This window comes from Varanus komodoensis, unplaced genomic scaffold, assembly GCF_004798865.1.
Source record: "Varanus komodoensis strain SLA01 unplaced genomic scaffold, ASM479886v1 scaffold33, whole genome shotgun sequence".
NCBI lineage: Eukaryota > Metazoa > Chordata > Lepidosauria > Squamata > Varanidae > Varanus > Varanus komodoensis.
The window spans coordinates 9475531-9923316 of record NW_025335817.1 but is presented as its reverse complement, the minus strand read 5'-3'; the positions used below and the strand labels follow the sequence as shown (position 1 = coordinate 9923316).

Genomic DNA, 447786 nt, shown 5'->3' with positions numbered 1-447786 from the left:
GCACAGTTTTAAGACACAGAGAATTTCCAGGAGCAGAGCACAGATCCAGGTCTGCTTCCTTCCAGAATGAGGTCATTTGCAGCTTATTTGTAGTGCTGAGCAGAAGGTGAAAATAGGACAGGGCTCCTGCACCCAGTAATTCTGCAGAAGAGGGAATTTCAGCAGATCTGTATAACTATTTGCACTGGCTGAAATTCTCTCTTCTGCAGAACTGCTCCAAGTTGGGGGACCTTGTCCACTTTTGCTCTACCTACTGCCAGGATGCACTGGTTGGATTTATTTGCAAATGAAGAAGTTTAACATAGATGGAGGCATTGTTTAACCTCAGCTGCAGAGGCTCAGATCAGAGACCAACCTTAGTTCTGTTCCTTTTCAGCCAGCCACTGATCAGTAGTTTTTCTATGTTTTGCGCCATTTCCCCGCATGCTAGAATGCTGAAATGCTGAAAGCTGAGCTACTGGCTAGAAGAGATTCAAGCTAATATATGCTAGCATTTGGCTCCGCCCCTTTGTCTTTGACCCTGTCCACCCTGGAATGCTGCCCCTGAGAGTAGCTCCACCTGACAAAGACCTGCCTCCCCCCCCTAAACACACCGACAAGCAGTGCTGCTGCAGCTGATCCCCAGAGGCCCGCAGCACCCCAAAATGCTCACAAAGCCTCGACTCAGCTCTGTCTGTGCTCTCTCCTTTGCCTTCTGATTCAAGCTGCAATCCCTCTTCATATTCCCTTGGAGACCAAGATTAAAGGTGCTGAATGGAAAAGGAGGAAGGTCTGCCTTTCACCCCCATAAGTGCATGATGCTATGTAGGCTTCGACTCTAAGCAGTTCTGGGGAACTGTTGGACTTTTTGCTGTCTAAACATTTGTCGGATTGTGCCTTTAACCTATTGCATAAGCCATTTAGAAAACTTAAGGAAAACAATTAGTTCCCACAGAAGCATGTCAAATCAACTGAGACTCAGTCCAGATAAAATGGAGGTCCATCCAGTGCCCATGGGCAAATCCCGTCTGCTTTACTGTGTGTTACACATGAATAATCTGCGTGTGGTTCATTCACAGCCAGCTTTCTGAATGGCAGCGCACTGGCAGCAGTGCTGCTTGCAGGAATAAACAAAGCTCAGCTGCAAAGCCAAGGTTAATGCACTTTTAATGACAAGTCCCCAGTAGTCCATTTTGCACAGTTGGTTGGTCAGACCAGTTTCCAGCAGTGCTGCCTCTCTCATGAAAATGTGATTGGCCTGTCTTTGAAACAAAACATATAAAAGGGAGCTGGGACTGCAAAGTACAGAGTCTGCTTGCACAAAAGAAAGCATCCACAAAGCCAGCCTGCCCCCTAACTCAGCCTCTTCATCTTTTGATGCATTTGTGTATCAGGTCAAATATACAATGCCAAGAAGCTGAGAAATGAAAGTAAAATCATGCCATTTTTGCATTAAAGTTGTGCTTTTTTCAGCATGACAGCTGTTGTGCTTGGGTTTACTCCCAAGAAGCCTTGCCTAGAAGTGAGCAATGCTTGAGTGTTTGGTGGGAAAATGTCCGCACTGGGGAAGAATCGCATCTGGACCTGCCCACTTTGTTTCCTCTGCTCTTGGTCCATTGTGGGGGCCCCCACCACAATGAGTCAGCATCCCTGCGTGAGAAATCTTCATGACCTGGGCACCCACCAGCAGTGCCTGGGCAGTGTGGCATTGCTCCTGCTAACAGCAAACCTGGGCAAGGTATGCCAGTAGTGCCTTGCAGTGCCAAAATGGGCCTCCTGGGAATGGATGGATATCTGCGGAACATGAAATAAAGAGCAGCCCACAAGGACATTGCTGGTCGGAGGGAGGGATGTCCCCCAGCACTCCACTTGTCTGCACTGCCCGGAGTTGCCGCATCCCCTCAGTTGTCTCCCTTGCTGCACTCCTTTCCAACAGCAAAGGTAGTTTATTATATTAAGCTGAAGGCCGTTACAAATTTACAGAGCCATAAGATACAATTTTACGAAGGAGAACTTTAAAGCAGATATAGCAAGTCAATTAAAACTAGAATAGTTAAAAAGGGATTAAAAGTAATCATGGACTGGCCATGTGTAAGAAACCAACTTCTTTGAAACCTCCCTAGATCTTATCATCTTAGCTGCAAAGGCACACCCCTTTCTCTGTTCATGTGGCAGATTTCTGTGCCACCTCCTGTAAATGTGGTGGAATCCTGGAAATCCACTTCTGTTGTGAGAAGTGCTTAGAAAATCCCTGGGTATGTTTAAGAGACTGGAAAATAGAGTCAGCCACTCACCTGGAGTCAACTAGTTTAAAAAAAGGAGCAGCAGTCATTAAACTCAGTAGAAAATGACCCTTTTGCTCTTTCCCAAGGTTAGTTAGCACATGTAGTGAAAGGGTAAGTGTTCAGAGGGCCTGAAGGCATCCCAGCTGAGCCAGTGCCCTTGTTGCACATGTTGTCAAAGCACGTGTCAACAGAATGTAGTCTTTACCCTTCCAGCAGCTGATGGTACAGATGTATTTATGCTACTAAGCTAAGAATCCACTTTTACAAGTGGACTTAAAACCAACAAGGTGGTACTTCTTTTGATATTAGGCTCACGAGAGGGGTTAAAACCCAATTGTTCTTTGGTGACCTAAATGTGTTAGAATAGTTTCAAATAATCCTTAGTGGCTGAGGCATATGATACTGCTTGCTGTGCATGGCACAGGGATGAGGGTGAGGAGAATTAATTCAGTTGGCATGTTGCCTCGGTACAAGCTTACCTAATGTTGCCCTTTTGAAGAATTATGAAAACAAAAATCCACTTTCCCTCCAAAATTCATACATCTCCAAATTTTGCAACAGTTTGCCAATCAAAAAAGCTAAATGTTACTTTCCCTTCAAAATCCATACATCTTTGATTTTTACAACAGAGTTTGCCAATCAAAAAACCCTAAAAATGAACATACTAGGAAACATTCCAAAATGAAGTAAATTAGGGAAATTGCTTGCAAAAATGAGCACATCTGGCAGAAATGCAAATAAAAGGGCAAGTCTTAGGAGAAATGTGCACAAAAATACTTATATATTCTTTGGGATGTAGGAGAATTTCATTCCCCTTCACAAAACGTTTAAACATGCTCTGTTCCCAAATGGAAACATGACCGGTTTTGGGAAACTTTTGCACTCGTGATATAAAGTGTGAACACAAATGACTGTGTATTTGTCCCCCAAATTTGCATTTTCATGCATTAGCCTATCAAGGAAAAGTATGCATTTTGGGCATACCCTTTTAAAAATGTGCATCTTTCCTGAAAAGGGGGGAAATGCTTGCATTTATCAATGCAAACAAGGTGAACTGAGTTTCAAGAAGGAATTTGGAGCCCATCCATGTATGTTCATCCACTTATATCTTCCACTGCAGCTTTTTAATTCCAGAGTCTTCTACTAACCACTGAAGTGCCTAATAAAAATAAATTCTGTCCCAACCCACAAGAATGTGAAAGCCCACCATGGAGACCAACATCTTTAATGTCTCATGTTAGCAAAACATCAGAAAATAATACTTAACATGTGTACAGTGCTTGCCTGAGTTATCTGTTACAGTCCTTACAATCCTGTAAGCTACTGAGAAAGAAACCTGTGGCATTCCAGAAGTAGTTGGATTAAAACTCCCATTAGCTTTGACCATTGAACATGTGTGCTGGGGACCATGGGGTCTGGAGGTCAGCAACCTCTGGAAAGCCAAAAGTTTCCCAGTTTGATCAAGCCAGAGCTTTACCTAGAAGCAAAAATGATGGAACTGGGGCTGCCATACTTGGGGCACATTATGAGAAGGCAAGACTTCTCCCTGTAGAGAACTATCATGTCAGGAAAAGTTGCAGGCAGAAGAAGACAAGGAAGACCAGCTAAGATGAATTGACTCCATAAAGGAAGCTGCAGCTTTGCATTTCCAAGAACAGAGCAGGACTACCATGGATAGGACATTTTGGAAGGATTCATTCATGGGGTTGCCATACTTTGGATACAACTAGGAAGCACATAGTAACAACAGGAGTTTGGTGCATTAGGTGAAAAGAAATGTCTTCTACTTCAGTTCTTGTCTTTAAAAACCCAGCTCTGCACAGGGAGTGTGCTATTAATCCCAAGGGCTTGCTCTCTTGGCACCGGTCAATGGCTGCTTCGCCAAGCAAGAGGAAGTATCAGTGTGCTTGGGAAAACTCAGAAGTTTCTTTTTGAAACACATGCACACAGCATAATGAAGACTGGGTGAGATGATTAGAAGTCATATACTATCTAGAGGAACCATTGTCTAACAACAGGAACATGTGGACCAGATGTAGGGACTGGAGTGTCCTGCTCGGACCCAAAGCCCAACTGCAGGAACGCTGCAGAATAGAACACTTGCAAGAAAGTACACATCAAAAATGGCTTGGAGCCAGTTCCCCTTATCAACATCTTCCTCAGGGCATTCCTGATGCCAACTTTAGGATGGAGGTGGGGCTTGTCCTCAATTATTGTAAGGGCCCACCTGGATATTGCTTAAATGCTTTAAGAAACGATAGTTCGACAGAAGACCATCTAGGTAAATCTAGCTATTTACAGCATGGATGGGAAGTCAGTGGACAAATATGCTACTCCACTGTTATGCCGTCTTTTAGCATCTTTAACTTTATCCATTACTGCTCTTAGACATCTGGCCAAACTGTATTTTAGACTGATTTCTGTATTTTATCCCTCCATCCATCAGATCTGTAACCACCTTAGACCTGGCCTTATTTTCTTAGTGTGTGTCTGTTTGGATTTTGTGTGCATTTGGCTTTTATGACTTGTGTTTGCAATAAGAATTTTCTTTACGTTGATTGCCACAAGATCTGCTGCCATTCTGTTGGGGCAGAAGTTCAGAACACTCCTGTTTTCTTGGGTTTCTCTCTCTTCATGCTGGAGAACATTTGACTCATGCTGTAATGTGATAAATAGATTTATGGCAGTCGTGGCTAATTTTACCTTAAATCGCTAGCAGTGTTTCAAGGTTACCTGTGCAGGAAACCTTGGAGGTTCTGTACGCAGGAGCTCATGTTTAAGAAGTAAGTGCCATGCAAGAGTATTTAATTTATCTGGAGAACTGCAGCTTTAGAAGTACGGTGGACAGACAGACAGACAGGATGAATGACCTGTATACACTAGCCCTCTCCTGGTTATTCTACAGAAATACCCATTCTTTTTCTGCTGAGGTTGATCAGCATGTTGAATTAACTCACAATTTCTATATAACTGCCTGCATAATTCTCTTGGCACTTGAGCAGGGATAAAAATTATACAGTGTGCAGTGTTGCCAGAGGACCACAAAAAGGTAGCTGGCCTGCTCCTCTGCTTTTAACAGCACCTTGACTGGCAAGGGATAGTTATCTCCGTGTCATGGAAAGCCTCATCTGCAGATCAAGCTGCTGATTTAATGCATAGGAGCAGCCTACCCTACTGCACACCAAGCAAATTGGTAATGAGGAAACAACACACTAGTTGTTGTTGCCAAAGAGCAGGAGAAGGTCATGATCACCGTGTCCTTCTTGGGGCCACCTGCTGGGCTGGATTGGCAAGGGTTGAAGTCAAGCAAGTTTCAGCTTCTTGGAGTCTGATAGCAGGTGCTTTGGAACCCTTGCATAAGCCACTGTGAGCTTTCCAATGGGGATGAACAGAATTTGGAACAGAGTTGTATGGAAGGAATTGCTTCAGCTGGAAGTGTGGAAAGGCCTTGCCTTGAAGCAGAAGCTTGGGCCATAATGAAAGGTCTGCAGAGAGCCCTAAAGCAACAGTGGGAGAGTCCTATGCTGGCCTCTGTTGCCCCCCCATTTCAAAGGTGTATGAATTATGTTTAATCCATGTGCTTTGTGGACCCTCAGTTGTTTTTTCCAATGGCTGCTCATTGACTGACTTGGAGTTTTCTTTTATACAAGAATGTTATTCATTGGCAGATGTGCCCTTGCATGAAGGCACAAATTTTATTTATTTATTTTTCAATTTATATCCTGCGTTTTTCCTACAAAGGGCTCAAGGCAGCTTACATCATTCTCCTCCTCCATCTTATCCCCATAACAACAACCCTGTGAGGTAGGTTGGGCTGAGAGTCTGTGACTGGCCCAGAGTCACCCAGTTGGCTCCATGGCTGAGCGGGGACTAGAACCCAGATCGTCTGAGTCCCAGTCCCATGCTCTTCACCACTGCACCACACTGGCTCTCTGATGATACAAATTCCCCACAAAAGTGTGAATAAGTGTGCAAAAAGCAATTTTGATGTGGAATCTGCCCTCCTTAAATCCATTGTGAATGTCTTCAAAATCCTTACCCTGCTACACACACCCCTGTGATTTGTGTTTTAGATAAGAGAAGGCTGCCACAAGTACAGTCAATCCTTCAGGTGGTCCTTGCTCCAAGGTCTTGTAACATTGACAACTTGTAGTGGCATGTTAGAAGCTACCCTAAAGCCACCTTTAATTTATCCTTCCTCCAAGCTAATTGAATGTATCCTGGATTTAATCATATAATTCCATAGGGGGGGTATCCTGGCAGCTGCCCTAATTGCACTGATCTAGAAAGTTGACATTTAAACAGAAAAGCCTCAAATCTTTCATTCTTGAAATATATCCAGCAGCACCTTTTTTTAAAAGAAGAAGCTGCAAACTAAGATGTAAACCCATGTGTGCAGCTTAGCCCAAGGCTGGATGTCTCTGCCGTGTCTTTGTCAAAATAAATTTCCTTCAAATCTTTTCTATTTGGCTGCTGGGGAATCTATTACAGCAGAATTTTGTGGGATTATACCAAAGCCAGTGAAAAGAGGATGTGAATTTGTCGTTTAGTAACATAGAAACATAGAAAACAGATCGAGTCAGAAGGGGTCTCCTGGGCCATCTAGTCTGACCTCCGGCACCAGCCGGCTCCGCTCATGACATGCCCACCATGTGGACATCCAGCCTATCCTTGAACACCCACACCGATGGGGCCTAGCATACTGTGGTTCAACCTGTTCTGGCAGTGATAATAAGAAAAATGAATGAAAATCCAGATTATATACATGAGATAGCATCATTATAATCATCAGTGGCGTCTTGGAGGGGAACATGGGAAGGCATGAATCTAGGACTTCTTCAGAACGGGAGTGACCCTTTTGTGTTCTGGCAAATGACTGTGGTGATAAGGAGGCTTTTGTGTGTTTGTTTGATTGATTGATTTTGTAAATGATTAGCATAGAGGAAGTCTAAAAATGGAGAAAATAAGCAAGCAACAACCCGGTCCATATTTCCTTTTCTTGAATGGGGTTCCTGCATCAGCGGCCCCATTTCTGTGCAGGATTGTTTAAATTTCTGTCTGACAGCAGAAGGCAGAATTTCACTCACCTAAAGGTCTTTTGTTAAAGCTCAGGTGGAACCTATACAGACAGAAACAAACCCAAGTGAGTTCAAAGGCCACTGTCTCTGCACCATCCTCCCAAATGCAGATGAGAATTTTCACCACATTTCCCTGCTTTGTGTTGGCACCTGTTCTATTTACTGGAGACAGTTTCACTTATAAAGGCCTCTTCTATTTGAGGAACCACACGGTCTAAGATCAGTTAGGACTGGCTTTGCAGCTGCAGGGTACTTCCAGGCTCAAAATCATTTCCAGAAGCACAAGCAATCAAACTAGAAGTGGGAAAATCACCCCATTCCATTTTGTCACACATTTTTTAAATGTCAAGTTGTTTTTGTCCCAGATATGGAAGGCTTTGCTAATTGTGGTAAATTCTTGCCAAGATGAATCTAAAACTAAATGCTCCACCATCCCTAAAGGCAACACAGGCATACCTTTAAGCAGCTACAGTGTGACTTCCTTGCATTCCCTGATCCCTGATTTCTTTTGAATCCATGTGTGTTGCTGCCTTTCCTTTTTTTCTTTCCGGCTCAGTGCCACATCCTACTCACCTCTCATCAGGTTGTCTCTATGGTAGGAGTTGCCCTGCTAGGCTAAGCTAGGCTATGCTTGGCTTGGCAATGTTTTGTACTGCTTGCTACAACCTTGGGGTTCTTCCCAGCATGCTGAAATGTTCTTTTCCCTCAATGGGCCCATTCTTGCTCTGGTCAGGATGGAACTTGCCAACTGAGTTCACTATGCAAGGGAATGGTAGCATGATGTTTGTACATTGTTCTCCTGCAAACACAATGGCAGATTTCCACCCAAGGCTTAGGAAGAGCTTCCTGCCCGGACACTTAGTTTACTGACTTGCACAGGAGGACAGGCACTCTGTTGTGACCTGATGGCCCTTCTTACATGCCAATTGCCCAGGAAAACGCCCTTTTGAAGTTAGGAGACCAAAGAGAAGTAGGGTGGCCGTGTCTCCTCTTTTAAGTGGGCAGTCCCCTATTTGAAGGGCTGTCAAAGGACTGTCAGCTCTTCAAAGAGCCGTCCTGTTGAATTTCAGTTTAAAGATAAAGAACCCAGAACTGCTGCTCATCCCGCACTTGAGCGGCACACTGAAGAGGCAGGCACACAGGTCGCCTGGCCACCACCTCCTCTGCTATGCTCTGGCGTATTATATTTTACAGAAATTTGCATAAGCATTGCTGAATGTGCATGTGTACATATACATGTTCATATCTGAATGCTATGCAAAGTGTGCCCCTCTTTTTTGCCACATGTTTTCCTTTTTTTAGGGCGCAATTCATAAGCGGCCAATCTAGCTGGATGCCCATCCTGGCCAGGGTGGTGCCAATCTTTTTCTCTAGTCTGCTTGTACTTGTACTGGCGAAATGAGAGGCCCTGTGTGCCCCACACTGCTTCATGGGCCGCCTTTTCAAATGCAAGGTTTAGACATGCCTCATCAATTCAAGGAGGAGGACTGCAAGTGGCCAGAGAAGGAGAAACAAATCACAAGGACACCAGTGCATTCTCTTTGATGGTATCAATTAACAGGGGAAGATTAAGTCATCCATCACAGCAAGAAAGCAACTGAAAAGAAGGCTCATCAGAAATAGCCTCCAACTGTTCCCTTCCAAATTGCTCCAGTATGGATTTTCTCATTGTGTATATGCCACTTGCAATGGGACGGCAAATTGGGTCCCAAGTGAAGGGGCTTGAACATTCTAAACAGGCAGGAGATGGACGCTGGCATCACTGGCTGGAGGCTTCTGAGTCCACAGAGCCATGTATCCATTCCGGGTTTCAGTCAGAACTTTAAAGGGGCTATTCATGCTGCCCACCCCATTTGGAGGAATTACATAGAAATACAGCAAGTCAGAAGCGGCCTTATGGGCCATCTAGTCTGACCCCTGGCACAAGCTGGCTCCGCTCATATAATATCCAACATGTGGGTGTCCAGTCTTTCCTTGAATGCCCTCCCTGATGGAGCCCCCAGCACCTCCATTCCATATCCTAGGTGTCCTAACTGTCAGGAAGTACTTCCTGACATCCAACCTAAAACCTGGTTCCTCTAGCTTTGCCCCATTGGGCCATGTCTTTCCTTCCACCATAGGTTGAAATTTTTTATTTAAATAAAAACATCCTTCCACCATAGGGGAGAACAAGTCATTCCCGTCTATCATGTAGCACCCCTTCGCATACCTGTATATCACTATAAGATCCCCTTGCAGTTTCCTCTTCTCCAAGCTGAAAAGTCCCAGCTCTCTCAATCTCATCTCATATGGTATACCCCTGAATCTGACTAGCATTTTTGTGACTCTGCACTGAACTGATTGTAGCCTAGCTATATCTGTCTTATAATGTGCAGCTCTGAACTGAACACAATACTCCAGTGGTGGGCTCACCAATGTTTTACAGAGTGGTACTATCACCTCTCTCGATCTAGAAGCCACGCCTCTGGCTACACATTCAAGGGTGGTGCTTGCCTTCTCAAATGCAGCATCACACTGCTGGCTCATATTTAGCCTGCTATCAACACATACCCTGAGATACAAGTGCTGCTCTCCGGCCACCTGCCCCCCATCCTATACCTATGGCACTTATTCCTGACTCCCAAGTGCAAGACTTTGCACTTACCTGTACTCAATGCCATCCTGTCATCCCCTGCCCACTTCCACAGCCTGTCCGGATCCTTTTGGATCTGCAGCGCCTGCTCCTCTGGTGTTGCCATTGCCCCCACTTTGGTATTGTCTGTGAATCTGGTCAGGGGCAGACTGGTTACCCCCTCCTCCAGGTCACTGATAAAAAGGTTGAACAAAATCAGCCCCAGAATCGGCCCCAGAACCCTAGGGGTCTCTGCTCATCACTGGCTGCCATTCTGATGACTCCCCACTGACAGTTACCCTCTGCTTGTGATCCATCAGCCATGCCCTAAGCCATTGGACAGTGCATTGATCTATCCCAAAGCTCTCAACCAGGCTATCATGTAACACCTTGTCAAAGGCTCTGCCAAAATCCAGGTAAGCCACATCCACTGGATCCCCTCTGTCTAACCACCTCAAAACTTTGTCATAGAATTCATCTGGCAGGACCTAACCTGTACAGGGTTTCTAGATCTTTCCCTAGTATGAGCTTTTCTATCACCTTTCCCAAAATGGACATAAGGCTAACTGGCCTGTAATTCTCCTTGTCCCCTTTGCTACCCTTTTTGAAGAGTGGGACCATTGACACCACCCTCCAATCCTCAGGAACGTCTCCCATTTTCCACAAGGGCTCAAAAATTGAGGCCAATGGATATAAGAGTACCCCTGCCAATGTCCAAAGTAGCCTTGGGTGTAACCCTTCAGGGCCTGCTGCCTTCATAACATCCAGGGCCTAAGGAGCTCCTCAATTTCTAAGAGAGTGACTCTAATCTGTGCCCCCATAACCCCAACTTCACCTGGCACTGCAACCACATCTCCTCCAACCTGAGGTGTCTCAGCAGTATCCGTAGCTCCATAAAAGTTCAGACTAAAACCTGGAATGGATACATTGCCCCACTAACCCTGGAGCCAGGAGCCTGTACCGCATTGGAGTCTACAGGCAGATTTCTGGGTGAGTTAGGAAAATGGCGCTGTCTTTGAGCAGGCCAGACTATTTGTCCATGCAGGCCAGACTATTTGTCCATTCAGCCCAGGGCTGTAGGTTGAACCCATCCTAACTGCGGTCCCACTCAAATATTTTCCCCATGTGAAGCATCTCTTTGAGGAGAGACTAAAAGAACTGGGCATGTTTAGCTTTGAGAAGAGAAGACTAAGGGGGCATATGATATCCCTCTCTAAGTACCTCAAAAGCTGCCACAAAGCGGAAGAACAAGATCTCTTCTTGCTGAGTGTAGGACATGGAATAATCAAGTCAAGTTGCAACAACCCAGATTCAGGCTGGACATCAGGAAAAGCTTCCTCACTGTCAGAGCAATACGACAGTGGAACCAGCTACCTAGAGAGGAGGTGGGCTCCCCCACACTGGAGACATTCAGAAAGAAACTGGACAGCCACCTGAGTGGGATGGTGTGAACTGGTGTCCTGCAACAGCAGGCGCTTGGACCCAATGGCCTTCATGGCCCCCTCCAGCTCTACTATTCTATGATTCCTGAAGCTTAGTTGCTGGTTTTAAGCACTTTGAGCTGCCTTGGACACTGCTTTCTTGGTGGGTAAGGCAGGGCACACATTAAATGAATTGCTGCTGCTGCTGCTGCTGCTGCTGTTAGTCACGAAGTCGTGTCTGACCCATCGCGGCCCCGTGGACATTCCTCCAGGCCTTCCCATCCTCCACCATCCCCCAGAGTCCACCTAAGCTCACGCCAACTGCTTCAGTGATGCCATCCAGCCACCTCATCCTCTGCCATCCCCTTCTTTTGCCGTAGGATTAAATGAATAAGCAAAACAAATAAGTTGGCCAGTGTCCACTGGCACCTTCTGTCTGCTGCCTCCTTTCCTCAAAACTAGAGAGATGGAGCCAGATGACCACCAAAGCCACTTTAGGCTGTAGGTAGGATGCCATGAAAAAGCCTGAGATGTGGCTGTGCCGATGTGGAAGAGTTGTTGGCTCTTGGATGTCCTTGCCTATTCAAATGCAAATAGGCTTTTATTATGAATGCAAGGGAGCAGACAAACCATGGAAGGAATAGACCAGGGAATGCTAAGTCCACAACAAACAAAGCAAAGCCTTGGGGGCTCCGTAGCTTCCTTTCTCCCAAATACGCCTTCTCTTAGGAATGAGATGGGAAGCAGGGGCTGCTTGCTGATGGAGGCACTGCTGTCTGCCTCTGCCCCTGAATTGTCACCAGCGACAGGAATTGCACTGATGTCAGTTTAAGCCCACATCACGGACACAGAAATAAAAGCATTTCTGTAACCAGCTGTGAGCTGTAAAGTCATTTTGGAACTTGAACCCATCTGTCTATACCAAAAGAATATTGATAAAGCACTGCCAGCCCCAAGACACGAGTCCTGTGAAGATTTCTTTTTGTTCCAGAGATTCCTTTCACAATAGTTCTGTAAATTTAAAAAGGGAAGGGTCAGCTGAAATCCTTCCCCATTCCATACCTGTGTCTCTCTCTCCTGTAGATTCTATTTGATTGGCACACCAGAACCAGGGCCAGCACTTTGCACATGATTTTTCTTCCCCAGTGTGATTACAGCCTGCATTTCTGAAATAGCGACAACCCAAAACAGTGGAGGGCAGATAGGAGCCCTACCATATAAACAAACACACACACAAAACAGGAGACAGATTGCAACAGAGATTGCTTCTGAATGAATACAAATAGGGGTGGTCCAGTCATCTCAGATCCATCCTGCCCCTCAAAACGAAAGCCAAAAAACTTGCATGGGACATTTTTTAAACCAAGCGTCCAAAACTTCTTTCTGCTCAAGAATTGGATTCCTTTTCCACAGGAGTTCTTGGCGCTCCAGTCCAATGGTGGGTGTGAACAAAGGCAAAGGGACAGGCCCCAGATATCAACATCTTGAATGCTAGTGATGAGACCATGACAACCAGTGGGAATAGTGGTTAAGAGCAAAGAGGAATGAAATGATCCCTTCCCATTCATTTCAGAGTGCAGGAGACAGAATAATTGACTTAAGTTAAAAGAAACCAGATTTAGATTAGACGCCAGGAAAAATTTCCTCACTGTAAGAGCAGTATGCCATAGAACCTATTATGTGGGGAAGTTGGCGACTCTTCCTCCCTGGAGACATCCAAGCATTTGGACATCATCTGAGTAGGATGGTGTGAATGGGTGTCCTGCAACAGCAGCGGGTTGGGCTCGATGGCCTTCTGGCCCCTTCCAACTCTACTATTCTATGAGTCTGTTGTATGCATATTAGATTTATACAACAGCATCATGTTTGGCTAGTAGCCAAGAATGGTTGTTTGATGTTTCCTCGACAGGAGCTAATAGCTAGGAGAGTACTGGCAAGCTGTCTGTCTCTGGTGAAATCCTCCTTCTCCTCCTCATCATCATCATTTCTGTACCATCCAATAGCTGAAGTTCTTTATGAGTTCATACGAACAATGCAATACAAAACCATAAAATGTCCTAGGAAATATCCATAAGAGCCGATTCCCCCATCCTACGTACAGGTGTGCACAGGAGTGGGGGGGGGAGGGACAGTGAGTTGCACTTTGCACTATGAAACAGAGGCAGAGCAGAGAGTTAGCTCAAAGCACCTTTGAGCACAAGGCCTCCAATGTGCACTAACATATCTGCTGCTTTACCAGGATGCCCAGTATTTGTTTCCGTTCATGCCCAAGCTTCTTAGAATGGTAAATAAAGCAAATAATTGGAAAGTATGTCATTTGTGCCTCTAGCTACATCAGGTAATCTACATAATTGTTGCTCCAGGGTTGGTTTCACAATCTGAGTAATTCATCTGTGGGGGGTCCTAAGTCGATGAGTCTTCCCTCATCTGAGGGGCTGTACTCAGACAGATGCCTCTTGCTTCCCCTTGCCTTTGTATATACCATCACAGAAACCGGACGGACCTACACTGTATCCCTCTGTCAATGCTGAATCCCAGAAGGATACCACCAGCAACTGTAGCATCCATGGCCACATCCCTAAGGAAAATGAATAGCCATGTCTCTCTATATGCATTTATAACTTGCACTTCTGTTTAGACTCATAGAAAGTATAAACTCTGGTTAAAGATTCCATCATAAAACTCAGATACCCAAAGCAAAGGAACAAACAAACCACGTATAAAATCTCACAATTAAGTTTTCAGGCCATGGTTGCAACCCTGCATGCTGTTGGATTGAGCTCCACTGAACTTGTTGGTGCTTACTTCTGGATGATAGGTTCAATTTTAAACACAAGGTTTTCAGCAAGCTAAAATGCCAGCTTTAGTTTTTAATTAGAAAGGCAAGCCATCTTACAGAGAGTGCTCACATGTTAAACTGCTAGCAGGATGTACGTAGAAACCCCAGCAAGGAAAAGGAAGAATCCATTCTGCCTCTGCTTAGGAATGAGGTCCCCTGTTCACTGACTTCTGGTACACTAATTTTTCACAGACAATAACTTCTTTCAACTTGAAGCCCTTGTTATCACCTCATTCATTTGGCAGAACATGGAGGAACCGTCAAGTCCCCCCGAGACTCTCTGGCAGATGACACTGCATTCAGTCAGCATGATGACCCATGCTCAAGAATGTAGGTTGTTATTGAAATGAGCTGTTGTTGTGGGTTATTGTGTCATCTGAACCCAGATGAGATAACAAACCATGGTGAACAACCCACTGTTCACTGCCTAGCATCCAACCAGGGCATGTCTTCATGGGTTTTCTGTAGTTAACAATTCATGACTGCTTGCATGGCAGGGTTCAGGCAACACCGGCGGGACTTAGCAACAGCAATCCATGTCCTGGTAAGCTCTTGGTTGGACTATGGTAATGCGCTTTGCGTGGGATCCAGAAGCTTCAGTTGGGCCAAAATAGAGCAGCTAGACTGCTGATGGGGACTAGTAATACCAAACGTTTAACACCAGTCCTCTATGAATTGCACTGGTTGCCCATTCAAGTCCAGGTCTATGTCAACATGTCTGTCTTAATGTATAAAGCCCTAAATGGTTTAGGACCTGAATATCTGAAAGAATGTCTCCATCTGTATGAGCCTACCAGGACCCTATGATAGTCACTGGGAGTCCTGCTCCAGGACCCATCTTTAAACGCAGCTGGGAGATTGGCCACCCAGGTAGGGCCTTCTCAATCGTGGTGCCCCATTTATGGAACTGGTTTCCCAGAGATGTTCGCCAAACACCTTCCTCATATCCATTCTGGCACCAGGTGAAAACATGTTTATTTGTGGAGCATTTTAATTGTTGATTGTTTTAGGTTGAAATTTTTTAATTCTATTGGTATTTTAATTAGTAAATCTGGTACTTTTAATTGTGATTTTTAAGTTTTTTCCAATCTGCTATGTTAATTGTTACCTGGTGCCCCTGCTGTGATGGAGATGTTATTTTGTTTTATTATTTATTTGTACTGATGTTTTAACTGTTTTATTTAAGTAGCTTTATGGTTTTATTGTGTAAACCATCCAGAGAGCCACGAGGCTATTGCAACGGTATATAAAAGTGATCAATAAACAAACGCAATAACCCATGTTTCAACAACAACCTTCAGTTCAGTGATAACCCATATCCTTCTCTTATGTGTGGGTTGTCACATGGTCTGAATCCAATCATTTCACTGCCCCTGCCCTGACTAAAGCTCCCAGAACTGCATTCCCTGCATTACATCTGAACGTCATACCATTGAACGCATGCACCTTTTGGGGCTTAGAGACTACTTTTCAGAGATGCAGGCCCCCTCTTCTCAGTTCCCTGAAGGTCAATTTATTGCTGTAAAAGGCATGAACTCAGGAATCATTAGCAATCACTTCTATAGACTCTCCCTAATTCCCTGTTTCTTGCAGATGAATGGCTTGTCTGAGCCACACTACAATTTTGGCTTAGAAAATGGACAGTAAATTATTTTTTGCTTCCTTTTTGGGGAAACCATGCAGTCAGCAACATTTTGGAAGTGTTCAGCTGGAGCCCTTTAAACTTCCTTGAATGTTACTGCACTGCTGTTTTATATACTTCCTGCCTGGAGGGGCTTTTCTTTTTTACAGTGGGGATGGAAGAACAGGTACTTTCTATCTCAAAAGATACCGCCATTACTTCTCTGGACAAAGTTAGTGTCTTTTTGGAGTGGTTGGGTGGGGAGCATCTCATTAGAAAAAAACTGAAGCAGCAAAGCTTTTTGACTGAGAAGGAAAAGCAATGCTAACTGAAGCTTTGTGCATGCACTTAATTTGCCAGGGAAGTATTGCTCAGACCTTTCCTGAGGCACCAGGGATTCTGGGAGTCTCATCTTCTGCCACCATCTCTTGTTTCATTTTGGAGTGTTTCCTCATTGGGTTTTCAAGGTAAAGAATTTTCGGAAGTGGTTTACCATTGCTCATTGCTAGATAGAGTTAACTGGGCGGTGCCTGTCATCGTCTGTGAAAGGTCCCGTGCCAGTGTCGCCTTCAGCTACTGCTGCTTCCCTATAGCTGCCCTTCAAACGTTCTCCAGCCCTATCACCATTGGAAAGAGCCATTCCCTTCTGATGCTGTGACTGTTACTTCTTAAGCGGACAATGAATGGGGTGTCTCTTACTCTGGTTCTCAGCTTGGACCATTTCACTTTGGGCTACCCTGATAGGAGACCAGATTAGTGAGAAAACTGGAACTAAGCATCATTCTCCGCTTCTCTAAATTCACCCTGGGAGGAAATGACCATTGCCACCACTCCCTTTCCCAAATCACGACAGGTTGTTGCCTCTCTTAATGTATTATCAAGGGTGCGGGATCGCCATCCTCCGGAGCAAATGTGACTCAGCTGGAACCTCAGCTGGCCCTCTGATGTTTCTCAGGTGGCCGCAGTGGCTTCCCTATGACCACTTATTTATCTATTACAATTCTGTACCACCCAACAGGCAAAGCTCTCTGGGTGAGTAACAACAATTAAGACTATAAAGTGCTACATGGGATAAAACTGTAACAGCTTCAGAGTTTAAAACAACATTATCAAATAGAAGTAAAGCCCGATGGCAAACCTAGCAGTGATGCAAAGAGGTGAATACAATAATATCTTTAAAACAGGAGCTGAAAGACTAAAAGGTCTGTGATAATAGGAAGGTCTTCAACCAGTGCAGGAAAGAGCACAGTGTAGATGCCAGGCAAGCCACTTTGGGAAGGTCATTCAAACAGAAAAAGACCTCTGTCATTTCCTTTGGCCGGGCTCCCAGAGAAGCACCACCAAGGACGATTTTAGGGTCCAAGCAAGTGTGTGTGTGTGTGTGTATTATTGATTTATATCCTGCCTTTTTCCTACAAAGGGCTCAAGGCAGCTTACATCTCCTCCTCCATCTTATCCCCACAACAACAACCCTGTGAGGTAGGTTGGGCTGAGAGTCTGTGACTGGCCCAAAGTCACCCACTTGGCTCCATGGCTGAGCAGGGACTAGAACCCGGATCGTCTGAGTCCCAGTCCCACGCTCTTACCCACTACACCACACTGGCTCTCATGGTGGGTCTAGGGGATTTGCATACTGATAAAATGTAGGGAAACTCATTATTCACTGAAGAATGTATGACATGAATCCAATAAATTATTCCAGTGCATTTAAAACTAACATGTAAAACTACACTTCCGTATCACTTATCCAGACGTAAACCCTCTTGAGATTTATATCTCAGCAGACATGCATAGGATTGTGCTCTAAACTGCCTGCTCACATGAGACTATGTAATGCAGCATTTTAATCAGAGAAATCCCTTGGTGGCATAGTGGTTCCAGCACTGGACTGGGTCTCAGTGATCCAGGTTCTAGTTCCCACTCATTCATGAAGCTCATTGGATGAACATGGACCGGCTTACTCTTGGCTTAAGAACCTCACAGAGTTGTGGTGAGGTTAAAACAGAGAAGTAGCTTCTTTATGTAAGGAAAAGGGCATGATAAGAATATAATAAATGAATGCAAACTTTGCCCAGCCTGGTGACTTGGTGCAACTCAGGGGGTCCCCATCTCACGGGCAATGTTGCCTCTGAACAAGAAGCTTCTGCCTGGCCAGCGGAAGGATAAACCTGCCCTTCATGAATCCCATTTAATCTGTTAAAGCAAACCTCCTAAGCTGGTCACTTTACCACTGAACCCTGAACACTGGAATGTGCTTTGCATCCGCCATTCATCCTTCACCAGGTATTTGCAATCGGAGGGCAGAAGGCCACCTGTCAGGGAGGCTGGAACTATGCCTTCCCCACAACCGCAGGCAGTTGGTCTAGATGACCTTGGAGGTCTTTTTCTGCTCAAGGATTCTATGAATATGGGATGAAGAGGCTGCTACAGAACCTGCTGCATACCATTAAACCTCAGGCTACCTAAAAGGCCAACATACTGTGTCAAGCGATTTCTGCATTAAGCAATGATTTTTGCATCATACAAATCAAAACTAGGAAAAATGTTCACATTCCTTTGAAACGGATGGAAAAGCCACAGTGAGATGGTGCAGTTAGATTCACATTACTGCCTTCTAATATAATTTGTCATATTCAGAGTTGCTTTCCCTGTTACCATGGAATAACTTCCAAGTATGAATTTTTTCTCTTTTTGTTTCTTCTTTCTTTTCTATTTGTTTTTGCAGTTAAGGCTACAATCTTATACCTAATTACACAGAGGCAAACCATATGGAACTTACTGAGACTAATTCTATGTAAGTAAAGATAAGATCCCACTGTTAATTAACTTTATCTGATAGAGGCATATTAAACAAGATTGCATAGACTGCAAGAGAAAGAGCTTCAAAAAAAAAAAAAAGGAAAAAGATAATAAAAGCTTCTGTAAAACTACCGAAATAACACTCAGAATACACATGTGGCACAAGAAAAGAAACACCTACAAGTCCCTTGAGATTTCACTGCAATTCCAGTTGCAAAGAGTCGATCAGCAAACCTAAACACTTACTTGGGGGCCAGCTCCATAGAACTCAGGAAAGCTACCAGCCAAACAAATGGGTATAAACATTTCAAACCAATATGGAGAGAAAAGTTATGTGGGACTTAGTGTATTCAGTAGACACATCGGAGTTGTTCCTAAACTTAATGTTCCATATGGAATTGTGATGGCAAATACTCTGTGGTGATCGTGCACCATCATGCTGATATGTGCTGGCTGTGATATGATGTCTTCTAAGCATCCATTAGAAGATATAGTTTAGTAATTTAACATCACTAATGTTAAATTACTGATGGCACTTGAAAAATACCATGCAGGGATAATAGGAAAAACAGCAATTGTACACAAAACTTTGTATACTGACTCTATCTGAGCAAGAACCTTCTGAACTTTACCTGATTCATTAAGCTATGATATACAGATCTGAGCATTCTGTACCATTCAAAAGAGCAGTAATATAGAGATATTTAATCCTGTTACTGGTTTCTGTAAAAGCCCACCACTGCAATAATAAATTAAGAACAGCGGGAGCTCAGAAAAATGTATAAAAGAAGCTATGTTGTGTATAAATGGTATAAAATGAATGTTATTGCATTGGGATTTTAAAGATCTGGTTTTTGAACTTGAGTTTAAGTGGCAATTTTGAATCTGAATTCTAATCCCTCCCCACTTCCTTGCTAAGAAGCAAGCCCTCCCCTCCTTTAAAAGTCAAACTTTAATGCACACCTTTCTCCAGCTTTGTCTCAAAATATTGTTGTGCTGCATCCAACATTTACACACACAAATCTGGGGCAGTGCACATACAACTGCAGCCTGGAAGCCACAGTCAACGAAAGCAGCAAATTCTTCACCCAGCAATTCATTCCTGGATATTGATGGCTGGGACTCCTTGCTGCCTAATTCTTCCAGCAGGAAAGTCCTTGAAGACCCGAGTGCCCGAGTGGCGTGTGTGCAGTGTTGCTTCGCAGACAATGGATTTCCCCGGGTCAAGGATGGCGTGTACAGGTGAGCAGAGCTAGCGAGCTATTAGCAAGTATCCTTCCTCAGAGAAAGAACTAGAAAATCAGAGTTACCAACCTATCAGAACTTGTTCAGTCCAGGAAAGGTAGCGAGCAGCAAGCCCTGCCCTGCGGTGCGTCCACGCGATGCGCGATCCTCCAGCATCCTTGCAGAGCCGTGAAATGCCTCCGGCTGCTTCACGATTTCCAGAGGGACCGGTGAGAGGTGCCTCCTGCTGCTCCACCGGTCCAGTCCGGGTCTGGAACGGCCTCGCTCTGTGGCCACCGAGCAGCCAGTCTTTCCCGGTGCTAACTAATCCCGGGGAACGGTGGCTGCCGCAGCACTATCAGAACCGCTTACTGCATTGCTTTCCCCGCGGCGTGAGACGGAGAGCGAGCGCCCGTCGGCCAAGCCGCACTTGCCTGTGTCAAGTTGGAGGCCTCCCCCCGCTTCTGCTGAGCGCAGTTCCCCTCCCGAAGGTCTGCGTGGGTCTGATCACTGGATTCACGCCACTGTCCTGGCTCGCCTGCCTTCAGTCAGTCGCTTTGCCCTAGCCCCGGGCTCGGGTGTGCCAAGCAAGCAGCCCATTGGGAGCGCCAGATAATTATTCTCTAAGAGTTGCAGCACTGAGGACCAGATAAGAGAGGATGGTTTTGTGTGCGCCTTTTTGCATCAACTAACTTGTGCCGCTCCAGTACCTTTGCTTTTTGGAGACCTCCACCTTCTTTTCCCTCGTATAATTTGCAGGCAGCTCTGGGGAGTCCGGATTCCCGCCCCCGCCCCCCCATGGAATGTAGCAAAGGGGGAGCGAGGAGTATTTGAAATGCATCTGCCTTTTGAGAAAGGAGGCATTGATGGGGGGTGGCGAGGTAAAAAAAGAGGGGAAAAAAGAAAGAAAGGAGGCATTGTTAGATGCGATTTCTGCTGGGTCTTGCAAACCAGGTGACTCCCATGCCAATGGGACTTGTCAGTCATTGCAGCTTTTCTTTTGAGCTCTCCATCTGCAAAAGAGATTCTTCACCATGAAGCACTTCTTTGAAGCTTCTTTAAAGCTCAGAAGAAAAGCTGCAACCACGGAGGAGTCCCACTCGCATGGGCATCAGTATCTTGTGGCGGAGGGGGTGGGGATCCCAGGAACGACTTTGAAGATATATTGTTCTTACTTTTAAAAAGCATAAAGCTGCACTTTTATTTGGACTTGGTAGTGCCCTGATCCAGCACAGGCTGCTGCTGCTGATTCTACTGAGATTAATGCAATGTGTTTTGACTCCAAGTTTTATTTATCTTGATCATGAATTTCAGTGAATCATAACAACATGTTTTAGCCTTTTGTGTACTTGCACTAGGTGAAGAATCTCTTTCCACCCAAGGGTCAGATTCCATTTTGGGAAGCTCTCAGGGCCCAGATTCCAGTGGTGGACGGGGCTGCAGGCAAAAATGTTGGGACCAAACTTCCAAATGATAAAAATGCCAACATTTTGTGGCTTATAGCTCTTCCCATTGGTAAGAAGACACATTCCAAATTTCTAGAGCAAAAGGGGGACTGCTCAAAAGCCAGGGAGTCACCAGGCAATCAGCAGGTGATGGCAGGGAGAAAAGAGGGTGGCCCCATGGACTCTGACCACCCCAGAGGGCTGGGTGTGACCCCAACTGAGGTTCCACACCCTGAGATACACTGCAGTCCAACTCACGTTTTCCCCCTTTTAAATGTCTTTAGGATCAATAATGTATTTTCATCGGTCGAATAAGCATTCTAACACTCTCTTACATGTGCTGTACTTTCCCGAGTAATGAGAAACTCCATGGACAGTGCTTAAAAGGATTCCCCTTCCCTTGAGCAGGATGGGTGGACAGATCACTGGAAACTTGTGGTGGATTTTCATGTAAGGAAATAACATATTGCAGAAAAGAGATAGAGGCATAGCACCCCCAATATCAGATATCCAAAAAAAAGTATCTGCACTCCACAAGGTGGCTTCAGCTTAAAATCTTCCTCCCTCCCTCTAATTTATGTATTCAAAACATGATGCTGTAGAAATCGCTTTGTGAATACCCTGGACTGACAGAGAGACAAACAAGCGCGTCCTAGGTCAAATAAATTCAGAGCTTTCTCTGGAAGCAAAAATGAAAAATCTGAGGCTGTCATACTTTGGACACATCACAGAAAGGCAAAACTCCCTGGAGAAGACAATCATGCTCGGGAAAAGCAAAGGCAGGAGTAGAAATGAAGACCAACTAGGAGATGGATTGAGTTTAAAGGAAGCCACAGCCTTGAACTTGGGAAAGCTGAGCATGGCTGTCACGGACAGAAAGTTTTGGAGGGCTTTTATTCATAGGGTTGCCATAAGTTGGAGATAACTTGATGGCACATTGTGTGTGTGTGTGTGTGTGTGTGTGTGTGTGTGTGTGTGTAAAATTCCAGAATGTTTTCTGTTACATGGCCTCACCTTTCAGCTGAAGGAGGTTTCACCACTCTAAAAATGATGGTTTGCTCCATCTAGGACATCCCAGATAAATTGTTTTACATCGTGACTAGTTTGCTTTCTGAGGAACATGCCAAGCCATTATCCAGACATCCAGTTAACGAAAGTGATGAGCAGGCCAGCATTTAGAACAATCTTATAATAATGTGACTGTGGTTGTGTGTTCTAGTTTATAAAGGGCAGTTCTCTACTTGAGAGTGTCCTCTGTGTGAAGACTGTCTAGCCCAAGTCTGAATTAATGATTAAGAACCACAAAAAGTCAGGATCAGAAGTCTTCAAGCTGTCTATCAGCAGAGCAGGCTGAATAAGCATATAGGTTACCCCATCATAGCCTCCTCTGTCTGATCAGCTGGCTTGTATTTTTATTTAAATTGCTGCCATTGTTTCCTAAATGTGCATCTCTGCCTATAAATCCGCCTATGCAATTGCTATGCAGATCTGTGGCTGCTTCTGCCCTCTTGCTCTAACTTTTTTATTCTAGCCTATCATCCATGTAGGAGTACTTCACTGATAAAAGAACCTCTAACCTTGTATTTTAAAAGCAGATCTCTGCTCCAAGGAGTTTACCCATCTAAATTTCAGTACAGGACTTTGCCACCATACCCTGCCCCACAGAACCCACTGACTGATGGTAGGGCCTTGCTTGTAGCATCAGTGCAGATTTAAGTCTAGTGATGATTTGAAAGTCAGCTAGAGCCATAATGAGCACCAGTGTTTTAACTGGTGCCTTAGGACTTGGACAGCAGCGGGTTGGACCTGATGGCCTTCATGGCCCCTTCCAACTCCACTAATTGATGATTCCCTACAGTCAGGATAGGGAGAATGTTTTCTCTGTTAGGGGTGACATGCTGGCCATGGGTAGGCTTACAGACAAAAACAGACGGGAACACTACCTTTTTCATCTCTGTACCACCTCTCTCTCTCTCTCATGCCCCCCCCCCCCCCCCCCCCTTCCCCCCCCCCCCACCCGCTCTTCCAACGCAGCACCACAGGCTGCCTGAGGAGGGCCAGATGACTGTTGCCAGAGGTCTGAACAGACCACTTACAGAGGGGCTTTGATATTAGACAGAGGGTCCCAGGCTGTCCACCTGGGGCCAAATTGAAGTTCTGACAATACATCTCTCTGAGACCTTTAGTCCTACCTATAAGAAGGTCACAAAAACAACAACAACAACAAATCACTAGTGCCAGTTGCCTGTGACTCCTCTGTCACTGCAGCATTGCCTTCCTGTCCATTTCTGAGCACAGTTCAAATTGCTGGTTAGATATCTGGGGCTGTACAAATCCATGCGATATAAAGTTGGCAGGACTCTTCGAACTCCACCTAGAAGCTCATTCCAATTCTTGTCCTTACCGCCTTGCAAATGTTATTTTTTTCCTTTGCATGTGGAACTGTCTGTGAATGTTTTTGTGCATAATTTTCCAAATGAATGCATCAGTTCTGCGCACTTTTTGATATGCGCATGTTTTCCTCCTGTTGATAAAAGTGAATTTGTGTACATTTTTCACAGGTTTACATGCTCTCAAACGCTTTTTGTGTGATTGGCTGGTCAGTTCTGCAAACTGCTTGCAGCTTTGGAAGCTGGGCTCCAGGTTGCATTCAGGTCCACATTTGGTTCAGGGAGGTACAAGCTAGATAATTCTTGGTTTTTGTTTGTTTCAATGAACTGAGCTGAATTTTTTATATGTCCTCTGACCATAGAGCCAGAGGTGGCCTAGGATTAGGATACTTAAAGAAAGGACTCTTCTCATGTATAAATCTATCCACTGATTGAATTCTACCTGAAATGTTCCTCTGAGCATAGCTGATGTGCAGGGTCCTCCTGCAGTCAGATTCTGACTGTGCTTTCCTTGGTGGAGGAGGAGCAGCATGGAAAATGAGGCCTCCCCATAAATTTCAGCACCTCCCCAAGAATCCTATGCCCTTGCAGAGAGGCTTTGCACCCCAGTATTCCAGCTTCAGGACCAGAGGACTCAAACCCAGTTTTCTGGGCTCCTGACTGAGTCCTGGACACCCCAATCATGCCCAAGGCTGCAGGAGCAGGAAACTCCATGGCCTCTGAGGTTGCTGGTGGAAGGCTCAGCTAGCTGCCCAAGCCTATTCATACTGTGACAGCAAGAGCTGCCTCGATCCTTGGCATGGCAGCCTGCATTGCCTCCTCACCAGGACTTTCCATTATATTTTGCACAAGAGTTGGAGGCAAAATCTCTCTTAATGATTGAAACAAGCTTGGGCTGTGTTGTATTTTTACACTGTAGGCAAAAGCTGTGACAAATTGCAGGTCAGCAGGGATCTACAGCCGTAGTGCCGAACTAATCTCTGGAGAAGGGCCATAGCTCAAAGAGGGCATTTGCTCTGCGTGCAGAGGGCAGCCAGTCCAATCCCGGACATTTCAGGTTATACAAGGGCTACAAAGCTCGGATGCAGCTCTTCCACCTAATGGCCCAAAGAGCCACTACCAGTCTGCATCGATAACACTGGGGCTGCACAAGACAAATGGTCTCACATAAAACAGCTTCTTTGGGCCAGTAACTCCTTCTTCATTTAACCTACTGCACAGGGTTGTTGTGAGGACAGAAGGGAGAGGCGGGAGATCATATATATTTCTTTGGGCTCCTTGGAGGAGAGATGTGATAAAAATGTAACAACTAAACGTGTTCAATATGAACTATTCTGCTTCATTTTCTAATTTTGCTAGATTTTATTTATGCCTTTTCCATTTCTTCTATTGCCTTTCCTGCTAAAGAACTCGAAGTGATGCATGGAACCCTCACGACAACACTATCAGGTTGGCTGGGCTGAGAGAGAAGGAACAACTGGCAGAGCATGGACTAGAACATGTGTCTCGCCACTCCTAGTCAGACATTCTAACCCAACCTTTGCTGAACCTGACACCCTACAGATGTGTTTAACTGCAAGTCCTATCATCTCCAGACAGCATGTCCTTGGATCCACAGTCTCTCGCTGCCATGTGAAAAATCACCCTTTATATCTACTTTCTTTATTAGAAGATATAAGCAGATACGTTTCATCCATGAAAATGTTCAGTTCCTATCATCCACAGCATTTGCAAACATTGCACAGAACAGGCTAATTCACTGTAATGTTCCGCTGCTGTTGGGGATGCAGAACAGTAAAGACCATGCCAGGTTGGGGCACGTCCTTATCCGTGCATTCTTGGGTATGGAATCACTTCAACTCCTTCAAGTTGATACAGGTTCAAAGTATTTATTTATTTAGTATTTTTAAGCAAGTCACTGATAATCTCTGCTCCTCTTGTTGAGTGGTTCAGTGCTGGCATTTTATTTTACTTTATTTTACTTTATTTTATTTTGGGAAGCCATCTCTGTTGTGCTGGTGCTCTAGCAGTTCTGATGCAGCCTCGGTGGATCATTGGCATCTGCTTATTTATGATTCTTCCAATATGTATTTGCTGCTCTCTGGCCTAGCTCTCTCAGTGATTTGGTATAGATTGGCAAAGATGTTGGAGTCCTAATTGTTTAATAATAGCAGCAATGAAATGAGTTTCTGCTTTCAGTTCCTGTGTACTGAAATGAAGAAAGTTGAATCATAGAAGGGGCCAAGAAGGCCATCAGGTCTAACCCCCTGCTGTTGCAAGACATAGGCTTACACGATCCCACTCAGATGGCTGCCCAGTTTCTCCTTGAATGTCTCCAGTGTGGAGAGTTCATGACCTCTCTAGGCAGCTGGTTCCACTGCTGTATTGCTCTGACAGTGAGGAAGCTTTTCCTGATGTCCAGCCTGAATCTGGGTTGTTGCAACTTGACTTAATTATGCCATGTCCTACACTCTGGTATCAGCAAGAAAAGATCTTGACCTTTCTCTTTGTGACAGCCTTTGAGGTACTTAGAGAGGGATATCAAGGCTGAACATACTGAGTTCTCCCAGTCTGTGTTTCCAAAGGGCAGTGTTTCCAAACCGTGGATCATTTTGGTTGCCCTCCTCTGGACCCTTTCTAATGTTTTTGCATCTTTCTTAATCTTGGTGCCCGGAAGTGGACACAGTATTCCAGGTGTGGTCTGACTAGTGAGGAGTACCGGGGAACTACTACTTCTCATGATTTGGAAGTAATACTTCTATCAGTGCATCTCAAAATGAAAGGTGCCCTTTTTGCAGTTGCATCATATCGTTGGCTCATATTTAGCTTGTTTTCCACAATAACTCCAAGTTCTTTTTCTGGCTTAGTTCTGTTGAGCCATGTGGAGAGCAACTAGAAATGAATTTTTGTGTAGAAAAACCACAAAATCCCTTCTGGGCCAGCACTCAAGCACAAGTTGCTGGGGTCAATATTTGCAAAGTCTGAATGGCAATCTTTTGCAGTAGACTCCCTTGGTAACTTGCACACTCTGCTGAATACCGTATTTTTCCATGTATAAGATGCCCCCCTGTATAAGACGCCCCTCCCACTTTTCCTACCCATCTCCAGTCTCCCCCCCTCCCCCGAGTGCACCCGCGGTTTGCCTCTTGGCCTCCTGTGTATAAGATGCACCTCCATTTTTAAGTAAAGGTTTTTAAGAAAAAGTAGCATCTTATACATGGAAAAATACGGTATACTACCACTGGAGTTCTTAAAGCATAGTGGTAATGCAGCATGCTGTTTATTGGTCACCCCATTCACAGTTGTGGTGTGCCAACGGGGCTGAGCTTTAAAGGAGCAATCCAAGTACTGAAACTTGGACAGCATAGGTGCAACACGGACGGCTCCTTTGAAGTTTAGATGGAAACCTGGCATGGCCTATTGAACTCCAATTGAAATGGATCCAGATAAGCATTCTTGTTCAAGTGTGCCTGGAGCTGGTTGTCCATGACCAGCTGAACGAGCTTGCCCAAGAAGGAAACATTCACCACCAGCCTAAAGTCATTAGGATCTTCTGAGTCCTTAGAGGATTTCTTCAGGAATGGTCTCACCACCACCTCATCAATGTGGCTCAGGACCTCTCCATTTTGTAAAGAAGCATCGTTCACTTCCCAGGCTCAGCTAGCACTTTCCTCCCTGTGAGCATTGATGAGTCAAGAGGAGCAAGCATCCAGAGCAGAAGTGGTTGCACAAGGCTGCCCAAGCACCTTATCAGCATCCTCAAGCTGTACAACTGGAACTCACCCAAAAAGACTTGCCCCTTTTGTGCTCACCCGATTCAACTGCTATAACACTGTCCAAGTTCCTGGCAGATTTTATCCTGGAAATGACTAGCAAATATATTGCAGTGGCTTCAGACAAGCCCACGATGTCCGTGGGGCAAATGTATAATAGGCCCTAGAAAGACAGATATGTACAATTTCATTTCTATTCCACCCAGTTGGGACAGCATTCTATAATATGTGTTGTCAGGCCAGATTTCAGCCCTAAATTTATTTATTTATTCAGAAAATTTATAGGCCGTCCATCACTGTCATCTCTGGATGGCTTACAGAATATTATAAATCCTAAACAAAATAAATTATTTATACCATGAATTGAGCATACAACTAATCTATTTAAAATAAATTAAATAAATTGAACACAATTTAAATTACTCTATGTTAAAATATTGGCCAAATAAAAAGGTCTTGACCAGGGGCCTAAAAGCATATAATGACGGTGCCAGGCGGACCTCTCTGGGGAGCGCATTCCATAGTCAGGGCACCACCACCGAGAAGGCCCTCCTCCGGGTACTCTGTCTCCTGACCCCTTTCAAAGAACTTGCGATAATCACTTGAGAGATTACCTTCTCCTCCAGAGACCCACTCAGTCCTTGATGGCATCTGGTGAAGCCTTCCTAGGAGTGCCACTCTGCAGTCATTTGAAGGAGGTCATTTAACATAGTGGCATTCACTATTTTCATCTTAGTTTTATTATATTGCTGACTTTCTTCTTCGTGTGAGGTGAAGCGCCCCCTACCCATGCCCATTTTATCATTGCTACCCTGTGAGTGAGGTTGGGCCCACAGACAACTAATGAGCTTCAAGGCCAAACAGGGACTAGAACGCAGATCTCCCGAGTCCCAGTCCTGCGCTCCTACCATGGAGCCACATCGGCTTTCTTCTGCACAGGGCAATCTGTCCCTGCATTAGCTATGTGCCGGCTTTTTTCCGGTTTAAGCAGATGTGGCATACTCATATCTTGCTGTGAGCCTTTGCTCTATACTGCAGCCTACCATATTCAGTATATACAACATACAGAGGTACCTTGGCTCACAAACTTAATCCGTTCCACGACTCTGGTTGTGACCCAAATTGGTTGTGACCCAAGTCAAATTTCCTCGTAAGATTCAGTGTAAATAAGGTTAATCTGTTCTGGCCCCTCCAAATGTGGTTATGAGCCAATTTTTGGTCACAAGCCAAGTCAAATTTCCCCATAAGTTTCAATTTAAAGAAAGTTAATCCGTTCTGTAACAATTTTTTTAATCAGAAAAGTTTGAAACAAAGTGACAAAGAACAACAAAGTGACAAAGTTCTGTACTGTACAGTGGAGAACACTAACCTAGGTGTGGGGGAGGTTATTGTTTGGAGGGAGAGTCCCCCTCCAGAAGGACACTGGGGAGATCTCTTTCAGGGGTTTCCTCTCTTCTTTGTCTCTTAGCTGCAGGGTCAATTTTGGTGAAAAATCTGACTATAGTCACTTGTTTCTTCCTGCGCTGCATAATCCTCCGGAAATGAGAGACCACGTTATCATTCATCAGATTCAACACTTGGTTCGTTACGGTTACGTTGGGGTGGTGCTTCTCAAAGAAATCCTGGCACTCATTCCATTTTTCCATAATGGATTGTATCACATCACTGCTAACCTTCTCCCTGTCTTCCTCACTTCTTAGCAGGTGCCTTCTGCTGCTCACTCTGGAGTTCAGCAAGTTCTTCTGTCATCAGCTGCTCTGTGTCTTCCCTGCACGAACGCAACTGCGATCGTGGCCATCTCCCCACTTGCGGGACAGTGGGGGGGGGGAGATGGTGTCGATCTTGGTTGCCGCCCAATGTGGAGTTCGCGACCCAAGTCAAAATTTTCATGAAATTTTTGTTCGTGACCCGATTTGCTTGTGAACCAAGGTGTCCATGAGCCGAGGCACCACTGTATTCCATGCACAGGTCTTTATTTTTATGATTTCTGTACACCACTGTGACATGGCATGAAAGTGGCATACAGCAACTTGTTAGGAAATTAATAGATAGATAGTTTCTTTATAAGAATTTTGAAAGCTAACAAGAACATAGGACGCTCCCAGGGAGAGGCATGTGGGGGCTGCCCAAGAACCGCTGCTAGCCACTCCCTGCCCTGGCACAGAGCAAGCAGAGCTGGAGCGCTGGCAGTGGCAGCCTGCCAGGGCTACTGGGCTGCACGTGTCTGGGCACCCTCCCAATCTGCATCCTGTGGGGGGGGGGATCCACTCAGGGGGGCAAACTGGCTCTTTTACTCCTGATTCTGTGAAGACCGGTGCATGTGGAGATGGCTCCTCCTTTTCCAGCAGAATCAGGCTCTGTGGACTGTTTGGCAGGCTGGGGGAGCCCACTCGTGCTGGGATGCCGGGGCGCACACAGTGGCTTTCCTCACTGCCCCCTCTTCCCTGATTGTGCTGGGAAGGAGGGTCAAGCCGTTCCTCCTCTTTTCTCCAGCATACTCTTGACCTTGGCAGTGGTGGCAGCAGTGTGGGGGCCTGGGGGGCATCTGGGGGAGAGGCATCTGTGCAGGGATACATAACCAGCTTCAGAGGCTTGCATAGGGTCTGCAGCCACACCAGCGGTCAACATGCCTCAGCCGCTGCTTCCACGCTACACCCCATTGGGGGAGTGCATTGTTCTGTGCCAGAGCATGCCGAGCAGGCAAGAAGCCCCAGGCTCAGCCCCAGGGATCTCCAGTTCCAGAGACCAGGTGGGGAATGATGGGAAGTATCCCAGAAGAGCCGCTGCCAGTTTGAGCAGGTAAGTCGGAGCAAGGTGGGCGAAGAGAGGCAGAGCTGGCCTTGTCATTATGGTCAGAGAGAAGGGGCTGCCTCAGCAGGAGATGGAAGCAGCAGGTGGAAGGAGAGCGCTTGTCCGCCTCATGGCCCACCTTGCTCTTCCTGAGGGGAAGACCCTGTTCTCTCACCGGGGAAGGAGAGCGATTCCCTTGCCAGTCCAGTTGTCATTTGTGCATGGAATGGGAGGGGCAGCAAAATAACTTGCGCTGGCCCTAGGTAGAATGCAGCTTCCTCCGCTCCTAATCCATTCTTAATCATAAAAACAGCCCTCTTCTCTTTGATCAATTCTCCAAAGCCCTCCATTACATAACAGGGCATCATAGAAAAGGCTTGAAGTGTCAAAGGCCCCTTCTGTAAAGCATGTTGCCTAATGAAAGGCTTGTAATTAATGAGACGTTCATATTTGATATCTTATCCCAAAGGGAAGCCTGCGACATAAATGACTTGTTTGCCTATGGAGATTGTGGCAAACCCTGGAGAATGTTTTGATGTGTGCGAGAGATTTGTATTTGCATATGCGTTTCCTAAAATGGTTATTCTGAAAATCCCACATTATGCAGAGATTACTCAGGAAGCCTTGGTTGTGGATGGAAGATCCAGTTTCTCAACCAAAGGGCTGGTGTATAATGCGGCTCAGGAGTCAGTGATATTATTTTTATTCACCAGGTAATTGGAGTGGGAGTGGGTGAGAATCATTCCACATGTAAAATGCTGGAGAAGAATGGGAGCCGTCTTTATGCAAGAAGTGGGTTCAAACCAGGAGCAGTGGATTCAAACCATTCCTGAATCAAATTAGGATGCTTTGGAAAGATCAAGAAGTTGCCTGAATCAGTGCAAATGTAGGGACTGAACCCACTTCTCCCAAGATACTACATTCTTAAATAGCTATCTTGGAGGCTGAATTTGAACTGGAAGAAGAGGAAAGGTTGGCATTATTAACTGAAATGCAAAGGCCAGCAATCTCAGAGGTGTGGCTAGTGGTTTTGGGGGAGGCGCCACTGAACAGAAAGGGCGAAAGAGGGATGGATGGGCCCTAATCAATAAACAGAGCAGACAAACTGAGCAGAGTCTGACATTCCTGCCATCTGGCCTACAAGCAGCAGGAACCTCCCTGAGGGTGGAGTTAATTCCGGTTGGTTCAGGAGGGAGGGCATGCATTTAGTTTAAAATCAATTCTTTGGCGTAAGCAGCAATCTCTCATATTAGTTGGCTTTCTAACTTGACTGAAGCCTTTTGCTAATGACTTTAGTGATACTCCTTTCATATCACAAGGTCTGTTTTAAAATGAGAGAGTACTGTTAGAAGCTTCTTGTTTTAAGGAAGGAGAAACAGGAGGGGAAAGACTGGCCTCCCACAGCAAGGCTCTTCTGGAGCAGCCTGAAGTCAAACTGCAGCCTTCCCTAAGCTTTGTAGGAAAGCCTTGTATAAAGGATATGGCCAGGTTGGAATCGGTGCAGCGTAGGGCCACAAGGATGGTGGCCAGATTGCAGGGAAAGCCATATGAAGCGAGACTAAGGGAACTGGGTCTTTTCAGCCTGGAGAAGAGGAGACTCCAAGGGTATCTGTTGACAACATATAGGTACATGAGGGGGTGTCACATGGTGGTGGGTAGAGACCTGTTTTCCCCTGTGGATGAGGGCAGGACACATTCCAATGGCGTAAAGCTCAGGGAAGCAAGGTTCAATTTGGATGCCAGGAAGTACTTCCTGACATTTAGGACCCCGAGGGTATGGAATGGGCTTCCATGGGAGGTGGTTGAAGTCCTATTGGTGAGGATGTTTAAGGATAGGCTGGACATGCACATGGTAGGCCTGTCGTGGGCAGAGCTGGCTGGAGCCAGAGGTCAGGCTAGATGGTCCAGGAGGCCCCTTCTGACTTGCTCTGTTTCTATGTTTCTAAGATATTCCTTGGTTTTCAGGCAGATTTCCAGAAAAGCAAGGGATACCATTGTTTTTGAATGAATGCATCAACAAATAAACAAAATGAAGCTATACTTCCCACTGCCTGTATAACAATATCCTTTAAAGTGGTGGTGGGAAGTCCCTTTCTCTTTACCTCCTGGCAATAACTCATGCAGATTTTCTGGTTGCTTTCTATGCATAGAAGAAAACTGCTAACAGAGATGCTCAGATCAAAGAGCACAACTGAAAGTATTGATTTAAAGTGAGATGTAATTTGGGAGGGAAGTCTGTCTTCTCTTTCATCTACAAGACTAAATTGAATTTAAAATAATGCTTGAAATGTCATTGGCATCATAAGCAGTTGTGGCTGGAGTGATAGTAAACCTGAATTGTATTCACCCTGTAGAGCTAGATTTTCAAATGTTACTATTTATTTATGTATACACATATTTATAGGCTACCTATAACTGCATAGGAGATTTATATATAACTATGCATAGGAGACTTATTTATGATTCTGAAAAAAAGAAAGTCTGCATGTTAGCCGGTACAGTATTGGAGGATCCAATGCAGCTAAACTGAGGGCCCAGATAGATGGTGCTTGAGCTATGTGATTGCATTCAACATATTTTTAACATCTATGTGGGGCTGGGATTTCAGTGCATGGATGGGCCCCCAGCATGTCATGCTTGCAATACAAGATCGCTCCATCCTCCAAAGTGCTTCCTCCTGTAGCAAATAGCATCTTTGGAGAAACAATCTTACACACACACACACACAGGGAATACACCAGCCCCCACTCAAAGGCAATTAGCCACACCTCCATGGAAGCCATTTGGTGACCAGCCACACTCCCACAGTGGCCATTTGCAGTTGTGTCCAGAATCCTTATAAAAATATCAGATGTGCCTACAGACCGTGACAGAATCTCAGTTTCCAATTTGTGAGGAGGAAATGAAAACTTGGGTTCATGGTAAAGAGCAAACGTTTGAACCTCCGCTGCTTCATTGACATTAAGTCCCAGGCTTCCTGAAGTAACTAATGATAATGCACTACTGGGCAGAGGCAAACGCAACTAGGTTTCAATGCAAGTACAGCGCAGTTTATACTCTCCCGGTCACATACACAGGTACAGAGCAATTAATGACAGAATGGAGACCTTACAATGAAATTCTGAGGTCATCGTATACAAAACTGATAAGGAAGATCAGCCAAACATACAAGTGACAGTAAGATTACAATATTTCTAATTGCAGTGTATTGACATTTCAGTTGAGTAAATTCCAGAAACTTGAACCCATCTCTGGGTCTGCTTAAACATGTAAATTCCGGCTATTGAGAAACCATTCGTGAACCCATAAGCTCATCTGTTGCATTCTGTTATCAAGAAGGTTCAAACCCTGAGTAATGGATCCGCACCTTTCTGATTGGCTATATGCAGGAAGCACTCTGGGCTAGCTAACTAGATACTTGTTGATAAACTGTGAATTCCTGCAGGGACTATGCAGCAACATTGTAGCAGTGACCAGTTATTCCACTTGAATGGCCTGTCTGCTGTGGCTTATAGCTAGAGGGGAGAAGAAGAGTGAGAAGGGAGGAGGAAGAGCGACATTTTCTTAAGGCAACAGCAGTATTAAATAGTGACTTGGCTTGGAAAGCCGATGCTTTTGAGAAAGAGTGCAGGTTTGGTTTTATAACACAAAGGCACATACAAGCAACACTTTTCTGCCAGAATTCATCCAAATTTTCCCAACAACCGCCAAAGGCAGGAGACCTCTGTGATGCATGGTCACCTGACAGTAAGGGCCATTTTGAATTTAGTGGAACCTTCTGGAACACCTGTCAGGTACAGGGCAGGAGAATGAACACCAGCACAGATCTTGTCTTGAAACAAAATGAAATGTACTTCTCCACGGACTTTGTTAGGAATAATCATAACGCCACATAAGTATGTGCAAGGATTGGAGTTCCCCAGGGTTCCTTGGGCTAGATTTACAAGGTAGTCAGATGAAAAACAGAAAAACGCAAAGCTTAAGAGAGCACTCTAATGTTTGCTTGGGGAGAAAATGTTTTGGCTGGATGGGGCGTTCTGGAAGTTGCCGGACGTTTTTCCCTCCTTTGCAATTTGCAAGTGAAAAGGGCGTTTCCTTCCAATGATTTATGTCTCTGCAGGATCGAGAGCGAATGACTAATCATGGGCGGACGGGGGGGGGGTGAGAAGGGCCGTATATGCCCCCTCCCCCCGTGGTCGATGTTGCTTCCCTCGGTTGCACCTTAAGTCTCCTCCTGCACCCACCTGGGCGGAGACGCGAGCCCATACACCGTCCGGAAAGGTCTTGGGAAGGGGATGCCCAGTTCATCCGGTTGGTGGGTCTTTTAAGTACACAACTGAGCTGTTTTTAAGCATTTGTTGGTTTGTTTATAAGGGGAGGCAGTGAAAAAGCCCGCTCCTCCTCCCAGCGGGCAGGCGAGCACCGAGCGAGCGAGCGAGCGAGCGCAGCGCGCGGGATGGAGAGAAAGGTACCCGAGCGAGAGTGCGGGCAAAGTGAGGGCGAGCGGCTTCACTTTCCCCAGGCCACTGTGCAGCCCCTTGGCACAGGCTTGCTTCGGATTGGAGGGGAGGGGCGCCGAGCATGAGCAGAAGCGTGATTTAAGGGGGGGGGGGGGAAAAAGGGGGGGGGGGGGGGGGGGGGAGGGACTCCTCGGATCAGACATCTTGGGCTGCTGCGCGCAGCGATCCGAGCCACGCGCGGACGCTTCCCTTTGTGCGGCCGAGGGCGGGGAGGCGCCTCCTTCGGGCCGCGGAGCCGTCCTCCTCGGGCTGCACCGAGCCTCGGCCCGGCCCCCTCGCCTCCCCCGCCCCTCGCCTCCCCGCCCCTCCCCGCGCCCAGCTCGCATTTCTCTTAATTCTTCTAGAGACAAGATGGCAACGCCGGCGGCTGTAAATCCACCCGGTGAGTAGCTGCTGCGGCTGCCGCCTTGCCGGCCCCGGCGCTGCGGCGCCCTGCCCTGCCCTGCCCTGCCCAGGGGAGCGGGCCAATCGCTCCGCGCGCGGCGCGGCAACACCCCCGCGCCCCAGCCCCTCGGAGGGACACCCGCAGGAGGGTGTCCCTGGGGAATCTCCCCGTGTCGTGCATCGTCAGCTGTCGCCACCCCTCCCTCCCTCCCTCCTCTTGAGGATGCACTCTGTTGAAAGCTTACTTGGGAGTAGGTTCCACTGGACTCAGTGCGGCTTGCTTCTGAGTAAGCCCGCCTAGATCGGGCAATCGAGAGAGTTCGCCTGCAGTATTCAAGCCCACGGGACGGATCACGCACGCAAGTGCCGAGCTAGAAGTCCTCGCTCGCATACAAGTCCTGGTCACCTGCACAAAGAGAAAGCAAGTCTTCTCTCTGTCGCCTCGTAATCATCCTTTCCCCCAACCAGGTGCTTTCCTTATATATTAGAGTATGGTGCCATCATCCTCAAGAAGGCTGTGGATGCTAGGACTTGTAGTCTGACACAAGAGGAAGGCACCAGCCGGTGGTAGGACAAGGAAGGCTACCTCCTCTTGTCTGTTTCGCTCTTCCTCAAGCTGGTGACTTCCAGATGGTTTGGATTACAAGTTCCAGAGTTCCTCATCACTGGCCTTGCTGACTGGGGCTGAGGAAACTTTTCCTGATATATAGCCTGAATCCGTGTTGTTGCAACTTGAATTGATTATTCCATATCCTACACTCTGGCATCAGCAAGAAGAGATCTTGACCTTCCTCTTTGAGGTACTTATGCTCATATCCCTGCTCAGTGTTCTCTTCTCCAGACTGAACATGCCCAGTTCTCCCAGTCTCTCCACACAGGGCTGTGTTTCCAAACCCTGGATTATTTTTATTGCTTTCCTTGGGACCCTTTCTATTTTTTCTGCATCTTTCTTAAATCTTGGTGCAGTATTTAAGATTTAAGTCTGACTAGTGAAGAATATAGGAGAACTATTATTTTTCATTATTTGGAAGTAATACTTCTGTTAATGCATCCCAAAATAACATCTGCTCTTTTTGTGGTGGCACTGCATTGTTGGTTCATATTTAGCCTGTTTACACAATTACTCCAAGGCCTTTTTCTTTTTCAGTTCTGTAATCCCCATCTTGTATTGATGCATTTGGGGTTTTTTCCCTAGGTGGAGGACTTGACATCTGTCTCTGTTGAATCTCATTCTGTTGCTTTCAGTCTAGTGTTCAAGTTTATCAAGATCACCCTGGATCTTCATTCTGCTTTCTAGGGCGTTTGCTATTCCACCCAATTTTGTATCATCTGCAAATCTGATTACCTTTCCTTGTACTTCCTCATCTAAATCATTAATAAAGATGTTGAAGAGCACTGGGCCCAGGACTGAACCTTGTGGCACCCCATTAGTTACCTCCAACCATTTTGAGAAGATGCCATTAATGAGCACTCTTTGTGTCCGATTTAGCAGCCAATTTTGGTTCCACTGTTTTTTCTATCTAGTCCACTTTTTGTTAATCTGCTTATCAGAATGTTGTGTGGCACTATGTTGAATGTTTGCCCTGGAGATCTGAACATGTTTATTTAATCTAGGTATTCCTTGACCATTTGTCTGTCAATCTTGGGCTGCCATCTCTCACTTTTTGCTTGTACTTCCTCTTGATTGCAGATTTCCTTGTTGGAGAAGACTGAGTTGAAGTAGGAATTGAGCACCTCTGCCTTTTCCTTGTCATCTGTTATCACTCTGCCATCCAATTTAAGTAGCTTGGCACCCTTCTCTTTCTCATGTCTTTTGTTCCGGATGTATCTGAAGAAGGCTTTCTTGTTTTGCTTAGCATCCCTTGCTATTCTCAGTTCATTTCCTGCTTTAGCCTTCCTGATGCCATCCCGGCAATTCCTTGCTGCTCTTCCTTTGTGGCCTGGCCCTGCTTCCATATCCTCTACATGCTCTTTTTTTCTTTTAGGCTGTCACTTAACTTTTTGTGGAGCCACATGGACTTCCTTCTATGCTTTTTTCTTTTTGGAATTGGTTGTAGTTGTGCTTGGAGAGAATCATCTTTTTCAAGATTCCCCACCCCTCTTGGACTCCTTTTCTCTCAAGAGTGAGTTGCCATAAGCACCTTGCTTATCATTGTTCTTAGTTCATCAGATATGGCTTTCCTGAAGTCCAGGATCTGTGTCTGGCTGCAGTTAACCTTTGTTTCCTTTCCAATTGAGAATTCAAGTATCGCATGGTCACTTTTCTGCAGAGTACCCGTGGCTGCTGCTTTGTTCTCCAGGCCATCTCACTTAAATTGAGGATAGCTGATCCCCGCGATCCTTCCTATACCTCCTGCAGGAGGCAGTTGTCGGCATGGCACGTCAAGAATCTCTTGGAGGGGCCTTGCTTGGCAGAGTTAGTCCCCCAGCAAATGTCAGGGAAATTGAAGTTCCCCATGACGACTACACCATTCTTCTTGGAAATCCTAGCAAGCTGGTTTGTGAAAGTTGCATCCTTGTCCTCTTTTTGACTGGGTGGATGGTAATAGATGAGCTCCATCAGGCCGCAGGCTTTATTCCCCTCCAGCCCAGGACAGCTGACCCAAAAGGATGATGGTCTGTGATAGACTAGGTACAGACCATTTGCTCCTTATTGCAGCGATCTCCTTGGTTCTTGATAAGCACTTTACGATATCTCTTTCTGACACATAGCAAGAGCCTCTCCTTGGGCACCAGCCTTCCCACATGGCTGGCCCCTGGATTTTTCAGCATTTTACCCCTTGTGTTATCCCCTGTTCCCACCTCTCAGAATTATTAACCAGTTCACATTACGCTATGTTGTTCTTATTTTTTGCTCCCTTTAAATTTAGCCAGATGCTTTCAAAGGGGCTATTAAGTTCCTCTTCTTGTATTTCTGTGCAGATATGTGTGTCTCTTATGTATAGTTCAGCGTCACCTCCCTTTTTGTCCTTTCTATTTTTCTTGATCAGGTTGTATCCATCAGTTGCAGAGTTCCAGTCAAATGTGTTGTCCCACCAAGTTTCAGTTATTCCTATAAGAGCCTATAAGTCCCTTGTGTACTATGATCACACATTTGTGTTGCTTGTTTCCCATACACCAGGCACTGGTGTGGAGACATCAAAGTTAAATCTTATTGTGCACTAGTTTTCTTCCTACGTTTTTTGGGAAACTGATGTTATGCTCTACTTGAGGGTCCCCCCCCCCTCGAAATACATAAGTATTTGTCAGGTGATGGAATGCCATGCTGCATGTATCCCTCCCCTATATGTTTCAGTTTAAAGCTCTCTTGATTAACTTTTTCATGTAGTGGCCAAACATGTGCTTTTTCTGTTCTTCAGGAGGTGCAGCCCATCATTTGCCCACTGTCTGTCTGTCTTCCGGGAACCTCGGCTTGTGGTCCAGGAATCCAAATCTCCCCTTATGGCGCCACCATCATAGCCAGCCATTCACTTGAAGGATTTTTCTTTCCCTTTCAGTTCCTCTTCCATGTGCTAGTAGGATTGGGCAGAAGACTATCTGGGCCCCAGTGTTTTTGATTTCCCTCCCTGGAGTTTTGACGTCTGATGTTATTTCGTCAGATCTTCTCCTGGCAGTGCTATTAGTCCCACATGGACGAGAAGGAAGGGGTATTTGTCAGTGGGTTGTATGAGATGCATGAACTTACTGGTTATATCATTAATCTTGGCTCCAGGGAGATAGCATACTTGGTGATTCTCTGGGTTGTCAGGACATGGACTTTCCCACAACCATCATTCTTTTTCATTCGTCATTGCAAACTTTGGTAGCTTTTTCCTTACTGTCTTGGGGAGCTGTTGTGATAACTGGTGCTTTCTCCTGTCTTCAGTAAAGGTTCTACTGGTAAATGGGGGTGTGTTACAAGGAGGAAAACAAGTGCATGGGGGAACTAAGGGGACAGAAGAGAAAAGAACAGGAAAGAGAGTTCAGGACCTCACCGCCAAACTCCTGTTTGCTCTCACTGGTTGCTCGCTCCCGAAAGCTTGGCTGCTTGTGTCCCGGAGGCCCTAGACCAGCTGGGGCGGCTTGCTCTGCTCTGCTCTGCTTGTCCAACTAGGGGTCAGGAACCAGAATGTTCTTGTACCGAGTGCAAACATTTCTTCAGCTGGAATGTGTTGACCAAAATAATGGCAGAACCTGATTTGGCATCACTTAAATTCTTTTCTCTGAATGCTCAATGTAACCCTTGTTGATTTAACACAAATCTGTGGGTGTGAGTGTTGCACACACTTGCTTTGTAGTAGCTTCTGCTGAACTTGGGCTGAGATGCACCAGATTAGCCCTGAGAACTGTAGTTGTACCGTCCCTTGCCAGATAAATGCATTGTAACTTGCTTCTGAGGAAGCGCAGTTAGGAGCAAGTTGTTACTCACAAGATGCTTTTGGCACTTGCCCATCTTATGACCCCTATGAATCTGCTGAGATTGAAACCCAGTGATTTTCCTTGGTGAGAGTTTAGCTCCATAAAATTGAACATGGAGGAGATCATTGGTCTGGAGATCCATTTTAATTAGAAAGCTTTACATCTTAAATGGAGATCAATATTTGATTTCAGGTCCATGTTCTTTTGAAGGGTAAAAATCATTTGCCCTCCATAAAAGCCAAATGAGTCAATATCAACAAGTAAAGCGGTGACCAGTTTTGTTTCCTTTGCTCTGCACGGTGAGGAGACTTTACAAGGCTTGCTTCTTCAGGCAAGTGATCTTGCCTCTTTGTATGGCTTTTTAATCAGGGTGCTCAAGGTTAGTTCAGGATGAGCTTGTTTTAACCTGTTGGGCAAAGGTTCCAGGGCAGGTAGGATTGGAAACGGCAATGTAGCATGGATTTACTAATAAGTAGATGTACGAACTTTTGCAGCTTTGATATTGGTGTGGGTCTTGTGGCCTGTTTGCTTGACTTGTAAAACAACTTTAAAAAAGCAATGTCACTTTTATTTGTTGTATAATCTCACTTTTCCCCAGTGGCCAAAGACAGTTGAGCTCGAATTTATGTTTAGGATGAGCATAAATAAGGAATCATTCCCATGGCTCCTAGACCATAGGATACCCCAGGGTCCCAGATCCAAAGATGAAGATGTTGGAGCTGGGAATCATTCCTCCCCTTGCCAGCCCGTTGCATCCAGCAAGGAAAGAACTGGGGCTGGCTGCTTTCTGGGGTCGGTAAAATCTGAGGTCATGGGGATGTTTTGGGAGGGGCAGAGAGGGGAGAGACCCGGACTCCAGGAATCCTGCAGCCACTCTCTCTCCACCTGAGAGATGGTAAAAAGCCCATCTGGTGAAAAATGCAGGGCAGCAGGATGGGGGGGGGGGGGGCAAAAGCTGGCCCTTCCATGCCCCCCACTCTGCACTGAAAGGCCTGAAGCCTCAGGGGCATCCAGCGTTCCCAAATGATTGTGCCCTGAATAAAGCACGCTCGGAGTGCGGTCTGGCACTCACTTCAGTGGGACTTACTCCCAGGTGAGTGTGCCTCACATTGCAGTTTGTATATCTTAAAAAAAACCCTTACTTTGGGTATGTTTTCATTGGAATACACCTTAAATACAGTGGTACCTCAGCTCACGAACACCTCAGTTCATGACTAAATTGACTCGTGAACAGAAATTTCTGGAAAACTTTACCTCAGTCCGCGAACTCCGCATTGGGTGACAACCACGATCGCGGCCATGTTGCTGCATGAGCACAACCACGATTGCCATCGCATTATTATGGTTTGGACTCTCCCTCCAAAAAATAACCTCCCCTCCACCTAGGTTAGTGTTCTCTACTGTACTGTACTTTGTTATTTTGTTGTTCTTTGTTACTTGGTTTCAAATTTTTGTGATTAAAAAAAAGATATTAACAGAACAGATTAACCTTATTTACACTGAACCTTATGGGGAAATTTGACTTGGCTCGCTACCAATTCGGGTCTTGACCAGAGTCGTGGAATGGATTAAATTCGTGAGCCAAGGTACCACTGTATCTAAGGATGTGGCCATTCAATGGCATGTATAGTTTCCTTACATTGTTTAGAATGTTAAGTGTGGGAAAGGACACTGACACAAGTTAAACTGATTAACATACTGCTAGCTTTAAGGTGCCTTTACAAAATGAATATGTAAATATATGTATTTCCTAAGAAGTGGACATATCTGGAAACCAGTAAATGTTGCCCAGTCATTCCTGCTGCGGTTGGGAATGGTTAACTAAACCGCAAACTTTTGGTCTGTGGTTTACTTAGCACGGTGTGTGACTGGGAGCTCTTGATTGTTTCTCCTGTGATGAGCCAGAAAAATACTCACTGTCTGTTATTGGCTGAGTTCTCTGGCTTATTGTAATAGAGACAAGCCAAAGGTCTGGGTTTGTATGTCATGCCAAATAAAGGTCTGCACTTTTTTCGTGACTTCTGCTTATAGTGGGAGGAATCAGGCCATGTTTACAATCTCACTGGATGTAAAAGTGAGGGAGTGGTCCCAGCTTCCCTAAAGGAAGCTGTGATAAGACCACTCTTTAAAAAGCCAAATCTGGACCCAGGGCTGATTACCAGCTGGTGGCAAGGAGTTGGACTGATTGGTGGCTGGGCGGCTTCAGGCCCACTTCGATGAAGCCAGCCCATTTTTCTAGATCCATTTCAGTTGGGCTTCGGGCCGGGTTCAGGATGGGCACTGTTTTGGTTGCCCCATATGATGACCTTTGCTTGGAGAAAGACGGGGAGCACGACCCTGTTGATTCTCCTGGACTTCTCTACAGCTTTTGATACCATTAACCATGGTGTCCTTCTGGGCAGGTTGGTTCCCACTCCTACCTGGCTGGCCATGTCCAGATGGTGATGCTGGGGGACAGTTGCTCTGCCCTATGGTATTTATGCCACGGGGTCCTACAGAGCTCCGTACTGTCCTCCATGCTGTTTAACAATTACATGAAACTGCTAGGAGAGGTCATCTGGAGGTTTGGGCTGTGGTGTCATGAATATGTTGACGATACTCAGCTCTGCCTTTCCTTTACATCCAGGTGGTCTTTATCCTGAATCAGTATCTGAGCTTGGTAAGGGACTCGATGAAGGTCAATAAACTGAAACTCCCTGTTGGGTCTCCTGGACCTCTCAATGGCTTTCGATACCATCGACCATGGTATCCTTCTGGATAGGCTAGTGAGACTGGGGGTTGGAGGCACTGCTTTGCAGTGGTTCTGCTCCTATCTCAATTACCGTTTCCAGAAGGTGGTGCTGGGGGACTATGGCTCTGCATCATGACTGTTATGCCATGGAGTACCGCAAGGGTCCATTTTGTCCCCTTTGTGTTTAACATCTACATGAAACCGCTGGGAGAGGTCATTAGGAGGTGTGGGCTGCGGAATCATCAGTACGCTGATGATACCCAGCTCTACCTCTCATTTTCCACCAATCCAGGTGAGGCAGTGGCTTCCAGTACTGCCAGTTCACCAGTACTGAACCGGTGCTTGGCCGAGGTAATGGGCTGGATGAGGGCCAATAAACTGAAGCTCAATCCAGACAAGACAGAGGTCCTGTTGGTTGGCGGCTCAGGCTTCGTTCGGGGTAGGGGACCTGGACCTTGTCCTGAATGGGGTTGCACTCCCTCTGAAGGACAAGGTCCACAGCTTGGGAGTGCTCCTTGACCCGGAGCTTTCGCTGGAAGCTCAAGTAACAGCGGTGGCGAGGAGCGCTTTCTTTCAGCTTCAGCTGATTCACCAGCTGCGTCCCTACCTGGAGAACAACTGCCTGGCGGCAGTGACTCACGCATTGGTAACTTCCCGACTAGACTTCTGTAATGCGCTCTATGTGGGACTGCCCTTGAAGACAGTCTGGATACTTCAATTGGTGCAAAACAGAGCTGCCAGGTTGCTGCCAGGGACTGGGCGTTGTGCTCACATAACTCCAGTCCTCTGTCAGCTTCACTGGCTCCCCACTGAAGTCCGGGCCCAATTCAAGGTGTTGGTTATCCCACCTATAAAGCCCTTAACGGCTTGGGTCCTGGTTACCTAAAGGAGCGCTTATGTCCATACGTGCCCTCCCGCCCCTTGAGATTGGCGGCAGAGGCCCTTCTCCAGACATTAGGAGGGTGAGCACCCGGAGGAGAGCTTTCTCTGCGGTGGCTCCCCACTTATGGAATGCGCTCCCCAGAGAGGCCCACCTGGCACCTTCGTTATTTGCTTTTCGGTGCCAGGCCAAGACCTTTTTATTTAAACGGCATTTTAATTGTTGATTTTATTTATTGATTTTAACAACTTTGGCCAGGATGTCTCCAATTGTATTTTATTGTATTAATGATATTTATTTATTTGTAAGCCTCCCCAAGGCTTAGGCGAATGGGGTGGCATATAAGTCCACTAAATAAATAAATAAATAAATTAAAAAAAAACCTCAGTCCAGAGAAGGTGGAAGTGTAGTTGGTAGGTGGCTCATCTGCTGGTCCGGGTGGCCATTTCCCTGTCCTGGACGGGCCGCACTCCCCCTAAAGGACAGGGTCTAGAGCTTTGGTGCTCCTGGGTCCAGCGCTATCATTAGAGGCCCAGATGGACTCAGTGGCCAGGAGTGCCTTCTGTCAGCTGTGGTGCATATACTGACTATGCCCTGACCTGGATAGGCAGAGCCTGAGCACGGCCACTCAAGCGCTGGGGACACCTGGGTGATTGCTGTAACGCACTCTCCACGGGGCTTCCCTGTGGAGATGGTCCAGAGTCTTCAGCTGGTTCAGAACAGGGCTGCATGATTAGTATCTGGTGCTGGTTTATGGGCCCACATAATGCCAATCTTGTCTGAACTACACTGCTCAGCAGAGGAAGCCTGGGCACAAATAAAGTGCTTGTTTTAAAACACAAAGCCCGAAATGGCCTGAGACCTGTCTACCTGGAGGACTGCCTTCTCCCATATATGCCTGCCTCACCATTCCTATCTGAGTAAGGGTCCTTCTGAATGTGCCATCCCTCAAGGAGGTGAGAGGGGTGGTGAATAGAAGAAGGATCTTTTCAGTGGCCGCCCCCCACCTGGAACAGGCTCCCCAGAGAAGTTTGCCTGGTGTCAACTCTGCTTTCACTTCAGTGCCAGGCAAAAACATCTCTCTTCACCCATTTTAATATTTTTAATAATTATTTTTAAGAATGGATTTTAAATGTTTATTAATTTTATTGGAATTTTAGTGATTTTGGGTGTCTGTCTCACCTGGACATGTTTTTGGATGATCTTGGCTGCATCATCATCATGATCCTGTTATTTATATTTTAATGATGGTGTTAATTGTCTTGTCGCAATTTTGCTGTTCTATACCGCCTGGAGAGTATATTTGAACTACTTGGCAGCTAATAAATACATACATAAATAAATGATGAGTCGGTGTGGGTTTCTCTCCATTCAGTCCTTGTTACTGACAGTTGGAGAGGAATGAGACATGGGAACCGTTCTAGCCCCTGTTCAGTCATGGAGCTCAGCGGGCAACTTTGGACTGGTTGCTAACTCTCCGCTTAGCCTTCCTCACAGAGTTCAGATAAAATGGAGAGGGTGATGTTTATGTAACTTTCCTTCAGTGTCTTGCAGGAACAGGGATTTTAATTATAGCAAATAAGCCCTCCCACTGTACCTGTTTCAGTTGTCCAAGCTGATATTTATTTATTTATTATTAAAAGCTTTTGTATGCTGTCCTTTATATAAATATCTCAGGACGGCTTATAGGGATTTAAAACAATGTAAAACAACTAATAGCATCAGCCACATAATTAAAACAGTGATACAGTATGAAACAATAAATAAACATCGAGTAAATCAAATTAAATCAAAGCAGAACAAAGCAAAAGTGACTAGAGAATCATTAAAATTGTTAACTTTTAAAATGCCGCTTAAATAAAAAGGTTTTGACCTGGCGTCAAAAAGAGTATAAGCTCTTTATATGGCATCTCTGATATGTATGGCATCCATTATTTTAACATCTAATTTTATGAGATGATGTGATTCTAAACATGGAAATGCTCTTTTTTTCTGCGGGGAGGGGGACATGCACCATATGCAGTGGCTCAGTGACCTTAGGTGGTTCCTTTGCTCTCCAGCCTTGTCTATGCCTACTCAGAGAAGTCCCATAATATTCAGAAACTCTTACTGTGTATGTCCTGCCTTATGATTGGTGGGTGGGCTGAAGGCTTGGACTGGCTAGTTTGAGATGCATACTGGGAACCTAGCCCTTTGTCTTTGATGGGTCGACACTGGGATGGATGGATTGCCTTTTTTTCTACAAGAAACCAAAGGCAGCTAGAATCCCTTTCCTTCTCACGTTTCTCCTCACCACAGCCCTGTGAGATAGGTTAGACTTAGAATTAGAGATTGGTCCAAGTCATCCGGTGAGCATCTGGACAGAGTAGGGCTGGGATCCAGAACACCCGATTTCTAGTCCCCCCCCCCCACCCCACTTACTGAGCCGCCCTGGCTCTCCGTGGACGCTTACATGAGGCTCTGTGCTGCTTTCTGTCCTTCAACAGGCCCAGAACTTTTCAGAAGCAAGTGCTGACGCTAATGCTGGAAAGTGACCATGAAGTTGACCACCTTATATAATGCATTTTTATTCTTGGAGACTAGAAAAGCGCTGTGGCCTTTTTGGTCACAGTCCTAAAATGCAAGTCCCCAGTTTAAGTTTCTCTCCTCCCCACCATCACTTTCCATATATTTATCCCTTTTCCCATGGGGGATAATTTCTTTTCAAAAATGTCCATATTACATAAATGGAGGAATCCCCCCCCCTTGGCTTTTCTTTGTGTGAGAAAATGGGGGAAGTTTGGAAGAAAATACTGGGTGGCAAGGTTTAACTTTCCCCACATGGTGGTCCTGATTTGGATCAGGGCTCCCCTCACCTCCTTGAAAGGAAAGAAGAGAATGATGATTGACTGTGCACTTCTCATTTAGTGTAATGTGTAGTTTAGCCCTCCTGCAGATGTTGCTCCCATGTGGTTCCTCCGTTGTCCTTTCAGAGCATGTTAGGTCTTTGCTTTTCTGTCATGCTCTTTTTGAAGTTGTGGATGGATAGGATCTGCCAGATCTAGGAATCAGATGCTCTTGATCTATGAACAGGACAGGCCATAAGAATCTCAGAAGCTGAGATGGAGCTGCCATGGTGGCTGCCCAGCTTGGCTTTTAGCACACTATCTCAAACTAGCCAGTAAAATCCATAAATTCATTTGACAATGTCCTTGGGGTTTCACTGGGACCCCATAATAAGAAACATGAGCTGTGATGTGGTTTGGCTGTGAGTGAGAGGGTTTTCCTGTGTGCAAAGCAGCATTTTTGCTGGGACTTTAATCGCTAAGCATGAGCAAGCAAAAAAGGTGGCAGACTGGACTGTTTTCTTCCTAGGAGCAGTATAACTGTCCCTGTTGTTAGTCCACAGCCCGCTTACGTGTGCATGTTAGGGGCAGCCATGGGTTGCTTCGACTCATGGGGTAATATAGCTTTTAATTTTAAAACTGTCAGCAAAACCATAACTTGTGATAAAGGGCAGCTATTTCCCTTGGCAATTTTGATTTACAAGGTAGGAGACAGAGTGGGGTGTGGAATTCGCAGCTTTTTCTTATTATTGGAAAGGAGACAGAGCTCCAGAACCCTGTTTGGTTTCCAAAGGTTTGGGCATGCAAATTTTAACGACCTATTAGATGCCAAACATGGGGATTTATGAGGATTGCGTTCAGGGAATGAAAACTTGGGACAGATTTTTCTGGTTTGGCCCTGTGGATTTTTTTCTATTTCCTCCTTGCTGGCATCAGCTCAGTTACAGCAATTTGGACAGTGGGGCTGGGGGGCTTGAAATTTGTGCAAATATTTTGATAAATAAAATATTGGTGATCTTAGGCCAAGTTCACACAATCATAAGTCTTTCTGTCTATTGGGTGGTCTCACAGAAGCCCCCTGTTACTATCCTTGTCAATTTCCCTTTTGCCACATACTACTATGTCTGGCTCGACTAGGGTTAGTTTCATCCTTCCACTTCATATGTTCCAAGAAAAAGGGGTGGGAATTGGCAACAAGTGGGAAATCTGGCTCTGCTCCACTGAGCAAAGTGGTTGTGGAAAAGATGAAATTGACAGAGGTATTTACAAGATGGGAATATGCCTCTTGTACAATGGACAAGCTGTCTTGTGATTACGTGCACTTGCCGAAGCTGGCCAAGCAAAAGGGTTTTGTTTTAAAGTGTTGGCACTATTTGTGCAAATTTCATGATCCCGCTCCTTGTTCAAATTGCAATTTGTGCGAATGATTAAAAAATAGCAAACAGATCAGGAATTGGGGGGAAAACAACTCTGTTACAATCCTCCACAAATTACTGGAATGGAAACTGAGGAAAACCATGTCAGGCTTAAGCAGAACCCAGTGATGAAGCCCCTAGCTGAAAGCCATGCATAAATGAGGGGGGAAATCAGTCATTCAGGTCTAAATTAGGCCCAACTGAGGAGAAACCATGCTGATGCAATATGGGTGATCTTAACCCAGTTTAGGAGGCCAGGATTTGGACTATGGAGTCATGCGCTGATCCCCTCCTGCCTCCCTCTTCCTGACCCTCCATCTGCTTACCTTGATCATAGTTAAAACCATGGTTTAAAGTTTGTCTGTATCAACAGTAATCATAGGTGGTCTTCGATGTTAGAGAAGAGTAGACCCACTGAAGTTCGCTAGATGCATTCATGCATTTATTACCTTAACATGTTGCCCAAGAACTGCAAATCTCTAGGTGGTTCACAAGACTTAACATTACTCATGACTAACTTAGGTTCCATTCATTTCAATGGATCTTCTCTAAGGCTAACACTGGATACTACCATGGTTAAACACAGAAGAAGATTTCTGATAAATCTATGCAAGTCAGAACCACCAGCCCGCTTGCCTGCACATACCTAGGCTAGAATATTGTGGCTCTTCAACACATCTTCTAGCTTATCTATAAGCTGCCTAACTGGATGGTAACAACCATTTCTCAAAGGTGCCCAGGGGTGTCGAGCCTTAGGCTCAAATTCCATTTCAGAGAAGTTGTGGGGAGGGTGGTGTTAGAGTGGCAGACAGGGTCAAAATTATTTATTACATGTATATCTGACATTTTCACGCAAGGAACCCAAGGTGCTTATGCAATTCTCCTCTTGTCCGTTTTGTTCTCACAAAAGCCCTGTGCAGTAGGTTGGCTCAGAGTCGGTGACTGACCCAAAGTTGTTAGTGAGCTTCATGGCCAAGAGGGGATAGAACCCAGATTTCCAGAGACCCAGTCCAGCCCTCCAACTGCTCCCCCAAACTGGTTGTCATCTCCTAACTGCCAGTAATGAAGCCTTGGCCTTTCCGAATTGGAGAAAAGCTATACAAAAGCCGAGAATCCACAAAATGACCCATGACTGATGGAAAAGCTCGAGGTGAGCAGAAGGGGGCATGGCTGTCGGAAGGCCTCAGGAGGCTCAGATCTGGCCCCTGGCTCTTACTGCCCGCACCTCTGACTGTGTTTCCAGGCTGCTGTTCAGATCTGGCTTGTATGAGCTTTGGGAATTGACTTAATTGAAATAGTTGGCACACTTGTAGTCTTTCCCTGGAAAAGTCCTTTGAATTCAAATGAAAGAGGAAACTGTAGAGGTTATTGCATCCTGGGGAAGCACAGAGGCCCAAGTCGTCTTTTCTACGTTTCTGTACCTTACGTACAGCAGGGCTTCTTAAAGCAGCCTCAGTGCGATGCTTAGCAGTGTTTTGGTTTCTTGATGGCTGTTGTCCTGCTGGCCTGCTTAAGGAAGTCCCCTCTGAAGTGAGAGCCAGCTTCTCTCCCCAAGGAGAGGGGAGCCTAGTGTCGCTGGTAGTCTCCTTGGGACAGAGATCTGTGCTTGCCTTTTTTTTTTTTTGGCTTGCGTCCTCTCTAAGCTCAAAGGAGGTAGTGGACCAAGTGCACAATGAACATAAGGAAATAATTGCTGCAGTATGTGGGAGGAGGAGGCTATCGGTTTAAATAAATTTATGGCCCCTCCAGGTTGAGAACCTTGGTGTGTTAGGAGGAGAAGACAAGCAAGCAGCATGTTTGCCTGCACAGGGTCATTGCCTCCTGTTGAACAGTAGACAGCCTGGCTCAATTCGGATTCAGCCTCCTCTGGATGGGGTCAGGCTTCCCCTGGAAGATCAGGGCTGCAGCTTGGGAATGCTCTCGGATCCCGTGCTGTCCTCAGAGTTTCAGGGGCAGTGGTGTTGAGGCGTTGCTTTGCACAACTGTGTCTAGCGTACTAGCTGCCATCGTCCGCGAGTCACCCTGATGTTGCGATCGTTATCCAGACCTTGGTTGCACAACAGTTAGACTGCAGTGCATTGGATGTGGGGATGCCCTTATGGCTTAAGGGGAAAAGCCATGGCTCAGGGGTGGAGCAGATGCTCTGCATGCAGAAGCGTCCAGGTCAGTCCCCGTCGTTTCCAGGCAAGGCTGAGAGAAACTCCTAGACAGCTGTTGTCAGTCGGTGTTGACAGAATCTTGGTTTTCAAGTTGTGAGGAGGAAGTAAAAACTTGGTTTTGCGGAAAAGATCAAACGTTCGCACCTCTGCCGCTTTATTGACATCAGCCCAGGTTCCCTGCAGGTTCGACTCACGATTATGCATTACCGGGCAGAGGCAAACTCAACCGCGAGGTTTCAATACAAGTGCAGCACTTTTTATACTCTCCTGATCTCATACACAGGTACAGAGCAATTAATGAGAATGCAGACATTACAATGAAATTCCGAGGTCGTCATAGGCAGCAAAGGGGCAGGCACCACTCCCTCCCTCAAGCTTCACCACCTCCTGGATCCAGGGATGAGCCCCCTCCTTCGATCTTTCAGTTAGCCAACGTGCGCGGGGCTCAAGTGAGCAGATTGTGGCACGGACATGACCCAGCACCTTGTCCACACCCTCAGGATGAAGCTCATCCAGCAGGATTGGTCCAGGTGGTGCACTGGACGCCCCTGCTGCTAGCAGTGGGGCAGCTGCCACAGGGCTGGGCGAAGGGCCTCCTCTGTAACGGCCAGCCCGTCTGTGGACTGCGCTTCCAGTAGAGATCTGCCCGGCAGTTCCTCTTTTTTCATTTAGATGCCCATGGAAAATGCGTCTTTTCTGTAACTGCTTTGGTGTGTGAGTTGAGTTGGGTTTAATAATGGTTCATCACGTTGGTTTTATTGCTGCTACTGCCATGTTAGAATTTTAGCTGCCAGGCATTTTTTAAAAATTACACAGGATTGTTTTAAATTGCTTGTTTGATTAATGTTTGATTTTGACTGTTCATTTTTCTGTTCTATTGTTATTGCCATATATATAATCTGTATTGAATTGTTTTATTTATTGCCACTTAATGTATGTAGCCTGATAGCTATGGAGTATGGCAAACAAGGGTGATAAATAAATAAAATGGTTTCTTACCATGGTTCCTAAGACCAAATTTACAATAAACATGGTGAAATACCACGTTCAGACAACTGGGCTTGGACAATACAGCAGGCCAGCAATGGTTAAAAAAACCCACTATGGCTTTTTGTGTTGTCTGAAGTCAGCTGCTGTGTCACCCTAATCTCAGTTTGCACAGTGGTTACAAAAGTGCAGAATGAGGTAGGTTCACATTAGCCATAAATTTTCCCCCATCCCTGCTCATGATCCACACTTATGCACGCTGCTTTAACCCACTGGGAAATGATTTTGGAGGTCTGAAAATGTGCAGTAAGAACAGTACCACCTCCTGCAGACTAATATGGTTCCTTCTCTGTCCCCTGAGTCGCATTTTGCCATGTTTATTGAGAAAGGCACGTTTTATGGGCCTCAGTGCAATAAAGCCAACAGAGTGCAAGTTTCCTGCTCAATCAGCAACCTCGTTTCGGAGTCCAGGATGGGTGATGCCGATGTGAGAACTTTCCTTGATTCCCAGGGTTAGCGAGTTGACCTTTCCACGTGCTCCTGACTAGAAATGCCCTGTTCCTGCCCTCAGGAACATTTAATGCTTCTATGCTGCAGACATTAGTTCATGTACCTGTGAACACAGATGATGGTGCACAGCTTGCCGCTTGACACAAAGGCACCTTCTGTTTTTTTCAGGAATCATAACCATGCAAGCGTCTAGGTGCAAAGCAATATCCTTCAGCCTCCTCAGGCCCAGGCTCATGGTTAACCTATGTACCTCCAGGTATTTTGGACTGCAGACCTCCTGAGTACCAACCAGCATCGTCAGTGGTTGGGTATGATGTGGGTTGTAGTCCAAAAGAGGTGGAGAGCCTAACTTCAGGAAGGCTGCTGTTGGGTGTAGTGAGGATGGGAGTCCATGTACGATAGCCAAAAGTCCAGTGAGGGCAACCAAATAGGTTTAAAGCTATTTCATTGTATTCATTTTAGTCTTTACAGAAACTGAAAACATGTGCCAAGCGCTTGTCTGTCACCCTGGTGCAGTAATGTTCACTGGGCCTTGAGGCTGGAGCTTTCTTTCTTAATGGATAGTGGGGTAAAGTAGTGGCCACACTGTTTGCTGGTGGAAATCCAGGTTAATCTTTAGCAACTGATGACAATCTGAAATCTCAGCATTCAGTAAAGGATATGAAATGTCGGGAACAGCATCCGGTCTTGCAGATCCCAACCTGCAACCATGTTTCTGAATCAGGAAGGGACTGTATTCTGAACTGGCTGCTTGCTTAAAGGGTTTGGCTTCATACAAATTGCTTACAGATCTTAATTATTTCTGTAGCAGGCTCAGAAATGTAGGTTGCTTCAGAACAGGGGTAATTAACGCATTTCCTGGCCTGATTCCTTTGTGGCTACCCATGCCAGTCATGAGCGGGGCTGCAACCAGCAGCTTCCCTTTCCCTCCCTCTGTTCCCTTCTTCCTTCTAATGCGCCAGTCTGTTAGGGGAGCCAGAAATTGCTGTTAGGGATCTGAGCTGATCACATACAGCAGGTTTTTGAAATTAGGCTGAGGTGGCATGAAAACAGGGCCAGGACAGCAAGTTGCTCACCCTCCCTGAAGGCAAGGGTGGGTAACAATTCCCATCATCGTCATCACTGCTTAAGTAGAAGAGGTGGAAATAGTGTCTCTCTAGGTGTTTCATCCTATGAGTTGTCCACTCCTGCAGAAAAAGGCAGGTTGCTGCTCTAATCATTTGGGAAGCGAGCATTGGAATGAATAGGATGTTAGACACAAACAAGGAATGTGTGTTTCCAAGGCAGTTTGTGCAGTTGTGATGGTGGGCTGTAAGGTCAGTTATAGAGGAGAGGTATAAGGTGTGCTCCTGATTCTGGAGTGCCACTGTAAATGGGCTTAAGACACATGGGGAGTGGTGTTCTCTGAGTTCTATTGATTCCTTCCCTCTCTTTTTCTCCTTGGGGCTAAAGCTGTGTGGTTTTGCATGCAACTCACTCTTGTACAAGCTTACTTGACAACAGTGAGTTCCTTGGTATGCCATTATCCCAGATTCTTTTGCTGAGTAGTGGTAGTAGTAGTTGGAAGGCCATAATTGCAGAATCTGACAATCTGCCTGATTGTTTTACTTTGCTCTTGCTTAGCATCTGAAAAGGCTGAGTGGCTGCATTTTGCATTTGGCAAACAGAAGTGTGTGGGGGGTGGTGGTGGTGAAGAAACTTCTTTTGCTGGTTTATGAATAAGCGTTTAGCTTGTCTGTAATACTTTATTTTTACTCCGATGCTGGTACAAGCATGCTGTCTCTGTGCAGTTTGGACAAAAGAAGCCCTTTGTAGATGTCATCTGGGATCCCATCCAGAAAACTGGAGTGGGGAAGAAATGGGGGTGTGGAGCTCAGAACACACACTTTCCATGTTGAGGGACCACATCTGACCCTTGGCATCTCCAGCTGAAAGGATTAGGAGGCAGATATAGTGGAATTCCCATACAGGGGACCCCAGGGAGCTAATTGGCACAGACCAGGTCTGGCCAATGTGTTTACCTCTCTGAGGCAAGGGCAGGATGCTCCCCATATTCATTCCATACTAGTTCACTGTACCTGATGCAGCGGGCTAGTATAGGACCTTCAGGACAGACCCTGCGGCATGCACCGCCCAGGCCTGCAGACCAAGGAGAATAAATTCAGACGTATCTGCCACCTGAGGCACTTGCGTCATTCTGCCTGGTGGTGGGGCTGGCCCTGAAGAAGAGAGTATTTATTTATTTAGGATATTTCTAGGCCATCCATCACTTTCATCTCTGGATGGCTTACAATAAAATGTATAAATACAACCTACATATCCCTAACAATAATCAAGTACATATCCCACGACTGAAATAAATAAAATTAATTATTAAAATAAACTAAACAGATAAAGATATTATAATAATAATTAAAATCTATTAACATCAAAATATTGGTTGAATAAAAAGATCTTGACCTGGTGCTGAAAAGCATGTAATAATGGCACCAGGTGGACCTCTCTAGGGAGCGCATTCCATAGCCAGGGTGCCACTGCGGAGAAGGCCCTCCACCGAGTAGTCTCTCTCCTGATCTCCTTCAAGTATTGGGTTATATGGACCAATGGTTTGACTGCATGTTGGTTCAGTTTTCCCCTCTTGGTGCCCTCCAAATGTTTAAGACTGTAACTCCCAGTTTTCCTGCCTATTGGCCATGGAAGTTGTAGTCCAAAACATCTTGAAGGGTAGCAGGCTGGGGAAGACTCTGGAGTCATAGTTTAAAACCAAAGCCCAGTAACACAATATTTTTATGGAAATAAATAGGCTTGACAGTTTAATAACATTGATTGTGACAAACATGCCTGCTTTAATGCTTCCATAATCAGGATCAGAGTCTGGCAAAATTCTTGGGTGTACAATTTGGGTGTACAAAGCTGGGAAATATGGGAATTGACATCCCAGTGCATCTGGTTTCTGCAAGATGGGGAAAGCTGCAATAACATTTGGAGCAGGGCAGAAGTGACAAGACCTTTTTCACTCCAACATGCTGTCTGGACTGATTGTGCAGCATGGTCTTGCACCACTGCTGGATCAGGACAAGTGTTTGCGCGTCTCCTCTTTGTAGAATGCAAAGCAGATGGAGTTAATTTAGCATTCAGCAGACCTTTTTAGAAAACTTAATTTTTGTAATAGAAGTACCTACAAAAGCTTAAGGGGGTAGACACCATTTTAGAAAAGGTCTTCTCTTACCTCTCTCCCAGAAGCAGCACCATTCTTAAGATGGTGTTTTCCACAGCCTATTATGAAAGTATGTGTGTTTTCTTCTGAATTGTGCCTTTTCTTGCATGGCCAGCAATCCCTGTTTAATTGACTAATTAAACTCCAATGATTGATCCGACAAGCCTCCTTGAATTGGGCGATAGCTCTATTGTGATTTCATTTATGCCAGATTCCTAGGTGAATAATCAAGACTGAAATGGCACTAGAGTGACTCCCATAACATAATGAATAATACATGTCTGAGATCGGTTGGCCACATTCTGCCTTACTGGACAGCTAGAACACTTTCCCTGAAGTCATATTCTGATGCTTTTTTTCTTTGACCAACAAGCAGAAGGAAAGTTCTGAAGCGTAATAAGAGAGCCTGCTGAGAGGCAGCGCTCTCTTTTCCTAATGACAAGCATAAAAGACACACTTGAAGACCAAGAATGAGTGAAGATGGGCTCCCTTAATGGTGCAAGAAACATTTAAGCACTGCAGAGCTATAATGTTGCCCAAATGTTGCTCTTTTTTGCATAAAAAATAAATGCAAAATTAATTCAAAATGCAAATTAAATTTTGAGGTCAGGGGAGCTGTCCATCCCTTTCATGGGAGGAGAGGACTACAGAGATGGTCTCCATCCCTGTCAAACATCAATAGTTCATAAATTCCTATTGGTAATGAAGTATTTTAAGGTTTTGGCCAGGCTGTGACCTCCAGCAGTGGGTTCTGGGTTGGACTTTTATTGGTTGAAGACAAGCGATCTGCAGAAGATTTCTCTGTCCTGGTGCCTTCTACATAAGCTGGGTTACATCTCCCATCTTTCCCATACATCGTGGTCATGGCTGATTCATTTATTCTGGCATTGGGCAAAAAAAGTTTTCCTGGCTGACTCAGCAAGCCTGAAACAACAACAGCTCCTCCTAAAATATGAGTGTCACAGTAGTCTTCCTCCTTTAAAAAAATACAGTGTAACAAAAACATGTTTTGACTAAATGTGCTTGAAAATTGCCCCCTACATTACTACCTTGGTATTTGGGAGAACAAGGCTGCTCAGGATTGTGGGAGAAGAGGCAGTTAGTCCTGCTAAATCAGGGCCCAGAACTTCCTTTTGCAGCCGCTTGGGGCTGCAGGTGAAGGGGGTGGAGTCAGAAAGCAAAAGGACTGGCAGATGTTAGCTTCAGGTGCTCGCTGCCAGGAGCTAAGCCTTAGAAGAGCAATTTCAGCCGTTTGGAATGAGGGACAGGGGCACGGAAGGAACGGTGCTTGAGAGAAGGGAATGCAGCCAGCAGAGGCGGAATGGCATCCAGGGCGATCCCACATGGCCACATCTGCTCCCGGGGCCTGCCCTTATTCTCCCCTCCTGTGCAGGGTGGCCTCAGACTAAGCATGGACAAGCGCCCTGCAGCCGGTCACGCGGCATCCCGTGAACCGAGCACTGAAGGCAAGCCCACTGCTCGTGCGCCAGGGTGCATACAGGAGGTGCATGCCCTGTTTGGCCTTGCACCGTGGGTGAAAATGCTGCTAGCGTTTTATTCAGAATATTCCCGCAACCAAGTCAAAATGCCTCCTCCATTCCCCTAGATTTTAGCGACTGGCCCAGAGAGATTAGGGCCACAGTGCCAGATGGGCTAGGGCAGGGGTCGGCAACCTTAAGCACTCAAAGAGCCATTTGGACCCGTTTCCCACAGAAAAGAAAACACCAGGAGTCACAAACCCCTTTTGACATCTAAAATGAAGATAACACTGCATATATCGTTTTTTACCTTTATGCTATGTATAAAAAAATATAGTGTTGCATTTATGAAATCAATGAATGATTCTTTTATATAATCTGCACCTCTGAACGGTTTCCTGTGCCTGACTATTTCCTATTTCATATGCTACAAAACTAGCATATGTAGTTGAATTTGCAGACTTAACCCACTTCTTGAGATGATTTTTGCTCAGTTCAACCTTCCGCATCAGTTCCAAAATGGCTTTTTTCTCTCATCTCCATCTGGATATTTTTCAGCAAAGGCTGTGTGTTTATTCTGGAAATGTCTTGCAACATTCGACTTTTTGTTGTTTGCCAATTTCTCACCACATATTAAGCATACTGGTAAACCAGTCTCGTCAGCAGTGAAAGCAAATGAATCTGCCCACGTACCATTAAACGTTCTGCTTTCTTCTGAAACTTTTCTTTTCTTGGATTTATCCTTGGTTGGCCTACTGGGGTTGAAAAGCTCAATAAATCGCGTGCCGGCGGGTGTCGCGCATGGGCGGTTGTGACGCATATTTTTGAGCGGCAGGGAGCTGCAGCAGCGGGATGGAAGAGCCACATGCGGCTCCGCGGGCTGCTGGCCCCTGGGCTGGGGTCTCTCCCCACCACCACCCCTTAGTTCCCATACAAGAACTCTTTTCTGACTGCTAGGGGAGTGGCAGTTGATTTTGGTTTTGTTTCTTGGTTTCTGTTTTTGTTGTGTTTTTTTTTTTTTGGAAGAACCATTGTTTGGACTGGAATTTTGCAGGTCTAGTGGCTACCTGTTCAAAAAGTGCCATGGACGGGAGATGGCTGGGGCAGGTGTCAGCTGTCCTGGGGTCTGGGTGTCCTTGCCCCTGGCGAGTCAGCACGTTTGGCTGGCTGCTCACACATTACAGAAAATCCATCACCATAAAAAAAATCTATTTGCATAACATTTGCATATGCAAATTTATATGCCAAAGTGCACATTCAGAAGGAATAGCTATGATGTACATAGAAATACAACCCATCTCATTACCATGAAGACTGCTGTTGAGGTGAGCTGTGGGTTTGCCAAGTCTGCTATCCAGGTGCTAACTGTGGATGGACCAGTTCAGGGGCTCTGCTGGCTCTCCCTTCTCACAGCGCTTCATTTCTACATCATACTAGTACTGGGAAGCACCTCAAATAGAGGGCACCTTCAGATAGAGGATCCTCCTCTCCCAGATCCCCAAAAGAAAGGACTGTATTCTGTAAAGGAGGACACTCAGCTGCCCTACAGTGGGTTTCTCGATCCCTGAGGCCTGGATGTTGGTCAGCCCCACTCCCTGGCTCTTCTCCCCACTGCCACTAGAACTCAAGTGGTTAACAGAAGAGGGTGGCTCTTCCCCCTGCAAATAAATTGATCAGTATGCACAGCGTTTGTCACCAGCTGCATCATGGTCCACAGTTAAGGTAAACAGATCTGTGATGACACTTTCTGAGCAGAATACCAATGCAGCTCAATTTTTCCCAGAGGTTTCCAATACTTTCACAAATTCCTTTCAAAGGAGGGTTTGGTCCCAAGAAGAGAAAGACATCTTTGTGGGACTTTCTGTTGCAAAGGTAGGAGTTGCTGTGTTTGAGCGATTGGGTACTGGAGCCAAGTTTGGTTCTAAGAGGTGCGTGTGTGTATGTGGAGAGAGAGAGAGGAAATGAGAATTGTCTATAGCCTGTCAGTTGATTTGAAGTTTTTTGTTAAAAGATACAGGCACAAATATACTTGTACTTTAAATAGTCTTATTTATTGTGCTGTGATATGCATTTTTATGTTGCACTGATAACACTTATATGGAAGGAATAAGACTCATTTTAGAATGCTCTTTTTCAGTAGATGTTTTTGTGAGTCCTTCATTTTATTGAGGTTTCACTGCCAAATGTTTAAGGTGGCTTGGTGTTCCCCCTCCATAAAAGAAAAAGCATCCCATATTTAAATGCAGAGCATCTTTGCTAATCTGGTATCGCTGAAGGCAGGGGACCCACATAACAAATCACTCAAAAACCCAATCGTTTAAAAGTCTGCTTTTCTCTTCTTTTCATTATTGTGGATTACTGTTTGGGAACATGCGGATTTTTCCCTGGCTTTCATGAAAAATGGAGACTTGAATGGAAGGAGCTGGTGACTCAGAGAATGGAGTATGTTTTTTTTCCCTTTGCTATAATGAGCCTGGTACTTGTTCATCTGTTGCAAGCCTGTGTACATACAGGGGTTCAGCTGAACTTAGTTGGACTCCCTTTCAAGCAAGCATGTGCTTCAATTGATTGCCAGGGATCCAGGACCTAATTTAGATTTGGAAATAGCTACCCATAACATAAAAACATAGAAACACAGCAAGTCAGAAGGGGTCTCCGGGGCCATCTAGTCTGACCCCTGGTTCCAGCTGTCTCTGCTTATGTAATCCCCAACATGTGCCTGTCCAGTCTTCCCTTGGACACCCCTGAACACCACCTCCCATTCCATACCCAAAGGGTCCTAACCATCAGGAAATACCTCTTGACATTCAGCCTGAAATCTGGTTTCTTGAGCTTTGCCCCATTAGATTGCATCTTATCCTCCACCACAGGGGAGATCAGGTCACAACCATCTACTGTGTGACACCCCTCTGAGTATCCTCTCTTTGAGGCTGAAAAGATCCAGCTCCCTCAATCTTATCTCATATGGCATCCCCCCCCCCCCGCCCCCCTCAAGCTGGCTACTATCCTTGTGACCCTGCACTGCACTGATTCTAGCCTAGCTGTGTCTCTCCGACAATGTGGAGCCCAGAAGCGGACACGGTACTGCAGCTGTGGGTGCATCAAAGTTGTACAGAGTGATGGTTACACCTCTCTTGATCTAGAAGCCATGCTTCTGGTTATACATCCAGGGGTGATGGTCACCTTCTTAACAGCTGCATCACACTGCTAGTTCATGTTTAGCCTGCTGCTGACAAGTACCCTGAGATCCCTTTCACAAGTGCCGCTCTCCAGCCACTTGTCTGCCATCCTGTACCTATGGCACTATCTGTCCCAAGTGCAAGACCCTGCACTTATTCACATTAATTGCTATCCTGTCACCCTCGCCCACTTCCACAGTCTGTCCAGATCCTTTTGAATCTGGAGTACCTGCTCCCCAGTTGTGGCCACTGCCCCCACTTTGGTATCATCTGCAAATGACTGGTTACCTCTCCCCCAGGTCATTGATACAGGGGTTCAACAGAATCAGTTCCAGAATTGAGCCCTGGGGGACTCCACTCATCACCAGCTACCATCCTGTTGGTTCCCTGCTGATAATCATCCTCTGCTTGCGGTTCGCCAGCCATGCCCTAATCCATCAGGCAGTGCATTGATCTGTCTCGAAGCTAATCAGTTTCTCAACCAGGATCTCATGCAGCACCTTGTCAAAGGCCCTGCCCAAATCCAGGTAAACCACATCCATCGTCTCCCCTCTGTAGCCACATGAAATCTTGCCATGGAATTCCACAATGTTTGTCTGGCAGGACTTATTTTTGCAGAAGCCATGTTGTGTGGTTCTAGGGTTTCCAGAGATTTCCTTATTATTGGTTTTTCTGTTGTCTTTCCCAGAATGGACGTTAGGCTAACTGGCCCGTAATTCCCCTTGTCTCCTCTGCTACACTTGTTGAAGATGGAGACCATTGACGCTACCCTCCAGCACCGCTCTGTGTTGACATTCCAATCCCGCTTATCATCCCACCAAGCTTCTGTGCTCCCCACCAGGTCATACCTGCCTATTCCCAGGAGAGCCTCAAGCTCTTCCTGCTTGTTTCCCATGCTCCTAGCGTTGGTACACATAATCCCAGCTCTTTCCTATGAGCCCCATTCCCGAGCTCCCCAGCTGCCTCCTCCTCCTGTCCTCCCTGGCCCAGCAGGAACCCTCCGTACAGTAGCCATGCCAGCCCCTGCAATCCCTGCATCACCCTGATCTTGTTCCTTCACGTGACTGTTTTTGACGGGTCTTTGGGGATCCTGGTCCCCCCTTCCCAGGTCAGTTTAATGCCCTCCAGCTGAAGGTCACTAGAGCTTTCCCAAAGATCCTTTCCCCCATCCCAGTGAGGTACATCTTTCCCTTGCCAGAAGTCCTTCGGCGAGGAACTGGCCGCCTTAGCTGAGGAACCTGAAGCATCCCTTCTGACACCGTGCCATCGGCCACTCATTTGTCTCTGTAACCCTCCTCTCCCTGGTCACCCGCTGTGAGTGCTGTGGGTTATGTGGCAGAGTTTCTGTGCATGGAGACAGTCATTCTGAGCATGTACAAAGTGCTGTTTCCTCATCAAATAATTGACGTTGGGATAATTTCAAACATTCTTTTTATAGGAATAACTAGAAATATTTTAAGACATGGCAACTCAGTAGCAGGCACTGCCCTTACATTTGGATTCTGAGAGCAAAATAAAGGCATTGACAAGTGCTCAGCTGCTGATTTTAGTTGTTTAATTAACTATGCACCTAATTATATGAGCTTCTTAGGGATGGTCATCTGGAAGAAAAAGTAACATCCAGATTTGTTTTTGGAGTTAACAGGTAACATTGCAGTTGCCCCATTGGACCTGAATTGTTTTTATTAATCATGCCAATAATTAACTTTATGAAAAATGGATTTCAAAAAATGGGCAATTGACCAATTGATATAGTTGTGGAAAATTTTCCACTCCATATCACTGGTTCTGATTTGTATTCATGGAATATATTACAAGCAGCTGACTTATTAGAGGCTTCAGTTGCAGCTAGACGACATAAATAGAAGTTTTTCTCTCTCAGATTTCTCCTTAAAATGCTTTGCTTCCATCTGTCTGCTTGAATGCACTTTTGGAGGACAGTAAGTTTCTCCAATAAAACCTAATGTACCAGTCAGATGTCCTTAAAAATAATCAGCAGCAACAATGATTCTACTTAAAATATCTATCATTGCATTGGGACCGTAATGTAGGTTGTCTTTAAAAGGTATTCTTTAAGGAGATCCTCAGGCACAGTGGGAGGAGACCTAATTATGTCAGAGTTCACCTCTTCCATCTCTTTTGCTCGCTTCTGATTCAGCTAAATGAGAAGGAGTAAGACGCCTGGCCAATATTTCCCCCTGCCCTTACAATTGGTAGTTCATTGCTGAAAAATGGCAGGCATTAGAAACATAGAAACTGAGCGAGTCAGAAAGGGCCTCCCGGGCATCTCGTTTGACCTTGGGCTCCAGCTGGCTCCACTCATGACATGCCCACCATGTGGACGTCCAGCCTATCCTTGAACACCCGCACCGATGGGGCCTCAACCACCTCCCGGGGAAGCCCATTCCACACCCTCAGGGTCCTGACTGTCAGGAAGTGCTTCCTGGCATCCAAACAAAACCTTGGCTCCCTGAGCTTTGCTCCATTGGAGCGCGTTCTGCCTTCCTCTGCAGCGGAGAACAGGTCTCTAGCCACCTCCACATGACACTCCCTCAGATACCTGTATGTCGCCAACAGATCCCCTCTGAGTCTCCTCTTCTCCAAGCTGAAGAGACCCAGTTCCCTCAGTCTCGCCTCATACGGCATCCCCTGCAAACCAGCCACCAACCTTGTGGCCCTACGCTGCACTGACTCCAACCTGGCTATATCCTTCCTGTAATGAGTTGCCCAGAACTGAACATAACACTCCAGTTGCAGGTGTACCAGAGTCATATACAGTGGCAGTAATACCTCTCTTGATCTAGAAGCCACACTTCTGGCTATGCAAGCAAAGGTGACGTTCGCCCTCTTGACCACTGTGTCACAGTACTGACTCATGTTTTGCCTGCAGTCAACCAGCATCCCGAGATCCCTTTCATAAGTGCTGTTTTGCAGCCACTTGTCCCCTAACCTGTACTTATGACATCCATTTCTATGCCCCAAGTGCAAGACCTTGCACTTATCTCCATTGAACACCATCCCCTTGTCCCTCACTCACCTCCATAGTCTGTCCAGATCCTTCTGGATTTGGAGTACCTGTTCCTTAGTTGTGGCCACCACCCCCATTTTAGTATTGTCTGTGAATTTGACCAGCAGACTGGCCACCCCCTCTTCCAGGTCACTGATAAAAAGATTGAACAGGAATGGTCCAAGGACAGAGCCCTGGGGGACCCCGCTCATCACTAGGCACCATCCCAGTGATTCCCCACTAATATTTACCCTTTGCTTTTGGTCCGTCAGCCATGCCCTAATCCATCAGACAGTGCATTGGTCTATCCCAGAACTCCTCAATTTCTCAACCAGCATTGTCCCTTCTCAGCTGCTGGCTGGGCAGTTTGGGCCACCTGTCCCACAACCCCATCATGTTAAGCCTGGTCTTTGTTTTTGGTCTGTATTACAGAGATGGCATCGGACATTCCTGGGTCGGTGACATTGCCTGTCGCACCGATGGCAACAGGTCAAGTGAGAATGACAGGACCCATGCCTGCCAGAGGTGGAAAGAGACGATCAGGGTAAGCCAATTTCAGTTTTTCAAAGCAATGTGGAAAATCTCTTTTCTGCACATCAAGTTCTAGTTAACTTCCAGAGCTGTCCCAGGTGGTTGTTGCAAAAGTGGAAGGCCAGACGTACACTATCAGCTCAGTCGGCTGCTTTCCTGAAGACCTTCTGAGGCTGCTGCTGGCCCCCAAGCCCCCTTTTAACCAGTGATGGACCACTAGCCTGGGAAGCCACAATGCCCCGATTTCTGTATTCTTGCTTTGGGACACTGTGAGACATTTAAAAATGTCTCGTTTAAATTTCAGCCAGTATGTTGGGACAGGTGCTGACCATCAAGCCCTTCCCCTCATTCATCAAATATTTGGTGGTTCCCTGCCTTTCCTTCCTTCGCCCTTCCAAAAGTTCAAAATGCATCCTCTGAGGTAGGAACAGCTTTTAAACCAAAATACGCTTTTGGCCCTTCCCATTGGCCACTGGAGTGCACCCTGAGATCCAGTCCGCAAATGAATCTGGCCCTTGGCCCGAAGGAGGTTCTGCACCCGTGTCCTGGCAGGAACTTCACCAGGAGCCCTGCTGAAAATCAAAATGGCAGATCAGTCCAGCAGGGGGACCTGCTTGCTCAGTGAGGATGTTTTGCAACGGGGCCTCCCGAGCCTGGGGCTGCCCCGATACTTTGCTAGTAGTTAAGTTCACTGTTTGCATTAGGATCGGTCCCCGATGTGGCTGATGAGGGAACACACATGGCAGGGTTGGGTGCATTCCCCAGCTCTAGACCTCGAAAAGCTGCTGTTTCGGGGCAAGGGAAAGCAGTGGATTGGAGCTGAGCAGGTAGTTCTGCATCAGAAGAACTGAAAGGCTGAAGTGGTGCTCCTGTGGACATGATCCCAGCAGAAATGGGATTCTGCCAGCGGCGTCTGGTGGCTCAAATGCCAGTGTAATAGTGTATCCATTCTGAGCTTCACTTTAAATTCTCAAGGGGCTGTCCATGATGATGAGCCCAGTTGGGACTAGGGGTTGGGGTCAGCACCATAGGGTTTAGCACTGTGGACGGTTCCTTAAGAGCTTGGGCCGAAGTCCAGGGTCAATATACTTCCCCCTGATGTTAAGCCCCCTTGAGTGTAGCGAATTCTCTTGGAATGCAGCATTCCAAGTCAGAAAGCTCAGGCAAAAAAGTGGAGCAGTTGGAATGTATCCCGAAATGTCACTAGATGTTTTAGTGAGCCCTTCATTTTACTGTGATCTTCACTGCCAAATTTTAACATTGCATGTTATCCTGCCCGCCTCCCTCACCTTTAAAATCCTGAATTTAATTACAGAACTGTTTTGCTAATCTGGTATTGCTGAGGACAGTGGACCCACGTGTTACATTACTCAAACCCCTAATCATTTCAAGTCTGCTTTGCTCTTCTTGTGAATTCTGTTTAGGAACATTCGGATTTTTTTGGATGTCATTCATGAAAAATGCAGACTTGAGGGGAGGGAGATGGCAAAATGGTTTTTCCCCTTTGCTATAATGTGCCTTGGGCTTGTGCATCTGTTGCAAACCTGAGTACATGCAGAGGTTCAACTGAACTTAGTGGAACTCACTTTCAAGCAAGCATGTGTCTCACCCCAGTCATACAACACAATATCATAGAATCACAGAACAGTAGAGTTGGAAGGGGCCATGAAGAGTATCGGGTCCAATCCCCTGCTGTTGCAGGATACCAAGTTACACCATCCCATTCAAATAACTGCCCAGTTTTGCCTTGAATGTCTCTAGTGTGGGAGAACTCACAACCTCTCTAGGCAGTGGGTTCCACTGTTGCGTTACTTTGACAGTGAGGAAACGTTTCCTAATATCTAGCCTTAAACTGGGTAGACACAGCTTGAGTTCTGTGGCCTACACTCTGGTATCAGTGAGAAGAGATCTTGACCTTCCTCTTTGTGACAGCATTTCAGATGCTTATAGAGGGATATCATGTCCCCCCTCAGTTTTCTCTTCTCAAGGCTGAACATGCCCAATTATCTCAGTCTCTCCTCACAGGGCAGTGTTTCCAGACTCTGGATCATTTTGGTTGCCCTCCTCTGGACCCTTTCTAATTTTCCTGCATCTTTCTTAATCTTGCTGCCCAGAACTGGACACAGTATTGCAGATGAGGTCTGACTAGTGAGGAGTATAGGGGAATTACAACTTCTTGTGATTTGGAAGTAATACTTCTGTTAATGCATCCCCAAATCGCATTTGCTCTTTTGGCAGCTGCCTCACATTGTTGCTTCATATTTGCCTGTTGTCCACAATTACTCTGAGATCTTTTTCTTTTTCAGTTCTGTTGAACCCCGAATTCGCCATCTTGTACTAAGGCATTTGGGTTCCTTTTCCTAGGTGGAAGACTTGGCACTTGTCCTTATTGCATCTCATTCTGTTACATTCAAATTTATCAGGATCGCCCTGGATCTTCATTCTGTCTTCTAGGGCGTTTGTTATTCCCCCAGTTTTGTATTGTCTGCAAATCTGATTATTTTCCTTGTGCTTCCTCATCTAAATGAAGAGGCTGAAGCGCACTGGGCCCAGGCCTGAACTCTATGGCGCCTCACTAGTTACCTCCCTCCAGTCTGAGAAGGTGCCATTGATGAGCACTCCTTGTGCCCGATTTAGCAGCCAATTTTGGGTCCACTTAGTCCTCTTTTTGCTAATTTGCTTGTCAGAATGTTGTGGGGCATCGTCTTGAACGTCAGGGTAGTCGCTGTCCACAGGGTTCCTCGCAGTCTTAGCTGCAGCAGCGCATGAGCAATGTGAGATTAATAATGACCTCTCTTTCTTGGCTATTGTGATCCTAGCGAAGTAGTACATGGGTAACAGTTTGAGCATGATTTTAAAAAATGCTCAACGCTTATCATTTTTAAATCTTTTAAGATTGTTCTTCATGTTTCCCGGGCGTTTTTAGCAGGCTGTTAGGAATTTTTCTATAAGAATGGAGGTCAAAGTTCCCTAAAGTGCAGTTTGCCTCCCACTACCAATATTGTTTAGCCAGTGAGGAAGGTCTGGCATGTTCCAAGGTGGGGCTCAGCTTTCTTTGGGGCACAGAGGTCTCATCAGCACCGCTCCCCCCCCCCCACACACACACATGGTGTGCCCTGGAAGATATTTTCTCAGTCCTTGGTGCGATCATGGTTACGCAACAGACAAGCAGATGCAGAAATGGGCACTGAAAGGAGAGCGGCCATGGCAAGGTTTGCCCAGTTTGTAATGGACTGTGATGCTGCAGGACAAGTATTCATTCCCCTCCAGAACTCTTACTCAGATCGTAATCCAAGCTGGTGCATCTCTCTAGTGCTAGGAGCACGGCAGTGGCTGGAGCCCAGGCACCCTGGAATAATGTCACTTTTTGTAAACGTCAGGGACCTTGAATACCACATGTCCTAAAGCTTGTTTTGTTCTTCTGACTCACAGGTGTGCAGAATTAGCTCAAGCTCTCTGGTGGGGGTAGTGGGGCAAAATAGCTCAGTTTGCCAAACCCAGTTCCAAATCATGCCAAGGAGAATTCACCCAGAAGGTAGAAAGTTTGCCAGAATTCACTTCTGCCAGAAGGTAGAAAGTTTGAAAATGTCTGTTCAGCCAGTTATTGTTTCCCTGCTCTTTTCTATAAAATGCAAAACATGAGATCACTCTAAAAGAGTAGAGATGGCCCACTTTAGCTTTTTTTAAAGATGAAAAACGTAATATGCAACACAAACGTAACAATTAGCCTTGAGAAAAAGTGCATTGTATGGTGTTAACATATTTTCACTTCTGATGTGTGCCGTGGAATTGTGAGCTACCATAAAAAAGACAGAAGCAATTGAATGTGAATTTATCACCGGCTGGAATGATTGGGTAACCAGCAAGAAGTTTTAAAGCCGGTGTATCAGGATCAATAAATTACCAACTATATGATGAAAAATGAAAATTATTGGCTGTTTCAGCTGACTATACAAGGTAAAATAAATGGAAGAAGTATAAGAATAAGATCTTGGCTGAATAACCTTTAATGGTGAGTTGGGGGCAAATACAGTATTATTGTTCAGAGCAGCCATCCCTTAAAGACTTTTTAGCTATGATATGTCTGACCTCTAGTAGGAGAGGAGCTAAAGGAAGAATAAAATTCTGGTTAATAGAAAGATGGGTTTGTTAATCAACTAGTATTCTCGGCATTGCAACTTCAATCTCTCTGCTTCAGGTATAGAGAATGAGACTTATATGACTGCAAATCTCAAAACGAGTCAGTGTGGAGTAGTGAGTTTGGGCCAGTCACTGACTCTTAGACTAACCTACCTAACAGGGTTGTTGGAAGGATAAGATAAATCAACCCCGTGTCTCCTCTGTGTTCTTGGCCGTACGGTAGCCCGTGAATCTTGCCTTCTGTGAAGTACAGATGGAGAGCAGCTCATGGCCGTCACTTTTCAATGGGGGAACAAATGAGGAACATCATATGTACACCTTCAGCTGCTTCCTCTTAGCTCCATGTGCTGAAAATGTGCCGCTTGGTGCCCTGAAGCAAGAGAGTTAAAACCAGAGGGCTGCCTGGACAGGAGATTCTACCTGCACACACCTAGCATCTCAGGAGAACTTAGCAGCAAACAACTCAAGCTGCTCTTAAAATGCATGAGCAAAACATTTTGCTTCTACGCTACCCTGTCCCTTCGTGTCTCTTTCAGTACAAACTGCGATTGGCAAAACCTTTCTTTTTTATGGGGAATGAGGTTATAGACATGTATTTTGTTGAAACAGGTGCCAAATGGATGGGATTTAGGGACACTGATCTGGTGAAGGGGGGAGATTGAAGCAATACTTGCCTAGATGATAGGTGGAAATGTGGGATCTTTTCCTGGTGGAAATACTGTGAAAGCAATGGCTGAAGACCTGCCCTTTTGTGTGGTTCAGAACTGGGCCGCCCTTGGAGGGAAGGAGCGTTCATTGTAGCCAGCCCAGCTGGCCACTGGAGGTCACCCTTTCTCCACCATGACGCCATCATCACGCTTGTGTTTCACTCACCAAGGAATGAAAGGGTTCTGGAAGAATGCAAGATCTGATGAAAATGCATCATTTCCCCCACTCCCAGAATATAATTGGTGCTGGAATTGAGAGTGTGGACACAATCCAGCTAAAATTAAACACTTTTAATTTTGGTCATAGGCCAATCTAGCAAAGTGCCAAAGAGTTCCTTGCTAGAAATCTCACCTGCCAAATATTGCTTAATCCTATTTGCAAGGTCTTGTCAATTCCAAATACAGCAGCGTATTCTCAAGTGCAGAGTGGAATGCGCCTGCTCCCAGTATTACTTGAGGGTCATGTGAAGTGAGTTCTGCTGGGAAATTGTGCAGATCTGTGTGGGGATGGCACTGAAAAACTTGCTTGTGCAGTGTTGCTTTGCTCCCTGTGTAGAGATTCGTTGAAAGAGTTAATCACCCTGCTAATTACTCAGCCAGAGTGCTTGCCTGATCTGTATATATCCTTCCTCCTTGTGAACCAAGATCAACAGGTGGCAGTTAAGTCTATAAAAAGTTTAGCATCTACCACTAAATGAATGTCAACATTCTGCATTCTGATGTTTTATTTTTATTTTTAGTCCAGCAGTTATAGGGTTGATCAGGGTTTTATTCCTGTTGCATTTTGTGGCTGGTGTAAATAGTGCTTTCTATTTTACTTTGCAAATGTTATTGTTTCTGTTGCTTTGTGTATCACAGTTCCCCGTGGCTGGTGCAAGTGAATTTCTCTTTTGTTCTTGCAATGGCGCTGCTGGGTCTGGAGTTCTGCAGTCTCTGGTTGTGTTTGTTCCCCTACAGTTCGACAGCACCAAACCTAGGGAAATGCTTGTAAATATTCTTTCATTCTTCACAATCCTCAAAAGATGAGGAAAGCAGGCCATTTTGGATATCATTTAACACTAAAAAAATCAACCCCCCTCTTGATTCTTAATATCATGCTGCTTTTTTCACAGAAAGTTAAGATGATAGAGAATGTATGGGGTGCATTGAGAACACTTGTTTGGCTCTTGTCTGGAGAAAGCCAAGGGCAAACGGAATTCGAAGAGAGCACACAAAAGTAGCAAGTTCTGGGAATAACTAACTTTTCTCAGCAAGAGTTGCCATGACAAGTTTGCCAGAAGTTATTTCCTACTTTTTTTTTAATATGAGAGGTTGGAGCCAAAGAAAGCAGAGAAAGTAGGAAATCAGAGATCCTACTTTCCAAAAGTAGATGAGGTTGAGAAGGATGGATGCTTCACATCAAATCTGCATATATTTGCATATGGCAAAACAATTGTTCCAAAGGAAAAGGGGTGCTTTTACTAACAGGATAATCATTCATGACATTGCTTCCAGATTTTGTTGGACTCCATGTCCAGGTTCTGGGATGATTTCCCAAGCTGGCAGAATTGATTTAGTATTTTATAGCAGGGTTATTTATGATCAACCCTGACTTCTTTAGAAGGACAGATACTGCAGCTCAAATACTTTGGCCACCTAATGAGAAGGAAGGACTCGTTGGAAAAGACCCTGATGCTGGGAAGGATCGAAGGCAAAGGGGGAAGGGGGCGGCAGAGGTGGCTGGATGGGGTCGCTGGTGCGGTGGGCGTAGAGTTGGGTGGGCTCCTGGAGGCAGTGGAGGACAGGAGAGCCTGCCGTGCTGTGGTTCACGTGACTGCGACTGCGACTGCGACTGAGGAAGGCAAGGCAAGGCGTGTGGAATTCCTTCCAGTTCATTTTTGATCAGGATTTACCCAGTTTGCACATCCCAGACTGAACGGAGACTCAGCTGCAACCTGCAGTGAATGTCTGTACGGTTCTGAATTGACAGTGTAATTTGTTTAAAAGGCCTTTGACAGCATGCAAACATTTGAAAATGCATGAAAAATGTATGCTTTTGAAAAATATGCAGAAAGGTGCTTTAACTGATGAGAGAAGGATGCAGTATTTCCATGATGTGTGTAATTGATATGCATATTTGGAAAAAAAATAGATTTTTTTCCATGACAATGAGGAAACAAGCCGCACAGTCTGATGTGGGCGTGGTTTGCATTAGAATTTGGAGAACTTGAGTTTACTAATTTGCACCGTCCTCCTTATTATAGCGGGGCAAGCAATGCACTTCTAAGCAATCTCTTGTATCAGAATACCTGCATAACCTTGGTGGCAGTTCCTTGGGCTGAAGGTACTGCTGCCAAATGCTTAGCCAGTGAATGGGAAATGAATGTGGCGCATTCTGGTAACTCTTATCATTGAATGCAGAATGGGTAACTGTGGGGAACTGCAGATCCTGGTGGAGAAAATGGTTTCTGGAAGGCATTCAGTCATATCAAATAACCCCTTTTTGCACTAGGGAAACGTTCTCCTCTTTTCCTTCTAAATTTTTTCAGCCAGACAGTTGACCATGGCAGGTGAGAGACAGAGAGACAGACAGGCAGACAGCACGTGGCATGACTCTCTTATTTCTTAGCTACCACTCTGATTACGGGCAGAGTTCAAAGCGCTGGTTAGGATCTCTAGGGCCATGCCAGGCTAGGGACCAAGTTTCCTGAAGGATCATCAGCTCCCCGTGACCGGTGACTGCCCAAGTCCTGCAGTCTCCTGGAGAGGTCCTTCTCTTGGGACTGCTGCCCTCAGAGTCGCCTTTGGTAGTGATGGAAAAGAGGGCCCTCCAGTGGCGGTTCCCAGGCTGGGGCAGGCGAGGGTCACGCTGCCATCCTTCCTCTAGCAGGCAAAGACCCTTTCATTCAAGCAGGCCTTTGGTGCATAAGTAGGTCTGTTGCTGAATTGGATGTTGCCTTTATTCTGTTACTACTGTGTTCTATTTGCATTTTAAGGCATTTATTTTATTAGTCACTGAGTTGTAATTATGAGTGCTATTTTCCTGCCAGAAAGGCAGGGTCCATATCGGCCAAATAAATACACACACTTGCTTCTTAACGGTATTAGAGACCACGTTCTCTGCTACAAAACATGTCAAGCGTATCAAAACACACTTTAGTGTAAAAATTTTAAAATACTGAGATCACCAGTCGCCTGCCCCTGCTCCACATGACAGTGCTGTATTTGTTTCAGATTAGTTTAGTAAAAACAAGCAGTTTGGATAGGACTGTGAATAAAATTATTGTTTGTGTTGTGTTGTTTTTGAAAAGGCAATAGAGGAAGTAGCAGATAAGAAAGACCCCCCCTCCCCCCCACCACCAGAAAGAAAGTGTACTTTCTCTGTTGTTAAAATCAGGTTGACTGATTGAGAAAACAACTTTTTTTCAGAATGGACTTTGATGATGAAGATGGTGAAGGGCCAAGTAAATTTTCAAGGTAAGTGTTGTTGTTTTTAGGAAGAAATATGATTCAGCAAGGGGCCCGGCAGGCAAACAAAACAAAACAAAACAAAACAAAACAAAACAAAACAAATCACAACACTCAGGTGATTGAATGTGTGAGTTTTAATTGTCCGCATCCATATACATATGCATTTACATTGCTCAGAGCATTTGCTCAGAAGATGAGAACATGGGAAGAGGCATGCCAGGTCAGACCATCCAGGTCAGTGTTCTGTTTATGCTGTGGCCAGCCAGCTGCTTGCGGGAGCCTCACAAGTGGGACATGGGCATAATAGTACCCTCCCTCGTGGATTCTTACTCATGAGATTATTGTTCTGAACTTCGCTTGATACCGTATGGAACGTTTTTAAATAAAGGGCTCTTGCCAGCTCATAAGCTAAAGATGTTTAGGCAATGCTTACAATTGTCTTATCAGAAATCTCCTTAAAAGAGGCATTTCCAATTCCTTTTATAGCAATAGGGAATGACTCTCCTGACTTGGTGTTCTCCATTCTGAGATTTTTTTAAAAAAGTACCTTTATGTTTATTTTTAAATGTTTTGAATTACTACACATTTTTGGTTCATCAAAATGATCTGATATTCAAAACCAAATTCCTCTGTTTGGAATTCTTTAATATTAAGTGTGTATCTTCCATAAGAGGTTCTGGTTGCTGAATTGTGGAGTTCCAGGGGGAACACTCTCCCCCCCTCAAATAGATCCTGGAATCTATAGTTTGCTTGGCCCTATATCAGCGACTTAATATTGCAGCACTATTTCAGAGATTATATTTTATTACAGAATTTACAGGCCTCCTTTCCAGTTCCAGGATGGAAAGGCTCAGTAGTAGATGGATTGGATGCCAAAATAATTTTTCTTCAGGTTGGCAAGACTGCTGTGTTTTGGGTTACTCTAGAAAGCACATTGGAATGACCAGGATGTCACCCATAATATGTTAAACTCTCTAAACTTTTATTGCCTTGGTTTTATTGCACTGTCCTCTCGGAACCCAAGTCAGCAGTTTCTCTTGGAACAAATGTGTCCACAAAGGAGCATTTATATGAACGGTATCCATGGAACTCCTCTGTCCATCGGCCATATGTGCCAGTTTGATACACTGTTGGCGTTAAATATGGTTGAGGAAAACAGCCTCTTGTCAGCTGGTTTTTGAATCCCAGGGTTTTTTTTTTTTTTGGTTGTTTCTTTATCGAATTTCATGGAAGCATCATGACAAGAGAGGAAGCTTCCTCCCTCCTCCTCCTCCTCATCATCATCCTCATCTTGCAGGGATATGTGTATCTTTGTGTGTACTGGCTATGAAGAAGTAGTATATTACGATTCTGTATGTTGTGAATGTCAATGTGATGTCACAACTGGAGAGGCACGACAGCAGCAATGTCAGCTACACATACCAGGCCTCCTGGAGTTCAGTGTTGCTCTCATGAGACTTGGCTAGCCTCCAATTCAAACACACCCTCTGGTGATACTTCAAGGAGGAGAGCAGAAGCACTTGCTTATACTTTTTATCTAACCACAGTGCCTGCCCTGTTACAAAGGAATTCATGGTAACTGTGGATAGTTTTAAAGTAGGGTTACCTCAAACAAGCCAGAATCAAACTGTACTTTAGGATCCTAACTCATTTGCATATAAACTACTACTTAATTTAAAACAGGAATGGGTATTTTCACCTCCCAGTCCCACCCCCTTGATGGCCTGCAAAATAGATATATCAGCTTTGTTGGTGTGGGGAAATGGCATCCACAGCTGTTGTGGAGCATCAGAGGGGTCAAATTTGGCTTAAAAACCATTGAGCAAAATTCTACCATTGCAATGCTGTGTAGTCCTTTAACAATGCTATTTGGGAACGCTGGGGCTGTCGGAGCTGCAGGGTGTAATGGTGATGGGAGCACATGTTGCCCACCCCAATTTAAACTAACCTGTTTCCTGAGTTTACATGGAAGAGGAACTTTTACGTGGAGAAACAGGGAACCCATGTGGTGTAGTGGGAAGAGCGCTGGGCACAGGCTCAGAAGCCCTGAGTTCCAGTTCCCACTCAAGAATGAGGTGCCCTGGGGGACTCGGAGCCAATCACAGGCTCCCAGTCTAACCTGCCCCACAGGATTGTGGTTGTGAGGGTAAGAGGAGGACCACATAACCTGCCTTGGGTTCCTTGCAAGGGGAAAAATACAATAGCCAGGTGTGAATGTAGCTATTGTACTAACAATAAAATAAATAAAACCAGTAAAAGCTTGTAAAAACTTAGTCTTCTCCTACAGTGTACAAGGAGCATATATCAATGCAAAGGTTTGGCAGGCTCATTCCTGTAACACTGAACTACAGTGACCCATTGTAAGACTTGCCATGTATAGACTTCTTATGTTCACACAAGGATATTTTTCTCGATGCTGTTATTATCCTGGATCCCACGAAAGCTTCATATTGATTTATCAAATCGTTTTGCTTTATCTTACAGGTATGATGATCAAATCTCTGGTGATAAGGAATAGTATGCAAGGTACGCGCTGAGAGAACAGTGAGGGATAACCGTATCCTAACCCAGACCCCAAGCTCTTTTGTCTTTTGCTTCTCAACTTTGGGAGCATCTTCCTCCCTCGTCCCCCTTTGGGTAGTCAAAATAATGGCTGATCCAAGCCAAGGATGTCCAAGTAAGAGGACAGGACTCACCAAAAAGTTGCAAACTTGGATTGATCTTTTTCATAAAATGGTAACAGAGCCTGCTTGTAATGTTGGTGCTCTTACAGGGAAGAATGCAAATCATGGACACAGGTTCCCTGTGAAGCTTTCAGGGGGTTATTCTGAACTGAATAGCATGAACATCACCAGCTGTCAGTACACAATGACCTTGGTCCGGGTAACCGTGGCTTGCAATCCAAGTCAATGGCTTCCCATATATATTGTAGAGCTGTTAGGAATGCCCATGGATTGTTAAAAAATGTTCACCTTGGTCTGCCTGAGACCCTGGAGAACAGCTGCCTGTCAGAATATGCATTCCTGGATCTCACCAGTATTAAGCAGTTTGTGATGTTCCAACTGAAACATTTCAAATTAAGGACAAGCTAGCATTTCAGAGAAGCTAAAGTGCAGTGCTGAATAAAAACAGACAGAGCCAGTAAGGAATGAAAGTGGGCAGACATGGTCAGGTGTCTGAGAGAGAGCAATGTCAGCACCAGACTAATTTGCCTGTGTGAGGGAATTGTAGAACCCGGGGCCACTGCATGAAAAGCTTTCTTGGCAGAAGTCTCTTGCCTCATCTCTGAAAGCTAGAGCACCAGAAGAAGTGTCTCAAATTTAGCTCTCCATCCATGGACAAGCTTAGGTGTGTCCCGTCTGCTGTGGATATCACCAGCAGGGACCACACTGGATGCTCCCATGTCCCAGAGCGCGCCTAGATGGGTTGCTGTCCCCCTTCCACCTATTTTATGTATTTAATATATTTATTGCTACCCTTCTTTCTTACAAAGAACTCAAAGTGACTTGTGCTATTCTTTTCCTCTTGCTCTCAATCTTATCCCCACAACAACACAGAAAACAGAGTGAGTCAGAATGGGCCTCCCAGGCCATCTGGGCTGAGAGTGTGTGACTAGCCCAAAGTCACCCAGTCGGTCCCATGGCTGAGCAGGGACTAGAACCCGGATTGCCTGAGTGCCAGTCCCACGCCCTTAACCCCACTACGCCACACTGGCCCGCTTGCTCTCTGGAAGAATCAGAATCAGGATTCCAAGAAAGCTACCTGCTGTGGAGAGCCGAAGGCATACCAGTGTAGCCGCCCGCTTACATCTTGCAAGTTACCCTCTAGCTGGACATGGGCAAGCAGCTCTTGGAGACACACAAGTGCTGGGCACATGCAGCAAAATGTCGCAAGCAGTGTGGGAAACTGCTCTGAACAAGCCCGGCCCACTAGGTGCTCGTCTCTGGTGCAGTGGGCTTTGGGAGGCCGCTGTGCTCTTGAGCTGAATCTCTGGACTCGGGGTCTGTAAGCGGTTGTCTTCCACAGAGATCACAGGGCACATATACTAGCTAAGCAAGCACTCCGAGCATTCAAACCGTCACAGTTAACACAGGGTACAATCCCTGGAACTCCCGCACAGCGTAAATGACCACTGTGAAAAATTGGAAATGTATATCAAAATGGGTAATTATCTGTTTCTTTATTTATAGCTTCACTTTCATTAAAATAAAGCAAGCTACCAGACTTGATGCTTCTGGAAAATAAGCCTGTTCGTGTGTGCATGACAATGCCTGCTGGTACATTGCAAGCCTAAGGCTGACTGAGTAACGGTCTCTGGTCTCAGCTGGCCCCTCTCCAAGGTTCTAGCAAAGCAAGAACGAAGTGTAGCCATGCTCGATCATACAAGTCGCCCGATTTATGCACATTGCACATTCAGCCTTTTGTAATGCAGAAAGTTGGGTTGGCTAAATGCAGAAAACTTAGTTTATTACCATTAAAAAATAGCCTGCTTAGCCATGGACAGAATGCTTTTTTGTTTTTTGTTTTTTTCATCAAGACAAGAATTTGCTGAGAAGGTTGGTTCAAACAAAGGAAGGACTTCACATATCATCACATTACCGCATCTTGATTTGAAGGGATGCACACGGGAAATGGTCGAATTCCTTGTTGGCTTCAAAGTGCTGGTTCCCAGCTCTGAAATCCTGCATTCCCTTCTTGGAAACTCTTGGTGATCTCCTGCTCCAAGCTTAGACTGGGCTTGGAGTGGGCGGTGGCCCGGACATTTGTCGATTCGTTGCCCCGTACGGAGCTCCAGGTGTACTCCGGGGCACACATGGGGTCCCTCAGCTCGCAGAGGCCTGCTCTGTTCCTTTCAGTGGAGGAGGGAGATCTGCCCACCCAGAAAGAATGTGAATGTGGATTGTCTTCCTCCATTGCAATTAAAGGCTTTGTGGGCAGGGGGGCCCCATGTGTTCTCCTGTGCCTGAAAGAAATCACTGGATTTGGGGTTGCTGAACTTGGCCTTCCCAACAGCAAGAATGGACGACGACAATGCTTCGCCTTTGCTGCGCGCTCTGAGTCGCTCCCCGCGTGAAGGGTGCCGTGGCGAGGGCAAAGCATTCTTCGCTCACAAAGTGACATGGCTGTGGTGGGCAGCAAGGGGTTAGCGTGTCGCAGGAGCCTGCATTTTTGTGATGTGTGTGTCGTGGGGAGGAGGTGCACAGCTGCCCTCCCAGGAATCCCTGTTGGTGAAATGGAATCTTCCATTTTTAGAAGTGTGGGGTGGGAGGTGCTTGTCCCCCTGGCAGTTTTGTGTGGAGGGTGTCACTTCTTTTCACAAGACCGGAGGACAGCCTGGAAGATGGGGGGCAAGGAACCCCAGGCCCAGGGAGCAGAACTGGCCTGCCAAGCATTTCAGCCTGGTCACCAAAGTTCTCAGGGTGGCCACCCCGCTTTCCCCTAGATGTAATTGTTCAGCATTTTCCTGGACTCTTTGCTGTTTTTCTCCTGCCTAAAAACCTGAGGTGCCTTTCCTTAGTTCCTAGCAGTAACAGCTTTGGGGAACATGTCTTAATTTTGGGCCCCACATCCCCCCCCCCGCACACACAAACACATGCCCTGGAATTCTGCTCCTGAGACCATCTCTGAAATTAGTCAAGTATTAGGGCTGAAAGAATTAACCCTGATGTAATGTATAAGTGGGGTTTGTCAGATTAACCAGCTGTAGACCCCTTGGCCACCGGTCAGGAATGGCAAGAGTTGTAGTCCCACAAATGCTGGAAGGCCAAAGGTCCCTTTTCCAGCTGTAACAGGACAAAGGCAGGGTCACCATTGGGTTGGGGTTAAAAATGGCCTAATGACAACCCAGTGTAACTGCAGATTGACTCTCAGTGCAATCCTGTACCAGTCTTCTCAGAAGTAAGAATCGCTGAGTTCAGTGGGACTTACTCCTAGGTGAGTGTGCTTGATTGCGGCCTTTCTTAGTCCCACAGAACTAAATGGGAGCCACTGGTTGCCATTGTCCTTGGGTTCCAGTTCTTGGGCACGCTAGAGTGCAACGCACCCCTCTGGACATTCTTTGAGCAATTGTGATTATTTCCAAGCACTGCATCTTTTACCGACAGCATCTCGCTTTCTCTCTCGGTTTGCTCCTTCTCATGTGCGTTTAGGGAGAACCATAGTGAGATCGAGAGACGCAGGAGGAACAAGATGACCCAGTACATCACCGAGCTCTCTGACATGGTGCCCACCTGCAGCGCCTTGGCGCGCAAACCTGACAAGCTGACCATCCTGCGTATGGCAGTGTCACACATGAAGTCCATGAGGGGCACTGGGAACAAATCTACTGATGGAGCGTATAAGCCTTCTTTCCTAACCGAGCAGGTGGGTGGCTTTACAGAAACAAGAAGAAAAACGAATGCAGAAACATAAAACCAGAATTCATGGCGTGATAAAAATGATGACCAAATTGCAGCACAGCACCGTGGGCCTCCTAAAGCACCACCATAAAATCCATTATAAACACCTAAAAAGCCTTGGCAAACCAAAAGGATTCTTGTGTGCACTGAAAGGGAAACAAAGCTGGTGCCAAGCGGACTTCACATGGGAAAGGAATTCCAACAATCACGTACCACAATGGAAAGGCTCCTGCCTTCTCTCTTCGCCCACGTCATCGCCAGTCGTCATCACCTGGGCTAATTTTTATTTGTCCTTAAATTTGACACCCAAATGAGCAAATGGGCAGGAATGAGAGATTACCTTTTGGCAGTGGGGCTCATTTTCACAGCTATTCCTGGTGAATGTCACATTATTTGCCCAGAATTACCTGGAATGGCACCCATGAACAGTGATGGCAGATAGGTTTGAACATACGAAGTTAAGGAATAATGAAAGAGAAAGAAAAACCTGATGAATGTGTTGACAAAGTAAAGCAAATAATTCATCAAAAATGGCAATCCTGCAAATATATTATGAAACGAGAAAAAGGCTTGCTGACAGAACAAATGGAGTTGTAAAATAGCACAGGAAACCTTTGGTGAACTCTCTAAATACTTGTTTCTCCTTTTCTTGGCAAGGAACTGAAGCACCTCATCCTTGAAGCTGCGGACGGCTTTCTCTTTGTCGTGGCGGCCGAAACGGGCCGCGTGATCTACGTGTCGGATTCCGTCACTCCAGTTCTGAACCAGCCGCAGTCGGAGTGGTTCGGCAGCACTCTCTATGAGCAGGTCCATCCCGACGATGTGGAGAAGCTGAGGGAGCAGCTTTGCACGTCAGAGAACTCAATGACAGGTTAGCTGTCTTTGAGGGGTACCTTCCATTGTGCTGGGTTACTTGCTTTGGAGTGCAGGCTGCCATTTGGAATCCTCTTTGTGAGGATGCATGATGAGCCAGAAAAGAGCGGCCGAGCACTCATACTAGCCAGGGCATGCTGGGAGTTACAGGATTTGTCTAATTTATTTATTTACTTAACTGGGAACTGTGGGCGCCATTTTATGTGTTTATTCATTGCATTTATATCCTGCTTTTTTTTCTTTCCAAGAAACTTAAGGCAGCTTATGTAATTCTGCTACTGCTCCTCGTAATTTTCCTCCGCCTCTCAATGTTATCCTTACAACAACCATAGTAGCTATTGTATGAACGAGCAGATCCCCTGCCTCCATTTGACACGCTTTCAAATTTCTAAAGGTGCCCACCAATCCAAGATGTTTCACTGATAATGCATCATGTACATTTAGTTCTCTTCCATTCTGTGTTTGCCAGCAATGCGTTCATGGTCAGAAATCAGAGTAAATTGGTGTGGTTTTTTCCCCCCAGACAAATTCCCCATACTGTGGAAGATCTTATAAGGCCAGAAAAGCTGCTATTGGAGCTGGTTCCTTGGAAGTGGATTGGCTGAAGTTTCTTTTCCTGCCACTGGTGAAAGGGGCCCCTGTGGAGCAGCAGTAGTTTCTGCAAGTTTTTCCCTGTTGGCACAACTTCCAGTATAGACTGAAGCAGGGCTGATTCAGCATATGGGGGAAATTTGGGCAAAATAGGAAATTGGTGCAAATCAAACTGGGAATCAGGAACAAAAAGAACCCATGTCTGACAACTGGCAAATATTTTCTGCAGGCTCATGCTCTGGTTTGCATTTGGATCTTCAAATGGAACATGCTTGTATGAATGCAAAATCCTTACTTATCCCTTGCATTGCCTCTCTCAGCCTGCCATTGTTTTCCCTGCTCTGAAATGTGAGATTATCAGCCTTGTGGCTCATCTTGTTTTGTTTTTCCATTGTATCACCTAAATTAATCCTCAGTGCTGGAGTTTTTAAAAGACCAAGTACACAGTTTAAACAGAGGGGGACGGGTGTCAGGACTCCCCCACCTTGTTTGTTTTTTAAAGCATGAGCACCTTAATATGTCTTTTGGCATTAAGAGTGACTAATATGACAGACAAGATAAACTGGGACAATTTGGTCCCTTCCTCTGTGGTTTTAATATACAAGGCAGATGGATGAGAACAAAGAGGTTGGCTGGCATTTTCTTGCTGGCGATAGAATGCTGATGTCGATAGTTTATGATTGTTGTGCTTTTTATCTTAGCCACAGTCTCAACTTTACTTTGGCTTACCCTTCAAGTTGGCCGTGCTGCTAACTTTCCTCTGTGTGTGTATTTTGGTCCACTCTTCTGGATCCGTGCACATTTCTTTTCTCTCTTGTTTTCCCTGTTCTTTTAAATGATTCTGTATTCTGTTTATGAATTTAACTTCCTTTTCCTTATAAGAGTGACCCTGAACTTTGTCTGTTTTTCTGAAAGCCTTTTTAATGTTTTTCTGTTATAAAGATATCTTTGGCAGATCGTCTAACCAGGGCTCAGAAAAATCTAATTCCTGGCCATGTAGAGTTGCATTTGGCTCTTGGGTGACATGCATTCCTGCTCTTTCTCAGATGCTGCAGGGAATGGCAGCACGCAGCCTCTGGGTGGCATGCCCGGGACCCCCACCCCCCACCCCATCCGGCGTGCCTGCTTTGCGCTCCCGCATGTCGCGTGTCTTCTGCTGCCACAGTGGCTGCGTTAGCCACTGTGGTGATGGCAGCCAAGGTCACAGTGGTTTTGCATGGAAACAAGGCAAACCTCAAAGGGGCCAGAAGAGGATGTGAATTTGCATAAGACCTGCATGTGCTAATGCATATGCATGAACGGCAAAGTTAGAAATGGTCATTATCGTTTCAACAGAAATACCAGACATTTCAGCATAGTGGGGAAGAGCAGGACCAAGCAACTGGTGTGCCTCGCGCTTCGGTCTGCTGTTCAGCTGCTGTTGATGGGTTGTAATGCTTGATTCTAAAACTGGAACTGGACAGGACAGCCCTTCAGATGGGGAGCCCCTTCAGACAGAGGACAGTCCTTGGTCAGCTTGACTTAGACTGTTCTCTGTAAAAGAGAACACCTGGATGCTTCCCCCTCAGTGGGTCCTGGGGAAGACGCACAGCCCTTCTACCCCTGCACCTGTCTCACCCCTGCAAGATTTAATGTGATCTGTTTTGTGTGCATCCATACTTATTTGGTACACTCCTGCCCCTCCTTTCCTCACAAGCGCTTAAGGAGGACGATGTGCTTCTGCTCCTCCTATTTTTTATGTTCTCCATGTTGTTCTCCCAACGGCGCTGTATGGGTGGGCTAAGCTGAGGCGGAGAGATAGTGGCTGCCCTAAGAGCCCCCAGCCAGTTTCATGGCTGAGCTAGGATTTGAAGACGAGTCTCTCCAGGCCTTTTCTTAAATTCTAATTGTTTTAATGCCTCGGATGGATGGATGGATGGATGGATGGATGGATGGATGGATGGAGTGCCCTGAGGAGAACCCCACTGGGGTAGGCCGTCCAGGTCCCACATCCCTTTCCCCCACAGCAAGGCAAAGCCCACAAACAGGCATGGAACCCCTACCTCTCCCCATCTGGTAGTGCCTGGCATATCACCTCTGCTCATCCAGGATCTGCGCAGCCTTCAAGGATAATAGCCTTTTTTCTGTCGAGGGCCACATGCTTTTGGGGGCAACTCTTTTGGCACCTCAGGTTGGCTCTGGGCTGAGACAGAGCCAAAAGTGGAACAGCTTCTTTCTCCCTTGCACCCTCTTTCTCTTTGCCATGCTGGTGCTCCCATCCTCTGCCACCAATCCCCATCCTTTTTCCTCCTTGCAGAGTAGGGTGATGGGGCTGTTGAACCCCGAATTTTTTTGCACCGTCCATTAAAGCCATCTGAACTGGGGTCACTGCCAAAACTTGTGACGGAAAGGTCCGAGTATTTCCTTGTATCTACCTTGCATTGGATGCCATTCGCTCAGAAAAGAGGTTCTGGGGAAAAGCTTTCCTGGTTGTGGCAGATCAGCTGTGGAGTCCCTCACACTTGAAGCCCACCCGAGCCTGACGCTGCGAATATTTAGAAAGGGGCTGATACCCCTTCTGTGCTGCAGCATGCTTTGTGGGATCCAGTGACCTGGGCTTGGGACTTTCTGGGCTTAATAACTGCTGGAAAGTTTTAACGGATAGCATTTGGGTTTTTTATGAGGTTATTTCACATTCTTCTTGTATGCTTTGGCAAGCTAGGGGAAGAAGCAGGTTTAATGATATCAAATATATGTTTTTATTTTTTGAGGGCAAGTGGGGAAGAGCTCAGCTCTTGGCAAACTATTTAGGCAGTCCCAAACCCTTTTCCTTTTGCGGGGAAACAAAGTTTTGTACGGAAGAAAAGGTCAGCAGAAGCCTCAAAAACAACGCATGCTGTGATGGAGCCGCTGTTTTGCTTTTCTTCTGGCTCTATTTGTTGTTTCTTTAAAAAAGAGTCTAGCTTTCCACATGCAACCGGAGAGCTGCATGTGTTCTGCTGTCTTCTGCAGCCAGCAGCTGTTCTGTAGAAAGGCCATTCAAGGAACCTGGCAAGTTTGGGATGGTGAAACTTTCCCGCTTAACTTGCTTCATTTCCTGTGCTGAAGCACCTCAGCTCCAGCACTGGCTGCAGGAGGGACGTGTCCTGGATTGGCCTTGGCTGGCTCGGTCCTCTTCAGACATGTTGCAGCACACTTCCCACAAGGTCACGTTGGCTGGGAATGATGGACATTGCAGTCCAGCTCAGCTGGTAGAGAGTGGGAGTATTTGTTGGTTTTACTTAATTTCTTCATAATCTTTAGTGGTGGCCTTTTAGTCAAGCAGAGTTTACAAATTTTAGAACAATCTGTAGCAAAGGGGTGGGGGAGACCATACAGTTAAACCAGATTGCCCCCATTGGGGGAAGGCATGGGGGAAGGTTATAGTGATGGATGCCTCAAATGTCTCTTTGTCTCTCCCCTTGTGCATGTCATCCCCAAACCTGATCTAAAGTCACTGAGGGTACAGTTTTGTGGGACTGCCTGCAACCCCCTGAAATTGGAGGATTCTGAGTGTCATATGGCGGACAGGGAAGTGTGGCGGGGAAGGCCCCCTGCACAGCCCTCTCGCTCGGCAGATGCCTTGATGGCTGCATTTGGTTAAGTGCGTCGCTCTGAAGCAGGAGGAAAGGGGCCCAAGGGGGCTCCAGGACAGCTTGCTTCTTGGCAGCACTGCTCTCCTCCCTTTCCTGCCCCAGGATGCCCCAAAGGCCACTCAGCAAAACAGTGGGCGCTGTTCCTTCCGCAAAGCAGGAAGGGGTATCCGAGTGTGGTGAGTCTCTGATGAGGCTGAAGTGATTTTCCAGCCTTGGAAAGTCGATAAATGCGATGGTCATCGAGTGAGCAGAGGCTTGCATGCCTGTGGTCTAGATAAGCTGCAAGAAGCACGAAGCCATTGCCAGAAAAGCAGCCTCTGTTGGGTCCCCTGGCCTCCGTGATGCGTGACACAGTGCAGCACAGTGTCTGTCCGGGATTTCCAGACTGGGTCTTCCCAGCCCTGCCGCAGGACACCAGGGACTGAAGTTGGGTCCGTCTGGTTACAAATTGCCCTCAGCCACTAGCCTGAGCTTTCTCCCCATCTGTGGTCTGGGATAGCAGTGCCTCTGTAGGCGATCCGGCTCATTGTAATGGCCAGAATGAAAGTGTCTGCAGAGCGTGTTAAGGGACGACGTATATGTGTGCTTGCCTGTATTCTGGGGGCGGTTGGTTTAACGATTTTTTATCCCCACCTTTCTGTTTAAAAAAATCCATGAAAGAACTTAGCACATACCTTTAAAAATAATAAAAAAGGGTGCCACCAGTGAGAGCAATCAGTCTTATCTGCCCAATACCAGTGGTCATATTTGGAGAAGGGCTCTGAAGAGCTAAGTATGTAAATGCCTTTACGGAGAGGAAATCATTTATATGACTGCATAAAATCGCTACTTTCTCTCTGTCTCGCTCTCACCCACAGCCACACACCAAAAGGCCGTGGGGACCCAACTCCCCCATGTTTGTCTTTCCTTTACATCAGGCTGGTTTTTGAGGAGTCGTGAGGAGGACTTGCAAAGTAAGTCTGATCAGTATTGGTGGCTAAGATTTATAACATCTGGGTTAACTTGGGAAGAAAACTGTGGTGATGCCGGTGGAGCTTTCGGTGAACTCTTCCTTGATCAGGCTTGTGGTTTGCACTGTCTCCTCTGAGAAATTCTGATAGCTTTAAGTTTCAGGAAAACAAATGATCAAACACACAAACGATCTGTGCAGTTTTGCCGTTGTGCAACTGAAATGCATGACTAAGCGGAGTCAGCTTTTCTTATTTTCACTGGCATGAATGTGATTGGGTTCTCCATTCACACAATTCATTTTCTGAGAAGCCATAACAGGAAATATATTTTTCATAATGGAAACTGTGATAGAGAGTGTACTGGCTTATTTTAATAAGCTGTCTTTTATTGAATTAAAGTCCATCAGTGCTGCAGTGACTCTGCACAAAAATGCCATCCACTGTGGCAGTGGAATCTGAGCCTGATGAAACAGCAGGGAGTTCACAGAGATAGGAGGGAAACCTGCCCTTCAGAAGCCATCAGATCTGCAGATGTTGACTGCATCAGCATTTGTACTCAGGCTCAGTTTTATGTCCGGCTTAAAGGAATGCTGGTGGAAAGCAAAGTTCACACACTCAGAGAGAATCCAGATGTTGCTGATAGAGGCAGATTGACGGTGCACGATGGAGGGTTGATTAATCAACAAAGCAGCTATGAACCAATTTGTGATATCAGGACAGAAAGAGGTTGCAATAAAAATGGTGCTGTGGTGCAGGAGGTTTACAAAAACACTGTTAGTCATGATCGAATAAATAGCATCATAGATGGAAATGTAAAAATAGCTTTGCCCTTTTAAAAGGTCAAACAAGGCCTGGTTTTTTTCTTTACTTGTTATTAAAAATTGGTTAGGTCTGTTTCTACAGCCCTTGATTCTGCTGCCAAGTGCCATTCCAGGCATGGACCATGTTTGGATATAACAATAAGCCAGGATTGCTGCGAATCCTGGTTTATTCTTCATAAGGAGCATGCATGGGAACATAGTCTGAGCACCCCTCTTGGCTCTTCCCACCAGAGGGCGTGGCTAAACTGACCAGAAACTAATGAGAAAGCAGAAGCTTTCCATTCCATCTCATTAGAAAGAGCCCCCTTAGATCAGACGGAGGGCCCATCCAGAGATAGAGGGGGCACGTGCTCTCTCCCCATTATGCATGGAGCAGCACAGGTATGTGTGGCACCTCTGGTGCAGCCGCTCTCAACATGCGCAGTCCTCTGTCCAGGTACTGCAAGCTCCTAGAGCACCTTCAGGTGCAAGTTTTTTAAATGCACACCTAGAACTGCAGTATGTGCATGTGGCAAAACATGTTTGCACAAATGGGCATTTTGCAGGCAGCTGGCACGAGGCCAAGCCTCAGTGCCTGTCCTTAGGTCACCCAGTGAGTTGCATGGCCAAGTGGGAAGTAGAACGCACCTCTCCCGAGCAGCAGTCCAGCCTTCCAGTGGTTGTGCCTCTCTGGCTTGGCGTGTTTAGTCCCAAGCAGAGGCGCTGGCCCCATTTGCTACATCAGGTTCTGAAATAATTTTGCCAGTCCCGGGAATGACCCACCTGGCGTGAGGATGGAGCAAACATCATCTGCCGCTTCGTCTCAAGTTGCCAAGCTGGTTGGGCTTCCCTTGCTCAGGCTCCTAGTGAAGTGTGCACTCAGAATTGCAGGTTCAAGTTTGCCGTTGAGTAATGTGGAGCAGGCGGTACTTTACGAGAAGAGTTTATCTTCATGCAATAATACTCTTCAAATTGTCCAGAGCACTTTATTTGTTTAAGTTTTGGCAAGCATGGAAGCAGACACCAAGATAACAAATGCTTCTCCTGGTATATTTATTTTCTTCCCAAGGCTTCCTCCTGCAATACTTATATATTAATTTGCCTATTTATTATTAGCTTGATGGCCCACTTTTTTCCCTCTTGCAAGAAACCCAAGGAGGCTTTCTCAGTCCCCCTTCTCTCCTTTCAGTCCTCACAACAGCCCCATCAGGGAGGTAAAGCTAAGAATCGTGACTGGCCCAGTCACACAGGGAGCTTCATGGCTGAGTGGGGGCTAGAACCAGGAGCCGCCAAGTCCCAGCGCAACAGTCTAACCAGAGCCACACAACAGAGCCACACAACATGCTCGCACAGCTGTGAAACCCCTTCTCTCTGTTTCAAGGGTTAGCTGGGATTTCTGCTTGGAACCATTCTGGGGAGATGTAGGAAGTCAAACTAGACAAGACAGTAATAAGCCAGATGGATCCAAGCTCTGCAGTGCGCTTGAACCCTGAGGACTGATGGGACAGTACTAAGCCAGGCAGAGCCACGATTTATAGGGCATAGAGGTCTCACTGTATTTTGCTTTGGTCAAACTTCAGCTGAAGTTCTGGGCATGACAGATTAAGAAAGGTAACAGCAACCTGGAATGTATTCAGAGGCAGACAGTGGAAGCTGAAGGTTTTTAAGCTTGGTCTGGAGAGCAAGTCCTTTGAGGAAAGGCTGCAAAAGGCTGAGCTGGAGAAGAGATGATTTGGTGGAACCAAGATATTCATCTTCAGAGATATGAACCATTTTCACCTGGTTATTGGTGTAGATTTGTTTCCTGTTCATTTCAGAGGGCAGGACCCAAACCCAGGGACCCAATTACAGAAGAAGAATTTTGAATATACAGGAGAAAGAATTTCTGGCTAGTAAGAGCTGTTGGAGATTATTGTGGCCTCTCTTTCTTTAGAAGCTAGATGCTATGTCAGATACGTTACAGCAGGGGATTGGACTAGATGGTCTTTGAGATCCCCTCCAGCACTGTGATTCTGTGCTTTGCATTATGTGATGTAATGAGATCCAGTTCAGGGTCTGTTGACGTGCCGTATGGAGGCTCCCAAGAATCTGCTCTCCTTGCTCCTAGCTAGGGATTTATGAACATTTGGGGTGGTTTTCCCTCACAAACCGCAAGAGCAATCTTTTGTTTGCAGCCCATGCCTGCTACAAATGTTTGCAAATAGCTAAGTGTGTGCAGTTTTCCCAGGAGCATGTTGAGCAAATGTACTATTCGTGCAAAGATCCCATTTGGACTGAATTGGCCTTGGTTTTGTTTATGGAGGAAAGCTGGGGAGAACTGAGCAAACGTTGTGTTGGACTGCTGCTCGTTTCTTGCGGAGTGAGCAGGGATCAGACATGTGGACAGGAACTGGTCACAAGGTTTGTCATGAGCCACTGTCTCTTTCTTACAGCCTCTTTCCTTTTCCCTACCCACAACAATTATTTTAAAAAGCTGGCTGGTCGTGCTGAGGGAGTAATATAAAAGTTGTTAGCAAGAGACATCTTTCAAGCTAACAGATCTTCTAATTGCAGAGTTCTGCTTTTGCCCATACCAAGAATTGATTCCAAACTGAATGCCCCTCCTCCCTTTTTCTCTAAATGGAATTAGCTCCACCCTCAGGGAGGTTCACGCTGCTTGTGGTCGGAGAGCAGGAACACTGGACATTACTTCATAGGTCCATTTGTTTGATCTGGCAGGGAACACTGGGCTGATTGCGTGACACTCCTTACCCTTTGACCACCCACCCGTTCCACTGTGTTTTCCCCCAAAGCAGAGGTGGTCTGGTTCTCATGAGCTACTTGGCGTATTCTTGGAACAGGCCAGCCTTGCAGGTCAGCTAAGCAGTCTTCCCATTCAGATTCAGTATCTGAAGTATCCACTTAGAATGCTGCATTTTGGGAGAAGCAGGCCCAACCCGTACATGGAGAAGCTTTGCATTTGTTCACCTAATTCTCTGGAAGACCACATGCTTTGCATGGAGACAGTCCAAAGTGCCCATTCTTGCTGTCTCTGGAAATACTCCAGACTGAAATCTTGAGGAGCTTGAAGCCTTGAAGCGTCTATTCCAGTCAGAATACACCAGCTTTCCCCTACCTGGTGCCCTCTGGACGCATTGGATTGTACGCCCATCTTATTTGTTGTCTGGGGATGATGGGCATTCTGGTCTTACCTCATTAGGAGGTTAGAAGGTTGGAACTGTCTGATCTGTTCTACCAACTCTTATGGCAGAGGGAATAAACTCCTCTTGTAGGAGAAGATGAGCCACAAGCCAGGGAGACCTAAGCAGCTTGCCTTCAGACTGTTGGTCTGCCCACTCACTTCCGGCCTGGTAACGGCCAGGCTCTCTGGCAAAGGTTGTTTCCATTTGTTTTTGATTACCTGGTCCTCTTCAGCAAGCATTTCAGGAGCTGAACCTGCATGAAATTATTTTTTATTCTTTGTTTAGTAAATTAATACACTGCTGAAGCATATTTACAAATATAACTGAGTGGTCCGCAAAATAGATTATAATATGCATTAAATGGAATTAAATACATAAACATGGCTAAAGCATTAATAGAAAACACAAATAAATACACTAAAATCAGACTAAAATCAGAAGCACATTCAGCTGGGAAAGGCCTGGTCTTTAATTGACACCTAAAGAATGACACACACACTTGGTGCCTCCCAGATACCAGTGGGGGGGGGGGGTCATTCCATAAAATGGGTGCCACCAAGGGAAAGACCCACTTCCTGCTTGCTCTGCAAATTATGGTACTGCCAGCAGGTCCTCCTCCAATGATCTTAATGACTGCACAGATCTGTACTGGGAAGGCAACTGGCCAGAGAGCCTGGTCCCAAGCTGTGTTCTACCAGGGGGTTTTGGTCCTGCCTGTGGAGAAGAGAAACTTGCAGCTGTAGATCTGTTTATAGTCTCATCCTGGATAGAGTCCTGATAGTCACGTTATGGCTGAATCTTTCAGGCCAACACTTACATCTTACGAATATCTGAAGCTTGAATGTTGGAAGATGTCTGGTATCATGTGCTTCCTTTCTTTTGACTATTGGTTGACTAGAATTGGGAGTGCTCCTGCCACTGGCTCTTTATCTGTCATTGTCTTTCCTAGTTTTTGCCCTGCTTCAAAGTGCCTTAATCACATTGGGAAGTGCCTTTGGAATAACTGAGGCCTGTTTTGCTTTGATAAGTGCACAGCCACTCAGAATGGGAGGCAGTTGGCAAAATCACAAACTACCTTGGGAATCTACCAGTGGACTTCATGTCCGAGCTGATGAATATCAGGGTGGTGGCCTGAAAAAAGTGAAATATTTAATCTTCGTTCCCAAAGAGATAGCCTGTTTCTTTTCTTTTTTCTTCCATTTTCTCATGTAAGCTGTTTATTTAATCAACCAAATCCCCTCCCTAAAACCTAGAAGGGAAATTGAAAGAATAGGAGAAAGTTCCGCTTACCACAGACAACCTTTACCCCTGCAAAGTTACCAAAGGAATCTTCATGGATAGGCAAAGGTGGATTGTTTTTGTTCAGTGATGATACAAATTTGTTATTTGGGGAAGTAGGAAGTAGTTGCTTATTATCTTTGGTCTACCCACCACAGACATTCATAATAAGCAGAAACCCAAAAATAGGTATGGAAAACAAAGTACATAGAAATTTAAGAGCATCATGAAATAGTTCTAGTCCTAAAAGTAGCTACATTTAAACATTTTGCTTTGTAATTAAGAACCTTCCCATATAAAAATCAAGGACTCTAAGGATCATTCTGGAAAGGGCAAGCCTTTGGGAACCTTAAGTTCTGTGACCAAATATTGCAGTGCCAGCAGCCAACCAATCAGACCCATTCTATCCCATCATCACCCTTCAAGAGACACTTGGCTATTTTGCAGTTCTTCACTTATGAGTATTTTTCCTTTCCTGGGGGTGTTGGTTGTATGTCTCTGCGTTCTTACAAATGTGAGAGGTCCGTAGTCCTACTGGGAGCTTTTTCTTCTGTAAAAGGTGATACCATTCCAGCTACTTAAGGACCCATGTTTATAATACAGAGCAGCTTTTCATACCCTGCTGATCTCCAGATATTTTGGACAACCACTCAATGTAGTCCGGACCATGGGCCATGCGAGCATGGGATCATGGGAGTCCCAGACACCCAGGGTTTCAGGTGGCCAGGCATGGGACTTGGAGGTCCTGAGGGGGGAAGTTTCTGCCTTCAAAGCATATGCTCTCCACCAGACCTATGGTCCCTAAGAATTCCTGGCTTAAAATGGTATCCCTGATTGTCCACAGTTCCAACATGATTTAGGATGCAATCCTATAGATGTTAAGACAGAAAATGTCCTACAGCTGCTTTTTTAACACTGCTTTTAGTGTTCTTGGTTTAGTTATTTCAAAGTGCCAATAGTTCAAATAGTTGCATATCACTGGTGGAATTTCTAGCAGGCTAGCACTGGGAGTCACTGGATTGTTAATGTCATTACAAGAGAGACGTAGCAAGATTGGAATCAGTTCAGAGCGGGGTCAGAAGAATGGTAGCTGGATTGGAGGGGGGATGCCATATGAGATGAGATTGAGGGAACGGGGCCTTTTCAGCTTGGGGAAGAGGAGACTGAGAGGGGCTTTTATAGCAGCATATAGGTATGTGAAGGGGTGTCACATGGTGGAGGGTGACCTGTTCTCCCCTGTGATGGAGAGAAGGACGTGATCTAATGGGGCAAAGCTGAAGGAACTGGGTTTTAGGATGGATATCAGAATGTACTTCCTAATGGTTAGGAAACCTAAATGAGAACCACAAAGAGTACAGCCCATGCAGGCCAGAGGTGTTGAACCTTAGCCCCCAGGATCAAATCTGTCCCACCTGGTATCCCAATCTGGCCCTCTGGTATACCTCAGACCACACCTTCTTCCCCTTGCCCACTCTTTTCTCCCCAGGTGCCAATTGTTTGGTGTTTTTCAGTATTTGCAGATTGAAATGCTTCTCTCAAGCTAATTGTCTGGCCGTGAAAATGTCAGGTTCAATTAGCTTGGTGTTTTTGGCATTTTGGCCCTATCCGCCTTGCCTTGCGCCCAATTTCCTTTGACTTTTTTGCCCCTCCCTTGGAATGCAGGCCCCCAAAAGCTCTTTTCAAATGGGATTCAGTCATCAGGTGCAATGCCCCTGGATTGGGAAGGCCTAGAGTTCTGGCCGCTGGCCATGCTGGCTGGGGCTGAGGGTATTTCACTTATTTATTTATTTATTTGATTTCTATACAATCCATTAACCAAGATGGTCCTCTATTTGTAGTCCAAAACATCTGGAGTACACCAGGTTGCCTATCCCTGCACTATCTGATCCAGCAGGTTTCTTCTTATGTGAATGAATTGCGTGCTATTTTGGACCCTGACCCAAATTCCTAATTTAGAAAGCCTATGGAAACATTGAGCCAACAGCTCACATAGCTGGACACTCACAGAGAGATAAGTTTAGAAATATGTGGAGTTGCCTCACATGGTCTCAGAGGGTGCAGATTATTTTTTAATCCAAATTCTTTAGGTTTAAGTTTTCTGCCCCAGTTTCTCTCACCTTTTTATTATTATTTTTTGTCTCTTGGCTGCAGAAGTGGCCAGTCATGCTTCATTAATAGCTCTGAGATGCTTCGGGACCTACTTGGCTTTCTTCCTTCTCGACACTAGCACGTCAGCACATGATACCTTTTTTTTTTTTAGCAGTTATACGCCTGCATGAACTTTCTAGCATATTTAAGCATTTAAAAGATATATAATAAGTAACTGTTTCCATACACTTTGGCTGGCTGCCCTTGTTCCTGTGAAAAGTCAGTCTGGAACACAATCTCCCTCTTTCCCTTGAAACTGGGTGGCACTAAGAGTGCATCCATGTAGACAGAAGAAAGGAGAGCTTCTTTCCCATGGTGCACTCCTCCCTGTTGCCCTGGTCTTCTGGGTAACATTTCAGCAGGCTGGAAGGAATTATGGGAGATGCCACTTCCACTGGGGCTTCTGCAGCTGATATTCTTTACACAGAATGAGGGGATGTGACTGAGTGTGTGAAAATAGGCCTCACGTTCTAGGGAAAGTTGGGTTTCTGTCCCTTTTGCTATTTGCAGCACAACAAATAGAATGACAGAGATGGTGTCTGCAGAAGATGCAACAGGGTCAATGAGGTCTATCAAATTATTTCTACTAAAAACATAGCACATTCTCTGGAACAACTTTAAAAAAACCCACACTTTCAAGGAACTTTCCATCTGAAATGGGCCTGTGTAGACAAGGGCTGTCAGAGGACAGTTCCTCCATTTGAAACGATCCTCTTTTTCAGGGATGGCCAACTTGTGTTCTCCTAGATGTTCTGGCCAACCGCTCCCACCAGCCCTAGCCAACTTAGCTACAACCAACAGGAGGGTCACTGTTTGAAGAGTTCTAAATCCATGTCCTAAATGCAACAACTTTTAAACCTAAGGGTTTTTTTTAATCTTCTTCATCATGGTCTTCTTGTACTTGATGGAGGTGATTCATGTTTGTTCTGTTCTGCCTGGAGATTTGTCAAAAAACTAAATTAGTTAGTAAAGTGCAAATGTCATTATACATTTGAAACCCCCCTTTGACCTCCTAAGCTAGAAGAAGAACGAAGAAAATGCCTAAATGGGCACCCTTGGAAGAGGGGAAAACCAGGCACAAAAAGCCCCTTTACAATTTCATTGCCCCAGTTCAGCTGCTCTGTTGCCAGCAGCCATAAATATCCTCATAAGATGCTACATTTCACTCATGTTTCCCTTTGTTTTTATTGCCCTTCTTATGCATCCATGCTTCCTTGTAGCAATGTCATCTGATGGTATTAAAATTATGCAATCTTCTCCCCCCATCTGTTGTTGTCTTTTTGCTGGGATCCAAAGAAATAAGGGCCAACACCAGAGCAGATGGCAGGCCAAAGAATCCCACTGCGAATTGGATCTGTAAATGCTAGGGAGGTATGAGAAATCTGAGTTCTTTTTTGTTTACCCAGCCTGTACCTCCCAGACTGAACACTGACTCAGGCACAATCTGTGGTCGCACTCCATACACTTCTGAGCTTACAATGTGATTTGTGGACCAAAAATACTGCAATCTACATGTTCATCAATAGATTTTATGCAAGGATAGGAAAATGTGTGCATTTCAAAGATGTGCACAACTGATGTGTACAATTGGGAATACACACACACTCAAATACCATGGATTTTGATGTGCAAAGTGGCAGAGGGGGCTCATAATCCGATGCAGCCTCAAGTTGGAATGTACTTTGAGTCAGAATTCAGAGAACTTTGGTGAGCTTGGGTTTAACTGGTCCATGCAGCCCTGGCAGATGGTTGGGTTGTGCTGTTGTCCCCACTTGCTCAACTGTTCAGATGCAGCAGATCTTCATGTGATCAGTTCCTCTGGAGGCAAAGGGGATCAGTAAAGCAAATTGCTCCATCATTGCAGTGAGCCATGCAATGGATGGAACCACACACGGCATCATGGGCAGTGATTTTACAGTGCTTCTGGCTTGTGGTTGTGATCACACTGGAACCTGAAGTCTCTTTCTACACTACTACGAAGACTGATTGCACAAGAGTTTCCAGGTTATCCTAACTCCATACTAACTTTTGCTGCTGCTGTTATCAAGTGAACTCATACTTGATCCAAGTGTCCAAGGATCACAGCAGTCTCTGATCCAGTCTCACATTCTTTTCTGTTTCTATATTCCAGAGGGATATTGTTCCATTATTTATATTGTGAGTTGCAATAAAGCAAAAGAAACACAATTTTTAAAAAGTATTACAGCTTTCTTGCGTGAGATTTGAATCGCTCAATTACAACAGATACTCATGCAATGTTTATCCCTTATATTTTATGTGAAGCAAAATATACTACTATCCAAGGTTTACTGTACATAGGCTTCAACAAAGGCAGAACAAGTATCGATATGTTAATACATTTGTAGTTTATACTGAAAGACCACCCATTAAATCCTTCCGGTATTGTACTATCCATCTTTTGGCTGTCAAAAGGGCACAAAGAGTTCATTTATGTTGGCCTTGCATCGTTTCAAGTAGCAGGAACAGTGTTAGAAGAACATGCACATTTATGAGCTTTCCACCATAATGTTTACCCATATTATAGCCTTCTTCCCAAAAGAGGCAGCCATTGGGCATAAGAGATATAGTATGGGTAATATTTATCTTACCTATATACTTTGATATATAGGTAAGATAAACATATACTTTGATATATAGGTAAGATAAACATTACCTATACTATATCTCTTACAGTCAAAGCTTATCTGGCTCATTGAAAAGGTGTTGTGATTTTTGATATACATAGAACACAGGTTTTTCTGAATTAGACATAATCTAAACTCTAGTAACCCTTCTAAAATAGAAGCCAACACAACAATTTGTTGATTGGGCAAGATAGGACAATTCAATTTGCCATTCCATTCTTGCTTAATACCCTGCATATCATATTTATTCACTGATAATAGATATTTATAGACCTAGGTCATAAACTGCCGTATCGAGTCATTCTTAATAAGTAATTCTAATAAGAAGGCTAGATTGTGCTTACTGGCCAGCTGGGGCAGAAGAATTTTGGATACTTCCCATTTTCCTGCTCTCTGGTTTGATCTCTTCAAAACCCTAAGATAAAGAATGAATTTTGGAAGCTAGTAGAAGAGTAATTCTAACCACCGACTCCAGCATTGGCTTTGTTGCTGGTCAGCCTTTAAACCAGTTGCTAAATCAAACCACATCGGATAGTTCTAGTTGCTTAACATTTCACTTCAACTTTCTGCATCTCTGTCTGAGGATTTCTCCCACATTTTCTTAGAGAAATATATTTTGAGTTCCTATCCTTTGGGTAGCTTTTGAATTCCTGTTTTCAGTTTTCCTTTTCCAAACACCCCATGGAGTATTTTTCTTGGAATACAAAGTCAGTTCTTGTTATCTTTTCCAAACCAAACTATTTTTTTCAGTTTTTTATGTTTCAATGGAACAGGAAAGCTGTAGGGCAAGAATCGGCAGGGATGAGGAAGAGTAACTGATGGAGGAGTCCACTTCCCTTTCAGTTAACGAGACATTGAATCCTGCTGTAGAAGGAGAGGCTTTCTGTCCGTGAAGCCCCATCCAAATGCATAACCACTGTTTGCATTCTCAACTTGTTTGCATTCTCAACTCAATTTTTAGCAACTTGTATTCTCAGTTGCTAAAAATTCCCCACAAACCTGGATGTGCAACAAAGTTTGAATTGGGCTTGTGAGTAAATACATAAATAAACAACTGTTGCTAGAAACCAGGTTGTACTGTATGTGCAATCAGCAAGCCATGGTGAAGACAGTTTCCCACCTCCAGCTACAGTTTCTGTATTGGGAATAGGGCTTAGTAAGGTAAACTGTGGTTTCACTACATGTCTACAGTGTGAAGCAGGGTTAAGCTGGCCAACCGTAGTTAAACATTATACCTGTATGAAGCAGTGGTTAGTAACCATTACAGCAGCTAAGGATGTGCAAATGAGCAAAACCTTGAGTTGTCAAGTTTCTCCAAATTCCACCTCAGGATTCTTTCAGGATTCTGCGTTTTTCAGATAGTGAACTTTTCCATCCCCTTGTTTTGCATGAAAATGTCTTAGCATTTTCCCAAAAGTACATACCGGTTTTGCACATTTATAAATATGTGCATTTTCTCCCTTTAAACAAAGCCTGTTAGTGCACATTTTCTATTCTATGCATTATTTTGTTTACATTTTCAAATGTATGCATTCTACGGATGCTTTTTTCTATGAATTGCACCATAAGCTCAGGAATGCACAGACTTGGACTACAGGTTGCATTCAGGTCCATATTTGCCTCCAGAAGGTGAGAATGGGGAGTTTTGGTCAAACATGATTCAAAACGAATTTCTCATGAATGCCAAATAGCAGATTTTAGTTTTATTGCAGGAGGTTTGCTGGAACATTTGCCCCTAGTCTCATTGTGACTGCATAGACAATTTAAGGTAGAAGTGATTCTTGGTGAATCCTAATGGTTCCTGTGCCAGTTTGCACGTGAGCATGTGTGTCAGTGCATCGCAATCCCAGGGCAACATGGGAGTATTGAAAGTGGTACAGAATAGAAAAGTACCTCCATTTCAGTTTTCATTTTAAATCTTCTGTCCTATCCCTTGTGACTACAAAGATGAGCTTGGGCGTGTGTGAGAATCTGGCAAAATCTGCCATCTTTGATAGCAGAGAGAGAAGACACCTTCATTGATTGAGAACAGCATATCTGGGCCTTACAAAGCTCCCTACATAAAACAGAGAAACTAGAATAATACTGCAAACATTTTTTCTTGATAGACCTAATGCACAATTGTCTCAGAGTTTGGAGTGCCTGATCATTTTGTTTTGTTTACGTATTGTTTTTATTCATTGTTTGATTACATGCCTGTGGGATTTTATTGGCTTGTGGAGGTTTATGATGGGTGAGTCTGTTTTAAAACTGTTTGTAAATTGCTTGTTATTGGGTATATTTTTAATTCAACATTTTTTATTAATGATTTAGATGAGGAAGCACAAGGAGAGGTAATCAGATTTGAAGACAATACAAAACTGGGTGGAACAGAGAATACCCTAGAAAGCAGAATGAAGATCCAGTATTGATAAGCTTGAGTATTGGACTGAAAGCAACACAATGAGATTCAGTAGGGACAAGTGCCAAGTCCTCCAGCTAGGAAACAGAAACCAAATGCATTGGTTTAAGATGGGGAATATATAGCTCAATGGAACTGAAAAGGAAAAAGACCTTGGCATTATTGTGCGCAGCATGCTAAATATGAGCCAACAAAGCAATGCAGCTGCAAAAAGGGCAAAGGCCATTTTGGGATGCATTAATAGAAGCATTACTTCCAATCATGAGAAGTCATAGTTCCCCAATACTCCTCACTAGTCAGACCTCACCTGGAATACTGTGTCCAGTTCTGGGCAGCAAGATTAAGAAAGATGCAGAAAGATTAGAAAAGGTCTAGAGGAGGGCAACCAAAATGATCCAGGGTTTGGAAACACTGCCCCATGAGGAGAGACTGAAAGAAATGGGCATGTCCAACCTTGAGAAAAGAAGACCGAGGGGGGACATGATATCCCTCTATAAGCATCTGAAATGCTGTCACAAAGAGGGAGGTCAAGATCTCTTCCCACTGATACCAGTGAGAAGGACACAGAACTCAAGCTGTGTCTACCCAGTTTCAGGCTAGATATTAGGAAAGGTCCTCAGTGTCAGAGTAACGCAACAGTGGAACCAGCTGCCTAGAGAGGTGCAGGGCTCTCCCACACTAGAGACATTCAAGGCGAAACTGGACAGTCATCTGAATGGGATGGTGTAAACTGGTGTCCTGTAACAGCAGGAGGTTGGACTTGATGGCCTTCTTGGCCCCTTCCAGTTCTGTTATTCTGTGAAACTCTGTACACAGTTCTGAGAGTGTAGTGCTAATCAAACAGCATAGAAAGGTGATAGATAAATAAATAGCATGTACAGCCCTTCTGTGGCACTCTTCATTCATTCATTCATTCCCTACTTATCTCCACTGCAAAAACCCAGGACAGCTTCTTCTTCCTCTCCATTTTATAATCACACCAGCCCTGTGGGGTAGGTCAAGCCAAGAGTCTGTGACTGGTCCAAAGTCACCTAGTGAGTTTCATGACCAAGTGGGGTCTAGAACCTGGATCTCTCTAGGCCCAGTCTGGTACTTGCACCATTAAGCCACACTGGCTCTCATGCTCCCTTCTCTACGCCAGGCGTACGAACGAGCACAGGGCGCTGGCACAGGATCAGGCTGTTGGGCATCCGGCTTTGAATTGACTGCCTGGATGGGCAGCGGCGCCTGGGATCTGCCTCACCACCACCTGGAACTGCCACAGATCCAACTGGGAGCTTCTGCATGCAAAGCAGGGGCTTTGTGTCCCTTTGCATCCTTGTCCAAAACATGAAAAGGTCCCTTCTGTCTCTAGAAAGTTAGACATGAGGAATTAGCAATGTGCTATTTTTAGCCACCCGATGAAACCTGGCTTGCACTAAGTATGATCTGTATTTTTTCCTCTCCTGTTTTTTTGTTTAGTGTTAATGTTTTGGCTCTAGGATGAGGCACTATGGAATCTAGGAATCTCAAAAAGTAACAAGAACTCTGGCTTTGTGGGAAAACTGGATTTAGCTACCCTGTGGAAAGTGTAAGAAAGAATGGGGTGGTGGGGAATGGACAAGAAAGCCTGTACTATGTTTCGTGATCAGCCTATAAACATCAGCACACTGTTTATGGAGCATTCTTATTTGGGTCTCAATGGTGTGGAGCCAGAGCACAAGATGAGGAAAACACCTGGCAGCTGTGAGAGAATGCAGGATCAGCTTTCCCCAATCCACAGCCCTCCAGAAGTGTTGGTTGCAATTCCCATCATTCCCAGCCAGCATGCTGGGAGTCATAGTTCAACACATCCAGAGGGTTCCATGTTGGGGAAAGCTGGTCCAGATCTTCATTTTAATGCAAAAGGAATGGCTTCCATCTCTTGCCTCAGCAAAGCCGCAGGAAGTAGGTTAGATATGTTGGACGTCCTTTTATAGATGCTTTTTGTCGGTGCTTAACATCCAAAAAGGCCCTGGTTAATGTCTTGCTGGCCTTGAACTCACTAGTTAAAAGTGGGTGGGATGTGGACAACCTGTGGTTCTTCACATATTTTGGCCTATCACCTCTCATATCCATCATCACCGACTCTGTTTGCTGGGGCTGATGGGAAACATCTATTATGCTAAACCAAGGGCAGGCAACGTGGCACCCAAGGGCTCCAGTGCCCCCTGAACATCTTTGGATTTGAAAGCTGCGGATTCAGAGAACGTGAGGGCCTTCCCTTCTGCTTAGTTCCTTGGGCTGTTTATTTGTCATTGCCGTTCTTTCATGGAACTTTCTCAAATTGCTAAATGTCCCCATGGCCCTGTTTTGCCACTCTGCATAGCATCATTAGTGATCATGGAGCACATCTGTTAAGGCATGAGGTTAAACTTCTCATTTCTTGGCTTCGTGCGGTTCATGCCAGCATGCGATAACCTTAACTCTGACCTGAAACCAATAGGCTTTTTGATAATTTGGAATGTCCCTCCTTGCCACACTTTACCATCAGCCTGGCCAAATTTAAGTACTGTATATGTGATGGAGCATGTCTAAACGAATTAGTCCTTCATTTGCGTGAAGCATGCAAACAAATTGATATCAACCACATGGTATTTTCATTGCAAAACTAGTGGTGCCAAGTCCCACTGGGTTCCATAGGACTCATGCCTATGGAAGTATGTTTCGGATTGAAACCCAGTGTAACATCTGGTCCATCCCTTCTGCTTCCCCATCTGTAGCCCAGGGATAAGAGTGGCCTGCCTTGCAGGGTGGTATTAAGTTTTTCTGAGGTAATAGAAGTAAAATGTTTTGTACACTAAATGGTTGTATAAATGATTTCTTTCCTGGGGTCATGATGAAGTTGGAATGGCACCCAGTGATGCTTCTGTGCAATTGTTAACTGGATTCCCCCCCCCCCCCCGCCCCGTTCTTCTTCATGGAGACGGTGTTCAAGAATAGGCTGGGCATGTATATGGTAGGTATTCAGGGGTCAGACTAGATGGCCCAGGAGGACCCTTCTGACTTGCTCTGTTTCTGTGAGGACCAGGTTCTTTTAAAAGTCATAGCTGAATTGTTGGAATTCAGACAAGCAATTACAGCATGTTGAGTGATTCAAAGGGCAGTGTGTGTGCTGTATATTGCCTAGATGCTTTCCCAGCCAATGCCTTATAGAGGCACCTGGTTCTGGCTAATGGATGATTTTATATGCCAAACCTGGACTGCTAAACATTAAACCTAAAATGAGGCAGTAGATGCCTTTTCTTTCTTTATGATCCATCTGCGGATGATTTTGTCCTCTCCTCCTTTTCTTTATAAAGCAAACAATGTCATTTCAGCTATGCCAGCTGTATCGTGTGCTGAAAAGCCGCATTGCTCATGTTTAGGTTTGATCTGCCAGTTCAGAATTTCATTTGGTTGCACAAACTGTCAATTCAGGCAAGAATGGAAGAAAGGAAACCCCTGCACACTGACACTAAGGATCAGAGTCTGTATGTCCCTCCCTCCCCACTGTGCTTCCCACTGGGATAGACCCTCAGGGGTGCTGTCAATTCAGTGCTTGCTCAAGTCACTTGCAGGAATCTCAAAATGTAGGATCAGGAGTGAGGAATCTGTACTCTCCCAAATGCAAGGAAACTAAAACTCCCAGCATCCCCACTGGCTGTGTAAGCTGCTGGGGCTAACAGGAGTTAAAGTCCAGCTTCTAGAGGGCTTCCTCTGCGGTGGCGCCCCACTAATGGAATGCGCTCCCCAGAGAGGTCCGCCTGGCACCGTCATTATTTGTTTTTCGGTGCCAGGCCAATACCTTTTTATTTAGACGATATTTTAATAATAGTTGATTTTATTTATTGGTTTTAAATATTGAGCCAGGATGTATCTAGATTTTATATGTATATATTTATATATGTATTTATGATGTTGGAAGCTGTCCTGAGGCTTATGCGAATGGGACGGCATACAAAAATTCCAAACAAACAAACAAACAAACAGAGAGCCCTGCTCTGGATAGCTGGACTTGCAGCTCCTGTCTGCCTCAGTCAGTATGGTCAATGGATAGGATGATGCCCCCAAATTGTAATCTCAATTGTAGTCCCAAACATCGGCACCTTCAGGCCTTGTTCTTGTGGGTGCCTTCTCAGAAGTAAAATGGTTTCAGTAAGAACCAAGCTAATGGTGCAGTTAGCTGAGGCTTTTCTTTTACTTTCTTCTCATGTTAGAACTTACGTCCCAATTCTGTTTAGGACCACCATGCTCTGGAAAGCGAGAACTAAACTGCCTCAAGTCCCCCGTCATCTCAGGGGTTAACTCCATGTGCAGGACTTGGGGAAGCAGAAGGAGGTGGTTTGAACTTCCTAAAAGCATGGTGGTCCCAATCCAAATCAGGGACATGTTTTTCCACTAAAGTTTTAAAAGTCTGTCCTACACATTGCACAATTAGCATCAAGTTCATCTCCAAGATTCTGGTGCAGTGGGTGCTCCTCACACTCTGAAGTGCCTTCTGCGTCACACACCCCTGCTCTGTTTTGAACTTTTATTCCCACCTGGTTCTGGCACACCTGTTCTGACTGTGATACTTCATTCTACCCTGACGAATTGCAAGGAAATCCATCTGCATCCATCTGGAATTGTCTATGTAGGAATGAGCAATGCTTTCTGTAGCCCCTTTGGGTTTACCCTCTCCCTTCCAAATGCCAAGCCATTACTGCGTTTATGTCCATCTTTTTGCCACTTGTAAAGAACCCAAGGCAGCTTACAAGGTTGCTTTCCTCTCCATTTTATCTACACAACAGCCCAGGGCATTGGCTTAGGCTGAGAGTTGGTGACTGGCCCACAGTCACCGCAAGAGCGTCATGCCTGCACCCAACCCAACACTCACACCAGTATGTCACGACGGCCCTTATAGGTCCTTCCCTATTCTGTAAGGAAATCTGGACTTTTCTTCCTACTCCAAACCCATGTTCTCACAGAGGACCTGTTTGAGAAATTCTGTAATGCAAACAAACCTGTACCTTAAGTGACTGCATCAAATCACAGCTACATTTAGGTTCTGCAAAGCATCCTTGCTGATACGTCATATTGGTACACATGTGCCAGTTTTTAATTTGTACCTATACCGTTCAAGTGAGGTCTTGGAATAAGTGTCTGTCGCTAGGGAAGATGCATGTGGTCCAACAGATGCAGAAGCCCACAAGAAAAGATGACTGTTTTGTGGTCATTTGACTGAGCTGTCATCCAACAAAGTTTACTGTCTCTCAGTTACTTGCATGGCATGCAGCTGGTATGCAGTTTCCTTTGGAAACACAGAAACAGAGTGAGTCAGAAGGGGTTTCCGGGGCCATCTAGTCTGACCTCCGGCACCAGCCGGCTCCGCTCACGACATGCCCACCATGTGGACGTCCAGCCTATCCTTGAACACCTGCACTGATGGGGCCTCAACGACCCCCCGTGGAAGCCCATTCCACACCCTCGGGGTCCTGACTGTCAGGAAGTGCTTCCTGGCATCCAAACAGAACCTTGGCTCCCTGAGCTTTGCTCCATTGGAACGTGTCCTGCCTTCCTCTGTGGGGGGGAATAGGTCTCTCTCCACCTCCGTGTGACACCCCCTCACGCACCTGTACGTCGCCAACAGATCCCCTCTGAGTCTCCTCTTCTCCAGGCTGAAGAGACCCAGCTCCCTCAGTCTCACCTCATATGGCATCCCCTGCAAACCGGCCACCAACCTTGTGGCCCTACGCTGCACTGACTCCAACCTGGCTATATCCTTTCTGTAATGAGGGGCCCAAAACTGAACACAATACTCCAGTTGTGGGTGCACCAGTCATATAGAGTGGTAGTAATACCTCTCTTGATCTAGAAGCCACACTTCTGGCTATGCAACCAAGGGTGGCGTTCGCCCTCTTGACCACTGCATCACACTGCTGACTCATGTTTAGCCTGCAGTCAACCAGTACCCCGAGGTCCCTTTCACAAGTGCTGCTCTCCAGCCACTTGTCACCTAACCTGTACTTATGACAGCTATTCCTATGCACCAAGTGCAAGACCTTGCACTTATCCACATTGAACGCCATCCTGTTGTCTCCTGCCCACTTCCATAGTCTGTCCAGATCCTTTGGATTTGGAGTACCTGCTCCTTGGTTGTGGCCACTGCTCCAGTTTTAGTGTCATCTGCGAATTTGATCAGCAGACTGTTCACCCCTTCTTCCATGTCGTTAATGAAAAGATTAAACAGGATCAGCCCCAGGACAGAACCCTGGGGGACCCCACTTGTTACGGGCTGCTATCCCGATGATTCCCTGCTAATGGTTACCTTCTGCTTTCAGTCAGTCAACCATGCCCTAATCCACCGGACAGTGCTTTGGTGTATCCCAAAACTCCTCAGTTTCTCCACCAGGATATCATGGGGCACTTTGTCAAAGGCCTTGCTGAAATCCAGGTATACCACATCCACTGCATCCCCTCCATCTAGCCATCTCGAAACCTTGTCATAGAATTCCACAAGGTTTGTCTGGCAGGACCTGTTTTTGCAGAAGCCGTGTTGTGTGGCTGTCAGCCTCCCTTCCCTATCTAGCATCACTAGATCTCTCTCCATTATGAGCCTTTCCATTGTTTTTCCTACAATGGATGTAAGACTAACCTGTCTTTAATTCCCCATGTCCTTTCTACTACCCTTTTTGAAAATTGGGACCACTGATGCCACCCTCCAGTCCTCTGGAACTTCACCTGTTCTCCACAAGGTCTCAAAATTGGAGGCCAGCAGGCGTGAGAGAACCCCTGCCAACTCTCTAAGTACTCTTGGGTGTAACCCCACAGGGCCTGGCGCCTTTGTAATGTCCAGTGCCCTGAGGAGCCCCTCGACTTCAAGGGGGGTGACTCTAATCTGTGCCCCTAAGTCCCCAGCCTCATCTAATTTCCTATACAGATAACCCGCATCCTGCTTTGGGGAGAACACAGAGGCAAAATAGCCATTTCGCATCTGTGCCTGTTCCTTCATATCAGTCACTGGATCTCCTTCCTCCTTATTTAGTGGTCCCACCACTTGTCTCCTCTTCCTCTTCCTATTTACATGCTGAAAGAAGCCCTTGTTGTTGCTCTTGATATTCTTGGCAAGTCTCAGCTCGTAATCAGCCTTAGCCTTGCGAAGAATCCTTCTACAATGGGTCTCCTCCTCCCGGTATACCCTTTTGTCTCTTTGCCCCAGTACCCATTTCCTATGGAGGTTCCTCTTTCATCTAATCCCTCTAACCACCTCCTTTCGCATCCATGGCAGCACTCTCCTCCGCCTCCCCACCTTACTGACTAGAGGTATTGGTTCAAAATAGAGCTACCAGGCTGCTGACGGGGACTGGGCGTTATGGTCACATGACTCCATTTCTCCGTCAGCTTCACTGGCTTCCCATTGAAGTCCGGGCCCAATTCAAGGTGTTGGTGATGACCTATAAAGCCCTGAACAGCTTGGGTCCTGGTTACCTGAAGGAGCGCTTACGTCCATATATGCCCTGCTGCCTCCTGAGATCAGCGGGAGAGGCCCTTCTCCGGGAACCCCCCGTGAAAGAAATTAGGAGGGTGGGTACTCAGAGGAGGGCTTTCTCTGCGGTGGCGCCTAAGTTATGGAATGAGCTCCCCAGAGAGGTCCGCCTGGCGCCGTCGTTATTTGTTTTTCGGCACCAGGCGAAGACCTTTTTATTTAAGCGGCATTTTAACTGTTAGTATTACTAGATTTTATCTGGCCAGGGCGGCTTATTTTATATTGTATTTTTGTATTTTTAATTTATGTTTATATTTATTGTAATTTCATATTATAATTATTTTTAATTTATTGCTGTAAGCCGCCCCGAGGCTTCGGCGAATGGGGCGGCATAAAAATATTTTAATAAATAAATAAATAAATAAATAAATAAATAAATAAATATCGTCAAGGCTTGCGCCTCCAAAACCTCCCTTTTGAGTGCCATCCACCCCTCCTCAACTCGCTTACCTTCCAGTAACCTATCCCAGAAGACTTTCCCCAGTCTGGCCTTCAGTTGGCCAAAGTTGGCCCTCTTGAAGTCCCAGCTTCTTGTGCTCGACCTGCTGCAAGTCCCCAGTCCCCTGATCTCAAAGCAAAGGATGGAGTGATCACTCACATCCAGAGCTCCCCTAATTGCTGTTGGTCAAGACCAAGTCAAGGATGTTCCCCCCCCTTCGTCGCCTCTCGGACCCTCTGTGTGAAAAACCCTCCCTCTATAGCTTCTAGGAAGCGACGTGACTTGGCTGTCACCGCCGAGTGTGTCTCCCAAGTAATATCCGGGAGATTGAAATCTCCCATAATTACTGTGTCTCTCCCCTGAGATATCCTTAGAATCTGGCCTGTCAGGACATCATCCAGGGTCTCAAGTTGACCTGGAGGGCGCCGTTAAGGTTCTTTTGATTGCCGTTAAGGTTGTGCTAAAGCCCAGCACAAGAACAGCTAAAAGGACCTATCAGCTTTGGAGATGGTCAAGCAGGTGGACAGATGGTAATGTTCATTTTTAGGAAAAGGGATGGAGTGCGTTGTGGCACAGCATGAGCATCGGGGGTTGTGGAAATATGTTTATCTGCAGAGCATCAGGCCTTCTGAGAGAACTTCTGCTTGGCCAACACCCTTTCCTGCTCACATCATTATTCCCCGGGAAGCTGCCAAGCCCATTTGATGGTTGTCATCATGCTGTGCTATTAGGCCTCTGCAACCCCAGATCACGGGAAACTGAGGCAGAGTGAAATCCAGGCAGATCAGGATCTTAAGTCAATCCAAGGTAAAATGAGTGTGTTCACCAAAGATTGGATGAAAGTCATCAGGAACATCCAAATTTGCTTGTTCATTGGCCTCTTTTGCCTTCTAGCTTGGTTTGGTCTTTCCAGACTGGTGAGATTGAAGTAGGGACCTTATGCTTGCAAAGCAAAGAGCTGAACAAGGGTCCCTCCTCAAGACCGGCAGTGGGGAACCTGTGGTCCTCCAGGGCTTGTTGAGCTTCCAGCATTCTGGCCAGGAATGATGGGACCTTTGTCCAGTGATCTCTAGACAGTCACAGGTTCCTTGCCCTGCTGTAGAAGTAGTTGAGCTCTGCAGTCTCTTGGAAAGGGCTCTGAAGACTCCTTCCCAGCTAGGAAGCAGGAGCTGACATTGAACAGAAAAGACCAAATGGAAGCAAGGGAATGCAGTGGGCTGGGCATGGCAGGGAAGCGGGGGGAGATCAGTGCTGTACATAGCCATTGAGGAAGTTGTTATTAAGGTTGCCAGACTGCAACCGAACAACTAACTTTTTGAGAAGGCACGCAGAGTTGCAAAATAGCAACATTACTTATTTACTGGCATGAATCAACTGCATGCATCATTTGAATCCTCCGAGAGAGGCTCAGGTGGCAGAAGGAAGAAAAGGACCTTCTTACTGGCGGTCCCCCAATTATGGAGTGCCCTCTCTATTGAGGCCTGCCTGGTGCCAGTGCTGTCATCATTTTGGTGCCTAGTTAAGACTTCTCTCTCCACCCAGGAGTTTGAGTAGGTATTTGAAGCCATAGAGTAATGTTTTTTAAAGTGTCCTGAGATTTACTGCTGATTGTTTTAAATTGTTATATTTGTATATATTGGCTTTATATGTTGTTATTATGTTGTATTTTTAGGATGCTAAGGCTTGTAAACCACTCAGCGAGCTTTGGCTGTTGGGCAGTATAGAAAAGCAAGAAATGAAAGGCAGACAGAGGAATGAAAGGCATCTGCAGCAGAGGTTGCCTTTGTGAAAAGTTGTGCACAGTCGGAGCATTGACTGCCAACATGTCTCCCAACCCTTTCCTCCCCGTCCGCCAGCCCTCCCCATTTGCTGGAGGTGAAACCGAGCTCTGGCTGGCTGGCTTGCCTCAGCAGATGGAGAAGGGCAATGAATGGCGGCCCGTCTCCTGCCAACTCTGTCTGCTCAAGAGACAACAGGATGTGGGAATGGATAGTAGGAATGCTGCCAGAGTCCAAAGCAGGCTCTTACCCCACTGAAACCGCTTGAGCCAGGGCAAGATGAGGCTTGGAGGATGTGAGCAACAGCTGAAAACTGCAGGCACGGGCTGCAGTGGACGCCTCAGGTGGCTAACCTCTGTGCCTCGCAGAGTCCTGGGACGTGAGGGCTTGGGTGACTATTGCCTTCTTAGAGAAGGAGTCAGACCTCTGCTTCTTGTGTCTACCAACTGTAACTAGCAAGAGCAGGACTGCCCGAGATCCCTGTCATCCTTTCCCTTGTCGTCTGAGTCATGCCTCAAAGTAGGTCGCTGAGATTGCGCGGGGTATAATCGAGGGTAAGGTTTGGCGTGTGCGGCAGCCTTTGGAGACGTCTTCTAAAGACATTCCAAAGTGAAGATGTAGTGGTCAAAAGCATGCCTGTGGGCAGTGTGCTACACCGAGGAGGCCATACCAGAACCTCCATCACATGGAGGCAATTAGGACTTTCAGAGTCATCTAGCCCTTGGAGCAGAGAGGGAGGGGCTTGTACAAGCTTTTCAGAGTGTGACCTGATCATAAAATCCATCAGTTTTTATTGCTTTTGTAAAATACATCTTTATTACTGAGGTTTTAATGAATTGTATTCATGCAGGAATTTACAGTCATGGTATTAGCCCTCCTCCTCCTCCTCCTCCTCCTCCTCCTCTATTTCGGTACTGCCCATAGCTGAAGCTCTCTGGCTGGTTTACAACAAAGTATAAAAACAGTAAATAAAATATAATAGATAAAAACACTAATACAGTGTTACCTAACATGCACTTGTTTTGCTCTAGGCTTTCTTCTTCTTCTGCACATATGTGTGAGACTGTATCTCACATTTCTCTCACTTGTTTCCTTGATGTCCGTTGGCCTTTCCAGTAGTGATATGTTGTTTGTTTCACAGCATTGTACATTGCTTTAAGTCAGTGGTTTACCGACCTTTTTGGGTCAGTGGGCACATTTGGGGTTTTGGAGAGTGTCGTGGCTGTGCTCATGAAATGGTTTCCACAGGGGAGGGCTGGTCCCAAAACACTCACTTTTCAGAAGCAAATTGCTGAGGTTAAAACTCAGCCAAGTACAAGAAAGAGATGAGGTCTGTATTTTAACATGCAAACCCACTTTTTTCAACCCAAGTAAAGGACTAGAGAAGAGCATATTGCTTTGTAGCATGGCAGTTTCAAAATATTTTTTAAAGTTAAGAAATATCATTGAAATTACGAGGAGCAAGGAGTCTGGACTGGGCACCAAAAGATTTGCCCATGGACAAATGTATACCCAGAGCCGCTGGCATTGAACAGTTGTCCTATGTCACCTTGAAACTGGGGCATTTTCTAGGAGATACAATCCTTTAAATGGGTTGGATAGCCCTAAATGGCTTGGTACCTGGGTACCTGAAGGAGCGCCTCCATCCATACTTGCCCTCCTGCCCTCTAAGATCGGCGGCAGAGGCCCTTCTCCGGGAACCCTCCGTGAAGGAAATTAGGTGGGTGAGTACCCAGAGGAGGGCCTTCTCTGCGGTGGCTCCCCATCTGTGGAATGCGCTCCCCAGAAGGTCTGCCTGGCGCCATCATTATTTGCTTTTCGGCACCAGGCCAAGATCTTTTTATTTAAATGTTATTTTAATTGATTGTTAAATTATTTATTGCTTTAATCTAACTCCGGGATGTTTCCAATTCTGTATATTTTTGTATATTGTTATGTATTTCTTGGAAGCTGCCCCGAGGCTTATGCGAATGGGGCGGCATACAAGCACTCCAAATAAATATAAATAAAATGTTCCCTTGACGTGATTTTCAGGAGGGGTTGGGGGAACCCCAAGATTCACATAAATCAGGAGCATCTTAAGCAAGCATCTAAAGCAAGATTCACAGGAATACATGCTAGCAAGTGTCGTGCTTCATTTTTGTCATTATTGCTAATCATTCTCTTTGTTTCTGGCCTGCTTTTCTATCACAAGAGACCCAAACCAGCTTATTGGATTAAAAAACAGAACACTAAGGGAATGATTGTACGGATGCTTGGGGAGAAATAGGTCCTGCTGGGGCATGCTGAGAGTTGTAGGACTCATTTCTCTCTAAGCCGCTATACAATTGTACCCCAAATGAATGCACTATGAGCCCTATACCAAATTGCGAAAATATGGAAGCGGGTGGCTGGCAGGCATGGAAAAGATTGTTCAGAGATGGAAAGCCTGAATCTGAGTGATTTGCACTGTGAAATGAGGTTGCACATTCCCCTGATTACATGCAGATGGAATATTGAGTGGTAGCACTGCAAAGCCATTTGCTTTTGGGTCGCGTGCAAGAAGGAAAAGAACTTGTTTTTAGAAGGACGCGATCCGTGTAGCTGTCCCTCATGGCTCATCCTGTGCCTTGTTTTCTCTCCCTTCCTCCCCAATCCCCCAAAAATCTTTTCTAGGGAGGATTTTGGATTTGAAGACAGGCACGGTAAAGAAGGAGGGCCAGCAGTCGTCAGTGAGAATGTGCATGGGGTCGAGGCGCTCGTTCATCTGCAGAATGAGGTATTCCATTTGATACAACCGGGGGGGGGGGGGTTACCTGTTTTGTAACACGGCTATTGCCAGAGGTCCGGATCCAGGGCTCTGGTGCGCCTCCCTCTGGAGCAAGCCTTGAGGGGCATGCGCTTCTGCAGGAGGAAGGGGAGTTGGCGCCAATTGTCCCCTCTTCATGTTCGGCTGGCAGAAAAGAACCACTGGGTCAAAACCACACCCAGCAAGCCGTCTCGGATACTGGCCACAATATTATTATTATTATTATTATTATTATTATTATTATTATTATTATTATAACATTTCTATGCCGCCCCCAATATGCGGCCCACAGTCATTGCGTGGCCGTATCCTTCATGATACGTCTGCAGGATTCCTGCACGTGTTCTGCACAAGCAACTGTTCTTCACTTCCCCGTCTTACCACACTGATATTGCCCGCTTGCTGACAGAGGCTGCTGGGACAGAATTGAACTGATAGCTGCTGCAGAGGCATCTGCCCGTTGCCCTGTGCAAGCTCAGCACTGGACCGTGGCTGGCTGTGTTCACCTTTGTCAGTAGGCCAGGCATGCAAGCAAGCCTGCCCATGGTTTAGCTTGCAGAGCTATGCCTTGTCCCAGAAGCCACACAGAGAGGCGGTGCCAGTAAGTTAAGACAATAATGAGGTAAATGGGCCAAAGGCTTGCTCTCTCTAAGGCAGCCTCCCTTGAGATTTTATGGCCCAGTTCATATATCACAGCTACCCAGGATTTGTGTACAAGCTAGAACAAGTGAACAAGCTGGTTCCTGGTTGGTCACGTGCTCCCAGAGAGCCAGCAACGCAGGGACACGTCTTTCTTGGTTGTCGTCTGCGATGTCTGAACCCAGAATTGTGGGTTGTTTGTGCTACAGGCCTGGATTGTCATGTAATGCTCTGCTCACTGAGGTCCTTCTAGTGTTGTTTTCCTTTCAGCACAAGGTTAAGGCTGTTTTCTCTGCAGAAGTATTTAATGGCATCTAAGGGCTTTTAATTGTATATAAGGGCTGTGGGCTCATGCCAGTTATGTTTTCTCTGAGAAAGTATTGCATTGAACTTTTTTAGTGGTTGTTGTATTGAAATATTACTCTGTTTTTATTACATGTGCATTTTGCGTTGTATTTTATTGTAGGATATGAATTGTTAATCACCTAGAGAGCTTCAGCTATTGGATGGTATAGAAGTGAGACTGATAATAATAACAATAATGCAACGATAACTTCTTTCCCAACAACCAAATTCCAAGTTCAGTCACCATGAGCAACAACCCGGGGTCAGGATGTTGCTTACGATAGGCGGAGAGCGCCAGCTGCCCGGTACTGCTTCCCTCTCCGCAACCCATGCTTTAACAAACGGTCGGTGGTTGCAATGTGTCAGCTACTGTCCCTGAGCTGCTTTTCAGTAGACCATGAAAAAGATGCCTCCCCATCTTCGCCTTCGCCCAGAGAAGCACTTACAAAGATGGGTGAACGCCAAACCGAAGTAGCCAGCTCTTCGGAAAACACTGTTGTGCTTGTTTTCATTTACTTCTCAATACATCTGCATTTTTTTGCAATTAATGGAAAAGTCAACAGCTCATATCCTTTCCATAGTCATGTTTACCAAATCTTAATCCCCCCCCCCCCCCCCGCTGCTCACTCAGGAAAAAAACATGCCTTGAGTCAACCACAGGAATGTGATCTATTGTGTCATCCTAATATGCAATTATTTAAATAGGTGCTTCTGCAACCAAACATTCCCCATTGGAGTGGCAGTGTGGCTGTGCTTCTGTTCCTCAGCTAACTAGCATTGTGTTATTATTTTAAAAGAAATGTAGAAGGAACAAGAAGAATTAATCACCCGGCTAATTTTAGGCACATGAGCAAATCTCAAGAACATCTTCATTTTTGCAATGATAAAACTTTTGAGGTGACTGTCTTTAAATATTTCATTTACTCAATCTTATCACATGGCAGGAATTAAGCTTCCCTCAAGCCTGTGGGTTGTGGTTCAACCATTTTTGACCTAAAATAAATTCTTCAGATTCTTTTATCATATGTTCCTTCTACCTCAAAAACTGTTTTGAATTTTAAGTACTGAGCAGTAGGTATATAGCTGATTTCTTGAGGTTTCTGAACTAGAGATGGATGAACCCTCTATTTCCAGATCACAGGAGTTCATCAGTCTCTCTGCCCCATTTCTGCGTCAATCTAAGCAATGTTCTAAAGTAGCACAGGAATTTCCATTATTTGAATGCGTTTTTATCAAATGCATTTTAATCCACAATACATATTTTTTACATTTTTGCTTCTGAGCTGAGAACTGTATCTCAAAGACTTGTTTGAAGCCATGTAGGAACCCAAGGACTGGTTGATAGAGAGCCAAATCCATTGCATGTTTCATCAAGGAAAGGGTCCTACAGCTCCCAGCATTCCTTAACTGGGGAATGCCAGCATTGGTAGGACTTTTTTCTGTCAAAGCATGTATAAGATTGTGCCTTGATTTACTTAAAGTATTTTTACCCTCTCTTCAGCCAAAGTCTGCTTGCAGAGTGGCTTACAAAGTTTAATAATAAGGTGATCCTTGCCTCAGACTCGCAACCTGCAAAATATGACACAGAGGGAAAAGGAGTAGGACAGAGGAGGGAAAAAGCAAAGCCAGGCAATAAATCTTGTTTGTGAAGCGCTTACTGTGCTCTTTCTGACAGGAAAGGGCAAAGCAGGTTCCTGCAGCTGCTGCTTCTCTAGCCAGTGAGTAGGGCCAGGTGGTCTTTCCTTTGACTTGATGTCTCCTTCTGGAGGGTGGTGGGATCTCTGCCTCCACGGCAGACAAGCACCCATCAGCTCTGCAGGCCCTGTGCAACCGTCAGTTGGAGCTAGAGATGGATGCACTAGTCTATTTCTGGTCTGTTTGGATTTATCTATTGCACTGATATCCCACCTTGTTCACCTGACAGGATGGCTTACATGCCCCGCCCCCTCTGCATTTTATCCTCACAAAAACCCTGCAAGGTAGGTGAGGCTGAGAGTCAGTGACTGTCCCAACGTCTCCCAGTGCGCTTCACAGCCAAGTAGGGATTAGAACACAGATCTCCTGAATCCCGGTCCAGCTCTCGGCTCATTCGCTGGTTCACAGTGAATGCATTTCTTCAGCTGGAATCTGTACTGGGACATGTGGAGAAATGCACAAGAACAATTCCACTCCCATGCACTTAAATCCATTTATGGATGGATTGGGCCAATATGGCGTTCGGCTCCAGCCCTCTGCTCAGTGCGGCACTCCAAGCGAAAGTATCCCCGGCTGTTGGCAGTCCAGGCGCATCTTGAATGACTCCACTGTGGGAGAGACGTGACTTTCCTCGGTAATGAACCCCATTGTTGCATTGCTCCAGCAGCTGGGAAGTTCAGCTGGAAACTGCCTTTATGCAATTTGAGCCCGGAGGTTTGTGTCCTGCACTCAGGCATGATTGGGAAGATCGCCCGACTCTCCTGTGCTTGACAGCCTTGGAGATCACTCTCACATCTCCCCGAGCCTTCTCTTCTCAAGGCTAAACATGCCTAACTCTTTCATGGGGCTCTGTTTCCAGTCCCTGGATCATCTGTGTTGTCCTCCCCTGAATCCTTTCCAGTTTGTCTGCATCTTTCTTCAAGTGTGCTGCCCAGAATTGGATGTAGTACTCAAAATGAGGTAGAACTAGTGCTGGGTAGAAGGGAACTGGTACTTCACATGATTTGGAAGCAATACTTCTGTCAATGCAGCCCAAAATAGCATTTGCCTTTTTTTCCAACGACTTCATATTGTTGACTCACATTCAGCTTGTGATCTACAACAATTCCAAGTTCCTCCTCACTTGAAGTATTGTTCAGCCAAGTATTCCCCACTGTGTAACAATGCATTGAGTTTCTTTTTCCTAGGTGCGGAACTTGGCATTTCTCCCTGTTGAATTTCATTCTGTTGTTTTCAGCCCAGCGCTCCAACCTATCAAGATCACCTTGAATCTTCTTTCTGTCTTCCAGGGTATTAGCATTCTTAACTTTGTGTCACCTGCAAATTGATCAGCATTCCCTGCACCTCCCAATCCATATCCTTAATAAAAATGTTGAAGAGCCTAGAGCTCAGGGCTGAGCCCAGTGCCACTTTCCCCAGTTTAAGAATGTGCCATTCACATGAACACTTGAAAACCTACTCTGAGACAAATTCATGGGCTGCAAGGCTATCAACGGCTGCCTGGCCTGATGGCTCAATACCCTCCAATCTCAGAGGCAGGTCACCTGTATACCCCAGTTGCTGGGAAATGGGCAAGAGGTATTGCTCCATTCCTGACATGCTCAAGGGTTTTCCACAGGTGGCTGGTTGGCCACTGGGTGCACTAGATGGACCCTTGGTGCATCCAGCAGGGAATGTCTTGGATTCTTAATATCCAGCCACCTGCTGACATAAGATGATCAGATGAGAGAACCTTTGCATATTGAAAGTCTGTTTTCATTGAGCTTACCACAAATGACTAATGTAGCATAGGGATCATAAAAGCAAATAAAAATAAAAACTGGGCTAGTAACTCTGCTGCAAGGCTGCTATTGATAACTCAATATGTTTGTCCTTTCTTTGTTTCAAGAATAACAGTTTCATGGGGTGCAGGGTGGGGCTTCTGCCTTTCCTTAATCCGAACAACTAGAACATCTCAGAAAAAAAGGTCAGGTGGTAAAAGTGTCAAAGGAAATAGGTTGCCATTCCCCATCCAAGTAATATTTTAAAAATTATCTGAACATAAGCTGCACCATTCAAGCTCCTCCCTCCCCTCCCTCTCTCTCTCAGTCAAGTATTGTTACTGAATTTGTTCATATGCTGATTCGATTCTAGGTGTGGAAATGCCCCACTGGATCACTTACCTCTCAACAGAATAACTACCATGAGAAAAAGGTACAGGTAGGTGATCTGTCTGGTTATCCATTGCATTCAACCCGTACCTAAGAGCCTTGAGAGGTGTTACCCTTTCCTAATATTATCTATTTATTTAAAGTATTTGAAATAATATTTTTCTGTCCCACTTCTCAGCCAGAAAGGCTTCGAGAGTGGCTTACGTGCAGCCAGTGGATACGTGCAGTTACGTGTCCACTGGATACGGCCCTGTGAAAAAGGAATGGAGAAGAAAGGGGGGAAATAGGCACGGATTCAGCAAGGCTGCTTCCCTTCTGTCTCTCTCTCTCTCTCTCTTTTTTTTAGTGTTGTGGGCTGGCTGCCGATAGGAACCCTTGCACAGCCCTCCTGGGGGGTCTTTTGGCAGTGGTGGTGGATTGGGCCTGCTTCTCCTCTGACCTCCCCTGTAACAGCCATGCTAGGCCTTCTGGAGTGATGTGACTCCAGATAAGGCTTCAATGGCTTGGAAGGGTCAGTTCACTTTCCTGTTGGTGCCCGAGAGCATGTTAATACTTGACATCTGGAAAATAAGGAATCTGGCACTTGTGCTGATAAATTCTTTAATGGAGGGATTTAATTAAAAAAGGGCAGCATTTGGCTGAGCTGCGTTCTGGCTACGCCATTGTTATTAGTATTGTCTGTGCATGTTGGTGCCTTTCGGTTACAGAAGGTTATCAGAAAGTTCAACATTAGAGCTCTTTGTTCTGTTGTTGCTCTGTTTATTGTTAATTTTCTTTTGTCCCAACCTAGCGCTTGCCAGCCAGCGCATCCTAGAGGCAAGGATCGCTTTGCTCATGTTGACCTCCATAAGGACCCTTGCTGGAAAGGACATTCTAGTCCAGCTTTCTGGCAAAAGAGACATACCCAGGAAACTTATCATACCACTCTGCCACTAACACTGCACAGCAGTTGGCACTACACCAACATCCATAGATTGTCAAGCTCCTTTCCTCTTACTGATGGGACCGGATTTTGAGCAAATTCTGTAATACACATTAGTGCAATTTTACACGTCTGAGAATGAACAAATCTGCCCATAATGACCACCCCCATGCATACTTTTCATACTGTAGGCTATGGAAGAAATATGCATTTTTGGCCAGTTTTTTAAAATGTTATTTTTCTGCAACAAAACTTCTGTAAAATTACATAAAGGAACTGGCTGAAAAATATACACAGCAGCCCAGAGAGCCTCAGTTCTTGGGTGGTATAAAAATTAAACAAACCAACAAATTAATAAGTTGTTGTTGCTGTTGTCATTGTTGCTGTTGTTGCATTTATATCCTGCCATCTTTCCCCTTGTGAGGAGACCAAGGTGGCTTACATAACTCCATTGTTTTATCTTTGCAATGACAACCCTCTGCAGTAGGTTAGTTTGAGAGTAAGTTACTGGCCTATTTTCATGGGGAGTTTCATGACCAAGTGGGAACTAAAACCTGGGTTCCAGGTCACTAATAGACAGCCGCCATTATGGTCACCATATCCTCCATTAAATTGTCTGAGCCTCTTTTAAAGCCATGCAGGTTGGGGGAACAGCAGAACCTCTGAGGAGACATATACAAGTTTGCACCATAAATAACACAGAAATGAAGGCAGTACTGGGCCCAGATAAGAACAACAACCATTTTATATTAATTAGTAATAACAAAATAATCTGTTATAAGGGTGAAAGTATTATTATTAAAATCAGTTTTAAAGGATGACAGATACCTGGGTAAATGTTTGTAACCCTTATGTAACAAATAAATTGTTTCAAATACTTCTCAGTAAAATAAAAACTAAGGAAGTAGAGGCTACGAACTGACTAGAGCTTACGGAATGAAATGCATCAAGTCTGTATTCCTCCAGTTTCACCTTTGTTCAGCTGCATTCCTATAGCATGCCTGTTGCCCTCTAACTGGACCAAGAGTTTCCTCATACCATGCCCGTCAGCTCCCGTCAGCTGTCCCAAACCCATGGCCAGTAGCCAGGCATAATGGGATTTGTAGTGGAACATGTCTTGAGGAAGACTGTGCCCGGTCAGAGGTCACCGGACTGCAGCTGTACCAGAGTGAAACCGGGGACCCCGCATGCGCACAGACCATCTGATGTCCAGTGCTTTCCATTTGCTGCCATTGGTCCAGCATCTGCTTCCTTATTTCATTAAGGCGTTTTTTGCAAATAGTATCTCCCTAGGGGTTCCAGATATTTGCACTTGGAACTATCTACATATTTCTTGCCCAAATATTTGTTGTCCTTTTTACTGGGATATTACTGATGCAGCTTTTCGGTTGCTTTCTCCTGCCATAAGGCACATTTGGCAGGAAAACAAACTAGCTGCAGCTCCATCTCTGCTTCTCCTGGCTTAAGTTTACAGGCTATGTCAGCTTTAGCTACAGCCTTGATGATGGAAGCTGCTGGTTCCACCATCACCAGGGCTGTGCATCTGTTCTGGCTTTCACTCCTAACTTTTAAGAAGCTATCCATCATGTCAGACCTATTTGAGGAACAAGGTTCAGGACCATGGAGAGCTCCTTAAAAAGACAGCCTCTACAGTCCTGCTGTGCTCCACTGGATTTGGGTCAGATTGCAAAGAACTCTCCAGGCAAAAGAGGTGCTTGGCTAGTTGAGGCATTAACTGTTTAAGGCTCTTCCAAGTCACAGTGGTGATAAAGTTTAGCTGTCTTGCTGATTTAACACAAAATGATGTCTTTCCACATAGGAATGGCCTTGGCCCAGTAAAAGAAGGAGAAGCCCAGTATGCTGTGGTCCACTGCACTGGTTATATCAAGGCCTGGCCTCCAGCAGGTAAGACAGACTAGGAGTAATTTTAAATTGCCTGCATGAATATCTGTGGTTTGGTCTGCCTTAATGAAATGAGCTTCGCCCTTGTAGGCCTGACTGAAAAGAATAGGAGCTACACAGAGGCATAGCTGTGCCCTGAAGCTTGAAATATACCTTTAGGCCAGAAATTTCAGGAAATTGGAACTGAATGGCAATACCCTGTGCACATACCAGCTGGTAAGGACTTTATTAGTTTAGAATGAGGAGAGAGGAACTACACTTCTGAATGTAAAAGAAATGCTTCCAACAACATCTTCCTGGTATGGTAGCTTTTCTGCATGTGGAGATGGTTTTTGTACGTGTATGTATCAGGAAAATTTCACTATCTGAAGGGACTTCTGAGCATCATACTTGGCCCCTGAGTTTGGGGTTTACCATCCCTGCATTAGTCATTATGCAGGGAAAGCACATGGCTAGTCACACGGTGGCTGGGAGTAGTCATTCTTCGTGTGCCTCGGACTCGCTTCTGGAGCAGGAGCCATTCGTCTCCGAGGGCAAGCCAGTTCTGAAACTGAGTGGCTTCAGAAAGCAGCCTGCGGTAGCTGTAAGGGCTGGAGCCATGCTCAGGGGAAACTTGGCTTGCAAGCCCTCTGTTCCATTCCTCACTCCTGCTACCTTCACTCATCCAGGAGTCACCCATTCCTGCTTGGGAAATGGCATTTCGTTTCTTGATCTGTTCTACCGTACTAAGAAAATCCACTCCAGTAACTCCGTATCACAAATGGGGATATTTACATTTGGGAAAAGTGGAAAAACACTACAGGAGACTGCAGAGGAGATTCCATCCAAAATTGTTAAGGGGTGGTTTGGCTGACCTTACCAGTTGGATGAGCTGCAGAATTTCTCTTTTCTGTGACAGCCTCTGCTGATGTGAATCAGAACAAGAGTAAAAGCTGCCCATTTTTGTTGTCTGAGCATCAATATACCGCATATATAAACTGTTGTGGTGATCTGTTATTTTATCCCTCCGGGGAGAAAACACTAGGAGCCCCAGGGCAGGAAAACTTTTAGATCATGTTAGTCTAGGGCTCTCCATCTTTGGAATGGATTCCTCATGTGACTTCTTTCCCAGTTCTGCAGATAGTTTGGTGGATCTAGTTCATGTATTTTTCAGGCATGCACAGATGGGGCACAAAGCACATTTCTCCTTCTGGCATTGCAGAAGCTCCCTTAAAACAACATTAGCCTAATTCCTACCACATGGAAGTTCTGCCTGCTTCAACAACAGAAAGTGTAGTGGCTGGTGTGCATGGAGGGATTCTTCCTTTCAGGCATTAACCGGCAGGGGCAAGCCTGTAGGATCGTTGCAAGCAAACTGGAAGTGTTTCCATTGCATTTTAAAAGAAACAGCCATCAAAGTAATTGAAATGTAGGGTGTCCCTCAATATCAGGTCAGGCTCTTGCTACAGCCCATCCAGAGTTGCCTTGCTCTGACTGACTGCCGCTCTCCACAGGATCAGGCAAGGATTGACTGGGATTTTCTGGGTGCCGAGTGTGTGCGGCGCCGATGTGCCCTGGTGCCCTTCCAGTGCTTGTCCTTGAACCGTACCTGCAGCATCTGCTTCCAGCAAGCAGTTCTGCCAGGAACGTGTGGTCATCTTTGCAAAGCTGGATTTCATCCAGGAGCAGTGCAGCTTGCAATGACCTCATTGGCAGGTTTGTTGTCTTCCATGCTCTGCACATGAGCCTCCCAAAGCCCTTTGCTGGCCACTGTTGGAAACAGGATGCAGGAGTGGAGAGACCTTGTACTGGCGTACAGGAAATGCTCTTATCCATTGAGTTTTTGTACTCGTTGAACACCCATGAGGTACAAACCTCATCAAAATGATAAGAGGTATTGCAGATACTGTACATGTTGAAATGCAAGAAATAGCCAGTTTCAGCAGCTATCAGCAGCTTTGCTGGTCCTTGCAGAATCAAAGCCCTGCTGAACCCAGGAATAATGTGAGAACTTAATATGGTGCAGGCAGGTGAAATTAGGTTTCTGGAAAGTGAGCCAGTGAAATACATCTGGTCAAAACAAACAAGAAGAAATCTGAACAAGAGTTAAAGCTACAGAATCAGCCAGCTAGGGATCTCTTGACAGTGGCCACTGGCCATCCTATCCACAGCTAGTGGGAGATTGCTGTCCAGCCAGGTGGAAGTTCTGCTTGTTTATCAGAAGGACCCTCCCATTCAAGGCCTGGCAACGCTCTTCTGAGAGAGAGTGCTGAACTTTCTTTAATGTTATCAGGCAGTTGTGTGTAGCAGTTTAGCAGGAAACACAAAAAATCTTAAGGAATGATATGCCAAACCTTGATCATTTTTCTGTGTCAGTTTTCTCTCCTTAAACTAGTAATAGGCAACCTGGAAGACTACAACTTCCATAGTTCTTTACTGTTGGGCATGCTGGCAGGAGGAAGGCTGGGGATGATAGGAGCTGTAATTTAAAACATCTGAAGGACACCAATAGGCTACCTCTGTGCTAAACTGTTTTGCTAGCAGCACAGAATTGGACTACCAGAAACCTTACAGGAAGGAACAACTAATTTAGGAAATATACGGCATTTTACCTGGCCAAGAGCCTTATACGTGCCCCCTTTCTGTAGGAATTTCATTGGGGCCTAATTCTGTTTTTTCCTGGGAAAGCAGTCTGGGCCTTTGTGACATCAGCTGCCTTCTCATCAGGTCCCATCTTCTCGACCTATTTGCATGCATATCTGCTAACAGGGCTCCATGGCTAACAGGCCCATGGGGGTTGGGGCAGGATATAGGAACCATCAGCAGAGCTATTCCCCCATGCACAAACGCCGTTTACTAGAACTTTTGCTAGGAAGGGTGCGATTTTAGGTATGCTTAAAGAGAGAAAAAATGGCTAGCTGGAGAATGCTGGGAGATGTTGGAGGGTTTTTTCCTGTTTAAACAGGCCTAGAGTTGCAGCCTAAATGAGTAACACATAAGCTGGACATGAACGGAATGATCTTCCTGCGGTCTGATGTATCCCAGCCATTTCCATTCCCTCTGGTGAGGGTAGCTTCTAGGTCAGAAGGAAGAATTTCCAGAAAGGCTGTTTGTTTTGGCACACACGGTAGCAGCATGCCTGGCTCAGTATATGCAGATGAGTCTCTTCCTAATGTGACGTTGCACACAGTGTAGCTTCCTGTCTAATAGGCTGAACTTTGCACGTTTCTACTTTGCCTTTTGCCTTGGTCTGTACCCAGCACAATCCTACTGCTTCTTGATTCTGCAGAGCGTGGTGCTAGAGACCGCAGTAACGCGGTAACTTTTAGCCGGGGTGACACGTGTGAATGCTCAAGGTATAAAAAATCACATTGAGTGCAGAGGAAATTGGATTTGCCGGCATTCTTCTGCCATGTAGTGGAATTACAGCTCTTGAGATCAGGTCCAGGGGACAGCAAACCAGCCAGCTTTCATTTGCCTTGAGGGAGCCATCCGCACAACTGGCTTTGGGTGCCGAGGCCAAGAGCATGAAAGCAGGCCACACTGCGGCCCTGCAGCCTTACTTTCCCTGGATTAACACCAGAAATGTGAGGAATTCAAAACATCCCCCTCATATCTGAAGGGCTTGCTTCTAACTGCTACTGTTACTGTGAGCAAAGCATGTACCGCATTGTCGGAAGAAGAACAAGATCTTTTTGTGTGCTTTGCAATCTGGCTTGATGCTTCCTAAGACCTAGTATGAGGCCAAAGCCAAGCGAAGGGACCACAGCCCAGTGGCGGAGCACATGTTTTTCATGCAGTACATCCCAGACTCATCTCCCATTTTTAAAAAAGGACCTGGTACTACCTAAACTTCTATAAGCCAATTTCTTCTGATACTGAGAAACTGCACTTACAAAATACGTCGTGTGCACTTGTGTGTCCTTTTAATTTTTTCCCCTGCCTTTTTCTTGCAAAGGGATCCAGCGCAGTTGATCCTTTCCACTCCAACAAGCCTGTGAGGTAGGATAGGTTGCAAGCCCATGACTGGCCAGAGCCACTCAGCGAGCATCACGGCTGAATGGGGATTCGGACCCTGGTCTCCCAAGTCCCAGTGGAGCACTCTAACCACAGTGCTACGCTTCCTTTTTGTCTTCAGACCTTTCTTTGGGAGGATGATTACTGCCAGTGGCCCTGTTTCCAGGCTTAGATGGTGGTCCCTCCATAGCAGTCAGCAGGTACCCCATGGAAACCACAGAAATAACCGCCGGACCTTCTGCCTGGCTGTTCTTGGGCTTGGCTTGGCCTCTGTCCATGACATACTTGTCATGTATGCAGTCATTTCCACTGCAAAGCTTATCCCAACTTGTGTCCATATTAGATCACGAACTTCAGGGATGGGTGTGTGTGTGTGTGTGTATGTGGGGGGGGGGTGCTATTTCTTCACATGAAAAGTTGCATGTTTTCCCCAAAATGCATTCTTCTTCCATTGGCTGAAGCATTTCAGCTGCAAACTAAGCCTTCACGACTGAGGCTCTCTGGAAGCCAGATCTGGAGAAACCAGTTTGGGGAAAGCAAGATCAGGCGCCCATGGTGTTGACCCTTCAGAAACTTAACCTTCTTCTATCTTTGTTGCTGCATAGTAGAAAGAAAAAGAAAATATCCAGCCCAACATTCCTCAAAGTCCTGCACTATTTATTTATATAGTACCAAGCAGATGTCTCAAAAACGAATAAAACCAGAGGTCTTTGCCTCGGAGCCCTCTTGCTCACACACACAGCCGTTCCACGGACAACAACTGCCCATGACAGTTTCAGTAAACAAAGAAAACTCCACTCCCCCAGCAAACGGCACTGAGCACCAAGGAGGGGCGGCATTGTGTTTCTGCTGAATCTGCCTTCTTCTTGAGGTCAGAGTTGCAAGGGTGCTTGCCCATCGTGAGCAAACAATGACCTAATTGCTCAGACTTTCATCTCTTTTGGTCTGGAGGTCGTTATGAAAGAGAGGAATTGTTTCCTTGCCTTCGGTCCATTTGGAGGAAAGGTTGGCACTCCTGATCTCCTCCTCTGTGAGTGGAAGAAGTTGCAGAGTGGGTCTGTGAAGAGGTGGAGGGGCTCCCCCACCTTCCCTTGGTGTCCAGCAGAGAGGGGCCAGTGGTGACAGGGCACAGCCGGGATGGGCGCAGGGCTCCGATTGCCGAGATACGTGGGCCCAGGCGTGCACGCAGTCGTGCAGGATTATCGGCCGGGGCAGGAGCAGCTGGGTTGGGTGGGATGGCAGCTGAAACGGGGGAATAAAGGAGGAAATGGGGTGGTGGAAGAGGAGGAGAGCGAGAGAGGCATGGAGGAGAGGGAAGGAAAGAAAAAGGCAGAAGAAGCCTGGAACAGTCTGGCTTTGCCTGTTGGAGAGTTCCAAGGCACCCACAGAAGCGGAGGGAAAACCCGTGCCCAGGACATGCTGTTCCCCACCACCCCAATCATTACGCCACTCCTTGCCCTTGGTCCAAGAAGCAGGAAGGGTTCAGGCCGGGGCAGAGATTAGGCGCTTCAGGAAGCGTGGCTGCAATGGGAAACTGTGAGCTGCAATGAAGGAACCTGGTGAGCAAGCTTGCTTTCTTCATGGATCTTGCATGGAGGTTAGGAAACAGGGTGCCTTCAACATTCCTCTCGCATTACACAGCCCTTTCCAGAACTGCTGCAGCCTCTGTTCTCCCTAGATGTGGCCAAAATGCAGTGACTTGGTTTGTGCTGTTACCACAGATTTCATAAGCAACCTGCAAAATCATCATGGGTTAAACAAGCCTTGTTTAAGCTTGCAACAGGTGCCAGGACCGTTTACCTAATGGGTTGTTCTGGGTTATCTGAGGGTTGTTTCCCCCTCTAACAAGCCATTTCAGCCTGGTTTGGGGGACACAACAAGCCGCATGTAGCTGAGGCATTAGGCAAATGGTGTCCAGTATGCGCGGTGGCTTAAGCAAACTACAGTGGCTTGTTTAACCCACAGTAATTGTGCGGAATGGTCCCGTGAATGCCTTCTATGAACTGAATGCGAGGCCTAGAGCAATGGCTGGTCTGGTACACTGGTTACAACACAGAGCTTGGGTTCACGAAGCGTGCAAAGCCCCCTGGGTGATCTTTGGCCTGTGCTCCTCTTTCAGCCTAAAGCACCTCACAGAGTTGTTGTAAGGATGCAAAAGTGTGAGGAGGAGGATTGTGATGCTCCTCCCCAGCATTTCTCTTCTGTCCATTGGGCTTCTTCTTGTATTCAGGCCTTACTTAGGAAGTGAGCCAAGCTGAGAAGAAGTCTGCGAATGCTCGTGGAACTCTGGTTGCACCACTGACCACTCTCTCCCGTGGTGTATGCAGCACCAACAAAGGCTGCAAGTCACGTGTGTGGAGGAGGGATGCCTTTTGCACGATGTTCACATGGGGCTCCATTCCTGGCAGGCGAATGCTCAGTGTGCCGTCAGACTTGCAGCTACGAGAAAGTGGATCAGTGTCCAGGGAGCCGAGCTCAAAGAATCCCATGGATTCCCACCCCTGAAACAGATTCCTCACCCATCCCTAATGAGAACTGTGTAGACCTGGAGATAAAATTATAACAAATGATCAGCTCCAGAATATTTTGCAGCAGTCTGCTCCTGAAGGTATTTCCGGAGGAGAACTCCTGATGCTACCACTCAAAAGACGATGCACTGTTCCTCTACCTTTCCTGCCTTCAGAGAGAATCCTGAGCAGGGTTAGACAGAAAAAAGCACAACAGTGCTGGAATTTGTGGGCCTTTTCTCTGTCTGCATATGGATAGGATTGCGCCCTTAATAGATTTCCTCTAATAAGAAAAAGAGACAGAGGCAGCGGTGGGAAAACACGAGTTTCTCACAGAAGGCAGTGCTGTCTGTCCTCCCCGCCTTAGCATTTTGTGACTGAGAGGTACAATCATTTGCACAATGCAAGATTTGTCTGGAAGCACCCTGACTTGGCTGCCAAGGAATTTTCTGAACATAGAAAGGTTTTCCAAAAACTGCCAGTGCAAGCTAACTCTGGACCTCAAAAAGGATTTTTTAAAACTGAAAATCTGTAGTGCATTGTTCAGCAATCACAGAAAATGGAAGGGGGCATTCTGGCCACTCGTCTGTTCCAGGATGTAAACAGTGACATCTAGGACTGGAGTGTCAGGATCAGGGATAATGGAAGTGCTTGGTGGTCTTGACAAGATTCAGTAGGCCAGAGGCGAAGCCAAAATCAGGTGCAAGCAAAGGGCAGACAGCAGCAGGGCATGGAAGGGCCAGAGGGGGAGAGCAGAACCAGGAAGAGGCAAGGGTCAGTCCATACAGGGCAGATGCCAGAGCGAACAGAGGTCAGATACCAGTGAGGAGTGGCAGCACCAGAATCAAAGTTAAGGTCTGGAACAGGCAAGACACAGACCCCTGGCAAAGATGTGGCAGGATCAAAGCCACCAGCAATGTCAGCAACAGGCAGAAATCAAGGCCAGGATGAAGAAGTTGCAGGCCTGGAGGCAGGATCCAGACCAGGACCCCAAAACAGCCATCATCAAAACTCCTGTGGCAAAACTAGGCAGGGCTGAGTAACCCTTTATAGGCCCTGCTGGGGCTCCAGCTGCTTCATAGAATCGCAGTGGTTCTGACTCCCACTCCGGCCAGTACTTGCAAGGTTGAGCCAGGCTGCCTGCTCCAGCAAGTCCCTGGGGGAGCCGCATATTCTGCAGATCCTGAGACCATTGAATCCAGCTGCCTGCTCAATGCAGGGGTTTGGTTTAAAGTATCTCCAACTGTTGGCTGTCCAGTTCCTGATCAATACCTTCAGTGACAGAACACTCACCCCTTAGATAATTGCTTCTCCTGTTTGACTCATTTGCTCATCTGATTTTTTTTCCCAAGGGATCAGTCACAATTTGCCTTTTGGCAACCTAAATCCCTTATTTCCTGCCCTATAGTCTTGGATAATAACAGAACAGGTCGCAACTGGTTCTTGTATGGAACCCATTAAATGCTCGAAAGTGCTTCTCTTATCCCCTCTCAGTCTTGTCTTATCAAGGTTAAACATACGCAGTTCCATCCATCTTTCTTTAGAGAATACAGTTTCTTGTCCCCTAATCTTCTTTGTTACGTTTCTCTGAAGTCGTTCCAATGTGTCTGAAGCCTTCTGTGGTGTCCAGAAACGGAGCTCATTGCGAGCCAGTGGGGTGTAAAGCGTAGCAGGCTGGGTGGGGACTTGGGAGATGTTCATTGGGTGGCTTTAGGCCAGTCAGGCTCTCAGCCTAATCTGCTGCACAGGGTTGTTGTGAGGATGAAGTGAGAGAACTGTGGCCATGTAAGCTGCCTTGGCTTTCTTGCAGGAAAAGGGGTGAGTTGTAAGTGCAAGCTAGTAAGAGTGATATACTAATACTGGTCATAATAACAACTGGATAGTGCTTGAAATGTGATCTGACCAACACAGAGTAGAGTGGAACTATCACTTACAGTGCTTTTGAAACCATTGGTGCAATCTAAAATTGTATATGTCCCTTTTTAGCTTGTGACTATATTATTTAGCATTGTGTATGTTACAGTAAATAATGAGACCAGTGCAGATCTATTTGTAGGAAGAGACACTCTGTTCCAGATCGCTCTTTCTGCCCAAACCTTGGCTTGACTGCTTGTTTTGTCTGATGGCAGCCTAGGCAGCTTACAGAATTAAAAAAAAAAAAACCATTGTGTTAACCCAGCAAATGCAATACACAAGTGAAATACACCCTTCCCAATCCTCAGTATTTTACTTTAAATTTAATTTAAGCAAGAATTTGTTTCTCTTCCCCTTTCCTGTTTCAATTAAGGGATCTCACATTTCTGAGAAGGAAATGAATTTTTATGCAGTCCATATGATGTTTTTCCTAATCAGTTTTGTTCATCACATAACAATTGATGGAAAATATTTAGTTGAGAATGAATCTACAGTGTGCGTGTGTGTGTCTCACTTTTCATCAATATAAAATTGAAGCCAGGACAACTGTTCCCGTCAGGAGTTCCCTGGTGCACGTCCCACACAGAAAGACGCACAATAAACATGACTGTTGATAATAGAAGAGAAAATATTTTCCCAGTCTCTTTTGTATTGTCTTATGCTTTTGGTTTCATTTCTAGATTTCCAAATTCCACAGGAACTTGGCTAGCCACCAGCAATCTAGTGCCCTCCAGAGGTTTAGAACTTTAACTCCCATCAGCCCCAGCCAGCATGGCCAATGCTCAGGAATGTTGCAATTTGAAGTTCAAGACATTTGGAAGGCATCAGGTTATGGAAAGCTGGTTTAGACCACTGGGCGACACTCTGACCCGCATCTTTGTTTCGTAGGGTTTTTCTAACACCTGCTCTAACCATGCCACTCAGTGGGGCAGCTTTTCCCCAAGCAGGAGCAGCGGCTTTGCCCCCTTCTTTCTCCCCTTGCGCTGGGGAGAAAGTTGCTCAAGTGAGAACCGCAAAGGGAGAACCTGAGCTGGGCAGAGACGTCCCATGCTTGCCGCGTCCCAGGCTAGTCCACCCCCACCCCCGGCCTGTTCCTGCAAGGGTGGCTTTTCCTCCTGCAGCAGTGGGGAGGGGAGGCTGGGCTAGGAGGGGGCCTGCTGAGGCCGGGTTCTCCCCTCCGCCCCCACCACTCACACCTGCACGGCTGCCTCTCGGGAGGAGTGCGGAAACCAGCTGAGCACACCGCTCCCGCCTGCTGCACCACCTGCCTGATTCTCCTCCTCCTACCCGAGAGGGTTCCAGCCTCCCGCATCCGGGTGTCCAGGAGCAGCGGAGGCTGCTTGCGAACTACGGCAAGGCAACGTGGCTTATGGGCACAGAAAGGGGCATTAGTCCTCCCCGCGGATGTCTCCTGGGGGCATGACGGTGAAGGAGGCGGTGGGAGCAGGCATCATGCGCCCAGCCCTCGGTCAGGCTCGTCACGGTCGCTCGGCCCTTCATGGCAGCCGCTCCTGGTGATTTACCACCAGTGCGTTGCCATGACGAGTGACACTCGGCTAGCGACAATGGGAAACGATTTCTCCTGCCTCACTCCTGCAGATGCTTTCTGTCGCCTCCTGTTCTAGCAAGGACCAAGTAAAAAATGGCCCAAATCAGATATATCTGCCGTCTTTGCCGGAATAAGTGAACGTAGAGGTGCCCTTCCTCCATGGAACAAGCTCACTTTTGTAAAATTCCGTGCACTGCGTAGTCCCCAGCACTGTGCCCACAGGCCCCACAGTGATGTCCCAAAGCTCTGGACCATCTGTCCACTTTAAAAAGTTATTTTTAATAACCTTAAAAAGCGCTGTGGCACGCCTGCTGTGGGTGGGCAGGCAGAGAAAGAAGGGGCTGCTTTTTGGCCCACCCAGGCATCTTCTGCCCACAGTCCTTTCTCCTTTGCTCTCCCCCCACTCCCTCCCTCTACCCTTGGCATTTCTCCGCCCCATCCCTCTCCTTTGCTATTTTTCTTCACCCCCCACCGCTAGCCACCGTCTTTCTCTCCCTTCTAGCCTTTATCCTTGCTCTTGCTCTCCCTTCTGGCTCTGGCTTGCTATTCCCATCCCAGCCTCTCAGTCACGGGCCCCACCCTGTATCTTCTGCCCAGCCCTGACACACAGAAATACATCTTTGAACTTGCCGGGCCCCTACGGCAGCATCCACCACAGGAGCCATTTTGTGGTGGCCCCCAGAGCAGTTTCTCAAATTCCCAGATGTGTCCACAGATCCAGTGTGGGCCCTTTTCCCTTTAGCACTGCCTGCAGCTGGCAACCCTTTCGCACGGGCCACCAGCAGCAGTTGGGGCTGCTGCCCCACGACCCCCCCACTGCCATCAGTAACAGCAAGCTCACAGCTCCAGTGGTGGCCAGTCCCTTCCCACGATGTGATTTGTCCACCCAATTCTGCCCAGGCCAAACTGGCCTATGAAGCTGAGCTGGTCTCTCGAGTTCACTGCTGTTGCCAACACAAAATGCTTGGCTGATTTTAGTTCCTTCCATGGTGTCCATATTGACCAGGCCTACAGAACTGAATGTAACACTACGGATGTGGCAGTCTGCTTAAATATGTATTAAGGTGCCAAATGACCCTGTGTAATCATTGGCAAGGAAGCAGAGAACAGTCTTTCTATCCAGGCCAGAAATAGAAACGATGGAGCCCCACCAATAATAGCACCTGAGCTGCAACTGGGTAATGTTTTGGCTTGTCTTTCTTTCCTCACAAGGGCTAGCAGCATGTCTGTTAGGTCATTAATTGATTAATTCCAGGCCAATAGCTTTCTTTCATGTGACTCATGTGTTTGGTGCAATAGCACAGCTAATACATTTCCAAGGCTTGTGAGTATAGCTAACATCGTCCCAGTGTATGAATCCAGAAACCTCAACACTGATGCGACCTGGTCTAGCAATCCAGAGACTTTGATGCTGACATTGGCCCAGTCTACGAATCCAGAGGCCATGCAGGTTCTAGGCTCCGCTATTGGCAACCTACCAAGCCAACCAATTCCAGACCCGTCCTGCACAACCATGAGGCCTGCCGGCGCTCCCACTGCTCCTGCAGCCCCGTCCGGCTGGTGTTCCTCTACGCACTGATCCCAAGAAGAGAGCCACTGCTGTCCAGCCATCATAGACCCTTCTCCTTGGATTTGGGTCAGAGTTGCTCCCCTGACTTCATCTGCTCTCTCTTGCCTGCTCCCCAGCCACACTCTCCCAAGACCCAGGCCCAGGAGCAAGAGCCGGACTCACGTGTGGAGAAGCAGATGTTTCACCTCCTTAGTGTTGAGCATGGCCAGCGACCTTGGCCTTGAGGCCTCCCAGCCCACAGAGCCCACAGTTGACCTCATGTTCAGGGCCCTGCTCTCCGACCACTTGGCTCTGTCCCCTTTCTCCCTCCTCCACCCCTGCTGCACGGTGCACAGCAGCCTTGGAAATCCCCTGTGACGGGGCCTCCCACTTGCACTGCATTGAATCCACATACCGGGCCATGCACCACTCGTTCCCTTTCCTGACTCAGCACCCCAAACCTAGCTCTGTCGAAGAGGAGTGGCTGCAGGGGTCCTCCTGTCAGCAGCCCTCTGCACCAGCAGGTGGGCGAGGGGCGACTCCTGGATAGCCTGGCCTGAATGGCCTATGCTGCAGCCTCGCCATGCCCTCACATGCCCACATACAAGGCAGCCATGGCCAGATACCAGATGTTCCTCTGGGACGAGATTGGGCCCCTGGCATGGCACCTGCTGGCTCAGCAGCTCCACCCAGAGGTGAAGAAGCTCTCCAGATATCAACTAGAGGTGGCCCAGGACCATGTGGACTGCAATGGAAAGGTACTACTAGGGGCCATGGCTATCTGTCGCCATGCCTGGCTCTGCTCTGCAGCCATCCCTCAGGAGACCCTCGCCCTCACTGAGAATATGCCTTTTGACAGAGAGGGGATCTTCAGTGCCGGAACGGATGAGAGCATGGAGCCTTCACAAGGCCAGAACCACCACCAAGCATATGGGGTTCGCCCAGAACCCTCAACCGCGTAAATGGCAAGCGGCCCCTCTTGGTGCCAGCCACCGTCTCTCCTTCCCTGATCGCTCTTTCAAGGCCAAGGCATCTGCGCACCCAAGACCTGGCAAGAATTCTCCCCTCAGTGTCAAGACAACAGGCACCAATGCTGAGGGTCAAGTCCAGGAAGCCCTCCGCCCCCGGCATCCTCACTCCCTGTCACATTCACAGATCACCTCTCCCAGTTCCTCTCCACCAGGAAGTCCATCACCTTGGAGTCCTGGGTCCTCTGTTAAGGGTACAAAATCGAGTTAGACACTCTCCTACCCCGAGGCCATGTTAGTTCCACCATGTCCTCACCTTCCCTTGTGGCAAAAGTACAGACCCTACTGGCCAAGGGAGTGATTGAATGTGTCTCCACAGACATATAGCCAATAACTAAATCTTAATGGGTATTTCAGCCTTCTAGAAAGGGTAGGAAAGATGGTGGAAAACCAAATAATAGCTGGTTAAGGGGAGGAGGCTGTTGCCATCTTGGGAAACGCAAAGGGCCATATCTGGCTCTCACCCTGAGGTTCAGCACCTTCTATGCACACAAACACCCAAATGCACCACCACTGCTCAAGCAGAAGAGGTTTAAATCGCCTGAATTCAGTTGCTTCAAAAACTCTGGCTTACTTTCTAATTAACGTGACTAATATACCAAAATTTGTTTTTCAGTGTGGTTCATCCCTCTTGTGTGACGTGCATCTAAAAGTCTCTGGGGAACAGGCCTTAAATAGCTTAAAATCACTGAAGCATTTTTAGGAAGTTTATGGCCCTAAAACTCAGTTTGGGAAATCTGATTACTTAAAGAGTTAGAGCTCAGTAGGTAGATAATACTTGTGTACCAAAAACACTATTTGCGCAATCTTGAGGCACCAAGAATAGTCTTCTGTCATGCTTTTTTATTCTTTTCATGTTTATAACATTAAATCCACTGAAGGGTTGAAAACAAATAAAGCATAATGAAATGCCCACGCATTTTTCAGTCTGCTTTTTCATTTCCTGTATGTCAAAATATGTTGCTGATTTGGTTTGAAAACACAGAGGCCTGGTTTTACAGCAAACAGAACCACTGTCCTAATGAAGCAGGGCTAAGCAAAAGCTCTTAAAAGGTCACAGCGTCGGAAGTGTCACTATATTTTTAAGAAATGCATCTGTAAAATGGCTTTCAGCCTTAACAAGGGCCTCTGAGAGGGCATACAAGCATCAAAAATAAATTAAACAACCCGGGGTATGAACGGAACTGTTTCAAAAACAGAAAGGGTGTGATCAAAAATGGTTGAAAAACATAATCGTGTCTGGCTGTGGATAGGAGCTGTAGTCCAACGCACATGGAGGGATGTGGGGAAGGGTGCTTGAAAGCGGAGCAAGCCAACCGATGGAAATGTGGACTCCTGATTTCGGGGGGTTGCCTCTTGATTTTATTTTTGCTTGGCCTTGGTTTCATACTAATAGTGAATTCATTTTAGATTCTGTGGTCTGGTTTTTTTAAATTGTGTTGCAACCAATTGCCCTGTTTTCCTCTTTTGAATGTCGTCATTTGATAAGTTGGTGTCTGTTGTGAGCAGCTTTGGGTGCAGTTTTCTGTAAAAAAGTTGGAGCAGGAGAAAGAAAAGTGCATAAATATACTAAATAAATAAACACTCCTTCACCTGCCAGTTCCTATGGATATTCAGAGGAAAAAAGGTTCAGGCCAGGGTGCATTTAGTCTAATGTGCATTATGATAGTCTAGTGGTTGCTGTATTGTGATGTATTGTGATGATCTCTTGCATTACAGAGGATGGAATGGCTTGGTGAAGCCGGAAGAGCCACGCCAGCCTCAAGGAGAGGCTTGTGTCCCGCCCCAGCAGGGGCCCACGGACACGAGGCCCCTTGGCTCCTCTTCTTCCCCTCCGCAACCCGCTTGTTCCCCTTCCTCTTGCTCTGGCCAGTGCAATGGCTGTGAGGAGGAGGAGATGCCGTGCCTCCTTTCTTACCAGCTTTCTGCTTATCAAGAAAGCCAGTGGCAGCAATGATGAGAGAGAAGGGGAGGGACAGGGGCAGACGGTGGCCAAACCGATGAGACGGCAGGTGCGCTGAGGGTGTCCCGCCTGTGAAAATCTGGAGGCTGCAGAGGAGGTGGAGCGGCACTTCTGGCCTCACATCTTCCTCCCATGTTCTCTGTTGGGCACTGGTGTGAATAGGTTGTGGGACAATATCAGGTCACCTCCAGAGGTGATCCAGAGGCTATCCAGCTGGAGAGGTGGGGGCTGCAAATGGACGTGGGCACGGAGTGAGGAAGCCTGGTTCAGCCTCCTGCAGCTTGCCAGGTGAATCCGGATCAATCCTACCCAACTTGGTGTCCTCCAGATGCGTGGGACTGGACTGGACTGGACTGGGAGATGCACTCCAACACATCGAGGCAGCTCCAAGTTGGGGAAGACTGATGTAAATCGGCTTGCTTTCCCTGGCAGGCCTCGTAGCGTTGTCGTGAGGAAAATGGGGGAGTCATGCATAGCCCAGTCCTCTGCTCTTTGGACAAAAGGCCTCCCGAAGTAATCAAGTGCTTTCAAAAGCACACTGTTACTACTTATGTCAGCTCCACCTCCCTCAAAGTCTGCTGGTTGGAGGCCCAAGAGAGGGCCTTCCCAGTGTGCTTCCCTGGCTCTGGAACCCCCTGTCCAGAGAAGAGAGGGAGGCTCTTGGCTCATAGGCCAGTCTCTCCTTGCAGGGGCTTTGAACTGGGGCTGTTTGTTGGTTTTATTCCTGTGTTTTTAATTTGTAGGTTTCTATGTTATATTTTAATTAAGTTTTAGGTTTTAATCTGGGTGTTGTTTGCTCCCTTGGTGGAAAGAGGTGCCATAAATGAATTAAATAGATATAACAATGGCATTTTTATTTTTGGGGTTTAGGAATGACTATACCGGAAGAAGATGCCGAGGTGGGGCAAGGCAGCAAATATTGTCTGGTGGCAATAGGGAGGCTTCAGGTAAAGACATGTTTTAATGCTAAGGAACTTCTCTGGTCACGAATGGATTCCATGGATTGTTGAAATGAAAAGGCCAACTAAATTTAGGACCACTGGTGTTAGATGGTGGTAGAAATCCAACAAATGCACTGTACAAACTTGCTAATATACCTGTTCTGAATCCATGTATTGAATTAATGCAGCTATTTTTGCATTCATTAGCATCAAAGGTGGGTTTGCCAATGATTGTTTGAAACCATGAAAAGATCCTAGTTCACGGTGGGCAGCTTGATGTGCTATGTGATTGCTACCTGTACAGGTGGTGTTATTCTGGTGTTTTCACATAGCCGAGATGCCACTATGTAGAAAGGAACTTAGGACGGAAGTTTGGTCTGTGTGATTTACTTTCTGCACTGGTCTTGCCCAATCTGGCATCCTCCAGAAGTTTTGGGTTTGAACTTCCATCAACCCCTGCTATCATGGCCAGTGGTCAAGAATGCTGGGATTTGACATCACAAGTATCTGGAGGACACCAGGCTGGGGAAACCTGCATTTTCCAGCCATAACTGCACATGTGGGGGATTGAACCTAGGACCTTCTACACGCAAAACATATGCTTAACCACTGAGCTATGGCTGTTCTTCTCAGAAGATGGAACACATTTAGTGGTAGCATCAGACGTGGTTGAGAGAAGGTCCCTGCCTTTGTTATTTTTTTATTTTAAAATATTTTAATAACGTTTAATATTTATAGGTTTTAATTGTGCAGCCAGGGTGTTTCCGGATTTTAATTGTATTTTGTATTATGTTGCATCTTGTTTATTTATTTATGTGAGCCATCCCGAGGCTATAAGCGATGGGATGACATACAAAAACTCTTACTAAATAAATAAATAAATTTGTCAATTGCATCAATAGTGCAGAGTTTTACATCATAAGGTCGCTGGGATCAAGACAGAGCTGCTTCCCCTCTTTAGACTCCCCAAAGAGGATTAGCAGGGTGCCAGGATAGCTGGTGCCCCACTCCACGTGTTGGATGACTGTGTGAGCTGAACCCTTGACTAGGACATGTCTCGTCTCCCATTGGCTTCTGTAGGTGTACACTTAATGGTACATACCAAGTGGAAAACCACACTGTGTGTGTCCTTCAGCCTGTACTTCAAGGTTGGGGAAGATATAGCCCTGGAGATGTCATGGACTTCCACTCCCATCACCCTAGCAGTGAGGGATGAGAGGAGTTTCAGTCCAGTGGCATCTGGGCAGCCACATGTCCCAATCCCTGCTTGAAATCCATGGACTTTAGTAGAGCTAACTTCCTTGTGAATACAATGTACATCTTTGTATTATACTCTTAATCATACATCCCATTCAAAGCTGGAAAATTCCAAGCTGGTGGAGATGAAGGGAGCAAGATTCTTCTTCTTTTTTTTGGCAGTTGATCCAGCTGCCAAAATAAGCTGTTGTCCAGAATACTATTCGCTGCACAAAAGTTACCAAATATCTCTTGCATAAGGAACAGTGTGAGTGACAGAGGAGGTTACAGTATACAAAGAGAGAGGGGCAGCTTTAATCACAAAGAACTTGGTGGCGTGGGACGTGGGCCATACATTATGAACTCTCTTCCCTGCAGGAAATAAATCATCCAGCAGGGAGCCACTGACTTCCTTGCCCCTCCGATTGACTCTGTTGCTGCTTGGGGACCATTTTTAAGGCGAAGAAGGAAACCCTGTACGTGCTGTTTGTGCCTGAGAAACCTATCTGGCACTGCAGGGTGTGGAGGAGAGGCTGTAGAGAAAGATCTTGCTTGTAGCCCAGACACAAAGCCCACCATGTCTTTGTAACATGCTGTGTGCGATCATTACTCTTCTGAGGGCCAAGGTCCATCTCACAGCTGCCAAAAGAGAGAACCAAGGTGATGTGGTGGTGGAGAGCATGGACTAGGACTCAGGGGATCCGGGTTCTAGTCTCCTTCCAGCCAGGAAGCTCACTGGGTGACTCTGAACCAGTCACAGGCTCTCACCCAATTTACCTCACAGGGTTGGTGCTATGGAATAAGATTGAGAGCAGCAGGAGGAGAAATGCCTTAAGTTTCCTGAAAAGGAAGAAAGGTGGGATATAAATATAATAAATAATAATAATGGTGAGCTACAACCCACCATCCCTGAAGCACATGCAGTAGAACACCTAGTCCTCAGGAATGTCATCGTCGCGATTTGGTGGTGGTATGAGGGCTGCAAAACCAGTTTGATCCTGCCTAGTTCACACTAGACCCTACTTCAGTCAGTCACAGACCCAAAACACCCAGAAGAAGCTCCTTTCAAAGGAGAAAAAACCCGTTAAATAAATTATATGGGGGTGACTTACAAACAAATAAGTATTACACAACAGAGGCAAGGATCATCTATGTTGATGGAAAAAACTTGGCCACTAATTCTGTTTTGAACTTGTTCATATCAGCTAGGAAATATTTTAAATACCAATTGAGGGTCCTACCCAGGAAATCACTCATTACAGGGTTAAGGAGTCTCGTACACTCATTCCCATAAAAATTGCATGCAGAAAGGAAGTGCTCCAGAGTTTCAATTCCTACAGGGGCATAGTCGATTTTCATATTACACACCATAATAACACCCACTTAAAACTGTAGATGGAAGCCAGTTAAATTTGGCTCTTGAAAGACTTGCTGGTATTTTGGCATGGTTGGATTTTCCAAATACCTAGCACTTTGGAGGAATAAACCCACCATCACTCCCCAAGTTCAGACATCATGGAAGATGGTGGATTGTTTAAAATCAGAAGCAGAAGCTTCTGATCTTTTCCTTGGATTCCCCAAAGAGAAGGAGAGCAGATGTTTGCCTGTCTTGATCACAGAACAGCAGATCATGGTTTCTGATGAAGTCTGAACTGGAGCACAGACTCTTTTGGGCCCCTTGATTACCACTGCTCTCTTGCTTGCTTAAGGAGCACCACTAGCCTCTGTACCCCACAGTGACATGGGAGCTGGTGCTCAAACTCCCTTTATTAAAGGGCGAGGTGTTCAGGGAGTGCTCAGGAGCGCCTTTCCAAGAAAGCTCCAAATCAGCTTGCAAGCTTTAAAATGCCATTCTGAAGTAGCCTTCTCTGACCTGCTAGCATGCTTGTTGGGAATTGAGATTTACATGAAAATAAATCAGACTTTAAGCAAGCAGATAGCTTCACAGTTAGAAACTTGTTTTACTAATTGTGTTGTGTTTCTAGGGCACCTGAATGCTGTGAAACTTAGAAACACTCGGAATGAAATCTTTTTATTGAGTTGTGCCCCTTACTAGGCATTCCTTTCTGTTGCTGGTTTGGATGCCACCATATTCCTTAGAACTGAATAGGTTTCCTTTAAATCACGGAGGAGGAGGAGGAGGGACTTGAGGCCCTCCGGGTGTTTTGGCTTACAACTTCCATCAGCCCTAACCAGCATAGCCAAAGGTGAGGATGCTGGGAGTTGTAGGCCAAAAATCTGGAGAATCACAGGTAGCAGCTTTCAACCCACTTAAACCTCAGTTCTGAGGTAGCCTCTTCTCCACTCAGTCAGAACCAAAGACCAACGGACTTTCCATTCAAGAAGTCAATTTCTTCTCTTTGGGACCAAGTAACTGGACATATTTAGGCAGGGTCATATTGATGCAATGTCTGATTTATTTAGAAAGTGAGGCCTGTCTTGGTAATTTTATTCTTGCAGGAAGCCAGCTCAGTTTGGTGGGGGTGATGGTAGCAAAGATTATCATTTCCTGACATTAAACATCCATAATTCTGTCTCCCAGGTAACAAGTTCTCCAGTGTGCATGGACATGAATGGAATGTCTGTCCCCACTGAATTCTTGTCCAGACACAACTCAGATGGAATAATCACATTTGTCGATCCGAGATGCATCAGTGTTATTGGCTACCAGCCACAGGTTAGTCCGTTCTTCTTATGGAAGCTGGAATCCCTGGGAGCTTGAATTCCTTATCTGTTTTGCTAAAAAAGAGGCACAGCCCAAGATGGAACAGCAACCATGCTAAGATGTAGGGTCGAAAGCCCTGTGCTTCCCACTGAGATCAATTGAATTTACTCCCAATACTTACTTTGTCAATCCCTCCAATCCTTCATGTGCACCCACACTACCGAGTTTAAAACATGATCAGCTTTCTCTGATCCTAAGACAGCTTAGTGCAAAATAGTAGTATTTGCATCAGGACCATTACCCTACAGGGCTTAGGCATGCCCCCTTCTGTTATCTGCTCCATGGAGTTCTTGAGGGGGGGGGGCAAATCTGACCCCACCCACCATGAGAGATGAGTTCTGAGTACTGCACCACTAATGAAGATACATGGTTATCCATACTGGGCCTCTAGCACTCTGTAGAATTTGCAGAATGGATTATAATTTTTCTGTTGTTGTTTTCTTCATTTGTGGATGGTTTACTAGGACCTTTTGGGAAAAGACATCTTAGAATTCTGCCATCCAGAAGATCAAAGCCATTTGAGAGAGAGCTTCCAACAGGTAAAGCTTGACTTATTAATTCAGTTTTCTTGCATCTTCCGCCACGGACATTTTTATGCCTAAGGGAGGTGTAGGGCTTTTTCTTTCTCAATGTGTATAGGATTGCTCCTTTAGCTTCTTCAGTTATGATATCTAAGTATGAGGGGTAAATCTATATGTAAAACCTCCAAGACTTCCTGTAATTTTTAAATCAAAATTTTAGATGATATCCAAATGAAATAAAACTCAGCAGCAGAAACAGGTTTTAAAACCTTGCAAGCCGCTTTTATAAAAGATCCATAGAGGCTGAAAGAGAAGGAACGAGGCAGTCATTCTTATAGACAGAGCTCCATCATTTGGTGCCACCTTGAAGAAGACCCTCCCCTATGGGACCACCCACCATGCTTAACAAAACAAAGAAAAGGTGAAGATCTGCAGATACGTGTGGCGCTGGTTCCACTCTTGTTGCAGAAGCCACTGTGCATATGGGTTCCACATACTTTCACTGCCTATTAACTTGCTCAGAAAATACCACCCATGCTACATAATTGATTTCTTTCACTGATTACTTTAAATCATCAAAAATAAATGTACAACTCCTGAACATTTTGGCTCTGGATGCAAATGATTCAAATGAGCATTCAGATTCTACGGCAGTAACACATGAGCATATGGAAGTAATTCATATGGAATTCTTCAGGTTTCCAGAGCACTATCTGGATACATGTCCTTGTAAGACAAATTGATTTCAATTGAACCAGCATGTCTTTTGCCAAACAGTTTGGCATGTTCCAGATGCGTCTCTTGCCATGCTTAACAGCCAATCATATTACCTTAGACCCATTCCTGGAATGCATTTTTCGCATTTTCCTAGTCAAAATGCTGATAGCTAATTTGAAAAGGTTATATATGGAGTGTGCAAAATCTTCTCAGTTTATTCCCTCAAGTATGTTTGCCTTGCCAAAGAGTGACAGCACATATCCAGGATATCTATTGGTCGAATTTCTGAAAGCAGGGTGTTCCTAATAGGCATTTCATGAGTTATTCTCAACCCTGCCTAAATTGCTTAGTCGACTTCCCGGTTCACAGACTGATGGCAGTTCTGCTGTTCCTTCTGGTGGCCGAGCCGTCGCTCTTAACCACTGTGCGCTCGGCTGTGGTCCCGGCGGCTGCTCCCTTTGGCATCCTGCTCTTGGCGGTTGGCTTCACTCACGGTGCCATGCACACAGCGTCACTTTTTCCAAATTCCCCTCTCCTGAGAATCTGCAAAAGGTTCAGAAATCCTTCACTTTAGATACTCATCCCTAGCGAATATGCAATTTGTGCCACCCCCAAATTTATTTATTTATTAAAAATTGTATACTGTTCACTCAGCCATGGTGGCTCTCTGAATGGTTTACACACAATAAAAAGCGGACATAATACAATGTATTAAAACAGATTAACAATCAATAAAACAATCTGCTTAAACAATAAGTAAAACTCAACAAAACAAATTACAATGAAATTAAACAAATTAATAAATACAAAATCCCAGTTAAAACAAATGAAAACAAGAATCAAAACTGAAAATAAAGACCTGGCTGTAGATATTAATAACATGTTGCTTAGACATGAAGATGCTGAATGAATAAAAAAAAGCTTTTGCCTGGCTCCAGGACATGCACAGTGTCAGCACCAGGCAGAGCTCCCTGGGGAGAGGATTCCATAAATGAGGTGCCACTGCTGAAAAGGCCCTTCCCCAAGTAGCTTCTCTCTTCACATTCTTTAGAGGGAGCTCCTGGAGAAGGACCTTTGGAGATGATCTTAGATATTGCATAGCTGCAGTTAGGGATGCAATCAGGTTTTTAAATATAGATTTTAGGGTTCTGGTGATTTTCCACGTAATCCGGCCCTCTTCTGTTTGCCAGACTTTTCCTCCTACTCAGCCCTTGCTTAGAAAGCGAGCTGAGCTGGGAAGAAACCCACAGATGCCCGTGGAACTCTGGGTGCATGGCCAGTAGCCCTCTTCTGCAGCATGTGCATTACAAGCAGGAGAGGGATGTTGCTTGCACTGCGTTCGCCTGGGCTCGCTTCTGGGGGGCACCTGCACAAGCACTTGGTGTGCTGGCCAGGAAGTCAGACTCCCAGCCACAAGTCCAGAAAGCCAGCCCTGGGGAATCTGAGGGACCCCTACCCACAAAATGACTGTTCACACATCCCTATGAATTTATGTATCTGTTTCTGTGATTTGTTTTCCAGAACCCTTGTACAAGGGTTTCTCAAAGGCCCTGGTGCCTGGTATGTTGCCACAAGATGAATGGCTGTGCAGTAAAGCCAGTGAAAACTGGACGTTTTCAAATTGCTGACCTTATCAGGAACTACGCTGGGCAAGCTGATATAGGGAGGGATTTTGCAGTGTTTGGCCCATTTCCAGGATGTGTTTCAGGGTTTTTACTTCCTGGCAAAGTTAAGTCATTCATCTGGGTGGGAAAAATTAAGTCTGCACAAAAAAAATTGTACTTCAAGAACAACGAATAAAATTCTCCACCAAATGTTGGAGAGGGTGGCTGCTTCCCATCCTTTACGAACATTTTCTGCTGGTCATTTTACATGTGAGCCCAGTGTTGGGTGTGTCAATGAAGAGTTATTGTTGAAAGGATATGGCTCATGATATTTAAGCAAAAGCTTTATTTTGAGTGAAACATTACCTCCCCTTTCTTCTTTCCCCAGGCTCACAATTTCTGAGAACTGTAAAAGTATTTCTCGCCTTTCCACGTCAGCCTTTTCTGTTATATCTTGAGTTCCCAGTTCATCAGTTGTTCACCAGTCAGATCTATTAGGGCTCCATTCTCTGCATGTGTGAGCAGAAGCAAATTCTGCAGATCCCAGGATGCTTGTCCAAATAGTCATAGGGTTTTGCCTGTAGCCAGTTAAAAGCAGAGAATCAGTTTAGCTGAATGGAAAAGGGACCATACTTGGAACAGGTGGACCGAGGGGGGTGACTTACTCATTGTAAAAAAAGATGAAGTGCTTCACCAAAAATGAGGGCAAACGAGGACACACAATTTCTTGACATTTGCATATAATAACTGCCCAAAGGGACAGTATAGAAGTGGAATAAAGAAATAATGAAGAGATGGATAGATATGGGAGTAGTTTATTGTTTACGATACACTGACCACAGAATCAATATATGCAAATATAAAATTCATACAGAAAAATGTAAAAGATAAAAGTTTAAATATGGATGGATGGATACAGATATGAAGAGAGATGTAAATTTAGAAACAATTAGCACAGTGTAAAGAGAAATCTCGCCATAGGGATGAGAGTGCCAGGGGGACCGCCTCTGTTCTACCTGCTGCTACCTCTGGATGTGCAACTTCAGAGTCCCCCTGTGCTCCCAGCTTCTTAGCATACGTTGTCTTTAAAATGAACTTGCATTGGACATCTTTTCAAATCGGGGCACCAGAGTAGCAGGGGCTGCCCATTATAAAGTAGGGCCCACGGCTACCTTAGGGAGATCTTGAGTTCCAAATCCCCACTAAGCCATCAAATCCCTACTAATGGTTGTGAAGACAGAAAGGGATAAATCCGCCTTTGCTGAGTTCCTCAGAGGGAGAGTAGGATACACTCATATGTAGTCATAACTGGCAGTGTTGTTGTTAGTTGCAAAGTCATGTCCAACCCATCGCGACCCCATGGACAACATTCCTCCAGGCCTTCCTGTCCTCCACCATCCCCCGGAGTCCACTGAAGCTCACGCCGACTGCTTCAGTGACTCCATCCAGCCACCTCATCCTCTGCTGCCCCCTTCTTCTTTTGCCATCTATTGTTCCCAGCATCAAGCTCTTCTCCAGGGAGTCCTTCCTTCTCATTAGGTGGCCAAAGTATTTGAGTTTCATCTTCAGTATCTGGCCTTCTAAAGAGCAGTCAGGGTTGATCTCCTCTAGGACTGACCGGTTTGATTGCCTTGCGGTCCAAGGGACTTGCAGGAGTCTCCTCCAGCACCACAATTCAAAGGCCTCAATTCTTCGGCGCTCAGCCTTCCTTATGGTCCAGCTTCCACAGCCATACATTGCAACTGGGTAAACCACCACCTTGACTTTATGCACTTTTGCCGGCAGGGTAATGTCTCTGCAGTGAGGGAGGTTCAATTCCCTTGAAGAACAAGATGGGAGGGGGCTGTTTGGAAACCCCTGTGCACATGGATGTGAGCTGGTAGTGGTGTCGCAATGTCCCAGCTCTCAGTCCTGGTTCTGATGTACTTCCACCTCCCTTAGAATTTCCGTTCTCTTGGAGTTTAGCTGCAGTTCTTACAGTAGTAGGAGAAAATTAATTTTCCCAGAAACAATATATTCTAGTCTGTTGTGATACAAAGTATTTTTGGAGTGCCTTGGTCTGGAATGGGCAATTAAGTCCCATGAACTTTACGAAAGACCTGCCCCCAGTAGAGTTGAAAACTACTGGAACTAGTTTGTAGATATGGATCAACACACACAGCTGAATTTCTGGATTTTCTTTGGGTGGTGGCATTGTGGAGGCTCTCACACCGAGTGCCTGCACTTCAAAATTAATGCAAAATCTCTGGGGAGAGGATACCAGGATGGAAAACAGCTGGTTCCTTTCCGCTAGAGGCTTTGTGCCAAGCCTGTCATACCTTGCAAATGTGTAGCCCCATCGCCCAAAGACAAGAAACAAAACAGCTGCTGTAGGCATAAGAAATACGCACTCACTATTCGGTAAATTATGAAGTGTAGCTCAGGGATGCTGCGTGGTGGAGAACCCACAAGCAGCCCATTTTGGCTGTACGCACTTGCGAGAGCTGCACCCCGAACCTTCCTTTGCCCATTTTCCCGTAGGTGACAAGGGAGGACACCAGATGGATGCCAAGACGGCTTTCCTCATCAACTGGGGCAGCCTCCTCCAACTCGATGCCTTCCAGATGGCTCTGGCTGCAACCCCTATCACCCCCAGTCAGCATGGCCCATCAGCCCTAGCTGGGAGGGGAATTGTAGGCCATAAAATCTGGAGGGCCACAAGTTGCCCACCCTGCTATAAAAGGATTGTCAGTTGTTGATACACTTCTTTATGGGTACACATGCCCCCTTTTCTCTGTCTGCAGGTGGTCAAACTGAAGGGCCAGGTGCTCTCTGTGATGTATCGCTTCCGCACCAAGAATCGGGAATGGATGCTAATCAGGACCAGCAGCTTCACTTTCCAGAATCCATATTCAGATGAGATTGAATATATCATTTGCACCAACACAAATGTCAAGTATGTGTTCAGGCCTTAACATTTAAGCTCTCCTTGCATTTCTCTGCTTTTGCATCCTTGTTTTCAGTTGCTCCTTTGTCTCATTAGGGGAAAAGAGAAGCCTATGCCAAAGTGACATAGTCTGTGAAGGGACTCACATCTGTGCCGTTCAAGCCATTTCACACATTGTGTGACAGGTTTGAGTGTACACTTGACAAGGAATGAGGAAGGAAATCCTTGTATTTCTAAACATGCGCTTCTCTTAATTCACACCTAAGATTTTATATGTACTCTCTGGGGGAAAAACCAACAACAGATCTTACATGTTTGCCTTAAAATGCAACGTGTGAATAGGCCCTTCTGAACACAGGTATCCTCACATTCCAGCACAATCTGCATGACCTGGGAGGCTGATAGGAGTTTCTGCAGCAGGCAGGAGGTGGTTTAGCATCTTCTTTCTGCCCTTAGTTTAGAAATAGAATAGTGAGTTAAAGGTGACATGTTAGTGATTTATAAAATTAAGCATAATATGAAGAACTTGAATGGGTAGTTTTCCTCTCCCTTCTCACAAAGTATCAAGAAACTGGAGTCACATGAGATCAGAAGGGGAGAAACGGAAACCTTTTTGTTTTTACTCAAAACAAGCTTGTGATGAACATGATAAAAATGTTGGATTAGAGAGTGGGCCTCTGAAAGGATCACAAGCAACCTTGCTGTCTTTCAACCCATCTTTCTTTGCTATAACACATAAATAGCGCCCTGGTGAAATCTCATTGTTATCTGACAGCAGACTAAGAACACTAAGGAGAAGGGCCTTCTCAGTGGTGGCACCCCCAAAAAGTGAACTCTGACCTATGGAAGCCTTCCAGGCCATTTCCCTTTTAATTTTTAAAGCCCTGCTTTTCAGTCTGTCTCATGGGACTTGGGAGCTTTTAGGGCTCAACTTTATGGTTTGCTTGTTTGTTTTTTAATCCCCCCCCCCACATCTTCATGTCAGTGCTCTGTTATGTTATTTTTATCTAAGTGTTTTCTGTGCCTGAGATTTCCTTCCTGTGTGTTCTTCTTACTGCTGTTCTAAGATTTTGTTGGTATGATTTGTGACCCATATTCAAAATGTAGCAGTAAATAAAGGTCCGATGCATGTGAGCAAAACCATAAAAGCAGAAGGATCTACCATTCACAAACAAGCTTTTGTTCCTGTGTTGTCCAGAGGTCTTCAGAAGTCTGGCCTTTAAATTAGCCAGTGCTGACTTGTGCCAGGATTCTCCCTTTCCAGGCTGCATTGATGGACACTGCAGTGCACTGTAAGAGAAAGGAAAGGGCACGGCTCGCTTGGATTCTGTCATATTTATCCTCAGTTGACTTAGCCTGGTCTACTGTTGCCCCAATATGGTGGTGAGCTGCATGCAGGTCTCCAGCGAATGGATGGCTGTTGTTTTCTACTCAGCAATGTTGAAAGAGATGTGACATCCCTCCTTTTTTAGGAAGAAGCTTCTCAGTGCAGCTGTACATAGTTGTGGAGTATCAGTCAATTCAAGTTGCAACAAGCCAGGTTCAGGCTGGACATCAGGAAAAGCTTCCTCACTGTCAGAGCAATACGGCAGTGGAACCAGCTGCCTAGAGAGGTGCTGGGCTCTCCCACACTGGAGACATTCAGAAAGAAATTGCACAGCCCTCTGAGGGGGATGCTTTGACCTGGTGTCCTGAAACAGCAGGGGGTTGGACCCGACGGCCTCCATGGCCCCTTCCAACCTTACTATTCTATGAATCCACCTGTTGATTCTTCTTGCAAACTTATGCAGCTTTTGAGAGCTCTGTCCATAAACATAGGATGGCTGCTCTGGGTGGCTTTTGCTCATGTGTGTCTGAATGGGCTAAGGATAGTGCTGAATGGTTCCGGGTCCCTCACCGGCATTGGCAGAGCATCTCCGATCCCAAGGCTGGTCAAGTCACTCTGGCAAACTGGCTGCCAGGCAGTATCAGTGCCAGTGGCAGGGCACTCCACAAATGCTTGCCTGGTGCCCACTTTAAAGCAAAACAAAGCTGGGGTTCAGTGCCAAGCAGCCACCATTTAATGTTCCCACAGTGCCTCAGGCAATGCTGCACCGTAGAGTTTTGGCAATTTGACGTGGTGGCTGCCCAGTGCCAATTAGAGGAGTGCCACCACCAGCTAAACTCACGAGAAGGGGCTAGTACAGTCTTGTCGTGTTGCTTTATAGTCCACCTTTCTTCCTCCTGTGAGGAACTCCAGGCAGCTCACAAGGCTCTGCTTTTCTCCATGTTGTCCTTACAAAACCCTGCGAGGTAGGTTAGTCCGACCATCCAGGGCTGGCCCAAAATCATCCAGTGAGCTTCACTAGCTGAGCGGGGATTCAAACACAGATCTCCTAAGGCCAAGTCTGACACTCCAGCAATGACACCATGCTGGTTCTGAGAGGGTACCCACCAGAGAACACTAAGCCAAGGACCACTTTTTCCTGATGACCCTACCTCAAATACCTACCTGAATTGTTTTATTGTTGCCATAAGACTTTCTTATTTGCAGTCATATCAGGTCAGTGTTAGGTATTTCTAATGGCTATTTCAACTTCACCTGCAATTGCCTACGTTGTTGCCTCAGGATGCAGTGTGTTATTAAACAAAGCAGAAAAAAACACATCTGCTTTAGTAATAAAGGAGCACCTGTTGAGTGCTTTCCTGATTAAGAGAGCCACAGACAAGCAAGCAAGCCTGTCCACCCATCTGCCAAGTCCATCGGTCCTAGCTACTATCTGTATATAAAAAGTGTTTGTCCTTAAACTAACCAGAGTTGTTAGTTTAAGGACAAACCAAAACGAAAACAGAAAGGGAAAGGATTTTTCCCTTTCAAAGAACTGTAGGGGGTGCTGATGATTGCAAAAGGCAGTAGTGCTTGTTTTTGCCTTTCTCGCTTGCAACATCAGCTTTCCAAATCTAGTTTCATTGTGAAAAGACAGCTAAACATCAGGTTCACATGTTCACTCAATTCCCTGCAAATAAAAATAAGAAAAAGAAAAAAACTATTTTGGGCACAGCCTTCCAAACTCAGCTGCATGGCATTGAATGTTTAACATTTGGGCTGCATTTTGCTTCAGAAGAGGGTTCTATGTGAAATTTAACCTTGCCCGGCTGTCTTTCTTGTCTTTGTCAACTTTGCTCTACTCGAGGCAGAAGAAAACATGACAAGTGCCCTGTTTTCACTGACCAGATATGTTCGGCCTCAGAGTCTCCAGCTGCGGAGTAGACCTTTTGTCTCTTCCCCTTCCATGCTAAGCATGGGGAGAGGGGTTCTCCAGTGACTTAGTCATTATTTATCCACGTATACTAAAGAAATGGCTAAACTGTACTCAAAGAGGATTTCAGGGTGATGTGCATAAAAACATAGCATGTAATTCTGTGAAAACACCCTGAAATCAAACAGCAACATGGTAAAACTGAAAGGCATAAAATGATTTCAAATAGCATTATTATGGTTACTATGATTACTGTTATCATAAAATTCAAAATGCCTGGTTTTCAACCTGGTGCCAATAAGAGTACAGCACTGATATTAGGCGTATTGCCCTCAGAAGAATATTCAGGTGTCAGGGCTTCACCCCAGAGAAGGCCCTCTCTGTTGGAGAAGAGACAGCCCCAAGCTGTCCAGGCATCAAAGGTTAGGTAAAGGCATAAGAGAGGTCCTCTTGATTAAACCTAAGGGAAAACCTCCTCCAGGGTTGTATTGGGTCCCTGACCCCAGCCCCCTTTGTTTTCAAGCAATCAGGTCATATTTGTAGTCAATTGCTTTGATGCATTTGCTTCCAGCTACAAACGGCTTTCCATGCACCCAAAAGAAATAGAAGTCTTAGACAAGGCTTACCTAGCAAGAGCCTTGTCCCTAGGTAAGGGCACCATGAAAGGCAGTGGTTGCAAACACGGCCATGCCTGCTATGGCCCGCCCTTGAGCTGCATGGGTTCCCAAGTTTCACCCTCAAAGCAGCTCTGTCTGCGTGATGACCTCCCTGGCTGCAAGTGTCTCAGAGGGCTCTATGCTGAGCCTCCAATTGCACCTGTCTTGTATCCTCCCTGCTTCTCCTCGTTGTTGGGAGCCCGCATTCCCACAGCTTCAGAAGGTCCAACTTGGCTGTCCTTCAGGAGATTTGATGACAGCTGGATCCCCTCCTGTCTCTCCTTGCTCTTTTTCATGGCCACTAACTCCTTTGTCCTTGGTGTCTCGCCAGCCTCTTCTGGCTCACCTTTCCTCATCAGATTTAGAATCAGTCTGCTTGTCTTCTTGTGGGCCCAGTCCATGCATGCAGAATTCTGTTTCCCACCATGACTAACTGTGGTCAATTTTTATGAACTTTTTATTGCCCCTCCTAGGAAACTGCTGCTGGAAGAGTAGGATTCAGATGATCAGAATGAATAAATAAAACACTTCAAGAGAAACAGGTGGCCAGTGTGGGGCATGAGGAGGGAGTTCCAGAAGCAGGGGCTGCAGTGGAAAACGTTCCCTCGGTGTCTCCTTCCACCAATGCTCTCTCCAAAAGGGGTGGGGCACAAAGCAGAGCCTTCTCTGATGACCTGGGTCTTCAGTTGCTAAGGGCCCTGCATGAGCAGACCCGTCCCTCCCACTCCCAGAACCTGAGCCAGCACAGGCAGTGGAGAGAAACGATTGGAGCTGCAGGCCCAGACGTCCGACGGCGCACAAGCCCCCCCCCCCCCGGAGAAGACGATACTGCTCGCAATGTGGCTTCCAAAGGGTTGCAGCATTAAACTGATAGCCATTGATTGGAACTGAGCTCAGAAATGCGATCTAGCAACATGGTAGTATGCTCCAAAGGACTGGCTTGGACTAAGACCGCACTGGTCATGATTTGATGCTGCTGGTGTTTCTGAGTACTTTTCAAGAATGGCCCCACACAGAGCATGCTCCAGTAAACCAATAGCAAACACATAGAAACAGAGCGAGTCAGAAGGGGTCTCCCAGGACATCTAGTCTGACCCTCCAGCCTGGGAATCCCCTTCTGACTCTGACTCGCTATGTTTCTATGTTGGCAACTTCCAGATGTTTTGGACTAAAACGCCTATCAGCGTCAACCACAATAGCCAGGGATTATGGGATTTGTAGCCCAAATCAGCTGAAAGGTGCCGAGTTAATACCCTTGATATAGTGGCTAGAGAGTTGTACAATGACTGGACATGGACAAGCCCAAATTACAGTGCTCTTCACACCATGAAGTTCAGCAGGTGAACTAAGGCCAACTGCTTTCTCTCAGCCTAACCTACCTCACAGGCTTGCTGTGAAGGTAAAGAAGAGCGCATACATTGTCCTGTGTTCCAGTGGACATGTCGTCGATGAATACATGCATGGAGGTGTTTCCCATGTTCCTTTCTGGCTCACTGTCCCTGTCCCCCGCCTGTCAGGGGGCAAAATGTACATATCGGCAACTGAAGTTTGGCTGCTTCCTCAGCATTGTTTTTATTCACCGGCAGAGTCAGTCAGTTGAAGCTCATATGGTTAATGTAACAAGATTTCTTTAATTGGATGTCAGGCCTCATGGCTAACCATGAAAATGCTCATGTAAAGAAAAATGCATGTGAGACAGCCTTACAGGTTTCAATAGATCCCCTGTTTGGCATTTCTTTAAGAGCACCTGACACCAGACATAGAATTGAGAGGTTTGTACAGCGATTTCTCATAGATTTCTTGGCATCCTGTCTGATTCATTCCACCTTCCTTTTATTGAATGTGTCAGCTTCCTTTGAAGTCAGCTCCGTGGCTACTGCGCATTTGAATTTATTTCCCAAGTTCTCATAATTGGATTAAGGCTATTCCCTGCGGGATGCCTTGTGCGTTTAAATAACTGGATTTCCTTCCTTCCTTCCTTCCTTCCTTCCTTCCTTCCTTCCTTCCTTCCTTTCTTCAGGGTTCAGATGAGATTTCAGGAAGCTCACATAGGAAGATTGTAGGTTCCCTAGCCATTGTCTCTAATGTAATGTTATTTAAATGTGTGTGTGTGGGGCGGGGGTGGGGGGGATCAGAACCACTGGGGGCACTGCAACTGCACATGCTTCCAGATCCATGATGGTGGTGTTGCAACTCTTGGTCTTCCATGGATTTGTGCCATCCTGATCCTTCCCAGCTCATTGGTTGTCCTTCTCCCTTGCCTGTTTTGGAGCAAAAGTAAAGCAAACAGTTTTAGCTTTCTGGACAAAATGCATCTTTAACATTTTTATATTATTTTCCCCAGTCCATTGAACATGGGCCAAACATAACCTGGAAAAAGCTAAAGAAAACTATTAAGCAGAACCCTTTTTGTTAGAATACAGACAGTTTGGTCTGAATGCAGAGGGTATAGAAGCATAACACTTTCAAAGTAAAATAGCTGCATCTTAGCAGGGCGGAATCCTATGGCCCACTTGCTCGACGCATGTGAGCCTCTATCGTCAGGGTGTGATAGCAGCGGCCTATGTCAGCACTGTGGCTTGTGCGATATATTTCATCTAGACAGATGGTTTTGGCCACCTGGATAAAGCATGGGGAGTGGGGTTGGGGGGCCAGTAGAGATTGACACGAGTCAGTTGGCTCTAGCCTCCTCTTCCTGTACCCGCCACATGCTTCCCCTTTCCCTCTCTGAGGCCCAGCTATGATCTCTGGGCGAGAGGCAGCCAGCACATCTCCTTCCGGACCAGTTGCGAGTGGGCAGCCTTTGGCGTTCCAGCTTTCCACTAACCAATCCTGTGGCCTCCCAGGAAATTTCAGGAGGCCCCAGGTATGTGCCCTAGGACTGGAAGTGTTTGGCTGTAAAATATGTGATCCCCATGCCATGAAAACAGATCAGTGTTCCTTTTTGTGGTCTCTGTGCATCACACATATGGACTCTGTGCATGCATGCAGCCTGTTGTCAGGAAGAGTCTATAGCCATTGGTATGTTGCACTGTGTTCTTCTTGTAACTACTTAGCCTTACATTTTTCAGATTTTTTGTTCTGGGATGCACATAAATAGGCCATTGATTTTACTGCTGCTAATATTTTCGTTAAAACTAAGCAAAGTAGGGAAAAAGTAGAAGAGCCAGAATTGCAAACATTGGTAGCGTTTTGTTTGAACATACTGTATGATTCCAGGAAGATGTTGTCCTGGAATGCTTCTGTCAGAGCAGATGACCTGGAAAAATGTAGCTGCCTTGTGTCAGACCCTCCACTATCTAAAGCTCTTTTGAAGATCTTTTACACCTTGAAGTACCGGCATAAAACTATTATGAAAGTCTAGTCCCTCCGCCTTGCCTGCATTCACTTAGGTGACCCAGAATACAGCACTTGTCCCAAAGAGAATGGTCTGTTGGTATCTTTAAGCCCCCTTCCCAGCATGCTTTTAATAAAGGTATGTTAATTTTAACCTATTCTTGCTTGTAGCCAGGGGGACAGGTGAACAATGGGTGAAGAAGAGGGAACAGGTAAGAGGTTGCATGCCAGCCTCGGGCTGTTGCATGCCTGTCCTGCTTTTGGGCTCCCTGTGGGCACCTGGTTGGCTGCCACATGAACAGAGGCCTGGAGAAGATGGATCCTAGGTCTGACACAGCATGGTTTTCTTTGTTGGACTGGCAAGTACTTGGGCCAACTGAATACGCTTCCTGTTAATTCCATATGTTCCTGCAGTCTCAACAGCACCCACAGCCAAAACTTCTCTTTCCTCTTTCCAGGCAACTTCAGCAGCAACAAGCTGAGCTTGAAGTACATCAGAGGGATGGCTTGTCATCATATGACTTATCTCAGGTGAGACATATGTGGCGAGCTGATCACAATGCTTGGGTGATTGTGTTTTAAGGCAAGAATTGGAGATCTAAGCACATATTGACTGGGTTCAAACAACACAACAATCCACACTCATGGGCTGAGTATAGATTGAACACGGGTTGAATGTGGTTTGTCATTGAATCATGAGTTATTGTGTGGTTTGTACCCAACTGAGATAGCAAATCATGGGGTACAACCTCAGTGCACAACCCAACAGCAAACCATGGTTTCTCTTCACAGGCTGTTCATGGTCTGTTATTTTGGCTTAGGGGTGTGTAAGGAATCCTGTTTGGAGATGGAAATTGATCAGTTTCCTCAGCTTGGCCCCTCAGACTCTGACCTGCTTTCTCTCTGTCCTAAATCTGCTTCACGCATGAGTATCTGGCAGGAAGTGAGTTCAGGCAGACCTCTGCTTAACGCACCTGCAACTTGCAGGGTTTGTTTACTTTGCACACTTAGTTCAAAAAAGCTGCCAGCATTCCTAAGTGTTCGTAGACTTGATTGAGCTCAGCTTACTTTCTAGCCAGGGCCAAGCATGGGAAAGAAGCCCAGTGAGTGCAAGAGAAACGGAATCCAGCCTGATCCTCACACCCCCAGCTTAGCTGGGTTCAGACAGCAGAATAACCCACAGCTGAACAACCCATGGTTCAATGACAACCCATACAGAACCTTGTAGCTTGTTGTGCTATCTGAATCAAGTCGTTGTTGTCAAATATTGCATGTTTTCCACCTTCTGTGTTTTATTGCTATACGGTGGTACCTCGGCTCACAAATGCCTCAGTTCATGACTAAATCGGGTCGTGAACAGAAATTTTAGGAAAATTTTTCCTCAGATTGCGAACTCCACATTGGGTGACGATTGCGATCGCACCTGTCTACCCCCCGCCCCCGTGAGCACACCCGCAATCGCATCCATCTCCCCCCCGAGCCTGCCCGCGATCATACCCGTCTTCCCTGTGATTAAAAAAAATATTTACAGAACGGATTAACCTTATTTACATTGAACCTTATGGGGAAATTCGACTCGGCTCATAACCAGTTTGGGTCACGACCAGAGTCCTGGAACGGATTAATTTCATGAGTCGAGGTACCACTGTAGTTTCTTCTTTGAGTGGCCTTGTCTTCCTTGGATTCACAGCTATCATGCAAGTCATGGTAATTTCACTGGGTTTGCTTTTACATTTGCTTTTCCTGAAGCAATGCCTGAATGAACATGCAGCTGTCCTGCTGTGCACACTTTGCTGAATTTTTTAATCACTCTCTCCAAACAAAAGTTACATATCTTAAGGGAAGCACAGGAGAAAATGACTATATTAGTGAAATTACTATCCAGAGAGTCATTGCACTTAGGGAAATGACTTGCGAAAATGCATGTGCTAGGCAACATTGTGTACAAAAATGCATATAATATCAATGCCAAAGAAATGGTTATGCATTTTCATGCAAACCTTTAAAAAATGGATTTTAAAGCAGAATGGAATTAATGTAAGGCTACAAAAACGTGACTGAAATTGGCATATTTGTCATCTGTACAAAGAATAGCTAAATTCCTGCTCTGAGATGCAGCAATTGTTAAGATCCCTTTCCTTTAGAAGGCATTAAATAAGCAACACTAGCAGTATAGCAGATAGAGGGTGACTGAGTCCTGAGTATCTGTGCTTTTGAGTATCTTATGCTCTGCTGGTCGCCGCTGACAGGGCAGGAGAAGTGATAGAAAGTGCTTTTTATCTCTTCATCCTCCCTTTGCATTTTCTTCTCTAGATGGGCCTTGAGCCTCTTTAGAAAAGCGGCACTGCCAGGAGCAGGGCAGGATCCAGCAGATGCCTGCCTCTCCCTGCTGATCCTTTCCTGTCCCACTGGGATGTGCTCTTTTCTCCTTCCTGGAGGCTGTCCAGGTCACTTCAGCAAGCTTGGGAATCCATGGCTGCAGTTCTTTCCAAAGCAGCAGGGAGGAAGAGGGAGGGAGGGATCAGAACAATGCCCTAGCCTTGTCTGCCTATATACAGTTTATATACACCTGTGCTGAAGTTTATATACAGTCTATTGGATGCAATGAGGCAACAAGGACTCTGAATATAAACAAGCAAAAGAACGCTTACAGCCCTCTTCTTGGTGGCCATTTCATTTCCTCCAACAGGAGGGGAAGCCAAGTGGCAGGCCACAGCTTTTGTGAAGTATTTCTGTCCCACTGCTGCGGACTCTGCCAGTGTACACACAGTATTTCCCACTTCCTGGGAAAAGGTGGGGAGGGGCACGGCAAAGCAGCCCTCCCCTGCAGAAAATACCAGGAAGGCCGCTTCAGGGCCATTACCTCGCAGTGCACTTCCTAACCATGAGGCCTTGGCATGCCATCAAGAAATAGTCCTGGTTTTGGGGTGCTGAGAAGATTCCCCATGCCCCTGACCTGCCATCAGCACCTCCTTGTCATTGTTCCAGTAGAGCCCAGCCAATGCAACCATGTATGTTTCTGTGCTCTTTGGAGGGAAAGGTGGCGTATAAATGTAGCAGACAAATGAATAAACCACATGGAATAGTAACAGTTTTGATCTCTAGATTAAAATCAATAAACTGAAACTCAGTCCTGGCAAGATGGAAGTGCTGTTGGTTAATGATTTGTCTGACAGACTAGATGGCCATTGTCCTGTCTTGGATGGGGTCACACTTCCCCTACATGAGCAGATGATTCTCCCACATCTTGAGGAAAAGGCTCTGATTTATACTGCTCTGTGACCTGTTAAGTTGTAATAAAAGTGTGGTACTTCTAAAGTTGCGTCTGGGTCTGCTGGAGGGAGAGAGAGTACTCAGAACAGCTGGGCAGAACCTCACTGTTGCGGAACAGTGTCATTTCTCTCTCCATGCCTCCCAAACAGGTACCTGTTCCAAGTATTCAGTCAAATGTTCATGAGGGTGGGAAGCCAGTGGAAAAGCCAGATGCCATCTTCTCCCAAGAGAGGGATCCAAGGTTTGCTGAGATGTTTGCTGGCATCACGACCTGTAAGTAAAGTTCCTTGCACTGCAGATGTTTTTTATTGCTTCTAGTCATGGCCCTTCATTCTGGATTTAAGTGCTTGATGCATCATGATGAGGTGCCAAGCACATAGACATGTGTGCATGCGCACATGCACACGCCATTTCAAAGGTCAACTCAATGAACTGTGTATCCTCCTTCACACGAGTTGTTTCGTTTCATACAGCATTTCCATGAGTCTGGGAGGGGGGCATCTTGGCTAGACCAGGCCCTTGCGCTTAATACCAGGAGGCCCAGTTTGGCAGCGAGCCACATGCTGGAGGAAGGAGTGGGTGCGTAGTTTGATAGAGGGATGCTCCCACAGCAACATGTTGTGCAGATCGCAGCCACGGTCTCCAGGCCTTCCATTGTGAGAATGAGAGCAGGGCCAGGCTGGATCAGACCAAAGGCAGGTTCCAGAACTGCACGGCAGCCGTGGCGAAGCGGATGTCTCTGGGACGCCCACATGTGGGCAGTGACACCATCCCACTCTTCACCCCACTAACTGCCTCTTATACTGGAGTTAATGGGCTGTGGAAAGGCCTACAAAGGGGAGGGGAGGGGAGGGGACATGAACAGATGGGGAAATTTGGCAAATTGGATTGGGACCCCAGGAGGGCCAGCACCACCTTCCCTTTTAAGGGAAGGCCCATCGCTCAGTAGTAGAACCACATGCTTTGTATGCAGGGAGCCTGAATCGTGATCGCCATGATCTCAGGCGGTGTTGCCCTGAGCAATCCCATCCAAACCCTGGAAGAAGTGGTGCCGATTAACTGAGCTAGTTGGGCCAATGCTCTGATAGAGCAGATCCTGCCTTCCTCCATTCCTACCATTTGTGCTTTCCCTGCAAGCGAGGATTGCACACAGGGGTCTGATTCTGACTACCTGGCCCGTCACAGGTTCAGAATGCCCCCTGCCTCTCCTGGATGAGACAAGAAGAGGCAGAGCTGGGAGTCATCCACGTATTGGCAAAACGTCGCCTTGTTTTGGCCCTTAGATGTGGCCAGAAATATGCAGGCAAACCTTCATGTTATTCTGAAGAGTCCATATTGTGTTGATTTTGGATGGGTTTTCTCTGGTTTACTTTGTGCAAATAGCTGGAGCTGACACAGAGGAGTACATCATAGCAGGGACATTGGCTCTGTAGCCGTCAAGCACGTAATCTTAGCAAGAAGAAGTTCCCTTATTGATACAGTCCTGTGTTTATAAGCAACAGGACTTACAAGACAGAAATTATATATATTCCTGTACTCACACAACCTCCAGATAGAGAAACAAGGAATTCCCCCTCGGCAACTTCCCCCTGTGGAAACACCCAGCCAAATGGCTCAAATCAGATTTCCTGAGGAAACTTCGTAAGGTGGCTTTTCTTGGCAACCAGGCTGTGTTACTGGCCTCATGCTGCAAAGAAAGGATCTAAAATAGGGACTCTTATTGTATAAATTCATGTGATTGTCAAGCATTTTCTAATTTCACTGTGCACTTTAATATTATTCAGATTGTATGGATTTACTGCCTTTGGGAAGCATGTGTAAAAAGCATCCTTATATAACCTGGACTTCAGTTCATGTGGTCCAGATTGTGTCTGTGTGTGTATGAGTATGTGTGGCTTTCTTGTTAGTGGGTTGTTATTTTTTAACTGTGATTTCTGGCATTACATGTATATCCAGTTTTAAAGATTTCAGGATGGAGCTGCCTTCCACAGATTCTGGGGCGGTTGCATGTCTATTGCACAAAAGGTAGAACTGTAACTGGCAAATGAAAACATTTTAATGCATTTATTACACTTTCCTCCTGCTTTCCTCCAGAGTTCTCAAGGCAGTACACAGGATCCCATTTTATGCATTCAACAACCCAGTTCCATTTATTTAGCTATTTATAGGGCATGTAAGCACCTTTAGGGCATGAGTGGGCAACCTGGGGCCCTCCAACTGCTTTGACTGACAACTCCCGTTATCCTCCACTGTTAACTCTGTTGGCTGGTTCTGGCCCTCCAGAGGTTTTGGTCTACAAGTTGCTTTAGGCAGGACCCATCTGAGAAGGCCAACAGCAAGATTCCAAATCATAATCCTGCGCACAAAAATGATTTTAAAAAACCAAGAAGAACAGGAAAAACCAGATAGCATAATGTGAACAATAGTGCCTGGTGAAACCCTAACGCAGTTATAGGTCACTGTGAAGAGGTAAGACTTTAGGGCTGCACTGATGGGGCCTAGCAAACAACCATGGGGAGAGGGGCCATTACCAACAAAGGTTTGTGCCTCTGCTTGTCGGTGCAGCAGCTCTGCCAGGCAGGCAGGCAAGCAGGTCGTTCAGTGCTGATCTCGGTTTGGTGCAGGCCAAGGTGTCCCAGAAAAGCATTTGTGAGCAGGATGGGCCACACAAGACCCATGAGCTGCCTGTGGCTTCCATGGCAATGGCTGTGTCTCTGCTGTGTTTCCTTGCTGCTGCTGTGCAGTTGTCGAATTTGCCATGGCAAAAATCACGACAAGTTTGCAGGCATGCGGTGGGCATGGAGAGCACATTTCTTCTTTGCAGGCAGAATCGCATTCCCTAAAGTGCAGTTGTGCCAAAGCACACGCTCCCCACCCAACATATTTGCCTGCAGAGTTGCCATGATTTTTGCCACAGGTGTGAGAGTACAATCACCCACAAGGGGGGCATCTTCTGCTGGGCTCAGGGGGGCAATGCAGCCCCCCCAAAGGTCCCCATCCGTGGTTTAGCATCATCAACCTCACCACATTTATACCCTGCTTTTCTTTCTCTTTCAAGGAACCCAAGGTGGCTTACAAGTTTCTCCTTCCTCTCCATTTTATCTTCATAAAAACCACCCCATGAGGTGGTTTAAGGGTTGGTCTAAGGATTCAAAGGTCAGCACTAGTATCTTAAACTGGGCCCAGAAACACACTGGCAACCAGGTTCACTGATACAACAGAGATGACAGTTGATGTGACCTAGCTTCTCCGTACTTAGGTGTCCCTATTTTGTGCTCATTGAAAACCGTCCTTCAAAGACAACCACACGCTGAGAACATGCAGGCCTCGTCTGTCCACCACCTCACCCTCCCTTAAAATATAGCCCTTTTTGTTTTGCCAGAGTTTTCAAACTATTTGACTGCAAATTTGAAATATGAGCATCATTACATAAATATCCCAGGAAACGGTTTCCAACAGTTATGCAATGTCTTTGGTGAAGATGCATTTCTGTGTAATATCATCGTGGTGCCTCTAATGCATTTTATAGTCATGTGCTTTGCTATGGCTGAAGGCCAAGGTAAATAAACTTGAACTGAACTGAACTGTACAGTACAGCACGCTTCCCTGGTCAGCAACTTGTTTTCAACTGTCTCTACCTGTGATTCACTCCTGCAGGAACCAAGCGCCAGGCAAAAGAGCTGCTTGGCACGTGCAGCATCACTAGTGAGATCAGCCACAGACAGGACTGGCTGCATTTTGCCTGCGTCATGGCTCGTCCTCCAAAGCACACACATCCGGCCTCCAGTAGGAGCAGCTTGGGTCAATGCAGAGTACAGGAACATAAGAAGCTGCCATAGTTCAGGCCAGAGGATTGGGAATCTTGCTCTCCCAAGATGGCCACATCCTCTGGTCTGCCCCAGTCTACTCTAGGGCTGCTGGAGTTCTGGCCTAGGGGCCAAATCCAACCCTCTGGAGTTCTCGAGATGATCAGACACTCCTTCTCTTCTCTCCAGCCTCCAGCCATTGGGCGGGTTGAGCATCGCTTCATAACCAGGTGTAAGAATTCAGCAGCAATCCAGCTGCTCTAACTGGAGGCTTTGTTTGGCCCAAAGAAATCCTTTGAATAGCCACAGTATTTCCTATTGTGCTCTGCAAGGGGACTCCTGCCAGATTTTTGCTTGTGTTTTGTTACAAGGGACTAGAATAGGAAGCCTCTTTCCACTACTACGTAGAGTGCAGATATCACCGATTCCATCAGTGGAGAGTCAGCGAGGCACAGGGATTAGAGTGCTGAACTGGGACTGAGGAGACTGGGGTTCTAGGCCCCGCTCATCCATGAAGTTAAGTGAGGGTCTTAGGGCCAGTCACTGACTTGGAGCCTGACCTACCCCACAAGCTTGTTGTGAGGATAAAATGAGAAGGAGGGGGTCATGTGCACTGCCTCTGGCTCCTTGGAGGAAAGGTGGAGGCGGGGGAATTATCTTGGATCGATGCAAATAAATACATCCTGTCAGCCGGAAACTTCCCTTTCTGTGGTTGTTCTTGTAGCTGATAAAAAGATGATGCCTTCAGCATCCACGACGGGAAACCAACAGATCTACTCCCAAGGAAGCCCCTTCCAACCAGGACATTCTGGGAAATCTTTCAGGTATGGTACATCATAGTGGACTGAATTGCTGCAAAGAAAAGGCAGTCACAGAAAAGGCAGTTACCAAATGGCTGTCCTTGTTCTTTAGCAACATGATGATATAATTTTTCCTGTTGGAAACAATTGTTGTTGCCACAGTCCAGGGACCACTTTGTTCTGGAGGAGTCTAATGCTACTTTCAAATCATCTACTGCTAGAGTTTGACTGTTTCTGCTCAACAGCTGGTTTGGGGTTTTGAAAGCCAGTAAACTGCTGATATTTGCACCCTCAACCAGTATGGACCTATCAGATTCTTACAGCCCATAAGCATCCAGGGCCAGGCTGCTGCATGTTTGAAAGTGCCAAAGTGTTCAAAGTGCTCCACAAATGTTACGGAGTTGTAATCCTTATAGTTAGCTAGTATTTTTAGCCCCATATTGCAGATGGGGAGACTGAGGCTCAGAGAGAGCAAGAGGGGTATAGTTAAGGCTATCTAATATGTTCATAGCAGAGTCAAGATTTGAACTGGGAACCTCCTGATCTGTGGCTCTATCCTACAGCGTCTACACTGCACCAGCTTTTAGATTTACTCCTCAGATTTACTCCTGATCTACTCCGAGAAATGATAATAAAAGCTTGAATGCCAGTCCTCAGTCTTTTTTCAGTAAGATGTACACTTGACTTATCATTTTTTAAAAAACAGCTATAAAAATGCAAAATACAGATGCCATTCTAAAAAGAGGCATGGCTTCTCCCTTGCATAGGATGAATGCCTCCTCTTAAATGGAATTAACCGATGTGTGTATGCAGACCCTTGTCTAGAAACAAAGCACTTCATTTGCTCATGTGCAAATATATAGAAACAGAACTGATGCTGAATCAACTAAAACTCATGGAGTTAATCAACTAAGACTTTTTTAGGTTAGTTGCAGCCCTAGATTTAAGATTACAGCCCCAGGTAGCAGAGACAGAGGGAGAAAGAGAACACAATTCATAACAGTTAGTTACACAGGAGAGATTTGAATTTAAATGCTGTGTATTTGAAAAGATTTAGTGTGTACTGCCTAGAACTGATAGTGTTGTAGTTGGGATAGAAGTGTTTTTCTTGGAAAAAGGAAGTTTCCTTGAAGTTTATTGCCCAAGTTAAAAACCAATCAACCCTAGAGGATATTGGCAGGATTAAAATATGCTTTCACTTAGGCCCAGTATGGGAAGCTTCAGCCGTGTTTCAGGGCTGTGAATTTCACACTGCAGTTCTGAGGTTTGGCATCTTGAGGGCTATGCGTAGATTTTCCTTCTGTCCTGTTCAGGGGCATGTCCTTGCAACATAAAACAGGAAGAAGTAAAATCAAAAGGTATATATTGCTTTTTGTGCATGGTATAATCATGGAGTTCCAAAAAATAGCTTTCTTCTCTTGGGGGAGTGAGTTATCAGATGCCTTTAATAAATATCAGAGTAGCAAGCGCTTCTGTGGAGGAGCTGTAAAAATAAGGCTTCTATTTATATATGAGATGTCTTTCTGTAATTGCTAAGTCCGAAAATGGGTAAGTGAAACAATGACTGATTTTGCTGCTTTCTTGGCCTCTGTTTCCCTCCTTCTCTGTTCCTGTTGAACCTCTTCGGATTGTAAGCTCGCTGGCCTTTTGAACACTGCGAGGTGCCTCTCATATTAATATAACAACTGTCTATTACTAGAGCAACATGCTGGGAACATTTGCACTTGTGGGATTTAGCTGCTTTTATACGATTTAAAGTTTCAGGAGCTCTATAAGAGAAGATGGTGGCAACTCTTACCATACGTGAAACTTTGTAAGACATAGCAAAGGAGAGTAGAAAACATCCTGGGGGAAAACTGGATATTTATCCCCTGCATATTCCCATTCTCAGGTATGCATAGCAACTGTGAGCTGCCTAGAGAATCCATCTGCAGTTGTGGGCAGCATACACATTCAAAAATAAATAAATAAAGGCAACGAGCAAACCCGTCTCCGTTCAAACACTTGAACTGTTCAGCTGGGTGCTATGTACACCTCGCACAGGCATCCTGTAGGCCTGTGGGCCCTAATGTGCTTTCAGCAGAACACAGAGGTCCAGCAACTGGAGCCTCTTGCAGAATCATGACTCAGGAAGGCCATCCGGGAATCTTGGTTGGCTCTTTAGTGCAGCACTTTCCCAAAATTGGCTGCCAGGATACACAAGCCTGCATCAACGGCAAAGCCAAAGTCTCCCGCAAACCCAAATAGCCTGCCTACAAAAGAGTGTGTCCATTGTTTCTCCCCGTGATTTCCTCGTCTTGGTCTTGCCCTCTTGTAATAAGTTGTTTGCAGGAGGTGAAGAAAATTCTTCCATCGGATCAGATGGATCATGCAGGCGTATGGCAGAATTTGTCCCTCATCAGAGGAGCTCGCTTGTTCTGGTTCTGCATGAGTCTTGACTCTGGGGCTGCTTTCTCCAACCCAGAAGCACGTCTATTTAGCTGAAAGATGTATATGGGGCGGGGGGGGGGGGTATCTCTGAGAGCAGGTAATCGTTCCTCTCACCCATTCCAGAACAGCAGTGGAGAACATCCGGCCTGTGAGGCGACTCTCCCAGGTGGCCCACTGAGACCCTTCCCTTGAAGTCCTGTCCCCAGGACAAGCAAGGATCTCTGGATGGCTAGTCCAGCAGTGGCCAGTGGCTCAGAGCATGACCAGTACTCTGCTATGGGGCTTCAGCAAAGGCTCCCCTTGCCTTTTCCAGAGGAAGGGCAGCAGCAAAAGAAACCTCCTTCACTGGGGTGTGGGGACAATCTCGAGACATCTGGAGGCCCTTGAGGAGGGAGTCGCTGACGGAGCAGTTCCCAGCTTGTGGATGCTCAGTTGTTTCCTGAGATCCAAGAGAGGGCAGAGAAAAGCAGACAAGAGAATTTTAAGACCCCTCCCCATGATCACTCTCTCACACACACGCACACACAGATTCCTACTTGCCATGGCAGTGGAGCAGCGGTGGATTTTGAAGTGTGGGCAGCTGTCTCATGTAGCCATAGCAGGGACCTGTGTTGATCTGTATCAGCAAACCAGTTCTAGGTGTTTCCGTCTCCACCAGGAGCAGGTCTTTTGTCAAGCAAATGGATCTGACATCCCCATTCAAGACCAGGCCACCCCAACATGCTTTCTGTTACAGCAGGGAATATATAGATTCCTTCCCGCTACTGTGTGAATTGCAGCAAAGCTTGGAGGGACCAGAGAATTCAGTGGGGAAGGGCAGATGGTGTTGCATCTCTGCTACTGAAAAGGTGCCGGTGTTGCTTTGCTGTGAGCCTCACTTGACTCCCCAACTGTGAATGAGAGATGGGGTGGCTCCACCCACCTTCTGATTTGGCCCTTGCTCCAGAAAGTTAGCCAGGTGAGAATAAGATCCTTTGGCTGAAAAGGGATTCCCAAGTATTATTGGGCAACACTGAGCATTCAGGTACTTTCACCATGACGCCATCATCTTCTCTCCCAGTCCCTTTTATATATCTGAACATCTGTATCAGGACCATTTAATATTCGTGCATGAATGTCCTGTGTCTTCTTCAGTGCAGTAGTGCAGTACAACAATGGATTTGTTTCCAATGTTGTGCACAGCACCATGGGATCCTTTGCCGATGGAGAGTGGTTTATAAACATTAGAAATAATTAATAGGTCAATTTCCGTTCTTCCTCTCCAAAGCTCCTCTGTGGTCCATGTTCCTGGAGTCAACGACATCCAATCCTCTTCGTCGACAGGCCAGAACCTGACGCAAATCTCTCGGCAGCTAAATCAGAGCCAAGTTGCCTGGACGGGAACTCGCCCTCCGTTTCCAGGGCAGGTATGGAAGTTTTGAACAGGGCTTGCTTTGTATGGGCTCACTGGGAGAGGAAGAATAAGTGGGGTTGTCAGGAAAAGATGGAGATCTCAAAGACAAGGGGAAGAAATGTCACTACAACAACTAAGCAGTAATGACAGCGGTCAGGAGTAGAGGGGACGTTGGACGCGGCATCTGGCCTGGTGGCCCCACAAAAACTGGAGAGAAAAAGTGGCATGGAGAACAAATAATTGGGGGAGGGAGCAGTTACAGACAGCCCCATACAGGAGATTAGACTTCTTGAACTTAAATGACTGTGCCCCTCATTGCTACAGCATAAGGCAGAAAACATTCTGCCTCATTAGCTCTACCGAGTTGCTTATTTTGCAACTGGGGTTTCATCACCGAGACTGGAGTTCTGTGGCGCCACTTCATTCCTTTGTCAAAACCTGCAGGAAAAGAACACATCTTCATGTCATTGTTGTTTCCCTCCATATGCAGCAAATTCCTTCTCAGTCTGGCAAGGCTCAGTCTTCGCCCTTCGCTATTGGAACCAGTCATACTTACCCTGCTGACCCAGCGTCCTACAGCCCCTTGTCCAGCCCTGCCACGTCTTCTCCAAGTGGGAATGCCTATTCCAGCCTAGCTAACAGAACCCCGGGGTTTGGTAAGTATGAAACCTGGCTGCATCACTTGGCTGCACTGAAGTGGAAGAGTAAATGTAGCTTAAACTGATTATGAGACGGAACTATCAAGTCTGGTGGTGCTGCACTGGGGCAGGCCAATCAGCAGGATAGCCAATCAGTGTCTACGTAGTCACACTGGCAAGCTGGGATGGGCCACCTGAGAACAGCTTGCTCTAGACTGATGTGACAAGTTGCATGCACTGAGAATGAACCCATCATGTTGATGGACTGGAGTGCCACCTTCTGTGGCAGTAGCACAAAGAGCTGAGGTGCCTGGGGACAAAATCCCCAGTTCAAGATCCCTGGACCTCACAAGAACTCTAGGCCAGTGGTCTTCAGCTGGTGGGTACAGACCCACATGGGAGTCACACTCCAGTCTAGATGGGTTACACGAGCAACGGGCACCATTTTCTTTAGCTGTGTTTTAAGGGAAAGAAAGTGGAACCTAAGGAAATGTGGGGAGCCAAGGGTAAGAGTGCTCAGGACCCCATAGCTCCTGTTGGGGCTTTTAACAGTCCAGCTCACAATGAAGGGATGAAAACACCATATCCATCAGAATTTCTCCTTCTGGGGGAACTCCATTTCTCTCCTTTGGTTATGGTAACTTTAGAAAGGACAAAGGTGAACATAGGTCAAAGATCCCTAATAACTTTGGACCTGAGCTCACCTTTGAGTATTTGCGAAAACAGTCCCCACAAATTGCCTAATGAGTAGACTGCTGCTTCCTATCTAAATTCCATGGAATCCTGTCATTTCTATGGAATTTAGGCTACAACCTACTCAGACAAAGCAAACTAACAAACAAGCTTTGTGCCTGTTGGATACCAGCACATCTCTTTAATAGGGGATTGTCTTACTTGGTTCCCTGCTGGTATTGGAGTCCAACTAATGCTTCTTTTAAATGTGTTTTGGCGATATCAAGCAGTTGATCCTTCTTAGGAGGAAGATATCAGGGTTGTGCACTATAGCAGCTTTAATATTCACTGATGTACTTGCTCTTTGAATTATTTACTTCCGGAAAAATAACCAATTGCAAGCATTAATGGATTCCCTGCACCCCTCTGACACCTAAAGCACCAAAAGTATAAATATTCACCTTCTGTAATGCAGAGGAATGGGGACTTTCAATATTTGAATGGGTGGCATACAGACATCACCTTCAGATTTTGAATATCTGATCCACATTTCTTGAAGCTTCTGTATAATTGCTGGAAAGCTGTATGCATTTCATATGCCTTTGTTGCTATAAATGTATACAGATCCATGCATATTTAAAAATGGGGAAGAGAAAAAGGAGATTTAGGGATGCCTGGAGTCACCATGTTGAGGACATCTGGTGTAGATGATGATAATCTAGAAGGTCCCATGTTGCAGGCTGGGGAGAGGTCACAAGTGGGTCCATGTCTAAAAACTGTTAAAAATAATGTTAAAGTTCTAGATTTTATGGTGTATACAATATACAGCTACAATGGATGGGGTGAATGATGGAAAGTGAACTTCACCTGCGTCAGGCACCATAAATGGGAACCAGTGTGGGGCAGTGGTTAAGAGCATGGGACTGGGACTCAGGTAACTGGGTTCTGGGCCTCACTCAGCCATGGAGCCAACTGAGTGACTGGGCCAGTCAGCCTCCCTCACAGAACTGTCGTTGTGCGGGATGAGATTGAGAGCAACAGGAGGAAAACAGAAGAAAGCTATAAATCTTGTAAATAAATGAAAAGTTTCCAGGGTAGGGGCAGGGGTGTCCAACCTGTGATTCTCCAAATGTTTTGGCCTGCAGCTCCTGTCATCCCTCACCGGTGATGCTTCCCAGGGCTGATCAAAATCTTATGCCAAAACATCTGGAAGGGCCCAGGAATTCCAGAGTGGGTTCGCCTGATTTGCACCAGCTGGCTCCATGAGGGCAGCCTCGTTCTCCACCCACCCACCCGCCCCGCCACGCATGCAGTGGTGATGTGTCATCAGTAGCAGGGGGATAAGTTCATGGAAAGTGGCTGACTCCTGCTAGGCGCCAGTCATCCAAAGAGGCGGCCCATCTGTTTGGTTTGCCTCTGTTGCTCTCCTGTGTGTTGGTGTATCTGCAGCAAGGGCACTGTCTCTAGGAATGTGATCCCATCTCTTCGTTCACACATGCTTGCACGTGTACACACATGACAAGCATGGAAGTACAGGATCTTTCTCAGAGATATGGCACCTTTGTAATTCATCGTGTTAAGTTAGTCTGAGAATTCACATTATTATCACAGAGGATCGATTGTAGCACATGTATTTCACCAAAGGCAAGGCGTGCCAGTCCGTATGCCCATCCCCTAGCGTATGGACCAGCAGATTATTCCGAAGAACCACAGTGAGAGCAGAGAAAGACAGAGGCAGGGAATTGGTGTTTACCAAATAAGGGTAAGGAATGTGCTAGAGAAGTGGGTCAGGTAGGTGATTGCTTCCCTAATTCCCCCTGGAATGCTATCATTCCTCACATTCCCAAAGAAAAATGGGTCACCCTTTTGGGGTATAAATTGCAGATTTGCCATGCTTGTACTGGGTGCAGTGGGGAAAGGTTAAAGCAGCCCTACTCCCATACTTGGGTCCCGAAGCAGATCTGTCTATCTGCACTTATAGTAGAAACGAAAAATCAAAAGAAATGCCCTCAAACTCCACATGTAAACAAATCCATCATGGCCAAGCTTCTCTGTCACAGGAAAGTGATGTGGTGCCAGAACAGTTTTCAGCCACTTGCAGTCCTTTAGCCTGTCATCCTGCTGTTGTTTGCACTCGGAGGAAAAACTATTAGAAAGATCATGAAGCTTGAATGGATGGATTTTCAAGTCAGCAGACTGAAAAGTAGTATTTCAGGCTGAATCAATCTGACTGATAATCCAGGACAAGCAGTGAATCAACTCCAGGAGTCGCAGTCAGCGCCAGGAACAAAAGGTGAGGAGAGATCACTTAAATACCAAAGCGTATAGTAAGCAAAAGAGGTTTTGTTTGTTTGAAAGTTGCACAGCGAGGACTTCAAACCTCCGCTGAGATACTCTTTGGGAAGCAGAGCCTTTTTACCAGATCTTGCTAAAGTCAATCTTTGGATGTCGTCCCTAATTCAGTAATTATGAACTGGATCTTTTTCCAAGAGACCAGCCAACCAGAATGCCCTCTTAAGCTTTCTCCAGGTGCAGCATCAAGACTTCCAAGGACATACAGAAAGATGCTCACAGTGGCTTTGGAACTTTCTTCCTTGTGTGGGATACTCACAAAGACCAACACTATGTGTCTTCCAGAAGTGGTGGAAGATATTCTTGCTCAACTCAGTAATTTTATAGAGCAGGGCTGAGGAAGATAGGAATGCAACTAGTGGAGTTACGAGCTGTTGTGACTGGACAGGCAAATTGTGCTCCCTGAAGGGTTCCAGGTGCATATAAGTGAGGACAGGCAGCTGCTTTGTGGAATTAAGAAGCCACTGTGGTGTAGTGGTTTGAGTGTTGGGCTGCATCTCAAGAGCTCCAAGTTCTGGCCCCCACTCAGCCACGAAGCTCACTGGATGATCTTGGACCAGTGGTGGACTCACTCTCAGCCTCACTTACTTCACAGGAAAAAAATGGACAGGAGGAGGAAGTCTTTTGGAAGCTGCTCTGGGTTCCTTCTGGGGAAAATGGTGGGATATAAATATTATAAATAAATATAATTGAAAGTCAGCAGCATGTTTATCTTCTGTACAAAGATAAAGAAGGTAATGCAAGACCGGTTTGCCCCTCGCACCAGTTCAATTCCCACTAAATGCTAATTAATCAGCTTTGGAATCTTCCTGCAAACGGCTCCACACGAGCACAAAGAGCCCATGTGTATGAATGCACAGATGACCGCTTGAAGCACAACAGTTACAGAAGAGGAATCCTGCCATCCTCAGAGTCCACCTGAACACCTAGAGGGGGTGGCCTTGAGATGAGCCCAACCCTTCTCCCATCTCAGGAGGCCCAGTTTCCCAGGACACATCATCCCCATCCGAAGAGTCTGAATTTTCCTAACCTTGAAACTTTCACCAAGAACAACTGCCTCTTTCATTCCTCGCACCAAGGGAGGTGTGTACTGGAGTTCCCGATTCACATGTGCATATAAACAAGTCACGGTCCGTTGTTTGGCTAGCCTGTTAGGCAAACTTCTGAGTCCCACGGGCACATCGGGTCGCTTCAGAAACTGTCCTGGGCTTCTCCACAAAACAGGCATGTCATGGACGAAAGCTCTGGCCTGCAGTGACCTGCCACCTTCATTTCCTGACGCCACATATGGCCCGGAGATGTCCGTGGGAAAAGAAGGGGGCAGCAGTGAGGGCCCCTCCTCTCACCCTGAAGTGATCCCAGCTGCCATTAAGAAACCAGGTTGTTCCAAAGTAGTAGTAAAGTGAGGGAGGCACCGGGGCCTCTCCCTGGTGCTGAGAAAGGTGTGCTGGTGCCCACAGGAGCCACCTGGATGACCCCTAGTTTAACCATTGACTGCCCCTGGTTCAGCTACTCTCATTTGTAGCAGGACTGCTCAGGCAGTGTACACCAGTGCTCCGTCTCATTCCCCGTAACCCACAATTTGAAAAAAATGGTCTGTTGTGACACGCGAACCCTGCCTAGGTTTGGCGCAACGTAGCCCAACATTTAAAAAAAAACTTCTGTACGGTTGGATCTGTTCTCTTTCTTCATTCCAAGCCAACAGAAGTCTGATTGATGACATTCATTTGTTTATTTATTGTAATATTTATTTCCCATCCTTTTTCAAGATGCTAAAGATGAAACCCATAGCAACCTGTAAAATAGAATGCTCTTACAAGGGAGCAATCCAGTGCTCCTTCCACAGCATTCAGTGCTCCTTCCACTGCTTTTGGCTCTGGCCTCTTGGCAGAGCAGCAGAGGCACAGGCTGGGAGAGAGTGCTGAGTGGCCAGGGGCCTGGCGAAGGCAAGGGAGGAGCTGGGCAGGGGAGCAGAGGGCCAGGAGCAGCGGAGAGGAAGGGGGCGGGGCCAGGGAGGCTAGAGTGGCCAGGAGGAAGCAGGGGGCGGGGCCACCGGCCCGAGGGACTGATAAGGCATTGTCCCTTGTCTGCGTCCCTTGGCTGCGGCCCGGGCTGTCGGAGGACTCCCTTCCCTGAGACACAGAGGTTTGTTTGTTTGTTTTGTTTGTTTGTGCTGTGCTGTGCTGTGCTTTGTTTTTCTTCCAAATTAAATTTAAGTTTATTTTATAAATTTAAGTTTATTTTATCCTTGTGTGTGTGTGCAAGTGGGTTTTCTTCTGGGAGAACTGGGCGAGTGAGAGGAACTGCAGGACAGACAAGGCAGGGGACCAAGGTAAGGTCTCGGAAGGGATCCCGATGGCAGACCAGGAGATGGCCTTGGCGGGAGTCACGGGTGTTGCTGTCTGCTGCGAGAGCTGCGACATGTTCGCCCTTCTCCCCCAGGAGAGGCAGGGATACACTTGCCCTCCGTGCAAGATGGTGACCCTGCTAGAAGAGGAGGTGAGGTGCCTGAGGGCCGAGAGAGCTCTCCAGGCCCCCCCGGAGCAGCCCCCCTCTGGACAGAGGGTTGAGGGAGAGGCCACAGGAGGAGCAGCTGCGGAGACATGGAGGTATGTCACCCACAGGAGGAGGAGGCCAGCACGGCCTCCTCCTTCTCCTGGCACCGATCTGGAGCTGGGAAACAGGTTCTCTCCACTTGGGAAGGCTGGGGCTGATGAGGCCTCGGGGGACCAGCAGGACCCCCAGCCTGAGACATCAGGTGGCAAGGGGGCCGCTGCGGGAGAGGTGAGGGCCAGGGCACGGCCACCCACCAGCACTGGGAAGGTACAGTGGCGGGTGATTGTTGTTGGGGGCTCCCTGCTGAGGGGCACTGAGGTGGCAGTGTGCTGCCCCAACCTGGAGACAAGGGAGGTTTGCTGCCTGCTGGGCGCACGCATCCGGCATGTGAAGGACAGAGTGGAGCGTCTTGTTCGCTCCGGGGGTCACCAGCCGCTCCTGGTGATCCATGTGGGCACAAACGATGTGGCCAGGCAGGGTGTGATTGGGACCACCAGGGACTTTGAGGCCTTGGGGAAGAAACTCAGGGAGCTGAAGGCCCAAGTGGCCTTCTCGTCAATCTTACCTGTCCGGGGATTTGGGCCAAGAAGGGACAGGAGGGCCTCCGAGGTGAATGACTGGCTTAGGGTGTGGTGCCAGAAGGAACGCTTCGGGTTCCTCGACCATGGCACTCGGTTTCTTGCCAATGGACTTCTGGCAAGGGACGGGTTACACCTCACGAGGATGGGGAAAAGGTCCTTTGGAGATGCTCTAGCGAGCTTCGTCCAGAAGACTTCAAAATGAGCCGGGGGGGGGGGGTCAGGCTCCCCAGTAACGTGTCTGCACTGGACAAGTGTGGGGGGAGGATCATGGGTCTGGGAGCAGGGTTTTAGAGGTACTGCAGAGACTGACAGGACTCCTACAGAGAGGGGCCAGGTATCAGGGAGGATGGGAGGAAGGAGAAGGCTGGGAACTCCAAGGAAAGGAAGTGGTGGGAAGGAGTTGAGGTGCATGTACACCAATGCTAGGAGCATGGGTAATGAGCAGGAAGAGCTTGAAGCTCTCCTGGGAATAGGAGGGTATGACCTGGTGGGAATCACAGAAACTTGGTGGAGTGAAAGGCAAGTCTGGAATGTGAACATAGAAGGGTATCACCTTTTGAGAAAGGCCAGGAAGGGAAAGAGAGGTGGGGGCGTGGCTTTATACGTCAGGAAAGGGATAGGATGCAGTGAGACAGAATGCAGCGCAGATGGGGATTCAGTAGAGGCAGTCTGGGTGAAACTTAGGGGTTTTGACAGGGAAAGAGACCTGTCAGTGGTGGTATGTTATCGCCCTCCAGGTCAACTTGAGACCCTGGATGATGTCCTGACAGGCCAGATTCTAAGGATATCTCGGGGGAGAGACACAGTAATTACGGGAGATTTCAGTCTCCCGGATATTACTTGGGAGACTCAATCGGCGGTGACAGCCAGGTCACGTCACTTCCTAGAAGCTATAGAGGGAGGGTTTTTCACACAGAGGGTCCGAGAGGCGATGAGGGAGGGAAACATCCTTGACTTGATCTTGACCAATAGCGAGGAGCTGATAGATGAAGTGCAGATTAGGGGAGCTCTGGATGTGAGTGATCACTCCATCCTTTGCTTTGAGATCAGGGGACTGGGGACGTGCAGCAGGTCGAGCACTAGAAGCTGGGACTTCAAGAGGGCCAACTTTGGCCAACTGAAGGCCAGACTGGGGAAAGTCTCCTGGGATAGGTTACTGGAAGGTAAGCGAGTTGAGGAGGGGTGGCTAGCACTCAAAAGGGAGGTTTTGGAGGCGCAAGCCTTGACGATACCTCTAGTCAGTAAGGTGGGGAGGCGGAGGAGAATACCACCATGGATGCAAAAGGAGGTGGTTAGAGGGATTAGACAAAAGAGGAACATCTGTAGGAAATGGGTACTGGGGGAAATAGACAAAAGGGTATACCAGGAGGAGGAAGCCCATTGCAGAAGGATTCTTCATAAGGCTAAGGCTGATTACGAGCTGAGACTTGCCAAGAATACCAAGAGCAACAAAAAGGGCTTCTTCCAGCATGTAAATAGGAAGAGGAAGGGGAGACAAGTGGTGGGACCACTAAATAAGGAGGAAGGAGATCCAGTGACTGATATGAGGGAACAGGCACAGATGCTAAATGACTATTTTGCCTCTGTGTTCTCCCCAAAGCAGGACGGGGGATATCCGCATAGGAGATTAGATGAGGCTGGGGACTTAGGGGCACAGATTAGAGTCACCCCCCTTGAAGTCGAGGGGCTCCTCAGGGCATTGGACATTACAAAGGCACCAGGCCCTGTGGGGTTACACCCAAGAGTACTTAGAGAGTTGGCAGGGGTTCTCTTACGCACGCTGGCCTCCGTTTTTGAGACCTCGTGGAAAACGGGTGAAGTTCCAGAGGACTGGAGGGTGGCATCAGTGGTCCCAATTTTCAAAAAGGGTAGTAGACGGGACATGGGGAATTATAGACCAGTTAGCCTTACGTCCATTGTAGGAAAAACAATGGAAAGGCTCATAATAGAGATCTAGTGATGCTAGATAGGAAAGGGAGGCTGGTGGCCACACAACACGGCTTCCGGAAAAACAGGTCCTGCCAGACAAATCTTGTGGAATTCTATGACAAGGTTTCGAGATGGCTAGATGGAGGGGATGCAGTGGATGTGGTATACCTGGATTTCAGCAAGGCCTTTGACAAAGTGCCCCATGATATCCTGGTGGAGAAACTGAGGAGTTTTGGGATACACCAAAGCACTGTCCGGTGGATTAGGGCATGGTTGACTGACCGAAAGCAGAAGGTAACCATTAGCGAGGAATCATCGGGATGGCGACCAGTGACAAGCAGGGTCCCCCAGGGCTCTGTCCTGGGGCCGATCCTGTTTAATCTTTTCATTAACGACATGGAAGAAGGGGTGAACAGTCTGCTGATCAAATTCGCAGACGACACTCAAACTGGAGCAGTGGCCACAACAGAGGAGCATGTACTCCCGATCCAAAAGGATCTGGACAGACTGTGGAAGTGGGCAGGAGACAACAGGATGGGTGTTCAATGTGGATAAGTGCAAGGTCTTGCACTTGGGGCATAGGAATAGCTGTCATAAGTACAGGTTAGGTGACAAGTGGCTGGAGAGCAGCACTTGTGAAAGGGACCTCGGGATGCTGGTTGACTGCAGGCTAAACATGAGTCAGTAGTGTGATGCGGTGGTCAAGAGGGCGAACGCCACCCTTGGTTGCATAGCCAGAAGTGTGGCTTCTAGATCAAGAGAGGTATTACTACCACTCTACACGACTCTGGTGCGCCCGCAATTGGAGTATTGTGTTCAGTTTTGGGCCCCTCATTACAGAAAGGATATAGCCAGGTTGGAGTCAGTGCAACGTAGGGCCACAAGGTTGGTGACCGGTTTTCAGGAGATGCCATATGAGGCAAGACTGAGGGAACTGGGTCTCTTCAGCCTGTAGAAGAGGAGACTCAGAGGGGACATGTTGGCGACATACAGGTATGTGAGGGGATGTCACATGGAGACCTGTTCTCCCCTGCAGAGAAAGGCAGGGCACACTCCAACGGAGCCAAGCTCAGGGAGCCAAGGTTCCATTTGGATGCCAGGAAGCACTTCCTGACAGTCGGGACCCCGAGGGTGTGGAATGGGCTTCCACGAGAGGTCATTGAGGCCCCATCGGTGTGGGTGTTCAAGGATAGGCTGGACGTGCCCATGGTGGGCATGTCGTGAGCGGAGCTGGCTGGTGCTGGAGGTCAGATTGGATGGCCCGGGAGGCCCCTTCTGGCTCGCTCTGTTTCTGTGTTTCTATCTGTGGGCCATATGGTGTGCCAGACTCCAAGCCCCAAGACTGGATACATGGCTCTGGCCTTGGAAGTAGTTCTAGTACCTGGCAGCCAGTGTGGACAGAGTGGTGCAGGCTGCCTTCTGGGGTTGGCAAAGCAACCTCGGAGTGAGGAAGGGGAGTGCTTTGGTGGACAGGGAGGGGAGGACAAGCCAGGGCAGGAGCTACTCTGAAGTCTCTCCATCCTCTTTCCTGCCCCTCCGAAGCACGACAGCTAGACAGGCAAAGAAGCCAATCAAACATGCAGAATGCGCATGGGTGGAATGCACTCCCCGGAGAGGTTCACCTGGCGTTGAGTTTATATCCTTTTTGGCGCCAGGTTAAAAGCTTTTTATTTAATTGTTATTTTAAAAACTAATTTCAATTTTAATGTTTAACAGTTGCTTTTATTTAACTTATTTAATTTATAGTTTTGGTTAATTGTTCTTTATTATGTTAAGATTGCTGTTTTGTTGTGGTTGTTTTAATGATTATAAGCCGTCCTGAGATGCCATGCATAAGGGACAGCATACAAAAGGTTTAAACACACAAACAACCAAACAATGCCAAGCAGGGGTACAGGGAGGCACAGATCTTTTCTGCTCCTCCTCCTCTTGCTTTCTGCTTGATGAACACACACCCCTCCCATTGGTTGATACAGTATCAGAAAAGAAGACTCTAATATTACATAATACCTGCGTGCATTTTTTTTCCAAAGCACGCTCGCATTTGGATGTGATTGCGCAGCTGGGCTTCAGTGCTTCTCTGCTGGAAAGGAGCCACCACAGAAAAGGCCCTTTTCACTTCCCAGTTAGGTGGGAAGAGAGCCGAGCCAGTTCTGATTCCCACAAGCAGCGCATGTGTGTCCACAAGTCACTTCATAAAGAAGAAGGGGGCCTTCAGTGCCTGCAGGGACCTGCATGGATGGAAGGCACTGAGGAACGACTCTGCAGCAGGCTGCAAGGGAGAAGAGCCACGCTTGTACTTCCGTATGTTTTGCAGCAGAGAGCAGCCAGAGCAGTGGGCAGTTCCAGGGGAGGCCTTCAGAGGTGTGGTCCCAGTGGCAAAGCCAGCACCATAACCAGCAGAACAGCGAGCAGCACCCTCACCAGCAAACGAGCCAGACAGAAGTGTTCCAGGTGAGTGGAGCCGTAAGCACTGCTGTTGCAGGAGTGATGCTTCAGCAAAGCCACACCACCTCCCCACCCGGAGGGCCCCAGAAGGGAACAAGATTTGACTGTCCCTTTTCATAACTGGACCACTGTTGCATTTCATAGAACCATAGAACAGTAGAGTTGGAAGGGGTCCATAAGGCCATCCAGTCCAGCCCCTGGCACAGTGCAGGACTCCAGGCTAACGCATCCTGACAGATGGCTGCCTCTTGGATGCCTCCAGCATGGGAGAGGCTACAACCTCCCTAGGTAATCTGTTCCATTGCCACACTGCTTTAACCGCCAGGAAGTTTTTCCTGATGTCTGGTTGAAATCTGGCTTCCTGTAACTTGAGCCCATTATTCTGTGTGCTGCACTCTAGAATGTACAAGTCTAATTTTTTGGAGTGAAGTGGTTAAACAGCCATCCTTCACGGGACAGCTTTGCTCATCCCTGTGCGTTGTTGGGTGCAGAGCTGTTAAGCATGACCAAAGCAACCCGCCCCCCACAGGGGAGGCCGAGCTCAGTGGCAGACCGTGTGCTTTGCATCCAGAATGCCAGAGGTTCAATCCCCAGGATTGCCTGTAAGGAAAGCTATTGATTTTGTTTTCAAGGTATTGTTTTATTCTTTTGCTTGTTTCATCTTCCATATAGCCTGAAGGGTCTGATCCTGCCTAATCTTAGAAACCAAGCAGGGTCAGACTTGATTAGAATCTGAATAGGAAACATGAATCCTGCATTGAGCAGGGAGCTGGACCCAAAGACCTCCTAGGCCCATTCCAGCTGTATGATTCTAGCTATCTTTTACCGTTCACTTCCTCAATATTTCTATACTAGCATATGGGAGAGCATATAAATCTTGAAATGAAATAAAATAAAATAGGCATGACTCAGTATAATTCAGCCACAGTATTCCTAGACTATTGTGGTAACTCTAAAGGGCAGCGTATTTCTTTCCTCTGCTTGATTGTGGTATTTTTATAGCAGTGGGAACAGAAGATCTGGACTTGTCTTTCGTCACAACCATGTTAAATGACTGTGCTGTATTCAGGGCTGCCTTTAAAGTTGATATGGAAACATCAGCTGATTTTGAATAAGGCAGCCAAGCTGGAAGCAGGAATTTGTCATCATCAACACATTCTGCCCATGTCAAAAATCCGTGCTGCCTTTTTCTGGGCACATTTCGTCCATGATCAGAGCCAAGCCAAAGTTCAACAGGATGAACACTTGGCTAAGAACAGGACTGAGTACGCAGATGTGGAGGACAGAGGCGGGGTGGGATGGCCAGTCAGGACAATCGCCAGTGAACAGCTTCCAGGACATTTCCCCCTCCCCCAGCCCTCAAATTAGCCGCTTTGGCCATTCAATGCTACAGAAATGTGATTGATTGATTCATGACTAAATTAATTGATACAAATACACTTGCCAGGGTAGAAAATGGACAGGACCAAAGCCATGCTCCCGCTGGTGAAACAAGGCAGATCAGTCTGGCCCAATTTCAGTGGTGGATCTCCGTTGTGCTCGGGGTGCGAAGAGGAGTTGTAGGGAGAGAGCAGAATAAAATCCGAGGAACTTGCCAGCCTGGCTGCAGCTTAGGGAAGGGTCTTGCAAAGCACCTTCTATGGGGACTCTCCTGCCTTGGCAGGGTATGCCTTCTACCCCATCCAGCCATGGGTTTGGCTGGCACTGGCAAGTGACTTTGAAACACCATTTTAAATTTCCCAGAGATGTGGCCATGTTGGTTGCTACAAAGCATTCTGGGAAAATGTTAAAAGGGCAGATCATAGCTGCCTGGCTTTGTGCGGGAAGGGGAAGGGAGGGCATGTATGAACTGGGCTGCTAAAGCTGCCGCTGCTGCCTGAGGGTGCCTCTTCTTGTGCACGATTCCAGGTTTTGCATGCAGTGTGCATACTTAAAGTGCAACCTCTTTCTCTCTCTCCCAGTCTGTTCTGCTGTCCTTGCAATTAGTGCTCCACACTTAAGGAAGAAGGGCAGCTCTGCTTTACAGGAATAGCAGGAAAAACAGGTTACATCCAAGAGGAGCATACAAGAAAAGCCATGTTTACCTTCCCCTTTTTTTTGTTTAATCTTGCAGGATATGCTACCCATTCCGGGGGATCCAACACAGGGAACTGGCAATTACAACATTGAAGATTTTGCTGATTTGGGCATGTTCCCCCCATTTTCTGAGTAAATTTATCTAGCTAGATAACCTTGAAAATAATGTTTCTGGAAGGGGAAAATACCAGTGTAGTTGGGCTTTGCTTTTTCTGTGTAACTTTATCATAGAAGCTATTATACACGAAGCCTCCATTCACATATTTCTGAAAATGACTTGCTCTCCGTCCAAATGTTGACCATGCAAGTTCTAATGAATTAAGGAACACCAACTGGCCGGTGTTCTTGTAGGCACTCATTTTTGTATTACATTCCCATTTTGCTGTAGAGGTCGTGGGGCGGGAGGGAAGGAGGCACTTTGACTGTGAACTTGCTCTGAGCATTTAACGTTTGAATGTGAACCATTTCTAACTTTCCCTTATAAAGTTGTTTGTGTAAATAGGTGATGAAAACTAACAGGCACTCCAGTCCTTTGCCTACTACTTGAAAAATAAAATCCTCTCGATTTCAGTGGGACTTAGCCGAGGGTGGCTTAGGAAGTAATCCTATGCATATGTGGGCAGAAAGAAGTCCAGCAACTCCCAGCATTCGCCAGCCAGCACGGGGACTTCATTCCTGTCTGAACATGCATAGGATGGCACCTTTAGTGGGTTAAGTCTGGCGGCCTGTTGCATCTCCAGCCTAAGGAATTTTAGTTAGCAAGGCTGGGAAACAGATCGCTGGCCTAGGAGAGATGCTGTCAGTCAGAGAGGACTAGTCTGATCTCAACGGATTGAGGAAGGTTTATTGCATTCATGTATATCAGGGGTGTTGAATTTCTGCCTCCCTGGAGTTCCAGTTTGGCCTCCAAGGATTCCTAGAACACCAGCCTCCTTCACCTGGTCACACCTCTACTTCCTCCATCCATACCCTGTTTCCACCAGTAGTTTGGTGGTGCCTGATTTTTGTGCAATTTTCCCTCCATTCTAAAAGGTTAAAACCGCCTCTCTTAATTACTGGCAGGAAGAACTTTAGAAATGCTGAATTTTAGGGTGCTCACTCCCTTTGCCTTTGGCCCCCTGGAATGCACCCCCAAGAGGTTCTCCATAAGTAAATTCAGCCTCCAGTCTGAAAGAGATTCAGCACCTCTGATACCTGCTTTCATTTCAGCATGATGCTCTGGGTGTGTGAAGCAAGTAGATTTCAGCTTGGCCCATGAACTGCTTCAGATGGGAGGCTCCCTGGGACTGTGAACCTGTCTAGTTTCTGTATGCTGAATCTTGTGAGAGCCAAGCCAAGGAGCAGCGAGTGTCCGTCCCAGATTACAGAAACGATGCCCTGCTCCATCCTGGATTGGATCATCCCTGCTAGGTGGCAGCACATGCAAGGGGATGCAGCTTGGCAGCAGCTGAAGCAGGGCAGGGTCAGAACTACATGCATCTCTGACTCACGGGCTGCAGGCTCCAGTTCAGCATCATGGGGAGCCATCTTGCAGCCAGGTAAGACCAGTTACTCCTGCACTGGCTGAGGAGGCAGGCCAGGAGAGTCCTCTGGGGAGCTCCACCTCTGCACATCTGACTTGTTTTCTTAAAGGCCTGGAGTCCTTTGCTGCCCTTGCAGGCTTCTTCTAGGTAGTGAGGATCTGGGCGGTGAAGCGCTAGTTGGGAGATGCTCTCCAGAGCACCTCTGCTCCCCAGAACAGGTGAGATCTGCTGCTTGTAGGCAGAAAGCCAGGGTGCCTGGTGGAGATCAGGGGGATGGGGGCAGGATCCAAGGTGGGTGGCCCCACTTGTGAGGGTGTAGGAACTGGGCCAGACTCTTCCTGCCAGTCGGGGCACTTGGAAACCTCTCAGTTGTGGGGTTGGTCCTGGGCCTTGGCAGGCTTCATCCTAGAACGGCATGGTCAGCTTCGGACTTTTGGGAAATACCTCTGTTCTCCAGTGGCATTTTGCCACAAGACCTGATCCTGTCATGATTGTCTAGGTTTCAAGCTATGGACAACCATTTCTGAGAGCTAACTTAACTCTTTGCAGTGCCACTTGGAAGGCCAGGTAAAATTTCACTGCACTCCGGGCCATGAGCAACGGGCTGGCTCTCTCAGGGCTTAGCAGCTCTCACTCTTTTGACCCTTGAGCATGAGGCATTGTGGAGGAGTGTGGAAGAGGTGTGACCGGTCACTCCTGGAGCTGACATTCTTGCTGGTGCTGACAGAAGCAGATGGCACATTGCTCCAGAGGCCCACCAGGTCACTGTGCTGTGACAGGTCCACAAAGACTGGCTCATGTAGCGAATTCCACTCAGTCGAGCCATTCTTCGCTGAAATGATGGTGAGAATCCGCACTTCAATGGGATGCACTTCTGGGAAAAGACATTGTAGGTTGGGAGGGCTTGATCTTTAGGGAAAGGTTCTCCATGTGGCCAGTATTCTTTGAGAACGGGCAAGAGACCGCATAGCTCACCTGCTTCCCATGGAGAAGGAGCCTGTAGGTGCCTGCTGGGGGCCTGAAATCTTGAGAGGTTCCACCCTTGCTCACTGCTCCCCTTTCCATGCCTCATTATCCAGCTTCAAAATGTACTTTTTGTGGTCATTTTAGGCCAGTTTGAATGTAAAGTATGTAACTATGACTTAGTCCTTTCTGATACAAAAAAGGCTCTAAGGCCTTCAAGTCTCATTTTAACTCAGCTAAACTTGAATGTGTGTACACTTTAGTACTGTCTGTATATCTGGTGTTGTATGAAGTGAATTCCTGGGTGTGAGTGTGGATGTGTGCACAAGAGCATGTGCTTGGTTTTTCTTTTGCCATGTAGAAATGAAGTCCACAAGAAGGGAAGGTGTACCTGGGAAAGAAAGCAATATTGCAGAGAGCTTACGAACCCAAGCCGACGGGACAGTTCACACTTTTTACCTGCATGCAAACATCATTCCACAAGACCAGTGAGCCATGGGCATTATCTGTGAGCAGTTCCGACACTTAGATCTGGGCCATGGGCTCGTCCATTCCCTTTCTGAGGGGAAAGAATAGCTCCAGCTGAGCTACAGTGTGCATCCCCCTGTGCTCACTGCTCACATCATGCTTGTCCCTCGCATGCTTAGCAACCCTGAACCAGCCTGATGCCTTGCTCCAGTCCACACATTTCAGGGCTTCACCACAGGACCTCTACTGCGGGCTGATAGCATGAGTAACAAAAGATTACTTGTTTAGCAGCCTTCCCCAACATGATGCCTCGCACGATGGGAGTTGGAGTCCGAAGCATTTGCCTGAATGTCACCCTGTGTAGAAATGTCTATGCATATAACAAACATTGGAATGCTGGGCAGAACAGAGAAACAGCGAGTCAGAAGGGGTCTCCCGGGCCATCTAGTCTGACCTCCGGCTCTAGCCGGCTCTGTTCATGGCATGCCTACCATGTGCCTGTCCAGCCTTTCTTTAAACAACCTCACCGATGGGGCTTCAACCACCTCCCATTCTTAGCCTTGCTTTCCTTCTGCCGTGCTTCTTGTTTTAGTCCTTGGGCTTCATCCACCAATGCACCTTGATCCATGCTGTCAAAGATGATGTACTGTTTTTCAAAGACAATACTAAAATACGGATGCAGAATACAAGTGCTTGTCCTCGTCGCTGCAAAGTTGCATCTTGTTTCCGCATGGCAGAGTAGAGGAGGACAAAAGAATATCCTTGCTAGATCAGACCAAACGTCCATACAGTTCAGAATCCTTTTTCTAGCTGTAACCAGCCAGATGCTTCTGGGCAGCCTACAGGCAAGGCAAAGACACCCCTAGCCTCTAGTATTTAGAAATAGAATATCCCTGAGCATGGAGGTTTACTTAGCTATCATTGTTGATGGTCAACTGGTAGATCTGTCCTCCATTAATCTGCCAGATCCCTTTTCAAAGCCAGCTAAACTGTAGCAAACATCTCCACATCTTGTAGTTGTGATTCTGTCTGTTAATAGAACATTAACAATAACACTTCTGCGCAAAGCAGCTTCAGACTCTGTATTATCTTGGAGGTGACTCATGTCCATAACATTGCTTAGTAAAGTAAAAAGGGGGAGAATGTTTTGTTTAAATAATTTCAGCAGCAACAAAAATCTACATACAACTTTGCCATAACAGCTGCAGACTGTTGGCTTCCAGAAAGAGGCAAGTTCTAATTCGATGCTAGCTTATCTCAGTGCCTCCCGTCATGCACAAAGTTAAGATGCTGCTACTGTTGAAGTGACTCAGGGGAAGGCTTGCATATTACTCCTGTCACGGGACTGCCACCAAAAACAGCATCCCTGATTAGCTTCTCTTCCATTTCCCTGTAATTCGATGCATATAACAAAACTTATATGCATGCCAATATAGTGACTCCCCTACTTACGTGCTTCCCCATTCCAGCCAACTTTAACCAATGACAAATAAACAAATAGTCCATATGGCAATATAACCAGGGAGAAGTGATCCTTTGCTTTACAGATGAGAAGATGCAAACTTGGCTCAAGGGAGCCACTTTCAGCAGTCGCCCCAGGTTCATCATAGCTTGTATGTATGTACCTTGGTACCATGTACCATTTCACTCCCCATGTCCGTATTTGCATTGGTTGTCTTTCTTTGCTTGAAAATACAGCATGGAATTAGGGAAGCATTTCACCAATCAACCTTTTTAAAGCTCCTAATTAATTTCTAGTATAAGATTAATAGCAGCGTTGGATTTATTATTTACTACAGCCGGTGGTTTTACATACATCATTTTTCCTCTGCAGAAGTTGGACAGCCACATAATTATCCATGCCATACTGCCTGAGCCTGATTTTGCTGGCTTGGAAAATACTCAATGAGTCAATTTTTAGAGCTGGTAAGTTTGTTTTCGAGGCTGTCTTTGGATTAAAAAGAAAAGCACCAGAGTGGGGTTTTAGCTGTTCAGGCTGTAGGGATAGAGGAAGGTGTTGCTAGATATGGATAGGCTAGGGGTGAAATAGGGGTGCTTTGCTAAGATTATGGGAACAGATGTATCTTAAATAGTCAGACTGATTTGCTGGGTGGACACAAGCCAGTTGGCTTATAGTGACTCCAGGTGGGATCCAGCCAAACTTAAGCACTTTTAATACTGTTAATCCCAGTCTAAGCAAACCCAGAGCATTTTGAATTCCCCTTGATTTCAACAGGGAGAGAGTTAAGTGAATGTTTTAGGTGCCTTAAGATGTGAAAGCCCACCTTTAGGAGAATCCCACCTCTAGCCACTTTCAATATGGCCTTCAAGCTTTTGGCAGGCTTTTAGGGGATAGGGGTAGCTTCTCTGATTATTAAATCTTGTTTTATGCTGCATAGAAAATATTGTATGCCTCTTTGAATGTTGGAAATGAGCCGGAACTGTTTTAAATAAAAACATTTGCTGGTACCCAGTAAATGTGAGATTCTGGTTGGCTCTTCCGTGACCTGCCTCAGTCCTCCTTAGCTGGCTACACCTACCATCTACCCCCGTTCTCTCTTGGCTCTGAATCTGGCCAGTAGATCCTGTCCTGCCCCCACCTCTGATCTGCCAGATTCCTTCAGATGCCTCCATTCTCTGCCAGGCTTTACGCTGGCTATGCCCCCCACCCTTCCTAAGTGGGGGCCAAGGGGGCAAGATTTTGGAAATCCAAATGTTAGCAACCTTCTCCCCCACAGAAATCAGCCATCTTAGCTCTGGCAGGATGCTTTCTATCAATTAAGTTTCTCCCACTGAAACCTGACAGTGCTTGGCATTGGTTCTGTATTGCACACTCTTACTGTAACCCCCACCTGAGAAATAAGTACAAATGTTTGGGGGGTTTTAATGACTTTTCTTATTGTTTGTGCCCACATCTGTTGGAGCTCCTTCATGTCCATGTGGAACTGTGTTGTGGAGAAAAATGTATTTTGTATTTCTCAGTGTTCTCTCTAGCAAAACCAGTTTTGTGTGTCTGTATAATTAATAACATGCCTTTTAAAATTTCATTAAAATAATAATGCATCACTATGCATTCATCAATTAATTTAATATATGGCTATACAGCTTTTTCACAACTTTCACCGAGGTGGTATATAATGACATAGATAAATATATGTGCTAAAATCACATTAAAACTTGAAAACAACATGAATGGTTGAAAAATGCAAACTGTTATTACTGCCTTCATGTCAAGAAGACCACTTTGAGCTCCAGTGTGAAAGGCTAGGGGTAGCTAGATCTTTGGTTTTATTGACTGACTTTACTGGGATTTACCTCCAAGCAAAGATTGTACCATTATGTTATTTACTTGCAAGTTTTTTATGCTGTATTTCAAAAAAAAAAATTACAAATCAATTTGCAGTGTAAAAGCATCACACAACAACTTGGAATCCTAAAACAAGAACCAAATTAAAATTAAAGGTTGTACTTTATCCAGAAAACTACTTGAAAGCTGTAGAAACAAAAGAATTCTGTTTTCATACATTTCCAAGAGGCAACCATTAAGAGACCAAGCACACGTCTTGCAAAGAGGGCATACCATCTCAGCAGAGGAACCATTCAGAAGGCCCTCCTCCCATTAGTCACCAGCAGCATCACTAAAAATGGAACTCTGAGGTTATATATAGAAGAAGATAATATTAATGGACAGCTTGTATTTAAATAAGGCAGGGTAGAGCAAGGAGAGAGAAACTGAAGGCATATTTCCTGGAGACAGCTAATCCAAAATGGTAATTTTGGTGGAAATAGATTAACCTCTTAGGAGCACCTCATGATCTAAAGCAGAAATCTTAGGAGAAGACCAAAGAACATCATGCATTCGATCCTTGATCTCTTGGAGTTGTCCAAACGATCTGTGTTTGACCTAGAGCTGGTATTGAGGGCAGGAGGTTTTACCAGATCTATCCTAGTCATCCCTCCCAATTAACAAAGTGCAGTAGAGAATTTATTTATTTAAATACTTTTATATGCAATCCCTTATGCATGGCATCCCAGGACGGCTTACAATCATTAAAACACACACACAATAAAACAACCATATCAATATAATAAATAACAAATAACCAGAAAATATAAATTAAATAAATAAAAAGTGACTGTTGACCATTAAAATATTCATTTTTAAAATAACAATTAAAAAGGAATACATTTCTGTCAGTGGCAGCCAGAAAATTTTACCCATGTCCCATCATCCCATCTGTGCCTCGTGAAGTGGCCTGGTTATTCATAGCTGTTCCCGGCTAACAGGTCAGATAGTCCCACCTCCAGCACATTTCCTGGCATTTTTATTCTAAAATATTCTAAACACCATTACAGATATTAAAAAATAAACAGCCCCTATGTAGGCTCACAGTCTGATACAACATAAAAGGAAAGGGGAATGTGATGGGAAGAGAAAAGCAAGCATTAGAACAGCTTTTCCTGCACTGGCCAATGGATGCGGGAATGCTGTTCTTCCTGGACTGTCTGGGAGCCATTTTCATGTCCCATATTCCCCCAATAGTGACAGCCCTGGGCATTGTGGAAAATTGGCCCAGTGGCTCCCAGCTGCTTTAAAAGGCAGCCAAGAGACAGATGGCTGTGGCAGATTTCACTGGAGTCCTGCCAGGTTCCTAAGAACTCCTTAGCTCTGTCTGGTGTGGCCCCTTGGCCTCCAGGGCATGTAAGTGTTTCATGGGAAAGGGTTTTTAACAGTAGCTGAGCAGCTGTGTAAATATCACAAGAGCAGTTTTTTTAAAGATATCAGAGCTCTTCATGTCTCTCCTCTCTTCCCCATCCATGCCAAACACCCTTGGAGATATGAAGACCCAAATTGGAGAATGAAAGAGCACAGAAGATAAAAAATTGTGGCTTACATTAACCACAACTGGGGCCATCTTTCAGCTTTCAGGAATGCTTCTTCTGTCACAAACACACCCCATGTTGACAATGCACCAGCAATATAAAATAAAACAAGAATGAATAAATACACCATAACATTACAATTAAAAGCTTTTACCACTTAATTCAGCAATGCTGTCAAAACTGGCTCCAAATTAATTCTGCAAAGGTTTTATGAGGCTTGTTAGTGCATGTTACCTCTACTTTTATATTCCGGTTTTAATGTAGGCAAAAGCTGTAGTGAACAGACCACAGATCACAACCCAACAACCCACTGGGACTCTTAATGGAGTCATGTTAACATGCTGTGAATTGTTAGTGCAGCAGGTTCAGACAACACAGGAACCCAGTTTCAACAACAACCCATGAGTTTGGCATGTTGTCTGAACCCAGACAACTCATTGCCCTTCTGAGCAGGGTGGGTGACCATCAGGTAGGAAGGTCCCATTCTAATAGCCCACCTACATGGTGCTGAACTTTCAAACCTGATGACTGACAGCTTTATGCATATTTCTTGGTGGATTTTTAGCACCCTTCTTAAATTGCATGCTTGAAAGCTGAAATGGGGCAAATGACATTGATGGCAGGTACCACATACACCTTAAAATGAGTTTTCTTTTTGACACCTTCAAGCAGTTTTTTCCATCAATGAGGAAACGGTAATATGATGGAAATGAAGGTATTTTGCAACAGTGGAAATTTTTCACGCAAATTCTCCTCAAATAAATTTCTTTTTACGTTTACATACTTCCTGACCTTGCAAAAAGTGGCTGACTCATTTTCCTTCATTAAATGACCTATTCAAATAAATGTAGTGTTTGGTAGAAAGACCAAGGAAGAAACAAGAATGAGAAAATAAAATGAAAGATACTCCATGGCCAAAAAGCTGTTGTGAATTGGAACTTTTCTTCATTGGAGTCCTGGCAAGCGATTGCGTTCATCTTTCTTTAATTAGGACATCCGTGCATCATTTTCTTTGGGATGGGTAGCACTTTTCAGAAATTCCATCCCAGGTTCATTGTGGTCTTTCAAATAAACTATGCAGTGTTGTTTTGACTTTTCCCCCTCTTAATTCATCACTTTAGCAAAGATCACATTTTCTTCAGCTTGGACTTTCCATTGTGGTTAAGTGTCCAAGTATGAATGGTGGTTAGATATTTGTAAATGGACAACTGGTTGTTTTCCAAAGTAATGGGGAAAACCTATTCCAGCTTAGCCATATTTCTTCCAGGAACAAGCAATCTTCATCTCTTATGTCTATTGTATTCTATGTTAAAACTGACTGCTGAATTTGGGCTCATGGAGGTGCTGGCATCACAGCAGAGGTCTATGCAGCTTGCCTGCAGGGTTCAAAACAGAAGCTACAGCAGGATCTCTCCTAGTCCAGGGATGGGGGATCTTTTCCATCAAAAGGGCCACATTTGGAGGTGGGGACGCCACTGCTCTCCTCCTTTGGCGTCCCACTCATGCACATAGCACTCACAGCTATGCTGGGCAGCACGTTTAACTCTCCCTTCACTGCTCTCTCGTACCCTTACAATACTGCTCAACTCAGGAAAGCCGCAGCTCAGAGATGCTCCCATAAAACTGACTTTGCTTAGCCCTCCCATGTCCCAGCTGGAGGTTTTGGAGGTTTCCCATCTTGGCCATAGGTGAAGGGAGGGGAAAACCTGGTGACTGGGTTATTTTCTATGAAGCAGAACAGTAAATGGGGCACTGTACCAGCAAATTTAGACCCTATAATTATAATGGGTTCACATTGACACATGGATTATGGCATGAATGCTGCCATGCTAACAAACCATGGTTTGTTAATCACAACCCATGAAGAGAGCCCGTGGTTTCTTGTTGTGAACTGGGTTGAGAATGCTAGATTGTTTATGATCAACAAACTATAATGGAATGTGCTTCCCACCGAGGCCTGCCTGGTCCCAACCTAAGTATCATTTCAGTGTCAGATTAAGACTGTCCTCTACCACAAGGCATTTAATTAGCTTACTGGGGCTTGTTTTGCTGCTTAAGCAGGTCTTAAGATTTACCTTGTTTAAGCTAATTTAATCTTTTGAATTTGGTGTTGTAAACTGCCCAGAGAACTTTGGCTATTGAGTGGTATAAAAATTAAATAAGTAGTTCTTCGTCGTGGCCTCTGTGCATCACACATATGGGTGCTGTGCCTGCACAGTGCCTTTGGCTGGAGATTACAAGCTAATGGTTTTTTGGCGGGAAAGCTCCGCTCCCCCTCCCCGATAGCCTATAAAGAGCAGAGCGTCCGCCATTTTGTTCAGTCTTTGTGACCACCGTTCGCTGTGTCTCGTGCCGCTTTCGACTATCGCTCTGATCGTTACTCGTATAGTACTCTTCTCTATTATTCTCCCAGTTATTATATCCCTGTTAGTTCTCATTGTCTCTATAGTTCTTGTTAGTTCTGTAGTTCTATCGTTCTACCTTTCTTTTGATCTTCTATAAAAAAAAAAAAAAACCAAAAATATATTCTTACCCTCTGCACTGTCTTCTTTTTTCCCATTTCTTGCGATGGCGCAGCGAGCGGCTTTCTGCAAATGCGCGGAATGCAGGTCGAAGATGTCTCCATCTGACCCGCATGACCTATGCCTCCTCTGCCTGGGGGAGGAGCATAGGACCGACAAGTGCTCTCACTGCCTGGCCTTCTCTAAGCAGGCCAGGAAAAATCGTGAGAACCGCCTCCGGAGGCTCCTGTGGGATCGGGCTCTCATGCAGTCTGACCTACTTGTTGTCGCTCCAAAGCCTGGCCCTACCATAGTGGTCCCGCCCTCACACCCTTCGGACGAAGGCGCGTCTACCATGAGGGCTCCACCCACTTCTCCGAAAAAGAAGCGTGAGAAGCGCAAACATGCTGATACCGAGAAATCAGCAAAGAAGGCCAGGAAAGAGAAGCCTCCGAAACCGACCCAGAAGTCGAAGGACCCGGAGCGCCCACGGCACCGTGACTCAGGTTCGACGGCTGCCTTGGTACCGGTGGCAGCTACTGTACTGACCCCACCCAAGCCAGTACTCCAGGCAGCTATGAGGGTTACCCCCCAAGGGTCCCCTCAACGTATGGCCGACCTTCCCACCGAGCCGCTGCCAACTCTTCAGCGGGGGTCAATTTCTGATGGGGAAATTCAAGACTCTCCCCCAGGGCTAGGTCACCCACGCCTATGCCCATGACCACAACGGAGGCGGATGTGGTCATATCCCCGCCTAGGGTCCACAGGAGCCACTCGAGGGAGCAGCGATCCGAGGGATGGCATCGCTCCTACTATCCATCCTGGGGCGAGCCATACTCTACCGGGTACTATCCCGCACCAAGGGATCGGTCCCCACCACCCTCCCGCGACCACCCGCTGTCGTTGGATCCGAGGCGCGCGTCCCCGATTCCTTGGGATGAAAGTAGCCGGTCCGTCTTGCCGGTGGAGTCCTCCTCTTCGGCTCCCTCGTATTATGGTGCAGACTCTGATGACTCAGACGTCGATTCCACCTCTTCCGACGTCGCTGTGACCTCCCAGGGCCCTGTGTCACCAGACAAGTCCCATGTCTCCTTCGCAGAGCTGATGTCCCGGCTTGTCCAATCCCTGGATATCGACGCTGTCCAGCGTTTGGGACCTTCGACGGACAAATTTTATGACGTCGTCCGCGGGGAGCAGTCCACCTCGATTGTCCTGCCTTTGATTACCACCCTATGGCAGGCGATGACGCAACCCTAGAACTTACCTTCTCACACTCAACCCACTTTGCGGAGGTACGAATCCATGTACCGGGTTTGGGAGAAGGACATCCCATTCCTCCTCCGCCACCCCAAGCCGAACTCGGTCGTGGTGGAGTCCTCCCAGGGTAGAGAGGCAAAAGGCCACACTGCTCCGCGGGATAAGGAGGGCCGTAAGATCAACTCCCTGGCCAGGAGAGTCTACGCAGCTTCAGGCCTGGGGCTGCGTCTTTTGAATTACAAGGCGACGTTGGCGAGGTACCAGTACTTTATAATGCAACGCCTCCACAACGTTGTCTCGGCCCTCCCAGACCACCAGGGCGACCTGGCCAAGGTGCTAATAAAAGAGGCAATGCAGGTCGCCATTCAGCAGTTGTCCACAGCCAGGCACCATGTGGACACCAACTCAAGAGCCTTGGTAGATGCTGTCTCTCTCCACAGGCATGCATGGCTGAGAAGTGCCAACCTCCTGGAAGAGACTAAGCGCCAAATTGAGGAAATGCCCTTTGACGGGTCCGGGCTTTTCCATTCCAAGACGGATCATAAACTCAAAAAACTCCATGAATCCCGCATGACGGCCCGACGGATGGAGCTCCAGTCGCAACCAAGGCATAAGTGGGCATGGACCCATCCGCCCTATAGACAGCCTTACCAATCCAGGCAACAGCCTCAGCACAGGCAGCAGCAACAACAATGCCACCGCCAACAGCCCCAACAATGCTACCAACAGGGCCGCCGCCGATATGACAACAGGAGGCAGTGTTGACGGGATGGGCGAACCATTCCTCTAACCTATCCTTTACCCACCCCCCTCTCATCTGGGGACCGGCTGCGAAGCCGACTCCCCATTTGGGAGTCCATTACATCTGACCGGTGGGTATTGTCCATCACACAGCACGGCTATTGGATAGAATTCGACATTGTTCCCCCATCGAGTCCGATCCAGTTTACATCATGCTCGCTGGTACTGCTTGATGAAATACAACAACTTCTTCGTAAAGGAGCGATTCGTCAAATAACTCAACATGACGGACCTCACAGATTCTACTCCAGATACTTTATGGTCCCCAAGTGGGATGGTGGCTTACATCCGATTTTGGACTTACGTAATCTGAATCGATTCATCGTGACGAAAAAGTTTCGAATGACCACCCTCCAAAATATTTTGCCACTGCTAAGGAAAGAGGACTGGTTCGCTTCATTGGACTTGAAGGACGCCTATTTCCATATTGTGATCCATCCCAATTATAGGTGTTTCCTTCGTTTTGCTGTTGCTTCCGATTTGTACGAATTTATGGTTCTACCCTTCGGTTTGGCCACCGCTCCGAGTGTTCACTAAATGCATGGCCCCTGTCTGCGCTTTCCTACGCCTCCAAGGCATACAAGCTTATCCTTACCTTGATGACTGGCTCCAGGTCTCCAGGTCTAGGAAAGCACTCCTCACTTCCATTCATATTACCTGTGCCTTATTGGACAATCTGGGCCTCTGCATTAATACCGAGAAATCTTCTCTTCTTCCGGTACAGAAGCTTACAATCATCAGAGCCCACTTGGATTCGACGTTGGAAAAGGACTTCCTCCCTCAGGACAGACAACCGACTCTCGCTCGCCACATCCATCGAATGCGACGAGACGGGACGGTTCCAGCGAAGTCCATCCAGAGGCTTCTAGGTCATATGGCTTCCTCCGTTGCTGTGGTACCACACGCCAGACTTCGACTTCATCCTTTGCAGCTATTTCTCAACAAAGTGTTCCATCCACAGAGAGATCCACCGTCAAAGTTGCTCCGAGTTCCATCCTCAGTGCTCCACTCTCTCCTATGGTGGTTGGTCCTGGCCAATTTGACTGTTGGGGTCCCCTTCAGGCCCCGATGCCTATCAATAACCATCGGTACCGACGCGGTATGCTCCGGCCTGTATACCCAGGGCACGTGGACTCATCAAGAATCCACGAATCATATCAACTTCCTGGAGCTCTTGGCGGTATTCAAAGCCCTACGCTCTTTCGAGGATGTTCTTCAACATCGGGTCTTTCAGATAATGTCGGACAACATAGCCACCGTCTTTTATCTGAACAAACAAGGTGGGACGAAATCTCCGACTCTGGCCAGACTTTCTATGCAGATCTGGGACTGGTGCATTCCAAGAGACATTACACTAATGGCAGTCCATCTGGCTGGTACGGACAATGTGGAAGTGGACCTTCTCAGCAGGCGCATACTTACCTCTCACGAATGGAAACTAGATCCTCAGACACGCAACCATCTTTTCCATCGCTGGGGGTTTCCCGACATGGACTTGTTCGCCACCCAGCGGAATAAGGTGTGTGAGACTTTCTGTTCGAGAGCGGGGATCAAGTGCGAATCCCTAGGGGACACCTTCATGATCCCATGGAACAACCTGAATTTCTACGCCTTCCCACCGATTCCTTTTGTGATGAGAGTCATAGCGAAGATTGTATACGATCGGGCCATGGGGATACTGATTACCCCTTGGTGGTCACGCCAACCTTGGTTTGCCACATTGCTCGACATCTCTCACGGGGAATACCTTCATCTTCCACTGCTTCCGTACCTCATAACCCAGCAGGACGGTGTGCTTCGCCATCCAGATATACTGTCATTGAAACTAACAGCGTGGCGAATCCGATAGTTAATTTTGCTACATCTGTACCGACAGCAACTTCAAGTGGTTCGAATCCTGCCCTCGAATCCGCTGCATTCAGAACCTTCGAATCCACTGGAGTCAACGTTGCTTCCTCTTTCGATCCACCAGCACTGTCGGATCCGACAATTGTTCCACTGAATCCGACAACCTTGCATCCGGATATTCATCACATCTTGGATTCCACTCTAAAGCCTTCCACACAGAAGTCTTATGCAGCTAAATGAAGAAGATTTTCCACCTTTGCCGAGTCTCGTTCGTTCTCTCCACTTACATCATCGATACACCAAATTCTTCAGTTCCTCTTAGAACTACACCACTCTGGACTGAAACCATCTTCGATTAAGGTGTATACAGCGGCAGTCGCCTATCATCGTGGCATGCTGGAACGATAGTCCATCTTTTCTCAACCTATTATTAAGAGGTTTCTGAAGGGGCTTTATAATCTGAATCCATCGATCAGGTCAGTAATGCCTACCCGGAGTCTCTCTGTTGTTTTGCAAGCACTTACAAGAGCTCCTTTCGAACCGTTAGCAACAATAGATTTACGTCTTGTTTCGTGGAAGACAGTGTTTCTAGTAGCGGTTACCTCGGCCCAAAGGGCCAGTGAGCTCTGCGCTTTCCGCGTAGACCCACCTTACCTCAACTTTCATAGAGAAAAGGTCGTCCTGCGGCTCGATCCATCTTTTCTCGCAAAGGTGTCCACTCCCTTTCATATGGGACAAGATATCAATTTACCGGCCTTCTTTCCGTCTCTGTCGACTCCGCTAGAGAGATCATTGCACTCACTTGACGTTCGGCGCTGTTTAGCCTTCTACAGATCTAGGACGGAATCTATTCGGCATTCAAATAGACTTTTCGTTAAATATGCTACCAGAGATCAAGGCACTCCTGTCACTCCGCAGAGGCTTTCTAAGTGGATAGTCCATACCATCACTTTGTCTTACCAACTGGCTAAGATTGACTTACCCACAGCTCCTCGAAGCCATTCGACTAGGGCTGTTGCTGCCTCCTCTGCCTTCGCATCAGGAGTATCGATTGATGATGTATGTCAGGCTGCTACTTGGGCGAACCCTTGCACTTTCGCCAAACATTATCGTTTAGACGTTCGGGCTCAACAAGATTGCTCCTTTGGCAGAGCCGTTCTTTCATCTGTTCTTCGTTGAGGACACCTCCCCTCCTCCATTATGGTAAGCTTGTTAATCTACCCATATGTGTGATGCACAGAGGCCACGACGAAGAAAAGCAGGTTGCTTACCTGTAACTGATGTTCTTCGAGTGGCCATCTGTGCAGTCACACAACCCACCCGCCAGCCCCGCTCGGTGTCGGTGAGTGGACATTTTCATTGGTACCGAACGTTTCCATTTTTTCTTGGTACCGATATCATTTACAGTAGGAATATTTTTTCCACATGGGGGCGTACGTTTGGTCGTCAAAGACTGAACAAAATGGTGGACGCTCCACTCTTTATAGGCCATGGGGGAGGGGGAGCGGAGCTTTCCTGCCAAAAAACCGTTAGCTCGTAATCTCCGGCCAAAGGCACTGCGCAGGCACAGCACCCATATGTGTGACTGCACAGATGGCCACTCGAAGAACATCAGTTACAGGTAAGCAACCTGCTTTTATTTGGCCACATGGGTTCAGGCAACGTCATCACCTGTTTTTCAACAGTAACACACAATCCAACGCCTTGAGTTCCAGTTATTGGGTTGTCTGAACCTGGTCCATGCTGAATGTGAGGAGATGGTTTTTAACAGCCTATTATTTTACTTGGGTTGTGAAGAACACAGCTAACAGCAAGTAGGGTACCAACCCCACTTCTTGCTTTGTAACTGCCTCCAGATTCCTTATATGTTAGAATGTTTGTCGAGCCTGATTTCAAAGCCATAATTTTATGTTTTAAGCTCACTCACTTTGCAGCAACTTCATGCTCATGGGAATAAGTAATATTTGCTTCCTCCTAGCTAACCATTTATTTATTATTTATGGCTTTATTTATAAATAAATGTGCTTCCTTTTCAAGATGCCTCAAATTAGGTACATCTCACTCTAATGGTAGAGCTGGTCCTCTTTTGTCTCACTGCCTGCTTCTCATCAAAGGGGTTTGGTAGGCTTTTTGCCTGAAAGCAGGCAAAAACTGTTCTGGTGAAAAAGGCAATGATTACACACCTGCTGACTAGCCACCCCAATTCTGAATCTCTAAAAACAAGCAAATTATAATCTCAATTTCCTGTTTCCAAGTTTAATTATGTTCCATTCTGATAAGCCACTAGTTTTAGCCATACTTCATGCAGAACTGACTCTTGATCTGATCATGCTACAAGCTTATCACAAGCAATTGTAGGCTGTGCATAAAAAAAAATGGAAGGGGAAATGGTTTAAAACCTATCCCTAGCTCCACTGAATGAAGCTGTTCCACTGGGGAAGCAAAAGGGTTCGTGTTTCCACCCATCCTTTTCTTTTTTGCTTTCTTGACCTTCCTTCCCATAACCCACATGCAGATGGTGTCAGCAAGACTGCATCATGTTCACTTTGCACCTTTAAAAATATTGCCTCTTCAAAGCTGCAATCAAATGGTAATCTCTTCCCTTCATTTGAATGGAACAAATGACATGGCCCTACCCAGGGCAAAGTTCTTTCAATAAATCCCTCTGGTCGGGGCAGGCGGTGGATGTCAGCAGTCTTAATCTCCAAAACTTACAGAATCAGGATGACTAATATCCTTGTGTTGTGACGTCCAACAGACTCTTCTTCCTAAAAATTAAACTGTTTATTTAGGTGACTACCCTTCCAATGAACATATATGCGTCAATTATTCTCTTCCTCTGTGAACTGTGGTTTTGTGCCCATCAGTAAATCCAGTTTTCAGGATAAATGGAGCGAGCCAACACCCTCCGTGTTACGCAAGAGATCCCCTGTACTTCCTGTCCATTTTTAATGCTTCCAGTGCCAATACTGGAATAATAGCTGAAGTCATCGACATCCTTAGTGGAGAAGACCTATGCTGAGAAGCCGAGCATTGAAATCCGTGAATGATCCTCTGGGAGTTTCTTAGTAAGTTGTTGTAATGGCAACTAAATTATGAAGCAGTGCTAACATTAATTTCAGTAAATTGATTCAGACTGGAAGGATGCAGCATCCAGCTTGAAGCAATTTCATTCACCCCCACTGCTACAAGCATTTCATTTTCTACCACTCCTATTGCTCTGAAAGTGATTTTGGGCTGCAGTAGGGAGGAAGTCTTATTGAACTCGGGCTTACTTCTGAGTAAATGTGTGGGATTGCTTAGTTGATGTGCCTTTTACAAGTATGTCCTCTTACCATTTTTCAGTTATTTCCATACAGCCCAGTAGCCAGTGCTTTCTGGATGTTTCACAAAAGCTACAAACCATAATATAAAAATGCCAACATACAAAATACATGCATATGTAAGTGTAAACTGCTAAAAAAGTTAAATGCATATGTTTGTTCATCCCGCTTTTCAGACTGGAGACCATCTCCCCTTCAACATGGCTTAACACTGGACTTATTCAGATAAAACATTAAACTATGGCTCAGGTTACAAGAGCAAGCCTTTTTCTTCCTCCAGCCTAGCCACAAAGAGGACATTATAGCTTTGCCTTGAGTTTTAAACTAACTGCAGTTGAGCTGTTATTTCAGAACCCTAAACCATAGTTATTCTTAATGATAACTTGGGTAAACTAACCAGGTTTGACCTGTTGTTTATGAAACTCTCTTCTTTTCTTAAGGCATGGCTGGTGCCAGAAGTTGAAATGGTTGGGCACCTGCTGAAGGACTACACCCCAGCAGGGGGCAACTAACAGAAGGAGTTGCCCTTCCACTTCCCCATTGCAACCTGCTTGTCCACACATCTCTTGCCCTGGCCTAGACAACGGGGATGGTGGGGAAGAGAATGTGCCACCTACCTGATCGCTGGCTCTCTGCCTATTAAGCAAGCAGTGCTGAGGAAGGGCGAGGAGCAACCTCAGATGGTTGCAACCAGCCCAGTATTAAAACTTACAAAGCAAACATGAAACCACAGCAAATATAGAATCACAAAGTGGTCACTAATTACATCAGTTTTCCCCCAACAGAATGCCTGCTGCCGTGGTCTTGCCTTGGCTGCATTCCAGACCTAGTCACCACAACTGTGGTGGGAGGGAAAAGGAACCTTCCTCTCGCCTTCTAGACCAGAACTGGGGTGCAACGACCTGAAAGAGGTGCTGCTGTTGAAGTGAATGAGCAGGTGTGTTCAGTCATATAGAGAACAAACCACTCTGGGAGGAGCTGCATCTCAGTGGTAGGACACACGCTGCACATGTAGAAGCTCCAGGATCAGCTCCTGGTATCTCCAGGAAGAGCTGGAAAAACTCTTCCAGCTGCCTGGAATTTCAAAGAGATGCTGCCCACCAGTTCAAGCAAATCAAGCCCACCCTATTATTAGAAACATAGAAACTGAGTGAGTCAGAAGGGGCCTCCCACGCCATCTAGTCTGACCCCCAGCTCCAGCCTGCTCCACTCATGGCAAGCCTACCATGTGCATGTCCAGCCTATCCATAAACACCATCACCGATGGGGCTTCATCCACCTCCCACGGAAGCCCGTTCCATACCCTTGGGGTCCTGTCAGGAAGTACTTCCTGGCATCCACCCTAAATCTTGGTTCCCTGAACTTTGCTCCATTGGAATGTGTCCTACCCTCCACTGCAGGGGAAAAAAGGTCATGCCCCACCTCTGCATGGCACCCCCTCATGTACCTGTATGTTGCTAACAGATCCCTTCTGAGTCTCCTCTCAAGGCTGAAAAGCCCCAGCTCCCTCAGTATCTCCTCATATGGCTTACCGTGCAAACCGGCCACCATCCTAGTGGCACTTTACTGCACCGATTCCAACCTGGCTATATCCCTCTTGTAATAGCCAGAATTTAACACAATACTCCAGCTGTGGGTGCACCAGAGTAGTATAGAGTGGCAGTAATACCTCTCTCGATCTAGAAGCCACGCTTCTGGCTATCCAAGCAAGGGTGGCTTTTGCCCTCTTGACTGCTGTGTCACAGTGCTGGCTCATGTTGGAAGGGACGGGACGGGACGGGACGGGACGGGACGGGACGGGACGGGACGGGACGGGACGGGACGGGAAGGGAAGGGAAGGGAAGGGAAGGGAAGGGAAGGGAAGGGAAGGGGGGTCCCTCAGACAGCAGATGCTGGAAGATGGGCAGCAGAAGTGAGGTGCTGGAGAAGAGCTGTGTGTGTCGCTTGACTAGGCCTGGCCTGGGATAAAGCAACTTCATATGAAGTAGAGTCAGACTGATGTTGTGACTGGGGTGCTGGAGTGGGGGCCAGGGAGATCCAGATTCTAATCACTCAGCCAGGAAGCTCAGTGTCTTTGAGCCAGTCATGGACTCTCAGTCTACTCACAGGGGTGTAGTTGCAAAGATAAAATAGAGTGGAGGAAGATTATGTAAGACGCCTTGGGATCCTCACAAGAAGAAAGAAGGCAGGGTATAAATGCAATATAGCCAGAAGACTTTTACTGAAACTCCCAACTTCTACAGTAGCCTGGGATACTCCAGTGTATTCTCAGGACATACTGACAACATGGGTAGTCGTGGAATTGTGGGTCATTGTATTATGTGAGTCCAGCCATGCTAAGTTAACCACAATCAACCCTGAGCCATTCAGTGTTAGCAATCCATGGTTTGCTGGCATGGCTGAGTTCACACAACCCAACAAGCCATGATGCAACAACCCACTGTTTTACACAAATGCATACGCGATCCATACACTGACTTGTGGTGTTTTGTGAACCAAGTCATTGTCTCCTACTGCTGCCTCTGCAGTCCAGGCCATACAGACACACAGTTACAAAGCCTGGCCAGGGTTGGGGAGTGCAGGAAGATGGCAGATTAAAGTTAAATACACCAGATGAAGCCAGATGAATGAAAGAGGAAGCAGATGTACAGCAGCTTAATCACTATTCTGCTTCATTGTGCCAGATGCCTCTTAATCAGTGAGCTGTTAGGGCAATTTTGAAATCCATGTTTACCCAAAATCTATCAGATAGGGCTACTGATTTTTGATGATCTTGTCCCGAAGAATATACAGTTGATGGGTTGAGCAAGCTAAAAGGATAGCTATCTGCTAGGCACTTAATACTGTAGGTGGCAAACATATGTAGAAGATATAAGAATTGGTTCTTTAAAACTGATAGTCCTGAAATTTAAGATGAACTGAAAAGTAGCTGATCAAACCAAGCAGGTCATTCACTGGCAAAATGTTAGGGAATGCTGCAAGCCAGTAAAATCCAGGTCATTGTGTTTTGTCTACCAGGATTTTAGTCCTATAGGTAGCAAAGGCTTAATGTAGATTTTTATATATTTACATTGTACACAAGAGACAATAAGGAGATGATGACATGCAAATCCTAAAAGCAGGAAATAATAGAACGCTGCCCTCTTTTATTAGGCAGCCCTAACTCAAAAGCCTGAAAAGGTTTGGATGTTAAGGCTGGCAGAACAATGCATTTCTCAGAGTCCCAGATGCCATGAAGGAACTGAGAGCTAAGTCAATATTTTAAAATATCTACAAATTTAACCCCCCCCCCCTTTGGGTGCCACTGAATATGCTGAGGGGTGCTGATAGTATCCCAGATGTGCTGCCAGGAAGCCAGACTGTCCCACTGGACTGGTCTCCCAGGAGGGTCACCCATGGCAGAACGGTCAAAGTGGAGAGACCAGACTAAGATGCATCCACCCTCTTCAGGAGGAACGGAATGGTAGACTAGATAGAACTTTGGTCAGATCTACTATGGCTCTTCTTACATTCTTATGAAATGTAATAAACGAATATGCATATTCTGGTGACAGACCCATTTGATTGAAATTTCCATTGGATATGCCCACTTTCCATTAGATTTTAGGCAGGATGCCATTGTGGGACTGGCTTGTGGCAGTGTTGTTGTTATGTGTCAGCAAGTCACCTCCAACTTAGGAAGGAAGGCCCTCCAAAATGTCTCATCCATGACATCTCTGCATAGCTCTTCTAAACTCAAGGCTGTGGCTTCCTTTATGGAGTCAGTCAGTCACTTGTTTGGTCTTCCTTTTCTTCTGCCATTGACTTTCCTGGCATGACCGTCTTCTCCAGTGAGTCTCACCTTCTCATGATGTGCCCAAAGCAGGACAGCCTCAGTTTTGTCATTTTTGCTTCCCGGGAAAGCTCTGGCTTGATTTGCTCTAGGACCCACGTTTGCCTTTTTGTCAGTCCAAGGTGCTTGCAAAGCTCTTCTCCAGCACCATATTTTGAACATGTCAATTTTCTTCCTGTCAAGCTTTCTTCACTGTACAGCTTGCACATGCATGCAGAATGATTGGGAATACAATGGCATGAATGATTTTGGCCTTGGTCTCTAGTGAAATGCCCTTACCTCTGTTGATCTCATACTTCTCCAGTCCAGTGCCTTCCACATGTTGACTACAGCTGCCATCAGCCTCAGCCATAGTGGCTGGCAATGATGGGTTTTGCAGTCCAAGCTATCCGAAGGGTGCCAGGTTGAGGAAGGCTGTTCTGCCTTTTAAGTTTTCCTGAGAAGAGGCCAGGCCACAAGGACCAAGGATCTTGCCTTGATGGAAGATCAGCCCTGGCCAAACGAGCCGTCTAGGCTGTGATTCATTTTGATAGGTGCTATGTTTGTATAAGTTTGCATTCACTCTTCTGTTAATGTCACAAGAGTGAACCATATGCATGGAAGCTTAAGCTCCATGCATCTTCAGTGACCTTAAAAACTTTCAGGAGGTGGATCATTTTGTCAAATGAAGCACTTCCTGGTTCCTTTCAAGTGGAGATTATACTCAAGTGGAAGAACCAAACTAATTATGAGTGGGTAGGCTTTTTCTACAGTCCCCACTGCCTGCCTGCACAGATAAAAATGAAAGGATGGCAGTGGAATGCATAGCAAAAAGTGGGATTTTCTCCAACTAAGTATGCAATGCCCGGATTGTGGCTTTAATCTACAGGCAGAGCCTTAAATAATCCCGAGGCTTGGTTTCCACTGGGATCACTGTTTGTTTGCATGCTGGCTGGGATTTACTCCCAGTAAAGTGTGCAAGGATGGGATTGCCGCTTTCCTCTATGGGTGGAGCCAGAAATAAATAATCCAGTTGAGTTAAATGGGATTGACGCTGCCTTCCATGGGGATTTGAATCCCAATGAAACGTGCAAAGATCGGATTGCAGCTTGAATCCACAGGCGGAGCCTTTAAACACATACAGAAGAAAGGAGCACAAGAAGCGCCAGGTGTAGCTCAAGGTGATCCATAGAGGGCGGAGCCAGAGCCACGCAAGCGGAGTTAGGGCACAAGAAACAGCTGCTTGCGCATGCGCACTGTGTTTGGAGGGGTCCTGGTTACGACGGAAAGCGAGGGAAAAGTGAAAAGTGATTGGTCCGTTTCTTAAAAGGGGTCAACGCTTCTCCCAATCAATCCAGCATCGCTTGCGAGGCGCGCGTTCAGATCGGCTCCTGCAATTACATCTGCGCCGCTCCAGGAGGAAAGATGAGAGGCGCCGTTAGAACTCTATGGTCGAAACGGAGAGGAACAGGAGCAGCAGAGCGCGCAGGCGCAACAAGGGGAGGCGTGAACTGCAGCTCCTGATTGGCTCGCTTCCTCTTTTCCCTTTCTCTCTTCGCCCCCACCGCCGCCGCGCCGCCGCCGCCGCAGGGTAACTATAGAGATAGTCTCCTGGAGAGTAGCGGAGTCGGGGTCAGAAGAGGCGAGGGCCGCGACCCGGAAGTGGATCTTCGCGTGCCGCCGAGCCGCACGAGCGGAGCGGGGAGGGACCGGTGGTGCGGGGGTAAAGAAGAACAGCTGCAGCAGTAGCCGAGGAAGAGGACGAAGGACCCGAGACGTCATGGCTGCCGCCGGCTCGGTGCGAGCCCTTCTTTGACCTGCCGACCCCTCCTTCCCGGCTTTTTTCTCACCATGGACCTGCTCACCTCAGGGAGTAGCCGCCGCTGAGAAGGGCTGTGCGGCTCTCCTGCCCCGTCCCCCCTCAGGCAGATCTGCGGCCCTTTCCTTTTGGGCCGCGGCCTTTCCCCCCGTCCTGTGGGGAGGAAGGAAAGGGCTCGGCTAAGCTTCTCACGAAGTCTGCTTTCGTGTAGATGTAGTCAGGGAAGGTTTTGGAAGGCCTAAGTGTGGGGGCCTTCTAGCCAGCTTAGGTCCTCACTCTTTGGATGGGCTCCTGTAAGGATAGGACTCTTTGGGGAGCACCGTTTCGAAGGGTGGGCTTCAGTTTGGAGGGGAACAAGGCCCTAAGATCCTCTGGGAGTCTAGATTAGGGCTGTAAAAAGATACCTGAGAACTGGGAAGGGTTTCTGGAGGGGTAGAGTTATACAGTTGTTGTTGCCATCGTTCTTACTGAGGGGTTTTTTGTTTGTCTTTTGTTTTGGTAGCGGGTGCATAAAATGGGGTCCTAAATAGGTACTGCCAGATCTAAAAAGAAACTCTGGTGGACTGGATTTAACAAGCTTCTGCTTGGTCACTTCAGGTAGATCCAAATGTAGTTTAGTAGTATCTTTGGGTTTCATTTAGGAGGAGGAGGATTCTGTTGGGGTCATGCCAGGTTTTCAGATCTGGGTTAGGTGACAGTTTCCATGTTGAAGAATAGGAGTGTCTGGAGGTGTGAAAGGTGACTGCAGCTTGTTGGAGGAAAACACTCCTTATTGGAGGTTGGGTGTGAAACAATGGTCTTGGATTCCAGGAGATATCTTTGGTTGCCCCATAAGTAAAGGACTTCTTGAATGTGGAGATCTAGATTCATTCTGTTAGTGAAAACTAAGTTGTAACTATTCTGTGTACCTTGAGGGGTGAGAGTTCATCCATTATTTCCTGTGAATCCCCCCTCCCCCTGCACTCTCCTTGCTGTGGTTTTCCATCAAGTGTTTCTGATGCCAGAACAAGGCCCCAGAATGAACGGTTTCTCTCTGGGTGAGCTGTGTTGGCTCTTCTGCTGCCCACCTTGCCCCAGCCGCATAGCAGCCAAGCTGGCTTTTCTGCCCCCAGAGCCTACTTACACTGTGATGCAGCCTGAACAGCCGGAAGCTGCAGCTGCAGTAGGAACTCCAACAGGTAGCTGCAGCCTGCACTTGACTGAGCGGGCAGACTGGCAGTATTCCCAAAGGGAACTGGATGCTGTGGAAGTCTTCTTTTCGCGCACAGCCCGAGATAACCGGCTGGGATGCATGTTTGTGCGTTGTGCTCCTTCCAGCCGGTATACACTGCTTTTCTCCCATGGCAATGCTGTTGACCTGGGCCAGATGTGCAGCTTCTATATTGGCCTAGGTTCCCGCATCAACTGCAATGTCTTCTCCTATGATTATTCTGGGTATGGAGTGAGCACTGGTAAACCATCTGAAAAAAACCTTTATGCAGACATCGATGCAGCTTGGCAGGCCCTCAGAACAAGGTAAATTGGGAGTTGGATAAAGTGCTTGTGAAAATGGTGGAGGGTCTTTCTGATTGTACCTTTGGGATGTTTGCTTATTTGCTTCTTCTTTGTAGTAGAATGACTAAAAAATTTCCTGTTTTTATGTAGTTATGCTGCCTGCTTGTTTTTTGCGTTGGTGATTCATATGACCATGCCAGAATCCAAAAAATGTGCAACTAGCTCTTTGCATCTAAGGGAGCTTGTGTTCCTTGAACAGCAGTCTCTCCATGCTGCCTAGCAAATATCTACTAAATCTGAGTGGGTTTTCAAAACAATTTGTGATACAGCATCAAGGGCTGCAGTTGGTAGGCAAAAAATGCCACTAGGTACACACAAGACCTTAATGATATCTAAAGTTAGATCTTAGTCTGTGAGGGTGATGATGTTATCCTGATGGTTTGCTGCTGTGATGGTGGGGCAAGAAGTGCAGGAAACAGTAGAAATGTGTAAATTTGTACAGTGCACTATATGGTGCACTGCTAGTAATGGTAACCTAGTGGTAACACAGGAGTGATAATTTGTTGTTTTTTTGGACAGACCAGTAAGGTAAATGTGACAGCAAAAAGCACCTTTATGGCAGTTGCTCAAGATGGATTGTATTATCTATGATGCCATGTCAGTCATATTACTGCATGCTATGATACTGGTTTATTGTTGAGGCAAGTATATGAGTACCACACCTACTATATTAGAGTCATATAATTAGATGAGGAAATTAATGCAAAGGCCATTTATTTTTAGAAGATTCAAAGTTCAGGTACTTTTAACAACCTATAAGGAACAAGGAACTTTGCACTTGGCTTCTAAGACTTTATATTTGCTTTAGATTTAGTCCTTGACAGGTGTAATTTTGAGTGTGTGCCTCAAAGAATCTATGAGTGTTTGTGCCCTGGATGCATCCTTGTGCAATGTTTTGTGGCGAATGTTGAATAGGCGGTCATAGGTCTAGTTAATGCTGACAGAGGAGACCAGTTGACTTTGAGGCTGCCACCATCCTTGTTTCCTTGCAGTTGCTCAGCGTATGGGCAGCTACCTGGGAGCCACTGGGAATAGTAGAAGGGCACCAGAGCAGGAAAGGTTGATACAAACCTCCTACTCTCAACTGCAAAAAAATAAAAATAAAAAAAGGCTGTACATAATTACCTGGAAGGTAACTGCACTAAATGTAGCAGGACTTTTTTGAATACACACGCACAGATTTGCATTGTTGTTGCCCCGAACATTTAAACATGTGCTTTGCAAATCCTAAGAAGTGTGAAGGCTCCTAAATCTATTGCTTCATCTGGAATCAGAGGTGGTAGCTGTGCCTACAGCATGATTCCTCTCTTGCCCCTTTCCCTTCAAATATTCTTACCCTGCTGAGAAGACTGTGACCTTCTATCTCAAAGTTATATAAATAAAAGACATTTCATTGTAGCAATTTCTGCATTTTTTCTGGAAACAAGTTATTTTGTTATTTTGTTACTTTAGTTTCCTGTATGCCAGAAACCAAACTTCTCCAATTCACAACACTAAATTCAGCATGTTCATCTTGAACAGAATGGTTAGCTATGTAAACTGTACAGATTATCCATATGTTTGAATTCAGTGTAAAGGAAGAGACATAAAGGATTTGGGACTGAATACTGGATACATGGCAAAGCACATCTGATCACTAATAAGTCTCCAGAATCTCTGCATACTGATTCTTCAGTATGTTTTGTTATTAAAACATTTGTATGCTGCATTTCTCCCACAAAAGCAACAATTCAAAAAATGTTGTATCTGATTAGTGTACACACTAATCAGGTTGGGGCACTCAAGACTGTTTTCTCCTTCATGGGCTCACTGATTTCTGTGTCCCCCAGCTGAAGCATTCCCCTTATCACTTGCATCAGTCAAGGTGGGTAGGGCCAGATTGATACTCTGGCAGTGGCCCCAGGGGCCATCTCCGTGTGATGGGTTATGATTCCTGTGTGTCCGGACTGGTCTGAGAACACCTGAATGATCTGTTTTTCTAAGGCCCTGACCTGTTTTCCCTGGTGTTAACTGAGAATTGAGGGCTACCCTCCTGAGGTTCTTTGACAGTACCTCTGGGGTCCCTTGCCTCTCTGGCATGTAATCTGCCTGATGGCCAGAACACTTTCTTTCCCTCCAGGTGATAAATCTGGTTGAGCGTTTCTTTTTGGTGAGACATATCCTGTAATCTACTGGCCCCAACCTTCTAATAATTTCATAGGGTCCTGCCATTGGGTGATCAACTTGCCCCCCTCCCCCAAGGGTAAGAGCAATAGTATGTAGTGTCCCAGTTGGAATGTGTGAGGTTGAACCTGTGTCTCACGATAATATTATTGTCCCTCCTGGCCCTGTCTGAGGTTATCCTCTGCCTGCTGAGCCAGGTCAGTGAGGTGCTTCCTCATTTCTAGCACATGTTGGAGGGTGGAGGTGGTTTCTGGGTTTGCAGCTTCCTGACCAAATCCAAAATTCCTCATGGATGTCACTTGTATAACAATCCAAAAGGTGAGAACCCCCATGAGGATTGAAACACCTCCCTTATTGTGGACATCAAACAAAATGTGTCATTGGCGTGTATAGGTTGTTACAGGATTCCACCACATCTGCTTGAGGAAATCCGTTCCACTAGCCCGTTTGCTCAAGGTTATACACATTTGCTCAAGGTTACACACCATGGCCTGCAAGGGTCTTATTTTTAACAGAGCCCACATCTGCCTCAATGCACAACACATGAAGTTAGTGCCCTGATCTGTTAACTCCTTAGGAAAACCCACCTCTGGCGGGAACTCCCATTAGCTTGACTCTTGTGTCCCACGGCCCTGCTGGTCCCATAGACCACTCCTCTCCACGTTTGCCTGTGTGTTTTTGTGGGACATTTAGGGTCCCCAAGAGGACTGCTGTCACTAAATCAGAGGTAAGCATCTTTGGTTATTGGGCAGTTCAAAAATAATAAATATAGTATCAGTGAGTCATTGCAATCTGTTATAGTGTTGCTGTCACTGTTGTAGTGACAAGGTGTTCATCTTGTTAATGATCAATAATCTTCAGTGTAGTGCTTTAAAAAAAGCTTGCAAACAAAAGTGTTACTAATATTTTGCTAGGACTCATGCCCACCTTCATTAGTTCATTGTAGGCAAAGCTGACAAGATGAGGATCTAAGGGTGTATGTTTAGACCAAAAAATGCTCTACAACTCCTACCATTCCACAGCCAGCACCATAAGAGTATTTGTCAGCCTGCTCAATCAAGTTGTACATCCTATGGCTCCTTCATCTTCAGGAGCCATGAAATATTTGGGTGGAAAAGAAACATGGGCCATTGAGGTGGGAAAGTAGAGGGCCTTGTATGAGCCTCTTAGGTTGTATTAGAGGAAAGCTTGCCAGTCTGGCTGAAACCCTGTACTTTTGTTAGAAGTTTCCTTTATATAGATCATGTTTTTCTTTTCTTCAGAATCATGTAATCTAGGAGGGGATATTGGGCTGTCAGTTTTGTGTTGATGTACACTTGCATTTCAAATAGAACTGTGAGGTATGGTTCATCACACTTAAACATATTCTTGTCAGTGTTGATCGAAAGTATTCTGGTTCTGTTTTTATGGCTCAGTGCATATGTGAACAAGTGACCCCCCCCCCCCAGTTAACCCCAGTTAATTATGGCACAGTGTTGTGCTGATCCTATCTGTGGCTTGCTTCCAGAACAGTTTGGAATCTGGCATCTCGGACTAGTGGTGCAGATCTAGCACTGCACCAGAGTTAGCATTAAAACTAAGCAGGAAGGAACTGGGAGAATGTTCCCAGTTGCATAGCCATCATTAAAAACCACTAGCATTATATCCGGCGTAAAATGAAATCTGATAGACAAGCAACTGCCACTGTAAATGTGATCATGTTCTTAAATTCTGCAAGAGGAAAAAGATGTTTGCATGGTAAATTTAGTGGAAAGACTAATTCCCCTGGTCTTTTAATAGCAGATCTGCACTGTATCATGTTAAGCTAGCATGTGCCAAGTAGGCACAAAGCAATTTTTAGCAGCACTTGAACTCGTGTGAAGGAAAAAAACCAGTTAGCTTTAATATCTCTTCCAAATACTGTTAGAAAAAACGTTAACACTTAGGTTTGTGAAGACAAACAAGTTTATCTGGAAAACTAGGCTTTAATCATACCACTAGGGCTTATCTTTATACAGATTACTACTTTTTGTTTAGTTGCAATACTTGGCCAGATTTGCTTTTCCCATGTCATGCCCTTCCCTGGCGTCATGTGGTGCACATTGCTGTCATGGGAGAGGCATGTGCAAGGACCTTGATGATGCTAAGAGAAGGAACTCCTCTCACTGCTGGCCAGGTCCTCTGTATCCTTGCTGCAGTATTCAGCTAGAGCTAACACTGGGTTTGCCCTGCACCTTTGCTGAACTGAACAGCGATTCCTCCAGGAAGTGAGGCTTGGAGTCAGGCTCAGCTCTTGGAAGAATCCGAGAAGGGCTTGTGGGCTAGATAGGGAACCCCCATGGGCTGGTAGTTCCTTATTTCTGCTCCAGGTGAAGAAACCTTTTTTAAAATTCAAATACTATATATATGTATAATGTACACTATAATTATTTTCTAGTACTGCAGATTGCCTTCCTTATATTAACACCTTCATATTGTACCTAGAATGAGTAAGATTTTGCTTTAAAGCACTTAACTAATTGCAAAAAAGGAAATTATTTCATAGGGACATTTTCCAAATGTTCTCCCAAATGTCCAGTCTTTCTGTCAGAAAAATTGAAAAAAACTTGGCATAAAATCCAGGGAAGTATTTTCCTATTTTTTTCAGGATTTCTTTTTCAGGCCCTTATATCTGCCTCAAACCTATAGGAACCAAGCTAATCACCTTTAAATGCTGAGCTTTAGTGTACTTCAGATCTCCGAATGTGGATTCAGATACTGCCATGTAGGCTATTCAACCAACTTTCCATCCACAAGCACAGTATGACCGTCAAACCTCTTTTGTTCAGAAGTGAAGGAGGCCATTCCACTATTCAGGCTTCTCTGGCCATGGACCTGTTCATAGCATTCCATCACTGAGCAGTAAAAGTTGGATTGCTTATTTTTATCTATTCATATATACACCACTGATAGAGTAGCCTGTGCATCTTGACATACCATGCTCATTTTATCCATAACATCCCTTAATGGAGCGCTGATAGAAGTGTGGGCACCACCCTCTTCCGTGAGTGGCATACCAAGGGAGCGTATCATCTGTGCACTTCGTAGATGGTTTTTGGAAAAGGGATTCCAGTTCATATCTAAGAATCAGCATTAGTTTCTCTTCTAGTCTAGTTTTGTGGCTTCTTTTTCTCTCAATGGAGCAGAGAGACAAAGTCCAAACTTTAAATGGAATTTGGGAAATAGTTGGAATGATTGGTTTTAGCCCCCAGAGGACTGATTCCATGAAGAACTTCTTCAGCTGGTAGAAGCTTTCATCAGTTTATCTGTGGCAGTTTTATTTTTTCTGTAGAGCCCTGAATGGGGATTCCTCTAGTTTCTACCCTGCCAAATGAATACTTGCAGCACTACCCTCAGTTGCACTTTGTCTAGAATAATAAGCTAGAAAGCAGCAACTGTATCACAGCAGTCTGCAGGTGGTAGGAAATTCACCTGCTGTTGACTGGTCTAATTCCTCAGACATTCAAGTTGCCTAGACGCAAGCTTCTGAAAGTCCAGAAATGCACTAATAATGTGGTAATCTCTACATCCAGTTTCCAATGCTTAAATTGTCCTAGGACCATAACTTCAGATCACAGCCAGGTTGACCTCATGGCGCTATGCCTTAGAGAAAAAGACAGATCAAATAGAGTTGTGGGTAACTTAATACATCTTCCAGCTGTGAATACTGGAAATATCCTGGCTTGTCACAGGCTGCTGGCAGTCACTTAAAGAAGTGGACAAACATCAGAAAAGGCTGCGAGTACAATTTGTGACAGCAGGAAATGATAGTGCTTTGCAGGAATAAAGTAAGACTTGGCCTCTTGAGTCCACAGTATAGATCTGTGCAGCATGGGAGCTGCAAGATGCACACCACCCATATTTCATGTTCCAGTGGGACCTCTTTGTTTTACTATTGCTTCTGATGGCAAGTACATGCTAGCTGACCCATTTGGTATGTCAGAAGTTGGCTGCACCAACTATGGCAAATTTCAGATACCTCGAGAGTTGTATGATTTCTTTGCTTGTATGTCAGTTTTAAACTTTGTTGAATAAATATTACTCAAGAGAGAATATGAATTAGCAATAGTGTCGATTTTAACATCAGCATGGCAAGTATTGATGGAAGAATGAAGAACAGGTGTGTTGCCTACTGTTGAAGATTAGAGGCAGAAAATAGTCCCTACAACACTAAATTACCTTTCCAGAATGTCTAGGCAAAGAGAGAAATGACTCTTCAGACATCTTTCAGAGAAATTAGTCAAGTTACATGTGATCAACACTGAAACCAATATAGGCTCTATGCTTTAGCAAAAATGGGTATCCAGCCCATGAACCAAGTTGATTTCATTGTATGTGGTTTAACATAAAACAGCTTATATCTAGATGGAAGAATCTTTCTTTTCCTCCTAAGCATGTGTACAATTGTGCCCCAGATAGCTTTGTATTACCTTATTTGCTAATGTTATTTTTATGTTGCATACATGGGCTGAAGAAAGGATTATACATGGGATAATTCAAGCTCTGTGGGAGTATAAATAACTGCAGAATGCACAAACTGCTTAGCCTTTCCAAACAGGAGGATAAAGGCTGGCTGGGTTCACATAGTTTTACAAACCATGGTGTGTTTTTTAACCATGATTTCTTTGTCATTTTGTCTGGACTGAGTCATGGTATTTCAGCAGGTATAGTTGGTCTGCAGCAACCACAGTAAGTAACAATGTTTTGTTCCATGGGGTCTGTTTAGCACGATGGCGTCTCATGATGTCCATACCTAGGATCATCTGGGAGCACAACTACCATGGAGTCCCCTGGGAAGATTGGCAACTGCACAAACTGGGGGTTCCTCGGGTGGGTGTGGCAGTGGATTCCACACACGTGTGGAATTTGGCACCCCCAGGCAGGGTCAGAGAGTATTAAAACTGGCCATATTTTTGTAGAGTGTTGTGCTGCAAGTGGTGGTAGACACCAAGGGGAAGTTTCTAGACATGCGGTTGGCTGTCTGGATGGTTGGCTTGGAGGCGAGTATATGTGTGGGCCTCTCATAGCATTTTGGAGCAGACGAAGTAATACAAGGGCGGGAGATGATGACAGCTGAAGGATGTTAGAGCAGGTTGTGAGCAGGGGGAATCAGTAAGTCATACCTCCATGCCTAATTGTGAATGTGCGGGTGTTGAAGGGTGTGGGTAAAGATGCTTCAATATCAAGAAGGATTGCACTGGGACAGGTGTTTTCTGCTGACTCATTCATTCATTAACTGGCTGCGTTGGCTGAGAAATGTGGAGGGGAAATGAAAGGGGAGGCGGGGACAGAGAACACAGCCAGGGAAGTGTGTGGACCAATGAGGAAGAAGCAGGTGATGTTGGCAGGAAGTGGTGCACCTTGGGATAGAATTGCTGGTGTGGTGGCCAGTGGCCAGACAGTTTGAGCAGGGAAGATGAAAACTACACTAATGTAGAAATCACTTGATTGTCTGTCAATCAAGTAGATCATGGTTAAAAAAAATCCATGAATTATGGTTTGTTGTGTTAGAATTGTTAGAACTGAACTGATACAAAATGAAATAATAAAATGAGTTGATCTTGTAGTATCTGGTTAACAATTCTGATTAATCAGGTAGGAATTACACAACTGGCCAAGCTTTAGAATAAGTTAATTGTTGATAATTGTTAAGAATGTACATATAACCAACAAGCATCACAGGTGTTGGTAAATATTGTAGTGCTTCTGAGAAGCAAGAAGATTAGTTTCAGTGAACAAAAATGCGTGCACATTCAAGGAAATTTATTCACAACTAGCAGACACAGTTGTCAGCAATTATAATTATTTTGCTATAGTGCTGTAACTTAAGCCAGTGTGCTGTAACTTCCTATGGGCACATTAAATGAAGGGGAAAGTATCTGGGCAAATATATTCATTTCTCTATTCTTGAAAAACATGTTTTCACTATCAAATTTCTGTATGGAATGCAAAGTTGAGGCTAGAAATGTGTCTGGGGAACTATGGTTCCATCCTAGCTCACTGGAAGGCCTTTGGCAATTCACTGTCCCAACAGCTTAACCCACTTAACAGAGCACTTGCAAGCATTACACTAGCTGCTGCTTAAGCTGTCAGAGCTTCTTGGAAATGGGGTAAGATCGTACATAACAAAACAGTTGACCAATTCCTGTTGTCTTAACTGGATTGTAAGTTCTTTAGAGGTGGGGAACAGTCTTCATTGTCTTGTTCTATACAGCTGTGTGGTAGAGCAGGATGAATGACAGGTGTTGTCTGGAATAGACGCTCACATAAGTTACTAGCTTTATTAGCCCACCTGCTCAGACACAGCAGCATAACCCCTTCTTTGTATCAACTGCATGAAAGAAAAAAAGGCACACATTTTTAAAAGAACCTGGAAATTGTGTCCTGCTTGTCTAGAGGAAGGCTAATAAGAAAGAGAAAGCATGATTTTAAAAAAGTTCTCTTTGATTTCCCAGAGGCACTTGTTGGTCCTAGCAAGTGCCTGTTTACAAGCTAGATAAATGTGCTCCTAAACCATGCAAAAAGTGAAACTAATTAGAGAAGCAAGTTTCTTATTCCAGAAAATTTAGTTCAAGAGCAGAACTTCCTCTGATACGTATCTGTTGCAGAAATATTCCCCGGGGAGTGGCTTTGCACACTAATCCAGTAAAAAGTATATAATAGGATACAGCTCAGCTTTGCTCAATTATTAATGTGTTGGTTAGCACAGGGAGTCTTTCGTGGGCAGACAGTGCATCTTGCCTGCATTAAGAAAGCTCTTAGATTGCAAACTTTTGTTTGCTGCAGGGCATCTTTAATTAAATGTGACTAACTTGGTTAAAGTAACTTCACTGCTGTGTGTGTGTCTTTCTAAAACTGAATTTCATAAAATGGTTTTGCACCTTGTGACGGTGAGCTCCTTCTGCCACTGTGCTAAGGAAATAGCATAATACTGGTTTAAGCCACATACTTTCAAAGCCCCAGTTATATGGAGGGTTGCTTAGGCTGAACAAACCCAGTAGTTCTCACTGTTGTTCAGAAGGTCCAGTTCCTGAGCCCTTGCAGCCTTTGGGGACAGGAAGGAAGGAACACCCTGGCTGTGATGAGATTTGAGCTGGAGCATGTGGATCATCCCTTGCTTGCCTGGTCACTCTAGGTCCCTTGTGCTGCGCTGGTGAACCTGATTTTTTTTAACATATTGGTTGCCAGGCTGCTCTTCTGCTTGATTTCCATTTATACTGCTTTGCTGCTGCAATTAGTGGACAGCATATTTCCTTCTCTCCTAACTTGATAGAGTTAAAATCTTCATGCACCAGAGGGTGTATATTTTCCACAAAATACTGTAGTCAAATGGTGAGGAAGTAAGATGAGCATTCCCAACCATGCCATACTTATTTATCTAGCCTTGAACTGTAAAGAAGAAAATCCTTTGAAATCTCTCCATTAGAATCTCTTCCTGTAGAGGAATCAACAGGCTTCTGGTTGCCTCTGGTAGTCCCACCACAGCAGGGGACCTGTAGCACCTGCCTGGATATATTTTTTCTCTGAAACATACAAGTACATTTTGTAGCAAACCAAATTGACTTTCTTCTTCCTTCATACTATTTTTTATAAGTCTTGAAGTGGTCTTGAAGTCATTAACTTCCGCATTAACTTCCTAAAAAAGCAGTGAGTGTAAATACGTGTGTTATGCTACCTACCATCAAGCAAATACACAGGAATCAAGCACGGCATGCCAAATTCCATTTTAAAGTATCTGTGCAGAAGCAGCCAGTTTCCAAACGTTCTGGTTTTCTGTGGGTCTAGCTCTGTGAACTTTAAAGACATGTGCTGCACAGTCATCGCAAGAGAAGTTGCTTGCTTAGTCCTAGCTCCTTAGAGACGGGGTGGGAGCTCACTCTTTTCACAACTGCTCCCAATGAACAGGAGATGTTTGTTCCAAGTCAGTTTGCGGTTTCCTTCTCTCCTGAGCCAGTTCTAGACTTCTGCTGAGGCCACAGAGCTTTCTGTGTTGCTTTCTTGCTTGGCTCCTGTTCTCCTGCTGTGATACACATGCTAAAGGTTATTCAGGGTGTTTGTATGGCTGCAGTGCCATTTGAATATGTGGTGGTGGTTATTGAACCCCAGAATGGCTCAAAGGTGTGTGTAGGCTTGATTTCTAGGCATAATTGTGCAGGTCTTTTCTTTTGCTTCCCCTCCCCCTGCTTCAACACCCAACAACGGCTTTCCATACTGGCAGAATGTAAGCTGCTTAAACAACCTGGTTCATGGACTTGATGAATAGGGCCAGCTGAGGTGGCATATCTTAAGATAATTACTACTAGTGCTTTTCATTTATTTGCTGAACAAACAAATGCTTTCAATGGATGTTTGATTCTCCTATCTCAAGTTGTTAGGGCATACTTTTAGTCTTACTTTATGAGCAAGTTGCTACAGCCCTTTGAGATTTGAGTGAAGAACATAAAGTTTGGGCAAATTTATTCCTATAAGCAAGGGCTCAGCAACTTTTGGTCCTTCGGAAGTTTTGGCTTACAACTCCTGCAACTTCTCACCATTGGGTATGCTGGCTAGGCATGATGGGACTTGTAGGCCAGAACTATTTATATGTCCCATCTTTTGTCAAAGAATGATACTCAAGGTGGCTGCATCTAGAGTGCCACCAAGTTGTCCAGACAGTTTGTCAAGTGAAAGACATGTGGAAAATCAATATTACTTCTCGTTCAAAGCTGTTTTGTTTTTTGACGAGCTTGGCCGATGTGAACTTGCAAAGAATTGCAGTTTAATCCTAAAGGATCTTGTTCGGAAAGTGTGCTGAGGTGTGACTGGGGACTTCAAGCTGATATGGATTATACTGTTCATGTGTCCTGTTGAATTGCAGCAGTCTACAAACTGAGGTGCACTGATGATGCTTCTGCAGTTATGACTTTTAAGACCCATGACTTAACCTTTGGCAAACATCAGTAGAGGATGCAATGCCTACACATTCTTCTCGGGAGCAAGTCTTGTTGAACTTGTTTGGATTTAATTCCATGAAGGAGGCATTTATGGCAGGGCTGCATGATGGTTGTATGTAGAAGCGTACCCTCGTTTATACATGTGTGTAGATTTGTTTTAATTTGCTTCTCAATTTGTAACTATGTGCTTTATACTAGTTCTGTTTATTTGATTTTAATGTAGCATACCCTTACCTGAGCTTGCTTGTGAATGAAGGGCAGTTTATAGATTTTAGAAATAAATTATTATTGTTATTTCTGTTATCCAATAGCTGAAGCTCTCCGAACAGTTCATAACAGTTAAGTTTAAAATCCCAACAATACAATATCAAAAGCATAAAAGTTTCAATATACAAAATGTAAAAATAGAATTGAAAACAACTTGAGCATGAATGAAATGAATGTGATTTCTCTACACTTGATAGGCTGTGCATGAGGACTTCTGATCATTTTGTCTAGATAGGCTGTCTATGCTGTTAGATCTGAGATGGCTCCTCCGCACATGCAACTCGCTGCTTCATGTGGCAGACTCATCAAATGATAATACGCATGTGTGAACCAGGTCTGTTTTACCAGTGAACAGTGTAGACGGCTAGCTGCTTTGCAGTCTTCTGTATGGTAAAAGTGTGGTCAGTTACTGAAATGAAATGCAACAGTAAACTTTTTGTGGAAGCGATAAAATATATTGGAGCTGTGAATTACTGTTTCTTATTAGAATAATACTGCGATTAGAATTGCTTAGTGTGGATAGAGACTCCTGCGAGTCCCTTGGACTGCAAGGCGATCAGACCAGTCAATCCTAGAGGCACCAACCCTGACTGCTCCTCAGAAGGCCAGATCCTGAAGAGGAAACTCAAATACTTTGGCCATCTAATGAGAAGGAAGGACTCCCTGGAGAAGAGCCTAATGCTGGGAACAGTAGATGGCAAGAGAAGAAGGGGACAGCAGAGAATGAGGTGGCTGGATGGAGTCACTGAAGCAGTTGGCATGAGCCTATGTGGACTCCGGGGGATGCTGGAGGACAGGAAGGCCTGGAGGAGTGTTGTCCATGGGGTTGCGATGGGTCAGACGCGACTAACAACAACAACAAGTGTGGATAATGTATACCTGGGTCCTTCCATCCCCCATCCCTTCTACAGTTGTTCTGGGAATGTACGAATAGCGGTATACATTCTGGAAATATTATAAATACCTTGATTTAGGTATTTAGATTTAGCCCTACTTGGGGTGGACTCATTGAAATCAGTGGGTCTTCAGCTGGTTAAGACTAATCACTCCCATTGACTTCATTGATTTCACTCCCATTGACTCTAGGTAGCACCTAAATCTGACCCCAGCTCCTTGTATTTTTCTTTTCAGAATGAAATAGGCAGTGTTCTCAACACACTGATTAAGATACTAGTTTCCACCTTCAACTTTGTATCTTTACACTGTGACTGCCCTGCCTCTCCACCCAGGAATGTGTGCTCTCCACACTGTTGTGTTTGGGCCTTGTCTATGAAGATGATCTTTGCAAGAGCAACTTGATCACATAAGATCACATGGTTTTCTGTTTTCTCACAGACAAAACCCCTTTTGATTCTAGGAGGGTATTTTAGGAGCTACTATGTAACTCCCCCTGAAAATGTCCTGAGTACTCTTAAGAGAGACCACCTAGGATCTTTCTGGAATGTCTTCTTTGAGCAGATACCTGTACTGTGGGTCACATACCTCTGTATTAGAGCCGGGCTCTAAGACTTCTTGGCTATTACAAAGTATCTTGGAAGTTGTCTTCTCCCAGAATTCCTGCTTTATTGATCCTGCCATGGCTGTTTACGCTTCATGTGAATATAAAAAGCTTCTTTCACAAATGGTGTCTTCATAACAGCCTTACAAAATAGATGGTGGTTCCCATTTTACAAGTGGGAAAACTAAGCCACAAATAGTTATTTGCTCAAAGCCACACAGTGCCTTAGTAAATAAATTGGCACTGCTTCATGATTAGAAATACTAAGAATTGAATTCTGTATTTTTGAATGTAACCTTCCTAGTACCCAGGACTATAAGAAAACTAATGTGTAGGCGCTATCACTACACAGACATCTACTCACCAGAAACTTTTCTGTGTATTATTCAGTCATAAATCAGGTCACCGTTATCCTCCATCTCCTGTGATCTCTTGTCCACAGGACTTGGACACTCAAGCAGCTATGTAAAACTTTTCACTTAGCTGAAAACTGAAAGCTGTGGGAGATTAGCAGGGTTGGTGTGCCTGGCCTCAAATGCATTTCTGGGAATGCGGCCATATGGTAAATCTGTTTATGCAAGGAAGAAGTCTGCCATGGATGTTCCTGTCCAGATGTGGAAATTAAGACAGAAATGGCAGGCCATGTCCTCCCATGTTTTTTGACTCTTCTCCCTTTTTGTATTCCTGTTTCTATATCCCACGTGGGCCAGTATGTTTTTATTTTGTTTATTTATTTAGAAAATGTCTAGGCCGCCCCATTCGCCGAAGCCTTGGGGCGGCTTACAGATGAATGTAGGAGCTCTTGTGCAGAACAGGAGGAAATAGCCCATAGTGCTGTGTAGTTGCCTCTTTGCCACCTGCAGAAGTCCTCAGTATGCCATGATGTGACAGTGCTAACACACCGGACATTTTATATCTAGAAAATGAAAAAATATGTTCATCTGTTCCAAGTTACAAACAAGATACATTTCTGTTTTCCTCCTTCCTACCTTTGCAGGTATGGTGTCAGTCCTGAGAACATCATTCTGTATGGACAGAGTATTGGAACTGTTCCCACTGTGGACCTGGCATCTCGGTATGAGTGTGCAGCTGTAATCCTTCATTCACCCTTGATGTCTGGTTTGCGCGTAGCTTTTCCGGACACTAGGAAAACATACTGCTTTGATGCTTTCCCAAGGTATGTGCAAAATTCACTCCAAGGGAGGCATCATTCACTGAGGATATTTAAGTTGGGGTATATCTTTAAAAATAAATCTAGATTGTGGACACACTGAATCAGGTATATGGCCACTTTAGAGAGAGAGAGAATGAGAAGCTACTAAATAAACCAGATAGGTGAAGTATCTGCACTGCACTTTCTTGGGCTTTATTTCCATTTCAATGCTTAGCCTGGAGGTGGCCTCCAGATCAGGGCAGAACATGTACTTTGCATGTAGATGGATTCCAAGTTCAACCCTAACCTGGCACCTTCCAGATGCTTTGAACTGCAGCTCCCATAATTCTCAGCTACTATGGCTGCTGGTCATGCTGACTGGGAATTCTAGGAGCTGTAGTCCAACACTACTTGGAGGGTGCCAGGTTAGGGAAGACTGCTTCAGGTGAAGGCATGAAATGACCTTTGAGGCTTGGGAAGCTACTGTTGGTCAGAATGGCTAGACTGACTTGGTATAAAATATCTTCATGTATTTGCATGTAATAATGTCACTGTATACTCCTTAACTTGGTTACCTTGCTGACTGTGAATGCATAGCTGAGCTCTCCAGATCAAGGGACTTTCAAGTTCCTAGTGTATATGCATTTTTGGTGTAACCTCTTTAAATGCTGTACTATGCTAAAAGTATTACTATTTTTCTCCATAATATAATCTTTCCAACCATGTTGGAGGTATACTATATCTGGTAGCATATGTAAATGTAGAACCTTAAAGATCCCTTCCCCCACCCAAAGTTGTAAAAACTCTAAACTCTCACACATAGTTTAAGGGGAAATTGGGACAACTGTTTAACATGTAGTTGCTGCTAGAAAGCTAATTTTCTTCAGGCCTTTAGGAAGAGTCTCACTGAATTAAACCGAAGTCCTGTCGCATCCTACATCCTCTTTCCACAATGGCTAAACAGATACCTCTGGAAAGTCCCTGTGCAGGACATGAAGTCAAGAACCTTGTTCTGCTGGAATTCAGAGACATGCTATAAACTATAATGTCTAGATGTTCTTTTCCATAAATCTATCTGATCCTCTTTTAAAGTTGATGGCCATCATAGCATCATGCAGTAGCAAATTCTACATTTTAAGAATTTGCATGAAAAAAAAATCCTTTTTTCTGTCCTGAATTTCTTTATCAGGTTAATTGGTTCTAATATTAGGATCCAAGTTCTGTCCATTTTCTCACACCATAGTAAGATTAGCCCTCTGATCATTGTGGTTATCTCTTTCCTGTACCCTAATGATCCCTCCTAGTCTGAGGCGTATCTCAATAGAGAGCTGAAATTTTGCAGGCTCTTTCAGTGCCCACAAGCTTGAAAATGTGGTGTGAATGGAGTTGGCTGCTAGGTTGGGAACCACACAGTAAGGATGTGACTTAGGAGTCACCGTGGTATAAGCAATATCTAAGATGCCACCAGTGTAAACGTCAAACTTTTCAGTCAGAATAAATAATCTGAAGATATATTGCTCAGTGCCTGAACTGGAGGGCATAGGAGTTTCTATGATTTAATCGTCTAGATTCTGAAAGATTTCTGTTTTATACTAGAAGTGGCTTGATATGTATGTAGCATCTGGAGGAGCCTTTGCTGGATTTGCATCCGAAAATGGCTTCAGTACATTAAATGCAATTATTTATTGCATGCTTTAATTTATAACTGAATATGCAAGAAAAAGTACAGCATAACTGGAGAGGAGGGAAGTGGCAGAGGGTGACCAAACAGGACTGGCAAAAAACCAAAAATAAAACCACTGTTTCTTGAACTGTATTGACCTAGCAGATGAGAATGGTTATGTGTATGATCACACCTTATAGCAAGTAAATATAAGTCACCGCTTGGTTATTATAGCCACTGCTTGGTTAGTTTTTATTCTCTAAGACACAACTCCTTTGGTACAAATGTACCAGTTATTTCCTGCAAAATATGTAAAGTCACTTAGCAGAACAGATTTCTCTTGCTATTTAGGGGTATGGGCGATACTTTCTTATATGGTTTGCAATTAGTGAATTTAGAGGTGCTGCCTCAAGAGTTCATGGTCTTGGGCTGCTGTTAGAAGAGTCCCTGACACAAACGTCAGAGTGCTTTGGGAATCTGAACTGCAGCTGTATAGAAAATGTCAGCTTCATGGGCAGGCAGCATAGCCATTTGCAGAGGACAGTTTCTGACTGGGTGCTTTGGGGTTAACGTGCCACTATCACTTTTTTTGGTACCACCACCACCTCCTACCTTTTTAAAAAGTTGCAGATATTTGCAGTATGACAAACTTCCTCTGAGCATTTGGGCTTTTGAAGCTTATTTACAAGGTTTGGAATAGAGATTGGATGAAATGGGCCAAGTCAAATAGCAGGTGAAAAACACCAGGGGCAGAGAATAGCTTAGCAGCAACGTTATATTGCACCACAGCTCTCCCTCACTGGCAGTCTGGATTCCGTTTGTACGTTAAACGTTTTGGGACTTGCATGAATGGTTGCCTGCTTATAAGCAAGTAAATTGTTCGGTGGGGGTGGGGGGGGTAACAGAAATCTGTGCTCGCTGATGTTGGGTTCCATCAGAATGGAGTCTCTGTAGAATTCTCTAGCTGCAGAGCAGTGTGGTTTGGAATACCAAGTAAGTAAGGCTAATATGCTCTTTGAATGCTGCCTTACTGAGCTGCTGAGCTGGCAGTGGGATGCCTTCCAATGGCTTTGTAAACTACAAACACTTTTTCTGAGATGCCCGAGGGGCGTGTGTGACACTAAATATGTGCACACTACAGTGAAGAGGCTCCCTCTCGAGTGCCGTAAATGTCAGAGGCGGGGCATGTGTGAACGAGCAATGTACCTGTTAAGATTATATGAAAGACTTCCACGTACATCGTCGTGCGATGACTGGAAGTGTTCTACTCTGAGCAGGAGTTGGGCTGCAGGGCTTAAAACTGAAGTTAGCAGGAGAGAATGCATTAGTTTTCTTGCACTGCTCTTTCTGCTTAAGTGTTAAGGCAGGTAACGTGCTGTTTTTGGAGATTGTAAATGTAGTGTTTGAGGGGCAGGGAAACTAAATACTTACAGTAGTTCACTGTGTGAGAAAGAAAGAAGCAGGACATCAAAATCAGACAATAAAAATAATCCAAACAAAATCTTGCTTGGGAAGTATGAAGCAGCATTGTCTTGAGAGTTAGTGCAGTTTAATTGTTAATCTGGGACTGGGCACCCAGGTTCAACCCAGGTTCAGTGAAGCTCATTGGGTGACGTAAGGCCAATTGCTTTCTCTTAGCCTTACCTACCTGACAGGGTAGTTGTGAGAATAAGATGGAGAGAGGAAGCGATGCATGCCCTTTGAACTTCTTGGTGAAAGCGTGGGATACAAAAATGCACATAAATTTGTCTTCTGGTATTGTGAATGTGCACTGAGAAGTACCGCTTTGTTCAGTGAGGTGTGCATGGAATTGCAGCTCTAATTTTTCTGAGAGCCAGTGCAGGGTTTAGAACTGAGCTCTTGAGTGTGATGGCCCGTTTCAGTATCCTGTCAAGGGATGGAGCTGTGGCACGCCTTTCAATTTACTGATCTGCCTTCTTGTGCTGTGAAGATAAATATGTCCTGTACCCTGTCCAGAGCTCTTGGCTGAGATGACAAGGCTGAGTTGCTTGAAGGGAAAAAGTGGGAAATAAATATTGTCCCAACTGGTAACCCCCTTTTTTAAAGTACAGAGATTGGGTACCTCTGGCTCACCGGCCAGTTTTGTCAGCCTGGTGGAAGCCCCTGCCTCTTGAAGAGGGCTTCCTGTGCACCGTTCCTCCTCCTGATTAGAAGAACAAAGGGCATGAGGGGATGTTATCGGGGGGTTCCCCTCTTTCTTGGCCTGCTGCTCACCCTCTCAGTTGAAAGAGTAAGTGCTTTGCCCAGCCTGCATGAGCCAAGGAGTTCTCAACCTCACGCTTATTTTAACACTTGCCCTGCTGAATGTGAGCACTGATTTTGTTTTGAAGAGCTTAACATACAGGCAGTTACAGGCATCCAGGGGACTCCTAACTCATTCCTTCCTGCATGTGGACAAATGACTTTCTAACCCAATGAACAGCAGCAGGACCTGATGTTCATCCTTTCCTTCTGTCCCTTTGCTGCTCTTTTTTTTTTTTTTTTTTCAAAATCTCCCTTTGAGCCGTCATGGAAATTTGCCACTGAGATGCACAGGGACCAGATCTGTAATACTGACCAGATCTGTGGTTACTCCTTCACACTGGGGAGGAGAGGATCAGTGAGACCCCTTCCTGCTCTCCTGTTTCCTGTACGTGAGTTGGCAGGCAGTGCTACTATTGGTGGCACCTCGCCCTTTCCACAATTCAAAGAGCGGTCTCCCTCTTAAAAGTACACACGAGTTGACTTTTGGAGGCATGCTTTGGAGGGTTTGATGTCATACTTTGCTTTTTTCTTCCTGAGGGTGCACTTGCATCAGGAGGAGCCACAGGGAGTTCCTGTTTCCCCCATGGCAACTGTGCATGGTTTTCTAAAAATGCATGCCTCAGACTTTCAGAGCTATGTGCATCTGACTTCATTCTTTATCACGAGTCTATAGAATCTGCAACCAGCCTCGGGTCTTTTCTTAGCACAGATGTAGCCTTCATTCCGGACACAGTTGGACAGCTTTGGCAGAAAGGAAGGGACAAATGGCACTTCCTTTTAGCAGCATATTGTTGGCAATGCAAGGAGTGTAAAGCTTTGAACATGATACCAGCCTGACTTAATGACACCATAACATCCCTGCCTGAGCTTCCAAAGGGGCCGGAGGGATTTGGGCATTGCCTGTCTCTGTGGCAGGCAGGAGACATTTAACAAGACATCATATCTTCCAGTGACCTCAGTCACTGTGAGATCATTGGAGGACACCCTCTTGGTGGTTGCACACAGACCCTAAGCCCGTGGGGCCCTCCAGGATAAAAGCCTGCAGTGTGGCAGCCCCATTTCTGTGGGGTGGGGAGAGAGAGGGAGATGGTTAATGCATTCCAGATACTTCAGCTAACTTCTGGGAGCCTCTTCTGTAAGAGGGGCCCTTCTGGGCCTCACCAAAGGTCCCTCTAGTCCCACAGAGGGCCAGCCAGATGCCTCCAGGAAACCCACTAGCAGTGCCTTTTCTTGCTTTTGTTCCCCAGAGCTAGAGTATTGCCTCCGAGTTTGCATAATGTCATCATGACAAGTAGCCAGTGATAGCATGGAGCCGCCACTCTGCGAAGGGCTCCGGCCATGTCTTCAGGCACTGGCCAGAACTATTTGAGTCCCAGCGTCACCTCTAGAGTGGTGCCATAGGACATGCCCAATACTCAGCCACGGCTGTTTGTCACTAGAACATCTCGGTAGTGTGTGGGTGAACGCTTTCTGGAATTGTCTGCTATTGGTGGTCTTTTCCTTGAACAACCTCAACGTTCCCTGAAAGGATGTTAAAACTATAGATGTTACCTACTTACAGTGATATCTTGCTTTTCCTTTCTTATAATGCCATCTTGGTTTTCTTTTCTTTTACCTCCTCAGCATTGACAAGATTTCTAAAGTAACCTCTCCTGTGTTGGTGATTCATGGTACCGAAGATGAAGTAATAGATTTCTCGCATGGCTTGGCAATGTATGAGCGATGTCCCAGAGCAGTCGAGCCCCTCTGGGTGGAAGGGGCTGGCCACAATGACATAGAGCTTTATGCACAGTACCTAGAACGACTAAAACAGTTCATATCGCATGAACTCCCCAACTCCTGAAGAAACCTACCTGACCGTTTCTTTTCTTTTCTTTTTTTACCTCAGTTAACTGTGAATGGAAGAATTTCCCTGTTTTTGCACATGCATTAACTGGATTAGCTGTAATAGCTTTATACTTTGAAGAAATGCCCTCTCATTAGGGCGGATCCGATCAAGTCTTGACTGTCTTTTATATCAGGAAGCAATTCTAACAGTCGCTACTGTAATCCCCAATATTTTTTACCTTCTTTATCCTAGAAGAATTCGAGTTGTGGAAGAATACTAGCTGATCATAAGGATTCTACTTAACCTAGTACAAGCTAATGCTCCCAAACTTTTTTGTATCGCACCCTTCATATTTCTTGTCTTTTTCTTGGTTTTTTGTTTTTTCTTTTCTCTCTTTTTTTTTCTTTTTTCCTTTTTTTGAAAATCTTCCCACAATCTGGAATGCAAGCAATCTGACGTACAGCTTCATACTGAGTTATGGATTCAGTCTTAAGTGCATTCTCCATGTAACATTTCTAGCTGTGCTGTTGTAACTGGAAAGTTTTGGTGGTGATTTCTCATTGTGGTTATTTGGAGTTTTTTGGGGTGGTAAGCATACCTTCCTGAGTAACTTAATGAAAATTTCATGGGGACACACAATTTCTAAATGGGGCTGATTCTGAAATAACATTTCATCCATTTTATGCATATTTACAAGATGAAATATTCTTAAAGGAATCATGACTAGATGGTTAACCCTTTAATTCTTTTTACTTAAAAGTTGTGTAAATTTACTAAAACACATTATTCAGATGATGTCTACAGTCTGAGTAAGAGCCAAGTCTGGCATTTCCTTCTGTAAAGTATTCCTTATAGAGGTTTTTAAAAGCATTGTACATAAGTGAATTTACATTATACATAACTCCTGATCGGTAGTTTAAAATTTTAAGTCTAGTTAACAAATTCTGGTTTGTATACAAATATGTTTTGTTATAAGTTTTTATCCCTGCATTATTTTGCTATTAAAAGTTTTATAAGATTTCCAAGACAACAAAAAAATTACACATTTGTTTTTGATGAATTTATGTAAAAAAAAACCTTTAATTGAAACTGACCTTTTGTTTAGGGGAAACTTTACATTCTCTGACACTGGAATCGCACAGAATATGCAAAACACTTAGAATCATTACACTAAGAGGCCTAAGGTTTTTCCCAAATTGAATGGCCTTAAATGTACTGTAAGCCTCTGATTGTTGTAAAAAAATGGATCGCGATTGATTATGGTTTGTGTACTTGTTGCCTGAATGCAACAACAGTGGTTGTAATGGAATAAAGGATGCATGGAATAGAGAACAGTTGGTCATGTCTTTCTTTGTCCTATTGTTAAATTGCACCAAAGGTACAAATAAGTTGTATACTGCGAAACTCTTTCATGTTGGCAACTACCAAAGGATAAGAGCTTGACTAGAGTTCAGACAATGTGAACAATGTGTGTTACATAGTGGCTGGAGTTGTGGGCTTGAACCCCAGAGGGAACTGAACACAAATCTCCACCTGACATTTGGGAAGGCCCATTGACAAAGTACATTTTTCCATGGAGGAAGCTCCCTCTTGGTCCACAGTAAATGGTATTTGACTGGTCTGCTGCTGACAGACTCAATTGGGTAGGTCATGGGTTTCATCCTGAGCACTGGAGTTAGTTGCAAGAATTCCTCACCCTGGCCTGATGCTCACGTTGTCTAACTTGAGATATGGCCTCTTCATCCATGGCTTTGCGCCAATCCTTTCCTGAGACTTTCTGCTTCCAAGGAAAGCATTTCCTGTGCACAGCAGGCCTCCCAGGGACTTTCATGTGTGTAGTCCTGGCGTGTTGCATTCTGGAGCATGGTGTAGGGTACACGTTTGGGGTGGGCTCTTCAAATCCACAGTTACGGGAGGTGATAGTACTGGGCCAGCGAGTTAACTTTCAGGGAGCCTTAGCGATCTGTACTGAACTTGTCAGAGAGGAATCCCAAGATCCCCTGTAACATGGTCTGCAAACTCCTCGACCCAATCTGCCTCATAGAGTTCTTTGTATGAAACCTTGATGTACACCAACCTGATGCTAATGGGTAGGCTATGAAGGCGATGGATAACTGAAGCACTGCAAGGTAACTAAAACAGGAGCTTGTTACAACAATCTTGTGTAATGCAATTGCATAAGGTGTTGTGTGATTCACTTGACAGGTAACTGCTGATGGGGCACCACAGCTTGGTGCTTGAGTGGCCGTCAGGCCCCAGCTGTGACGAGCTTGCACTTAGCACATGTCAGCACCACCGAAGGAGCCAGAGCGATTAACATTACGTTGGACTTTCATTTCAGTACTTGGAAGACAAACAATGAAAACCGTTTCCTGTTAATCTACAGCATTTAGAGCATGCCTGGCTCTGGAATATCAGTCTAGTTCTAATCTTGTGTCCAACCCTTTTATTTCATATGACATAATTTATACCCTGTCCTTCAAATACGTGATGGGGGGGGGGCATGCATGCAGTGTTAAAAACCATGGAATAAATGAAAGCACCTGGACAGTCAGAATGAGCAAACCTGTAACACCTGCATAGAGATCTGAGTAAAAATGTCCAGCAAAAAACCAAAAACAAATGCGCCTGAATTAGTAGGGGTTTGCCTGCTGCTGGAAAGGCACTAGGCATGCTGTCAGGAGCTTGCATTGTGCCTGGAAGAGGCTCTGTCTCGCACAGCTGTCTGTCCCACCTCTGATTGTAGAGGCATCTGGAAAAGGACCTCTTGAGAATTCAGAGTAGGGGCAAGCTGACATTCACTAACATGTTTTCTCAAACTTTCTGGGTTTTACATGCCCCATTTTTGTAAGGAATCAAATAGCCTCTCATATTTGCATGTAAGAGTTAACCACTGCCTTTATTTAGGCTATTACAAAAGCACTTTGAATTAGCAGATACTTGTGTAAAATTGCAGCTAATTATGGGGGCTGATGCAGCTCTCACTTATGATGGGTTTGCCTACTCACAAATTCCTTGCACACAATCTGTATATCCTGTTGGGGCTATGGCTGAACAATGCAGCCCCTTCTTTGCAGGCAGAATGTTCCAAGCTTCCTACATCTCCAGGTAGGGGTGAGAAAAGGCCACCTTGAAATCCTGAAAGGGGAAGCGTGGCAAACACTATTTTCGGCCTCTCCCTCAATGCAAGTGTTTCTCATTTGTGTGAAAGGGCCACTGGTGATGGTGCTGCTTCCTCTACTGCTTCCCTTCCTGCCTGTGGACTAATTTAAGGGTTATCCCTCACACCTGCTCTCTCTCCACCCAGCAGTAAGATTTTGTGCGTGTAACAGCAATGGAGACCTCTCTGTTACTGTCCCTTGTGGGGCAGGATAAACCCTTGTTCTTTTAATCGGCTTTGAACTGAGTATCTCACGCATCACTCTATGCTGCAACCAAGGTAAGTAAGTGCCTTCAAAGTTTCTCTGAAGTTTTTTTCCTCCCTGCCGCTCCCACCACCCTGGAGTCTTGCTAGAGTTTCCACCCTGACCGCTGGGACATTTGAGAGGGGGAGTGTGACATGAAATGAGCGGATGTGAATGCTGCAAACTTATCCTGGGAGCTGACCCGGTCTTAGACTAAGAAAGCCAGTGTGGTGTATGGTTAAGCGTGTGAGACAGGAACGCTGGAGATCTGGATTCCAGTCCCCGCTTAGCCATGGAGCCAACTGGGTTACAGGGACAGATTCTCAGCACAACCTACTCTTACAGGCTGGTTGTTGTAGAGATAAGATTGCAAGGAGGAGGAGGAGAATGAAAAAAGCCCAAGGTGCTTTGAGTTCTTTAATATCATGCCTTTTTTTCTTTTTTACTCGAAGAAGACTCCCCAAACAGCAGGGAAATCTATCTAACCGGAATGCGTTCAACCGACAGTAGCGTTTCGGCTCTGCAAGCAGGCAGCAGGCGGCTTGGAGTTTGATTAAACCGTCGCTCCTTTTTTTTTGTAGAGGAGAGAATGCACAAGGCAAACAGATTAATTCAGAGGCACGGGGTAGTTCTGGAAAATTTATGGAGAAGAACGTCTGCGTGTGCTCTGGTTTGGGTGAACCATAATTAGTAACGTTCTTGGCCACCTTGCGGGCTCCCTCAGCCTGAAGGCGGGATAGAATAAGGAAGAGAGAGAGAAGCCCAAGGTGTGAGCGCCACTTAAGGAGCATTCCTCTTTATTTAGCAGCCTCGCAGAAAGGGAGGTCCCCCCCGTCCTGCGCCTCCGGTCAGCCTAATCGGTTCTTGAGCACGGGCAGCCGGCGTGTTGCTGGGCGAGCGGGCGACCCGCGGGCCTCTAGTCCGCGGGCGCGCAGAGCTCGCCCCGCGTGTCTCAGGAGAGAGGCCGCCCCGCCGGGCGCTGCAGCAAAAGATGCCCCGGCAAGCAGAGCCAGGTAGGACTATACCACAGCTGCGGAGGAGGGAGGCGAGGAAGCGGCGATGCCCGATCGAGCGCGGGACTCGCCTTGGCGTCCTCCGGCGCCTCCTTTCGAGGGACTCCCTCATCCCTGCCACGCTCAACTCAGCGGAAGTGCAAAGCCCGAACTTCAGCAGCGGCCGCGGCGCCCCGACTCGCGAGTAGCTCTCCTGGGCCCTCGGAAGAACTGACTTCCGAGTGACTGCACAGGAGGATCGGGTCGTGGGGCTGCAATCCTCGGCACGCTTACTTGGGAGTAAGTGGGCCCTGTTGGCCTCCGTGAGTTTGCTTCCGAGCAAGGCGCTGGAGGATGCGAGGGACTCCGACGTCGGGGCACCTCGGGGGGATCGGGCGCAACCCCCGTCCCGCTTTGCTTAAGCAGCCCCGCGGGACTGTTGGCCCTTTACTTCTGAGGAACAGCGCCGGGGATCGAAACCCGCGCGCGCTGTGGGTTTTTGTTCATGCTGTGAGTAAAGCTATGACAAGAGGAGCCTGACTTCCTAGCACAGAGGCATGGCAGTCTTGGCGACCCACGTTGGCTCTTTGGACCTCGGTTGGTCCCACTCCCGACTCCTGTTGCAATCCCGTCTCCCAAATCGCAGGAAGCATCCAGTTCGTCTGCCCGGTCCCTCGCAGCTCCAGCACTGGCGAGCTTCGTGGCCTGGCGGCGCAGGGCTGGTTTCCCCGGGAATTTCTGAGATCCCTTGAACGGGGTCCCGGAAAGAGGTGGTGGGCTGGGTTGGCTGAACATGAGCAAAAGCCCCAGGATGCATTTATTTTTCCACCAGGAGCTGAAGGCTCCTCCTCTGCCCCTCCATCCGTCTCTTCACAAAGACCCTGTGAGGAAGGTTGGCTGAGAATCACAGACCGCCCCAAGTCACCCAGCGAAATGTGTTAGCTGCGCAGATGCAGCCGTGTGGTGGGCATGCCTGAGTGGAGCCGGCTGGAGCAGGGGGTCAGACTAGATGGCCCGGGAGGACCCTTCTGGCTCGCTCTGCTTCTACCTTTCTATGCCCCAGTCATGCCGTTGTGTCACGCTGGTTCTTAGGGTGGGGTGGTCGCCTCGCCAGCAGCAGATGTTAGGCCGGGTCCGCAAGGTGTTAGAGAGAGGTGTGTGTCTTGCAGCCCTTACGCTACCTGCTCGCAGGTGCAGTGGAAGACACGGCCTCATCATGAGCATCACAGCCATATTCCTCTGCCAGCACAGCTGGTTTTTGTACATGGAGTGGGAGGCTGTCCTTCACCTCAGAAGGCCTTGGCCCAGGGAGGAGATGCCCTTGGAAGCTGGGATGCATGATTTGCCACATCTGGTGTTCCCAAACCTGGCTTAGCCTAGCTGGGACCAATCTTTGGGCTGGACTTATTTCCTGAAAGTTGGTTGCCAGGCCATTTTATCTGCTGGAGTCATTAATATAAAGCAAATGGATGAAGGGGGGTCCCTGCCCCGAGGAGCATGCAGTTTAAATGTGACATGAGACAAAAGGAAGCTGGGGGGAGCAGGGAATTTGCATGCTGCCATTTCCTTGTCAGGATAGTGGGTTGTAAATCAAACCAGCAACCAAATGATCAACGGGATTCCCCTGTGGTTTCTTTGCTCTTGCTGTCCAGAATGAAGTTAGAGGAAACATGGAGGTCCATCCTCTCCTAGCCTGGCTCTGTCCAGGTGTTTTAACTTTAGACCCATCATCCCTGACCCTTGGCTCTGCTGGCTGAGGCTGATAGGAGCTATAGTTCAAGCTGTCTGGGGGGGGCATGTTTGGGGAAGTCTAATCTGTCCCCAGTATCTGATGGGGATAGTGGGCCAAACTCTTATAGCTGGAAGACCTTCCCAGAATGGAGGTTGAGAGGGGAATGTGAGGAATTGCTTTTGGTTTTATAGCCAGATTAAGATGGTGGGGTGAGGTGGGATTTGCATCCATACTCTCAATGTATCTGAAGCCATCTTACCTTTTGAAGGAAAATGGGTTTGTTTCCCCTGAAATGTCTAGTTCTGGCTCAGGCCATTTCTACTGAAAAGGCAAGCAGGTATTCCTAGCTGCTGTCAGAAGGTCCTACTGGGCATTGTGTGTTCATGATGGGTACTTATTTCTTTTGACAGAAAGCTTGTTGTGTAATAGCCTTAATATTAGTCAGGAGGGAAATGTGGTTCATGAAAGGAAAGCGCTCTGCATTGGAAGAAAAGTATAAATACTGGTGTGGAAAGCCATCTGGATATCTTTTGCAGGACTTCCTTGGCCCCTGGCTGTTTTCCCATTGCTCCTTTGCTGGGCTGGACCTGTCAGCTGGCTCCATTCGGGTCTTTCAAGGTCACCTTCCCTCCAGCAAGAAAGAGGATCAGAGAGGCTTCTGTGCCTGAAGGGTCAACCTCACCGCCATGTGCAGCTTTCCCCGCCTGTCTCCAGTGTTCTGGTGCTAACCAGCCTCCTCCTGCTGCTGCCCACGGGCCAACCAGGTGCTGTCCCAGGACTTTTAAGCATCAGTTGAATATTCTGCATTATCTTGATGAAATGTGCACCACTCATAATGGTCCACAGGCTCTTGCCTGATCCCCTCGCATTTTCTCAAAATGGGTGCTTTCTTATACCAGCACGCACCTGTCCAGGGACAGTGCAGCCAGGGCCAGGGCAAGACACTTTGCAGCTTGAGGTAAAGGATCACCCCATTCCATGCACGGACTTGGCAGTTGACTTCCATCCTGCAGTGGGACCATATTTCCCCCTGCAGGGGTGCCTGTGCTCTCCCTTTTTCTCCCTGAACAAGCAGCTTCCAATCAGTGCAGAAGTGCTAAGCTATACACACGAACTTCTCTGCTAAAAAGGCCGAGCATTTTGATGGCTCTTCTGGTCGGTGTGCATCTTCTCTTGGGTGTGGAGATACGTCACCACTCAAGCATGGAGTAGAATGCCCGAGTTGCCTAGCAAGGGACACAGGGAGTATCTTTAGGGTCGGCTTACTGGTTCATCTGGGTCAGTAGTCTCTACACTGGGAGTGGGCAGATGTGTTGGCTTCCAGCTGCCAGAATCCCCTGTTGGTGGGGCCAAGGGTCAGGAATGCGGGTGGCTGAAGTCCAAAGCAACGGGGGCTCTCCTTTCTGAACGGCTCTGCTCTGTTCCACCTGAGAGCAGCAGGCTAGTCACAGGGGTGGCTGCGTGGCACGCACGGCTCTGTCCTGCACCAGAGGGGAATGGCTGGCTGGGCTCGGGAGGAGCAGCTGGGGCTGCTGTCCTCCAGCCCCTGCCTGACATCTGCTGCCTGGAGCAGTTGCTTTGCTTTGCCCCCTGCAAGGGGGAAATGGTTTGTTGCTGCAGATGGGTTTTTATTGTGACTTACACCACCTGCCAAGTCCTTTTTGAATAAATGTATGATGTCAAACAACCTTTGGGCAGTGGTGATTGTGAATCACATTGAAGATTCAGAAATGCATAGACTTTGCTGGCAGATGGCATTTATCCTGGGCCTCCAAGGTGTGAACTGAGCATTTCCAAAGGACTCAGACTGATTTAGCTGTTTTTTGATTAAAAACATTTGTGGTGATGTACAACATTTGCCCCCTTGATATAAAGCACCCCAAGAACAGATGCAGCAACACCAGCCATTTAAAAAAGAAACCTTAGAGATTTCTAAGAAATGCCTTTTCTTCCAGTCTGTACAAATTGGCAAATATAAACCAATGACTTCATTACTACAGATCAGAGACTTGTAATAACTGCCCAAAGACTGGGTTTTCCTGGTATTCAGTATTTGATCTAAAAGATCTGGCCAATCTACCTGACAGGAATGTGGAAGCCACCTTGGATTCCTCGTAAGAGGGAAAAAAAGTGGGATAGGAATGTACTAATGGGGGGGGGGTGTACTCGATGGCCTTCATGGCTCCTTCCAACTCTTCTGTTCTATAATTCTATGATTCTAATATGCAATATTGCAGACCATCCAGTAGAACACTGCCTATCTTCAGTCCATTCCTGTTGTACGTGGCTAGTCTGTCTTAGATTCACAGCAACCCTGGTAGGTAGCTATGGCTGAAAAATAGCGACTAGTTTAAGCCTCAAAAGGGATCTGAATCTGGATTCGCCCGGTCTAAGTCCAACACCATAATTGCTATGCCGTACTGCTTCTATATCTTCAGCTGGCATTGAAAGCTCTAAGTTGTAATACTGCCTTGTGGGCAACTCTAGGAGATACTGATAGAGCATAACAGAATCATTAATACTGTTCTGTCTGGTTTGCAGATGGTCAGCTGTCTTTCCTTTCATTGTCTGCTCATCCTTGGAACTGATTCAACTCCCTCCCCCCGCAGCCTTTTTCTGTGTGCCAATGTGTACTTGTGCAAATTCATTTTAATTTATGTGAATTAGCAGAAACTTTCATCAAAAGTTTAAAAAAGCAGCCTGCAAGTCTGTGGAATCCACATGACTAGGAAAAAAACCCAGCTTGCTGAAAAGTTGCTGGTGAGATGCATGGCAACCCAAACTGCCTTGATTCTGCTGTAGATTCTTCCCACATCCTAAACGCTCAAAAATTGTAGGGCCACCACTGCAGAGACTGCACTTTGACACAGCTTTCCAATGGAATCTAGAGAAGAGTCTTTCTAGTTTCTCCCCGTTAAAGAACAGGGAGTGATGCGTAGGAGATGATGCTCTGAATGGGTACCCTGGGCCCAGGCGACCGTTGAAAATGCAGTGGTGGACAGGTTGAAAAAATGTATCAGTGGAGAGTACTTTCATCAGTGAAGAGGCCACAAGTATCATCTTGTGGCAATCTTTGGGGGAAATCTATTTCTTTTAAAAAGACAAAAATGTCACCTCTGACTCTATTATTTTTTCAGAAAACAACCTGAGGCTTAACAGCTCTTTATGGAATACAGATTCTAAGGAACTGTTTCAGAAAATTCCCCCCGGTGCCTCTGGATCGCCGCCTTCACCCCCACGACCCCATCTTCATCCCCGCAAGCTGCTGCATTCCCAAGCAAAGTCTTCATCCTTATACCGGCTATTTGGGAATGGGGGGATGGCAGCGAAAATGGATCAGCCAAAGGCATCCTCACCACCGAGGAGTCAGACACCCACAATGAGGAAACCACCAGATAATGGTAAGTAAACGAATGTACATTTCCAGTGACCTCCCCTGGGCAGTGGTAGGATCTACTTTAACTGCTGCACCCAGAGCTGCGATGCAGCAGCCACTGGAAAAGTGCAGGCTCCCCCAGCCTGGGTGCTTTGTACAGGTCTCAACTGCAGTCCCCACAGCCCGCATTAATTCGATGGGACTGATGGAGACTGTAGTCCAGCACCTGTGGAGAGCAACAGGTTTGGGGAGGCTGAAACAGTGTCTCAGAGGTGTGGAGAGCCAGGTGCAATGAACTGGTGGAGGGGCCAGAGACACCTGCAAGCACCCAAACTGGTTTGGGGAACAGAAGTAAGCCCAATTGAGTTTAGTGTGGCTCCCATGCAAGTCTTTCTAGGACTGCGAACTTAACGGTTTGCATACGTGCATATTCTCCCTCCCTCCCTCCCTCCCTCTCTCTTCCTCTCTGTGTGTGTGCGCATGCACACGTATGTGTGTTAGTGTGCGTGTATGTATGCATGCATGCAGATTTGCTTTGCGTCACTTTCAATTGGAGGAGGTAAAGTGTGCAAGTAAAAATTGCATTTATGGTTCAATCCTTGCATCTTTAGACAGAAAAATCCTGCACATTCTAGCACCTTGCAGGACCATTTTCTGTTATCACATATAGAATCACACCTTTAATACAGCTCATTCTATTTTCTTTTTGTCCCTAGATGCCCTTAATATGTACGATTCCTGACATTCTGTGTATTTTTTTTTATTTTCCTTTGAACCATTTTGGTTTGAATTAGCATTTGTAATGAGGATCTTCACTTTGGCATCACACCAGTGTGAAACGTACAGAGTGAAGCCTGCACCAGGGTGTGCAAAATGTCTCCAGGAGGTCAACGAGGGAAGCAGTAGTAGTGCCATTGGTGTGGAAAGGAGACCCCCATCGGTAGAAATGAGATTGCAGCTGAGCGTTTCGTAAAACAACTTCCATCCGTTTCTCTAGATTAGTTCATCGAGGGCACATCTTGAACTCCAACCTGCAAAATGGAGACCTGTGTTTCACTTCTTTCTTTTTCACCAGATGCATCACATTTGATTCTCTGATTCAAAAGGAGTTCTCTGATTTCTTCTCTCATTTTCTTGTCCCCCTACCTTTCACAGCTTCCTTTTGCTCTGAAATGTCTTTTTTACATTTAACTATATTTAGAATTCACTCATTTATTTATAGGTAGTCCTAAAACAAAATTTTTAGAGTAGCTTAAAATAATCACCCAAAAATTAAAATAAAGCACCAACAGTAACAAATAAAAGATAATAAACGTATAACGCAGTGTTGGTAGATGCTTGCTTGGGTACCAGAGAGTAAAACGGTGTCAAGGGCTTTGCTGATCTTGGGACTCTGGTAAATCCTTTGCCCTCCAGAGTAAAACTTATTTTACTTACAGCCATTTTAACCCTGTTCCTAGGCCAAAAATAAAACAAAATTTTTAGAAATCAGAAGCCTCCCAATTCTGGCCAATTAATCAAAAGAAGACCACCTTAATATCCCAATGCTGAGGGAACTGCATGGGCTGTCGAGATTCTACCGAGCATTACAATTGTTGTGAGTTAGCTTAGAATTAGCCTAACCTACCTGACAACAACCCTGTGAGGTAGTTAAAGCTGAAAGTCAGGGAATGGGCCAAAGTGACCCACAAAGCATCATGGCAGAGCAGGGACTAAGACTAAGGTCTCCGGAGTCACAGTCTCACTCTAACCACTACTCTACACTGTCCCTGAAGTTTTTGGTCCTTGTTTACAAAGCCCTAGGCTGGGATCCCCTGGATCTCTACTGGCCTGCTGGTTGCTGACCTCATCAGGAAATCCCTTCCTGCCTGTGCCCAAGATGTGGGCGATCTGGTCCATCACACGCCCGAGCAGATGCTTGAGTGTCATTGCACTCACCTGCCCCACAACTTCAGCAGGTGCCACGCTGGACACAGACATTTTCCAAGAGGCATTCCCAGAAAGGAAATCTTGTTCTTGACAGTGGTTGCTTTGCTACATGAAAGACAATAAACTCAGCAATATGTTACAAGGTTAGGCTGAGGTTGTACGTCTTCAAAGCAGCTCACGGTGTGAAACAGAAAAAAAGCACCTGGGACATGCCAAATCGGGGTGGCAGTTGCTGAGTAGACCTGATTCCCTGTGGACCTCATTCATTCATCTGTGGAAAGGGGTGAATGACAGGTTCTTCCTTCCTCCGTCTGCGCAGAGAGGAGGAAACAGGATACCAGTCAGGAGGGAGTTGACCCAAGAGAAAGTGAATGCTTTCAGAAATAAAGCCCCACCCCTCTGAGATCCAGCATTGTCATCCCCCCAGCACTGCAAATTAAAAAAAAAGTTTCAAGAACTTACAGGAAGCAGCTCAGCGGTTTGGCTGGTTCGGGTGATCTCCTAAGGAAATGCAGACTTTGCTGCTGGTCAGGCACGCCTGTATAGCCACTAAAAGTAATGGGGTAAAGTTGGGAGCACAACTGTTTAGCTCCGAGGCTCATGCAGGTGCACACAGACTCTTCCTCCTCCACATCTCAGGATCTGGGGATTCAGCCTCCTGTCCTTGTCTGCTGAAGTCCAGGGATCCTTGTGGGGAGTGGTAGCCTAGGTGAAAGCTGCTCATGTTTGCAGGTGATCGCCACAGGGAGCTTCATTCTTGCTAGTCGCAGCAGGAAGACATCCCTCTTGGACCCACAGTTGCCCCCTTCCTCTTCACTTTGCTAGTTACTTGTCCATCTGCCTCTTGTGCTCGCCTGGCCTGTGCTGGCTGGTGCAGCAGGGGATGGATTCCTGCCTGCCAAGCAAGCTAGCAGTGGCAATGCCGAGAGAGAGAGGGCGAGGCGGCGCTGGTGAATACGGTGGTGTGAAGACGGACTCACAGGGGTTCAGACCATTGCAGGGATCTTGCTCAAGGGCCCTGAGAAGTCTGGAGCTGGACCTGACTTCAGACTGACTGGGCAGGTTCCTTATTGCATTTCCCCAAAGAAATAATGATGGTAGGAACTGTGCTTCTTACACAGCTGACTCAAGATGACAAAGGTGCTTTTGTAGTGAAGCAGAATCTTCAGCTTCAGTCCAATATATCAAAACTGGTGTAAGGCTGCTACTGGCGCATGCACTTCAGAGTAAGCCCCATGGAGGTTTGTGGCAGCTGCTTCTGAGTAAGCATGTGGAGGAGTGGGCTGTAAAATAGGATGACTCGGACTACTGCGGTCTCTCGAATGTCAGTAAAATGAGAAGGGATGCACCAAATCTCCGTCTCAACATGCATTTTTCATGTTCGTGTCTTCAAACGAGCACAAAAGTCAAGTGGAAAGGCTGTGAGCAAGGGAGCAGCGATGGGCTGTGGCCAGTAGGAGAAGTCCAGGCACCCTCACCACACACCACTGACTTCAACTCTGCGAAGGGCAAGGGCAGGAATGACGAACTGTTGGAAAGTCCCTGGGCTGTATTTTCTAGCGTGAACCCAGAGGGAGTAGTCAGGAGGTGTGGGGATCCCCAGCGCCAGCACAACACATTATGGGTGGTGGGGTGAGGGGCAGCCAGGACTGAGCATGCTCTTTGTGTGGGGAATCGAGGAAAGCAGCCTAGGAGGGAGAGTGGGGCAGCGTATCCAGAGCTGGGGCTCCACGCTACATGCAGCGCTCTGTGGCCGCTCACACGTGGCTGATCGGACGCATGGCCGCTGGGGGAAGAGGCTCAAGCTCTCCACACGCAGTCAGTTCTGCACCTTGACGGGCACTGTAGTGACTCGCGTGCGAGGCTGGCATTCTGGGTCCTACACTCCTTTCGTGCCAGGAGGTTTGCTGGGTGACTCTGGGCCGCTTGCTGGTCCTCTCCTCACCTCTTTCACGTGGTTGTCATGAGGGTAACACTGAGAGGAGGAGGTCTATGTAAGCTCACTTGGGCTTCTCACAGGAGGAAGACTAGGTGGGGTATGAATGTGGTGACATGAGAAACCTCCCTGTCAGGTAGACCAGTACAGCTGCTGATGAAAAGGCTGAGTGGCTTGATTAAGCCCATCCACTGAGCTGTGTTTGAACAAAGGATTTCTCGATTTGTAGCTTAGCCTGCAATATCGCAGGTTCATAGTTGGGGATGGATTCCATTGAACATGGGAAAGTGCTGGATGCATAAATAGGTACAGGCTTACATTGCAGTTGCAGTCACTACAGGATGTTTGATAAAAAGAAGCAAGCAAATAGAGCCATTGGTGGCTTAGGGTCCTTTCATGCAACTTTCGTAACAGGAAGCCCTGTATCTCTGAGTACAAATGCTGAGGACAAGCATGGTATGCAAAGAACACCAGAAACATGCCTGCCTGTCCCTTGGATGGCACAGTGATCGTGCCCCGTGAGAGTGTCCAAGGCTCTGAAAACACATCCTTTGTACTCACTAGAATAATTTAATTCTGGAAGAAGGAACAAAATGTTTCTTTTTACAAATTCTTATGTGTTGTACTTATTTACAATTCTTAGTCTATTAACTTCTAGGCAAAGTACAACAGTTTGACTGGTAAAAATTAAAACACATATTGAATTATAGAATAAAACATCCAGTCAAATGCAGCCACACAAAAATTGCAAATACATAAAAAAGAGCAAAAGAAACGCCCAAAGGATAAAATAGACTATTTCAGTATTATTAAAGAGTCAAATAATAATCAGTTGTCAGCTTTAACATAAAACTTTGATGCAGGGAAAATGTCAAAGGCCTGGCACCATAAAGGTGTCTTGCTGCATTGTGCTCTTTTTGGCAGCTTCTTCTGGCAGTATTAATGCTTTTGGCACCAAAAAGATGTGCTGCTATATTCCAGCTTCAATGCCAGAAGATGGATGGATGTATATGATCTATGAAAAGAGCAGGTTGGAGAACGCATTTGAAATAGATGGTTTGTCCTGTCCTATTGTCTTTCTGTAGAAAGCAGCATGTAGAAAAGGCCCAGAAGCCCCCCCCCCCCCATAAATAAACCAACCCTGGTGATCACAGGAGTTGTAGCTTCAGTGTGAGGAAAGGGTGAAGCGACTGTAGTCCTGCACACTGGTGCAGTGTTGAGCAGACCAGCTCCATCTTCTGCCCGGCAGAGCTTCAGCTGTCCAAGGGCCGCCCTGGGCCACAGCTGCACTGTGGGACCTATTTAAGGGTGGAGTCCTAAGTATCTTTAGCCATGGCTGGCTAGGAAATGCTGGGTGTTTGAGGAATTTTCAAAATCTGAGCATGCATAGACTTGCACCTCAAATATGCTTGGTTCTCCCCCTTTTAACCCACAGGGCAATTTGTTCTCCCCACTGCATTTGTTTTTCTGCTTTCAACGGAGGGAGATGATTAAACGAAGAAGCAGTGCAGTGCCGGTCATTGCTTGGCAACCCTCTTGAGATTCAGCTCTGACCTACTCGGTGGGGGCCAGTAATCTGGAGGAACTAGCAGAATGGTTTTTCTACCTATCATAATAGAAGGAGGAAGTTCATCCAGTAAAAGTGATTAAATTCACCACAAGAGCTTGGCTGGTGGCTTTCAGAAGAAGGACCGGAGTCTTGACTTTTCATAATACAGTAGAAAATAATATAACAGGCATGTGATCAGATGTCTGTGACTCAGACCCGCCGATGCCACAGTGGACTGATCATCTTCTGGGCTGCGTGGACTTTCTTTTACTTGGAGGAGGGGCAAGTGCACAAGTGTGCATTACAACTGCCCATTTGCACAGAAACAAAATTCCCGTATCTAAAAATCTGATCCTGTCAATGAGCAGAGGATGGAACATGAGGAAATGGAGATGACCTCTGAACCTGCCTGACACAGCCGTTCTATCCTTAGAATAAACTGGTTCCTTCTCTTCCTCCCTTTTCTTTGCTTTGGGCATCCTGACCTAATTTTTCTCTTTGAAAAATTGAACAAGGGCCACAATCCTTTGCATATGGAACCTGGTCACATTGTTGAGGTCTGATTTGGGGCCCCCTTTAAGCATATCTTTCTTCCCCTTTCTTCCCCTATCCTTAGCCAGCAATTCTATTCAGCATCAGCCAGCTGAGCTGGGATGCCTCCATTTAATTCCCCACATGGCTCTTTGGGCATTGTGGGTAATTAAAATGGCACCTCTTGGATGCGGCCACCTGGCACTCTTAAGAGCATGCAGCCACTGCCTGTTACTGCTGCCAGCTGCAACAGCCAAGTCCTGTAAGAGGCAACTTTTATGAGGGACAGGCCTTCTCCAGTAGGGCTTAATCAAGGCTACGGCCCACAGTGGGACTTACTACCTCCAGTGCATCAATTCTAGGTTCCAGATTTTTTAAATGCATGTATGTGGGGAGAAAGTCACATTGCCCTGATGATGTCTGAGTAACCATGCTCACGGCCTTATCCAACGAGCTTCTGCTCTGAAGTCGCTTGCACCTTATAGAGAAAGATATATTTAAAACGAATGGATCTTGCAAGCAATGCTTATGACTGATGTTGATTAAATCAGGTTAACAATTGGCTCTTGCTTTGGAAAGGTGCAAAAAGGGAGAAGGCTGCTCTAAATTAACAAGCCAGTGTTTACTTGGAAGCAACATGGGGTTTGGGTGGTCAGAATACGCCCAGGTATGTGCGTATGGATAGTATCTGGCATGCTATCTAGGTGCGCTGCTGCCTGGGGCCCAAGTCTGACCATGCTCCATGAAGCTCACTTAGAATTCTGTAACATCGTTCTGCCAAGTGGAGGATTGCTGCCATATAACAGTACCATACGGGGGATGGCTTACGTGTCTCTGTGTGTGAATGAGGATGCAGGTGGCGCAGTGGTTTAAACTGCTGTGCTGGTTGATTGAAAAGTTGCCGGTTCGATTCTGCACAACGGGGCGAGTGCCCGTGAGAGTTTGGCTAATTCGCTCAAGAAAGCAGTGTTGTTGAGAAGGCTTTCAAAACAAAACAAAACAAAACCCTTTCCACACTTGCCGTTTCCCAGCATAAAATCAAGGCTCTTTCTGCTTGATGGAGTCCCTACTGAAGGGTCTTGGGTAAGGGAGCGTGTGCGAATGGGAGGGTGTGCGAAAGCGCGTGAGTGTTCATAATCTCCGAGCGAGATGGGAAGATGGGTGTGTGGAAGGGCTTTGCATTCTCCCCACCAAATTAACATCTGCTTTGATAAGACAAAAAAATCGGATTTATAACATGTATTTTCTCTTCCTCCCCCCCCCCCCCCAAATCTTGGTGATTCTCCCGGCTGCCTCTCCATCTGCACAGCAACCCTGAGAGGTAGGGCAGGCTAAGAGGCATCCTGCAGCGCCGCCTGGAGTTTCGCTTGCTAGTCTGGACCTTTAGACTAGTCTGGACCTCTCCCTGGCTTGGCGACGTCGGTCAGCATGCGGCGTCCGTTCTCCTCGTACGTGGAAGCGAGTTCCGCTGAGCTTGATGCGGCTTGCTTCCGAGCAGACACGGCCCGGAGGGCACCGCACGCGGGTTCGAACCCAGTTGCTTTAAAAATCTAGTGCTTTTCTGGTTCGGCTGGCTGGCTGGCTGGCTCTGCATTTTTGGTGTACGGAGAGGTCGCCTTTCCACTTTTGTGCGGTTGAGAGAACACACGTGTGAATCCGGTGTGGGACTGCCAGACGCACCCCCCACCACCGCCATGGAAAGGGGGGGGGCAAAGGGGAGAAATGGGCCACTCATCGTTTTCAAGATGTTCCAGGATGCGCGCAACCTGACCCAGTTGGCTCCCCAGCCTGGACGTGGTGGTGGCGGGGAGGGGTCAGTTCGCAACCGAAGCGAAGTTAAGCAATCGGGGCTGCAACAAGGAAGGAAATGGGGGGGAGGGGGGAGTACCGCGCATCCCCCCTTGCCCTTGCCTCCTCCCTCCCCGCTCTGCCTCATTTCTTCTTTTCCTCCTCTTTTGCAACTTGGCGCCAGCAGCCGCGCGGTATGCCCAGAATGCAAGAAGGCGTCACAGGCCGGGGCGGAGCCAGGAGCTCAGCTGGTGTAAACAGCGCGGCTTCGCCATCGCCTATAAATAGGGAGCCTGGTGGGGCGGCAGGGAAAAAGCCGGGCACGGGAGCGCTGATAAAGCCTCTGGGCTCAGGAACGCGACCGAACAGACCGGGCTTTTTAAGAGAGCGAAAGCGCGAGAGGAGCCACTGCGACCGCCCCGGAGCAGCTCCCCATTCCGAGCCGCGCTGAGAGGTGTGCTAGAGGGCAAGTGGGTTGCCGGGGGGGGAAGGATCGGGAAGGGAAAGCCGCTTCTGGCTTTAGAGCAGCTGCATCCGAGCGTGCGCCCATGGACCAAAGGCGAAGCAGGTAGGCGGTGATGGAGTGCCGACCGGGTCCTGGTGGTTCCTTGAGCGCCGCCAGGAGGCGCTGTTGGCGCTGCATTTGGAGGCGGCTGCGGGGTGAACTGGGGTTTCTGTTCGCGCGCTCGTGGCAAAAGGTGAGAGAGAAAGGTTGGAATCTTTAGAGCATAGCAGCATAGAGCATAGCAGCTTACCTGGGAGAAAAACACGGTGAACTCGTGGGGTCTTGCATAGTGAGTAGACATGTCGAATATCAGATCGCAATTCCGAGTGACCATGCTGAGGTTTCCTCTTGCAAAGTGGGCTTGAACCGAGGTAAGTTGGGGTCGAAGCGCAGCCTTGAAGTGCAATTCTGTGCCTGATTGGGATATGGGGCTGGGGAGTTGTAGGGTTCTTGGGACTGCACTTCAAGGCTTCATTTTTTCTGGAGTTGTAGGACTTGTCTAAACGATGCTTAGGATCCTGCTGTTCATATCTCGAATCCTACCTATACTCGTGTGTGCGTGTTGTGTGTGTGTGTTCCTGTGCGTGTGCTTGCAGCATCAGATTGAGAGGTATCAAAAATCTCAATGGTTATTGGAAAATTGGATCTGGGGTGCAAGCGCGAAGTGACGGGGCGTGGGGGACCCATCATTCACGGGTCGCCGTCTCCACGTGTTGCTCAACTCGCCGCCCGCGCCGCCGCCCGCGAAGAGCGCGCCCGTGCATGGAGGCGCACGCTCCACTCGCGCTTGCCGGCTTCCTTCCTTGGCTCGTCGACTGTCAGTGGAAAGAAGGAAGGAAGAGCCGCGGCGTGTCGCCTCTCAACAGCTGGCGTTTGCCACTGCGATGCGCGCCGGCGAGAAAAGCGCCTTCGCCCAGGTGCGGTGGGGAGGCGCGGAAACTCTGCCGCCCTTCCTTCTCCACGGCGCTGTGGAAGGCCTCGCAGCCGGGTCCCTCTCCATCCTCCACGAGCGGATCCGCGGCGTGTACACAGGTGAGCCCTCATGCTTTCCAGTCTGCCATCTTGTGGGGGAGGTCAGGCACGGGTTGTTGACGCTCCGTCCCCCTTGCAGGTCCTTTGCTGGGGAGGGGAGGCGAGTCGCCCGGCTCCGTTTGGGTGGCCCCGTCCCTGAGAAGCGCGCCCAGTGAAGAGAGCAGTGAGTCTCATCCGCTTTTCTCGTTTTTCTCTCACAGGGAGCTGTTGGTGGCCGGGGGCACATCTCAGCCCGTGGCGCCCGGGACACAACAGCAGCCACGCCACTGTCATTGGTCGAGGGCAGGCACTTTGCCTGGAGAGCTCAGCTACTTTTCATTCCGTGCTAATCCAGGAAGGAGGTAAAGGTGGGCTTGGGGGTGTCACATCTTGGTTTTGCTGCAGAAGCTGGTTTCTTGGAATAAAAAGGGTGCCCTGGCTGGTGGGGTGCGCCTCAGGGGTGTGGGGTGCCTGATCTTGCCCTGGATTAGTCCCAAATCATCTGCTGCATCTTGCTTCTAAATGTGATGTATCTATTGCAGTTATTGTCCACATTTTCTCCCAAGTGTGGTTTACACGGTCCACTTCCTTCCCATGTTATCCCCACAACAGCCCTGCAAGGCAGGTTAGGCTGAGAGTCAGTGACTGACCCAAAGTCATCCAGTTAGTTTCATGCTCAAGCAAGGACTGGAACCGGAGTCTCCTTGGTCCAAGTCCAAAATTTAAACCACTACACCATGTTGCAGTACAGGGGAAATCACCGGCTGGCTTCCAGGTAAGTCTGGAACAATGGTCTTTAATTTGAAAGTCACCCCCCCCCCGATTCTTCTGTCTGTAACTTTTGGGGACATGTGCATTGTGTGGGGGCCATTATTTCCAAGTAGCTGGTGCCTCCTTGCCCACTGCATTTTAATCTTCATCTGGGAAGGAGACACTTTGTTTGAGGAGCTTATGCTGACACATGTACCCATTCAGCTTGCACCCTGCACGTCAAGGCCAGGTCTTGAGGGGGAATAAGGAGAGAGGCAGGGTGAGGCTGAGCTTTTCAGTCACACGCAAAAGGGAGATCAATATGGACTGGCTGCCCTTTTGGTCTTCTCAGGTTGCAGAATCATAGACTGGGAAAGGAGCAGAAAGCTCATCTCGTCCATGCTTATTTTTCAGTGTTTAGAAGGCCAGAAAGTTCTGTGAAATCCTTTCTGTGTATCTGGGTCTACTAACCCACAAGGGCCCTGCTGGATCAGAGCAATGGCTTATCCAGTCCAGCACCTCTTTCCCACCAGGCACTGGGTGTGGAAACGACTGCAGGATAAGAAGCCCTTCCAGGCCTCCTCAGCAAGTGGTGCTTGGAGACTGTCTGCCTCCAAACCTGCAAAGAGCCGTGCAGAGCAAGGCGGAGCGGATGCTTCCCAAGTGTCTCAGTTGCTGGTGCAAAGAGAATCTACGACGCTTCTTTACGTGGAGTCAGAGCCCTGCTCCATCTGGTTCAGCCAGGAGTGGTGCTCTGGCACTCCAGGCAGGGTCTGTCTTAGCCTGCCCGGCGCCTTCTCCATGCCCAGCAGCAGCTCCATGATGAATCCAGAGTCCTTCCACTTTGCTCCGGCCAGCCTGCAGCCCTATGCATCTGTTGCAGACATTAAAGGGTCCTGTGGTCCTTTAAAGAGCTACCAGATACATTGTAGTACGAACTTGATTGGCAACTTCCAGCAATGCACATGCCACAAATCCAGAAGCCTTTGAAGCGGCTGTGCTCCAGAGGCTGTGATCTGGGTGTGCGCAGGGGCATTTATCTAACCTTCCCCTTCACAGAGCAAAACGAGTCCAGCAGCCTTGCGATGCTTTGGGAAACCGTTCCCATTAGTCCTGTTCCTCTAGTTAGGGATTGTGGGAGCTGGCAAAGGGGATGCTTGGAAAATGGTAAGTGATCTGCCAGTCCTGTTTAGAACTTAATCCTGAAGTGGTTCTCCTGCTTCATGGAGCCATCTTACAGAAGGTCTCTGCCATTAACGGCAACCTAACAGACTGAAATTCAACAGATGTAGCTGCTTCAATTAAAGGCACATAACTCCTTTCCACAAGTGGCCCCTCTATGTGGACTTGCCGGAAGTTGGACTAGTTGATTTTCTGCCTCTGTACAACCCCCACCCCACCCAATATTCTGTGGAATAATTTTGTTCATTTTCAAACTGACTCTTTTCTTGAATAATTCACTCCAATGTGCTTCACATCTCATCTCTCCCAGTAACCTTCTAAGTTAAGTTGCCTGGAAAGAGAGCAACTGACCAAGACCAACTGGGAATTTGAACCCAGCTTTTGCAAACCTATGCTTTGATCCACTGAGCAATGCTGCCACTATATGTTTTATTTTATGTTGTTTTATTTGTAGCCCATCCTTTCCCCCTTTCAATGAACTCAAGGAGGCTTATGAGTCCCCCCATTCTCTCACTTTTATCCTCTCAAAAAACCCCTGTGGCATATATTAGCACCCGTTCCTAACCTGGTACCTTCCTGATGTTTTGGACATCAGTTCCCATCAGACCCAGATGGCCAAGAATGCTGGGAGTTGTAGCCCAGGTATCTGTAAGGCACCAAGCTGGGGAAGACTGATATATGGGCTGGTTCACATGTGTATTTGCCACACTTTGCACAGCTGAAAGAACCTCCAGCAGAATGCTTTTGATGGAGCAGTTCAGCTTGCCTTGTTTTCTAGATGAGGTTTAGTGGCAGAGTTCAGACAGCAGGCTTAGCTGCACCCCAGGATTGAGTATGGGTTGTCTGTGACTGTGGTTTGTCATTGAAGTATGGGTTGTTCTTGAAATGGGTTATTCTACTGTGTGCAACCAGCCAAGTGAACAAACTTTGATTGGTTAACCACAATCTCAGAAGAGAACCCATGGTTTGTTGTTGGGTTGTAAAGTGTGGCTTGTTCATGGTTAACAAACCATGGTTTGTTATGGGTGGGTTCAGATAACACAATAACTCACAGTTTAATAATATCCCTCACTCAACTGTTGAGTATGGATTATTATTTTGTCTGAACCCAGTCAATGTGTAGTTTTGAGCTGCTGCCTTTTTACACAATTCCTGTTCTTGCTTCCTAACACACAGATAGTATATCAGCACCCCTAACTTTTCTATATTGCTTGTGAACATTCAAAGCCTTTTCACATGCATCATCTAATTTTGATTCTTGTGACACTGTCAGGTAAGCCACTATGGGGATCTCCCATTTTGCAGATGGGAAAACTGAGGCTGAGATGGAGTAATTTACCTAACTTAGTTCATGGCAGAGGTGTGATTCAACCCAGCATCTTCCTGGGCAACAGCTCAATTGCCACTAGGCTGCACCAGCTCACATATCTGAGAAAGTTGTCCTCCTTCTGCTTACTTTCCAGGTGTCTTAGTATTTGCGGACGACCCGGAGCAGCCCATCACCTTAAGAGCTCGCAGCATCCTTTTGGAGGATGGTGGGGCATTACATGTTGGCTCTGAGAACTGCCCGTACCGCTCTAAGGCCATCATCTCTCTTTATGGGAAAGCCACAGAAGGAGCCAGTGTGGAAGGCTATGGCAAAAAATTCCTGGGAGTGGGCAGAGGGGGCATTCTGGAGTTGCATGGCAGAAAGCCTCGTTCCTGGACCCTTTTGGCAAAAACATTGTATCCAGGTGGGCTCCGGCATGGCCGGTATGTCTCAGAGAAGCGTTGGAGCAGCCGCGGCCTCAATGTTTGCATAGTGGATGCCGGCACAGCCCAGGTGATGGCTGCAGATCGCTTTGACACCCACCTCTTTGTGGATGAAGGCCGGCGGCTGAAGGAGTTCCTGGTGCATCAGGCCCCGGGCAGTGTGGTGGCTATGGCTGTGGGGGACTCTGCCGCAAAGAGCTTAACGCTGGAGACCAGACTCTTCCTCAGGAGCCTGCTGCACAGCAAGTCCATCCTGCACCTGCAGCACAGGTACTTTTACATGTGTGCTTTAAAATCGCACGTGCATCCCTTCCATGAACTTGCAGGCCGATTCCATCCAGGATGCTTAGCTTCCAAGCAGAAAGTCAAAGATTATTTTAAATGCATCCCATTCCTGAGATTCCATGTATCTCCACCCTCACCAATCAATCAATCTACAGCACTCCAGTTAGATGAGGACCAGGTTGTTGAGGGGTAGTTTGGGGTTTAATTCCACCTCCTCTGTTATTTGGAGTAGGAATAAACCAAGGTACCATTAGTTTTGTCAGCAATTAAAACAATGCATCAGCCCTCCCTGATCTGGTGCCTTTCAGAAGGGTTGGACTGCAACTACCATCTTTCCCAGCCGCATGTCCTTTGAGGATAACAGACATGATAGTTCAGCAGCTCTGGAAGCTCAGTCAGGTTGAGGACATGGTGGGTGAGAATCCTAGAATCCTCAGACAGTAGAGTTGAAAGGGATCAGTGAGGCCATCAAGTCCAACCCTGGCTCAGGGCAGGGCTCCTCACCATCCCCTTCCCTTAAGTACTAAAGATGCTTCAGCTAAATCGGGATGTAGAACACTCACACTCGGTGCGTGTGGCATTCTCTAGCTGAATGAAGGATGCTTTCCTTTTATTCATCTTTTTAAAAATCTTGCTTCTGGATTGGAATGAAAGAAACCACAACTTTGGAGTTGCCCTTAATGGGAAGCTATAAGGCTTATCTAGTTACAGCAGCCAAGGGTGTCCCCTGACAGACTGTTTGTGGTCTGTCAGTTTGGATCACTCCGCGCTTTGTGTGCAAGTTTGCCTGTGTGTGCGTGCGCGCGCGCGAACACTCATTTGTCGTTTGCAGCTGCAGCAGTAAATGCCTGCAGAGCAGCTCTGTTGAAAACTCCGGTTGCCACCATGGACAGCTCCCACACTGGCCTGGCTGTTCTCCCCTCCCCCACGTGGGGGTTTGTGCAAGAAGCTTCTCCACTTCCGTGTGTGTTCTGGCATGCGAATGGCAGTGGTTCTTTTTGGGGATCCAGAGAGAGTAAACACGCTTGCGGGTAAAGACTTAGCTTCTTATTAGCAGACCATAGAAAAGAGCCTATAAAGCGAGGCGGGCGTAGGGCACAGCTCCCCCGCCCTTCTGCTGCTGGGGCTCCTGAAAGAAGGCCCAGTGGATGGGCGCCTGGCTGGCACAGGGCACCTTCTGCGGCCGGCTCTGGACTGAGGTCCCATCCTTTGGAAGGTTCTCTAACTTTTTTTTACTTCTTCACGTTTGCCATAATCACAACTGCTCCCATTAAGCTGATTAATAGGCTTTATGCATACCCAATCGAGAGAGAATCTCAAAAGATCACCACCTACACACCTTGGCTATTCCTTCACTGGGGAGTTGGCCTCGGCATGGCCCACCTGGTGATAAACAGCACTTTAGCTGCTAAATGAAATTGAACATGATTCTCTCCACCAAAAATCAGCCGGAGTGGTCCACATATGCAAATCCAGAATAAAAACCAGTCAAGAATATCTTGTCATTGGGGTACTGTCCTCTACATCACAGCCCTCCTCTGCCCCTCCAGACAGCCCTGGGCTCTGATTGGGATTCTTGGGGATGATGCATCTTCCACTGTAGAAGATGCGGAGCCATCTCAAGGGAACAGAACATCCAGGCTGGTAATGGCAGCAAAAGACTTCAAGACCTACGAAGGCAGCAGCTTTAGAATCACTGCTTACAGTGGCTGGATCAAAGGTTTTAAAAATCCTTTTCTAATCTTTTGTTGACATATTCAGTTTTTATCAAGTCCTTGTATTCCTGCGCCATGCATCCCTTCCCTGATAAGTTGTATCTCTTTGTGCCTTTTTATCTGACTATTCTTAGGTTGATTTGATTAAGTGCTCAAACGTGCATGCAAATAAACATGGGTGTTAACCTCTTTATCTCTATCTGAATTTAATTTCAGATAAGCTCTCTGGGTCCCAATTCCAGCAAGAGGCAGGGCCAAAAGCAAAAGTTATGGGATAAAAAATAACAGTATTTTTCAGCAGAAGGCTCTTACAACCAGCAGCTATAATTGATTTTTCAGTGTAATAGTAAATAAATAAACCTGGGCCTTCGAAGAGGTATTTCAAGCATTTCAGATTCCTGAGTGTTAGAGGGAACTGCAGAACAGCTGGGAAATCACTGGGCTATTGATGGTCACGCGAAAGGACTCATAGTTATCTGGGGAAACTTGGAAGGTTGGATCTAGCCTCAGGTTTGTGTGTTTCTGTCTGCCTGAATATATCTATATCTGCAGATAATCTGTCCAAGTTGTCCTTTATGTTAAAAAAGAAGCAAGCTGCTTCCTTTGGACTGAACATGAACCAATTTATTGATGAAGTTTTACAGCACCAGTGTTTTCTCTCTCCTTTCGTCCCCTGCACCCGCATGAGGCTAAGAGTACCCTTTGTAGCCGCCGCTGCCTGCCCCTCAGGGCACCAAAAGCAGCAATAGCAAGGAGCTTTCCTAGCCTAGGATGAGTTGAATCAAACCAGCCTTTCCCAGCCTCCCATCAGCCTCTGCCAGTGTGGCCAGTGGTAATGGATGATGGAAGTTGTCATCTAAAATATCCAGAAGGTACCAGGTTGGGGGAGGCTTCCATAAGGTCAAAGCAGGTGAGATGCCATCCATGATATAGGCAGTTATGGAGTAGTCCAAAACTGCATTTCCCATCAGTCTCAGCCATTGTTAGGGGTGATGGGAGCTGTTGTCCATAGCATCTGGAGAGCACTGTGTTGAGGTAGATATGTACACCAGCCCACTTAATCTGGGTGATGTATCCCTTGAATTGTTCTAAATTAACATGCATATATCCCACTCCCTTTTCTTGCAAGGAATTCAAAGTCTCTTCTCCTTACCCTTACAGTAACCAGCCCGTGAGGTAGGTTAGGCGGTGGGTAAATGACTGGTCCAAAGTCACCCAGGCAACTTCCTGGCTGCATAGAACCTGGATCTCCGGATTCCTAGTTCAGCACCTGGACCATGCTGACTCCCTGTCAGTGCATTCTGAAATGGGAGCCTATATTTGTTGCCTGCCTATTTCATTTTAACATTCAGACACTACTTTCAAATATTTGGTCCTTTTATTGCCTGATATTTGATCTGCCAATTAATTTATAAAATTAGAACCTTGCCTTCTGGGGCCTTTTCCACCCCTGCCCCAAGATCAAAGCCAAGGAGAAACTGTTTGATCTCCTGAATGGCAGTGGCGTAAGGCTGTTACCTGACAACATTTTACAATTGATAATTGACTAGAGTAGCTTTGGATTTAATGCAATCCTTTTGATAGCAAACTTAATCAGTTTTGCTTGCTTGCTTGCTTGCAATCACTTTCATTTTTCCTTGTTACTATTCTTCTGAGTTAATGTTTAAACCCTTCTTTCTTGGAAGCCTGCTAGAAGAGGAATATAAGCTGCTTTCTAGAACTTGGTGCCCTCCAGACTGTCTGGATGAGGCTTATGGGAGCTGTAATCCAAAACCTCCATCGGGCACCAGTTGGGGAAGGTTGGTATAAGTGCAGGCAGCTCAGACGCTCCACCCCACTCACAGAATCTGTGGGGAGGAATGTGGCCCTCCATAATAATAACCTGTAACCTGCCACTCCCATAAGCCCCAGCCAACCTAGCCAATGCTGAGGATTCTTGGGGGTTGTGGTCCAGCAACATCCACACATTCCTCATCTCTAATGCAAGGGTGAGAGCATACTGTATCCCTCCAGAGGTTTTAGCGTGCTACTCCAGCAACCATCAGCCTTGGTAGGAGATGATGGGAGTTGCAGGCCAAAGCACAGGCAGCCTATCCCTACTTTTAAAACCCCCGCTAGCAAGCTGTAATGTAGGGATGAGAAACCGATAGGCCTTTGCCAATCTGGCTGGGCTCCAGTTGCTCTCGGTTCTCCAGTAGAATAGTCAACGCCCAGATTTATATGCAGTAAAATCCACTGTGAATTGGGGTGTCATGACAGGAGCACCAAATTTTTAATTATTTTATATGCTGTCATTTTAGGGAGAGGCCTGTGTGAGATTTTCCAATGACCCTTAACTGGTTTCGGGTTCTGTGGTGCTGGATCGAAGTTTGGGGATGTGTGGTGTCTGCCCCACCTCCCACGGGAAGCCCTGTGCAGAAGTGTCTGCAGACAAGTCCCAGCAATTTTCATCTCTGCCGGGGGCAGATCTTTATAGATGGAATGGTCCCCTTTTCCCCATTCAAGATCAGGTCACTCCAAAATACTTTGCACTACAGAAAGTCAGGATGTATTGCTGGAAGAATTCAACCTGCGTGCCTCTCCCCACAGCTAGCCACTGGGTTCAGGCAAGATGATAACACACACTGGAGGGTTGAGTAAGGGTTAAATGTGGGTTGCTGTACCAGATTCTGAAGCCAGCCGAGATAACAAACGGTGGTGAACCATCCACAGGTGCCAATACAGGACTCTTCCACTGGGCAATTTTGACCACCTCCTCCTAACTGCGCAAAAGACTCTGAAAGGCAAGGGCAGAAGAAGACAAAGAGTGCCAGTTCAGCAGAGCCAACACCTCCTCCTCTTGCCTAGACAGAGGAGGCTCCTTCTCCCTGCCTTCTGCCCACATTTTTTAACTGGAGCAAGGAGGGACTGCTGCTGGAACAAACCCCAGGCGTGCAAAGCAGCCGGGCCACCGCTTCTGGCCTGGAGGTGCAGCAGCAAGAGCATTGGACTGGGCCTTGGGGGATCCCAGTTCGAGCCCCCATTCAGTCATGAAGCTCTCTGGGTGCCTTTGGACCAGCCAGGGACTCCCAGCCTAACCCACCTCACAGGGCTGTTGGGGGGGGGGATAAAATGGGGTGGAGGGGTGCATGCAAGTTGCTTTGGGATCCTTGCAAGAGGAAAAAAGTAAGATGTAGATGCAGTGTAATTATCATTATGGCATATATCTGATCACTTTGTCGATCACTCTCCCCCCTCCCTCCAGGAGTGCCCCATCATGGATTTAAGGTGGAGATGTCTGAGGGCATAATTTTGGATTTGGTGGATGAAGTGACAAGTTGGTTGCCTGGAGAGGAGATCGTAATTGCCAGCACTGACTATTCCATGCACCAAGCGGAAGCGTTTCGCTTGCTGCCCTGCTCGGAGTGCCAAAGTAATCAAGTGAAGATCGATGGTAGGAGCCTCGCTCCTGACTTGTCAGTGGAAAAACTGAGAGGGGCTCGAAAAAGTGGGATCAGCTTGAGCTGAGGAGCATGGGATTGGTTTCCCCACTTTGGGCCGTCTTGGAAACAGCATTGGTCACATACTGTAGTCTTCGAGTTCATTCTTTCTTCCCTCAGGGTTGTCTGTTGGCTCTTCATTTTCTCCCTTTTGCAGTGACCAGTTCCACAAGGTTGATATAATTGATTATACTTTATTTATTTACTCAACATATTCCAATATACTAGTCTGAAGACTTTCCAAGTGGATTATAATATTATATAAACTAACAATAATAAAAACAACCTACAGTAAAACAAATACGTAGCTGAGGTAATTTTTGGGTAGTCATGATACAGGGGTCAAGGAAGGGTAGGTGGGACATGAAGAAGAGGACAATTCAATTTTATTAAATGTTTATGTTTGTAATTGAAACACACACACACACACACACACACACACACACACAGTTAACAAGGGTGAAGGAACCATTGTGCATTTTCTTTGTTTTGGCCAGGAAATCCACTTTACCTTCACATGGGCGAGATTGTTGATGGTGTAGACATGAGAGCAGAAGTTGGCATCCTGACACGAAATATACTGATTCAAGGAGAGATGGAGGACTCTTGTTATGGGCCAAACCACTGCCAATTTTTCAGCTTTGATACGTTTGGAGGGCAGATTAAAGTAAGTATGCTTCAGTGGCTCATACCCCAAATCCACTCCCAAATCTGGGGAATCTAAATCTCCTAGCCCTTTAAAAAAGGATTAGTAGTAGTAGTAGTCTAGGGTTACAGTTCCCATTATCCCCAGTCAGTGTGGTTAGTGACCAAGCTGAGGGGATGATGGGAGATGCAACATCTCACCAGCACTGCGACCAAACGTAACGAGCCTGGCAGCCTCAGCCTGTGCAGCTGGGCCGATGGGAAGCACGAAGCCGGAGGCCGAAGCAGTCCCTCTGGGGGTCCCAGTCCAGCTCCTGGCTTCCCTGAAGGATTCTTCCTCCCCCACACCCCACTCTCTAAAAAGCTTTTCCTAAAGCTCCGTTGCTGGCAGTACATTGTTATTTGGGGGTTTTAGGCCCTGCCCCCTTTACCTTTTGGCTCCACCCTCCATCAGGGGGCAAACCCCAGGAGCTTCCCCAAATGGAATTTGGCCTGTGAGCTGCAGGAGCTGCTGTGCTAGAGCTGAGATCCTGTTTACACCTCCAGAGCAAAGCTGCCAGTTCCTTTGGTGCTGCGCTCAACTGCACCTGGAACTCTCCTTACCTGCCCCATCTAGCTGGATTGGGTCCACCTCCAGCTGAAATGGCTTGCTTTCTCTGGCTTGTGTCACATAAGCCATTGCCTTCTGTGTCTCTCGAAGTGTCTTCATGCAAGATGCCTCTGCACAAATGCACATGTTCAAGGACAAAACGTATTTATTTATTTTTATTTATTTATTAAAACATTTCTATGCCGCCCCTTGCCGTAGCCTCGGGGCGGCTCACAACATATCCTTTTCTTTCTGTTGGTTTGAATAGATCCAGAAGAATTTTACCTCCGTCCACATGGCAGGGGTGGAGTTGAAACACATGGGCCAGCAAATACTGGGCAGTTACTCTGTGCATTTCCATCTGACGGGAGACGTGGATGAGAGAGGAGGCTATAGCCCACCATCCTACCTGGACAACCTGGCTATCCATCACTGCTTCTCGAGGTGTGTTGCCATCCATGGAGCCAATGGACTTTTGGTAGGAGTTTGCTTTGTGCTCTCTGCTGATACTAAGGTTAATCAGAATGCTCAAAGAGTGGTTTTCAGTCCATGCCCAGGGCACCAAGAGTCAGGACTGTTGGGCAGTAGTCAAGGCCTGTACCCCTAAAGGGGGCTCACTGGCAGTCCTCAGAGGCTCCTAGCACTGCTGTTGTAGCTGCTCACTGTTGTAGCTCTTCCCCCTTTCTCACTCCACTTGAGTGAGCACATAGCAGACATGGGGTGTTTTGGATCACAAATGTTCCTGGGGTTTGTTGAATTCATTGAGTTCTTTTGAGTTTTATACTCCAGAGCGGTTGAGTTTATTGTTCTGTTTGTAGCAGGCAATGTAGTTTTGCAATGTTCTGATAATGATAGCTAGAAATGTATTTTCTACAAATGTACAGTAGGGTAATTTTTTAAATGAAAAGCCAAGGGTTAGGGTTAGGTTACATCATTGTATAGATGAAGTGCTTCTGATGGATGTTCCTAAAAGGGCTGTAGCATTATCTGAAAACAATATATATTTACACTGACAGCATAAATTGACACTGCATTCTGCATGGAAAGCGGGTGGTTAAAATAAGGGACATAGTGGCAAATTGTGAAGGGCAGGCGCTCATCCTGACCGTGTTCGGAGCCACCCTCCCAGAACAATGCAGAAATCCAGGCAGCTGTGTTGCTTTGTATCGACAAGCCATTCTATGGCCCCCTCATCCATGATCAAAGCATGGATGGGAGAGGTTTTATTTTGGGCCGACTTGGCTTTCAGCAGTGGCACCAGCATACCTGAGGGCAGGTTGATAAGGCTGCCAGGGGTTGGCAGGACTGGAGGGTGACCAGGAGAAGGGACAGCCATCAAACATCTGCCCCTCTTTCTCTTTGTTGGCATGTCACCCTCCCAGCACCATACCTCCTCCTACCTGTAATCAGCTTTATAGGGACACCCCAGGCGCAACCAATATCCCAATAAAATGTGGGCATGACTGGATTCTGTCTACTGGCTATTGGGCCCAATTAAAGCCGGGCCCAGCACCCCCAGACGTGAGTCCCCCACCCATGCCGCCCTGGTGGCCAACAAGTAGCCATCAGGGGCTTTTGCAGCCGCCCAAGGGCAGCGCCCTCGTGGCAGGTCTTTAAATAGGCCCCAGACGTCCTCTGGGCCAGGAGGCCCTCCTCCTCTTCCTCTTCCTCCATGTGCCAGTGTTGGCCGCAGCTGCCCTCGGAGAGCCCGGCCCCGGCTGCTGCCACCAGCCAGGCTGGCCAGTGGAACAGGGGAGAGAAGGCACTGAGTGTGCGTTAGGGTTAGTGTTGTCTGCGAAGGGTCAGCCAGTGTGAAGCTTGAGCTGAAGCTTAGGGGGAACAGGGAAGCCAGAGGAGGGGTGGGCAGGTGGCTTCAGTGTCCCTCTTAATAAAAAAGATGTTGGGTTTGTTCCACCAGTTAAACGGAAGGGGCCTAAACAGGGGCAACAGTTCAGTCAGTTGTGCTCAGCTAGCCAAACCTGCAGTGTCGATTTGTAGGGTGTTGGAAAAAACAAAAGTGGCCAACCTCTTTCCTATAGCAATCCAGGTCCCATCTAGGCTTTTAAATATGAGCTTATTTGGGATGGTTCCAAATAGCAAACGTGTATATATAGCTCAGAAAGAACATCAGTGACCTTCATGCTCTCCCCAACACGTGTTGCTGGCTATTCCAGGATGTTCAGTCACGGTTAGCTTTGGCACGCAACGTGGGGCTGGATTGATTTAGACGAAATGTTTTTGGAGTGTATCATCCAGGCCTATTGTCCAAAATGTGCACGTGGCATGCTGGAAGGGTGCACAGCAAGGAGGGGTCCTAAGTCAGCTCAGAACCGGCCTTAACACAAACAGGTCTGTTTTCAAGGCTAAAATTAAATGCCACACGCTTCTTCTCCAGTGGCATCGATAAAGGCTCTGTGGCAGAGTAGGTGGAATATGTGCTCCGGGATTGCATTGCTCCTCTGCCCCAAGGCATCCTGGGGGATTTCTGGACCAGTTGCCATCCTTCAGCCTAACCTACCTTACAGGATCGAAATATTTTTTGCTGCACAATAATTCGCTCCGAAATCCTTGGAGGATGGAGCTGTCGGGCAGGGGCAGGAACTACGGCTTGACAGTGTGATTTCAGTGTGCAACCATACATTAGGCCGAAAAGGCAAATTTGCAGTAATTCCAAATACACTAATTCTGTATATAGGCACAAGTAATGCATTTGCTGCTTGTGTCCAACTTATTGTCTGCATTTTGTTTAAAGAGCAACTGTGATGCATGAAAATTCATGTGTCCCAAATGAATCGCCCGCCTCAAAATACTCGTCTCCTCATGGGGTAATAGCAGTTTCTGGTAGATTTTTCTCAGGGCTGCAGCATGGGATGAAGGGGTGCACTCCCTGCTTGGTGAGGTATAGTCCTAATCTTGGTTGGGGCTGCTCCAGATCTGTTGTTCTGAATCAGTCACACAAAGTGACTGATACATTTAATGGATTGCCAGATTTAGTCCATCGCAAGTGAGGTCTGGGTATATCAGGGGTGCTGAGCCTCTTTCAACCTGAAGGCCAAATCCAGTTCAGAGGAGCTTGGAGTGGGGTGCAAGCTGTGCTCCAAGTGAGAGCAGAGCCAGAAATAAAAAGGGTGGTTCCCAAAATATCCAAACAAAAGGGTGGTTCCCAGACTTAGCATATTTTGGCTGGAGGTTCTGCTGCTAGTAGCTAAGCCATAGAAGAGGCATTCCCTCTTTTAGAGCAAGGTAAGGAACTGCACCGAAGCTGGGAAACCAAACGATCGGCGGTGGCTGGAGAAATCATTTTACAGCCAGGAGAAGGGAAGGGGGCACAGCCATCTGGGAAACTCCAGGAAGGTTAGATTGAGCCCTTAACAGGACTTGAGGCTCTGTACTCCCAGTTACATAATGACTGCTGAGAAAGCCAGTCCAAGAGATTTTGCTACCTGAAATGGCAACCCGCCCCCGCCGCCCCACACACCACTGCAAAAGTTTCTTCAAAAAAGAATTGAAGCATCTTTTGGAGGTCAGTCTGCTGCTGCATCTGTTCACTCTCCTCAACCCCACCCCACTGTGCCTTCCTGGAATTCTGAAGCCAAGTCAGAGTGAAGGCAGAGCTCATTGTTCAGCATCATTTGGGCTAAGCGCTGGGGAGAGAAAAAACTTCCTACTTCAGCAGAGTCTGAAGAGGAGGCCAGCGAAACAACCCAGTGGTGGTAAAGAAGACCGAAGCGCAGATTTTGATGAGAGAAAGAGAGAGAGAGAGAGAGAGAGGGGAGTTCGGTTAGAATATGAAAACCCTCCACACACTGAAAGTTCAAGGTTGAGCTTGGGATATTTATCAAGGGACAGAGGAAGGTCTGTGAGGACATCTGCTTGCAGTCATTGCTTGGAATAGTAGTGCTTCTCTGTTTACAATGATCTCCTCCTCCTCCTTTCTCCTCCTCCTCCATATGTGCGGGCCTGTCTTAGGTGAAAGATACTATTGGCTACGACACACTGGGGCACTGTTTTTTCCTTGAAGATGGGACGGAGCAGCGGAATACATTTCATCACAATTTGGGGCTTCTCACCAAGGCAGGCACCATCTTGCCCACAGACCGCAACGAAGCGATGTGCCTCGCCCTGCGCGAGAATGTCCATGGCGACTACATCCCTGTACCTGGCACGGACTGCATGTAAGTATAAAATGGCTTTTTGGTTCCTGGCCCCGCCTGGGCTTTCCCATTCATGCAGACCCTCCATGACTGCAGTGGGGAATTCTTTCTACTTGAATCGTTCTTTTGCACAATGTTCTTTCGGGAGGGAGCGGGCTGATCCTAACCCTACCCCTTCTCTCTGTAACCCATAGTGCAGTAAGAACCCCCCCTCAACTTATACTATGTTCCCGAGTGTGGGTTTTCATGTAGCCTGAACACAGATTTGAATATGGACTATCTCTGAACCGTGAATTATGTGGTGTACATTGTCTGAACCCAGCTGAGATAACAAACCATGGTGAACAACCCAGAGTTCACAACTCAACAACAAATCATGGGTTCCTTTCCTGGGTTGTTTGCAGGTAACAAGCCATGGGTTAACAATACAATAACCTATATTTCAAGAACAGCCCCTACCCAACTTGAGAGGGGTTATTGTGTTATCTGAGCCCAGCTGGTGTCAAGCTCTGTGGGAGGAAAACTGTTTGAGCAAGTTGAACTATAACAGTCCAAGAAATGGACAATGAATCTCAAGTGCAGACTTTGAACAGATGCTGTAAACAAGGTGCCCCATGTGCAATGATACATTGGTTCATTCACAGATCAGCTGCTCATTTAGCCAATGTTACTTTCACTGAGTCCTGTTGCAGTCCATGTGTCTACTCTAAGTAGGAGTAACATATATCATCCCTTGAATAAACCGAGGCAGTGGTTTAAACCGCTGTGCTGCTGGGCTGGTTGATCAAAAGGTCGCCAGTTCGAATCTGCACAACGGGGTGAGTTCCCGTTGCTCCATCCCAGCTCCTGCCAACCTTGCAGTTCGAAAGCATGCAAATGCAAGTAGGTAAAAAGGCACCACTTTGTGGGCAGGTAACAGTGTTCCGTGAAGTTCGGTGTGTAGTCATGCCGGCCACATGACCACGGAGACTGTCTGCAGACAAACGCTGGCTCCCTCGGCTAGAAAACGGAGATGAGCACCGCCCCCGAGAGTCAGGCATGACTGGATGTAACGTCAAGGGGAACCCTTTACCTTTACCTTTTAAAGTAATGCAATGGACACAGAACTCCCAGCCAAAGCAAATGATCAGTGATTGTGCATCCAATTTATGTATATTTTAATGAAATTAAAGGGCATATCGGAGCCTACCTCTGAATGTACTAAGAGAGAGCCAGCATTGCACAGGGGTTAGAAGGCTGGACTAGGAGTCTGGAGACCTGGGTTCTAGTACCTGCTTGGCCATGAAGCTCATTGGGTGTCTTTGGACCAGTCACTGATTCTAACATACCTTGCAGGATTGTTGCTAAGAGGATCAAACAGAGAAGAGGAGGGGGATGATATAAGCAGTCTGGGGTTCCTCACATGAGGAAGATGGGACATACATGTGGTGGTGGTGGTGGTGGTGAACTTCCTTACATGGGATGACCAAGTTCTAGCATATGTCTCATGAGGCTGAATATCAGTCAATTGTATATGAGAAAGGAACATGCTGGCAGAACAAAATTTAACGAAGATCTCTGTGCTAGCTGTTGCATGGAGTCCCCAAGGAAAAAGACCCAAACATCCCTCTGTACAGACACACATCAAAATGAACCTTTGCACTGCATGTGTGATTTAAAAACAATGCACTCAGCACCAGGCTTCTCGCCCCCAGGGTGAAGACCTGACACTCCTGCAGAGCGCATGGGACAGTTGCTCCACAGCTGGGTGTTTGGGCTTGCAGGATCCCTTAATTCACCCTCCCCTAACCTCCAGATGTTTCCCAACTCCCAGCATTCCTCACTGTTGTGATCCAGAGTCCAGGACATGTGGAGAACACCAGGCTGGGACAGGCTGCTGTACTGTATGGACAGGCCACATTCGTGGTCCTCCTGCAGCATGTGCATTCTGGGAATTTGTTCCTAGGGATATCCAAAGCAAAAGCAGTTCAGCGCTGATTAGCCTCTGTTACAATCAGCAGATGAGGTGGCAGCATGGCTGACTGCAAAGTCACCCTGGCAGACATGGCTATGTATAGTTTCCTATGTAACATAGCACTGTCTTTTTAGTATGAGTCCTTGCTATTAATATGGAGGGCTTATCAAACTGGCAGTCATGACTAACTGCTCATTCTGACATATGCACTGTAAGTTAGACTTGGAGCCTCTTCTTCAAGCTGAGGTCGTGCCTGCCTTCTGCAGAGGATGTCTTGCCTATTGTTTCTGCAGGTTCTGAGCTTTCAGCAAAAGATTTCTTCAGGGCTAGCTAGTCTGATGCAAGGCAAGAGTCCAGTGCAGACGTAGCAGTGGCTTCCTGCCAGCCGGGGCTTGCCAGTCAGGTCTCTGCTTTCTGGAGCCAGTGCTGCTCCTTGTCTTTCTCTTGTTGGCATCAGCCATGAGATCAGAGTTGCTACCTCAAAGCATGGCTTGCAAAACCACTTAAAACATGCTTCCAAGCATTCCCTGATGTGCTTTTGGTCTCTTAGGGAAGGCCTATCATTCTGGCAGTTGAGCTGAGGGTCCCTGGTTCAGTTCCCGGAGTCTCCAGCAGCAATGTTCTTGGCTACCAAGGCCAGAGAAAACTGCTTTCTGAAGCCTTGGATGGGATGGGTCAGAACCAGGTCAGAACACAGCAGCTTTCCCTGACCTGATGCCATCTAGATTTTTGGGGTTAGAACTTTAATCCTTTCTGTAAATTGGCCATGCCACCGCATGGGGCTGATGGGAGTTGTCATTCAAGCCATCTGGGCAAGGCTGGAGCAGACTGGGCTAGACGGATTGGCAGCAACATCTGTTCTTGTAGCATCTAGAATAATCTCTCTGCCCTGCCCAGGAATGCAGGCACACCTGGCACGTTGCCATTCCTTCTTTGCTTCCAGGAGCAAGCCTGCAGGAGCAGGTTGCTGCTGGGCCGCCGGCAGCTCCTGTCTACGTCTTTGCGGCTGTTGCTCAGTCGTGCCTCTCCGTTTGCCGGTGGACTTTGCCTCCCTCTGCCCTGGGTCCAGCCTAGTCCCCTCTGCCTGTGCCATGCCAGAAGGCTTCCCTGCCATGAAGTCACAGAAGCTGACACACTATGTCAGCCTCTCCACTCAAGGGTGGCAATTTAGGCCGGGAGAGAGACTAATCTGCCCCTAGTGTACTTTCCTAGATAGCCATTTATGATTGATTATGATGTAGGAATTATACAGAGTCTGCCAAAAATGTATACACACTTCAGGAAAAGAAAAACATGTATAAATATTTTAATACTAAATTTATTGAGGCATCATGAGATTAATGCAAGTTACCTTTGGCCTCTACAATTACAAGAGTTGCTCAAAGTGGTGGCCATTAGCCAAAGTGCTCAAAGTGTCTATTGAGATTGCTTCACAGGTACTCATTTTTTTGGCGGACTCTGTATGTTGTAAGCTGCCCCGAGGCTTTGGCAAATGGGGCAGCATAAAAATGTTTTAATAAATAAATAAATAAATAAATAAATAAATAAATAAATAAATAAATAAATAAAATGTATATCATCCCTTCCCCGCTTGCTAGGAATCCAAGGCAGCCTGCATAGCCCTTCTTCTGTCCAGCAGCTAAACCAAAGTCACTCAGTGAGTTTTATAACCAAGTGAGGAGCAGCAACTAGATCTTACTGATTGTTCGGTGGTTTTTGAATTTTTCTTTTATGTGCATTTCCCTCCCATTCTAAAAGGCTGGCATCCCTTTCCTAAGAATGGGCAAAAGGCGATTTAAGCTACAATATGGTGGTACTTTTGCCCTTTGGTATTGGGTCTTGCCCACCAGTGGAATCTACCTTCCCCACCACGAGAGCTGCTCTAACATTAGATTCTGGACCCACGCAGGGGTGGAGAGCCTCCTTCAGGCAGGGGTCTTTCCTAGCCGTATTAGCAGGTGCCAGGGTCAAACATGGGGACTTCTGTATGCAAACGTGCATGCTGCCCCTTAGCTATGGCCCTTGGCCAGCTCAGTGGCAGATTCTGTGGTCCATCAAGGGTGGCAGAGTTGGAGCTACACATGTGGCTTGAGTGATGCAATATACCAGGGAATAGCAGCTGAGACAACTTGCACAGAGGACATATGATGGATTGTGTTAGTGTGTGTATGTGAGAGAGAGAGAGGGAGTGAATATGACATAATTCTGTCTGGATTTTCCACCTTGAACTTCAGGATGTTTGGCTGCTTCTGCTTCAGCTGCACCACTATGTCCCAGCTTGATAGACTGCCATCAACAGCTCCAACCGTTTTAGGTTCAAAGATCAGAGGAGGAGGAGAGAACATCAGTTTTTTAATAGATTTTTGTTTGTTCAGTAGAGTCCAGCTTTTATGCTAATGCTTCATTAATTACAATTTACAACATGGCTTGCATGAGGTTCCATGAAATGCTTGACATCACTGAAGGCATCTAACCCGACATAAAGGGTGTCATTTATTGGCTTATGTGGAGTTTTAAAACTTTATGGCAGTATCATGGCTAAACTCCAAGCAGTACAATGCCATAACATTTTGCTTTCTTCCCACTTAGTGGCTTAAATGAATCTAAAAGTCGTCTTATTTTCTTCTTCAGGGCTGTCAGCTCCTTCTGGATTGCTAACCCCAACAACAATCTGATAGAGAATGCAGCTGCTGGCGCACAGGTAACTGGACGGTTTGGGCACCTACCAACATTAGAGGCTCCAGTGTTGTTCCTTACCCTGGTTCTGTCCTGCCCAGTCTTCTCATTCTCCTTCCAAGCAGACCTGAAAAAAGCCTTTACCTAGAAGTCTTTTATGTTAATAGGCTGGCATTGTAGTACAATAGAAGAGTATTGTAGAAGTCAGGAACAAAAGTCACAAGCAAATTTAGAGTAGTGGCCATTAGGGAAATGTGGCTTAATGAGAGGAGTTTTTTCCAACCCAAATACCTCTCCTCCTTTCCCAACTGAAAAAGCAAACCATTTAAAGTGGGTCCTTTTGTTTTAGGACCGGTTATTTGAAGCATCTGGTGCTTTCCAGCTGGTCCACGCTCTTAACCTTACACTGTATCCTGGAATTAGTGATGTTAGGCCTGTCCCTTCTCACTAAACTTCCCCACTGAATCTGAAGCTGCCTGGCTTTCCTCTGGATCTGTTGACCTTGGCATTTCAGCAGTAGATTCTGGCTGCTCCACAACCTCTGAAGAGGAGTAGGTGGAAGCCCTCCACAGTGTGTTCCCAAGCAGAACTCTGCATGTTGTGTCACTTTTGTCCAGGTGTTGAGAACTTGCCACAGGCCTCTTGCCTTGAATTTTGCGTACATGAGCAGAGTGTGGCAAGGTAATTGAAATTACAGCAACAGAATGGGTCTATCTGCATTTAATGTTACATATGTTGCATGTACAGTATTTGCTTAGTATATATGAACATCAAGCTCTTGTCAGTCATTCCATTGTCAATCTTGCATATAAAATTGGAAAGGTAGTAGTCCAATTTCCCCCTAAATTGTTGGATAGGATACTGGCTGATTGGCTGTTCAAAACAGGATTTCCATGGAAGCTGAGCCTGGTTGGGCAACTGCTAATGGAACATTCCCTAGCAGGGGCCTACTGCTGAGGTTCCCCCGGATTTGCTATTCCTCTTCGCCATTGCAGCCTGTTTGTTCCCCTGTTTCTTGCCATGGAGGCAGTGTGCAAGAGGGGTGGGAGGAGACAGTGCCTGCTTGCTCCCTGGCTGTCTGCCCATCAAGCAGGCAAGTAGTAGCAATGATGAAGAAAGAAAAGAAGGAGCAAGAGCAGCTAAGGACAGTGGGGGTAAGAAGGTAAGCTCACTGAGAAATGGACCCATTTCCCAAGGGCCTCCAAAAACCTGGAGCTAGCACTGATCCCTGACACAGATTTCTATCCACTTATGAGTTGCCAGTATTTGATATAGCCTTTTAAATCCCATACTTAATCCAAAAAGTCTGCTGCAATTTGAGTTTCTGGAAAGCCAAAGGCAGCTGTTGTCTCAGCAGAGGTGATAGAATTGCCCTCCTTCTCTCTCTAGCTGCCTCTATTAGGGAAGAATGTATCTGTCAGCTTTTGTTTCTTATTTTGCCAATACTGAGCCTGATTCATCCTAAACTTTAAGATTTCTAAAAAGTTTTCATGAACATTTATTTGCCTTTTGGTGTGCATTTTGGATAATTATATATACTCTTTTAATGCAGTTTTACTTATTTTTAATTTTCCATCTTTGCAAGTAATAGTCCAAATTTAATGCAATTTTAATGTTCCTTTCACAAGGAAATACTGTTCTGCATGCACCCTTCTTAGTATACTCCATCTTGGACACAGTGTTTGATTGAAAAATGTCACAATGCAATGTGCAGAAATGCACATTTTGAAGGATCAGTGAATTTTGCCTTGCAGTTTGGTTCATATGCAATTAAGCAAAACTGAATGGATTTCTCTCTAGAACTGCTGCTTCTTCCATTTTCTACAGTTTCATAAAATGGCAAAAGGAAGAGTTTAATTGGGGCCCTGGTAGGACATGAGTCAGTGCTTGCACTTGAGTTGATGAGTCACAACCGAATGTATTCTTTTACAAGGAAGTTGTGGCAGTTGTAATCAATTTCACATCTTGTCATTTATGCATCTCTTCAGGGTACTTTGAGAGGGACTAGTAGCAAGACAAAAAAAAATTATCCAAATGTGTGTATTAGTGGTTTTTTAAAACATGCCTTTGAAGTCAAGTTCCATCACCTTTGTTTGCCTCAGCAAGCAGAATCTAGCATCTGATGATTTCTCTGCCACATCTGTCTGATCGTCCTTGCTTTGGTTTTTCTCCAGGATGTTGGAATATGGTATATTTTCCACCGGGTTCCCACTGGACAGTCTGAAGGACAGTATCCAACTGGGCAATCTGAATTGACTCCTCTGGGCACATTTTACAACAACAGAGCCCACTCTAACTTTAAGGCATGTACAGACTTCGTTGAACTATTTAGCATCTGTCCTTCAGACGGAGCTTTATTTTGGATCAACTCAGCTCTCCTCTGCCCATTGTTTCACTTACTTTCTTTTTCCAGCTCCTGGCTCTGGCCAACTTCTTTTCTAATCGTCCCTCTCAGCCGTCTCCATCCCAGAGTTGCACTTCTGTTTCCCCAACCCTGCTGCTTCCATTTGCCCGCTGCCCTTTTCAAGCCCTGCAGAGTGACCACTAATTGACCATTAAAATAAGAGAAAATGTCTCACCAAAGCAGAGCAAAAGCACAACATTTGCATATAATTTATAGTTAGCTATAGTTCTAGTTATGTCAATTTGGGAGGAATGGCTCTCATTTAAATACCTGGCCATATCTGTGATGAGGTGACATGCCCTGTCCCAGTGCTAATGGTAGATAAGCAGCTTCCAAGTCCCTCTGCCCCCTTTTCATCCTGTAAGCATCCAAGTAGAGGACTGTCCTCTGAAAATTAGGGCACATGGTCACCCTAGTATTGAACCTTGATTTAGTCTGGTGCTTCTGGCTCTCATTTCCTTGGAACATCTTCCTGCTCTGAATTTCTCCAGGAGGTGAGCAGCTAGCCAGGGTCGGCCATGACCCCTGATAGAAATCCCATAGCATGTTGCAGCAAAGCTGCCGTATTCTGCTTTTGTAAATATTTTGTATTATTCATAGTACCATCTGTGTGCATGCATGTGCGACACATGCACACACATGCTCAGTGACTTCCCCATAAAAAGAACAGCTGCCTCCAGTTTTGCTCCTCCTCTTCAGCTCTTCAGCTCCTCCCTTCTAATTCCAAGTGGGGGAGGCCAAGTTTGGAAATGAAATTGGGCCACATAGAATATAAGTTCATGTCTTTCCCCATGCATGGGGGATACCTTAGCTATGCAGTTTATAAGTAAAAATAAAATTCTAACAGAATTCACAGTGGGCCAGCAAGGATCTTTGAGCCTCCAGGGCTTACAAAATACCAAAACAGGTTGAGTTAGAGAGATAAGAAATATTAGAGTACCTGGGCTCCATTGTCTGGTGGGGGAGCTTCCAAGTTCACACAGAACAGCAACAACGGAGCCCCTGTCTTTCTGCTGCCCATTTTTCTGGCCCCTTGACACTCCCCTGCCCTGAGAAGCTTCTGATCAAGGCTATCTGGGTCCTAGAACAAGAGCTTTCCTCTTAGGAAAGCCACAGGCACAAGCAATGAGGACCAAAATGTGAAGACGACGTTATCCCATCCAGAGAATTTTGCCAGTCAGCACAGCAAACGTACCAGCAGCCTGCCATGTCCATCATCTGAGCTGTTGTGCAACAGCTGAAACCAGACCAAGCATGCTTAATGGTTGCTCATGGCCGGCCAACCTGCCAGCCGCCAGATGTGACTGGACTCCACTTCCCATCAACCCCAGCCTGGCCTTTGGTTGATCTGCTGGGGGTTGTAGTTCAAGAACTACATGTGCTCATGTCCCACTGGGTGGCTTCCTGTGCGCAGCTCATTGACCTCTGTGACAACTGAGCATTTTGGGGTGGCGTTCAGAGTGTTGTGGTGAGTCTTGGGAGTTACTCAGCAGTGACTTTGAGCCAGTCTGTCCTCACTGGGTTGTTGTGAGGGTAAAAAGGAGAGGAAGGGGTTCATGTAAGCTACCTCCGGTCCTCTACAAGTTTGGGGGAAAGGTGAGACATAAATGTAGTAACTGTCTTTGATCTGGTCTGGCACAACTCTCCTTGCAGTTGTTGTTATTTCTTAAATACATATCCTGCCCCATGAGCCAAAAAGGCTAGTCTTGTTTATGCTGATATCTGGAGTGCCACAGGCTTGCTCACCCCTGACTAGTCGAATTTCCTTTGTTTGCGATGCCAAGAACTCCCCAGCTGATGCTTACTTCCCTTTGCAAAATCCTTCTCACTTTCCCCTTTCTTCTTCTTACTAAGTGCAGTACAGTTTGCTTGTTAAAAACTAACTGAACTCAGGTGGTGATTTATATGTGTACACACACACACATATATATATGTATATAATTTTTCCAGGCTGGCTTGTTTCTTGGGAAAGGGGTCAAGACATCGAAAGCCAGTGCTGAAAATCCTCGAGAATATCTGACTGTGGATAATGCCAGGTATGTAAACAGAATGTGACACTGCTGTGGGTGGTTTGTTTGGTTTTATTTCTCTTCATTGCATTAGGGGGACCTCTGGTGCATCCGGAGGTCCAGCTTTAAAGGTGACTCTGAGGCCACAAGGCAGTGTTATGCAGTGGTTAGAGCAGCTTTATGCAATAGCTATGCTGACTCAGCATGATAGGAATTACAGTCCAGCATCTCTGGCGAGCACCAGGTTGGGAAAGGGCAGATTAAAGTGCAATCCTACGCAAGGAAAAGTCCCGCGATTCCCAGCATTTACAAGACAGCATGCTAAGTGAATGCTGGGAATTGTGGGATCTTTTTTCCTTTCCAAACGTGCCCAGGATTTTACCCTTACAGTGGCAAACTAGGACTGGAGAGAGCAAGGTTTAAGTCTCTGCTCAGCCGTAACCAAGGTCTTCCTACCCAAATTTGTGGCTTTGTTTTTCTGTCTGCTCTACACTACACAGTAGTTGTGAAGATAAAATGGGTACATTGTGTCTGCCACCTCAGATTCCTTGACAGGCTGCAGGGTTAATGGCAGAAACACATATAAAATCTTTTGCTGAAATAGATACCTGCCAGTGAAGTCAGGAAGTGAAGCTTAAAGCAGTTCCTGGATTTTTTTGATGATCCTAGAAAACAGTAAGGATGAGTTCTTTGCAAGAAACCACCTGACATGCTTCACGTGGTGGCACTTGGTTTACATGTTACTTCTGGTGAATTTTCTAAAACGTGTGTTCAGATATTGACCTTGCAGGAATCTTTCCCAGCCTTTTTGTGTGACTGAACCCTGAAGTGGTTGTCTGCATGTATCGATAATCGATTGGAAATGTAGCACCACCAATGAAACTTGTGCATAAGCAGTAGGGTTGAATAAATCTGTCCAGCTTGATTTTGCCAAGTTTCTCTTTTTTTCTGTTTCATTTGCTTTTTGGATGAGCTTTTTAAAAGTCTGTACAAGAATGTGTACATTTTGTGCACATTTCTCAATGTGTATGTCTTTTTGCATGACCCTTTTTGAAAAATACATTTTTTGTAAATGATTTCCCCTTAAAATAAAGCATTCAAAATGCATGTGTCTGTAATGTGCACACTTTTCCAGGCATATTTTAGTTGGATACTGTACTAAAACCTTCTGGAAGGTGTGAATAATGCCTGTAATACTGCCGCTTCAGGAAGTGCAAATCTGGAACGCTGGCTTTAAAATCTAAACTCAGCATATCTCTCTGCCTTCCCTAATTGACACAGAGCAGGTGTAGACAATTGCAGTGATGTGACAGCCATTGGCTGAAGGTTCAGAACATTTGGGGTTTCCACGGGCCCCAGAAATCAGGGGTAGGAGGAGAAAGGGAGAGCCGTGTGCTGGTTTTGCTGGAACACCTTCCAGAGTGGTGAGCCATCTCCTTTCCTTGGGGCTTATAGAGCAGATGTTTCTTTCTACTGTTCATATCCAGCTCTTGCTATTTTTAGCCTTGCAGCTCCATGCAGTCACATCATCTGAGCTTGCATTTTTGAATGTCTTCCAGTTGGCACTCATGTGGCCAAAAGTACTGAAAATGCCAAGACTTTGTTTCAGATCAAGACTTTGGGAGCTTGTGACTGACAGGCCTCTGCTGTCTTTAAATTGCTCCCCTATTCGGCTGCAGTCACGGTGATTAACTCAGTTCTTTGCTCCAGGTTCCGCCCACACCAGGACGCAGACCCCAGGAAGCCCCGGGCACCTGCTGTAATTGATGGCCTCATTGCTTTCAAAAATAATGACCATGGAGCATGGGCAAGGGGAGGAGATATTGTCTTCCGCAACTGTGGGTAAATGAACACGAAACTTTACTTCTTGCTCCTGGTGGCTCTGAGAAGAGGAGGAGGAGGAGGGGAAAGTCACCATCATTCGCCCCTTAACCTTTACACTCTCTTTGGTATGCTTCTTCCTTCTTAGATTTGCCGACAACGGGATTGGACTCACGCTGGCCAGGTGAGTCCTCCTGTCTCAGTAGAACATACAGGATGGAAACCCGGGCTATGGGAGGGGGAGGCGGGCTTGGACAGATCCCACAAGTCCAACCTACTGATTCCCCCATGGTTTCCCCACAAATGAAGTTTGCAAATCATGTGCACTTGTCCCATTTACGATCCTGAAGATGAACGTGAGCAATTGTTGTAGTGTGTGTGTGTGTGTGTGGTGGGGGATGTTCACAGGTCATGGTCTGACTGCATCCCCATGGGATTCTTTTGGCAGCCTTTGCTGCCTCTTGCTCCCAAGCTGCTGTGGGGCAGAACAAATGCTTCCCAGCAAAATCCCAGTGAATCCCAGTGAATCCATCAGGGTGCAGTCCAAAGGGGGCCTTAAGTTCCCCACCCCGTTCTGCTAGGAGGAACTAGAGTTTAAGTGTGGTCAAAAGAGTCCTTGGTTCAGTTCCTGGAGCACACACTTTAGGTCTGGGGTGTTGCTTCTTCAAGAAAAAATAGGAGAAAGCAGTCAAGTGGCAGATGGTAGAAAGCCCCCTCTGCCTGAGGACCTGCCAGACAGAGTAGCTGGCACTGTGAAGTCTGACTTGGCACAAGGTGTCTTCCTGGGTGCCTCAGAACAATAAAAGTCCCCAAGGAACCAGGGTTCAACCTCTTGATCAGGGCTCTGATCAACAGCCTTAAGCTGGTGTTGGACTCCAGCTCCCATCAGTCCTAGCCTGTATGGCCAATAGGCAGAGGGGATGGGAGCAGCAGTTGCCCTTTATATGCTCTTTATATTTATCTGCTCTTGAAGTACCTTTGAACTCCCTTCCTGCAGCCTAACGAGTTGCTATTTATCTAATTATAGTGATGGAACTTTCCCCATAGATGAAGGCTGCAGCCTGGAAGTGACTCATTCCATCTTTGTGGGTGAAAGCAACAATGTTGGTTCCCAGGGAGGACGAAACAGCTACTGGGGGAGAGGCGCTGGCGGAGAGTATAGGACACTGCCCAGAAACAAGTAGGTTATTCATGGGCTGTGATTTCCCTTGACAATTGGCGTGCGAGGAATGCACTAGAACTGGAGCCTCTGCACGAATGGAGGCATCCCTGCAGGGGTGGATGCATCATGGACGCTTCTAAATTATGGCTAGTGGCTTTGTGACAAATGGGGTGTGTGGGTGGAGGGTGTGCGGATTGCACCACCCGTGCTGTTCCCGTTAGTGGAGGTCAGGCCGCCATATGGATAGGGTAGGGCATGTGTGGGTTTGCCATCTCTGTCATGTTGTCCACATTAATTTTCCCCTATCAAGAGTGACAGGCATAGATCTGTCTAACAGGCACACTTAGAAACGCCATCAAGAAGGGAGTTAGTCCCACCCTGGTGGTTTGGAGTGCTGCTGCTCCCATCAGGCCTTGTCAGCTTAATGGATGTTGTAACCCCAGGGTTCTAGGAACACAGGAGCCATGCCGGATTGTGCCCAGGGTCCATCCAGTTCAGCATTCCGCTCGCTGCCTGTCAGAAGCCCCTAATCTGGGCAAGAGTTCAGCAGCCTCTCCAGACCCAAGTTCCCAGCAAGCAGTGAGCACAGCCATGCCTTCTGCATGACTGAAGTCAGTATATAGCCATCAGGACTAGCAGCCAGTCCCCTTTTAAAACCATCCAAGCTGATGACCATCACTGCATTTAGCGAAAGTAAGCTCCACTGCGGGACTTTGGGTTATGGCTCAGGCTTTGCCCACTCCTAGCTGAAGCGCATTTGCTCTGCAGCTTGGCACCTGGGACCTTCAGCAAAATGTTGCAGGCAGTGGTGTGAGGGCTCAGAGCGAAGGAGTGCCTCCCCGCACCGTTAGCAGGGTCATAGACACCATCTGCTCTCCCCCCACCCCTTCCGCACCTCAGAGTCTCCTGTACTGCCTGGGCTCAGGACAGAAATGACTTTTACCAGCCATGCTGTGTCTGTTCCTGTGATAATGCAAAGTACTTCTGGATGGCTTGTTCTTGAAACAGCAGTGCAGAGATTAGAGACAACCTGCTTGTAGTAAGAATAAAAATGGCCAGGGCGGGATGGGTGCTGTGGATCAACACAGCTGCCCACAATGTCAGAGCTCTCCTTGAGATCGTGTATAATAATAATAAGTGGGTGTCATGATGAGCACTATTCCCACTGCACCACTGGTCGCAGTGCCTTTACATCTCTCTGAAGGAATATTCCTTGCCTGTCCGCCAGCCAGACAAACCCTCCGCCAGCAAACCATTTCACCTCTCCTTTTCCCTACCCCACAAGTTGCCAGTTATGGCTTTTCCCCAGTGACAGTGTTCTGTGACAGCCGAGCATGGTCAGTCCTCTTTGGGTTCTCCCCGCATTTTCATTCTGGCCCCTTCATTCTTGTTTTGAAATGGTATGTCTACAAAGCTCAGGGACTCTTTTTCCTGATCTTCAGTGGCCTCATTTGGTGCTCACACCTTGGGTTTGCTGTTGGAGGGGTTGATGGGAATCCAGGAGTTCTTATATAGACATTTCTTAATGTATGATGGAAACCTGATCTTTATGGCTCCCCCAGAAGACAAATAGGTTTCCAGAAAGTCCAGAAACAGAGCACAGGAGAGAGGGGTACATGTGGAGAACTTCTGCAGAAAGTGGAGATCTGGGTTAATAAAATATGGGAAAAGGGAGTGTGGGATGGAATCTGGTTTCAATAAACTGAACTTATCTTGGTCACACAGCCACAAAAGATAAATAACCATGCAAGCGTTTTATAGAATTCAAAGGAAGGTGGTGTAGTTCCAGAAAACAGAATGATAAAGGTGGGAAGATGGCAAAAATGAAGAAATGGGAATGTTTAAGATGCATACATGTTTGTGCATTGATAGAGCAGAAGAAAGGAGGCATTGTAAAAGAAATCAGGTTTTTTCCCAGAAAAGAAAATAACCAATAAGTTATAATATACATGCTGAACTCAGCAAAAAAAAAAAAAAGAAACTCAAATAATACATGTAGAAAATAGTTGTGTTCAGATTTGATGGTGTAGCCAGAGCAAGTGGTTTTTAAAAACAAAATAGGAACCAGTTGGAATGCCAAATACAGGATCAAACTGCCAACATTAAACCAGACATGGATTTCTCTATATTGTTTGGCCATACCTGTCTTATTGGAGAAGAGTTTTAGGGCATAATTTGCTTTAAAGCATTTTAATTTTTAAGTATTTTCTTTCTGGGTTCCAGATCACCATGCTAGAGCCCTTCTTTTAGATGCCAAGTAATTGCTAAATTCAGTAATTAAGGAGGGGTGCAATTTTATCTATGTTTAGATAAAAATGTGCATTATCTCCCAGCCTTATCTAGTCAGCAGTTTTTCCCAACTACTACCTTTCCCTCAATGACTAATTGTTTGGTGGTTTCCTGACTTTTGTGCAGTGTTTCCCATTCTAAAGGTTTAGTTATGGGCAGGAAGAGCTTTTAGCTACAAGAGACGGGGAATTTTGGTGTCCCTTTTGCTTTTGGCCCTGCCCACCACTGGAGCGCAGCCCCAAGAGTGCCTCCAGGTGGATGTTGGCCCTGGATGGAAGAGGTCCCACACAGGGAGGTCCTGTAGTAGCAACTCCATCATGCTGTCAATGAATGGGTAGCTGGTGGGAATCCACCGCACACCACCTGTGCTCCCTGCAGGCATCGATTCACATTTAGTCTGAAAAGGCTGTGCATGTGTAGGGCTCTCCTGGGAATCTGGTGGGCGACATGCCCCTTTCTCCATTTTACAAAATACAGGTCCACCAGGGTGCGAATTGCTGGGGCCAGCATGAGGGTTGCCACTACCACTTTGGACTTGAGGCCATGATCGGAATACCCCTTAATCTCCATCTTCAGCCATCCCTTAATCTCTCATGCTCAGCTGGTCTAAACCAGGCAGTGGGACTGCCAATGGGGACCGACTGACACAATTGTATTAGCCAGTAGTTCCTTGTCCACGCCGGCTGCTAGTCCATGTCCAGGCCCAACTCAGAATGATGCTTTTAACATTCAGAGCCCTAAATGGCTTGAGGCTCGGTTTTCTGCAGGGGTGTCTTCTGCCATATATGCCTGCCCTGACCCCAGGATTGTCCTCGGTCGTCCTTCTGCAGGAGCCCCTGTCAAAAGAAGTCAGGTGGGGGTGGGTCGGGGTGCCACAGCAGTTTTATCTAACTGCTGGGGGACCCTACTGTGCAATGTTCTTTCCAGGGAGACTCACCTGGTACCTGCATTGTATGCTTTCTTTTCCTAGGAATGTTAGTTTTTCAGTCTCTGCTGTTTTAAATCCTTGGTTGTATTCTAAGCCTTTGTATTGTGCTAGGTTTTCTTCTGGTTTTGACTTCCATTTTATACCTTAGTGCAACATCTTAACATGTTTATAGTGTAATTTATGCTGTATTTTATATTTTTCAATTGTTGTGAACTGACTTGATAGCTTTGACTCTTGGACCATACAGAAATGTTGAAAGAAGAGAATAGATAGATAAACATCTTGTAAGGATAAAGGGGGCAGTCACATTCTAAACCAAACTGCTTGGAAGATGCAAAGGCAAAAACAATTTAAGTTTTTGGTAACATTACTAAAAGCTGCAAGACTGGCGGCACTTGGTGATCTACTCTGGATTTTATGTGTGGCTTTACAGGTGCTGCCATGGTGCCAAACCCAAGGCCCAGATAGGTTCAGAACCTTGGATAGCTACTTTAAGGTTTAGCGTGGACTCTGGAATGGATACCCAGAGCCACCAGCTTTCATTGGCTACAATCCATAATTTTTGCCCTCCTTGCTCCCCAGAAGACTGAGGCCTTTTGTTTTCCATTGTTCTCTAGGAGCTTTCCAATCCGTGGCTTCCAGATCTATGATGGTCCTGTTCGATTGACCAAATGCACTTTCAGAAAATTTACCCCCACAGCTGACAGATATGCAAGTGCCATTGGCTTCTTCATGAAGAATGCTTGGCAGATAAGCCCCCAGAACAACGTGTCGCTGGTCAAGATAGAAAAAAGTGTAAGTGCAAAGAGTAAAAAGTTATTTCCATGAGGACATGCTCCATACCTGAGGTAGATTCTTGCAGAGTGGGGACATCAGACTGAAAACAAACTTGAACATTAGTGCACTGATGTGCTGCAGTTTCCTTAAAATAGTCCCACGTCAGATTTCTCAGGAGAAGGTCTTTGTTTGAAAGCATTGCCCTGTGACATTGGTGCCCCACATGGCAGGGGTGCAGAATCGCTTCCTGTCTGAGGCCTGAATCCCCTTTCAGAAAAGATCTTGGGGGACTGTGTCCCAGTGCTGAGTAGGCCAAAGTCAAAGGAGCAGGAGGAAAAAAAGACCAGCAGGTTTTTACCTTAAAACTCTAACTTGCTGGTTAGAAGAGGCAATTCAACCTTTTAGAATGGGGAAAACACTACTCAGACACTGAGGAATCAGCTAACATTTGTGGTTGGGGGAAACAGGAAGGAGACACGACCACCTGAGGAGCCCCAGAGGGCCAAATTTGTGGATTTGGCCCATACCCTGAATCCCCACTCCTGCCATTGGGACACTGTGTCTGATATATTGGAACAGGCCAAGTTATCTCTCCGGAGTGAGACCTGAGGTGTCATGTGTCTTTCAAATTACTTCCTCTTTCAGAACTGATCATATGGTCCTGTGGAAGGACAAAGCCAGCCTTAACAATGGCCTGGGTTTGGGGAGAGGAGAGCTCTTGACAGATCAATTGACCAATCCCTTATCAAATGAAAGAGGAGGGCTTCTGGCTTCCATGCCTTCACTCCTTAAACATGGCGTATAAGTTCAGGTGAAGGACGAGACGTGGCTCAGTTCTGTGTCTTTTCATAAGCACGTGGAGTTGAGAGGAGCCACACAGACCAAGAGCACAGACGGCGGTGTGTCTAATCCTGTGCCAAACCTCTTCTCTCATGTTGCAACACCTGTTTGAAGTTGCCCCAGGGGAGGACCTGAGGCGCAACACCATAATGATGCCCTTGTATGCCGGCCATCAAGGCGGGTGCAAACTCAATCCATAAAAATAGCAAACGAGTGTTCCAGTGTGGAACGCTCCTGTGCAGGGTTCCATTTAAGCCTCCCTGCCTTCTCGGCACGATACTTGAGGATAGGGGAAACGCTGTTTTTTCCTGCTACTGTTAAGTGACTGGGAGCCAGGAATCCTTGCTGATCTGCTGCAAATTGCCCTGAGATCTGATCTAGATCTACCTTCTGCCTGATGTAGACTCAGACCTGCTTAGCTCCAGCAAGGCTGTTCCTTGTTTTGCTTTCAGATTCAGCCCTGAGCCATGTAATGCCTTTAATAACAACAGAAGTAGGATTTAAATAGCACTTTAATTTCACTGAACCCTTTGGAGGGATAATTGAATGGGGAAAGAAACATAGGTCAAGGAGCCACATTAATAATGCACAAGTAGGTTCATATAGGTAGTACTAAGGGGCAATGCTCAAACCATATGATTACGGTATGGAGCCAATGTGGCACAATGGTTAGAGTGTTGAAACTGGACTGGGGAGACCTGAATTCAACTTTGGGCACTATGAAGCTCAGTGGATAACTTTGGAACAAGTCACTGTTTCTTGGCTTAAAGCAAGAGCCCCTGGCCTGTGGGGGTTTGCCATCTTGCATGCCTGCCGGCTTCTTCCCTGGTCTCTGTTTCCCACCTTGGAAGGGAAAAGATCTTATCTCCAATCAGATGCTCATTAAAGATAAGACCCCTTTTCTTGCCAAGGGGAGGGAGCAGGTCCATGGAAGTGATTCAGGCCTTCTTACTTCCGAGGTTTGTTCTGCTTACTTCTGAGTTCACAGTCTTGCCTTCCTTAGACATGTTGTTTATGCCTTTGAGTAGACAAGCAGAAACATGCTATTTGGGATGCTGTTGATGTTGCTGCTGATTTGCTCTTGCTTAGTTCTGAGTAGTTTTAACATTGGTGGTCATTATAGTTTGGCCCCATCCACAGAGGTAATGGGACCCTGGGCTCCTTTCCACATTGGAATTTGGCCCTTGGGCTGAAAAGGTTTTCCTGGCTTCAGCTACCTTGAATGGTGGTGGGCAGATAAACTGGGGCAACTCTTGCAGCAGTTTGGCAAATGTGTGAGTCACAAACCCTATACATGGCCAGAATGTGGAAATGTCCAGTCTGACAGCCTAGGATTCCCACATTTTAAAAAACTTGATAGGTGCTTTGTCCCTTCAACAGCTTGAAAGTCAGATGGGACATGCTTCTCAGCCTGGCATTGCAAAAATGGGGGAGCATTGCCTGTTGAGATTCTGCCTGCTGTGTAGCTGTTTAAAAGCACAGAGTTGTGCTGATGGGGCTTGGTATTTCTGGTCTGTGGAGAACTGGCCGAGTGCTTCCATTTCCAAGCACTCGAGAGAAGACGGCAGCCCTCATCCAGTAGCTGCAAGAAGAATGACTTTGTCATTGTCTTTCTCTAAAGGTTGGTCTCCGGGTGTTTTTGGGTCAGCCAGGCCAATGGTTTGGAGACAACAACAGCGATGGTGACAAAGTCGCAATCTTCCATGATTTGGATGGTTCCGTGACAGGATTTCCAGACACCTTTGTTGGCAGGCTGGACAACTATCTGATTCGGCACCCAGGCTGTCTTATTGTCACACGGTGGAATGGAATGATATGCGCTGGGAAATACGCACAGGTGAGACGGGTGTGCCTGCAGGGGCAGTTGCCCTCGGTGAGTCGATGCACCCGCAACACTCACAGCTGGCCGCGGAACATGCAAAAAGAGCCTAAACCTGCGTTACTGTGAACAGAAGCCTCTGTGTGCATCTGTTTCCTTTCTTCACACCTGTCTGAATGTTCCTGAGCCTGATTGGCATGTTGGCCACTGAGCACAGAAGCCTCGCTGCACCTGTAGTGGCTCACAGTTCTGATGAACAGTGCAGGCACTGGGCGGGTGGGGAGTTCCTTCTAGTTCAAGCTTTCTCAGTAGTCCTAGAAGTTAATAGCTACCACATCCTGGAAGCAGTCTCTGTTGACTCTGTCGCAGACTGAGCATGCGTGGTCTGGGTATTTACCCTTCCTGGAGGAAAAGCAGGGAGCCCAACACTGTCCCTGCTATAAGCAGTTTACTTTGCTCTTTTGTTCAGCTTTACCAGAAATTGTCTACCTATTTCCCTCTTAAAATCCTGAGTGCCAGAAACTTGCTTTTGCGTTTCTAAGATTCTTAGGATGCTAAAAAAGGCATGTGTCCAAGGACTTGGTATGATCAAGCTGTCAGCTTTATTTCAAGCTGCTCGATGACCTTAATTCTGTATGGCTTTGCCATTTAGTATTAGAAACTTGATTGCAAATGTGTATGGTTGCCAAAAATAGGTTGTGCTGTGAATAATTCTTATATTTTGTGTCTCAGACTTGTGATTAATGTTTCCCAGGGCTTTTTCATTAGCAGTGAGAATTCCTAACTGTATTAAGGGATTTAAATTATGCAATTGGGTTCCAAGCTCAGTGGATGCCTGCTTTAATATCTTTCATATCCCCAAATAATTTATGGGCTGGTTTTCCTGTCAGCATGTGGTGTTGTTGTCCCTGAACGTAAAATTTAGCCAAGGATAAATATTAGGGCCACCCAAACATATGGTCATCCCACTTCATCAAGTCTCCTGGAGGAAAGGAGGGGTTTCTTAGCATGCCTATCTGAACGTTGGGACTGGAAATTGGGTTGCTATTCTTCATACATTGAGGGGGTGGGGGCTGTGAAGAGAGAGGGAAATGGATGCATGAAGCACATGGGTTTTTCCCCAACTCTGTTTGACCAGTGAATATAAACTGCTGAACAAGCAAACTGCAAACCCTAGACAGATTAGCTTGCTTCAGAAATCAAAGTCACAATTCCTGGTTCACATGTAATGTACAAGCCAGAATTTGGGAACAGCAAAACTGAATATTGGTTTATTTCTCTTCCAATTGCCTTTGGTGGGAGTGCTAGAGCCCAGGGCTTTAGACAAGCTACCTCCTTCAACTGTATGAAGAGCCTTTTTTTTTAGTGCAGTCTTCCCTGACTTGGTGCTGTTCAGATGTGTTGGGTTACAAAACCCATCAACCCCAGTTAGATGTGGTGAGGAAAGTTGTAGTCTGATGCATCTGGAAGTCCCTGGTTTGGGGAAGGCAGGATTAGTGTTTATTTATTAATTACTTAATTCCATTTCCATGCCACCCCATAACCTAAAGGTTCTCTGAGTGGCTTACAAATGCTAAAACAAAATGAACACGTATGTACAATGCAATAAAGTAATTGGCAATCTAATAAAATAGACAAAATAATGAAATAATAAATAACATCACATAATAAACTATATGTACAATTAATAAATTAACCAAAATTAGGTTAAAATAAATAATCCATAACAAGATACAAAATAAAATAACATAAATTAACCAAAAACTTGTTTAAATAGAAAGGTTTTCACTGGTCACCTAAAAGAAAGAAGAGTAGGCACTCACCGGATATCCCTGGGGAGTGAATTCCATAGTCTGGGTGCTACTGCTGAGAATGCTCTCCTCCTGGCCTTTCCCCTTTGCTTGGAAGTAATCGTGTCAACTGCCCAGGTCATCTCCCTATTTCACAGAGAGACCTGGGCTTTGGCAGGAGCACCTACCATGCCAGCTGGAAAAACCTCAAAGCCTTCTGGAAACCCATAGGGTCCATTAAACTTTGAGGGTGGACCAACTTAATGGGTCCTCCACCCCTGCAGAGGGAAGAGGAAGCTGAAGTTCAAACCCCAAATGGAAGTGATCTGACCATGACAAAGGGGTAATTGTCAAAGCCCCAAACATCAGATTGCCATTATCCTGCCCACTTGAGAAAATCAGGTCCAGAGTGTGTCCTTCTCATGTGTTGGGCCAATGACCTGTTGAGGCAGCCCCATGGTTCTCATGGCTGCCATGAAGTCCTGGGCCACCCTGGATAAGGCAGCCTCCGCATGGAGGCTAAGGTCCCCAAGGACCAACTTCCTGGGCGGCCTTCAACACCAGGTCCAAGATGACCTGTGTCATCTCAGGCAGGAAGTCGGCTGGGTTGTGGGGTGGACAGTAAACCAGCAGAAACCCTAATCTGTCTCGATCACTCAACGGCAGGTAAAGACACTCAAGGCCTGGACCCGAGTGGACAGGAAGCCTGGAGAGGGAGATAGAATCCCTATGAACCGCAACAACCCCCTCTCCCTGGCACTGCAGGCGATGCTGGTGCTGTTCTGAGTACCCAGGCGGGCATAGCTGGGAGAGAGGAACCCCCTCCCGCAACTCTCCCAGCCAGCTCTTGGTACTGCAGGCCAGGTCAGCTCCCTCACCCATGATTAAACTGTGGATCAGTGAGATTTTATCATGTGCCGACCTAGCACTGCGTAGCAGCACCACCAGGCCTGAGAGCAAACCGGCACGGTTACCAGGGACCATCCGGCTGGGGAATGGACCGGAAAAGGGAATAGCAGTAAGACACCTGTCCCCTGTCCCCTCTTCTTCTTCGGCCAGTCCAACCCCCATCATCATACGTCCCCCTACCTGTAACCACTGTGATGCATGTGTCTTTCATGCTCCCCAAGGATCACCAACCAAAATAAAAGCCACAAAGTCAACTAAACAAAATCAAACAGAATAAAACCAAAATGGAGGAGGAGGAAAAAAATAATAATAGTAAATAAAAAGGGGGGAAGAGAAAGGAAGGGGGAGGGAAGAAAAGAAGGGGGGAACGTCTATGCACAATACAACTTTGAGTATTCAACCACACCTGAACCTTCCTAGCTTACCAGCAATAACCAGCAGAGTCTTTCAACCCCACTCCAAGTTAAACAATCTCCAACAAACCTCTCTATTGATCAAACTAATCCAACACTACACAAACCTTCCACACTTAAAATACCTTCCTCTGTCTTTCAATCACAAGGGGGAAAGGAAAGGAAGGGAAAGGTGGGGGAAAGGGAAGGAAAAGGAGGAAAGATTTAAAAAGATAGATTGAAACAAAAAACAAAACCACTCACTCAGAGGATTTCCTGCCCCTCTGCCCCAACAGTCCCCAAATGTAGATTGTGTTGCATGTGAATTGTGTTTGGTGGGTTATATGTTTGCCTGTATCAATGATAAAGATTTTGATGGGAAATACCTTCTGTTAGAGACCTCAGAGGGCAATAGCTCAGGTCAGCTTGCAATCCTGGGCTGGAGGACCAGTGATCTGATGGTATAAGGCAGCTTCATTGTGGTAGACCTATTCTAGAGAATTCTCCATCCTGCATCCAGGAAGACGGCTTGATTCCAAGTTCCTTTATTGGACAAAATGATCCTGACAGCAGGAGACAAAATAAGCAAAAAAATGCAAATTTCAGCAATTAGCATAATTTTGCAGGATTTATTTTGTATGGAGAACATGTAGGTCATGGCAAAAGTCTGCTTTATGTGTACTCAGTCGATGGCAGTGTGTTTTCATACTGCTGCCCAAGCTTGATGAAAGCCTTTTAAAAATACATTTATTTTGGAGAAATGGAAGTCCAGGAGAGTGTGAATGAGAGGAAGCAAGGCAACAGGTTTAACGCCTTCTCCGCTGCCTGCCTCTGTGCAAGCTTTTTGCATCTGCTCATCAGTAGTTTGTAAGTTAGCTGCACAGAAGAGCTGCCTTTTGCCAGGCCGTTTTGCATAGTGGCTGTTACTCCAAGGGAGAATGGACACAGACCTGCAGGTCCCAGTTGGGTCCTCCAGGTATCTTCAGAAGGCCAAGGCCCTTTCCCCTGACCACCGATCACTGGGTGCTTTCCTAACTTTTGTGCTGCTTTTCCTCATCCCATGATGTTGAAACGCCTCTCTCAAGGCTAGGTTACTGGCAGGAATTGCTCTAAGTGAAAACATGTACCTATTCTGGCTCTAGCCCTATAGTTTTGGCCACATGGGATGGAATTCAGCCACTAGTCTGAAGAAAGTTCCACACCTTTGCTTTATTCACTCTGGATCAATTCTGACCACTCTTTAAGCTTACAGGTTTCCCACATGCTTACAGAAGCAATGTGAAAGGTGCTTCCATTCCATGTCTATTTAGGGTGCTTGATGTGCACAGTTCTAGGCATATGTCAGGGCTTCCAGCAGCATACGCAGAATGACAAAATGCGCATCTGCACCCGCGGCTGATGCCCCAGGGACTTTGGTATCTGCCTAAGAAACTGGTCATGTTCAAAACGTTTGGGGATGTCTTACCTGAAGGGGTGTGTAAACATTAAAAAATAATAACTTTGCAATGATGGTTGACAATTGCATGGTCAGCCAGCCGAATTCTGTACTCATTGCACTGTGTACGTTTTCTGTGGTCCCATGAAGTTGAGATGTAACGCACAGCTCTGCCTGTTTCCATGCCTGCGGCACCCATTTAAAACATGGAAACTGATTTGCATGTCTGTGTACAGTGATGGATTAAGGAGAATCATCTTTGTGTAGGGACCGGCTCTGTGCTTGGGTCATTTTCAGGTGCCCTTCTCACCATCTGGTGTGCAGTGGCCTGACTACTTCAGACAGGGCCTTCTCGGTTGTGGTGCCTTGACCGTGCTGTTCTCTTCCAAAGGAGGCTTGGATTTGGCACCCCTGTGGATCGGTTTTCAGACAGCACATGGTTGTTTTGAGGGAGATTTGAGATCCTCTTCATTATCAGAGCTAGTCTAGTATGGTCTATACCAGGGACAGTCAGCATGTGGCCCTCTGCATAGTTTGGCCTACAGTTCCTATCAGCCTCCCTCCCTGGCTGTGCAGGTTAGAGCTGATGGGCCTGAACCTTCCGGGGACCCTGAGCTGCCCAACCCGGTCTACATCGTGGCAACCGCTCTCCAGCATTCCCAACAGGGTGCTTTCCCAGCCCTGAACCTAGGACCACCCGCATGCAAAGCTGGTGTTCTACCCCCTAAGCTACAGCACTCCCTTTCACTCTGGCAAAAGAAACGGCATCAAGCTACTCAATACGCCGTGATATTTACCACTGTACAAACAAGTGGGACCATTTCTTTTTCGTTGTGCCTTTTCTTTTTGGCCTATTTATATATCCTCTTTTCATTATGGCACTTCACACAGTGAGACCCTTTTTCCATCCTACAAACTTTCCTTGGCTGACTTGAAGCAAGAACAAACAGTCACTTTCTCTGGGATCTGTCCCTTCACTTTACCAGATTTTCCCATCCAATCAGCATCTAAACTGGGTGATTAATTTCAGTTCGGAGCTTGCCTAGATGAAGGGAATATATGAGAAGCTGGCATTTGTGCAGGAGAGGTATTTATTTTGAAATGGAGTGCAGATCTCTAGCTTTCAAAATGGCATGGCTAAAGGCAGAGCAGTATCCGGCTCATTTTAGACAGACTCGTGTTCTGTGCGTGGTCAGAATTTTAATCCAGAAAAGGCATAAAAGGACTGATCCACTCATAGACCATCACGAAACTGTTTGGTTTGCTTTGATCTTGGAAACTCCATTACCAAATCTGCTTTTCTTTCCCCTCCATGAGACAAGACTCTACATTCATCAGTGGAACAAGCAGGTGAAATGGCTGTTCAGTCAATGCATGTTTTGACCGTTGTTATGCTGGGCCTGAATTTTGTCCAAGTGCATATGAGGCTAGGTATGCGCGTGCGTGCGCGCGCACACACACACACACACGATCCAGGTATTCTTTTCACAATTTAAATGTTATTGTGCCGTGCCTTTTAAAGTATGTTGCAGGCATCCTAGGCTAACTTGATAGCTTGGAGTGCTGGGCTGAAAGCAAGAGAATGAAATTCAATAGGGACAAACGCTAAGTTCTGCACCTAGGAAAAGAAACCAAATGCATTGTTATAAGACAGGGAATACTTGCCTCAACAACACTGCAAGTGAGAAGGATCTTGGAATTCTTGTAGATCACAAGCTGAATGAGAGTCAACAATATGATGTGTCTGCAAAAAAGGCAAATGCTATTTCAAGCTGCATTAATAGAAGTATGACTTCTAGATCATGTGGTGTACTATATCCCCTCTATTTGGCACTGGTTAGGTCCCATCTGGAGTACTGTGTCCAGTTCTGGGAACCACAGTTGAAGAAAGATGCAGACAAACTGGAAAGAGTTCAGAGGAAGGCAGTGGGGATGATCTTGGGACTGGAAGCAAAGCCCTGTGAAGAAAGATTGAAAGAATTGGGCATATTTAGCCTTGAGAAGAGAAGACTGAGGGGAGATATGAAAACATTTGAAGCATTTGAAGGGTTGTCACAAAGAGGAAGACCACAATCTCTTCTTGAGCATCCCAGAGTGCAGAGCATGGAATGACGGACTCAGGTTACAGGAAGCCAGACTCCAGCTAGATATCAGGAAGAACTTCCTGACCGTTACAGTGGCACAGCAATGGAATGCATTACCCTGGGCCTCTCCCACACTTGAGACATTCAGGATGCAGCTGGACAGCCATCTGAGTGGGATGGTATAAACTCGTGTCAGCAACAGCAGGGCGTTGGACCCAATGGCCTTCCTGGCCCCTTCCAACCCTACTGCTATATGTTTCTATGATTCTCAGTGGTTTACTATTATGGAGAAACTTTTGAGGACGTTACAGGATCTTTCGATAAACAGGGAGCTAGATGGGGTGACCTGGAAGGTCACTTCCAACTCTTAACATTCTGTGAAGCTTTCCCCCTCCTCCATTTATATTTTATCTTTTTTTCCTGCAACAAACCCAGGCAGCTTTCTCCTTCTCTCCATGTTATCCTCACAACAGTACTGTGAGGTAAGTTAGGTTGACAACCACTGACTGGCCCAAGTGACCAAGAGAGCTTTGTGACTGAGGGGGGCTAGAACCTGGACCTCTGAGGTCCAAGCCCAACACTGCACCACACGCACTTTCCCTGTAGCCACACTGGCTGAACTAGAGGGGCAGCTTGTCCATCTTGACCTTCTGTGCTCTGCATCGCTTGCACAGGGCAGAAGTGCATCAGAGCTATCAATGGACTGCGTGCCAGAGTACTCACTCCCCTGCCCCATTCCCCTTCTATGTGCAAGGGCTCTGCAGTAGCTCTTCAGTAGACCAAGTAATGTGGAAAGCTTCCACAAGTCAAAAAAGTTGGCATACCACACCTGTCCTGTGTAAACTGCCATCCCTGCTGGATTAGACCGAAGCCTAAAGGAGAGCATCCAAAAATGTTTCCTGCCCATCTTTCCCCGTGCAATCTGTTCATCCTCCAAAGTGCAACTCTTATGCTGCCGCTGCTGGTCTGATTGGCTGGGATGTGCTGTGTGTTTCTTTGTCATGCTTTAGAGTTCTCTTTTGTGGGATCTCTGACCAATGGGGCCAGCTTGGCGTCCCACTCAGGGATCCCTAGAAAGCCGTGCCCCTTTCTCTGTCCACCAACTGCTCAGTGGTTCTCCGGCTTTGTCAGCTGCTTCTGCTGCAAAAGGCTGGAGTGCTTCTTACAAGGCCCAGTTACTGACAGCCAGAGCTTTGGAGCTAAAAGATGCTGGTCTTCGGCCTCCCTCTTCGCTTTTGGCCTCACCCCTTGTTCCTTCAGCCCTGCCCACCCCAGTGGAATGTGGCCCCCAAGAATTTCTCCAAAATGGATCTTGGGCTGCAAGAGTTTGGGCACTTTAAAAGTCATACACAAACAGCCAGAAAAATGGCAACATGTGTTTCTAATGTCTGCTTGTGCGACTTTTCCCCTGGCCATTTATGATTGTTTCTTTTCAACCAGGTTAACTTCAGAACTCCATCTACCTACTGGCAAACTTTAATCATCTTTGGCAGAGCAAGTTAAGGCTGGTCAGTCATTCTGATTGAAAAACTGAAAAGGTAGCATGCAGGTCTAAATGTTGATGCTTCGAAATGAGCAATGCACTAGAAAAGTGGGAAATGGTCTTGATTATGGTCCTTGAAGTTGAGCATGTGTTGGTCACAGCTAGAAATGAGGTCAGTCTAGGAGTATTTCTAAGCAGCCACAAAACTATCCCTTGCTACTTTCTTTTTCAGTGCTTCATGCAGCAGTTACAGCATTGTTGTCAAAGAAACAGTCATTGCTGGGCTCCTTCTCTTATGTCTGCTTTTCCCAGCTGAACTCCCATGATTTTAATTGTTTATAAACACATGCTGGAGGCTCACTCACATATTTCACTGCTACTAAGATGATTGCTGTGTGTGTGTTTTGTAGAGTTTGTGGCAGCTGCAGGGCAAATAGGACTTAGCAAGAAAAGCTGCTCCTCTGCCAGCGCTTTGTCGCTGGCAAAAGATGTGCATGTTGAGTTTCTATCTGTTGCGCGACAGTTTACAGGGCAAGAGTTCTGCCAAAACTCCCCCTGCCTTTGGCTTTGCAGGAATGTTGAGGAAAGATGGAAGCTGTGTCAGTTGCTGCTGCTCCCTCTCTGGGCTGGCTTGGGCTCGCGGGCCGTTCCATCCAGAGGATACTAAGGCATAGGTGTAATATGGAGTCATCTCTCCAAAGACCTACCGCAAGGGTGGGAAGCATCCTTCCTCACACAGTTCCCCCCATTTCCCTCTGTGGCCATCTAAGCACCCCTCTACATAAGGGGTAAGCAGTCTGGTGCTTCTCGCAGGACGTGGTGGAGCACAGCACTCACAACCCCTGACCACTGGCTATGCAGGTAGGGCTTATGGGAGATGTATTCTAGAAGGTGCCTACCTGGCCCTGACCTGCATCCAGCAACATGTGGCCCTCCAGCTGTTTTGACCTGCAACTCCCATCAGTCTTCACCGCTTCCTCTTTGGGTTGGGTAGGAAGGAGTTGTAGGCTAAAACCTCTGAAAGGCCAGAAGGACCTGCAGATAACTGGCTTCTTGGAATGCCAGTTGCTAGACTAGAACTCCTCGCTTGGAGGGATGGTTGGATCCATCAGGCCGGACCCATTCCAGTTTGGGAAAGTTACTGATCTGGAGAGTGCCTCTTTTAAAATACTTGGAGCTAACCTACCTCTGTCCTTCTACCTCTCCAAGACCTGGCTTATTGCTCTGGAAGGAATCTGAGTAGATTTTAAGATGGAAGTCCTTTTCTGCTCAAATTAATGTATATGTATATGATTTGCCTGGAGTCTTAGCATGTCAGTCTGTGGGAGTGCAGACCTCCCCTTTGAAGCAGCTTGAAAAGTATAGAAGCTAGCTCCTGTTTGTCCATGCCTTAAAAAACACGAACCTTTATTTAGAATGTGTTGTGATTTATAGTTGAAACAAATACATCAGTTGAACTGTGATCTTTTGTTGCTGATGTTTTTGATTCCACCCCCTCACCCGCCCACTTGCATCTTCCAGAGAATATGCTGAGTCCGTATAGTACTTTTACATGGTAATCGTTTCTCCAGGGACTTTATATTAACAGTTAGGGGGTTTTTTCAGCCACCCTCTGTAGTTCAGCACATCGCAGGGATGGAACTAATTCCATATTGTCCAGCTAGGAAGACACTTCTTCATGTTCACCCTGTCCTTCCTCCAAGGAGCTGCAGTGGGTGTCAAGGCTCTCATGCCTACTTGATCCTCACAACGATGCTGTGAGGTAGGCTAGGTTGAAGCGGGATGATTCTCCCGAGATCTCTTGGTGAAAGTAGAGGTTTGAACCCGGGTCTGCCTGGATCTTGTCCAGTACTATTTTGACTATGTCAGACTGGCTCTCAATCTACCTATAGGTGTGGCACTTTTATTTTGACCTGCTGTTGCAGTCTTGGAAATCAGAAAGCCATGATGTCTTTACTAGTCCACTTGCCCAAAGCTACCGCTGTTAGTAATTTGTGCAGGTTGCCATTCTGTGACAGTGCAGAAGATCCAAACTGTATGCAAAAGTTCTCCATGAATATGACCTGGCATATTTATCTTAAGAGAACTTTCGGATCAGTGTGCATGCTGTCTTGTGTGCAGGGATCTGCTCCCTCCACAGAACCACACTGCTCACGCCTGCAGCGATACTCGCAAGCTGCATTGTAAGGAACACAGAAAGCAGGTTTATGTTAAGCTGAACCACTATCCCTCTGGTGCGGTTTGTCTACACCAGAGGGGGCAAAAGACGTTAGCATGGCCAATGGTCAGGAGTGTTGGGAGCTGACATGCGAATCATTTGGAGATCTACTTTCCGCTCACCTGGTCCACACACTGCTCTCTTGGGCTGTGGATCCCCAGAGATTGAACTGGGGAGCTCTTGCTGCACTCAGCCATGGTGCCGGGGTCAGTGACTATGAGGAGACTGAGCCCTGTGGAGGGCAGCTCCGCTCAGGCTGCCTTGGGATAATTCAGAGCACATTCTCTACTGCACTGCAGAATCTGGTGCCCAAGTGATGTACTGCATTCGAAGGTTCGGCGCAAAAGATGTGGCATGGGTTCACACATCACAAGCCACGGGCTGTTCTGGAATGGTTTGCCAACTTCCTGCGCCAGACAAGAACATGACAGACCCTGCAGTTCTCAAACTGCTTGTGCCAAGGACATGGTTGATCATCATGGCTGGTTATGTTGCCGGGTTCAGACAGCATGGTAACCCATGTTGCAGCTACAGGCCACGCTCAAGCCTTGAGTGTGGTGTGACTGTGATATCTGAAACTGGTTCTTATAAGTTCTTTTTCTGTAGCATTGCACCAGTCACAGGCCATTTTATTTTTCTGAGCAGCATTCTGCTTTTTATGCCACCTCTGTGACCTGTGTAGAACAGAGGTCTACCACAACCCGGTGCCTTTCAGATGTGTTGCTGGCTGAGGACTTCTGGGAGTTGTAGTTCAAGACATCTGGAGAGCGCAGGGTGGGGAAATCTGGTTTACCAGTTGCTATTTCCATTGCTCTTTTGCTGAGGAGGTTGGCAGGGCCCCACTGGCTTCAGCTCTGCATGCTTCGAGCTCTGTGCTGGCAAAGACACTGGAAGGGTATGCTCCTGATCAAATGCATATGTGCAGGCTGAGCTTGGCTCGCTCTAATGTGCATCCCGCTTCCCCACCCCCATTTCTCTTTCAGCTCTATATTCAAGCCAGGCGTCCTGAGAATCTGACCTTATCCATTGCCAGAGCTGCATACCACTCCCATCCCCTGAGGCTCCAGGGAGTGCACAAAGGGGTGTCCTACCAACAGTACCAGCCAGTGGTGATGCTGGAGCAAGCCTACATTGTCCAGTGGGATGGCAGAGCACCTGAAGATGTCATCCTGTATCCAATCAACTTCAATAGGTACCAGCCCATGGCGAAGGGGTCGAGGTTCTGGATCCTTTGCTGGGATGTTGTACAGCTTTGCTTTTAACTTTAGTGCTGTTCTAGATTTCTGCTAGTTTGTTTATTTGGTCCAAGATTGGCCTAGTCAAAACTGCTTTTGAAAAGGGTGTGTGGTGAGGGGGGGGTTTAATGCTTGCTGCCATCTCTCTGATGTGCAAAGTTGTTTCTCCTTCCAGTAAGTATATTTTGGAAAGGAACACAAGTTACTGTTGGCATTCTGGCCTCAAGATCAAGCAATCCTTGGCATGCCTGGTTTATGTAAGCTGCTGTACTCATATTTCCCATCTCTCTCTACGTAGGGTTTTGTTTTCCCCCTTGTCATTTTAACCCTGGAAATACTAGTTGATTCTTCTCTTATGGAGGGCTAGTGCATATGTGTATAGACAGACAGTGCCCCCAACACACTGCTTTTTCCCTTCTGAAATAATTTAGAAATGGAACATAACATACCCAGGTCCCTTCCTCCACCCCAGACTCCATGTTTGTCTGCTTTGTTTTCTGTTACATAAAACTAGGAAGGCACCCTGTTAGGAAAAAAAAATTCTATTGATCTGCTGCATGTTTGACCATATTGTACACATCACCTCTCCTTTCTGTCTGAGGTAAACAAATGCCCACTTTTTCTGCGTAATTCCCAAGCATTCTGTTGATTTGTTGACGCGGAGTATTTTTTATCCTGCACCTCAGCAGAAAAAGGGACTTGGAGCAGCTTACATATAACCAGGAAAACAAGGCAGTCCCTGCCCATTGGCTTGTAATCTTAATAGCCGTGATACACAAGGGAAAGGGGATGAGAGGGGAAGGGGGAAACGCAGGACTGGGGGAGTGGTCCTACTCCCCGCTCTCACTTCCTTCTATCCAGCCACTGAGCAATCTAGCACAACGCTTGGGAGATGGTAGCAAGATTGCTGGAGCAGCTCCCCTGTGAATACGGGGCCTGTTTAGTTTTGAAAAAGGGTGAGCAAGGGGAGATGTGACAGCCTGATGTGGAGAAAGTGGATGGGGAGACACACACACACACACACACACACACACACACCCTCGAACATGCAGGCTTTTTCATACTGCTAGAGCCTGGGATTACACCATGGAGCTGATTGGTGAGAGAATCAGACAGATAAAAAGGTATCAGCCTTTTTTCAGGTGCAGCTGGTGGTCTCGAACCTGTAACAAAATGTTGCAGTCAGTGGGGAACCAGGATGCGCAGGGATGCCCCAGAGGTACTTCTTCAGGCGCAGGGAACATGCTGCCATCCAGCACCCTGATCCCCAGACTTCCCATTTCCCCCCAAGTGCAGCTGCAATCTTCAAAGTAGCTGGAAAGAAAGAAATTTTCCCAGCAACAATAGATCACTCCCTGTTGTGAAGCAAAATATTTTGGGGAGGTCTTCAGAAAAGGTTAAAACTTCTAGAAATGATTTGTTGATATGCCATTAAGGACTAGAACATTATGAAACTCTCCACTGCTTAGAGCCATAGAGTAGTAGAATTGGAAGCGACCAGTAAGGCCACTCAGTCCCACCCTCCCACGCAGTGCAGGAACTTCTTTGTTTCTGGAAGCTGTTCTGGATTGCTTGTCCTCCTCAAATAGCTGGCATTGACTAGTGTGCCCAGCCACTCCCGGTTTCTGTCCTTTCCCGTGTTAAAGTGACTTTTGTCTTTGCTTTCAGTGGCCCATTGCTATTACTTTTGCAATGGGAGGAGGAACAGATTTTGGATACCAGCAAAGTTAGATAAGTCAAGGTCTTTCTACCTGGTTTAACAGGTCCTTCCATTGCGTCAAGTTTTAGCGTTGTTGGTGAAGGAGACTGTACAAACACCACGCTTGATGATTAACAACAGTTGCTTTTGGACGCAGGGAAGAACACACAAAATGCCAATTGTGCGAAAGTGATGGATGCGTTCAATAGCCATCTTCTTGCAAAGTAGAGTCTTGCAAAGTACAGTTTGATAGCATCATTATAAGTTATTTTTATCCCAGTGGACGGAGATAGTGAGGGATCATGCAATTTCAGTGAGGGAGCCATAGTGTATCTGGAATAAATATTCAGTGTTGGCTAGGAAAAGGCCATAGGGGGAATAAAGAATTTCAGCACAGGGATTTAGACTGTACCTGAGGTCATTCGTAATCCTGACACTGAACACTTGTGTGATTAACTCCTCTGCTGTAGTTGGGCCAAAAAATCCACTGAAGTTCCAGAAGGTCAGAGCAAGAGAGGAGGGATGGTTTTCTGAGCAGCATCGCTTTGCTAGTCAGTGCCAATGACAAATGGGGAAATACTGAGTAGAATTCTCCTTGCCCCATCTTTAAAAGCGTCCTGTGAAAGCTGAGAAGGGGAAGAAGGGGCAAAGCACAAGTGAAGGAGTTGGTGAGAAAGTCTATAGTGCCTGGGACTTCAGAAGAAGGCTGATGGCCATGCCCCTCACACCCCAGTCTCCAGGAACCCTTTTCTAAGGAGGCCCTGGAGCCTCCTGAGAAGAATGTCCTTGGGGTGCAAGCCATTTGGGGGACCTGAATCACCCAAGAAGACCAGGACCCTTGGCAGAGAGGGCTTCAGCCCTGCCTCCGAGTCGGGGAGGATGGCGTGCTCCTCCACACAGTTCTCCTGAATGCCAGCACCCAACAATACTAGCTAAACCTGTGGCCAAGCAAAGTAAAGATCTCCTTTTGAGCAAGGCCCTCCTCATGGGTAGGACTTCTGCAGGCTGGCCTGGGTGGAGCTTGGTCTCCATAAACCTTCCCTTCCATCTAGGTTGCTCTCACTGCAATGTTCAAGTACAGTTTGCAGGGCCTTGCTTCTTGTTTGAATGGGCCTCCTCTGCTACTGGAACATGAACCATCAAGGGGAACTTGAAGCGCTCAGGGTAAAGTCACCTCCTGCAAAGCCTTTGGAATATTTTGGTGCTGCTTCCTAGCCAGCACGCTGCATGAGAGGAAGGTGTTTTGTTCTCTGAAGTCCAGATCCTAGGGAGCTTGTACAGCAGACATTTCCTGCTGGCTGGCCAACTGACCAGCATAACAGCATGCTCAATATCCTCTCTCTGCTGTGCTGCATGCATCCCTGAGTTGGTTTGTAAAGTAGGTTGTGCCTTTGGCTTGAGTGGAAGACCTGTTTGCAGAAAAGGTCTGATAGTAGACTTTAAAATGTGTTAATGGGAGACTGTCAGTAGGAGAACCAACAAGTTCTGATTGAAAATCTGGGCAAGGAACAAACCAAGATAAGCGCTTGGGACAACAAGCCAAGACGTGCACATCAGTGTGATCTTTTGTCTCTGTTTGCTTTCAAGGGGCAAAATGAATAGCATTTTCCAACTCGTTGGGCCCCGTGCAGTAAAATAATTAGCCAGGTTGGTCTATGATTCTGGAAGTAAATGTTGAGGAAGGTGAAGTGATAAAAATGATATTTACCATTCTGTGGCCATTAAGCTTAAATGTTCCATGTTGCTAATAAGCCTCTGCATGTTTGATGACACTTGGCTGGTGGGCTAAAACGTCAAGAGAAGCTGTTTTACATTTCCCTTAAAACACGGTCTTCCTTTAGTGGTGTACTGGGGAGTTTGGAAGTGCAGGTGCTCCTTATGACCATCCCGTAGCCACCTTCCCAAGGACAGTCCAAACACAGAAGGAAACAGTCGTGGTTCTCCATCCTTGCAAACTATTCCTAGCTGTTTACCTTTCTACCAGGAGCAAGTCTTTTTTTTTTTTTTTTAAGCTAATTGCCTGTTCAAGACTTTGCTACCCCCAAATACTTTGTATTCCGACAGGGAATAACCTCTTGTTGAAGGTAATGCTAATTGCACCCCAGCCTCGGTGAAGACTGCAGCTAAAATAGAGGCAATGTGGATATTTGACTGGGACATCAGCATCCCTGCTAATAAAAAGGGCTAGCACTGCCCCTCCGCGAGTCCCAAATCCACTACCGAATGCTCCCTCTTTTATCCCCAAGGCAGGGAGAAAGAGAGCGAGCAGCCCTCACAGTTGGCCAGGCACACCCACGTGCCTTATGGCTGAATGGGAATTTGGTCTGGCTCTAATCCACCACTCTTGCCTAACCTTTCCAGCCTGGTGTTCTCCAGCTGTGTTGAGCAAGCCCCATCATTCCCAGCTAGCTGTGGGAGTTGTAGTCAATAATGACAACAGTGCTCAGGAAAGTTGGAGGCAGAGGGGGAGCACCAAAGATAAGATGGATCGATTCCATCTATGAAGCCACAGCCTTGAGTTGCCAAGAGCTGAGCAGGGCTGTGAAGGATAGGGCACTTCGGGGGATGCTTGTTCTCGGGGTCTCCACAAGTTAGTGCCTTGACAGCACATAGCAACAGCAATAGCAAATGGGAGTTGTATCTCTTAGCTCTTCAGGGGATGCTAGTTTGGAGAAGACTGCTTTGCATTGGGTCTGAACTCCCCCACCAGTGATGTGTCTGAGCACACCCTTCCCCACCCTCCCGTAAGTGAATGCTGCTGTTGATGCGTATTAGGATGGTGTGGAAGCAGCATCTTTAAAGTCTGGCACCTGTGAGCTGGAGTGTTGGCGAGACCTGGGAAAGGCCTGTAAGTGAACTTTGCCCATTGCAAATCTGTGATGCAGAGTAGCATTGGTTTTTTTCTGGAAAAAATAGCAACTCTGCTTCTGAACTCAGGATAAGAGGCTGCCGATACAGAGGCTACTTGGAGTGTCTGCACCATTGATTCTTATCTTAAGCCCTCTGAGTTATCTCTGCCATGTAAATGGCAGTGAAGACCAGTGCTCCGACTCTATCTTGAAGTGACAATATCAACACTAACCAGAGACTCTTGCAAGGAGCTTATCTTAGCTGGTTCATTGCAAAGTCAGTTAAGATTAAAACTAACCAAGCAGAACAAAAGAGCCAAAGGCGTCTGTAATTGGCTGCTTGGCCAAAATTGTGGCAGTATGAAGTGTCGGAATGCTGAATGCAAGGAGGGAAGGAATGCAGATATTAAAATGCTTAACCTAGATTTGCTGCCTTGGCCTTAGGCGGTAGAACGCGCTGGGGTGGTAGAAGTCAGCACAGAGCGTAACCTTGAAAGAACTGGTGTCAACAAAGGCTGGCTGGCTGGCTGCTTTCAGAAGCTGCAACTTGTGCAAAATGTGGCAACCAGACGAGTGGAAGGGACCAGATGTTCTGAGCACAGAGTGGCAATTCTGGCCCGTTTGCCCTGGGAGATGTTTCTGAGCCAAACTGAAGAATCTGGTTTGAATGTATGAAGCCTTCTGCAGCCACACGGCCTGACTGATCTTTTCTTCTGTTATATATGCACCTAGAGGCCATGATGCATATCAGAGACCTTCCTCTGAGGGAAAATGAGAGGTGGCAACAGGGAGAAGGCCTTCTCAGTGGTGGCCCCCCAATTTTAGGTTGCTCTCTCAACTGCAGCCCATCTGGCGCAGCATTGTCATTTTTCCAGTGCCAGGTCCGCTATTCCCAGGCATTTGTCCACATATGATAGCACATTTGTGCCATTTATCTTGCTCAGGAACCTCATCATACTATAACAGGCTTTCAAAAGCTACCCTAAATTGTTTTTAAAGTTTGCATATTGGGGATTTTATACTATATTTTTCTTATGCTTGTTGCTGTAATTTCTGTGACCCATGTAGGCGGCTTAGGCTATTGGATGGCCTGCACTTTTCAGCAGGACCTGCTGCCTCCTGCAAGAACTTCTAGTAGTACAAAGCGTGCGCCATGACTGCCTGCCCTGTGTAACTGTGCCATTTACGCCACTTCATGGGCTGCTGTTCAAGGCAGGGCGAAGGGGAGAATGCGGATATATTGGCGCACTTTGAGTGGCACAAGGCCATTATGGGGGAGCCAAGGAAGACAAGAAGAAGGTGTCGCCTCATAAGATGGGACTGGACAACTTGTGGGCTTATGGATGCTGTTGAGACTACAATTCCATCACACCTAGCCAGGATACTCAATCCTAGGGGCTCGTGGGAATTGTGGTCCAACATCATTTGGAGGATCATCAGTTACCCACCCCTGCTGTAAAGTCTAATTCTGGCCTATGAGTTGTGGACCAGCAAAGTCACAAATTCAGTTTTCTTGCCAGGACTATGAACTGTCTTAGGCTTAGGAGAGCCACCCATCACTTAGCCCCTTTTCCAGTTTGCTGTCTTTTTAATGTTGTTTTAGAAATGTCTGAACCACCGCCCATTTAAATCAATAAGAAGAAAGAGAGCTCTTCCTAAGTGTATTTCAAGAGCCCTGAGAGAGAGGATGAGGCCAAAAAAGAATGACCAAGACAAATGCAGATTTATGTGTGTCCTCTTCTGCTCGCTTGCTCACTCCCCTTCTGCTCCAGGCTTCAGTTTGTCTGGGAATATAATTTGCTTTCTTGAATTAGAATAAGGATGCTCAGTTTCTCTGGCCCAAGTCTCTTCTGAATGACCACAAAGCAACCTGCGACAGGGCAATTGGGAGCGATGAGCGAGCGGAGGCAGGTGCCGAGTCCTCCTGCACGCAGCCGCTCCCCGCTGTGCCTGCTCCCTGGCCAGGGCCTGGTTTTTGTTCTCTTCGCGGAGAGACAGGGTAGGAAGGGACCATTCCCAGCCTGGGTCTCTACTCACGGTCTAGTTCCCTCTTTGAGTGAGCGGTAGTAATTCTGGCCCTTGCTGGGGAGCTTGGGTTCCATGAGCCTCCACCGATTATAGTGTTATTCTTCCTTGCTTTTTACGCTGTTAATCACACAGCGATTAAATTCTTTGCCGGTGATGTACTTGGGAGGGAAAGCAGGGATAATAAGACGAGGCTTGAACAAGCCTGCTGCAGGCATGCCCGGCTTCCAGAGTTGCTTTATTTTTCCTCCATCTGCCCCACCTCCCAGTACACACCTGATGAGCAATCTTCTCTGTTTGGCATGATTAGGGAAGGGCTGAATGAGGAGGATGAAAAGAACTCTTGGCAACCCCAAGGACTATCCAGAGCCAAAAGCCATTCTGGAGCCTGCGGTTGGGGTTCTGACTAGTGTCTGCATAAAATGACCTCCGGAGAACTTTCTTGAGGGTCCTTGCTGAGCCACCTGTCCTGTTTGTTATGCAGTGAAATTAAAATCCCGTGTTCCCCAGACAGCAAGGGAAAGATTGCAGTGAACACCAGGAAAGCCGTGCTGGTCTCTTGGATACAGGCTGCCGCATCCACATAGCTGCCACTGCCACCGCACGTGCGAGGTGCATGCGAGGCTGGGGAGCTCCACCCTACAGAGTTCATCTGGCCCATGGAGTTTTCCACCTGGGCTGCAGATGCTTGCGCTCCCTCTGTGGGCCTGTACCCTTCCCCAAGCTCAGCTTCCTGGCAGATAAGGAAAAGAATCTCCTTATAAACACCTCAGACTGTTAACAGTTGCTTGGGAATTAGGGCCATTTCTGAACAGCTGAATAGCACAACTCCCAAAACTTGGAGGGGTTAAAACTAACTCATAGAAGACGAATGGCATTTTTCTAAGGTGTTTGATCAGACTTCAAAACTTGAGGGAGTCCATCGGGTCTCAGAGAAATTTGCAGATGGAACTCTGGACTAGCTGCACCCGGGACCTGTTCATGGGGTGCAAATGTGTCTTTGCATTTTCTGAGAACAACCCCAATCTAAGGCATTATTGTTTCTGTGTGTAGTTTTGCAAGGATGTCTTATTTTTATCAACTCCATTATCTGAAGTTTGCGTTGTTCCTGAGGATGGAACTGCTGTGATGTTCTCAAGTGCAGGACATTAGGCAATGATTTAGCAGTGTTACAACAGTTTGGATGTTGCCATCCAGAGGAAAAGTGCTAAATAAAAATAGAATCTGTTGAAAGTGAGAGAGTGGAATGGAACAAAACAGAAAAGTTGGATGAAGAATGAATAATTTCCCTTACAAGTGCTATGCACTATTGGCCAAAATGAGTTGACTCACCATCAGTGGGATGGTGGAGCTAAAAGGAGGAGTGAATTTAAAAATCTATCATAAGAGTTGGTTTTTGGTGATGGATAGCACATTCCTATGGCTCCTAGACAGCATCTTGGAGACCATAATTCTGTTCAGATCTGAGGTTGGTAGCAGAGCCCCGGAGATCCTCTTTCTGTTCTCCCTTGTTCCACTCTTGCAGCCAGCATGGAAAGACGCGCTCCAGCTGGTTTCCTGAGCTTGGAAAAGTGACCTTGGAGAAGGGGTTTACTGGTGGAGAGGGGAAGGAGCCTCCGCTGCCAATATACGGCACATCCTGGCAGTGCCTCAGCCTGCTTCTTTCCTCCTCTGAAATGCTGTAAGTTAGACAGCCAAGACCAGCTGTTTAGCTATGTTGCAGAGCGGGAGAAGCATGTTGCGCTTCATGCAGCCTTTTAAAACAAATCTTTAGTGCACCCCCACACACCCACACCCCCCCAGGCCCAGATACGCTCAGGGAATAATCCCACAATGAGGGGGATATTTTGGCAGAGAAAAAATGAAGTGTAGATAGAGATGTTTTTGCTACATCCTGAATGGAAAAAAATCCCATCAGCCCCAGCTAGTATACTCGGATGTCGGAAGCAATGGAAGATGCTGTACAGTTATGTCTGGGGGACAGCAGCCTGTCTGTCTCTCCTCTAAAGCCAGCCACTAATATTTTAAAAAGCTTTGCCAAAAGGCAGAGCAAGGGCAAAAATTTACTAGGGGAGGTACTGAAAAATAGAGAAAATTCAAAAGTATGGATTTGGGAGAAGACTATTATCAAAATACAGGTCACAGTGACTTTTACACTCTTCATTGTTATCTGTCTGCACAGAAGAACAGTGAAACATGGCAGTTCTGGAAATAGATTGGGACCAGAAAATTATCAAAGCAAAGTAGCCTTATGTGGCCTTTTCTCCTATTAATTGTAACCTTCCAAAACATTTTCTGGACAGTCTTTCTCAAGTTGTATGAATTCTGGGAATTTAGTTTGCTGAAAAGGCCTCGCAGTTCAGGGTTTTCTGAGCCATATTTCCACCACTTAGTTGATGGCCCTGGTCTAAAACAGGGTTTATACCCTGCTTGTGATGGTAACTATGGTGATGCTGAAAGTAAGGCAGAGAATAGGGATGTGAGGTCCTGAGACTGATTCCCCCTGCCTTGTGTGACTGTCCTTAACAGAATGAGCCAGCGTGGTGTGGCAAAAGAGACCTGAATCTGAGAGATCTGGGTTCTAGTTCTGACTGAGTCATGAATCTCAGTGGGTGGACTCTGGGTGAGTTGCCTCTCCTAGCCTAACCTACCTTACAGGGTTGTTGTGAGGATAAAATTGAAGCTGTAAAGTCATCTTGGGTTCCTCATAAGAGGGAAACAAGTTATACAAGTGAGGTATAACTGCAATGTATTATTATTGTTATTATTATTATTATTGTTATTATTATTATTCAGGGAGATTTGTGTATACGGATGAGGGTGATTTTGCTGGGAACCCATCACCCTTCACCGTACACTGAAAGTGGATTGAGGCCCACTTAAACTCTCACTACGAAGGGCAGGCTGAGAAAGATTGCCATGGCCACTTTATGGTAATATACGTCGCTTTGGATGGGCACTTACAAATTGCTAAAAAAGAGGACATTGATTTGCATAGGATCAGCGTTACGTTTACACTGAATGCAGGGGCCGCCCCCACCGCTTCCAGGGCTGCAGGGGTAGGCAGTGTCTAGGGTGAGGTCTGCCTTGCCAATCATGGCTTCCCAGAGCCAGTGGCTCTCCCAGTCCTGAGGTGGCTGCCTGATGCCCAGCTCGGAGCCCTGAAGATCAAAAGCGGCCTTTGCCCATTTGGATGCTGTGCCATCCCAGTTACAGATGTGGCTATTTTGTGGCATGTGTGCAGGAGGGACTGGAAGATACATGCACATTTTTCCCTCCGGAAGAGCGAACCCTCAGCTGGAGCTGATCTCTTTTTAACAGCCCTGTTACATTCTGCCAGTGTGCCTGTGTTCAGCTCGCTCTCTCTCCTTTGCCATCAGGGGCGACTGGCTGCATGTCGCCTTGTGCTACCCAAAGGGAACCGTGTTCACCGTGGTGGGAGACCTTTACCAGCGACGGACGGGCAGAGCCCGCGGTGTCACTCGCTATGCTGCAGCCTCTTCCTACCTCCGTGTGGTGAACGAGAGGAATGAGCGACTCTTCTATTTCGATGATGCTTCGGGGTGAGTGATGTTTGGCCCCGGCCAAGGGGCACATCCCAGTGGCGTTGCCCGTGTGGCGGACATCTGTAGGGGCACAGCTGGGCCTTGTGGTCTGGTCTGAGAGAACGGGGGGAGAGTGCAGACTTGTAAGCATCTAGGCCAGTAGTCAAGGTCTGCCATGGAGGTGCTCCGGATCTGTAACTTTGCAGCTGATGCCAGGCCTGCTCAGAACAGACCCGTTGCCATGAATGGGACATACTGGATGCCCCACTCCTCTGGCACCTTCATGCACACATAAGGGGAGGGAATATAAATATAAGGAAGGAAAAATAAATACACTTCTCCCCATTTTTCAATCGAGTTCTCCAGTTCCTCCACCGCCATGCATGTTATTAGGAAGAACACAGAAATGCATATATTAGTGAAAATAACATTGGAATTCATTCTATTAGGAAAATTGTTTGAAAAATATGTATATTAAACAAAACTGCATACAGATATCCAGGAGGTAAGAGCAAAAAAATGAGCACAAATGTCCATGCAAACTTTTTTTAAAAAAATCACATTTTTTTCTGAATGCACAGAATTTAGGACTGGAAAAAATGAGAGAAGCTGAAATTGTCCGAGCTGACTGTGCTCCTGATCTGGAGCCTGTGGGCCTTCCACGTGGGCACCTGCACAGCTTTTGCTCTGCACTGGCCTTGCTGGAAGACCGGTGCAGCGTGTGTGTGTGTGTGCGCGTGGCCAGGCACCTGCGAGGATTCAGCAATATGTCAGAGGCAGAGAGAGCCCTGCCCTTCTGCACCGCCCCTACTCCCTCCGCCTTGCCCTCTTGCAGCCCAGGCATGTGCCGAGATCCTGGGAGGGGGGCAAGGAGCGCTACCCGCTCCTCCATCCTAGAATGGTTTTCCTGCTTGTAAAATGCAGCTCTTCACCGGTGCAGCTGAAGAACTGAAGAGGCAAAAGCAGGAATAGGACCATATCTAACCTCTCAGATGTTATAACAGGTCTATTTTTTTTAAAGATGTTTTTATGTTTTTAAAACTGCTTCAAATTTGTGTGTCTTGGGATTTCATGCTGTATTTTATTGTATTGGCATTTTATTATTGAATTTCTATCAGTACAGTAAACACAGCATAAAATTCCAAAGTACAGCTGAGACAGCCCATCACAAGTTGTTAAACACCTGGAAGCAGAGAGCAGTCTTAACCTGGCACTAAGAAGATGACTGTGCTGGTGCCCAGAGGGTCCCCTCGAGGACATCCTTCCATAACCACGGAAGACTACTGCTGAGAAGACCCTCTTCCTTGTGTCCCCCCCCCCCCCGCCCTGGAAGCGGCACTTGAAGGAAAGCCTCAGGTGTGGATCAGAGCAGAATCAGGCTTTCCAGATTACCCCCCTCTGATCGTTAGTATTATCCCCATACTGCAGCTGGGGAGACTGAGGGTCAGGGAGGGGGTCTTGCGTAACGCCCAGTGTGTTCGTGGCCAGTGTGGTTCCAGGCCAGGACTTCTGGGCGTGCAGCTCGCTCTCCTGGCCACTGTGCAGCCCTGGCTCTCCATAGCCATAAGCCCACCTCCCGGCCTCCCACGCCCTGGTGCCCCGAGGCCTTGGCGATGTGTGTCGTGTCTTCCGGAGCCTGGTTTTCTTGCTCATGCTCTGGTGTGACAGCAAGTTTTAGATGGGCTTTTATTACTTTGGTTCATGTGGAAGCATTACTGGGTAACACGAGTGTCCTGGAAAGGTCCAGTTCAGTGCACCAGCCACTCCACCTTCCCCCAGCTGGGCCCGTTTAGGTGCCTTGAACGACGCCTTCCTTCATACTCGACCCTTGCCCTTGCTGGCTGGGGCAGATGGGCGCTAGTCCACAAGGCTGGGGGAGACAGCTGTGTGCTGACCGGCAGGGGACCTGTGTTTGGGCGGGGACCTTTCCCCTTCTGGGGAGGGGGTGCCAGAGCCGCCTTCACGTGCAGCAAAGCCCTTCTGGAGCGGCGCACATGAGCGCTTTCTTAATGTCTGTGCCGCGCGTGGGTGTATTTATGTGGCCCTAAGTGCCGTTATGAAATTTGGTGTATTTTGTGGTACAGCTGATCATGGAAATGCTGCCTAAGAATAGAAACAGCTACACGTATTTGTCAACAATGTAACCCACATGCTTGTAATTAGTGTGAGTGTGAGGCTGTGTGTGTCAGAATAGAAGAAGACAGTGAAATTCATCTGCCGAAACAAATTTTGGAGGATGTGTACGCTGTGTACCAACATGTGTTTTCTGCATTGCTTCGCCCTGGCCACTGAGGCAGTTTTCAATCAAAAACTGTCAGGTTCGGATCTAAAAATAGCTCCTCTGTTGGATGTTTAGACAGCATCATTAACCCATCAGACTTTGGAATGTGTGTTCCAGAAGGCCAAGGCTGAGCTTGTGCCTTGCATCTTTCACAGTGGGACCTGGGAAACAATGTTTTTGCCTAGTCCTGTGCAGAACTGGATGGCTTGTTACCCCGATGATGTCAGTGGGTTGTTTACTAGAGAATGGCTTTACAATGCAGCTATTTGCAAAGACATGTCATAATGTCTGTTTTGGGTTTTGCGTGTGTTCTGTTGAATGCTTGGCATGTCAATTTCATGTTTATGCCTTTTGGCTCTGAGCTGATTGGAAATTCAGAAATTAACAGCTTTATGGCATAGCAGAGCAGTGGGTAACTTGTGATCCTCCAGATGTCCTTCAACTACAGTTCCCAGCAGTCCTAGCCAGCATAGCCCATGGTGAGGGATGAGGGGAACTGAAGGACCACAGCTTGCCCATCACTTTGTCCCATGAGTGGTCCTTGTGCGGCAGGACGGCCTCAACAGCCTCTCCAACCCAAGTACCTCCAGATGAGTTGGATTGTAGCTTCTAGCATATCGATCTGGACAAGCGAATAAGTTAGAGACCAAGGCTCTTTAGTTCTAATTGGGCTTCTAATTGTACACAAACTCATAAAGGGGCAGACTAGACCTGGCCTGGTTCACAGGCAGCCTGTGGGAAAGGTGTTTGGGTTACGAATCTTACTTGCCTCTCATCTTTACTGTTTGCTTTTTGTTTTATCTTGCTCTTCTGTTGGCTAGGTATCTCTTTGTCCATCTTCAGGCACACGAAGCAAGGAAGGGCCACAGCTACTGCTCTCAACATGGCTGTGAACGTCTCAAAATAACAGCGCAGATGCCCTCTGGACTCCCCTGGAGTTGCACCCTCAATCCGTTTTTGGAAAAAGACGTTGGAAAGCAACCACCCTGGAGAATTCAGGAGCGGGCTGTGCACTGCACTCAGTGTGGTGCTCCCTGGGTACAGTACCAGATCCTCCTCTGTTCTGCTCAGAAGTTCAAGGGTGTGGAAACTGTAGGCCAAGCTGCACACGCCTTTGCTTTGTCCTGCCCTTAAATGCAGGGCTTTTGCAAGCTGCTGTGTGAAGTTCCCCCAACCTGGATAGGACCCAAATCGGGGGAGGGGGGGGGTTAACCCTATTACCCTCTACCATAGTCCCAGTCCAGAGTATGGAGTGCACCAAAAATTGCCTTGTAAAACAAGTTTCTGCATACAACCCGCCTTCCATGGCCACCTTCCACCTGTGGCAGAAGGTTGGATAAAAATTAAGTAAAGCATTGCCAACTGTAATCCTTGTACTTTACTCCTGGATATCACTAATCACAGCATTATAATTCAGTGCATGCACTTTCTTTACACACACAATCTCTCTCATCATTTGCACACTCCCTGCTTACCCGTGTGCATGAAATCAGTTTTGTTGCATGCAGACACTATCCCAAGAGAGCTTCATTTTACACAGCTGAATTGTAAGTGCATCCTTCATATATAGGCTATGGAAAATACCTTCCTTGCAAGCTATTAGCAAATGTAATTATCATTCCACTGGGTACTTGGCTTTTCTTTTTCCATCAGAGGCAGGCAATTAGCAATTTTTCTGATTCAAGAATGCGGTACAGTTAAACTCATGCTAAACTGAGCAAAGAACCTGTTTATTGTTAGGATGTACCGGGCTGTATTGGGAGATGGCCCCCTTTGCCTCCCTAGTCATCTAGGAAAATGGCAGATCATCAAGGTGGTAATTGCAGAAGATCAATCATAGATTGATGAAGGTTGTGGATATTTTTAGTCTGCCCTGATTATAAACCACTTGCTAGAAAAGTTAATGATACTGTTTAATCTGGCTGCTTCTTTGTTTTGATTTTCTTTTTTCCTATGTCTCCTGGAATCTTCAGATAAGGATAAATTTAAAGCAAAGGGAGCTTTAAAGGAAAAAAAATCCAAGAAAGAAATAAAAAAACTCCAAAGCCCATATTGATTTACACTACAACAACACTTTTAAGGGGGAGGGGAATCCCCAATGGGTACAGAAACCCCCAAGTAGCCCGATAAGGAGCAGCCATGGCCACTGGGCATAGAAGAGACTGCTGTGGGCAAGCAGATGGGAAAGCAGGGGGTGACAAATGGAATGGAGTACCCCAAAAAGGGCTTGGTTGCATGGCTGGCACCTTGAACAGGAACATTCTGCTCTGCAACATTTTGTTGCAGGCCCAGCAGCTAACTACCAAGGCCCTCATAATCTGTCTGTGTATTAATCCGACTGTGGAGATCCCATAGTATTCTGACCCCATTAACTCTTGTTTAAAGCCAACTATACTTACCAGCATTATCGTATCCCGAGGTCGCTGATTGCATGCATTAATGCAAAATGGTTCCTCTCTTCACATAATTATAGGTCGCTGTCACTAGTATGCCTTCCGTTAGATATGTTCGGATCCAGATCCAGTCAGTCAGAACAGCAGATGTGGAGAACTACTCAAGGCTGGCTTTTGTTAAGGTACATCTGGCATAAGGCTGCAGTCCTAGCATGAATTTCATGACTGGTCCAGATTCTGGCTGTGGCATTTCTGTAAGAACTGCTCTGGTATGGCAAATCTTCCCTAACATGATTCTTTGAACCTCAGCTCCCAGCAGCCACCGCCAGCATGATCAGGGATGCTGGGATCTGTAGTCCCAAACATCTGGAAGGCACCGGGTTGGGAGAGGCTGGGTCAGGTTGTCAAACTAGAAACAGGGAGAACTGAACTCAAACTCCCATTTGGCCATGAATCTTCCCAGGTGACCCCAAATGGGGAGAAGAGGGTGGGACTGGGGGCAGACTGAGGAGGGAGGGTGCGGGCGCTGCTCTGAGCTTTTTGGAGGGAGGGAGGGTGGGGGGAAATGGAATTAAGAAATAAGTGGTAATCTATAATAATAAAAGAGGGCACACGAGTGTGACTGTTCATCCATCCATCAGCTCCAAGATCAGAAAACATTGGGCAGCTGAAACATGGCATGCACACTAAGGGTTAAGGTTATTTTGTTGGAAAAAGAGCAAATTACTGAGTTGTGCCCAGGCGCAATGATGGTTTCAGTCACTCGGGAAGACCCCCCCCCCCCCGCAAGCGCTCATAAAAGTTGTGGCCGGTAGCAGCTTGGGCCAGAGGATGGAATTCTCTGCCGCCTGCTCCTGAGGGGAAAGGAGTGGGCAAAGCCCTCCCTCAGGGGGCCATGGGGTACTTCCTAGCCGGGTTATGCCTAGGGGGACCGGTCAGCATGCCTATATTCAGGCAGGATGGGTGTCATGCTTTCAGGCCTGACAAAGGCTTGCCTGAAGGTTTCGTTGTATCCACCCAAGGGCTGTTTGAACCCTCCACGTTTGCAACAGGAGAATAAATAAACAAATACATAACATAAGTACTGGATTTGCAAAGTGTTTCATGCTTCTGGCAAGAGCAAGATGTTACAAAACTGTTGCTTTTACTTTGCTTTGGCTTTTGCTGGTTTTTGTTTTGCTTTTGCTATCGGAAATTGCAAGCATGTCCTTTGATGTTTGCATATGGACTGCCTCTAGCAAATCTTAACCTTTTCTTTTATTGCACAGGTCGATGATGAGGTCTTCTTGTTCCATGACCGGGGGATATTGTTCCTGGTTCTAGATGCATGTTCTGGCTTGATCTTGAGTAGGCAGCACTTTGACACAGACAGCTTCACAGAGGTGGCTGCTCTAGCCACAAGTTACGTTGAAACGTCCGTACAAGAGAGGTGAGTCCTGTTGGAATGACTGCTGGGTGGTGCAAAGGACTGGGGGAAATGACTTATGTTTTGCAACCAAGAATGCATACCTGGAAGAATCTGACAAAGGACAATAACACTTTTTTTAAAAAAATCCACTCTTCATCTCTCAGAAGCCTGTCTCCTAGGTCATGGTGGATGAAAAAGTCATGCTGGAAAGGAGGCAGTAACTTTAAAATCAATGGTTCCCCTCCCCCATCCATTGGTAGATAAGGCTTTCAAAAATCCATATTAAGAATTCTGGAGTCTGTTACTTTCACCAAATGCCCAAGCCTAAAATTCCAGCAGTTTCCTGGCAGCCAGCGGCTCCCTTTTCCATTTCTGAAATTTGCCCTATTTATTCTTGCCAGGTCCCTCCCCCTGACACATACACATTTTCTTTTTGGTGACAGATTAGAATCAGAGGTGTTGCTGCACTTTCAGAAAAACTTGGTGTGTTCCCCAGATCCACCTTTTCCTGCTTTAAAAAAAAAAAAAACAAAAAACAACAAGTCAGTGACTGGACTTGCCCGTCTGCAGAATGAGTCCTTTTTGACATGCATGTGTTTTCAGTGGCAGAGCTGGATTCTCTCCGTTTTGCATCTGTTCCACATTCCTTGTGGTTTTCTGCGTCGCCACATAAACATGGAACAACAGAGATTTATAGGCAAAAGTTTTGGCTGCTAGCAAAAGCAGGTCAAATAACCTGAAAACAGATTTCTCATCCTGGAGGTTCCAGAGCAGTTCATGACCGCAGACCCAAAGACTCTGAAGGAACAACGTCTCTCCCTGCGAATGTGAGGTGGAGAATTTCCAGTCCAGGGGCGAAATCTGGCCCATGAGGGGCCAGTTCCAGCTCTCTGGGTTTCCTGAAGTGACCTCACTCCCCTTCTGGATCTTCTGAAGCTCATTTATTTCCCTTCTAAAAGTTCGAAGTGCCTCTCCTAAGACTGAGTGATGAGCAGGAAAAGCATTAAGCTGAAATGTGCTGTTGTTTCTGACTCAACCTTTTTTGCTTTTGGTCCCACTGTTTTTGTCTTTGCTCCCCCAAATGTACCTCCCAAGAGCTTTTCTGAAAAGGAAGCCATTCCTATTGGGTGGTATAGAAATAAAATTAATAATAATGATCCCTTAGGTTTAAAATAGTTCTGTATCCCTGCTATAAGCTGTTGTTGCTTTTCCCCGTCTGTAGTATTTAGTAAGCACTGTTTGTTAATGGGTATTAAGAAAAAGTAGTTAACATCTTGCAGATGTGGACCTCATTACTTAATCTGAAATCCATCTCGTAAGAGGGGTTTGAAGTTGGCTCTCCCAGATTAAATCCCAACACAGGATTTTCTCTTTCATGTTAGTTCTAACTTGTTACATTCTACCTTTTCTTCTCAGGAGGCCAAGGCTTAGCCTATTTGGTTCCCAGAATAATCCTGTGGGATAGGCAGGCTAGCCTGAGAGACACACACAGGGCAGCCAGTTGTCCTGAGGACTAGCCACTTAACAGGACTCAGGGACAAGTGGAGCAGGTGAGAGAAAGAACATGTCAGAGATTTCTGACAATATACCAGCTGAATTCCTGCCCAACAACCCTCAGATTCTGCTAAATTCAGGCCATGAGACTCTTCCTGTATTAGCATTCTTTTCTACTAACTGCAGTGCATGTGCTGCTCCATTTTTTTTGGTATTCTAAGTGCAACTAGCAGATGCCCTCAGTGCAGCTCACAATAATAAAAACAAATAACAAAAAAGGCAAACTATCACAATAATGCAATATTAAACATCAGAAACATTGGAAAGTGAACAGAATTTTAGATTAACATGTAAATGTAAGCATCTGCTTAAAGAAGAAACTGTTAACAGTGTCAAAATATATACAGTGGAGATGTTTTTTCTTCTTCTGGGAATATTCTTGCATAAGGCTCTTCTTGAATGACTCTGAACATATTCCTGAGGAGATAAATTGGGTGCAACTTCTCCTCATTGTGGTGTACTCAATGTTCTGTCTTCTGTTTTCCAGATCAATTGTTCTTGTGTGTACTAGAGATATTCCAGAAGCAGCTGGAGGTGTGGAGATGTCTGTATTTACAAGGTTAGGTTCTGCAAAGCCCATTACTTTCCATGGAAAAGGTGAGTAGCTGACTTTGTGACTTCTTACACAGGGAAAGGTGACTTTTATATGTACTGAATTACTTGCTTGACTCCTTTTAAGTACAATTGTTCCTTTAAAAATTATACTCATTGCACATATGGAAGGGTGGTTGAGGAATTTATTCAGTCTTCCTAAACCAAAACTGGAATGAATCTTGTTTGCTGCAGTCTGCATACTTCTGAAATTTGTAATGAGTCAGCACACCAAAAATGCATCCCCAGATTACATGCATTTCCAAAATGATGTGCAAATCATTTAAAAATGGGTATATTTACAAATAATGTGTACTGGAATGCATTATTCAGTGTGGGGAAATATACAAAATATGCACACAGAAATGTGCACATTTCAGGAAAATGTGTATAGAAATGGAAATATAAAAGTGTGCATGCATGTACATAAAAATATTAAGGTGGACTTAAAGAAAATAATTTGCGATCCAAGGCTGAATAAAAAAGGAATGATCTTGGCACTAGAAAAAAAGAGGAACTGACCTGAATGGAAGGAGATGAATTCACCCACTCTTGTTGTGTACTGTCAAACGGCCACCGATTTACGGAGACCCTTTGAAGGAAGGCCTCCAAAACCTCTTGTCCGTGAGAGCCCTGCTCAGCTCTTGTCGACTCAAGGCTGTGGCTTCCTTCATGGAGTCGATCCATCTCCAAGTCGGTCTCCCATTCTTACTCATAAGCACTTTTGGTGTGAGTGCCATAAAGACGAGCTGAGACGTTGATCATTCCTGCAGGCAGCCGGCTGGCCACTGTGTGAACTGGATGCTGGACTGGGCCCCCCTTTGGTCTGCCCCAGCACGGCTGCTCTGCTGCGCTTGTGCTCTTCTACTCCAGTGCGAAGCTGGGCTGGGCGTAGATGGGGCACCCCAAGACGCAGCTCCCCTGCTGCCACCACCTGGTGCTTTCATGGTGGCGAGCTCGGCAAGAGCAGCAGGTGCTCCGCATGGGGGCCTCTCTGCCCTTTGCAGCTTTGCCTCGGTTGTTTCCTCCAATCCCAGGGTCTGCCCCATGGATCAGGAGATCTGAGTCCCTGCCGGTCCCACCCCGAATCTGTGCCTTAAGTGGGGTGCATGCAGACATAAATGCCACATGCTGAACTCTGTGCACAGGGGCTGCTCTCCTGCTGCAGCATTTCTCCAGGCGGATAGGCAGCACAGCCAAATCGTGCTTCCTTCTGGAGTGAAACTCCCTTTTGTTGATAAGAAACTCAGCCAGGCAGCCGCCTGTGATTCTGCTTTAGACGTTTCTCAGGAAGGGGTCAATAGTGGACTTGGAATGATTTCCAGTCACAGATTATTAGCATTGCTGGGTTTTTGGATGCTCTTCTGTGGTTTTCATGAGCATTGCCCAGAAAAATCTGATGTTAAAAAAAGGAACAGAAGTTATTGAAGTTATCCAGCCTGTACAGTGCAACTGGCAATCCTGAAATGTCTTCATAATATTGTTGCATAGTTTAGGCACAAAAGAGATAAATTTGCTGTCACCCTCAGTTGGTTTGGTGACCAGCTGATGGTCTAATTCAACCTTTTCTCACCCAGTACCACAGGACTACAGCTCCCACCATCCAGAGCCAGCCCTCTGGGTGTGGTGATGGGGACTGTAGTTTAACACCCCAGCAGGTGTCATGTTGGGAAGGCTAGAAAGATTGAAAGAGCGACTGGGAGGGGAAAAGCGCTGGGGTCTGGAGAGGTGGGGCTCTCCTTTGCAGTGGATAATTTCCCCGACCTGGTGCCAGAGTGGCCGTGTCATTCATGGAGGTGCTGGAGGGGTGGCGTGAAGGCCACATGTGGCCTGTTCATTTGATGCTTTCCCAACAAATAAGATATTTCATGACCACCCTCAGCAAGCTCACTCGAATTCCTATCTGGATCATCACAGCTGAGCTGATTAAAATCCATCCCCTGCCAGTTCCGGAGCGTGTGGTATTTGCCCTCCGCCCTCTTTAATTAGATTGTCCTGCACTTTTCCAAAGGGGGTCATTGCACTCTGCTTGGGAGGTGGCTGCTGCGGGGTGCAGGGGAGAAAGGCTTGCTGTGCCATTACAAGGCCTGAAGCTTTGCAATCACTGCCTTTATTAGCTGACACTCAACCTGTATGTGTGACGGGGGGGGGGTGTCTTGTCTTGTGACAGCCTGCCCCACTCGATCTCAGCAGACCCTGCCTCCCACCCAGTTGTGTATCGGAGTTAATGACACAGTTCTGGCATTTGACAGGGATGAGTGAGAAACTTGTTGGCTCCACTTAGCTAACAAAACGCAAACCAGAATGTAGTTTGCCTTTGCAATCCACACCTTAGCGAAGCTTGTGAAGCAGTTTGCCCCCTGACCTAAACAGTTTTTTTAAAACGCACATAGAAATGGATAGATTTGAGAAACTGAGCACCAAAAATACTTTATTCATTGGAAAATAAATTGTACAAGGAGGTGCACAAAAATATAATGCTAAAAGTTATATATCAAAATAGGATATACAAGGGGATAACTGTCTGCTGACTGAATTCACAGACGGTACCAAAATGGGTGCGGTGGCCACAACGGAGGAGCAGATGATTCAGATCCAGAAGGATCTGGACAAGTTGAGGAAGTGGGTGGAGGACAACAGGATGGCATTCAGTGTGGATAAGTACAAGGTCTTGCACTTGAATAGGTGTCACAGGTACAGAATGGGGGACAGGTGGCAGGAGAGCAGCACTTCTGAAAGGGATCTTGGGATTCTTGTCTATAGTAGGATGAACATGAGCCAGCAGTGTGACATGGTGGTTAAGCAGGCAAACACCACCCTTGTATAGCCAGAAGCATGGCTTCCAGATCTAGGGAGGTGTTGATACACAGCTCTGGGGAGCCCAAAACTGGAGTACTGCATCCAGTCCTGGGCTCCACATTATAGGAGAGACATCGCTAGGTTAGAATCTGTTCCACACAGGGTCACAAAAATGGTAGCCAGGTTGGGAAGGATGACATATGAAGAGAGATTGAGGGAACTGGGTCTTTTCAGCCTGGAGAAGAAGAGACTCTGAGGGGATGGTTTAGCGACTTATAGGTATGTGAGGGGAAGTCATGTGGAGAAGGACCATGATCTGTTCCTCCCTGCAATGGAGGGCAGGACACGTTCCAATGGGGCAAAGCTCAAGGAACCTGGCTTCAGGCTGGGTGTCAGGAAGTACTTCCTGATGGCTAGGACCCCTCGGATATGGAATGGGCTTGTAAGGGAGGTAGTTGAGGCCCCATCAGTGAAGGTGTTCAAGGAAAGATTGGTCAACCACATGTTGGGGATTACCTAAGCAGAGCTGGCTGGAACTAGAGGTCAGACTAGATGGCCCAGGAGATCCCTTCTGATTTGCTTCACTTCTATGTTTCTCTCTGGGGGAGGGGGGTGCGTGCGCACACACACACACACACACAAGAAAAAATATGCACAAAAATCCAGACCAATTTTCCTGTGGATGGAGAAAGATCTCAGTTTCATGTGGAAATGACACAAAACAAAAGTGAAAAGAATGTGAAACTGGGGCAAAATGAGCACAAAATGTCATCCATCCATAATCGAAAGGCCAGTGTAGGCTACTGATTGTCATGTGTCAAACTGGACAAATGGTGTCCATGTACATTGTGACCTGTTCATGCACATACGAACGTTCAACTTGAGCAACAGGGAAGGCAGAATAATCTTGATCCCTCAATCACACAGAGAAAGTACATCTTAGCCAAGAGCTGTTTTTCCAACTTGCTCTCTGTGGCAATAAGTTACCTGATTCAGCAATCCTTCAGTGATGCAGAAAGCTCTTAGCATTAGCGGTTTCACTGCATGCATCAAGATGGGTAGTCTTGAAACAGTTTCTGACAGCGCCAGTCATCCCAACTGCTGTGGCAAATGGTAGGCAGTGCTGTGGCGTCACATCTCGATGGTGTGGCTCTCTGCCAGAGAGGCCTCCCTGGAAGCATATTAGGCAAGGCATCTCAAAAGAATTATAGCCAAGAGGGAAACCTAGATTTCAGGTGTTCGCTAGCAGCACTACGATGGGCATTGCGTGGTACAAAGATGGGTATCGACATCCTGGGTGTTGAGTCACCAGCGTTGCAGCCTTCAGTTTGGGCTGTGTACCTTTTTGCTTAAGCAGAGGTGGTGTTCAGCAATGGCCCCACAAGGCTGGACCCTGGATCTCGGGGTGGGGGGAGCTCTACCCCACTCCCTGCTGTCCATGGGTACTTACTGAAGGCATGGCGCAGGGGCCTGGAGGCATCTGGTCACCTTGGAGAAGCTGGCCTTTTGCCCACAGGGGCTTTACCTCCTTTGAATCTTTCTGCCTGAGCTTTTATGCTTGAAATTGAACACCTTTCTCTCCCCTGTGCATACACTCCTTTGTACACAGCGCATGACATCAGAGCATATGTAAATTAGTTTGTACTTTATTTTGCCCTGTGGCAAAAAAAAAAAAAAAAAAAAATCAGACCTGTTCAGAAACTTAAACTGTATTCATGATGAACAATGCCAGGAACTTGGAAAGACATTTTTACAAATATGTAAAATATAGGTGATTTTGCACCCTGGGTTGCTTTCTTTAATGGAATATCTTAGATACCTGGCACAGTTCAGAAAGGTACATTCAAACTTGCTATCTGTGCCATTTCTAAAAATCTTTTGTCTCCTTTCTTGTTCCCCACTCCCCCCCCACCCCCTGCCCCACAGGCAGTCTTGCTATGCTCGGCTATAAAGGAAAACCCAAACCTTCTTGGATTAAAATCCTCAACCAAGCTGCAGACCAGAAACCTGCTTCTCTCCAGTACTATGTGCCACTGATGTTGAGGGAATACAGATGTTCAGTTGATGTGGCAACACTTTAAGACTGTGTTGGAGCAATGGCGACACAACTCCACAAAGGCTTTGAAACCTGCACAACTGGATCCGCTGGGTCCATTAGCTTTCCTGCAACAAGGCAGCACGTCTCTTGCATACTTGTTTCTACAAGCTTCCGTCAGGAAGTGCATTTTTTAAATGACCATATTTTGCAATTAATAAATATGTTCTGATCAGACAAAAGTGGTGGTGGGGGGAGTGTAGTTTGTTTGTTTGTTTCTTTTTTCCTGCTTCTGGACTCTGTTAATTTCTAAACAGATCGGTGCTGGGGTTTAAACCTGGCTGGAAGCTAAACCCCTCTTCTGGCAGCTTTGTCCTTTTAATCTTGGAATTGTGGAGGTGAGTTGTGTGACGGGGAACAAAAGGCTGTCTGTGGTAGATGCCAGTGATCCATGAGGACTCAGGTTCGTGGTACGAATCTTTCAGTTTTCCTCGGCCCACTTTCTCTCCGTCCTACGTAAGTCCAGCTCATGCAGGTGTCTGGCAGGAAGTGAGTTCTACAGCTGTGCACTGCATGGCAGATGTATGGGAATAACTGTCCAACTGGGTGTCTGCTGCTGTACGTGTGACTTGTGGGATTCACGTACTTAGTGAGAGAATAATTCAACACAAAGAAGCTGCCCACTGGTGCTACTGAACACTCACGGGCTTGACTTGGCTCAGCTCACTTCCTTGGCCTGAGCCAAGGGCAGGGCAAGAGACCAACACTCCCAAGAGAGCTGTATCCCAGGCAGATCTTCACGTCACTAAATGGACACATTATCTGCGATCATGTTATGGGATGAGCCCCGTCACTGCCATCACATTCTAGGAATGGGCAGTGATAGGCTAAGACCTTTTAAAAAATTATTCCTGAAGCACTTGCTCCTTCCTGTTGTCTGTTATTTATGTATTTATTTTTAATGGCACACAGGGATGGAAACTGGCATGGCGAAAATAGCATCCTGTCCAGCAGCCAGTCTGCAAAACGATTGCTTCATGGTAAATCCAGGCGAAGAACTGCGCTGGCAGGTCCTGGGCCCATGCACAAAAGCCACACAGATGCAGTCATGTGTGGCAGGGCTTGGCCAAAGCCCAGGACCGGCCCAGCCCAGAACTGTTTGCTGCCTGGAGCAGAGGACAAGGCGGTGCACCCCTTCCCCTGATTTCGTCTCCAGGCATCAGCTGGATGGAGAGCTGAGTCTTGCTGTGCTTGCTGCATTTTATCGAGTTGTCTCTGACTTACGGCAACCCCATGATTGAGAGCTTTCCAGAAAGTCCTGTCCATGGCAGCCCTGCTCAGCTCTCTAAAGTGAAGTCTGTGGCTTCCTTGATGCAGTCGATCCATCCATTTGGTCTTCCTACTCGTCTGCCCTTGACTTTCCCCAGCATGGCTGTCTTCTCCAGGGAGTCTTGCCTTCCCATGATGTGAGTTGAGCCTGTCTTCTTCAACATTTAAATGGCCAAACTGCCATGAGGTCAGTCCCTGAAAGACAGTAATGGCCACACCATCTAGCCTAATACTTAGATGTTTTCGCCACCTAATTTTTGTACCACCTCACCTAATGAAACGTTCTGGAGTACTCAACAAATTCGCACAAAAACTTGCATAATCTTTGGAGACAGTTTGGTTAGAGGTGTTGCCCACTTGCTGATTTGGGTTTTGTTGTTGCTGTTCTTGTTGCATGTTTTGTTTTTTGTTTTCGTCCTGAAAGAACATTTCCCTTGAAAATGTACCTTGTTACTGGGCACACGGTCTTTCTTTAGTGAAACATGAAACCAATTCTTCATCAGTGAATGGCTCTGAGGAGCCCATTTAGCAGCTTGCAGTGCATGACAGGAATGAGAGCTAAGGTGGTGGATTTTGCTTTAATGACTGTCTGTGTTGTCAGGACCAGTGCCAAGGTTTGGTAGGGTGGGGCAGCTGCCAAGGCCCCACACCTCAGCAGGGGTCCACTGACAAGAGCCCTGGACCTGCTTTTCTTCTTTGCCACTGCCATCTGATGGTTGACCAGTGTGTCCTTCTGATCCAGGTAACGGGGAGGTACAAAGGCGGAGTGATGGATGTTCCTGCTTGCTTGTTTGGTGGTGCTCTGTAGCAGTGATGGGATAGAGGGTGAGCTGCTGGTAATCATGGGGGTGAGAAGGCAGATTTGCTGAAGGAAGGGGCTCCTTTGGCGCTTTCTTGCCCCAGCCCTCCAAAACCTGCAGTTGCTGCTATTCATTGACTTTTGCTCTCATAAAAAGTCTATGAATTTCAAGAAATATGGGTTAACCCCTTCAAAAATGAAATATTTTTAAAAATTGAAATGTTGGGTCTCAAAGTCAAAGTTTTCTTTGCAATTAAACTTGGAAGACACTGTTCAATGAAAAAATATATATTTCCTGTGAATCTGGTAGAAGATTTGCTGGCATTTCAGTTTTCGGAGCAACTTACTCTGAGTGCTGGACTTGAGCACTGAATTCTTTACAAGGTAAACATGGCTTAGATTTAAGCCTGGTTTTAGTCAGGTGAGTGATCATAGGACTGTGGCTGTTGATTTCGTTTTGAGCAATTTTGGAAGGAGACTGCATCCTCTAGAGCAGGGGTGGATATTTTGGGACTTCAGCTCTCAGAATGCCCTACTAGCATGATCAATGACCAGAAATGCTAGAAGGTGAAGTCAGCAACATCTCAAGATCTCCTTCTCTTCCCCGATACATGCCAGCTTCCCTTTTCTATATCCACTTCTATCTGTAGGGACTGCAGCAGAGAGGATTATGGGGCATGTTCTTGGCTGCATCCCCAGCTTGAACAAGACTTTAACCTTCAGGGGTGTTACCATCACCAGTGTGTCAAACCAGCACTTCTGGAAGAACACCAGTAGACCAGTAGGGCCAGCCCTACCCTCAGGCAGGATGAGATGATGCCTCTGGCTGCTTTGTAAAGAAAGCAGCAGCAAACTTACTGTTTCACTGCCAGCCAGGGGGGAAGGTGCTTGTAATTTCTGCCTTGGATGCCAACTGAACCTGATTCACTTGGAGTCCTGGGAACTTTGCTGGGCTGAGCAGTGTCCTTTGATGCTAGGTGCTTCAGGCAGCAAAATGCCTTGGGCTACACAGATGAGCTCCCCCACTCTCAGGAAAACTTGCTTGCTATTGGCTGTCATTGCAGTGAGGACCCTCCAGCCCAGCTTCTGGGAAAGCTCAAGATTTCCCTCTGCAATGTATGCATGAAGGGATGCCTTTCCTCCACCATGGAATTCAAGGTGGGCAGCCTGGGATTCCCTCGTGTCTCCCATCCAGGCACTGACCAGACCTTAACCTGCTTAGCTGGATTCAGCATGTGCCCCCAGACTATGCCTACTTTCCAAATGTGGCACACTGAGCGTATTCCAGAGCATACTTTCCATTTGGCTGCAGCTCACAGAAGAGCCTCGGTTTATGTCCAGTATCACAGGAACAGCCGCAGCTCATGGGGCAGAGCAGGTGCTCTGCATGCAGAAGGCTACAAGCTCAATTCTCTCCTCTCCAAGGAGGCTGGGAGAGACTCTGGCCCAAAACCCTGGAGGGAGCCCCACTGCTGCCAGTGGGTGTTGACAGAAAGGGGGTAGATGGGCTGACTGAGGCTAAGGTAGCTTCTGGCGTTCCCGGCCTGCCCTGTCCTCCTTCGCAGTGTGCAGGGATTTGATTATGCATATCCAGGGAATCTGCAGGCATCAGGTCCCTAAACGGCTTGGGACCTGGGTACCTGAAGGAGCGCCTCCATCCATACTTGCCCTCCCGCCCTCTAAGATCGGCGGCAGAGGCCATTCTCTGGGAACCCTCCGTGGAGGAAATTAGGTGGGTGAGTACCCAGAGGAGGGCCTTCTCTGCGGTGACGCCCCATCTGTGGAATGCGCTCCCCTGAGAGGTCCGCCTGGCGCCGTCATTATTTGCTTTTCAGTGCCAGGCCAAGACCTTTTTATTTAAATGTTATTTTAATTGATTGTTAAATTATTTATTGCTTTAATCTAACTCCGGGATGTTTCCAATTCTGTATATTTTTGTATATTGTTATTTATTTGTTGGAAGTCACCCTGAGGCTTATGCGAATGGGGCGGCATACAAGCACTCCAAATAAATAGATTAAATAAATAAATCAGGCCACTGAGGTGGACTCGATAGTTTGAAGAGGGAAAAATGTCCTGAAAAAGCCTCTATTTGGCATTCAAGTTTCTGACTTCCTGACCTAGTTGTTTTGGAACATTGGCTTTGCGAATCCAGAAAGCAATCCTGATGGAGAGATCTATCTTGTGTTTCTCAGCTTGTTTTGAACAAAGCAGCAGCTTCTCCTGTGTTCACTCTTTGCAAGGGAGTAAATATTTTCTTCAGGATAATTATACAGAGGAATTGTTAGGAGTAAAGTGAAACCATAATCCATTGCTGAGGCTGGTGCGGTACACCACTGTTTTGTCGTTCTGCTGAATTGCCAGTTGGTCCAGTGAAGGCAACCTTAGCACAGCATTTTCTCCCAGTTTATCTCTCCTCTGACTAGACGTGCTCCAGGCCCAGAGAGAATGTGCATGTTGAGGTTAGTTTTCATGGCCAAAGTTCTGCTCCCTGGTGAGCAAGTTTTCCTCTCTCAAGCTGAAAGCCTGGCCTGCCTGCTTGCCTGACATCACGCCTCTGACTCACTTCCAAAATTGCCGCACATCAATTGCTAATGTGACTCGAAAGTATGTCAAATGAAACGGGGGTCCCTTGACAGCCGTGGGGCAGAAGGACACCTGAGACGGGCAGAATGAAAACAGATTGAGAAGGAGAAGGAAAGCTGGGACTGATGTGCTAAGCAGCAGGTAGGAGAGCTGTCTGCCTTCTTTTTAAAGCCTCAATTCTTGAGAGAATACAGAGAAGACCTTTTGCATGGTAATGCAAATGCATCACAGGGCATGCTTGCCACCCGCGCTTCAGTTTGTGTCAGTCACGTCTGCTTATTTCACATTACATGATGCATCAGTCGCCCTGCAATCATTCCATGTGAAGCATCCTAGATGTGTCGCTACACAAAATTTATGAATATTGATAAACACGGCATATCCCTTTGGTCTTGCCGGGTGCAGTCCGGTACCCTGTGGGAGTTGTTGGAGTGCAATGCCCATCACTTCCATACGTATATATTCCATACCTATATATTCTATAAATGTGTGTCTGTTTTAGGTCTGTCAGACTTTCAGGGATTTCCCCACGGAATCCGTGGAAATTTTTGGCTTGGTGAGGGTGCTGAGAACAGCTTGACTTGCAACAGTTAGCAGGTGTCATTCGGGTTCACTCCATGCCATGGAAAGCTCCCCCTGCAGAGTTTTGCAGAGCAAACCTTTGTTTCAAAAGGAAGAAAATCAAGCTGGTTGTGTGTGTTACTTCTTGGTTAGTTGGCACACTAGCTGGTAAACTCGATCAACACACCAGGTAAGTGAATGTGTTTAATTGGCATGTGTGCTGAATGTTGTAAAACTCTACACCAAAATAATTCCCTTTCTGCACAGGAAAATGCTGGTTTCTATAACTGGTGTTTAAATTAGGCTAATAGTTTTCATAATGCTCTTTGGAACTGATTCAGCTTCTGCTGACCATGGGAGGAGAGAAAGAGCAGTGTGGTTCCTAGCAGCCCTTCTCTTGACCACAGGAAAGTCTTGCTCTGCCTCTCCCTGGCCTCGGACATATGGTCAGGTATAGTGGAGGTTTTTGCTACATTGAATTTGTCTGCATGCTTTTATGACTCCCTTCCTATCCTTGAGAACTAGTAGCTCCTTTCTCTTCTTTTTGAAATGGAGGTCCTTGCAGTGCTAAGTGTGCACTCGGTAATGCATTTTGTGCTTTGACAGTAGAATACACATAATCCTGACCATCCTTTCCCCCGCTTTCTTTCTTGGAAGCTAAGTCGGGCAACTCTGAACTGTGTTTATGCATGCCCAGGAAAGTGCTTGCCGGCACTGGCACCCTGAAATATATGCTGCCCCATCAACCCGTTTGGAGTTGGACTGTTGCATTGGAGAGGGGCACTAAGAACCGGTTTAATTCAAAGAAGCCTGCCTCTGAATTAAGTGCAAGTTGTCATGGTGAATTCCGCGCCATTTTCTGTTGGCCTCATCAGCTGGGGTGGGGGGGTGGAACTTGCCCTCCCCCACCAAGATAAGGATGGTGCCTGCAAATTTGCTCCTAAACCAAGGACAGAAGAGCTGGCAATATAGAAGCTGAAGAAAAGAATGACCTTCTGGAAAATTACACACACATGCTAAATCCCTCACTAAAACAAGGGTGGCTGGGTGAATTGAGCCACTTGTAAACAAGATCTGTGCCACCAGAGGCACAAAGGAATATAATCCCCACCCTGCTGCCTGAAGGCAGGCACTTAGAAGAGCGGCAAATGGGAGCAGATTTCAGCACTAGCCTGCCGGGCTGGTGGAAATTCAGCCTCTGCGTGGAGCAGGGGCAGAGAAACAGCCTCATAGCCACAAAGATTGCATGCAGGAAACCCACATGCGGCGGGGCTCTTGAGAGTATTCCAGGTACGTTTCAAATTATTAGCCATGTCCTAGATGAGGAGAGGCACGGTTCAGCCCTGCAGAGCTGGCATCAAGGAGAGGATGGCCGGGCACCTTCCAAGGGCTTATGTCCAAGCAAGGGTCCAAGCCAAGAAGCCCCTGGAATAACTTGTTCTCCTCATCTTGGCAGCCTGGTTCTCTGCCTCCCTCTTGTTCTGGCCTGCAAACTGGCATTGGTGAAGAGAAGGAGCAGATGCCACAGCCACGCAAGCCCGTGAGAGCAATGATGAGAATGAGGAGACAAGGGGTAAAGGGGCCCACTGAATGCATCTCACGTGAGGGTTCTCCAAACCCTGGAGCCAGAAAATGTTGCCATTTTTACCTTCACTATTGATGGGAATTTATGAGTATTCAGGTTGTCTGATGGAGCCCAGCACATCCCAGTCCAAAACTGCCTTCTCCAACCCTAATCTAGCCCTAATCACAACTTGGTGCTCTCCTGATGATCTAAGGCACAACTCCCATTGCTGAGGCTAATGGGAACTGAAGTCCTGAAGCACCAGTTCAGGGAAGGGGACTTTAAAGTTTCATCCAGGGCAGAGCACCTTCTATGAACACCAGCATTTTTCAGGACTTGCTCGTGCAAGTAGCTCACACAAGCAAGTGCACAGAACATTCTTGGAAGGCAGTGAAGTGCTGTTTGTGGCGGCCAAAGCAAGCTAAAAATGATATTCCTGCAAATCTGGGTATTTTGACAATGTAATGCTATACACGTCTGCTTGGAGACGAGTCCCATGAAGCTTGGACCTCAAAGGGCATTCCACCCGAGGAAGTGGATAGAGCATTGCTGCTGAAGCATTTTGGCATATCAGGGAGATGATCCAGGCTGATGTGGCAACGTGCATGTGCAGAGGTGATGCATATGTTTCCTAGTGAGGAAACAGAACAAAATTTTCCTTTGGTGTTGGTGATGCGCCATCAACAGGATGATTAAAATATGACCAGCAATCTACAGATGTGGGTATTCTTCAATGCTACACAGAACTTTTTCCACATTTTTCAAAGCATGCTTCTGACACTGAAGCATGCTTTGAAATAGGCTTGAAAGTTTGTGTGCATTTTCCACGGGGTCAAAAATGTGTGTGGGTGGGGAAAGATACATTTTCTGATGATCTGGTGGCAGATCTTCAGTATCTTCCCTCTTGTCCTTTTCCGTGATATATAATGCAATTATGTTAATTTTTATTTGAATCCTTTGCTACATACCACAGAAGCTTTTATTCCTTCCCCCTCCCTGTTTACTCAAACCTGGAAGAAAGCAAAATTGGTAGATCCACCCATGTCTACTTGCTGTTGCTTTAAGATGTAAACCCACTCATCAGTTTTGAGGGTCTTCTGTTCTCAGTTGGCCAGGATCAGGCCCCTCTGCCATAATTCATGGCAAGAGATTGACACCTGCAGTAAACAGTTGGCAAAGGCCCTCACTAACTGCTTCCTGGATCTACTTTTAGCATTGTGTGCTAATATTTGGTCTTTGGAAGTATCCCAACAGCTGGGAATCTTTTCAAAGTGAAGCTTCTTGCCAGAACGAGAGATGTAAATCCTATCCTTGCGATTGCCAAATGGCTTTTTCATGGCTATGGTTTTGTGCCCAGCTGAGAGTTTTGCAGTTGGAACTGGAGCAACCTTCAAGGTTTTTACTGTTCCAGCTGCCTGACGTGACCGCCACATATATCGAGAGAGGCTGGTGAGAAGAGAGAGGGTCATACAGACAGAAATTAAGCTGGGTCAACTTTCTTCATCATCATCATGTTTCCATAGTTTGCAAAAGCTGGAAGTACAGACCCTTGATTTTTAAGAAAATTGAGTTTAAACTTTATTGGTTATGACAGATATTCCACCTCAGTGCTGAACTCCTTTTCGGAGAAAGTGTCAAGGCAGAGTTTTCAGCAAAGCCTGACTAAAGGCACAAGGCTAAAATACCAAAGAGACCAGGACATTTTAGCTTAAAGCCCTTGGTGCCAAGAACTAAGCCACTGGTGTGGCTTTTCGACCTTTCATTGTGAAGGGAAAATGCCAGAAGGGCCAAAAACCCAGCAAATGAGTGATGGCTGGGGGTGACGGGGGCAAGGAAGGTGTGGGGCTCTCTTGTGAATCCCAGAGGGCCAGTTTGGGATTCCAGGAAGTCTGGAACTGGCACCTGGGCCTGTGCTTCTGCCTGCCTCCTATTTTTTTAAGCTACTCCTGCTGGTGGCAGTAACACTGGCCCCGAATATTTGGCGGCTGTGAAGCAAGATGCACTAAGGTATCCTTTCTCCTGCATTGGGCTGCTCCTGTGCTGGCCCTCTCCTCCGTCCCCCAAGTTGAGCAATTGCCTGGACTCAGAGCTCATTGTGGGTGGTGGGTGCTGCTCCATCCCCGTCCTCTGGCCACGGGGAGCACGCCGCGCTGCAGTGGCACCAGGGCTCGCAGGGACATGGTGCCAGCACTTCCCGATTAGCCATGATGCTGACTTCACCTGCTCCCCACATCAGGACCCCCCCCCCCAACCACTGAGCTTGGCTGCTTCCCCCACAGTGGCTGGGAGGGCAATGGAATTTCCCAGCAGCAGGGCCTTGTTAAGAGCTGTTCCTGGTACGATGCAATGCATTCTGGGGTGGCTCGGTCGCATGGGCAAGAAGACTTCTCTGGCTGCAAAAGACCTGCTCCTGGTGGGGGTCAAACCTGCTACAACTGGTGTGTTGTTGTGGGTTGCCTGGGCTCTTGGCCTCCGCTTGAAGACTTGGCTGTGCAAATTGCCCTGGGGAGCAGCTGCACTCCAGGGTCACTGCTTGTGTTGTGCATTGCCCTAGAAGAGGAGCAGCAACCAAACAGGGGGCATAGAAGACACAGATCATCATGCATATTGCATGTGCTGATGTATAGCCACGGAAGTTTTTGTTTTTTTTAAAGAAACCTATAGTTCAAGAGAAATGTGGTCCACCTCACCACACACTGTGCAAAACTGTCACCCAGGTGATGGGGGAGAAGGCAGGTAGACAGGCATTTAGAGCAAAAATGAGTCTGGGAATGGACAGGTGCCCAGTGAGGCTGCCTCCTGTTCCTGGCAGCATGACTGGTGAACTTCGAATGCTACGCTGTAGCTGGATGTGGTCCGTCTTACTCTCAGGGGTTCTGTAAACATACAATTGGTCCTGTCAGACCAGTGAAAAATAGATTGCCTTTTGATGACAGGAAAGATTGCTTTGCAGTAGATCTTAATAACATGGCAGCCGCTCAAGTTAAAATGAAATGCAATGGCTTTATCTCCACATGACTTCGGAGTTAGAAGTTTGCTAGACTAGCCAGCTGGCAGCAGGCAAATATGCTAAAATTCTCAGTGGGTTTAGGAGCCGATAAATAGAAGAGTTTGTGCGTGCGTGCTTTGTTTCCATCCCATGTGAAAGAATGTCATTTTTCTCCTCTCCGTAAATCTAATAGCTCTGCCTGACTCCGGAGCACTGCATCTTTCCTTTGGCAGAAGTGTCTCGTTTGCCAGAGCACAAACATTTCCACCTGGCTGCCTGTCTAATTCAGGACCTAACAAAAGCCACCTGTATGGGATGGCTGGCTTCCCCACAGTGCGATGCCCTCAGTGTTTTGAATTACAACTCCCATCACCCTCACAGTTGGCCCTGTTGCCTGGGGCTGATAGGAGTGGTAGTCCAAGGCATCCAGAGGCCACTTTAATTGAGGATGCTTCACTTAGAACATGGAGGGCAACTGTGACCTCTGGATGTCTCGACCTACAACATGGCCCGTGGTAATGGGAGTTAAGCCTCGTCACAACATCCTTGGATTATGCCAGTGCTGCGAAAGCATCGGCTGCACTGCTTAGCTGCAACTTAATCCCATTAAGCTATTGGCATGGTGATTTGCCTCAACCGAACAGCTTTATACAGTGGCTTCATGTCTCTTTAATGGAAATGCTCCAGTGCCTTTCACCTGCCAACATCCCACTGGCTTTACTCTGGCCCAGCCCCAGGGCATGCTTGTGGTCATCCTTCTCGTTGCCACATCTCAGGAGGCTGACGGTCTAGCGTGTCTGTCTGGGCACAGGGGCTGGTGCTACTTGCAAGGGTCTTTTGCCTGGAGAGCACCAGGAAGGCCACACAGCTCCTTGATGATGGTGAGGGGAGAATTCTTGAACTCAGGCTCCTGTGTATACGGAGCTTGTGGGTTTGTATTCAGCTCTCTTTACTATATTCCTGAAAATGGTCCAGGGACTTTAGTTGGCCCAAAAGAAGATAGAGAGGTTGTTAATGATAAGATCATATTAAGCCAGTGCTTCCAGTCTGATTCTAGGCCCATTTCAAAGGGCTGTCTTTAACCTTTCTAGTCTTGGGGCCCAGTTACCTCGTGGAAGCATCTCCTCCCCTATTGCCTACCTGGAGTGTCAGGACATCACCTGAGGCCCTTCCTCAGGTCTCCACTGTGTAAAGGAAAGAGGCCAGTGGCTACAGGAGGAATGTCTTTCTCACAGAGCTTTGCCTCAGGTCCTCCTTATAGTCCTGCCGGTGTCAGGAAAACACATCCCCTTTTAAGAAGGCTTTTAATAACTGCTTTTTAATGATGTTTTAATTTTTACAGGGTTTAAGCACTATTGCTGTCCTTTACTTTTGGTTTTATGATGTGTTCCTGGCTTTTCCCTGCTTTTATCTGACTTTTTTTGGTTGTTGTTATATTATAATTCATTATTACTTTATTTATGTATTTTATAATTCATTTTATTATTTTGAAGTTTGTATGCCACTTGTCAGCTGACCTGGTACCTCTGTGGTCTTTTAGGTGCCACATGAAGACCTTTTGATTATCTCAGTCATTTTGCTTTGTCAGTACTTTCTTCTTACAGCAATTTCTTCTTAGGATGCTCTTACAGTTTGGACATGCACGTGGTGGGCATGTCATGAGCAGAGCTGGCTGGAGCCGGGGGTCAGACTAGATGGCCCAGGAGGCCCCCTTCTGACTTGTTCTGCTTCTATGTTTCTAAGTTGCTAAGTGCTGTTGTGAACCACTCTTCTATCAACCATTGCTTTGTTATGATCCAGGCTTTTACCTTGGGCCCTGACCTCTGCCTCATAGTAGTTTTGGGGTGGGGGGGAGGTTTCATGATGTCATCCTCCTTCAGGGGTTCTTCTGAATTTTCCAGCCATTGTTGTGGGTTTTATTTTATGTGGGTTTTGTTTTACTTTTTAAAGGGCAGGGCAAGTCTGCTTTTTCCTAGAAGGTGTCATGATTCACTGCACCTTTTTTCAGTGCACTCTATTCCACAGTGCCACCTTTTGTAGCTTGATGGAGCATATAGGAGCATATAGAAAGGGAGAGAAGAATGATTCTGTGGTGGGATGAGGGAACCTCTGCATGAAGAAAGCTGTAATCCTCCCACAAAGAAAATAAAAGAAGCCCTGGAAAAGCACCTGATTATACGCCTCACATAGTGAAGCTGCTAATGTAAACATTTTAGGAAATGTATTGTGGAAGGACAGTATAAAATCCCTTTGAATGAATATAATAAAACCAATTTAAAAACACAGAGACACCATATTGAGGTTGTGCTGTCACTGGTAGTCGTGTCACGGAGTGGTTTGTTTTTTTTTTCTCAAGCCTGCTGTCTGACTGTGGTTGTGTGTTGTGCTGTTGCTGTGTGGTTTAAAGTATGCACACCCTGGTTTGTCAGATCTGAACCTTTGCTGTAATTTCCCCCAAGTTTGCCTTTCATGCTTACACTTGTGAACGTTCAGCCACACTGAGCTCGAATGTTTGTGCTTCTCACACAGGGTGTCTTTCTTTCTGTGTGTATGTTTGTAATCCTAAGTGGTTTTATGTTTGGCCTAAATAAAACATAGACTGAGGGATGGTGAATGGACAGGGAAAGTTGCACTCGGTTTCCTAGCTTCGCACTGTCAAGAAGTGAATACTCATTGCTTACTCATTGCAACCAAGCCTAATCTTGTGCGATGCTATTTTTGCATCCAACATACTCACAGAAATACTGAACAGCTCCTGATGCTATCATTTCTCTCCCTTCTTTGCAGGTCTTCAGAAGACAAGGGATCTCTAAGGGTGTTTTCACACTCCAGCATGCCTCCGATCATCGCCTGTCTTTCCCTTCTGTTTCTGCTACCTGCTCCGCAAGTTGGTGAGTTCTTCTTCCTGCCTGTGGATTCTGCCCAATGGCCATTTGCAGCAAGCACGTGTCGCCTGGAGCCCCCTTTCTGAGCCTGAGGTCCCCAGGCTGGCTGCCAAAAGGTGCACTGACAAGCCATGGAAACAAGTGGCTGTCCCTGCCATCGCACAGGCCGCTGCATCCATAACAGGCCTCCTGAGGAGGCCCGTGAACGGCACCACGCTCCTTCCCAGCCGCCGCTGGGAAGCTCTGGGGAGCCTGCCAGCTGCAGCTGCGTCTTACTGCAGGTGTCCTCCACCCCTGGCCCACCTGCCTGCCTGCCTGCCCAGTGGCCGACCGGCTGGCTTTACAGACCCACAGCTGCCCCCTTGTTTGCTCAGCGAGGCTGCTGATGAGGAAAGGTGGAGGGAGTTTCGGCCCAAACAGAGCAAATGCTAAAGAAGGTACATGACCCAATAGATCATGTGACCCAAGAGACAGAAAGGAAGTCAGTGGAAAGACAATCAGGAAAAACATATCTAGCAGAGCAAATGTAGACGGGCCTTGTGTTACCAGGAGTCAAATCAGTTAGTTGGTCTGATACTGAAGGCTGGGAATGACGCAGGGTGTCAGCACGCACCGTGTCCTCGTTACTCCTTCCCAGAGGTAATAGCCACCTGCATGCCAGGGATCACGCTTCAGGGTGGCCTTCTGCTGTGGCAACTGCCATTATTTTATGAGGACCTCCAAGACCCAGCCAGAAAGGAGGCCCCACCCTCCCTTGGGACTGAGCCTGGGGGTCCCACCACAGGGCCCGGCTGGCCCCTTGCATCGGCCTGGCTGCCGTTGCCTTGGGCCCCAGGCAAGGTGGCCGAAACCGCTGTGAGAGGTCAGCTGGCCTGTTGCATGGGCCCTGCCGCCAGGGCACAAGGCATCCGCAGCGAGCGGTCAGTTGTGTGGCTGGCCAGGCAAGCGAGGATGCGGCCTGGCTAGTATCTGGGCTGGGTGAAAGGGTGGCAGGGCAGGGCAGGCAGGCGATGCAGTGGAGAGGGGCCAGTTCGTAGACCTGTAGCATAGCCTCATAAATAACGTATGGAGTGATTCATGGAGTCTTTAAATGCTGGGAGAAAAGCACTTTTTTCTCTTAAAGCAGGGGTCTCAAACTCGCGGCCCGCGGGCCAATTGCCGGGACGGGCGGGGCACGGGCAAGGGGCCCTGAGGCCTTCAAAGCGCCGGCGGCACCCAGGCCGGCCACAGGGTGAGCAGCCCACCACCACCACCGCGGTGGTGGAATACTTGATGCGGCCCAGCCTCACCCAGCCTCTACTTCCAGCGGCCCCCAGGTAAGTTGAGTTTGAGACCCCTGTCTTAAAGCTAAGCTAAGCGGCACATGGGCTTGTTCAGAAAGACGTTTGCACTGCCAAGGGCTGCTCTCCCCACTTCTGACAGCAGAAGAACAGCTGGTCATCTATGCGTGTGCACAGGGGTCTCCGGCGAACCAAGGGGTAGCTTGTACACTTATCTCGGGACCAAACTAGCTTCGCCAGCAGGTGTGTGTGGTCCTCTTTCTTCATTTCATTCCAAACTTGCTGCAGTGGTGCAGACATCCTGACGTTTTCAAACATCCAGAAGTGTGAGTTCATTCAGACTGATACGCTGCCCGAGGCAAAACATGGCCTCGCATGGAAAAATGCCTCCCTTTGTGAAGGCCCCATCCCTAACATGGTTGCACGTGTGTCGTTCTGTTTGTATCCCTCCTGTGTCCCATCATGGAATTCATGGTTGGCCTTCATGGGTTCCAGAACGCTGCCCATTCAGGTACTGACGGAACCAAACGGCTTAGCTCAGGCTAGGTAGTTAATCGTGTACCCTTAAGATCCGGGATCCCCAGCATGGCGCAGTGGTGCAGGCATCTCTTTCGGAACCCCAGGCTCATGGCCCCTGCTGCTTTTATTCTGCTTCTTAAGAATCTTTGAAATTGGAGGCAGGCATGCTGCTGAACGAAGGGGTGCCATCCCCCCCCCACACACCTTTCGTTAGTGGCATAAGCATGTTTTTGAGCCCCACCTCCACCTCTGCCTTGAGCAAGTTACTTTTCTTTTGATCTCGACCATTTTGCTGTGGAGAAATGAGCATTTGCAGGGTTTTAAAGTGTTCTTTAGGATAAAGCAATAGCAATAGAATGTTAAAGCCAAAAAAAGAGATCAAGATTATGCTAATAAAAATAGTAAGTTAATTTAAATAATAGCCATAATAATAGTTAATAACAAAACTCTGGTCTGTCTTTTCTCTCCACACTCTTTTAGAGCTGATTCAATGTGTGGATGCATTTAACATATCTGAATCTTTTTCAATAGCAGCTTCAGGGACTGGAGCGAGGAGCAGAGGTCAAAATCAGACCACGTTGGAGGTTTAAATCTTTCCATTGACACTGAAGGGTCTGATGAAGTCCGTCTCTCTGCTCCTGCAAGTAGCAAAGTGCTATGGGAGGGATTCTTCCATTGGCACCAGTAGCTGCTAGTTAGAAAATGGAAATCAGATTTGTTAGAATGCAGTGGAACTATCAGATGCATATAATTACTCAGAAGTAATTGGAGTTAATGGGACTTTGTCTTGGGCAAGTGTTTATAGAGTTGCAGGCTTAGGGTGCAATCCTATGCATGTTTAAAAAGACAGATGAGGAGAGTCGTGGGATATATTTCTGTCTAAACATGAATGGGTTGCACCCTTAATGTATCATCTAGTTGGACTCCTTAGCCATGCTAATACAAACAGCCGCACATTCTTTTCTGCTTACTTGCCCCGCTGGCTTTGCACACTGGTTTTTGCTGAATTTCCAAAGATGGCAGCTTGGAATTCAAAACCACAACCTTAAAAAAAACTGAAGTATGTACTAAAATACAACAATACACATATAAAAATACATAGAAACAGAAGCAGAGCAAGTCAGAAGGGGTCTCCCAGGCCATCTAGTCTGACCCCGGCTCCAGCCGGCTCCACTCATGACATGCCCACAAAGAATAAAAAGAAAGAACAACACAAGACACAAAGAGAGAGAGAGAGAGAGAGAGAGAGAGAGAGAGAGAGAGAGGGAGGGACAAAGAACTAAGGCACCCCTCCACTAGAACCATAGCTACATAGTAATTATTCCTTCATTTCTTTCTTCTTCCTTTCTACTATTTAATTTCTGCTCTTTCCGGAGTACCCTCATCCATCCAGAATTGCAATGAGTCATCCAAAGTTTCAGTACCCTTCCCTTTTATCAATACTTGTTCACTAAACAAGTCCTCTATTTCATTAAAATCATTCTTATTTATCAACCCATTTTTCACCTTAATTCCACATGTCAGCTTATCATTAACACATATTCCAACTTTCTTTATACCATCCAGTTATTTGGAAGTCCCGTTTCTCCTTCCAGTTCTTTGCTATTATTAATCTTGCTGCTGTTACCAAATTGGTTATTAATTCTTTAGTATTTCATTTCCATTTCTTTTCATAAAATATTAACAACAATGCTATTCTGGAATCTGCTTCAGTTTTTCAGTTCAAAATCTTCCTAGTTTCCTTAAAAACCTTTATCCAAAATGTCTTAATATTTTCATAAACCCATATGGAAATAGGTACCCACTTTTTGCCCACATCTCCAACATAAATTGGAATATTTATTATCCGTATAGAATAATTTTACCAGCATCAGGAACTATTGTAATTCCCCTTGTTTGCACAATGCCTTGAGTTTCCCTATTTAAAACAATCTCCTCAAATTTGGTAATCTCTGTATATTTACCATTTTTCTTCAAGCTGTCTTTAGTCCATTGTTCTAAATGTATAACATTAAACCAGGTTAATTTTTCTTTTCCTAGTAATGCCATTATCCTTTCCCTGTTATCCATTTTGTCCAACCAATCTTTTAACCTACATTTTTCTTTTAATACCTTCCTCAAATTCTATCTCAAATTTTCTGGGAATTACAACAACTTTTTTGAGCTACAGCTGAAGTGATCTGCTTTGCTTTGCGCACTAGTGGACTTTTAATCAGGAAGCAAAGCATTAATTTTCTGTGGAGTCCCTTGCAAACATGAGGGAGGGGCAAGGATATGATCTGATTGCCAAAAGACAAGGAAATTCACAGCTGGGTGTGGAATTTCATCTGTGATAGAAGCAGAAGACTGCAGAACTGGGTGAGACTGCGGGGTGTTGGTGTCTGCTTTCTGTTGTTTTCTGTGCTTGGCCATAACCATCAGTGTAACATACTTGCATCTACTGTTGAATTATTTGCATAGGCTGTCTTTAGGAGAGGTTATTAGAAATGCCCCTTCTGTTTGCTCAGCTGCATACCTCCTTGTAGAAAGCGAGGCAGGCATTCTCTGAAGTGGGTTTAATAATCTAATCATGACAGCTGCAGCGTCAGTAATTCATTCTTTTGGTCACTTCAATGGTCTTTCTAGATCAGCATTCAGTCTTCCAAGAGAGGCCAGTGAGATGTCGTTGGAAAATATGGAAGGGTGTATGATGGAAATATCTGTCCCTGGATGTTGGTCCCTAGTTGGTTGTTGGAGTGTTGGTTGTTGGAGTGATTTCCTAACTATAGCCCCTTCGGTACCGCACCTGGGTGGTTCCATATCACTTTGGAAACCAAACAAGGTCACTCAGACATGACGGCATGGCTTTTGCATGGTCCTTAGGCAGGCAAAAATACATTATTTTGCAAACCATCCCCATTATTTTAAAAATTAAAAATAAAATGCTTCCACCTTTTTTGCAAATCAAAAAAGAAAGAGAAAGAAAGAAATGCTCTCACTCCAAAATACGGTTTGAGAAGAACATCTGAACTTCCAGGACCTTCCAGCTTCAAAATGTTGGTTGATGGAGAAGGTTGGAAAGTCATGAGGAAAGAGATGATTTGGCCTGTTTACCATACCATAATAGTTTATGGTATCCTGAAATGAGAGGAGGGATCAATCTGTGTGTTTTGTGGAACGAGCCTTCCTATGTTATACTTCTTCCCGTCCGTGTTATCAGGCAATGAACTCTCCACGGGGCACAATGGAGGTCTGAGCTGGAGCCTTTTGGTGCTTGTAGCATAGTGAGAGGGCATCTCAAAGGGTTGGAAAGAATAGGAGCAACTCTCTGAGAGGTGGGGGATACACGCCAGAGTTTTGTGGCAAATCCCAAACTAGCAGCAATACAATGATTTATAATGTTGGATCAGATTAAAGACATCTCTTCCATCTGCCCTCCAAATCTTTGCCCATTTTCCAGCAGACTTAGACAAGACCTTAGAAGCACAGTCCTTTTGTTGGAGTTCTACAGGTTCCAAAAGAGCCTAAATCAAAGTAATGTTCTCCTTGAGATGCGGAGAAGTACCTGCCCATGTGAAGAGTGGACTCCAAACACGAACATTCCTCGCCTTTCTTCTTTTTCAGAAACTCACCCTTAGGGTGGCTCCTGCAGCTTGAGGGATAGACTTTGGGGACTTGCTTTGCCTGTGGTCTCCTTACAGGGTCAAGGGATTCCCTTCCAATTCCTTCCCAGCTAGTTTTGAACTGCCTCTCTCCTTTCCCAAGGTGGGCTGGTTCTCATGCTCTGTCTGAGAATCTTTGCTAGATAACTCTGAAACTTCAAAGTCCTCTGCCCCTCTGCTGGCTTCTCAGAACCCGATGAATTTGTCTGAGCAGACTGTAGCAGGCAAGAGCAGACCTCCTCTCGGCACCCCATGAATTTTGCCTAGTCCATTTTTAACACAGGTTGCCAAGGTCTCACCCAACAAAGGTGGGCAGCTGCAATATCAGCAGGCAGTTTACTCAGATTGCTGTCTGAACTCTCCAGGAGCTGTTTATAATGCTGGGCCGATCTGGCTTTGCCATCATGGAAAGCTCCTTGAAAGTCCATAACGAAAACTCAGAGTGGATACAGTGTGCGCTGATGTTGGAGCCATCAGTGTTTCCGGAGTATAAACATGGGGTTCCACCATGGGACTACTGTCCAGCCAGTTTTCCCTGCCTGCTACCTGCCAGATCTGTTTGATAATATCTCTGGCTGGGGGTTGCTGAGGGTGGTCATCCAAGCCCACCTGGAGGGCACCAAGCTGCGGAGTCTGGTCTCGCCACTGAGCCTCACTGCCGCTCCCTCCACCCCACAGTCCTTTCCCTGCCCTTGCTAAAATGGGCAGCTCCACTTCTTCCCAAGAAATCTGTTGTGACATGGAGAGATTCTGTCCAACCATTAAGGGCCCTGGAGCTTGCAATCTCCTAAAAGTGAGCAGGAGTTTTCCTGTGAAATGGCACCTCCCATCCTGGAGCTTGTGCGTGGAAGCAGCTTTTGCCTCCATCCCTTGTCCCAGGCTTGGAAGATGAAGGAAGGAGGGACTGCATTTTTCCTGGGTAAGAATTGGATTATTCATCTTGCTGGATCAGACAAAAGGTCAGTCTCATGCCTCTGTCCTCCGCAAGTTTTGCCTAGTCCATTTTCATTCTGTCTTTCAGCAGTGACCATCACAGTCTTAGCGCCAGCATTTGCTGTCCACACTACGTCGACTACATCAAATTTACTTCATCTGTATGTCACCTTCCACACCCCTCCACTCACTGATAGACTTGGATATTGCGCAAATGCAGTCAGACTCATTAGCATACATCATACTTTTGAAAATGCACAAGTCCTTCCAAAATGCACTTTTCACGCATTAGCCTATGGGAGAAGTGTCCATTTTCAATTAGGATTTAAAAATATTTTCCCACATTTTTCTACGTATACATTTGTGTAACATTATAGAAAGTTTTTTAAAGTCTTCAGATCGGTGGAATCTGCACAACTCAGGAAAAGCCAGTCAGCTACAGAAGCCCTGGGTAAATCCACAGAGGTCCACACTCTTGGACTGCTCTGCGGATTCCTCTGACATTGATGTCCTCAGCCCACCAGAAGGACTTTGTGCAGCCTCCAAGCTTCGCAGGTGCTTTCGGGCAAGTGAGGAGGGTGCCTAGCCCATGCCACGCTCTCCCCAGGAAAGGCCCAACCTGCGGTACTCTGACCGATGAGTTAATAACACACCCTGTACTTTCTTTCTTCTGTCTCTTTGCCAGTCTAGTTCATTGGAATCTGAAGGGAAGGAGAAGCATCATCTTTGATCCCTTTTTGTCCATAAGAGTCAACACTTAATGGATAGCATTTCTCCCCCTGCAACCCTCCTTCCATCTTACCCATTTTCTCACTTCCCAATCTAAAATGCCTCAACCTCTGTAAATAAGATGGCTGCATTTAGGAATAGATATTATACCTGGCAGATGCTAATCTAATATTTCACCTCCTAAAATGCTGTAATACTAGCATCCTGGGGGATGAATTTATTTATTTCCCACATGTTTCTAGGTAGCTTACATAGTCCTCCTCATATTCTCCTGTTTATCCTCATAACAGCATCCCAGTGAGGTAGGTTAGCTGAGAGTCAGTGACTGGTCTAAAGTCATTCAATGCTTTCCATGGTCAGGTGGCAATTAGAACCTGATCTCCTGAGTCCCAGTCTAGCACTCTAACCACTACACCACACTGGCTCTTTGGGATCTTAGGACTACCCTAAATGTGAATCCCATTAATTGCAATAGAAGATGGAGTTTTTGCTTCCTCATTGATAGATTGATTTGATCAATTACATTTCTATATTTCCCAATGCCTGAAGCTCTCTCAGTGGTTCACAGAACAAGGCTAACTGTCCTAAAACATAGTCACTTAATAAAACATCATAGGACAACATCCAAGTGCATGAATTGCACATGTGTTGTACACATGACATTGTCTTTCCTTCTCTTGAAGACCTAGAGCCACTACAATAGGGGGCCAAAGCAGAGAAGGCTCTGTTGGAACATTTTGTACAGAAGAGGGAAATTTGGCCAGTGCAGCTTTTCTTAGTTTGGCAGAACCCGCTGTTATACCTGTAAAAATGTCCCACTTTGGACAACTACCAAAGGTATGGTGACAGCATCTCTCTTTTCTGCTTTGTTGGCCCAGCATAAAGTGCAGCAGGATGTGGTCAAGAAACCACGGGCAGATGTTGGCTGGCCCAGCTTCAGTTTGTGTCTCGACCGTGGACTTCTTTTTCTGGAAGCTGGCAGGAAATTCAGTGCAGATGGGGAGCGTCTATTTAGAATCCTCCCTTTGTCCATTCAGAGGTGCATGAGGAAGGGAGGTGGGAAAGGCCTCTCCCTCTGGCCCCCAGATATGGTCCTGCCTGTCATAGAATTCCCTACATGGCTGCACTGGAAAATGTGTACACTGAAAGAGAACCCGTTTTGGCTGCATCCCCCTCAGCCCTGTCCCATCTCCTAGCAACTGGCCCCTGTTTTCATCATCACTTTGCCCCTGTTTTATGGGGAGGATTTTGGAGAATTTTTTAATTAAGCAAGCCAGCAAACAAAAGACAAACCTGTCGTCCATGACTGGGTTCAATTGGCACAATCACCAGCAATCAGAAGTGAAGTAAGAGTGAAGTGTGAATTTTCTTTGGGTGCAGGGCTGTTTTTGAAATGTGATTATTGTGTTCTTTGAAACTAGCTGTGCAAACAAACCATGGTTTGTTAACCCAATTTACCATTCTCAATCGAGTAACAAACCATGATACTCAACCTGTACTCAGCATCAAGTGTGAGTTATCACGCTGTTTGAACCCAATCAGTGTGTGCATTTGTGCAGTACAGTGTACCACTTTCCAGTCCCACCTTTGCTGTCTTTACAAATAGTAAATGTTTGTGAACAAGCATTTGCCTTGACTTGCGAATTAATCTGAGTCCAGCGCTGCTTCCTCCCAAGGAAGTGTTGGTTTGGTTGCCACCCGAATGTATTTTGAATTGCTGCCGTGCATCTGTAAGCGCAAGCAGATCCACTCCCTCTGCAAGAATTTCTAAGTTTGTTCATTCAGAGAGAATGGTTACAGCCCTTTTCCTGACACAGCTGCCTCAGAAGCCGATCCGGTTGTCTGTAGCCGTCTGGCTGCTTTCAGCAGCAAGGCCGGCACCTGGGAGGCTCCCTGAGAAATGGAGAGGAAGCCTCATCTTGCTTGGGTACTCATGACCAACATGAGATATAAGTGATGTTCAGTGACCCCTCCCCGATGCCTCACCTCCCCCAAAGGAGGGTGCAGATTTGCATAAGGTTTGAACATGCTGAGTGTATATATTCATGCCCATTTAGATATACATTATAATTTAAACAGAAATGCATTCAGTTAATCTGAGTGAAGAAGACTGCAGCCAAAAGGACCTGTATGCCTGCACAGACTTGCGCTTGGGTTCAGGTGCTATCCATGAACAGGCAACGCGGAGGCTGTAGCTTTCCCGTTTTAGGCTCTTCATTGTTAAGCTGAACTGGGAGCCTGATGGCCCTTTGAAGAAAGGAGATCTTCAGACAGAGGACCCTCCGTCTTCTGTAAAGCAGGCAGCACAGCCACCCCAAGTGAGAATGAGCGCATATTTGTCAAGGAAATTGCCATTCCTGCAGTGTTGTTAACACCAGGTTGATGCTGCTAACAGCTGCCTTTCCGAGAATTTCCGGGCAGGATACAGGAAGCATCTCGAAGACTCTGTGTGCGCACTTTTAACATACATCACAATTTCTTCAAGAACAAAGGATAGTCACCAGGGTAAAATGAAAACATATTTTATGAACATGTGGTACGTCCATCAAATGGCCACAACTTGTATGTTCATGATGTGTGGCTTCTGGATGGCATTGCATGTGTATATTTCATATGCAAACTGTAAACAACGTATCCCACCATAATGCCATATTCATGTGTGACAAGCCTTTTCATTTTAATTTGCGCATAAAGAGTGTTGGTTAAAGAATGGTGACCTGATCTGAATTAAAGCTCTAGTGGTACACAGTTTATCAGGCAGAGAAAAGATGAAGCTGTGTTGGTGGCAGCCCACACTCCGGCTTGTTAAGCTGTGTGACCCCAACCTGTGTGTGTTTAGCCAAAGCTCGAAGTTGTGAGAATGGAGATTTAAGAAGTAGCCAAAGGTGCCCCTACTTTCCCCCCATGAAAAGATGGACAGAGTATTCTTCTGAGCAGGCCCTTAGTCTGCCAAGCCCCCAGTAAGGATGCAGAAACAATTATGTGTTCTTCATGGCTTCCTTCACATTTGCCAGCAGGAGCAGCGGCCTCCTGCCCTGACTTGGATCCGGAGCTGGATCGCTGGGATCCTGGGCATGACGAAGATAATCGGGTGAACGTCGGCCGAGGTCAAAAGCTCCTCTTATCTTCCTCTGCAACTGTGCATTCTATCCTCATCACAAATGGAGGTAACCTCACTTGGTTAAAAAAACTGTCCATGGCATTGTGGGCAGCACAGCTAAAATTATCTCTCCCCCACCCCACCCTCCAAACCTTGGAAAGTTATTGCTGATCTAAAGTGGAGAGTGCAGGGACACGCTGGCTGATGGCTTGATAAAACACTTGTTTGTTTAGACCAAGGTCCAATCTAGACAAGCAGATTCAAGTTGATCATTTCCTGAACTGTATCACTTCCACTTGTGAGTGTGGATGAAGTGTGTTGCTTCTTGCAATGTTCCCACCCTCCCACCAAAGGAAAAATGGAAAGAAATCTGCTACACATCTAGACAAAATAAATCCAGGCGAAACCAATCTCTGCTTGATTCCGCATGGATCAGCTCAGCTTCAGGTAGCATCAGGGTAGGTACTGGGTGGAGTGGGTGAGACTTGATCGGTGTTGTTGCATGCAGCTGAACTTGTTTTGTTGTCCTGGTTAGAAATTGCAAGGGCAAACCGACATGCCTGATGACTGTTTTTGCTTCCTGACTTCCTTTTTCAATGCCCTCCTAATCATTGACTGTGTGCATAATTACAAGATGGGCAAAGGCACAAGTAGCTATAAAAAGACACATCCCTGATGACTGGTAATTTTTTGTGGACAACAATTTTACTCTCCTGAGTTTTTTTCTCTGTAAGCACCTCTGCACAACAGCGGGGGCCATGGAGCATAGGTTGTGCCCTGTGCTGAAGAAGACTAGCAAACCTTAATACTAATCTGAGAGTCAGCTTGGTATTGTGGGCAGAATGTTGGAGTAGGACTCAGGAAATCTGGGTTCTGGTCCATGCTCAGCCATGAAGATCACTGGGTAACTTTGGGCCAACCTCAGAGAGTTGTTGCGAGCATAAAATGGAGGTGGGGGGGGCACCATGTAAGTTGCCTTGGGTTTGTCACATGAGAAGAAAGGTGGGATGTAAAGGCAAATAAAAATAGTTGTAACGCAATCTGGCTTAACGGCTCTTGGGCTGGACACACTCTGACCTTCTGGCTCCTTACAAACACTGTTTGAAGAGGTTTCCCATGGTGCAGTAATCTGCTTTTATTCTGCCTCTGTGCTGTTCAATAATGCTTGTGAGTGAGCCAGTTTAGGTGGCTTTCTTCTTGGGCTGCCTGGACTAACATTAGGTGTATGCAAGCTCAAGGCCAGGGATATTTGTATTTCATGTCAACAGCAAAATGCAGAATGGAGCATGTTGAGAATTTCAGCTTCTAACATATTTGTAAAGCAAATATCTAGTCCTTATGGCTAAGCTCTGACAAACATGTGGCCTATGGCTAACATTTCAGAGGAAAGGGGATGTTAAGTAATTTTCCCATGATCAGGGGTTACCTGTTCCTTCCTATGACAACTGGAAGAATATATATATATGTAGAATTCAGACTTTCTTTACATGGAATTGTGGTCAATATATTTAGCACAAAATGTACATAGCCCTGATTAACTGTCTGTCTGCACAAGGGTTTCAACCCTGAGGACCAGGATCTTAAGTTAAGAAGGAAGGATGGAAGGAAGGAACTTTCATGAAAATATCTATGCTAGGAAGCAGATTGCATATACATAAGGGTATATACAGTGTCTTGCTTTTGTTTCTGAAAATCTATAGAGAAAATCAGATGGAATAAGTAAAAACTAGAAGAATCCAAAACTAGACCTTAAACAATTAATAAAAAGATGATGTCTAAAGTGGGCCTATTAAAAAGTAGCACAGTCAGGCAACCCAAGTCTGCAATATTGTAGAAGGACACTCTTAAGTCTGTGGTAAGCTTTTTTAGATCAATCACACACGCCCTTCTCTTTTTCTGCTTTAGGAAAGCTGGTCATTAAAGACAACACAAGCCCAATTGTTCTGCGCACTCGTCACATTCAGATCGAAAATGACGGACAGCTCTACATTGGGAGTGAGAGCTGTCCTTTCCGAGGCAACCTGACCATCATCTTGTATGGACGGTATGTAATTAAGCAGTCATCCTCTTATAATTTTGAAGGGTAAATAGAGAGGAGGAGGAGGAAATGCTGTCTGGTTCCTTGCATGAGAAAAACTGGATGAACACTGAAAGATCAGTCAAATCTAAACTGGGACTCTGACCAATTGGCCCAGTGCAGGGGTAGGCAAAATTTTGGATCATCACAAAATTAAAATGTTTGGGAGTGCCCCTTCTTTCCAGATTTTCACTTTTCTTGCTGCCTGTATCTGCCCATTTCCTTAGGCAGGGATCCTTTCCCCCCGAGGTCAATGGAATCATCTCGACCTATGAATTTCGGATAAGGTGGGGAACAGGCCTCCTGCTCGCCAGTGGTCCTCACTGCACCCGAGTCCCTTGGAGGGAGGTGTCAGCAAGGCACCCTTCCCTCACCTGCATTAGAGCTGATGGAGCAGCATCACTCCATTGGCTGTAACAGAGGCGGGACTCTTGCCAGGCCCCGAGATGCCTGCAGGTGGTGAGCTGCTGGCCTGGCTAGTGTGTCTGGGGCAGAAAGTGCATCCCTGCAGTGCCATTTACATCAAGCTGAGCGACCCTTTCTGAGTGGAGGATCCTGAGGAGTCTGTGGCAGGACAAGAAGGCATTGACTGCCTCCTCTCTCTCGTGCCCCTGCCCCAGATGGCAAACTTTGTCTCCAAGAACAAAACATACATAGAATGCAACCACACTTAGGACTGCGGGGTTTTCATAACATTAACACAATTCTTATGCTCATGATTGTGACTTCTAGATGCTATTTCATGGGCACGTTTCATTTGCAAAGGTCAGATAACAGCCTGGCATAATACTTTGTTCGTGTGTGAACAACATTTGCATTTAACTTGTGGCTAAAGGATTTTGACTTCCTGGTGTTCTGATCTGGATGGAAGAGACATCTAGCTAAAAATGTTGGCTATGCTTCAAATTTCTCTCTCTCTCTTTAGCTCAAAGCCATTTTTGAGAGTTTATTGTATGCACGCACCTTTATCTTTGGGGTACCACTTTTACAGTGTTCAGTGTTGTTTTTTAACCAGTCTTTCCTCACTCACACTGCATCCATTGGTTATGCACACATGTTGCTGTTTTGCTCCTCGGCTGCTTTCTCTGCAGGAGCATGCAATGCAAATATTTCCTTGGTTGTGTGTGTGTGTGTGTTTGAATGGAAAATAACTGTTCAGTGCTGGAGTAGTGAATTCTTCAAAGAGACTATCAAATGCTGCATTGCCACTCGCCTTTTGGCCATGGACTAGCAAAATTGCCTCACTTGTTTGCTTTTAACCCCTGCAGTGCTGATGATGGCAGTGTACCAGATGATTACTTTGGGCAGAAGTATATTGGGGTCATCAATGGTGGAACCATGGAGATCCATGGGGAGCAAAAGCGAGCCTGGACTTTCCTGAACAAGACCCTGAACCCTGGGGGCTTGCAGGAAGGTGGCTACTACTTTGAACGAAGCTGGGGCCATCGTGGAATCATTGTCCATGTCATTAACCCAAAGACGGGAACTGTGGTCCATTCCGATAGGTGAGTCCAGGTTTCTTACTCTTTTGGATGCTGTCTGTATTTTAATTGACAGACGCTTTTGCGGGGGGGAACTGAGGGTCGCTGTAAATGGAATGAAAGTCTCGGTGCCTGTGCAGAGTTCGGAGGTTTTGGCCAGGGAATTAGTGCTCACCCCAGTCAGAAGCATTCCCCTAAGGGTCCGGTCTGAGTGCTGTCCCACTCTGCACTAGTGGTAGCTGAGGAGAACATCGCAAGAGCCCTGCGGGACCCCTCTCATCCGGCGTGCTGTGCACGCAGCAGCCGGCCAGCTGCTCATGGGAAACCACCAGCGAGGCAGGGAGTGCACTGGCGCCTCCCTGTCCATGTTCCCCAGCAAGTGGTACACACAGGCACACTGCCTCTGGGACGGGAGGTGGCAGGCCGGCATCAGGACTGGTAGCCACGGGAAGCCTTCTCCTCCAGGAATTTGTTCACCCCCCTTTTAAAGCTACCCAAATCGCCACACCTTGTGGAAGCAACTTCTGTAGTTTAACGCGATGCAGTTCTTTCTCCTCTGTTCTGAATCCCCTGGTAATGGGAACACTAATTAGTAATAAGCATCATTGGTGTAGATCTGTGTGGCTTTACTATAGGCACCTACAGGGCAGGGGAAGAACAGCCAGCAACTGCCCTGGCTCCCTCTCCCAGAAATTTATTCCCCAGAAAAGTTCTCTTGGCTGACTTTCTCCTGACCATCCAAAGGACTAGGGCTGACATTCCTGGAGGGACTGGTGGCTTTCATGTGCCACTACTTGCTTGGACTGTTGGTTTTATGTTCTTCCTCTGCCACTCTCTTTTTATTCCATGATGGTTCTGTCAAATCAACTGCTTTGCAAGTCCAGTTAGGCCTGTTTTAAGCGGACTGTCAAATCACGCCTGTGTGGGGTTGGGCCGGTCCTATATGAAGGGTGTGTCAATGCAAAAGCCAATGAAGCACCAAGCTGCAGAGCTGCAGAGGACAGGGGATGTGGGGCCATCCAGATGAGGCTGGACTGTGACTCCCAGCATCCCGCACTACTGGCTATGCTGGCTTGGCGTTATGGGGGTTGCCCTCCCGCTCATTGCACCAGGTTAGCCAAAGCTGCTCTGACCCACACTGGCTCTCATCCGGCATTGCAGGCAGAGAAGATCTGGTTCCCAGGTGCTCTCTGTGGCAGGATGAATCATCCCCACACCCTGCTTGGCTTCACAGAAATTGCAGCCTCACATACCTTCCGCTACTTTAGCCCAGGGAAGTGAGACCCCCTAGATGTGGCTAGACTGCAGCTCCCATCACTTCTCACCATTGCCTAGGCTGGCTTGGGCTGATGGGAGTTGTAGTCCATCAAAATCTGGAAGGGCATACATGCAATGGAAAGGAAATGCCATTGCAATGGGAACAGCATCATCTTTATAAAATCTCTCATTTCAGCCACTTGTCTAGGACTGGCTTAGCTGTGGGCTGTAGGTCCCCTTAGACCTGATTTCCAGCGGCACTTGTAGCCGCAAATGTGTTGTGATCTATGTTTCTTCTGCTTCTGCTGCTAATGTGCTCATCCTTCTTTCATGAGGTTTGACACCTACAAACTCAAAGGCGAAAGCATCCGTCTCGTCCAGTATTTGAATGCTGTTGATGACGGCATGATCCTGTCCATTGCAGTGAATGACGAAGGATCCAAGAACTTGGATGACTCAGCCAGGAAAGCAATGACCAGACTGGGCAGCAAGCATTTCCTCCACCTTGGCTTTAGGTAGGAGCCTGTTCTGCCAGGGCTACCAACACAGAGCCCTTATTGTATTCTTCCTGGATCTCAAGTCATTCCACATTTTCCCCCAACAGTGCAAATGTCTCCCACAGCAAGAAAGTTTCCTTTTTGCCACGTGGAATTTTCAGAAGCTAATTAGATGGTCCACAAAGGACCAACAGTCTGGCTGGGCATGTTTATTAGGAACTGTGAGTCTCTTTGGGGTTTTAGAACTCACTGTGGGAAACACCCGTAGCTTGATCCACAAGGTCTCTAATTCAGTCTCTGCCACCTCCAGGTAGGTCTGGGAAAGGCCGCTGGCCAAGCCCCTGGCATCACGGGCAGTCAGCACAGGCCTGTCTCCCTTAAGCTAGATTTCAACTTCCCGCATTCCAAACTCTTGGCCATGCTGGCAGGGTGGATGGCAGTTGAACTTGGAACCATCCAGATTGCCCCAGTTTGCGGATGGAAACAATACTGGGCAAATGGATCAATATCAATCTGCATCACTCAACTGCCTGTGTTTGGACAGGGGCTCAGCTTGTGCACCACCAACTATCTCTTGCTAAAACTAGTAGGGAGACTTGGCAAGTAAGCCCATGGCACCAACAGGGCAGGGGATGATGCTTCCTTGCTCCTGTAAAATCTCCCAGAGGTCTCTTCTCCTCTGAGTAGCTATGGTTATGCTCCAAGGATGGATGAATCTATCTGCTATTGTTTCACTTCTTTTTCCATTCTTAAATTTAGCCTGTCCCATTTCTGCATCATTTTGAGCTTGTTCAACTGTGCATGAAAAGTGTGCATTTTGTACCCATTTTCCAGCACACACAATTTTCTATGCAATTATGCCTAAAATATGAAGTCTTACTAGCAGTTTCACCTAATATGCACATATTGGTATGGATTTTTGATTGACTGGAGGATTCCAGCACAACAGTTGGAAAAGTGTGCATTTTAAAGAACTGAGCTTTGGTTCACATGTGAGTTCAAAGATGCAAAATGGAGTAAGTTTGTAGCATCGTCCAAACAAATTTCTCCCCTGTTTCTAGAGCAATTCTCTGCAAAGCTACAAAGTCACTGTGTAGGTAAGCTTTCTTTTCCAACACACAGGAATAGGATCACATTGCTGGAGAGTTTTCTTCCTATTGACTGTGGCTTACTTCTTTTTTCTCTCTCTTTTCGGCATTATTTGTATCTTTTATTCAAAAAGGGTTGCTATCATATTCATATCCACTTTGTTTCCACCAAACAGTTGTTACCAGATTTGCATTGATTTTTAACAGGTAGACACATGACAAGAAAAAAGACGCATTCTGAGCAACTGGCATGCCATTTCTTTCGGTCCACCTCGCAGACTTGGATGGATCATAGCTTTCCAGTTGCCATTTCCATTTGGCACTAAGGAACGTCCAGCAGAAGCACCTGCCCCCACCCTCTCTCTCACACTCCCCCACCCGCAGCGGTTCCACTAGTTGTAGCCCAGTGTTATGACACATCTACACATCTCTGCGCATTAGGTGGATTTCAAAAATTTTTAAAAGCAGAAATTATAACTGCTTATAACAGCTCCCAGATGTTGCATGACAATGCTGTCTAATACAGTAGGCCAGGCAGAAGGCAGATCTTATCAGATCTCTGGGCCATTTCTTATCATCTACCAGGATTTCTAACACACACACATCCCACGTTTTCTAGTAAGAGCAGCAGCAAAATAATGCCCTCTCCCCACTTCCAGAATTAAACTGCTGAAATGAAGGAGGCTTGGAGTAACCAGGAATGGAAGGCTGGTCAGTGCAGTCCAGTTCTGGTACTCAATAACAGCTCAGAATTCAAAAGTGTGCGTTTTCTATGTTTATTTTGTTGGATCTCAGGGTCCTAGTAATCAAAATAGGTATGGTCTGTTGACTTCGGCAAGTGATGAAATTAAGACAGAAGGCATGTTGTCACTGCCAAGCTGAATGACTAATTCATCTCTGTCTTTGAAGTGCAAATTATGCTTTCCTTCAACTCCTGCAGTGCAGCTCTCTCTCTGAGCATCTGCCCCATTCCTTACAGTTTCCACTTAACTGCTGATGAATCCAGCACATCTTGCAAGCCACCAAGCCGAATGCAGTCTACCAGCCACGTATTGCGGTCTGGCAGTCGCTGGACAAGTGCCTCTATTATTGCCATCTTAGAGAGGCAGCAAGAATGCATAATTAATCAAACCTTTAATTAATTAACCAAGAAGGCCATACCGCTCAGCTGATGGTGTGGGCTCACCTGGTGTGTTGGAAATATGGATGAATTAATCAATTTGTTTGCAATCCAAGGTGATTTTGCACGAATTCAGCCGTAATTCCAAGATTGTGGAATGTGCTCTCTGGAGAGGTATGCCTGGTGCCGAGTTTATATTCTTTTTGGCACCAGTTCAAAACCTTTTTATTTAATCACCATTTTAAAAATTAGTATTTTAACGCTTTAACAGTTGCTTTGATTTTGATTGTATGTAAATTTTTATTGTTACTGTGTTATTTATAGATGTGGTTTTATTATATTATATTTTATTTTAAGGACTGTGAGCCATCCTGAGATGCCATGCATAAGGGACGGCATACAAAAGGTTTAAATAAATAAAATAAATAAATACATTCTATACCATTTCCACGTTACTTTGTGATCTTAAAAAAGCGCATGACAATTCTCATTCAAATAAATATTTTAAAATGTATTTTCTGTCAAATGGTGCATTTTAGATTTATTTTGATTGGCAATGCAGCCAGAATTAGGTTGGTTCACGTTTTAATATGAATAGTCCCAATTTGCACTAGCTGGAATAATGCATGCAGCGGAACACATCTGTTGCTTTTTGCACTTCTTCCAATTGTGCAATGCGGCTGTCTGATCAAGCTGCACACACAAAAAGATGTGCATCAGGGACAGTCGTGCACAAAAAGGCATATATTGTGGTGCAGGGGAAGTGCTTATAAGGGTGCGTATATTAGGTGAAATTGCACACACATTTTTGTGTGGACTTTTCGAAAGAGCATTGTGAACAGATGTAGAAATGAACTTGCATTTTTTGGTTCTAATTGTTGTGAACAGCCCAGGGAGGTTTTAGTAGAGAAATGTAATAAATAAATAAACAAACTTGTGTTGTAGAGGGGAACAAATGAATTTGAAAGCAAAATAGATACATTTATCTAATTCCCATTTTAGTCAGTTTTTTTGAGCTGAAAAGCTTGTTAGACCATTCAGAAACTGTGAATTTCAGTGGAAACCTAACCTAACCTATTGTGAAGAACCTCTGATCTTCACATTAAACCAAGAGGTGCAAATAATACATGGCTTGATTGGAATGTGCAAAAAATGGAATTTCTCAGCATCACTAGGCAAAGTTGTTCTTGAGAGCCTGTTCATTTCGGCTTCAACAAGTTTCTTCTTCTGACCAAAGTTCCTTTTTCAGTGATAACTGTCTTGTGGCACTTTTAACAGATTTCTTACAGATAGATAAATCATTCATTCATCTATCAGGTGCATCTTTCATTGGCCTGACTTGCAAGGCCAGCCAGCCAGCACTCATCCTGGCCTTTGCTATACGTATGTGGAAGCTTTGCCAGTGTCCCCAGGAAGAGTCGAGTCTGTCATTTTTATTGTCGTTCTGGCAGCTTTCAACAACTGTGTTTTTAGCAGACTGGGGATAAGCCATTGGGAATCGCGTGCTCCATCAGCGAAGGAGGATCTGTTTGCTTTTAAACTTGCTTTTATGGGCATGGTAGAGCTGGCATGGAGAAAATGTAAGAGCTCTGTATTCCATGGACTTATGCTTAATTCTATAGTGATGTGCATACCTGTGCGCTCTTAAAGGCAGAAGAATTGGATGCATGTCGGGCAGGGGAGGAGAGTTAACAGCCTCAATGAGAAAGTTTTAGGGTCAGACTGCAAAGGCAGATGTAAGCACAGAAACCTGCTTTGTACCAGATCAGGCCCTGAATCCATTTCGTTCAGCACTGATGAGTGGTGACCTCATGCAGGGATGAAAAGTTTCTTCTGGATATCATGCAACCTTTAGCCTTTTAATTTTTAAATCAATGTTTTTAAATCCTGGATGGAGTTCTGCCTGCCCTACTGAATGTTCCACAATACAGTTCTCATTTTGTGTTGTTGCATGCTGTTGAGTCACAGGTGGGATACCAGCACCAGCAAGACAAGCTCCCCTGGCACAAGGTTTGCTCAGGCCTTGCTCTCCATGCAGCTCATTGCAGTCAGCATCCTCTGAGAACAGGGCCAGCCTGCCAGTATGGACGGAGTGACCGTCCTCTTCTGTTGGAGGGCTGAGTTGTGTGCCACACAGCCTTGCCTGCAATTCCTAAACTAGTTTTCTGCCCTTGGGGCCTGCGAGGATGCTCACTAGTGTTGGGGTAACATTCAACAGGGATCCAGTTGTCTCTTGTATGTCACATTATGGCGACTTCTTGTCCTTTGCCTTGCACAGAAACTTGTCTTGGTCCAGCCCTGTCTGGTAATGTTCATAGTACTCTCCACACCTGTCTGGCCCAAGAAAGCCGACAGCCATTAAAAACATGTATTACTCACCTGAGGCTGGGATAAACCAATAAACATAACTCCTGAACCTTCAGAATTCTGAGACAGCTGGCAAACATAGATTCATCTGAGATACATAAAAAAGAAAAATGTTTTGCCAGTTAATCAATAAAATGCAATCCATAATAAATCCTCACTAAGGTTCTCCTTCTATTGCATTATCTCTTTTTGCCAAATCTTGGTTCTTTTAAAGGTCATAGAACAGAGACAAAAGCCAAGTACATTTTCAGCTTCTTTGAAATATTTCTGTACAGCTCTGATTCTATCACCTAACCAGTTCTTTATGAGTCTGACTTCCAAACAGCTTTCTTTAGAAGAGCCCCACTGAAGTTTAACTACCTATCTGGGCCAGGTTTGAAAACTTCATACCTTTTTAAATGGCCCAGGTTTATGCCAATAAAGTGTTTGCAAGCCTGAATTCCTAGTTTAAGAGGGGATGGCAGTTTGTTATGTTATGAAGCTAAAGGGAATAAGTACATTAGGAATTTTGAATATCATTCTTAAGTGGGGGAAAAATGAGGTGAAAAGAGAGCATTACTTTTATATAAAGTGGAGTGCAATTTACTGAGTGTCTGTGAAAGGAAGGGGACACCTCCTAAATTCAAAGAGGGTGCCTGCATTTCGCGCAAAAGAATAAAACAATCTTGTTTCTTTGACTTTTCAGGCATCCCTGGAGCTTTATTACAATAAAAGGGAGCCCTTCTTCTTCTGTTGAAGACTACATAGAATATCAAGGTAATTATGAAAAAGTGGAAGCTTGCAAGTAAGGGGTCCAGATGAGGCATGGGTTCCAGAGGGGCTTCCATGCTGTATGTGCTGGTGCAGTTCAGATGTTACTTTAAAAAAACCAGCCTTCTCCAGCCTGGTACCCACCAGATGTTATGGACTTCAGGATACCATGTCCAGGATCCCACCATTGTCCATGCTGGCTGTGGCTGATGGAAGCTGAGGTCTAAAACATCTGGAGGCCACCAGACTGGAGAAGCCTAATCTGTGTTAGCTGTAGTTCCTTCCTTCACTATTAAGAGTGTTGTCTTTGCAAGACGGGGTCTTGAACTTAGACTGGGGAACAAAATTCAGCCCACCTAGGGTTCCGGGGCAGAGCAGTCCAGTTTTGCCAGACGGCCACACCTCCCTTCCCCAACTGCCAATCATGAAATTTTTACATGCTTCAAGGTTGAGTTAGAGGTAGTAAAGCCCTTAAACAAAAACTCGCTGCTATTTGGAGTGTTTTTTATATTGTGCTCCATCCATTTCAACTGTCACTAGAATGCAGTCCCCTAGAGCCTCTGCAGAATTAAATATGGCTCTCTGGAGGAAAGGCTCTCTTGTTGTGATACGGGTGTGCCTATACAAATAGCACATGCAGAAACAGGGAGTGACAGAAGGCAGTGCGTTAGTGCAGCATGCATTTCCTCCCCAGCAGGCAGTGCATGTTGTTCTGTATGCGAGCACACGCTCCACCCTCTGTACTATCCCACACACGAAGCTCCTTTGCAACCTCCTTCCTCGGAGCTGCCTACCTTTGATCTGCCAAACAGTTTTGCTTTGACCCCCTCCAGAAGGAAGCAGCATGTTGTTATGAGTCCTTCAGAGGTTTCCAAGAGTAAAACTCCACTGCATTTTGAATGCTAGGAAAGCACCCTCTTCCCTGAAACACGGAAGTTTTTGAGAAGGGAAAACTAATAAACATTGCAAACACTACATGACCATTTCATTATCCAAATAGATTTCTGGGATAGTGCTCCCTGTGCCCTTGCTGCTCTGTTCCTAGGAAACTCTCCATGGCTTGCAGGAGGATGCTGGGACATGTTCAGTAGTTAGAACACAAGGGGGGGGGTCCTCATTTCTTCCCCCGCACTCTTGGCTGATTTTGACTCCCGCTGGCACCAGAGGACCAAACTTCCCCTAATGGATATAGGGAATTGTGCCAAGTTCCAGCACTTGTGCTTGAAATTTCGCAGGTACTTACTAAATCTGTTCTAAATCCCCAATGGAAACACAAATGCTGAATTGAGGGCAGTGCTCCATTGCTCTCCCCAAGCTACTCGTAAGATCTTGGTCCTTTTGCAGGACGCAAAGGTTCAGCTGTGGCCAAAGTATTCAAGCTGTTCCAAGCAGAGGATGGAGAGCATTTTAACGTGTCTTCAACCAGTGAGTGGGTTCAAGGTAAGGCTTTTCCCTTTCTTTTTCTGGCTACTTTGAAAATGGAGAGCAAGTGCATGCAGCTAAGTAATGCAGCTGGAAATTTCTCCCACCCCATCTGCATTATAGGAACCATCATTCCTGTAGAGGAAAAATGGGAAAATGTGGGTCCTTTGGATGCTGTTGCATCACCACTCCCATAATCCTAGACCATTGGTCCTGATGGCTGGGGCAGATGGATGTTGGAGGGCCACAGTTTCTTCACCCCTGCTCTAGAGCAGGAGTGGGCAGAAGACAGTTTTCCAGATCTTTGGCACTTGACCTCCCCAAGACACCTGCCAGTGTGGTCAGTGGTCAGGAGAGCTGGGAACTACAGTTCCAAACAGCTGGAGAACTGCTTCCTGCCCAATCTACTCTGGAACATTTGGAAGCATCACTACTTGATAACATGGAGTTGGTACCTTCATACCAACATAAAAGCACCAATAACTACTACTACTGCTATTACATTGCATTTACAGTCTGCCCTTTTTCCTCTTATGAGAAACCTGAGGGAGTTTATATAGCTCTGTTTCAGGAAGGCTAGGCTGAGAGTCTGTGACTGCCCCAAACTCACCCAGTGTGTTTCCTGCCTGAATGGGAGCTGGAACCAGTCCTCCCAGGCGCCATTCCTACACTCCAACCACCAGGCCACACAGGGTATTAATCTAAGCATTTGCCAGAGAATGTGCCATCAAGCTCCATAACCAATCCCATGTGCAGTGCCTTTCTCCAACAAAATGACACAAAGGCAGCTCTTGTGATATATCCACAGTTTTTGTCACCTAGTTAGGAATTGGCCCTGCTAGTTCACACCTGTTTAGTCTGGATGGTTTTCTCTCATGGTGACCAGATGTCTCATGAAGTTGTGGCATAGGCTGCCATCTCCAAAGCTTGCCCCAGTAGCTAGACATTAGAGCTATATGCTTCATGAATTGCGGATTCCCTGTTCAGATATTGTGGGTACTTTAATGTCTGGGCCGCTGTGCACGAGCAGAAGGGCTCCTCCTCTGCAGTGAAGCTACAGCCAGAGAAGGCTTTCTGTGTGGGGAGGGCAGGGCACAGCTGACTTCCTCCTGCCCCTGCAGCTCCCAGCGCCACCGTCTACACTGCTTGGAATGCAGGGTGTCCAGCCTGTCCAGAGCAGAGTTTTGGGGAGCACGAGGGGCTGCACAGTCAAGAAGCCCACTGTAAGACTTGCCTCCTCACCACCTTAGTGTGTCCTAAGTACCAATAAGAGTGTCCCCAAAGCAAAACTCCACTTAGTGGGTGATCCAAACTGGTATCACATTCAAATTCCCCTCTTCTACATTGTTTAAACCTGAAACACAGAATTCTGTAGCTCGAGTTACTCATTATATGAAGTAACAGTGCTTCCTTTAGCTTATTGTAAATTTTCTGGCAATAATTTTCATCGGATGAGATAGCTCAGTGGTCAAGTATTTACTTGGAGTGCAAAATGTTTCTGGTTCAAACCCTGACAGTTCCAGCTGGGACTGAAAAAAGGCCCATCTAAAGCCTCAGAGAGCCAGTTCTAGCCAGAAGACTAGGTGTGAACTGAACTAGCAGGATCCTAGCTTAACTTCTCTCATGCAGGTTCCTGGCTCCAGCTTTCTCAGAGGGAGAGGGGCTACTTATTTTTACACCCACAATGTTCATCATTAATTAGTTTATAAACCCACTGGCATATCCACCTCTCCTGGTTATTCATACTAGAAAGTGGAAAAGAGTTTAGCTTCCCTTTGGGGAAAGCACTGGTCATTGTAGGTGTTGTCTTCTGCATCTTCTCCTTTGGACAGTACCTTGTTTGCACCAGTTACTTGTGGGCAGTCTAAATTTAGATTCACTGGAGAAGAAAATTGTGCTAAGGAAAGTTGAAGGCAAAAGAAGACGTGGAAGACCAAATGAGATGAATCAGTTCCAGAAAGGAAGCCATGCCCATGAGTTTACAAGGGTTGAGCAGGGCTGCCAAGCAGAACATTTTGGAGGGCACGGCCTTCATAGGGTCTCCGAGATGACTTGGCAGCACATAACAGCAGCAACAATAAGATCTTTTCCTCTGAACAACAATCTCTGGTAATGAACCCAACAGCTTGAGGATGAGCAAGACAGCCAATGGCTGGCTGGCTGGCTGGCTGCTCATCCCAACTGCCTCTTACTTGGTGGTGGATGTTGCTGAACTAAAACATATTAAATTCAGCTCTGCTGATCGCTATGTTATACTGCAACCTTCCCCTGCTTGGTGAACTGATAGACAAGACTTATAGACTACAACCCCTGCCGTCCACACTGAACATGTGCTGCAAATGATGGGAGTTGTGGTCCAGCACAGCTGGAGGGCAATGGGTTGGAGAAGGGCGGTGTGGATTCTATCTGTGTTGTGAGTCCAAACTGTGCTGCTTTAATGAAGCCGTGCTTCCCCCTCCTTCCTTCTCTCTGCTCCCCTCAACTTGCTTCAATTCACAACATCTCCAAATAGCAGCTGGCAGGCCCAGAGCAAGAGCCAGGAAATGCCTGGTTGCTGAAGAGGCAATGTTTGGCACCAAGATCTGTAGAGTACATTTTTGCTGTGTTGGTTAAGGCTGTTCTGTCCAAAGTGGCCTTTTTCTTTTACTGACTGCTTCTTTCCCCTGCCCAGATGTTGAATGGACTAAATGGCTTGAGAAGCCTGAAAAGGCCAAGTCCAAAGATGGGGAGAGACTTTCAGACTTCCGAGCTGCTCATCCAGAAGTCTGTGATCACCCCATTGACATCCAGGTAGGACATCCTGCCAAGGTTCCTGGGCTCCCAGATCTCCACATCTGCTTCCCTTGACTGCACTTCCCTTCCAGTTGGCACCCTTTCTGTTCCAATAATGGTTATTTAAGCTGATAGCTGGGGGATGAAAATGCAAACGGCTCATTATGTCACTGGGTTTTTTGCAAGGCCTGATCCACTTAGATTGGTGTAATAGAAACATTTCCCAAATGGGATCATTGCGAGCCAACTTGGAGGCAGATGAGACAGAGTAGCAGAGTGCTTTTCATTCCAGATCTGATTCTGCCACTTCCTCTTCTTCATTTATTGACCACATTAATAGCCCACTTGTTTTCCTTCTGTGGGGAGCCCAGGGTGGATTACCTGGACCACCTCCCCTCAGACCCTGTGGTACACTTAGGCTGGGATCAGTGGCTGGCCCAAGGGGCACCTAATGAGTTTCATGGCCAAGAGGGGACTAGAACCCAGGGCTTCCAAGTCCCTGTCCACCACTGTAACAACTACACCACACTGCTCTCAAGGCCAGTTCACGTGCCCGCTCAGCCTAGTGGGCTGTATGAATGTATCATAATGTGTGACATGAACCTTTCATGCAAAGGACTTTAATCAATATTTATGGCATCTTTTACATTCCTTTTTCAGAGGAGAAGAAACTTGGGGTCATATTTACATGCACACAGGTCTTTTGCAGGGGGTGCTTGTAGTCTTGTTATCAAATCAGGGGGCAGTACATGAAAACAAGTTAAATTTTAAAAAACAATAGAAGCAACAGGGAACATCTACCAAGCTAGACACTAAAATCAGCAAATGCCTGGATATAGAGATAGATTTTCAACAGGGACCGTCAAGAGGGCACCTGTAGTAGAAGAAAATTCCAAAGCTGCAGGACTGCAACATCAAAAAAGACCCCTCCCCTGATTGCCGTCAGATGTACAGGTGACAGGACGACCAGGGCCCTTGGTCTGTGGCTGATACAGAAGAAGGCACATGTGAGGTCTGTTGCAGCCAAGGACCTCAACCCACCACCAAGCACCTGGTCCTTTTAAACAGAGATGCTAGCAAGTGAACCAATAAGCTATCATGATATATGGACATAAACATTGCAAAGTGTTCAGAGCATGCCACATACAGTTCTGCAATCTCTGCAACAGTTCTGTAAGGTAGGGCAACATTAACCCCAAATAACAGCTGGGAGGGTGAGGTCGGAAGAGGCATTTAAGCTTTTCTGAAATGAGGAAAGGGCTGTGCAAAAGCTGGGTAACCTTTCAACAATTAGTCTTTGGAAGAAATGGGGCCCTGGGGGGCTGGATTGGGACCCCAGGAAGGCCAGATGTGGGCCATGAGCCAGGTATTTTGGCCTGGCATTCTGCACACCAGGTCTGATTCCAGACTTTATGGAATGGAACTCCTGTGCTGACTATGGAAGATGGGAACTGCTGGAGCAAGAGTGCAGTGTGCTATGCTCTTGTTTAAGATACTGCTCTGAAAATATGGACTCATTCCCAGGACGTCAGCAGTTGTAAAACGAGTACAGGCATGAAACAAAAAGAGATGTTTTATGGAGCTCTGGCCAAAGTGCCATGAAAGGACAGCCTTGAGCTAGATCCACCTTCTCCAACCTGGCACTCTCCAGATGAGTTGAATTATGCATCCCAGCACCCCGTGGCCAGTCATGTTGCCCTGCAGCTCAATACATCTGAAGGCTGATTTGGGTCTTTGGGCAGCATGAGCCAAGCAACTTTCGAAAGCATTTTTGTGTACCCAGTTTGCAATCGGTGGAGCTGGATTCTGCCTCTTCTCATATATCCTTTAAATGCAGAGTTTCTTGTGGAAGTGAGACATCTGCTTTCTTCATCTCACAGGTCTTCCTGTGCATCCGATTTTACACACACGTGTGCTTGCTTATTACCCAGTTTGCATTTCTTTTCTCATCCCAGGCAGTGACACTTGCTGGAGCTAAGCTGACAACTGAGGTTCTCTACAAAAGTGGCCATGATTATAGGTTTTTTTGCCGTGGCCTAGAACAGGCTGATAGTGGCTGCCGTAACTACAGAGTGCGCTTCTTATGTGGCAAACCTGGTATGTGACTTATTTTTGAAAACTGGGGCACTGCGCGATTGAGAGATGGAAATCTGTTCTGAAGTTTGCTTCTACTGACCTATTTATTGTAAAGGACACAAGGATTTTACTTCAGAGTTATAAATACCTCTGTAATGGAGGGCTTTGTGTGAGTCTGAAACATATTTAATTGTACGGTGTGTGTCTCTCATCCAAAGCCTTTCTATTTCTGCTCATGATCTTCCACTATTCATGCCAAGTTACTCATCCTTCACAGATATCTCTGAGCAGTTCAGTCATGGAGCATATAGCAGGTTATCCAATGCCAAAGAGATGGAGGAAGAGAGTTCAGTGGGGTAGCGCCACACACGCAAGAGAAGGAGGTGGTCCAGTCCTGAAGTGGTTGGACTGTCACAATTTGTTTTAATGAGGAGCAGACATAACTCCTTGAAGGTAGAAAACTAGCCCAACAAGGAGAGGGTTAGATTGGATGTATTTGGTTTCTAATTGCCTGAGGGGTTTTTATCTCCTTTTGGTTTTTTCCCCTTTTATGTAGTGAACACTCAGAAATGAGGTTTCCCACAGTCTGAAGTGATATGATCAATTTTCTCAGCATTCTTCCAAAAATTGCATGTGTTCAATGGGGGTAGGGGTGCTCTTACATTAAAGAGAAGCTACTGGCCAGCCTTCTGGGGGAAGGGGGAGCTTGGAGTCCTGCACTGAGCAGGGGATCGGACCTGACGGCCCCCTGGCCCCTTCCAGCGCTACGATTCTATGATTCTAAACTTTATTGTGCAATCAACTCTCCTCATTGCTGACATTTCTCAATGGGTTCAGACTGCAGCACCTTCCTTTGGTAATTCCCCTGTGTTTCCCACCCCACTTCTCCCCATGCCACACAGAAATCTGTGAAGGACAAGAAAGTGGGCAGGCAAGCCACCCACCATTTTAGGTTGGTCTTGCAAGCAGCTGTCCATTGGGCAGTGCCCAGGACTTGTCCTGAGGCTACCCCTGGGATCACAGTCAATGCGTCTCTGTATCCTATTTTGGGGGGATCATAATGAAAGAAAGCTGTTCTCCTCCTGCCCTGCTTCGGTGCTTCCCAGAAGCATCAGGTTAGCCACTGGCTACCTGCCTAGGTGTGACTTTGGTCAGATTTAGTAGTTATCTATTTGTTTATACTCCAGCTTTCCTCCAAGAATGACGCTCAGCAGGCCTAACAGTGATATGATCAAGAGGAAACTTAATTAAGACTGAGCGAAATCAATTAAAAGACCCACGCAATAAAATAGCACCAGGCCCAGTAGAACCTCCTTCAGCAACAGATCAGCTTACATGCCACAGCCTGCCTGAAGAACGACGCCTCGGCCTGCAGGCAGAAGGACTACAACGGAAGGGCCAACCCTCGGCCGGCAGTGGGCCCCCTCTCCTGCCCCCACTGGACAGGCCTCCCACAGGAGGCTGCGAGGAGGGCTCAGGACCCAGAGAGCCTTGTCTGGGAGGGCTCAGACTGAGCCGAAGAGCGCACCAGCTGGAATGGAGTGGCCTGGTGCAACTGCCTCAGCCAGGCTGGGCTGAAATGTTTGCCAGGGCACACAGAGCCCCCTCCCCTTCCGCAAGCCTTTCCAGAAGCAGAAGGGTTGTTTCGCTGAGAAAATGTTCCATGACCACCTGCACTGGGGCGGGGGGAGGGGGCTGCTAGGAAGGTCATTCCCTTTGCAGCAAGCCAGTGATGAGATGCGCTTCTTTGCTTTGGGGAGGTGAAGGCGGGCCATTTGGCTGATCCGTGTGGAAAGCTGTCATTATGCTCCAGCAGCAACTGCAAATGACAAGTCCAAGTGACCATAAAAGCCAGGACAAAGGGTGTGGTGCAGCCAAGCCTTTAAGAGGCTGCATTTTCAATTCAGTGGAGGGTTTAATGGAAACACACACTTGCCCGTAAATAATGAATGGGGCCTATTTTGCCCTGCTGGTTTAATTTCATGAACCAAAACAGCCAGATCCAGCAACATGGTTGGAACAGCAATCCCATGGTACTTTTGTTGATGTGAAACATGCCCTATAAAGCAGCAGTGGGCAGAAAGTAGATCTTCACATGTTCTGAACTTCAAGTCCCAGCATTCCTGTTCCTAGCTTGTGCTTGGCAGGGGCTTCTGGTAGCTGAGGTCCATAAATGTCAAGAGCTACCTTTTGCCCACCTTGCTGTGAAGTTATATCAGGGTTGAACAACTTGTGGCTCTCCACATGTTTTGCCAATCCCTTTTATCAGCCCTAAGCAACCCAGCCAATGGCAACAGAGGGTGGGAGTTATAAGTCAAAACATCTGGAGGACTGCAAGTTGCCCACCCTGGCGTTAAGTGGGCAAGTTGTGAGTAAGCTTGGCAAATGCTCTCCTAGCTCCCCACAAACCATTATTTCTTCTTGGTTGGTTTTTCAGTGAGACCCAAGCTTACAGTAACAGTTGACACCAATGTGAACAGCACCATCATGAGGTTGGCGGATGATGTGCGGTCATGGAAGGCTGGAGATAAGATTGTGGTGGCGAGTACAGATTACTCCATGTATCAGGCTGAAGAATTCCAGATCTTGCCATGCAGAGCCTGTGGACCCAACGAAATCAAAGTGGCAGGTAGGACTCCATCTCTGGGATTCGTGCTTTTGCTGTTAAAGTAGCTTCATGGGTGTGGATAAGAGCCCAGGTGATGCGTGGCTGTTTGGGACCAGTGTTGTTACATAATGAACCTCTTGTTTAAAAACCAAATGGGTCTTTTAAAGTGCTAATAGGTCTTTTAACTCTGTGTCTTAAAGGATTGGTGGGGGTGGGAAAGAGGTGAGATGTTGGGTTGAAAAAGATAAGCAAAGGGGCAGGGGCTTGGAAAAAGCAAAAAAAGCGGGAAAAGTAAAATGTGGGACATCATGTATTATAGCTTCCATATAGCCTAAAGTGCCTGATCCTGCCTAATCATGGAAGCTAAGCAGGGTTGGGCCTGGTTAGAATCTAGATGGAAGATTTGAATCCTGCATTGAGCAGGAGGTTGGACCTGATGGCCTGCTAGGCCCCTTCCAACTGTATGTTCCTATGATATGGTATGTTGTCTGAACCCAGCTTTGCTAACAAACCATGGATAAACCATGGTGGCTGTTCATGGTTAACAAGCCATGAATTGTTAGCACAGCTGAGTTTAGAGAACATGATATCCCACATTGCAGCAATAACTCACAATTCAAGGACAACATATCCTCAGTCCTTGAATGTGGGTTCTTGGCTTGTCTGAGCCCAACCACTGAGTAGTGTAACCTTACAAAAAAGCCCACAGAAGTTACTAGACTGCAAACAGCAGTTATTAGGCTGTGGAGAGCCACCACCAAGTTACTAACCTTTTAACAGGCAGTTTAAAAAATAAAGGCTTTATAACAAGCAGATTGGTGGGAGAGGGTAGAACTAATCCTCTGCGGGCCTACTGCATTTCTAAGACGAATATGAAAGAAGAGGGTCTGCACAGCTAGGGCAGAAGCTCCACGGGCTGGTCATGGAAGGACGGAGCGATCACCCAGCCATTTTGCTTGTCTGCCTGGTCTCCTTGAGTGACCAAGCAAGTGGGATGTACATTATTTATTTAAAGCATTTTTACTCCATGACCAACTTCTGGAAGTCTGGAGACCAATTCCCTCCCACCCCTGAACTCACCAGGAGCTGCATGCCATCAAGGAAGGGAATGCTGATTTTCCTAAAACAAGACACATAGGAATGTATGCTCTGTTTTAAAGTAAAATCATCCCCCAGTCGGAGTTGTAGCTTCTTGGCTCATTGTTGAGTGAGCTGTAAGAAGTTAGCACTTGGTGCCAAGAACAATATCACGCTGGTTCTAAATGCATCATAGTCTCATGACTAAAGATGTCTGGTGGCACTCTCTGTGGGAAAACCTATCTGCACAGTTGTTGTTTGGTGTTTCCCACCCCGGCCCTTTCCCCAGAAACACTTGGATGCCTGGAAAAACCACATTAAACATTTGCGACCCAAGTTGCATCAAGAGTGCAATCTTGGGAGACAGTCAAGGACAATAAAGCTGTAACTGAATGTACGCTCTGGATGCCTCTGAAAGTGGCAGCGTGAGAAAGGCACAAGGGAGAAGCAGCCAAAGGTGGGTAAAGAAGCACCTTTCCCCTCGTGGGAGAAGCAACAGCTAGGCTGTAACAATGGAAGTAGGCAAAGTAACTTTGGCCTCAGTAATGGGATAGACGGAAAGTTCCTCCTGCTTCTAATCCAGTGGAAACCGAAAAGGAGGGCAGCATCTCTGGGATTCCTTAGAGCAGTGGTGACGAACCTATGGCACGCGTGCCGCAGCGGGCATGCAGAGCCCTCTGTGTCGGCACGTGAGCCAAGTCGCCCCAGCAGCGCCCCGGCAGCCGAGCATCAGATAACAGCGCACATAGGGGCCATGCGCAAGCTCGGAAAGGAGTAGTGGCACCAGGTGATGATGTCACAAGCCATGACTCATTAGCCGCAACTCGTTCAAGCTTTCGCATGGCTGGTCAGTGTGCTGCCAAGGATAGATAGATAGATATAGACATAGATATAGATATAGATATATTTGCTTGGACTGACTGTGAGGTATTTTTTCTAAACTAAAACCTCAGTTTTCAGGTTTTATTGCAGTGTTGGCACTTTGTGATAAATAAGTGGGTTTGGGGTTGAAGTTTGGGCACTCGGTCCCTAAAAGGTTTGCCATCACTGCCTTAGAGTGTTGACAAGCGTGACTCAGATATCATTTAGGGCAGGAGAGTTTGGCTTTTTCAGTTTGAAGGCCCAATTCCATTTAGGGAGACTTTCAGAAGGTGCATCCCAGTGGTGGGCAGGACGAAAGGCAAATGCTAAGGAACTGAAGTACCAAAGAGACAGCATAGCCTCCACCTATTGACAGCAAATCAATAGGTGAGATTTTCCCCCATCAGTGCATCTCCACACAGGGAAAAAATGTACCTGTGGGATTTATTTCTGTCATGCCAATATTAAAAGGCAGAGGAACTCTGTTAAAAAATACAGGCAACCCCAGTTCAATGCAGAAATGGTTGCACCCAATAGCTAGATGCCAGACTGCTTCAAATCTCTGAATACAGCGTAGCTAAAAATGGTTAAGCTATAATACTGTGGGTTTTTCATAACACCTCTCATGACCAAGCACAAATCTAATTATAATCCATGTCCTCATCTTTAAGTAATATTTTCATATGCTCGGCATAGGATAGTTGGCAGGATGAGTTGAGCTATTGCAGATACTTCCTGCTAATAAATTATGTTTGCTTTATAAACAGAATTTCAGAGCAACAGTTGGGAACTGGGCAGCTAGCTACTGGTTTTCAGTAGGAATGCCAAGCTCAGCTGAGCTCAGCAAAAACCACTCCTGCTTTCCGTATCTGTCTCCCCCCCACGCACCACCTACCTTTAGTGAACTAATGGAAGGCCCCTTGCTTGGTGATGCGGCACATACGCTGCAGGGGGAGCTGGGCCTCATCACGGGCATCTCCAGCTTGGAACAGGGAGGGCTTTGGAGGGCCCTTGCACAGGGCCCTGCAAGGCAGCCCCCTCGCTCAGCGAGTTCCCCTTCCCACGGCCATGGTTCCCAGCTGCTGGTCCTCTTCCTCAGCTTTGCTGCAGCAGGCGTGCTTGACCAGCAGAGAGCCAGCGAGCAAGACAGGCCTGGCGCTTGCTGCTCCTCCTCCTCACCACTGTCCGGGCCGGAGGGAAAGGCAGTGACCAAGCAGGGTGCAATTCTGAGGAGAGGGGCAAATCCAGGAGCCTTTCATTAGTGGAGCCCTGCTGGGGTGCCCACCCCGTGCCCTGGAGGTGCCCAGTCATGTCTCCCCTTGATGCTGGCTCAGAAAAGTCTCCCCAGTCGGGATGGTGCATTGCAGCTTTCCATCCTTTGGCCGTCAGCTTTGGGGTTTGTGCCTACAATCGAGATACCCCTTTCTCGTGGGAAGGAACTCATCTGGACTGTCTAGAAATGGCAGGTGTCCAGAGCAAAGGAGAAAAAAGGCTACAGGGAGGCAGGAAGGGTGGAACAAAGTAGAAAGAAACATCAAAGAGGCAACAGCAAAAGTTATCTCCACCCTTATCTGTAGCTCTGTACATGAAGCTCCTTTAAATCCTGATAAGTTTTAGAAACTGGCTGACATGATGCAATCCCCCTTTAATGCCCCCGATAAAAACATGAATAAATTGGCATGCATCGCTGTCCAGACCACCCCACCCTTTGGTGGATGGGTGGATGGAGGCAGACTTTAACTGATCTGGACAAAGCTGATTATCTGCAGACTTCTCCAGAAGTTCACATTTAATTCATGAGGAAAGTTCTTTGTACTGGAATATTTCTTAGATAAGATGGTAGGGCTGATTTCTTGGGGACTGCCCATCTCTGCTTTTTCTTTTTTCTTCCTTAACTAATGATGCTAAATTTTGCTCTGGATTGCCTCTCGAATGCCAGTATGCAGAATCCAGCCTTTCCCAGCCTGGTGGTCTTGGAATGTGTTGGACTGCAGCTTCAGTAAGCACTGACCAGGTGGCCATTCTCCATGCTGGCCGAGACAAATGGAGTTGTAGTCAAGCGTGGATAGAGAGTGCCTGGCCCCGTAGTGAGAGAGGCTGAGCATTGCCCTTGGTAGCAGGTAGCCCAGGGTCAGCAGGGCTGGGATTCTGGAGGAGGAGAAGGGGACCTCAAGCCAGGCATATAGGAGCGTTGGGAGAACAGGCGGAGGAACCGGCCTGGGAAGCATCCCCGGGTCGCTGCCCACAGGTTCCCAGGCCAACCGGGAGAGTGAGTGTGTCTTGGAATGGGAGGGGTCGAAGGGTAGGAGGAGGAAGAGCTGTTGGCTTGACTAGTCCCCGGCCCTGTGACAAGCTGTTTCGAGAGACAAGCTTCCCAGTTAGAGGGCTGGCACAGGTCCCATTATCTGGCCCTTCACTTGCGGGAGCCACCCTGAGGGGAAGCTGCTGAAAGAGAACACTTTTGGGATTCAGCTATCACTCTTGGCATGTACAGAGGCTTGATTGCTTGCTTACTTACTAGAAGGCTTTTAGTGTTACTCTGACTTGTCGTTGTGGAGTGCCGATAAAGATCCACTTTGCAAAGAGACTTTGCAATATTTTGGAGCCTCTGGGCAAGAAGGGGCGAGCTGGGCTTATGGCAGGTCCTTACACACGGGATTATTATGCATGGTGATCTGCATATGTTAATGTCTAACAAGACTGCATAAAACACCCTTCTGCCGATTCAGACCTTCGGCCCGTCTGGCTCATGAGCTTCACATGGATTCAATGTTTTCTACACAGAGATAGAAATGGCTCTTTCTAGTCCTATCTGTGCATGCTGGACCAGGGGCTTGACTGGGAGGGTGCATTCATGCGCAGCAGGCAGCGTCACCCCTGGAACGGGAGCCCCCAGCATCACCCCTGCCCTAGCCCATCCTAAAGCAGGTGGGTTTCAAAAATGCACCTCCCACGGGGACCAGTGGGAATGTCTTCTGCACCTGTGGACGGTCGCACCGCTTGAGGGCTGGGCTAACCTAGTGGTAGGCAGCCTGCTGCTTCCAGATGTTTTGGCCATGACTCCCAGTAACCCAGCCGGCATGGCCAGTGGTCAGGAGTTATGGGGTTGCGAATGGGTCAGGAGGGAAGTGCAGCTTTGTACTCGCCCACTTTGGGCTGGTTGGAGTCATCCCCAGCATGAGGGCTGTGGAAGGCTACCCACGAGGAGGCGTGGCTTTCAAGATCAAAAGGATCCCTGCTTTGCATAGTGTGGCCATGGGCAGACTGCAAAAGAAGGGGCTCAGCTGCCCTCACGCTGCTCACATCTGAGCAGAAGCCCGCGTACGCCTGTCGCACGTATCGCTCCTTGCACACCCAACTCGCCGTCTTTCCGCGTGCGATGTTTTCGCCTCCACGTGACTCGCTTGCTTGGCTGGGTTCCATCACATCTGCCCTCTGAGCTGCCCTGGGGGCTGGTGAGGCACCAGGCACCTGCTGTACATCGGCGGCAGGCCCTGCGTGTTTGCTGCCCAGCCTTGCACAGAAGCGAATTCTTGCCACTGCGGGCCCCTTGTGTTCTTGCTTTTCAAAAACATCTCTTCCAAATATTTCGCTCCAGCCCTGCCTTCTGCTTGAGGCTGGTTATGAAAATCACGTTAAAAATAAGCTACCTCCTGGAAGCTAAAATCAATTAAAATAAAAGCTACATGATACAGCAGTGGCATCAAAACGAGCGCATGTGGATTAGTGACTCTTTGAGGAACCCCGCACCCGATTGGTCATTCTCTGCTGCTTTCTGGAGGCTGGGCAGCAGCTCTACCCACAAGCCTTGGTTGACGTCCCTGCGAGCCAGGTGCCTTGCAGACCCACTAAGCCAAGTGCCAATGAAGTTCACTCGGGCGGAGATTCGTTCAGTCGTCTTTATTCAGCTGAGCAAAGCAACTGGGTGTCCGCGCCCTACGCGCAGACAGGAAGCGACACACACACATTCCACCAACCAGCTCATCCTTCTTATAGCTGCTCCTTACTCTTTTTCACACAGTCTCGCCCCCACTGCTCCCTCACCCAGTCCCCTCTCAGGGCCTGCCGGACCCTTCACCCAACCCCCTTGCGGGGCCTGCATGTGCACTGCATGCCTGGCCTCGTGCGGCCGCTTATCTACGTCCCATCCCCTCACGGGGGAGCGTGATCACTGTGGGCAGGTCCTTGCGTGGGGGGTCTTCTTCCGCTCACTGCCTCTCTATCAACATTCTTTTGCCTTCCCTTTTCCTCTCCAAAGCAAGCAGTAATACAAAAAGCAAATGGCGTTTGTTAGGCTAACCAAGCTCCTATGCAAGCGGCTGTTTACAAAAGCAAATAGTGTTAGTTAAGCTAATCAGGCTCCTTCACCTTGATTCTACAAGACAACCACCAAAAGGGCCTGTTCCAAGCTGCCCCCTAATGAAGAGAACAGGGGTGGGTCCTCCCCCGGACAGTCTGCTCTGGCAGGGTGCGGGACTCATTTGGCAAGAGGTTCTAAGATGCAGCTAGGAGAGCATGTAGGAATGCATATTGCAACTGCCCATCCTACACTGCAGGCGAAATCTGAATGTTCGGACGCAGCCTGGAATGCACTGGGCAAGGGCCAGCAGGGAGTGCTGGCACACCAAGAGCAATTGCCCCGTTATGATCGCTGTCCCCTTCCTGAGCTGGCCTGGCTTGGCCTGGCCTGGCAGCAGCTCCCCATGCTGGAGTGCGGCCATGCACTCTACTTGGAGCTTCCCCCAAAGCACCCAAAGTTTTGATTGGTGTAAAACACAGCTTCCAACTGGTGCACATTACTGGAGGCGCATCGCTCCTGTTTGCAGAGACCTGCACTGGTTGCCCAGTGCTTTCCAGACTCCATTCATGGGAGGCATGAATTTGGCATTTTGGCAAAGGCCAAATCACCTGCCCCAAAGACCTGAATGCAAGGCAAATCCTCTGAAGCCTCAGCTTGCAGCAGAAAGCGATTCTAGCTGCAATAAAGGGGGGAAATTGAAGCCGGATCGCTCGGGTACCATGGTGAGCCCCAAGAAAGGTGCCTGAGGCTACTTTTTTGCATGGGAGTCTTGTGACACTGCCTCTGCCTTAGGTGGTGCATGAGCATGCGGCACCCTCATCACTGCACATTTCTCGGATGGTGTCACTTCTGAGTGAAGCGCCTACAGCAACAGACACGGGACGGTGGTTGCTTTGCCAGCAGACACCGGCGGCATGTGCTCCAAAGCGCATGCCTGTGGCACGCATGGTGTCCGTACTTCTGCGTGAGAAGAACAGCAACAGCACCCTAAGGCTACCTGGGACTGATTCCTTAACTGGAACCTGCCAATTCAGCAAAAGCTTGACATAAGAACAAACATTCAGTCTGCATGGATATACAAATCTCCTGTGCAGACGTCTCATTCTTCCTGGCATTTAACATTCATAGCATGCCTGTGCAGGTATCGGAGCAAAACCTGTGTAAGTGGAACCCAGGTATTCCAAATCCTGGAACCCCATTATTCAGAAGCTTCAGCACAGGTACAAGCCATAAAGCAAATCTTAGCAATGTGATTGGTTGCTTGCTTTTTATTTTTAAAATCACAACTCCATACCCGGCTGTGCCAGTTCATCTGAGTGTCTTCCAACAGTTAAAAAAGCAATCCAACAAAAGAAATAAACATAAAAAGGAATCTGGCTCAGCCAAGAGTGCTTACTTTCTTTATCTTCATAGCAATCTGTTCTATCACTTCAAGAGTTTCCATGCAAACAGGTTTAAGTAATGAGCAGTCCTGCTGTATTAGTCCAAAGATGCTGCCTAGAAACCCATAAAAACTGTGGTGCCTCTGCATGGATGTGTGGCCCTGATTGAAGTCCATCCAGAGAAAAGCCCTGTATGGGAATTTTCTGGAATTCCCTGCCTCTGGAGATCAAGGAGGCCCCAGCTTCATAGAATTCCTGGTGCTTCCCCCAAAACATCTTTATTTCAGGGAGCTATCCTTGACTGACCTGCCATGGTTTTTATTGATTCTGTTTTAACATACTGTTTCGTTTGTTTAGTTTACTCTCTTTATTGTATGCTACTCCGGAATCTGTTTAGAGGTGGAGTACTGCATAAATGTTATATATAAATTATAAGCAGGCCTTGAAGGAAACGGCCCTTTGTTGATGGTTTTTCCTTAGCACTTGGCATGCTGAAGTCCCACTGCCCCAAAACAGTCCATTCACAGCTGCGGATTGATGTGTCCTGCAAGAATTTGTCCAGTGCCCCCTTTAAAGGCATTGGAGTTTGTGGGCGTCATGACATCTTGTGGCTTTCATGTCCATAAATTATTGCATATGTTGTGTAAAGACTTACTTCCTTTGGTCTGTTGTGAAATGACTGCCAGAGTCAATATTAAATGAACTGCTGCCTGCTGCCCAATGTTCTAGCATCATGCAAAAGAGAGATGTCGTTCCTTCCTCCACTTTGTACATACTGTGTATTTTGTGAATCACTGGCACTTCAGTGTCCTCCAACTGTACCACCTTTACGTTCCTTCCATATCTGTGATGTTTCCCCTAAGGGAAAGGTAGGAACTAGGAAGGTGTCTTATCTGGAACCAAAGCATTGCTCTCTTGAGCTCAGCACCAACTGGCAGTAGTTGGCCAGACTTTCCAGACAGAGATCTAGTGGGTGAAGTCAGGACTGAACCCGAGACTTTCTGGGTACGAAGCAGGTGCTGTTCCTGCAAGCTGCAGTCCCTCCTCAAAGGATAAAGTGCTGTGCTCATTTGCCGGGAAGGCAAAACCTGCCCCTGGGGTCCTAGGCCTCACACGGATTTTCTAAGGGGATGGCATGCACCACAGAGAAGTGCTATAAATCCAATCAATTGTGTCTCTGAAGGCCAGGCCCTGGGATCATTACAGCTTCCAGGTCCCTTGATATTCGTGCCTCTTGCCAGTTTCTAAGCAAGCAACTGTTTTTCTCCAGCAAGTCTTTCTTAACTATATCTGAGTTTGGACACTGGTTTCCAGTTATACTTGGTGGATGAGAGAGAGCTACATATGCATCTCCTGAAACAAAGATTGTGCAACGTCACTGTTTTAATCTGTTTTTTTAAATTTCAGAGTTTATTTAATTAGTGTATTACTAGTTTTTACTGGATTTGTTCAGAATGTGGGCAGTAAGATGATCTCTTCCTGCTTCCTTTCAATCTGCCCATGTAGAACAGCTGAATCAGTGTGTGTGTGTGTGTGTGTGTGTGTGTGTGTGTGTGTGTGTACTACAAGCACACAGTGGATGGATGTAGAAATAGAAACACTTATTTCCACATGCAGGTGTTTTGGTAAGGAATGGGGGTGTGCATGCATGCACAGATATCAACAAACTACTCAGCTTTGAAACTACTCTTCAAGAGACTTGGGCAGCTGCGAAAGTTGAACGGATTGTCCCTACCCCATCTGAATAAAGCTATGCCCAGTGACACCTGCAGGCATAGCTCTTGCCATGGTGTACCCAAGGAAGGGGTCGTCTCCCTCCATACCCCTGAGTGGCTGTCCCACAGCAGCAGCGGGGCAGAAGGCTCAGCTATATGACATCCCATCCCCAACCTTGTCTTTGAGCTGTGTGGACCAAAAGGCTACGTGCTGCTTGGGGAAGACTGCCACCTTGTGATTGAAGGTGGCACTGCAGGCAGACACGAGGTTTCTGAGCAGTTCTGTTCCTGACATTTCTAGACAGAGCTAGGAAAGGAACCCCAGAGAGCTGCTGTCCACTAGGAGTTTATATGGAGCTCTGTGGACCAGTGGTTGGGCTTCCTCTGTCCCTTTGACCAGGTAGCCCTTGAAAAACTTTATTGCATAAATGGTGTAAACCAGAATCAAACTTCCCATCAACACAGGGCAAATATAAACCCCCCGACTCATGCGTACAGATTACATATAAATAGATCACAGCTGGAATGGTCAGATGGAACAAGCAGAGATGTCATATGTAAACAAACAAAGGTAACTAATCTAATCCTGTTCAGTACCGAGAATCTTTCTTTCCTTCTCTTCCTCCTTATCTTTCTGCTTCCTAATTTCTGCTTCTTTCCCACACTATCCTATTCTTTATTCCAGTTCAGTTCTTTTCCCCCATCCCTTAAATATATCCTTTTACTTGGTAATACTGATACTTTTGTCATTATAAACATCACTATATAATTGTCAATATTTTAAATTTGTTTTTATTACCTCTTAGGGAAAGCAATGTACCTTCACACAGGAGAAGTAATTGACGGTGTGGACATGAGGGCAGAAGTAGGTCTGTTAACTCGCAACATTGTGGTGATGGGAGAAATGGAGAAGCAATGCTACAACTACAACACTGATCTTTGCTCCTTCTTCGATTTTGACACCTTTGGTGGTCACATCAAGGTATCACTTTATTTTTTAACTACAGTACAATTTTCATGGAAAGAAGACTGATAGACTTTCAGAAATGCTTAACCCTGGCTAGGTCTGGCCTGAAAAACGCATGCTTTCTGCATTTTGACTGGTATTCCTTTTTCTCCAGATTGGCCTCAGCTTTAAAGCTGTCCATATGGAAGGGGTTGAGCTGAGACACATGGGCCAGCAGTCACTGGGACACTATCCAATTCATTTTCACATGGCTGGAGATGTGGATGAGAAGGGAGGCTACCATCCTGCGACCTATGTGAAAGATCTCTCCATCCACCATGCCTTTTCTCGCTGTGTCACGGTCCACGGCTCCAATGGGCTACTGGTAAGAAATATCACGCCACTAAGAGGCTATATGTGAAAGTACAAAGAAAGCTGCATTCTCTGAATGCTTTGTGCACTGGTTCTTCAGCAAGAGAATGAGGCTCTTGGGGGAAATATATATTTAGACTGGGATTATTCTAAAGCAGAAATGACTCCTCCTTGTTTCAGTGGTTACATGAAGAAATCCTAGGAATGGCTAAATTGGTCAGTTTCTTTTACATTTCAAGTTCTTTTTGTCCCAAACATGCAGAAAACTGCACATTTGGTTAAATTGTTATATGTCTGAATTGAAATTAAATTCTTAAATTCTCACCCACCTATCCTAGAAAAATTCAATAGGTTCAGACAGCACATGGCAGTCATACGGCTCTTACAGAGGAGGAGTCTGCCAAGAAGGAATGTGGCAACCCTATCTCAGTACAAACATGGATGTATACACAGATAAAGTGCATCCAAACCCAGACTTCTAACATCAATGCACTCAAAGCCCGAGGATGGATAGATGAATCTGCCAGTTTTGGTCTTCCCCATATTTGTTTTTGTTTTGTTTTGAAGTCTCAGATTCTTCAGAATATGGAGAATTTTGGGACTTGTGCTAGATTCTCCTCCAAACTAAACTTGGAATGAAATGCTCTCCCTTCTGTCCCTTCTTTGGGTATATGTGCACGCCAATTAGTTCTTCGGTTTAAAGAAACTAAGGCTGCAGTCTGATGCGTGTGTATTTAGGGGCAAGCATCAATCGGCCCAGCTGGGTTTGCTTTCATAAGCGCATCAGAAGAGTCCAGCTGGACCAGGCTCAGGCTCATCTAGTCCCGCATTCTGTGCACATGGCAGCCAGCCAGCTGCCCGTGTGAACCCGCAGCAGGCCCTGGGTGCAGCAGGCCCCTCCCAGTCACCTTCCCAGGGCCTGGTGGACAGGCATGCTGCCTCTGAGGCTGGCGGCAGCACAGCGCCAGGAGGACAAGCAGGCACGGGTGGCCTCCTCCATGAATGTGTCCAGTCCGCCTTCAAAGGCATCCAGATCGCTGGCCGTTGCTACATCTTATGCAAGGTAAACATGTGCAGGATCGGGTACAAATATACACAGAGTGGCAGCCAGTATAATTAGGAACAAATTTCAGCCAAGAAAGTTCTGACTTCTAAGTGAATTTGGCTATCAAATTATAACAAAACAGAAATGATACAGTAGGTGAAGATTCAGCACAAAAACCATACATGTGCATTAATGTGTTTGGGGGTGGGAAATGCTCTTTTTGCCCTGCCAAGTACCTGGGTTGCTCACCCAGCAAAATTGCAGCGGGAGAGGTAATCTCATGTGAAAATGGTCTTGCACGTTTCTGGTGGAGGAACCATAAAAAGGTCCTTCTGTTTGCCACTTTTCCATACAAGAATGCCTAAAATGTTGCTTTCATTACAAGCAGCATGTAAAAGCCCACCTGGGCCTGCTTTCCTCATTACTTTGCCAATGAGAGTGCTGAGTCCACGACATTACATTGCTGCCTGATTTATAATGAAAAGGCTGGTGTTTATTACAGTAGGGCAGGATGGGGGAGTATTCAAGGCAGAGCTGATCGGTGTGCTGCATATATTCCGCTGTAGAAGCTGTCACCAGGGATAAAATTAAACGGAGCCTGATCAATGCTCTGCCAAGGTTCTCAGGGAAGAGTCCTCCTGGGGGTAGCTCAGCAATGCCGCTTCTGGTGTCGATAATTCAGTGTGTAATTCACGACTCGTGCTTTGCTTAAAAGGAGAGCACCAGAGGAAGCTGTCCCCTAAATCGAGACACCAAGCCACACCGCTGTTCTGCACATGCGTCAGGTCTGGGGATGAGGAGTAGGATGAAAAACAAACCCATCCAGGCTTCCTGGCCCTCTTTTATAGCAATGAGTTTCCACCGGGCGAAATTTTGCTGTGTTAGGATGGTCATGGAGCAAATGCAGGGCCCAGGGAAACATTAGGGGGCAAACTTGCCTTCAGCCAGTGTGCTTGTACGTGGAGAAGAAGCCCTCACAACTTATCCTGTTACCTTCCTAGGTGTGCATGCTAGGAAGTTGCACAATTGAGTCTGTCTGTCCGTCCATCCATGCTTTCATCTTCTAATCAAATCTAAATCAGTGATGTTGAACCTGAGCTCCTGCGGCCCACTCTAACTGGGGTCCCAAACTGGCCCGCCAAGGGTCTTCAGATCGTGATGCCCCCTCTCCCAGACCTCCAGGTTTCCCCCTGACTGCTTCTGCCCGTCAGTCAGCCCTTGCCCTCCTGTTGAGCAAAGGCTTTGGGGTTCAGGTCTTACACAGAGTACACGGAGGATGGTCTGAATGAGAAGCTCATGGCTTCCATTAAAAGAGATGACCATTAAACCAGTTTATCACTGTGATGTAGGTATGGCCCAAATCCTGCAAAACTCATTGAAGAGAGTGGTGAGATGAAAGTACTATATGTACCTTACCCCAGAGGTTTACCAGTTTTGAAAATTTGAAAAATAATTCCTTTTTATTGCTACAGATTACCATTCTTAGGTATTAAACTGTTTTAAAAAATAAAGCAGCCCAAGCAGCAATATAGAGAAAGCAGATGTTCCTACTTTCCCTTCCATACTATTTCCATCTTCAGAAGGACTGCAGCTCTGCCGTTGAGAAACTGCAAAGCTTTGTGCTTGAGCTGCCCGTTGAGCATGATCCAAAATCTGCCCTTGGTCCAGAGCAGGGTCATCAGTCAATTAACTGGAACCAGGCGTGGCGGCACGGCCATGGCCCCAAAGGGCCAGGTTCAGATCCCCAGGGGACTGGACTTGGCCCGTGGGTGTGAGGTTTCCCACCCCTGAGTTATACTTTCCCGTTAACAATTGATCCCTGGTATTATTTCACCGGTGGGGGTTCGTAAACAGTGCAAATTCTGTAATTGCAGAAGCACTATCAGAAGCACCCAGGAAAACCAGCCTCATGTCCGTCCTTTCTCCTCCTCTTTTCCACACACAGATCAAGGATGTTGTTGGGTATGACACCCTGGGACACTGCTTCTTCACGGAAGATGGGCCCGAGGTGCGCAACACCTTCGACCACTGCCTTGGACTTGTGGTGAAACCCAGCACGTTGCTGCCATCTGACCGGGATACGAAAATGTGCAAGACTATTACAGAAGGAGCTTTCCCAGGATTCGTCCCCAAACCAAGACAAGACTGCAAGTGAGTGGGGAAATAAACCTTTTAAATTGGCCTTGGCTGACAGAAGCAATTTTACTGGGTGTCTGTTAGTGTAACTTTACAGCTAGTTTGGGAGCAATTTACAATCTGCACACTGTTTGGCATCTTACTTACATTCCTACCTGAATTTGCACTTCCAGAAGAGCACTTCTTGTTTGTGTTTTTCCATGGGAATCTAGAGCACTAGAGCAAAAGGGAATACAAGCACATGAGGGCATTTGCTCCGGCTTGGGGTACTGGAGGTTGAAGCCATCCCACCCGGCACCTTCCTCTTCCCAGGTGGGGACCAAAACAGGAACAACCTCCCCTGGCAGCAATGGAGATTTTTCCAGGCTCCATGGTGGTGCTGGGACATGGGGAGTGTGCTGCGGGGAGCTGAAACCTTCCCTGCCTGTGTGTGGTGCACACATGTCCAACTGGGAGTACACATGTCCGCACTAAGTTGAATAAAATGGCCAGGACTGGCGTCATGCTCTCATTTTAACAGATCACGTGGTTCTGCCCTTCCTTAAGCCAAGCTACAGCTGGAGTTCTTCGTCCCCTTCCCACTTTTCAACTGGCTCAGATGCAGAATCACTTCTCCTGCTGTAAAATATAAATGGCATCTAACAGCTTCGTAGCTGGCATAGGATGTCCATCGAAATTCACCAGGGATTCCGGGAGGCTCCCAAGAGAGGGCTGTGCTTGCTCCATTTGTTGAAAAGAGCGGCAGCTGTGCAGTGATGGGGGAGCGGGGAAAAGAAAGCGGCAGACCCCACTTGGCAGACCCCACCGGCTGCATTATCTGGTCTGGCCCAGCTCCATGGAATAAAATGTCACTCCCTGTTGGGTGCTGCTGTTCATGTGTGCCCTCGTTGTCTGTCCAACAGTGCTGTCTCTACCTTCTGGCTGGCCAACCCGCACAACAACCTTATAAACTGTGCAGCTGCAGGGTCTGAAGTGAGTACAGGGGTCTCCTCAGGGGAGGGGAGGGGAGGGGTTTTAGAGCAACTGGAACAACCTTGGGGTCCCCCTCCCCCTTTGTGTGGGTGGGTACACACTGGAGCAAAAGCTGGCTGTGTCATTCTGTGAAAATTCAACGGAATGATTTCATTCTGTTTTGGGTTGGCAGCCAAGTCCTTCCAAATCAGCCATGTGCCAGTCAATTGTTTAAAATTACCCATGCCTTCCTAGACATCTACATTTTTTCCTAATTATCTGTGAGATACTAATTTTCCTCCTGTCTCCATACCTAGCCAGTGTAGTGTAGTGGTTAAGAGAACGGGACTAGAATCTGGGTTCTAGCTCAGGGACTGAGGCGATCTGGCCATGGAGCCAACTGGGTAACTGGGGCCAGTCACAGACTCTCAGCCCAGCCTACCTCACAGGGTAGTTGTTGTGAAGATAAGATTGAGAGCAGCAGGAGGAAAATGATGTAAGCTGCTTTGAGCTCATTGTAAGAAAAAAATGGGATATACATCTAGATGGTGATGATGTCTTCCTACACCCAAAACATGTTACTTTTAGAAATTACCTCTCTGGAATGCTTCCTCCCTCTCCCATGCATATGCACATATGCTTCAACATTTCTTTTTCTCCTTGCATTAGTCTGTTAAGCCTGTCGTCAAATTGCAAGCCCAGAGCACTGACTCAAGCAGAGACACAACATGTGGCCTGGATTTGGGTCTGCACCAGGAGTGACTGACAATCCTGTTAGGGCCAGGGCAGTGACAAAGGAGAATGTTACACCCTCCGTATCTCATCCATGTCGCTCCTTTCTAAGTGTGCCTCTGAATCAGAAGGAGGCAAGCCCAGAGCAGCCATTCACACAGAGACACAATAGGCAGCCTCCTGCAAGGATGATGCACATCCCTGTGAGGAAAGGACTGCATGATCCGATTGCACCCTGTGCAGAAAGGCAGTGAAATCACCTATCCCAGCAGAGGCTGATTGGAAGCAGGCAAAGCAACGAACAGTAAATCTTGCAGAGATGCATCGGGCAGCCCCTTTATTGGATGGGCACTTTGGGCTCACAAAGAAGCTCTTATTATTCCTAGCAGCTTTCTCACATCATGTTTGTGTGGTCTGGCCTGGCCCACTGTTAGGGAATTATTGAATTAGACATTCCAAAATGTCTAAATTTTGGACATTCCAAAATGTCCAAAATTACTAGGAAAATCATCCTGCAGACTGAAATGGTAATAACACACGCTTCATGTTTTAGATGGCTTTTGAGCATGACCAGGTGCTTTTAATATGCAGAAATGCCATAATCCTTCCACGGCCCTGTAGGAGAGGCACACAGAGAGGGTCATATATCCCAGCTGTACTTGGACCCTAATGCATGGCATATTTAGCATACAGATTAATCTAACCTAAATTGACATTTATTGATTTATAATTTTATTAACCTGCCTTCCCCCAAGGAACTACGGGCAGTACACATGCTTCGTTACCACCTCTTGTAACTCCGTAACAACTCTACTGGATGGGTTGGGCTGAGAGTAAGAATGACTGGCCTTTTTGGCTGCTTTTAACTGAGGGGCCCCCCCCCCCCCCGGTCTGACCCTCTATCCACCATGCTGTGCTCTCCAAACACAGCTCTTTGCCCAAGGCCGGCTAGCTTCCCCATTTCCCCTCCAACTAATACTCCCAGTAACAAAGTCACAGGTACAGTGAAGTTTTTGTGTCCTCCCATGCAGGAAACAGGTTTTTGGTTTGTTTTGCATCATGTCCCGACGGGACTTTCTGCAGGAATGTATCCCCCCGGCTACTCTGAACACATTCCAATGGGAACGTTCTATAACAATCGAGCGCATTCCAACTATCGAGTGAGTATGCATGCAGTGGAAATATATTGTGCATCGTTTTTCTTTAAAAAAATGTAATGCTCTTCTTCTCCTTCCAACTTCTGAGTCTGAAAGACATTACTGGCCATCGTTCCTGGTTCCATTAAAACCAACACCAAACAACTTCCCGGGAGTTTAGCTGGAAATTCCATTTGTGCTAGTTCTAGATTTTTGCTTCAGGTGGAGAAGGGGAGATATACCTTTCTCCCACCTTTTAAATTCCCAGCTGACTGTGCCAGCCCTACCATCAGGCAAGGTGAGCCACCTGCTTCAGCCGGCAGGCACCAGGGGCTGCAGTGGCATCCCCTCAGCTTTTCACAAACGTTCCAGCCAGTCCCTCTTCTGGAGGACTGATTTCTCTGTGTTACCCAGCCTGGCCTGGACCTCCTAAACCAGCCTGTAGACTTCGGGAAGGCTCAGTTTCCAGTCCGCTCTGTTTCTACAGGTGAAATAGTGGGAGGGCTCCCCCTGAGGCAGTGCTAGGGAGTGGTCCTCCAGGGCCGTTTGCAGCCCCACATCTTTGGGAAGGCGACGTGGCCATGGACACTTGGCCTTGGGCACCACTGGCCAAGGGCACTTGATGGAACCAAGCTGTGGGGGCTCTGATGGTCCCTCTTGGATCAGATCCCCCGGATGGATTGGCTTTTTGCCTGAATTTGTTTCACCATCTGCTACTCCCTCTGATCTTTCTGGCAGAGGTTCCTTTTCTGAAGTAAAATGTCCTCCACTCTTGGGTTCACACATCCTTTTTGACAAATAGGGATGCCCTTAGGAGACAGGGTTCTTTAAAGACACGTGTGCACACAGACACATAGACCCAGAGAGAGAGAGACTTTAGCACAAAGTACTGTCTTTTTGGTACTTTTGGAGTACCATCTTGGAGTACCATTTTGGAGTGCCATCTTGCCGTCATCCCATCCTGCAGCAAAATCCCTTGGGCCATTTCTACAAATCTAGACTGTGGCCTTTGGAAAACTGTGTGCCGTTTTGGGCACCACACAATGAAACTGCCCAGAGGTATTTTGTGAATTGCCCAGAGAGCTTTGGCTGTTGGGGAGGTGGGGGGGTATAGAAATAAGGAAATAAAAGGATTGATTATGGCAAATTAACATGGGTCTGGGACAACTTTCCTCTGAGGCAAGGTTAAACATTTGGGGAAAGAAAAAGGGGGGGGGGAATGTGCTTGAGGTGTACAAAATGATGAGTGGTGTGGAAAAAGTGGGGAGGGTCATTTTTCTCCCCCTCCCATAAATATCAAAGAATCCTCCCAGGAACCTGATTGATGGGAGACCCAGGGCAGAGAAAAAGAAAGACTTCTTCACAGAGTGCATCGTTAAACGGTGGAATTCACTTCCACAAGATGTCGGGATGGCCATCAGCTTGGGTGGCTTTAAAAGGGAATTGGGCGGATTCCTGGAGGAGCGGCTCTCAGTGGCTCTGCACTACCTCCAGTATCAGAGGCATGATGCCCAGGTACCCCACCTGCTTGGAAACATGGGCAGGAGGGCACCACCTGCTGCTGCGTCAGGCATGCTTCCTTGGCCCATTGCCCCGGTTAATTGCCAACAAAGAGCTTGCCTGGCATTGCAGTTAGTGTTGGCCTGGGCTTCTCATCCCCGCTTGGCCATGAAACTCATCGGTTGTCTTTGGGCCAGTCAGTAAATCTAACCTTCCTCAATGGGTTGTTGCTGCTGTGAGAATAAAATGAAGAGGAGGTTGATTATGTAAACTGTCTGGGTTCCTAGGAGGAAAAACGGCTGGGTACAATTGCAATCACAAACAGCCATTTCCGTAAAATTTATTAAGACCACTTGCAGTCACTGGATTCTACATTAGAGCAAAACAGATGGTTATATAAGGTTACTGGGATATGGTACAGCAGGGTCCCATCTGCCAAGAAGGTCAACGGAAGAGTAAGATTGCAGGCCTGAAGCCCCTACCCACTATCCCTAAACACCCTCCTGCAAACCGGGACCCTTCTGCTATGCTGACTATGGGATTCCAGAAGTCGTGGTCCATCATACATGGGGGTTCCCAGTTGGGGGGAAATGTTCTAATACAGCTAATGATTATGGAGAGCTGGGCTGTCGGAAAACATTTGAGCCTTCCAAGCTCAAGGGAATATAAAAGGTTTCGCATTCTGCCTTGTGCCAGATAGTGTGCCAAATTGTTTTGCTGGTATAAATAAGTCAAGTTCCACTGACTTCAGGGAAGTCATGTTCAGTTTGCGTGTCTGATTCCAAGGGATTTGGCCTGTGCAGTTTTGTGAATGCAAATATAGCTTACAAAGGGCTCCCCCTGCTTTGCTTTTTACAGGCTGGAATGATAATAGATAATGGAGTTAAAACGGTGCCTGCATCTGCCAAGGACAAAAGGCCCATCCTCACCTTGATTGCTGGAAGGTAACTGGACTTCTGTGGCTATACAGTTTAGGCTGGGAGGTGGAGAAAACTTCAAAGTCACCCTTCGAAGCATCCTGAAAGCAACATAAACTGAACTGAAGAAGGGCTGCTTAGGTTATAGGCGACAGATTTACTTTCTTTAAAAGGGGCAGAGGGAAAGCATCTGATGAAGTGGACTGCAGCCATTAAAAGTTCATTAGGGAAGGTACAATTGTTAGTCTTTGAAGGTACCACAAAAGTCTTTGTTGGTCTCACCTGATAAACCACTTCTCCATTTTTAAGGACAGATCACATGAAATCAGATGATTTCTCCTAGGAAATGTTAACAGTGAGCCTTCGGGGCAAATTGAGTGGAGTAGAAATTTAGGAAATAAATACTTTAAGCATGTGTCAGAGGCAAAAAAGGAGACAGATTTGCTACTGAGTAGGAAACCGCATTCACCATTCGAAGAAGTTCTCTGTGTGTGCAAAGGGAAATAAGCTTCTAAGTCCTGATAATTTTGAAACGAGTTGCTAGGAGGTATTAATCATGCTTAGAGTGAGGAGGAGGGTAGGATAATGCTAGAATTTCCAGAGGACAAATGGAGGCAGAGTAAACTAGGCCAGGGAAAGGAAAGGAAAGGAAAGGAAAAGCAAACACATTCAAATGTGCTCATTTGATGTTGGTTGCCTAATTCATGTTTCGTTTTGTCCAGAATTTCAATTGCTGTTTGCCTTTGTCTTGTTAGAGCCAAGTATTCATTATGATCCACTTAACCTCAGTTCTCAGAATTCTTTCTCATCCTTTTGAAATTGGTAGGTTTAAAGGAATTAAACCTGCATTGCTTTGGGTTGTGGTCTTCTACGCTAGTATGTTACTAGGAGAGGTGCTTATTGGAGACTAACTCCAGACTGAAACTACACACAGGGATTTGAAGTCCAATTCTGTCAGCTAATATAGCCCATTAATCACCAATCACTACTCAAGGGAAGTATGGATTTTGTTCTGGTTGTTTTGTCTGTGTTTTACAGACTGTCAAGCATCTCTCATTCCTTTCTTCCATCATTCATTAATGGGTGGCATTTTTTACCAGCCTTTTGTTCTGCTTGTGCTAATTCAAATTAATGCTAATACATGGTTGCACACATTTGCACTTGCTTCAATGCATTAATGTGTGTTAGTTAATATGAATTAGTGCAAATTCCTACACACACCCAGGCATATAGACTGCATGACTCAGAAAAACCATACTGGATTCATAGAAATCCAAACCCATTTGAATACATTGTGAATTTCTCTGACACAAATGCTGATGTGACCCCTTTAAGGCTGAAATGTACAAATTTGGACTCATTTTCTGGAACCCTTCAAGTCCCTCTGCCCAGCAATATTTGATATGCTGGCTTAGTGAAACCAAATACAGAATATTGTCGCAACTCAAATGCTTGACCTCTGCTCTCCTGGCTGAATTGAATGTTAAGTCCACATTATTATCTGCCTGTGACAACAGTTGGATGTTAATCCATCGAGTTAGTCCAAGTTGTATTGTTTTCCACAATCAGTGAATCCCCTTCAGACATCAAAGGAAAGCTGACAGTCAAACTTCCCATGGCACGAGCTGAGCTACCTTGGATTCTTCTGCCGTAATGGCAACTGATAGACAGCAGCTGTTGGAAATACTTTCTTATGGCCCCCTTTTGCTATTTGCTGTACCAAATCTGGTTCAAGTATTTCTGAGTTGATTCATCTTGGACTGAATTGCCTGGGTAGGAACTGCTAAAGTAAATGTGTTGGTTCTCTTCAGAAAAACGTTGTTTGCTCAGCTGAGATGGGTGCTCTCTCTCTCTCTCTCTCTGTTATTAGGAATGGATGGGTCTGTCTATTTTGCTTTCTATAACATTGATACTGCTTCAAGCGCAAGTTTGTTCCATCCTGTTTCAACATGAATGTAACTTTAAAAAAAACATACACCCCTGACAATGTGTGTGCTTGTGTGCACAGAAATGCCTGCTCACTCTGGCGTGCAATTTCTGCTCGTGAAGAGAGCCGGGGCAGCGTGGCAGTGAGCTCCAGCCCCGCTCAGCCCTGCCGCTCATGGGGTGCCGCCGGGCCAGCCACCGCCGCTCAGGTTCTCGTGGAGGCTAAGAGCGGAAACCGTCCAGAGCGTCTTCCCGCCCCGGCGCCCTGCACATGCGTCGGACTGCGTCTCCCACACTTCCCAGCCGTGGAGAGCCCTGCGGCCTCCTTGGTGCCCCACTATCCCAGCCGTACGAGTTTGCCGAGGCCTGGCTCTTCCTTCTCACAGACCCTGTTTTTCCCCTCTTGCGGTTCCAGATACAGCCCGCACCAAGATGCCGACCCGCTGAAGCCCAGACAGCCTGCCCTGATCCGGCGCTTCGTTGCTTATAAGAACCAGGACCACGGAGCCTGGCTGAGAGGAGGGGACGTGTGGCTGGACGACTGCCAGTGAGTGATGCCTCGGCTCAACCCTCCCGAGTTCAGCTCAGTGTTCGTGGCCAGCGGAGCTGTGCGGGGCCCGTTGGTACAGCCCAGCTTCTTTCCTCTGGCCGGGACGAACGTGCAAGTGAAAACCGGGCGAGGGAACCCTGCGCCTCGTTTTGGCAGGAGCCCTCTTATCCCGCCTGGAGTGGCCAAGGCCCGCTGGTTTGTGTGCAGTTTTGTGTGAGCGCCGCTACAATAAGCTGCAGCAGAAAAGAGACTTTAAATAAACCTTTCTGCTTGAGCCTGAAATAAAACAGGCTGGAGCGCATGGTTTTGTTTTATGTGGCAGGCTGTTATTGCCAGAAATTCCAGTGCCAGGGAGGTAGACATAAGACAGCACAGCCTGGTGTGGGAGGCGGTGTGCGAAGGAAGGGTGCGTAAACAACGGTCAGTTTAAAAATTCTCGCAGGGGCAGAGGATGGTTCCCTTATTGTTTCTCTGAGGGGGCAGGACTTTCCGGGAGGCCTTGCCTGAGCTCTGCTGGCTTCAGAGCAGCAAAAGCAGGGTGCGCTGGATGCCTTTCCTGCCTTTTCCATCCCGGGTCCTTCTGGCCTCTCCCCTTGGCTACCTCCTATAGAACCAGAGCGGCTGCAGTGCTCATCCCTCCCCTGAGAGCCACACCCCCTTTCCCTTCATTTGGCGGCTTCCCAGATTTTGGGCCACTTTCTCCCATCCCAAAAGACTGGCATGTGTTCCCAGAGGCCTGGCTCCTGGCACAAAGAGCCTAGTGCAGTGATGGCGAACCTTTTAGAGACCAAGTGCCCAAACTGCAACAACCTAAAACCCACGAATGTATCGCAAAGTCAGTCTCTCTCTCTCTCTCTCTCTCTCTCTCTCTCTCTCTCTCTCTCTCTCTCTCTCTCTCTCTCTCTAAGCTGTCTCATCTCTGATAACCAGAAATATGTATGAAAGGTGCTTGGCCACATTCATAACAGTGGGATTATCTGTGATGCCTTTTGGGATGTTGTCCAATAGCCCATAGGATCAGTTTAAGCTTAGGTTGTTTACATATAAGTTCATTGTAACAGGTTTTCAGAAAATACAAGAGTGAGGAAGGAGAAAGGACCATGGTGGCTAAAAAAATTGCTTTCCTTCACACATGCGTGCTTTATTTTGTTGCCAATCTACCCAAAGAAATGCTTAGATAGAAATGCCACATGGCCTGCCAGCATTTGCCTGCCTGCATAGCTATATATCGAGCTAATATGTCGCATTGTCTCTTCTCTGCTGTGCTCTTCCAGAAATGCATATCAGCTTTAAATCCTAGAAATTAGGTTGCTGCATTAGACCAGCTCAGGATGTATTTAACTTGCTTGGTTCTTTCCCCTTCCCTAACCATCCCCATTAAAAATAAACCCTGGAAGTTGCAATTGGGCAGCTAATCTTTGTACCAGGTCAAGCAAGTCTTTCCTCTGGCCCTCCTCTGCATTCACTCTCAAATTGCAATGTGCCAATTCCATTTGTTTACATTCCTGCTTTTAATATTCATGTTACAGTTTTACAGTTCTAGCTCATCTTTTGCTCCTTGTAAGGAATGGAAGACACTGCATGGTGGCCTTTCTCTCCTGTTCAGACGCGCGACACCCTGTGAAGTAGGCGAGACTGAGAAATAGTAACTGGCCCAAAGTACTCCGTGAGCGTCGTAGCCAAGTGGCCTCGTCCTGGCCAATAAAGCTTGGCGCTCCCAAGCCCCTCTCCAGCACTTTCACTGCTGCTCCACACTGCTTGCCATATCTCTGCCTCTATCTCACGCCTCTTTTCCTTTGTTCATGCTCCATGGAGCCCTTGGTTTAATTCCATGCAGCCCGTGGGCAAATTTTAAAAGCCTTCTGCCTGGGATGCGCTTAGAATTCTGGAAAGAGCGATCCATCCCTTCCTCGGCTGAGGGGAGAGAAAGGAAGAGTGGCAGGAAGGATGGAGAGGCTGCCCAGCCACTTTGGCTCCTTCCAGAAGGCGGCACAGCCCTTGACAGGGAGCAGATGCTGTGGCTGCCACGGGGCGGGCTGGCGTGCAAGAGCGCCTCTCCTGCAAAATGCACACGTATCTACGAGCGCTACAGGCATGACCAGGCTCTGCTGCCAAGTACGGCGGGCACAATTGTGAGGCATGCCCACCACGCACGCACACACGCACGGCGAGCTCCCGCAGCCTTGTGTCTTTCGCGGCACCCGAGCGTGGTGGTGCCTTTCTCCTGCTGACCTCTGTGTAGCTGAGTCCCCAAGAGTCACATCCCAGGCCTTTCAGCAGAGGCCATCAGTACTTTCTGTGAGCTGTTAATTGTTGGACAGCATTGATTTTAGCAAAATTCAAGCAGCTGCCACTCTCCTAATCTTTTATGGCCATCAAAATCCAGCCAATTTAAATTTTGTGACAGTAATATATTGCACCAGGGTATTATAGGCTAATGCAACGCTTTCCACACATAAGGGGCAATTGGAAGCACGGCGGGCCTTCTAAAAAGCAGTCGTGTAACAAGCCTGCCCTCTAGTGGCACAATATATGTAATGGCTCTTTCTTCTCCCTCACCTTTCTTTTCTGCGTTTGGCAGCACGAAGCTTCTAATTTTCCTCTGCTCACAGACAATCTGTAATTATTTCTGGGGTCTAGGGGATTGCTCCAGCATAAGTGATTTGAGGGTTGCGGCCACAATTCTGTTGCAAAATTTAAAGCTGTGATGCTATGTTTAATTACAGTGATCAAACAGGTATGTTTTCACCCAAATGAGTACATTTTTCATAACATGGATTAAAATAAGGCCATTACTGGGATCAAGCTATATTTATAATGTAGTGTTTTAATAAGACAAGCCTTCTATTATAAGGATAAACACATTTTTCCGAGTGTGAAGATAAGAGATTAATCACTCTGTGCCATCATTAGGTTTCCTATTTTATAATACCACAGTTTTTAACTGGGAAAAATGTGCCACTCAGAGGCACACAAGTAGGATTGTAAACACTGGCTGGTTGATGCTTAGCATGGCAGTATGTGACTAGCCCTAGACCGGTCAGTCCATCGAATCTATTTGCTAAACACACTGATAGAAAGAAGCATAAATGAAGCACTGACCCCCGGCACAAGTCAGCTCCGCTCATACAATGTCCTGCATGTGCGTGTCATTACATAGGCATGACATAATCAGATTAAAGGACGTGTTTTATGATAGACGATCCACAGTTTATTGGGCCCCGTTTTGTACAAAAGATTTGTAATTAATTATTGGGCTTCAAGGGTAAACGGAGACCTTGTGTGTGATACCTATGGATCCCTATCACTGCTCAGTAGTGTTCATAAAAGGGCTTTTCCAATGATCTCTTTCAGAAACCTCTCTCTAGAGTCTAGGGGAATCATACGGATAGCAAGGCAATCCACAAGGGGCCCATCCCTTATTTCATTCTGGCTACAAATGCATCCTCTACATTTTATGGCAGTTCCGGCAAACCTTCTGACAGCACTGGAGGCACAGCTTGGAATCTCAGAACAGGGAAAGCTTTCCTTTGCCCCCCAACCAGGAGTTCCTAAATAATAATTAGGAAGCACATGCTCAGATTTCACAGAAAAATAAAATGTTGGAATGCATATTATTTGAAGGCAACAGCTAGTTAGCAAAGCATCCACCCTTTCATTTTATTTTTACCACACAGTTTGACGGTTCAAACCATAGCAGCTTTAAGCGCGATTAGAATCATTCCGTACTTATTAGGGGTTTTCTAAATAGTCCTACTGGACCTTTGCTCCAAATAGCATCTTTTTTTTGGGGGGGGGGAGCGGGATTGTGCTATAGCTTCAATCAAAGTGGCATGAACTCTGAATAGTAGTGGGAGGCACAGAGACCCAACCGCAAGCCTCATCCTCACAGTGATAGGGATGTCATGCTGTGAATTCAAGGGCAGCCTCAGGAAGAAGTGTGGCTCTTTTTCCAGTTCGACAGCACGAGGCTTCTTTGCACAGGGCAGCTCTTCCATGGAAGTTAGCAAGGCCTGGGCAGGGAACAATTAATACTGCTTTAGTTGCTTGCAGGCACTAACCCCTTGAGTTTTGTCTTAATAAACCAGCCTCTTGTTGCTGTTATGTGCTGCCAAGTCACCTCTGACTTCTGGTGACCCTATGAAAGAAATACCTCCAAAATGTCGTGTCCGTGCCAGACCTGTAGCTTCCTTTGAGGATTCATCATTACTCTTCCTTTTCTTCTTCTGCCTTCGACTTTCCCTGGCATGGCTGTCTTCTCCAGTGTGTCTCGCCTTCTCATGATGTGTCCAAAGTAGGATAGCCTCAGTTTTGTCATTTTGGCTTCTAGGGACAGCGCTGGCTTGCCCTCCAGAATTGTATGCACTTTTACAGCTGATGAGAATGTTAGTAAGAAGGTGCCTGCTGAGGGGAGAGGAACCATTGCGGGAGAGTGCCCCCCCATGGGCCTTAAAAATTTGACCTGGTGCTAGCACCATGAGGCAAGGAAATGATGCTGCATCAGGGCAACAGATGGGTGGATAACCAAATTATTCACATCCGAACACAGACCTGAACCCAAGACTCATGAGACTAATGTTCTAATTTTCTCTGTCCTGTACAGGTTTGCTGACAACGGCATTGGGCTCACTTTGGCTAGGTAAGCAGCCTTGGTTCCCATCCTATGATTTCTGTGCTTTTCACTTGTGCAAGTTGCTCTAAGAAGCCTTTGTCCAAAGCCGCCATGCTAATGTGTAATTCATTCTTTCCTAGCGGGGGAACTTTCCCACATGATGATGGATCAAAACAAGAAATCAAAAACAGCCTCTTTGTAGGTGAGAGTGGAAACAAGGGAACTGAAATGATGGACCACAGTGTCTGGGGTCCTGGAGGCCTGGACCACAGCGGACGGACTCTTCCCATTGGCCAGTACGTTCTCTTCCATTTTGTTCCAATGCCCAGAGCAGCGTAGCGGCTTGCGTTTCTGTTTCGTTTTCTTTTTCCAAATTGCCACGAAATATCATAGCAAGAGAAAGTGAAGAAAAGACATGCCATGGGCTTTATTTCACGGCTCCGTAATTCCATGCTGAACAGCTGTCCCTGCACCATTTCATCTTAGGGTGACTGCGTATGCATTGCCAAGAAAGAAGAAATGCATGTTATTTCTTCTGTCTAGATGCAAATTTAGAAATAATTATTGTAACTCAAATAGAGATATGGTGTTTATCACCATAGTCCAGCCTGGTGTTTTAATGTTGTGTTTTTAAGTTTAGCATTTTGTCCTGACCACAGCTTCTAAAATGGCCTGTAAGCCTCACATAAAACTCATTATGATAATGTCTTTCAGCTAGTGCTGTACCTTTCCAGCCATTTTGATCCATAGATTAATGTACTACAGCTATTGTTAATTAATTGGATTCATTTTTAAGGACTAGACATGTAAGTTTGAGCACATATCTGTTTACTGAAATAAGTTAATTTAATGTGAAAACATTAAAGGTGGCCTTTACTTCTACTAATGACTTGTTTGACATGCCTTTGCATCTTATTTTACAAATTATCTTATGCTCCCTTCAAGGAATTGATACATCAAAAATATTCTCTCTTCAACCTGCCAGACTCAGTTTAGGCATTGGCTTCACGCTCAGCCTGCCAAGAAGCATTTTGGCTAAATTGAAACCATCTCTGATAGTTGCATTTCCACTCTCTGCCCAACCTGGGCTCTGCAGCACTAATTAAATCTCTGCTTCAGGGTGCTATCCATGACAATGAATGGGTAATAAGAGACTCGTGCACTGGGTCAATTTTTTGCTTTCGATTGGACTGGCAGGTGGGTGAGGTTAGTTGCTGCCCAAGTTCCTTTGAAAAGCTGCTAAGCAAAAAGTATGATCAACTGAAATACGAGAGAGCCTGAGTTGAATTAACAAGAATCACAAGCGTGCTCGCGCTCTCTCTCTCTCTCTCTCTCTCTCTCTTTCACACACACACACACACACCCCTCCCCCACCAGAAGTGGCTTCTTCCAGCCAGTGTCCTCTGAAATTCAGCCTTGCACATTGATGCCTATTCTCTGTGCTCCATTCATGCTATCTTTGAATGGAGCACATGTGTTTCATGGCACCAGATCGTTCTCACTTTCTCACTCTTTTAAAAATGTGTTCCAGGGATTTCCCAATTAGAGGCATTCAGTTTTACGACGGGCCAATCAACGTTCAGAACTGCACGTTCCGGAAGTTTGCCGCCCTGGATGGCCGCCACACCAGTGCCTTGGCGTTCCGCCTGAACAACGTTTGGCAGAGTTGCCCCAACAACAACGTCAGCAACGTCTTCTTCGAGGACGTCCCAGTGAGTGGGCCTTCTGCAGGGTCTGGAGAAGTTGAGGCTGAGTGGCACTGCACAGACCGTGTCTCCCGGAGACACCCCGGGGATCCGGGTGAAGCTCACAGCTGCTTCACATGCTGCGCTGATAGAAGAAGAATAACAACCAGGCATCTTGTGCTGAGCAGGCCTTGAGAGTGCAACTTGGGAGGGAATTTAGTGCCGAACAGTCAGATCTTAAATGCACACAGTAATCTAAAGTTTATTTTACTCATTTAAAATATTTTATTCTCAAGGTGGCCCACAAGATTTTCTGTCACCACTTAGCAGCCATTCTAGGTAGTTACAACAAGGGAGATGAGCATGGGAAGCAGAGCCATTCTACTTATTCCCTCGAAAGACTTCTTTTTTCCTCTGCCCTCCCCATCTATTTTTTCTTCTGTGCCATGTCTGTCCAGATTGTAAGGCTGTGATCAGGGGCTGTCCTGTTTTATTGTGCATAAGCCATTCAGGAATCTTTTTCAGAGAAGGGTCCTGAACTGTTTACCTGGAGTAACACATTCATGCATCCAGTCACTTGTGCAATTTGGGTCACTGAAAAATAGAAAGCTATGTGTTAAGCAAAGCATTGGGAAGCAGGGTGGAAATAGATTCAAAGGTTAAGGAGCAATCAGTTTTGAACCAGTATGCCAGTGTGTCTGTCTTCTCTCTTTAGATTGCATCTCGAGTGTTCTTTGGAGAACCGGGACCTTGGTTCAATGGGCTGAATTTGGATGGGGACAAAACATCTGTTTTCCATGATGTTGATGGTTCTGTCTCTGAATATCCTGGCTCATATCTCATAAAGGAAGATAATTGGTTGCTTAGACATCCAGACTGCATCGACGTTCCGGACTGGAGGGGTTCCATCTGCAGCGGACACTACGCACAAGTAAGGACCGTGAGCTGTACGGATACAGGGACTGCTGGTTCCCCAGAATTTTTGTGCTTTTGGCTTCTGCAGCAGTGCGGGACTTGATGGCAAGACAGTGAATGCCCCTGTGGAGTTACTGGAGGCTATCCTGCTGAATGTGTCCCAAGAGCCTCAGGGTTGGGGTGCGGGGAGACATTTTTTCCCTGACCCTCCAAGATATCAACCGACTGAAGTAAGAAGAGCAAGGGCCCATCTAGTCCATCGTTCATTCGCACACAAACAGAACACAAATGCAATAGCACTTGCCTGCTCATGTTCCCTGATAATATGTATTGAGAAGTAGGATCCGTCTGATGCTGGAGGGAGCCATATGGCTAGTAGCCGTGGCTTACCTGCTTTAGTCAGAAGACAGAGCTGGCTAGTGACTCATCTGCCAGTGGAGCTGCTTATCCATTGTAGCTTTTATTCCAAGCACCTTCCCCAAAGTTTCAGTGCTGAGCCAAACCCTCTAAGCTTGCCCCACTTGGGTTTGCTTTCAGAGGGGTCTCAGCACGGCTGGGTAGCATTCTATGGCCAAAATTCGCACGGGGGGCCTAGATCTCTCAGCCATGTGGCAATGAACCCTTGCAGGATAGGGGTAAAGAGGCCACAACTGAACCTCCAACCCTACCTCTATCGTGCACTTAAAAGAAGCAAAAAAGTTTGTTAGAGGGAGGAAGGTAGCTTAGTCTGGCTGACCTGCTGGAGTATTCTGAGCAAAGTATTACTTACTCCTTTTATTTCTTTTAATGAATGAGCATCCAGTCATGGGAGTGCCCACCTGCAGTCCACCATTATCCAGCCTGGACACAGATTGATCAGCTCATCTGCTGTATGATGAAAACTTGCTCTGGTTTCAGGGGCAGTATCCAGCTGGGACTGGGGAAAACCAGGTTCACATCTCCACCTGGCCACAAAGTTCCTTGGTCCAGGTGCAAACTCTCAGCCTCACCTACTTTATGCCTCTGATAAAGTGGGCAGGGTCTATAAAATGTTGTGCTGTAATACAGGGGAGGGCAACTTGTGGCCCTCCAGATGTTTGGGCCTACAGTCCCATGATTCCTCCCCCTTGCCAACGCCCCTCTGACGGGAGTTGCAGACCAAACACCTGGAGAGCCACACATTGCCTGTGATAATGCTTGTGTGAGGTACTGGAAAAAACTTAATTCTTGCTTCATCAGACTAATACAGCTTTTCCTTTGGAACGTACATCACAAGGTTATTGTGAAGATAAAAAAGTATGCCACACTAAACTCCTTAGAGAACAAGAGGAGTTATAAATGTAATAAACAGAGTCCCTTCTTTGTGAAAATTTGAAAATCAAAGTGTTGCTTGTTCCACTCCAGGTGTACATTCAAGCCTACAAATCAGCAAACCTGAAGATGAAAATCATCAAAAATGACTACTATACGCATCCTCTATACTTGGAGGGGGCTCTGAGCAAAAGCACCCATTACCAGCAGTATCAACCTGTGATCACACTACAGAAGGGCTACACCATCCATTGGGACAAGACTGCCCCTGAGGAACTGGCTATCTGGCTCATTAATTTCAATAAGTACGTACATGGTCCATCTAAACAACATTCCAATCTGGTAATGCAGCTGAATGTTTTTGAAAAGGATGTTGTTATAACGGCCACCACATTCTTCCAGATCTGACATCATCATTCCAGGGAACCCAATATGATCTTTAACATCTCCCTACCTAAACTCCATAAGTCCCTCTAGAATAGATGCAAAGATGCAGTGAGATAAATAATTGAGCTATGGAGTCGGTCAAATTAACCCTTGACTCATAGAGGTTGATGACAAGGGAATTAGTCTATATTGCTATAGGGGGTCTTTAAATTATTTGGAAATCAGCTCTTAATTCCTAATTATTCCGGCAGCTTGGAAAGAATTATTTTTATTTCAGAGAAAGGGATTTAGTTTGGCTTATGAATATTCCAGAAGAGTCATAGTCATGGGGTTTTGTGTTGAGCTTTTTTCCTGGATAATGCAGCTTTTTCCCCTTTTACTTTAGGAATGACTGGATCCAAGTTGGGCTTTGTTACCCTAAAGGGACGACATTTTCCATTCTCTCAGATATTCATGATCGCCGTTTGAAGAAAACCAGCAAAACAGGAATGTTCTACCCAGCCCTTCAGATGGAGAAACTTGAGCATCGCTACCCTACCAAGGGGCACTACTACTGGGATGAAGACACTGGGTAAGAAAGGAGCAAGTATGTTAAATAGCCAAAAAATTGCTGAAGCAGTTGCTTGGAGGTATTTTCTGTCACTTTTTAAATGGGCATGCAAGTAACAGCTGCATAAATCTTTAAAAGTCAACACCAACACCAACCCACACACACTTTTAAGTATTCTTCTTTGAGTCCTCCAGCAATTAAAGCAATGCTTTATGTGGTTCCCTAACTCACGGAGGTGTCTCGACTGCTTTTGCTCCTTGGGGTGCTCAGAGCGCTGCATGGCCCATCTAGGGCCCTTCCGGGAGCACCCTCAAGAGGACATCTAGCTGGGGGGGAGAGTGGGGGAGAGCACATCGTTCACAGAAGCCTCTCCCGTCTAATTAGAGCCCACCTTGCTTACATTCCACACACCACTAGCAATGAGGACACACAGTAACTGGGATATGCATGGAGTCCTTGACTCGGGGCCAGCTGTGAGCAGGACAGGGTCTGCTTTGCTGTTGCCAGAAAGGCTGAGCTCCATCCCATTCTGGCTGTGGCAGTGACACGGGGCCAGGGAGCTTCATTGCTTTTCTCTTTTTAATTTTTTAAATCTAAAATGCAAGTGAAATAATACTATGCTTAACATACAAATTGAGGTGCAATGAAAATAATTAGTACACTATTGTATTGCCTACCACCAGGACCATGGATACATGTCGCAATTTAAAAAAACCTTCAAACGTTTCAGGACTTTCTCCTTTCCAAACTGTAATGATTCTCTTTATGGCTCAAATCCTTTCCCTTTCTTTAAAACATACTCAATAAATGCACCCTAAATCTTATTAAAGTCATTTTTAATATACACTTTTCTCACTTTCATATCATATGTTAATTTATCATTTAGAGCTATATTCCAAACTTCCCTATACCAATCAGACAATTGGTAATCGTATTTTATTTTCTAATTCTTAGCTATAATTAGTCTTGCTTCAGTTATTAAATTTGTTATTTATAATTCCAGCTCCAACTTTTTTATCAAATATTGAAAGTAATGAGGTCTCAAGGCTTATAGGCATGTCATGAGTGGAGCTGGCTGGAGCCAAGGGTCTGGCTTGCTCTGTATTTCTAGATCTAAATTTAAACTTAATATTTTAATGCACTTTTTAAAAAACCTCTTTCAAAACTTGCATTATATATTCACATTCTCACCACATATGGAAATATGTACCCACTTCAGGATCACATGTCCAACATATAGTATTTATTATCTATAAAATTCAGCTTTACTGGAGTTAGGTACCACTTCCATACAATTTTGTAGAAATTTTCCTTTATTCTTACTGACATTCATTTTTAATATCCTCTTCAAATATTTTCCCAATCTTTATTACTGTTTTTCTCAAATTTGTTTCCCATGTTGCTTTAAGTGAATGATATTGAACCTGTTGTTCTAATATCTTATAAATTTTCTTTACTAACCCTTTCATCCCCATAGACTCATTTTTCCTTTTCTATAATTGTATCTTCAAATTTTGTGTAATTCCTACATCTACCTCTTTTCCTTATCCATTGTCTAGCCTAGCATTCTGACTGAATCATCTTATACCAGGTTATATTCTCCTTTCAAAGTATGGATTATCTCCCCATTTTAGTTCATTTTCTCTAATCAATCTTTTAACCTATTTTTTAATTCCTTAATATTTCCCCTAAATTCGACTTTAAGCTTAATGGAAAGCCTTCTCATTCAGTAATTGAACGTGATGGTGAGATTGGTGGCATAATTTTTTCCTTATGCTTATTCCAAATTTGTAATGAATTCTTAAGGAAAGAATTTTCTACCTTTCAATAATTTTTTTTATTTTTTATTTCCATGTTTAAAACTAAAATCTATCAAAGATCCTTCTGAGAAGATTCTAATTTTTGCCATATTAACTTACCAGGTTGTAATATGTCCTGTATTATAATATCCTGTATTTCTTCTTTATCACTATTCAATAGCATCATTTCTGATTTATCCCAATTTATCCTTAAACCCACTATCTCGTCAAATTCTTCCAAATGTACTCTAACCTGATCCATAGCTTCTAATGGATCCCTTATTGGTAGCGAAGTATCATCAGCAAATAGACTGATCTTAATCTCCTTTTTGAAACCTATACTTTTTATTATATTATCATTCCTAACACTGTTTACTAATAATTCTATAACTAACTCGGACAGTATTGGAGAAAAAAGGACATCCTTGTCTAGTACCATAGCCTAGGAATATTTCCTCTACCATCCCTTCCTGTTACATTTGCTACATTAGCTGAGTATGGTAGTTCTATTACATCTTTAAATGGTTTCCCAAATCCTAGTGTTCCTGTTAATATATTTATTGTTGGCCATTCCATGCAATCAAAAGCTTAACATACCTAGGGATTATACCAGCTTTGAATTCCCCTTTGCCTGTAACCTCCGATATGTTCAGACATGGCTTTTTTCATTGCCTTTGTACAGGCTGCTGTTTCTCAAACTAAAAGCCCAACATGAGAAAGAGCCATTTGCCTTCTGCTCTGTTAGAGGCTGTGAACGAATCCGAATCAAAGCAAACATCCCCAGAAATATGGAGGCCAGTGATTGTGAAGCAAAAGCCTATCCAAACTATGCAGAGAAATCCTCAGTGGATGTACCAATGCCCAAAAAACTATCTACTGCACAGCTGGTAAGTGAACCTGATTAGTTTCTTTAGGGGACTGTCTCTTAGCAGTGCCTTGTAACTTTCACTTTTGGTCTTTAGTTGAAAAACAGTTATCTTTAGAATGACTTGCAGGGCTGAAACAAATTTAACTTCATCTTCCTTTTTTTAAACATAGAACAAAAAAGAGCATTTTGTGGAAATGAAGCTAGAAAGCTACAAGACGAAATACTTCCACCTCAGGGATGACTTTGCATATATCTCAGTATGTATTTGCTTCCTGTGTTTTTTAATAGGCTTTATGAAATTTGCATTATGGTAAATATTGTAGCCCCTCTTATATGTCATTTAATTGAAAATAGCAAGAATATATAAATGAACAAATAAGCATCCAAGAATAGGGACAGAAAAATCAGGAAAAGTAAAAAGTAGAACAATTTTTATTCAAATACTTTTTATAAAATAGTTTGGAAACAAATATGTATCAGTAAAGCTGTTCTGAAAAATAATCTGGGTAGCCCTTTGTATTTCCATTTGGTCCAGTTATGTGCATTTAGACATGAACACCAATTCTGTATAAGATCATAATTAATTTTTTGGTTTGTTGTAGCTTTCAATTGATGTTAAAATTTCCCCTCAGTTAGATCCAGAGGAGAAGGGCTCTGATCATGCATGGAAGATGCCTTTGCCCACGTTTAGCTGATCCCTGTTCCAGTCAGGTCCCCTGTATTTCCAGGTTCTGTTGTGGGGAGGAGCATGTGGAGAAGGAGTCTTCTGCCAGTCCAGCTTGCACATGCCTAAATTGAGATCCAACTTTTCTATTCCCATTTTACTGACATTTCAAACCTCACTGCTGTTGAACCAAAGGACAATGTTTTTTTCTTCTAACTTAGGGTATTACTTGTTCATAATACCCAAGTCTATCAAATACACAATACAACAAGTCTGCCATAGGATCAAAAGGCAATACAGTGCAAGTAACATATGCAAGTATCCTCCTACAATATGTTAAAGTACCCCAGTCGTGAATGAATGCTTTGCCACTCATTTTCTGTAATATCTTCATGAGTTGCCCATGACATATTCATCCTTTTCATTTTACATTCGAATATTTGCAGTGCTTCCAGAAGCTTAAAAAAAGGTGAAAGGGAAAAACACAAAATGTGACCACTTTCTAGCATTATGCTTTCAAATCAACAATGTACAAAAATTAGCTGCAATTAAACTGCTGCAGTGTAGGGAAGGGATTAAAAAAACCTAGAAAATTTTCTAATGAAGATTCTTTCTTTTTAAAGAAAAAGTCATCACATTATAAAGCAATCTGTCTCTTGAAAACCAGTTACGGACTTCTTATTGTTGCCTTTTCTTCTGTATAGGTTGACAGCAAGAAATTTTATCTTTCTGAAGATGGCATCCAAGTAGTTGTGATCAATGGTCATGATGGAAAAGTTGTTGATTGGATAACTTTCAAAAACTCTATTCTACAAGGAATTCCAGCCCAGATAGACAACTACATCAACAAAATCCAGGACAAGTAAGCTAATGGGAACTTTGCTTCTGCCAGCCGTTGCCTGTGCCTGAATCTGGATCCAACCCACTGTACATGATTGGAACAAAATATGATATAAACTGATCTGCGGAAAGATGCTTGCATAGATTCAGAATACATTTTGCATGATTGGAGAAAGCAGGGCTATGCTTAAATTGGATGACAGCAGCATCTGACCATTGCACTTTGGTACTTTCAGTGAATAATGGTGCAGTCCGATGGGCTGTAGCCTTGATACTTCTAAGTTGCAAACTCAGAGCATCCTATGCAGGTTAGGAGGAAGGGCAGAGATGATCTTTGCCAGCCCACTTCCCCCCTGTGTGTTCACTAGAGGGGCCTTTTGCTGGTCAAGCGGAAGTATTTCGGGGGTGGGGGGGAAGGAGGTTCAAAATAACTCAGGATAGCTTGTATCATGGCCTCTCCAATTTCCTCCTTCCCTGTCCACAGAAACCTTTTACCCTTTTCCAAGGTCATGTTCTGGAGCTCAGTAGCAGCCAGTGTGGGTCTTTCTGTGCCAGCTGCAAGGGGAAGTAGAGTGGAACACCAGTGGCCAGCTTCTTGTTCTTATTGCGGACTCTGAATCTTGAATCCAAAGTACCCTACAGCCTCTCAGATGGCCTCTAGAGTCACAAGAATGCACCTTCCATCATTCAATAGACTGTATATATATATTCTTTCTTTCCTAATGTAGCTCTGTAGTGCTGATGACATCTAAAGGGAGATTCATCTCAAAAGGCCCATGGACTAAAGTCCTGGAGAAACTTGGGGCAAAGACAGGCTTTAAATTGAAAGGTAAATGGTTATTTGTTTAAGCACGCAAGTGTTATTTTAAACATTGCTTTATGACAAACTGCTTAGTTTAATAGTTTGTACACAGTTGCTTGTTCACCCCAAAAAGCACAGAGATAGTCTTCTGATCAAGGAAGGGCTCTACCACTTCAGCTTTTAGATAAGGGAATCACATTTCCTACTACTCTCCCCAACCTGCATTTCTTTAACGTGGAAAGCAAGCATGTCAGGGATAAACCAAAGCGAAAGCCATAGGATTGTCGTACTAGATTTTCATATATTTGTGTGAGAGTTTACATGTGACTCCCTGCAAGGTAGAAAGTGGTAATTTCCTTCCTGGGCTACACCAGATATTTTTGCAAGTATTATATTTATGGAGACGTAGCGGTGCAGCAGTTTGACACTGCAACTGTCGGCCAGAAAAGGTCAGCACCCCAGCGGTTCCAGCCCAGCCTCTGCCAGATGGCGTGAACTCCCGTCGTTTGCCTTTGGCTCCCAGCCAACCTAGTGGTTCGAAAGTGTGTAATGCAAGTAGATAAATCAGTACCACCTCAGTGGAAAGGTAACAGTGCTCCATGACATCATGCAGCCCACATGACTGTGGGATTGTTGTCGGACAGCACTGGCTCACAGTCTTAGAAATGGAGATGAGTGCTGCCCCCTATTAGCCACTAGCTAAGCGGAGTAAAATCTGCAGGGACTCCTTTACCTTTTAAAATACATTTAAAGCACCTTAATGAAAGCCTTCCATTTTCTAATATAAATGCAGCTCAAAGTTAAATCAAGAGCTAATGTTCTTTGTATTTATAAGCCACTTGTTACATATTTCACTGGGAAGCAAATCTCATTGGGTTAGATTCTTAAGTACATTTAGCCTTGAATACTGTCTAAAATGATGACATATTATGAAAAATCCAGTGTCATTGACAATGCTTAAGTGCGTATCTGAATTCATTGCTATGTTTCATTTCTATTACACTTACCCAACAATAGTGCCATCTGTATTTGGACTTCAGTGTCTCTCAACCACAGCCAGTAATCAAGAATGCTAGAAGTTGTAGTCTAAAATACCTGGGATGCACAAAACTGGGGAATGCTATGTTATAGGGATGTTTATTTTTGGGACTCTAAAAGTATTGAAGTTTTACATAATGATGCAGAAGTATTAGACGGCTACCAAAAAATCCAAACACGTTAGAACTTTTTAGCACTACTGTTCTTCTGGACAGCTGTGTGCTGGGCTGGTTCACATGATCATTACAGCCCACCATGGCTTATGTAAGGCTAGGTTGCAGTGCCTGATGGTGGCCATTTTCAATTTTCAGCTTGTAGTGGTGGGTTGCCATGGTCTTGTCATGTTATCTGAGTGTCAAGCACCCTCAAAGAAACCCAGCAGCCCAGATTTGGGTGAAACCACAATCCATGGCAACCGTTTGCTGCATGTTGGATGCAAAAATGGCCACCAGTATTCACCACAACCCACCGTGGCTTAGATCATGTGAAGCAGCCCACTGTTTTTGAGTGCAGAAAAGGCTCCTTTCCTTTGCTTCCTACAATGTTGATGGTTTCTATTCTCCATCATCTTGTCCTTCACTTTCTCAATTAGCAAAAGCTAATCTATCCTCCAATACTTAAGAATTCAACCGTTCACAGCTGCATCTCTCTGGCTACATGGATTTCCAACTATTATTTGAATAAAACAAAGACGTTTAAACTTTCAAATGGCATAACTTGCATTGTTATAGTTATATACGAAGTAATACATATTCAATAAGCCTAATGTAGTATTTATATTTGGTTTAAGTATTTAAATTTTTCTTCAGTATTTCCCTTTTCTCTGCGACTGTGTTGGGAAATTAGGAGATCATGATAGTTTCCATGGCTTGTAAATTTCCAGAAATTCTAAACCTGCAACTGAATTCAATCACATTTAACTGTGAGTTCTCCCTGGAAATTTACTCAGCTATGAAAATTAAAGGCCTAGCTAACATGCAGTAATTACTGCCACAAAGCCAACTCTGAGGAACAGAGAGCAGTTCTCATCTGGCATTCCTTTTTTTCAGAAAAAATGGCTTTTGTTGGATACAAGGGCAGTTTCCGGCCATACTGGGTAAAACTGAACACAGACGACGATGCAGTGAAGATTTTCCAAGCTCTGCCAGTTCCAGTGCTTAAGAAAATGAAATTGTGAAGATGTAGCCTGCATTATCCACCTGCTCTTAGCACACCATCAGCGGAGAAGTCAGCAAGCCCTGTCTTCCAAACTTCTTCTGAGATGTAATGTATTTGTGGATGTACATAAAAGAAATCTTATGATGAATGAGCTAAGTGGCCACATCTGACAACCAACATTCCCTGGCCAGTGTAGATTTAGAGCATCTGACCTGCTTATTGGCAATAAGCCTATCGTGCTGGTCCCACAAGCCAACCGGAGGCAAAAAAGACCCGTCGCCTAGGGAAGTGCAATGGGCTTGTCAGAGTCCACAGGTCTTGCAGGCAGTGAATGAGTGGTATGTACCAAGTGTGAACTTCTCCTATCTCAGCCTCCTAAGTACTTAGTCTGAATATTCAGACATCTTACTCAGGAAAAAGTGCACTTCTAAGTTGAGAGACTGACTATGTAAATATGGGTGTGGAAGCGAAAGGCAGCATTAGGCAGCCAGCAGAAATTCTGACAACGTGAGACCTTTTTAGCACTGCTGATCTGTCACAAACTTTCTGGCATGCTGGACCAGTCAGAGGGCAATGCTTACAGAGACTACAAAAGGACGTATCATGAACATCGTTGAGCCAGAATGTTGTCATGCCTTATTTTGAGTGGCCCGGTAACCTATGGTTAGGGGACATAGTTTATATGCAGTAATGGATGTTGTTTGTTAGCACCTCACAAAGAGCAAATCATCAGGACTTATCTAATGGGCAATAAATAGCTAAATAAGCAGTCTCTACTGAGGGCAAGTTACATATTTCGTCTCAAGTGAAAATCTCACTTGAGCCTTTCCCCAGAATAATCTGGCTATAGAGGAATGTGATGGGCAACTTGTAGGCTAAAACATTTGTAGGGTCAAAACCTGCCCCTGAAATCAGAGGACATCACAAAGGTCTAAGACCTGGTCTTGTAGCCAATGGGACAAGTCAGTGCAAATGCATCTGATTTGCCCCTTCCACCATACCTAATAAGATTAGAAAGTGGAAATTCAGAAACCATCAAGATTAAAATTAAAAAATAAGGACGCAATGAAGACACTGCCCCAGTGTGTGTGCCATTCTTCTGTTAATCGACTGACCAACTGAAGTTTGGTTTTTCTAGGACAATAACCAAGCATTGTTTTTTGAAGGTTCTATTGTAGTAACACTTGAGCTTACATGCAACTGTTGACATTATGTGATCTTTCTGTATTTGTGTGCACGTCAGGTTCAAATGTTTTACCCGAAATAGCTGGTCCTTTTTCGGAACGAGATGTATAGCATTTTGTATATATTTTCTTAAGTTTCTGATGAAAACAAAGATATATTTTGTATTTATTTATTGCAAAGGCACTAAAAGGATTAAATCTGAAGAGAGTTATAGGGTTTATCATGGGGAATTATCTGGAAGTCTCTCTCTTCAGATAATCTGCTTTGCACTTGAAAATTTCAAATGGCCGCAGAATGAGGTATGCTCTTTGCAGCCTGTTTTTATTACAAAAACACTTGCAATGTTATTTCCAAATGTTTTTTGCCTACAACTTTAATGTCTAGTTGTTTGGAATACAACATTTATTGAAATAAATGCAACTTTACAAAATTGTTCACTTTGGTCTGTGTTTGTTCGGTTACTTTATCACATTAAACAGACAGCACAGCTTTTGCCCCATTAATCTAAACCTGCTTACCAATTGTCAGCTTAGCAAGAGGGATGCACATTGCCAAATGCTCTTATTCAGCTGGGCCTCACTGAAGTGGCTGGATGGGGCTTTTGATGAAGATAGAGCAACATTTTTATGTTATATTATTTTATCCCCAGCTTTTGTCTTTCCAAGGAACTCAAGGCAGCTTACATAATTATCTCCCTCCTTTCAATCTCACCCTGGCAATATGCACCATCCCGTGAGGTAGGATGGGCTGACAACGCCACCCAGTTGTCTCCACAGGCACCTGGGAACCAGAACTCAGGTGGGCCGAGTCCCTGCCCTGTACTCTTAACCACTACACCACACTGACTCATCAAGACAATAAATTATAGGTAAGTGGGGAGAGACTGAACAAGCCCCAACTTATTTGCTGTTACATTGTAGATTTAAACAAAGCTAGGACGAATATTAAAAAGTAGATCAGAGTTTGCTGTTTATGTGCATCTGAAGGGAACTAGTAAGGTAGAGAGAGTAAGGCTCTTGCTCTCCCTAGAACCCAGTCTCATCAAGCGGACTGGCAGGAGGATCCAGGCAGCATTTCTTCGCACACCATACAGTCCTAACAATACAGGAATTTGCTCGAGGCGGCAGCTATCGGTGGCCATAGGGCATCTGAAGCCTTACAGGTACAATGCCTACAGACACCACTTTCTGGGAGACATGGGCAGGAGGATACTGAGACGATCGTGTGTGGTTTGTGGGTTTCTCCACAGGCAGCTGGCTGGCCGCTGAGTGAGCAGATGGCTGGACTGGATGGACCCCAGTCTTATCCAGCCTAGTTTTTGTGTGTGAACGCATGTGTGCCTTTAAAGCCACAATGGGTGCATGTGAGTGAGAACAAGAACTGGTCTTGAGGTTATTACTTTAAATCATGGAAGTAATCTTCTTTAATACAAGTGGGGGGGGGGAATCAAGATTGTGACCATGATGCACGGAGAAGTGTGTCACTTGCCTACTCACATACTTAGGAACTCCTTCACAGTTGCTGTTTGTCCCAAGAAGGAAGCTTCTGTTGGTGCCAGTGGCAACTTCCCTTCTGTCACAGAAAGATGCTTTGGGCACGGGGTGTGCATCAGGTTTCAGATGTAGGAAGGCAGGAGAATTCATTTCCTCTTCTCAGCTCACTCTGTTCCTGATTGGATGGTCCTATAGTTGCTTAGAAGGCAAATACTTTGCTGCATTAAACCAATCCATTCAGTTGCCCATCTCATTTGGTCCTTAAAATGAAAGGAAGACTAAAAAGAATTGAGTAGCTTTTCCACCAGTTGCTGGAGAAGGTGGGCACTCTTGTTCTGCTTGTGGGTTTCCCTTGAACACCTCGTGGCTTGAGCAGAATGGTGGATTAAATGGACCTTGACTGGTCCAGGAGGCCTCTTCCGCTCTTAGCGTTCTATCAAACCACAGAGTTTCTCATTATCTATGTGATGACTAGTCAAGAGCCACTACATTAGACCCAAAGAAAAGCAACTGTAAAGTAACACACTGTACCTTCTGAGATGAGCTGGTGCGTGAAAGCGTCTCCTCCCTCTGGGAAGCTGCTTGCCGCAGGGTCAGGTGATTTGTCCATACAGCCCAGAGGTTTCCCGAATGGCCATGGCTCTCCAGCTGTCAGCCACGTTCACAAGAGTGGCTAAGGAAGAACACCATACCTCTGCACCACGTGCTAAGGGCAGAAAGGACCACCTGACGCCAGGGCTGGGGCACAGAGCAGCAACATGAAGCCTGGAGCCTTCTGGGGATTATGCGAACAGTTCAAACTATTTGAAAAGTTCTCTTAACAATACCTGAACAAGGCATGACTGGGAGAAAAGTTGGTGAAAATGCACTTGGCACCTTGGCCATATCTTTGCCACTTCTTGTACAGGGGAAGGACGCACCCTGACTGTCACACCAAGGAAAACAGAACTTCTACCACAGAGGCATCTGAAGGGAATGGGCAGAAGGCTATAAAAGGACTGAGGAAAGCCAAGGCCTTGCAGCACACCCCAGCTACCTATTCATCCCACACTTTCCCCAAAAGTTCAGACAAAAAAGCAGTCCTGGAACCTAAGCCAATAGCAGAATAGCCATTTCTATGCAAGTTAGGATACAGAAAACTAAGGGAGATTCATACACCCCGTGAAGCACTGAACAGGGATGTTTCCCTCTTTTTCATATCTCAATTTTAAAAAATCATTCCGTCTCAAGAAGAGCCTTGGTAGGGCCTTGCTAGGCACTGTTAAAGGCAAGGAGGTAGGCCAGCATCAACATCAAAAGGTGTGTGGCCAAAAATACACATTACTAACAAATTATAGCTTGAAGGTGCTTACTGCTGTCCTTTTGGAATGAAGTGGAAAATGCACAAAAGCAGGGAAACCACCCAACAGTGAATGGCTAGGGCAAACAAATGGATGTGGGAGAAGGGGGCATGGCCTGCTGGGGAATCCCAGAGGACCAGACTGGGTCCCAGCAGGGCTGGATTTGGTCCCCCACCCTTAACATAAGCACGCACAAAGCAGCCCTAAGTTAGAAGGAACTTAGAAAGCTAGGAAATGGGCCCAGTACTGAGATTGGTATGCACCATTCTGAAAAAGGAGTAAGTTACATAAACAGTCTCCCACGTACATGCTGTAGATGAGACCAGTAAGTAGTCCTTGAGACAGTCATATGGAACTGAAAGAACGGGAAAATAATTGTTCCCTACCTCTGCATCTCTCAACCACTGCACATTTGTCCCTCCAAATTCACAACCCTTTAAAATCTTTCTTGACATGTTAAGCTTGCCACAGAAACAGCATAAAAAGCCCTCCTCACAGCCGGGAGTCTAAATGAGGCCTGAGTGTTTTTAAGAGCTTGAAGACCTGCTAGTTGGTTGCCACAGAAATCCAAGCGTGCCAGCAGCAGAAATGTGCTGACAGGATTGTACAATAGAGTATGACTTTAATGAGAAATGATGTTCCAGATGGATAGGAATTATTTTTAAGTACATTCTAAAAGCACAATTATAAACAATTCTAAAAAGGCAAAAGGGGGTAGAAGACAACAGAAGCCCATAAAGCTTCACAAAACATAGAAACATAGCGAGTCAGAAGGGGTCACCTGGGCCATCTAGTCTGACCTCCGGCACCAGCCGGCTCCGCTCACGACATGCCCACCATGTGGACGTCCAGCCTATCCTTGAAAAAGCTCAGAGATTATCTGAAAGCAAAAAAGGACATGTGTAAGACGTGAAAGGAGGACCAGAGTACAAAGGAAGATTACAGGCCAGTAGCACAGAATGGCAGGGATCATGTCAGGTAGGTTAAAGGCAGAAATGAAGTGAGACTAGCGCGACATGCCAAAAGCAACAAAAAAGCCTTCTTCAGAAATGTCCATAATAAAGGATCGAGGAAAGTAGTGCAGGTTCAACTACTCCATCTGGATTGCAAAAAAAGGCAGAAGTGCCCAATTCCAACTTTGGCTCAGTCTTCTCCCAAAAGAACATCTATAACCTTCCTGATGAAGGGGAAGTACAAGCTGCAGGAGCAGGATGCCAGCTCAAGATTGATGGGCAAATTGACAAGGGTCATCTAATTGGGCTGAATGAGTTTAAATCTTCAGGGCCCAAGGAACTCCATCCTAGAGACAAAAAGGAGCTGGTGCAAGAACTCTCAGAACCACTGTCTATTATCTTTGAGAAAACATGGAGGACCAGGGAACTGTCAGATGACTGGAGAAGGGCTAATGTTGTCCCCCATCTTCAAGAAAAGAAAAAAAAAAACTACCTAGAAACTACAGGCCAGGCAGTCTGACACCAATCTCTGGGACAATTCTGAAGCAGATTATAAAGCTGCACACACCTTGAAAACAATACAGTGATCACTAGAAGCCAACATGGATTTCTGAAGAACAAATCCTGCCAGATGAATCTGATCTCATTTTTTGATTGGGAAACTTCCCTGATGGACTGTGGGAACTCTGTGGACATAACCATGACTTCAGCAAAACTTTTGATGCAGTGTCCCGTGATAACCTGAATAGCAAACTAGCTAAACGTGGAAAAACTATCAGGTGGATCCACAGCGGGCTATAGAATCAAAGAGTGCTCATCAACAGCACCTTCTCAAACTGGGGAGAGGTAACAAGTAGAGCAATGCAGGGTTCAGGGCCAGCGCTCTTCAATGTTTCCATTAATGACTTGGATGCGAAAGTGCAGGGAATGATTTTCAGATGACACAAAACTGGGTGGGATAGCTGTTACCCTGGAAGGCAGAAATGATTCAAGGTGATCTTGACAGGTTGGAGCACTGGGCTGAAAACAACAGAATGAAATTCAATAGGGGCAAATGCTAAGTTCTGCACATGGGGGGGGGGGGGGGACAAATGCATTGTTACAAGATGGGGAATACTTGGCTCTACAATACTGCAAGTGAGAAGGATCTTGGAGTTGTAGATCGCAAGTGGAATACGAGTCTACAATGTGATGTGGCTGCAAAAAGGGCAATGGCTACGGAAACAGAAGTATCACTTCTGAATTAGATGAAGTACAAGTTCCGCTTTGCTTAGCACTGGCTAGCCCTCATCTGGAGTACTGTGTCCAGTTCTGGGCACCACAGTTGAAGAAAGATGCAGACAAGCTAGAAAGGGTTCAGAGGAAGGCAACAAGAAGATTCAGGGATTGGACACAAAGCCCTGTGAGGAGAGATTGAAAGAACTTGTTCATCCTTAGAAGAGTGAGGGGAGATATGATGGCACTCTTCAAGTACTCAAAAGGCTGTCACAAAGAGGAAGGCCAGAATTTCTTCTTGCTCATCGCAGAGTGGAGGACACAGAGTAACAGTCTCGAGTTAAAGGAAGTTAGGTTCCAGATGAATAGCAGGAAGAACAATAGAACCAATGATCCCAGAAGGTCATGGGCTCTCCCAAACTAGAGACATTCAAGATGCAACTGGACAGCCCTCAGAGAGATAGGTCAGCTTGGGGGTCCTGCACTGAGCAGGAAGTTGGACCCTCTGGCCTTTTCCAACCATGCTATTCTATGATTCCATGACTAATACTTCTGGAGAGCCTCTGTTTGGGGAAGGCTGAAATGGTGGGGATATGGGCCATTTATTTTGTCAACTTTTCCTTCTTGACTACTCTGGTGTCTTACTGTCACTTAAATATTTTCCACAAACCTAAATTAACTTTATTAAGTAAGAGTTGGATTGCTGAACATTCAAAGAAATGGCAAGGAGAGAATCTGAGGGAAAAGCCACTTTAATTCAGTCTCTTTCTAAAGCAGGCTTAGAATATCACCCTAGCCAAGAGGAAGCTTTCTTAAGCCAAAAAAAAAAAAAAGAAAGAAAGAAAGAAAAAAAAATGGAAAATGAAAAAAGGCAGTTCTGGAGAGTCTTGACAGACCTGGATTTATTAAGAGGTCTGTTTGCATGCATACAAAATAGGCTATTTCCAAGGAGAGTTACGGAATGCCTTAAATTCTTTTCTTCAAAGGAAAAAATTCCTGTAACTTGGTTTCATTTCCACTTCACTACACAGTGAAATCATCATATGACTCTCAAACCACAAGATGATGCCCAGGCAAAAACCACTGGAAACATTACAAGTACTTCCTAGCTGGGTTCGAAACAACTACTTAGGCACACTCAAGAGCTGGTATGACTCCAGTAGAACTTGATCTTTCCCACTCTGAATAGCTGAGCTTCACCATTCCACATGAAACTGTGTCTGAATCACAATCATACAAATTAGCCATGTAACATAAGCTGTGTAAGGAAAAACAAGCTCTCTCCAACATAAGTGATTTGCAAAAGCAAAGCAGAGATACATAGTACCTAGTTATGCAAGCAATTTACAAATTCTTTGACATGCAAACTATTACACTAACAAGCTGTCTATATAGCATCAGGTCCCTGAATAATTGATTTATGTTCAACCCATTCATTAGTCCTGTTCTTCTAGCTTTGCTATTACTTGGAAGCACTGCCCTTTAAGATCCATCTCTGTTAATGGACCCACTGCAAAAACAGAATTACTGTTGTTTCTTAGCTGCAGCGCTGACAAAATTGTCACTGCCTGTACGCAACTGAATAGAAGAAAGCAGCATCAAAAACTCTTATCAAAGGATGACTTCAAATTCTTTGTCCAAGGACAGCTTTGCCCTTGAACTGGTTATAGGTTTCACAACAATGACATTCATTCAGGAAATGAACCTAGGAAAAATGCAAATTCTTGCTAGTTTGTCATCAACTTACCAATGTATGAAACTGCCTTACACCAAGGTCAGACCCCAGGCAGTACAACCCAGATAGTAGAATAGGCTTTAAACTGTCAGAATAGACTAACTAGCCTTTGGAGTCTATATTGCAAATGACAGTTTAAAACTGTAGCTCCACAAGGGCCACAGCAAATCCTTACATGTATTAGCCAAATCTTTACAGTCTGGAACATCACCTGGAACAATTCTGTAGCAATCAGCCTGCAGTTCATCCTCCATGAGTACAGGACATCTTTTATATACACAGCCTCTTCGGAAAATTACATTTCTTACAAGTGAAAAGTTTTTAAGTTCTCTGAAGAACAAAAGGCAGCTAAATTTCCAGTCTTTCCCTGTTATTGAAAACAATAGTGAAATGGAACAGAATGGTGGAAGATCCTTTCAAAAGAATACTCAAAATTCAAGTAAAAATGAGGATAAACCAGTGAGGGATAAATATGTGTCTACAGATAAGAACCATAATGATCTGCTCTTTTAGACCAGAGATGCAATTTTTTTGGCTCTGAGGGCTTTATGCTGGCTCAAGAGACACAGGCCTGCATGAGGTCAGCCAAGCACACACAGAAATGCCCCAATCCTCTTTCCAGCCCCTTCCCCAGCAATTTCTTTCAAAAGACTGCTTTTTTCCTTGCTCTTGCTGCCAAGCGAGGAATGAGCAAATGGCATCAGAATCACCTGAGGTGATTTGGCAGTGGCAAAGCAGGGGATTAGGAAGCTCACGGGGACCACTAGACATGATGCCTGGGGCATAGGCTGTGCACTCAATTTAGACTTAACAGCTCCCCAAGCTTCAAGCAAGAGAGAGCTTTTGCAAAATCAATCTCAAATAATTAAAAGCAAGCCTTTCCTCCTGAAGAAGTCTTGAACCACTTCTGGAGGATACTCCCACATGCTGGCCAAAGCTCTGAAGCAAGGAAGGGGAGAAGCCTTGATGATGCCTCTCATTTTGCACATGAATGGCGCCACCAAGTGGCCATTCTGAGATGACCACAGGCATCAATATAAGACACAGCGAGATGACTGGACTCTTGCATTTCAAACAGCAAACTTCAAAAAGCATACAAATTTATTGACATTCTGAAGGGGAGTCCATGTTGACAGTGAGATTTCCCCAAATGTATAAAAATAGTTTTTTAAAAAAAACCATTCTCCATATTCCCAAATGGAGACATTCAAAGTAACAGAAATGGATTTTGGCACCAAATCAACCAACAGTTACAAGCAGAACACTCAAGTGTCATATTATCAACCTAATACAGTAATCACTAATTTCAAATGGACTTACATTTTGGTCGTGTCCTTTTCAATTAATGTTCTTGAAGAAGTGAACACCTCTAAGGCGATGACGCATACGGATGTGTTAGAATATATTTCATCTCAATTGCAGTTTAGATTCACTACAATCCTAGGGCACCCTAAGCATACTTGCAATTACTTTTAGGCTTAATTGCATCCTCTGCACACCTTTTATCCTTTTTCAATCAAATGGCTCATCCAGGTATAAAGAAATAACACTAAAGAATACCCCTAATAGATTTTGTTCCCACTCCACCAGGTTATATACAAATACTCCTTGTGTCTCCCAGAACTGTGCTTCCAAGTACTGATTCCACTACCACCAATCTGAGGATGTGCATGTCAAGACTAAACTGCTCTCAAACTGTACCCTTTAATCAAGGAAAATATTAGAAATGGAGAAACTCTTCAGAAGTCAAGCCACCTTGTCTACCTAGCCATTCACTGCGAACCACTCGCTCCTCCAAAATAGCTGGCAACAGTACTTCCCCTCCAAAGGGAGAAAACATAACCTGCTCATCTTTTGAGCAAAGTTCATAATACTGAAGTTAAACATGCAGGTATCTTGTTTTAGACTTAAAAACCAGTTGCCTTAAAGTAAATAAGCGAAAACTTAAAAGAGGCAGCCTGCAGATGTTAACCATTATCTTTGCTGTTACTAAATAAATGCCTCTCATTAATAAGCAAACTGTTTCCTACCATAGCCTTGACCATTTTTCTTTCCTAAACTTTCCATTTTTCACACAACCTCCTTTATAACGCACATTTAACTTTTCGTCATAGGTCTTCTTTCGGTTTGCTTGCACGATTATTGTCTTTGACTGTTCCAGTTTTCTTGTCTGAATCTTTTTTCTTTTTGGATTTTTCAGGCTTTGTCTTATTTTTTTCTTGTTCACTGGCTCCTTTGCCAGGGTACACCTGACCTTCCAGAGTTACATCTGCACACCTTTCTTGATTTACCAGAAAGTCTTTGATCTCCCATGCATAGCTTCCATCACGCAGCATAAAGATGGCACGATTGGAACCAACAATAAACCTAGGTTTAAAAAGGCATTCAATTAGCATAAGGTCTTTGAAGTGTTAAACCCTGACATTTGAGGTAGCAAAGAACCAAAAATTGATAACCCAAAACATTAAATGGTGTATTTGCAGTTTGGAAAGCAAGTGGTGTCCATCTCAGAATTCAGAGCATGAAATGAAAATGATCTGCACTACCCACTTCAGAAATAGTACCAACTGCAACTGACTACATTGTGAAACCCCTTCGTGGATCACTCACTGCCTTGCCATGGTGAAGGGGCTTGTGTAGTGCAATGAAGCTATGAGCTATGCTGTGCAGGAGCACCCAAGACGGACAGGCCATAGCAGAGAGCGCTGACAAAAGGTGATCCACTGGAGAAGGAAATGGCAACCCACTCCAGTATCCTTGCCATGAAAACCCCATGGAGAGTAGCAAAAGGCAAAGGGATATGACGGTGAGCTTGGGTGGACTCCAAGGGATGGTGGAGGACAGGAGAGCCTGGAGGAATGTTGTCCATGGGGTCGGGATAGGTCGGGTAAGACTTTGCGACTAACGACAACAACAAAAACCTTGTGAAAATGTAATGCATTAAAAAGTATACAATATCTCCCAGGTGTGGCAATCTGGCTTGGGGTGGGGGTTCTTGGATGTGATAGAAGTAGCACAGCAAAACAATGTTTATTTCCATAGATGCCAGCCAAGATGGAAGGAGAAAGGGAAGAAAAGGGTATTTGGGTGAATACATGCTTATCCAATGCATGGCATATGTTCTTTGTGGCACCATTTAACTTTGCTATAGAGGTTTTGTGTCCATCTTAAAGCCTGCTACCGAAATAGGTTGACTTCCCTACATTTCCTACCATAAAATGATTAGCTCACTGCACACTGCCATGCGCATTTTTGCAGAAATCAGTACCAGAGTATTCAGAGGGGCTTTCAGGAAAAGACAAATGGGATTGCAGACTTAGTACACATATAATGAAAAGCACCTATGTGGGCTCTTAAAGTGCGCGTGCACACACTCCACACTTGAAATGTGGATAACCTCATTTTTTATAGCAGAAGGCAGTAATTTCCAACAGTTTATTTTTATTAAATGAAAACTGAAGCTGGGAGTAGGAACAGTTTCACAAATCCAGACAAAATGCTTACCGCTGTACATCATAGTTGGCATTGAAAAGACTCCCTTGCCAGAGATTTGTAATTTGTTCAGTCTCTTTTTCAGTAGGTTCACCTGACACAGTCACAAACATCATCAGAGTCTTCCCTTTCTTGGTCATTTTCAAGATACTCTCAGGCTTGCCTGGGTCAATCTTGGAGAAATCTATTGGTGCAGAGGGACGCTTGTGCTCAGGAAGATCCCCTTCTTCTATATCATCATCTTTCTATTTGGAAATAAACACAAGAATGCTTACGGATGCTTTGGAACAGAACACTTTCCTTAAATGATCATCAGGTGCAACCAGATGAGCGTTAGAAAAACATGGAGTTTGGACACTTTGTTTACTTGTGATGATTTTGATGTAACTCAATTATATTCCTCAAATAATAGGCAAACTAAGAAATTAAATATCTGCTGTTAAAAGTTAACTGTATGATATATGTGAAACTGAGCTATGGGGAGATAATATCTTGTGCAAACTTTATTGAAAACTATTATTAATTTTATCATTGTATTCATATTTCTTCTGTTTTTGTTTTGCAAGGAACTCAAGGCGGCTCATATGGTCCCCCTCCCTTCCAACCCCATGAAACAATTAGGCTGGGATCAGTGACTGGCCAAAAGGCACTCAATGAGTTTCCTGGCCAAGCGGGGACTAGAACCCAGGGCTCCAAAGGCCCAGTCTACCACTGTAACCACTACACCACACTGGCTTAAGAGAGCTTTACACATTGGTATCTCATTCAGTTGACATTTGTTAAAACAAATTTATGCAGACTTGTCCTCCAAATACTGATACTGTGGCTGTGACAATGCAACTAGCATGCACACACACATATATATATATATATATATATATATAAAAATATATAGGAGACTGAAAATCAGTGCTAGCAAAAATTATGGATCCGATTGCTATAGCCACATGTACTAATTAGAAGGCATGTCAAAGATTTATATAAGACAGCTTTTCGCAACCATAAACCCTATGCGGCATGGCTAGTGGGTCAGGAATAATGGGAGATATAGTGCAACATCTGGAAAACACCAGGCTGGGGAAGGCTGGCATAAAATGTACATTCAATTAGTATTCCACTCAACTTTATCCTGCCTTTTAAATTTTTATTTGTCAACATACATGATCACTGGGCAACCAAAAATTCCAAAGTTTCTCTCTCACATATTTAATCCACACAAGAACCCTACCAAGTAGGTTAGATTGCAAAACAAGCTTGGCCAAGGTCATACAATGAGCCTGAAGACAGAATCTGGATTTGAACCAGGGTCTCCCTATTCCTATTCCACTGCTCTAACTGCTACATCACACTAGATTGGCATTTATTTGTGAAATTCACCTCAACAACAGCAATCAAAATACATTTCACATATTGTAAGACAGGCATGCCCCCAAAAGTATTGCTATTAATGTACTGACCTTCATCACACATCCATTCCTTATACCCTTGAAGACAGTCTGGATACTTCATTTGGTTCAAAACAGAGCGGCCTGGTTGCTAGCAGGGACCAGCAGGTATACAAATATAATGGCAGTCCTGTACCATCTGGACTGGATTCCAACTGAGTTCCGGGCCCAATTTAAGGTGCTAGTGATGACTGGATGTTTATTTTAAAATAAATAAATAAATAAATATTTGAAGGCATGCTTCCTTCCATATATACCTGCTTGGCCCCAAAGATCTGGAGCAGAAGTCCTTCTTCAGGAGTCCTCTTCAAAAGAGATCAAGAGTGGCTACCTGGAGAAGGGCCTTCTCTGTGGTGGAGCCCCCACTATGGAACGAGCTCCTCAGAGTGGTGCACCTGTTGCTGATGCTTATTTTCCCATTATTTTAAATGTTAGTAGTGATTTAAGATTGGATTTTATCTACTACAATATGGATGCTGTATCTTATTTATTTTATTGTATTACCACCCTGAGACATTGTGAAGGGTGGGATATAAAAGCTTTAAATGAATAAATAAATACCCCTGCAATGCATTTCTTAAAAGCCTTCCAAAGTGCTGGCCGAAGTGTATACAGCTATAATACTAAAACAATACAGTCAATACAAATTTAAAACAGACATATCAGAATGGTTATTTAAGACTAAAAGGAAAACCCACACCCTGGTGGCAACCATAGTTCTCTGTAGTGAAAAACAAGGAACTCTGCACATCCCCAGAGGCATGCTCTCCTTAGGAATGACCCAGTCTCCCTCATGACTGGGTCATTCAACTAAATGGAGAGAGGAAAGGTTCAAATCAAGCCCTCTGGTTAACCTCAGCACGTCTCTCTGGAATACCCACACCCTGATGCCAACAACAGTGCAATGCAACAGTTAAGGGTGTTGGACTGCGACTTGGAAGACCCGTGTGACTTTGGGCTAGTTGCTGTCAGCCTGACTTACTCACAGGACTGTTGCAAGAATACAATGGAGAGGAAAATTATGCGAAGTCTTGAATTAGTTGTAGAGCAACACACATACACACACACTTAGGTAAATAAAAATTTGCCAGCAGTGTAGTGGACCGATGTGGTATAGTTAGTGGCTAGCGTGTCGGGCTGGGACACAGGAGACGGGTTCAAGCCCCCACTTGGCCACGAGGCTCACGGCAGGCCTTTGGGCCAGCTGCTAACTCTCTACGCACCTACCTCGCAGGGCTGCTGTGAGGATAAGATGGCGAGGATTATGCAAACTGGCTCGGATGCCTTCGAAGGGGGGAAGGGCGGGCCGTAAACGTTACGGCTAAATAAGGACGGAACGAAGAGAGCGGAGGGAACTTAGGCAACAGAGATGGCGGACCCGTGGGGGGCACGCAACTTTCACGCCCCCAGAAACCCTCGTCCCTACCTCCCACTGCTCCAGCAGCCGTGCCATGTCCGCGTCGTTGTAGTCCCGAATGTCCTTCTTCTTCTTCTTCGCTGCCGACTTGGCGGGGCTTCCCTTCGGCTCCTCGGCGGCGAAGGAGGCGCCCAAGACGCACAGCGCTAGTAGAACCAGCCACTTCCATGATGCCGCCATCTTGTCCCGACGCCCACCCCGCCGCTGGAAACGGAGGAGGAAGAGCTCCTCTCGCCCGCCTCGCGCCACGTGACATCCGCGCAGGCGCACGAGGGAGAGGGGAGGGGAAATTCGGAGAAGGCGGGCGCGTCAACCAGCCGTGAAGCTCAGGCAAGTCGAGGGGAAAAAAAATCTCCGCTCTAACTGCGGAATGGAGCCCTGAAATGGATTGTGCCACTTCGGAAGCCGAGAGGGGGGACCCGCCCTTTATTCCCAAAAGCATTTCCAGGAAGGGGAACCGGGTTTGTATTGCTTTTGCTGCAAACGAACTGAGGAATGAAGACACATACATTCCTAATTAAAACGTTAGAACACAGTCTTAGACGGAAAATGCCTTATAACTCCCAGCATGCCTTCCTGGCTGGGACATGCAGGGCTTTTTGTGCCTAACCTACAGCGGTGTAAGGATGCAATGCTAGCTAGGCTTAAACAGAGAAAAGCCCTACAGTATGTTCCAGCGTACGCTGTTCTTTGTAGGACATTTCCCCTGTTTAAACCTGCGTAGGACTGTGCCCTACAGTTGGCACAAGACTTACAATCACATTTTAAAAAACAAATCTTCGTAAGTGTTGTAGTTGGAAAAAAGCCAGTAAAAAGGTCACATTATATTCGATTTTTGTTTCAGATTCAAGAGCGCTGCAGGCAGGGCTGGCCCACAACACTTTGCTGCCCCCCCGCCCCCACATACTACCAACTTCATGTACCAAAGCCAACCAAGCTGGCAAAACTTTCAAGCCCGACAGTGCGCATGCTCCACGGCACCTGAAGGCAGTGGTGCAGCTCGGTTCATTCCGCATGGCTTCATCCATTCTGTGCCCTGTTTTCAGAGCAGCAACACAGGCTGCATTCCTGTGCAAAGTTTCCTAGGAGGAAAGATTTAGTAGCGTGGCACCTCCTTTGGGGTACACAAGCACTGGATCAGTCTGACAACTGACTTAATGGGCAGTAGTTTCCAGTGATGTGTTCACCTCCTTGACTCAAGTCTTGGCTCAAGTCTTTTAAGTCCAAATAGAGTAACAAGTTATTGCAAGAAACTTTCAAGTCAAGTCTCAAGAGCCAACTTTAACAGAAAAAAGGAGGTGGTGTATGTGGGGGAGGGGGTTCAGAGAGTTGTACCCCCCATTGTTCCCATCTACACTTCTCTCAGTGGTGCACTGAAGTCCTTTACTTTCAACCACAATTTATTTAAACAAGGTGTGCTGTTACTTGAATTTATCAAGATTGCAATTTAGAAAACGATTTTCTCGACAGGACTGGCCTCAGCCTGGCGCTGTTATTCTCCCTGGAAATGTGCAAGAGCAGAGCAGAGGCAGCAGGCAGGAGAAACTCTATGGTGCTTCCTGCCAAGGAGGGCAAAGTGTGCCCATCAGAGCTGAAACCTTCCCCCTGTCCAGGTAGTCCCCAGGTTACAGATGAGTTCTGTTCCTGAGAACCTCCTTCAGTTGGATTTGAATGTAAGTCGGATCACATGAGTAAGCCAAATGTTTGTCTTCATATATGTAAATATTGTTCTTTTCTATGCATATAAAACACTTAAGAAATACTTCCATATTCACTACAACATCCTAAACACAATAAGGCATTGTAATAATGATAATAATTCAGTAATAATAGCAAGAGGAAGGGGAGACTGCTTAATAGAGAGGAAGGGGACTTGTTGGCTGAGATGATTATTTTGCCTTTGTGTACTTCCCAAAACAGGCCAGGGGAGATCTACATGGGAGACTGGATGAGGCCAGGGATTTAGGGGCACAGATTAGATTCACCCCCCTAGAAGTCAAGGAGCTCCTCAGGGCACTGGATGTTACAAAGGCACCAGGCCCTGAGCGGTTACACCCAAGGGTACTTAGGAAGTTGGCAAGCGTACTCTCATGCCTGCTGGCCTCCATTTTTGAGGGCTCATGGAGAACAGGTATGGTTCCATAGGACTGGAGGGTGGCATCAGTGGTCCCAATTTTCAAAAAGCGTAGTAGAAGGGACATGGGGAATTATAGACCTGTTAGCCTTACATCCATTGTAGGAAAAACAATGGAAAGGCTCATAATAGAGAGAGATCTAGTGATGCTAGATAGGGAAGGGAGGGTGACAGCCACACAACACGACGTCTGCAAAAACAGGTCCTGCCAGACAAACCTTGTGGAATTCTATGACAAAGTTTCGAAGTAGGTAGACAGAAGGGAAGTAGTGGATGTGGTTAACCTGGATTTCATCAAGTCCTTTGACAAAGTGCTGCACGATATCCTGGTTGAGAAATTGAGGAGTTTCAGGATAGACCAATGCATTGTCCGATGGATTAGGGCTTGGTTGATGGAACAAAAGCAGAGGGTAAATATTAGTGGGGAATCATCTGGATAAGCGGGGTCCCCCAGGGCTCTGTCCTGGGACTGATCCTGTTCAGTCTTTTTATCAACGGCATGGAAGAGGGGGTGACCACTCTGCTGATCAAATTCACTAAAATGGGGGCAGTAGCCATAACTGAGGAGCAAGTACTCCGAATGCAAAAGGATCTGGACCGACTGGATGTGGGCTGGGGACAAGAAGATGGTGTTCAATGCAGCTAAGTGCAAGGTCTTGCACTTGGGGCATAGGAATGAGTGTCATAAGTACAGGTTGGGGACAAGTGGATGCTGGTTGACTGCAGGCTAAACATGAATTAGCAGTGTGACACAGCACTCAAGAGGGCGAATGCCACCCTTGGTTGCATAGCCAGAAGCATAGCTTCTAGATTGAGAGAGGTATTACTGCCACTCTATACGACTCTGGTGTGCCTGCAGCTGGAGTACTGTGTTCAGTTCTGGACCCCTCATTACAAGAGGGATATAGCCAGGTTGGAATCGGTGCAGCAAGGGGCCACAAGGACAGTGGCCAGTTTGCAAGGGAAGCCATATGAGGTGAGACTGGGGGAACTGGGTCTTTTCAGACTGCAGAAGGGGAGACTCTGAGGTGATCTGTTGGGAGACATACAGGTATGTGAGGGGGTGTCACATGGAGATGGGTAGAGACCTCCCCTGCAAAGGAGGGCAGGATGTGTTCCAACGGAGCCAAGCTCAGGGAACCAAGGTTTAGTTTGGATGCGAGGAAATACTTCCTGACAGTTAGGACCCCAAGGGTATGAAATGGGCTTCCACGGGAGGTGGTTGAAGCCACTGGTGAGGGTGTTCAAGGATAGGCTGGACATGCATGTGGTAGGCATGTCATGAGCAGAGCTGGCTGGAGCCAGGGGTCAGACTAGATGGCCTGGGAGGTCCCTTCTGACTCACTCTGTTTCTAATAATAAAGTAACTACAGGCACTGAAGAGAGGGGGGAGAGAGAGAATCTGTGTGTGTGTGTGTGTAGATATACAGTATTGTAAAAAACAAATAAAAGAAATCAATTCAAAACACACAATGCTTCTGGTATGGCTTTTAAAGATTTACTCAGCTCCCCAGGGGCTTGAGGACGATCATCAGTTGTTTCACAAAGTCACTTGTTTTTTGTTATTGTCTCTTTTTAATATGTGTTTAGTTCTTTTAAACATGTTAATACTTTTTTCTGATTTTATATTTTTATTGTATTTTACCATCTGTTTTTATGGATTGTGTAAACTGTCCTGAGAGCTTGGGCTATACAGCAGTATAGAAATGAAATGAAATGAAATCAATCCATCAATCAAAAGCAGCTGTGCCGCAACCCTCTGTCACATGGTCACGGTGCAGGGAAGATGGCGGCCATGATCATGTTTGTGCAGGGAAGATGGCTGTGATCATGTTCGTCACCCAATGTGGAGTTCATGAACGGAAGCAAAATTTTGCCGAACTTTCAGATCATGAACTGAATTGTTCGCCAACAGAAGCATTCGTGAACCAAGGTATTACTGTATTTTTAGGCCGTCCAATTACACTGAGTCTCTGGACGGCTCCCTTAATGCAGCATATCAGAGTCAGAAGCCAAAGCCAGTGCTCCAGCAGAACCAGGGTTTCCCAAAAGTTGCATCCCTTCTCCCCAAATATCCTTCATGATGTTTACTGAGGGTAAAAGCTTCAAGACCAGGGCCTTTAAAATGGTGCCAATGGGCAACCATATGTCCACAGACACCTCTCTTGGTGACTGCCAGGGTCCCTGCCCATCTGAATTATTTAAAGGGTTTTTTTTAAATAAAACCCTCTCCAACTGGTAGAAGGGGGAACCAGTAAAATCAGTGGTTGGGGTGCTGGGAGTTGTCATCCAAAACATCTGGAGGGCATCACATTCACAAAGCCTGCCTTAAAGATGAATTAATGACACATCTATTTTGACAGAAGCTTCATGGATACTGAGAACTTCATCAAATGCAGATGTAGGGCTTCCTGTTGTGAGCCGCCCTGAGGCTTCATTGTGATGGGGGCAGCATAAAAATGTTTTGAATAAATAAATAAAAGAAAAACAAGGTTTATTACTGCAGGTTAAATAAGCCCTGGTTGTAAATCTTAGCCCATACTTTAATTTGAATGCAGGAGATGTTGGAAAAGTCAATCAGGAGCAGTTGGGCAATTTAAGTTACAGCAAATTTATGAGCCTGCAGAACCTAAACAATGCAACTCTAAAACTCCCATCAAAGCATTTACTACACTTCATCAGGCATCCAAATCACCACTGGACGCAGGATACAAATATGTGGTTATGCAGTGGGACTCTTAAAAGGTGGGAGTCAGCTTAATTTGTCCTTACGGATGGTGTTCTCTTTTGATGGGAATTAAATCATCCTGAAGGGAGGGTCTCAAATTCCAGGTCGTCATCAGTCTTTTCCTCAGAAAGTGCCCTAGTGCACTTCGGTTTTTCGAATGAGTTGTCACAGCAGCTAAAAGCATCTAGAAATTCTGGTTTTGGTCCTGCATAAGGTGTGTGAACTGAAGAGGGATATGAGCTAGTAATTATGGTTGGAAAAATGTAGCTAGTGCTGAATTTGGCAGCAAAACAGTAGCCTCAGGAAGCTCAAGGTGGCTCTTGGGAATCCACATATATGGGTATATTCGTCGTGTACATGTACAGGTAGAGATCTCATATACCAAGAGGCTGCAGCATGGCCTTCCCCAGCCATCCAGATGTTTTGGACTACCGCTTCCATTATTCCAGAGAACCAGTGTGGTGTAGTGGTTAAGAACACGGGCCTGAGGGGGCATCTGGGTTCTAGGCCCCACGCAGCCACAGAACGCGCTGGGTGACTTTGGGCCAGACTCTTGGCCCAACCTCTCTCTCAAAGTTGTTATTGTGAGGATAAAATGAAGAAGAAGAGAATTATGTAAGCTGCCTTGAGTTCCTTGGAAGGAAAAAAGGCGAGATATAAATATAATAAATATTCCTTGTAATTAAGCATACGTGGTTCCATTTCACCATTCCTTGTATTGTGACTGTAGTTGGACTTGTTTGGACTTGTTTCAAATTAGGCATTCCAAATGAGATTTTATTGTTACTATAGCTGAAATAGTGAATTTAATGCAAGTTTTAATATTTCTACAGGAACCATGTTTTATTATATTAAGTGGTATATAAGTATTACTAATAAATAGATATATAAATATTTCCTTGGTCATAGCTAAATGATAGAGTATTCTTGCATGTTGCAGTTTTTAAAATATAACCAGCAGAAGCTGGAAAGACCCTGTGCCTGATTTCCAGGAGAGCTGCTGTAAGATGGACCAATGCATTGTTCAAAGGCAACATCATTCAATATACTGACAATGGACTCATTCTAAGTGCTGATCTTCATGTGGCCAAGAGTGCAGTCCACATACAAAAAGGAAGTGTCCACAGGTTTGGGGGAATCTGTGCTTCAGAGAAGTACCAAAGAAGTTTAAGAAAAAAAGAGTTCTGTGGGTCAGGTTGGGGGAACCATCTAATGAAGGATAGGCATGCTCAGCTATTCCGCAATACTGATTTGAGAGAGGGTGATGGCACAGAGCTGGAGTGTCGAACCCTCGCAGCAGAGGGCCAACTTCAATTTCAGGCTCTCAGGGACCCAACGGGCAGCAAGCAAAACCATCAGGAGCACAGCCAAAGTGCTAAAGCTGTCAGTACCTTCCAGCATAAAGCTCTTTTTGTGATTAAATAGAGGGGGCATTTGCACATTTCCGTTTGGGCGCAAAAGCTGAAAAACCACCAAAGGTTCAGGGGAAAGTAGAATTAAGTATCCTGGAAAAGATAATGGCTGGCTGCACCTGCCACATTTGGATGAAGGTCTCCCCCAAGAACCATCAAGCCAACCCCTGGCCCTCTTGATATGGTCACACTTGGTTCAACTGTGAAGTTTTCTTTTCCATTTTCACTACGCATTACTCTGATTGCTTTATGTAGGTTGATTCTCCATAAAGCCAGGAAAGCTTCCAAGAAATAAAGGTGGAATACTGATTTAAAAAGTCAACTTGGTCCTAATTGGCCAACCAGAAAACCACAATCAAATCAGGTTGCAGGTCCACGGGGCTGACCTCATCAGCGCTGCACTGTGGTTGCTACCCGCCCCCCTGCCCCCATTCCCTATACTAAGACAGTGGGGGAATCTAAATAAGCCTGCCTACATAGAAAGTGCTCTTCCTTATGTCACGAGCATTACCCATACTGCAGAGCAAAAAATCTTGGCAATTTTGGCAACCTTCCATGGTGTGCCTGCAGCTGCAACCCCAAGAATACATACTTGGGATAGATTATTAATACCAGTAAGAATAACGATAGGGTTATTGCCGGTTACAAGTATACTAAAATATTAGGAAGGGGCTTTCTTTTGAATCAACACACACTTAAGGACCAAATTAAGGACTTTCAATCTAATACCGGCAGTTTCACCCGCCACTCCCAATTCATTTTTACTCTGCGGAAGGCACGTGGCGGGGGGGCGGGGCGATCCGGAGCGTAACAGTCTCGCTCTTAGGGATGCTTATCGAGACAGAGGCACTGCGCCTACTCTAGAGCAATTGAAGCAAAACAAAACCGGATGCAGCTGCCGGCCAGACAACTGAAAGTCATGACTGCTTTGCGTCGCCGTTCCCAACACACACATACCCAGGCTACGCCCGGGCCAGGACATGGTCTCCCATCCAGGAAAAGCGGCGGGGCCAAGCAGGGTGGGGCGAGGGGCAAATCTGCGTGCGCAGCGGCGGGCTCAATCCGGCGGCCGCAGCCGAGGCGCAGCTCGCTGCCAGTGCCGCCGCCTCGACATCTTCCCTCCCCCTCGCGCTTTTTCCCGGGGAGGAGCCTCCACCCAGCCGCGGGCGTGGAGAAAACGAACCGGGGGGGGGAGCGGCGTTCAAAACGGAGGGCGGCGACAGGCCGCCCAGAAGATTGCGATAGGCTTAAACGAGGTTACGGCGGAGGCAACGCGGGGGAAGGCGGGGGCAAACGCGCAAAGAGAAAAGGCAGGCGCGTTCGCCCGGGCTCCCGCCCTTCCCATCCATGCAGTAGCCCGGCCGGGCAGCTGGGAGAGCCACCGCAGAGGCGCCCGCCGCTCCGGGGAGTTTTCCATTTTTTAAAGTTGGAAAGTGGAAGGGGCGGGCAGGCGGCCGTGTTGATCCTTCCTTTTCCTTCCGTCTCCACCCCGCCGAAGTTGGTGATTCAGCCTTTTGGGGGGTGGGGAGGAGGGAGAAATATGGAAGGAGCGGAGAACAGAGGCCGGCTGGGAGTTTGCCGCCTCTGCGAGGGCGACGCGGTGCAGCCGCCTCGGCCGCCCCCCGCCGCCCCGGCCGCTGGGAGTGTCTGAAGTTGCGCTCGCACGCGCCGACCGCGGGCGCCCACGCCCTGGAGAGGCCGCCGCCGGAGATGAGTCCTCCCGGAGACAGGCAAGCCCGCCGGGCGGCGTGATCGGGGCATGCGAGCGAGCGAGCGGACAAGCAGGCAGCCCCCGGAGAAACCTGCCCGCCGCCTCCCGCCGCCGGATTGGGAGGGCGCATCCCCGCACGCCTCGCCCTCCGCCGTGTCCTCTCTTGCTCCGGAGGTGAGGTGCGTAAAGCCGCTTCTCCCTCCCCCGCCTCCCCGCGCGCCCTTCTGTGGCGATCCCAGCAAATCAAAGGAACGCTCTTCTCGCGCGCGGCCAGCTTCCAAGCCAGGGCTTAGCCGGACCACACCCTCTGCTGTTCTTCCTGATAGCAGCGGGGAGAGGAAGGAGCGAGCGAGAGATGCCCGCCTGCTTCTCGGGAGCTTTTTTAAAGGAACCGGTGGCGGCGGCTCGCCTCTTTCCGGCTCGCGAGGACAGCTCGGCTTGGAAAGGAGCGGACCAGGAACGGGATCGTTGCCTCTCTAGTTTTCTCCCTACCTCTCTCTGAATTTGAAACGCGCCTCTGCATTTGTCCAGCAGGAAACTTTAAAAAATATTGTTATTGTTATTAGAATGACTAAAATGCATCTTGTTTCTTCCTTGGCCTTTCTTTAAAGAACCATCCATCAACTCTCTGCGAATGGCAGCACCGACCAGCGCGTTGATCATGCCAGCAAGGATCAGAGGATCAGATCTTCCCCAAAGCCAGCGGCAGCGGGAGGTCTAACTTGTGCCAAGGCGTCGTTGGCTTCGCTTTGTTTCACTGAGCGAGTGGAGTGGGCCCCTGGCGCTCCCCTGCCCAGTTTGGAATTCACCACCCTTCCTCCGGCTTCCTCCTCTGTCCTGCCAGTGTTCCCAGACTTTACTTTTACTCGGGAGATTGATGGAATGATGGTGCGGAAAAGGCAGAGAGATCCTGCCGGGCTCAGCGGGGACTCCTTGGCAGGTAGCCGGAGTGGAAGTGGCGGCGGCGGCGGCGGCAGTGGGGTCCCAAGAGGCATGCGTGTGCTCCCCCAGCGCGATGGCTAGCGGCAGCTCTGGCAAGTCCACTAGCGAGTTGTCCACCCCCAGCTGCAGCAGCGGTGCGTTGCAGAGGAAGAAGCTCGTCTCCATCTGCGACCACTGCAAGATCAAGATGCAACTGGTGGCAGATTTGCTCCTGCTGTCCAGCGAGAGCCGGCCGGTCAACACGGAGAGCCTGTCTGTCTTCGGGGAGTCCTTCGAGAAGTGCAGGGACACCATCATTGCCCGGACCAAAGGCCTGTCCATCTTGACCCATGATGTCCAAAGCCAGCTTAACATGGGACGCTTTGCCGAGGTGGGGGACATCCTGGTGGAGATGGGGGACCTGGTGGTCTCCTTAACGGAATGCTCTGCCCATGCTGCTTATCTGGCTGCAGTGGAGATCCCAGGGGCTCAGCCAGCTTTGCCCGGCTTGGTGGATCGCTACAAAGTGACCCGGTGCAAGCAGGAGGTGGAGCATGGCTGTGGAGTCTTGAAAGCCACCCCGCTGGCTGAGATGAGTCCTCAGCTCCTACTGGAGGTTTCCCAGAATATGTCCAAGAATTTGAAATTCCTGACAGATGCGTGCGTCCTGGCCAGTGAGAAATCCAAGGATAAGTTTGCCAAGGAGCAGTTCAAGCTCAGTGTCAAGTGCATGAGTACCAGCGCCTCGGCTCTCTTGGCCTGTGTCAAGGAAGTCAAGAGTTCACCCAGCGAGCTGACTCGCAACCGCTGTGTCTTGTTCAGTGGGCCCTTGGTGCAGTCTGTCTGTGCTCTGGTGGGCTTTGCCACTGAGCCTCAGTTTTTGGGCAGAGCAGCCGCCATCAATCCAGAGGGCAAAGCCGTGCAGACTGCCATTTTGGGGGGCGCCATGAGTGTTGTCTCAGCATGCGTACTCCTCACCCAATGCCTCAGGGATATAGCCCAACACTCCGAAAGTAGCTCCAAGATGACTGAATACAGGGAAAGATTGAGGAACTCTGCTTGCGCTGTTTCGGATGGCTGCAACCTGTTATCTCAGGCACTAAGAGAAAGAGCCTCGCCCCGGACTTTACTGCCAGCGAACTCAAATTCTGTGAATTAATCTTTGTTTCCCCCAGTTTAGATAGCATGGGCACTGCTAACAGAAACATACTAGGTCCCCTCTCCTGCCCCATGTTTTTGTATACCAAAGAATTTGTGTAGATTGGCCCAATCGTTTGATTATTTTAAATTTATTTGTGGGATGTATGGTAAAACAGCCACGCTATGCCTTGTTACCTATGTAGAAAAAATCCACACGGAATGGCTGGCATGTTGGGAAGGGGCAGAGATACTATGGGAAGGAAAAGGATAAAGGAGCCATGCAGTTGTTAGCCTGGGCATCTTGGGCAGCTGAGGATTACATGAAAGGAGCCCCTGGGGTTCTGTGCAGGCCGAGGGAGCAAGCAGGTGGACACGGGCTGACGGGCTTTTTTGCCGCTCTGTATCCCCTAGAAACCAAGCAGCTTGAATTGAACTTTCTGTCCCTCCCTGTCTAGCCCATTTCAGGCTAGTAAATTTTTTTCAGGTTATAGTAACTTTTGGGGGGTTATTTACAAGGCAGCATCTAAGTTGAAGTGTGTTTTCACTTTAGAGACAAGACCTACATTTAAGCAGATGCTTTCAACAGCAGTTTAAAAAAGGAGATTATAGAAACAGACAACTTAGTTGCTGTTTTTTAAAGAGAGCCTTAAATGTGCTGGGTGCAGTTTTAACATGGGGATTATTTTGTCTTGTTTTGGTTTTGGGTCTTCCAGAAGCCCCTTTCTAAATTTTACTGTTCAGTTGTGGAGGAAGAGGAAAAAAAACCCAGTTACCTCAGTTTTCACATGGTCTGAAAGAAAACTTCAGTGATGGATGTAGCTATTTTTCTGTTTGTTTCACATGATTACTTTTTGAATCAGATGTTAGGTTAGAAGTGCATTTTGCTGTCTCGAGTGGGGGTTGGATTAGAGTTCCAAACTGGGGGAAAAGCTACTGTGAGTGTGATAAAACAGGGAGGATGTGGTTGAAATTACACTATAACAAGAAAGTGATTTGGGTTTTTTAATTATTTTTTCAGTGTCAGATTTTTTTTAATCTTGCATGTACTGGAGTATTTATTTCATCTATTAAAATGCTGTTTCTCAGACGCTCTTCTGTCAATCTCTACTGAAATAGCAGTGCCCGTGTTATGGACTGCATGCCTTGTTCCCCAGGGAATGGGTGGTACAGATGGAAGCATTGTTTAGACTGAGCCTTCTGTAGACAGGATGATTGGATCTTTGAATCTGTTTTCAGAAATACATTTTCTTCTGGCTTCTCACCCACTGCCCTGTTCAGTTTAGTGGCATCTTTCTTTTAAAAGTTGTATTGGAGAAAATGGGAAGGGTTTTTTGGGGGGGATTTGAAATGGGCAGAGTTTAATCTGAGTGATACAAAGAGGTCATGCAGCAGAATCCTATGTATATCTACTCAGTTGTATGTCCATCTACCTTCAGCAGGGATTACTCCTTAGTACTGGGTTGGGAAACCTTTGGCCCAGGGTCAAATCCAGCTTTCCTGGGGTCCTGATCTGGCTTTTAGGGACCCCTAGGTAGCCATGCCTTCCTTTCTTTGGCTCCAGCCCTTCCTCATCAGCATTTCCAACCACTGTTTTCAGGGGGGCTCACTCCCTCAAAAGTATGTTTCGGTTTGCCTTCTAAAAATAAAAGCTATTTTAATTTTGCTGTATCAAACATAAGCTTCTAGGGCAGCAGCCAGTACTCACTCAGCTAGGAGGAAGACCCACGGAACCATGGAGGCTTGCTTTTGGGGAGAGTGGCCTAAGGATGTGCTGTGCGCCGCTGAGGTAACTGGCTAAGCGGGTAACCCTGCCTCACAGGGTTGCTGTGAAGTTAAAATGGGCTGGTTGAGAAATGTGGCAATTTATAACTGGAATTACTCTTGAGTAAACCTGCATAGGAGGGAGCTGCAGAACATATTCCAGAGCTTTCATGTGACATTCTAGAGAGCATTTTGGATTGTTTAAGGGATGCGCTTTGTGTTGCACCGGCCTTCCTCAAGCTGGTGCCTGCATGTCTTGGATTACGACTCCCACAATCCGTAGTGCCTGGGAATGAGAGAAGCTATGGTATGTGGGCACCAGGCCGAGGGAAACTGCTTTCTGCCCTCTTCTCATGGCTCTGCCTTGTATTGCTTTTGGAATATCATGCAAACTTTGCTCCATCTTGACATTGGGGATCGGCTTGCTTTGAGCAAGTGTGATGTTGGTTTGCTTTTCACTCAGAGCATTGTCTGCCCTTCCAAGGATCGTTCTTCTAAAATATGTGCTTTGGTTCACTCCTTACTGGACTAGTCTAGGGTGTGTGGAGAATGTGTTGCCCTCCAGAGTGTGTTGGACTGCAGTTCCTGTCAGCCTTGCTTCGCATAGCCAGTGGTGAAGGATGATAGGAATTATCATCAAATAGCAGTACTATCTGGAGGGCCACATGTTCCTTGCTCTAAGGCCATGATTTTGGAACTGTTCTGGGAAGTGGGCATGGTTTCCAGTACAACTGAACAAAAGTTCTCCAAGGAAAGGAGACAAAAAGTTCTCCAAGGAAAGGCGTTGGACAAACTTATCTAAAACAGCTTTTCTGTTGCTCCCAAGTCTCATTCAGAGAAGTGTTGGTGAAATTCTAAGGCATGGCTCTCAAAGGTCCTATGAACCAGGAATTTCCCAACCTGAATTGCACTCATACTCTAGAATATTCCACAGCACTTTCTTCTGAATCTGGGATCGTCAAGAGTAGTGTGGCAAAGAGGTACTTATGTGAAGGGAATAGCATAAAGCTAAATGATGACTCAATTCTGCAAGATGTGGTAATGGCTCCTAGCTAGGGGTGGGTTTGCAAGGGGATTTGAGGGGGGCAGTTTGTGGAATTGTAGAATAGCAGGATGGGAAAGGGCCAGAGGGACATCAGGTCCACCCCCTGTGCAGTGTAAGACAGTGAGTTAAACCATCTTTCTTGGTGGGCTGTCCATTTTGCATCTTGAATGCCTCTAATGTGGGAAGAGACTGCAGCCTCCCAAGGTGAAACTAATAGTTGAGGGCAACTAGTCCTGAGGGCTGCAGGGTCAAAGGTGCCGTGCCTGTGAAAAATGCTAGTCACTGAGGAGCAGCTGTGAGTGAGGAAGGCGGCTGTGGCATCCCACTTGTGAGCTTACTCCAGGGTTCTGGTTTGCCTCTGCAGGAACGGTGTGGTAGACTGTGATGGCAGGAGCTTGCTGCCATGTTGCCCTGACATCCCAGTGTTTTAAACCACTGAAGCGGGACAGAAAATGGAGCACTGCCTTCAACCCAGCTCACATCCGATGTGTTGCACTACACTTCCCATTATCCCCAGCCAGCAGTGCCATTGGTGTGAAGACTGACCTAGAAAGTTGTTTGTTGTCAAGGCAGGGCTCATGTTGCATTCTAAAAGTAGTTTAGAACAGCTAGGTTGGAGGTGTGTTTCCATTGGCTACAATGGTCCTCATTTGGTCTGTCCAGTTGGTCGCCATTTTATCTCTAGGCTGTTGGTGGGATCCTGGCTCTCCACGATCTCCAACAGAGGCCTTTGCCATCACCTTTTTCTGCACAGGTGGACAACAGATGATCCTCTAGAACTTCTGGCCTTGTCAGCTATAGCCAGCGTAGCTGAACTGGATACTATGATGGGAGTCCCGGGCTACTGGATCATTTTAAAACTAGAGGTGCCAGCCTTTGAACCCGGGAACTTGGGAAGCTGTGGCCCCTTCATCTCAATCTGCCTTTTCCAACTTGAGGGCCACAGATACTGTTGGATTCCAACTCCCATCATCTCCAGCAAGCATGGCCAGTGGCTGTAGGAGGCGGATGGTATAGTCTAAAAACATCTGAGCTGTCCAGGTCAGTAAGGGTGGGTTGAAATCAGCATTATGGCAATGGTCCAAATCAACAAGATACGTACCATTTGTGGAAGTTGTCTCAAGATTTGAAGAAGGGAATCATATTTCTAGTTGAAGGGCTGCCCAACAAGTCTGGAGCCCTAAGAATTGAGCTGCTCCAAACAGCTACACCTGCCGCTTATTGGGTTGGCTCAGCCTCAAGGACCCTTTGAATGAATGCATCCCAAAATGCCTTGTCCTTGACAGATATTGTAATACAAGGTTGTGACTTCCTTTATGGAAGCCGTCCTTCATCATGGTCTCCGTGCATCACGCATTATGGGTGCTACACCTGTGTGGAGCCTTTTGCCGGGATGATTTAAGCGCTTTTGACAGTTTGGTTGTCGTCTTTTGCCTTCAACTTCCTGGCATTACCTCCTCCAGGGAGTCTTGCCTTCTCATGCAAGATGAATCACACAAATTCATCTCCTTAGAAAACACACTAGTAAGTGTATTTTTGGAAGGACAGGTGGAAACTTTATGAGGAAGTATTTTAGCATTGATGGGTTCAACAGATGAATAATGAGCAAACCCCCCAGCCAGGTAAAGCATGTTCCACTGCTCTATCTCTGTCTGCGCAAATGCTATACTTGCAGAATTTTTGCCTGAGGTAGCTATTTTAATTGGCGTAGAATAGCCTCTGTCCATTTTTTTAAAATGTGGTAACCCTATACTGAAAGAGACCTCAGGGCTGGCTTTATCACTTATTTAATCTATTTATATCCCTTTTTAAATGTATTACAGCTCCGAGAAGGCTGGTTTCATCTGGGATTAAGTCAGCTTTACTGTCGTTAATCCCATTCTCAGTTCAATAGAACAACTGTTTCAATCCAGGGCCTTCCAGCCTCACTCTTACAATGCAGGGGCAAATTCTGAATGGTCTCCCATCTATGTCTGATTTTTTTTCTTTGTTTCTTTCACTTTGTCTTCCCCACACTTTCCTCCCTCCCTCTATATAAAAGCTATCTCTTGTTGACTTCTTGCTTGGACTATATGGAAGAAAAGTTTCCTCTGAGTCATTCAGGCCCAAATCCAGATGTGGAAGATGGAATGTCAGGACCAGGTGTTCTTGGCCCTGTGTCTTTTTTGCCAAATAAGGAATAAAGTGTGGGTTCATGGAAGATGAGCACGATTTGTCATGTTGCACAGCATCATCACTGGTCATAGTCATCACACATCCTGGAGTTCCTTAATGGTAGGTGACACCAGCTTGCTTCCAGGCTGCTTGGCATCCACACCCCAAGTTTACTACGGGGGGGGACTCTTAATGGTCTGAAATGAGCATAGGACTGCCTCTACCCTTCCCTTCAGCAGCTTCTCTGCAGCCGGCTGTCCCCTTTTACCCTCATGACTGGTTGAGAGCTAGCAATGTGCCTGAGATGACTCCCCCACCCAGAAACGTCAAGGCTGAGGTGGAGCTCTGAACGCATTGCTGTGCCACGCTTGGGTTGGAACTGCATGTCCAATGGGTTTTCCAGGGATCCAGATGGACACCATGACATCGGGGCGAACAATGCCAGTGAGTCCAGGGTCAGGGGGTGCCTCTTCGTGATGCTGCCCACAAAATTTGGCAGAGCGGTAATGGCCACAAAAATGACGGAGGGGGCACACGTGTGCGCCGTGCCACCCGGCTTTGTCCCCTGCGTGTTTGCATTGATGGCAAGAGGCAAAGTGCAGCAAGCGACTGGGAACCGACGTAGTGGATGAGCAGCAAACGGGTCTGCACTCTGTGTGCCGGCCTGTGTTCTTTTGCGATGCATCATTCTGCTGAGATCTCAGAGCACCTCTCGGACTCGCGCTTTGGCAGGCCTGCTCCTTTACTAGTCCTGAGCTGCTAATAAGAATATCGGCTGCCTAAGCAATGCTGTGCATTGATGGATGACTTTGTTTTGCCATACCATATGCTATGGTATATGAGGCTATATTTAGGCAGGGAGGGAGAGCAGTTGCTTTTCAATGTCCTGGCTTCTCGCCAGCTCATTGGAACTTGTCACTCTGCAATTTCCTTTTTATGTTAGCATTGGTTGTAGGATCTCCAGTTTGGTCTTCTTTCTCTCCCCTCTCTTTTCTTTCCTTCTTTTTCGAGTGCTTGGACTCTTAGAAAGGCTGCTTGTTTAGCAGTTCTGCTAATTGCACTGTTCGACTTTAAAAATTATATTTATTTTATATTCCTTGAGGTTACATATTTTGCGGTTGCGTTTTTCATCTTCCCTCTTCCCAAAGTGCTAAAGAATTAACCACACATTGTTCAATCCTGATAGTTGAACATCCAGATTTTTTGTTACTCGAGCTGAAACATACTGAAGCCAATATGCTGAACTTGAAAAGGCAAGTGCGAACCTGGATATGTCTGCTTAGAACAGAGTCCCACTGAGTTCCTGGGACACCTGAATAGGATTGCAGCTTAACTCTGCATGGACCCACAGCCATGCGGTGCAATCCCATGCTTATTGCTCAAGCAATTTCTGTGCAAAGAGGCTTAAATAGGCTTAGGATTGCAGGCTTGGTAGCCGTTTAAGATAAAGGCAGAGCAAGAGAACTCTGATTTTTGTACAAACAAAACTGGAGTCCACTTAAAGTCATTGGATTAAAATGCTTGCATAGCACTTCCATTAGCATGTTGATTTGATTGAGTTCAGTGGTTACCCCTCCCTAGTCAATGTGCTTAGGATTGGAGCCTTGCAGCGCAATCATTTGCATGCTTACTTGGATCGACTAAATTATTGCTATTTATTGACTAAATGAATCCAAGGAGCTCAAGACAGCACACACGATCCTCTTCCATTTTATCTTCACAACAACCTTGTGAGGTAGATTAGGTTGAGAGTCAGTGACTGGTGCAGAGCCATCTAGTGAGCTTCATGCCTGAGTGTGGGCTAGGACCTGAATCTCCTGAGTGCCGGCCACTCTACCCTACCACTACAACCACAACCCTAGCCACTGCACCACAATGCTGGATTCAGACAACTGGGTGGCTGTTGAAATGTGGGTAGCTGCGTTACCTCAAGCCTGCTTGGATAATAAACCGTGATGAACAACCCACAGTTCACACCTTAACAGTAAACTATGGGTTCTTTTCATGGGTTGTTCATGTTTAACAAACTATGGCTTGTTAGTGCAGCTGGGTTTGGACAACAGGATAACCCACAGTTCAGTGACAACCCACACCCACCTCTAGATGGTGGGTTGTAATATTGCATGAAGTAAGTTTTTCATCAGGGTGGTAAAACTCTGTCTAAACTGTGTATCATTTCTTGCTCTGCGTATAACTTTGTGTGATGCAAGGGAAATTACAGCACCACCCAGGCAACAGGAGCTCGGGCCTTGCTTCATGGCCAGTTGTTAAAGGCTGACTGAAAAGAGCCTGGCCTGGAGTGGCCACTCTGCTCAAGCTCTCTTGGGAGACGAAGCGGACCTCCAGGCATGGCACCCATTTCAGCACTTGCTGTCACTTTGATTGATCTTGGTTTTGAGATTCATGAGGTAACCTGGAATTTCCCAAGGTCATTTAATCTTCAGTGCTTCAGTTCCGCTGATACCTAGGTATGTCAGCCTGACCTCACCCTGTGCAGGTTTCTACTGGATTTTTTGAAAGTTTCCTAGGAACATGGGAAATGATCAATCTACCAGTGCAATTTAACAGTGACTGTATTTTGTAGTTCAGTAATAGGATTTTGGGGTGTAAGGGAGGGTTAATGTTTATTTTAAATTATGCAAGAGAATGGGTTTGCTGTTGCCTTGGCTACCTCAAACAGAAAATGAAAGTGACCTTTTAAATTCTTTGTTCAGCTCTGAAACTTTGCTTGGCAAACAAAGGGGAATTCAGTTTGAAAAAACTTACATTTTAATTTCTGTGTGGAACTAATGCAAGCAGCATCACTCCAGGTTGACACCTGGTGTAGCTCAGGGGCGGAGTGCCGTCTTTCCTGTTGAGGACTGGGCCCTTTCAGAGGTGATCTCCTGGGGGACATGTACCGTGGGCAGTCCAGACCCCAAAATGGGCAGGGTCTCCCCTACTCTCAATTCTACAACAGCTCTGGGAGAGGGGAGATTGCTCTTGCAGATGACTTTTGAGACGAGCGTGCAGGCTGTAGGTTGCTTAGCCCTGGTCTAGCTTGTCAAAGTGCAACTTCGGCTATTCGGTTTACAGTGCCATCTTAGGCATCTTTGCTCAGAAGGCAGTCCTGTTGGGTTCAGTGGGATTTGTTACCTGGAAAGTGAGGACAGGATTGCAGCATAAAAAGTGGAAGAGCAAACGTGAATTTTTAAAAAGTAGAAGACCTCATTTGGTGTAATTCATGGTCATTTTTGTTCAGGGCAAACAATTTCTTTAGAAGCATTGATGCAATGCAGGGCAAACACTGGTTTTTGAGGCAGGCTTGTGAAGAAAGCAACCGACCAGGCACCAGTTCTGAATTGCTTCCTTGCTTGTGCCAGCGCGTGGGAAGGAGCAGGTGTGGCATCGCCAGTATGCCGCAAACCATTTCATGATTAACTCATGTTGGAATGAGGCAAATCAGCCTGCAATTATGTACCGCGAAGGCAGCCATCTTCCTAGTGCATGTGGTGCTTTGGCGAAGAAGGAAATTCCTCTGTGCTCACTTGGGTATAACCCCAAGGTGAAAGTTCGCAGGCTCGTAGTCTTATGCATGTTGTATTCATGCTTTGGATATTAATGACCTTTAGTGACGCAGACTTTGCTTTTTTTAACAATGCTGATGCAAGGATCCGATACAGCTTCCATAAGGAGAGTCGTGTTAATGCTGTGGCTGGGAAGAAGTACTGGGCATGAAGTACCAAACTCTTAAAAGTGATGCTTTCATTTAAAGGTCAAAGGAGGCAAGCTCCAGTCCTGTTCGGTTGCAAAGCGTGCAGATGCTGGTAGGTGCCCACACCTCTAAAAGCTGAAAAGGGGGAAAGGAGCTTTGGTGCTGTGGATAGTTTTCCTCTTTGCCCTATGAAAAACCAACTAGCAACAATCCGATACATGTTTAACCTGCTAGAAGGCGCACTGGCTTTAGTGGGGCTTTCTTTTGTGGTCAATTGGCATGGGGGGCATCCTTAGTTATGCCAAAGCTCACTGCTCGATAGCCCTAGCAATCTGCACCCCATAATCACACACAGACTGCCTGTGTGTCAGGACAGTATGGGGACAGAAATTCAGTACGGTGGCTGCTTTGCTCTAGGCCACTATACTTGTTTGTGACACACTTGCAACCATGTTAAAACTCCAAAATCTAACTTTAAATCTTAAAGTTTTGTTAACAAGCCACATGGTTAGTATTTGCATCTTGGCTCAAATATACAAAATTTAGTAAGAGCAGTGTACGTCTCTGCTCTTTGGCAAATTTGGAACGGGCCACATGAAAGGCCGGGAAGTCTGGGTTCAATGAATCACCAGCCCCTGGTTGACCATCTGCCCATCTCTGATGCAGCTTGTTTAAGCCACTAAATATGGAGATAACCGTTCGTTCGTCTTTTTGTTTGATGTCATGTAACCCTCTTCAAGCTGCTGCCCTCCAAATATTTCAGCCTTCAGCTCTCATAAGACCCAGTCAGCACAGCCAGTGGTTGGGGATCCTGTGGTCCAGACAAGACATCCGAAGGGTATCAAGTTGGAAAGTGCAGATTTAGGGAACAACAAACCTCAGCACATCTAGACAAAAAAGCAGCTTGACAGTTTATGTAGCTTGACTGGGGGAATGCTAGGAATTGTGGGCCATTTTTGCTATCTGAAGTTATATAGGAGAGCACCCATAACATGTTGTGGTTGGGAGTGAGAAAGACAGTTGCTCTCCGTGCACATTTTCAAGGCCACCTGGCTGGACTTGAGAGGAAGATGGGGACCAGCACCAGATGCTGAGATGAGAGAAGCGGAGGTGCTTCCAGGTGGGCAGGCAGCCTCTGGGAATATGTGCATTTGGCAGGAGCAGACTTGGATTGGGATTTTCCCGGAGAGAGCCAAGGTGGGCATGGGTCTTGACCCCATGATAGGATGTCAGCAGAGAAGGGCTGCCCAGTCAAGGATCCGCATGCAGGAAGGAGATGTGCTGGTTTTCAGAGGGCCCCTCCCACAGGGATGTGGCCCATGAGAAGGGGGAATACTCCAGTTCAATTAACTGCTCTGTGCATGCTCAGAGATTCATTCTGAGTGTCTGTGCTTTTGGAAAATGGTTTAGCCAATAAAGAACATTTAGCAAGGAAGGACCATGGCTTTGAATGTGTCGAGAGGAAGCCCAGCTCACAAGAGCTTGGGCAAGGGGCAGTAGGAGAGGGTTAGGGAGAAGGAAAGAGAAGCAAGGCAAAGGGCCCTTGTCACTGTTAGAGTTTATGGCCTTTATCCAGGACCAGAGTTCAAGCGGCTAGTCCTGGGGAGGGGAAAGGGCCCTTGTATGTGTGGAGTCCCATGCAATTAGTCCTTAGGGCAGATTCTTGAAATGGCCCGACCAGGCCTGTAGATTAGTAGAAATGGACACAGCAGCTTATCAGTGGAAATGCTCCTGGGGGATGGAGTGAGGAGAAAATTACAATCTGAACTTAGAACTTGCCCAAACACTTCCCTATTAATTTTACGCAGGACTCTGATGCCTCAGCCCCCTGGCATGAAAAGCTCCAGCACTGGCTGCTGAGACTTCATCAAGAAACTGCTTCACTCACTTTCAAGTCACTTTGCTGCTATAAGGACTAGGAACTTGGTATCTTTTTAAGATAACAGTAACAAAATGTAAGCAATATGCTAAATTTTGTGCCTATCCCAATTTTTGAATGAATGCAGCATAGTTGTAACCTCCATGCAGCCTTTCTCTTAAGGACAAGATGTGTTACCAGCAGAGGAACTGAACCAAGCATACTGCATATCTGAAGAGCAAGGCTTGGACATAATTAACTCAGATGGGTGCTTCTTTCCAGGAGGAAGAGGTCAGGCAGGGGAATCAGTGGGCAGAAGCAAGAAGTGCTTGTTTTCCACTTCCAGCTTTCTTCCCTGTCCCGTGGATGTTGCATAATCAACATTCTGCGGCTGATTTGGGGAAGGAGATGCAGTGGAAATGTGCATGCAATGCGAGCGTTCTCGAAGTCGCTGCTGCCGCGCTCCTCCTCGGAACAGCCTGCCACGGGCGGTCCGGGTCTGCCATTGTCTGAATCCTGCACTTTGCCTGCCTGCCTGTTGCCGCAAACATTTGCTTGTTTTGCCTGCATTTGAGAACAAACATGGTATGGTTCCCTGTTTATTACTTCCCTGGGACTGGATTCAGGTTTAGGCTGAATCTAAATAGACCAATTGACTCAATAGAGACCATGTCTGTTATGACTAAGTTAAGTTTCAGTGGGTTCCCTCTAAGGAAGACTTGTTGATGTTTTGCTGCGGCTCAACATGGATTTTTTTTCCTGCTGGGAAGTGGGGATCAATGCTTTATTTTTTGTTTGAGGTAGATTAAAATTACAGTAGTGGCTTCAGAAATCTCTGTTTGGAGAAGAAAGGCAGGTTATAAATCTTAATGTTAGTAAATGAAGTGCCACTTTTCTTAAAAAATTTGGGACCCAGGACCAAAGGAAATCTGCATAATATATGCACCTGTTATTTGCAAATCTGTATAATATTTCTTTATCTTGATTTATATCTGTATATACAAGTACATAAGTGCAAGGATTTTTTTAAAAAAATCACAAGCGAACCAATTGATTTCTTTACCAATCAGCCTCAAATGTAATCTTCAGTTGAAATGTACCTTGCCCCACATCATCCCAAATCAATGGAAAATCCCTCCCCCCCAATTTAATTGCTATGTTCGGAGTGATTTGGGAACAGGGGTGTTGTACCATGTGGGGAGTTCATGCCCCAGCTGCAATCACTTGTAAAAATACCCTCCTCCTCTTCGTGACAAATAGACTAAGAAAAACATAACCCATTGCCAGCCAGGCCTGTGGGGAACAGATGTGGGGCTGGTCTCTGCCCTGCCTCAGCAGCTACTGTCTGCTTGCAAATCACCCCATTCTTCCCAGTGCCACTTTGCTGTGAAGCAGCGATCGGGGGGCTGTGGTTCCCCCACACGCCCCTCCTGCAGCCTCAGCTGCCGCATAAAGTGGAGCTCGCCTGCCTCAGCCTTTTTAGCATTGCGACGAGGCTGCGTTGAAAATTGCTGCATCTTGCCCAAAGTTTGGAGAGGACGTTTTTTCCTAGAAGTAAGTGTGTTTGTGGGCCTGTCAGACACCACGCCCTTCCCCTTCCCACTAATTTCCTGCTGAAGTCATGGTTTGAACCCTTCTCAAGCCGTTTCTGCCCCCCTCCCCGTGCACGCGCGTGCACGCATCAACGGGTTTTGTTTTCATGGCATAGGAGCCAGAATTTGGTCCCTCCTGATTAATGAAGGAAATCCTCAGAGTCAAGTTGAGCTGCATCTATGCTGTTTTTCTTTTCCAGTGTTTTCCATCTGTCTCATGGCAATATACAGATGTGTTCAGCTACTGCACAAATTTCTTTGTGTGCAGCAAATGTCGCTTAGGGATAAGCTGTTCTTTGGAGTGCTCTGTTAGGGTTTTTTTCTTCTTCTTCTTCACTCAGGCGGTGGCTTGGAACAGCTTTTAAATTCCATTTTCCTTGCACTCTGGCCTGGAGAGCTCCGTGGAGGGAACAACACAATTTGCAGCTAAGGTCTGGTCCAGCTGCAGTCAAAATCTTCCTGTCTCTTAAGAGCTGGCAAGACACCTTTAAAAGAAAATTTGTGGCCTTGGGAATCTCGCCTGGAATCAAGCCAGCTCTGTGCCCCTGCTAGTTTAAGAAGAACTAAGCAGTGAACACTTTCCCCTGCTTTTTTTAAATATTACTTTGTGGGATGGGGGGAATGGTTAATGAACTCCCAGCAGAAAGCCATCCATGCATGCATGCAAGTCTTCTGAAATAAAGCAGCTGGTCTAAAATTAGACACATTTTAGAATATTTTCATTAGTTGCAAGCACAACTGCCAACTGGCTTTTCTTCCTGTCTGAATAGCTGTGAGCACATGCCCAGAGTGTGTTGGGGGCTGAGTGAGACTGCAACGCTCCAGATGCTGCTGTGTCACACGAAATGGTATGGCGCGAGAGAAGCCCTGCTTGGCCGGCCCCAGGGCCACCCGGGCCTACGTCCTGTACACACAGAGGCCAGCCCATAGGGATTTGCGAGCCGCAGCACCTCCCACCCATGCTCCACGGCAGCTGGTGCATGCAGTTGTGTCTGGTGCTGGAGGGAGCATATGGCTTCTCCTCCATGGACTAGTGCAATCCCTTTTTAAGGTCGTCCATGATGGAAGTCTTCACCACTCCTTCTGGAAACATAGTTCAAAGTTTCACAATGCAGTATATTAAAAAAATACTTCCTTGCATCTTTCCTGCATCTCTCACCAATCAGCTTCATGAGATGAAGCAGGTAACCTATCCACTTTCTTCCTGCCGTGTGGCAAATGGGGAAAAAATGGGAGACAGGAACTGCTGCTCTTGTATTCTGATTTTACTGTCCTGGTTATTTTGATTTTTCCAAGTGAGTCTTGGATTTTTGAAGTATTGCACATTAAAGGCAGCAAGGATGCACAGTGGCTGCATTCAGGACTATGCATGTGTCTCCCATGATTGCTGAAAATGTACTGTTCAAAAAGGAAAACCATCAAAAGCCTCCTCTTTCACATTCTGCTTCCAAATCTAGGTTTCATATCTATTTTCATTTCGAAAAGCAAGTTTCTAGTCTATATGGATGCCAAGGTATGCTACAAAACATGTGGGGGAAAAGCTTGTGAGATTTCAGAAGCCGCAAGGTGAATGACTAGAAGCTTTTCCAATGGTTTTGAGATGAGGTTCTGGATTTCTTTGCCTGCTCACAGAGTTAGCAGCACCAGAATTGATCCTGCACAGTCAATTCTATGTGTCTCAAGAGTCATAAATGGAACAAGTATGAAGTAGGAATACAGATAAGTAGCAGCAGTGAAATGTTTCCAAATTGCTGAGAGCACAGCAAGTGTGTGTTTAATTTAAGGAAGGATTGGGTGTGTCCACAGGGAAGGCCCTGTTTGCTTCTCCCTGAGGCGTAATTTAATTTTTCAGAAGCTTGAGGGTTTTGTTTTTAGCCTCTGATCAGAAGTGAGCACAGCGTATAGCCCATGTTGGGATGAAAGTCTGGCTTGGAATACTGCCCCGAATGCTAGGATATTAGAAAGGTGGATATTGGGCCAAGACACATATTACTTGGAATGTGTGGCTAGTACCTCTGCCGTTTTTACTCTAGAGTTAGCACAGGACCCACAATTCAGACACTGGGTGCATGGGGAGGCACTTTAAATATTTGGATTAGGGCCCCTGCAACTACTCTAAAGGAAGTATAGCTGTTAGACACAAGGTACAGCACCTCGAAGGCAGAGAAAAGTTGGCCCTCTTAGATGCCCTGAGGGCCAGACCTGCTTCCTGCAACCGCTTCTGTGCGGTTCCTCCCCATTCCAAGAAGCTGTCTGCAGGTTTCCTTACTGGCAGGAGGAGCTTTAAGGCGAAATGGACTGGGAGGAGTTTAGTATTTTGGCTCCATCCCATGTGCCCCTGGCCCTGCCCTCCACTCGCAGCTAGCGTCGAAGGCACTCTTCTCTGCGAGTATGACCACTGAACACAGCAGGACATACGTCTGGGTAAACCAGCACTCATATGCCCGTGTGGCGTGGCGGCTGAAGAGCTGGACTGGGGATCGGTCCTGGGAGATCGGTGCTCTAGTCCTCGCTTAGCCCTGACATCGCTGGGTGGCTTTGGGCCAGTCCATCCCTCCCTGTCTAACCTATCTCTTGGGGTTCCAGTGAGGACAAAAATGGAGTTGAGGAGACCCTTGTAAGCCACCTTGCTAAAGGGGGAAAAAGTGCGATATTTAATGTGATTCATAATAATAAATGCTTGCAAGCTCCGGTCTGAGATGCATATGGAAAAGGTGCGGCTGAATGGTTTTAATCAATAGAATACTTAAGATGTATGAGATCCACATCTTTTTCTTTTTTAATGTTATGCCAAAGTCACCAATTGGACTCAGGTGCAAAATGCTGGCTCAGGGGTGGCCATAACACGCATAGGATACCTGAGCCTCTGAGCCTCTGAGCCATGCTTATTCCAGAAATTTGTTTCAGAACAAAAGTCAGTCTCTTGGTCCCTACACACACAATTTGGTCTCTCTGCCTCCCATTTATCTGCTTCAGGAGCCAAACTTTGGGGAACAGAAGAACCATTCTACTGCAAAAGAATGGGCGTGAGAAACCCTCACAGCTTCATTTTCTTAAGCTATCTCAAGGGCTCTCTGGAAGAAAATGGCACAGGCTGGCTCTCCATGGCCCTGTGGGCAGAACTAGAAGCAATGCAGGGAAGCAGGATCTGGCTAAATGCAAATAAACTTCAAATGGCACAAGCTGTTTAGCAGAGGAACAGACTGCCTAGAGAGGGCTCTTATTTGCTGGGAATAGTTAAATACAGGTCAGAGAGCCTTCTTTTCGTCCTGCCATAACTGTAGAATTCCAGGCTTAAGCAGGGAGTTGGATTAGATGACCTCCAAGGTCCCTTCCAGCCCTTCCTGCACACCACTCAGACATGTATCACTAGCTCTTGCTCTGCTTTCTGCCTGGCCTGGTCTTGAACATTTGTTTTTAAATTCAGCAGTAAAATGTAAAAATGAACGGTGATTATTAAAACAGCAAAGCCTTCATATTCCAGGGCCAGATTTCAAATTGATATCAAGTTCAAGAATGCACGCACTTTCTACAAAAGGCAGAAACAATAAACACAGTGACATGTCCTTGGATGACTCCAAACGGAAAGAGTTTCACTTTAAGCATACCAAAAGTGAGTTGCCACTGGGATCCTTGCAGGTGCTTCTTCCTCAGAGCTGAAAAAAGAATCTGAGTGTGTTGTGTGAGGTTTTGTGGGAATGCTGGTGACTCTGACGACAAGTAAAACGTTTAAACGATTCACCCCTCTCTTTTTCTCCCTCTCCCAGCATGCCTGATCCAGAGTCGACCAAAAACAGTTCTTGTTTCATAAAAAAAGAAGCCATATGCAGAGCCGATTTTCCTTTGGCAATCCGGTTCATTTGTATCCCAAAAGGCAGAGCACCTGTGCGCACACAAGATGCCAACAATCTGGTACCCTGGTGCACAGAGGAGGTCTGCAAATGAGGATTAGCCCTTCTGCAGCTATATTGTCATTTTACTGTCCACACGGGCCAGTCAGCTCTGCCCCCTCTGCCCCCTTCAAGCAGACCCCAGAGGGTATACATGCAGACTTGAAGAGTTTCAGTCCTGATATTCATACATGCAGGGTGCTTTTCACTTAAGCGACATTTCATTTTAGACAACAAATATAAAATAACAAGAATACTTGACATTCGTGTTCAAAATATTTTCCATGTATTATTTCACTATTCTTTACAAGAGGGGTGCGGAACTTTACATCTGTGGGCCAAATTCAGTGCTTCTTAGGTGCCCCCTTCCCCTCAACCAGATCAAGCAGGGTAGTTTCCTGGCTCTTCGGATCTTTCCTTCATTCTATAAGCCTCAAATGCACCTTCTAAGGCTTAGTTACTGGAAGTGAGGACTTTAAGCTGTACGTTCAGGTATTTTTGGTCCCTGTTCTTTAAGCTTTGGTTCTGCTACTCTAAAACGACTTGACCAGGTGCTCTCTAGAGGTGTTGGACTACAACTCCCATCTAGGGGAGATTTGATGAGCATTCAGCACATCTGGAATCCACCAGAATAGGGAGGCTGCTGCGAAAGAACAGGGTGGGTTTTCTGCAGGCGGTTTTGTTTGGAATGCACTCAATACTACTTCACAATGTATTCCCCCAACCCCGCTTTCACTCCCATTGCAGATCCCACAGGGATAAAATGTCCCATTGATTATCAGTCAGACTGCTTTTGTATCAAAGATTTCCATGCAACTGAATATGCTTTTCAGTCCGCATGCAAGCGTCCCTTCTCCTTACACTCCCAGGGTCTCCCTGTGACAAATATTTGTCCTTCCCTTATATTCTGGGCTGTGTCCAAACCCTTCCTGCCACAAACAACCTGTTAACAACAGGAAACCAATAGCTTCTGCTATCAGGAACTGTTTCCTTTGCAGAAAAAAAGTCTGAGTAATGATTTCAAGCAAGTCTCCACCCATTTCCTGCCGATGGAAGGAAGAATGCGTGTTCAGCTCCATTTCCATCCCTTCTGTGACATAATGGCTTCTCCCTATGCGCAAGGAGATCTCTCTCCCCCTCCCCAGTTCTCTCGCACACTGTCTGGTCCGATCGCCTGTGTCTACAAGGCCTGACTTGGCTCAACAGCAAAAGGCGTGGCTGAAGCCCGTTGGAGGAAGCCTCACATGCAAGAGGCATTCCTTGCACCCAGGGCGATCTTTTGGCCTGTGGGACCATCCGGGCAGGACTTGGGGCAGAGGCAGCCTGCACAGGAGGGTCCCCACGTGCCCCAGGTCTGGCTTCCGCGTTTTCAGGTTAGTGCTCCATCTAAAGACGAGTGGAACGGCGTACAGGACTAGCACCGATTTTGCTGCCTGAGGCAAAGGGGAAGATGTGGCAGCCCTCTGGAGAATCCCACTGTCCAAAGCTCCTAGAACAAATTAAGTTCGTCCGTATCTTGCCACGCGTTGCTGGGGCAGAGTGGGGTCCATCTCTTTCTTGGTCAGTAACGCTGATGAAAGGTGCCCAAGTATGTTCAAACGTGTTGATGTGTAGATGGCCTTTTAGATGCCTGACTTGCTGGGCAGCTTCTCCAGCAGAGCCAAATTCCCCCTTTCCCCCAAGCCCCACTGGATCTTTCCTGAAGCACATCCGTGACTTGTGTAGGAAGTGCAGCATGTTCAGTCCTTTAAATCTGACCAGGATTCTGGTCGGAATAATCCTCTTTCGAAAGGTCTTGTGCAGAGTCTTGCTGGCAGTAACATCGCATGTGCACGTAACTAGGGCAGCGTGCCCCGAAGTAGAGCAAGGTTAGCACTTAACCGAAGAAGTTCGCACTCCTCCCATGATACGACGGGAACTGGCCTGGGCAATTCCACTAAGATGTTCTTGTGCTGTTGTTAACCTCTTTAAGGTCTAATTAAATGCAATGATTTTATAGTGATTCTCTTGGGCAGGCCACCTACATATGCCATATTAGGCCATTTTCATTTAATTTACTCATTTTGCCGGGAGCTGAGGAATTTCTGTTCACAGCAGGTATGCTAATTCCAGTTTTTGCTTCTGCTAAATAGGTTTTGCAGGGTTTTGCACTGTTCAGCAAACTCGAACTGCCTGTCCGAGTGAGGGAGAAATCAGCTGATTTAACATCCCCTCTCTCCGCACAGGGCTGGTTCACACAACACAGCCAGCTCACCAATGGCAATTTAATCGAAACAAACGCATGGTGCATGCCAGATCCATGCAGCTGCTATCCTGAATACGCAGCCCCTTGTTGAAGGCAATCAGGGTCGCGGGATGTGCAAATTCAGTCATCGTGGGTTATATCAAGGATAAATATCTCCTCTGACCCTACTACTTGTCAAAGATCATGCAAGGTTTGCTTAATCTAACCACATGTGGCATGATTCAAGAAGATAGAAGAGGAGCAGATTATTTCATGAGCCACCAGCAGCCCTGTGGCAAGAAAAGGAAAATTTAGAAGAAATACTTTGCTCAGCAAACCACGAGCTCAGAGAGGCCATTCTGTGCAATTCAGTGATGCTATGTTCTGAACTGCATCTCTCCAAATAAGCAAAGCTGAAAAAGCACTTGGACCTGGTACAGCTGTCACTAAAGACCAAAGCTGCAACAAACCTTTCTTATTTTTACAGTTCTAAAACTGGACTAGACAAGACCGTGAGCACTGGAATCACCAAAGTCAGACATGGAATCAGCGGAATGGTCACTGACAAGGAATTTGGGGATGCAGGTGACCAGTCAGTCCTAGTGCAATGTGAGCAGGGAAAGTAAATTTTGCAGGATAAAAGCACACCAATGAAAGGTTTGCTTCATCACTGTAATTTATCCAGCTCACAAAACAGCTTTGCTGCTGCTGCTACTAAAGAAGAGTGGATTTTAGCCTAGGCAATTATTTCTTTTTCCAGGTACAAAGCCTTTTGTAAGGATCCGAGGCAGCTTCAGGGCTCCCTCTGCTGGCCAAGGACAGCATGGCAGCCCTTGTAGTTGCAGGATTTTTTACTCCCGCAATCTATTGCATCTGCCTGGGCTCTCATGAGCACCACCCAGGAGCCCTGGGGGAAGAGCGCTTACCTCCAGAAGCTGCCTCAGCAACAAAGAGCTCCAAACTTGCTGCAGTGCTCCTTGTGGCACTCTGGCACCTCATTCAAAAGGTAAGAGCCCCATGGAACTGGCAGCCAACGACAGATCCTCTCGATGCCTTCTAGTCAGCAGCAGGCTCTATAACCCTTAAGTAACCCATGAAGGCCACGTCTGCACCACATGCCAGAACCCCCGATTGCCCGGACACAGGAGTGCATATTCAGAATAAACCACAGTGACCCAGACATGGCACGTGAAGCATGACTAGGGCTTGGAAGAGGAGGCCTCTTGCTCCCACTTGGCCATGAAGCTCACTGGGTGACTTTGGACCAGTCATGGATTCTCAGTGAAACCGACCTCACAGGGTTGTTGTGAGGATGAAATGGTAAGGAAGAAGAATGCATCCAGCTCTTTCTAAGAGGAAAGAAGCAGGGCTAGAAATGTAACAATCCTATTTCCAAGTATAATACAACCATTACAGAGGTTGTGCCTTAACCAGTCAGCTCTTTCACACTCTCTTCTCCACCAATCCACCCATAATTAGCCTGGAAAATCTGTAGCTCTCTATTAACATGCAGATGCCTTTTTTCAAATGCAAATGACAACTGAGAAGCCCCAAGTAAGAAAGAAGGGTGTCTGGATAAATGCTGGAGCAGAGCCAAAAGTATGTCCATGGAGCACTTCTGCTAAAATCTTCTCAGAACTTAGTACCCCTTTGAGAAATTAAGACACTCCAGAAAAAGTCATTTTAGAAGAACCATTTTTCAATTTCATATACACCAGGACTGACCTTTTCAATGCCAGAAGGTCATTGATGGGGGAGGAACAGAGTAGGAGACGCACTTTCCACGTGCTCTCTAGCTCCAGACAGGCATTACGGAGAGGTAATTAGTCTTGTGCACTGAAGGCGAGGGGGTTCCAGCATCATTCCAGGATAGGGCACTCCTGTTTTGCCACATCCTGGACAACCTATTACAGACAATAATTGGCCAGGCAGAATGTTGTGCCCAAGAGCTCCTTGGAGAATAGAGATGGGCTATGAGGATCGTTGTAATCTGAAAGGTTATTTCAACTTTGAAGTTGCCCATCCACAGTGAGCACCTGGATAGAAGACTGGACATCAAGAACATAACAAGAACTGTCTTCCCCACTATAATGAATTGCAGTAAATTATTGTACAGGCAATTATGATCAATTATTTCTGCATTAATCCATGCACCTTTCACCCAAGGTGGTGCTGGCCTGATGTTTGAGGCTACAACTGCCACACTCCCCAAAAGATGGCCAGTCCTGATGGGAATCCAGTCCAATGCATTTGGATGGCAGCTGGTTGGGGAAAGTTGATCTCTTCATAATAAATCAGCATGTGGACATTTGAGGCCCACCACTGTCCCCTTCTTTGGAGTTCAAGCCCCTTCACTGTCCCCATGTCATTAGCACGATTCCATTTCTGTAGTGAGCAAAAGCTGGAAGAAGAAGCATCAGTAATTTAAGATGCACGGACAATCCCATACTATTGACAGAAAGCAGCATTGACTTGAAGCATTTCCTGATGAAAGAACATGCAAAAGCAGAATCCAAAAATCATGACTACAGAAGTATAACAGGACTGTAGTGTTAACAATGAAGAAACTGAAATGGTGAAACGTTTTATATACCTTGGTTCAGTCATCAATTCAAATGGAGACTACAGCCAAGAAATTGAAAGATGACTGAGACTTGGAAATGCAGCAATGAAGGAATTGGAACAGATTGTCAAGTGTAAGGATGTTTGACTGGAGACCAAGGCCAAGAACACGCACACCGTCATATTCCTGATCACTGTGTATGGCTGTGGAAGTGAAGCAAGCCAACAACAAGAAAATTGATGAGCTGGAAACATGGTGCTGGAGGAGCGCTTTGCGAATGCAGTGGGGCGACGGAAAGACGAACAAGTGGATGCGAGATCAAATCAAGACAGAACTTTCCCTAGAAGGAAAATGGCAAGACTGAGGCTGTCCTATTTTGGGTGCATTGTGAGAAGGCAAAACTCCCTGGAGAAGACAATCATGTGAGGGAAACCTGCAGGCAGAAGGAGAGGAAGACCAGCCATGAGATGGATTGATTCCAGACAAGCGGCCACAGCCTGGAATGGACAGGAGCTGAGCTGGTCTGTCATGGACAGGACATTCTGGAGGATTTGCACTCATGGGGTCGCCACAGGTCAGAAACGACTTGAGAGCACGGAGCAACAACAGCACTTGGCAGCCAGAGCTCTCCAAGTAGTTCACGGGATGTGAGTTGGTCACCCTGCCGTGGCTTTCCTAGGTGCCTCTTGCTGACTATTATTGGAGTTTAGCTGTTGTATGCCAATTTGTGCCCTGGAACTGATCCAGCAGGGTTTTCCTCAAATGCTTAAGACATATTTCTTTTCTCCAGCATTATACCAGTTCTGCAAAGATGCACAAGCCAAGTTCCAATGGAGCAAAGCGCAGGGAGCCAAGGTTCCATTTAGATGCCAGGAAGCACTTCCTGACAGTTAGGACCCCGAGGGTGTGGAATGGGCTTCCACGAGAGGTTGTTGAGGCCCCATCGGTGCGGGTGTTCAAAGATAGGCACATGGTGGGCATGTGATGAGCGGAGCCGGCTGGAGCCGGGGGTCAGACTAGATGGTCCGAGAGGCCCCTTCTGACTCACTCTATTTCTATGTTTCCCTGGGGCAAGTAAGAATGACCTTTAGGTGACTAAGTAGTGAAAGGTTCTTTTCACTACCAACCTCCTGATTTTGGCTAGAAATGACGTATGTTGGTGTGGGGCATGCTGGGAATTGTAGTTTCAACTTGTGCATCTCTGCACCCTTCAGCTGTTAAAACTGGACTCTAAACTCACTGAACAATTTCATCCTCATCATTATTTCATTTCTGCATTGCCTTGCAGCCAAAGCTCTCTAGATGTTGGGACAGAGAAAGATGACTGCCCTGGGTGCTTGTTCTCGAGGACTGCTGGCTGGCTGGGCTTCAGAAGAGTCAGAATAGAATGTGAAGCAGAACTAGGAGGAGCCTGGGGATGTGGGCCAAGCTGGGACTGTGAGATGAAAGGAGCAGAGATGCTTATCTCCAGTCCCTGGGAGTAACCAAGATGTACAGCTGGCAGGAGGGGACTTGGAACAGGGGAACTTCTCAGACTCAGGCGAGGCGAGCTAGGCTCTTGACGCCATGGTGCACTACCAGCAGAAGAGGTGATCCTGTTAGAGAATCGGCACATGGAGAGGAGGCATCCCTGCTTTCAGAAGGCCCCTCCTGAAGGTATGGGGCTCAGGCATGATCATAAGGAGAGTTTCTGGAGGTGAATACTAGATTGGGTTCAACAAACTGCTCTGTGCATGCTCAGAGATTCATTCTAGGAGTTTTGTGCTTTTTGGTCAGTAAAGAACACTTTGCAAGGAATAAGGTCTGTGGTTTTTGAATGCTTGAAGGAGGAACCCCAGCTCCTAGCTCCGAGTGGCTCACAACAATCCAACTTAACTGTTGTTCTCTGTGTGTGAAATCTATTCTTCTATTTTTGATGCAGCAAAGAATTTCATTCACCAAACTCTGCCAAATGGGCTTGGCGGAGCAGTAAACAACAGCTTGAATGCCTCATTCATAAAGACCAAAATAGCATTTGATTTCATAACCACAAACCTCGGCATGATGCCTGCGTTATCAGGTTAATCTTTAGAGAGTTTGAGGTTCTGCTCAGAAAACCTTTTCGAAGGCAGAATAGACAACATCTACACAAACACCAAGTAATTCATGTGTTCTGCAGGATTAAATACAACTAACTGGGGGAGGGGGGATTGTGTATTTGTTTGGCAAGCCACAAACACAGTCTGCTATGTTTTAACAAAAACAGAAAATAGAAGTTGGAAGATGCAAGGTTTTCCCACTCTTCCCTTCTTTCTAAATTTTGGATAGTTGCAAGTTTCAGAGCGGACACGCCCAGCTTGTTATTGTTGAGTTCAAATGTTTAAAAGGTAGGCAATTTCTATATTTTCCCGTAGCCTTTTGCCCTTATTTTCATGACAGCAGGTCCACGTGACACTTCACTGGCAGGAACGTTGCATGAAGAAGGCTTCTATAAATAACTTCGGTATTAAATGAAGAGAAAGCGCGGGTGGGGTGGGTGAGGGAGGAAGAGAGCGAGCAAGAAACCCAGTTTTTGCTAACTCATGTTTAGAACTCAGTCCGTGCAGGGTAGTTGTGACACCAGATCATTATCTAAACTTTAAAATTAACAGCAAAAATTCCCAGCCCCAAATTTCTCCACATCTCCATACTTAACTGTCTTAAAGTCAAATGAAACAGTCCCCATTAGCTTGGCTACTCGCACATTGCCAAATAAACAAAGAACAAGGGAACAAGGGAACACAATGGATGCCTATAAACGGCTCAGAAGGCTTTGGCTGTGGGGTGGCGTAGAAATGTAAACAACAATAGAAGAACACCCAAGAGGATCCCAGTTTGCATAACAATTGCACATACTAATTTATACCCGGAGATGCAAGGGTAGAAAGAGTGCTGGCTTCAGGATGCCGAGCGTCCTTGCAACAGGCCCACTCCCTTGACGAGCTCCAGAGCACCCACCGAAATTGCCCCTCACCCTCTTTCTCATCTTTGCTACTGCTTGCTTCTTGATAGGTGGAGAGCAACTCATAGCAGCATCTGTTGTTCACCTTTCCTGCCACCTCAGTTGCTTGTTTCAGAGCTGGAGGCAGGTGGGCAATCAGGCTGCCAGGGGGAAGTTCAGAGGCTCCTGGCAGTGGGCCCCTGCTGTGGAGGGAGCCCTAGACAAGCACCCAGCCATGCCAACTCATGCCACCAGCAATGGCTGCACTTTCCACAGAACTCTGCTTTTACTGCACTGCTCCACTCCCTGGCACGATGCCCCCCTCCCCTGTGTTGTGGCCACTTTGGCACCATGTGGAACTGCGTGGCAGAAAGAAGTGGCTGAGAAGCTCTCCGGAGCGTTCCACCAAGTATGGCTGGAACTGTGCAATGGCTCCCTCGGGCCACGTGGCACTCCATAAGCTGACGCATGTCTGGCAAACAGCAGGAGCATCAGAGCAGGGTTCTGGAGAGTGGTGCTGGACGCTCTCCTCTGGGCAAGGCTCTGCAAAGCGCGCACTGGAGGTGGAGGGAAAGAGGCATCGCGCTCCCGGTGGGCTGGGTGGAAGAACAGGGCAGTTTGCGCTTCTCAGCCTTCCCCTAATCAGTTTCATGGGGTGGATCCTTGGCTTGAATGTTTGCCAAGAACCAGCCTTCAAGAGCTGTAGAAGGGTTGGGGTAGTCCTCTCCTCTCCAAACAACATTGGTTGAATCAATCAAAAGAGCCACATTACTCCAACCAAGAGGAAGATGATTCAGAAATGACTTTGCAAGCGTTGTTGCCCTGAGGTATTGCATTCAACATCTGGCAAACCTGACACCATCCTCATGCTATTAGCGCATTTTCCTGATTATCAACCAAGCACACAACCCGGACAAAGGAAATGGGAAAAACCAGGAAGCTGATTAATCTGATCTGTGCAACTGTACCAGATGCAACCAAGAAAGCAACTGTTGGGTCTGCAGACTTTACTAAAAACTTTTTTGCCTTTCCTTTTATCGCAAGGGGAAAGAATGGTTGCCTTAATTTAATACATTTAACAAATACTTAAAATGTCTCCTGTTGGATCCTTAAGCCTGGATGTTAGTCCAAGCTTAACATCCATTTCCAACTATAGGTGTTACATTGGGCTGTATCTGGGAGTCAGCCAAGTAGTTCTTAAAATTCTGTTCTGAACATGATTTAATTTGTCGGGAATTTGAAAATATCAGCTCTGGCTCATAGTGTAGTTTGAGGCAGACCTGTAATGTTATTTGGACAATTTGCTTTCCATCATTGAGAGGAATATCTGGGCATCAAAATACAATATACCTATTAAAAATATCTGACTCTTCAGTGATTTACCTCCATCAAAGGGAACAGATTAAATTATGTACTATAGATGTGCCTTTGCAGGAAGAATTTGCATCTTTCAAGGTTGTAAAGCTCTCGCCTGGTATAAGTGGAGATACAGAGGCCCAGAAAAGACAGGGAAGTCACTATAAATGCTCCCCCAATTTCTGCCCCCTCTTTTCTTTTCAGGACTTTAAATCTCTAGTTAGAAACCACTTAAATATATTTCAGGTCCAGGAAACTACCTTTTTAGAATCAGTAAGATCAGCTTGAACTCTTGTAAGCTTTCAGTTAATGCCCATGATGGTGGATGGTTTGCACCGTTGCCACTGCAGTTCAGGGGTCTGACAGGCAAATGGGAACTGGGTTCTGGAGCGGTTTGGCACACCCCTAGTTGAGGATCTTTCAGATTATTTATTTAGGGTGTGACCTTATGCACCCTTGTTTAGATAGAAACAAGTGCTACGATGGCTGGTGAGGAAGTGCTCAGGCTTCTAGCCTCTGCTTCTGTCCAAACGTGCCTAGGATCACGTCCTTGAGGCCCTCCTTCGTCCCTCATCTTCCCTGGACAGAAGCCCCCCAGCTCAGAGGCTCGCAGGGAGCAAGGCATGGGCCAGTCGCTGCTGGCTGCTTCCAAATATCAGCACAATGCAGTCCCTCAAAGTGATCTCATTAAGACCTCATACCAAACAAAGCTAGTTTGGAAGGAGCAGAGGGCCCTGTTCCCCATGTGCCCTCCTCTCACGCAGCACTCACAAGCAAGGATGCCTGAGCAGAGCCAATAGGCTCCTTACATATGCTTTGGAGTACCCGGCAGTGAACAGGTGCTGTCCTAGCCAGCCAGTCTGCCTTCCAAGTACTCCATTCCAGCCACCCATTTCCCTACATTTTGCTTGCCCCAACGGGCCCTAAGCATTCTGTTGCCCAGACTTCGGGGTGGGGGTGTAGGGGGGAGGAAAGACCACCCATTAGTCTTCCCTCTGGGGAGCTGTACAGGTCTTCGGATTCTTCCAAGTATGCCAGCGCTTCCTCGTTTCTCAGCAGCTCAGCCTTAGCCGCAATCCCACTGGCAAGTGTCACCGGAGTTCATGATCAGAGGGAAGGTCAGGATTGCAGTCTAAGAGGGTCTTGACTGGACTGAACTGAGCTGACCCTCCCCCAGCACTACCCCCTTTTCCGTTCCACCTCCTTCGTAACAAGGCAGCAGCAATTACATTCTGTAATGAATTTCTATAATAAATTCTGTAATGAAGCGCAATGCTCCAGCATTTAAGCATGTGAGCACAGAAGGAGAACCCAGTGACTGCCTACCTGTACAGGCAGAACTGTAGGGATGAGGACACTGATCCAGGCCTAGCCGAGATGCACCCGTGTTACTCCGCAGCAACACCCAGGGGCAGCAACTATTCAGTGGGTGGGCAAGTCATTTCAGAGGAGTCTTCAGGGGAAGGGCAGGGGGGATTGTAGCACGCTAACAAAACATAAGAAGCCGGTCCGTTGCCAAACATGCTGGCAGCAGTTCATATCTATGCTGCTCTTTATGGAATGTTGTCAGTTTTACTGCAGGTCTGTCCTAGCTTGGGGTGTGTGTGCATGATTTGCAAAAGGTGTCATTGTTCTTGGGGTAACATAAAAAACAATCTGTGTGTGAGTTGTTGCCTGCCTGCCTGCCTGGGAATCTGTCTTGGTTTGTGCCTGCCTTTGAGTTAGCTGCCTTGAAAGACTGTGTGAATGGTCCATCCACTGAGGCGGTGCATTGCAAGGAAAAAGAGCAGGAAAACTCATAGGAAATGATCGGCCCAAGCTGGTGTTGAGGATGACTTCATCCTGAGAGAATCTACACAAGGTATCAAAGTGTCCGCTCGTTTGTATTAGCTCCTCTATGCAGACACTTCCCGTGTAGCTGAAGCTAAGATTGACCAGTCTGGAAATAAACATGCAGTGGCCAATTCATTCAGCAAGCAGGAGGAGAAGCCACAGAAGCTCTCACAGGGCTGACATGCTCCAAAACCTCCTTGCCAGTGCAGCCCTACACACGGGGACTTGGAAGTAGGCTCAGAGTTTATTGTACCAGCCAAAGGCCAGAGGCAAATGCATCAAATGAATGTGCACTGACAACAAAAAGAAGAATCTCAACAGTTATAAAACATAAGTTAAAATTTGCTATAAACAGAAAATCATCTTTAACTTAACTCTGAATCTCCAATGCAGTTTGTAGCAATTTTGTCTAACTCTCTTTTCCTGATTTTTTTCTGCTGAAGCAAACAAAGCAACTTTATGTGTCATTATCACTTAAGAGAAAAATATCTGTTTCTGCCAAGGCATTCCTGTATCCATATGATAGCAAGGGTTTCAAGACTCTCTCTGGGGTCAGTATATAGAAGACAGATTAACCTGTAATGAACAATGTCTTGAATGTGATACAAACCACAAATGCATAAACTGTGTTTAAGAGGCACATCGTTATATTGCCCATCCAAATCAGTGGGTGGCATAACTTGAAACTGCAACCCAAGAAAGGTGTTTCTTAAAGAGGATGGTCGCAGTCTGGAGAGACACGTAGCTCTAGTTCTCTTTTCAGAAGAGGAAACCACTGAGAGAATTTAGATTTTTTTAATTAATTGCAGGTCTTTTTTAGAGTCTATCCAAAATAATCAATCCCTTAGTTGTCTATTATCCAGAGTAAAGATGGTAATCAAATCAGAAGCATAACAACTGGATGCCAGATGATGAAGCATTGACTTCCAGATGTGTTTTTCATTCATTTCCAAAAGGAAATGGAAAGCTTTCCTTAGGGAAGAGAGCGATTGGTTGAAGATGCCACAACTGAGCAGTCCATTCTTATCCTGAAATGCTTTGGAAGTCAGTCCTGTTGCATCCGGGGCTCACTCCCTGCTGGCAGACTAGACCTCACTTTGTTGTTGTTAGTCACGAAGTTGTCTCCGACCCATCGCGACCCTATGGACAACATTCCTCCAGGCCTTCCTGTCCTCCACCGTCCCCCCGCAGTCCACTTAAGCTGACGACTGCTTCAGTGACTCAATCTAGCCACCTCATCCTCTTCCGTCCCCTTCTTCTTTCGCCATCTATTGTTCCCAGCATTAGGCTCTTCTCCAGAGAGTCCTTCCTTCTTATTAGGTGGCCAAAGTATTTGAGCTTCATCTTCAGTATCTGGCCTTCTAAAGAGCAGTCGGGGTTGACCTCCTCTAGGACTGACTGGTTTGATCGCCTTGCAGTCCAAGGGACTCACAGGAGTCTCCTCTAGCACTACAATTCAAAGGCCTCAATCCTTTTGCGCTCAGCCTTCCTTATGGTCCAGCTTTCACAGTCATACATTGCAACTGGGAAAACCATAGCCTTGACTATACGCACTTTTGTTGGCAGGGTGATATCTCTGCTTTTTAGTATGCTGTCTAGATTTGCCATAGCTTTCCTCCCCAAGAGCAAGCGTCTTTTAATTTCTTGGCTGCAGTCCCCATCTGCGGTGATCTTGGAGCCCAGGAAAATAAAATCTGTCACTACCTCCATTTCTTCCCCATCTATTTGCCAGGAAGTGAGAGGACTGGATGCCATGATCTTAGTTTTCTTAATGGTGAGTTTCAAGCCAACTTTTATACTCTTCTCCTTCACCCGCATCAAGAGGCTCTTTAGTTCCTCTTCACTTTCTGCCTTTAGAGTGGTATCATCTGCATATCTGAGGTTGTTGATATTTCTCCCAGAAATCTTAATTCTGCATGGTGATTCATTTAGCCCTGCCTTTCTCATGATGTGCTCTGCATATAAGTTAAACAATATACAGCCTTGCCGAACTCCTTTCTCAATTTTGAACCAATCAGTGGTTCCGTGTCCAGTTCTCACTGTTGCTTCTTGACCCACATCTAGGTTTCTCAAGAGACAAATAAGATGGTCTGGTACTCCCATCTCTTTAAGAACTTGCCACAATTTGTTGAGATCCACACAGTCAAAGGCTTTAGTGTAGTCAATGAAGCAGAAGTAGATGTTTTTCTGGAACTCCCTAGCTTTCTCCATGATCCAGCGTAGGATTTTGAGCATCACTTTGCTAGCATGTGAAATGAGTGCAATGGTGTGGTAGTTTGAACATTCTTTGGCATTGCCCTTCTTTGGGATCGGAATGTAAACTGACCTTTTCCATTCCTGTGGCCACTGTTGAGTTTTCCAAATTTGCTGGCATATTGAGTGTAGCACTTTTACTGCATCATCTTTTAAGATTTTGAATAGCTTAGCTGGAATACTGTCACCTCCACTAGCTTTGTTGTTGCTCAGACTTCCTAAGACCCATTTGACTTCACATTCCAGGACGTCTGGCTCGAGGTCAGTGACCACCCCATTGTGGTTATAGGGACGTTAAGTTCTTTCTTGTATAGTTCCTCTGTGTAATCTTGCCACCTCTTCTTAATCTCTTCTGCCTCTGTTAGGTCCCTGCCATTTTGGTCCTTTATTATTTCCATCTTTGCATGAAATGTTCCCTTTGTATCTCCAATTTTCTTGAAGAGATCTCTGGTCCTCCCTATTCTATTGTTTTCTTCTATTTCTTTGCACTGTTCATTTAAGAAGGCATTCTTATCTCTTCTAGCTATTCTCTGGAATTCTGCATTCAATTGGGTGTATCTTTCTCTTTCTCCCTTGCCTTTCACTTCCCTTCTTTCCTCAGCTATTTGTAAAGCTTCCGCAGACAGCCATTTTGCTTTCTTGCATTTCTTTTTCTTTGGGATGGTTTTAGTTGCTACCTCTTGTACAATGTTGTGAACCTCCGTCCATAGTTCTTCAGGCACTCTGTCTATCATGTCTAATTCCTTAAATCTATTTGACACCTCTACTGTATATTCATCAGGGATATGATTTAGGTCATACCTGAGTGGCCTAGTGCTTTTCCCTACTTTCTTCAATTTAAGCCTAAGTTTTGCAACAAGAAGCTCATGATCTGAGCCACAGTCAGCCCCTGGTCTAGTTTTTACTGACTGTATAGAGCTTCTCCATCTTTGGCTGCAGAGCACATAGTCAATCTGATTTCTGTGTTGATCGTCTGGTGATGTCCATGTGTAGAGTCGTCTCTTGGGTTGTTGGAAAAGAGTGTTTTCTATAACCATCGTATTCTCTTGACAAAATTCTACCAGCCTGTGCCCTGCTTCATTTTGTACTCCAAGGCCAAACTTGCCTGTTATTCCGGTTATCTTTTGGCTTCCTACTTTAGCATTCCAATCCCCCATGATGATGAGGACATCATTTTTTGGTGTTAATTCTAGAAGTTGTTGTAGGCCTTCATAGAACCAGTCAACTCCAGCCTCTTCAGTACCAGTGGTTGGGGCATAGGCTTGGACTATTGTGATGTTGAATGGTTTGCCTTGGATTCGAACTGAGATCATTCTGTCATTTTGGAGATTGTATCCCAGTACTGCTTTTCCTACTCTTTTATTGACTATGAAGGCTACTGCATTTCTTCTGAGGGATTCTTGCCCGCAGTAGCATACCTGATGGTCATCTGAGTTAAATTCACCCATTCCTGTCCATTTTAGTTCACTGATTCCTAAGAAGTTGATGTTCAGTCTTGTCATCTCTTGTTTGACCACATCCAGCTTGCCTTGATTCATGGATCTTACATTCCAGGTTCCTATGGAGTATAGATCTTTACAGCATTGGACTTTCCTTTCACCACCAGATACATCAGCAACTGAGTGTCCTTGCGGCTTTGACCCAGTTGCTTCATTCTTTCTGGCGCTACTAGTACTAGCCCCCTGCTCTTCCCCAGTAGCACATTGGACACCTTCCGACCTGAGGGGCTCATCTTCCGGCGTCATATCTTTTTGCCTTTTGGTACTGTCCATGGGGTTTTCATGGCAAAGCTACTGGAGTGGGTTGCCATTTCCTTCTCTGCTCTCTGCTATGACCTGTCCATCTTGGGTGGCCCTGCACGGCAGAGCTCATCGCTTCATTGAACTACGCAAGCCCCTTCGCCACAACAAGGCAGTGATCCATGAAGGAGAGACCTCACTAGACCTCAGCATTCTGGACCATTAGTCCTGCTATTTGGGGAAAAATGGGAGTCAAAGTGAAAACCATTTGGGGAAGGCTGACCCAGGGCAGAAGGTAGATCTTAGGTGTGTTGGACTTCAGCAAGGCCCTGCCATTATCCACAGTGCTGGGAGCCAAAGCCACTTGGAGATCTACTTGTTCCCCTGAAAGCTCCCCCTGCACCGAAGGTCTTCAAGTTCAAGCAAAGGCTGGAGAGCCATCCCTTGGCGATGTTCTAGCTCTCTATTTCCTGCTCTATGAGTCTATAAAGAGTCTTTCTTTTTATGTGACATGTCTAAAACTAAAGTGTCTCTCCCTGTACACCATGGTTGCTTTTATTTTTATTTTTTTTTAAGAAAGCAGATACATATCATGCATTTAGCTGTAAAAGGAAACCCCTTTGCCTCTGAGTCGAAAGGGTGCCTCCAATTTTAAATCAGGACAAAGAGATGTGATCAGAATGGGGAAACAGTGCCCTAAACGCCTTTCAGCATCCCCAGGCTGAGATTCTACAATGGCAGCTACTCTGTGAGTCATTGAAAAGAGGAGCTGTCATGGATCTTTCGTTGCTGACAGTCAAATGCAGCTACTTGGCACAGAACGAGGTGGGAGGATGGGGTGCTTTGCTGAAGCTGGAGGGGCTCTGGCTCCGGCTGTCAGCACGAGCTGCTTAAGCACAAAGCTCTGCCTGGCAGCTGGTTTGCTGAGGCGCTTTCCCCATTCTGCCGGTCTGGGGCTCATTTCACGAACATATGCGGAGCAGCCCCGCAGTCTGCCCTGTATCCTGCCCCCATCCCCGAAAACTTCTCCTACCCATCCATGCTCCTCAAAGTCAAAATGAAACGAAGTCATAGTAGCCCCTGACTCCTCAGACGGACGTGGCTGATGAATGGAGACAAAAGTATTCAGGAGGCTGTTTACATTCCTAAGGGACATACGGACTCCTTTTTTAGCCTGCCTGTTGTCCTGAATGTTACTAGTGCGTCTATATCTCAGCTTTGTTCCTCTTGCAAGACATGCATGACAACTCATACACCCCCCTCCTCACAATTTTATCCTCACAACAGCCCTGTGAGGTAGGCTAGGCTGAGAGTCAGGGGCTGGCCCAAGCCACCCAGTGAGCCTTGTGGCCATGTAGGGCTAGAACCGAGGCCTCCTGAGGCTCAGTCCGACACCCTAAGCAGTGCAGCACATTGCCTGCCCTTTGCACTTCGGGGCGGGGGGGGCGGGGAATGCAAAGCCAGAGAAAGTCAATGAAAGCTTGTTTTGTACTTTGCAAGTGTGTGAACTAGAGACCTACTATATGCAAGGAGTGGGCCTGATTTCTGTTGAACAGAGCAGGGCTAGGCCCAGCTTTCGGGGCTCCTTGACTTCTTTCTTCCTATTAACTTCCACAGGATCTGATTTGAAGGTGGATTCTACCGAAGGAAGTAGGGTGGCCACTAATGCATTGCAAAATAAAGGAAAGGAAAGGAAAGGAAAGGAAAGGAAAGGAAAGGAAAGGAAAAGCATCACCAGAAAAAGAGGACATCAATTTACATAGCATCTGTGTATGCTAATTTAATGTAGACATGCTAATCTAGAAATAATTTTTCTAGAAACATCATTACAGCGGGGGGAGCTTGACCTGAGTGCCAGTCTGAGTTACCGTGCAGCTTCAGGACCTTCCACTCAACCTCTGACGTTACCTTTAAGCTGGACTTGGAATGGACTGGGCAGCTGCAAAACCACCTTTTCAACTTTCCAGCAGTGTCCCAAGGTACTGATGTGGCATCGCTACAGCAGCAACATCATGGGGAAACCAAAATGGCAGTCCCCACTGTGCTGCGCTGCTGCTGGATGGAGGAGGGCATAGTACAAAATTTAATCCAGCGGTTTCCTAGCTCCAGCTGCTTTGCTTCCCCTCAATCAGAGGATTCTCCTGTTCAAAGACAGAGCACTTAAGACTGATTGATTGATTGTTGTCCATCAGCCATTCACACCGAAGCAGCAGACTGAGCAGAAAGGCATACAGGTCAAAGTCTTCTGCCTTTGCTTTGGCCTTGGGTGGGTTTCAGCTTGTTAAGCGGCCAGAATGCCCAACCGGCTCCTCATGCAGGTGCCACATTTCTGTCGCTGTCACTTGTGGCTTTTCTCTTTGAGTTTTCAGAAGCTGAAGAAACCTTCAAGTAATCTTTCCGAGGAAATAATTTTGAAGTGCAACATTTGGAGGAAAGAAGACTGAACAAAGTTTTTGTGGGTGTCAACAAAACTACCTCACACCTAAATCGGACCAGATTTGTTAGCACCTTGTCCCATAGCCTTGTAGTTCGTAGGGTGTAACCCTGATCCAACTGCAGCGATGGGGAGCTTGGCTTCCAATTGAACAGAATGTGAAGTCCCTCCTCTTGTATAAGGGGAAGAAAGCAAGACTTTGAGATTAACCCTAATGAAAACCAAGGATGTAACCATCCTAGACACCCCCTCCCTGCTCCTGCCAGAGAACTAAACTGCTACATATCCGAGTGGTGCTTTTAATCACAAGCCATTTATCATAATTGCTTCCATATGCTCATTGATACTGCTGGGGAGGTGGCAGAGTGGGGAGGAAGAAACCAGGAGGAACTTCTGCAGAACAAAAGCAGCGGATTCCTTCAGGGAGTGAAGGCCTCCGACCATTTTCATATGAGAAACAGGCAACAACAGGCAAGGGTGAACACAGGAGTGTGTCCTGGATGGGCTGAAAGGAGTTAGAAAAGCAAGCACTGAAACTGGTGTACCAAATAGGACCCCTCACTCTGTTATTTAAATTAAGGCTGCAAGGAATTTCTATTGTTTCATGGAACCTCAACTTGAATGGCTGATTCAAATGAGGGAAGGATGGATCAGTTGGTGCTCTAGTCCACACCAATTTCAGACGTATTCATTCATAAATTATTCCATTTCACTTGCACACAAATGTGCTTTTAAAAAATCCATGCAAAAATACATAAAGCCGCATTTTTGACCTATGATCTAATGTGCTCATTTTAAAAGCTATTTTATCTAAGCAAATGCGTTTATAGAAGAACTGTCTGTCAGACAGACAATCTGAAATGCATCTGGTCTTCCTTTTGAGCCTAGGGCTGCCTTGCAAAACAGAAAGAAGCATGAAATTTGCAGCATAATTGGGTTGGATCCCAGTTTAGTTAGTGTAGGACCAGTGAAAATCCATTTAAGTTTATTTAGAAGCAAGTCATGGAGTTGAATGTGGCCTTCTTCCAGTTAAGTGGGCAGGGCTGCTGGGCCTCCTTTAGCATGTGGGTTGAACTCCGGCAACAATAAAGACGAATGCTGTTGGAGAAGTGTTTGGGGCCACGTGCCCCTGGTTGGTGGGGCCAAAGGCTGGGGCCCACAGTGGCAAACGATATTGGCAGGATGCTGCATTTTAAGTTTCTGCTGCTCGTGACTAAGCCTTCAGAGAGGCTGAGCATTAGAAGTGGAGAAGGTCGGACAACAGCTGGGGAGCTGCAGAGGGATTGGTGATGCAGGGGGTGGGGGGAATGGCGGAGAGGCCACTGGAGTGCTGGAACACCCCCAGGCAGGCCAGGCTTGGCCCCGGGCCTGAGGTGCCCCACCCTGGTGAAGAACTGCAGCTGGCATGGCAAGCAAATGCACGATGTTTCAAGCAGCCCACTGGCCCAGCAGCATCGGGGTGCTGCAGGTTCTGCAAGTGGGAATGAAGGTGAGGAGAAGTCGGAGCAGCTGGTGAGCAGGGGGCTTCCTGAGGGAGGGCCCTCTGAGTGTGCCTTGTCCAGAGACTTTTGGAAGCCTGGAGCCAGCCATGATGAAGTTGCTCGTCCTATAGCCGTGGCGGCTGTGGCTACAGGACAGTTGGCTGCCCGCACGAGGACAGGACCCCACGCTTGGTAACACTTGGTCTCCTCTTCCACCAGGGCGGTGAATTGTCCTGCTGCTGGCACAGAGATGAGGCACGGCGGCTGCCCGGCTCTTTGCAAGACTTGTGCGTCGGGCCGCCTGCCCTGCTGATTCAAGCGGGCAGCCCAGTCAGGCAAGGTCAAGGATGTCCGGGAGGGTTCTGGAAGCAGGGGGCGCTGGATTTTGCAGTGAACAGCAGGTTCCGCGCCAAATATACGTCGCTGGGGCAATTTTTCCAGGAATTGTATCTCATGGGTGGGAGCAAGCATGGCGGGCCAAGTTGGCTGCTCCAGAGGGAAAAACTGTATGCACTTTGGTGTTATTCTGTAACCTACGATGAAATACAGGGTGCACAGACATAGCTTAAAAGCGGACATGAACTTTAGCCTTTAACCAGTGAAGCATTCTGCAACCAGGAAAGCTGGTTTCTGCAACTTCTGTTTCTCACACAAACAAACCTTTCAGCTCTCTGTACTTTTCAGTGTCTACATCAGGCTTCAGTAGCTGCCAGGGATCGGGGGCTGCCTTGCCCGTCTCAGACCTCACTGCGGTCACCCTTCATGCTCCGAGTTCCCCAAGAGGTGACACGGAATTCTGCTGACTTGCTTGACCTACGATGTTCTTCTACATCTAAACAGATTCTGAATAGCCAAAAGCTGAAGAACATTAAAAAGAAAAGAAGAGGACTAATGAAAACCATGACTGGTGAATCGAGGGAAGTTTCTTGAAATAAAGATGTTTTCAGATGGAACTGAAAAAAAGCAACGCTGGTGCCATCAGGCAAAGGCAAGGGATGCTGCAGCCGGATCCACCACACTGGGGACCCTCCCCTGGGTGGGCTCCAACTCGGCCGTAGGTAGTGTGGAGCCAGCAGGACATGCCATGTGATGATCGCAATTACTGGGCCGGTGGGTAATAATTTATATGGACTCTAATTGGAATGGACATGCAATCCATTCCACCACTGTGTGGCCACTCGTGGGCTTTTCAGCGGGCTGTCCTGGTGCTCACCGAGGTCATTCCACTTCAGGTTCCCGCCTGGGTTCCCCTTCTTAGGGTTGCTCACCTTTAAAAAGGATTGGGTTCAACAAGCCTTCAAATAGAGGGTGCCTTGAAAAGAGGACTACCCCCAGCAGGCCTTCCAACAGAAGACTGCTCCCTGTAAAGAAGGACATGTGACCACCCAGAGCCTGGAGCCAGCCTCATTTGGAAAAACATGGTTGCTATGTTTTTGCCCTTATTCACCTCTTGCCAACCTGGAAGGGAGGTGAACTGAGGAAACAGGCAGGGAAGGGGATGGTTCCAGTCAGAGATAAATCTCAGTTCCCATGGTGTTTTTGCGAAGTTTCTCTTCTCAGTGGGAGCTCTGGGAAGGACTTGCATCTCGGAGCTTTAGAGCAGGCTGGGTGTGCCTTTTCCCAACAGTATGAATAGGTGGAAGACTCAAAAACCCCCCTTGATGGGGATTTCCTGCGAAAGGGGAAATGGACAGCCAAACTGGGTGTGCAAAGACGAATTTAGCTGACACTCCTCTGCTGAAGGGCAAAAACATTACTTCTGCAGTCACTGAGATTAAAAATAGAATTTATCCAATGCCAGCTCTGCATATAGGAGAACCTCTGAAATAAATTTAATTTAAAGAAAAGTGAAGTACTGATCCTCCAGCATTTTCTTGGTTGCTTCCTAGAATGAAAACAAAACCAGAGGGGGAGGAGAACACCTTTCTCTGATCCACTGGTTTTTCTAGAGTAAAGCATTCTGGAGTTTTATCTATATGAATATAGGCCAGGGGTGGTGGAGCTCTTTAAGGGACCCTCTCAGGGTGGCGTTCCAGAGACTAGCAAGACTGAACACAAAAGGGACCAAAAATAGCAGAAAACACCAGCATATTCTAGCTTAAGTCTCTCACTGGCAGGAACTAAGCCTTTGGAGAGGGTTAGGGTTTTGATCTTTTACAAGGAGGGAAAAGCTGCACAAAATGTGCCCCATATAATTGGTGGTCAGGAAAGATGGGGAGGGGAGGGGACTAGAAAATAGAGGTGGAGCCAGATGGGAAGTCCGGTAGGGCTGATTTGGGACCCCCGAAGTTCCACATAGAGTCCCCCAGCCTCAGATTCTGCGCATGTATTTATATCCCGCCTTCTTCTTGTACAAATTCAGCTCACACCATTCTCCTCCTCCTGCTGTCAGTCTCATCCTCACAGCTATGGCCCTGTGGGCTGAGAGCCTGTGGCTGGCCCAAAGTCACCCAACTGGCTCCACCAAGAAGCGGGGACGAGAACCCCAATCCCCTGAGCCCCACTCCCACGCTCTTCACCTCCACCCCACAGTGGCTCTCAATCTAGTGTACAGATTTTGTTAAATCCACTCATATCACAGATTACTGGGTGCTTTTCATTCCATCTGCTCATTGGTGGACTAGGATTTTTTCCTGTTTTCTGAACTTGTGTTTATTCACAGATGGGCTCTTCTCAAACTGGCCAACCCCTTCCACCAATATCTTCATGCTTTAGCCCTTTTTGTGAGAGGTATTGCTTGGTTAGTTCTTTTTATTTTATTTTATTTTATTTTATTTTATTTTATATGTGTGCGTGCATGGGTTTTTCTATGAATAAATTTCTGTGAGTGTAGGGAAAGCTTTAAAAAAGTTGCAGGCGCATGGTATATGTGCAGTTTTGAAAAGCCAGTCAAATGCAAAATCACAAAAATCCAAGCTCATTTGAATCTGTTCAAACTTTCCTCCGCATCCTGAACTCTATGACAATTGCATCAGCAAGAACAAACTGGTTTCGTCTTGTGACTTGTGGTGCACGGGATCCATATTATTAAAAATATTTGTGTCCGTTCCTCTTCTGACATTTCATGTGCCTTACCATATCCTCCAAATAATCGTGCCACCTGTCTCTTTTCAGGTGCCACATGTCCATGAGAAAAGAAAGGCCTCCTTCAGAAAAGCTGAGAGGGAGAGGCGTGGTTTCTGAGAAAGACTGCTTTGCTGCCTGGGGCTATGGCTGGACAGGCACTCTCATGAGTCTGTGGTCCTTCCCTGTTTATCCTGTCAACAGCCCTGTGAGGTAGGTTCACATGACTGGCCCACAACTCGGCTGGATGTATAGCTCAGCTTTCCCGCCTGTGTGGCATGAGCTTTCCTTACCAGGAACCCATTGGCTGCACTGCACCTCCCAGGTAGAACTTCAAAGCAGAGGAGGCTAACCTGGCTCCCCACTCTGAACAGAGAAGGAGCAGCTACAGGGAGCTGGTTTTCCTCTTCTCTTCCAGAAAAATTACCTATTAAAAACTCTGATTCCCCCCCCCCCGAGGTTTCTTTCTTTCTTCCCCCCTCCCTCCCCCTCCCCCCTCCCTCCCCTTCCCATTTTTGTTGTGTATTTTAGATTGTG

At 46.3% G+C, this 447786-nt stretch overlaps 6 protein-coding genes and 2 long non-coding RNA genes across 21 annotated transcripts; 6 read left to right on the top strand and 2 right to left on the bottom strand.

Annotated features, from left to right (window-relative positions):
* The first annotated feature begins 59469 nt into the window (after positions 1 to 59469).
* On the top strand, positions 59470 to 179217 carry ARNT2 (aryl hydrocarbon receptor nuclear translocator 2). The gene is made up of 19 exons (XM_044438818.1): positions 59470 to 59779; positions 62378 to 62489; positions 70732 to 70779; positions 76923 to 77136; positions 77829 to 78042; positions 108051 to 108153; positions 112996 to 113061; positions 115754 to 115839; positions 131213 to 131289; positions 135062 to 135196; positions 135709 to 135783; positions 140870 to 141021; positions 148702 to 148774; positions 151666 to 151789; positions 156047 to 156146; positions 159820 to 159958; positions 160436 to 160601; positions 170991 to 171127; positions 173235 to 179217. Exons 2-19 carry the CDS (start codon positions 62380 to 62382, stop codon positions 173331 to 173333), a joined length of 2118 nt encoding a protein of 705 aa, XP_044294753.1. The 5' UTR covers positions 59470 to 59779; positions 62378 to 62379; the 3' UTR covers positions 173334 to 179217.
* Positions 179218 to 196164: 16947 nt separating this feature from the next.
* On the top strand, positions 196165 to 219069 carry ABHD17C (abhydrolase domain containing 17C, depalmitoylase). Of its 2 annotated transcripts, XM_044438788.1 has the most exons (4): positions 196165 to 197910; positions 211826 to 212005; positions 215712 to 215895; positions 217533 to 217665. In XM_044438788.1, the coding sequence occupies exons 1-4, from the start codon at positions 197393 to 197395 to the stop codon at positions 217536 to 217538; spliced, it is 888 nt and encodes a 295-aa protein (XP_044294723.1). In that variant the 5' UTR covers positions 196165 to 197392; the 3' UTR covers positions 217539 to 217665. The 2 variants fall into 2 exon arrangements, with proteins under 2 accessions (XP_044294723.1, XP_044294722.1); XM_044438787.1 differs by lacking the exon at positions 215712 to 215895 and having other exon boundaries at positions 196173 to 197910; positions 217533 to 219069.
* Positions 219070 to 224489: 5420 nt separating this feature from the next.
* Positions 224490 to 228505, top strand: LOC123027622. The gene is made up of 3 exons (XR_006415536.1): positions 224490 to 224629; positions 227003 to 227266; positions 228317 to 228505. It is a non-coding gene; the product is annotated as an uncharacterized LOC123027622 (long non-coding RNA).
* Positions 228506 to 235298: 6793 nt separating this feature from the next.
* LOC123027715 (cell migration inducing hyaluronidase 1) lies at positions 235299 to 386647 on the top strand. 4 transcript variants are annotated; one of them, XM_044438856.1, is made up of 29 exons: positions 235299 to 235428; positions 317061 to 317164; positions 327275 to 327427; positions 329266 to 329404; positions 330706 to 330942; positions 332511 to 332690; positions 337933 to 338003; positions 339342 to 339437; positions 342091 to 342209; positions 344147 to 344288; positions 346705 to 346896; positions 357017 to 357192; positions 357332 to 357541; positions 360519 to 360724; positions 361612 to 361681; positions 363424 to 363552; positions 365887 to 365972; positions 368287 to 368418; positions 373025 to 373060; positions 373174 to 373329; positions 374565 to 374745; positions 375434 to 375649; positions 377017 to 377228; positions 377696 to 377881; positions 380342 to 380546; positions 380698 to 380784; positions 381896 to 382053; positions 382760 to 382860; positions 384921 to 386647. In XM_044438856.1, the coding sequence occupies exons 2-29, from the start codon at positions 317107 to 317109 to the stop codon at positions 385046 to 385048; spliced, it is 4062 nt and encodes a 1353-aa protein (XP_044294791.1). In that variant the 5' UTR covers positions 235299 to 235428; positions 317061 to 317106; the 3' UTR covers positions 385049 to 386647. The 4 variants fall into 4 exon arrangements, with proteins under 4 accessions (XP_044294791.1, XP_044294790.1, XP_044294789.1 ...); XM_044438855.1 differs by lacking the exon at positions 235299 to 235428 and having other exon boundaries at positions 316129 to 317164; positions 327278 to 327427; XM_044438854.1 differs by lacking the exon at positions 235299 to 235428 and having other exon boundaries at positions 316129 to 317164.
* LOC123027716 (cell surface hyaluronidase-like) lies at positions 235334 to 304687 on the top strand. 9 transcript variants are annotated; one of them, XR_006415558.1, is made up of 24 exons: positions 235343 to 236511; positions 236712 to 236852; positions 239886 to 240444; positions 242010 to 242179; positions 245419 to 245607; positions 246151 to 246320; positions 247156 to 247365; positions 250857 to 251062; positions 255627 to 255696; positions 257846 to 257974; positions 260026 to 260111; positions 261795 to 261926; positions 262054 to 262089; positions 262933 to 263085; positions 266902 to 267079; positions 269523 to 269738; positions 281015 to 281223; positions 291220 to 291402; positions 294487 to 294703; positions 296139 to 296240; positions 297327 to 297487; positions 298883 to 299016; positions 299508 to 299617; positions 304337 to 304348. XR_006415558.1 is itself a non-coding variant. In XM_044438858.1 (23 exons), exons 1-23 carry the CDS (start codon positions 236364 to 236366, stop codon positions 304489 to 304491), a joined length of 3930 nt encoding a protein of 1309 aa, XP_044294793.1. In that variant the 5' UTR covers positions 235334 to 236363; the 3' UTR covers positions 304492 to 304687. The 9 variants fall into 9 exon arrangements, 7 of the variants coding, with proteins under 7 accessions (XP_044294793.1, XP_044294798.1, XP_044294797.1 ...); XM_044438858.1 differs by lacking the exon at positions 298883 to 299016 and having other exon boundaries at positions 235334 to 236511; positions 304337 to 304687; XR_006415557.1 differs by lacking the exon at positions 304337 to 304348 and having other exon boundaries at positions 299508 to 299633.
* Positions 380937 to 390956, bottom strand: LOC123027717. The gene is made up of 2 exons (XR_006415559.1): positions 388239 to 390956; positions 380937 to 387905 (listed from the first exon to the last, which is right to left on the bottom strand). It is a non-coding gene; the product is annotated as an uncharacterized LOC123027717 (long non-coding RNA).
* Positions 390957 to 394018: 3062 nt separating this feature from the next.
* On the bottom strand, positions 394019 to 399522 carry MESD (mesoderm development LRP chaperone). Its single transcript, XM_044438970.1, has 3 exons — positions 399314 to 399522; positions 396455 to 396687; positions 394019 to 395317 (listed from the first exon to the last, which is right to left on the bottom strand). Exons 1-3 carry the CDS (start codon positions 399482 to 399484, stop codon positions 395059 to 395061), a joined length of 663 nt encoding a protein of 220 aa, XP_044294905.1. The 5' UTR covers positions 399485 to 399522; the 3' UTR covers positions 394019 to 395058.
* Positions 399523 to 407407: 7885 nt separating this feature from the next.
* On the top strand, positions 407408 to 410437 carry TLNRD1 (talin rod domain containing 1). Of its 2 annotated transcripts, none has more exons than XM_044439028.1 (2): positions 407408 to 407468; positions 407901 to 410437. In XM_044439028.1, the coding sequence occupies exon 2, from the start codon at positions 408305 to 408307 to the stop codon at positions 409367 to 409369; it is 1065 nt and encodes a 354-aa protein (XP_044294963.1). In that variant the 5' UTR covers positions 407408 to 407468; positions 407901 to 408304; the 3' UTR covers positions 409370 to 410437. The 2 variants fall into 2 exon arrangements, with proteins under 2 accessions (XP_044294963.1, XP_044294965.1); XM_044439030.1 differs by having other exon boundaries at positions 407423 to 407463.
* Positions 410438 to 447786: the final 37349 nt, after the last annotated feature.

Coding starts and splice junctions, on each gene's coding strand:
- LOC123027715 (XM_044438854.1), top strand. CDS start 317,032: ATGCTATCATTTCTCTCCCTTCTTTGCAGGTCTTCAGAAGACAAGGGA. Junction 330,943..332,510: donor ACTGTGGTCCATTCCGATAG/GTGAGTCCAGGT, acceptor TTCTTTCATGAG/GTTTGACACCTACAAACTCA. Junction 361,682..363,423: donor GTGCAGCTGCAGGGTCTGAA/GTGAGTACAGGG, acceptor CCTCCCATGCAG/GAAACAGGTTTTTGGTTTGT.
- ARNT2 (XM_044438818.1), top strand. CDS start 62,380: ATGGCATCGGACATTCCTGGGTCGGTGACATTGCCTGTCGCACCGATG. Junction 70,780..76,922: donor GGGCCAAGTAAATTTTCAAG/GTAAGTGTTGTT, acceptor ATGTGCGTTTAG/GGAGAACCATAGTGAGATCG. Junction 151,790..156,046: donor GTTTGCTGGCATCACGACCT/GTAAGTAAAGTT, acceptor TTGTTCTTGTAG/CTGATAAAAAGATGATGCCT.
- TLNRD1 (XM_044439028.1), top strand. CDS start 408,305: ATGGCTAGCGGCAGCTCTGGCAAGTCCACTAGCGAGTTGTCCACCCCC.
- ABHD17C (XM_044438787.1), top strand. CDS start 197,393: ATGCCAGAACAAGGCCCCAGAATGAACGGTTTCTCTCTGGGTGAGCTG. Junction 197,911..211,825: donor TGGCAGGCCCTCAGAACAAG/GTAAATTGGGAG, acceptor CTACCTTTGCAG/GTATGGTGTCAGTCCTGAGA. Junction 212,006..217,532: donor TGCTTTGATGCTTTCCCAAG/GTATGTGCAAAA, acceptor TTACCTCCTCAG/CATTGACAAGATTTCTAAAG.
- LOC123027716 (XM_044438858.1), top strand. CDS start 236,364: ATGCGCGCCGGCGAGAAAAGCGCCTTCGCCCAGGTGCGGTGGGGAGGC. Junction 236,512..236,711: donor GATCCGCGGCGTGTACACAG/GTGAGCCCTCAT, acceptor TTTCTCTCACAG/GGAGCTGTTGGTGGCCGGGG. Junction 261,927..262,053: donor ATTGTCTTCCGCAACTGTGG/GTAAATGAACAC, acceptor CTTCCTTCTTAG/ATTTGCCGACAACGGGATTG.
- MESD (XM_044438970.1), bottom strand. CDS start 399,484: ATGGCGGCATCATGGAAGTGGCTGGTTCTACTAGCGCTGTGCGTCTTG. Junction 396,688..399,313: donor GGCTGCTGGAGCAGTGGGAG/GTAGGGACGAGG, acceptor ATTTCCAAATAG/AAAGATGATGATATAGAAGA. Junction 395,318..396,454: donor GCCAACTATGATGTACAGCG/GTAAGCATTTTG, acceptor TTTTAAACCTAG/GTTTATTGTTGGTTCCAATC.